Source organism: Oppia nitens, unplaced genomic scaffold (assembly GCF_028296485.1).
Source record: "Oppia nitens isolate AA-2021 unplaced genomic scaffold, nextdenovo-longstitch-racon4-pilon3 scaffold5_pilon_pilon_pilon, whole genome shotgun sequence".
In the NCBI taxonomy this organism is placed as follows: Eukaryota; Metazoa; Arthropoda; class Arachnida; order Sarcoptiformes; family Oppiidae; genus Oppia; species Oppia nitens.
In genome coordinates this window covers 3,141,814-3,712,265 of record NW_026533243.1, presented here as the reverse complement: position 1 = coordinate 3,712,265, position 570,452 = coordinate 3,141,814, and the positions used below count along the sequence as shown (strand labels likewise).

The following is a 570,452-nucleotide window of genomic DNA, read 5'->3' as shown; positions in this document are numbered from 1 at the left end:
TTAATCTAAAACAAAAACTTATTTTCTTATATAATAATATAAGGCTAACAAAAATGTATTTTCGCTTAAATGAATGCCGCGAAAGAAAATTCATATTAAGAGAGAGAGAGAGAGAGAAAAAAGAAAGAAAGAGAGAGAGAGAGAGAGAGAGAGAGAGAGAGAGAACAATGATATTCACTACAAAAATATGTGACGATTTTGCTGCTAAATTATATTTAAAAATTCAAAAATTTTTAGATATATACTATATAAATAAAATATAATTTTGTACAAAAAATCAATTAGTTGAAAATATGTTTAACACTTTGAATTTTTTATACAGATATTATTGTGTATAAAATACTTTTTAAAATAAAGTAATTTGTAAATAAAACATGATATTATTGGATAATATAATATATAACTTAAAGTTTGTAAATTGCACTTGTTAAATTTGTTATTTTTATATATTTTTATGCAATTTTACAAATGGTTTGTCTGTTTATATGAAAAATGATCAAAATATTTATAATCTTTATAGCGTATTAACATTTTTGTTAAAATATTTTTGTTACATAAATGTTGAAATAGGATGAGATCTGTTGTATACATAACTTATATGCCATTACATACACAGTGTTGCCATAATGTTGTGAGTGTTGATTAGAGTTATATTTAAATGCATTTTTAGTTTTATTACTTGTTTTGCTAAAACATTTAAATGCATCTCTAAATATTACTGTAAGTAATGAGATGAGATGAGATGAGAGAGAGAGAGAGAGAGAGAGAGAGAGAGAGAGAGAGAGAGAGAGAGAGARAGAGAGAGAGAGTTACTATTAAAGTTAAGTGATTTTCAGTGATTTACAAAACTGGTGACAATGTATACAATTTATACAATCCTTTCGCTATCATAAATGATTGACGATTGTGTCATCGATTACTTAATAGCCATTTGTCATTACACTGCATATAGTAAAGCATAAGCAAACAGCATATGCCTAAGCCTTATATGATAAGCTATTATATGGCAAACTATGGTAAGCCGTGACTCTCTTGACTCTTGTCGTGTCAGTCATAGTCACAGAACTGGTAGTAAAGTGAACACATATTTGCATCTCTTATATGTCAACTGATTATGTGATGGTTTACAACATCACAGCCATTACTAACTCATCTCTACTCACAAATTATATTGATTTTCTAATAACACAAGAGATTATATTTAATATATTAAAATGTTTTTGAATTAAAAAATTCTCAAAATTATTACTTTTCATATTTTTGGTAAAATATTTGTTAAAAGTCTAACTTTAATATCAAACAATATTTTATCGAAAACATAGTCGATGGCTACAAAATTCAATTTTTACGCGATTTGCTTTAAAAATCATTGAATAAATAATCAATTTTATAATATCATATCACATTATATATAAATTTTTATAAACTTCACGAAAACCATTAAAGTTAATATAAATATAGCTACCAGTAGGGTATGTGTCAAATCCACAGCACATGTATTTTGAGGGAAACAACTAAAGATGTTTAAGTTAAGTAAAAACAGCTCAATATTCAGTTCAGTTGAGGTCAAAATAATTTTTATCAACAAAAAACTTAACTTTTTATGTGAGTGTTGCCTCAAATTTATGTCTAATATTGTTAGTCATTCAATGCAATTGTGTTTCAAACAAATGTCTTAAAAAATAAAAAATATAGAGTAAAAAATCAAATAAAGAAATAAAAAGTTTTGAATTCATCACTGAATTGAGTCATTACTCAATCAAATTTCAAAATTATTATATACTTTGTTTATCAAACTGTGTATAAAAAAGTTATGTTTAAATATATTATCAAAATAAGTTTACATAACATAATAAGATTTGTTGCAATTTTGATTTGCGTCTAACATATTCCCACAGAAATAATTTTCTAGTTTTAAAAAATCAAATTTTTGTCTAATAAATAAACAAATTATTATTGCATAAAAACAAAATTACAATTATTAAAATATATCGCGAAATGATGCAAATGACCCAGGTACTGACTATCAATTTAGTAATTAATAAATTGCAGAAAAAATAAAATTCAATATGAATTGGCTTTCAAATTATAATTAATTATTAATTTATATTTTGATTATTAATTGTTTATTAAAAACAAAATTATTTGATAGCAATACAATACACTTCCTTAAAAATTATGATTAATATTGATATAATTAAAGAATTTTATTTTATATAAATTTTATCATATTATATATTTTTCAGTAACTTTAATAATAAATATTTTTATAATAAAATGTATAATACAACAAATTTCTAACATTAATTTTTTATTATCTTTAATATTAAATATAWAATAAAAGATTAGTATACTTTTTTAGAAAACTTTGAATTTTGATAATTCTAGTAGTAATTTGTATTAATTTTAATTAATATTATAATTTAAATAATTAATAATTTTTATTTAGTTTTATTGAAAAACTAAAATAAAGTGTAAGTTATCTACTATTAATAATAATAATTTAATTAATTAGTAGAAGAAATATAAAAAATGATTAACAAAATTAAAATATAATACCTTTATAATAAAATTATGTTTTGTTGGACATTCAAAAAAACAGTAAAATTAAATGATTTTAATATGACCTCTACATTAAATAGACAATTTGTATTTGAAAAACAATAACCTGTTAATAATTAGACATCAATTTTTATGATAAGACACAATATTGCATAATATGTTGGGATGTCATACATGAATGGTTCGGCTGACCACTCATGCGGTTCTTACCATTCATTGAGACGACATATGCAGTCATAAAAACATATCAATGCACTCATAATTATACGTATGGCATGTATGGCACACACAATGACTGTGTAATAGTTTTCCCGAGTGATTGTCCTTTAAATTCATTGTTCATTCAAACAGTGAATTTCTTACCAAAAATATATCTATTATTTTTGATTTAGTTTTTTATTTAAATTGGTGGAAACGTTAGTGAGAGTAAAGATTACCGGATGGATAGTGAATGCATTATTGCAGATATTTATTGTTAATAATTTAAAATTATCTTATTATTAATGTTATACTAGATATAGAATAGTTAGTTATTTGTGTCTATATTGCTTAATGATAAAAAGATAATAAATAAAACCAAACCGTTGGTTTCAACCAAATCTACAATTATACCAAATATTTTATAAATTAGCAAATGAAAAGCTTGAAAGTCTTAAAGTCAATGTTAACATTATCAATAAAAACATATACAGTATATATTAGTAAATAGCCCATCACTAGGACTGCACAGTATGTACAGTAAAATGTTTATATTGTAGTAGTTATCTCTTTATTTGACTATTTGTCTGATTATTTATTAAGAGTAGCGATGTTTGATTTGATTGAAGGGCTGACATAAAGGTGCCGCCGATCGGCTAATTCAGTTTACATTTGAATTATTATAATATATATGTATACATAAAGTTATATATATTTGCGAGAATTTATAAATAAAGAGAATATAGTTATATTATATACAAAATATTGCAATAATTGAATTGAATTGTTGTCAATGTCTATCTTGTTTACGACACAATAAAAATATATTAAGAATAATAACAGAGAGAAATATCTATAGCTTTTGGAAGGTATGGGCTATAAAAGTGGAGTCGGCTTTTCGGGTCTCGTAAAAGCAATATATTTTGTATTTAATAATAGGTCTGAAAAATCTATTGAAATACACAAATGAGATGAACACATGAACACAACCGACCTTTTGGACTATAAAATTCATAAAATGTGTGCGTGAGGTGAGAGACATTGTTAGGCATTTGCTTACATACTGGCAAAGATAGATGAGTGAGTGAGTGAGTGAGTGAGTGAGTGAGTGAGTGAATGTGTGTATGTGTAAGTGTGTGTCTGTGTAAGTCTGTGTGAAAAAGAGAGATAGAGAGAGAGAGAGAGAGAGCTCCAACTTAGACAACATTATATAAGAAGCATAACATCAATATGTTTATCAATATCTCCCTTAGGAGGCATACCTTACACACACTTACTCTTTGTTTTACACAAACACTAACATAAAAAAGTTAAATAAAAAACAAATGAATCAAATCGAGAAATAATTTTTCAACTGATAGCTAACTTTTATTTTTCATTAATTTTCATATATAGTACACTGTATTTCACTCTAACATTATGTTGTCTTCTTTATTGACAGTACTATAAGTTTAGTAGTTTTCAATGCGTTTGCAAAATGTTTTATTAAGAATTATAGTGTTGTTGAATACATCTAATGCAATGTAATAAAATTAGCAAGTACATTTTCTATCATGTCAAATTACATATACTTTAAGCATTTATTATATATTATAATTTTAAAATTAAAATTAAAATTAAAAATTTATTGCTAATTTACTATACAAATAGTATACAAGTAGTGTACATTAATATATATATATATATATAAATTAAAACAAAAAACATTTACATATTTTAGTGATTATAAGATGATATCACTTGAGGCTAGTCTTGTCATTTAAATGCTAACAAATATATAAAACATTTATTATAGTTAACCATTTGATTTATAAATAAATGAAATTATTATTTTATAAATAATGAAGACAATATATATATATATACTACATATACATGTATAACTTRTATATACATAAAATCAGTGTATTATTACATTTGTTACTTAATACGTAGACTATATTAATATTTTAGTATTTATTACTATATATATTATTACTATATATTTATTATTTGTATTAATAGATATTAAATATATTTTATATTTGTTATAAAATTGAACATTAATATTATAGAATTTAGTTAATTATATGTATTATACATAAAGATATTTTTCATAAATATTAATAAATATTTCATAAAATACAATAGTTTGTGTTATATTTATATTAAATAATATTTGAGCTCTTAAAAGAAATTGAAGTTTAATAAAACCAAAATATATTAAATTTTTGTTTTTGTCTTTTGGTTTTATCTTTGGATGAATTGTGCAGAAAGAGAGAGAAAAAGAGAGGGAAAGAGAGGAGTCGGGAACATAAAGAGTAGTCATATAGTGATGCAGTGTATTGTGTGTGTGTTTGAGTGGAGATAACCGTAAAACCATTATTATATTGACGACCAAAAGTATATCGCAAATACAGTTCCTCACAGTGTTTGAGTATAAAATAGCGGAATATGATTGCCAGGGATTTACTACTAAACACTCACAGCCTATGCATTTCAGTAGTAAATCCCAGTATAATACTCTTCAATACCAACACAAGAATCGTCATCACTGGCACACCAGACATACACACACACACACACACACACACACCACTTATTCATGCACATAGAGTATACGTTATTCCCCACTATTTGGTGTGTCCTCCCAGTTCCCAACAATGCCCACTGTTTTTCTCCCCTCACAACTGTATTGATGAGTCATATAATGGGTCAAAACTAATATTAATGTTATGCTATATTAATTTGAATCATGAGATTTCATAAAAAAAACTATATATAATAATTAACAATGTTTTAAAATAATTATGATCTACAGCAGCTTTGTGTGCAAACCATGTAGTATTATTAGCAACAAAAAATATCTAGCATATTTATAAATAATTTTGTTATATTTTAAAAATAATGATGTTTAGTCAATCATAAAATACAAAGATAGAAATGGTAAATAAAGCTAAATTAAGTTAGTTATATAATGGCATATACTGTATATATCGATGAATGGCACGACACCGACATTTGTTATGTTAGTTAATGTGTTGGTTGTACTCAAACAGCTCTGCTATAATAATATCGACTTTATGTGTGATTGTGTGTCGAGACTGTGTTTTGTGTGTTTTCACAATTTTACACAACTTTACACACAATATAGTGATATAACCAACGACTTCAATAAACACAATATGTATAGCTAGTATTATATACAATATATTCAGTATATTTGTGTTTATATATATATATATATATATATTTATATTATATTATATAAACTGTACATATATATATATATATATATATATATTGTGAATATATATCATTTTAAAACAGTATAAAAAGACTGAGTAGTATGAGATTTATATAAAATTTGATGACAGCATATATATATATAAACATATATTGATATTACAGTATATATACAGTAGTATATCTATATATTGCAGTGAAGTGTATTAGGAAGAGAAAGATAGACATAGAGTAGGCATTAATATAAGGTCTGCTATAGTAAAGTAGTATTAAGTTTTGAGATACTATTCATCGTCAAGGGATTTGAGGGACGCCTTTCATTTCCGAGGGCTTAAATGCGGGCACAGAGAGTGAGTGAGAAAGAAAGAGAGAGAGAGAGAGAGAGAGAGAGAGAGAGAGAGAGAGAGATTGGGTGTGTGTGTGTGTGTGAGTGAGTTAGTGAGTGATAGACAGAAAGAATGATAGACTTGTATGAGAGATTTGTGTGTTGTGTTATGGAGCGGTCGTAATGGTAAGCCACACCACTGTATGAGCCTTACTGTATATGCGCTACACTATCAATACACACATATTCAGCACTATTATACAACAGAGGATAAGCAAAATATTTTGCAAAGTCTCGACTCTAATTGTATTCAAAAGCTGTTGAGTTTGAGTTTCAGATACACACAGTTAGCTGTATATATAGTATATATATAATATGTATGTATGGATACCGTATATAATATATTTGATATTAGAGTAGTAGTGATGCACTTCTCGTAGCGATTATGCTGTGATTGTGAGCACCGATTCCTTACTGCTCTAAACATATACCAAATGCTATCTTATATGTTATATAAATGATTGAATCGACAAAATGTATTATTTTAAATGTAATATATATTTCAAATTATATATAATAGTAATTTTTACACATTTATCTAATTACATCATTTATATCACAATTTATTTATATTATAAACACTATCAATACTCCATATAACTTAAAATTCAATAATTATATTTATTATTAAATATATTATACATATACAGTAGTTAATATTAATTAATTTTTAAAATAGTGATAATATTAGCAAATCATTAAATATCTATATTTGTAAGAAAATAGWGTGTATTTTTAAAATTATTTATTTATTAAAAGCAACAAAATGTCATATTTTATTGCATAAACATATGGTATACCACAGTGTTGTCAAACCAATGCAAAAGGTGTGCAAAAAAGTTGTTTTTCACTGTTTGAGTTTAAATGTAAGCTTTGCCTCATATTTGGCATCTTTTTGGTGAACCAAAGCAGTCGTACCCACAAAGGCTTTATCGATGCCTTTATAAAAGTGTCCGAATCTATACACAAAAGCTATTGTTTGGTCTCTCKCTCTCTCTCTCTCTCTCCTCTTTCTATATATATATATATGCGTGTGAGTGAGTGAGTGTGTGTGTGTGTGTGTGTGTGTGTGTGTGTGTGTGTGTGTGTGTGTGTGTGTGTGTGTGTGTGTGTGTGTGTGTGTGTGTGTGTGTGTGTGTGTGTGTGTGTGTGTTGTCTTGCATTGACCCGCAAAACATTGTTCAATAAAAAATACAGACAAGCCTTGCACTGAATTTTCATGACTTAGATTTACTGATCCCTCCGTGTGTTTACATTGAACTATGTTTTGCGGGTCAATGCAAGACAATACACACACAAAAGTGGGAACCGGGAGACTAAACAATGACTATTGCGAGCAGAGGTGATGCTTATTAGTGGTCGGAACCGAATCGATATAACATCAAAACCCAAACCAAAAACTCCATTTTCACAATTTATGCAAATTTTAATTCACATTATTATTATATTGTAAATTTAAGCAATTCATATATAATTATTTTGTTTTTAATATATTTTTAATGATTTTTCAAATTCATATATTTAGTTGATTTTTATATTTAATAATTTATATTTTTATATTTAATAATTTATATTTTTATATTTAATAATTTATATTTTTATATTTAATAATTTATATTTTTATATTTAATAATTTATATTTTTATATTTAATAATTTATATTTTTATATTTAATAATTTATATTTTTCAAATTTGAATTTATTTATTTTGGAAAATTATAAAATCATAAATCAAACATTTTTTTTACAACAAATTCAAACACAACTTTTGAAACTATCGGTTCAGACCACTAGTACTCTTCCATTGGTTTATAGACAGCATTGATAGAGGCTTTAAATGAATGGTTCACCAAAAATGATACTAAATATTAAACAAATACAATATAAGACATTAGTGATGAAATAGTTTGTTTGAATCAATGAATAAACCAATGAAATAAACTTAAGGTCGGAACTCATTTTTAATCAAATAATTGATGTCTTAATGGTTGAGTTGATACGAGTGTGACTTAACAGTCAAAAGCAGGCAATGTTTGGTGTCATCCAAAAACATGCGGATTATGTCATTAAAATTGGTTTGTTATGTATGACTGAATGCCTTATCATATATGCATTGTTTTACTGATTTTTACCATATATTGTAGCATAAAGTGTCTAATTTTCTAAATTATTAGTGAATCTTCAAAACGGTTAGTGATTTGCATTTTGAGAACAGGTGTCAGTCGGGCCACTAATGCTAATTGCCTTCAAATTAATGCCATTCACCTCATCATCATATATATGGCACTTATGTGGCAATGCTATGACAGGTCTAACAAATTAAGTTTCTTTGAAAATCAAAACATTACACAACACTTCAATCAATTTATCAATTTTAGTCTTATATGTCATTCATATTTTATAAACAATAAACAGTATTTCCTTATATTATAAAATAATTATAATTATAAGGGTTTAGTTATCTATCAATTTGCAAATTACATAAATTAATAAAATATTGTAAATATTTAAATAATTATTTGTTTAAATTTTAATTTATCATATTATAGATATACATATTTTGTATAAAAGTTCAATTAAAATAACTATATATTTTGAAAATACTGTCATTTTCTGGTGCATTGCTTTGAATACATTGAATACAATGCATATGAATACATAGTATCAGCTGTGGTGCCTCTTTAGAGGCCATAAATTATTGTTTAAGATATGGGAACTGTTTTGCTGAATAAACTCAGAGGCAATTGATTAAAGGCATTGACTATGAATGCACAGGCAGTGAAAATAAATGGATAGTCGTATCGACACAAACTAACAGCAATTTGTTTGTTTGTCTGCTAAAGTTGGTTAAGGAACTGGTGCTGCACTCAGACCGCACCGACACTCCGACACCCGACTGGAAAACAGAGAGCCACCGACACTCGTAAATGCAATTTCTTTATTGCTTTAAAGCTAAATAAAAGTCACTTATTTTTGCTCTCTTTCTCTTTCACTCAATGTTTAACTTATTTTAGTTCACAACTGCCTTAATGTTAAACACTAAACGAGATAAAGACACTAAAAGACACGCGAATCGCAACACTATTACATTTGCTTTGCAGTGAATAAATAAACAAAAAAAAACATTAAAACTACAAATAGTTACAATTGACATGTTTTTTGCTATTGATTACTATATTACAGTTAACTATAATAGACAACCAAACCAATCAAATAATTAATAGATTTGAATAATTATTGCACAAAATTGATCGGATATGAATAGTCATTCAATTAACTAAAATCTTATATAAAACAATGATTTTCACAATTCAATATACAATAAATAAATTTATACTAATTTTATTTACAAATATATCAATATTTAAAAAGTATATTAGTCTTGTAACGCAGATTTAACTAGATTTAAACGATTACGATATATAGACATTATTGTGTCAAAATTAATATTATGTTTTTTAGTAATAAAATTATAATGATTAGAAGCATTATAAATATAAATAAAATTAAAAGTAATAATGTAATATAAATAGTAATTATTATAATAATGTTTAACAGTTAAAGTAATACTAAATATTAACTACCGCTAAAATTAAATTATGATTTTGTAGTGTTTTTCAGTTATATTTTCTCGTTTATTTTGATGGCATAAAAAATCTATTTTTGTTTGACATCAATTACAGATTATTATTGAAAATTATTTTCTGTTAATAGTCGACAGTTTTAAAAGTAATATCTCGTTTACAATATAATAATTCATAACTTGAAAGCAACAATAATTTTTGAAGAATATTAATGTCAAAACTACCATGATGATTATATTTATGTTATTTTTCTATCTATAGCACTATCTTTAAAAGCAATCTATATGTGTTATATCATTGAGTATATTGTATAATGTTTAACACATTTGAGTTTTGATTTTGCAAAACTGATGGCYACTGATGCAAACAATATTGTTTGATACTATCATATCATATATTACTGTATATTGGAAATAGAGTTTACAACTGGAAATAACTTTGCAACTCATATGATGGACAGTCTATTGTATTTGTAACACATTTTGCTGATATAGTGATGCTATTGGAAGCGCTGATCATTTCTTATAATATGTTTGTCTTTTAGTGTCATTTTAGTGACATTTTGTGAAACATATGTGCTATAAGTCTAAACACTAGTACTCGACTTATGACATAAGTTATATCTTTTTCAGTGTTTAAGACACATATCTAATGATAACTTGTGTCACAACAGCTTATTGTTGACCATTGACTCACTGTATCGATAAAACACTCAAATATTGTTCAATTTTCTCATAACTACAGATTTGTACAATTATATAGATATATAGATATACTTTTAACAGTTTATCAAATACTATAATATCTAAACTAAGTTTTTGAAATTTTTATTATAATAATTCAGAAATAATAAATAATTTTAATATTTATAATGTTTTAGAAAAAATCCAATGTTAATATATTGTTAAATAAGGTTATAATAATCTGTCATAAAAGTATGTCTCAAAACAAATTAAAATTAATGTTTGTTGTTTGTGTGACGGTATAATAAATAATAATATCGATAATCTTTCATATTATTGTTGACCGCTTTGTAATAGTTGGTGATATTGGTGGTGATATACATACATATATATATATATATATATATATATATATAGAGAGAGAGAGAGAGAGAGAGAGAGAGAGATTATTGTTATTGAAGTAACAAAAATATGATATAAGAGAGTCATCCAAATGACAAGTCATGCAATATTGTCACTCATATCCTCATATCTATGTCCTTAACATTGCCTCTAATTTCTAGTTAACTTATTATTGCATTTGTTGTGCCAATCAATTTCAGCAACAAATGTATTGCTTTAAAAGTGTCTTCATTTGTATTTCCACTTAATTGRACTAATAGTTAATTATTTGCTTACAAACATTGACTATAATAATAATAATAATAATAACAATAGTAATAATAGTCACAATCAAAGTTAAATGCTATTTGTATCGCACGAATGACACTCAATTAAATTTATACATATTTTAAACACAATATTTTATTAAGTTATCTATAATTAAATTAATATTTTTTCCGTACTAATAACCAGTGATTTTTAAATTAATAATTTATATTGGGAATCACTACTATTATTCAATTAATATTTAATATAAATATAAATTTATTAAACTTTGATTCATTAACATTAATTTCAATGTCTACAATATTTATCTGCAACTTTATTAAAATGATTATACACTATAATATAAATAAGAGAGAGAGAGAGAGAGAGAGAGAGAGAGAGAGAGAGAGAGAGAGAGAGAGAGAGAGAGAGAGAGAGAGAGAGAGAGAGAGAGAGAGAGAGAGAGAGAGAGAGAGACTGTTTTATTTAACAATACAACTCTAAAATGAATTATATTTAATTTGTTATACGAGTTGTTAATACAAATACTGTATATAAACTTAAAAAAAGTTAAAGTAGTGAAGTGTCACAACAACTAATTGAATATGCCTTAAGAGTAACTATATTTAATTTATTTAAAAAACTATTTTTTGTAAATATTTTTCACTTACATTTGTTTAATTTAAGAATTGTTAAATGAAAGCAAATATCAAATCAATAAAAGATAGAAAACTATGTTTCATTAAATGACTGTAAGTCGCGGACAAATTTTGGTCATTTTATTAAATTAAACGCTAAACTAATGGTTCTCATTGTCCACACTAACAACAAACACAAAAATACTGTACAATTCTCAAGCCTTCTCTTATATTATTAAATTAAACGACAATTTTGTGATCACAGAAATACATAAAAACACTGCTGTTTATCAAATTATCTTCATATACATTATAATATAATAATTTTGGTAATACAAGTAAATGGATTTTTAATTTTTATCTGTTATAATTATTACCAAATATTTTTTATTAGTGTACCAATTTTGCAAAAATGTTTTTAAATAACAAAATTATTAWATTTATATTTCAGACTTTATATTGCTTATAAAATTCCTGATATAAATAAACATTTAAATCGACATTTATTTAGATAATTTTTAATGAACTCAAAAATTTAATCATAGGTCATTTATTATGTGATCACTACAAAAGTTAATACAATATTATATAACATAAATATAGCTTAAATATTACACAAAAATACTTTCAAACAATAATGAAGTATAGTCTATAATAAARTTTTATTTGTGTAAAATATTGAGAAAATACAATCAAATAAATATATAAATAAATGTGAGCTAGGTCAAATCAATATGGAAACAACAAAATCATAACGAGATTCGATAGCAAGTGTAATGAGAGTGCATTGATATATATGTGATGTCAATATAATGCAATGTTTAGAATCATTTGAATGTATTGTCATATTTGCCAATCAAATTGGGATCAATTGTTATATATGATTGTATACGACAATTGGTAAGGCTATCACCAAATATAAGAGGAGTTATGTGCTATTTATTAGACTAACAGTCAAATAGCTTAAAGGCTTGTATTAGTTGAGTTGATGACACACATGAAAGAGTGTGTGTATCAGTCTTTCATATATTGTGTCAAATCTGCATCTATTGTATTGATATGAGAGTCAATAATATTGTGTGTCAGTCCCGATGGGCCAGTGATACACCATTTTCCGACACGACTATGCTTTTATAGTATGCTTCGGGCGCACCGACACTCTATTAAAGTTTGTATGAAATCTCATGAAATAACATGTAATTCCCAAACGCCAGCCAACAGTGCAATATATGGCATATTATTTGACTCACAAATTCATGTACATAATCATGAATAACGAGAAATATGGAAATAATGCATTTGAACGGGTAATCTAAGAGTAGTCTCACTATGTTTTGTTTCATTCAAACATCATTTCACTTGCATATCGCCTATCATTATACAGTATTATCAAACTTTATTTACTTCAGACTAAAGTTCTTAAATTATCATATTTTATTCAAATACAACTTTATATACAATACTTAAAATTTGATTTTAGTAATGTAATATCTATAAAACACGTTTGATATTATATTTTATAAAAATATGAATGGTTAATTTTAACACATAATTGCTAAATTAATACAATAATACAAATTAAATGTATGAATCCTATTATACTATATAAATTAGTGTATGATTTTTATATTAACAATAATACTAATATATGGGTAAATCGTTTACGAAATATGTAATGAAAAGGTTGTAATTTTTACCAATTATTTCATTGGTCTTTATTAAGTACACAAACAAACCGTCAAAACTAATTGAAAACTATAATACAATTTTTATTCCAATAAAATATATTATAAATTTTATCAAATATTTAACAAATTGTTTTTGTTGTTAATTTGCTTACAAAAATTGTCTACAAGAGGTAAATAACAATTTATTTATTGATGCATAATTTTTAATTTTATGAATTTTAATAATTGTTATTGGTCATTTTGTAGATTTTTTTACAATACTTATTGAAACTGATTTAATTACTGATTATTCAAATGTTTAGTAACTATTATAAGAATTAACAATTATTTGCTGACGTAAAACACTATTAAAATAATTAATTAAGTTAAAATTAATACATTTAAAAAAGATAAAAAATTATATAATATATATTTTGTTTTAAAAATATGATATAAAATAAATWAAATAATCATAAATAAATACAGTATTATTTTAAAGTTTTAAATTCTTAGTTACATCACTTTTTCATTTTTAAATTATAAATAAAAATTTAACTATTATTTATTATAATAATTATTAATTTATTATAATACAAGAAATTCATACTTAATAAATTGTATTAATTTATTATAATATAATTCCCATRTATTGATTAGATAATAAAATAATAATTCTAATAAGTTTTATATTTATTTAATTACAAACAATTTTTTATTAGTTAATAACTATTAAAATGATTATTTGAAGTAAATAAATACTTTTTATGTATCTATGTTAGTATACAGTGCTACTATAAATTACACCATTGATAACTTGTGGTTACTAAAAAGATTATTATTTTTTAATAATTTATAAAAAATAAGCAATAATATTGTAAGTTTAGCAGTATATATTGTATATTATTTCAAATATTTAATTGTGTAATTTATATTTTCAATTAAAGAAAAATTGTTCATAAATTTTTTAAAAAACAATCACTAAAATTATATCAAATCTTTATTATTATCTTTTTCAAAAAAAAACTGATTTATAAAGAAAGACATTAATAAAATTTATTAAAAACAATTAGAATAACATAAAATAAGTAACTATAATATGTTAAAATTAAACTTTTTGAAGTTTATTAATATACTTTTTAAAAATATTATCGGATCTTAAAATTAAATGCAATTTAATCCAATACTCCACTCCTTTGAAAAAATTGTATTTTAATATAGTTTTTAATAACAAACGGAGGGTTTATATGCCGTRTCTTTTGACTCTTAGAGATGATGTCCTGTTCTTATTGAATGTAAACAATAATTTTAATATTCAAATCCCAAAACATTAATCGCTTTATAAAACTGTAAAAAACATAATAAATAAGTATTTAAAAATATAATCATAATTATAATTAAAATATAACATTTATAATAAATAAAATAAGACTGTAGTCGTTAAAAAATTTTTAAAAATTAATACATTTTAAAATATTTTTTAATTTTATTGACCTTAAGTAAGGTTTTATTTTGATTTCCAGTGGAGGGAAGTTTCCTGATAAAATCCCTCCAATTTTTACCCGAAAACATGGAAAATACTTTATTTTCCCTCCCTAACTCGTTAGAAGGGAAAATATAAATTATATTATTATAATAAATAGTACCAAAACTTAAATATTTATAATAATTTTTTTTAAATATCCAAAAATAAATTTCAAGTTCATAAATTTAGTCATATTATTTATCAATATCACTCAATATAAAGTTTAATATAACATTTGTTTTTCAAACATTATAATAAAATGTATTGTTTAGGGTTCAATAGCTGATAGAACTAGGAAATAGATTCCCTAGGAATTCCCAGGGGTAGGGAACATAAGGAACTTCTGGAAAATGGAATCATTCCAAACCCTTAATCTAAACATAAACTTATTGTAATTTTTGTTTTGTTTTATACAGTATTTTATATTTACAAATTTGTATTTAAATTCTATATTAATTTTATATGTTTATAAAGCATAAAACCAATAACATTATACAGTAGCAGTTGCAACAAATAAGCAAATTTTGTTTAATTATTATTATTAAAATTGTGTAAAGTGTTATATAAAACATTTATTAAACTGAAGTAATATATACTTTATAATATACTTTATATAAATATAATTTTAAATTTGATTTAATGTGATTTTTTTGTGTCACTATTGGTCAAAAATTGTAATAACTATTACTACCTTAAATTTTAAAAAATGTAAAAATAGTTGAAAATTATTAAATAAAATGTATATTAGTTAAAATTTATCAAACTTTTRGTGTTTAAAAATACTTTTGACAATTCGATGATCTCATTATTTTTAAGATTTCATTTATTGACACAACGTTTGCATATACAATGTGTTTGTGTTTTATATTGAAATGTATAAAAAATTATATTGAATGCTATAAATCAGTGTCTCTTATCTTTAGGGGTATCGAGAGAAAAGAGTTTCAATACATTTGAGGCATAAAAATGTGTTTTTGAGGATAAATATCATGATTTAGTGCTTCAAAGAAGTCTCTTAAGAGAATTGTTAGACAAAGTCAATGACAGTCTCTTTTCTTTAATATAAAAGTCATTTCTCATTATTAAGAATAATGATTACTTAATCAATAAATACAAACATGAATTAACTCTTGTGTTTGTGTATATGCTTTCAAAAAAGTTTTACTCTGTTTTAATAACATAATGTTCAATGATTTATATATTTGCATTTCATTTGCCACTACTTTTTCAACAATTTCAAAGTAGTTTAAATTTACAATTTATTTTTGTGTGTTTTTATTGTATTATTTTGTACAAAATATTTTTATTTATATAACGCAACATTAATTTATAAGTATCATTTTTTAATGACATGTATCCTTAAAAATAAAATTAAGATAGCTTGACTCAATTGATTTTAATGTTATATGTTATATAAGTTATGAAGCACTTGTATGGGGAAAGGCATTTATTGAGGAAAGACAGCAAATGAATGTTAGCTGCCATACATTGAGACGTGTGTTTACCAGTGATATAAATGGGAGTCAACTATAAAAGATATGACTTGTTGTCGGCACAACACACACACACACACACACACACACATACTGTATATATTGGTATATACTGTATATATAGTATATATATATATACTATAGTAAGCAGGTGGTGGTCAATCGAGTAGTGCATCAGATTATGATGTTGTAGTCATAGTAACGTATAGAATGGAAATGCCATTAATTCAGTGCACATCACATCCAAAGCCATACATCCATAGCTTCACATCCATAACCAGTGCATCCTTAGTAACACACATTGTGTTTGCATTCAAACTTAATATATGGGATCTCAAGCCAAGTGAACTGCAAATTCAAGTCATACTATAAAAAAGTTTTTTATTGACTCTTAAAAGTAATGTATAACTAGTAAGCCTTCACTCTATTGTTGGTCTATAATAAAATTGGTTGGCATTGTATGGTCAGTGATGGCAAATGAGATGGTTTTAGGTTCTGGGCCTCTATGTTGTGCACTGGGATTTGAGGTTGAGAACTCATACAGCGAAATAACTGTTCCCGTGGCGTAGCCATCAATGACACTCAATCATACCATACAAACAACTGTTTGCCTTTGGTTTGCATCACAAATATCTATACAAAGATTTCTAAGACTTGACTGTTAGAGCCAAACATATTGACTAATAAATACTTGAATTCAAACAATATTTGGATTCATTTTAAAAATAAATTTCTTAAACAATTTCTAAAAGTGATTCTTTAATTAAATTCATTATTCTTGAGTTTGCAGTAAATATACAATCAATGAAAAAGTACTAAAAATGAAGACCTATTTAGTGAATATATGTTGTTATGACTGTTTCGTTGTTATTATATTACATACGCGACTGTTCTCTAGTTTTATGGTTTAGGATTGAGGTCTTATGGTGTGCCATAAGATTGTAAATGGAAAACACAATGTTATTATAGAAGCAATTCTAGACTCAACTACCACTACCACTATTACTATAAGCAATTGCACTGAGAGGTTACCACTGGAGTCGAGTTTAACTGTTATGTCGAGCATCCAAGTGCTCAACAATACTGCACAATATGTACACCATTGGAGACATCGACATAAATGAAGGCAAAAACAAATAAAACAAATGAGAAGTAGTGCTAACACTAAGACATTGGAAAATAGAAATAAATGAAACTCTTATATAACACAAACATTTCAAACCTAAGAGAAAGTGCATCAAAGTCGGTGTCAATGTGTGGCCTCATTGACCATTGTATTGACCAATATATTATCAAACTGTCATCATTTAATACACTATATTATACTACATATATTTCATATATTACATTTATTTTTTATTATATTTATTATGGCATCACATTTTTTTATAAAATAAGTTAATTAATTTTAATATAATATAAATCTACTGTATATTATATAAATACAATAAAATCTCACCATAAATATATAATTTATAATAAAATGTACTTAGATTTTTGACTAATTAAAATATATTCTATTTATATACTTTTTAAAATAATTTAATAATAAATTTTTATTTATTTTTAATATAAAATACTACAATATATATGCATTATTATTATTATTATAAAGATGGAAATAGTACCAGAAATTGTAATAAATTAATTATTCACGTTTGAGTGTATCAAAAGTCAATCAATATTATAATCAATATATTTGTAAAATTTTATAGTAATTACTAAAATTGATAGTTTACTACATTAATACAGTTTACTTATATCATGATATACACAATCGATTAATGGGATCAAACATTTTGTTTTCAATACTCTTTATCACAACCAAAACCTTTTGTACCACTTTTTGGTTTATCACACAAATTGTGCTGAAGTCAGCACTAATGGGAAATTTTGTTGCAATTTATAAACAAAAAGCTGATTCAGTGCTAATACTTGTGCTTTCAATTCAAAACAAAATTGCATTTAACTTATTGGTAACATTGTTATAAAGTATAGTTTGCTATCAAACACACAATTATAAATATTTTTTCTATTTTTTAGTGATTAATGACAATTCTATTAAATTTATAAAAAAAACAAAAAAAAATTCATTTAATAATAAAACTGTACTTTAAATAGTTTATATGAAAATAAAATTTTATTATTAAATTTTTTCTAAAGATTTGCATAGAAAAAAGTGACAAAATTGTGTGTGAACTGCACTGTTAGCCAACAAACAAATATTTGCTTAACCATTGAAGTAGTGAACCCAATCCTAATTCAAACCATCGTTTCTCATCTTTTATAAATATATAGACCTTTAATACTACACAACGTTTTGAACAAAATAGTAGAGAGAGAGAGAGAGAGAGAGAGATATGAGTGGGAATTATATATTTAGTAGTCGTCATACATATTGTAATATAAAATTGAAAGCACATCTAGTATTGTACACACAAAGGCAACACACATCCGACATATCCCTATCCCCTCTATCTTTATCTTTATATATATTTTTGCCGACAGACTCATAGTATAGTTGGCTTATAAACTCACGTCATATTCACTACTATTCTCTCTCTTTTCCACTAAAATATGTCAGCTTTCAGTGCAAACATAACGGTGCAAAAGACATACTCTATTATCATCAAAAATCACACACACAGTGAAAATAAAGAGACTTATAAACTAAAACACAGTTCACATACTTTGCACAGCCCTTCAACTCATTTGATTCAACACTTTGTGCATTACCTCAACACCAATACATTGCCACTGAATCCCTTTATCCGCAATCCGTTTCCCCATTTATTAAACCCTTGTATACGATCACAATATTTACACAAATGACTTACAAAAACACATTTTCTTATAAATCGAGTCAATAAAAGTAGTTAAATATATTATGTCTTAAAATTAATTTTTATCTATTTCTAACACATTGTTTTTATTAATACATTAGAATATTATTTAAAATAAATAATTTATAAAAATATAAATAAAAACTTTAATTACTTATATAATTTGTATCATAAATATTTGTTTTTGTATAACTTAAATTGTCAATAATTGTAATTTTGTCGTTTTGACTATTTTGATAAATATTATTAAATGTATTATTTTTTGTTAAGATTTTGCGGACATGTTTTTATACGTGACATTCGTGTGTTTTTCAGTTAGCGGTGAATAATATGTTATACAATATTTTTGTGCAATTTTATGCTCAATGATAGCCTTAAATTTTATTGAAAAAAATTAACGCAACATTTGAGTCAACATTACTATACATTAGTTTTATAACCAAAATAAAGTAAAAGATCATTACTTTTAATGGCAATACAATATAAAATTGGCTAACATTTACATTATGTATTCATTAATAAATGGCATTCAATATTTTTTGTTATATACTAACTAATAAAATATACTAAGTTTTATTATTATGAGTAAACCAATTTTAATTTCAATTTAATTTGACTATTTATTTTATGAAATAATTTATATATACTATTTATATATTTTTAAAAATTGTTAAATTGATAAATATTTATAATTTAATTTTACAATAATGTTTAAAATAGAAAACATGTGGTATAGAATTTGATATATAATTATTACTTTATTTATTTGATTATTTATTTATACAATCTTTGTAAAACATGTACAGTAATGATCATTTTGATTATATAAAAAGTATTTTGGATTACAAGTGTATATAAGTTATATAACATAATATTATCAAATGAGTCAAGTGGTTGATCTCGTGTAGTCATTAAGATTAATGAAAAGCAATGAAATGAGAAAAATTAATTGTTTTCAATGCTCTCCATTGGTTTGTAAGTGGACTCTATATTCTATAACCACTGTATACCACATTTGCCATCAATTGTTGCTAAAAACTATTTTATTTACTAGTTTTGTTGGTATTAATGGCAATGCTTTCTAACACTTTTAGGCTTAAAATATTATAAGTAATGTTGAGTACAACAAATTTACTTGTTTTTACCCTTAAAACATAAATATATAAAACAAGTATATGTTTAAAGAAATATAAATTTATATATAATTTATGTTTATATAATATAAGCAGGATCAATATATACAGTATGAGTATGTTTGATGTCAATAAGTTAAGTATTTATATTTATATATATATTATACAATGTTTAATAATTGAAGAATGATTATATACCTGATATACTGGTAGAGCACCAGCACTGGTAGCTTAGCTCAATAAAATGCATTAATATATTCAATGATAGTAAATATGTGTAGCATAATAGCAAAAACAATAGATAATAGACAATATATACGGCATGTATGCACATAATAGAGTATGTGCTGAGTTGGTTAGTGCTCTTTCATCCATTTCTAATCAGTTTTATAGTCGTCTATAGGAAAGGAATGCCAAAACAAGTGATGGAGTGATTCAATTGCTACCAGAGTGTGAACCAGTGGTATATGTGCTGCTAATTCCTCATATGTATTGATGCCATTGCAATGGTTGTGCTAACATTCACAGCACCGGAAATTGGATCAAAATGCCATTTACTTGTAAACATTGTCTATGCTATCCATTACTTAATACACCAGTTATAGCCATCACTTGTATGAAACCATCATTTGGATATCTCTATACATAGTATAACCTGATATAACCAGATTAGCGATAAAATACTAATTAAAACTGTGAAATACTAAACCTTTTAAAGTAAATATAATTTGATATCTATTTATAAGCAGCGTATTTATAAAAGATATAATTTATTAAACACTAAATAATTGTTAACATTTATAGTGTGAGTATAAGTATGAGTAAAATTTCTTAAAGATGTTCTCTTATAATAAAAGAGACGGATGTCATAGTTTTCATCCCTGTCCTCTCCATTAGTACATTAACTTTCTTTATACTAACTTTTTCTCTTTATTATAACAAAATTGACTAATGTAAACAACTATTGTAACTTACAAAGTATATAAAGTATATATCAATATATATATATATATATATATATATATAATAATACTATACAGTATACTATAGAGAATATAAATTCTTATAATAATCATTATAATAAAAATGACAAAATAGTATAGAAAGTTATAAWTTTGTATRAAATACTTAAAATTTATTTAAAGTTATTTTTAATAATTTATTAATATGAAATTTAATTAATGATGATATTAAATAAAATATTATTATAAAAAATATATTTATTGTTTTATTGGTAGTTATTTATATGAAACATATAAATAAAAATTGTAAAAGTAAAACATAATCTAAAATTTTTAGGTTAAATAGAATTTTGAATGATTTAATTTTAATACATAAAATTTAATATATAATTAATATTTTTCAAAAATTTAAAATACACCAAAATTATATAAAAACAATAAAAATTCTATTTGGACTTATAAATTGTAATTTATTTATATATTTTATAAAAACTATTAATATAAACTATTAAAAATGATCATCAAATACAGTACATTTAAGTATCAAATGTTAATTCAATGATTAAATTTGAATCCATTGAAAGTATTAATACAGGATATAGGGCTCCACACCGTGGCGTAAGTCAACTCTTAAGTAACCATTATATTACTATAGTATTACTGATTTATAACTATATGACAATTATTGACATCAAAATTATATTTAATATAATATTAAGTTATTTATTATTGTAAAAATATGAAAAACAATATTTTATTTGTAATAAATTTTGTGAAAAAAGATTAATCAATATTTTAGAAATCAAATTATAAATTTAATGACACAAACAATAATAAATTTATTAATTAATATTTATTATAAAATTATTTTTTAAATAAAAATTATAACTTTTACTAAATGTTGGGCTAATATTTTCAAAAATGTCAAACAACAATATTCTAAAAGCTATCAAAAATATAACAAATATTAAAAATATATTAAGCAATGAAACAAAACTTTTGATAAAACATTGTATTGTTTGACACACATTAAGACACATTAGTGCTGATGGAGAGACACAGAGAGATATAGTTATATATATATATATATATATATATATATATATATATAGAGAGAGAGAGAGAGAGAGAGAGAGAGAGAGAGAGAGTATGGATGAGATGCTCTTTAAATGAATTTTTACTTTTCATACATTTCCAGTGATCATCACTTTTTTAGTGGGGATTTCAAAATAATGATTGCCATTAGCAATGGTGTAAAGCACTGGTATTGAGTGATTCCCTAATAGCAGTAGTACTTGTAATGTTAGCATAAAGTTATAACAGAATTAAGTATAGAGTCATTACAGGAATCCAATGGCAATACAACAACAATGGGAACAAATCAAACAGTTTTTGCTGACAATACATGTCAGTCACTCATTCATACCATTGAGACGATCCTTATTTACTCTCAGATCACTCACTAAAACAATATGTTTTTGATTTATATTTAATGACAATAAATGTTGATTTATTATATCCTAAGCTAAACACTTTTTATTAAAATTACTTATTCTCCAAATCAAAATTGAAATAATATATAAGTATTTATAATTTTTTTTAATAAATTGGTTTACTCTAATTTCTAAATTAATATTTATATATAAAAATTGATTGTTTTATTTATATTATAAATATTGTTTTAATGCTACCTTAAATAAATGATTAAATACTAAATAAAAATTTTGAAAATAAATAATATCGATATCAAATTTAATTTATACTGCAAAATATTACAAACAATGTACAGTATTAATAATATTAAAACATATCTATGATAAAGTTGTTTAGTCAACTAAAAAGTCAAACATTTTTATTATAGTTTATAGTTTTGTAGCTAAAAATATAGCACAAAAAATATTATAGTAGATAATAAATGTAAAAAAATCAAATTATAGTTATTGTACGACAAAAGCCAATCAACAAAAGCAATCACACGTTTCCTTTGGTTAATATAATAATATAATTTCTATTTATAAAGCTTTCAATATTATCATCAAATTGTCTTCAATGTACTTCACTATTGAGACACCAGACATATGGTTGATATAACTATTATATTACTATAAGCAATGATTTTAAATTATATATCAATATATAATGTAATAATAATTTCATTGATTTTTATTTATTTTGTTAGCAAACAATTGATGCTAACAATAGACTCAATGACTCGTTTACAATTGCATACAATCATAACCAATAATAACATTATTATTATTATTATTATTATTTAGCATCTCATTATTTAATACCTGTAGACATATTTGCTATATTTATTTATACAATAAAAACAGCGACTCTGACACCGACACCGGTGATCCACTTAATCATCTTTGGTAGTAATCATCGAATCGTTTTACAAAAAAATTGATCAAATCTTTAAATTGAAGACAAATTGTTGTAGAAAATATAATATTGTAATTGAAACTGTATTTTAGATAATCATTATAATTTGTTTACTATAATAATAATACTATATATTTACTAATGCTTGTTGTTATACATATAACAAAATGTAAAATGTAATTGATTTAAGATAGTTGAGATTTGAACCGGTCTATTGTTATATTGTATATTGTATATTGTATATTGTATTTTGTTAAGTTAAAGGAGGAGTCGATAATACAATTATATATTCATTGATAGTTCAATAAAATAATATAATATAATAATAAATATTTTTTTATTTTAAAAAATAATAGATTATTATATATTATGATAGTTGTATTAATAAAAACATTGTATATCTGTCGTAAAAAACTTTTTGTGACATCTTTGATATAYAGTATATACTGTATATAAATCATCGATGACTGCACGCAATCAATGATCACTCATCAGTGATAACTCAATGGTATTAATATTGGTGACCATAAATATTTGACTTAAAGTCAAATATAATACTATATATATTAGTTGATCATTTGATATACAACTGATCAGTGATGTCAGTGATGGCACTTTCATGTCTTACAGTTTATATTGAATTATTCATCACAAATAAAGACAAATAAAGCATCGATGCCTACACTCCCCAACTAATTGAAGGTAAAGTAAATTAATGAATATTTTGCTCATTTGAGAAACGCTTAAAATTACAGTCAATTAACTCATAGTTTGTTACTTTATGTTATATAAGGTTTATTGTATTTAATGTGTTTCTTATAAATTATTTATAAATTGCTGTATCTTATATAAAATTTATACAAAACATATATTTGTGCAGTTTCTAAATTTTATACATTACTTTTATTTATACAATATGCTATTTTTGTAAGATATATTTATAGTATTTTAATACTAAGTTATAAATATAATTAGTAATAAAATTATTTGGTGAATTGCATATTATAGTTTTTTTTCGTTAAGTTAAAAGTTTTTAATAAACAAATATTTTTGTTTAGCAAATATAAAAATTTAATTATTTTTAAACTTTTACTATCAAACAAATTAATCTTTAGATAAAAAGATATAATTTAGTTGAAATGTGGATTAATAATCCACAAATAATTTAGTTTAATTACATGATATGCAACTTTAAAGTTATATATATAATATAAATATAAAATCACCTCACTTTAGCTTATTAGTATTTAAAAACAAACTTTTTTTTATCTTGAAAACCACATCAACTTTAAAGTATAATATTATAATTTCATATAAATTTTTGGTTACACATATAGTCTTAAAATTTTTAACTAATTGTATAAACATTTTTCGATAAAAATAATTGTAATAAATATAAGCAAATATATTATAATTAATATATAATTTGTCACAAATGCGGGTCTTTTGTGAATCCCTGGTGGCATTCACTGCAACATTACATCAATTATGGCCATTAGGGTTATTATGCGGGTTCACACCCATTACAAGTTTTACATCTAATTTGCAATCATAACAGCCATACCAAACCATTTACCTTTAAACAACCTGAAGATAAACTACTGGATAATCGTTAGTATCGTTTATTGCCAATAATTTAAGCATTTTATAAAAAAATTTATCAGTCTTAAGAAACATAAAAAATAATAATTTTGAAAAAGTAATTTTGAAATCATTTAAATTAAATTATTAAATAAAAGTTTTGCTGATAATTATAAGTTTGCAAACAGAAAGTTAATGTTGCCATTCATAAAAAACTTAATGATTTAATGTTATATTTCAAACAATATCTATTTTATTTTTTAATTCATATACTTTATGTTAAACTTTTAATAGTTAAAAATTTATAAAATATAATTTACATAAATATCTTTAAACAGCTTTTTAGTTAAATTTACAGTTTAATTATGAGACTCGTGTGTCCCTTCATTTATAGTATACTAAAAAGATATTAAAATGTGAGTTAAATGGTGTGATTTAGCACATAATCATTGTTCTCAAACATCATTGTTCTCAAACATCATCTTATTTTTAAACATAAGTATCTGAGGTAAACATCAATAGACATTAGTCAAGAGTCCGGTTCCCACCACTCAGTCTAACAAATAATGACCTAAAACACAGTGTCTGTATAGTTAATATCAATAGTAGGAAAGCATTACTCAAAATTTGTCAAATATTTCATAAAATGTTTTACTTATTTAATATCAATAAATAAAACACCTTTTAGTCATTTATTATTATAAACAGTTAGTTATTCAAAAATACAATTATTTTATAAACAATAGTATTGAAAAATAATAACATTTTATAAAATAAAAACTTTTTATTATATGTAATATTTTGCAAAAGAATTTAAAACTTAAGGCAATTAAATAAAATAACGAATTATTAGTTATAATAATTAAATATATAGATGTAATTAATCATTATAGTTTATAAATATTTAATAGATAAATATCACACTCCTTGTTATAATTTTATTTAGTTATATTACAGTGCCTTCAGCTATAATTGAACATTTCTACAAATATTTATTATAATTTACAAAATATAAAATAAATTTGTCAAAAAAATCTATCAATATTTATTATATTGCTTTAATAAGATTTTAATTTAAAAATCTAGAATATTTGTGATTTTTAAATATATAATATACTGTACTTTAAATATTGTACACTATTAATATAACTTATATTAATAAGTGTATATTTAATATACAATAGTTTTTTAATAATTACCTGTTTTATACAGTGGGTGTCTAATGATTTAAGCGAGAATTTATTAAAATTATCAATTTTATAGCCCATGATATGCTAATTGTTTGTTAGACTTTATTTATATTATTATTAACTAAATAATAGTTTGTTTGAGTGCAACTCATTCACATGTTTTAGAGAGTAATGATTTGTTTTAATAGTCATCACATGTATGGATATGCTGTCTGTAAAGTGTTGTTACTTTGAATCACATTTGATATACATTTTAAATAAATTTCTTTTTATCTTTAATATTAAATCGTAAGCTAAAGGCGTTTATATTATATACACAGTGTATTACACATACAGTATATATAGTATATATTTATAAATAATACGAGAGAACCAGTCTTTGAATACATTGTTTCTCAATGTAAGCCATCATTTAATCATTTATTTGGTTCATCTCATCCAAAGACAAGCTTTTCAATGATTAACATAAGTTTGTTTAAATGTTTCAAATCATTTTCAAATGTTTTTTTAAAACTAAACTTCAAATAAATTTGAGTTAAATCATATCCCGTTGTTTTGTCAATTGTTCAATTAGTGTGTGTTTATATAAAAAAACTGTAATAATGTGAAACATTTATTAAAAATGATATCAATATTATTTACTTGTATTTTATGTTTTATGATACTTCTATTTATTTATTTTGATGTAAGTAAAAAACATATTTTACAAATTTTGCTATTTATTTAATATTTAACATTTTTATTGCAAATATATAATTATCAATATTAAAAATACTAATAAATAAACTCAAAAATAAAATATTGTTTAATTTATGCATCATATTTAACATTTAGAAATTTTGTGTAAATATTGATTTCAATAGATTATAGCCTGGATCATTTTGATAACCTTCAAACAAATAAATTATGCGATAAATAGTGGTCTCACCAAATAGTTAACCAATCCGTTAGAGTTTATGCTTAAAGTTATTTTTGAAATTATTAAACTATAATGTTAATTATAAATTGTTTACTTAAATTTAGTATTATATATATAAAAAAATATAATCAATTTARTATTTAATAAAATTTAATGACACAATTATTATATGTTGCACATTTAAAGTATAATTAATAATAATTAGTAATTTGAAAATAAAATCTGTTTTCTAATTATTTTTCATAAAAATTGATATAAATTTATTTTTGTGATAAATATTTTATAGGCTATGATTATTGCTATTATAAGCTAGTCTACTGTAATAAATAGACTTTAGCTTATAAAGTAAAACAACATATTATACTGTATTTATTTGTTAAATATTTGCTTTATTGATACAATTAGTGTAAAATTTTATATTATTGTCATTATTGTACAATATAGTACAATGCAATCAATTTGAAAAGTATACAATTATTGGGACCCAAAAATTGTACAAAAAAACTTTTAATTAGTTTTATTTGTCTCTTTGTATGTCTTTTGGTTGCTTTTAATTGCGATTTCCTTTTATTTTTATTTGAGCCAAAAGCAGATGCCATAAGATTTGGACAATTTTATTGCGGGCCATATGTTTGCCATTTGAAATAACTTCAATAACTAGCGATTTATGCGTTCAAAACAGTTATCCATAAAATTTTCAAAACCATATTATATTTCTTAAGCTATCGTTCGGTCAGTTTAGCATAAGATTTGAAACATTTTGCAAAACATCTTTACTGATAAACATTAAGAGATCAATGAAAAAACTAACATTTATTACTTAATTTGACATTTTTTAATGCAGACTAATCTTTAATATAGTTATTAATATACTGTATATTATACATTACCAGATTGTTTTTGTGTTGTGTTAATAAAAATGAGTGATTTTTTATTTCCTGGCGAACGCCTCCTAAATGAAGTGATGAGCGAACATCAGGGAGAGTTGATGAGGACAGGTATGTCGAAATATTCTATTAATTTTTTAGTAAATTACAACAACAACAACAATGTCTATTTGTGGTTTAACAGGTAGTCCTAATATAATATGTTCGGCACTTCCATCCCATTGGAGATCAAATAAGACACTTCCGGTTTCATTCAAAGTTGTTGCGTTGTCCGAAGTATCGGACGGAACTATAGTGACAATACGTGCGGGCAATGATGAGAACTGGTGTGGAGAACTCCGGAATGCTTCGGCTATCATGAAGAATCAGGTGGCAAAGTTCAATGACCTTAGATTTGTCGGCAGATCCGGCAGAGGTATGTCCACTAGTCATCTGATTGACATTTAATAACACTTTTTTTCTTAACATATAAGAAAATATATTCATTTAAATAGTTTTAAAAGTTTATTTGTATGCTTATCTGTATAATAAAATTAATAATTGAGTGAATTGAAATTATTTATGTTTAAATTTGCAAAACAATAGATATTGTATGACTGGTTGAGTTGAGGTTAAAATCTTAAGCCAATAATGAGGTTTTTTTTATATCGTTTATCTGAAATAAATCTATTGAAATATATTGAATATATGTATGTATTTTCTATTGTATTGAAACCTATATCAAGTGATATTGTAAGTGCTTTTTTGTGTTTGGTTTGCAAATCAAACTTATGTTTTAAAGTTTATTCAAGTTTTTTGATTGTCGATTAATGGATCGTAACAGTCGATGTCAAGCAATGGCATAGATATGTATTTAAGACTCAAAACGCTTTACTTGTGTTTTATAGCACTTAAACACACACACAAAACACACATACACACATACACACATACACACATACACACATACACACATACACACATACACACATACACACATACACACATACACACACACACACACACATACACACATACACACATACACACATACACACATACACACATACACACATACACACATACACACATACACACACGTAGCCCATCATATAAATGGATGCAATCAATCAGTTACTGAATTTTCACTCATGACTTGTTTGCATATTTTATGGTTTTTCTTACCAAACTTAAGCAAAGCTGAAATATATTAGTATTGAAATATTGAATATATAGAAGTAAAAGAATAAATATAAGAATATGTTTATTATTGATAGAATTAATTAATTGATTAGTTTTTATAAATAAATAATATTTTTTAAAACTATTAAATATATTAAAACTTTTTAAATTATAGGCAAAAGTTTTTCATTAACCATAACGTTGAGCACAAATCCGCCTCAAATAGGCATATATGCCAAAGCTATTAAAGTGACAGTCGATGGTCCCCGAGAGCCCAGAAGCAAACTTAGTAATCAATTTTTAAAATTTAATTTTCTAATTTGTCCCCCCATTATAGGATATTACAAATATGAATAAATCCATTACTTTTAGGACATCAGCAGCATTTAAGAGCATTTGCCACTGCTTTTGGACATCCAAGACAACCATATTTTGATTCCCGAAGTTGTGGTATTCCTTCCATTTCAACAAACGAGTGGCGTTTGGCCGCACAGGCGGCAGCCGCACATGTGGCCAGACTTCCGGTTACAGGTCAGGGTATGCATTTTATTTGTAAATTTCTTATAATTATTACAGATTAATATTAAATTAACAGTAATAGTATAAAAATATAATTTGAATTATAATAAAAACTACAACTCTATGAATTATAGAAATAACTCCGGGATTACAGCTATCGACTACCAGTGCAGCAACCGATACATGGAATACTAGCTCTGCATTTACCACACATTATGCGACAACTGCTGCCTATTACATGACTAATCAATCAAATTGTAGTGATTTTCATCAAAACCAATTGATTGATAGCAATACAACTATATATAACCACAACTCAAGTGCACATCTTAGTGATGTTCATGAGGTTAGACCTATCACTTGTTCCACAAGTCATTTGACAAATGAAAGCAACAGTAGTAGTACTGGTGTTAATAGTAGTCATAATAGTAGTCGACTCTCAGATCTTAAGCAACGCTGTGAACTGAGTTCTCCATTAAAAAGCACTTCCGATATAACCAAACCAAACACAAACATATTAGGTATAGAAATCATTATTTATTAATTTTGAATTTCATAATATATATCAATTGACAGTAATTATATTGTAGTAATTATACTGTATTATTATTATTTTATTATTATTATTAGATACAAATATCAATCCGTCCTCATTCACAGCACCCACATATCAAAATACATGTACTAGTAGTGCAACAACATATATACCATCCAATTCATTGTTAAATCATAACTATTATGGTCCGACCTGTGGTCCATCAGGACAGTCACAATCGCTGTCATTGTCATCACTACCCCCACTACCAAGTCTTCCCTCTGGGAATGGCTCTAATTTAATGTCTTCGTTAATATATCCACCTCTGTATTCATCAAATTCAAGTCTACAACATTTAATAACTAATCGCACAAACAATTGTGAGAATAATCTAAATGATAATTATTTTTATGGTTATAATCATAGTTTTGGTAATTATCTAAATAATTCAAGTTTAGACTCAAACAATAGTTTTACTAATAGTGACACACTTTCTGTTTGGAGACCTTATTAGTCAACAATTTTAATGATAATCAGTTGTTTATTATAAATTAAACAAAACATTAACTAATCTTATAATAAATTACTCAATCATCATATTTTATATTATACATTCTATAATATTTAATAAATATTTTTAGTAAATGATATTTAATAGACTGTATTATTAAGAATTTGTAATTATATTGGAAACTCATGTATATTTTATTTACATATTTCAATTAGTATTGACATGTAATAAATTTATAATAAATTATACTTTATATTATATAAACATTTATACATTTTTAATTTAGTATAATATTTAGAATAAACAATATATTATAACTTGTAAGAACATTCAATAATAATATTAATAAAAAGATTAAATAATTTAAATAACATTTTGACACCACTATAATACGGTAATATTTGACTGTTATGTTATATAAGCTTAGAAAAGCAAAGCAGTTATAAAATTTATAATTAATAACATATAATAAATAACATATATTAAAAATAAGCCAATTTCAATATTATTGATTTTTATCACAAATAATATCAACCAATTTGGAAATCCATTCAGAGATGCGACCCTTCAGTTGATTATCTTCGCTGAATTGGACCAATAATTTGATTGATGGCTCAAATGCAACAATTAATTGTTTGAATTGTGGTAATGGTAACGATAAATGAAGATCTATAGCGTTAGATATTACTTGACTCCACAATTCATTGAATGCCTGTGTGTCCTAAATGATTATAATTATAGTAAATTAAATACAGTATGCATTTTATACTAAACTTGCAAATATTATTGACAATAATTATTATTATAAATATAAACCTTAAGAATAAATTGTTGGCTTTCATTGTCGTTATTATCAATATCTTCATTGGATTTATGTTTACAATTAAAAACATATTTTTTAGATTCAATGGTTTCGCTAACATTTTGAGGAATAGGTGAATGATGTGACTTATATTTTTTGTATTCAGTCATCATTGAATCCATTTTCGTTTCAGTTACCAATGAGTACAACTTGACATCACTATTATTATTGACAAACTCTGATATATCTGTTTTAGTATCATCTGAATGGTTCTCTTCGCAAATTACTTCTTCAGACAGTTCTCTAAACATATTGTTTGTCTTAAACGATGCAATAATGCTTTGAAGTTCTTCTTTAGACTGTTGAAGTAAATACAACGGTTGACAGCATATGTCATCAATTGTCACCCGTTTCTTAATATTTGGTTTAACTCGTTGTGCGTAAGTCTCACTTAATTCAAGCAGTGATTGTCCCAAATGTTGACAAAACTCTTTGTCATTACTGAAGAATATATCAACCATAAGATGAACTGACCAAACAAGTGATGAAAACTTATATAAATTTGAGGGGACATCACATCGACTAATTTTTTGTATTAAAAACTTTAGTCCCGGTTTTGAATCAAAATTTAATGATATACTATTATTAAGTATAAAAAATTAAGTATTATTTTCATGTTATACATTATATTAATACCAGATATCTATTATAATATTGTATACCTATAGGTGTGATCTAATAATCTTAACAAATCTCTGCATTGTTTTATATCCATTGATAATACACTAGGTTTTGGTGAACCATCAATTGAATCAATCAATTGATCAATGTTTGCCATCACTGGTCTTATTCCTATAAGAAGTAGTGAAGCCATTGTTTGCAATATAAGCCAATGTGATGTTAGTTGTATAACTAAGACTCTATAGGTTATACTATTAAAATAAGTAAAAAAAAGTTTAAATAATATATATTTTTTCAATGAAATTAACACAAATAAAAGTCACAATTACGTCAAAGGCTTGTCCTCCGCATTGATTAAGAAAATAAAGGATCGATTGTCGGGAATCGTGGAAAAGTCATTTGCATCAACTGATGACCATTTGTTGGACTCACTCGATATGGTTTGCTTTCTTTGTGCGTCCAATAGGAATATCTGTTGCGCTAATCTACATAATTGTTGATTGTCTTCACACGAATTTCGCTTACAAATCACTTGAATTTGATCCAAATCTTCAAAAAACTTTTCGCTCTTATTATTGAAAATATTAAGCAATGCTTCCAATGATTGTAATGTCATTTTATGGGCAATTGTTAAACAATCAATTGTTATTTGCCATAAATTGTTGTCAAAATTATCATAAACTGAGAGCAATATATGCCTAACATTTTATTTAAAATAACATACATATAATATTACTAATATTTAATAGTTAATTAAAAATATATCTAAATTATTGTTATTTAATACAAACCTAATACAAGCACAGCTCAATTTGGCGATAGACTCGTGATATTTACCATTCAATGTCTCAATGTATACCAATAGTGATTGTTTGAGCATTAAATCTAAATCAACTATATTGTCATTGTCTTTAGATTTTAAGGCTTTAATATTATGTACGATTAGATCAGCTGTCAGACCATATAAATGTCTTAATGCTGAAAGTCTGTACTCTTTCAAACTGCTGTTATCCTCAACACTGTCTGTCGTAAGAGTCTCGTGAGTAATGGTTTGAAGTGTTGGTATCATTATATGATTTGCACAATAAATAGCAAAATTAGGACCTAAAGTATATATTTTTTTTTAAAAATAAAGTGGTCTAGGTAAAAAGTGCACTCACCAGGTATGTCAACTAAATTGTTAAACCAGTAAAATATCATTTCAATTGCTGTCTTTTGATGTTTAGGCTGACATTTTTGAATTGCTTGAAACATCTCATCAATTAAAAGAAACCAAATGTGAAGTATTTTGTTGGGTCTGTCTATCATATCTAAGGTTATGTTAGAATCAAGTTCTTGATTAAGCTCTAAGTTTGTTGTATCGATAAGTCGTTTGGTGTCTAGTAATTTGTGTGATGCAAATAGAGGACAGGCAGGCATTTGATACATTGAACACAACATTGACGACAATTGATTTAAATATTTTAATGAAATTATACACAAATCAGTTGTTTCTGTAYGATTTTCTCCTAAAGTAAATATAATTATTATTGTATTACAAATATTTGAAAAACAGTAATAAAAAATTACCAATTGTTAGGTCCAATTGATTGACAAAATGTAACGGAGTTTTAATAAGTTTAAGAAGACATAAGAGACAATCGACAACAGCGTTGGCCAACACTTGAAGATTATTAGTGTGAAGAAAGGCCTCAAATATATCCAAAATAACTCTTAATTGTCTAACTCTTTCTGTTTCTTGTTCTAAACAATTAACAGAATAAGGAACTACTTGTGGAAGACGTATACCTCGAAGGGCACCAAACAATGGTCTCCAACCTGACCTAATGTCTTCAGTGGTTCCCTCGACAAACTCACAAATTGAACTAATGATTAACTCTTGAATATCTAAGTCAACCATTTCAAGAAGTAGTAAGTTTTCAAATGGTTTAAAAAGTGCTTCATTGAAGTGAAAATGTGGTAACTCGTTGTGAACCGAAAGAAACACATTAATTATGTCATGAAGAGTAGATATAGATTTTTTGGCCACAAATGGATCGCAATGAGAGGCTGCTTCAGTTAGATGAGTGGCCACTACTGACCAACATTTCATAAAATGTAATACCGGTCGACCACTTTTGGCACATCTCAATATGACATCACTCAAGCGGAATAACAAAAGAGATTTTCCAGAATAGGAAGCGACAGATGTTGTCTGAAATAAATTGTTAAAAATCATATAAATGTTAACTAAATTGAAACATACTTTAGAAATAAGTGATAGTTGTTCGCGACTACAAAGACATAGTTCAGTTAGAAAGCCATGAAGTGATTGTAGATTTAATTTATTGACTGCATCTTCAAATAAGAGATCCAAACAATGGGACAGTATATCAATCACTTTTTCTAATTGTTTATCCTTTAAAAATTTAATTAATTAATTATCAATTAAYTATTAAATTGTTTAAATAAGTCGAAACATTATTTACTTTTAAAAGCTGATCATTGGTTTCGGAGATCAAATTATTGATAGACGTCTCGGTATTAATCTCTTCGGACTCATTAATGCCTGGCATTGAAGTCGGGATAACATTTGTATCAAAATTAAGATAAGGATCAGTTTGTTTTGAGGATGATTTGATAAATGATGAGATAGATGTTCGCGTACTACTCAATAGTGAGGAGTGTCGGGATGTGAAGTAATTGTGCTCCAACTCCATGATATACTGACAGCTTTTAAATACATATCTCCAACACGATTGACAATGACTGCCCATTTCAAGCCCACAACTTAAAAGTACCTGTCATTTGACAATTATTTACAATATTAAAGTCAGTCATAATTTGATTGCAATTTGAAAACAATGAATACCTGCAAACTTAATACATGCGATGTGTGTAAACTTATAGGCAAACGATTTTTAATAACTTCAATAACACTTCTTTTAGTAAATGAATGTTTGACTTTTGTGTGATTTTTTTCATTATTTATCTCACATTTTGTGTCGATTACCGAAAGCGCCAATAATTGAAAAATTGTATCACATCTCGACTGAAGAGCTAATTGGATGCATAGTTTGGCTGCTGTTTGCAGTCCATCCAAACTGCATGTTATCTGTCAAACATGAAATCTATTATAAAATTACTTAACTTTATCTAATAAAAAATAATACCATATTTTTCTTATTAGTTATAGCTTTGACGTCATTAACTAATAGTGTGTTTAATGCAATAGCATTTGATAACTCATTAGAGCCACAATTAGCCCGAAAAGCTGTCCCAAAGCAGCCAACAATTGTATCCCAAAAGGCTGTTACTAAACGTCTAACCAATTTAAAAGCTGCATTAATTTCAGCCTCTTTTTCGGGAATACTATGACACGAAACGGCTCTTTCGAGGCGTCGGTAGTCTGATAATTGTTGGGCACCCGGTTCACAGCTGTCTAAYCCATCTATATCTTTCAATAGGTTTATAAGGGCAGTGTTCATATATTCGTTGTGCTTATAACCAGCATTTTCAAGTAGATTATCAGTCAATACTATTTGGTAGAGCTCTGCCAACCAGTGACCTGATATGTAGACCAGAATACCACTGTTGTGAATATCATCAATAAATTCTTGCTATTATCATAAATATCTCATTAATTATTTGATAGTATTATCAAAAATTATAATTAATATTATTAATACCTCAGTTAAAGGAATACTTTGACACATATTTGAATAAAAATTGCTATCAATTAACTTTAAATTAAACAATAATGTTGAATAAGTAGATAAATAGATGCCATCGCTATTGATAATCACAGTATTTGAATAATTTTTTATTTCGCCATTATGTCCATCTAAAAGCTCTATATATTCATTATATATATAATATATAATTTAGATAAATATTTATAATTTAAAAATAATTTTACATAAATACCGGAGCAATAATTGGATGCAAATTCTTGTAGTGCGTGGTCGGCCTCTATTGATGTACGCATTGTTAACAATTTAGGCAAATAAAGCTTTAGTGTCGTCGCAAAACTTCTGGCATTACTTCTTTGAAGATGAATATCATCGTCACATGTAATCATAGGTTCCCTATCTTCGCATTCTTCAAATTCTGGTCCTTCAGTACAACTGGTTTTACTAAATGACGAAGAATTCTGATATTCTCTAACTTCTTCATAATTAGTCGAAAGACTTTCCATTTTTATAAATTTATTTGTAATTTCTTTCTTACGATTAKTACATTCGTCGACATCATTATTAACAATAGTTTTAGATTTAATTGATATCTCATTTTCTTGACTATCATTATCTTCAAAATTGTCATTTTCGTTAGTCTGGCTCTCAGTATAACTATCTGTTGATTTTGAATCCATAATTTCTTTAAGTCTTGATTTGAAAAATTCAATTTTAAATTGTTTGATATTTGTTTTGGCAAAYAATTCTTTTCTAATATTATTTTCTTCGTTATCTCTTTGCTTATCATTTTCACWCACATCTTCATTATTTGTCATTATATTATTGCTATCAAAGCCAACGATTCGGGTCTTTAAAACATTGATCGGAACTTTTGGCTGACATTCATAATATTCATCGATTTGATGGACGTCTGTGTTTCGTACGTCAAATCCTTCAAAATCTGCTAATTTCAATGTCGGATACATTTTATTTATTGACTCAATTAAATGAAGACTAAGATATTTATTATTTCCATTAGTGTTGCATATAATAGACAATGAATGCAAGAAAGCAACCAATGATGAGATGGCCATCAATGAGATATCTATGTCTGAAGATAGACTGCATTCTTCTAAAGAATCCATTACTCTTTTTAATCAAATCAAAAGCATATAATATATATTATTATTATTTTAAAATAAGAAATAATATAAATAAATATTGAAAATACATATGCAATAAGTCTAAATCCTTAGATCGGGAACTCTTTCCAAATACTGGTTCAACAAATGTAGCATTTATTATAAATGATGGGATTTTCAATAACTATATTAAATAGATTATAAATATATAAAATTATTATTAAAAAAAATTATTATATAAAATATTATAAAATTTATTCATCAATATATTATATATACAGTATATACATATATGTAAATACATGTATGTATATATAAATATATGAAAATCAAGTACAATGTGTAGCACCTCTTTCATCCATTTAAGAGCATCTAATCGCTGACTAACGGGTGGATAGAGTAATATCCGATGAAATAGTGACTCCAATGCTGGTCTCAAACAACTTATTTGACCAAAAAGTCTAACCAATTCAGAAGTAATTCTGAAAAATTATTTTAAAAAGTAATATATATTTTATATATTAATAATAATTTTAAAAATACTTTAGAGTTTGACTGTACTTAAAAATATGTCTTTTATTAAGAGGTATTGAATCGACATTATTGACTGATTGTGAGCCGCGACCCATGTTTTTGGCATCACTTGCTTGCGTTACAACCAAATCATTCAAATGTGTTGCCGTTAAGTATGTCATTATATTTGGAATTATTTGCTGCCTATTGATTATTGAAAATATTATATATAATCAGTAATTTTATATACAAATATATATTATATTAAATAATAATTTAGTAAAAATTAATTTGTTATTAAAGATAATAACCAAATGAAATCTACGAGCGTTTCATTAATAATATGAGAATCGTTAGGAATGGTTATGAAGATATAATAAATGCATTTTAAAAGCACTGCAATACTGTTAGTGTTTTGATTAAAAACTTGTAATTTATTTATAATCACATTAAACAATGTAATGATCTCTTCAACAACTTCTTCATCATTATAATCACTATTGTTATCACAGTTGTTAAGACAATATTTGATGAATTGATGACACGATTGACTGGCTGTCGCCTCGATTCCCAAATAATAGTCATTTAGTTGATTGGTTTGATTGGATTGTGCGCTCAGTTGACAGCATATCTCAATGATATCTCTTATGTTATCAATCATTATCATCGATGGTTTATTACAAATCATTTGTAATAAAATGGACAACAGTTCCAATTGTGACGGCTCTTTGAGTGCCTGAATCACTGATGATATACATTGTATTACTTGTGATGGCAATTGCTGTTCTTCTTCATCACCTTTTTAAAAATAAAATAAAAATTGTGTTCAAATATACCAATTAATTATATACTCACAGCTAACATCCCAATAGATGTCTTGTCTAACAATTATTTGAAGTCCATTGACAGCCAATTGTGTCAGTTTTGTCTCTTTATGGCACTCAAGACATGCTTTGAACACTTGTATGCATTTATGTCTGACCTCATCCATGGGTACTCTTATTAGACAACTTTTATCACATATTATTTCTGTTGACAATAAGTGATAACATTAAATCGTATAAAGTATTAAAAAATTATATTAAAAAATTATTAAAACTACAAAAATATATAATAAAATATATATATTCTAAAATTAATGATTAACAGAATAAATTTTTTAAACCACCTTGCATATTTCTCAAATATTATTTATATAACGGTAATAATAATTAATTATATATATATAACTCATTATTATAATATATATATAATTTTTATTTAGTTATATAAATTAAATTAAGATATAAATAAATTTAATGATAATATCAAACATAAAAATTCAAGAATTTCAATGACAGACCTAATGCCTGATGTGATAGTGATGTGATTGACGACAACTTTGATGTCTCGCTTTGAGACACTATTTTACCTAATATTTCGTCCATTTGTCAAACAATAATGTAATATAATTTTGTAAATTTATATAACAATTAAATATTTGTCATCAAATATGACACAAAATATATAGTTTATATGCGAAACATATGGCAATACTATACAGAATTGAGTGAATAAACCTATCGATGAATAAAGTGATGCTTTTCTATGCTATGCATTGCTATGGAAACTATAGAAATGTTGTATTCATTGATAAAATAGCTCTGATTTATGGCATTTCATAATATGTTTGACTTTTATTTAGTATATTATTATCAGATGTATTGCTAATGCATTACAAAACTGTTATACAATATGTGTGTCAAGTGTTTAATGATTACAATGTTATGACTTATCATATAATACTGTATAATGTATTTCATATAATATAATGTTTTATAAATTGTTAATAAATTAATAACATTTATTGATTGTAATGTCGACTTCAATGGTTAGACAGTGCACCACAAGTGTCACAAATGTGATACGTCTGTTGAAAACTACTAACAACTACTTGATGGACATGAATGGCATTATGAGGACATCCAGTAAGACCACAAACACCTCAATATATTAACTCATTTATTCATTTGAAAGGCAGACACAAATCAAGTGGTGATCCTAATGACGATTACATTAATTTGGTCACAATTTATGATAATAACGTTAAGAAAAATGCATTGAGAGAAGATAATTATCAACGGGAAATAGTTGACCACTTGGAGCAACTGAACCGTAAACTAAGGGACTATAGACCCGATAAAAAGACAATTATGAGCCGATTGTGGTCAACACCAGTCAAGAAACCAAGAGGTCTTTATTTGTACGGATCGGTCGGTTGCGGCAAAACAATGCTTATGGATCTCTTCTATGAGAACTGTTGTTTGGCCACGAGTTCCAAACGACGCGTCCATTTCCACTCTTTTATGATTGACTTTCATACCCGTAAATCATTCATTGATTAAATCAATGTATATCTCATACCATCACATCATTTATAGTGACAATAGTTGGTGTCATTTATTGATTACAGGTGTCCATAAGCTCAAGAAACAACATCAATCGGATCGTCGTTTTGATCCAATTGCAAGTGTCGCTCAGTCTATTTGCGACGATTCATACTTATTATGTTTGGATGAGTTTCAGGTCACTGATATCGGCGATGCAATGATATTAAAATTGCTGTTTAACCAGTTGTTTGCTAACGGCATTATAATGGTGGCCACTTCTAATAGACATCCCGATGGTATTATTTATTTAAAAAATTATTGATATCTATAGATATACAGTATATATACTGTATATGATTAACTTATTTCACAGATCTATACCTCAATGGTCTTCAACGAAGTAATTTTCTGCCATTTATTCCTTTACTAAAGAATAATTGTTATGTAATATCATTGGACTCTGGAATAGATTATCGACAGAAATCATTGCCATCCAAACAAATTTATTTTCTGTAAAATTAATAATTTGATAACAATTTGATTATATACTGACTAATACTGTATTTTAAGTAAAATTTTTTGTTTAACAGTATAGAAGAAGACGCCGAAAAAGAATTGCAACGAATGTTCAAAATATTGTCGAGTCGTGAGAACGACACGATTAGACCAAAAACAGTGACAATCAAAGAACGTAACGTAACATTTGCCAAGACTTGCGGCCGAATAGCTGATTGTACTTTTGATGAACTGTGTGATCGCGTCAGTAGTTACAGTCTTTTAGTTACAATATATGGCATTATATGTCTCATCCATATATTATCTAATTTTATAGCCTTTGGGTGCCATTGATTACCTAATGATGTCTCAACTGTTCCATACAATAATTATAAGAAATATACCACAAATGAATTTATTGAAGAAAACTCAATGCCGAAGGTTTATAACACTAATCGATACATTATATGATAATAGAGTTCGCGTCCTGTTCTCAGCACAAGTGCCTCCTAACCAACTGTTCTTAACCGATAAAATAAGCCATGAATTAGATTTGGAGGACGAAAGCCGCAAACTTATGGATGATTTAGGCATACAATTGGGAAGTGTAAGTATTGATAATTTTTTTAATTACCGGTAATTTAAAGTTTGAATCATTTATTATAATCATTAATTGCATCACTTATAGGAACACTCAAAAGCAAATATCTTCAGCGGTCAGGAAGAGGTATTTGCTTTCGAGCGAACCATATCTCGAATCACTGAAATGCAAACTAAAGATTATTGGAACTCAAGAGAAATCTATACATAATTTTTTTTTCTATAAAATTTTAGTATTTATTTTACTTTTAACAATAAATTATTAATGTAATCGAATTTAGATTTTGTTTGTTTTATTAATTTAGATTACTGTTAATTTTATAATAGTGGTGTTAATAATATAGTTATATTGTGAATTAGTCAACAAATTACAAATAAATTTGTATATAAATACTGAATAAATGTTTATTTTAAATATCTATAAAAATTTAATTACAATTATTCTTAATGAATTTTTTTCAATAATAGTTAAACTATAAGACAATAATAAAGCTTATTTTATATATATATATAATATAATCAGTGGGTTTCAAGTAAATTTAAAATTAATAATATAATAAATTGGTTGATTGAGTGTTTGATTTTAATCACATTTTTTATCCATTCACTCAATCAATTTGGTAAATATAAGTTTAATTTGTAAACAGTTTATGGTATCGATGAAAGTATACAATCAATTAATGATTTTTTATGAGCTTTTGAGGCGATAAGTGAATTAATTACTTTAAACTTGAAATAGTATTTGCTGTAGTTTTTATAGTAATTTTAAATTAATAATAAACTTATAATTAATTGGTGTATATTAATAATTAATAATTAGATATTAAATTAATATTTTTTTACTCAATGTTTAGGCAGTGTTTGTGAAGCGGGCGTGTGCTCTGAATTTACGAACTCTGCCCCGACTGCTAACAGAGTGTTCATTGAGATGAGGCGCCGACCGATTGTCGTACTCGAAGTCCTCTTCATCGATGCCAACCTCAGTATATCGAACTCTTTTTTTACCGCTATTTCTGGACCGAGTCTTGATTGAGTCTTTAATTGGTGAATCACTTGAGTCGATACCATATCTACTACTAGTGTTGACTTTACGTCTTAGACCTAAACTAACTCTTCTTAAATCTTCTCCCGATTCATAATCAGCCGTCCATTTAGTGTTTATAGACCGCCGTCTTTTCGAAGTTCGTCGCGAACTTGATTTGTAACTTTCATTAGACAAATAACTTTCCGATTCTTCACTAATCATTTGACTGATGGATGAGGTGGCGGTCGCCGATTCGTTACTAAAGTTTGAATGATTTGAATCATTTGAATGACATACAGACGATGATTGAGTTGATTCGCTTTCTTCAGAAGCCTTCAGTCTTGCCCTCCGAGATAACACACCCATTGTTCTGTCTGACCGTCGAGTTTGCAGTGTATATGAGTTGTGTTCAGAAGAGAACGAGTTCCTCATCGACTTCTTGCGACGTCTAAATAAAAGCCAACCAACAAACCAATAAGCATAATGACAATTACCATAAGACACCGTCACCGGCGCTCTCATTAGACAATAGCATACCGTAAACCGGAAGCTCGAGGCCGAGCATCAGTTTCGTCATCGATTTCCGTAGCATCAGAATCATTAGGATGTACACCGTTCTCGCTTTCTTCGACCTCTGTGTCACTATTGAAATGATTTACAATCTCCTCACTGACGGCCTCTTCATCGACAACATAGTCATCGTCATCATCGATGTTACCTTCTTTTTCAGTCTCATCTTCGTCTTCGACATTCTCTTCGTGATCATCGTGTGAGTCATTATTGATATCTTCTTCATCATCTTCAGTCGTATCGTCTTTGATAATACGTTTTCGACCTTTTCTCGATCTCGAAGCACTTTTATCAACTTTTCGCCGAATCTTTCGGCTATTTTTGGCATTCACTTTATTCTTCTTGAGTACATTGTCTGTACTTCTTAATGACCTAAAGTTTAGCTTATTATTGTTATTAATAGAATTGTTTCTATTCTTCTTTTTCGGTGAATTGAGACCATTTTTGGAACCACTTTGACCCTGATTTAGACTAGACTTACTTCGACTTGAATAACCCGAAGTGGACGGAGCACTCAAATCAAAAGTGGGTGACAGTGATGATGATAAGGCTCTTCTCGAACTAAAACAAATAAATTATAGATATATTAAACTATAACAACAATTCATAGTACCGTATAATTACCGTTTGACTGGTCTTTTATTTGGTGATCGTGTGTTAGAAATGGGTGACATTGGCAATGGTTTACGGCGTCGACTAACAATTCCTCGTTTAAGATTTGATTCATATTTACAATTTGATCGAAAATCAGATATAATTTTTCTCGTTCTCTCTTCAAAAAGTACTGCCAGTCGTACTGTCATTGCGTATATTCGAGACTTTTTGTTAGTATTATATGATTTAGAATTTGTAAAAACTAATCGCATGTCTTTACAAAATTCATTTGGAGAATCATAAAGATCTGAAATTAGCTGTTCTTTAATTGTTGTTAAATCCATAGGTGTGTCGATTACTTGAGAATAATCAGGATATTGTATGGGATCTACTGGTGATCTAAATGGTGATGAATCTTCACGTTCTAGAATATAATTTAATAATTCAAGACAATTCTGTTTCCATGACTTCGGTCGTTGATATGATGTRTGTCTTTGTTTCTTTCGTGAAGCTGATGGACCATCAGATGCATCCGATTCAGATCTTGACCGCTATTATCAATAATACAATAAAAAACAACAATTTTTATTAAAATTTTAAAAATGATAAAATGTTTGATAACATACGCGTCTCTTCTTTCTCAATGAACGTCGTGTTTCGTGAGCTTCTCTTTCATCAGCAGTCTCTCCCTCTGTGGCCGTCTTTTCTTCGAATTGTTCATAATTAGCAATGAGATCTAAATATATAGGCATCGGATCGTAACAATGTTGATCATCAATGAAACGCAAGATAAGAGTAGTTATCAGTTTAGCTTTTTTAACGATATCACTGCCCGGTTCGTTAAAGGCCTCGGCGTTAAACTCAATAAACTTGGAATCAGACTTAATAGCATCGACTCGACGATAAAAGCGGTTTTCAAGTCGTGATTTTATTGTTGACAAATCCATTGGATATGAAATCATCATTCCATAGACTGGATGGTGATTGAGATCTACAGGAGCTAAGAACTCTTCGGCATGGGATGACTCCATAATTCGCACAAATCCTATCAACAAAAAACAATAATTTAATAAATAATTAACTAATTTATAATATTTGAAAAATCACTAAATAATCCAACCGTCAAGAATTCTTTGACACTCCTCTTCTCGACCACATTCAGGCCATTCATCTTCTCTAAAGTAGTTAAATAAAAGTCTTTCATCACTAGTTATGGCGGCACTTTCGGTACGATTTTCGGGTGCTATCTCTTCATCAATAGGCTCTAAATCCCACGGACTTAAGAAATCATTGTCTCCATTGGCCCACTTAACTTCAAAACATTGAAAGTGTGAGAACGGTTGCGACTCTTTAAGACATTCAATTGTTCCGAACCACCACTTGTCATCAATTATTGAGCGGAACTCATCGCCTACTTTCCATTTTCGGCTGAGCGACAAATCATAAATTTGTCTCAATATAACAAAGTCAACAACATTTTCGATGTCATGATATCTAAACGAAAAGTGTGAGTTTGTTATCTCATTGGTCTCTTCATCCAAAACAACGAGTTTAAGTGTCACCAGACGAGGAGGTTTCACATCAAATTTAATATCAATAATTTTGGCTAAAACTTCATCGCTTTGACAACCCCTTGGTTTATGTGGTTTAAGCATTTGGTTAATCATATAAATCTTATTTTGTCGCACAGTATCGATATAATGCTGATGTCCTGAACGAAAGTAATACACTTCATCACCAATTTGTGGAAAATATGGCGTCTTTTTAGGATTAACATCAGTAAACCAATCTATTGGAAAATATTCAATAATCAAATAGTAATGCATTAGTTTGTCAATAAATATATATCTATTCAAACACATACCCGGAGGTCTAAACTCTTCGGGAAGTTCTTTGAATGAATTGTATTTCTCTTCCAATTGACTCCGTTTTAATCGTTCTTTCATTTTCTTAGCTTCCTTTTTAGTAACTCTTTTACCGATAGAAGTTTGTGCTCTTTCTACTCTTTCGCCACTCTCTGCTTCTTCTCCTTCACTACCAGAAGAGTTGTGTCGTCGATTTATTCTAGAATTGGTGGGCAAACAAGTATCCCATTCTGAATCTTCAGTCTCTTCACTGGTAGACTCGGACTCAGACAATTCAGCCCATTCGCGATCTCCAGTATAATCACTATCGCTATCATCGCTAAGATCTTCAGGATTTTCATAATCAGTAATACCATTACGATGTCTATTCTCAGTTCGTCTCGCATATCGTTCTCGAAGTCCTGATTGTCTGACACCTTGTCGTTGTTGAATAATTCTCCGCTTTCTTCTGGTAAATCTTTCCTCTTTAATGGCAAGTTTAAGACTAACAGACGAGTCTTCAACCTGAGGGCGTTTCTTACGTTCTTTAGTGAAAAAAATTTCTTCTGCTTCAGCCGATTCTATAAACTTCTTTTTAGCCGTTTCTGCTTCACTTGGTTTTAATGGTCTCACAATTACTCTCTTCGCCCAAATCGGTACTATTTGATTAAGCTCTCGATCTCGTGACATAAAATTCTCTGCCTGTCGAACCCCTTCAACAGAACCGGCCCGTCGGGAACCAGCAGTTCTTTGTCCAGACGCGTGTCGAGCACGCGGTGAATGATTTAGTTGTTCTCTATTTAAATAGCCTGCCGGTGGCTGAGCTGTATAATCGTGTTCGTGAGTTAAACGTTGCTGTTCTCGTTGCAACCTCTGAATCATATCATCAATAGTTGGTCGGAGTTGATGTGGGAGGGGTGGAGGTGATACTACTAATGGCTGTGGAGGTTGAGGTTCACCTGGCATTTCAACGGGTGCTAATACTTCAGCCACATCTATAATAATACCAAATTGTTAAATACAAAAAAAATTGCAATAAACATACCGTTTCCGTTAGCATTATGTACGGCCACATATGGGACAAGTTGAGAGTCGGAACAACTTTCTCTTCCGGGAACGAGTCGCTGATAATTCGGTGGATAAGGATTACCATCGATGTCCACCAGAAAAGGTGGTGGCATAAGATGTGGTGCACATTGAGTTTGCTCATCAATTGCATAATGATTAGCGTCTCTAATAACTGGGCGATAGTCTGTATGGAAAAATACTTGATCTGGTATTTTCTTATATGGTTCAGCACTGGCCATTCCAAAGAAGGATAAATGTCCGTGACTGTCGGTAGAAGCAAACATAAGTCCATCGGGAGAAAACTTGCAGTCAAAGACAGCCCCGTGACCCTGACCATCAATCGAGTTGTAAAACTATTTGAAAAAATTCAATTAAAATTAACTATTAAATATCTTATTGATTAACCGACAAAATATTCAATATATATAAGTTGAAAACATACGGTTTTGATGGCATTGCCTGATATGATATCCCATAAAATAATAGCTCCGTCATGACCTCCGGATAAAAATATTCGACTATCTTTAGGATGAGCTTCAATTACAAATACTTCATCTTCGTGTCCATAGAGCACATGTCGTAATTGTCCCGTTTGTGATGTCCAAACTTTTAGCGAGTGATCGCTCAATGATGTAATAACGTGGACGTCATCACAAGTCCAGCCAACCATTGAAACTTTCACTTTACGAGTTATTTCATCGGTAGGCGGAGCAGTTCCGGGCAATCTTTCATTCATTTTAAGTGGTATGTTATGCCAGTGTTGTCGTTCAAAATACCAGATGTGTGCCACACCATCTTTACTTCCCGACACAAAACGAGTGCTCAAATTACTGAACTGAAGTGAATCCACGTGATCCGAGTGTTGCTCTATTTCCAATATCTTTGTGGGACCGGCTGGTGCTGTCACGTGGTATACTCTAAGATAATTATCTGTAGAGCCGACGGCTAGAAAAACACCGCCACTAGAAAATGAAGAGCAAACAAGTTGTGATCCCGGCTTATGGCGTTCAATAAATTTCTTGGGTTGTGTATGAAACTCATTAGTCGATGCATTATATCTCCAAAAACAGACACATCCGTCATTAGCTGTCGAAACAAGATATCGGTTGTCATCGCGAGCGAGCGGACAAAACTTAACCGAAGTTATCTGTGCATTATGACCGTTAAGAACAGTGATGGGAGCAGTTGTTTTTAAACACCAAACTCTTATCATTTTATCGCAACTTCCGGCAGCTATTAATGTGTTCTCATAATTGATCGTTAAATCTGTAATTTCATTGATATGACCGCGAAGTGTAGCTAATAAACGGCCGTCAGCTGCTGACCATATCTTAACGAGAGAGTCATCGGCGCCCTAAGAGATATAAACATATATATTTAATAATAGAGTAAAAATGTCATTTCATGGTCTCTTACCGTAATTATATAGCGACCCGTGCGGTCAAATGAGACACAATATACTGATGATAAATGTCCTAAAAGTCGTTTACATCTAATAAACTTATCGTAACATTTTGAGGGCAACAGTTGCTTATGAGTTAATGGACCGCTGTTTTGCCGCGCGATCAGTGATAGCGTAGCATTGAATGGATGACTGACCAGTTGTTGGGCAGAAGGCAACAATTGGGCGCCATTTCTAAAGGCAGTCAAATGAGATGAACTATTATATCGGAGATTTGGATCTACTTTATTGATAAAATCGCGAAGAAGCGATTGACGACCATTGCCGAGAAGCGACTGTATTCCGGTCACGGCTGGAGGTGACACCACTTCCAATAACTTATTGATTCGATCGACAATTCGAAACAAATGATTCGGTAATATATGTGAGTTATTGCGGTCAATATCGGTAAATGTGGTCACATGTTGAACACCCATCCAATCAAATCGTTGAGGCAGAAGTCCATTGTCTTCAATCTCTTGTTTGAGCAGTTGAGCCGACCCTTGACATGGACCACACTCGAGGAATTTGGTCACTAAGTAGTATAGCTCTACAAAGTCCACAAAGAGATCCAATTAGACCATCGATTGATAGACAACACAACCAAAACAAATGCATTCATTGGTAATGTCATGTCTTACCTGACTCTATGGTCGACGACGAAGACATGTCGACACAATAGTGGTCACAATCACTTCAATTGGTATTGTCTTATAAATTCATGCAATCATTTGGTCACTTCAAGAGCTACCATAAGATGAAGATATTTGAATCAAAGAGTCATATCATAAGCAGTCAGTCATTGAGTTTCACTGTTTTGTTCGCAATTTTATACATTTGATTGCAATTCAATACTCAATACATATAATAGAAATCATAGCATATCATAGCAATCATAAGCACTCAATAGTGACTCTACTGTACGCATAACATAGCATTCAATGTATTGCTTAAGCATTGCTCTCAATATATAGCAAAATGGTTGGCACTTATAATACAGTCAACACTCCATACATACAACACAAACCTTTTTTCATTTAAGTATATAATATAGCAGTCAATAGACATAGCATTGCATGTGTTATGTCTCTCATACTCTCATTCAATGACTGGTCAACACATGTCTGGCATAGCGTCTGCCGTAACCAACATATGATCGGACAGTTTGGCCACAAATTGAGTCAAGTGGTCACTAACTGTGCTATTATTTGTCAATTGGCGCCCAAATATAGGACAAACCTGTTTTATGTTTAACTAATTGCATGCCTTATAGTTTGATTGTCTTATATAATGTCATAAATTTGAAAGTTTGTAATTAAATTCATATTTAGCGGCTTTAATGACAAATATATTGAAATTAATTATACAATCAATTGTATTATAATTTACAGTACATTGAAATTACTGTGTTATACATACTATAGCTTACAGTACAGTACTATAGCCTATAATACATTCAGTCAATTGTTTAACACTAGAGTATTGGTGTTAAAGGAAATACCAAATATTCAAACATAATGTACGTCTAGTGCTTTGTTTGTCCCAAATGTTAAATTTATTTATATTTAATACAATATATAAAACTATTTTTATTTATGTAATTTATGTTCATATTTATATATCTTGTTATTTATATTGACATCGGTCTCACTTTACAGTTGTCAATGCAAGAGAGAGGCGGGGCTTAAACAGGATGACAGCAGTAATACATATTAACTACATTTGTATGTATATATTCGCTACAATCTATGCATTTGAATATGTGATGAATGTATGTTCGTATGTAACGTGTGTTAAGTATTGGTTAATGTTATGAATCTAAATGTTATGACTGTTTGTATTAGTGATGACATGACATGAATGTGTTGGTAAAGACACTGTGATCTTAGTGTTGAACAAACAGATCCAGTGATGTCTTGGTTCAAACAGACGAAACGATCATTTGTTGAAAGTGTTTGCATCAATGTTTTGAAGTGCGGACCGATTCCCCGACACGTGGCCTTTATTATGGACGGCAACCGGCGTTACGCCCGTAAGTCTGCCGTATCGACCATTGATGGCCACAAACAAGGTTTTGAGAGAATGACTCAAATGCTTGAGTGGTGTCTGGATTTGGGTGTCGATGAGGTAACAGTCTATGCCTTTGCCATCGATAACTTCAAGCGTTCAGATGAAGAAGTTAACAATTTAATGGACTTCGCAAATGAATTGTTTCACAAGTTATTACAAGATAAGGACAATCTTAACGAAACGGGTAAAGCGATCCGATTTTTTGGTGACTTAACTCTATTGAGACCAGATATCCAGCAATTGGTGGCAGAGGTTGAACTGTCGACTCAAAACAATACACAAAAAGTATTAAATATCGCTATTTCTTACTCTTCACGTCATGAGATCACAAATGCATTACAAGAGTTGCAGACTTGTGTACAAAATGATATAATCAAAGARTCAGATATAACTGAATCACTTATTTCTCAGTTCTTGTATTCCAATCACTCATCAGAACCCGATCTTTTGATTCGCACCTCTGGTGAAGTACGACTGAGTGACTTCTTATTGTGGCAAACAAACTATTCAGTGATTGCTTTTGCAAATGTTTTATGGCCTGAATTTACAATTTGGGATCTTTTCTCTGCTATTATTTATTATCAGAGAAACTGTAGTTTTTCTGAAACTGCAAAACATAAGCACCAATTAAGGTTGAAGTCTATTGAAGACAAACAGACGCAAGAAGAATGGATGGCCAGCGATGACATTGATTTAGATTTATTTATTGCTAATAAAAGAGAGCGTTTGACCAAATGTTTACAATATTTAGAAAATAAACGTTTAAACCAATTGAAATCATTGGCTAAATCAACGCTAATTACAACTAAAACTTAGATTTTATTGAATAACATTTATTTACCGAATTTTTATTTATTTAATATCCGGTGTCCAGATTTGTATCATTTTCACCAAAAACCTAGATATCAATTGTAATTATTTAATTGTTATTAAGCGTAAAGCTAAATGTCCACATCAATTGTGTTTAATGTAATTTAATTGAATAATATATTATTAGTTTTTAAATTATATATTTTTAATAAAATTCTATGCAAAGAGTTGTTTATTTAAATTAGTAGTAATTTACTTGAATTTTCTTTTGTCAAAAGTATTACATTTAAAAGTAAGCGAATTTATCTGTTATTATCGGACACATTATTTAAGACATTTTAAATATATAATTCACATATTATTTACCGATAGTAGTGTTTATCGCATATAAATTATATTTATTATAGAATACATTATTATTAAATATTTAATTTGGGAACACTTAGTTTGTATTTAATATAAGTATTACGGTATAAATTTTATATTGAAAGACAGCTCATAATTTAAAATATTGCGGTAATATCAATATTTATCGGTAATGTTTTGTTTATCAATGCAATACAGTATTATTTTTTGTTAAAAAGTTGTTAATTGCATGCATATTATATRTATCAAATAACACTGTTTTATTAATTAATTTTTATATGTATATAATTGGATTCTGTAATTAAGTAGTTTATATCAAATGGCAATCATTATTCAGTGAATATTTGTTCCTCTAATTGACTCAAATATCTTCAAAATATTTTACTTTTTTTTTGTTCATCACATTATCAATATATATATACGAATATACAGTTTAAACAATTGAAACAAACAATTTTGCGAATTTCTAAATTTGACAATAAAAGGCTTATAGGAATCGAGTAAATGCATGACTGAGATATTTGATTGAAATATATAACGATTTATATGTTTTCAAAGAATTATGATTATAAGTTATAACAACAAAACAAATTTTAAATTAATATATTATCTCGATTTTTTCAAATGAAAATAAATAAAATTATATAAATGAACATGCACATATTGTAAATGAAAGTGCTGAAACAAAATAATTAAATAACTTAAAATAATTGACATAATGTGAACAAATTGCATTTATTGTTCAAAAACATAAATAATTGGTTAAATGTGTCAAATATTTTCAGTCATTAGTTTTTTGGGGGAAAATAATGTTTTCCAAAAAAGCAAAACATTTGGGAGAAAAGGAAATAATTTATAAATAAATTTTCAATAATTTTATCGACATTTAACACCAATTTTTTACAATTGAGTTATAGTTACAAATAAATAACTCGTTAATGTATTGTTGTGGTTGTCATCAGATATCTAGAGATCAGGTGAACCCACTTTGGGAGTATATATAGAAGCATTGGGATCCAGTGGTGAAGTGTTAGACATATGGTCGTCTATTATAGACGATTGAAGATATTTATTGTGATTGTTGTGGTTGTGGTTGTGGTTATGGTTATTATGGTTATGTCCAAAGACAGGCAGTAAACTATTTACAAGAGATACGTTATCAGCTAAACTCCCATAACTGCCATTAGGTGAGGTCGGCATTACGGCCATCACTTCAGCAATTTTCGACTTCAACTCATCAATTTCTTTCTCACGTTGAAGTAATATCACTACAATAAATGGTTATATTATTATTATTATTATCAAATAATGGTAAATGATATAATACTTCTGGCCATTTCCAATTGCCGTTTAGTCTCATCTAATGCTGAAAACAAATCCAATTTAAGTCTTGTTTCTGCGCTTAGATTTTTCTCTAAGTGTGAATTTTTCTCCTGCATTGCCGATAGTGCAGACATAAGCACTTCGTGGTCTTCGTGTGAGTTCTTATATTGACGCAAAGCCTATGAAAATTAAAAGAAATAAATTATAATAAAGAGATAAACAAATAGTAATAAATAATAAAATAATACTTTTTCGCTTTGCTTGAGCTGTTCATCTTTAAGTTTAAACTCGTGTTGCACTTGTTTGAGATCATTCTCCAAATCCCTTCTTTTTGCTTTACATGTCTCCGAACACTCGGCTCTATTGGCGGCTGCAATAGCCGCGGCCCGAACCGCCACTTCTTCAGCCTTTTTGGCCTTCTTTTCATTATTTATTTGAAGCTCGAGATTAGATTTGAGGCGCTTTTTCTCCTCATCTAAATATTTCTCTAACTTAACAATAGTTTGTTTGTCCTGTTGTTTGGCTGTAACCAAATTATGGAGTCTCTGCTGAAGATTTTCATTGTCCTGACGTAGTTGTGTTAACTCATTCTTTACTGATCTTTCGTCAACAATGATTGAATTAAGTTGAGATCGAAGATCAAGTTCTAGTTGACGGGATGCTTGAAGATCAGCCTTTAAACGTTTGATATCTGCCTCCAATCTATACAAACATTATTTTGTTATCAATATTATCGGTAATACTGTATATTGTATTAAATATATCAAACCTGAGTGTGTGCTCATCCTTAACGGGTAACAAATTGTTGGCGATTATATTTTTGGCTTTTTTATTGGTATTACTATTACTATTATTAGTATTAGTATTACTGTTAGAGTTGTTATTTGAAGAATTAGTGTTTGGTGAGCACTGATTGCTGGCAACGGAAACATTGGACACATTAAGGTTATTATGAGTCCATTTGCTGTTATTGGATGTCTGGTTTGTATGAGACACCGCTGAGGGTGAACTCATCGAGAGGTTGGCTATGTTTGTGCCTTTCGGTGAGTTTGTAAGTGTTGTTATGTTTTTCATATGAGTCTTATTAGTACTGTTGTTATGCTCTACTATATCATCGACATCGTCGTCATTCTCATAATGATTTGTTGGCTTTTTGATAATCTGTGTCTCCATATATTGTAATTCATGTCTATAAATAAATAATCATTTATAGTTATTTCTAATATTATAACAATATAATAATAAATTATAATATTATTCAATCAATTTCAACATATAATGCTAAATTAAATTTATTAATAATTAATTAAATTTAAGTCTTAATTAAATAGTATGTTATATTATTTTTAATAAAATGACAAATTCAAACATGCTAATTAATATTGATTATATATATGATGTTATCATAATTATATTATTATAAGTAAATTATATCTAAAAATATTAAATTAATAATTTCTTAAAAATTGTGTAATACAGTAGAAAATACAGTTTTTTTAATGCTTAATATTAGGTAAACTACATCAATATATTCAAAAAACTTAGACCATTAGTATTCCTTACATTTTATAGGAAAATATATCATTAATAAAATGCTATAAATATGAATTAGCAATATATATATTTGTATATATTGTGCACATGATCAATTACTATAATAATTGCAAAATCATCATGTACATAATATAATAAGGAATATACAGTAATATACATCTATGTAAGTCAATTCATTTGTTGACTTTAATTATAAGATAACTTAAATATACTGTATTTAGTGTTATTAGTGAAACAGTCAGATATTTATATCTTATTTTATTCCCATAAAAAATTGATATATATTTTCATTTAAATATTTTCATTTATAGTTATTTTCATTTAAACTAATGTATAGCATATGTTCAACAAGTTATTCAAATAACATATATATAAAAACTATCGTTAATATAGAATAATTACTATATAAATGCTATATAAACATTGATCTTTTATTCGTTTTAAATTAATAATAATAATAATAATAATAATAATTATAATATAATAGAAATTCTATTTAAAAAATAAATTGCATATATTTATCAAAATACAAATAAGAGATATAATATTAATCAAGTTTTTATGAAATCTGAAATTAAATTATCAATATATTAATTTTTAAAATTTATATCCATGTAAAAACAATTTTTATATCTATTCAATTTGTAATGTTTAGAAACATATATTGAAAAAATATTAAATCTAATTTAACTTTTTCTTTTTAGAAAATATGTCAAATATTTTAAGTTAAATGAATTGTATAAAAATTATCAATTTTTGTAATGAAAATGCGTGATATGTATGCATGATATTCATTTCGTTTATAATAAATTATTATAAATATAATACATTAATATTAATATATATAAATTGAATTAAATGGTCACTACCGGTAACTATTATTTAATTACCGGTATAATAAAAATGATAAAATAGTCACATACTTGTCAATGCCATTAGACATTGTTTTCTTATTTGTTGAGTCGTAATCTGTAATTAATTTATTGGTCGATCCATTGCTTAATATCAAAGATTTGTCAGAATTTGTTGAACTGATGCTCGACTTCTTTTGATGATTAGGAGCACAATGATTGACGCCATTGCTTTGTATGAGTTCAGTATCGACGGGCAAACTGGGGGCAGGAGGTGGTGGTGCCTCTTGTGGTAAGGCTTTCTGAAGAATTTCCAAATAAAACTCGTTTTCTTTTGCTACTTCTTTCTGCTTTCTTAACCTCATTCGGTAACTAACATATGACTTGAATCCGAAGCCCAATGTGACCACAGGATAACCGATACTATAGTTAAATTGTTAATGAAAAATATGCAACAATTTTGACAAATGATATACCAATGGGCGGCAAAGGGTCGACAGAGGTCCAGATGAAATGGTAAGTTCTTAAGTTCTCTGAGTCTAACTGATGCTTCTATATATACAAAAAGTAACCAAAGAGATACTGTAGGCAGACATATGCCCCGTTCGGTGTGCCAAACGTATTGTACCCATACATAAGTGCTGGCCGCAAAAAATAGCCAGTGAACCGGTATAAATAGGAAACATATCATATCAGACGTCAACGCTATAAATACAAAGAATACCGAAAATGCCTGAAATCATACAAAGTTATCAATCAGATCATCATTTAATTATTTCAATCATTTTACTTTCAAATCTACAAAACATACCAATCCTTGATATTTGAATGAGTCGTAAACACTTCTCAATAGTAGCCAAAATGGCCACAAATATTCAAAGCGAAACTCGACAATAAAGTCAGCGAGAAGTACCAGAGCCCACACCAGAAAAAATTTCACATAAATGAATGGACTGATAGTCATCATCGGTAACATACAAAATACAGACATTCATTAATTTGTCGGCAAATCTTATTTTTAGATTTTATTTATTATGTTTGACAGTATTGTCATCTAAGTTATAGTACAATCAAATTAACTAAACTATTGAATTTCATTAATAATGTTTGTGTTATATAATAATAGTAAATATTGTCTAAAATTAATAGATTATTGATTAAGATTTTTGTGATCTCCTATTTGATAACCATATGATCAACTAATAAGTAATCAATACACGTGTGTACGTGTGTTGTCCACTAATTAAATCATATCAATTCAAGTTATCAAATGTTATAGACATATGATATGTTTGTGTCGATAATCATCTCATTTTTGGTCAGTTGTGGTCAAAATTCATACCTTTGATTGAGTCCATCGGCAATTTTGCTCTTCTTATTGGTCCGATGTCTGAGTTTAGCTCCAGACAAATCACCATTTCTTCTCTTCATCACAAGTGATGCCAACACAAGTAATGTCCACAAAGTGATCAGTCGTGATGAGGACAATATGTCCGACAATTTGTTTGACTTGAGCCGTATGTGAGAACCGTTGGGATCCGTTTTTGATGGCTTTGTTGAATCAATCTCTATAATAATTGTAAATCAATGGTCTGTTTGAAGACACTGTTAGTCTGAAGAGTTGAACAGTCAATGTATTAGTTGGTCATCAATGTGTTGGTGTCGATAGCATATGACTTATGATTAGCATTCAGTTGTTATTTAATTAGTGTTTGTATGCAATCATTCATTACATATGAGTATTACTATTGACTCGTATTGTGTTTTGTTAATAATTTTCACCAAATAATGGCATCCAATGTATCATAATATGAGTCTAACGTTGATATCAATGGCTTCACGCATGCCTTAACTCATAACACATACACACATACAGTGAGATAACATATCAGTCAATACTAACAATACTTTAACACAATATACATAACAATGCAATACAGTATAGACTACTCACTTGTGATCATCACATATGCTTACGGTTCAACTCATTAAGTTATAACAATCAATTAACAATTATAATTGACATAAATCATTGATAATATTGACCAACATTTTAATTATAATTATTATATTTACTTATTTAAATCATTAAAATCATTATAACAGTGTATTTATTGATATATCTGTATATTATAATGCATTGCCTTTATATGATATAAACTGTAAGTATATGTAAACAATATTGTATTGCGTTATAATATAATGTGATTGAAGTAAATGTTTTGTTGCAATCAATGATAAGTCCAAACATGTCTTTGAATATCCAAAACTGACAACTGATCCATATTTTGTAGATATATATCATATGATTTAATACCAATGTGTGCAATGATGTCTCGCAAAGACATATTGTCGCTATCAATGAATGAAGAGCACAGTCTGTTCTCTGCATGTATGGAGACGGGACTCAAAGTCTTTAATTTGGAGCCATTGATGGTGAAGACCAATCTTGAAGATCCCAAAGAGTTGGGTTCAATAGCCATTTGCCAATTACTTCATCGAACAAATCTGATGGCATTAGTAGCCGGCGGTTCAAATCAACGATATTCCGAGAGATCGGTCCTCATTTGGGACGACTCGCTCAAGAAGTTTGTGTTGGAACTGACATTCTCGACACCCGTAATATCGGTGAGGACACGACGTGACCGTATAATAGTAGTTGAAAGACATGGCATACATTGCTTTTCATTCCCCAATTCACCTCAAAAGCTGTTTACAATTGAGACCCGAGATAATCGATTTGGTTTGTGTGAAGTTAGTCCGTATATCAGCTCTGAAAAACAACTACTTGTCTTTCCGGGGCATAAGATTGGATCAGTTCACTTGCTTGACTTAAACCATACTGAACCCGGTCGGTCATCGCCACCAATTAATATTGCCGCTCATCAATCAGAGATAGCATGTTTGGCATTGAATAAGTCGGCAACACTGGTGGCCACTGCTTCACTCAAAGGGACTCTCATTAGAGTATTTGATACCCAAAGACGCACACAAGTGGTCGAACTTCGAAGAGGCGCCGATCCGGCTCTTCTGTATTGTATTGCATTTTCACACGACTCTGACTTTCTGGTTGTATCCAGTGATAAGGGAACGGTTCATATATTTGCTTTAAGAGACACTCATCTGAATCGGCGCTCAACTTTTTCATCAATGGGGTTCGCCCACCAATATGTCGATTCGCAGTGGGCTTTAGCTAAGTTCACAATTGCTGCCGAATGCGCCTGTATTTGTGCTTTTGGCCAAAACAACTCCGTTTATGCCATTTGTGTGGACGGATCCTTCCATAAGTATAACTTTAGTGCCGACGGCTCCTGTATTCGTGATTCATATGACATCTATTTGGATGTTCCCGAAGATGACGAGTACTAATCTATGGATGCAATTATTTGTATTAATATTATAAAAATAAGTTGTTATAATTATCAGATGCTTTTTTAATGGTATTAAATATAAGATTTAGTACTTATTATATTGTATATTAAAAAAGAAAGTATTTTATGCTATAAATATTTATAAATAATGTGTAAATACATTATAGTCAATGGTTAAGTTAATGAAAGAATATTTTATAAAAAAAWTATTTTTTTAACTAAGATTCTGATTGTTTTAATAGGATATAACAAAAAATATTTTACAGAAAAAATAAATTAATTTGAATATTTGTTATAAATTATTTTATATGCTATTTTTATGTAAAAAATTTATAAATAATATAATTATTATTTTGTATAGTAAATTGATATGTAATATAACTTGCCTATAGATGGTATTGCTATTAAAGTTATTTAAACTGTGCTAGCTTATTGCCAAGTAGATTTTTGAATCAAGTTCAAATTTAGAATAATATTCATATATGAAATAATATTGTAAATTATGAGTGTATTATAACTTATAATTTAAAAGGACAATCCATATAATTAATTTATAACATATTAAAAACCCCTTATAATTATTGATAATTATTTGTAGTTTTAAATATAATAACGATATAACAGAATGTATGAATAAATTGAATAACATTTTTGAATAAATGTAAATTTAATAAATGATTGTATGATTACAATACACTTTTTATTGGCTTAATATTATAGTTACACTTAAGATCACATTTATCTGTCTATGTATAGGAAATGATGAAYAAATCACAGAAATTGCCACCAATTACTCAAATAGTGAGAAACAAACCATCGGTGTTGTTATCAGATGAGTTGAACAAAAAGCTTTTTAAAGCTTTAGCACCGAAATGGGTTTCATTGCTGACATCAAAGATCCAGTTGTGGTCAAAAGCAAACAATCAAATTCAATGGACAATACAATACAAGAATATCTTGTGTTTCATCGTTGACACCAATAAAGATGTGACAGTCATTCGAGTTTATGATCCAAAAGTTGAAAATATTTTGTTTGAACTCAACGTATGGCAAGAATTTGAGTTTAAATCAAGAAATTCTTTGTTTCATACAATCAGTACATCAAACGGTTCCGTTGGTCTTAAGTTTAGCTATAATCTCGAGTCGAGTGACTTTAAAACATTAGTTTTGGAAAAGAAATTGAATCGCTTGGAGGTGTTATACGRCAATCGGACAACTCATCTGTTAGAGTCTAAGGATGAAGTGGACAGCTCTCGTCCACTCTATAAAAGGGCGCATCCATTGGTTAAGCCATTGCTACGAATGAATGATAATAATAAAGTTGGGACTGAAAACAAAATGAAAAACAATTTAAGCAAATCGATGACTTCACGTAATTTAAAATCAAAAATGGATTATTTTATTGATAAGTCCACACAAACAACAAATGTCTCATTAGATATCATTCATATCAATCTTTTAGATAAAGCTATAAATAGTTTACATAAAGGAATCAATTATATTGATTCATGTTTTGATCAACTCTTGAATGAAAATAAAGTAATTGAGTCAATGAATACTAATAATTGTATGGATTATACAATGGATAAGCAAAAGATGAAATCAAATTTGGATATTATTAATGAATGCAATGAAGATTATTCAATACTTTTAAAAAGATGTCCAATAGATATATCGTTGACAACAAATTTACAGAAGAAACGCCATCAGACAACTCAAACAACACAAACAACTCCATTGATGACATATCCATCCGAACCAGAATTAAAAGTCTTTAAAACACAAACTGAGACACAAAGTGATGTTATCAATGAATTATTGGATTATTATAAAGAAAAAATTTATTTGAACAGCAATATTGAAGACAATAATATTAATGGTCACACAAAGACAAATATTAGAAAAATTATTGATTATTTTGAAAAATTAAATCAAACTGTTGTCCAAAGAATATGTCAAGAAATGCAACAAAATATGTTAAGAATATCTGAAGAGAAATCTAAAGTGATGACTAAAGATAATGAACCACAATATACATCTTCTTTATCTAATAATCAATTGAAGGAAACTGTCGAAGAAGTGATTTTTGAAGAATTTGTGCCAAAATCTATGCCTAAAATTGCAGAGGATATGGCTATTAATAAAAATATAAAAGATATACATTTGACCAAAACTGAAGATTTGTTGAAATCTTCCGAAACATTGGTGACAACAGTCACATCATTACCTGATTCACAACTATCAAAGTATGAAGAATTTGATGACAGCAATAATGAGACATTGACTCTGTCTGACAGTGATCTGGAAAAGATTGAAGAAAACTATAGCAATAAAAGTGACAATTTATCGATATTAATGTCTTCTTTGATATCTGAATCTGTATTCAATCTACTATTTGATCCCATATATAGTGCACTAAACAGATCAGATACAGTGTATAAGATACGAGAACTTCATCGTCACATATATGAGGAACTGATTTCAGTGATTCAAATGCCTGTCTGTCCCGTACTCGACAAATGCTTGTCGTCAGACAAATCATAAAATAGTAACAAATGCTTAAATTGAATATTTCATTACATTTTATTACTTCAGTTATTTAATTTGACAAAAATCATAAATTATATTTAAGATATTATTTTTAATTTACTATAAATTAAAAACTTTGTTTATTTAATATCAGTTAAATAAATCATAAAATTCATTTTATTATATGTATAATTTAATTTTCATTAATTTTTTAACATTTTAAGTTTTGTTTGAGTTTTTAAATAAATAACAACTTTGTAATTATAACATCCACTACATTAGATATAAGAATTAAATGAAAACTAAATTATTAATATAAGAGTTTAAAAATGATTAAATATATGATTTAGTATTATTTAATATTATTCCAAGAAAGTGAGCTTGATCACTGAAAAATACTTATTATAACATATTATAAAATAAAAATGTCATATTTAAACTAATTACTTATGAATTTTTAAATTTTGTTTGAAGATAATTTAAATATATTAATATATTTTTGTTGAAATAATTTAGCTTAATGTATATTTAACAAAAAACTAAATTTTAAAATTGTTATCTAATACTGTATAATAACATTTAAAGAAAATAATATTTTAGGTAAGWTATAGTTTATTTTTGTAGAAAAAATGTTTTTTTAGTAAAAGCATATAATCATTGAAAATAATTTTATAGTTAAAGATTTTTGTAGCAGAAAATATTGTACTTAAATTGAGATTAAAAAGTGAGTGCACTTTGAAAAAAATATTTATAAAAAACCCCAGTCTTTATATCTAAAAACTTATTTTAATACATATTTTAAATTCATGAATATATTACTTTTTATGCAATCTAAGATCCACTTTCATGAAATTTACTTTTACTACATTTACTCAATGAATCGCTTACCTAATCATCAATTTTATAATATACAGTATTTACACTGAAGTTTGTGTATTTTAATTTCATCTAAAAAATAATACATTTTAATCATATGTTAATAATAAAGAGCTTATAGTAAAACACTTTCAAAATTAAAATTTTTGCAAATAAATTATAATAACGTGTAATCATGATTTTGAGTTTAAATAAAATTAGACAAAATAGATGAATATTTTAAATCTTAATGACATTTTAATGTTATGTTTTATTTTGTTTTTTAACAATATTTGTATTTAACAAATATAAAACTTCCCAAAAAACAGTTATTTTTAATGAATAGTTGATGAAATTTTTTATATGACTTTTCATTTTTGTAAAGTTATAGTTATAAGATATTTTATATAAAAACACAATGTTTCATATTTTTAACGGATTGTTTATATAATTGTTTTATATATACGGTATTAAACAGTGATCTAAATGTTATAAATTATGCATATACAACAAATACATTATAGATTTAATAATAATTATACTGAAATTAACGGAAATCTAAGTGTTAAAATTAAATATTTTAGTAATGTATTACTTATAAATACCATATTATTATTATTAAGATAAAATGTATTATTGTATATATATATATTATATATACATATTTGCCCACTTATTTAAAAAAAAGAAAAAATAAAGAAAAGGAAAAATGAGATTTTATGGTAATTCAAAACATTTATATTTAATAGCTTTCTATTAAACATATAATTTGTAAATTTGTATTATTGCGTGAATTGTAGAATATTTAACTATAGAATAATATTGAAATTGCTTAACATTAGTGTTCAATAATACAAATAACATATTATATATGTTTAAAGCAGTTCTTTAAATGCATTCAATTCTGTAAATTCTTGTATTCATTTAACAAAAAAGAGTAAATTCTCGCATCGATTGCCTACTATTCCGACGACCAGTACTGTCACTACTGTATACTTATATAACACATATTATATGTATATATATATTGTAGATAACAAATACTCTGACACTCAGACATACCGAAGCACTTGATCTGCTTTATGCCAGAGCTCTGAGTCTTGCAATTCTTCAGTTGTTGACTCACTTTTCGCATCTTTTCTCTGAGTGAACACTCTCTCAGACTCTGAGCTCTGAATTTCATTTACTGTACTTTTTTTCGTTCAATACGTAAGTCTTTTGGGGCGTAACACACAATTCAATCCCCAAAATACTGTATAAACTTATATAAAAAGCATTCATTGACAGTGAATCTCACTTTTTTGCCGGTGCTCTCGCTATTCATAACACCGATTCATTATTATAAAACACTTTTAGTGATTTTTATGTTATATATTGTTTTTTAACAGTTTGGTATCATTATTACTATTGCTAACATTAACAAATTTGTATTAAAACTGTAATCGCAATGGTAATACTGTTTATTAGGTTGTGTAACAAAAATTAAAAAATTATTAGTAATAAGATTTTAAAGTTTTTAATCGATATAATAATTATCTTAAGTGTAATCGACCAACAATTTGATCATTTGTTTAGACATTGGATCATTCATCTAATTCTACAATTATATCATTACTTTTGTAAGTTTCAACACAATTTCCTAAAGTATTTAATCATATATTTTTTTAAAGCAATTAATTTATTTTCAACTAATTATAGTCTATTGTTAATGTATAACAAAGACATATTACTATTACTTTTTTATATAATGTGTAAATTATTTGGAGAATTTGTTCAAATATGTTATAAAATGTTCATTAATTAATCTAAGATTACATATAGTAGTGTATATTCATAAATATAATAATTAATTATATAACTGTATTATAAAAAATTAATTAAAAAATTAATTAATATCAATATAAAATATTAATTATAAATGTATGATGTTTTTATTTTATTTATATATATTTATTATATTTATATAATTTTTATATAACTTTATATTATTTGTTATTTTATTAATTATATGATACACTATTATAACCTTCAAGAATCTTTAAATTAGACGCAAAATATTTGAATAAAGTATGAAATAATAATAAAATATTTTATAAAATCTATATATTTAAATACTAAATACTCAAATATATAATGTAAATAATAATTATATATTATTGTACATTAAGCAATAAATAAGAAAAGATATAATTTTCACAAAAAAAATATTTAATACAACACTAAAAGGCAACACTAGTTAAATAAATTGACAAAAATTGAATTATAAAAATAATTTATTAATATTATTTTTTACTTCATATATTTATGTATTATATTTTATTCACGTAATCTTTTTATTACTACAGTAAAAGTTTTAATCAATAATGTTAAGTATTCTAGTTTTTATATTATTTTATACATTAATACTTGATATTTGGTTGTAATCATTATAATCTTATGATTTATGTAATCTTAATCATTATAAGTAAATAAACATTCCTCTTGTAATTATTCATTAAATAATTTAACAAATTTATGTTTTAGACAAAAAAAACATTTTATAAACGTTTTTTAAGATTAACATATAATTATTAGATTTCTGTTATAAATATATATATATATATATATATATATATCATATTTAGCTAAAAAATGTTATTTTTCCTACAATATACAAAAATTAATAATTTTTTAATAATTTACAAGATAACAATTTTAAATTAATAATTAAAATTTTACAGCAATTAAAAATATAAATGCTTTTGTATTACTAGTGTTGGCAAAAAAGAGAAATTTTTAAAATAATAGAGAAATTTCTAGAAAGTTTCTAAAAGAAATTTCTATCTATGGGATCCCCATGTTAATTTTGTTTTTCGCGATATATGTTATTATGTAACAATACATTGTTTTTACAAGTAATAATTAAATATTAGTATTAATATTTTTAATTATTAATTAAAGTAACAATTAATTTATCTAATTATCTTAAATTCTTATATACCGTATATAATAAAATGATTATTAAATTTTTTTAAAACTGATTATTATTAAATAATAATTATTATTTTACATATAAGTATCCCATTTTGTATAGTTACTAAATATAGTAGTGTATAGTATAATATTATATGAATAGTAGTGTCTCATTATTTATATATTATTACAATAGCTATAGATATAGTGATGCCATAGTCTAACAATAAAGTTAAATTTCTATAGAAATTTATTCCTGAGAAATTTTCTAGAAACTTTCTCACGGAAATTTAGTAGAAACTTTCTATTTGCCCATCTCTATGTATTACACATAATAATTATTACTTTTAATCTAATATCAATACTTACATCACAATTACAAATATTTGACATTTTATTAAAATTATTTTATTATAGCACAAAATAATTATTGAATACTTTTATTTTTTTGTAACTGATTAGTAACGTTGTAACTATTAATTTAAAAATTTGCATAAATTGATTGCAATTAACTATTTTAAAATTTAGTATTTTATAAAGCATTTCTAAATAATTGTGAGTTAATGTTTACTTAATAAATAATTTTTAAGTGACTTTCTATAACATAAAATGTTTTTATTGAATTCATAAATAAAAAAAATAATTTAAGTTAAATTAAAAAACTGTTCAATTGTTATTAAATTGAATATATTATTATTTAAATTAAATTTTGTAAAAATAGGTATCTAAAAGTATTATATAACAACATTTAAAATATCAAATAAGCAAATATTGTAAATAACTAAATGTTTAGTTTTTTGATTATTTAAATTGAATGAACAACAAAATAAAATGTGAATATTTATAAAAGCTTTTGAAAATAAATATATAGAAAAATTTTATTTAGAAAATTGCAATTGACAATAAATATACTAAATTTACTCTATATATTTTATTTATACAATAGAGGGCTTGAATTGGACTTTATTTTTCACATTTTATTTAATATATAAATCTTATATTTAGACAATTATTTGCAAGTTTTTATTTAGAAAAACGAAAGTATTTATACAATAGCAATGATAAACTTACTAAAGAAAATTTCCATAGAAATATACATGTGATATATACGATACATATACAGTACTATATTGTATATATGTAATTATTGTTCTATGGGCTAATGCTTATGTATATCTTATACTCCCTGAGCAATAGCCAGCACTTGGTTTGCATTTTAAGTTTTATTTAATGCCTTACAGATGTGTATGACTTGATTACTAATTGTGTTATTCTCAACATGTATTATGTAAAATGTAATTTAATTAATTTAATCAATATTAACATAACATTATAACAATGTTTTATTAGTTAAAATTTTAAATATAAATAATTAGCATAAAATTATGATTATGTTGACACATCAATTGAATTAAACAGAAAATTATAATTTCTAAAATAATTTTATCCGACAAACCATTTGTAAATATATTTATTAATATATGATTTTTATTTATGCAATCAATACTTTTCCATAAATTTGAAGCATTTTGAGAGATAGAAATAAAAAGATAAATTAATAAATAGATAGAAAATCAGTTTGAAATAAATGTTTTCTTAATTCAACTCAAGATTTATGACATTTTATTTTATTGGTTACTATTCTTTAAGAATTGTTATAAAAACTTATCGCCTTTTCTTTACAAATGATGTTTTCTTCCAATACTTTACATGTAATAAGTGTTGGCTTTGAATAAAAAACGGTATTTGTTTTGATGTCGGCATACAATTTGACTATAATATCAAATAAAGTTAATATGCATTAGATTTGCATTTATTAATTAAATTAACTAAAAATTAAACTATTTTTAACTTTTTAAAAATAACAATGCCAAATTAATATTGTTAAAAATATAGCAATATTTTAATATATGAACTAGGCTTTTAAATAATTTTTGAAAACATTTATATTAGTAACAAAATACAGTATAATTTATAGTAATTGACACTCATTTATAACAATTTTTAAAATTACAATTAATTTCAACATAAAGTCCATAAAATGCTGTTAAGTTGTGTCTAACATTATTCTGTGATTTGTTGTGTTATTATATATGTTTTGCTATTTAATTGTATTTTATATTTATATTAAATTTTGACCCAAACTGCCCTTTAAATTTAATACAGTTTGCAAGTCACTAAATATTAATATATTTTTATTTATTAATTAAAAAATTTATAATACCTTTTATAATATCAAAAAATTAATTTACAGAATATACTTTAGTTATTAAAATAATTGAAATTAATAAATTGTAAACTTTAAATCTTTATAAAAAATATTGCTTACTTTTATTTTTTTATTTAAAAAAAGTGTTGGACTGTACAAAAAATGTCATAACATTTGTGATAACACTTTAGTGATATATTATTGTAATGTGTTTTGTACAGTGAATATCATTTTTAGTGCTCTAAACCAAAAATATAATAAATTCTTGCATTTTATCAGTTCTTATTCTATAATATAAGAGCTTTTGAATAACAACTTATATTTTGTGATATATAGACTATAGTCTTATACAATATAATCACATATAAAAAATAGCATTTGTTTAAATGCTAAATTTAGATCTATGCTTTAACTTAGAAGTTTATTAATATAATAAATAGTTTATTTTTTTAATTCATTGATATGTTATTATAATCACAAATAGACTAAATAAAAACCGCTGTCTATTATATTATATTTAAAATTTATGTCAATTTTTATATTGTACAGAATATGTCTATACTATTTATATTATAATTTATAGCTAAAAATGTAATATATCGGTGAATAAAATATTTTTATAATATATATAAGCAATTTATTTGCTTTTTATAGTTAAAAAAAACATTTCAATTTAGAATATTATGTAAAATTTTCAAATATTGTTCAACGATTTGACTATTTTTTATTTATGTAGTTTTTTGCTTAATTTTCACAATCATTGAACACAACATTCAGTGTTCAGTTTTTGGCGATTTCATAAATAAACAAATGAGTTATAAATTATTTTAAATAATTTGAAACCTATTTTTATATTAAAAAAATATTTAAATAAAAAATTAGTATTTCATAAATATTTTTAAAAAATATAATAATAAATAAATTTACTTGAAAATAAAATAAAAATTAATATTAAGATATTAACAAAATTAAAAATGAAACTGTAAATATGGTATGGATTAAACATAAAAATTAACAATGGTTTTACTGTAGTATAATTAATCAATTAAGCTTAATCAATAATATTTAATTACTTTTATCATCTAAATATTATTATTAGCTGTTTTTATTGAATAAAATATAAGAAACTCTATAATCCAAAATTATCACTAGTGTATCAAAAGATATACAGTAAATAGTATATATTAATTTTAACATATTTGGCAATTAATATGTATAAATGTATAAATAAATGTATTATTAAAATAAAATTAAAAATAATTGATATTTATATTGATTAGATCATTAGACAACATTATCTATAGTCTAATAGTCAATATAGAAAACAACTATAAATCATAATAATTAAGATAAACAAATTTCTATATAAATAATATGCATATTATAAATATTTATCATAAAAGCATTTAAGTTGTTATATTATTGGCGATGTGTAGGCGGTTATATCAGACACTTGTGAATTTTGAATGCCATTAATAGTGATATTAAATAAATAAGTAATTAACTAAATTAATTATATAAAAAAGTATTTTACATTTTGTTAAAAATTATATTTATAATTATATTATAATACACTTTTATATTTTTCATTATCTATAGTGTAATGTTATTATATTAAATAATGAATAAGATATATAATAAATTAACTCTAATGAAAATAACAAATATAAGTAACGTAACAAAGATTTAATTGAATTCAAAGTCATATAAATAAGGTTTTGTACAAAAGGTTAAACAAATACAAAACCATTTATACATTATTTACACATTTTATTAATCTAACAAATATTCTTTATATATATTTTTATGTCATTAAACATTTACTAACAATAAAATAAATTTATATGTTATATGAAACATCAATAATTTGTTTATTAGTACATTATGTATCATATTTGTATAACATATAATTTATTTATAGTATATTACTAAATACAGTATTAAGATATATTTTTATAATTATTTTATATATAAATTTCTAGTTAATTTAAATAAACATTTACTATTTTGTACAATTATAAACGGTGTCTAAAGTTATAGTGTTTAATAATTAAAAATTATTTTGTTTGTCTAATTTTATAAATGTTTTCATTTTATAACTAATGCTTTATATAATTTTCTATATATTAGTGATTTTTGATCATTCAATATTAAAGAATTTAGTTTTATAATGTTGAATAAATTTATATTTATACTAAATAAAAAATAACATTCAATTATATGGACATTTATTGATTATTTTTTGAGAAAATTTTTATGTCAATATTTTATACAAAAATGTTTTATAAGCAAATTGATAAAATTATTATTATAACTACTACTACCACTATACAGTATTATCACAATAATAATACAGTTACTACAGTATAAGGCACTATACTGTGTAAGTTTACTGTAGTATTTTTATTGTCAAAAATTTAAATATTTTATGTTTTGTTATGAAAACAAATGTTTTTGAAGTAGAGGTACTTTTAAAAATATTTTTTAAAGTAATGAATTAAAATTTTTTGAATTTTAAATACATTAATATATAATATATTAAGTAATATTCAACTTAGCTTTGCCTGAATTAAATCAGTAATTTATTTATAAAAGTAATATCTTCAGGAAATCTAAACTTAATGTTTATTTTAATAATGTAAATGCATTGTTATGCAATCTGACTATTTTATATTTATTTATAATGTGATTTTACTATATTTTACTGATTTAATCGATTAATTGAATAATAACAATAGCAATTTATATTATTAAAAATACATTTAATTTAATAGAAATAAATAGAAATAAATAGAAATAAAAATTAAGCTTAACAAATTTAAATTTATTAAAAAAATTCAAACTAATAAATTATAAAAAATAATGTCAATATTTCATTCTAAACAAAATTAACTAATGATTAATTTTAATTTATTTATCAGAAATTATTTATTTACTTATTTATATATAAATATTAATTATTAAGAAAACATTAATATTCTTTAATATATTGTCAATATATGTCTGAGAAAATTGATTTTAACGATAATTTAATTTAATTTCATGTYTTATAATTTTATATATAAGACTACAATCATTTTTTAAACAAATGTTTAATTTTGTACAAATGGTTTCATAGTTGTATTTTGTAGTTTATTTTAAAAAACAACTATATATTTTGATTAAAAATTATTTATTGAAATTCAATCTTTAATAAATCCCAATATTGACATTGTTATTGTTATAAAATAGTAAATATTGTCATTTTAGATTATTTAAGATTATTTTTTATRAAAAAATCCAATAGTTATAATAAACTTAAAGATTTTTTCTATTTTTTAAATTTCTTATGTTTAACACTACATAAAAGGCAATTATAACATACAATATCTAAAGTTTAAAAATATTTACTAAAAATAAGTTGTGTTCAACAATAAGTGTATAATTTAAGTGAATCTTATTTGTCGTACACTAACCGTATAAATAAAAACATTTGATATTTCTATTAACATTTAGTCCAATATATAATATGTTTATACAGTATTTTTAGTTGAATTATATATTGTTTCTAAAGACATAAATTTTTGTGTCACTCACATAAAAATTTGTTAAAAGGTTTTTTATATTAAATTTTTGTATCACAGATTTATATTTGTTGTTATTAGTTATTTATTGTTTTAAAACATGACAACCGTTTATTTAATAATTTAATTAAATATACTTTTGACATTTTAGTTTTTATATAAGTCATTCAAAAAATTATTATTATTATTATATCATAAATTTATTTAATCAAATAAAAATATTTTCTAAAAGATTAAAATCAAGTCAACTATAATAGTGATGGCAAAGAATGTACCGATAAGAGGTCTGGGCATTGGTGTCGGCAGTTTGAACATCAATGAGACCCATATTAAAGACGAACCGGTATGCCATCCGTCGCAATCAACAGAAGTGGTCATATTATTAACAATTGCATCGATTGGTTGTCTCACAAACTTATTGCTTATGTTATTAGTTTTGATAAGAAAACCATTCAAGAGATATCATAAAAGGTATTTAACAATTTATAACATTTTGTGTATTATTTTACACATTTAATGATAATATTTATTTTTTTACAATACAAATAACATTTGAGTAATCAATCACTTGTTAACAATTATTGATTATAAATTTATTATATTATTACAATATTTATAATAATACAACTCAAAATTATAGTTAAATTGTTTATAACCAATAGCTTTGCGTGTATTTAACTTAGCTTTTATTAGTTTATATATATATATATATATATATATATATATATATATTTCTGCAAAAATATTATTAGTATTTATATTATGTCTTTCCTCATCATATCTCGTTGTAATACAATGTAAAATAACTAAGAATTTATAGGACAATAACACACAACATGTTATATATAAATGAATTCTTAAATGTTATTACATTYATGTTTTATTGCAATAGTTATAAGCACTCGAGTATCTCAATAGATATAAATTTATGTGAATGTGTTTTACTGTTTATAATATATATAAAAATACTCACTATTTGACTCAATTCTTTATAAATTGAGATTTATGTCTAAATTTTGGTTTTAGTTCGCTTTTATTTGTTTTAGAAATTTTGTTTTTTATTATTTTCCACATTTAATTGTTAAAGAAATTTACTATAATATTAAATATTAATCTTAGCAATCAATTCAACTAATCTATAAAACTTTTTTGTAACTTACAAAATAACAATGATTTATTTAGTTTAATTTGAATTAAATAAATGTCAGTTTACAAATAATAATTATATGTATACAGTAACATATATTTGTAATATATATACCGTATATACTATAAACATAATGAATATTMATATACAATATAATATTATTCAGTAAAATTAACATAATAATCAGTGCTTTAAATATTAGTAATATATAATGACACTATAATAATGTTAATTAAATTGATAAATCACATATTTGTAGAAATATTTTTTATTATTATACATAATTATTATTAGCAACTACTTTAATTATATAACTATATGAACTATTATTATATTAACAATTGAATAAATTGAATTTATAATTTTATGTAAAAAAAWTTTTAAAAAAATGAAAACTTAATGAAAATTTTTATAAGAATTTTTTGTTTGTGCAAAATAGCGTTATATTTAATTTACAAATTACATATTTAAATGACTAAATATTAATCTATTTTTTCCATATAATTATGTGAAAATATAGTAAATACACAGGTAAATTTTCTATTATGATAAAAAACTTAAGTACAACATTGATTTTATTTTAATATTATACGAGTTTTCTAACTAAATTATAATCTTAACTAAAATAATATTGTAAAAAGTTATTATACTCACATTATATTATCAATATAAATTTTGAAATAATTTATTGATTTATAAATTAGATTATAATATAAAATATATATATTGTATGATATATTGATTAACAATAACATTTGTAATGTAGTGGGTTGTCATATGATAATCTATAATATAAGAGGTAATAATATGTAATATATTGTAGCACTTAATATCTGCTCCCATGACTTGTAGTAATCATTTATCATAAAAACTGGTCAGAGATGACATTAAATGCACTTAAAATATATTTTATATTATACTACATATTATGTAATATATTGTACAATAAACCAAAGTATATATTTTGTGTATATAATAATAAATTTTTATTTATTCTCAATTTTGAAAAATTTTGTAAAATTTGATATATTTATTATCCATAAAAGATGAATATGATTTTGTCAATTTGATTAATTGTTTTTTATGATCCTATTTTTTCATTTGCACAGTTATACTCTACATTATTAATATTAATGAAACTATATTTTTAAACTAATTTAAATAAATCCATGTTCTATCTATCAATAGATTCTAAGGTGTATTAATAAATATTAATCAATAAGACTTAAAATTTATGTCTTAATTAATAATATATTATGACATTATGATATAATGAGATATAAATAATAAAATTTTCTAATCTTTTTATATTTACTTGATTTTTGTCCGGTTTTTTATATTTTTATTTTGTATTTAATTTAACATAAAACAGTATAATAGGATATTATTTTAATAAGTAGTCTTTTATTAATTTTAAATTATTACGAAAGTGTGTTAGAATTAGAGTTAGCAAAAAAAAGAAATTTTTGGAAACTTTCTAAAAGAGATTTGTGTCATTCGATCCCATATTAATTTTGTTCTCTCGGTATTTGTTATCTTCAAAAAATTCATTATAACTATAAATATTAACTAAATTTAATTATTAATATTTAAAGTAAAAAATAGTTCATTTAATCACATTAAACTAAAAATAAAATTTTACAAAAACTATAATTATAATTAGATAATTTTATAAATAAGAATCCCATTAATATAGTAGTGTGTGTGTGTGTGTGTGTGTGTGTGTGTGTGTGTGTGTGTGTGTGTGTGTGTGTGTGTGTGTGTGTGTGTGTGTGTGTGTGTGTGTGTGTGTTATACTGTATATTATGTATCATTAGTACAGTATTACAATAACTATAGATATGAGGATCCCATAGTATAATGATAAACAAAATTTTCTATAGAAATTTATTGCTAGGAAAGATTCTATACATTTTCAAACGGAAATTTATTAGAAAATTTCTATTTGCTCATTTCTAGTTACAATAGACATAGTTTTATCGAATTGACTGAAATGGTCTAAAGTTGTTGGTATTGTATGTGTATTTGATAAATGTATTACATGTATACCAATACTAACACAAATATTTTTATAAAATATTATATAATGATATGTTATATATGACTAAACATGAAAACTCATGGGATCACAATATCTCAAAAATATAATAGATATAAAAAATCAATAAATATTAAAGAAAATTAAAATGGTTTTTTGACTTGAAGACATTTTTTTCTAAATAATTGTCTACTTTTTACTTAAATTATTTATAAATCAAATTGGATAAATATTTAAATTAATCTAATTAATATTTTATTAAATATAAGAAATTTAACACTGTATTTAATTAATCAATTAAACAATTTATTTAATTATCCACAATTTGTTTTATTTAAAAATATAAAAATAGAATATATTATGTGTGTGTGCATGCGTGACCTGGACACTATATTTAATCATATGTTTATATAAAATACTAACAAATGAAGTTTTATTTTGTTATATAAAACTATAACAAATAATACTATTATATTATATACTGTATTGATAGCAGTTATATTGTATATAATATATTGTTGAAAACATGTAGAATTAATCACACAGTGGTTCAATAAATTTATGTATTGATGTTATTTTTGTGGTAAGTAATTAGGTTTATGACAACGATAATCATCTTCAATATTGTGTAAATCAATATAATTTAATAAATTATTTATATACCAAAATAATACTCTATATTGCTATTTAATATAACTATTGTTTACATTAAATTTTAAACTTTTTGTGCATAACTTTATACTTATTACATATATTTATTGATTTACAATAAGACATAAAATACAAATCTGATAACAAGTTTTATAAAAAAAATTATTTAATTAAATGTAAAATAATTTATAATAATTAAATTGACTAAAATTGTCAAAACACTAAAATAATAATCTCTTAATTATCCACTTTTTTATCAGTTGGTCTCAAGGATTACTACTACATCAAGGATTAGTAGATTTAGGTCGTGCTTTGCTTATCATTCCTCTGGCAATAAGTGTTATGCAATGCCAACGATTGACGCGCTGTTCGATAATAGACTCCGTGTTCTTACTGTTGGTGACGGTGTCGACCGTTAATATGTTGACCTGTCTTATCAATGACGCGCCTATATTTCCAGAGCACGAACAGTTGGGTCGAGTACTCGGATCAATACAACACCAACCGGTAATTGTTTTAGTGTTTATACTGTATTCAAAATATCGATGCTTAGCATAAATGCTTAAATAAATTATATGAATACAAGTTATTATTAAATTACATGTATATGTAATCTTATTAACATTATTGCATTTTTATTAAGCATTTATTTACATAATATTAATCAGATGTTTAATAAAAAGATTAATTATTATATTTAATTTGTTTATTTAAACAACTAATTAACTTAATAAACTGAATAATATATTACATAATTTATCTTATTGTACAATATTCTATKTATACAATATATTGTATAAATAGTATTTAATTTATAATAAATTTTAAACTAACTTTAAAATTTGATACTTAAATTTTCCAGTTTATAATTTTATTTTTTTAAATTTTTAATTTAAGCTATATTTTAATAATGAAAATGATATTATAATTGTTTTAAAGTATGATATTATGCTATTAATAATTAATTGTATGTAATTTTTATGTGTATTTAACACTATTGTATAACATTTTCAAATATTAATAGTATATAGATGTTCAGTGCATAGCATTTATAAAAAATTATTTTTGTTATTTATATATAAACATTTGCAGTATTAGTATATTATTTACTAATTTTGATCAAAATATGTTACATAAGATTTAGTATATAAATGTATTTTTCAAAATATAAAACAATTATTAAAACAAAACAACATATAATAAAAGTCTAATCCATTTTCTATTTGATGACATTTGGAGCTGTAATACATTGATTAGTGGTTATGTTGGGTCTTATTATCGATTGATTAGTAGTTCCTATAGTACTGAACGACTAGAGAAATGCCATACAATGTCTTCAATGTCTTAATGATTGAATGAATGAGTGAACAGAGCTATGATATAATTGAATTACAAGTTTGTTGGTTCAAAACACTACCCGTTTTCCTTATATCATAATTTCCAAACAATTCAACCAATGCTTAACATCTTATTATCAATTTCTTAGACTTTACACAAATATATGTTGATCTCATATGTTTTGCATCACTCACACACACTCACTAACATTCACACACACACACACATACACACATCGATTAAATATACTAAACTAAATATATTGTATTAATAGTAGTGTATAATGTGTACATATTCCTGCATTAATATTATATCCGAGTATTTTGCAATAAAGTAGTGTTTATTCAATGAATTAGAAATATATTCCGAGTATAAGAATTGAGTCCTTTAAATCTAAAACCGGTTATAAATCCATAACTCTTATCAAAAATAGTACTAATCTTTAAACTACTGAAAACCGTAAATATGGGACTTTTATAAATTAGTGTAAATATTTATAACTGGTCTCAGACTTAAAGCCCACAATTGCGTTAAAAATAGAAATTAGTTTATTTGATAATATAAATATATGACATTATAAATATGTTTTCAACTACTGAAGTATAACAAATTTATTTATATATTTAAGAAAATAAAATTTATGTCTAACATTATGACATTAATAACTTCAAAATAGGTATAATTTTGTTAAAACGTAAAATTTGTTAATTTATATTCTCTATAACATAAAATTCTTTGTATTATATCTTTTATATTGTTAATTATAATTAAATGTCATTCAAAATATATTTATATTCTTTGTAATAAATGTTTATTATATTTTATTACCAGATTTATTAAAATGCATTATCAGTAATTGCTTCAATTATTTCTTAAAATTACTTAATTATAATTTACTATAATATCATAGTATTATCTGATTTCATTATTGTTAATGAAATAAATTTATTTTATTTTTTGGATTAAATTTAATATATAAATAATAAATTCATGGAAAACATGTTTTTTCTAATATATTTTTATTTTTTACATACTGTATAAGCAGTTTGTTTAACACAGWATAATATAATTTTAGTAATACTAATTTTTGATATATATATATATATATATATTGATATAATATATTGCCACTTACCAGTGTATATACAATATTACATACATTTTAACAAATTATATTATACTATAATATCAATAAATATAAATAGGATTATTAATATAGTATAATATAACATAATTTTGTATCAATGACAATAAATTAATATACTAATATATATTGATAAATAATTTTACAAAAAAATTATCAAAAACTTTATCATTTAAAATGTATTACGTAATACAATATAATACTCTAACAATTGTATAATTCATAGTTTTCAAAGATTATATAAATAAAACCAAATCAATCAATTGAAGTGTATTTGAAATTTAATTTTTGATTTAAAATAGTTTTATTTTTATTTTATTTAAAACAGTATATATTATTTGATATAAACTTTAAGATATATGATTTAATATAAAGAATATATACATAACATTAGCGTTATATAAATAATAAATTTCACAAAAAATTATATTAAATATCTAATCGAAATATATTTAACATTTGTTTTTGTTTTGAAAACGACGAACAATTTAATTAACTTTTCTCTCAATGTTACAGTATTTGTAGTAAATATATATACCGTATATTAGAGATACAGTACATTTGATAAGCATCGGCTCATATTAGTGTTAAATATGTTAGAGACATAAAGTGAATATTTATATAGAAAATAATATATTGTTGTGATTAAACTAAAATCTGACTTTTGTTAAATCAAATATTTGATATCCAAAGTAAGCTTTTAATTTATATTGTTGTACACATGGATACTAATATCTATATATATACTTAATTAACTACTATGCATAGCAAGTTGGTATTATCAACCAATACCTGTATTCCCCGCCAATACTTATCTGTCTATATAAACTAATTGTAGACTGCATTCACTGTAACCCTATCCCCGTTAGCACATATACTACATAAAATGCTGTCCTGTGATGTGGTTAGGTGTTGTGCATAGAATAGGCTACGGCCAGGACTACTAACTAACTAATAAGTCTCATACCGACTCTTTGTTGATCTATTCTATAGCTTATTGGTCTCATACCGTCACACAAGATATACAAGTGTTTTGTATGATTGAACGTCAGTATGAATCTCATACAGACACGCGAGATACCGACCGATCTGTTAAGACATCCATTGTCTTAAGAAACCCCTTTATCTTATATAACATATAACAAATTGGYAACAGTAGACGGGATCACCATCTGATCCCTATCCTTACCGTAACAATATATAAAAAATAGATATATTAATAAATTTATATACAGTATATATGATATATAAATATAATCTAATGTAACATTTGGTAGTGACATAACTCTTATATTTGTTAAGCTTTTCGATTGTTATTATAATTATTGTGTAAAACAATGACAAATATTGTTATAAAACTTATTTTTATTTTTTAAAACACAATTTCTCATTTTATTATATTATTTTAGTATAAATATAATATACTTATTGTAAAAAGTTAACACTGTTTTTGGTTAAATGTCACGAAAACGCTTATAATTTCCGGTTTCTTATTTGAAATCTCTTGACATTTAATGTAAAACTAACAAATCTTTTGTCAAAAAATCTAATTTATCATAACATATAATAAAAAAGTAAAAATGAAACTTATTGTGCAATTAGATTTTATAATTTAAAAAATTAGTTTTTACGTATATGTTATTATTATTATTACAAGATTATTTTTTTTAATAATATTGATTTTATTTATAACATTTATTATATATTTATTTTGTTAGTATAATATAGTTAGAAAAAATTATGTCCAAAATAATATGCATTTTATTCAAACGCTGAATAAACAGAATATTTTTTGCATAATTATATGAAATAAGAAACTCGTTTCTAAATAATAATATATATGATAATAAATACAAATATATTGTCTGAATTCAATTTAAATGAAACTATAAATAAATAGATACATGACATTAGATAAAATAAATATATTAAATCTAATAAATTATAATAAAATTATAATAAAATTAATGTTTTGAGAATAATATTTATTTTAATTATTTGTTTACTTATAGCGTGAATATTATTGGTTGGAGACGAGCGGTCAAAATCCAAATAATATAGACTTACGTAACGATGATTCTCCCTATTGTATAGTATTTGCTGTATTTATCATATGGTTTGCCTCATTGACAATAAACTTGGGACCAACATTACTGAGCGGTGCATTGGCCAGTGGTACTGACACAACCGGACATCTAAACATTTGTCCAATGGTTTATCGCCCGGTGCGACACTATGTACTCGACTTGTTATGGATTAGTGTTAATCTAATGTGTGTTATGTTAATGGCAATACATTTAAGGAAATTATACAAAGATATTGTTAAATCAAATCTGGAGGCAATCCATGTGTCCAGTTTGGTGACCACAATGATGACAGTGCAGACAGACAGGGAACAGGACGACCAAAGAAACTTTTATAACTACGTTCAGAGACTTGAAAATGAGGGCATCAGTCGAGTCAAAATGTTTGTCATTATATTAATCGCTTATTTATTATTTTGGGGTCCACTCTATATTATCACAATAACACAACCGGGTAAGCATTTTAAACCATTTATATTACAGTAGTTTAATACTATTACATATATTTTGATATACAGGTATATTTGTCAAAATTGTCTGTCTCTTTACTTATCTTTATTAAAGAGTATAAAATTAATTAATTATTATTACTATTAATACAATACTAATAGTCAATACTAATCATCTCTCTCTCTCTCTCTCTCTCTATATATATATATATCGACGGTATATAGTTATTATTAATAAGTTATTAATATAATATAATATACAAGTCCTTTACTATTGTTTATCAAAAAATACTGCAATTAATCTGAGTCTGAGACTCACTGTCTGTTACTTATTTCAAATTCAATTGACAATAGTGTCTGCTTTATTAATCCTAATGGCAATGATAAATGTTTAATATCTAATCAAATAACTTTAGTCTATTTTTGAAATTTTTACTTATTTTATTAATAATAGTTATAAATTTAGTATAAGATAAATATTATAAAGACTTTTCATTATTGTTGTCAAAATTACGTTACACTATAAAAAAAACTTATGGATTTGAATGAATAAATCAAAATAAACTATCTTCATATCAAAGCTTATAATATCGATATAAGATCTGTCTTAATAATAATGTAAATATATTTTCAACAACAAAATTATAATACAAATTATTATATTATGACTATAATAATTACTATAATAGATTGATTAAATTAGATTTATATAATATAGTATATTATAAATAAAATATAATATATAAAATGTTTCAAATTTTTAAACATTTAATTTACTAAATTCTAATAATTTAAAATTGTGAAAAAATAATATGAGTAACTAATTCAATATAAGTTAATTATGTTGACTAGTAATTAATTTAATGAATCTTTTTTATTATTATACATTAACTATTAAAATGTTAATTCATTGATATGCTATACGTTTTATGTGGTGACATTAAAGTTACCCAAATAATTAAAATTTATATTAATACATTTAAAAATAATTATCACGTATAAGACATAAAATGATTTTATAGATTGACTATTAAATTCTTTAGTTATTTCATTTTATTTACAATATAGGTTAAAAATTTATAATTTGTATTATATTTATTTTATTTTAMTAGTCATGATATAATGACATAACGATAAATGGTTAGATAAATTAAATTAGTTTTTGTAAAAATTATATTCAATATACAGTATTTTATGCAAAGTTATAATATTCAAGCTATTATAAAGTTTTATTTATTTAAATTAGATACTAACTTTTTTTTTATAAAAATACTGTTTTTAAGTTTTTTTTGATAAATACTGACTAATATTATAGTATTTTTATATTTAAAATTTTAAAAGATTTGTGATTTATTATATGGTTAGGTTTGGAGACATCCCTGACATATGAGATCTGTTTACACGTGGCTCTCACTCATTGTATTGTAAATCCCATACTATTTATGGTCTATAGTCGAGGAAATTCTGGTATGAATTGATAATAACACTTAAGCACAACTAATATAATAAGCTAATAATGAGCTAATATAACATACACACCATTAAATTTGTAATTATATTCAAATAAAACAACAAAAATATAACACACTGTACTTACTAATTAATAAATGTATTATTAAATTTGATTTCATATATATATATTATGTTTCATAAATAATATAAATTTAAAATCCGCACAAAATATTTATAAATACTTACAAATTACAAGATTCCGATCCAAATAATCAAGAAAGTGATAGACAGGGCTGTTGTTGCAAATGTATGGCATATGTGTGTTGTAGTAATGCGGACACACCAACAACATCGCCATCATCACCAACAGTCAGTCCTAATTTAGATCCCAATGCCGTATCACCGATGATGCTCTTCTTTTCCATTGGCAATAATCATGTGAATCCCAGTGCTCATCAAATGACTACTACTTGTGCTAATCACACAACTAATTCAATAAATTTCAATTCAACTAATAAACGAATGTAAGAAATTAATATTATTTTATATTATCATTTTTAAACTTAACTTCTAAATATTTTTTTAATATCTATATTTTTTGTTATACTCTACTTTTTATATGTATGATCTTATTATGATAAAACTAGTATATTAATTTATTAGAGTCTACTGTACATAGTTAATAAACAGTAACTAAATTATACATTATCTTTATCTGATATAAACTTCAAGTATAACTTGTATTAATTGTTTATTATTTAGTTATAGAAATTTATTTTAGACTAACTTTAGTGACTTATAGCTTATAACTTATATACCTATAAATATAACTATAATTTAAAATATTAAATTAATATAAGAATTATAAATATAAAAAATATAAACTATATTAAAAACTAGTTATTTAACAAAATTATAACCTTTTATAATATTTTACTCTTTAATTATATTTATCGAAAAATATTCTCTATATTGTATAATTCATATATAATATTAAATCAGATAAATTTTATTAGATTAACTTAAATTTAATGTATAAATTATATAATAAAGTATATAATATTAGTATAATACTAAAAATCATTATATTTAATGTCTAGGGAGACGACTATTTAGTAAATTGCAAACATATAGACATCGTATGAAAAACAGGATATAATATATACTTTTGACTAACATTTGGTTGATGGCCTCTACAGTCAATAAATCATAAATCAAATCTCAAATTTACTTCTTTAGGATTTATTTCTTTTAAATTTTCAATAACTTTTTTGTGTAATATTAACAATTATGATTTAAATAATATCAAAATTAAAAAATAATAAATTAGATTTGTATAATATATAAATTAATTACTATAATTTGATTTATTAAAAATAATTTATAAAATTAAAAAAATTATCTCGTACATTATTTATATAAAAAACAATTAGATAAAACTTTTAGACCTCTTTAAACAATTTATAAAATTTTAATGATATTACAAACATGTTTGGCAAACAATAGACAATTTATGATAATTGCATGCTACATAAATTAAATTAATTTAATAAAAACAAAATCAGTTTTCTAAATAAATTTAATATATTAAAAAATTAATTGACATATTTTAAAGTTATAAAATATAATACTATTTATAGTTATAATTTGTCTATGAGTTTGAAAAATAGTCTGTCATTAAGTTTATACATTTTATTAGTTAAATGGTTGTCTATGTGTGTAAAGTAATACAATTGAAATTGCAGTTACATTAGATATAGCGTACAATAGSAGCCAAGGGTATTATTAATGTGGTTTAAGTTATAAAATAAATTGATATTTTTATTAATAAATTTATGGTTAAAAAACTAATATATGAAAATTAAGACACCTTGGTTGTATATAATTGGTGAACTGGTCATAACTATTTAAATAGTTGATACATAAATTATGGGCTGATTTTTCACGCCGACTGTCTGTTAGGCCTTTTTTGTTGAACACATAGTTTACTGTTCACATACTTGGCCTCAAAGGGTTTACCGCTTTAGGTGTTGCAGCCATTGTTACCAGTCTTCACACATTAAATATAATATATTATATAATATCAAGAAAAACATTTTTCTTTTTAAATATTATAATAATTTATTTTGATATTAATTTTGTTTCGTTAAATGTAATGTTTTAATACAAGACTTTTTTAAAACATAAAATGTTTGTTTTATTAATTATATTTTTTATAGGAATGCACTTAATAAAGTTTAAATAATATTTACATTCAGATTTATGGTAAAATACTTGTATAAAATATAAGTTATATTTAATAGTATTGTATATAAATTGCACAAAATATAGTTAAAATGCAAAATTAAATGAGTGAACAATATTGCTATCAAGTATTTGTCGCATTAATTGCAATACAACTATAATATACAGTATTATTAATTACATACAATTAATTTATAGGATTAAGTGTTTCTATCATTAGTTTGATTATTTGATGAATGATGAGATTGTGATGAATGTGTGGCATCGGGTGTTAGATAAGTATAGTGAGCACTGGTAAGACTGTTAGCATCTGTATTATGAATCCATGAGCTATTAGCGCCAACTATTGCAGTCGTGCTGCTTGTGGTCGGTATTAATGGTTGGACAGTCTTTTGTAATGAAAATATATTGGGCTGATAGGTCTGGGCGTCGACTGCACCTGTATATGATGGCCATTGTATGGGCTCTATGTCTGGAGATGACGGAGCTGTAGTTACTACTTGTGGTGTCCAACTGGGATAATGATGAACACCAGAGTTTCCCGTTATTGTTTCATAGCTGCAACTGTTAAGCACTGGTAGGTTTGGGTGATATAGGGTTACATAAAAAGAAATAATAAAAGCTATAATAGTTGTTCAAAACAATGTCATAACTTATTGTATGATTTACTGAAAGAAAGGAAGAAAGARAGAGAGAGAGAGAGAGAAATTGCCTTCAGATTAAACATTTGTAGTAAACGTAAGTTTGAAAAGAAATGTTTATTTAGTGTTTGTAAAAGCAATTATACAATTAGTGTATTGTTTTAGAGGGTAACCATATAATAGCTAATTGTGCCTTTCATGTGGTGCTATTCGGTATATTATAGGAGAGAGTATGTCGGGATGTCATACTGGCTCAGCGATAATATTGTACACTAACAATGTTGTAGTGCATGTATTTAATGGTTTTTAGTTGGATAAATACATTGATAAATAAATATATAAATATAGGTCCATCCCATGTATTACCACCCAGAATACAAACAAATGCCCGTAAAGCGCGTCATTACGTCTAATAAACTGAACGGTTATAGTAATACCTAAGCGCTGACACATTGCGAGAAAAGTGCCGACTCTTAGATGACTTGAGGCATAAAATTAATAAAATTTTGACTTATAGTGCAATAGAGAACACACATACATTCAATACTACACTTGTCTTTACCTACAAAAAGACAGGTTTTTATTATATCTAATATAACGATATGTGTGTTCACTACTTCATACACAAGCGGGTATATTAGGTAAATGGGGGACACCTAACCATATCCATTGCCAGCCCTCTATCACTCATACATACACACATATACTGTATATACCAATTCTATATACGACACCTTATATTTACATTTCTTTGTATTTGTTTAAATAAATTTTATTTAAGACCATATTATTTATTATTAAATTATTTTTTAGCAATAGTATATAATTGTGTATTGGTATAGACTTCTAAACTGTAGAGCATTATATAACAACGAGTTTCCTATGCCTATGCCTACGCTTATGTCAATACAATTAAAATATTATATGCAAAACAATTTTATATTTTTAAATAAAATAAACAAATACAAAATATGCCTATATTTATATTTTTAAAAAACATTTTTATAATCAAATATTTTTTTTAATATTGATTTTTTAAAACTTAATAAATATTCAAAGTATTGAAATATTTAAACTAATGTCAAAAAAAACATTGTTAACAAAAGCTTATAAATATTTGTATAAATAAAAATTAATATTAGATGACAAAAATACTTATAATACATTACTTATCAATAAAATAAATATTTAATGTTATTAAATTAGTTGGTCACTCTCTCTCTCTCTCTCTCAATATATTTATATCTTACTCGACACTGTCATTGGTGTTAATACATAAAAATAATAAAATACAAAATACAAACATTTCTAAAAATTTTATTACTCGTTGTCATTGAGTTTCTCTTTAAACAATAGTTTTTAACAAATTATTTTTAGTGAGCTTTGCATCAGAAACTCTAAAGAGATTTATATGACTCGTATGACTAACTATTTCTAGTTTTATTATATATTATTTTATTTTTATTATTAATATTAATCATAAAAGTTTTGTTTAACTATGATTTGAATTGAATATTATGTTTAAACAAACAAGAATTGAATAAATAGTATATTATATTTAATTTAATATTATTTCAAAAGAAATAAAAAATACATTTTATTACATTTTAAATTAAATAAATAACATTTTATGACATACCATAAGGAGATGGAGATCTTTTAATATGCGTTCTATCGATTCCATACGGCATAACCCTATGTGTCCTCAATGTGGTCAACCGTTCACAATGTATGCCCGAACCTCCCGATGATGCCATACCACTGATATTTGATGATAAACTTTGTTGATTATATGTACCGTTAGATGAACTATTGCACCAACTATTAGGTCCAGATGGAGGTGATGTGGATGAATGGTGTATGCTTTCACTCATCATTACTTTATTAGGTGGTGGCCCTCCCTCTCCCATTTGGTTATTATTGATCTCATTTATTGGTCGCTCTCTGGCGTCTTGAAAAGCTTTAGCAAACGGGTTGTGACGGATCTTGAGTTGTGTCACCTGTTATAACATTTTATAATTTAAAATTATCTCTAGATTTTTAATAATAAATTATAATCTAATTTTTAACTTTTATAAAACAAAGATTTGTATTACTTAGTATATATTTATTATTTAATAAAAAACAAAATAAATWTTATATTGTCTATAATATTTATTTTGTTTTTTAAAAATTAATATCATGAAATTAACACTATAGTAAATACAGATTATATAAATTTAGCGATTATCGCATTATTATACATTAGTTGTCAAAATCCTATTAAATAGCTGTTAATAGTCGTCGTATACATTATATAATTATATATTGGTTTTCAATAGTTAATGACAACTGTTTTCACAACTACTCAATAATAATCTGATAGATAACTCCTAACACAATCATTACTATCACTACAATCACACTCTATTGGAATTTAGTCTAAATTTTTATTACTTTTCTCTCTTAATATTACAACTTTTTACACATTCATTCATTTTATTCATTCAAAATCATATTATTTACCTTTTATTATAACGTTTTAACTCTTTGTTCAAATTTACAATTTTATTTACAATAATTAAATACTGTTTATAAAAACTAATATTTGTTTATAGATAAAAATAATGACATATTTATTATTGAAATCCATAACTTATTAATTAATAAAATCATTTATAATTATTGTATTCATAATATCCTAAAAATGTCAAATTACCTCTTCATTTTGATAAGCAGTTACAGCTATGAACTGTGTTTCTTGAAATTGAAATGTAAACACTTTTTCAAGACTGTCCTGACTGTCCACTCGTATAACATGCACTCGAGGCTCGTATTTGTGCAATGAATTTAATACAACCTTTAAATTTATTTTAAAAAACAAAAAATCATTTATAAACTTTTGTTTAGTTGAATACATAAGCTATGTTTTTAAAAATCCCAATCAGCACACCTGTGATTTGCGTACCTGTCCTGACTGTGCGCTCGGCTTATTAGTCAACTTGACTTTAGAGAAAGAGACCGATTCTCTCATCCAATGAGCCCCGAAATTGGGTGATTCCGGATGTATGTAAAGAGACTGCGATTGTTGTGGTGCCGGTTCAGACTTACCGCCCGCAACCCAATCGCCGTTCATGTATTTCCATCGATGCGAACCAATTTGTACGAACTCTATAGCTATTGAATACATGGCCCGCGGCTCTAATCCATCGATATTTAATTTTATCACTGGAAACATACGGCTGTAATGTTTAAGCAATTGTTAAACATAACCGTAATTTCACAAAACAATATATTTTTATGTTTATCAACTTTTTATGTTTTATTTACTAACATATGAAATAAAATTCTACATTATATATTAATTGCACTTGCTTATTTTAATCTTTTATATTAAATATTAGCTTTAAAAATAATATCAAAATGTTTATTAGCATCTAATTGAATGCTCAGAATATAAATTATAAGTTATATATATATTAAATGATAAAAAAATGTTTAACTATACTAACCGTCCGCTTTTGGTAACAATCATTTCATTAGTTTTCTTATGAAACTCTTTCCAAAGCTCTGAGTCCTGTAATGTCATGTGAATGCGTTGGCCATCACTTATCTCAGACATCCCAATGCGAGATCTGGTAACATGTGTTGTTGGATAGTGATGTTGTCCGACCTCCACTATTGATAATATACAATGTGGATCCATATCTTAATAGATGATCCACTGATAGTGAAAAACACAATATAAAAGTTGAATAACTCAAAAGTCACTGAATCTTTACTAAATGGTCAGCATTGGGATTGCATAAGCATTTGTGATAAATAAGTGTTTTATAGTTAATATGAATGAAGTGTTTTTCAATCTTTACTCAAATCAGCACTAATATAACAGTTGGATCTAAGCGTGTGTTCAACACTACCACTATTTGTATAAACAAGTAAGTGGTTTTGGGCCGACTATTTATTTTATACACTATATGTGCTTAAGCTAAATGCAAGGATGTGTGTGTAGTAAGGTATGGGCTGATACCTTGTTGTCTCAATTTGATTGGAGCGGTGTCTTTGGCTTTACGACAGGCGGAAAGTCTACAACAAACAGGTCCTCAAATACGATATTACCTCTCAATGTGTAAGTGTTTGCCCAGTTTGGTGACTGACTAGGGTTATGATAGACACAATACATACAGTTTATGTACAGTAAATGTTTTCTATGGCTTAGGTATGTCTGTTTAACTTATAATAATGTTAATTTAATTAATTTATACTATTAATGTATTCAATTCTATAGTATAGTATAAATATAAAATAATTATTTCTGGAGACAATGCTTATTAACAACATAAGGCACCAGTAGTACCACCAGTGCATCATTTTTGTTGCAAACCGTGGGAAACATTGAATCCCATGTATTGCACCGTTTGATTGGAGACTAATCGATAATTGAATTAGTTTAATGAAATCATTTTATTACACTCTAGCTTTAAAATAGCCTTAAAATACAAATAAACATTTCATTATACAGTATTATTAATAATCAATTTTATAATTAATTAAATAAATAAAAAATCATTTCTTAGATACAGATACAAAATTCACATAAAAATATTAATTTAATTTAAAGTAATTTAATGCAAATTATATTTCTCAACACTTGACAAACATATATATTATGTTATTAGTTGTTATTGATATTTTATAGTAAAATATATGTATTATAATATTTCATTTAAAATACTTATCATTCACTACAATGATAATACAAATATTTTTCTACTACACAAAACTCAATGATTTAAATATTTTCCATTTTTAAATTAAATTATCAAAACTTAAATGCATTTTATTATCAATTACTGATCCTATGATGGATTAATCCTATAACGAAATAATTAGATATAAAAATTCAAAATAATTTGTTTAAAATATATTCAAATCTAAGAAAAAAATTTTATTTATACACTTAAAAGTAGTGTTTATTTTTAAAAAATAATTTATAACAAGTGTATAAAATTTTTTAAAAAGTAGTAAATTTGTCCAGGGTAAATATGGTTTGTTTTCTAAAATAAAATATTGTTTTTATAAGTCATAAATAAAATGCAAAATCATAACATTTAGTTCAAATTCTTGTCTTTAGTCCACAATCGGGGAAAACAATGGGTTTGTTGAGTCTCTTGTTGTGACTGATGACTACTATGATGTTGTTGTTGACCAACTAATGGCTGACCATATTTAGAGTCTTGAGTATCCATAGAACTGTGCGGCACATGTATGGCCGGTGGCACCGACTTTGTTGCCGATTGTTTAATAGTTTTCTTTTGTATAAATATTTGCATAGATTTCATATACGTGTTCTGAGCGATGGCTAAAACAGTACAAATGTCCGGTCGTTTATCAGGATTGGGTTGTAAACAGTTGTGGACAACTGTTCTCAACTCTTTTGAATATAAATCCGAAGGGATGGGAGGATATTCAGACTTTTCAATTTTCTTGCAAAGAGAATATAAGTTTGTTTTCTCGCCATAAAAGGGAGACTGAAGAGCTGCCAACTCGTATAAAAGACAACCGAGTGACCAAATGTCTGATTTGAAGTCATAAGCAGTTTCATTGATCCGTTCGGGTGACATATAATAGGGTGTTCCCACCAATGAATGCGCGTCATTAGTTCGGGAGCTAAAAAATCGGCCCAAACCGAGATCACCCAATTTGACTACTGCTTGACTTGTCATGAAAACATTGGCCGGTTTGATGTCCCGATGCATAACACGTTTGCTATGCATGTGCTCTAAAGCCAAACATATTTGTACAAAATATTTCCAAATTGTGTGCTCAGGTATTAGTCGACACTCTTTTCGGAAGTAGTGTATTAGCCGAGACAGGTCTCCCGCATCGGCCAACTCAAGCACAATATAAAGATCATTGTTGTCAATAAAAGAGCACAAATATTTTATCACATTTTCGTGGTCTAACTGTTGAAGTAAATTGATTTCTTTAATACAATCATATCTTGCCTTTGCGTCTAACATCTCGAAGATCTGCATTTTCTTGAGCGCCACCATCTGTCCTGTTTGACGGCATAGAGCTTTATGGACAACACTAAACTGACCCTTTCCTATACGGTTATTCAATTCAAAGTTATCCAATGATCCAATTATCACTTTTTGCCCCTTATTATCACACATTTTAACACTTAATTTGTCATTAAATTAAATTATATGAATAATATAAATTTCTAATCAATGTATTTATACAGACATTTATATCCCGTTTCAGAAACGTTTCAAAGATATTGGTTTGAGTTTTAGTGATGTTTTGTTTTACTAATATGTATTCAATTTGACTGACGTATAAAACTATAGATAACCAGTGCTCACTATAGCACTTATACGCTATTATTGCATATTATATGATAAAGTATCGGGTAGTGTCGGGTAGGGTAGGGTAGGGTAGGGGATGAGTGCATTCACACTATCGTCTCATTTAACTTACAAAACTTCTAAACTGTTATTCTAATAAAGTCTATTTGTCAACTAATAATGATTTTTAAACCTTTATATCGATAAAATTTACATTTAATTCACTTTTTATGACTTTTTTCACTTAATATGTGAAAATACTTGGTATGCCTTTTAGTATTTAAATTTTTATGTTAGATTTTTCAGTTCATTCAATGCTATTCAATATCTAATCTAAACACCTAATGACACAATAGACTAGCTATAGATAACTACTATGTAATCAATACAAAAACAAGTTGTTTCTAAAACCGACCAATAATTGCCAATAATTGCCAATAATAACGAATAGAAAATATTGTTGTGAAGACAAACTAATTATCTAATTATTTATGTGACTATTGAATAGAAAACAATTGTTTTTTATAATTTGAGAATAAATAGCTACCGAGCTATTATAAATCAAGATATAATTTTTACATAAAATCATATACCATATGATTTATCATTCAATAAATAAAATTATCTTTACAAAAGTTTCATTAATATGTAAACAATTAAATTTCACATTAAATTTTTCAATAATAAACTTTTCCAAATATTATATAATTTTAGAGTTCATTTAACTATTTCAATAAAACTTGCATAAAAATTAGTTATAGGTTTAGAATGATTTTAAAATACAATTTAATTAAATTATATATTTAAATAACTTATCATTTATTTATTAGTATATGGCTTATATTTTTTCAAGAGTTTTGTAAATAATTTTCCAAATGTTTACTGATCTATAAATTCATTGATAAATATTACTATTAAATATTTATATGACAAACATTCAAAAAAAAAAAATTAATAGATAAAAAAATTCTTAAACCAAATACAGCATAAATTTTCCGTTATTATGTAATATAAATACATATATTTTATTATCCATATTTTAATATTTTTTAATTTTATTGGATTAAAATATATATAATTAAATTAAATATATATAAATTATAGTACTTTTTAAACTTTTAGATAAAAATTAATGAAATTTCTAAAACAATATTTGTTAGAATATTGTATTATTTTCTAAATAAGTTATATTAATAATACCTGTATATTGGATTCACGACATCTGACGATAACTTTGATAATAATAATGACTTAATAGTTATTTTTATTTAAAGTAGATGTCAAAACTTAAAAATTAGTAAAAATATTTTACTGATATTAATAAATATTTTTTTTAATTAAATATAATTATTTATAACACTATTAAGAAATATTATTATTAACTAATTTTATTTACAATTTTAAAGCTACATATTTTTTATATCTTTTAGTTACATAATCTTGACAATAAAGAAAATTAAATAATAATAAATTAGTGATAAAATAAATTTTTAATAATAATAATTGCAAAGAGTTTACAAAAATATTTAAAATGATTATAAAAACATATTTAATGATAAATTTAAATATTTATGAAATATTTGTGTACTACTAAGCAATAATGTATATTATTATAATTTTTTATTTTATTGAATCGAAAATGAGTTAACAAATAACAAATATGTTATCCAAAGTGGGTTAACATTTATATTTTAATCAATTTTGATAAAATAAAGTTTTTAATTGAGTTAAAATTAATTATTTAATTAACTAACACATATTTTTTTTATTAATATATGATATATTTCTACAATTCTAAATGAAATTTAAAAAAYACAATTAATTTGTAAAAAGTTTGACATTTAAAAATATTTAACTCTAATAAATTAAACTTAATTTAAAGATTCAAAAACTAAATCATATGTTTTATGAATTGATTGTATTTACAGTTAAAAACCGAATCAACATATTTTGACAATTGTTTAGAATATTAATCTAAACTTTAGATTATTTTAGTTACGATAACATTTAGGTATTGAAAATTGCATTCATAGAAATTTTAAATAAAACTTTGATAATAAACTATACATTTAATGTTAAATAAGCATAATTTTGTTAAAATTTTTAATATTTATTAAATGAAAAAGTTTTCAAATAAAGTTCAATCAATTATAAGATAATGTAATGTAATGTCAATGTTGTGGTGGCGCTCATCACTGCATCAATTCATTGGAAGCACTATTGATGTCATATATTATATATAAAATAACTACAAAAACATCTCATTATAATAATCACGAGTTTTGAAGAATAGTTGAGAACAAGTTAGAGCTAAACACAGCACAGTTGGCTCAGAGGCTCAGTTAGCTTTGGCAACAACTTTAACACACAATAGCATTGCTTTACGTTTCAACACAAAGAGTCGCAAACAGTCTCATCTGATTTACCAAAAAAAAAGTTATTATTTATCATTTCATTGTCTGAACTTAACATTTGGCTATTTATTTGGTGAGTCATTACATAATAATCATAATTATTGAATCAATGCTTAAATTTTTATTAAATTTAAGTAATTTATATCAATTTTATAATTATTTACGATTTATTGAATGTTAAGTTATTTCTTATATTAATATTTACTATAAAACCTGTTTTTATGAAAAAGTAATTATTAATTAGTTTTAATATTTGTTTTATTTAAGCCATATGATATAATAGTAATTTTAGCATGCTAATTTAATTATTTTTTTAAAGTATTCAATATTTATATTTTTTGTTTTGGTGTAAATTGAATTTTGAAAAAATAGTTAAATAATTAGTCTTAAAAAATATAAGTAAATACTTAAATTGTAATTAAAATAAATGATTAATTGAATGATTGACTCTATATATGATATATAATATCTGTTTATTATTATTATATTTGTATTGAATTTCATCATCAGTTGAGTCAATGTTTACCATAGAGTAGTGACAACTGGTTTGACTGTCAGTACAAAAGTCATATGATTTAGTGTTGACTAATAACTACAAACACATCAAACTCTTTATACTATCATTTGATTGTAATTTATATTTATATTAGTTATTAGTTATAATAAACTTATTTGTTGTGCACAACACTATTTAGATGTATTTTTTTTTAATTACATTTTTATTAAATGTATGATTCATTTATCTAGTATTTGATTTGATAGCCTATTAATATACTGTAATCATAATAATAACATATATTATAACTTTATTTACACTTTTAGTTGCTATCAGTTGGAAATGATTTTTGAAATATAGATAAACTATATATAAATAGATTGAATCATATGATTAGTGCCTTAAATAGTCTATATATTAAAGTCTCAATTTTATAATAAATAGTTTTATAAGATTTTCTTTATTTAAAAAGTAATTTATAATTAATGATAAAACTATTGAAAGTTTAAAACTATTATTGACTTATTTGAAAATATAGGCATAAAATGTATAACAATATACTAGTCTTGGGATTGTTGGCCATAGTGTCGACACAAGCGTTGGCCATCTCCTACCGGGACGTGATATTCGAGGAATGGGAGTCTTTCAAAGTAAAACATGGAAAGCAATACACCGATCAAAGCGAAGAAAACTTTAGATTAAAAGTTTTTATGGAGAATAAACACAGAATAGCCAAACATAACAATCGGGCGGCTAATGGTCTTAAGGGTTATTCACTTGCAATGAACCAGTTTGGAGACCTGTTATCTCACGAGTTTACTGCTCTTATGAATGGTTTTAAGAAGTCTTACCGAACTGATTCGTATAACGGATCTTCTTATTTGAGTCCACACAATGTTATGGTTCCGGCATCTGTTGATTGGCGAGACAAAGGATATGTGTCTGAAGTTAAAAATCAGGGTTTGTATTGATTAGTGATGTAGTTAGCAATTTAATAATTATTTTGATTTTTAGGTCAGTGCGGAAGTTGCTGGTCATTTTCGGCGGTTAGTATTATTTGGGGGTATTATTTTTTGATGACATTTTATTAATGTTTTTATTTACAATTTATAGACCGGTGCTCTTGAAGGCCAACATTACCGCAAATATGGAAAAATGATTGAACTCTCTGAACAAAATCTTATTGATTGCTCACACAGTTATGGTAACAATGGTTGTGAAGGAGGACTTATGGACAATGCATTTGCTTATATTAAAGACAATCACGGAGTGGACACTGAAGGAAGTTATCCCTATGAGGCTAAAGTACAGTATTTATTATATTATTTTTAGATATACTTATATTAAAAGTTTGTTAAACATTAAAATAGGACAAGAAGTGTCGCTACAAAGCCAGAAATGTTGGCGCAACTGATACTGGTTTTGTTGATATTTCCGAAGGCGATGAAAACAAATTGAAAGAAGCGGTGGCCACTGTCGGTCCCGTTTCAGTGGCTATCGATGCCAGTCATGAGTCGTTTCAATTCTATTCAAAGGGTGTGTACGATGAGGCCGAGTGTAGTTCAACTGAGTTAGACCACGGAGTACTTGTTGTCGGTTATGGCACGAGTCCTGCCTCTGAAGACTATTGGATTGTTAAGAATAGTTGGGGCACACAATGGGGTGACGAGGGATATATCAAAATGACCCGAAATAAGGACAATCAATGCGGTATTGCCAGCTCTGCATCGTATCCATTGGTTTAAATGTGACAAATATGTCTTCAGAGATAATGTTTAAGTCATATTTGAAAATTATTTTCCAAAGATTTTATTTAATCTAAATTTTTAAATATTAGACAATTCATACTTCAAACGTTTATAAATATTTCAATTATATGAATACTTTATATCAAATATGTAATACATATAACTATAATTTACTTTTTAAAATGTATATATTATTGATTTTAATATGAATATCAAGTCACAATTTTTATAAATAAAGTGATAAGGCGTGGTTCACATATTACGTTCGCACTTTTTAAAAAATCTAGACCCCCTCCCTCCCCTATGTTCGCAATTGTTTGCATGTAGTCATTTAAAAAAATTACGTTCGCATGTCCCTAATCGCTACCCCCCCCCCCACCACAAGAAATAAAATATCTGAATGCGAACGTTCTTAAAGTCTCTACCCTCCCCTCGTTCGCAAAAGTTTGCTTTGGCTAACCCCCTCCCCTCAAGTGTGAACGTAATATGTGGACCACGCCTAATGTAAAAAAGTTTATCTTTAAATTTTATGTAAACAAATTGACTTAAATAATTTTATATTGAATCAATAGTATTCATTAATGATAATTATTTAAATATATATTTTTAACAGTCGTTTTTATCATATTTTTAAAATAAATAATAAATCTTTACTTTATACAGTTGTATACGTATTGTAGTTATGTGTGTACTATAAATACAGTATAATAAATATATTTAACAAAAGTTTAATATTTTGTTTATATGTTTGTAGGAAAAGAACTAAATCTAATATTTCATTTGCAATCAGTTTTGTAGAAAATGCTATTTTCAAAAAAAACTTGAAAAGTTTTGTTTTCTGAAATCTATACGAGCCTTTTTTTTGTGTGTGTGTGTGTGTGTGTGTAGCAATTTTTTTGCGAATTTTGAAATTCTGACTTCAGATTCGGTTAGAGGACTACTAATAATGTATTGAAAAGTTGAATTAAAATTTTGATATTTCTTCGGGAACATGGACAAAATGGCGGCCAAATATATATATAAATTTATAATACATTTTTTTAAAGTATAGATTTGAATAAAGCATCAAAAACAAGCATAAGAAATATGCATTAAAATTTTCATATCTCTTCGGGATCATAAAGAAAATGGCGGCCAAAGTAACAAAAATTAGGTAAAAATTTTAACGTTTAGAATTGTAAGAAGCATCAAAAATATGATATAATATTTCAGCATATTTTTTTAAAATGGCGGCAAAAGTATAAAAAAATTTTAGAATTTTTTTTAATTATAGATTTGAATAAAGAATCAAAAACAAAAATAAAAAAATATGCATTAAAATTTTGATATCTACGGGAACATTAAGAATAAGTATAAGCGGCAAAAGTATAATTATAAATGATTATTTTGTTATACTAAATCATTTGATACCCTACATGACTATAGTTGTTTATTTTGTCAAACCGAGTTATTTGATACCCCACATGACAAAAGTTGAATTTATTTTGTTATACCTAGTCAATTGATACCCTACATGACTATAGTTGAATTTATTTTGTTATACCTAGTCAATTGATACCCTACATGACTATAGTTGTTTATTTTGTCATATCGAGTCAATTGATACTCTACATGACAATATTTATATAATGTATATTTGACCAGTTTTTAAATTTTTATATATTATATAGCCGCTATAACTAATGGTTTTCAATGTTATTCAAGTTTTTTTTCTGAAAATGCTTTCTAGCATTCTTAACTGGTTATCTAATAGTTATAATGATAATTAATTTTCAAATGTTATGAATTAAATTATTATTGTTTGTGGTATGGATTTGTTATTAATTAATATAACGTCAAAGCATTTATTAGTTATTTAACCGGTAGTTCAAAAATTTTAATTTTATTAAAATACTATGAAATTATATTWAAATAGTTAACATATATATATAAATTTATATATACATTTTTTTTAATCAATTATAGTTAGCAATTTATAAAGCTTTAATATTAATATAATATATTTTTTGAGATATCAACAATTTATTGCTGTGTAAAAAGTGGTTGTTATTAAAATAATAATCTAAAAAAACTAATTTATCAAATACTCTAAAATAGATAATTTTATCATTTTTGTTCAGAAGAACTTAGTTTACTATTTTTTTATTGATTTCATATTAATAGTTAATAAAATATGTTAATACATATAAAATTTTGCAATAACTGTATAATAAGGATAATATTTTGTTTACTAATCTTAATTTAGTCTATTGATAATGGATTAACGGGTATTACACAATTTAAAAAGTTACTTACGTATAATACATTTTGCGATAATTGAAACAATATATATAATATATATTATATATTACAATATTATATATATATAGTTATTTACTAATTGTATAATACATACAAATATAATTTAAGAGAAAATATTTAATTTTATATTTATTTTAATTTAATTCATAAATTTAATTATTTACTATTACCTTAATATTATTACTGTAATTATTATTTTTAAAAACATTTTTGCACTTAACATTTATATTGTAAATATTTTAGCATAATTAAACTTTTAATAGATAATCAGATATAACTAATTATTAAATTGTGTTTCAACTAATTTTGTTTAATAAAATATGCTTTAAATAAGTGAAACGTGATATCATACTAGTATTTAATTGATTTATTTGCTAAATGGGTTATAATTAGGATATAGTATTGTAAAGCAATTTCCTTGTGTTATTAAATCTATGGTATAACAAAACATATAGTTTTATATACTGTAGTATATTGATTATAAAAATAGTTTACTGAACGTAATATTATTTTGTCAATTCATTATAATATTGATATACCGGTAAATGTGAGGGGAGTATAGGGATGACAATGTGATGAGAGCCTTGGCTATTAGTTTTTTAAAATTAAATACTTGTCGATATTATACTATATTTACAAATCAATGGTTTACGTGTGACCTAATGTATAGTATTTTAATACCTGTAATTTACGTGATCAATATGTATATAAATTTACTGTATTTTCAATTAAATTGCTATAAAATCAATTGTTTTGATGAGAAAGACATAGTTTATAGCAAATTAAAAAACTAAAGTTAAAATATATTTTATTATAATAATAATTTAACTAATATTAAAAATAAAATGAATCGAATAAATGATACAATTTTTATTATTAGTTTAATTGGTAAGTATTAAAATTTTAATATTATATAACATATTTTTATTTTTTAAATATTAATTCATATTGTAATTAGGATTAATAGGATTAACGATGAGTCTACCAATGAGTAAAAAAGATAAAGATGTGGATCTCATGTGTGACGACATACACAAAACCAAAGCCAATGCATGCGCTGATAAACTTTGGTTTGTTGGCCATCGGTCGAGAAAATACCCGGAAAATGAACCGGAATTAGAAAAACATTGTAAAGAAACGGCTAATTTGATTAAATGTGTTAAGGATTACACAGATGTTTGTGGTAATGAAGTGCACAGACAGTTGGCTAATGTGATGCTCTATACGGTTAAGACTTTAGACAGAAGTTATTGCACTAAATCATCAAAAAAGACTGAATTGATGTCATTCTCGGTTTGCGGAAATCATATCAGAGATCAATCTAACAAATGTATGGATCAATTCATGATAGCACTCGGAAAGTCCAGCGCTTATACAACCAAATTAAAAGTGCCCCACGCGTGCTGGTATGTCATACATATTGTCCAACAATATTATCAATTAATTTTTATTTTATATTATTTATATACTGAAGTGCTTTCCATAATCTTAAGTCATGTATTATGAGTTCCGCATTCAATGACAATAAATGCAATGAGAAAACCGTCGATTTATACGAAAAATATATTTCATCGATGGCTTCAAACACTGTGAATATGATGTGCAGTGACTATGAGGAAGATTCGGATAAATGTCAACATTTACCACATTTGCCAAAAGGCACTAAATATTCAAAGGCTCTGTCGGTTATTGACGGCTTCGGTAGTATTCTAGACTAATCTCAAAATTGATGCAATCATACACTACACTACTGTACATATTAATAATATAATCAATGTACTTTACATTTATAACCATTGATCATCTAGTCTATTTTTATTAATTACTATAAATTTGTGTAATTAATGTAAAATATTGCTAAATATGTAATAATTATTGTAAATAAAATAAATATGATCATGATAAATGTTAAATAAAATTAAATTATACTGTATTTGAACATGCACATTTCATATATGAAAATATGATAATTTTTAAAGTTTAGTTACCATAGAAACGACAAACGATAACAAATATATGTGATATTCAAAGCAATAAACAGTTAAAGAGTGAGACAAACAATGAATGAAATTATGGAAAATAACAAACTTTTGGTCAAACAGTTGATGTGTTTAATGACAACAAATGTTAACCAAATGTCAGATAATTTGATTAATAATGAAATAATTGAAGAATCAATCGTTTACTTAAAGCAATCCATTGAAGACTATATCAATTCATTGTCATTACAAACAAGTGATTGTCAATACATACTATTGGATGATATTTATGAAGACATGGACACCAAATGTGAGGCAATCTTAGACAAGATGTGGGAAACAATCAATTGTTGTGATTGGAGTCGAGTTGTCGTTGATATCAGATATTGTTTTGCTTTGGTTTCACTATTAAAGGCTTTTCTAAAGATTTGGTCGACAATGTCATCAAATGACAGACAATTTTGTTTGACTCAGAAATTATTGGCTTTAAAAGCATTAGATTTCGGACTTTTAATGAGTCCTAAACTTAAGGATAATATTTTAGCTAAAATGGCACAAATCATACATAAAGACATTAGTGATGACCAACCATATAGTGATAATTGCAGTGATAGTCTTAAACGCAAGTTATATGCAAATAAAAAGATTGACTTTTCTACCAAAAGACAAAACATCATCAATGATGACAATAAGGAAGTTATAAAAGATATCATTAAACTCAATGATAATGAATGTGAATTAACATCACTTTTGCCATATTATAAAAATATAAATAAAAACCAAATTCAAAGAGTAAACGATATAGACTTCAATACATTTTGTGATCAATATTTGCGACCGAAACTACCGGTGATTGTCACGGATTGTATGAGTGATTGGCCAGCAATGAGTTGTCGAAAGTGGTCTATAGATTATATTAAGAGAGTTGCCGGATATCGAACTGTTCCCATTGAGATTGGCAATAAATATACCGATGAGGAATGGTCTCAAAAGTTAATGACTATCAATGACTTTATTGATAAGTTTATAATGAATTCCTGGTGCAAACCTGTTGGCTATTTAGCTCAACACAATCTTTTTGATCAAATTGAAGAACTTATGGCTGATATATCGATTCCAGACTTTTGCAGTATTACTGATGAGGAATGTGTTGATGTGGACATAAATGCCTGGTTTGGTCCTAAAGGGACTGTTTCACCGTTACATTACGATCCCAAAGATAATATATTTGCACAAATGATGGGACAAAAATATATTAGATTATACAGCTATGAGACGCCCCGGGAGGACATATATCCTAATGATTGTAGACTTTTGTGTAACACAAGTCAAGTGGACTTAGAAAATGTTGATTTGCAAAAGTTTCCTAATTTTAATACTTTAGATAATTATTATGAATGTATACTAAATGAGGGAGAAATGCTTTTTATGCCTAAAAATTATTGGCATTTTGTTAAATCTTTGTCTAATTGTTTCTCAATTAGTTTTTGGTGGAAATAAAAATACAATTATTATATCTAAATTTATTTATATTATATAAATACAGTATTTAATGAGTATATAATCGATTAAAACTATTATTACTGTATTTATATTAAATTATATGATATATAAATTAATACATATATATATTAAGTGATAGTTGTTTCCAATAGAGAGCACTATAACATTGTTTACATATTTTGAATGTAAAAATAAACTATACTTTTGATTGCAATGACATAACCGATATAATTGTGACCAATATTTGTAAAATATTAGTGATTTATCGGACAAATACTCATCACTAATGTCTTCAGGCATTGACTTTGAATCGCTTTTATTGCTTAATAAGGTTTTTATAGTAATATATATAACATATTATTAATTTGAAATTATATTCAAACTTTAGGCCAAAAAGGAGATCGACATCCAAGAGATAATGACTGATATGATTGACACACAATGTATAGTCATAAGTGTGTCCAACCATGTAGTGACCCGAACCACACAATTGTTGGACAACTGTACCAATGAATCGCAAGTGATTTGTGTAAATCATTGATTATTCATTAAATCATTAAATTAAATTCATTGACTGATAATTAGATATTTTTTTACTTAAATGACAGTTAATAACAAATTTATCAAAATTGATACAAAAGTGTCTGAAAAGTGATACCGATTTGACTGTCGATTCAATAAATCAAATATTTCCGCAAACATTTGACCAGAAGTTGAAACAAATATTAATTAAATTAATTATTAAAAACAGTAACAATTGGCTAAAAAATAATAAACCAATTCGTATGTATTGAAGAGTTATGAAAATATTATTATTATTATTATTATTATTATTATTATTATTAATTATTATTATTATTATTATTATTATTATTATTATTATTATTATTATTATTATAATAATAATAATAATAATAATAATAATAATATTAATAATTAAATTGTAATTATATTTGGTTTATATTTTTCAGAATCGATGTCATCGCTCATTGACTTCCAATGCAAAACTGAAGACAACAAATGTGTAATTGATTTACAGTTAAGTGACAGTAATTCACAGATTTCTGTTGTGTTGACGAGAGACCAGATTCATGAAATGACTGAAGGAATGGCAACCATAAGACAACAACTTTTTGATGCCATTCATAAATCCAATTAGTTTTATAGTATAAACACAATTAATTGAAAATATATAACATATATTTGCAAATTTTTATTAAATTATTAAATATTTATTATCGTATTCTTCTGTAATATTCCTATTTTATTTGAATTATAAAAAATTTGAATAACGAGTTAGTATTGAACCATCACTTTGAGAGATCCTTCGACATTGTTGTTCATGAATTCTCATGAAAGCATCAATGGCTTGAGTTATGTCAAACTTATGGGTTACTAATGGCTTTAGATTTACTTTACCCGATGCTATCAATTGTATGGCCAATGGATAACTATGTATTCATTGATACGTTTAAATATTTACATAATTACATAATGTTTGGTTAAATGTTATTTTAATGTTATCATCAAAACAATTACTAACTCATATTTGAATCGACAGACACCAATCAAATCAATTTCTCTCATCGCTGTATGAACTAAAGGAACAGTACTTTTAACGATACCTACTTTACCGTCCTTTTTGGTGGCATATATAGCCATTGAAGTACTGTATGATTACCGGTACACTCTATACTTATATTTGGATTACATCCATGCGTTTCAATCAAACATTTTATTAAATCAATAATTATATCAATAGTTAATGAATACAAATGTTTGAATCATTTAATTTATATACCGTTTGGTTCTAAACGCTCTTTAATAGGCATTTGTCTGAGTCTTAGATCATTTGGTCCGTGAATTACAAGCGAAAGATTGTCTAAGTTTTGCAAATTCTTTAGTTTATCCATTGCTTCTGTTTTTTTAATTAAAAAGTCTTTTCAAAACTAAATAATTGAATTAAGAAATTAAGCGAAAAAATTATAATAAATTTTATAAAAAGAGTATTAATAACATTTTTTTCAAATTAAAAGTTTATTTTTATTAATAATAATATTATCAATTTATAATTTTTTACAAACAAGCAGTTATTAATCGATATATTTGTCTAAAATAATAAAATTATATTTACATACATTTTTAATGTATTCTATGCGACAATTAACTGATTTAAGTCACAAAACACTTATACCCTGTTTTCATAAAGCAATCTCTCAAAGTATTTTCAAAATTTCTTAATAAAAACACTACTTATACTTGACTTTTAAAGTTAGCAAAAACACAAAACTTTGAGAGAAAGTAGACTTCAAATACTTAATAAAAACCATACTTACAAAGTATGAGGTATAGCACATGCTTTACACATATATTGTATTTATTATATTATTTGCAATTTTTGTATTAATATTTTATGTCAATATAAATATCAAAATCTAAATGATTAATAAATATTAATAATTATAAAAGTAATGCTAAGTATAACTTAATGAAAACGATTTTATACTTTACTTTGAGAGAAATACTTGCAGCTAATGAATGCTTTATGAAAACAATGTATTATAAATACTTTGACTTATTTATAAAAATCTCATTTTTAAGGATTAGTAATATTTAAATAAGTCATTAATTAATAAGTGGTTTTCAGACTTAAAGCAATCAATTATTATAATACTATATTTACTTTAAATAATATATATTTAAATAAATTATTAGTATTAATAGTTCAATATATTGTTTTTTTTAACAAATCAAATTATAAAACTTAATTACAGTAACTATATTTTTATTTTTAATATTTTATATTTTTTGTTATTTTCAAGGTTAAAATACTATCAAATTTAAGTGTGATATAAGTTACGGGATATAATTATTTAGACGATTTCTGCTAACATTTGGAAGTGATATAAAATGTAAATGATATCAATTTTGTAAATTTTAATAATTATAAACAAAACAGATATCAACATAAATTAAATTTTTGAATGTAATATTTGACTCAAAATTAATATTCAATTTTAAATTATATTATACCGGTATAACGTTAATAAATTAAAATATAATAAAATATAAAAATTTATTACAAATTATATGTTATTATTTACAATTTATATTATTATAATTTAGTGATATGTATATAAAAAATTAATACTAAGTTGTAATGAATACGAGATTTAAATCTAATAAAGGTTTGATACTTTCAACGCCTAAACATAATTTTTACATGTTTTAAGAAATATAAAATGCAAAAAATTTTAACATTAGTTAAATAAATTTTTATAATATTTTTCTTTATTAAAAGTTTATTTATTTTATGTAATTTATTTAATTTAAATATTTTAAATACTTAAAATACTATATAATTAGTTATCTAACAGAATATATTGTATTACTGTATAAATTAAAGTTAATTGAAATTAATATTAATAATAAATTATACGTTGTTTTTGAATTTTATTTATTCATTTGACAGTATTATTGATAAATTGATGAAATGTAATGTAATTTATTAATACAATATTGCTTTACAGTACTATTATATTAATAATACTGTATTAATGATATAATAGAGTCAATCAAATTCCTTTCATCGGTTTATTTTCCAAAAGTTCCTTATGTTCCCTACTCTCTGGGAATTCCTAGTGAATCTATTTCCTTATGTTACCACATATTAAACCCTAAACAACACATTTTATTATGATGTTTGAAAACAAATGTTATATTAAACTGTATTTTAAATTAAAATTTTAGATTAGTGTTGATAAGTAGTATCACAAAATTTATTGAATTGAAATCTAATTTTAAATATTTCACTGAAATTTTATATAAAAAATATTCAAGTTTTTGTACTATTTATTAATAATAATTTAAATATATTTTATTTTTCTAACGATGAAGAGAGAGAACATAAATTTTTATTACGGAATTCCCTCCTTTTGAAAAGTTACTCTAACTCTAAATATTGTACAATATTTACAGTACTATTAAACGTGAAGTACAATAGCGATGATATTGTTGTGTAAATATTGTGTACTATTTATGTGATAAACAGTCATACGATTGACGATTGCATTGAAAGCTATGTTTACGGAAACACAACTCAATACGCGTTGACATTATTGACAATTATCACCACATTTGATGACATATGGCTCAAGAAGTCAATCCAAATGATCATCAAATGGTCGATAATATGACCAATGAATGCATGCAATATATGAACATTTCATTATCAACTGATAGCAACAGTGCCATCGACTCTCAAGTGATGTCTTCATTGTCTGCAATGATGTCATCCATTAAGGAAGAGACACCTGATTTTGCTGTCGTTAAGGACACACTCGATGGTCATAATAATGATACTAATACTGACAACATTGCTATGAATAAAGATAGTGAAGACAACACTCATATTAATGGTAATTATGAAGAAGAAAAAGAAGATGCAATCGATAATTGCAATAATGATAATTCAAATGTTATTAATATCAATGAAATGGTTGAAAATACCAATGAAGTTGTGTCTATTCAGACGGACATCAAAGATACCACTGAAGCCACAGTAGAGGCCATTAGTCTACAAAATGATGAGCTCTTGAATGAAATAAAAATTGTCAAAAGTTTAGTTAATTTGTTAGAAAATTATAGAAATTTATTGAATTGTTGTCTTAATAGTTGTGACAATTGTTCCCAAAACCAAGAGATTAGTGTTAAGTTTACTAATTTGGAAACTAATTACTCAAAAGACTTGATTTTTGCCAAAGAGTTGATTATTAATTCTTCTTTTCACGAGAAGACCAAAAGATTGTTTGCTAACAGAAGAAGGAATAAAAAATATAAGAAAACAACAGAAACTAAATTAATTGATGAATATATTAGTAATGACGACAATAATGATGTTGTAATTGAAACATTAGACTCTGATTGTGACCCAATTAGTGATGTTGTAGATGGAGATAATGGAGTTTTACGACGAAATCGAAAAGTAGTTAAAAAAGTGACAAAAAGAGGACCGAAAAAGAAAAAGAGAGGCAGAGGAAGACCACCGAAGTCTAGTTATACTCAGCAACAGTCGTTTAATTCATTTAGTGGTAATCTTATTGAAGAGATCGACGAAATAATAGATAATTTTGATGAAATAGATGAAGTAGTAGAAGAAACAAATGATAATACTTATAATCCGAAGAAAACTAATACGAAGCCCACAAAAACACCACAGAAAAGGGGTCCCAAAAAAGGATTTAAAAGAGGCGTTACTAAAGGTTTAGTAAATATTAATGTTTTAAATTTTAAAATTTACCGGTAATTTGTTTTTAATTAAATTAACATTAATAGCAATTAAACCGAAACGCAATAAATATGAAAAGCTTTATAAGTGTGATGTCTGTGATTATACTCATCGAAAGTTACCTAATTTGGAGTCACATAAAAATAAAGTGCATTTAAATATCAGGCCCTTTAAGTGCGATAAATGTGACAAAAGTTTTACCGGTAAACCATTTCTTGATAAACACCGGCGCTTTCATCAAGAAAATTATCACTATTGCGATTGGACTGACTGTACGTTTAAAACAAAATATATGAATAATTTGAAAGAACACCGAATGAGACACGAAAAGGACAGACAGTTTCGGTGTGCGTGGCCGGGATGTGGGGCTCTCTTCTATAATAATAGAGATCTTACACAACATATGAAATCACATGAAGAACAACGAGATTATCGGTTAGTTTTAAATCATATTTTATTGTTCATTCAAATCAATTCAATTACTCAAATATGACTGTAATATGTATTATTAATATTTTAGTTGTGATTGGCCCGGATGTGAGGCCACATTTAAGCGACACACATACCTGAGCCGACATAAACAGCTTCATATTAACCCGGATACAGCATTTCCATGTAATTGGCCGGGATGTGAGAAAAGTTTTAATACACGCAAAAAACTAGAAAATCATTCGGCAACACATACTAAACAATTACAGGCAAACACACAAACATTTCCCGAAGGAGCTCCCAGTGTCACACAGTGTGTGTTACCGATTGCCACTCCAACTACAAGCTCTCAAATGTTAAGCCCTCGAAAACCTCAAATAAATGCAACGAGTGTTCAATTATTAGCCGCTAGAAGTATAGCTCAGGCGGCAGTTATGAATGTTAATAATGGTCTTCAATCAAATCAATCACATGAATCAATGGTGCCAACAACAGCTAATTCAAACATTTTACATCAACATCATCACAACCATCACCAATCACATCAGTCACATCATAACCAAATGTCACCTCAACAACAACAGCATCAACAACACCACCAGCAACAGCAGCAACAACATCATCAACAACAACAACAACAACATCATCATCAAATGCATCACCAACAGCATCATCATCAACTACAACAGCAACACATACTACGAGCCGGACCACCCACACCATCCATCTCTCCATTAACACAATATCCAACTGATTTGTCACAACAAAGACCTCTTCCTCACTCAGCAACAACAGCACAGTTATCATCCAATCCATGGCTTCTCAATAGTTTTATTAATAGACAAAATATTTGATACAAATAGTTGGCTCAATTTATTCGTCACTCACTGTTTAACTCACATATCTTTTCAAAGTCAACACTAGTTATTAAATTTTTAAAATATAATAAAATTAAAACTTATTTCAATTGACTTTATATACAGATCACGAAAATTATTGTTACGGTAATGTTAACAATATTATAGAATATTGTTTTAATTTGGACGATAACTACGATAATCAACACAATTTGCATTATTTATTACTGCAATCAATGTATTTAAATTAATGTTTATATATATTTTAAATGAGATTTAGATTATTTTGCAATTATTTAAAATATTTTGTTATTTTTTATAGAATTTTATATATTTGTTAATTATTTGATTTGATTCTTATTTGATTAAATATTATTTTATGTTTATTATAAATAAATTTTAATAGAATAGATAATATTTAATATCATATTTTGTGTTACAGTATATTAATTATTTGTTATTCATTAATTGTTAGTTTAATTAATAATTAATATATTATATTTTCTATTATTTATAATAAATATTACTTTTAATTGTTTTATATTATATTTTAAATTATAATATAATTTATTGTATAATTAATTATTGTATCAAATATATATAAAAAGATAATTTATTTAGAGTTTAACTATAAGTTTAATTATATACTGTATTATTAATAATATCATTACAATTATTAAGTAGTTTTTAATATTTACATTGTTTTAAAAATTTTATTATATTATAAAAATGCAATTATTTTTGTTAATTGTTTATATCAAGAATTAAAATTTGTTTTATGAAATAAACAATTTAAAATTAATTAAAGTTGATTTTATAATTAGTTAATTTTATATCGTTTAATAAATTTGTTTATATTATTTATAATCATATATTATTTTTATGTTAATTTTCAATTAATTTACCGGTAATAACAACTATGACTGCAATATAGTAAACAAATATTGAATTTAGACATAAATTGTTTGAAATGAATGTTAAATATAATTGAATACATAATATTCAGATAATTATTTAAAAATACATTACAATAGATAAATAAATTGTATATAAATTTAAGCGTAAATATAGTAAAGACTATGTATTGAGAAAATTAAATACTTTATAATAAATTTTAATATAAAATCTATGAAATGTAAGTAAATATTTGTGATATAATGTCAATAAAATGCAGTCATTATTGATGTAATCAATGTTTTTACTGTTTATCTATTGTTTACGTGTTTTGGAGTCCAAAGCAATACAAACTGTATTTACAAAACATTTTCATTGATTTTAATTAAATCGTTAATTACCTGAAAATACAATCAAATTAAATGTCAATTTAACACAAAAGTCATTATATTTAATGATTTGCATTACAAACACAAACTGTTTGTTAATTGGTTTTGAAGTGATTTGATTGGACACGAGTGGACACATCGGTGGCCACAGAGATGTCCCGATTCAATGACATCGCGTCACTCAAAGAGGAAAACAATCGACTGAAGAATGAGTTACAGTTCGCACAAAACTTTAATGAATTGCTTGAAAACTATAGACATCTGATGTCTAATTGTCTACAAAATTGTGATAATTGTAATAAAAATGAAGAAGTGATCAATAAGTATCACTATTTAGAGATCACTTACAACAAGCACTTGGATTTTGCCAAAGAAAAAGAGTTAAACTCATTGAAGGTGACTAACACTGACACCAACAATGGCATCACTGGTCAGACCAATGCTGTCGATGGCTTTGATAGTGAAGACAGTGAAGAGGATGAAAGCGATGACGAAGATGACTCTGACTCATACATCGATCCAATCAATTATCTATTGATTCAACAAAGACCTCAAAGATCTCAAAGGATGGCCACATCATCAACAGCAACGACAACAACAATGACGACAAACAAAGCTAAACGTACGGTTAGACCGAAGAAAAATACATCGAAAGGTAATTATTTTAGTTATAATTGTTTTACAATTAATGAGACAAATAATTGATAACCGATAGCCATGTGGGTTAAGAATCAGAAGTACTATAAATGCGATTTATGTGATTACACGCACCGAAAGCTGCCAAACCTGGAGTCACATAAAAATAAAGTTCACCTAAACATACGTCCCTTTAAGTGTGACAAATGTGATAAAGATTTTACCGGTAAACCCGTTTTGGACAAACATAAGCGCAAAGTTCATAACGATAGTGAATCGGTGTATCACTACTGCGATTGGAGTGAATGCAAGTTTCGCACCAAATACTGGAATAACCTTAAAGAGCATAAACTCAGACATACCGGTAATCGAGGTTTTAGGTATATTACATGTGATAACACTGACACCAACTTCATAATTATTGATATAATTGTGTTGACAGGTGTGCGTGGCCCGGATGTGATAAAAGTTTTTATAATAATAAAGAGCTAACACAACACATGTCTTCACATGAAGACGCTAAGGATTGGCGATGTGATTGGCCCGGTATGACCACCATTTAGTCTATTTATTTTATTAATATTTATTTTTCTAATAAACGGTAATTATAGGATGTGGTGCTAGCTTTAAAAGGGCCGTATATTTAGGTCGACATAAATTGCTTCATACGTGTCCCGATACCCTTCATCCCTGTGTATGGCCCGGATGTGGCAAAAGCTTTAATACAAAGAAAAAATTGGGTAAACATATGGCCGTTCACAAGAAAAATTCAACCATTGGTGCGCCACAAGTAGGTCGGCCACCCGGTCGAGTGACACTTCAAAATCATCAACAACAACATCAACAACAATTACAACAACAACAGCAACAAATACAACAACATCCAAACCAACTTCAGCAGCAACAACATCAGCAACAGCCAAGTCATTCACAGCAAATTTTATCGCCATTATCACAACATTCACCAGCATTAATGTCACCACAATCCCAAAAGTCACCACAATATCCATTTGATTTATCACAAAGAGGACACATTACACAGATCTCACAACAGTTGGTCACACCTCAGAATCGACTTAATAGGGAAACAGTGCCTCAGATGATGGCCGCAGCAGCGGTGGCACAGAGAGGACAGTTAATGAATGCAATGACCGGTGGATTACAAGAAACATCACAAACATTGCCATTTAGATGGCCTAACATTCCCACTAATATGACTAATATGACTAACATTCCTAATATTAATAACAAAACCTTTTAAACCTTTAAAACATATTATAGAAGTACTGCAATTCACGAATTTATTATAATTTGTTTATATTATTATAAAATAATTTATATTATTATATTGTTGTTATGTTTAGAATATTTTAAGATTCTCTTATATATTGAATTCAATATAAAGAATCTTTGAATGAAAAGTTATTCAATAAGTCATTAATAATTTATATTACGGTAGTTTTAAATTACTCATATTTGCAATTAAACACTAGTGAACAGGGATTTACAAAAATTAAAATGCAACATAAATTTACATTATTAATTATTTAAATAGAGAAAGTTAATTGAGCTTGATATGTTATAATATAATTATGCCATAACATTTACTGTAGTTATTTATTATATAAATTATATATAGATTATTAATTATATTTTATGTTTTATGAGTTATTTTTTCTAATTTTAAGAATATTTATAAGAATTTATTTATGTGTTAAATGTAATATTTATAATACAATTGATTGCTTTAAGTTTGAAACCACTTACAAATTCATGACTTATGAAAAATAGTTTTAATCTTTTAACCTTATTTTAAATCCTTAAATATGAGAATTTTATAAATGATTCAAAATATTTATAAGTGGTTTCTGACTTAAAGCAGTCAATTATAAATTATGTTAATTAATATACATTAATTGTATGATTTATTTATTAAAAATATGTCAAATTTTTATTGACAATTATAAATATATAATAAATAATTTAATAAAACATTTATATGAATTTACACTAACTTCAAGAATATTCTGTTATTTTGTTTGATTCTTAAAAATTGATTTTTTTATTAAAACTTAATAATAACTTCATATTGTTATTAACACATTGACTGATATAATAATTGTGTTATAAATATTTAATTGATTTAATTTTACAGTAATTCAATTACCGGTATTTATTTAAAATGTAGAGATGTTTAAAATATTTACAATAATTATTATTAGATTTGACATTAAAGACACTTAATTTTACATAATAAGTATATATATTATTGTATTAACTATTTTATTATTATTATTATAAATAATTAATTTTTTATATATTCAAAAATTATTTATAATTAAATAAATTGTTATAAAATTATTGAATGCATGCAATCCAGTGCACACCTCTAAACATTTGACCGCATGTTTAATGACTGAATGTATTGAAAATGTGGCAAAAATTGTGACAACAAATACATTGCATCAGAAATACAGTGATTTTACAATCAGTTTAAACACTATTTAGTTTGCAATTAATTTAATTGATATTAATTTGAGTGATATATCGGCGCACAAGTAGTTTGTGAGACAATCTTCAGCAGAGACACGATGTCAGGACAACCGCATCTCAAGACTCAAGACTTGAAAACATTGGTAAATATTTGTTAGTATTGTTTGAAGTATTTTATTGATAATTTGTTGTCATTGTTTAGGATCAATCAAAACTGACTCCATTGACACCCGAGGTTATCTCAAGACAGGCCACAATCAATATCGGAACCATTGGACACGTAGCTCACGGCAAGAGTACTATAGTGAAGGCCATATCCGGAGTACAAACGGTTCGTTTCAAGAATGAATTGGAGAGAAATATCACCATTAAGTTGGGTTACGCTAACGCAAAGATATACAAGTGTGACAACATTCAGTGTACGCGACCCACGTGTTACCGATCGGCGCCGTCAAACAAAGAGGACGAATTCAGGTGCGACCGACCCGACTGTACCGGTAAATATCAGCTTCAGCGACACGTGTCATTTGTTGACTGTCCCGGACACGACATTTTGATGGCCACTATGTTGAACGGAGCTGCCGTAATGGACGCCGCTTTGGTTCTGATTGCGGCCAACGAAACCTGTCCTCAACCGCAAACATCTGAACATTTAGCAGCCGTTGAAATCATGCGTTTGCAACATATGATTATTTTACAAAATAAAATTGATTTGGTTAAGGAATCGCAGGCTAGAGAACAGTATCAACAGATCCAGAAGTTTGTCCAGGGAACCGTTGCTGAAGGATCACCTGTCGTACCAATTAGTGCACAATTAAAATACAATATCGATGTTCTTTGTGAATATATCGTCAAAAATATACCGATCCCTAACCGAGACTTTATGTCTCCGCCACGTCTTATAGGTAATGAAATTATTGAATCAAATGATATTATTATTGAATTTATATTTATATGAATCGGCAGTAATTCGATCATTTGATGTAAACAAACCCGGCTGTGAAGTTGAAGATATTAAAGGAGGTGTGGCCGGCGGGTCATTACTCAAAGGTGTGCTCAAAGTAGGAATGGAGATTGAAGTCAGACCTGGACTCATATCAAAGGACGACTCGGGCAAAATCATTTGCTGTCCCATATTGTCGAAGATTACATCGCTATATGCCGACCAAAATGACTTACAATATGCAGTTCCCGGCGGTCTTATTGGTGTCGGAACTAAAGTCGACCCAATGCTTACTAGAGCTGATCGTATGGTCGGTCAAGTGTTGGGTGCTGTCGGCTCTTTGCCTGATATTTATTCTGAACTCGAGATAACGTATTATCTATTGAGACGACTGTTAGGTGTCCGCACTGAAGGCGACAAAAAAGGAGCAAAGGTTTGGATTTATTTATTACCGTAAGTTTAATATTATGTCAATCGACTCATATGTATTGAAATATAGGTTCAAAAGTTGACTAAAGGAGAAGTATTAATGTTGAATATTGGCTCCCTTTCCACTGGAGGCCGGGTATTGGCAGTAAAGGCTGATTTGGCTAAAATAACTCTTTTCATTCCTGTTTGTGTTGAATGTGGAGAAAAGATTGCATTGAGTCGCCGTGTGGACAGACATTGGCGGTTAGTATTACCGTAATTATACATTAATATTGATTTGATATCTAATAATATTTTTAATTGTTTGACAGTTTGATCGGTTGGGGACAAATTAGAAGAGGAACAGTAATCGATCCGTCATCCAATCAGCCAAACATTTTGCCCAATAAACTTGAAATGCAAATGTAATCCAATTATAATAATAAAATTTTCTAATTTATTTCAGTGTTATTTTGTTTATACATAATTATTTGTATTTTCTATCTATCGATATTGCAATCATCAATAACATCATTAATAGTATAACCATTTAATAAATCAACTGGAATTGAATTCATAGTATATCTTTGCGGTTGAACACCTAAATCACTGGTCAGATATCGAAACTCAGGAGTCTATATATTAGCGTTAAATTAATTTTAAAAATATATAATATGACAAACCATTATATGATAAAAGCAAATAATTAACTCAAATTATATATATATATATATATATATATCAATTACCTCATTTATTTGGCCATTATTTTTGTTGTCGAAGATTTCTTGCCAATCAAATAGCAGTGAATCAGTTAACTTTCCGAAAGGGTTTATATCTATCAGAATTACTTGTCCTCTATCGGGTCGGTAAACATCGATAACAACTATGTTGTACATGAAAACAATAAGACATAAAAAATATTAGTAAATTAAATGTAGAAATAAATAAAAAAATTAAATTATATATAGTTTACAGTCTTCGTCAAAAAATTTATTCTTTAAATGTCTGCCAAAGAAACGTTGAATATCTCCTATAATATCCTCTTTTTGTTGATGGATGTGCTCATAATATGAGCGGACATCACGCTGTGTTATACCTATATAAAGAGTATGATAATAATAAAATTCAAGTTAAAGGACACTCATCATTAGTTTACCAATTATTTGATTATCAGCTATAAAGCATCGAAACTCCATCGACGGGTTGATATCAATCCATTTCTTGAGAATCAATTCGTACTCAATGTGCGGACTGTTATCTTCAATAACATCTAAACAATACTTAAATCTATTGGAAATTTGAAATACATGTTATGTTATTGAATGTAATAAACAATTCAATGATTTAAAAACTAACGGTTGAGTTAAATCGTGAACTATTTTGTCGGAACTCTTCAACAAAAGATAGATATCTTGTGTTTGTAGACATTGAGTGCCCGTAAGACTCATCCATTGGCTGTCCTCACAGGAACTCCAATTGAGTTTAACAAACACTGATCCAAACCGACCTAATGTTTGTTTCATTTGTTGCTCAATATCAACAAATTCAATATCATTGACTGAATCATCATCTGAACCATCATTACTACCGTTATCCTCATCATTGTCATTGTCATCACTCCAACCATTCAAGTCTTCACCATTATTGTCACTATTCAAATGATATCATATAAACATCAAAATAATAATCAATTCATATAAAGTCCAAACCTTTTTGGCAAAACAATGCCATCACTTAACAGATATTTGATAAAATCTTCGGACAATTTGATCACTTGACTGTTAAATCAATTAATTATTTAGTAATAGTTTATTATATTTAATGACAAGTGATATACCTATTGATGGAAATGTGACCAAACAATGGATACCATTTGGAGAAACTACAGTTCAAGACGTGTTGTGAGGATAACATGTTATCACCAAATGATTGGTCTCTCAAATGCATCGGTTCTTCAATCGGTAATGTTTTCTTCAATATCAGGTAAATGTCATTAATATTACAGTTATTATTATTATTATTATTATTATTATTATTATTATTATTATTATTATTATTATTATTATTATTATTATTATTATTATTATTATTATTATTATTATTGCTTTAATACAGTATTATGCAATACCACACATGTATTACAGTATATTACCTGTACTGTAAAGTCTAGTCAATTGAGTTATATTATCATTTAATTTATTGTTTTCAATCATTTAATCACTTTTGTAAATTAATTTATAATTTAATAAAAACATTAATTTACTGTTAGGTAAACAAATCTAGTATTTACTATAATTACTGTTTTAATAAAGTAAAAAATAAAATAATTAGTTAAATAATATGAATGACTTAATTTGGATACAAAGTCATGATTTGCTAAGTTATTAATTTAAATAAATTACTGATAACTAAAATGCAAGTTATTGTACAGTTATTGTACTGTTATTGTACTGTAATACTACAATTAAAAGTTTTATATAAATGTTAATACATTTACGGTAAATATACTGTATTTTACACACAAATTCTCACATTACAAGTGATAACAATCATAATTATCACTTATCTCTCCCAACTTTGCCTTCAATTACAGGTAAGGCATTAGTACCGGTAAGTGTGATCCTCAGCTGATCTGTTAATGAAGACAAGTCTATCAAATAATTGTCCACAAATATACCCTCAGTTAAGTGACTAACAAAGTAAACAAAACTATATTTTACAGTATTTTAAAGTAAAAAAGTTAGTTATTATTAATTAGTGACTTAATAGTGACTTATTATCATAGTTAGTGAAATACCTCTTGAATACAATAATTATATTTTTTAATATTTGTTTTCTAAACTTTCTATTACAGGTAATATTTTTTCAAATAAAACTTACCGGTAATGTAAAATAAAATGTTACAAATGTTATTCAACAACATTAATGATAATTTTAATCTAAATCATTGATTTTTAAGTCAATCTTGATATGAAAATCTCATAATGAGATCACATAACTGAATAAAAGTTGATTTACTCAAAATTGTTTCGATTAAAAAATATTTATTATTGTATGAAATACTAAAAAAATATAAATACTAAATATCAAGTCATTTCTAATGTATTAAAAGTCAAAATGTAAAAAACAATTTATATTATTTAAATATTAAAAATGTAATTAAAATATTGCTATAATTATATAATAACTTAAATCACACAAAACATACAAAACTAATAATAAATGAAAATGAATTAAATAAGTAATGAAAAAAACAAAAGAAAACAAAGCATTAATAAATGAGTTGACAATTCGTCACCGATTTCTTAGCCTTTTTATGCGGTCGTTCGCCAGTGTCGGGGGTTTCCGAATGACGTCTCTTTTGTGTTATTCCACGAATAGTTTGGACATATTTGATGCCTTTTGCATTCAATTTGCAGATGTGTTCCTCCAAGAGCTGAACCGGAACTTCCAAATCGTCGTCTTCTTCATATCGAAAACCTTCGATTGGAGACAATTTGCTTTTGGGAAGAATGGCTCGGGAAAAGTCCGGCGGATCAAAGAAGCGAACGTCATATTGTTTGCCACCGGGCAGTACAGCAATCACTTTTGATGGCCAGGCCGGGTATTTACCCAACTTTGCAAATACTAACTCATGCGGCGGATCGCATACCAAAGTGAACCATTCATGCGGTTTATCGTCCGAATCATAGGTTACGTCCGATGAATACAAATAGCAGTCAACGCAAAGCTTCAACTCTTTAATCTCGTGGTTGAACTTCTTATCAAATTCAATGATATCTTTAAACTGTTGTTTAAAGTTGTCTTTACGACAAACCATGTAATTGTGAATAAAATGTTTGAAATCGTTAACCATTTCTTGAAGTTTGTTGTATTTGCATTGTATTGCATTTTGACGTATTGTCTCCAAATCCATCTCTTTGAAGACAAACATCAGAACCTCTTTATTCCAATCGATGTTATATTTAGCGAACAATTGTGAATCATAACTGAGACACAAATTTTTTATCAACAAATCTATTGATTTGTTGAGTACTTCTTTGGAAACTTTATTCACTCTCAATGTTTCATCCGTTTCAGTCAATTGTCGGCAATAGAAACAAACTAACGAATCGTTTGGCAATTCTTTCAGTTTGTCTTTAATGCACGTCTTGTGGAACAAACGGAAGCACTGATTGCAATCAATTAACAACTGATCCAAAACCGAATGGCACTCAAAACATAACCAATCATTGGTTAGTTCGGGCAATAGTTTGCGGTCATAGTTTGGCACATATCTGACAAATCAATTGTCAATTAATGGTTTACATTAGTATATGAATGCATACCTCACATAATAGACATCATTGGTCTCTTTGATCACTAGTTTGTCTTCAACGGCCCAATCGAGTAATTGGTTGATTCGCTTGTCATTGACTTTAACATTGAAGACATCAATCATCTGTTTGATGACCAAATCATTCAATTCTTGTCCACTCTTTTGCCAATCAATCGTTTCCAATACTTTCCATAATTTGATTGCCATTTCTGATGAAGTTTTTCTATAATACTTAGTACTGGAAGTGGTTGTCGACACCACTGACTGTGAATTTGGTTCATTCAGTTGACTGCAATCTTTGTCCACATTCTTTGGTTCATTAATCGGCTCTTCATTTGGCTCTTCATTTGGCTCTTCATTGGACTCTTGATTAGTGTCAATGTGTTTGTCACGTGTTGTTTGATCTTCACTATTGTCAACAATATTGATGTCATAATTGTCATCAATTGTATCCATCATTAGTGTAGTCATTGTTGTAATGATTGTGTAACCGATGTCTACATTAAATGGAATGAATTGTCACTCAAATGTTCGATAAAACCATTCAATTGAGCTTTCATTCCATTTTCTTCAATACAAACCACACAAATATTACATAACAATGGAATTAAAATTCGAATTCTTGAATCGTAAGTTCAATGAATGGTAAAAAAAATTTTGGGAATTCTATCGAATCTATCAAATGGTTGTAACAGTTGTTGTGTATGAGCTGTCAATCAAAAGTCAAMTCTAAAGCAAACGATTGACAAACTATTGAAATAGTATTTAATGATTGAATCGATGATTGGATAGCAATAGTGTGTCGCCATTGGTATGCATTTGAATCCATTGAAACCAATTTGATATAAGATTTGATCATTCGATTCAATGATCAGTGCATTTAGTTTTGTATTAATCGAGTCATTGTTTGACTCATATTATAATTAATATAATTTTTTTTCAATCATTTATTCAACAAATAGTTTGTATATATTATCAAAAAAACAAAACAATTGTTTCAACAATTATTAGACATTTATTAGGAAATAGTATTATATTATAAAAGAGTTTAAATTTCATTTGAATTGAGTATTAAATTTACATTTAATTACATTAATACGTATATATAAAAAAATAAATACTATTTGTTTTGTTAACAATTATAACGTTATAACTAAATAATTAATAATTTTAGAAAATACTAAATTCATTGATAATATAATCAACAAATAAATCAAATTTAATTAATGCATAAAACTTTGAAATAAACTAAAAAATGTAAATTTTGTGTAAAAAAAGTTGAATCAAATATTTGCAAAAATGTTAGACAATATGTAAAAAAGTTAAAATTTGAATAAAAAGTAAATTTACTATATTTTTGRCTTAAATGTTATTTAATGTTGTGTTAAAATTAGTGTTTAAGTTAATTATAAAATGATTATCAGTTATATTAATGTTTTATATTATTTTTTAATTAATAATTATTATATAACTAATTAGTTTCACGTAATAAAATGTGTGTCAATAGTTAACACGTGCAACAATACTCTCTCAATCTATCTCTTTACTAAACAATGCTTTCACGCGCTATATATAATATACAGTGTATTATAAAAAGTATATTTTATTTAATTATTTTTTATTTAATAAATTAAAATTATTAATAATCGCCGACACATTAAATTGAATTGTTTGCGTCACACAAATTTGATACAAACATTCAACAAATTATATAATAGTATAGATTTAATTAATCTATAATATCTATAGATTGTGTGACCTTTACAAACAATTCATATTTATATATTTTACGGTAAATATTTATTGTCGCGCGATAATATAATTTAAAATATATAAAAATAAATAATAATTAAATAAAATATACTTTTTTATAATAAACTGTAAGCGCGTAAGTATTGTTGCACGTGTTAACTATTRATACACATTTGATTACATGGAGATAACTAGTTATGAAATAATACAAAATTACAAATACTGTACAATACATGCGTTAAACATATGATGACATCATTTATTTGTAAACAAAATTAATGCAAACATTGTTTTGATTGTAAACTCTTCAGTGATTATCATGTTTTCTAACACTTTGTCCATCGATTTTGATACAAACACTTGGATCACATCACTTACCACTCAACTCATGTCAGTCATCACTACAAATGGTCTAATGATTAGTGAAGACATCACTTTAATCCACACATTACTCGACAATCAATTGGATTCAAATAAGTCATTGTTTTTCAAGTTTAATAAGTAATGAAAACTTGTATTAATTTATATGAATGTTATGATTGAATTATAAATAATTTGATTAATTATATTAAGATATACCGTGTTATCAGTGGTATCGGTGACCACTAGTTTGCTATGGTTTGGATCAAGTGTTGTGTCAATTGGTTCAGTCTTGACATCACTGTTTTGCGGTATTTGTTTGCCGCTGTCGTCACTCACATATAGTTTTGCCTCAAAAATGTATGTTTTTATTATTTTATTTATAATTTAATTTATTAATCAATTATTATTACAGTTATATTAAGCATAGATTACTTCAGAAAATTCACGTTTTATGTGAAAGTCAGGTCAAAGTAAATGATATTTTTAATAAATATTTAAAATTAATTGAAGACAACGAAGTACTCGAAAGTGGAGGCCAACACTCCCGAAGATTATGTGATATGAGAGATAGATTTAGACATTTGTGTTGGAAATGTTTCATTATATTCAGAGATAAAACTATTTATTTAAGACAAACGTTTGCTATTAATAAAGATATAGACGAAGAAAACAACTTTTTATGTTGTTTTCCGATTGAATCGTTTGATAAATTTAAATCTGAAGACAAGACTGTGATAAACGTTTTATTACTAAAAGTAACTTTTTATTTATATTATTTATAATAATTTAATGATAATTACAGTTTAATTATTTTGTTTTATAGTCCTTAAAGCAGTTAAAACGTTTGCAATCATCAGAATTTTTGCGACGATTTGTTTGTCTATTTGTTATCATTTGTATTGATAAATCAATTATAAATCAGTCAATTGATAGTTATATTTATGATGTTTATAAAGAAACAGTTAAATTATTTGATGTATTAATTAAAGAATCGGATGAAATATATAATGAATTATTATATGAATATAAATGTGGAAATTCTTTGTGGATTTTTTCTGAAAAATCACTTATAAAGAGTCGCGATTTAAAACAAACTAATTTATCACTAGAAATGAATAATGTTTTAAATATTAATCGAAATATTCGCAGAAATTTGTTGACAGCTCTTAATAAGTATTTATTTTATTACTAAATATCTAAAAAATAAAATACTAATTAAATATATTTTTTTTACTAAATAACAGATCAGAAGAGTTTGATTCTTTGTTTGAATCACATTATAAAAGCACTGATTTTCGACATTTATATCGTCAACAAATCGATTCATTTAATAATGAATTAAATAAAATAAATGAATCCATTATTAGTTTAGAAAAACTATTAAGAATAGATGGTTTGTATTAATTTAATTATTTTTTATTTAAATTATTTTTTATTTAAATTATTTTAAATATTTAGAATTAAAAGAAAGGAAAAGTGATTTAATGCACATAAATAAGGAAAACAATTTGGATAATAATAAAATAGTCAACATTACAACAATAGTTGATGAATATATAATTAAGGATCAAGTATTTGAAGCATTTGTTACACAAGAAGCTGATGATAATAATGACAACATTACTGAAAATGATAGCGAGTTATGGGAAGAAAAAGTAAATATTAGTTAATTTGTTTTACAAGAAATTGCTAAAAGATTTCATATTATTTTAATTTAGTGTAAATTAATTCAAGAAACTGAAGATTCAAATAATTTATATAAAGAACTAAAAATTGCCTTAAAATCTAAAGCTGAAGAACATCAACAAAGAGAAGCCAAAGCATTGGGTATTGATGTCAATCATTTAAAAGATGACTTCAAAGATAATATAATCTGTGATACAAAACCTGATGAATCAATAAATAGCAATAAATATGACATTAAAACAAGTGTTGTGTCAGAAGATAAAATAAATACAAATCAATTGAATCAAAGTTTTCAATCAAATTCTTTTGTTTCTTTTGGATTTATTTCACAAATTGCTGCACAAAAAGCTATTAATTTTGGCTTAAATACTGAAACTGAATGTTTTGGTGATAATTGTAATGACTCTGAATCTGATTCAAGCGATGAATAAAAAAATGATTTACTTTATATTTGAACAACTATTGAATATAATATTTAAATTTAAAAATAATACACAAATTGTTTATTAAAATATGTAACTTACCGGTAAGTATTAATAAGAAATTTTATTAATAGAATATAATATTTACAATTTATTTAAAATAGATTTAAAGATATTTAGTTGTCTTATAGTATAACAATTACGGTAAGACTAATGTAAAACAAAGCAGAATTGTGAATATAATTTAAATTTAGTTTATCGTTGACGCCCTGTCTGTGAATCAATAGTTTGAACGGATGTTCCTCTATCTAAAACATTGCCACTGCTATTATAGGATGACTGGACAACCGTTTTTGAATTGGGTTTGACTTAATTTAACATCAAAATACTGTTATATTACATAATATTAATTAATTAATTAGTATTTAAAATACCTGTGAATTTGATGATTACATAAATAATAAGTGATAAGAGAATGAGTGAAATAAATAGAGTGAATATAATAATAATAAGTGAAGAGTGTTTTGAAAACAAACTCTCATTACTATTATTAGTAAAACTGTGGTCTTCTTTATAATGATTGTCCGTATCGTTTGTAGAGTCCGTATCATTAATATTATTACATCCAAAATATTTGCGCAAATTATTTGGCTAAAGGTTTTATATTAATTAGTTGTTAACTATTGTCTGTATATTTCAATGAATTTTAAAATAATTTAAATAATTAATATGAAACCTGTAATTGAAATTTTTTAGTTTTTCCGTCGTCGACCAACTTATAAATTTTAGTCACATTATCTCTATCATGACCTCTATCTCCAATGGCATAGATCTCATAATATGTGATATCATAATATTCACGAAACATACCAACAAAAGTGACATCAGATTCAATAAAATCCTTTTTCATATTTTCAAACCAATTGAGAGAATAAATAGAATTGGAGTGAATGGCCGACAGTTCCTTATTTCCCGAATGTGTTATAAACAGCACTTGATTTTTATAAGGAATAAAAATACTCGATTGCGGAACATCTGACTGTTTGGTCCACTCTTTTGGCCAAATATTAGAAATGGTTTCGGGAGTCAATTTCCACGGATAGTCGTCTTTATGCATTTCCTTGCGATTGCCATCCATTACAATATATATTTTTGTAGTGTCTTTACTATTAAACTGTTGTCTTTCAATTGAACACTCGTTTGCATTTACATAATCCCCGCATTGGTTTGGGTCCTTAATCTCATCGTTAGGACATTTAGTATTAAATATAAAAATCGCGGTGTAATACTTCCAACCAATTGAATCTAAATACAAATAATTATAATATATAATAAATTATAATTAATTATAATTAATGTTAATTATAATAATGAATATTACGATAATAGGGTGGATCTTGAAAGCTACCGATGGTTTGGCTATAATTCCAATACCAGTAATGATTAGACATTTGTGTGCCAATCACTAGTGTGTCTCCTCTATAAAACATTGCAGTAAAATGTGTTGTCTCACAAAACTTAGGAATCGATATGTTTTCTTTCATTTCCACTTTATTTGTCATTTGAATGACAAGAATGGCATAAATATAGACAACAATATCTGTATTCATATCACTTGAAATCCAATGAATCTTATAGTGTCTTAAGAGTCGGCAAACAATTGTATGACTAATTAAAGTTTAAAATTAAATTTAATATTCATATAAATCTTATTAACAAAAATAGCAATTTTTTGTATTAATAATTATTTGTATTTTCTATTATTAATATTATCTACTATTTCTAAATTCCTCATTTACAAATTCAATTGTTTAGATATTATTGTCGCGCGAACCTAACCTAACCTAACCTAACCTAACCTAAACTACACAAATAAGTATAACGAGACAACAATATTGGACCAAAACTATCAAATATATCTATTTATTAGTAGTATTACTAAAATATGATACAATGTTTGTTATTCCCAAAGTAAACAACCATTGCTTAGGTTTTAAAAGTTTAATACAAATACCTATAAATCAAATGTATTTGTTATGCGTTTATTAACAAATAAACTTAATARCCGTTAAATCATACAATATTTAAAATATATTGTTGAGTAATACAGATTCAGATGATATAATTAGCATTTTTAGCATCTTTTATAACAGTTTATACAATAGATTTTATTATAATATACTGTTTTTTTGTTTTAATTATCAATTTTATATTTGAATGACTATGTATTGACAAATGAGTGAACAAACAGATAAATCAAGTGATGGATCGAAATCTAAAGACATTAATTTGGACCAAAAGTCAGACAAAGTTAACTCAGATGAGTCGTTACCAACTGTGACCGCTAAGAGTAATACAGATTCACCAATCAAGCTATATGTGCCAAAATCATACCATAAGGTGGCCAATAGGGTACCGACCAAAAGGAAACGATTGGTTTGGAGACAAATTCGGTTGGATTTCGGGACACTATTGAATTGCACGGCATGTAAACAGATATTCATTTTAGTTTCATGTATTAGTATTTTGGTCTCAATGTTGTTAACCCGTTGTGATGATGACAGCGAGTTATCCTCCACTCCAACAACTCAAGCCATTCAACCTACTGGTGCCACAAATCTAACTATAAATAAAACAAATGACGAAAATAGTGAAAACCGACCAATAAGTTGTAGTTTTCAATATTATGTACTAATATTGATGTTAATAGTGATTAGTTTAGAGACTTTTAAATTAGTGTTATATTTGTTTCACTTCATCGAAGTTTGGGCTAAGATTCCGTGGCTTATCATTGAATGTCTTTACTATTTGTTTCTTAGTCCTAATTTTTTAGGACTTACTATAATTTTCAGTATCGCTGGAAATTGGTTTATATTTCTAGCAATCATCGCTTTAATAGACTTTATTTTATCGTTAATATTATCGATGATAAAAGGCATATCTTGGTGTTGTGGAGGTGTGGCGCAGTCCAATCAAGAAGACCCCGACGGTAATAAACAGCGCCGCAAAAAACTTAATCTAAGATTCACTAAATCTCAACCACTTTTGGTTAGACCTAAGAAATCTTTTGAGGACTAAACTAAACATTTAATTTATTTAATAGCATTTAATAAAGTTTATTAATTTTATTAATTATCATATTATATTCTATAACTAAAACTCGTGTTATTACTTAAATAAAAATTCATTTATTTTATATTATTTTATTTATTTATAATTATGCAAATATTAGTTACTGAATTAGAAACTGGGAGAGAGAGAGAGATAGAGAGAGAAAGAGAGAGAGAGAGAGAGTTCAAAAAGTAGTTATGGTTGAATGCACTTCACAATTGAGGTGGAGTTGTATTTTAATAGGACTTCAGATGGGAAAACACGTGCACTTAATACATGTTTATGTTGTTTTGCATTGCATTAGCCAAGAGAGAGAAGTTCAATACAATAGACTTTGGGATCAATTGAAATGTACGACACATTCAGGCATTTCTATGACTATATATAAGGCATAAATTGAAAGAGAGAAAGACTGGAACTGAGAGAGAATTTGTGGATACATCACAACACTCAGCACTTTATGGTTGCATATGAATAGCAAACATATTGTGTCAAACATAATATGACCACCAATTCATTATAATATGTCTCAGCATTTAAAGTGTTATATTCAAAATCTATTCAATTTTGTGTCCAATTATTTCAAAAATCTTCAATAATTTTTGCCATTTTTTTAATCATTAGAAATTAAATTTACAAAATAATACTTTTAAAGTTACATTTAAAAAATGAAAAGTATATATATATATATATATATATATAATATATACTGTATTAATCCAAAAAATTTATAGAATATAAAAAAATAAATAATATAAATATTTAACGCTTTCATACAAAAGATTTCTCACAACAAGAATATCCTATTAAATAGAAAACCGACAAAAATTTTATTATAAATATAATGCAAAGGATATAGATTTGATATAAAGAGTCACAACTCTATTGATACTGAGTTTGACTATAATATTATGAAGATTTTTGCTATTATGTTGTATCAACCAAATGAAAGTTCAATTTGTTTTGTAGTTTATATATAACTGTTAGGATGTGTCAAAGTAATGATGTAATTATGAGTGCTATTGAAAACCATAGGAAATGTAAGAATTAAATGCAAAGAGAAGAGAATTCATCATTTTGTGTGCAATAGACATGTTATACAATCAAATCATATTTTATCACTCATTTCTGTTATATTATTAACTGACACACTTTGAGTGTCAGTGAGTGAGAGAGTGAATCAATGAGTTTGTGTGTGTGTGTGTGTGTGTGTGTGTGTGTGTGTGTGTGTGTGTGTGTGTGTGTGTGTGTGTGTGTGTGTGTGTGTGTGTGTGTGAGAGAGAGAGAGAGAGAGAGAGAGAGAGAGAGAGAGAGATGAAACGAAACGCCTGCAGTAATAGTTAGTGCAATGTTTAACAAACACTATATTGTAGGTGTTGTGTGTGTATATAAAATATAGAAGGTATAGATTAGATGCAATTTTTGGATCCAAATATAACAGCGTTAAGAGAGACCCTCTTTGGTAATGTTTTTTCATTGAATGGCTATATTTAATAAACTGTTCAACAGTTGCTTCCGCACCAAAACACCACAAGAGCTGTCATCCGCACACACTTTGACACCAAAACATGTATTACTCTATGTTTTCAATTGATTTGTTGTATAATTGTTGTGATTTTTCTTACTTTTGCTATTTATGTGATTCTAACAACATTTCTAAACTTAGTATAGATATCATAAATTAATTGTATTTTTACGGTTTGTATAACTCTAATAATTGCAATATTTTTTTAAATTATAAATATTTATAATATATTTTCTAAAATTATCATCAACATTTAATACTTTACTACTATACTACTACTACTACTACTACTATATTTAAAATATATACTATTTACAATATCATTAAACTAATAAAATAAGATATTTTGCTCATTGAATTAAAATATAAAATTACAAAAAAATCTTGAATTACAATATATATGAAATAATATTTAAATAGCGGAATATTACCTGAAATATTAAATATTAAATAATCTGATGACACGTAAGCCGATAGCCTGCCTGTCGCCGGTCTTACGTGTCTTTCATATCTTTATTTAAAAGTTCATTGATTGGCAAAAATGGGAGAAACACCTTAAACCAGAGTACTTTAAATATCAAATTACAAGCGCATACCAGTGATAATATGTCATGAATTGGTAATATCTGTTTGACAACTAACCTGTTGAGGCAATTGAAATAAACTTAAAGTAATTGAATATTATTGTTGTTGTGGTTTGCAGTGAGAGTTGAGAGTGAAAAATGTTAGGTTAAGACACAGACTGCTTGGTTCCACACATTCGTAATAATAAAAACATTATATAAATAAACAGCACAACTATTTCTGTAAAATTCTCTCCTAAATAACTACCTGTGCTTAACACTGGACACACACTCTCACTCACCTACTGTACTGATATGTCAATGCTTTTCTTAAGCTAAATAAGTGCATTCAACACATCAACAACACATACCAATGCAGCACAAAATTATTGTAATATTTTTATATAGTTTATTGTTCACTAACGCAACTGAAAGGGGCATATAATATATGATACAAAATACAAAGCAATAGTTTAAAAAGTGTACAAACAGTATAAAGTATATACATATATAGTCTATAGTCTATAKACTATATATCAGAATATATATGTATATAAAAGGGCACACATTTGATGTGATGTCTGAATCATAATAAGTGAATATATTTGTGTTAAGAATACAATTTTTCTCAAAGAATCGTTGAATAAAATATTCACTTAATTCTTAAAACTGTTGTAAAGCTGTCTGTCCTTACACTACCTTCCAGTGCTTTATCGTCACAACCGACAGTACATCACAATTCAAATGATGACTTAAGAATCTTAAGCCCAAATAAATAGGGCGTGTATTTCAACATTTCAAAGAAGCACTGTATGTACTGTTAGCACTGTTAGCTTTATTTCAAAATACAGTACATATGTGTTGTGCATATATTTAGTGTTTTGTATAAAATAATAATAATAATACATTTATATGTTTGATGTGTACAGATCTCATTGTATGCCTGGAGTAAAATTGTTAAATCATATGCAATGTAGTGATGAATTGGGTCCATAGTTATGAATAATATGTATAACAAATGATTGTATTGTGACACCGATTTGTATACTATATATTAGCAATACTTATTGACTAAAAAATACTGTATACTGTACTCATAGCTATGAAGTCTATAATATTAGTCTCTTATGAAATTAGTCTAACATTAAGTAAGTCTCGACAGTCAGTACTCTTCAAACTAAAAGTACAAAATCTTGTCTCAAAAGGACTGCGCTCTCTATTTATAAGTTTTTCTCTCTTTAAATATAAGTATTATTCAAAAGATGAACAGTTTTGCATTGTTTGACTGACAAACATATAGAACTACTGTATATATGTTTTGCACACTTATATATAAACAACCACTTTTTGGTTTAGTTGGGTCCAAACACTGTCTTCAATGAGCCGACAAATGATTCAAACAATTTATCAAATAAAAGCCAGTATTTCATAGAAAGAAAAAAAACTAATAAACATTTTTTGGTTATATTTTGTGTATCAAATCAAGCAATAGATTTGTATTCTTTATTTAAGCGCTAATATCCACTATTTATACCTAATTTTCTTTTTAGCAAAAATACTATATAAGCGATTAAAACCAATATATTGTAAATAAATCCCTCCCAAATAGGCATTACCTAAATGTATTGCAACCCAAATGGGTTTCACCAAAAAGTCTTTAGCTTATACATACCAATCCCACTTTTTAGCATTTATATCCCTTAACGCAGGTGCTCTCTCTCTTTCTCTCTCTTTCTCTCTCTTTCTCTCTCTTTCTTTCTCTCTTCTGTATGTTCTTTTAAAATGAATGTCCTTTAGTACCGCTACTACTGTCCGACCGCCTGATGTGTGCCTCTATTTTGTCGACTCAATTGTAACCACAAGTACTACAACATTAGTAATTCATTATATTATATACTCCTCAGTAGTCAAACTCATTGCAAAACATGAAAAGAGTACTTTTCATGTGACCATCCATTTGATGGGCCGATCGGGCAAAACGGCTCTTTCCTAACATTTGCAGAGACACTCACACACTGTTAGTCATACAATGTTATGAGTATCTAAAATATAATACACTTTTAGTATCAACCAATTTTGATGTCTGTCCCGATTCATAACTCTTCAAAAACCTAACATTTGGTTTACTAATAATATTTTTTATATTAATAAAAATGCAAAATTTGCTTTCTTTGTGATGACGTTTGAAGATAATAAGGTTTGTTTAATAATTAATTTTATAACATTTACGTTTACGTTTAGTTTTATATAATTTTTAAAACTGTTTACTTTTCATTAACGAAAAAATGATCTGGATTATGTATAGATATAGATAATATAATATAAATAACTACTGTATATATATAATAATATTCGTATATTTCTATATATTAGTATTATACTGTATATATATATATAAGTTGCAAACATTTGATAATCTCAGTGATTATCAGATTTAGTGGTGTAATCTATCAATAAGATTGTGATCTGATTCTAGCACTTAAGTTATGTGTATATCAGTAGTGAATTTGTGTTTAATATATAAGTATTGTTAGGATATGTCATATTTGGTTGTATTTGATCTAAAAATCTCAGTTAAATAGCTAACTATATGCTAGTATTGACTATTCTTTATTATACTAATACTAGCCGTATATATACAATACAGTAGATTAGTATTGTATATAACACCGGCTATCTATTGAAGAGCAAAAATCTTGTACACATGATTAAAGTAGCGACAAATTATTGTGTGCACTACACGCCGATTCTCTAACTCCCTGTGCTCTCTATCCGTATGCCTGTCCCTCACTAACTCACTCATTCATGAATTTATATATATATAGAGAAAAATATAATAGATTTTGAGTCTATTTAGTTGTTAGGCATAAGAGTCGATAAAGAACTGAAAGCCGATTATTGCGATTACTGTATTGATATATATATAGAGTGTTAGTATAGAAAGCGGGAACAGTAGTCCATAGATGTGACTAATTCTGCTAAACTTTACTATTGGTATCTATGGCCTACTCTTTGGCGGTACTGTTGCACCACTAATAGGGTTTAGTGTTTTGGTCACTAATACATGAGTCGCTGTTTAACAACAAACCTATTTGGTTACTAATATTGTCAAATATGTTAACAACTTCTAACACATACTTGAAACCCACTCCTATAGCTAATAGGCCTCAATTTGGACTATGATTTACTAGTTATTGCCTTCAATTTGACACCACTAGTCAAACACACACTTATATATAATTTATAAATGATATTTTAAAATAGTATGTATGTTATAGCTATTATCCATTTAACTAGAGTTGTACTCAATTGGTGACAATCATGTCTGTCAACAAAGAGTTGATTATTTCAAATGAAGAAGATGTCAATACAGTGGATGACAATAATAAAAGCCCTAAAGTTTTCAATGATTTGTCAAAAGATAAGTCAACTTCGTTGGCGTTCAGTATCGATAATATAATGCAAAAACTGGGAAATAGTGACAAAACTGTTGACAACAAAACTAATCAAACGTTAGATAAACAACTGAATAATAATGAGATATCACTGGAATCGCAAACAATTAAATCAGACAAACAATTGTCACACAATTGTAAAGTCGATTCCTATCATAGAAAGCATACAACAAATGTTTATAATAGTTGTAATAATAATAATAATAATAATAATTTGGATGATAAGATTAAATGGAAATTCCAGGCAATGGATCCGTTGGTAAATAATTTTTTACCAACGATGCAAACCTCCAGTACAACAACTATACCTCATTTGCCATTTAATTCATACAACAATTCTTTTAATACAATGTTTTACGAGAAAGTTATGAGAAATTTATTGACTGCCTCTTCATCCCTGCGATCGTTCAGTGATATAGACTCTGTTCGCTTGTGTTCAGCACTTATGGCTCCCGACTATAATCTATTACAAAACATCGCATCATTGCCTATACCAGGTTGTGGCCAATTACCAAATGGTTCAGTACTCCCCCCATCACCACAGCTACTCAACCATTTGTTCCAATCTTATCCTCCGGATGTAGTAAAAGAGCGATTTGTCGATTTTAGACCTATGCTTACACCCGACCCAAATCTAACGCTATTAAATGTTGTAAAACCTAAACCATTAATACATATGACACCTAACAAATTAGTTGACAATATAGCCATTAGCGATACTCATGCAATCAAATCACTTAATATTAATTCAAATATATTTAATGTGACTGTACATCAATCTTCAGCACCAACATCACAAGCAACAGGTCTACAAACTGCTACAAATGATAAGCAATTATCGGAACAACTGTCCGATAAGATAAGCACTCGTGCAAAGCGTGTACCAGAAAGTAGTGTCAGTACTAACGCAAATAACTCCGTTAACTCTAAAAACAAGATATTCACGTGTACTGAATGCGGTAAAGTGTTTAATGCACACTACAACCTAACCAGACATATGCCTGTTCATACCGGAGCCCGACCTTTCATATGTAAGGTATGTGGTAAAGGTTTCCGACAGGCGAGTACTCTCTGTAGGCATAAAATAATTCATACACAAGAAAAGCCACATAAGTGTGTCCATTGCGGTAAAGCATTTAACCGAAGCTCAACCCTAAACACACACATCCGTATACACGCCGGCTATAAACCATATACTTGTGAATATTGTGGAAAAGGATTTCATCAAAAGGGTAATTACAAGAACCATAAGCTTACACATAGCGGGGAAAAGGCATATAAATGCGATATTTGTGGCAAAGCTTTTCATCAGATCTATAATCTTACATTTCATTTGGTAAGTCTACTATTATATTAACTATTAATAACTTCAAATGTTTGTCATTATATGATTTTCAATGTTATGATAGCATACTCACAACGACAAGAAACCATATCAGTGTACGATATGTGGTAAAGGATTTTGCAGAAACTTTGATCTCAAAAAACATATCAGAAAACTTCATGACTCGGCTCATGAAAAATCTTCAAAATCGTGTACTAAACTAATTAGCAACGAATCAAGTGATACGACTAATAACAACAAAGTTAGTTCAACTGTCACACGACTATCAACAGGCAATAGTAGACCTAAATTACTGTTTAACTCAGGTATGAGCGCAACATTTGGTCGCAATATGTCCGCAACGTCTAACTCTGTCTATCATTCAATCGGACACCTTGTCTAGTGATTTAATTTTTAGTTAAAATTATTTTTAATTTATATAAATATTATTTAATAAGTTTACTTAAAAATATAATATCATATCATGGTTATAAAATATATTTCTATTATATATTGTAATTAAATTATTAGAAAAAATTATATATATATGATAAAATAATGTAATTATGCATGTATTAATAAGTATAGTTTGTTTATAATGTTATCTTTCATATATATATATATATATATATAGTATTCTTCAATATAAACACACACACATATATACAACGTATATATATAACGTGTATTAAAGTAATAAATTAAATAATGTACAGAAATATTGTATAACAAATGCAAATAACATATTCTGTATATTATTTGTTCAATAAATTGATATATATATTATATATTATGATACATAAAATATATGTATGTGAGTCACTACTTACCCTAATTCCCAGTTTACCATTGTTTTGGTTAACAAAATAATGATAACCAAAGACCACTGTAGTCCACAAGTTGTGCCTCCAAGACATACACATATCAATAATTTATTCAATAGTTTCAAAAATCTATTATAGAAAATGAATGTATTTTTATAATAACAATATATATAATAAATAAACAATATTGTAGTTTTAAATGCATTGATACAGAATTACTGATTAATAAATAATATATGAGTTTTTAAATAGAGTTTTTAAATAGAGTTTTTAAAAAAGAGATTTTAAATATAATTCATACAATATAGTGTACTGTAGTACATACTGTAAAAGTAATATTATAAATGATCAATTGTTTTATTTGTAATTTTATCTAAAATTATTTGTTTAAATTTTTAAATCCTTGCTACATTTTGTAAATATTAATTACTGTAATAAACTATACATATATAAAAAAATAATTAATTTTAAATATTCATTTTTATAATACTATATAATATGTTATACTTCCTCTAATTATACTTATAATAAATAGTTATATAACTTATTTTGCATTCAACCTTTATTCAAACATTAATCAAATTAGAAAATTTAATATAAATTTGTATGATATGTATTATATGTAATTGAAAATTAAAAAAATTATCAAAATTAAATCAATTATACAATTTATATAATATATCATTTTAAGTTAAATGTATACAATGTTTACACAACAAAATTGCAATCATTTTCTTTACAATAAATGCATTCATTGATTTCAAGTGGTGTTCACTTCAAACTCAATTATTTATATATTAGACTTTTTCAGTAATAGATTGATATATAAGACTAACTATTTTTAATACAACTTACAATATACAGTATTACTAAATATATAGTGTTGTCATAAAAATTTAATGTTAGAAATATAAACTAAAGCAAAAATTCAAAAATTATAGATTATGATTTTTAATTATTAAATTTGATAAACATAATAATAAATTTTTATGACATATTAAGTGATATTAAATAAATTTACTTACTTTTTTAGTAATTTTTTACTAACTACAGTATTTCAATGTTCAAAATAATTGTTCAAAATTTACTGAAATTTTCAACACTAAGTACTACAGTATTGGTAGTACTATTGAATAATAACTATCATTAGTTGACATCTTTTATCATAATATGAATGATAGAAATTCAAAGTAAGTACAGTATAGTGGAAGTTATGATAGACTCATGCATTAATAAGCTCCGGGCTATTTATAAAAATATACTCATATACTTATGTATAGACAAATAAAACCGCAAAATTGTCTCATTATCGACAATATTTTCCAACTCCACTCATGTCTGTACCGTATAGTAAATAATTAAAACATTTATTGGATATAAGTTATATTATATAAGTAAATGTTAAAAATGATTAATTGAAGCTTTCATCAATTGATTGCTTTTTAAATTAGATGTCATAAACCGAAAATTTAGTTTGAATCTCACAAACCTATATCAAATTAATTAGTAATTTTAATAAATACTACAAAATATAGTTTATATGTCATACATTACAGGACATACTGTACAATAAAGCATAAAATTTAAAAATTTGAATTTTATTAATCAGTTGAATACCTTTTGTAAGCTAACAAATATACTTTTATTATAATATGTTTTTCATAACAGATATAACATTAGTATAATATCATAGAAATGAGTACTAAATTTTTAATATTTTCTTCAATCAATTTCCCAAATGTATTGCTTTATGAAAAACAGTTTATTTATTCATATAAATAATGTCAACATAAAGTGAAACTGTCGTTGTATTCAATTTTTTATGATATTATAATTCAATATAAAATATTCTGACATATATTATATTAAACATTATATTGACTAAAATCTTACAAAATAACGCTTACATATGTTTGCTTAGATTAGTTTATTGAATACTGATGTGATGTGCCATTAATATTAATGCATATTTGATTACATTAGATATTCTCCATATATCTAATTTATTATATTTTTACCACAAATATCAATTAAAATTTTCTATTTAAAAAGTTTATCATTAATTATATACTAGTATATATATATTTATATATATTAATAAATATAGGAAATTAGTAAACAATCTTTATAATTAGTATTTAATAAATTTAAAACATTAATATATGATGTGATGCTAATAGCATATACAGTATATTTACCGTATATTGAATATTGTAAATTTATATATGATTGATAATACAATGTATTAAAGTAATTACAAACACAAATTAAAATTTTTATAAAATGATACAACTGTCTTGTATTATAAGATATTATAAAATGTATATATTGTTTATTAATATAAAATATATTTATTAAATTAAACAATAAGTTTATAGTTGAGAGATGCTATAAATGCAATCATTGAGTGTTCATAAATTTTTTCATGTCTTTTGTTATTTTTTGTGTTGTCGTACATATCGTACATTCAGTTGAATGCTATTCAATCTGTTATATCGTTGGCTCTCTTCTCTCAACATTATAGATAACAGTGCTTTACTTGCTTTCCCTTTACTTCTCTCTCTCTCTCTCTCTCTCTCTCTCTCTCTCTCTCTCTCTCTCTCTCTCTCTCTCTCTCTTTCGTTTGATTCAGTCATTTCTATCTAAATCATTGGTTCATAGATTGAACAAACATTGAACAACAGGACTGGTATAGAGAAAAGACATATCAATGTTGTATTAAAGCAAAAGTGAGCTCAAATCTGACAATAACTGTGTTGTGCAAACATAGACTCATACCGTATAATAGAAATGTGTGGGGACTGAGAGTAAGTGATGGAGCATAGGCTGACTATGAGAGACTACCTATAAAACTATATGAATCTATGGTTTACATACTGTGCTGTAATGACAAACAAAGCAAACTGTTTGTCACAAACTATAGTACAGAGAGTGCTTTCAAGCAAACCGTGTCTCACGGGCTTTAAGTACATCTGTATGTACTCGACATCACATCATATATTCAATATATAGTACAGTATTTGATTAACATAAGAGCCCAGTCTTGTTATTAGTCGTATAATCACTATATTAGCAACACTTTCAATAAGTCAACTGAATGTCGTAATGTCTAACTTTCTATAGTTTATAATTATCTATTGATATATTAATCTAACTTTATTTAGGTTACTATTAATATATATTTTTAATTTGATTATCATTTTATTGAACTAATAAATCCTATGAATATGGATACCCTGGTTATGTCAAATTTAAACAAACCATAAGTTACCAAATGTTTGTTTTTATCAAATATGTATTCATATTAATACAGTATATACAGTATATTTAGTATATTATTGAATTTATTGCTCGAAGGCATTACATCTTGAGTTGAGTCTAAAAATTTATATATATATTCATAACTTATTTGTTGTTTAATTTCCATGTTTTACACAAAACTTTTACAATAATTTACTATTTGCTATTTAAACACATTACTCAAATCATTGGTTATTTTATATTATTTTTAGATATTTAAAACTATTCTCACTTACAATGGCCGAATGGTAGAGTGTACGCTTTAAAACCTATAGTACCAGAGTTCGGATCCTTGTTTTCATATTGTATTTTTTGATTATATTTTTTAATTTTTTTAAATAAAAACACAACTAATAACATAATTAACTCATTATTATTTTTTTGCATCAAAAACATTAATGAAATACATTTTTAGTACAATAATTTATGTTAATATAATTTACATAAAATAATTAATTTGTTTTCAATATATTAAATTTGTTTATTTAATGTTTTTGATGTAAAAATAATAATAATAAGCTAATTATGTTATTAGTTGTGTTTTTATTTTAAAAAATTAAAAAATATAATCAAAAAATACAATATGAAAACAAGGATCCGAACTCTGGTACTATAGGTTTTAAAGCGTACACTCTACCATTCGGCCACACAGGCTATGTTGAAAATAGCACTTTATATTTTAAATATATTATTATCTAAAACTTTAAAACCCACTTAGCCCCCTTAAACCCGCCCATTAGGTGCTAATATTATTATTTATTATAAATTAGATATATTATCTATAATTTATAATATACCATGGTCAAAAAGGGGCGCATCAGGGAAAAACGTTCCATTGTTAGTTTAAAGTAAATATTAAATAAAAATATTAATATATAATACTTAAATTTATAGCATAATAATTTACTAATAATCTTGATAGTTAATGTTAGTGTTTAATATGTTTAGTTATACTTTACGAATTTGATAGTTGTATTAATATTTAATTATTTATTTATGAAACTTTGTATTTTTCATTATTTAATATTATTTTTGACAGCTAATTAAAATTGTTTATAAAAAACATGATAATTATATTTAATTCTTGATAAAATCGGTGTCAAAAACTAGTGAAATAGTTTTTTGAATAATTCTATGATATACTTAAGACATGCTATTATAAGACATTGAAGTTATAACAAAACAAAAATTGAAGTAATAAATCATTTTCTAAGAGTCTGTGGGCACCAATAGTCGAACTATGAGAACTTGGTTGAGGGAGGGGGGTCAGGTGGAGGTCAGGTCGAACCAGGCTAAAAGCCGTTAGCTAAAAGCCAACCAAAATCAGGTATTTCTAACACTTATGCATTAATTTTATCAAATCACATTAAATTAATATAATTAATATATAAATGATAAAAGAAATATAAAATAGTGAATATAAATAAATGTTAAATAATTTTATTTAAAGTAATTGAGTGGGTATTACTGTCCATTTGAAAATAGCTAAAATACAATCTTTTTTTATTAAAATGACAGATAAATGATATAATAGATATGATATAAAGAGGAATATTAAAGTTTATATAGAGATAAGATTTTTAATAAATTTAATGATTAAAGATGTTTACTAAAAAATTGGGGTCAGTTTACTTATACTGTATAAGTTATATAATAATTTTATGATAATTATTATCCTATTGTTAATTGTCTCAATTTACTATACAAATTTGGTTTAGTTCCCATAAAATTCACCAGGCACCATTACCATACGGGATGTAAAATTTTACAGCCAATTTTTTTTAAATTTCAAATACAGTAAGTATTAATTCCTCTAATGAATCTATATTTGTAAAGTTATGTTATTTTATCAAACATTGTTAATACAGTATAATATAATATATCAATTTTAGTTTTAGTTTTTTTTAAAAAACAAGTCGCAAGGTTTTAACATGAATATGATATGAAAAAACGCATTTATATTAAACATATAATTATTTATTCAGTATATTTAACTTATCCCTCATCACAATCAATGTTTACTCAAATGTCCTTCAATTTGCACAAATAGTAGCAATTAATTATAAATATGTATTTATTGATTTACATTGATTAACAATTTCTGTAAATTTAATTATAAGAATTTTTTAAAACTACATCAAATGCTATTGCAATTAAATTTGTCTAATTGTGTAATGATATTGATTATATGATAGTGTAAAAATATTGTATAAATTTATCATTTTGTATGTTATTTTAGAAATAGTGCATAAAAGTTGTTCACTTGAAATATTATATATTAATTGTTATTAAATATTAACAATTAATATAAAAATTCTGATACAATGAATACATTAAATAGTTTATCAATTATAAAGTTATTAATATACAAGAATTGGTTGATCCGATTTCATCACAAAACTCCTTTTATTTTATTGTTTTTATTGCCTATTATAGTGACCACTATTATTGTACTGTTAACTGGTTTTACAAGATATAGATATAAAAATGACTTTAACTCCATAAAAAACTATCCAATTAATGAAACAACAATTAATGCAACTTATTTTGAGGCAAAAAATTTGCTAAAAGATCAATTAATTGACAGCGATTATCATAATATTACAATTGTTTTTTATCCCAATAATGTTATGACTAACAAATTGATGGATAAAGTTAATGATTATCTTATGAAAAATTTTGGTAAATACAATAATTGGCAAAAAGCGGTTCCAATCAGTGATAAAAAAGAGTTAATCAAATTAATGAAACAATTTAAAATGAATTATTATAACAATAATTGGAAATACAATCATTATTTAATTGGTATTGGATTTACAAATATTGAAGGGGACGATAAACTTCCCAAACATTTGGATTATAAAATTACTCTTCAAAGTAAAAATTATGGTTCATTTTATAATCAATATTTAGTTATTTATGATTACAAATATTTTACACTAAGCAATGACAGAGGATATTATCGACGATATGGTTTCGCACAAATGCAACTCATCATTGATTTGGCATTTATTTCATTGGTTACAAACAATTCAGACTTAACACAAATTGAATTTTTCACACAACGAATGCCATTACCATCGATGACTGTTTTTGAAAAGTTTGAAAATCATTATATATATAACGATAATCACATCGTGACGGCTATTATTTTGTTTAATATGACAATTATGTTATCTGTTATTATTAAACGAACAGTCGAGGAAAGACAGACCCGTATAACCGATTATTTGATTCAAATGGGTGTCGGGAGACATGAGCTCTGGCTTAGTGTTATTATTGATGCTCTAATAGTAATTAGTTTGCAACACATTATCGTAACATTAATTTTAATGATCAATAACCACGAGTTTGTGGACGAAGACAGCCGACAGGTTGTGTATTCACATTCACTTCTGTACGGAATCTCAATCACATTATTTCTTACATTTTTATTGCTATTTCTTATCCAAAGTATATTATTTGTATGCTTTATATCTGTATTTTTCTGCAACCCTAACATTGCAGTTGTTGTGACAATCATTTTATGGGTCATCACATTTGCGATACCAATTGGATTATTGTTTGGATTACTAGGAATGGGTCGACCAATGTTGTCGTATATGGGTTTTGAGACCATGACCTGTCTATTACCTAATTGTGCTCTCTTTTGGTTTATTCACATCTGTTTCGGACTCGAAGAAAATGCCCGATCGGGAGCTGATTGGATACATATATATGATTCGGCCTATATTTTTGATGAAATGAATTTAAGTCATATATTTTTAATGATGTTTATATCATATTTTATATACGGTTTATTAATTTGGTATTTTTCATCAGTTATTTCATTTAAATATTCAATGAGAAAACCATTTTACTTTCCGCTTCAATATTTTGTTAATCTATTTAAACTTATTTTTCTAAATAAGTCTCAAAATAATTATAGAGATTTAAATTTTGATGACAAACACGGGATTATAGATATAAAGCATTTAAACAAAAAATATAATTTATTATTTGGATTAAAAAGTGATAATGTCCTCAAAGATATTAATTTAAAGATCAATAATAAGTCCATTACTGTAATTCTTGGACCAAATGGTTCGGGAAAAACAACATTAATCAATGTTATTACCGGTAATTTTATTGTATTATTATTATTATTATTATTATTATTTAATTTTAATATATCTACATTATATCTTTTTTATGTAATTATTAATTAATATGAATTTTAAACATATACTGTATTTTATATCTATTTTTATAATTTGGGTTTTGTTTTCAATATTTAGGTTTAGTTGACTATTCGGGTGATATAACCATTAGTGGTCATGATATCAGTCGAGAACAACATTTGGTACAAAACATGACCGGAATCTGTCCTCAGGATAACGTCTACTTCAAGTTTCTCACTATTAAAGATCATTTGTTGTTATTTTCATGTCTCAAACGACTCATACGTAATAGTGATGACGGATATACTGAAAAACAGTTGATCCAACTCTTAGATCTTAACAAAGACTTCAACAAAGAAGCCTATCAGCTGTCAGGCGGAACATTGAGACGACTTGTTTTGGCCATTGCTTTCATTGGTCCCAACGATGTCTTGATATTAGACGAACCATCAGCTGCTTTGGATCCAAGAGTTACCCGAAAAGTGTGGGATTTGATTATAGATTCGCGAAAAAACAAAACTATTTTAATAACAACACATCATTTGAATGAAGCAAATCTATTGGCGGATCAAATATGTATTATATCTAAAGGAATGGTATGTTTTAATGGATCAACTCTTGATATGAAAAAACATTTCAATTCGGGATATCAGTTGAAAATATGTAAATCTATTGAATTGCAAACTGAGAACCAAATAACACAAATTATTGGAAAATATACTAATATTCAGAAAATTAGTAAAAAAGGTTTAATTGATACCCAAGAAGTCATTTATGAACTAAATTTTGAAGATAATCATAGATTTTATGAAATGTTCAGTGAATTGGAAGAAAAAAAATCAATTTTAGCCATAAGTGATATTGCATTAGATATGACAACACTTGAGGGCTCGTATGCAAAGATTGTCTCGACAAACAATTATCAAAATTTTAATAATTTTGAGACTGAATCCAATGATGACAATAATTTCATTTTAAAGAATAATGAAATAATTAATAATAARTTATCTCTTCAATTAAAACCATTATTATATCAATTATATGCCATTTTTATTAAACGATTAATTTATTTATCAATGAATTTTACTCAACTGATAACACTTATAATAATTCCTATATTGGCTCTTATATTGCTATTTACATCATTTAAAATTATTTACAATTTATCAATACATGATACGGAATCTATTTATTTGAATAGTAATCAAATATATGGCAAAAATAAACTCACATTTATTGATTCAAATGATTCAAACTTTGAAACTTCTTACTCAAGAGTCTTGAATGACAATAATATTGATAAATTGAATTTTAACCACAAATCAGATGATATACAAGAATTTCTTTTGCAATATTCTACAAATGGATATATAAATTATTTAAAGAATTTATTATACGGTGTTTCAGTATATTTTGAAAATAATATATTGAATATAACGGTTTGGAATAATTATTTAGGGATACATTCTCTGCCCATTTCAGTCAATTTAATGACAAATTCATTGTTAAAACATTTCACAGAAGACAACGATTACTCAATTAGTGTTACAAGTGATCCATTGAAGATGGATTGGTCCGGAAATGAGATCAATAAATATCACAAAAGATTATTTATTTTCGATGCTTTAATTGGTATCAATTATCTGACATTCATGTGTTTATTCACATTTATGTCGGCCTCATATGTATTATTGCCGATAACTGAAAGGAAAACTCAATTCAAATTACTTCAACTGATGTCAGGACTCAAACCATTGACCTATTGGTCGGTCAACTTATTGTTTGATTTAATACTACATTCATTTTGTTCAATATTATATGTTTTATTATATTATATGTTTGATATGGATATGATATTTATAGGACCCAAAAATGATTTGTTTGCAATATATCTAACGTTTGTTTTCTATGGATTTGCATTCATACCATTTTCATATATCATATCATTTATATTTTCAAAACCAAGTTCTGGATTTACTTTTATATCACTTTATAATATAATTATTGGATCACTTGTAGAGTTACTTCAACTGAATTTATCGTATAGTAATCACAGTTATTGGTTTTTAACGCATAAGTTAAGGACAGTTATCTTGGAATTGACTGCTTTTGTGTCACCCAATACTATATTCCTTAATTGTATGCATTATTTAAATGAAATATTCAATCAAAATAACTTTTGTCCGGATATGAACTTAAATGAAACGGCAAAACAATTAGTATACGACTGCTCTGATAATAATACTTTTCGATACAGATATAATTATAATATATGTTGTTTACCGCAATGTAACCAAACATACAATTATAATATTAATACTGTTTTCACATATTATCAATTTAGATATTATAGTCTTCAATGTTATAACTACATTAATGTCTATGATTTTATATTTAATTATTTCATTCGTTTTATATTTTATGGTATTTTATATCTAAGTATTGTAATAACTATTGAAACAAAATATCATAAAAGGATTTTAAAGATATTAAAAAAAAAATTGTCGAAAAATAACGAAGAAGAGAGTGTTCAAGAATTACCATTAGAAGACTTAACACAATCACCAGATGTGAGACAAGAATATGAAATTGTTTCACAAATTATTAGAAATAATGACTTAAATAACGTTTCACTTGTTGTGCAAAATCTGAACAAAATGTTAAACAAAACGACAATAATTCCTAAATCGTTATCATTTGTGGTCAACAAAGGAGAATGTTTTGGATTATTGGGTATTAATGGCAGCGGAAAGACAACAACATTTCGATTGCTTACCGGAGATCTGGAGTTAGATTCAGGCAATGCCTACTTGGGTTCAGACGCTAACCTTTTGACAAATATGAGACAATTTTACAGTCAAATCGGTTATTGTCCACAAAATGACGCGCTTTTAGACCGAATGACTGGAAGACAAACACTATTATTCTTTGGCCGACTCAGAGGTCTTTCAAAACATTCATTAAATATATTTATAGAAAATATAAGCCAAAAGTTTAGTCTCCAAAGCATTATAGATAAGAGATTATCGACTTATAGCGGAGGCAATCGCCGAAAACTATCGCTGGCCATCGCTTTGATAGGATCTCCTCGACTTTTACTTCTGGACGAACCAACCAACGGTGTTGATCCCGATTCTCGACTTAATATTTGGCAAATACTAAGACATCTGATTAATGAGTCAAATATTTCTATACTGTTATCTTCACATAATATGGAAGAATGTGAGACATTGTGCTCTCGATTAGCCATTTTGTCAAACGGTGTCATCAAAACAATTGGATCTCTTCCTCAGCTTAGAAAATCATTTGCTAATGGATTTGATATAATATTAAAAGTTAATTGTGATTCAAGCGATAATATTAATGATGAATTAGACTCAAAAATGAAGCAACTATTTGGCGAGAAATGTATTAATAAATATTCAAATTGTGGTGTCTTTTATTATCATCTCATCAGAGATGACATTAAATTATCGCAAATATTTAAATCATTGCAAACATTGAAACAAAACTTCAATTTAGAGGACTATATGTGTGCTAATAGTGGTCTCCAACAGGCGTTTCTCGCAATCACCACATTTAATACACTTTGAAAATTAAGATTTAATGATAAATTTATACAATAATTATTAAAATATACTGTAATTATTATATATAATTTGATAGAATATATAAAATAAAATTTTAGTATTTGTAATAATAAATTTTCAGTAGTCTCTTGAAATTCAGTGTATTTTCATTTACAATAAATTTTTTATTTTAATAATCTCTTATTATTTCTTAAAATAAAAATAATGAGATCATTGATTACATAAAAATCGCGTGAATTGTAATTAATTGAAGTCTTATATAATATAAGAAATAACAGGAATTCTTAAAATAATTTGTCAGTTATTAATAATAACTTATTTTCTGTTAATTCTAATATTAGACCATTTGTGCGGAATTTATCTTATTTTTTGCCATAAAATGAAATTCATAATAATATCGATATTTTTGATGTCTACATATTTTAAGGTGACATTAGAGGATCACATTTGTCAGCACTTTGTGGACAACAGTGTCCAAATCGATTATCCATACGTACACATCAACTATACTGACAATCATTATGTCTTCACTCAATATCTATTTATTGGTCATAACTACTGGCAACTCATGATAAATGAATCTCGAAATTTGGATCAGTTCGTTGTGTATTTTCAATCAAATTATAGCAAAATATTCAATGGTTTTAAAGGCAATTATTCAATGATTTTTAGTACACCGCTTGAAGACGACCAACATTTCGTCACAGGAGTCATAACAGTATAATAAGATTACAAATATAATAAACGATTTAATTTATTATTGAGTTTTTAAAATTTTTTAGAAATTAAATGATACAATTGATTGGCAAATATTACAACTTGAGAGCAATCATTTGACAACTTCTGGCATCAAAGCATTCAATTCTCTGAAATTGATATTTGAAGACAATTTCAGACCATCGCTGGTCTTTTACATGTATCTCAATATAACAGACACTCTACCAGCAAATCGGTACCGATCGGTGTGTTTTGCAAATATTCATAATAATAATTCTAAAAGTTATCGATGCTATCGATTCAACAAAGTTGATGACATAAATATTAAATACGAGAATAATACAGATAATGTGATCCATGGTTTGAAACAAGAGATTACTAATCAAGGAATCAATTTTAATGTAAATCTCAATTTGATTGCCGGTTATATGCGAACCATTGCAATCATTCCCACAGTTTATCCAAAATTTAATCATTTTCGCAATTCATGGGATTATTATTATCTGTTTTTATATTCACAAAATAAACAGATTCACTATTGTTTTAGCGAAACAAATCTATTTATTAAAGAAGTAAATTTTAAATCAACGTTAACTTTCAAATAAATCAATTAATTATATATTTAATACATATATACTGTAGTGTTCATCAAATGACATTCAACTGTTGATGGATTGCACCAAATATGAGGAATCAACACTTACTACGCAAATGGAAATAATTAACAAAACAATAGCCAACAATCCATCTGAAACTGTAGATCAGTCAAAACTGGATGATCCCAATCATGATAAACATGAGTCCAACACTTGGGGTCCAATTATTAATATAATAGTAGCTATACTTATAATACTAGTTGTCATTACAATTGCGGTACTCTTTGTATGTGTCATCAGAAAGTCATTAAACAAACCGGAAAAATATGGAGAAATTAAGAAAATTCACGAACCGGTAGCTAATAGTAGTAATGACTAAAACTAATTATTTCTCATTTTTTTCTATGCGTTCATTAATTAGCTTTTGTTTAAAAAAATTATTTTATATAAATAAATTCAATGTTACTTTAGTTTGTATATACTATTTATGAAATTTCTTTATTATTGTAAATATGTTACAAATAATAATAATAATAATAAACATTTAAGCCATAAAAATCTTAATATAATCATTGCAATAATTATGGAAAACTAAAACAAATATAATTTCATAATTATATACTATAAATGAGATAAAAATATATCATATTTGGCACTATTACTAATGATAGTCCAAGAAATAAATATCTTTAAAATTATAATATAACAAAAAATTTCAATAAAATACATAAAATCATAACAAATAAATCAATAATAGTCGTTGATTTGATCTAAAGGTACTCTTTCTTCAATAATAAAAAATCTATTGAATGAAGTGTTTTAGCCGTAAATGAGTTTCAATTGCTGAAAGAGATTTCGCATTAAATTCGCATTTAAGACAAACATATTGTTTGCCGTTTGCTTTAAAATACGGTCTTATTTTTTGAATGAATGACAACTCCTTAAGACAATTATCATAAGTAGTATCGGTGTAACTAAAATCACTGGTGTTATCATTATGTTGATGCGATCCACTGTTTGTTTGGTGATCCATCATTTCATCCATGTGTTCATCATTGCTATCATCATCTGCAAGATCATCAGTTGTTTGACCAGATTCTGCATAGATTTGTTGATCGCTATCGTGAGGCATATCTGCATCGGTTGTGCATTCAGTGATCATCACTCGGAACGGACAGAGGTGTTGGTCATGAATGTGTACTTTGATAGACATGTGATTTCGTGTTTTGAATGGACAGTCCATAAAAATACATTTATAAAGTCGACAATCATTTTCAATAATACGTTTACGAAAACGATTAATGCTTTGATTGCCACAAATTCCGGTCATTTGTTTGCCATTTGCGATACCAAAACCACATCTATGATTGAGTTCATGTTTTCGGAGGGCATTAGGATTGAAGTAGACTTTATCGCAGCCACGGATTCGGCAGCGAAATAGGCGTTCCTTTATATGCGTGCAGTTTATATGTAGTGCCAAAGTCTGTGTCCGCTTTGCACGAAAACCACACGACTTGTTATATTCGCAGAAATATGTCTTTTGATTGTCAATTACTTCCATTTTGTAAAATCCCTTCAATCTCTTCAATGACTGCATTCCCACATAATTCTTATCCAATCTATGACTTTCTTTTTGGTCGCGAAACACATTTCTGTCACCAATTTTCTGTACTTTAAATACCTTTTCAGATGTCATATCACTTGAATCACGCATTTGATTGGCATAACTGTTAGTTGCCGTTGAATTCGACTCTTCTGCGCTTTCATCCAATTCTTCGCTCGCAAACCAGTTATCTTGTATTCTGTTGTCATTCATTTGATGTCTTGTGTTATTACTTGTAATCTCTTGTTCGTACATTAATTCTTCATCGCTCTCATCATCGGATGGATGCAACAAATGTTGTCGTATGTGTGTAATCATAGCTTCTTCAAGCAGTTCCGTCTCATCGCATGTCTTACAAATAAACCATTTCTTGTTGTTGACAATAACTCTTTCATAATAGTCTTTGAGGTCCATCGCAGTCATGGCAGACATAATGACTTTTGTCGGATAGCAACAAGTCTTGACTGATCTCTGATAACACTCTGTGTTCAAACAAATTCATTCATTATCTACAACTGAATCGCCATTTTATGTCCAAACGGATCCAATCAATGAACCGATCGATAGACACGTATTGTTGTAATATAGCTATAAGTGTTGTATCGTATCAATTGATGGTCAGTTGTGGTCAAGACGTGTATATGTTTGCCATCCAATGGTGTCATAAGTGATGATAAGTCTAATCAATGGTATTATCATAACGTAAACACTGTTCACATCACTATCAATGACAACACTAATCAATGAGAGAACACTCAAAGTTCACAACTAATGCATAGTCTATACAATAGTATATATAATACATACATATTATGCATAACTCAAAGCCAATGAACGCATCAATTATTACTGCAATTATGGCATCAAATGAGCCATTAATGAGACCAAACATTCAATTATTTAAACCCATATCTCAAATATTACGTCATTTATGAACAGTTATCACACATTTCATCACTTATTGACATTCAATAACACATAGTATTAATAGTACTGTACTTAACATACAGTCTATATTGCAATGCATTCGTTGATTGGCTATTATTGTTAGATATTTACCAATAAATCAATCAATCAATTGATATGAATGTTAATATCATATAATTTTATTCATTAATTTGWTTCAAATTACTTGAAATCATTTAACCAAAAATATTATTAAAATGCAATTATCACTAATTTTTTAAATTTATATATTGTTATAAAAAATTGTCATAAATATTAATTATTATTTTTTATTATATAAATGGATAATTTACTAAAAATGTTTTACACAAATATTATGTAATAAAGTAATAAAATATTATTACTAATAGTAAAAAAAATTATAACAAAACCAAAAATTATTTAAATATAATAAAGTAAATATAAAAAATTGTATTATATTTATTGTTAGTCATAACAATAATAGTGAGTATTAAATAATAATTTTTAGTAAAAATTGATAACTAATTTGTTGTATAAATCAATAAGAATTGTTCAAAAAATAAATAAATAATAATTTCATTAAATAAAATGCTTTCCATTTAAATGCATATCAATTGCTTTGAGATTCTTAGCATTGAATTGACACTCAATACAAGTGTATTGTCCATCACTTAAACGATTAAAATGAGTTTTAATATGAAGAAGTCTTTTAACTTGTTTTACTTGACTTTCGTGTGAATCGGTATCAAAACAACTAAAATCCCAATCATTTTCTTTGACAATATTATCCAACTCTTGATAAGTAATCATTTGTATTTTAATTGACTCATAAATAATCTCAATTTCATCATCAATTTTGTCCTTTTCTTCACTGATGTCATCGTAACTAATCTCCTCATCACTAATATCATCGTAACTAATGACTGATTTATTATCATCTGTTTGTTGATTATGCAAATCATCATTCAGTTGATAATCATTTGAGATATTAGACTCATCAATGGTTTCAGTCTTAATAGTATTACCGGTAGATATGGTTTTGCTATGAGTTATTTGAAGAGATGGTGTGATCTTGTGGTTAAACTCATCATATTCTGCTGTATTTTCCATATTATTGATATCTTCTGTATCCATGTATTGTGGTTCTGTAATATCATATTCAACTCGATTTGGACAGACATGTTGGTTATGAATATGCCTTTTAATACCACTTCTTGTTTTTGTCTTGAATAAACAGTCACCATATATACAGACATTATGTTTAATGTTATCAATAATAACTCTTTTTCTAAATTGATTCAGATATGAGTTTCCACAAACAGTTTTTAATTGTTTACCATTAACTATACCATAACCACACAAATGGTTGAGTTCATGTTGTCTAAGAGATGTTGGGTTATTGTAGACTTTGATACACCCGTTGTAAGTGCATCTAAACTTTCGTGTACGCAAATGAACACAATTGATATGTCGGGCCATTTTGCTGGTAGATTGGGTTCGGTAGTCACCCTTTTTACATATATATAACTTTCTATTTTCAGGTAACACTTCCATAAAATAACGACCTTTTAAATTCTTAAGCGATTGCAATCCTCTATAATTTTTATCCAAAATATGACTAACTTTTTTGTGTCGATTAATACTTCTGTCATTTGGTCTGAAGACTTGCAGCACAACCTTCGAAGATCCCAAAAAAGTTCCCTTTAGTTGAATTGAATCAGATTTAGATTTAATAGTTAAACGTTTATCTTTTAAATGACTATTTTTAATAATTTTATCGCGTTTTAAGAGTAAATCTCTTTTAAATGAAGACATCCTTTTCTGAGATTTATCGCCAATCGCTGTGTTGTTACTCAGATGTGTATTACCTGTAATTAGAGGTCGAAATGTAGTATTAGGTTTATGTCTTCGAGTTGATCCATCAGTTGTTTTATTGTTAGAAACTTTTATTGGTCTCACATCTTGTGAAACACATTTGTTATCTTTATTAATGTTTGTTCTGAAGGGACATATATGTTGTGTATGAATGTGATCCTTAATAGCACTACTGCTGTATGTCTTGAACCGACAGGACTCAAATCGACATAAATAATAAACTCTTTTACGTTTAACTTTTAATCGGTATTTAAGTAAATTATCATTACTACAGACTCCGGTCACCACTTTGTCAATACTATAACCACATCTGTGATAGAGTTCATGTCTATGCAAAGTGTCTTCAGACGTGTACATCCTATGGCACTGATTACACGGATATTTTGGTTTATTCAAGTGCTCCCAATTGATATGTCGGGCCATATCTCTAGAGTTGTGTGTTTTATAATGACAACTATTACAGAAACGACAAATAAGTTGTTTTCCTTTTATCGTTTTTTTGATGAAATAATTATCTTTTAGATATTTAATGCCTAAAAACGCATCATTTGTTTTGTGTCCAACTTTTGATTTCTTGATACTAACATTATTTGTCTTATTGAGACCACTCGTTGATGGCATAGGATTATCAATGATGTCATTTTGTTGCACTTTTAATAAATTACTATTAGTGTTGTGTACAGTATTTGATCCAATTGGTTGTTCATTGCTTTGATACCGAGTGGACGTACCATTAGATACCTTTTGATCGACTGGTTTCTCAACAACTGTTTCTTCATTTTGTATTTTTATGAATGTCTTCAAGTCTTTCATTTGTCTTAATGATTGTTCTTTTAATTGGTTGATGTGTTGTAAACGTCTTTGATTTCTTTCTTGATTATTCATCGATGGTATGATAGGTTTAATATCTTCTTGTAGTGTCTGACAATGTGTTGGATGTGTGAACTGGATGTGTCTGATGATGTCTTGTTGATTGTTGTCTGTATTGTCGCATATCTTGCATACAAACCAAGTCTTGCCATTTATGACATTAAGACTATAGTTGACATCCATATCAACCATTGTCATCATCAGTACACCACTACTTGTATTATTCATTTGTTATTTAAATTGATAACCAAATGGTTATACAATTGATAATAATTGAGTGATTAATGCAAATAATAGACAAAACTATTAGAAAATGCAATAAATAGTCAAACAGTGAATTCAATCAAATTATAAGTCATTCTAATGTAATACAAGTGTAAGCAATAAGTTGTGTATAAATAGTCAAAACTATTTATCGTTGATGTAATGCATTCATTGTCTATTAAATACAACATATAATACAAACAATACTTATTTACAATACAGTATTAATACAACTACTGGTAGTGTTGGTAAATTTTGGCAATTCAATTTTCGATTGGCGCAATTGAGGAAAATTGCCTGAAATTGCGCGAATGAGGGAATGTATAAAAATTAAATTTGACGTTAAAAATTTGGTTTACTATATATTAAGATAATTTACTAATTTATTATTATTACATGGTTTTTAGATGGCAACATTTTATGATAAAATAATTAAAATTTATATAATTAATTTATGTTTTTATTCATATTGCTTTACCATTTAAATTTTGTTAATTTTAAAGAAATTATAAATTGATCTATGTTACAATTGCGATTTTCGCAATCGATCTTTTTGCAATTGCGGCAAWTTGACGCAATTTGCGACCAATGCAATTGCGCATTTTGCAATCAGTACATCACTAAATACAACACATAAATTATTATAGACATTGCATAGACTGTTATGTAATGTAAAGTATGTCATATCTGTCACATGAATAACGTTTTCATTTATTACTCATTTAAACATTTATATTATAATTTATAAATTTAATAATACAGTATTATTATAATACAAAAGTTTATTATTAATACTACTGTATATAAAATATTTTAAGTAAATTAAATAAATACACAATTTTATTAAAATTAACAAATATTTAGTTTATTTATTCAAATATCATAAGTAATATTAGATACTGTATATTAAATATTGTTAAATAATAAATTTATAGATTATGTAAATTATTAATTCTTAATAAGCAAAAACAATATATAATAAATTAATAATACAAATATGATTATACAATCTCTATATTATTGTGTTCAAAATTTTTTGTATTTAAAGATCTTATTTGAAAATATTTATTATATACAAAAATATATAAATAGTATAACAAATTGTAGAAAATATTCTGTAAAAATGTTATACAAAATAGAAATTTTTGTAACAATTGTATTAAAAATATTTTAGGCAAATGTGAAAATTACCTCAAATTGACTTAAATTATAATTCTATAAATATCTATCGATTTTTCAAATTTAAAAATCAAACGCAAATTAATTCATTTTAAAAATATTGTAATAAGTAAATATAGTTTTGTCTGAACAAAAAAAACAAACAATAATAATAATTTGAAAACAATAATAATAATTATTATCAAAATGTTTATTTAATGTCGATTATTATAATTATTAGTGTCGACATTGGGTGGTATGGAAGCCGTATAGGTGGGTGTTTCCAACTCTTCGTGTTTTTTCATACGAGCGCCCTGTTGTAGCTTATAGTGATTTATGATGTCCTGGTCTGCGGGACACGACTGTGTGAATGCATCCAATTGATACATGTGGTACATATAGCGCCAAATGTGTTCATAATCTTCTGGTATTTCAAAATCAGCAAAATATTTGCCTACAATTTTTAATGATAAATATATATATTAATTAATAAATTCAAGGATATGGTTGTCAAGAAGTTAACAAATAAAACAAAAACTAAAATGACATTAATTTATATAACATTTCTTATAAAAAATTATTAAACAGGATATAAATCAGCGTATTTATATCTAAACAACAATTAAATAGCTATTTAAAGTTTTTATTACAATTACTGGTATATAAACTTAAATTTATTAAAGCAAATGTAAAATTATAAACATTTATAAGATAACTATTACAATGACATTACCGGCAACTCTGATGTGTTGAAGTCTAGGCATAAGTTCACAATCAAAGCAACACATTGTGTCTCCGGTCAGGAATCTTGAGTTACGTTTTTCTAAGTGTTGGTCAATATTCTTGAGGTGAACCAGAAGTGCTTTTTTGGAGGCATCGTCTCGTTTTGTTAACATTAACTTGAATTTCTATATATATTACATAAGAATATTCTAAAACATTGATAAAGCAATTATCTATTGAAAGCATACACTATAGAGGTTCTCAATGGTTGTGGCCGTCTCTTTGTCCGAAATAAACAGATTATGTCCGCCGGGAATGCTTTTCATAATATAGCGCTCAATCTTTTCATTTTCGAGGACCGCCTGTCCCCTATCAATTAGGATTGGTGGGGGAGTCGAGTCAAAGTTAGACCGGAAATCAGGCGGTGGTTTCAACATATCAACGGTCGTTACCTAACATATAAGTGAAACATTTCATACATATTAGTTATTATAACATAAATAACATAATAACAAAAACAAATAAATATGTGTGATATTATTTATATGTGTAAATAACAATAAGTTTTATCAAATAAATTATTGGTGAAAATTGTCATTTGATTAATACCTTTAAAGAGATGGTCTTGAGCTCAGCCAACAAATAGAGGTCCATAAAGTACTCCTGACAGAAAAGACACGCACCTTTACGACGGCCATCGATGGTCGACGCCTATCATTTAATTATCAGTTTTATTACTTAATCGTTTATATATTAATACATTAATTGTGAAAAACTAAGCACTAAACAAAGCTAAACACTAATTTAGTTATATTAAATAATGTACTAAAATAATTACTATTGTAAATCAATTATGCATATAATAGCATAACTTGCATGCATTTGAAATATTTGTTGTATTTTATTATTTTGAAGGTAACTAATAATAATAAGACTATAAATAAATCAATACTAATAAAACCACGATATTATGCATAATGTTTTCATTGAAAACTTTGCATTGTTTCACTTTTTAAAAATATGTATAGTATGTAAAACTATGTAAATGCTTATTATTATTTACTTAATAAAATGTTTGGCAAAGTTTATAGAGTCACTCAACAAATGAAAGCTTTATAAAATATGCCAATTTAATAATGATTAGTAAACTCAATTAATAACACTAGTTTTTAAAATATAAACAAAACCAATAGTAATATTTACTAAAGTAAAGTTATCAATAAATTTTGTTATTAACTAATCCAATATTGACATATTTATAATTAATTTTCCATTATAACTATGTGGAGTCAATTGAAACAAATGTATAACTATTTGAAAGTTAATTCAAAAGTAATTTTAATTAAGTCTTTCAAAATTATTTTATATAATCTTATGTTAAATAAAATACGATAAACAAAATTCTCATTATATGAACTAAAATTACATAAATAATTACGTAAACCAACCTTTTGTGTAAAACAATTTAATTTTTAAAACTATGACAAAATATAATATATAGTCATTTCCTTATATGAATTCAAATAAAAGCAAAGTTATGCCTATAAAAACATACAAAATATAATTATTTCACTTTATATTATAATTTTAATGATGATATGTTTTTAAAGTAACTTTCAAGATGTTTGTTTTGATAAATTTAATAACAATAAGAAAATATTAAAGTGAAAACACAAAACATATATGATTTTATCTGTTTTAATATAAACAAAATTATAGCTAAATTAAATTTGACATTGATTTCAATTAAGTATATAATTGAATTAACTTGCATTGTATAAAATACAAGTTAAAATATATTTAATAAAATTAATATATACTTAACATAAGTATAACTTCATATCTTAACAAATATTTCAATATTTAGCGTTAAGGGTGTGATAACGGTATTAGTAGTAATTTATTTATAACTGTATAATAAATCGGTTATTTTGTAAACCAGTAATACATTAATCCATTTATTAAGTATTGACTGGTAATTTGTAAAACTTGTTTTTATATAAGTATTAATAAAATAATATTATAAAAATATATCACAAAAGATATTTGTTTTTATTTTTATATATAAAACTTATGGCAATTTATTTGTGCCACAATTAATCTTTCAAATAAGAGTTCAACAATATCAGTGAATTTTAGGAAATTAAAAATACAAGTGTTTTTAGATGTATTTGAGAAATTATAATATCATCAATTGACCTCATTTTACAATTAAAACAATATTAATTTAGACAAAACTAATTATGTTAATGTTTAAATTATAATTGTTTTTAAAAATCATACATAATTTACATTAAATATCAAATTAAGTATAATTTAAACTAAGTTTACTTTCAAAACATAAGACGCGTTAAAGCGTTTCAAGTATGAGAAGTGAATTACAAAACAATTTTCATTGTAAGCCTATTTAATGTCAAAAGCATTCAACTAAAAGTATATTATATGCTATTTATTATTATTATAGTTAAAGTCTAAAGTGATTTAAAAAGTAAAAGTAATAAATTTAGAAAAAATAAAAACTATCGAAGCGTTTGAATWTATATTGTGATTCGCATTAATTACTAATTATAAGTAAAGCATAAAATTAGACTATAGAATAGGTATTTAACTATTAGAATGAATTGATATTTAACTTTGAATACAAATCACATAATGTTTGGTAATTTTTAGATTTTATATCAAGTTATAAATAATTTAATATAAAATATAATTTTCATTAGTAAGTTATTTAAGTTAAAATGAAATATTAAATATATGGCAAATTCAATCAGTAAATTATATATTAAAAATAACACAATTTATACTCTAATAATAAAAGTATTAATACATAAATATTATATGAGATGCAATAAAAAGCAATAAAAAATTTCTGCAATTAAAACATTTAAAGATAAGTGTTTCACATGACTTGTAAAATATTAAAATTACGGTAAACAATAAATATTAATTTGTACATAAAAATATCATTTTAAAATCAATTAAATACTCGTAACAAATATAACGTAATGAAATTAATTTATAAATATATCAAATGTTTTATCAAAGTGTCAAAGATTATATAAAAATATTTAAACTTAAGTAACCAATTCAATCAAGTTATTCAAATATTTTCAAAATCTGCATGGTTATATTTAAACAGTTAACTAAAATATATTTTTAAATTTATAAGAAAATAAGATTGTATATTAATTTTTACACATAACTTAAAATAGTATTTACATTTTTTTAAAAAGTAAAAATTTGATTTAAAAACAATTTCATATAGTCTAGTATTAGGTTATATATTATTAACTATTCAATAGTAAATTATGATATCAATTGTTTGAATAAATTTCCGGGAAACAAATGCCACCAAAACATTGTATTTACAACACTAGTATTATATTAATATATTGCATTTGCGACATTAACATCAAAAATAACGGTTAAAAAGTGGGCCATTAATTATAGGAACGGCTCTCTCTCTCTCTCTCTCTCTCTCTATAGAAATACATAAATAGCAGTCATGAGAGCACAGCATTGTTATATAAAAGAGAAGATCAGGTGAGTGAGTGAGTGAGTATCAACTCTACCTTATATATAGTATAAATATGGATACAAAATAAATAAAAAATTAACAACAGATTTATAAAATACATGTATTAAATAAAAATATATGTTATAAGCGAACGTTGGCCTCATTTATATCGAGGTATGAGATTAACTAAAAAAGTTATGCAAAAATATAAATTATATTAAAGTTTATATAAAAATTAAATTTAATAAAMGAGACTTTAAATAATATTTTTTATATAAAAAAAATTAAGTTACAATTTAATCACATCAATATCATTATATTTGTATTGTCTTAACGATATATTATTTTGTGACTATTTTTTATTTATCGGTATTATTTTGATAGCTATAAAAAGAGGTATATTATTATTGATGGCTATAAACAACTTTTAATGTTAATTAGTGATAAAACTTTTGTTATGTGATTGTTGTAATAAATATATTATTCATATAAAAGAGGTTTCGATGGTTTCCAATCATTATAAACTTTTATCTAATATCTAATACAACTATTATTTATTGGCATTCAATTTGATATAAAACATTACAAATATGTTTAACGGCTAAATATTACATCAATTATTTATATCCTTCAATTGTGTTATAAATATAACATTTCAGTAATAATCACACATTTTTTGACATTTAAATTATTTGCAGCACTTGTGAGTAAACTAATTGCTTAATAATCTATATATTTACCAAAAATAATTTAATACAATATAATAGAATATAAATAAATATATATTTTTAAGTATTATTAAAATACAATGAATTTGCTAATTAAACAATATATTTGCAAAAACACAACAGTATTATACAATATTTAGCAAAAATAAATTATATTCATTGATAAGGAAATATAAATGACATTATATATTGGCTAACAAATCAATGTTTGAAAATTAATGCTAAATTAAAACAGACCTCAATTTATAAGTTCATATGAATTACATATTTGAATAAACTATAATAACATTCACTTTATATATGATATATATTTCATGAGTGAGAATAAAATAAAACATTTTATTATAAGTATTAATGCAATCATCGTTATTATCATAACTAATGATAATATTGTGTTAACACATATTTTCAATCAATAATTAATTCATGAAAAATATGTGTGTTATCTAAAAATATTATATCATATCATATATTTTTGACATTTCATTTCATTAAAAACTAATGATTATGACTATAATAAAAGCAAATATAGATTATAATGACAACAAATATTTTAACAAAAAAACAAATAATTAAATAATTGAAATAAAAGACAAAATAAAAGTACAATACTTTGATAATGAGTTCAATTTCGGGAATATCGGTGCCGTTCTGGTCATCCAAACCGTTACCGTTCAGACCATTGCTGGTCAAGTCGTCGCCAGACATGTCTTCGGCTGTCAGACTAATCCAAAAACTTGTGACACTTGTGTCTACACTTAAGTCAATCGGTGGTAACAAGTGGTTAACACTTGTAATTGATATGACTGTCAATAGGTATTGCTTTTATGGTCAACACTAACACACTTTAAGGCATACATTCAATGCATTCAAACAGTGATTCAACACTGAAAATGGTCGACAAATACAACAATAAGTCAAATCATTCACAACATTATCGTTACTATGACTACACTTAAACACACCAAAGGGCGGACTATTTATTACTGTTCATCAATAATGTCATCATTTTTACTAACGGTTTACTGCTTTCAAGTGATAACACATTTTGATCTTATTTAAGGGGATCGACATTATTCAACATTATATATGTCTATAATTCAATATAATAACTGTACACTTGTATAGATAATAGAAAATAGAGATCAAAAATCAATAGATTTTGATTATCCGAACCATCATATTATGAAAGTTTTATATCATCTAATATTATCCGCTATCTTATGATATCTTATTTAATCAATTAATTTAATCTATAGTATAGCTTATCTTTTAATTATTAGTTTTATTTAATCGTATATATGACTAATACTTTTTAAATTAATAATAAAACATATTATTTGTAGTATCCATAAAAATATACTATTAAATAAAATCAATTTGTTTAATATACGGTATTATACCGTACAGTATAAAGTATATTATAGTAATTTGTTTTTATTATATTTATATATATATTTAATATAATTTAAATTAATTTATGTCATGTTTTACACACTAAATGTTTGTTAGAAATGAATTGCAATGTTTTATTTATTTATAAAAATAATTTATTTGACATAATTTGTTATCCGATTGGTATTGATCTCTATTGTGTAGAAAGTGTTTGTAATAATAACTTAATAATATTAATATAAATTAATATATGAATGATATTAACATATAGTTTACAATTTATAGATTATTGTTTGAAAATATTAATAATATGTTGTTATTGTTATTGTGATCATTGAATTAACAAAACTAATTGTTTAATTAATTTATATTATAATTGCATTTAACTATCAAATCAAATAAAACAATTATAACTATAAACGAGTGGATGTGATAATTATGGATATAATCTTTGATTTGGTATCAAACTTATTAAAGAGTTGACAAAAAAATATGATTTTTGTTATCAATATTTATATTGACATCAATAGTGCCGTATTGTTGTCCTAATGTTTGTAACATTGCATCAAATACTATGAATTGTCTGCTTTTATAGCAAATTAAGGCTTGAATAGGATTTCCTTTTTAAATATGCTTTTTATAATAAATAATAAATTGCAACAAACATTATAATAGTATACTATTATTATAATTATAAAAATAATAGTAAACAATGACAACCCATCCCATGCCATCCCAGATATAGATATATATATATATATATATATATATACTGTATATATGACTTGGAAAACATGTTATTTGATATATTGTTATCATAAATATCACATTATATCACATATAAAATACTATACATATATGCAATGAACTAAATTTTACTATATTATTGTTTACATAGTTTGTCACAAACGGGTTAATACATATTAATACAACTAATTATATGTTTAGTATTTCATATGATTTACTGTTATATTATAGACCAATCAAATGAATGATAAATATGATATAAGTTTTATTTAAACAGTTATTTAAATTTTAATAAATCAATGTATGAATCAAACTAACAAAAGAGTAAAATAAAAATCAAGAGTTTGCTAAACAATAATCATTATATCAGTGATGTTTGCCTACACTATTCAATCATTAATATATTAGTTGTTTTGAAGTTTTACATGAGTTTTACATCAAATGATTGTCATTATAATGAAAATTATTTTTATATGTAGTTATTATTATTGTTAGAAAAATAAGTTTTTGAAAGTTGAATACAACATGTTTTACACTAAAAGTGGAAATATTTGCTTAAATATAGTGTTATTATTTATAATCATTTACTCTGTGATTGAAGGCATCAATTGTGAGACAAAAGCAAACATCAAATCAAATGAAAGAACTGAAGTTCAATCGTTTCACCAAATGATTAGGAAATTGTCGGCAAATATGACTAAAATAAACTTCAAGTCATCGCTAAGTCAGCAACAAAAACAAAGACAAAGTAGTGAAACAAGTAATAAGCAGTTATTTGATAGTCATTTGTTGCCACTCATGAAGAGACCTCCTATGGATCAGTCAGTATATGTGGCGTATCTCTTGTCTAAAGCTCAACATAATATCAAACTCAATGAAACCAATGAAGATGTGGTGTCAATACAGGAAACGGAGGCCAATATAACGGATCCATCAGTTTYTAACCAATTAAATAAATCATTTATTGTCACTACATATATATCAGTGCCAAAACACATCAAATCACAAGAGTTACCATCAATTCATAACTCAATCACAAGAAATATTAATAACAGTAAAGAATTTGATAAGAATTTGTATTTTCGTCAGACATTCCGTAACAGCCATGACTTCACTATTAATAAGACAATCATTACGGATGTAATCAATAAAAGTCACGAAACAAATATTAATTTTGTCAAAAATGCTACAAATTATACAAATTTTGTCATTAATGAAGACATAAATATTGAGATTAAAGAGAAAGAAGGAAAACATAGGCATCGGTTGATCTCATTTCTCGATAATAGAGATCTTTTTAATTATGTATTGATTTTTAGTATAATAATAGTTTTGTTGCCATTTGTTATATCATTTATGATATGTTTAAGTGTATGTATTTATCACAAGAAATATCCGGTGCGTATGAAGTTTGGCCGCAAGTTTTGTACGTTTGAAAACCCAAACTATAAGATACCAAAACAATTACCAAATAGTCCACAAAATTGTCGAACAATTTGTTATAATAATAAAAATAATGAATTACACATTTAATATTTTTATTACTTTAGTCATACAGTATTTAATATTGTATAATACCGTATACTATACTAATACTGTATACTACGGTATAATATACAATTGATAACTCGTATATAGTACTGTATAATAATGAATATTTTATATTTTTATAAGTAAAAAAGCCAAAGATCATTTTTATTATCCAATAATTTATTTTATATAATTATAAAATAATAATTATATGATTTATGAAATACAAACACTAATTATGTCATGTTTTAGTTTAGTTTAATGTAATTAATCATAATTTAATATTAAATTAGCACTGTGTTTATTTTATTGTTTAATAAATGAAAGCTTATAAAGTCAAATAATTTATTGTTTATAATTACATTGTTTATGTAAATCTATTTTAATAACTACTATAATATATATTCTAAATTAAATTGATATTATTTTTAGGAAATAAAAAATTTCTATTATTTTTATATCTTAATAGTATACTAATGTTGAATAATTCAATATTAAATACTATTCGACACAATTTATATGAAAATATATTGCATATTATTTAATAATTTGTAACATAATTAAAAAATATTTTATTCTTTAGAACTATTCTGAGATAAATATTTTTTTTAGATTTTAATAAATAATAAAATGTTAAACATTTTTAGTGAAGTTATGTTTATTTTGCATTAATTAATTTTTTTAACAATTGTGATAAATAAATAACGAATTTTAATAAAATAATTGTTTGACAAAAATATAAGATTATTAAACTTACTTATTAACAATTAATTTAGTATTAATCTACTAATTATTAATTTAATATATACATAATAAAATGCAATTTTAAACTATAAGAAATAATTTTAAAAATTAATTAATGAAATTATATATTTTTCATTTACTATTTATAATTGGTATATTAAATATACTATATTTAATGGGTCTCTTTCAAAATGTCTTAAATCAAAATATCCAAACTTATAATATCAAAAAACATTTGATTTAACAAATAATTTAAATAAGAATATCTTAAATTAATCTAGTTACAATTTAAAGTAATAATTTTAATATATTTATTGAAAATAAATTATTTTGGATATTTTGGATGCGATAGATATTTAATAGTAAATAAATAATATACTTTTAAAGTAATATAGATTACTCTTTAAAAAATTTTATTAAATTGTTTAATGAATTGTTTTACAATAATTTGATAATAAATTCATTTTATTAATAGTATTTAAAATATAATCTAATATATTATTATGAATCTGAAATTGTTTTTTAAATAAATAATTTATAATAAAAAATATCGATACATTTAAAACAAGTTAATACACAACAAAAATATTTCTTTTGTAATTAAAATCAGGTTTATATGTTATTTGAAAACTTTTATTGAATTAATAGAAAATTAATTGCAAATATACATAATTTTTTTAAATACGATTTGTTTATTAAAATTTTTATTTATTATAAATATATTAATTAAAAAAAATTATGCTTAAAAATATGATTAATAGCTAATGAAAAGAAATACAATAAATTTAAAAACAACTAAATTACTAATATATTATATAAAGTATATTATATACAGTATATTAAATAATAATGATTTGTACAAAATTTTATATTTTATTATACGTATCTATAGTACTGTACTATAAATATAATTATTATTTTTTTATTTATCATTATCTGATTAGAGAAAAATGTATTTTAATAATCTATTTCTAATCATAACTTAAGATCAGATAATGATATTGTAATAAAATCTATTATTTCTATTAAAATAATTTTATTATTAATTTCAATAATCATATAAATAATGCATTTATTGCCTAAAAATAATAATGTATTTTATGTTTAAATTAAAATTATAGTATAATTAGAGATCGGGAACTCCCAAGAGAGGGAAGTTGGCAAATATATTCCCCCCAATTTTCCCGGAAAATAGGGAATATACTTTATTTTCATTCCCCTAATCGTTAGAAAGAAAAATATATTTAATATATACAACAAATAGTACCAAAATTCAATTATGAATTAAATTAAATTAAGGATACCATTTGACAGTACAACTCAATATACAATTTGATAGAACATGTGTTTTCAAACATTATAATAAATTCTGTATCTTAGGGTTCAATAGGTAGGAGAAAATGGGTCAGTGATAGTGAGGTTTAGGTGTCGGCTGTTTGAAAACAACACATCAGGTACGATGTCCGGAGTTCGATTCCCTGATGCGCCACACCTTGTGTATTGTCATTTCAAATATTAAGTATCAGCTAATTTAGGTACAAATACCGTCCCCTAAAGTAATAGTAATAGTACTACAATAGTAATACAATAATAGACAAAAATGATACAGGGTCTTCTAAAAATGTATTATACAGAAATTTTTTAGTAGCAAATGGAAATAGATTTCCTGAGAATTCCCAAAGAAAATATGGAAATTTTTAGAAAATAAAACGAGGGAGAATTTGCCCGAACCCTACATATACTTAAAGTATATATAATTTATGAAAATCAAAGTTGTTATACAAGTAAATTATAGTCAATTTCTAAATATTTACATTTTATTATTATTATTAAATAATAAATCTTTTTAAGTATGAAATAATAAGTATTGTAAAATTGTATATAATATGTAAAACATACTATTTATACATAAATACAATATATCATATAAATGGATATAATTTCAAAAATGTTTATATTTTCACAATTACTTTCCATTTGAATATTAATACACAAACTTACTGTACATTGTATTTCGTCCAACATTTAAAAGTTCAAATAATTTTTAGATATTATAAAAATATATATTCAATATACATGTACTGTATATATCATTATGTATAATATCAGCATAAGCATATATATTTATAATCAACATATTAAATTGTATATATTTGTACAAAGTTTATATTAGTATTTAAAATTATAATTAAACTAATTATTATATATAATTTAAAATAATATTACTTGATTTTTAAAATATTTGTTACTTGATAATGTTTATTAAAATTTATAATTACAATAAATAAAAATTTAATTATTTATTTGAAATATGTGTGTATTATTCCAAATAATAACATACTATGTTTGCGTAATTCAATAACTGATTTATTTAATATTATATCATTTAATTTATTTAGTTTGATTATAAATCAAATAATTTATAACCAATTAAATTGCTTTTTAATAATTTTTTTAAAAAGTTTATGATTTTAATAAATTAAATATAAATTAATGTTATATTATTTTTTCAAAATAACAAACTATTAATAATTAAGATAATAATAAGGCATTACTTAACTTAGAGGTCTTAGTTTTTTATATTGTTTTTAAAGTGTAATACTGTATAAAAGCATTAAACTTATCTTTATAGTTTGGGGTGGGGTGGGTGGGGTAGGGTGTGGGAGGTTATGAAGTGGTGATGGGGTGGGTGGGGTTAGATAGTAGTGTGTTAGGTATGGGTGCTGTGGAATCATATTATGATTTATATATTTTTTTTAATTTCTAATGTGAATACAATTGAGTGATTTCACGTGAAAATATTATTATTAATATATTTAATACAGTGTTGTATTGCAAACAATATTAAAAACGAAGTCCTCTGAAGGTAAGGGTTGACAATAATACAGGTATTGTATAAAACATTTGATTAAAATATATCAAAAAACATTCATTGATTATAATGAGTGGCGAAACCTATTGTCAGTCAAAGCAATGATAATAATGTTTGTAATGTTATTGATGTATATATTGTATAATATTGTAATATTGGACACCATTTATGCATTAAATGTCAAACAAACAGACTTACAGTTATTGATATTGAATACAATAATTGACTGATAATTACATTGATTTCAAACAATAATTATATTTAACACAAATTATAATTAATAAAACCTATAAATTGGTTATATTTGATATGTCGGGTCATTCAGTGACCACTAATGGACTCAATGGCACCACTAATGATAGCGATGAAGAGTACGATGAGATTGAGTTAATTATTAAGGTATGAACTAATTGATGATAATTATCAATAATTTAATAAATTGATAATTATTTGTATAAATAGCGGACATTAGAGCGGATGCGGAACAGAAACCCGAATGATATATATCTTCGTCCGCCGACACCTGACAAGCAGTTTCTGATATCACCGCCGGCCTCACCGCCCGTTGGTTGGCATCCCATAGATGAGGCACATCCTGTCATTGACGATGAGTTACTGTCAGCACTGAATAATCTGACCCCAGGAGTAGCTCATGAATTGCATCCACAATCAGAGTCACAGCCGGCTATTGTTGTACACATTTGTGCAGAGGATGACCAACAATTAAATGGTCAAACAGATGATAGTAGTGATTGGAAACCCAAAATGAAGATCCAACAAACCTCACGTCCCGGACCTGTCAGCCAACAGTCTTCATCACATTAGTTATTATGTTCACAATAATCGACTCAATGATCATATTATCATTATATTTGAATGTATTGTTTACACAACGGTATCACAAATACCATAAAACAGTATTTCAATTGATTAGATGTATTGGCAACACATGGCCTGACACTTCATGAGCCCTGAGCTCAACATCAGCCCAATCCTTATCTTTTAAAAAGTTTTCTACAATTAATGAAACCAAAGAAAATGAATTAAATGAACACTCATTTGTGTGATCAGTACTTAATGATAATTTTAATAATTATTTGTTAACAATTTGCTTATTATTTGTATACAGTATTTGCATTAATTTTATTAATTACAATTATCACTACATTTTGTTATTAAATGTTATTATATTATAATTCTGTATTAATAATGTTATATAAAAATATATAGTTAAATTTTATTTATTAAATTTTGTCTTGATATTACGGTAAATTAAAATCAATAATTATTTGAGGTGCTTATATTTAAAAATTATTATTGCATATGATATTGAATGCATGTTTGAGGTATAAAATAATTGTCAAAATGATATATTTTGATTTTTTTGGGTATAAATATTAAGAAATAGTTAATAAGTATTTGGTTGATGCTATTGATATGTTAGCCATAGAAACCTGGAGTTATTGATGCCGTGATTGTAAGGACTGATATCTTTAAAGTAATGGCAAACTCCTTCTCTTCTTGACTTTTCTCACTTTCAAACGCCTTCACATATTTTGGTAAATGTTTTGTTATTTAGTGTTCAAACTGCCGGTGCAATAACCACTGGTTTTCAATCATTGGGTCCCACAAAGAGGCACAAGAAGTGAGGGGCAAAAGGCATGATTGCAACGCTTTTAATGCCAATGGCATGCAATACATACACATGAAATATACGCACATAAAGGCGCTTAACATACCTGTCTAATGGGTGTGCCACTCAACCACTCAGGTAATACTAGCTATAGTCGGCACAGGTATGACGAGTCTGACTTCAAGTCTATGGGTGTGAGTGCCTCTCATTCGCATCCATATACCTGAGCCTTCAGTGAACAAAATCGCAAAGTTTTCAGTTTATTTTGGAAAAGCAAATGTGTTTTAGTTGTTGTAATTCTGTGTAAGTGTTGTCCAAACGGGACATAAATGCCATACAAGTTGTTGTTGTCTTGTCTTATAATAACAAGAATATAGCCCTCAAACCAACTATACGTTACATAAGAAACAACTTTAAGGAGAAACGATTCATACATTGCTTAAGGGATACGGACTTTGAAGACTATAGTCTTAGAAGTGTTGTGTTGAAAGCTAAGAGAAATTCCTTCAAATTGTGACCAAAATATGGTTTTAATTTTGTTTATACTTTGTTTGTTTGTTGTGTTGAGTGATTGTCAACAAAACCCAACCATCAGTTTCATCACAAAAGAGCGTATTGTCAATATTGGTGACACTATAGACCTGTCCTGTTCCGTACAGTACGCCCGCGACTATCCGGTCATTTGGGCCAAAATCAATAGAGACAATCCCGTCAACCATTTGTTCATCTCCAAGGGCTCATCCCTTTCCATACCAGACAATCGATACTCCATCAGACACGATGATGCCAGCAGTACTTACACACTACAGATATCAAAGATCCAGGAGATCGACGCCGGACACTACCAGTGCCAGGTTGTCATCGGCACATCCAGTCGCGTCACTGCAGGTCTGTACTCAACAAATATCTATTTATTTGTTTCCATATAGTGTTTGCTTGTTTTTTAGTGTTATTTTAACAAATTATCGATTTATTTATAAAACTTATTAAATACCACAAAGTTTGTGATATTTACAAATAGAAAATTATATATATAATGTAATATAAGTAGATTTAAAATCAGTAACCATTTAAATATATAATTTTATTTCTTTTTTTATATCTAAAACTTATAAACAGTTGAATAAATAACATACAAATTAATACATATAGTATATAAAATATATGCAAATTATAATTAAAATATACATTAGTATAAAGTAATTTAGTTCATGTTTGGTGTTAAACAAACAACTAAACTAATACATAAACAAGTATATCAAATAAACAGATAAATAAGTGATATTTAATTGTTTTAGACGTCAATGTATATGTAAGGATACCTCCAGTGATCAGTGACAACAGCACCCGATCGGTCATTACATCTGCCGGCGCCTCCATATCTTTACAATGCTATTCATTTGGTTACCCACAGCCAAGCATTAGTTGGCGGCGAGAGAACAACGACTTGTTGCCCACTGGAGGCGCCCTTTACAGAGGAAACATATTAATAATACACAACATTACCAAAAATGATCGGGGTACTTACTATTGTATTGCTGATAATAATGTTGGTAAAGGTGCCCGAAGGAATGTAGGCGTCGAAGTGGAGTTCCCGCCGTCGGTTACTATTGATCGGCCCCGATATGAACAGGCACTTCAATACGACGCTGATCTTCACTGTCATATTGAAAGCTTTCCCACTCCTAGTATTATATGGCTTAAAGATGGGTATGAATTGAAGGACAGTCAACACCACCACATCTCCATATTTTCGACGTCTCACGAGTTCACCGATTCTGTGCTTCGCGTCAAACGTATTGAGAAACGACATTATGGAGAGTATGTCTGTAAAGCAATCAATAAGTTAGGAACAGATCAGAAAGTGATTCAATTGCGTGAATCGGTTAATCCTATGTGTCCACCGAGTTGTGGTATCGGATACGCCGGCTTTATTGGTGCGGCCAGTCATCCATACATTACTAACTTTAATATCATGTGTTTATTACTAATTAGTTTATTAGTGTCTTACAAGTTATCGACTCAACACATGTGAAAATTATACAAATAATAAAACAAAACATTTTTGTAAATTACATTTTATTAGAAGCAATAACTTATTTACTGAATTAATTGATTGTATGACTCAGAAAAAGGCATAATTAAACCATTGATATTAATTCAGTACTCTTTAACTAATCTTAGAATATATTTAAATATCTGTAAAAATAAATACAATGTTTATATAATACTTTTATAAATCATTTAATTTGTATTAAACCTTTTTAAATAATCAAATAAACAACATTTTGAAACATTTATATACTGTAATTATAATAAAGCTATAATTTTAAAAAATCAAATAATTGACTACTTAATTTATTAATATATTAATTTTATTATAAAAATGGTTTTTTAAATTAAATTTATTTTTTATAAATGATTTATTCAATTAAACTATTTTATATTATTTTTTAAACTTAATAGTCAAATACACCAATTAATAAATTCACAGTAAAAACTAAGTTTGGAAAAATATAAGGTTTTGAATTTTGGTTTTGTATAATACAGTATAATAGAATATATCTCATGTATTATACATTTTTTAAAACTAATATATATTATGTTAAAAAAATCATTTAAATTATTTAATGACAATATATTTGTTAGAAAACTTATTATTTTTATATTAATTCTTGTTTTCTAAGAATAAAATAAAAATAGAAATAAAATAAAAAATTAATATCATATTTAAATTTATTATAAAACATGATAATTGGTGCTGACTTTTGTTTTGTATAGCAATATTGGTCATGTATTTTACATTGTATTATAATGTATAATACGTTTTGTATTATACAAACATTTAGTCTCTGCCAACACTAGTAAAAACACAGAATTGGGTTAATTCCCAAAAATGACAACTTTTATAACTATTAATATTTAATTATTTTGTATAAAATAATTCTATTATAAACACAATTAGATATAATAATTGAAATAACAATAAATTTTAGCTAAAATCTTAAGTAAATGACAACTATATTTAAATGTTAAAAATAATTATTACAGTATTATTATTAAAATATTTAAATACATTGCATAATATACACTGTATACTATACAGTAGTATAACATAAACTCTATATCATATATTATGTCATAGAGTATAAAAAATTTTAATTTATATAATAATAATGACTTATTGATAGCCTCTTTGAATGTTTACTAATGATTTATTTATAAGCAAAATAATGATTAGTAATTTAATTATAAATTAAATAAACTATATTTACATTTAGTTTGATATTTGTTTAGATAATATGCTAAATAACATAAATTACTATAAATGTCCTCAAGTTATGATTTGATAATCTTAAATATAAATTATTTAAAAAATGTCAGTAAATATATGTTAACTATAATATTAAATTAGTTAATTCAATATTTGCCGGTTTTCTATATTTTATAAATAACTTATTGTTTTATACAGAAATGTATTTAATATAATGATTATAATTTATATGAAATAACTAGATTTATTGTATTTTAAAAAGTTATAAAATAATTTGAAAAATTTAGATTATACAGTAAATAAAGTGCAATTATATATTGACATAAATGAATTAACAATAATTAATTATTGGTTAGTTTTTATGTATTAAAATACCATTAAATATAAAGTTTAAATACTGAATATACTTTATGACTATTAGAGGTCGAAACCGAAACGGTTTTAAAGCGGTTTCGATTCCTGTGTTTTAGTTTCGGTTCTAAATTTTGGTTTCGGTTCGGTTCCGGTTCTTAAAACTCACCGGTTACGACCTCTAATGCCTATATAGCTATATGGATGGGAAATAAGTACTTAATTTATCATTTATTGAAAGATTCACATTTCAACTAAACATACTTTAGATTCATTACTTTACACAACAAAAATGTAAATCAATTATTAAATGTCAATTAATTATTTTTAATTTACATTATAAATAAATGTGTAGACAATAGTAGGGTTCTTGTAGGGATTCCCGGTCCTGGGAATCCCGTATAGTGATGGTAGCCCAGAGCTCCCTGAGTAACCCCATATCACTCTCATACCTGTCCCACCCCCGCAATTTAAGATATTTGACTTTAAAGTCGCGTCGAAATTTTTTTAATGAACGTTATTTATACATATGATATATGATTTCAATGTATTTTTAATAATAATTATGATAATGAAATCAACATTTCATTAAATCATATAGTATTCGAGATATTCGACTATAAAGTCGAAATTTTTATTTGACGTTATTTATGCATATAATACATGAAATCTATGTAATGATACATTGTTTTATTATTTTTATATTATTTTAATCACTTTTTATAATACATTGTTTTATTAATTTTATATCATTTTTTATTGATTTTATTAGTTTATTTTTGATTTAATTTATTATATTATAATTAATAAATTTATTATTGTGTTGATTTAAAATTGGATTTATTAAATATATTATTTTTATCAAATTTTGTTTTATGATTTTTAATTGAATTTATTATTAAATATAAAAAATTCGACTTTATAGTCGAATATCTCGAATACTATATTACTTAAAGAAATGTTGATTTTATTATCAAAATTATTATTAAAAAATACATTGAAATCATATATCATATAAATAAATAACGTTCATTAAAAAAATTTCGATTTAACTTTAAAATCTCAACTTTCGGAGGTCGGACAGGTATGAGAGTGCTATGGGGTTACTCAGGGAGGTCTGGGCTACCATCACTATACGGGATTCTCAGGACAGGGAATCCCTACAACAACACAATAGTAGAAATGGAAAATTAATTGTAAAATTTAAAAAACATTTTATTTAATATCTTACAGTATATTTACATTGATATCATTTTCACAAAAGTTTTTCTGAGTTTTTCATACTTAAACAACAAATATAATTATGAATGTAAAGCCCATGTTTAACATGTTTTGCAATTACATTATGTTATTTAACATTTGATGAAAATGTCATAAAGTTAAATAAACAAGTTTGACTTATAATCAGGGGTTTAAAGAAATAAATGCCTGCCCTGGCAATGCCCAAATAGATGCCATAAATGCCTGGAATTTTGGTCATCTATTTTATTTGCCTGCCATTTTAAATTGCTAATAACAACTGTATTTATAAAAATAATGTAATTTAGTGTTTTTAGCGTGTTAATTAAATTTAAAATTTATATACTTATTTCCAATGATATTACCTTTTAATTAAAGGTATACAAAACAAAAATACAAACAAATATATTGATAAAACAATGTTTTATAAATTAATTAATAATATAAAGTTAAAATAATAGGTGTCACCACATGAAAATAGATGCCCAGGGCATGGCAAAGGCACGGCATTTGGCAAAATTGGTATCTATTGTTTATGCCTGCAATTTTAAAACCCTGCTTATAATACAGTATGTTATTTATAATACAGGTATCATATCATCTATGATTGAACATTAATAATCAAATTTAATACAAATTAATGTTATAATCATTTTATACCATTTTATTGTTTGGTATTTTGGTTTAAATACTTGCATATTATTATCATTATTATACTGTACTATCATTTACTATCATTATATAAACATTTGAAATTAAAAGTAAATGAGTTTTAATGTTTGTATTTACTATAAGTTTACAATACAGGTATTATAGATATAATATTAATTATAATATATATCATATTATTATTGTTAAATTTTTATATTTATCAGATTGTGACTGATATTACAGTAAATAAGTGTTTAAATTTAAAAACAATACTTTAAATTTGATTTAATGTATTTATTTTGTAATAAAAGTAATACGTGGGATGTCTATTAGACTATATTAAAAAAAATAAAATTGTAATTTATATAAATTATAATATATTGCATGAATCAACAAAATTATTATAATTTTATAATTTAATTTAAGAAAGCAAATGAGAAATACATATATATAATAATTAAAAATAATAATAAATATCTATATTATTAAATTGTTGATTACATATTGATTGTCAATATCTTATCAATATTAACATCTGTATCACTAATTTCATGGGAATCAATGTATTGCTGGTATAATATAATGCGGATCTTAATTGAATGGTAAGACTAATCAAATAATATAATGGCATTTAATAAGTAATTGACTAAAAAACGTATACTATATATATATCCATATAAAATCTATATATATATATTCTAAGATTAGTTAAAGAGTACTGAATTAATATCAATTGAGATGTTCAACGTTTTTAAAACTTTAAAACTAATTAATTTTACACAATCGGCACATTATTTAATTTGGTTATCCATTGAATTAATATACTTCACAGTAACTTATTTTAATTAATGTCAATAATACTTTATATCAATTAAAAGCTTTTTTGTTTTATTTTTATGTTAGCTTTATTGCTAAGACTTGCAGACAATTTGCTTTAGAAATATATTTGACTTTTTCATGTCTAGAGATAAGAAAGATATGAAAAAATGTTGAAAAACTACTTAATTGTTATTCAGTAATATTTGAAATTGAAAATATGATACCATTTTATGTTTACAGTGTTTTGACATATGAAGCGTAAAAATTAGAATATAATATAATATATAAATTGAAATTTATTATAATTGAAATTTTCATTTTAATTTCTTATCAAAAATTTATTGACAGATTGCATGTAATGATTATAAATTCAATAAGTTTACATATAATACATATAATATGTCATCTTTGGGTAATATTAATAGTTTGTTGAAATATAAGAAACAAGAAAAAACACTCATATCATGATATTATAAATCCACCTAACAGTGGATAACCAATTAACGGACGGATAAACTAAATAATTAAATATTTATGTTATTTGTTAATCAATTGTTGTCATAAAGGGGTCATTTGAGAGCTATTTATATGCCCTCTCATAAAGTAATGTAAAATTAGTAAAAAAATTGGAAACAATAATTAGATCCCAATAGGACAACGTCTGGTTAACGCAATAGTGGATGAAATAAAGGTAAGTTTGAAAATTAATTATAATTAAACTAATAATTAATTAATTAATTTTTTATTTTTTATATACAGGTTAAATATCTAAGAAAATATTAGTAAAGAGAATAAATTTTTAAAAAATTTTAAAAATAGTTTTATTAATTTATTAAATTATTTTTCTCTAATCCCCATTCAGCGGACGGACCACAAAACATAATTAAAAATTTTTGTCCATAAATTATGACCAAAAATTAAAAATTGTATAAAATCATTAGATTATACCGTATGACCTCACATTAAATGATTTTCACAATTTTTACCGTATAACCTCACATATAAATGATTTTCATTTTTAATAACCTCACATTTAAATAATTTTCACAATTTTTACCGTATAACCTATTTAAATGATTTTCTCATATAACCTCACATTTAAATGATTTTCTCAATTTTTACCGTATAACCTCACATTTAAATGATTTTCACAATTTTTACCGTATAACCTCACATTTAAATGATTCTCAATTTTTACCGTATAGCCTCACATTTAAATGATTTTCACAATTTTTACCATATAACTATTTTTAATATGGGAATACGGTACTTTTTCAAAAAAAAACTATTTTTAATATGGGAATACGGTACTTTTTCAAAAAAACTATTTTTAATATGGGAATACGGTACTTTTTCAAAAAACTATTTTTAATATGGGAATACGGTACTTTTTCAAAAAAAACTATTTTTAATATGGGAATACGGTACTTTTTCAAAAAAAACTATTTTTAATATGGGAATACGGTACTTTTTCAAAAAAACTATTTTTAATATGGGAATACGGTACTTTATCAAAAAAAACTATTTTTAATATGGGAATACGGTACTTTTTCAAAAAAAACTATTTTTAATATGGGAATACGGTATTAATTTTAAAAACATGAGTTAACTATGGGAAGACGGTAATATGATTGCTTATAAGATAGTTTAAATATATATTTGAGTTATTACGGTATTATTTCATATATAAATTAAAAAATATTATTTTCTTAATTAGTAACATAATTGATGCCCATTTTGATCGATAGATGTATTGTTTATATTATTTGTTATAATTTATCCGTCCGTTAAAAGGTTGATATATCATATAATAGTTTTTATATATATATATTGCCTATAATTTAGAAGTTAGTATAAGTTATAAAATCATAATCCCTATAAAATACTATTCATATTACAAAATATAATAACTGAATAAAAATTATAAATTAATTTATATTATTTGGTTATGATATAAATGTTAAAAATGTTTTAAAAATTTATTTAGTGATATCATGAAAAAATGTACATGATAAAACTTCAAATAATACTCAATAATAATCAATAAGAATATATGTGATACTAAAATCCGAAATTATTTTTATTAGCATTTATTTAAATTTTCAGAAAATAAACTTTTATTTTATTAACAAGATTTTATTATTTATACATATTATGTAAATTAAAGTATATTATATTAATATTATATTAATATTATATTAATATTATATTAATAAATACATTTGACAAACAAAAACTTATTTATAATTTATCAAAAGTTATCTTATTTTTTGTAATACATTTGCATTTAAGACGTATTTATTGTATAGTATGTCAAACACAACACAAATGATAACAAATTTGAAAATTAATTAAAATATTTAAACAAATATTTGATTAAATTTAATAGTTATTACACTTAATGAAGGAGTGATTATATAGTGGACACCAATTCAAGTGATTATTACAAGAGATGAGTGAAACAACAGATGATTTGTCATTTAAGATTGAATGTAGTGATGACGAGAACTACGACAACAATGAAAACAATTATCGTGTGGTCAACGGCAAGAAGGTCTGGGAGCCGACCGGTGCAGACATCGCACGACTTTATCAACAATTGGAGGCCAAAGGGTTCATAGAGTTGCGGTGGCAGTGCCCCGGACGCAGGTCACCATCTGTTCACAATTTAGCCATCAATAATAAACCCGATGTTATCGATAACGATACCAATGGTTCAGATAACAAGTCATCGCTAATGAATGAGTTTGACTTTGAAAATGATTTCAATGATGACCACAATTTGCTCCCAATGGCCACTAAAAGTGGGTCACAGACTAAAAGGCGATCAACCGGTAGGCACTTAAACACTACAAACTTTAGTAAATAATATAATTTAAATATAACTGCATTACAGGTATTAAAAAGCAAACAAATCTAACAAAAGTGATGGCAGACATCAAGAAATATCATTTTGTAGACCAAACAAAAAAATTGACAATTCATTCACCAAAAGTACAGACAGACACTATTGCGACCACCAGTACTAATGTGACGGCACTAACTGCTTCAATATCATTGCCAACACCTACAGCACCCGCACCACACACACCCACTACTTCATCACCTGTACTACCAATGCATTCCATATCTCCAATCACTATACCATCAACTGTACCATCATTTTCATTATCACTGCCAATTACTTTCAATGAATCCACGCCAACATCTATTCCTTTATCTGAAAGTCCTGTTAAAACACCTCCTCTACTGTCAATCGATCCAATTATAACAACAGTGACATTACCTCAAGTGATCTCAACAACAGATACAACTCAATCATTATCTACGACCATCTTTGACAATACAACAAGTGGTCAATTTGTATCTTCTATTAGAAGTGATTCACCAACCGATATATTGCATGAAAATTGATTCAATTGAGTCATATTAAGTCATTATAATTGATAATATAATTTATATTTCAAACTGTATTTTTGTAAATCTTATTGTCATTTAATTTAATTTTGAAATAATTATCTCATAGTTATATTACCGGTAGTTATATAATACAGTTGTATATTTATAATAATTGTAGTCCTCATAGTAAAGATATAAAATTGTATGTTGTCATTTATTGTACTAATTATTCATTTGTCATTATAGGTCTTTATTTGCATAGCATTAAGTGTATATTAGGTCATTATCATATTTATTGTTAAATAGAAATAAATATAATAACGTTGTCTAAGAGTGACCTTTGGCGTATGCACACACTTAACCCGTAAAGACCTATAATGATCAAATGATTGTCATAGTTATATTATTTATATCTCGATATATATGAATTATATAATACATGATTACATGTATAATACAATACAATACAGTATAATACAGTCACTGTATTACAGTGTATATCTCTATAAATATTAATATGTATTTTAATGTTTGGCGTAATTGATGTCAACTATATATTAATGAAACAATGTTTGCATTTTGAATGAAATGATTAAAAATTTAACTTTAAGTCAAATGTTTGAAAATTTCATCAAAAGTTGATTTCAAGTAATTGATTGATAGATTTGTTTTTGTTTTGATATCACGTCTCAACTCAATTGGTCATCGATTACAATGTCTTTGTCGACATCAACTGAACCACAATTATTGAAATATTATCCGTTTTCGTCGGTCATAGACCAGGGATTTTGGCATTTGTTGGCCAACAAGAAGTTGGATACAATTCATTTGGATGATAATGCCATTGATATTGTGGCCACTTTCAGATGTGGTACTAATTGTGATTTACATGTTTGTCAAATAAATGTCAATTAGATAACCATTTGATTGTTTATAGATTTGTCACCAAATCTGCCACCACTTCTTAATGTTGACTATAACTCCTTTGATACGTATAATCACTAAATATTTTATAATAAATTGTAAACTAATTGCATATATTATATCAGTTGCGATAGTAGTTGTGATCAAACCAAAGAAACTCATTATATGAGTGGACAACTAATTGTCACCAATACTTTAGAAGAGTTTATTAATAAAGATAAAAAACTATTGATTAATGATTTGGCAAAACAGGTATTAACTTATTTATAATAACTTATTTAAAAATGATCTATAATTAAGAAATCATTATTTTCACTAATTATTAGATATGGAGTGATATTATTGATGACACTGAAGATGAAAACATATCGAAAGTTTTATCTAAGTTTTTACTATTAGTTTATGCGGTCAGTTGTCGATTAATATTAAATTTAGATATAAATTAAATAATTATTTGTAAAAATAGGATTTAAAGAAATATAAATTTCACTATTGGTTTGCATTCCCAGCCATTTGTTTTCCAATGAAAACATTAACAAATGGTTTGCCAAATGTTTTAGCAAATGTTTGGACCGATGATTATGTAATTATAATTTCATTGTACCGGTAATAGTGTTATAAGTGTTTTATTTTTAATTAATTTATTTAGATTAACGCATTATATTTGCAAATTAACAACAATTTAGAGATTAAAAATAAATCTTATTTTATTGTGATTCTTACCGATTCTGGACCCACTGTTCATTCAATTACAGAATATTCTGAGTTTAAGGATAAATCCAATGTAAAAGTATGTAAAAGTTTTAAAGGTTTTATAAATAAATGTTGACTTAATTTATTTAAATTATAGATATTCTTTGCGTTCGCTGATTCCAGTAGTTCCCAACAATATCCGGGTTGGCCACTAAGGAATTATTTGACATTTATATCTATTCGTTATAAATTAAATAAATGTTGTGTTTTGGCTCTAAGATTACGGGAGAATTCAGTAAAATCAAGTCTTTTGTTAGACATTGAATGGCAACAATCAAATCAAGTTCCAGACATTGAGACAATTGAATGCGTCGGTTGGGAAAAGAATGAAAATAATAAACTTTTGCCACGAATTGTGGACTTAAGTGCTATTATGGATCCAATCCGTTTGGCTGATAATGCTGTTGACTTGAATCTTAAATTAATGCGATGGCGTTTAGTGCCATCACTTGATTTGGACACTATAACTAAAACAAAATGTTTGCTATTAGGATCGGGAACATTAGGATGTTCTGTAGGCCGCACACTATTGGTAAATATTATAGTTATCTAATAGTTTTAAATACTTTATAATTAAGTTTCGACATTGATTACAGGCGTGGGGTATTAAAAACATTACATTTGTGGACAACTCTCAGGTCTCCTATTCAAACCCAGTTCGCCAGTCATTATTCACATTTAGTGACTGTTTAAATGGAGGACAGCCTAAAGCTAAAGCAGCTGCTGAGGCACTGAAAACAATATTTCCAAACGTTAATTCTAAAGGCATTTCATTGTCTATTCCAATGCCAGGTCATCCCGTTTCCTCACAATGTTAGTACCGATAGTAATTTATTTGAATTTACGGTACAAATAATTTTACACAAATCTATGAAAAATAGTAAAAGACAAAGTATGTCAAGACGTTAAACAATTAGAAGAATTAATTGATGAAAATGATGTCATATTTCTACTAATGGATACCAGAGAAAGTCGATGGTTACCAACTGTATTATCTGCTGTCAAAAATAAGGTATTACTATTTATTTACCTTTTTTATAAATTTCAGTTTAGTACTGATAGTATTTTAAGACTACCGGTGATTATATAGCTATTGTAAACAATTATACATTAAAAACACTTACCGTTAAATGTTGATCAATTCCACGTATGAAGATATGTAAGTCATGGTGAATAATATGAGTTTTTAACCATATGAACAAAATATTTTGTGACTTTAAATTTTAATTTGCCCCCTATTTTATACATTTTCAATTTTATACATATATATTATAATATTATCTTATATAACTTAGTAATGAGGGAAAGTAATTTTATTAAATAGTTTGAAACGTAATGATGGTAACGATTATGATACATTTTTATAAAAATAATTGTTACATAAAATATAGATTGAATACTGTATATTAATATTAATTAAATTTGTCATGTTTAAATTATTACCGGTAGTATTTTTTTATTTCCTAATTTTTAAATATTGTTTTTTTTAATTTTATATTAAAATATTACACTTTTGAATGAATAATTTATTTATTAAATAAATATCTGAAGACATTATTTACAAACAAAACAGTTAGTAATCAACGCCGCACTGGGTTTCGATACTTTTCTCGTACAAAGACATGGTGTTAGAAGCAGTAGTGATATTAGTAGAGTCAGTGATGAACCACTTATTGGTGCAATCGGTGGTCAGCCATCAACATCAACGACAAGCGCACACAGATCTCGTAAAGTTAACGGCACTGAATTAGGCTGTTATTACTGTAGTGATGTGGTCGCACCAACTAATGTAAGGCAATTTGTCTTTAATCTGATTGATTGATCAAAATTAAATATTAATTTTGAATCAAAATTTATTCAAATATATTTGCATTATTCAACTATTTTTATAGATTTTTTCTTTTTAATAAATCATTAATTGATTAGATTACAATTGATTGATTGCTGATTTTTATACAAAGTTATGCATTGATTTGATGAAAATACGGATATGCTATATGTAACTTACAGTAGATATTAATGATATAAAACAAGTTAAAACTTATAAAAACTTGTTTTAAACGAAAATATTATTTAATAAATAACTAAATAATTAAAATGTATAGAAAGTAAAGAATTTTTGCAAACATATTAAATATTATAATAGATATCATATTAAGAAATTCTCTAATGAATAAATATATTTTATGAATAATATTTTAATATGTTTAATAATATTATTTAATACAACTTGCAATTGGTATAAATTTAGATTGATAATCTATATATATATATATATATATATATAACAAATATTAGTTCAACCAAAATATTTAATTTATTATGTCTTAAAGTAGTTGTTTTGTCATATTAAAGATAATTGCTTTCAATGGTTGAATGAGAAAAAATAATTTGTTTTGTTTGTTGCAATTTTCTTACATTATTTTATTACAATATAAAATTATATTTATTGTATAAACACTACAATAATTGTAGTGTTTATACAATAAATATAATTTTATATTATAACTACAACAATTGAGAATCAAATTGAGAGTATAAAACTTTTGATACTAGAGAGACAACACAACAACAAAAACAAAAAATCTCAGCATTTGATTAAAAGTTTTATTTCAGAAAATCGGAGTCTATTAGTAATGACATTTTAAAAGTTATTTTTAAAATATTTAATAGTTTTAGTATTTAACTAATAAGAATTTATACTAAACATAAAATATTTATTAAATACTAATTATATGACTATAATTTTCTAATTGAATAAAATTATATTTATAATTATAATAAATGGGAATTTAATGTACCATTTTATCAAAAGGGAACATCCATTTAGACATATATAATATGACTGTATATTATTTAAAATACTTTTGGCCACACAAATATCGATTGAATCAATTAATTTTAGATTAACAATATAAACTTAATTACAATAGATTTTTGATATAAATATGCCATTAGTATAAATATTTGACACTGATATTTGAAACTATTAAGCCAAATGTGATAATATATAATAATATCTAATTTAATGGATATTTTTAAGAACAATGAATGACTTTTAAAGAGACATTCTTGTCAAGAGTTTAACCCCTTTTTTAGTTTTTAATTTATATATTATGTATAATTTCTATAATATTTAGTATCATTTTATTTATTTATATCATTACATACAATAGTCAACGAGAGACCGGACCCTTGACCAACAGTGTACAGTCACGCGACCGGGCGTTGCAATGTTGGCCTCAGCCCTAGCCGTTGAGCTTATGGTCTCTGTATTAGAGCATCCCATGAGGTAAATATAATACAAGTTATTACATTGTTTTTATAAATTGATTTTTAGAGGATATGCACCATCGCTAGTAATAAATGGTGATTATTGTGATGATGTGGACACCGATACAGAGACAGCTCTGGGATTAGTTCCGCACCAAATCAGGGGATTTTTGTCGCGTTTCCAACAAATGATGATCACTAGTGAAAGGTTCACTAAATGCAGTGCATGTTCTCAACCGGTATTTCAAAACAAACTTTTTTATAATTTGATAAAAACTATTCAATTATTTTAACTATTAATAGATAATCAATGCATACAATGAAATGGGTTTCGAGTTTTTATTGAATGCTTTTAATGATAGTAATTATATTGAAGAGATAACAGGATTAACACAATTGCATAATGAAACAAATCTTGAGGACATCTGGTGTTTAAGTGATGACGACGAAGATTAGTGATAATAATCAACAATTATAATAACAAATAATATTCATTGATATGTTGAAACAATTACAAATCTCAGATTATAAATTATTTATATTATCACTTTAATCTATATTTAATTAGTCTATAACTTTCAAAATTACAATTATCAAAAAATAAGGTAATAATTTCAGTCTTATTTTGTATATACGGTAATTGAAAACTTTTTCAAATGAAATAATTATGATGATATTAATGCATATAAAACTATTAAATGATTTGACCAAATGATATATTGATCAAAAATCAAGAGGTTTTGTATTGTTTTTATGATACAATACTCTGAGCATTATTTTGTTGCGAACCATCGGTGTCTGCTTTTTGTAATTTAGTCCACGTATCGCCCAATGCTTTAGCAAAATGGTCATCAACTGAATCAAATCAAATCAAACATAAATAATATTTCAAACTAAATAATAATATCAATAATTACCTGAATATGTAATTGAGTTATTAGTAGAGTTATTGTTGAAGATTTGCTGGTAATCCTTACCCAGTGATCTTCTGAAGTGCTCTTCTATTACCGGATCATTTACTTCATCACTAATAACTAATCTTCTAGTGCTATGCCTTCTGTATGAACTATCATTTATGTCTTCACTATTACATGAATCACTCGAGTTATGACCACTTTTAGCATTTAACACATCGTTAATACAACACTTGTGGTATTTAGATGTCGGAGACACTGCTTCAGCATAAGAGGGAGGGGAAGGACTTATGGATTTGATTTGTTGTGTTTTCATTAGTGATGAGCCGTGAGTTATTACAGACGGTCTCATCATTTGTTGGCTGAAGAGTTGTGCCAAAGACGACGAGTTGGTCGGACTCTTTGAAACAACAGTTGAATCTGACTTTGAATCGGAACAACTCGACTGAGATTCACACGAATCTTGATTTCTGTATTTCTTATAACTCATGTCCAGAGGTTGGTCGTCATCTTCAAGAGAATCATTTGAAGAATGAGTTGATTGTTGCGAATTGGTATCACTAAAGCGTCTTATTATTGAATGTTTTGTACCATCCATTTCATTATAAGGTGATCCCCGATAGTTGGCCATCAAGTTGTCATTATCGATACCGGATCTATGACTAACACCACTATAAGAAGAGTGATTTGTAGCCGTTTTGTCTGATATTTCAGAAACTTCTCTATTAAATAAAAAAAATATTTAATTTGTAATATTTTAATTGCTATTTGTATGATAACTTACGGTCGGGTAATCTTAAAGCTTGATTTTCGGGCCAATTCTGGCCGATCTTCATTGTCTTGACTTCTCTTCATTTTAAAATATTTTTAATTTATACACAAATGATCTGCAAATTCATTCAAAAAATTACTGATAATTATTGATACAATAATAACAAACTAATGAAAATCACTGTCTTATTACTATATCATTGCATTATGTGTTTGTAAAACTTAATAATCATTTTCTTTATAATTGATTTGTATTTACAGTAAGTAATAAATTTGTTTTTTTTAAATTAAAAAAAGTGAGTTTCAATTAAGCTAGTACATATTACTAATCAATTTTGCACCATGTTGTTATATTTACAATTACTTTATATAAATATCATAAATGATAACAAAAATTAGTCAAATATTTAATAGTTATATAAATATATAACTTATATGATATACTGTATTAATATAATTTTAAGAGAGTTTAATTAAATTAATTGACTCATTAAATATTTTCACTGTTTATATATACAGTACAATGTATACCAATATATGATATACAGTACAATACATACCAATTATATAACATGACATCCATTAGTTGATAATTTATATGACAAATGTATTATATTGTTGATCACCTATAACTGGTTTCATTCAATTGATAGCAAATTACAACCATTTATTAAATCTATTCCTAATTTAGTTTATCGTCAACTTTGACAACACAATGATATGATATATCCTATGCTATACTTAAAACAAAGTTGTTTTCAACTAATCCACGTCTTTATCATATCATGTCATTTGTATGAATCGATGGTAAACTTTACTAAAATAAGTCATTGATTTAGACGATTATCAGTTATATTGTGGTCAATGTTAGCGGCGATAGTAAGCACTGACTGTCAATGTATAGCTGTTTTGAACAAAGCATTGAAAGCAAAGAGAGTTTTATTTTCAGCAAATATTTGAGGAATTTATGCAATAATTCAATGAATGTTTCGTTTGATTCAAAGCACACATAACTCTAAGTTTAGTCATTCAATAGCATTGCTCTCAACTCAACACTGATTACAGTTGTAGAGCCAGTTGTGAATCATTTGGCAATATATAAGACAAACACTCATTCATTGCTTAATACATGTATTAATACATTATGTGGTAAAACATTAACAAACATTTTAAATGTCCAAACATTCAACTAAATCGTATTAAATCTAATGCTTTATACGTACAACAATGTGTGCCCTTTTCATAATCAGTTTCAAAGTTTGATGACAAATAACTATACAATAGTTTACAGTGTTTTATCACTAGTTGGCAACACTGCAGCCGTTTTACATACATTTACTAATTTAATACTGTATTAAAAAATTGAAATTTAATACTTAATTATTGTTATATTTCACTCATTTACTAAACTACTGTATAATAATGACTAAATTATTTCAATTTTTATATCAAATTAATAATATTTGACTCAAATATTTTCAAGTATTTAATGAATTGTATTATCAGATAAAATATATAATTGATTGAAATAATGATGACTACAATCATATGACTATACATTCAAAGTGTGCGCCAATTGATTGTATTGTTGTATTGAATACTATTTAATACACAACACGTCGTCGACTGTAAAACACATGAAAATATCTAATCTTATGAATGGTTTCAATGATATGAGTGATAACATCATTGACTTTATAGTGATCGACAACAAGCAGACAATTTGAAGAACATTTGAAGGATTATAAGGTGATAGTGAGTGACAGATCCCATGCCATACCTGTCCTCGTGGGATGAGTTCGCCAAAGCGGCTCAACTCTTGTATTTGGCGGAGCCTTCAAAGTGTCGGTTCGTTATGAAGTACAGACATAGCGATGGAAAACTGGTCCTCAAGTGTACCGACAACTCGGTGTGTGTTATGTATGCCACACAACACTCGGCAGACATCAAGAAAGTGGAGAAACTGTCGACACAACTCATGAGACACATGGCGTCCAAAGACAAGTGACCACTACTTTGTCAACATTTCATTGTTTTTCAAATCTAAATATCTTTAAAATTATTATTAATTATCATTAGTATTATTAAAACATAATTTATATCATATATTGTATTATTATAAATAATAATAAATAGATAATTAATTGTAATGTCTATTGATTTATATTGATATGTTAGACGTATTCAAAATTGTTTGAATCAAATCTACAAAAATAAATGATTATTGAATTYAATATTAATGGCAACACTGGACTTGTTATGTGATACATATTTAAATATATATAAAATTAATGTTAATAAATGTAAAATTATTAAATTATATTTAACAATACATACAATAACATACAATACTACTGATAACTTAAATGAATTAATCATTAAATACTTCACTTGTAATAATATCTGTCCTAAATATCTTTACTTACCTTAAAATATTTGAAAAATATATTGTAATACTGTATTTAGTAACAGTAATAATTGTATTCAATATATGGTAATAAATTGACGTATTGTTTAAAGTACTAAAATAATTAATAATGAGAAACTCGAAATTATATTCAAATTCAATAAACAGTTAATAAATTATTTGTAATTACAGTATATTATCATTTATCAACACAAGACAAACAAAAGTAAAATAACTAACTTTACGTCAATTTTACTGTTTCTTATCGATTACAGTCAGAACTCTGTGTTGTCTTAAAACACCAAAAAGTCATTAAATTATTGTTAAATCAAATTATTGTTACTTTTTAAAACTAATGTCAAATCTTGTGATTAAATCAACTATTTATTTGTCTTTTGAGAAAAAATGCAATAAATTTTAACATTTATATTTCAGTTTATTTTGCTAATAATATAAAATTACAATTCATAAGATAATATATTTTTATATGTTTACAGAATATCAATTAATAACTTTATGCATACTTTTATTTATTTTAAGTTTTGAGATAAAAATATTTTTATAATTCTTATATTTAAATACAGAACGGTTTAAATAATTAAATATTTATAAATAATTAAAAATACAGTATATTGATGATATAATATTAATTTATATTATATAAAATAACTTATAACAATATGATATTCACACTATTAACAAAATAATATACACAGAATTTATTATATAAAAATAATTATAATTGATAACATATTAAATTATATAATAAGCAATATTAATCATCAATATTGTTAATTCATTTCAATCAATGAGATCTCTTTTTCATTTTCTCTTATAATAAGAGTATTTATATATTATATTTATTGAATAATTATTTATTTTGTCAAAATTAGTTGTTTGACATTTAAAATATTTGTACACAAATGAAATATATAAATATCTTAATACAGTATGTTAAACTGTATTTAGTTTATATATATAGAAAATGTTTAAAAATTAAACATAATTTATAATACAAATATAATAAACATGGATACAAATTTATCTGTCTATATATATATAATATATATAATAAATTTATATAAAATACACTTTATATGTATACAATAGGAGTGCTATATTGGAAATTAGGTCAGATTCATGAATATTCTTGATATTGTGAATATTATGTCAATACATAGAGTTATTATTAATACGATTAAATAGCAATGCTTTTGGTTAAAATGTATTGAAGATTACGTCTATTGGTTCAAATGATATTTGCATTGAATTTATCAAATGTTTTTCACTTATTTGCTTTTTAATAAATTCAATAACATTTTCTAAAAATAAAAACATGCTCTAAATATTATTAAAATTATATGTTTAGTGCTGTAGTAATACTACATATAACGCTATAAAGATAAATATAAAAAGATATGAATGATTAGTTAATATAACATATAATATGATAACATATGAGCACATAATTGGTGAATAAAAATTAATATCAATCATAAGTTGATCACATTTTTATCTATTAATCCATTTGTTTGATCGTTAAGCTGGCATTGCGTGTGATATGGTCTCCACCGTTGATATCGTAATCTCTAAATATAACACAAAAATTCATATTATAAGACATAAGTTATGAAAATAAATTGGTTTACAATATAGAGATATAATTAACTAATTATTCAAATGCATTAATAAAACTCCGGGACATTGTATTTATTGCTCACGTTATACTCAGCGGAAATAATTCAATATTTTCATGTAATGTATATAAATGTTATATTATGTATTATAGTGGTTATGAAAATATTTTTTAATGTTTCCTATTAAGTGATGTGTAAAAAAGTAAATGACATTTTACCAGATATTAATGTTGACAACAATTCTCATATAAATATTTTATTATTTTTAATATATCACATTTATTGTAATAAATTACATATTTTATTGAATTCAATTGTATTAATTCTAATAAATATATTTAGTATATATTGTAATGTTTTAGTTTCACTCACTTTCTATTATAATGAATGATTTCAAAATTTAGCTACAAATTCATATTAATATATATTATAATCAATAAATTATTTCTTATATTATATCATGTTAAAACTATTTTTAATAMTGTAATATTTGTCAAAAAATTATAATAATTATAATAATTAGACACTCATTGTAATTTATAGTACAATTACTATAAAAATTGTTTATCTATTTGAAACCTAATTTATCTCAAATCTAAGTTAAGTATGATTACGATTACACCTCATTTATAAATGTTTAAATGTTAATTAAATTTAAAAAATGCCGTAACTATTATTTAATAGATTTAATTTGGTTATCTAAAATATTTTTGCTAAACTACCACAAAGTTTCCATAAAATTTAATACCAATTATAGATTTAAATAACTTAAATATTTTGTTAAAATGAAAATAATTATAATGCATATTATTGAAAACAACTGACAATAGTTGACTGTAGTGTATAATAATTGATATGAATATTTTGAGTAAAATAATTTTAGTGATCAATGGCACTGTAATAATTGCAAATGATGTCAACGTATTATTATATGAGTGCTCTCTCTCTCTCTCTCTCTCTCTCTCTCTCTCTCTCTCTCTCTCTCTCTCTCTCTCTCTCTCTTTGTCTGTCTGTCTCTCTGTTTGTGTATTGATATAAATAAATCAATAAAAAGTATGATAACATACTTCCTTGGTTTTGTCCAAAATTGTTGGTTTTTTCTGATAATACAATATCCAGTGATCTGCCGAAGAATCGCTTATGTAATCGATATAAAGTGGCAATTATTATACAAATTGCAAACATCGAGAAGGCATACATAAAGGGAAATAACCACACTTTAGGCAATTGCTGTAATCAAATAAATAAATTAATTAAATAATACTATTACTTATATTTTTCAAAAAAAGTAAAACTGAAGTTTTGTACATTTCCATTAAGTATTGTATATTATAAAATAAATTATCAACCAAACCATAAAATTATAAAAAATTCTAATAAATAAATTTATTTGATTTTAATTTAATTTTATAAATATAATATAAGTTATTATAGTTTACTTGTAATTTAGAATAGAATATATATATATATATATATATATATATATATATATTGAAACTAATAGTCACTATATATTAAATGAATTATTAATAACTAATCGCAATTTTAGTGCTCAATTTTAATGATCTTATTTAAYTTAAATTTATTAAATTATAATCAATTTAAAGTTGAGACCGTAATTTTCAAAAATTTATATATATCAGTATTCAATTAAAATTATTAATTTTTAAGTAAGTTACAAAAAACTAAAAAAGTACAACGAAAATTTTCTGAAATTCAAAAATTTGAAATATTTATACTTTGTAGAAGTCTATTTTGAGAATGCTATTAAATTTATATAGCTTTTATTTGCTTAGTTTTATGTGTTTTATAAAATAAAAATTACTATTTCAAATAATTTTATTATTATTTTTTTGTCAATTTATAATTTTATTTTTAAAAATAAAAGTGATCAAGACAAATAAATATTATTAATAAACATTAATTCTTAGATATTTATTGCAATTTATGTAAAGTTAATTATTATTGTAAACAAATGATTAATTTGATAATAATACTAAAATTTCGGTATTTTTTAGTTTTAAAAAAATTACTTAAAACTTACTAATTTTAATAGAATACATAATTTCAACATTTGTTTACTTAATTTAAGTTTATCATAAGTTTATTAAATAATGTTTTAATTTTGCTTTTTAGGATTTGTTAAACTAATAATTAAATGAATAGTTTATAAAACTATATAATAAATGTGTAAATTTCATTAAAATCTCAATAAACACTATCAWTTTTTAATTGTCAATATCAATTATGCAAAATGTCATACATTATTATTTATAATATAAAGTTACATTAATTAATTGAAGGTCAAAAACATGATCCTTAATGTTATAATTTGATATATTGTGATAATAAAAAAGTGTTGAATATGTAATTAACGTAACTTTAAATGTTATTTATCTCTTGATTGTAATTTTTATTCATTATTTTCTATATTTATATATACAGTACAGTATATATATATAGAAATTTACACACTTTATAAAAATTTCTTATTTACACATTAAAAACTTTTTTATATTCAAACTAAACTTAGTTTAATAAGGATTGATTTGAATATGCTTTAATATACCCAAAAATTATGACAATTTACGTCAACTTAAATATATTAGTAGTAATAGTAAATTAGTAATAATAATAATGATTAGTGAATGTCTATTCATATAAAAAAAGTTATTAATTTTTAAAAGCTATACTGATTTCAATGACTCATCTGTGGTCAATTAACTTAATCATATATTTTTTATTAAATAACAAAACTATAAAATATTAAAAAATCAATGTTTACGACTTTTTTTAGATCATAAAAGACATTGAAAGTTAATATAAAAACATTGGTTAAACTACTGTAGCTATAAATTATAACTTATAATAACCTTATACTAAGGACACAAATAGCGTTAACTATTACTTAAAATGCATAACTAGGTTGTAATAAATTAAAAAAACACTCATTTAAATCACGTAATATATAATTGATTTATAAACAGACATATCGTTTTATAAATTTATATATAATTATTCAACACACAATTGTTTACTAAAAAATTCATTTTCAATGTTAATATCTCTCAATAATTTGTAATAATTGAAGAAAAWTTTAAACTACTAAACTAATTATATATAACCTTAAAAATAAAATTTAAATAATAAAAAATTGTTTTTTTGTTTATTTCGTATAATAAGTATTATGAAAAATAATAATATTATATTAAAAACATTTTGGCAAAGACTACTTGAGAGAAACCTATTTCCGTTAAACATATTTTAACTGTTATACAATGCTTTCATTAGTTATTTAATATTAAAAATAAGGTTAATAATCAAATTTAATTAAACGTCTCAATGCAATTAAAAATATATTTATAGCTAATTAAAAGTAATATCTTTAGCTAAAAAATATTAATATATCTTAAAATAATATTAAAATATAATATTTTCTATTTTTTACTAACAATGTTTAAATACTAACAAATTTTTATCATTCATATACATGTATGTTTTGTATTACAATTGATAATTTATTATAATTGTCATTTATCACATCATATTGTATATTTAAATTTATAAATAATCTTTTTATGTTTTTTAATATTTTACATTTATATAATAAAGTATTTATATGTTAACAGCATAAAAATAATTAATTCTGTAATGTTTAGCATATATTTTCAATTTTTAATGCATTTTCATAAAAGATATTTAAATATTTTTATTATTGATTTAAAATCCTGAGTTATCTTTATTGCAAAGTTATAAATATGAGTCTTAGAAAAAAAACATTTTGACTTTTTTACTAAATAATATTTGAAACTTTGATTTGAAATATAATTTATGAACAAATAAACAAATTTAAATAAACAAATTAAACTATTGTGAAATTTTAAAAATATATCAATAAATATTTATTATATATTTTATATATTATATTTTAAAAAATACTGAATTTATAATGAATATTATAATTATATTTTTTATAATTAATGTTTATTAATATAATTACTATTATAGAATATTAGTAATTATTACAATTTCCTCTATTTATTTGTTGCCTAACTGGCAATCATTTACGACAGTTGGATACAAACTGCGGCACAATTTATACCTTTATAGTGCTATTTCGTCATCTATTGCTAAGCGSGAGGAATCATCAGAATGTACCGCAAGATAGATAAAAATGGTTAAAACTTATCGATAATTACCTATTGTTGTGATTACTAGTCGCTTATATATCCAACTACTAAATGACCATTTTTTTAGAGAGAGAGAGAGAGAGAGAGARAAATACATATACATTGTATGCATTGTATTATATTTATTTGTATAAGAAATTGGATATTTAATTTCAAAAATTTTTAATTTAAAATTACTGAAATAGTGCTATAAAATGTGCCGCAGTTTGTGGCCAACTGTCGTAAATGATTGCCGGTTACGCAACAAATAAATAGAGGAAATTGCAATTATTACTAATATTTTATAATTAATTTTGATTCATCTAACTAAACCATTATATAATTACTATTGTATTAAGTACTTAATTGGTGATTTAAAAATACTATAATATTAATTATTAGTTTTATAACTATTAGTTTTTATTATTATAGTATCTTATTTTAAGATTTAACAAAATTAATTGTAAGGTCTTAAAATTATTTCTCTACTTTAGAGCAAAAAATTAGGCAAAATGTTAATCAATTATAAAATTTAAATAACACTTAACATGTCGTAAACGTTTAAACAAATTGATATACATTTGTAATTTGTATTAACATTAACTTAATATAACTTTTAAATTAATTAATAGTTTGTTTAATTAATTTAGGAGTTTAATGAATTATTTTTAAGTTAATGTACATTTTAAATATATTTAATTATTATAATATATAGAAAGCTATAATAATAATAATAATAAATATTGTATAAAATTGAACATAAATAAATATTTTAACGCATGAATAACTTTTTTTATCAAAATTTATATATGATTTGATTAAATAAACAAAAAAAAGTTATAAAGAAAATTTTTAGATCAAAAAACACTTCAATAAATAAACTGCAAAATTCACGCAATATTTCGTGATTTGTGATACGTTTGCAAATATGAAATTATTGTACGGATTAGTGCACTAAATAAAGAGTAAATACTTCTATATATTTATAAAAACTTTTCAATAAAAGTGTCTTTTTAACTGTTATTTCAATTTGAAGATCATTGATATATTTAGTAAAGTTAGTTCAAAGTTGATTACAAATCTATAAAAATCTAATTTACGTTAAAATTAATGAACAAACAAATAGTTAAATAAATACCTCATAAGGAAATGACAGCGAAATGATGGTGAGGGCAGTGCCCACGTTCTGTATTCCCGCTTCTATAGCTATAGTGCGCCGGAATGAGTGCTTTAATCGGAATATACTGGCGGCTAAATAACCCAAAGTAAAGCCTAATAATGGTAGAGCCAACTCAGCCACATATATGGATAGAGGAACGCCATGAAAGATGTTTGGAAATATAAACACTTCCAGTGTCTGGCAAACAGCTATTATTGAAAATCCCGCATAACTTCCAATCTGACAGTTAATTATWATATAAAAAATATTGTTATTATAAAATAAACAATTATTATAATGTCTTATAAATTAGAAAAAATTAAGTTCAAGTATAATATTCAAGCCATTAAATAAATAAATAATTTTTTAAAATAGAAAATTTATAATTAAATATTTTTTATATTAGTGTAAATTACAAAAATTTATTTATAATTTCTGATGATTTAATTATTACTCATTATGATTTAGTTATACAATAAAATAATATATTGTAAGTTAAATTAAATTACTATATTTAAAATAAAAATATAGTATGTATAATATATTTTTATTCTATCATATTTTATTCAAAAATATATTGATACGGTATATTGGTATTCATAAATATATATTTCTAAAAGCGTTTTGTTTTTTAAATAAAGCTATAATACTAAACAAATCTTAAAAATATAGTACAAGGACTTGAAGAACAAAAACAGATAATATGGGTAAACAACTAAATGTTTATTTGTTTAAAACATTTTTAAAATGAAAATTAAATAGTTTTTAATTAACGCCTTAATTTATTGTCTAAAATAAAAAATATAATTATTTAGTATATACTGTATATGTTACACTACAGTATTGTAACTTTAGATAATAAATAATAAAAATGTTAAATTAATACACTTTTAGGCGGTTTCTTGTTTCAAAAAATAATGTCATATAAAAAATAATTTATTTTAATATTTCATGTTAAAATAATAACATATTGTAAACTTTTTTTATTATATGTTGTATATACTAGTATTATAATTATTATATACTGATATTTACAATATCTAACATAGATTAATAATGTTTGTTATAAAATATTAAGTATAATACAATACTTATAATACGGTATATAAACTTTAGTGATAAAAATTTCAAAAATGTGTACAAAAAATATGTCTATTAAATGTCAATAAAATTATTTTATCAATCATTATATAATAATTATTTAGTTTATCATAATATTTAACAAAATTATCAAACTAAACACCAAGATTGCAATCCATTTGACTAAAATTAAATAATTTGTATTTTATGATTTAACACAATATTTAAATACTGTTTTGTACTGTATATAAATTAAATGCTTTTTAAGATTTTAAGAAAAATACAAATATTTAATTCTTAAGTTGTTTTTACAATATTTGAAATGTAAGAAACCTTAAGTAAAAAATAGAGTTCATTATTACTCCATTGGCACTAAATTTCAATATTAATTCATAAAACTCAATGTCAATTATACTATTGAYTGTCATTTAATTTAATTTTTATCAAAAATAATTATACTATAAATTATTTATATAGCGATTCACAAAATGTAATTATTATTACCTCAATTGCTACTCCTAATAGCATTTATCAAACTTAAAATACTTTATTATAAAAACTTAATATTTTTGTTTTTATTTAAAAATAAAAAATAATAAAAGTATCGTTATTAACGTTATATATTAAAATTTATTTTATCCTTCAAAAAGAGTGTGTGGTTATTATAATAATTGTGTGATACCTGAGCTAAAATGGGTGCAAACTTAGGAAACTTCCAGTTGACAATCATACCAACGATGACGGGTGTGGTCAGTGATAGCAAAGATATCATCATTTTTCCGTATGGTATGACCAGACTTTCCGTTTCCAGACTTCGCCCATAAAGCCATACATTAAAAGGCATCATAAATAAGGCAGCAATTGTTGAAAATGATGTCATCGTTACGCTAGAGATTAAATATTTATCATATATTTTAATTTAAACCACAACTTATCGCAATATATAGTACATATAACTTATTTATTGTATATTAACTTATTTAAATATAATTTTCATAACAAATAAAATAGTCGTTTTTAGTTGTTTGTAGACTCACCTCAAGGATAGATCTCCCTCACAAAAATAGGCAAATATATTGGAGGCGACACCACCTAAAACAGTGGTTTAAAAAATTAATTAAATTGATAAATATATTAGTGATTTATTTGATTACCAGGACTACAGGCGAGTATCAACATTCCAGTGCCGCGTAAAGCATCAATAGATAGAAATTTAATGAGACAATAGGCAGAGAATGGCAGCAAAAAAAATTGACTAAACATCCCTATTATGACACCAACCGGGCGTCGTATGTGTCCCCAAACCTGTGCTCATAATTGATTCATTAATATTAGTTATATTTAATTTATTACTTATTACTTAAAAATTAAAATTACTAAGTCACTTAATTTTATTAAATGATACTATTATATTATAGATTTTAGTAAAATACAATATTTATATTATACTGGAGATATAATTAGATACAAAATAAGATAAATTTCTAACCCAATTGAGAAATTTTACTCAGAAAAGTTAAGAGATTTTTATATATTTAACATTACTTTATTCAAAACTTTTCATAATATTTTTAACATTGTGTAGTAATTGTAATAGTAATCATAAATTAAAATAACTTACAATTACTAAACAATGATCTTCTATAGCTATAACTATATTATAAATAGGGTTAGATTAGATTCCCTCCCTCGTCTTATATTCCATAAGTTCCTTATATTCCCTGTTCCCTGGGAATTCCCTGGGAAGACATTTCCTTGTGGTACCACCTATCGTACCCTAACTCACATTACATAATGTTTTATTAAAAACATGTTTGTATAGTAAATGTCTACAAAATGTATTTAATGTTTTTACTAAATGTTTAATATTATTAGAATCATATTTTGATTGAGTTATTACTAACATAATGGTCCCAATTGAAACACATAGTCATTGAGATTAGGTACTTTTTAATGTATGACAAATTATATTTTCCCTTTCTAACGATCAAGGGAGGGAATATAATATATTTTCCATATTTTCCGGGAAAATTGGAGGGATTTTATCTGGGAACTTCCCTCCCTGGGAATCTCAATATAACCCTAATTATAAATGAATAAAAATCTATAAAATTTCTAAATGTTATAAGTTTTTAAAAGAAATTTCTGTCTATGAGATCCCCAAATGTTAATTTTAGTTTTAACAATATATTATAATTATTACTAATAACTAAATATATTATTAATATATTAATTAATTAATATTTAAAGTAACAACATTAATTTAGTTTAGTAATTATTTTGTATTTTTAGTTGTTATAATCAATTAAAAATAATTGAATTATTAATAAAATTTTACAAGAACTAATTATAATAATTATAATAATTTTATCAAGTTTATATTTCATTTGTATAGTAATGTATTGTATATTATGTATTCATAATAAAGTATTACAATAGCTATATATGTATGGAATCCCATAGTATAATAATTAAGTAAAATTTCAAAATAAAGTAGCAGGCGCGGTTAAGAAAATTTTTGAAATTAATATTTTAACTGATATATTTTAATATATAATATAATTTTACACATATATATTAAATTTTAGATCAATCGGATCAATATTTTTATAGTTATTGAATAAAATAAAATTTGATTATAATGGGAGGTATACAAAAATAATCAAACTTTGACCCACCAAAAAACACCCGTCCCTGGGATCAATTGTCTTTAAATTTGGTGGGTCAAAGTTTGATTATTTTTGTATACCTCCCATTATAATCAAATTTTATTTTATTCAATAACTATAAAATTATTGATCCGATTGATCTAAAATTTAATATATATGTGTAAAATTATATTATATATTAAAATATATCAGTTATAATATTAATTTCAAAAATTTTCTTAACCGCGCCTGCTACTTTATTCCAGAGAAAATTTCTAGAAATATTGTTATCCAATATATTTTTAAAAAAAATATTTGGTAATCTGTAGATTCAGTTCAATAGATAAATTATATTATTGATTTATTACTGATAATAATCATAATTAAGACATACCTGTTTTTAATTAGCATTAAAATTAATTTTAAAAATATCATTAATTATTATTTCACATAAAAATAACAAACATATATAATATATGTTTAAAATAACCTTAAACAATTTACAATTGCATTTAATTATATGCAATTTAAATTTAAATTTGACGTAAAATTAAAAAATATATATGTTATACTTATGCTAATTTAAAATACAGTATAAACCAAAAATTAATATTTTTGCCAAATAATCTATTTATAATACAAACATAATGTTTTATATGTCAAGTTATGATTTATTTATAGTAATATAATATAAAATATAAATTAAAAAATTTTAGTGAAAATAATTATAATATTCAATAAATTTAAAAATTAAATCTGGTATTAATTATCTGATTAATTCCTAAATCTGCATAATTAAGTATCTGAATTAGTAAAGTTTGCATCTTTTCGTTACTTTTGATTAATTTTTTAATTTTTACTTTAGATTTGGATATTTGATTAAAAAAGTAAAATATGAATGTTTGAAAATATAAGGAACTGGATGTCAATAACTAGAGTTTAGGTTTTTATTAGTCAGTACTTAAAGTATTGTATGTTAATGTGAAAAATAATGTCTATTATATGTTTGATAATTATCGTACACTTTATGTTATTTTCCAATTAGTATTGAATGGATATTTAAACTATAATTTCTATAAATAGTTGTGTATTTTCTATTTTAAAGTTAATCGTGTATTTGGCACCAATACCATCGGGTGCACCAAATGTTTAAGTTATAATATAATTTATAACTTATAATAAAGTGATAGTAGATTACCGTATATTTGGTTTGTTATGTTTTTTTTGTCAGCTATTAACACCCAGTGTCTGTACTACCAATTAAGTAACGCTTACACTCCCGCTGACCATCTGTGGTCTCGGAAGTTATACAAATCCGTTACAAAAATTATTTATCATAACTATTATAAATATTGCAACAAAATTAAAAAAATTAGTAAACACTTAAACTTAGATGTAATGTATATAAATGTTTTTAAGATGTATATATTTTGTAATCTCCAATTAACTCCATTGACCCCATTGACCTTTTGGCCATTATTCTTGACTTTTGAGCCAATTTAACAATTTTATCTTTTTATATTTAATTAAATGATATTGTAATGAATAATCTAATAAATACTGAATATAAAAAACTTTAAAAGATATGATAAATTAAACTAAAAAATAATTATAAGTTATTTTATAAATATTATAAATTATATAAAACAATAAAAATGTAATTTTATTTAGACAGTTTTAATAAAAAAATATTAATTTTTTTGGTTTATTATATTGATAAAAATGTAAATTAGAAATAAAACAAAATTAAAATATAATTAAATTACAATATTATCTATTTTTAAATATTTGTTATTTTACCAGAGACTTGCTATTGTTTTTATTTTTTATTATCAATTTAATTGCTTATTATAATAGATTAATGTATTAAAATAATCTAAATACTCTTCGGTAGAAAATTAAAATATAAAAAAAAATATTCTGGTGATTTTAGATATTTATTTTTAATATTTAAATACTTGATATTATATTTAATATATATTTATTATATAACATATATATATATAATTTATATATTCATATATTTAACATTTATTTATAAAATATATTTATTGATTAATTTTTCTTATATGAAACAAATATCAATTTTATTGATTTAAATATTAAGAAAAACACAAAGTATAATAAAAAGGAAAGAGAGTAAAATAAATATTAAATTATTATTTGAATAAATATGATTTTGTATTAATATTTTAATTTATATAAAAATATTTTTATTATCATTTTTAAGAATAAAACTATTTATACATTAAAAATGTTAATTTATGTTTCAGTATATGAAGACAGTAATCAATTAATAAAATAGTAATAAAAATAAAATTTAACCGGTATTAATTATATACCTAAAAATATTTATTTTTAAAATAAAACATAATTGTAATATTAAACTTAAAGATAAAAATAAAATCGATTAAAATAATCTTATATAATAAAAATTATATATATTATACTAAAACAAAAATAAAATGATAGATGTCTTACCTGATCCCAAGTGATTGAACAGCCCATTGCAAACATGACAGACACGAGAAGCACAACAATTAGGATGTCGTGAACTTTCTTGAGTATTGGTGGCGAAACATAAGGAGCGGGGGTTCGGGAGGGACCGTCTGAGCTATTATTGACCATTTGTGACAATACTGTCATATTGTCAACTAAAAGACTGGTCAATGTTGTCGTACCAAATGTTGTCATTATTTGTTTTTAAAAAGTTATAACTTATTTGTATAAATTGTATAAACAAATATTAGGTTTGACATTAAAATTATAAACACAATAATATATTGTATAACATATACTAAGTGAATGTCTGAAAGATTATTGTCACATAAAAAGCTGAATTATGTGTGAATCGACACCAAAGTACTGCAAACTGTGAAAAACCAAATTTTAACCGCAATTAGAAAAATAGGAAATTATTAATAATATTAAATAAATTTGTTGATTAGTTTACAGTAGTTTGCAAATAATATTTACACTTTTACTGTCTATATAAATGTCTAAATACCTGATTATACGGTTAACTACATATAAAGTACAGCGACATATGTTATGAGTGAATGGGAAAAGGTGTCAATGGTTTGGATGCTAGAGATCTGAATTCAAGGCAATCATAACACAACTTAAATACAGACTGACTATCAATGATAGTATTGATATTATATTTAATAATTTCCTCTCAAATCTATCTCATAGAAGGACACTATTATCTAAATTTATATGTATACATTATAATCAACTCAATATAATATTATATATATATATATATATATATATAATAATACTTGAAGTTAGTATATAAACATTATTTTATATTTTTTATATATGATATTACACTAATATAATATGTAATAAAAATATTTTGTTTGTTTATATGTTTGTTGTGTTTACTTATTAGCAAATTATAAATAAAAACAAATTATTGTTTATAATAAATATTCAATTTAATTTAATTATTTTAATGAAAAACATTGTTTAGTATTTTCATATTTATACAACTGAATCGCATTTGATATGAATAATAGCTATTTATATTTTTTATTAAATTTTATGAAATAGACTTTTGTAGAATAATGTGTGTTTGATATTAAATGTATTAAATTGAATATTACACAAATTATTGAGAGAAACTTTATAATTGATTGAAAACATTGCATATACTTTACAATTAAATTTAGATAATATTTTTTTATAGAGATTTTATAGAGAGTTAGTTTCATTAGAGCTGAACGATTCGCATCTCTACATGTTTTTCATGTAATATAAAGTTTATAAGTTAGAGACTAAAGTAAAAACATTATATTTGATGGTTTTTATTAAGTACAGTATAAACAATACAATTCAGTTGAATATTATACTGTATATACTGTATATACTGTAAATGGTAAGGTATGTATAGTATTATATATACAATCTGTATGTGAGTTTTGACTGTTTATATTTCCTCATTTGGTTTACTCATATCTAATGGCTTTTTTGTCCACAAGAATCAAAACAAGACTTTTGTCGATATATTGACTGTCTTTGTGTTTCTATAATAATCTCTCACTCAGTCATTCAATCAATACAAATATGTTTTATTTATTTTATTATATCATCATAACATACAATATATAATAATATAATATAAGTTTGTTCTCAGATATCACTTATATTTAAGTTTTTTGTCTTACGTTTTGTCTCTTTATTTTGAGGATAAAAGAAGATAAAAATAAGGAGAAAAAGTTAAATATATTTTAGTGAAGACTCAGTCTCTAAATGATTCAATAATATAATATATCACTCAATTTGTTTGTTCAATGCATCACTAATTCAACCAATAAATAATCAAACATTGAATTGAAAGAAAAATTGAGACAAACTGTGAAAAAGAGTGTAATAAAAGAGTAAAATAAAATCATTTATATTAATAAAATAAAATTAATGTTCAAATTAATAAATAAAATTATACTGATTTCTACTATATTACCAAAAAATGTTAAATTGAAAGTTATTTAGACTGTAAAGTAATTGTTATAATTAATATACAAAAAATAAATAATAAAAAATAAAAAAGGTTATGCGATATTAGCAAAATTATTACTTAATTGACATAATTTTATTTTAATATATTATGAAAATACTTTTTGACTTTTTTATGTTAAGTAAAATAATATAATTGTTGATTTCAAATGCCAAACAAACAACATAAAAATTATTTTAAAAGAAAATAATATACTTTATATTAATGATTATTGATAAAGAAAAAAATTCAATACTCATATTTACAAACAAATAACAATTTTAAAACCACTTAAATTAGTAGACAAAACAACTGAATGAGAGCATAAATTATATAATAATATTCATATTTATTTATTTAATGTTATAAAAGTGTTTTTATTTATTAATTTGTTGTAAACAAATTGAGTTTATTATAGCATTTTAAAGATTAAGATAAAATAAATACAAAATACTGATAAATCGCTATTTTAATGTCAGACAAATAAATTTTTATTTTATTTTAAAAGTAAAAAACTTGCAAATAAAACAAAATATGTTATGTGTGTATGTTATGTATAAATGTATTTATTTATAAAAATCGACACAATTTATACATTATATTACTATGAAATCAAATCATGTAATCCTTGACCCATTGATTTAATTATATAGAGAATGAGTTAACTCAATAAAACATTAAAAATAGGAAAGTGATGGATGAGTAATACAAATAATATTAAATACAAATAAATAATATATTAATTTATTATATTATAAACACCTTTTATTTTTATATAATTTATTATATAAATATTGATTCACTAATTTTATTAACTTAATAACAAAAAATTAACAAAAATGACAAATATTTTTCAACTTTTAATGCTCTAAATTCAAAAATATCGATAATATTAGTATATTATAATTAGTGATATTGAAACTAATTTTTGATAAAATGTAACTAACTTTAGACTATTATTAAATATATTAATATAAGTAATTGATTATTAATGGTTATCAATGATTATAAACACTAAGTTATCAAATGGTCTTTAATTTGCATTTGACAAATAATTGGATAAAATCAATTTTAGTAATTTTAACATGGTTAAATTTTAGTTATTGTTTTGTCACTTATCAACATTAGTTTTAATTTAAATGAAATATAAATGATTGTAAAATTAATAAAACAATTATTATTTAATTTAATGAATAATTATTATAAAATAGAAATATTCAAAAATGTTAGTAATATCTGTATTACTAATTATAGAATATCTTACAAAATCATGAGTACAATACTCAACACAATACAAAATTGCATTTTTTAATTTGCTAAATATATAATAATTATTACAATATACAGTATAATACAAATATCTAATAGCATTTGATTAAAAATACCAAATTTATTTACAACTAGTGTTGGCAAAATTATATAAATTTTACAAAACTGATTATTATTGAATAATTATACTTATTTTATATATAGGTATCCCATTTTGTATAGTAGTGTTAATACATTATATATTTATAGTATAATGTTATATGAAAAGTATTGTTTCATTATTAATATAGTATTAAAATAGCTATAGATATGGGGAACCCATAGTATAACAATAAAGTTAAATTTCTATAGAAATTTATTCATGAGAAATTTTCTAGAAATTTCCTATTTGCCCATCTCTATTTACAACTAAAAAATATCACATATTATATATTTTATTTTAACAATTTATTTATTATTTATTAAATCAATACTAATGTTATCGACTATTAGTCAAAATTTAAGTTTCGTTTCAAACTCTGTCTAAATGATTGTTATTTCATCTAATTTTCTTAACTATTGCTTGTCTTCTGTATCAACAAAAAACATTTAAAGAAATAAATTATTTAATAAGTGATACAATTATTTTATATTTTCCTTTTTTAAATTACTTAACTAATTGTTCCAAAATTCAGTATAAAATTTTTATTAATTAGAAAAATCTAATTACAAAATAAAACACATTTTCTTTTCACGAACTCCTGAAATATATATTCATTCTATAAGTCTGTCTGTCTGTCTGTCCCACATAGGTCAGTGGTTCGAATCCAGTCGCTGCTACAATTTTTTTGAAGTTTTGAATTTTATTTTTTGATAAAGCATCAAAAATGAGCTATGGGGATTAGTATTAAAATTTTGATATTTCATCAGGAACATAGAGAAAATGGCGTCTAAAAATTTTTTAAAAATTGATTTTAAATTTAGATTTGTGTAAAACATCAAAAATGAAGTATAAGAGATCTGCATTTAAATTTTTATATCTTCAAGAACTACGAGAAAATGACAAATAAATTTTTTATTTTGTTATACTGAATCATTTGATACCAGATATGATTATAGTTGAGATAATTTTTTATTCTGAAGCATTTGATTTACAGCATGTCTATAGTTGAGTTTATTTTGTAATACTTAATCATTTGATACATTGTATGACTATAGTTGAGTTATTTTGGTATTCTGAACAATTTTATATTCCAAATGACTATAGTTGATTTTATTTTGTCATCCTAAATTTAATTTTTAATTAGGATTTAGGAGTTCGTATGGAAATGCTTTCTAGCATTCTCAACTGGTTATTAAATGGAAAGATAAAATAAAATATTTTATTTAATAATATTATTAATAAAATACTTTACTTAGAATTAATATGTTTTAATTGATAACAAATTATTATTTGACGCTTAAATTTTAAAATATAAAAAAATGTTTACGTTTGGGGCTGTTCACATACTACGTTCGCACTTTTTAAGAAATCTAGACCCCCTCCCTCCCCTATGTTCGCAATTGTTCGTATGTAGTCATTTAAAAAAATTACGTTCGCATTTCACTAACCGCTACCCCAACCCCCCCATCACAAGAAATAAAATATTATGTAAATGCGAACGTTCTTAAAGTCTCTACCCCTCCCCTTCTCTCCCCATCGTTCGCAATATGTGAACCACGCCTTTATTGGTTTGCTATTTAAGTTTAAATTAAATTAGCTAAAAATGAATAGTGCAATAAAATATACTTATATTTAATTTCAAACTTAAACAATAATATATACTGTATATATATTGTTATAATTTTAATGTTAGATTTTTTTTAAAACCTAAATTTCGATAACATTAACTTTTTTAGTTTTTATTAATTTGATAATCCGATAACTATAATGATAAATTTGATAAATTTTATTAATATTTGGTATCTTTTTATTTTTAATTAACATTTTCCTATTATTTATAAAATCATAAAAATTCAAATATTAATCAATAATTATAATTTAGATTTTATTAGATTTTTATATATTGATAATTAAATTTTTTAAAATGTGCTATCATTTCAATAAACTTTTTTCATCTCTTGCTTTTTAGGTTTCAAAATTAAAGTCATTTTAAAGACTCGAATCAAACCAAAACTGAAACAAATATTAACAGATCTAATATAGACTATAATATTATAAATATATCACATTTTATTGTAAAGCATATTAAATATTGTTTGAAATACAAAATACTTATTATTTATTGTATCAATTATTTTAATTAGTAATATAACTAATTAAAAGAAACTAAATCTGGAACCGAAATATATAAACTGAATCCAAACAATTTCGGTTTGGGTTTTCAATTATATGCAAATAATCTGAAACCGTTCTCAAGTCTATTGTATCTTATTTTCAATTTTACACGAATTTAGAGACTTAAAAACATATAAAACATTTAAATTTTAATTGTTTCCAAAAAATGTATTTATTTATAGCATTATATAGTGATTTAATAGCAAACATATAATATTTAATGCTTTTATAGCCCTCAATAATAACTAAATTATATTTATTGATAAATACTGTTATCTTACCAGTTGTTACTATAATTTTTGTATATTGTATACAAACATAAAAACATTCATAAAATTTTTGCTATTTGTTTGGAGGCTATCAATAATATAAATAAAAAGTTTTCATTACTAATTTATTTAAATAGAAACCATAAAATTAATCTATTAATAGCATTGTATTCCTCGTTATTCACGTTTTTCTTAATATGAAACATCAAAAAACATATATATTATATTAATATATTTTATATTAGAAAATATTTTAAACATTTGACATTTAAAGAGAAAGAGAAAACTACATATAATTATTGAAATTATTGTTTGAAAAGCTGTTTAGTCAAGAAAGAGAATATTTGTGTGCAATAAATAAATTTAAAAATAACAAGTATTTACATTGAAATCACACTAAAAGTATTGTCTAAATTAGTTGAGTTAATGTATAGTTTAAAGTAATTCAAAACAAAACAATTATTAATTCAACAAAATATGTTTAGCAAACAGTACTTTACAATAAAAGCAAATTTTAAACAACTCTTAGTTTGATAAAAATAGTGATCATTTTATTTAATTTTGTTTATTTTTATTGCTATTATTTTAGAAAATTATAATAAAACTTAATTTTATTTTAGTGTTTATAAATTGAAGCAAACAATCAGATTTTCAATAAACATTTACATAGTCTTTTTAAAGTTTAAAATATAATCAATTAAACAATTAAACAAAATTTGTTTTTTTAGTTAATTATAAGCTAAAAACGTTTTTTTTAAATAATAATTATTGGTAGGAATTAATACATAATAGGGAACAGCTGTTGAAAATGTAATTTCATAGGAATGTAAACCACTTTTTCATTGACTTTATGTCACTATTTATGTCGAGAAATAAAAAGACCAATAATTAGTGTCACAGAGTTTCTAATAATGCAATTATAAGCAACATTTGTAAAATATAAATAAGCAAAATATGTAATTTAATATTATTGTAAAATAACTAAATTAAACATTTTATTGAATAACTACTTTTAAATAATTCAATCGAATAAAACTATTATAAAATAATAACTATTTTAAATAAATGTACTGTAAGTGTAATGTAAATTATATCTTCTAAAAATATTCAATTTAGTAAAAATGTTGATTGTATTATAGAGAATGTTGGGAAAAATTCGTTCCCTATTTTATTTTGAAAAAACTATATTTTCCATATTTCATAGGAATTCCCAGAGAATCTATTTTAGTGTAATAACATCTATTGAGCTCTAAACCACACAATTTATTATATTACATAAAAAATCATATTATATGTTAATTGTATATAAAGTAATATAGTATAGTATAACTTCATTTAGTAAATTCATATTCGTTTTAAACTTTTCTATGAAATGTTATGCTAAGTATTTTACTATAATGTTATAAAAATATATTTTCCATCTTAAGGGTTAAGGAGGAAAAATAAAATACTTTCATTATTTTTCCATATTTTATTTGGAAACTTTTCTTCATTCAACAATTGTCTAAACTCTGATTATAAAATAAATTATTAATTTTTAAAAACTGCATTATATATGAATAAGGATTAAACAAAGTTTTCGATTCTACAGACAATAATCTTATATTGATATTCAAAGAAATTGACTTTTATTACAATTTTATATAACAAATTTAAAAATATCTTTGAGGTTAACAATGACTACTATTATCTCTAAATATAAAAAAGTATTCAATATTAAAAATGTACAAAATATAAATATAACCAAATTTAGGATTTGTATCACTCGTTTTACATATAATATTATACATTAACGGGGGTTTGAGAACCCTAAGTATGTTTCTATTATTATTGGATGTACTGTACAACACTCATAACCATCGATAGTGCAAAAGTTGGAAGAGTAACCATTATATATGTGGACAGTTAAGAGTACACATATTATCCTTGCATTGAAACTGCAAATATGTTTAGGTAACCCTTCCGGCCGACAACTTAGCCTCTCGGCCACAGAGAACCCAATGAATATAAATATAATGATTATATTTGTAAAAAAATAATTTATTTTGATTTTTGTAATATTAAACCTCAAACTAACATCTATTAGGAGGAAAGCTAACGGTAACGAAAGGGTGTCCTTGTGTTGTATGTAATATAAATACAATTATTATTTGATAGTAAATACTAAGCAAAACCAATTGATCGAAACGTTGGTTCATTGGACTGGCATTTAAGCGCAGATCCGCAACCAAATCAGTCAAATTGAAATAAATTGAATGTAAAGACAGGGATTAAATATAATTTATAATTTTCATTACATTTTCTGACAACTTAATAGTCAGTGAGAAAAATAGAAATGTAATGATAATATACTTTATTATACTCTATTAAAGCATAAAATAACACATTTAATGCTTTTATATAAATATATTCATTGTTTAAGTTAGCATTGAATGCAGAAATATATTAAAATTTATACAGAAATGCAGTGATTTCTGTCATGACATTAGATTTGGTAAAAATTAAAATTTTCATTAATTATTTCTAATAAATATATAATTATAATAATTTTTTAGAAAATATGAAAAATAATTATTATTTAATTCATAAATATTGATATATAATGACCCGCATTATTGTTATGTATTAAAATAAACAGTTGTGTTTAAATTTAAATTATATATTCAAAAATATACAGTAAAATAATATTCTGGATCAATTAATAAAAATTATGAAATAATTTTTGTATTAATAAAAAATAGTAATACAACATATTATTTATTAGTATTAGATGTAAAGCAATTTTTAAAGTAATAGTGATAAAAATTAAAGATCAAAAGTTTATATTTAAGTGACTGTTAAATCCAAAATAAGATCCAAAAGATAAAACCAATAGTTTGTAATTAAATTAATTAATGAAAAGTGCACTCAATTTTGACAGACTGGCAAAGAATCTGTGACTATAAGTAAACAAAAAAATACTTACATTAGATTTGTTTATTTAATTAAATCATTGAATCATTATTTGGATAAAAGCATAAAATCAATTCATTCATTTGCCACAAAAGTTTTGTAATGTATTTGAAAAATAGTCATTAAAATAATTATACAATAGATATAATGATTTAAAAGACTATTTTTCTGTTTGTATGTCTGTTTATGTCAGCAACACTTATAAATAGGTTTCAGTTAAGTCATCATTCATTATATATAAAAAAAAAATTATGTATCATATTATATAAAATTACGCAAAAGTATTGAAATAATTTTTAAAATACAATATAAACCAAATTTTATTTTGAAAATATAACCCATTATTTAAAAAAACATAAGTAATACAATTTTGATATTTTAATTTTCAGGGTTTTTTGATCAGCAAAAAAATATTATAAATAATTTATAAAAGCGAAATGTTGGCATAATTTTAAAATTACAGGAAATTTATATAAATTTATATACATATTCAATAATATTTTTATAAATTATAAAAAAATTAATAAAAACCTCATTAACAATCATATCAAATGCTGTACTAAATTTGATTTTAGCTAATTTTGAGCACGTTTTGCATAAAATCACCTAAAATTACACTTTTGTTATTTTCTATATGAAATAATATTTATGTAAATAATATTGTTTGAAGTTATGTTGTTTTATAAACTTTAAGTTTAGTTGATTTAGTGATATACCTCTGTTAGTTTTTTTTTGTATAATAAATATATAAACATTAATAATATCTATATTGATAACATGCTTTAAAAATAAAATTTATTACATTCATAATAATTATTTTATACATATTAGGTTATTTAATTTAGTACTTACCTTTACAATAATTTAAGATTAAATATAGTAAATAAAAATATAATAAATATAATAATTAAATGCAATAATTATAAAAATATGTATAAATAGTGCCAAAATGAAAGATCAAACACTTTCTAGTGACCAAAATGTTTCGTCCAAAAGTTGTAATATAATCTATTGTTTGGATTAAAGGGAACACATTATAGGTAGGGTTAAGGGTTAGAGTAAAGAAAAAAGTAATAAATGAAACAATCAATTAATTCATTATATATATCAATAATAGTCGTGCTTTTTCTGACAGTTCAGTGCAGTAGTCATTAACTGGTGTGCAAAGTGATGGTGTGATGACTGTGTTAGATGTGTTGGTGATCCACACATGACTTCCAGCATATGGTGTATGTGTTGTGAAACTAACAAAACTCTCTTATAATAGAGTGATAGAGCTATCCATTGAATATAAATCAATAACTGAAACCATGTTATGATATAAATAGCATTTGAAATGACATAGATTGCAGTCGAGACACTCGTCCATCACTTTACAAACTACTCAATATTATATATATATAGTCTATAATCATTAAAATATTACATAACATGTTATTTAACAATTTTTTTTATCAACAATCTATAATATAAATAATAAATAAACAAAAACTTTAGAAATAAAAGTTTATTTATATTCTTATGAAAAATCTAATGAAATAATTTCATTAGTTATGTATTTTATTAATATTTAATTACAATATTTTCATATAACTTAAATAATTAAACTTAAATTAATATTTTATATAACGATCTTAATTAATTCACACTTGTTTAAATAATACGTTGTCAATATTTAAGTAATACTACTAATAATACTATTAATAATAATGATGTAAAACGATTTTGTTGTAAAAATTATAACAATATATTTATATATTTTTGCTGACTTACTCTAAAAACTATTAATTATTTAAATGCATAACAAAAATTAAAATGAAATATAAGTTAACAAAGATTTTCATTTTTCAGTGTAAAAACATGTATAATGAATGTTATATAAGATATTTAAAACAATTTTTGTGTTATCAATGCACTCAAATTCAGAGCAATTAAACATTTGATTATCATTTAAAATCCTAAATTATTAAATTATTTGTCTATTTATACCAGAATTAATAATATATTAATAATTTATTTTTAACTGTTTTTACAAATAAATTTTGACTGCAATTATAGTAATGCATGTCTATATATATATATATATATAATATAATTTATATATTGTATTGTATTTGTTTTCTACCTCTTTGAACACACAATTGCACACAAAAAATACTATTAATCAGAGAACCATTAGTTGTGTACAAAATAAAAATATGAGAAAAGTTCAAATATAGTTCAAATATAATTCAAATATATTACATAAGTGAGAGATGATATATATTTATATATAAATATGTTTTAAGTCGCTTTATTGAACTATCTTATCACATGTACAGTCATAATAGCATCTCTGAAGTAATAATTATTTATTTTTTGAAATGCTCTGTGTGTTAGTGTATAATAGATATAAATTATACAAAAAAATAAACTTTGTAATTACTAATATGTTAATAATTAATTATAGTTTACAGATTTTATTTTTGTATAGATGTTAATTAAATATTTATATATGTATATAGCATAAGTAATTAAGTATAAAATGTGATAATAAGGAGCTAAATTAATTTACAACTAAAATTTGAAAGTGGTGGTGAATAATATTGCAATTATCACAAATAAAAACTGTTTTATTATTTATTTTAAAATAAATACTAAATTATTTAATAATATTAATAATGTTAAATTTGACGAAACATTACAAATGTAACTTAAGTATTAAAATAAGAGCATAACATAACCAATTAAATAAACTATATATTTGTAAAATTATTTATAATAATTATTACTTGAGAATTCACACTTTGATTATTAAAAACAGAATATTTTACGAAATACTATATATATATAAATATATTGAATGAATTAAAAATTAAATGTAAACCACAAAAATAGATATTCATTCAAATTCAATTGCTTTTTAACAATTCAATTAAAATTTTCAAAAATTTAATATAATTATATATATAATTTATATAATTATTAATTTATTATTAAAATTATAATCTATTTACTAAATATTATTTTAAAGAATTTATTAAATCACTAAAAATTGTTATATATTATATGTATAAATGATATTTATATATAATTATTTATGTGCTATAAAAACACAGTAATTTAGTATTTTCCCTAATAAAACAATCAATTATTTTAAATAAGAATTGTAGTATTTCATCAAAAAAGATATAAATATAAATCAAAATAATAGTTATAATCAGTAATATAATGTGTAATTTAAATATTAATAATCACACAAATCAAACAATTTTAAATCAAATATAAAGTTGAGATGTAATGCAAAAATGAGAGCAAAAATCAAGTAAAAAGTTTCAAAAACTGATGGTTTGTTTCACAACACAAATGTTTGGTTTTGAGTCGTTTGCTAAAAGTGTTGTGTAGTTATAGTTATTCATGTGATTCGTGTGTTTTATGTATGGCTAATGTTTTTCAATCAATTTTCATACCGAAGTTTCAACGCTTTGATTTGAGTCACTGATTGTGACAGCTTTTGGTAACTTTTTCTCCCTGAGCTCCTGCTTCTCCTTATCATCGAGACTGGTACTGGTCGACAGGTAACCGTGTGGATGACTACCGGTTCCCAGCTGTCCGCAAGCCGTCGGTGGAAAATTGGAAGAGCCGGCGTCCAGAGATTGTGACTTGAGTTGGGCGGCGCGCCTCAGTAGGGCTGGTGGCGCCTGATTCCGCTCAACACCACTTCGGAAGGCATTCACTACTCGTATCTATTGTCGGCACCAAACAAATCATATTATCAATTCATTATATTATATATTATTAAACTATTAATTATTTTATTGTAAATATTAAAATACTAATAATATATTAATAAATTATTTAATATTTGTCAGAATAATATTATAGACTAATAAAATTAAATTCAATAACAAATCATAATATTGTTATTCAAAAACTAAAACATATCAAATTCAAGCGGTTAAAATGATTTTCAATTATATAATTATATTGCAATATCATATAACAAATAAAAAATTATATAATGTAGCAAAAACAAAAATATATACAATTAATTTAGCAGTTAATTCATATAAATAAAACTTAAAATTCAATACACATTTTCACGCCAAACAAACATAGTATTGTTTCAATAAAAATAAATGCATTGAAAACAAAACTCTGTCTATTTATTTAAGTACTTCATAGTTATATATAATGTATATACTAGCTATGTATATACTGTAATACTAGCTATAAAAATAATTTTATTATTTCACAAGCGTTTAAAAAATTATTTTTGATTTTGTTTCAAACATTAAAAAAAGATAAAATATAATGAAACAAAACAACCAAAATAGCTTTCCATCGTAATAAAGGATTGATGGTTAAAGTGATTGAAAAGTATTATTATAATAGTTATATTGTAATAATAATATCAATTATAACTTATTGATTACTTATAAAACTATTTTAATCATTAAATAAAATATTGAGGAAAATAGACAAATATGCATTTTTTAGTAATTTATGTATTAATTAATTTGTCAAATATTGTTAAATTGAATTAAAATAAAACAAATAGGAGTTTTGTGGATAAGTTTAAGGAGAGAAATTGCATCCAAAAATAATACTTTCACTACATTTTCATTAAACATTTATCTATTAAATTGTAAGTACTTTACATTTATGTATTTAATTGTCATTTGTCATTGTCATAGTTATTGCCTAAATACTAGTAAATATGTGAATAACTATATGACTAACAATGTCTGAGCTAAACAGTACTCTATTCTCTCCCCATAACATACCGTATACATCAGGGAACGCATACAAACCAAATTAATTAAATTAATTAATTGATTAAACTAACATCAAATGAATTAAACCCATTATAATAGGCTTAACAAATAATAAAACACAAATCAATATAATAGATAAAATTGATGTTAGTTACTATTCAATTTGACTATCACTACAATTGATACATAATTGTATGATATTAATGTGTTGTCATATCATTAATTTTGTCGCCAAATATTTTATTCTTAAAGATCCTCTTGAATTAAGGTTAGGATTAGGAGGACTATAGAGGATCACAGATTATAAAACATATAAAACACAAACAAACATAAAACTCTCTCACACATACACATAAACACACACACACACACACACACACACACACACACACACACACACACACACACACACACACACACACACACACACACACACACACACAATTCATGCAATCATTTCCATTATTATGTTTCCAATAATAAAGTGCAAGCATTTATTTGAAAGTAGTTGTTTGATAATTAGGATATCTATAGCTACTGAAAAACACTATATAACAACTAATTAATTAAAGCATTAAATTAATTTAATTAAAAGCTCTGCTACAATGTATATATTATTAATAAAAAATAGTGTTTAAATTTAATTTGCTTTTAAAAACTATGTTAGACAAACTTTATTATTTTATAATACAAACTTAAAATATCTTTATTTTTAATAATTAAATTAAATGATTGTTTTAGAGTAAAGTTGTCTTACGCTTTGGTCTAAAGCACTTTTGCTATTGAAAACCGGAAATAATAGCCGTGACTGTTGTTCATCTGACATCATCTGAGAAGTAGAAGAAGAAGAGGAAGTGGTAACACACACACAAAGATAGAAAGATAGACAAAGATATATAGATTTAGATATATATCACAAATAAACGACAAATATTTGTGTTGTCTGTTTGAAAGATTAAGGATTAGATGTGCGGCTAAAGTGAAACAACAAATTAATAATTTATAAAACAAATGAATTATTCATTAATTATTCAGTAATTTTTGTTTTCATTGTCCGATAATAGTTTCGTTGTACCATTTGTTTGGTCGACAAGTGACGAGTTTATCAACACATGACAGACATACCGATGAAGAAGATTTGATGAAGAGATAGAAGTAGAAGAATAAACAAAAAGATGAAAATATAACGATTGGCCATATTTTTAGAGATGTCGTCACAATATAATTATGTATTTAAGTATTGAGATATTATCACACTTTACATATATAATACATGTATAATATGTATAATATAATACTGTAAAATGTAAAACTTAGATCACAAATAACTTCAAAAACAAAAATTCACTTTCACTAACAAACGTAAATTTAATTCAATATCATACTTTAAAATGATTATAAATATATTGTATTGTTTTAGTGTAATTTATTGTTGTCTCAATTAAAAAATATAATATGACATTCATAATGTAATTATCTTTACAAAATATAATAAATTAAAAGAGGTGGTAAATGATTACTAATGTAATATAAATTAGCTGTCTATTATTAGCAAAAAAAAATTATTGTAAATATTTAAATAATAATATGAATTTATATTATAAAACTAAAAGCTATAAATAATGTAAAAATTAAATAATTTGTTGTACCTCATGTTACTACAGTAATTTAAGTAAATAATTATTATATAGCCAAATATTAATCTATATTAGATTTATTATATAAAAACTAAATGATTAGCATCTGTTTTTCTATTCATTATTTAAATAATAAATATAAAACATTACGTATAACTTTATCTAAACTATTAAATATTAACTGCATAAATAGCATAATTAATTTTTTAAATTTCTAATAAAGATATCTTATTACAAATAATATGATTTATAAAACTTACTAAAAAACGTTTTGTATTCATGTATTTATTATAGTAAATATAGTATTAAATTTTTATTAATTAAATATAATAATAACTTAATTAATAGACACTGAGAATTATAGTAATGTCAAAATTTTATATCACAATAACATTCAATACGTTATTTTCATTCTACATATGATAAAAATAAATACTTTTTTGTACATAAACTTTAACTAATGTTGATTAATAAAATCTATCGAAAATAGATGACTAGTTTTTTAATTAACAGAAAAAATCTTATAGCTATAGCATATTTCATAATAAATAAAATTAATAATTATTTTTAATAAAAAATGTTAATAAAAATATTGTAAATAACTAGTTGTACTTTATTAAAATTATTCTTATAAAATTTATAGTTAACTATTTTATGTTTGTTATAACTAACACTAACTAATCTAATTTTTAATACCATAAACTCCATTTTTATAAAATACACTAAAAATAACATATTTGTTAAGATATTCAAACAAAATATTTTACATATATTATATAAATGTTATATATAATAATGCATTTATTTATACTAAAGTAATACTTTACAAATTATTCAATAATATTAAGCAATAAAAATTAAAGTAAAAAGTATAAATCAAATTAACTAAAAAATCAAATAAATTAAATTAGATAAATAATACAATACAAACAATAAAAGGATATAATAAAATCATGTCTAAAACCTATTTTTATCTAAATTGTTTTGTAACATAATTTTTGCGATGAATAACAAATGTAAATAAATTTTAATATATAAATTATATTTCGTTAAGTTTATTTTCATTATTTATTTCTTGTTTTATATACAAATAATTAGTGTAATTTTGTATTTTTGTGTATTTGTAAATATATATATATATATATATATAATTACAATGTTATTTATCTAAATTAAATAATTATAATTAAAACTAGTGCACAAGAGCTGCCTTTAAAATATCAGTGAATATTTATACAATTTTAGATATTCGTATTATAATAATAAATTTTTTTCAGTCAAACCTTTAATTTAATAAAAATTCAAGCATTTTTCGTTTTTATATATTTTGTGTTAAATAAATGAAAGCAAAAAAATATTGCTTAAGTTTATGTTGTCTTATGTTTGACACATAATTTTAGGATTCAATATATGAAATATATTATGACATAAATGGTTGAGACAGTTATGTTAAAAGAAAATGAGACAAACATAAGACATTGTTATGAAGAAATAAGAAACTGTTTTCTATTTTAGCTTAAATCTCACTTATGATAGTATTAATAATATTATTATTATTATTACTATTAATTGTAAAGCTTATTTTAAAATAATATCTTAGATGCCATATGTTTTTTATATAAACATAAAACATTTTTCCTTATAAATAGACGCTTTTTATAAGTTTTGTATAATATTTTATTATATTATAATAAATATCCAAATATTTATAGCCGTCTTGAGTACTGCTGAGTTATGATCCATAAACAGTCAATAAACGGCGAAAAAAATATTTATTCAAAAAACATTTGTTTTTATTATTTACAATAACAAGTATCGCATGAATAGATGCTTACATTTTTTATTTAAGATTCTCTTTTCGTGAAATAACTTAACATTCAAGTTATGGTTAAAAATTTAATGTGTCTTCAAAAACGTGATTTTTCTCTTAATATTTATGTTTGATTCACTCTTTAAATATATACATAAATTTTTTCTCTGCATAAATCTTGATATACTCTTATAATTAGAAATTTCAATAAATTATTTTTCATTTATTATATATATATATATATTTTATGAGCAATTATTCTTTTTGTTTTATAATAATAATAATAATCATAATAATCAAACTGATGTTTTTCATCAAAAAAAAGTGCATAAATGTCTAAAATGCATTTTGTAAACAATGTTCATTATACAACAGTTAAAATTTTATATATCATTTATGTTGATACTATTGATATATAAATCATATTATGCTTTTATATATCGTAAATATTAAATAAAATTAACTTATTTTAGTTTAACTCCAATTATATTCACTCCTCTTATAGCAACAAATAAAACAATTATATTAAGAAAAATGTAACAAACCATAACTAAAAGTATATATTATTTCAATGTGTTTTTAATAATAAACATAATGTCAACTCATTAGTTATTATAAAACCATAAACAATATAAAAGACATTAAAATAATAAATAATTTAAATTTTGAGGATTTTAAAATAAAAAATAATAAACATTTTTAGAGTAATTATTTAAATTGAAAAATCAAAAATAGACAATTTAAATAAAGCAAACATTAATTTAAATATAAAAAGTATTATTAATATTATATGAAAAAGAATAGGAAAAATTATTTTCTTGTTTGAGATAAACTGATTAATTGGTTAAATATATGAAATATTGCATAGATATTGATTATTACAGTACTCCTTAATATTAATAGTTACAATCATTACAAGCATTCAAATGAGAAAATCTATGGTCTCATAATATTATAGTATGAATATGTCATATATTAGTTATAGTGTACTAAATAATAATGGTTTTATGGTAGAGTATGAGCGCCATAAATGACAAGTGAATGACTGATTTTCAGTTATGTTTTTATATTAACGCTACGAATGTTATATATATATATATATATATATATATATTATAAATGTTATTATATAATAAATATTATTCATAACATGATATAATGCAAATTACCTGTTTTCCTCTTATATAAGTATATATACGTATAATACATATAATATACATACATATTTACATTTTGATAATAATAGATATATTCATTATTATAAATATGTTCAATAAGTTTTTTGGTGAGCGATAAATAGATAGTGAGAAAAAATGTATTTCGAAAGTTATTGTATTGTATTTACAATAAAAATGAGTTGACATATATGTTAAATGTGAAATTAATAAACAATTTATTATTTTTCATGTTTTAATTAATATAAGTGTATAAATTATAATCAGATTTTAATTTATGTTAACATATATATATATACCTTTTTTAAATTAATTAGTTGTAATTTATATAATAAAAATTTATATTTAACATTTATATATATATATGTAATTTATTTATATCAATAGCATATAGCTCTACCATATAAAATCCGGTCACTTTGTGTTTTTCACGAAAACATTTTATTACAACTTATTGCTGTTTTCAATAATTATATGCTTTCTTTTTAAATATTAGTATTCAAATTGTTTTTATTATCCATAAAAAGCTATTTTTAATAATATAAAATAAATTCAAAAATTTTTGACATTAAATTATTTTATATATATAATAAATATCACACCTAAAATATTGATTAAAATAAAATGATTAAAACATTTATTGTTGTTATAATTATAAGATTTTGTCGATCAATAATATGAGCAGTTAATAGCAACCGAATCAATTATAAATATACGTGTATTTAATATTATAAATCCAAGTTAGGAAGACAATGTTAATTATAACAATATATAATATAATTCATAATTAATATTTCTATAACTATATTATCGTAAATGAGAGTACAAATTCTTAATATAATAAACCCTGTAAAATGCATACAAATTTTGATAAAATTCCTAACCATTTGCACAAATATTAAATAGATTAAATTATTTTAATATATTATTTCATAAAGTATTGAAATAAAAAAAACAAATAGAAATATCTAAAAAATGCTAAAATAAATTTATTAATTTAAGTAAATTACAATACTACATATGTATATATAGTATTTCATGCAATAATTTTACAATACTTTTCTCATATAATGTATCCAATGATTAAAAAAATTAATACAGACACTTAAAGTGATTTTTAACAATAGATATAATTCAATAAAAGAAAAAAATAATAATATAAATATTTAAAACTAAATTGCATGTTTCAGTTATTTGTGTTAATCTATTAACATTTGCAATAATGTATACATGTAATGACTAAAAATATGTAACAATATTGAGCCTTATGTGTGTTTAGGTTAAATTAAATTAAAATTTAAAAAAATCAACTATTACATTATAAAATAAATGTAATTAATATAACACTTATTATAGCTGTATCTGTATTTTTTAAATCATAAAGAGGACGACATAAAACATAAGACATTATAACAATATATTATATTTTTTAACTTTTCTTTAAACTATATATTTAAAAATCTATTAATAAATTTTGTTTTTGTTTAACTAGAAATTTAATCTTTGGGCGCAAAATATTTTTATTATCAATCCATATATCAATTCTGAATATTCATCTAACTATTTCTTAGGCATAATATACTGTAAATATTAAAAATTATAAATAACAAACAAATATTTGACTCTCATTTAATTATGATTTAAAACTCGATTGAATAAGTTTCTAATATAATGTTGTATTTAATATTTATTACTAAATTTGTCTCAACTTTCCTCATTTGACAAACAATTTAAATCACAATTTTAATGGCGAAACACTTATTCATTATGTAATAATATTTATTATGAAAATAATGTATTATTATATAATAAACTAATAAAATTGTAACTCTGAAGTGCTTTCATTTGCCAAAAACAATTTGAATACAACACTAATTTATAAATATAATCTTATATATTATAATAAAATTAATATTAATAATAGAAAACAGCAAATTGTTTGCTATTTGTGTCATGTTTAGCATTTGTTTATATTGGATAATACAATATAATATAGTATAATCTAATAATTACATTATATATTGTTTTTATCTTTCGTTTCAACAAGAAATACAAAACATTTTTAAAGGCATTACTTCACATTTTAATTTAATATTTAATTAAATTTATTTTAAATATTTTTGTGAGATTTTTTTTTAATTAAAATAAAAAGATAAAAGAAATATAAGTTTAGTAGATAAACATATACTGTTATTACTGCCAAAAAAACATAACACAAGTTTCCTTCAGATGTAGTTTATTTGTGTGTCTTTCAGTATTCATTGAAATTATTTTACATATAATAATAATAATAAATTTGAGGCATTAATATGATTCAATGATTTGTATGCTTCATAAATGGGATGATCACATGTAAACAATTTAATTGAATTTTTAGTCTTTTAATATCCAATTAAATTCAAATTTCCAATATTACTAATATAAAATATTTACATTATAAAATTTTTATAATATAATTTTTATAATTAAATGATCAATGGTTATTATTTAATAATATTAATACATATATTGCAGATTTTTTATATATATATATATATATATATATATATATATATAATTAGCCAAATTTGAAATAATTAATGGCTGTACATCGTTTTCATATAAAATATTATTAAATAATTTTTGTGAATCCAATTTAAAAATTATCCTAATTATTGATAAAACTGGCCGTTTTAGTGCATCAATATGGCCACTATTGTTCAATTATTGTAAAGTATAAGATGAGTGAAAATGGACATAAAGTAGAGTGACCCAGAACAATTTCTTATAAAACAATGTTTTTACAAGTAATTGTGATCAGTTATTTCATTTAACAAGTTTTATCAATTAATTAATAACATATACTTAATAAAAACAATTTTAGCTACAAACCATAGTTGAGAAAAGTTTAGACAAATTTAATGTCCACACAAATTTCAAAGTTTTAACTTACAATCTATAAAAATTACTTTATTAAGCACTAATTTAGCTTTATTTAAATTCAGATTAATTTAGATTCATTGACAATATAAATTAGCTTAATAAAAATCATTGACAAATCATTAGATTACATTATATATATATATATATATATATTTTATATAGATATAATTTGCGGCTTATTTTGGAGTCGTTGTTAAATTTATCTTATAATAATTGTAATAAATGTTAATGTTTTAATTTGCTTTTATAAACATAAACATAGATTCATTATTGATTTTAAAACAAATTATATTGCTTATGGTTTGTGTTTGTTCGCATATATTTTTAAAAATCAAAATAAAACAAATATATATATATAATATAATATATATATATATATATATTATAGAATAATTTGTTGTATGCAAAATATTTTATAACAAGTTATATTTTGAGGATATTATTCACATTAAAATTATTAATTTAATGTCAATATCTGTCTTAGATTAATAAACACAAACTCAGATTATTTTATTTTATAATATTATAGAGTATATTATAATAAAGTATATTCTGTATAGTTGTGTATAGTATAGTATATGTGACTTATTGTGGTCACCAATCAATTCAAGTTAAATATCACTCTCATTAACATTTAATAAAGCAATTGAAAGTGTTTATAATTGTGTTGACTTATCTGTATATTCTTAATACAGTATATTATATAGAATGGAAACATTATAAAAAATGTAATACAAATACAGTCAGATAATGAGCAGTTTATAGAGATATTGAGAAAATTTAGATATTATTATATTAAAATTCATTATTGTCTTATTAAATGGCATCTTATGAATTAAAAAATTAATTTAAATAAAAACAATATTAAACACAAATACACATGAAATTCATGTTGTATTTTATAGTAACTTAAAGCATAATTATAAATTGTTGTGTGGACTTTCATTTATCATTCAAAATGTTTTTATTTTATATATTAATTGCATTCAATATTATTGAGATAAATGTAGAGTCGATAGAATTATAAGTTGTTATTAATGTTTGTCATTATATCAATAGTAGTTGTGGTGATCTATCAATAATAGAGGTAATAGTAGGGAATAAATGGTATTTTTGAGGCGATTTAAGCACCAAAAGACACACAATGTATTGATATTTATATCAAAAATAGAAAGACAAAGAACTGAGAGGACACACACATATGATTTGACGATAGAGAGAGAGAATATGTTTTGCAAATCATATATTTATCAGCAATTAATTGCATTGAAAGACCGTATGGCCATTGAGTGAAGAGATGGTTAGTTGTCATCATATACTGGTCTCATGTATTCTGTTGGGTTCGGCTAAGAGATGATATCCCTGTACTAAAGGGTTATTAAGAGCTGCTGCTTGTCTCGCGGCCGTCGATGGCGCCATATGTCTCTGATTGGGACCTGAATTAAGACCAAAAAGTGAGTCGTGTTTTGGTCCAAATCATAGTTTATGACAGAGAGAGACATTAGCTATGAAGAAGACTACCTGAAGTTTGGTTGTATTGCAGATTAGTGGCGATTGGATGCAAACTAGCGAACGGTGCGCTCCGCGAGCGTTCCATTTGAGGTTCTTTAGTCAATAGGGGAGCCGTTTCTCCCAGTCCTGGCACCGATGCAGGAGTGCCCGTTAAGTTGAGCGACTGCTGGTGCCGGTATGCGGCCTTCGAGGCAGTGTTAGTGTGGGCTATAATGTTACCATAACTGGGCAATACTGGGTTCTTAGGGCCGGTTGTGTCACATGGATAGTCATTAGGGGAGGGAGCACTCACTTCTTCATCTATATAACTGATATCAGAGAGAGGTCGGGGGCCCGGAAGGCTACGGGAGGTTCGCAAACTGTGTAAGCTATGAACGCTACGTCTCTCCTCCATATCTTCCAGAGTGCTCCTAAAGGCTCTCACAACTCGCAACTGTCATAACAAATATATAAAACACAACTATCTGTAGTGTTTGGCATACAAACAACAATTCATTATCTATTAATTGTATTTTTGTTTGCCTTTCAATAATTACTCTATAGTTTTATAAATAACATTATTTAAGTTATTGAATTATAAATTACATTTAAATGAAAAATAATAATTAATAAAAACATATATATTATTTCTAATAAAACTTATTATAGCATTTATATATTAAAAATATAACATTTTGCTAATATTGGTCATAATTACTAATAATTTTAGACTATTTAATAGTATTTGGGATTTAAAGTATTTCATTTTCTATTTATCCATAAACTTAACAATGATAAAAATGCTTATACATTCAAAATAATAACCAAGATAATTATTTTATATAAAATAAGCAATTAATTAAGTTGTGACCAACAACAAAAATAATAACAAATGTTAAATTTTTATTATATCAATGACAGCAACACCTACATCATAATCATAACTTTAATTTGAATTATTATAGTAATTGTGCATAACATGAGTGAAATAGAGAAGGGGTTATAAAATATAGGGATAGGAAACACCTTCTGCTATGTTTTGATCATTTCCCTAAAAAATGACATTCATATATGATATATGAGTTATCATACTATCATTAATAACTCCACCCTAACCTTTAACCTTTTAAATGACCCAATTATTGCAGTACTATATTATTGCCCGTAAAAATCAATACCAAATTGTGTGCTATATAGCGAAAAATGGCAATTGTGTTTCTAAATGCAGTTAAATTACTAATTATATATATATTTTTTGAATTCAATATGAAAGTCCAAACAATAGTCAATTCAAATAAAATATTCTATTTTAATAATATTAAAGTGGTTTAAATATTTTTATATTAATAATTAATAACTTATTTACCAATATATTCTAAAAATTATAATTTTAGAATTGTGCTTTAAGAAATTTTCAATTATAATAATATAACAAAAATTAATATTAATAAATATTATACATTAATACAAGACATTTATAACTAAAATTTAAAAATAAATTTGTAATTAATATTTATAATTAAAAAATAAATTTCAAGAATTAAAGATATTTAATAAACTATAAAATTTATAATATAATACTAAATAATATTCAATAAAAATTATATAATTAATATATTGCTTGATAAAATAGTTAATATGCTGTATAATTTAACAAATAATTATCAAAAATTAATATGTAAATTTTAATCAAATTTAATTAGTAATTATTATGCTATTAAATTTCCTAAACATCTCAAAAACTGCTCACTGTGTTTGTGTAATACGGTATATGTATTGTATTTATAATTGTTTATATAATTAATATAATAAATTAATATCAAACTTATGTATGAAACTTATAAGTTAGACATTTAAGTTGCGGACACACTTATAGGTATTACGAAAAGTCATATCTCTTGAGTTTGTCGATTATTTGGAGGAAAAGTAATCAAATGGTTATGCATTTACAGTGTAGTGTCAAGTGATTGATGTGTGAGGTGTTGTGTGCAAACTAACGGTACAAAAGAAAGTGAGGATTAGACTTATATGTGCTTTGATTAACAAAAGTGCAATCATTTCTAACAACGCATTGCTTATCTAACTTAAAGGGTGCACACAATCGCAAATGCAATTTAGTGTATAACCGGTGTATAACCAGTGTCTAACAGTACACTAACAGTGTATACAAACCAAACAAAATGATAGACACATACACTTTCAAGTGCTTTATTGGACCGATTGGACCAATTGGAGAGTGTTGTTGTTTGGCGACTGACACACCAATTGATTGGTTACCACAATATAACTCATCAAACAATATCATACAGAATATTCTGTATAAATGTGTTTGTGTTTAATAATCTTGTTAAATAAATTATATCATTAAATGTATTATCTAGATATATGAATATTAGAGATATACTTAGCTTAAAATGATAAAACAATAAAACACAAACTTGACTTATCAATAAATCTATCAATTTTAATAAAACTAATAATAACTTAATAAACTAATAATTACTAATAATAAAGACTAATAATTATTATTAAATGACTAAAAATAGTATTAAAAAAGTTATAGATTAAAGTGTGACAAATAGTTTATGATAATAAATGATTATAAATATTGATAATAATGGTTGATTTAATCTCTAAAACTCATATATCCCGGTGCTATGTTAATCTCAAAACAATATTATTTAGCATACAACAAATTATGTACATACAACAAATTACAGCAATTGTGTAATAGGTTTAACGATTAAATTGTAAAATTAATTATTATAAGTTTAACATAAGTTTGTTTTGTTGTGTATTTGTATGTAAATTGAAACATGAATATCTAGAATATCTAATTAATAAATCAATTTCTAATTAAATGCATTAACACTAGAGATAATTCGATTGCCATAAATGTATAATTTTTAATTTGTCTTAAATACATATATTTAATATTTTTATAATTTTATTGTCTTATTTATTAAATAATTTTATATTTACGGAGAAAGATCTATCAACTATGATAATAATTAGTATAATTAATTGGGTTTACGGGCAATGAATTTGTGAATTTAAACTTTATAATTTTATAATATCAATAATAACACTCTAATTATATTGTATTAACAATTATTTGTAATAAATCTCTTCGTATTAATAAATTCGTTGCAATTAAAGACTTTGATTCACAAATTAGTTATTTCGCCCATAAATTGATAATCATTTTTTTAAATGTAATTAATGTTTTAAATTTATATATATATATTTTATAGAATTTGTAAATAATATATATTTATATATAGATGTATATATATATATATAAATATAAATAAATGAAATGTTCAAAACAGAGCACAAGAGAAATATAGATAGAATTAATTATAATTATAAAATGTTAGTTATAATTATAATAATAATAATGATAATAATAAATACTAGAATAAAACAAAATTTTGATAATTAAATAAATAGTTTTTAAGTGTAAGATAATTAATGACATAATAGAAATGAATGAAAATGTATATAATGTATAATAATATTTAATAGTAATAATAAGTGCCTATTTGTTAAGTGTTAGAGATGTAGTGGCTGTAGCACTGGTAGGAGATGTCGGCGAACCTAAGCTCTGCCGTTTCAAAGTCAACTGTTGTGCCTGTTGTTGTGAGATAGTGGTGCTATGTAACTGTATGAGACATACCTGTGTCTGGAGTCTGGTCAGGCCCCTAATCCACAGTATCTGTCCCGTACGTTTCACGTCCTGACTCAATGAGCCACTACTCCCGTCCTCGACGAGACTGGACGTGGCGTCCATGAGTTCTTCGGGTGGACCGGAGCCCCAACTGAATTGCTTGGGTATTCGTTTCGTTGGTATCGTTGTTATTAGTTGTCCCCATACGAGAACACCGGCGCCGAATAAGACACACCACATCCACTGGTCTACAGTTAGCGCTGCCGTATTAAAAGGTCGACCGCCATACTGTACTATTACTACCTATATTATCCAAATTATATATCCATATATTATTAATTTGAATTTAACATTTCAGGTATCAAATACCTGAGCAATTGCGGTGACAATTAGTATTCCATAGAATATAGGATTACTGAATAAACCCTCAAAAATGTTTCTCTCGCCATGAATTTTACGTGAATTTACTTCATTAAACAGTGTCATCATTACAAATGTGTTAAATATTATAGTAAAGTGTTGTGACGGAAACGAATTGATTGAGGCGTACAGACCGGAGTCGATATCAAAAAATTTGTCACCTTTTGGGACATCATATCATATAATTAATAAATATTAAACTTATTGTTTGTGTTGTTAAATGCAATATTAACAGTATTATATGTATGTATGTATGTATTACCTCCAAACAAAAGGAAAAATATAACAACCAATTGATAAATTGCATGTCCGATAATATTCTTCATCATTGTTCTCGATATCAGTGGTTTCGTACGGCCGTATGGTTTACGTATTAACAGCGATGAGGTCGGCATCTCTGTTGCCAAGGCTAGTGAGGCTAATGTGTCCATTATTAGGTTAACCCAAAGCATTTGAACTGCTTTTAATGGACTGTCCTATAAGTTGACCAATCATTTTGTGTCATATCAATGAAACAATATATAAGAAAATAAAAAGAAAACAAATAGCTTTAATATGAATTCCTTATAAGAATTTAGTGATATATAGAGTAAGAGTAGGTTATAGCAAATAGTATGGCTTATTGTTAGACAAAATGGCTATAAATAGTAACGCATGTATGAAATGATATGTCAAACCTCTATAGCACAGGCGCCGACAAACGCCACAATAACGGCCACAACATTGACTGTGAGCTGAAATTGCAAGAACTTAGCGATCGAGTCATAGACATTACGGCCCCACATAACAGCCTTTACAATACTAGAGAAGTTATCATCAGTCAGTATAATATCTGAAGCTTCTTTGGCCACATCGGTGCCCGCAATGCCCATCGCAAAGCCCACATCAGCCTTCTTGAGCGCCGGTCCATCATTAGTGCCGTCACCCGTTACTGCCACCACTTCACGATTGGGGTTCAGTTTGCTTTCAATAATATGTTTAACTAACACATATTTATCGCTGGGTGAGGATCGGGCTAACACTCTAAGTCGTGGCCAAACTTTATCGAAAAGTTCCTGTTTGACCTCTCCAGAGGAACTTCTAATTCGTTTATTGAACTCTTTACCGTCTAAGACAATAAAGTCTTCGCCCGGCTTTATAATACCACATTTCGTTGCTATAGAACGGGCTGTATTGACATTATCTCCCGTCACCATTCGTACAGTTATGCCTGCCCTCTGACATTTGCGTATTGCTTCGGGAACCTAATTATTCATACAATTTGTCAATATTTTATATAATTAATTCAATCATTTTAATGCTAATCATAGTAATTAAATGTACCCAAAAATATTTAAGAGCTTATTAGATTACTTTTCAAATAAAAATAATTTAGTTTAATACAAGCTATTTAATTTTCATCAAATATTTACTAAAATATATAAATATTTAATAAAATTCATACTCAACAATTGAGCCCATAAATTGTTACATAAATTGTACAATATTTTATGGTTCATAATATAAATGGCCACAAAAATTTTATCTTTTCTTATATTAATAATAATAACAATAATAATAGTTTTTATATAGTATAGTATATTTACTATACTTAATAATAAACTAATAGATTGCAATTATTAGATAATAAAAATATTAAAAACATTGTCATTATGTTACTTGTTATACAATGTTATCAATAAAAGATTTTAACTATAAATGTTATTTTAATCAGATTTAACGCAAACTAAATGTTATAAATATTTGATGAAAATATTAGTATTCATCAAAATAATAAACTTAGAAATCAATGCTCTCTCTCTCTCTATCTATTGATTTTCTATCTCAATCATTGCTAGTTATTATTATATACTATAGTATATCTAAATTTTTATAGCATGTATTGTGCTTTCAAATATCACACAAAATTGCTTCAAAATAAACTTTCATTTTTAAAATATACCAAAAGGTTCACTACACATGACATATGCAAAACATTGCACCTAAAAATACATTTTATTTGATATTTAAATTTTCAATACTCAACTACTATTAAAATTAGATTATTGACAAATGAGTGTTTGTATTAGTTTGAATACAGTATACACTATAAATGTATGATAACAACACAATTTAAAATTTATACTATTTAAGTGTTTTTATGAGAAATGAATTGCTAAATAAAAACGTGTGACACAAGAAATTGTGTAAACAAATTGTTTGGCAATTATTTATAGTATGTTTTGAAGTGTAATATATAGAAAAAGCCAATGAATACTAATATTAAACATATTATATATATATATATATAAACCATAATCGAGAATAACGTGAGAATTAGTTAAAGAATTTAGAGTCAGAATTGAGTGAAGCGTAACATCTCATTAAACAATGAATACAACTTCTCTATTGATATCCAACTAAAAAAGCCATTCAATAGCGTTAAATGAAAATTTTATGATTTATTAAGTAATCAATACAAGTAAAACACTTTTTAAACAATATTAATATGGATAACACTTACAATATGTATGATATAACAACCATTTCATTCAGCATTATATAGCAAACAATATATATATATATATAWATTTATATATAACTTATAATTAATACAATAGTTTATTTTCAATAATTGTCTATTATTTATTCGTTTCTTATTATTTTAAATATAAGCTATTAGTGAGTATTTTTAATAATTTCCACACTAAACTGTTATTTAATATAACTAACTATAAAATATAAAAATATGATTATCTATCTTAAATAACATTAAAAAATATAATATAACATTTTAAGAAATTTTGGTGCATTTATATACAGTATATTAACATCCCTATCTACTCTATATATTAACATATATAAGTAAACTGTTGTGTAGTCATAAATGTTTTTTATAAACGACTATTCATTATATTTTTATAAAGACAAGTATAAAATCATAATACTTATAACTTAAATAATAAGATATTTATTTTGATTATCTATAAAAAGATCATATCTAGAATACGATTCTAAAGTATAGTTTTCATGTAAAATATTGTATTATGATATATAGCAAAAGTGGTTCATTGAGTTCAGCTAAATCTCTCTCTCTCTCTCTCTCTCATTGTTTGTATATATTATATATTGTAAAAATGGTTATATGCTTATGAGTCAAGAGCCACTCCCAATAAATTGTTTTATCATCGGTTAAATTCACATTAAAATATGAATTTGAAAAAACATTTCAAAACATAATAGTTAAGAGAAAAAACAGAAATTCAAGTAATATCTAATGTTTTAGACTATTCATAATGACATACAATAACAAGCGATGCACTCATTGTAAAGATAGGATCAATAGAGCAATCACTTTATCGATATATTTCAAGTCATAATATGTGCAATGAAACCATATTCAGACACAACTCACAGAATTAGTGCTCCTTTACTTTGAAATTTTTTCACTGTATTTACTATACTGTATATCAATCTATAAGCTAAATGCAGTATTGTGTGTATGTATGTATGTGTGTGTGTGTGTGTGTGTGTGTGTGTGTGTGTGTGTGTGTGTGTGTGTGTGTGTTTGTAGTTAAAAAATGAAAAATTTGTTAAAATTGTATGCAAAATGTATTGTGAGTTAAGAGACGGAGAGTATAATCGGAAATTGATGGCTAAATCCATCAATACTTTTTAAGACGTATTATATCGATATCTAAATCATTGAATAACTTTAAGTGAATACATTTTTCTAAACCACAATAAGATACTTAAATCTTTACAAAAAACTACCAAAAAATAGAAATCTTTTTTAAAAAATACTAATATATAACAATTCAAAAGTAAATTGCCTTAAATTGAATTTGAAGTAAATTTGAGTACAAAATACAATTGCATTTGAGGTTTAAAAAACAATAAAATTTATATATGAGTCAATTGAGTGCAATGATACGTACCTCAGGTCTAACGGGATCTTCAATACCGACGATACAGAGACAGGTGAGTCGTGCAATGATAGCCTCCTCGTCCTCCCAATTGGGTTCCGCTTCCATTTGAATTTCATTAGGAGAGTTGGGTTTGCGTCGCACATAATCCTTATATGCTATACATATAGTTCTTAATCCATCGGAAGCCATGGGTTCGATGACATTCTTGACGAGTTTCTCCTGTTCTTCTTTTGGGAACCGGAGAAGTGTTCCGTCTTTGCCATAAATAAACATACACTTCTTCATAACCATTTCAGATGCACCCTAAAGTAATGGCAATAAAAATAAAAAATCAATAATCGTTATGTAAAGCAATTCTAGCGCTGCAAATGGTGGCAAACCTTCGTAAGGACACGAAAGCCTTCGTTATTGTTTATTGGTATTACTGTAGACATAGATTTGCGGACAGAATTAAATGTATAGACTTTATGCAACTTGTCTTCAGGCATAGCATTCCGTATTTGTTGATAGTCTTTGCCTAAGTCTGCCACAAACCCCAATAACGCACATTCGGTTTTGTTGCCAACTTGTTTGGGATTATCTCCTGGATTATCGGGGAGCTGTCCAATGTTACACAAAAATTCATTATTATTATAGTATTTATAAGTTAAATAAATATATATATATATATATCACTGTTTGCTTACCATAATACGTGTAGTGTAAGCACTATTAAGAGAAATGGCGTCCACAAGAACGGGAGCCACTGATGAAGGAAGTGATTCAAATTTGGGTGAATTTTTAAAATGAACGCCACATATAAAACTCTGTACTACAGTCATCCTATTGGTAGTCAACGTTCCCGTCTTATCTGAACAAATAGCCGTTGCATTTCCCATTGTCTCACACGCGTCCAAATGGCGGACCAAATTGTTATCAAGCATCATTTTCTAATAATTATACCAATGTACATTTTTACTATTAATTAACTATTTTTATTAATATTTATTTATTACTTTTATACTAAACTAATTACTGTGCTTTATATAAATGTATTCAAATTATAATATTTGTTCAATAAGTTAATGTTTTTTTTGCTAATATGTTTACCAAAATATTCTATTTATTATTAAATTAATATATATTTATTAAATTTATACTAAATACATGTTTTACTGTTATGATTCATTATAACTTATAAACTATTAATAATCTAATCAACAATTTATCCACTTATAGTAACAATTGTGTTATAATTGATAAATTAATTCATAAAACAATCAAATAATGTTATTATGCTATCTTAAGTACATAAATACGGTATACAATATTTTTATAAGTTATAAGTTGAAAACATAAATAAAAAGTGATAATTCAATTGTCAAACATAAAAAGATAGTTATTATCTCAGCAACTATTTGCAAATTATGTAGTGTAATACTCTAAATAAACAATATAATCTATTATTAAATATTTTAGCCATAATATAAGCTAACATTTAATAGTTATGTATTATTATATAAAAATAATGAATGTTAATTATTTTTGTTGTTGAAAAAGTTACTAATATTAACATATTTATATATAATTTAAATACTGTATTATAACATATGAGATCATTTAAAAATGCAAATTATTTAATTAAATGGCAAAATTAAAGTAATATGACATACCTTAACACTATAGGCCAGCGCTAGAGTGACTGCGAGTGGAAGACCTTCTGGGACAGCGACCACAAGAACTGTGACACCAATTATAACAAATTTGACGAAATACTGCATGTAATACATCGTAAACTTTTTGCCCCTCACAACAAACATCTTTATAACGAATCGTAATATTAATATAACTACAGTTAAAACGGCAATTGCAGAGCCTGTAGATAAAGATAATGTTAATAATCATTAATAGGTCATAATGTGACAAATCATGTCCTCAGACCTCCATAACCGATCTGAATGGCCAGTTTGGTCAGCTTTGCCTGCAATACTGATTTCTCTTTTCTAGTATTCGTTGTTTCGTCGTCTTGAGTAGACTTTCTCTGTTGATCACTGGCCAGAGGCTCGCCGTCCGCTGAATAAGTATTGGCAGTGGTTGTGTTCATCATATGTGAGTTCTCTGGAGCTATTGCTTCACCAGCTTCTTCATCTGTAACACCAATTAATTATGGGATTGGGTTTATCACCCAAATAGATAAATGTTGTTTAATTTTTTACATATTAAATGGACTTTTAATAATAATATCAGACAAACAATAAATAGACAAAAATGTAAAAAAATTCATTTTGATGACAAAAATAAAGAATAATATAAAGTAAAAAACGAAATCAATAACTAAAATGCTAAAAATCTAAAACCAAATTATTAAAAAAGATAACTGAAAACTCAAAGATAGCAAACAATCAATGATAGAAACATCGAAATATAGACACTGATGAGTCAAATAGACATAACAGATGAAACATTTAGACCGAGAAAATACTAATTTTGTAGATATTGATAGATCAGGTTGTGATCAATAAATACATAAACAACAATACAGTACAGACAGTATGGGACAAACCAATTAAATGAAATCATCAATTGATTGGACACATATTGATAATGATTTGAGACAATAGACAATACAATACAAAAAGATGTGGTTATGTTTGTAAACATAAATTACCAGATTTAGGGTTATAATTAGGTTGATTCAAAGGTATCATTTCCGGTATTGCCGGTTGAGTATACGTAGCATTAGGACATGCATGAGATTGAGATGCGGCTATTGTCGAGTCAAATAAAATACAATATTAACAAATCATATCATTTACATAATATTACAAATTATAATTACTATCTCTAAATATTATCATAATCACATTAAAGTAATAATTAAATTAATAAATAATACAACTACAGTTATATACATTAAATATCTAAGTTAATAAACTAATTTACATTTATAATATTAAATTTAAAAACAAAATAACAATTTATAAATCTAATGTAAATCTAATCAACTAAATATAGTGCATTTTAGATTTAGGAACACTCCATTATAATCAAGGTTAAACATTGTTTAAGTATTTAAATGCAATAATTTTATACAAATATTATTTAACATGCAAAATATAGCTCTATTTAAAAATTAAGTTAATTTAAAAATAAACTCTACATTAAAATAAAAGCTAGAAATAAATAAAATTGACATCAATTTAATAACAGAATTTCGTGCAGGTTTTTCTATAATTTTTATAAAGTCATATATTTATTATGTAATTAAACGCAATTCAATGCATGTTATCAGATATATATACTATTGAATAAAATACCAGAGAATGTAATTGATGTTAATAAATATATTAATAAATAAATATAAATATATAATGAATTATAGGATATATTTAAATATACTATATATAACATAAAACTAAATACATATATATATAAATTTTAATTTATACTATTATCAATAAGATAACTAAAAGCAACTAAAAAAACTATTATTTAAAAAACGAGATTCTCCAAATACATTAGATATAATAAATAACAAAAATATTAAAACATAAAAACATAAAATAATTGTATTTTAAGTAAGCATAACTGAAAATAACATAAATTGTAACCAAATATAAATTTAATGAAAGTATATTTTAATAAATGTTTTGAAACATTATCATCACCTCCAGGGATGCTTTTCTTCTTTTTGCGAGCCTTTTTAGCTTCTGTTTGCCATTTAGTTTAGTAGTAGTAGTAGTCATAGTAGTGATGATAGCGGTTGTCACAGTTTTGTTTGTATATTAACAGTCATTGAGTTTACAATTGGTGTTAATAAGATTTCAATAAGTTTCACAAATTAATATCCAAAAACAACATAATAAATGTCACACAAATGGGAGACACAAAAAATAAAAAGAAAAAATATTTTAAAAATGAGTCAAAATATTTAAAATTAGATTACGATACATATAATTATTAGTATCATTAAGTTAAAACATAATACATTTAACAACTATTTACGTAATCTTTTTTAGTAAAAGTAATAAATAGTCAATTTATTAAGTTGACTAATTTACTTTAGCTAAATAAACTTTTATTAGTTAACATATAGTACAAGAATAATTAAATTAATATTACTGTTATTATCATAATTAGGAATAGTCTTAAAATATAAATATGAAATAATAATATTATCGGTAATTGTATTATTAAGTTTTAAACGATTTTTTTTACTTAAATCAATGTACATAATGTAATGCTATATTTAAAGTTTTGCTTAAAATATATATTACAATACATACTGTATATAAATGGTATGTATAATCAATAGGTAAGTGAGAGACAAACCCTTTTTCATTTGTTTCTTTTGAGCGTCGTCTTCAGATTGTGCCGCACCTAACAGTGCAAATATGATACCCGCCTGCGAGTTGATGCCCACTGCAGTCACTACCATTCGTCCGCTACCCTCCATTACATGAGTGCCTAAGTAGTCATAAGTAGTTATTGATATTTGAAATGAAAATCAAATGGTAATCAATAACAGACCAGAGAAGAGCATTGGGTCATAATTTTCCCCTTTCTTTACGTGATCTGATTCTCCGGTCAGAGAGCTTTCGTCTACTTTTAAGTCATTGCTTTGAATGATGATTCCATCGGCTGGAAGTAAATCTCCGTATTTGACTTGACATATGTCGCCCACAACCAGTTCCGCGACCAACAGTTGAATTACTTCTCCAGCTCTGATGACAGAGAACTTGTGTTCGTGTTCTATACGACTCTGAAGACCTCTGAACTGTCGTTCCTTAGTATAATCATTAAAGGCAGTTACGAGTACAACGATGATAACCGACACAAGAATGGCGGCGCCTTCAATCCAACCGGCCTCAGACTCATCCTCATGAATACCACCTCCTATTCACAACATATTCAAACATACAATTAGTTGTAATTATTGATTTCTAAGCAAAAGAGGTCAACTAAGACTATACGAATGTCCCATTGACTCAATGGATTTACCTCCTCCTCCTTCATCATCTTCTTCACCGGGCGGAGGCTTATAGAAAGCCAATGCCAGTGATATAATAGCAGCCACTTCTAAGATAATTAATGTCACATCTTGTAGTGCTTCCCATACTAATTGCAGAAATGTTTTCGGAGGTTTGGGTGGAATCACATTTGCACCAAAATACTGACGCCTCTCCTCCAAGTCTTTTTCATTACCAGATAGTCCTAAAACATATACATATATCATATAAATATATTATAACATATAAACATTTATAATACATATTATACATATACTGTATGATAATCTCTATCACTTTTAATTAATACTAAATATTAAGACTAATTATTTTTCATTAAACTTTAATATCATGAAATCATGAAAATGTCTATAAATACATTGTCATTGTAACATAAAATTAAAAATGTTTAAAAAGCATTATTCACTGGGAATTGCATACAAAATAAGATTACTCTGATATTTGCATAAATTCTAGCAAATTATTACTTAGGAAATATAGTTTATAATATAAAAAATATTTCCTAAACAAAAATCTTAATTTATAATAAAACATTTAATACTAATATATTGTATTTAATTGTATTGTTAGTAGTGTTGAGAACATGAGATGTGCATTATTTAAGAAATTTATTACAAAAAGTAACACTAAAAGGATAATATAGTAAAGTATGGCATATATGCCATAAAACAATCATCTCATAGCTATAAACGTTAATAATATTTAATAAAACTATAAATGTAATAATAATTTTGATAAAAGTAGTAATAATGTTRTTAATAAAAAGGACAACAAAAAACAATTTAATTTACAATAAATACTAATTTCATTAATTATTGATACACTAAGTTATGATAGCATATAACATAATATAGTAATAAAGCAATATATGATATGAAATGTCAATTGTATATAACTTAAGTTATAATAGTGTATAGTAATGGGTAATAGTGGGTAAATAGTCAATAAATTGTGGTCATTGGTGGCCAGTATTAGCCGATAGTGACCAGTAATCATATATTTATTACATACCCTTATTAGTGTCGGTATGTAGGGCTTGGCAGAGGCCAAACACATTGTTGAACTGATGTTGTATTTTAGTGATGCCCTCCTGACCCCTGTTGTCCATGAGTTCCCGAAGCTGCATAACGGACGCCTCATATTGAGGTGTGGGTTCGTTCTCTACCGTTCCCATGACTATATGGACACCAATAGACAATTAGAGGATTCAATCAATCATATCAATCACTATATGCCATATCAATAACACAGTTAGCTGTGAATCGGAATATCGATGTCTGTCTGATCCACACTTTCCTCCGATTCTTTGCTTTTATATTCAATTGTAGTCTTATTATAGCTATTAATCACACATCTTATGTATAGTTAATAAAATGCACTGAAATTAATCAAAAAACAAAACAACAATTAATTGAATTAATACTAAAAAACACAGAATTTTCGTCAATCATTCATATCATTGAATATAATGTTAAAACACTTCACCAATGAGTGGATACCCAACACAAACATCAATACAGACTATACAGTACTACAGTATAATACAGTCATTCAGTACTTCGTCAATGTATGGTTTGTACGCATGCGCTATATGTGAAGCACCACTACTACACCAATACTGCAACACATTATGACACCAACACTGACACCAAACATACTAAACACTGACCGGTCATACCATACATAGTATTACATATCATACCATATATCACTATATTCAACAATATTTATTAATTTTCATAAATATTATTATAAATAATATTATTATTATATATAAATACTTTAATTATATGTAATCGACATTAACTTATGGTCACTATTTATAGACCCGTATTATATTTAATAGATTTGAGTGCACTTTAATGTCAGGTCTTATGGAAAGCATTTATAGTGAGACAGTCAGACATGAGCTGTATTTAAGTGCATACCATAGCATACCATACCATAGAGTCTAGTATTGAATGCACTGATATTTTTAGGCAACATTTCAAGTCTTTTGTGTAAAAAATGAGTAATCCATACAATATTATCCTTACAACCAATTATACCAACAAAATAGTTATTTTTATTACACTCTCAACATTTTTTCGAGTATTTAATAAAATAATGTAAAATATTATACATATGTAGTGCCAGTACATGTGTTGTAGGCATACAGTTCATGGTATACCGTATTGTAGCACAAGTAGTAATATAATGATTATGTATTTTTAGTATATGACAGTTTGTTGTCAATTTATGCTAAATTATCACTAAAAAACTAAGCTTGCATAAATTTATGATATATATACTGTATATATATATAATAGTTATTATATATTATAGTTATATTATATATATATCATAAATTACACATATAAAATAAATTGATATTTATATGATATATATTTATATATATTTAAATAAAAATATATTGTGTATTGTGTGAAAATTGATCTGCAAATAGTATAATAATGTTTTTAGTTTAATATCAATTTAGACATGCAATGTATAAAAATCAAGTCAATATTTTTAGTGGCAATAATAAAGCTTAAAACACATTATATTTTACATTAAAATATTAAAAGTAATTAACATTACTTGGCATTACATTATGTGCATCTATTTATATGTTGCATATTATAAATTATATGAAAATGATCAAGGTGCAATTGGGTACAGGTGTGCTGACTGTGCTAAACTGTTTAATTTCATAATCAACTTTGCTGTACAAACAGTAGCACAAGTATAGACAACACAATACACATACATTTTATAAAGTGTCAAACAGTGATGTAAATTATAATTAATGTATTAATACTGTATAAATATAGTACAGTATATATTAATTTAAAAATATGGTCATAAATGTTGTGTTCACTGTAGTGATGTAAAGTATATACTGTGCACACAATCAGCAAAAACTAGAGATTACTTGATAGCTATTTATAGATGCATTTAATATAATAATATAATAATATAATAATATGATAATATGATAATATGATAGATCATATTTTTATATTACATTGTGTTCACTGTATTTACATAACTGTGCTTTGAGTCATTGAGCCAATGATTTTATAAGTGAGGAAGTGATGAGAAACACAATTCAAATTTAACCTTGTATAAATATATAATTAAAATAGATAATTATTTTAATAATTATAAAGAGTGTAATATAATTACAGAATCTTTGAATAATTATTTTAAAATTTATTTTTTTCATTTTATATAATAAAAAATAATTACATAATTATCAGTTAAGATAATCGCTATTAAATCAATAGCATTGACGTAAATATCAGTAAAAACAACTATAGAGTCTTGTTTTTACGCAAAATTAGCTAATTTTGATTGCAATTCGTGCTAATTAAATATTATTTCACTTTTTAGTTACTTTTGTAAAAAAAATTATATAATGGATATAAAATATTGAATGTTATTTAGATCTCTCTCTCTCTCTCTCTCTCTCTCTCTCTCTCTCTCTCTCTCTCTCTCTCTCTCTCTCTCTCTCTCTCTCTCTAACTAATGTCAATATTTTATAAAATTTATTATTAACCACTTTTATATTAATATTATATTAAAATAATTTTCATTTAGTTTTATGTTGTCAGTGTTATTATCATTTTTTATTGTGAACATATTGACAAAAATATATGCCACAAATTAAGTTATTCATTAAATTAAGTTTAAAATTTAAAATCATAAGTGCATAAAAAAGTTTCATTTAAAATATAATTGAATGTTATTTATTCCTAACAACTGGTATTCCTATAAATTTATAGTATATATAAATTTAAGTTTCATTAATAAATAAAAATATCTTTAACTTTTTATAAACATTTATCAGTGAACTACGAATAATTTATATTTTTATTACAAATTTTATAGTAATACTTATCAACTAATGCACTCCTGGCACTAAAATACAGTATATAGACTAATGGTAGTACTAATTAGTAGTAAATTATCTAAAAAGTTAAAAAATAAAGTTGTCATAAGTTAAAAATAATAAAATTAATAAATTTTATTAAACAAATAAAATTAATTATCTTTTTAACATTACATTTTTCCAATTATTCTAATAACTTTAAAACCTATTATTTATATGAGCTTTATTTCTATTACTGTATATATGCTATAAAAAATTATTTAAAATATCAGCAAAACGCACAAAATATAAAACTTAATACAGTATTATAAATTAAACAAAAGTCTAGTATTGTCTTAATTAAAATTATACAGGTACTTTTGTCTATTTAGTTAATAGTCTATTTCATAATTTTAAAACAAATTTATTATGGACTAAAAATTTAAATAAATTTTGCATTATTTTAGACTAATTAAAAAAATTCATTAATTTAGTTTCATTAGTCTTAAAATAACAATTATATTGAATCACTATAATTAAAATAGTTTCTATTATTGTTGCTTTTCGGCCAACTTTTTCTTAAGACTTTCGGGCATTTGTGGTGGCGGCGGACGCGGCAAACTAAGCCATACTTTAACAGCGTCGTAGATAAACCATTGAAGACCAGTTAGTGTACCAATCATTATAATTCTGGGAACTAATCCCTTCCATATACCTATTAATCAATTACAATAAAAAATTTGTAAATTCAAATAACAATACTAAATTGTAATCATAATTGTTGTATCTAAATAAGCAATGATAATGTAAAATATTTAATATTTACAATATCTCACCAATATTTAGCTGCAATTAATTTCACACGTAATGACTCATCTCAATTATATTAAGTAATTTTAATTTCAAATTACAACAAATTGAGACTTAATTGACGTGTATATCAATGTTATTAAATACCCGTTAATGTGACGGTATTTCAAAATAATGTATAAAATTAATTTAATACTTTGTATTATAGCCTAAGCGCAGGCTATGATAAATGGCATAAAATGTTGTATTCAATGTATTTAAATTATAATTATATTTAAAATAAAATTCATTTAATCAAATAATCAATAGGTCTTACCGCCAAATCCTAGTTTTTTAAGCACCTGACCAGCAGTGCTTCCTCTGTCTTGATTTAGTTTAGATACAACAGTGTCGGCGGGATGTGACACAATGGCACAGAAGACACCGGCTATATATCAAATCATTAAATATATAAATGTATTCAAATAATTCATAAATACATCTATTAAGACAAACCGATATATCCAGCGGTAAAAGTAACAGTCAATTGTTCCGCTTTATTGCATTCTTCACGTGGTTTGGGAACGACATGTTGGTAAAGCAACTCAACGGTGCGTTCAAAGCAAGCAAACTTCATCATAGTGTACGGAATCTGTCGCATCCAAAGAGGGGAAATACCCTTATAAAAGCCGGAGAAGCCCTCATTTCGCCAGATTTGTGGCGCAACAGTTCGCAAAAGTGGTGAACATCCCGGTTGGGTCTGTATCCGCACTTTGCACGCCTCCATTGGACACAAAGCTATGTCAGCAAAAAACTCTGCCGAAGCACTGGCCGCCAAATATAACGACGTTCGCCATAAATAAGACTTTTCTTCACCCAAAGCATCGGCGTAAACCTTCTTAAAGACTTCATATAAGCCAAACTTTCCTAAACCTTGAAGAGAATATCCTATAGCAGTGGGCGCCCACCCTCTGCCCAATCCTCTAACACCCTCTTCTTTTAAGGTAACATTGAATCCATTGAAGATTCCCTTATATTTTGCAGGATTTACTTGAATACGACATTTGACCAGATCTAGAGGTGTCAATGCTGTATGGGTTACACCACATGACAAGACACCACCGACACTACAGAGAGCAAAGTATTTGCCCGAACCGTAAGCACAGCTGTCTTGAGTCACTTGTTTAGCCATTGATTACAATTACTAAGTCTTTCAATCACGAGATCGACACGAGTTTCAAGTCTTATCTGAAAAGATTAAGCAATCAATCAATTGTTTTATAAAATGTAATACATTTGACATTTTAATTAACTAAATGGCTTTCTTTACATTTCAAACAAACTATAAATTTATAAATAATTATTTAAATTATTGTTTAAATTACTTACAAATTAATTGTGATTACAATCGGACGTCAAATAAGTCAACGAAAGTCTAGTTTTAGGACACGTTTTGAGTGAGAGTTAGAGTGAATGTCGGCTTTAATATCAATTGAATGCAAAGTCAATGGAAGTCAATGTCACACAAAATGTCAACCAATCACTGCATTACAATCCATACGACTGTTGCGACACTTATAGGCAATCGTTGCAAATGTTTATCAATTTAAGTGTTTTGTTATCAAATCATTACAATAGATGTCGTATTCATTGTATGTTTCAAACAATATATTAACTTAAAATTTAATACAATATTACACTATTAAACATTAATATTAAATATAAATTTATTTACATCTAGTTATACACATATACTGTACAGTTTGTAGAGTTTATACTTTATTATAGACAATAAAATATTTATCTTAAAACAATAGTTTTAAATTTTAATTAAAAATAGTATTTTATATTTATGATTAATTATAATTATAATAATAAACAAAAAAACATTATATATTATTGTCAATAATTTATTTATTTAATTTCAATTTATTTGTTATAATTTTGACAAAATTATAAAATAAAATATTTTTATTGACTTAAGTCATGACATCTATGTTTCATTGATTGTCTCAAACGTTGCTCTAAAGTATGGTTGACAACTCAAACATACAAATTAAGTATTTTTTATATAAAAATGTCAAAAATCAAAGAATTAAATTAAATTAATATTTATGTATTAATTTGAGAACTCTTGTGATGCAATAAATTAAAAATATGACAATATTTATACATTTATCAGAATAATTATAATTATTTTCTAATACAACTTTTTACTTTAACACTATAAAGATATTAATATAATATTATAACTAAATATTTAGCTATACATGACATGACATTATATATAAATAAGATAATCTTATTAATTAAATACTATAATATTATATATAGTCATATCATTTATTATTTTTAAAAAATATGAGATATTAAAAGCAAATTAACAAAAATGTATATAAATGTGTGTATAGTTGTCAACCCTATTCTAAAATATGTTTCATTGAAACTCATATCGAAAGTCAAGAATTAGTGATTGAATGACAAAATTGAATCAAAACTAGASTTGAGTTGAGATCTGAGTGTCGACTCATTTATCAATCATTTGAATTACACTTTGATTTTAAGTGTAATTTAATTATCGACTAATTGTTTGTCGACTCAATTGTGGCGCAAATTGCGACCAAAAAACGCGTGTTTTCTAAACAAACGTGCGATCCGTTGATTAGTTTGTTGTCACCAAAGATGTTGTGCAGAAAATTGGTTTCAATTTCTTTGATTAATAAATTAATACATAAAAATCAAAGACATTTTACAACGAGTAGTGCTTTGAAAGCACAGGTATGTGATTAAGATCTAACACGCGATTGACGTGTGGTTAACATTTGATGGTATCTATACAGCTAACAGTGAGGGATGCGCTTAACTCAGCCATGGATGACGAGATGGAAAGGGATGACACAGTGTTTCTGTTGGGCGAAGAAGTGGCTCAATATGACGGCGCATATAAAGTGAGTCGTGGATTGTGGAAGAAGTACGGAGACAAACGTGTGGTCGACACTCCCATCACTGAAATGGGTTTCGCCGGCATTGCTGTCGGAGCTGCTATGGTAGACATTATAGAGATATTGTTATAATTGATTGATATATAGTATATTTGATTTACCAAAATAAGGCCGGTTTGCGACCGATCTGTGAATTTATGACATTTAACTTTGCGATGCAAGCCATCGACCAAATCATCAATTCTGCGGGAAAAACATTTTATATGTCGGCCGGAACGGTATATTTACAGTATATATGATATTTGATTACAAATAAAATGATGAAATATTAAAAGTGATTTGATTTACTAAAAAGGTTGCCATTCCTATTGTATTTCGTGGTCCTAACGGTGCTGCATCAGGTGTGGGCGCTCAGCACTCTCAATGTTATGGCGCGTGGTATAGTCACTGTCCCGGATTAAAGGTAATCTCTCCATATTCAGCTGAAGATTGTAGAGGACTGTTAAAGAGTGCCATTAGAGATCCCGATCCCGTTGTGTTTCTTGAAAATGAGTTACTCTATGGACAACCATTTGAAGTCTCGGATGAAGTGAAATCTAAAGATTTTCTTATTCCTATTGGAAAAGCAAAGATTGAAAGATCTGGAGATAGGATTACATTAGTTTCCCATTCAAAAGGTGTGGGCATATGTCTCGAAGCGGCTCAAGAGTTGGCCGCAATTGGTGTTGAGGCCGAAGTTATTAATTTACGAACATTAAGACCATTAGACGAAGAGACTATTATCAATTCTATTGTAAAAACAAATCATTTAGTGACTGTTGAGGGCGGTTGGCCTCAATGTGGTATCGGAGCTGAGATCTGTGCACGAATTATTGAAAGTATGATTCAAATGTGTTTTAAATAATAGTAAATTAAATTTTTAATTGTTTAATATTATTACCGATAGGTCCAGCCTTTGATTATTTAGATGCTCCAGTAGTTCGTGTAACCGGTGCTGATGTTCCCATGCCATACACTAAATCATTGGAACAGTTGGCTCTTCCACAGAGTCATGATATAGTTTTAGCCGTTAAAAAAGTTTTGAATATTTAATATAATGATATCACTAGTCATTTTAATAATTATAGGTCATAATTAAATTAATTGATTAAAATATTAATTACCGGTAATGAGTTTTTCTGTTATTAAAGTTATTTACAATTTTTATTTAAATTCTATGCATATTATTATTTAAGACATAAAATAACTAAAAATGTTTTATTTCTCATTTATTATTTGTTATTAAGTTACCAATAATTGTATATTTTTAGTTTTATTTATTTTTTATCATTTTTGGGAAAACGATTTATCAAATTATTGTTTGAATTTATTTTGATAGTTATATTTTAAAATATACAATACTTTGTAGTTATAATTATTGTAGAAATAAATTTTTAAATATTTCACTGTATTATGAAAATGATTGTAAAATAATGGTTGTGAATCACAACTTGTGATTTATTACCGGTAATTATAATTAAATTTTATCTTTTGTCACAATTTAGTACTAATTCAATATTTCATGAAATGACATTATTTTGCATTTATATTATTTTTTAAATTGTTTTTTAATTAGCTTTTACGACAGTAGTTTGATATAAATAGTAAATTACGGTAATAATGGATAATATAAATGTTGTTATTGTAATTAATATATTAGATATCATTTTGTAAATTAGACAAAAATGTTAATATAATTGATATTAAATATATAAAAAATTATTTATATAAATTAGATCTTAATTGTGTAATTGTTTTAACAGTTACCGTAAAATCGTGGTTTATTTCCCATATGGAATTTTAAAAAATGAAAAATAACATTTTCATACGGTAAAAACTTCCATTTTTTACCACCCCTGCTAAATTAAACGAGTTAGTGGGGAAAAGCAAAATTGGGGGAATATGGAACTGTAATGGCCAATAATTAACAGTAAACTATTAAAACCAGTATATTTAGATATTACCGGTAATTAATTAATAGTTATAACAGTGTTTAACAATAAATGACATTTGTGTACATTTACAGTATTTTTATATATTATAAATCGGTAAATAGATAACATATTCAAAGGGTTTGAATAATTAGAGACAAGGGGTCCAAATAAAAGGGGTGGCAAATCTTGAAAATATATAAAAACAGACAAATTATTATTCAAAGTAAAAAACTATTTTTCATATTATGGTACAAAACTCGCATTATTCCCCACGACTTTGACATTTCCATATGGGAGAGAAAACACAATTTAACGGTAACCATAAAAACAGAAAGTGACATACATTTTGTTTACAGATTTTTGGTTATGTTTTTAAGTTTCGGTTTTGATTTTAAAATATAATTTCTTGTTATTCATGTGATAATCCAATAATATATCAGTAAATTTACTTTAATTTTTTATAAGAAATATGTAAAATGTTGGTAATGGTACTACATTTTTATATATAAATTACAAAAAGTATAGTTTAAATAATTCATTAATAAATTTATAATTAGTTGAAAATAATACAATATTATAATAATTATTATGAAAATGTTTAAAATATTTATTTAAAAATTGATTATTATATAGACTTCTCAGGAACTGGAATTGATATCCAGAGATCTTAATCAAAATTTCACATAAAAATATAGTAAATAAATAATAAATTTTAATACAAAAATCCTAATTATATGATAACAAGAAAGAAAGTTTTTAAATAAAAATTTAGCTCATAATTTAAAAATTACAAAAAATATTTTAAGTTTTTTCGTTATACTAATAAAAAATAACACTATATTAAACATATATGAAAATTAAGTTTAACTAAATTGAAATATAAAAATATATTGTAATTTTTCACTATAACCACTAATAATTTTAATGAAATAGTAAACTAAAAATATATAAAATTAAAATATTAAAAGAAACTAGTTTGTCCCGAGCAACATGTATAGCCGTGCAATTCTTTTACTAATTTAAAAATATTTACTATAAGTAATTTGAATGAGACTTAATTTGTTTATACAACTACTACATAACCTAATGTAACAAAACTACTGAACCAATACACATTAATTCGACTAAACTTTTGAGAAATTTTAGTTTTTATATATATTTAATAATTTTAATAAAAATTGAAAATTTAATTTTTGCGAAAAAAAATTTGCATTTGAAAAAAAATTACTGAAATTTAACACATGTAGCTAACATGTGCCATAAACTCACACAATATAGCAAAGTGTAATTACACGACACACCAGCCTACCTGTCCCTAAAACCTACCTGAGCTCAACAAAAATTTAAAATTTCCCATAGAAATAACATTGCTTTAAATTAAAATTGAAAATTTTAACACAAATTGAAAATTTTTGCATTTGAGAAAATTTTGCAAAAATTTAGCACAGGTAGCTTACCTCCCGGTGCCCTGTAACTCATATAATATAGCAAAGTGTAATTAGACGACACCAGCCTACCTGTCCCTAAAACCTACATGAGCTCAATAATCATTTAAAATTTCCCATAGAAATAACATTGCTTTAAATTAAAATTGAAAATTTTAACACAAATTGAAAATTTTTGCATTTGAGAAAATTTTGCAAAAATTTAGCACAGGTAGCTTACCTCCTGGTGCCCTGTAACTCATATAATATAGCAAAGTGTAATTACACGACACCAGCCTACCTGTCCCTAAAACCTACCTGAGCTCAATAATCATTTAAAATTTCCCATAGAAATAATATTGCTTTAAATTAAAATTGAAAATATAACAATATATTTTTAGCTTTGAATTAAAAAATGGTTGTTGAGGAAGTGTGCACACATACAAACAAACAAACAAACAAACAAACAAACAAACAAACAAACAAACAAACAAACAAACAAACAAACAAACAAACAAACAAACAAACAAACAAACAAACAAACAAACAAACAGACAAAACAAATGTCTTAAAGTTATTAGGATTAGTGGTTACCCGTTGGCAAAATGGGTAAAATTTAACAAAATGTAAAAAATCAATATTTTAATATTATCTATAATTTTGCAAATACATTCATTTACCGGTAATTATTAAATATTATAAAACTTGTTATGGTTTTACTGAATTATATTATGATAATGACTATATCATAGTTATAAATATATTTTGATACTTTAATCGACTTTAATATTATTGCAATAATTATCATTTACTATAGATTCTATAGTATAGAACATATAATTTAGTTAGTTTTGAATAAAACTATTTTAATTATTTTATAAAATAATAATAATTTATATGAATATATATAACATTAAGGTAAACACCATTTTTTCCACATATTTTTGATAATATTTCTGCATTTATAGTCAATTATTTAAAAAAAAGTATGTACTTAAAAATCACTTGAATGAAGTTGAATTGATTTTTGTAAAAAATAGTACCCAGGTAATTAATATTATTAAGTTAATAATATTAACTAAGAATTAGGGTTAGTATCGTTAGGATTAATAAAATCGGACATAATTTCGAAACGGATTCACATTATCGTTAAAAAATAAATTCGCAAAAATGTATTCATAAAAATAATTAAAATGTAATAAAAAGTATACTAAACAAATGTAAATATTAAAATATTATTTACAATAACTAAATAATGATAACAATTTTAATATTAAATATAACAATAGTACAGTATATTTAAGTCTCACTAAATTTTTATAATGATTTTTAAAATATATACAGTATATATATATAGTATAAGTATATATTTATATAAATTATGTTTAGCATCAGTCAAACAATGCCTGTCCCATATCTTCATCATCGCTATCGTTGATATCAATGTCGTTTACTCGTGAGTCTACAGTGTGACACACTTTAGCTACTAATTCATTGAACTCTTCCGACTTATCGGCGTAGACGTGATGTCCCGATCCCTGAATGATCTCAACATTGACTCTATCGCCCAACAAATACTTGGTTTGAAAGCCGGGTTGTCTATCAATCCAAGAACGGGAACCATAAATAAAAGTCATATTAATTTCCGGGTGTAACTCCGTTATCCTATCGATCATAGGATTGCGAGCCCATCCGAGACTAGTGGACAATGATTTAAAAGCCATTTCTCCACTCGGCATGTGATTTGCGTTACAATGATATATATATTCAAGAAAACAGTCGGCATTTCCCTCTCCTGCCATTTGTTCAAATTTTTTCTTTATATCGGGCCGTAACTTATGAATCAATTGCGGACCCCACGGGCCGGCAGCTCTAAGTCCAGCTAATGGTGTAAACATTGTAACAACTTTAGCCACCATTTTAACCCAAAGCGGTCGCGGGATTTGACGTTGAGTTAGTTGTTGATTCATTTGCAGCGAAGGCATACCCCATGGATCAGCTAATATTAAATGAGATACTCTTTCTGGATATTGAAGAGTATAAGAAGCGGCTAAATAAGCACCAAATGAATGACCTAATAGTATAAATTTGCGGTCGAGGCCAACATGTTTGCGCCACCTTTCGATACTATCGATCATTTGTACTTCGGCTGTCTCTCCCGAATCAAATGTTGGTCGCGAGCTTTTACCAAAACCCAACAAATCAAATGCGTAGAGTTTGCGTCCCGTTTGCAGAAGTGAATCCAAATTCAAAGCCCAAAGACCAATGGCTGACGCAAAGCCATGTATTAGCACTAAAGGTGTGGCCGACGACTCGTTATCATTATGGGCTTCGGGTGTCATCTCTAATGTCCATATTTTGCTATTATCAACACCTAAGCCCTGACCGATGTCTACATAATAGGTTCGGAAGGGATTCTTCAGGACTATTGAATACATAAACAATTGTTAATAAATAATAAATAAATAGTTAATCGTGTCTTACATGATAGCACTTTACTCTCGGCTCTGTCCAACTCATGAGGACTGGTTGGTCGCCATCGGAACCAATTAGACACTCGACTTGAAATGAGATAATAATAAGTTGTTATTTGAGACATCAAACTGAGGAGCGATACGCTCCGGTAGATCAATATATTTAACATTTGACTAAACATTATTAACAATCATTTGTCACTTTCATCACATTTGATCCACAGATGACACACAAAATAACTTCAATTCATTAAAAAAAAAATTCAATTTATTTTTAGCACATTTTATATTTAGTTTTAAATCAAAATATCATTCATTAAAACATTCACTCATTAGTTAAATTGAGTTAAGTCTATAAAATTGCATTCATTTAACTGTAAAATTAGATTTAATTTTTATAAATAAATCAAATGTTAAATAAAGTCAAAAATGACTTCAAATGTAAGCAAACCTTGAATTTGTGATAACATTATAACCAATGTTTGGGTCATTACTTGAAGTGTTAAGATTATTGTCGCATAAATTGGTCTCAAATGTAGTCATCATATATGGTTCACATGAAATAAATCGTGTAATTTGTAATAATTTTTTGCATTTATTTGAATTATATAATAAATTAATTTTCATAAGTTTTCAATGCAAATATTTAAATCAATATTATAGTTGAATTCAATTTTATTATACAATTTATATGATATAAATTATAAAATATTAACTAAAGATAAAAGATTTAAAATATTAAGTCAATGTATAAGCAAACAACTTATGATAAATTTTAGACATTTAATTAACAATCAGTCATATGATAATAAATACACTATTATTATGATTGCAAAACATTTAATGTCCAATCAATTGCCAAAACATGACTTTATATATTAAAATAAATGTACTGTACTTTACTTTACTGTATAAATGTATTGCAAATTTCTAATGTTATTAATGTACACAACTTGTGTACTAAGTTTTAGTACAATTCAGTTAAACATATAGGTTGTACTCATTATATGTTACTTAAGTTATTATTTTGTATATTTAATTAAATTCTTTAATTATAATTTATAGTATATTTCATATTTATATAAAATAGATTATTTTTAAATTTTTATCATTTTATAAAATAGCAATTAGTTTAATATAAATATATTTAAATTCTTACACTATTCTTGTATTTATATGACGTTTTATAGCAATGATGTGCACTTAAACTGCACTAAAATTAAAACTTAATAATATACTAATTATTGAATATTTTATATGTATTTTTTGCAATATATGTACAATACTTTGTATTACAGTGATTGTCCAATTTGTACTGTACAGGTATTATATTAATAATGTAAAATATTATTAGTTTTGCAGTATAATTATCTTTATAATTATTTAAAATATATATAATAAATAATATTCAATTGAATTATATCATAATATGCAATATTATAAATACAGTACATTACTAAATGGTTACATAAATCAATTATTAATATACAAAATTCATTTATATATACTGTAATACATATTTTAAATTTAAAGTTTAAATTTTGATATTTATATTTAATATATAAATATATAGAATTAAGATATTTTAAAAATATATATTCAATGACTACTGATGTTATCCAAACTATATGACTGTTAATATAGTAATTGAGTTAATGGGTTACCAGACCTTCAACAATGTCCTCAAAATTTCAATTCAAGTGTCAAAACTCATAAAATTCTTTCATTTGTTTATTTAATCTAAATTTTTTCGTTATTTATAGAAATAGTGTTTCAAAAATGAAAGTATTGTTTATATTAACACCTATAGGATGTCTTCAATTTGCTTTATATTTAGACTTATATTTAAGTAATTTATTATAAATTATTAGAGAGAGAGAGAGAGAGAGAGAGAGAGAGAGAGAGAGAGAGATTTATATTTACGTAATTATATATGCATTACGTCATTATATTAATAATATAAACATATTATCTAACAAAATAAATGATATTTATTTATAATAAACATTGTAATCAATACATATTAGACAATATATGCATATTTTTAATTTAAAATCATTGAAATTAATTGAAATTAGTTAATCAATGAATTAGTGGGCGATTGTATTAAATGCAATGTAGTTGTGTTGAGATATGCCGTAAGTTTGAGTGATTAACATCACTGCATCACTACATCACTATTCATCCATATTATYAAAGTTTTCATTTCAAAGAGACTTTTTATAAACAGACATTGAAACTGTGGTAAATAAATTCATAAAAATTATTACTATTAAGTTTTAAAACATTTTCAAATTGTTTGGCATATATACAAAAAAAATAATTATTACTTAAAAAGCGTTTCAATTTTTATTTTATTATTCAAAAGAAAACTAAATTGAAAATCATTGTCAATAAAATAGATATTTTAGAAATTTTTAAATATATGTTATAAATATACTATATATAATTGTAAACATATTTAACATAAATTTTATAACATACATATACAGTGAATACTACTGAATATACTGAATAATATTTCACTTTTAAAATATAACATATACTGTACTATAGTCTATAGATATCTATTTTAATGATTCTGCAAATTATATCCAAGTTATGATATAATAGATTTTATAATACTTTATATTAATTTATTATTACTTATAATATACTAAATAAATTGTAGTATAAATGTGTGAAAATTTTATTAATAAGTATAATTTTTATTGTAATAAATGGTGTAAAATTGTAAATGTTTACCAAAAAATACAAGTTTTATGGATTTGTTTGAAATAAATTGTATACAAAAATAGTTTGATATTTTGAGCTGAGTTTAGTGTCAAATGTATTGGCAATAGTACTCTACTATTAGATAGTATAGCACTGTATGTATGTCTATGAGTGGCAGTAAAGCATTCATACATTGAATGGAGTACTCAATGATTACAACACTTTTGATGAAATAGTGAACACAAACACAATGTCTTGTATTGACTTATATTGAGTTCAATGCAAATACTTTTGTTGACAACAATTGTCTTATATTTTGTGTGATTAATGTCTTTGACATCACATTTGTGAACCAATTAAGGGTCTCACTTATGGTTTGTCCACATAATCGCTGATTCAAATGAATTACAAGAGATCGCATGATGGCTCAGACACGGAGCCAACGGTTCCCAAAAGGAAATTGGATGAAATTCATGTCAAGTCACAAACTGAGTCACAACCATCACATGATAATAGATTACCACCGATGCCATCGATGCCCTCATCATCATCAGCAACGATGACGACATCACATTCATTAACTATAGATCACAAACATGTTGTCCACAACCGAATGGCAGCTCAAGTGGACGCCGAGTGTTTGATGGACTGCTGTGAAGCTTACAAAGTATCGGATGTTACCAATGATAACAATTCTGGTGTCAAACATGTTGTCGAATCAATGGCCACAACAAGCAGTGAACCAGAAGATGATGACGACTGCGACACCGATCCCGACATAATTATACCTTATTTGAAGCGCTTTCAGGATTCATATCAGTCTTCATTGAATATATATTCTTCACGTTTGGAGAAACTAGAGTTAAGCGATGCTCTCAAATGTACTAATGATTTGTTTGCCGTCGCCATTGATAACTATCAGAAGGAACACAACGGGTTCACACACAAGACATCTATGGATATGTCTGGCATTCTTAACATTCGCCGAGAGTTTGACACACTTCTGGCCGGTGGCGGCGGACTTATTGATGAACAACACAATACCACTACTGTTAATAACGGTTCAAATTCAATGACAAATATTACAGTGAATATGAACTCTATGAATGACACTTCAATTAAGATCACAATTAGCGATAATAATGGTTCAAATGCTTTGAGTGATTGCACTAATTATTATTTTAATCGATTATCAAATAAGTATTTCTTTAATAATTTTATGTTTGACGAAAAGTTAGCAAAAGTTATATCATTTATGTGTCAAATTGAGGCCAAAATTTGTTGCGATATGAAACAGATATACTGTTCCTATGAACGACTCCTGGAAGCGCTTGTGATGATAGAGTACAGACTGGCTATCATTATTGAGATGTTTCATCACATGACAGATGTCGAGCCACAAAAGTTCCTGCCGTGCCTTCCATTCATTCAGAACGTACCGGATCTGATCGGTTACATCAACAGTCTATATGACGCCGAAAATGAACTACAAATGAGAGATGAGACGTGCAATGAGCGGATGCAGGCCATCGTTGACCAGTTCCGAGCAATGCATAAACGTATTCGCGATGCTATGGATGGTCTGCACGCACTGTCTTGTATTATAATGGAGAAGAAGACCGAAGTTATCGATAGAGTGCACACCTTTTACAAGAAAGCCGAACAGATTTTCTTCTCTCAGCCGCCGTTCGTGTTTCAGACCAAAAATAATAATACAAATCGTTGTCTGTAATCACTATTAAATAAAATATTTTCTATTTAATTGACGGCAAATGTTTGAATGGATAGCATTAAATGTCCATAAATTGCTGATAATCATTGCCATACAAAGTCACGCAACAAATCGAGTCAACCAAGAGATCTAATCCTATTTTAATCACACATTCTTTCTAATCATTAATAAATTGTTTGAGTCATGAAAACAGTTTCAAAAGACTACAAATAAATCAATCTTTGCTATAAATATATTAATTTAGACGAAAATATTAATAATCAATTATTATATAATTTCTATGTTTACATTTCATTTGGTCCAATATATCCGAATTTATTATCCAATTTTAATCATAACGATAATTACAATACGAACATATTGTACGATATTTTAATCGCTATTTGTTTTAAATCAAAAGACTTAATTTTGACTCAAAAGAGCCACAATTTTACTGTATATAGCAATTTAATATCATTGTGTTGTTTGAGGCTATTGTGTACTTATATTGTAATTGATTTCGATATATATTTTATTATTTTATCAAAATTGATGCAATTTTTAATCGCTTCAAATGTTTTGTTCCGAGTATTTTATTTATAAAATAATTTTGGTTATTGTAATTAATATTTATTATGGATTTTTTTAGGCAATAACTCATGATTCCTAAAAAAATGATAAATAGTTATTAGTTAATGAAATTAATTGATAAATAAAATTAAATTGTATTAAAAAAAGTGACATGTGCCAACATTATTTAAATATCATTTTGAGCTTTTTTCAGCTCAATGTTAGTATCAAATGTGTTAATTGATCTGATATGACATGAATGTCAGCCCATATTTCCATTATAAGACAGTTTTACAACAATTAACTTATATTTTTCTATTCAAAATATAAATTCATAATGTTATTCATACGGTAAGAATATATAATGTAAAATCAAATCAAATAATTTTATGATAATTAACATTACTTAAATATAAGCTACAAAACTAAAAATGATTTATTTTACACAATCAAATGATAAAAATAAAAGTTTAGTTACATTTTGTTAATTTTTTTAACATTTAAATTATATTAAACAAAACAATCAATAATATAATATGTTATATAAAAAATATATTGAATTCTTTAAACATTTTGTCTGATTATTACATTTGCAAAGATTAATGTATTTAATTTCCTATATTTTATATTTATAAAAACAATTTATAAATTAAGTATAAATGCATTTTCAGGGGATACAAATTATTTGAAAATATTTTATTAATTGAAATATTGGTAACTTTAACACAACGATAAAAAAAATCAATGTAAACTTCGTTTCATAATTATTGACACTAATTTAAATTGAATTAAATTACGTTATAATTAAATTTATCAAAAAATAATTATTATTAAATTAAAATATTAAGTATAAAGATTAAACTAATTTGTTTTTTAATATTAAATTAGTCCGTTTTAGTCTCTCTAATTCACTATTATAATCGAAATTTCGGTAACATAATTTATGACTCCAGAAGTTTGTACCGAAATTATCTTAAATATCATTGATATTGACCATCCAGGTCTTTGTGGTGCATCCAAGATGTTTGTCTAACCTTTATCTTTCGTTAGAAAGCAGCAGAATCATAAAAAAAATCACCACGGTCAATAATCAAGACATTTAAGATAATTTGGTCCATAATTTTAAAAAATTTACTATCGGGTAACTAAATCCCGATTAAAAGTGGTAATCATAGAGATAATTTAAAGGGAAAAACGGGAACAGATTCTTACATAATATACTATTTGAATGTATTATTAAAAATCTATTATAATAATTTATTTTGCTATTAAATTGTAGTTTATTTTAGTTAAGTAAATTTAGTGTCAATAATTATGAAACAAGGTTTATATGTATAATAAAATCTATAAACTTTGATGAATTGATTCAAAAATATAGATAACTTTACAAATATTACTTTAACATTGGAAAATAAACTAAAATAAATATATAAACTAATAAAATGTATGTTTACTTTATAAATACTATTGTAATGTTAAAGTATATTCGGAGATTTATCAAATTACCTATACTTTTGAATTAATTCAGATTAGATTTTATTATACATTTACATTGATTTTTATGGCTGTGAAAAATAAGTTTGTTAATTACTAAAATCGTAGGTCTTATAAAAAATATGTCTATTAAAATTGATTTAATTTTAATAATATATATTTATTATCATTAAAACTTTAAAAATTAACTATCCAAACAATGAAACGTCAATAAAAAAACAAATATATTTAAAAAATTATTTAAGAAAGTAACTTATAGTATAAAGAATTTTTTATGATTTACCCTACATATAGACTCTATATTATAGAGTATGATATAATTAAATTATTAGTTACGGTAATATAAGAAAATAATTGTCAATTTTATATAATGAAACAATATAAATAAATGCATTTTAACAAAAATTTGTAAAATTAGACAAAAGTATTTTTTTAAAAAAAACAATCGAGTATCAAATTATAATAATGTACAATTTTCATTAATATTTTTGGTAATAAATTACTTTAGACCACATAATCGGTAAAAAGAATTAAATATACAATAAATATAAATTTAATAATAAATTAAATATAAACTATCAATAATCAGAATTATAAAAATTAAAAAAAATGTCAAAAATAGGTCTTAAAGTGAAATGTAATAATATTTAAAGCATATTTCTGTGATGAGGAGAGTCGGGTTCAAAGCTTATGTCAATGAGTTCGGTGTCGTCATCGCTGTCGTGAATGTTATGACCGTTGATCACAACTTGAGATTCAATGGGTTGAGTAAATGCTAGTATTATATCACTTTGAGAGTTGGAATTGTATTTAATTTGTCGGATTCGGTGCATAATTAGGAAGTTGTCGGTCACCCAAAATATAAACACATTGACAAAGAATGGGATAACAAGTAATACCAAAATAATCTCAGTTTTGACATCAAGAAAATGCTTGATTGGCCACAATATCAATGACCGAACTGTTAACCAAAATTCAAATAAAAGTAAAAGTGTTATAATAAACTTGACGACCAATACTATTACAATATATGCCAAACACTGTATTATCCAATACCGGAGCAATGGCTCGGGTTTGCCGTATTCACCAAATATTAAATATGGATGACTATACTTAATGGCAATATATTCAGCAAGTCTTATAAAAAGCCATAATAATAGTAAACCAATGGATGAATCAATTAAAAAACTAATTACATATCTGTTAAGTAAAATTGTTGACAATTAGGATATATTAAAATTTCAATTACAGGTAGTATTATTACTATTGCTTACAAAGTGCACGGGTCGCGACCCGAATTTATTTCGGCCAATAATATGTTAAGAAAATGGACGACAAAAGCACCGAAAGCCTGTTTGGAAGTGTCGAAGAACCAGATAAGCCACGGACGACGGTAGCGGTGAGGTTCACAAAACCGCTTCACTAAACAAAACAATTATATTTAAAACACATTTCATATATTTAGTGATTACTCTTTACCGATAAGACACGTGAAGGCAATGGTGGCCAACAGTAACTGTATGGTCCAACTGTATGACGATAACAGTGACCCGTGAGAGCAGTGACCTAATGTCATCATATTGTCCACATTGGATGACATTATAACTCAAGACTAGATTTGTTACCAATTATCACAAAACACTCTTTTCTGTCATTCATTTAGTCAAACCTTGTCTTCAACTTAAACAACACATGACTTTCATTAGTCGTCAACAGAAGATCTTCTGTGTATTGGACATCAAATTTGTATCAAATAATCATAACTAATGACTAAAACACACTTTATTTAGTCATTAATACAAATGATTTCAACAATTATGACAAATAAGTGATATTTTGTTTAAACAATTGAATAGCATTTCATTACATATGATGTTATGTTTCAATAGTAACGCAAACATTGAATATCTATTAAAAACAATTGATTTGTTACTTAAATTTAATTATTCAATAATACAAACAAATAGTCAATTACTTAATGTTTACATTTATTTATCTGTGTTTGCATTGCATTCACTCAAACAATATATTCAATACAATTTTAATTTACATGCATTTAGTGTAAACATTTGCATTCAATGCATTCACTTATCAATCATACGCATGGCTTATGTTTTGACTGCATTGCATAAAAGTTACAAATATTTGCAAATATATGTACCGGTACTGTATTATATCATTTTAAAAACATTAGACATTAAATTATTTACAATATTTAAACTTACACTAAAACTTACCATAAATTTTATTTAAAATTTTTGAATTATAATACTGTATAATATTACCGTAATTACATTATTGAATAATCTATTTATTTTAACTTAAATAATCTTCGTTTTAGACAAATTTGATATAATTTCATCAAATAATTATCGATACATAATTTTGACCAAAACTGTATGCAAATTAACATAAATTGTAAGTTATATGTCGATAATGCTATTATTTCAATTAAAATATAAATTTTATATTTTGTTAATTCACAGCTTTTATATAATCAATTTCAATTAACATACAGTATATTATACTCTATAATAAATTGTTGTTTCATAGTTGTGTTTGAAACAAATTTATCAAAATTTCATTTGAGATCTTTAAATATAAATTAATCTTTTAATTTACGAAAAGCAATACCGTATTACTGTAGAGTTAAATAAAAATAATATCTGGAAAATATGACATTTATATTGATTAAATAGATAAATACAATACCAGTATTTGTTTAATTACCGCATTAATTAAATTTTATATTATTTCAGTTTTAAAAGAGTAATAAAATAATTCCTTTATTTATATTATCATAAATATCAGTTAGATTTTAAAATATCTGATATAATAATAATACATATTATTAATAATTATTAATAATAAAACTTAAATAAAATATATACCGTAACTGAAACAAAAACAAAATAAAAATTCATTTATTAAAACAATACATTTGTTGTACTTTTGATTACTTCATTAAAGCCTTAACAACTGCTTTAGCATTCAATTGCTTTAAATCACGATATGTCTGCCCAACGCCAACAAACACAATGGGCTGTCCTGTAATATAAGTCATCGATATAGCGGCGCCCACCTGATCATCAATTGTGTCAAATTTGGTTAAAACTATGCCATTAATAGCCGATGCGTTTGAAGTAACACCTTTGCAACCGTTATCTAACAAAGCGGTGTTAAATTTCATTAGTTGGTCGACAGCCTCATTGCCGACCAATGCTTCGCCGACAAACAATGTAAGATCCGGTTCATTAATCTTAATTAATTTTGCCAATTGCTTCATCAATGGCTCATTTCCTTGCATACGTCCCGCAGTATCAACCAAACAGCAACCATATCCACCACTTCGGGCATAATTGATACCTTCCATAGCAATGGCAGCACTGTCTTTGCCGTAACCCTTTTCAAACAAATCAACTTTAGATTTACCATCCTTTTCGTGAATATTCTTCAACGCTGTTATGTGTGTCCGTAACTGTTCAATAGCACCGGCTCTGAATGTGTCGCATGCAATAACAAGAACTCTTACATTATTAACGATAAGCCAATTAGCAATTTTGGCCAAATTGGTTGACTTCCCGACACCATTGACACCACAAAAGACAATAGTATAGGGAGACGACTTGGCTCTTATGTCTCGCAAAATATTTATATTCCGATTAGGACTTAATATACGCAAAATTGAATCTTCGAGAGCATTGCGAACAAAGCTCTTTAGTCCAGTCCATGTGTTAACGGTTTGTCCCTCAAGTTTTGTGGACACACTTTCGCATAGTTTAGTAGCTATTTCTGAGGCTACGTTCTTAGCAATTAAATGATCTCTAAGTTGATTCAAAATAGGCTCTAAATCTGCTTGAGTTAAGACTTTGTTATAATTAAAAGTTTTCAAAAACGATCCAAATATCGATTTCTTAGGTTTGGCTGATATAAATTCTTCTTCTTCTTCATCTTCTTCTTCTTCTTCAACCTCAAACTCGAGATCGGGCTGCATATCAATGCTGTTATAATTAGCAAAGTCTTCAGCGTTAGCCGTATTTTTGGCAATCGATGAACTGTTGACATCAAATTCGTCACCTTTTTTGCTAAAATCCAAATTCTGGGCGTTTTTTCCGCCCAAATCCCAGACCCGATTGCTTTTCTCTTTCTTTGTCGGTTCCTTTTTAGGCACTTTCTTAGCCTTGGGTGAGGTCGAACTCTTCATCATTTGCTGCAACTTCTTCTGTATATCCGTTTGATTGTTATTCTGTCCATTAGTGTTGTTGTTTGGTTTGTCACTCTTTTTGACGACTGATTCCTCTTTTGCCGATTCTTTGGCACTCTTAGTCTTGTTGTTATTGGTCTGAACTATCATTGAGGCCACAGTTTTCTTGGATTTGAAACTTTGTTCAAATGTTCTCATTTCATGTTGTATTGGATTACTTTGTATTTTATAACAAATACCGTAAACTTTTTTAAACTCCATATTGAAGTCAACGACATTAGTGGTTAACAAAGGTATCAAACTATTGGTAATGCCGTTCACCTGTTGGTCACCGTCGGTGACAGTCTTCCCGATGTTAGATGCCATTAACAGCGTCTTTCGAAGATCGTAATCTTGAAATTTATCTCTAAAGGCCAATTGGATCTGCTCTAAGAACTTATCTATATATGAAAGCGTTAACATCTTTTGATATCCGACCACAAAAACCAACTCAAATTCGTTGTCCAACCGATACTGGAGTGCCATTGAGTCGCTGTTCAATGTGTCCATACGGTCCTCGAGTATGACATTCTTAATGAGTTTATTGATATAACTATTCATACTATGGATTGTCTGGTTTACCGTTGCGAACAACACTATACCAGACTTACTAAATATCACAAAGAAGTCCAACATTTTTGTCAACAATCTGTGAAATATCACCACAAATGTCTTCAGTTAAACACCATTTAAATCAAACCACTAATACTTACTTATTTGTCACTCACTGTAATCACCGACAAACTAATCGATGATAATGTAAATGAAGTAATAAATCGATTGATTATATGTTTTAATAAAAAAATGTTTAAATAAATCAATAAATTATAACAAATGTAATGATGTGTTGTTGTGTTGTGTTGTGTTGTGTTGTGTTGTCTCTAAAATATAGTGTTTTAGTGTTTATAGTTTTAGTGTAATTAGGGTTAGATCAGATGCCATCCCTCGTCTTATTTTCCATAAGTTCCTTATATTCCCTGTTCCCTGGGAATTCCCTGGGAAGACATTTCCTTGTGGTACCACCTATCGTACCCTAACTCACTTTACATAATGTTTAATTAAAAACACGTTTGTATAGTAAATGTCTACAAAATGTATTTAATGTTTTTACTAAATATTTAATAATATTTGAATCATATTTTGATTGAGTTATTACTAACATACTGGTCCCAATTGAAGCACATAGTCATTGAGATTAGGTATTTTTTAATGCATGACAAATTATATATTCCCTTTCTAACGATCAAGGGAGGGAATATAATATATTTTCCATATTTTCCGGGAAAATTGGAGGTATTTTATTTGGGAACTTCCCTCCCTGGGAATCTCAATCTAACCCTAAGTGTAATAGTGTTTTACAATAAATGTTGTGTTGTTTACAGCAATGCATTGCATATTGTATTCAATAGTACTATATATTGAATGCAATGTTATTCAAGTCATACATATGAGTGGAACTCGTTTTTGGCACACATTTCCAACATTTAATTTAATACATATTTAATACACGTTTTGTACCTTTTTTTCCCAATACCTTAATATTGATAACAATTTGCCACATATACAGTAGTACTGTATATAAATAAATTAAGTTACAGTTTATATAAACTTAATAATCTTAATTAACTTTATATTGATTATACTGTACTATATATTAATGTATTGAAATTTGTCAAATACTAAAATCTTATAATAAGCTTAAAAGTAAAATTAAATTGATTATTAATTTAAACTTATCGATAAAAGCAAAATATACAGTATTTAGTCTATGATGTAATATGTATTAAATTATTATTTTTAATTATTATTATTACTTTAAAATCATACATAAAATATAAATAATTTTCTAAACAAATAATTTTTACAAAACGTAATGTTGGGAGAGAGTCTTAAACAGCGGCGGCGGCGATGCTATTAATTACAATTATCTGGTCAACAATAAATTTGATTAAAAAGTGACCAATGGCAATTTTGTAGATAATTTTAAACTAAATAAAATTGTAATTGGTCATTTTTTAATTAATTATATGATTGGCCAGATAATTGCAGTCGACTATCATTTATAAATTTTTTAAACAGTCATTAAACATAAATTATCTGGCCAATCATACAATTAATTTAAAAATGACCAGTTACAATTTTATTTAGTTTAAAATTATCTACAACATTGCCCTTGGTCACTTTTTAATCAAATTTATTGTTGACCCGATAATTGTAATTAATAGCATCGCCGCCGCCGCTGTTCTAGTCTGGGGTAAACTCTCCAAAATGTTGTATTCTGGGGGTAAGTCAGCCATACCTCCCAAATCGCAACCTTGATATTAATAAAGTATTTAAATTAATAAATGAAATATTTATTAAAATCCTTATAATTTTCACTGAATTGGATCAATTGGTTAGAATGGAAAATATATAATTTATAGATTATTATTATTATTACAATAAATAGAACTAAAATTTAAATATTTAGAATAAAATTTCATTGAAATATTCAAAAATAAATTTCAAATTCATAAATTTAGTCAAACTTTATTATTTATCAATACAACTCAATATAAAGTTTAATATAACATTTGTTTTTCAAATATTATAATAAAATGTGTTGTTTAGAGTTCAATATGTGGTAACACAAGGAAATAGATTCCCTGGGAATTCCCAGAGAGTACGGAACATAAGGAACTTTAGGAAAATAAGACGAGGGATGCAATCATTACAAACACTAATAATATTGAAAAATTACGATTTAGTCATTTATTTTATACTATAAATTAAATTATATTACATTATTATAATACAGTATTATGTGAATTGTAATAATAAAAATAGTAATCATTTAATCGATTAATTATAGCGTAGTATCCAATCATAAACTAATTGTAATCCCTTTCCCGTAAGACAACTGGTCTCATAAACAGTGATTTGTTGGTTAGGTAGTGATTGAATCAAGTTATCAATCATTAATAGATACATAATTTCATCTTTTCTTTGATTACAACATTTATCACATTTGTTGAGAATAACTAATATATGTTTAGTATTGATAACATTGGTATCGGACAACATCTGACACAATAAGACACAGGAGTCACCAATTGTGGACATATTAGTAGAATCGACTACAAAGACAATGGTTTGACTATCACTATAGTATTGATGCCATATTTCAGCCATAGAACCGCCTACTTCTTCAATGGTAATTGTTTTGGACTTAGTTTTAATAAAACCAATATTAGTTCCCACAGTTGGAACCGTTGACGGAATATCCAAATAGTTTGTCGCTTGAAATTCAATATTTTGTAAGCGTTTTAAAAGTAATGACTTTCCCGAAGCTGACTGTCCAACACATAAAATCATTGTTGTTATAGTAGTCTTACAATTTGCTTGATATAATTGTCATAAAACTACCATGATCAATTATCATCAATTATCATCAATTATTATTATACAGTATAAATATTCATTGACTTTTAACATGTATCGCTATGGCAACACTTTATTATAGACATCACACATCAAAAAATATAAACTAAACTTATTTTATACAAATTGTCACAATTTTTTGTCACAATTTTTGTCACAACTATAATATATATTTTTATCCTAAACTATGATATTATTGAGATATTGAAAAATCGTTACCATTTTATCCTTGATATTTAGTTTTTTTCAATTTTAATTATAATTTAAATTATTATTTTTATCAGCTAAAATATTGTACATTAATAAATAGTTTTATATAATATAATATATAATATAACCAGGGTTAAATAAGGGGGTAAGGCCAAAATACCCCCTAAGATCGAGATTTTGGGATTTTACCCCCCCTCCAGACTTTTTGACCAAATGGGAAAAATTGTCGCTTAAAAACGAGGAGAAATGACCGGCGAAAGGCGCCGAAATATTTTTAAGTTTTTAAAAATTTTAATTTTAATTAAAACTATTTTAGTACGTGTTTGTTTTTAAAATTTATATGAATCTAATTATTGATTAAAAATAAGTAAAAAAGTTAAAATAACGTTAAAACTCCTAAAAATAACATAATTTTAATTAAAATATTAAACTAAAAAATTAAAAATTACCTATTTGTTGAAAAGAATAATCATATTACAATTTAAATAGAAGTATAAGTTAGTTTAAGAAGTTAATAAAACAATAAATACTTATATTGTAAAGTTTTTATTAATAATTTATAAAATTTTAAATAAAAAAATTGAAAATATTTTCAATTTTATAATTAATATAACTAAAACTTTTACGAAAATTGAGTTAAATAATTAGTATTCAGTCAGTATTTGTATAAAAATAACATTAAAAAATAAAATAAATATCTATAAACTATAAACATTAAATATTATTAATTATTTTAAAAGTTAAAAATTACTAAAATACTAAAAAAAAACTCATAGTGTATCATTAATGCTTTTATCAACTATTTTTAGTATTAAATACATTATTATTTTATTTTTTGTTAAAATTTAAGTTTTTAGTTTTAATTTTTTTTGTATTGGAAATTTTACCTATTTTCCTGGGAATTTATACGGTAACTTATAGGAACTTTATCGAATTTACATGGGAATATTCGGGAATTTAAGGGAATTTTCTCTTGATTTTCGAGAATTTTGTAAATTTCACCTCGGTCTACCCCTCCCTAAAATCCAAAACCTTGCTTAACCCTGAATATAACTTTTAATTCTTCCTCCAAAATTGGAAACAGTTTTTCTTAACTATTATTTATTATTATTTTCAACATTTTATAATTTTAAATTAATTGTAGATTCAATTAATTAAATATACGTTTCAACAGTTTTCTATAATTAAACTATTTTTAAAATAATAAAAAATATTCGAAATTTATAAATAATACTGTATTTAAAAATGAATTATCAAATTACTTGAACTAAACTTTAAAATTGAAAAATTTCATTATAATAATGAATTGATTGCATTATAACGTTTTACTATTACATATAAATTTTAATCTTTAAACAATTTTGATATATTTAATAATTTAGTATTCAATTTACAGTACTTTATATATTATAATACATTTAAAACTTATCATAAACTGCTTATGCAATTCAAACACTAGTTTACATTACTATACTGTATTGTAATCTACAGTTCAATAGATTAACATTTATAATAACATTTTATTGATAATTTATTTACAATTTATAGATTTATCTAAACTTTAAATGTTTATAAATTGTGAATAAATAATATTTTAATATAAAATTGTTAACAATTTACAGTCGAAATCAATCGATATAACAGTGGGACCGAAATTTGCCTAAATTTGGATTCAAACGTTATTTATTATTTTAAACAAGAAAATTATTATTAATATTAATAAAGTTTGATATATAAAAAAGTACCGAAACTCTGGACACATGTATTATTAAATCGGCAAATATTACACATAATTGTTGTCTAATTGTATATGAATTGCAAATAATTAGCGGTAAGTAAATAGCAATTGATTTATCAAATGATATACTGTTTGTGATGTTTTGTGTAACAAATTGATCCAACATTTGAACACAGATTTGTCAGATAATTGTGTTTTTTTGTGGACATATTGTTGACCTAAAACAATGGTAACACCGGTTCCCGAGTCTATTGATTTCGCTAAAGAAGAGGAGAAAGTATTGTCGTTATGGAAGAGTTTGAACGCATTTGAGACAAGTCTAAAGCAGTCGTCAACGCGTCCAAGATATGTCTTTTTCGATGGCCCGCCATTTGCTACGGGACTGCCTCATTATGGCCATATACTTGCCGGTACTATCAAGGATATAATCCCCCGGTGGGCACATATGGAGGGACATCACGTTGAGCGTAGGTTTGGTTGGGACACACATGGATTGCCCGTTGAATACGAGATCGACAAGAAGTTAAACATTAAGAGTCCCGACGATGTCTACAAAATGGGAATCAAAGCATATAATGATGAATGTCGTAAAATTGTTATGAGATATGCATCGGATTGGGAACAGATAGTGACCCGATTGGGCCGTTGGATTGATTTTAAAAATGATTACAAGACATTATATCCGTCATATATGGAGAGTGTTTGGTGGGTCTTCAAACAGATCTTTAATAAAGGTCTTGTCTATCGGGGCGTCAAAGTGATGCCGTACTCGAGTGCTTGCAATACCCCGTTATCTAATTTTGAAAGCGGACTCAACTATAAGGAAGTGGTGGATCCGGCAATCATAGTTAGCTTTCCTTTAGATGAATCACCGGATGTGTCACTAATTGCTTGGACAACAACTCCGTGGACTTTGCCATCAAATCTTTTGCTTTGTGTTCACCCAGAGTTGGATTACGTAAAAGTAAAAGAGACAAAAACTGGCGCTCAATACATATTAATGGAGGCCCGACTCGAGGCTCTCTACAAGAAACCACAAGAATACACAGTCTTAGAGAAATTTAAAGGCAAGACTTTAGAGCACAAGTCGTATAAACCATTGTTTCCATACTTTGAACACTTGAAAGAAAATCACGCTTTCATTGTTGCCTGTGATACGTATGTGACGGCCGAAAGCGGTACGGGTGTTGTCCAATGCGCACCATATTTTGGTGAAGACGACTATCGGGTAGCACTCAATAATGGTGTCATTAAAAAGGATGGGGATGTTGTTTGTCCATTAGATGCCAGTTGTAAGTTTGTTGAACCAGTTGTTGATTATCTGGGAGTGTATGTCAAAGATGCCGATAAAGACATTATTAAACATTTGAAATCAATTGGAAGATTAGTGAATAACAGTACAGTTAAGCACAGTTATCCGTTTTGTTGGCGCTCAGAGACGCCACTTATTTATCGGGCTATTTCCTCGTGGTTTATCCGCGTTGAACATATGAATAATGCTCTCTTGGAGTCTAATGCCAGCACCTATTGGGTACCAGACTTTGTGAAAGAAAAACGGTTTGGCAATTGGCTTCGGGAAGCAAGAGATTGGTCCGTTTCTAGGAATAGGTATTGGGGAACACCTATACCTTTATGGATGAGTGATGATGGAGAGGAAGTTGTGTGCATTGGTTCTATTGAAGAGTTGGAACAATTGAGTGGACAAAAGATTACAGATTTGCATCGAGAAAACGTCGATCCAATTACAATCCCTTCACAATTAGGTAAAGGAAATTTGACTCGAGTTACTGAAGTATTTGATTGTTGGTTTGAATCGGGAAGTATGCCATATGCTCAGTCACATTACCCGTTTGAAAATCGAAAGATATTTGAAGACAACTTTCCGGCCGATTTTGTAGCTGAAGGGGTGGATCAAACTCGTGGCTGGTTTTATACTCTTGTAGTTTTGGGAACTATATTATTTGGCAAACCTCCTTTTAAGAATCTAATCTGTAACGGATTAGTGTTGGCAGCCGATGGCCAGAAAATGAGTAAAAGCAAAAAGAATTATCCCGACCCCATGGATGTGGTAAACAAGTATGGCGCCGATGCTTTGAGACTATATTTGATTAACTCGCCGATAGTAAGAGCAGAGAACTTGCGTTTCAGAGAGGAGGGCGTCCGCGACATATTGAAGGATGTGTTCCTTCCGTGGTATAACGCTTACCGATTCTTAGTACAGAATATTGAATGGTTTGAAAAACAGAATAACCAAAGCTTTGTTTACGACCAGTCAATGGTATTGACCTGTGATAACGTTATGGATAAATGGATTTCATCTTTCACTCAAAGTCTCGTCCGTTTTGTTAAGTCTGAAATGAAAGGTTTGAGTTAAAATTTATAGTACCGGTAATAAAAAATAATAATTTTTATTTTATAAATAGCATACCGACTCTATACAGTAGTTCCTCGACTTATAAAATTTGTCGATAATTTGACCAATTGGTACGTTAGGATGAATAGGAAACGTATAAAAGGTGATTATGGAAAGGATGATACAAATAAGGCATTGCATACACTGTTTAGTGTTTTAATGACAATGATTGAAATGATGGCACCTTTTACGCCATTTTTAACTGAACACATGTATCAAAATTTAAAGAATTTGATATCTGATAAATCAGTGGCAGAGAGTGTCCATTATTTATTGCATTCTCCCGTTCGCGAAGAGATAATTGATGAAATAGTTGAGAGACAGGTATCTTGTATGCAGTCTGTTATTGAAGTGGGAAGAGTATTAAGAGACCGAAAGACATTACCACTGAAGTATCCCTTACCCGATGTGGTTATTGTTAGCAAAGATGAAACTATTTTAAATGATGTCAAGACTCTCGAACGATATATTTTGGATGAACTAAATGTCAGAGAAATTATAGTAACGACTGAAAAGGATAAATACGGCATTCAATTGAAGGCCGAACCAGACATCAAAGCACTTGGACTTCGGCTAAGAAATGAGTCAAAAGCTGTTATCAAAGCTATTAAAGAATTAACTGATATTCAACTTCAAAGTTATCAGAATAATCCCAACGAATTTGAAATAACCGGACATCAATTAGTGGCCGGAGATATCAGAATACAGTATACTTTTGGAGGAGACTTGACTTCCGAGTTGTCAGATAAATATGTGGCTGAATCTGATGGTGATATTCTGGTATTACTTAATGTTAAGCCAGACTCGTGTATGATGGATGAGGGCATCTCTCGAGAAATTATAAATCGTATCCAAAAATTGCGTAAAAAAGCACAACTCGTGCCTTCAGATGATGTAACTGTTTATTATAAAGTGGATGAAAGTGGAGAGTTATATAGGATTATCAAACAATTCAATGAATTTATTGGCAATACATTGAAAGCACCCATAAAATCAATGCCCGTTCCTAACGATTGGCATATTGTTATTGAAGACAAACAGACCATCAAAGATGAGACCATTGAGTTCATCATTGGATCACAAAATGAAAAACTGGCGAATAATAAATAAATTGAGAAAAATTTGTTTTTAAAATATTTAATAATTATATGATTAAATTAAACCATTTTATATATTGAATATTTTTTAAAAATTTGTAAACACTTTAGTTAAAAAACAGATTAAAATTAATTTATATTAAATTATTTGATAATACATTTGATGTAATTATTTACATAGAGATGGCGTTTACTCGATAACCGACACAAGTGTTGAATATTTACATGTATTTTGTTGTCAATCAGTAAAACACCCAAACATTACATTTAAATTAAATAATTAATTGATTTAAATGTCATTTAATTGACTATCAATTAGACAATGACTTCATTGAAAACATTGAAGTATTTGTTTTGATGACAATCAAAGTTAATAATAATTATTATAAAATTAAATTGTTTTTAAAGTTTTAAATCAATTTTTAATTGTTTATAATTTAAGTGTAAAATAGTGGTGAAAATGCAATCAGAGTCACAGCCAACACGTCCGCCACGACTGACCCGTACTTCAAGTAAAGACGCGACGGTAAGTGTATGACTAATCAATACTACTATAGCAATATATTGGTTTGTCTTTAATCCAATATCTTTGTCAACACTTGTAGTCTGTCATAAAAGGAGGTCTATTAATGTCAGTGATTCGGACACTGACCTCATCGCGAGACTCGAGTGATAGGGACAGAGAGAAAGCAAACTTAGAGCGAGAATTCAAAGAGTGTGACCACAAGTTGTCTGAACTGGTGGTCTCACACCATCACGACTTGTTTCAAGTGATGTCCGCTTTTTCAAAGATATCACAACGTTTGAAACAATCGCGAGAACGAGTGGTCGTCACAAGAGATAAACTGCAAACGTGTCAGAAATTACTTCATTGCAAACGCGATGAACTCAAGAAGTTATGGTTGGAGTCCATCGAGAATAAAGTAGTTCTCGAGTTATTGGATAGAGTAGAGACAATGATGACTGTTCCGCAAAATGTTGATCAATATATACAACGTAAACATTATCTTCACGCCACTCGACTTGTGGTGAACTCATTGAAACAAATGGACACCGATTTGGTGGATGTGGATGCGCTTAAAGAAGTAAAGTCCGATTTGATTGATAAAAAAGAGTCGTTATATGAGTTAATTGTCGATGAATTACACAAACACTTATATATCCGATCGACAACTGATTTGATAAAACGATTCAAACGTCACGGATCTGTAAGACATACTTCAGACAACACTCCGGCCCGCAAAATGTCTGTCGCAGACATATTATCGCCGGCACTTCAGATTGGAGTTAATAAAAGTATTACTAATTTCTGTTGTTTTATCTATAAATTATATATTTTAATATATATTTCACCAGTAATTTAAAATATTTGTTTATTATTTAAGAACAACGAATACAATCGATGTCACAAATAGGCTTAACATCTGATGACTCTATCGAAGAGGACATTAATGTTAGCGATCCGGAAGAGGACAGCAAAAAATTTATATCTATTTTAATCAAATGTTTGGCACTATTAAACAAAATTCCGGAGTCTATAGACGTATGTTTTTATATTAAAACATTTTTAGATGTTATTATATAACTTATATAATAATATAATATATACTATATTTTTATAGATAATTAAGGAAAGATGTGATAAAGAGTTGACAAATATGGCTAAGCGAACGGGTCGTGAACTGACTGCCGATGCACCGGAACCTTCATCTGAGTGGACGGCCGATAGCAAAACGATTCCTTATGTCTTAAATTCTTCATCACTATTAGGAAATTACGAAAACAAACAAAAAACATCACATATTTTACAGAATTATTTTGATCTTTTGTTTCAACAATACCGGACAGTTGTCTTTTTGCACGATTCAGTGGTTTTAGCTAATCTTCAACGACTAGAAATGGATAAAAGTTTTAATATTGAAATTAATAATTTATATACAATTCCTGATATTTGGACTAAAGTTCAGATAATACTTCAATATGTTATGGACTTATATTTAGATACAAGTGGTGCTCATACCAGTGCTAAAGCAAATCATACGACTAATCAATCGACGACATCGACTAATGCAGTACCGGCTGATTTGTCGTCATATTTTGTTAAAAGGAGAGGTATTACAGCAGCTGTGACTACATTTAAAGCAAAGAAAGCGCCGTTATTTAGATTTGAGGACTCGTCGCACGCAATATCATTAAATGCATATTTAGCCGAACAAAAGGAAACTCTAAAAGATAAAAATGAAAACGAAGCCGAAGATAACATGGACTCAATTGACTTTACTCTAAACACATCAGATAAATATATTGTATATCCGCCACAACCGGACAACATTGTTGTCATATTTAATCCAATGATAAAATTTATTCGAGAGATCGAAGACGAACTTGAACTCGAAGATGGAAATCATTGTTTACTTTATTTATATTTAATTTCGTCTGCAAAAAGTTATTGCAATCAAATAACACACGATTTGGAGCGTACAATGGATTTGGCGAATAAAAGTTTAGATATTTGGAAATTACAAACAGATTCCGAGGTTTTATCTAATTTAGGTCTTAACCGACCTATTCTTCACAGTACAGCAATGATCGATAGAGCCGTTTTTGATTTGAAAAACTTGATGTTTGCGCTGCCATTATTTGCTGACGATTTTCTTACTCTTATCTGTAATTTATTATCCAATTATAAAGAGATATGTTTTTCCGCTTATAAGGGTATAGTACAGCCCGAACCCGAAGATAAACGAATTATATCCGCCACGTGGGCTAAGGACGAGGATATTAATAGATTCCTTAAATCATTGCCCAATTGGTCCACTTTATTGAGTGCTCAGTCAGAAAAACAACGAAAACCTCACATCCGAATGCTATCACAGGAATCTCGTATGACTTTTGATGAGTCACCTGAAGAGGTTAGACTAAGAAATATGAGGGAATCGGAAATATTGACGAGTAATTTGTCACAAGAATCTTCAATACCTAATCATGAAATATTATCAGATGTGGTTCAGCTTAGAATACTGGGTCAACTCCACCAATCAATGGAATGGTTAGGCAAGAGATGCGATGAGTTAGTTAACTCATTACCACAATCAAGTGATGGCAGCTTTTTGTCACCGTCTGTAACCGAACCTAAATCTAACTATGAATTTATGCCATTATCTGATGTTTCAATTGCAACCCTTAATCAATTGTCTCGTGATTTTGAAGAGTTAGCTGAGACGTGTTTACTTGTCCTACATTTGGAAGTACGTGTTCACTGTTTTTATCATATATTACCGATATCTCAAAGTTCATTCGCTATGGGTATCGACACACAAGAACCCGACCCAGAAGTGATCCGATTGAATAAAGACTTATCTGCTATTAATGAGGCACTGGATGTTGTTTTAGAGCCGTGGAAATTAAGATACATCTTTGAAGGTGTGGGACATTTGGTGGCAACTATTCTTATAAATACAACAAATAATATAAAGAGAGTCAATAGTAATGGCGTCAAAAAGATGTGTCGAAATATATTTGCAATACAACAGAGTTTGACCACAATTACAATGAGTCGCGAAGTGGCGCTCGACTACGCGCGTCAGTACTTTGAACTCTTTTATCACACCATCGATGAAATACTTACGATAATTGTTGAAAAGGGCGCACAGTTTCAGCTCAATGAATACATGTCTGCCATTACTTTATTACACAGAAGTATCACCGGTAGGGATCAACAGTCACTTGATTCGGCCATTAAAAGATTGACTGAAATCCTTAACGAAGTGGCAGTTTCTTTATAACTTTAGTTGCATTATTTAAATTTAATAAAAGCTTTATTTAAAGTTAAAATTAAGATAAATTAAGTTATAATTTTCTATTTAATAATACAAATATTTATTCTGTAAAAAGATTATCGCTATAGACTATTATCTGTAGGAAAATTTGCCAAACAGTTATAGAAATATTTGCTATTTTATGTCATTGATATAAAATGTTATAATAATTTTTAAAATTTTAATAAAACCTAAATAGATTTTTTTACTTAATTTAAAATATATTGTCTACAATATTTTATATTACATTTTTTTTAATTTAGAAATTATTTGTTTTGTTATTTTATAATTTACTATTTAAATTAAAAAAAACAATATAATATATTAATTTTCCAAAAAAGACTAACTTTAATGTTTTATTGCCACTATTTATTATACAGTACAATGAAAATATGTGTAGTCCATCAATAAATATAGTTTTAATACATGATTTGAATTGGCTAATTTTTTAAATAATATATAAAATTATCATTTTTATTTATTTGTAATGCAATAATGGTAACATATATTACTATTAATAAAAATACTAATTTATATCTAATTTGTAACATTTATAATTGAGAATATAATATTATTTATGAAATTATTGTTACTTAATTACATCCGAGTATTATAATTATAACGCATAACCTGTAATAGTGTATAAATAATATTTCTAACATGATAATTTTAATATTTTAATGTTATATATTTAGTTATATTTAATTGGTTATTTATTTTCACTTTTTTTAACAATAACTAGATTTCAGATTTAATTGAAAAGTCATTAATCTTTGTTTTATTTATTGCAAAAATCATTTCAGTGACCGAATTATGTTATTTTTTAAGAGATCAAAACTCTTGACAGAAAATAAGTAAATTATATTAATATGTAATCTTATTTTTAATTAAACAGTTGTCAAAATTTGTTACATAATCTCCAAACTAATTATAAGTACTGAGATCTCATAAACATTTTCTAATTTAAAGATATTATCAAAAAATAATAATATAATATAATATATCCTTATATTTCCGTTGGTATTTTTAAGTATTCAAGAAAGTTGTAAAACATTAAAAATAATTGTAAAAATAATAGCGATTTATTGCATGTGTGGCTGATTTTTTCATTGAACAGCTTATATAACAATTGTGTACATCTATTAGCTATTTTGTTTGCGTGAACTCTCTTATCGACTAACAATCAGTTTAAGCTAAAAGACTAATCATTAGGGAAAATAAGTCACACTTTGAGGAGCAAAGCCTTTGAGCCAAAAATGGGAATAAAAATTAAGACAATATATTATATATAGCTTTTGTAAATGAAATGTGATGTGAATCACAATTGCCTCCGATATTACCTTTTATGTGTTGCCATTAAATAAAAACAATAAATTTGCATAAAACTAAAATTAATTATAAATATTTAATTATTCGCGCTTTTTACGTTAAATATTAAATTTTTAATATTTTTTATTTATATTAAATAAATTATTATTATTGAATAAAACATAAATTATTCTATATTTAAAACAATTCATTAACATTTATTATTAACAAATTGTTAATAACAATTATTTAAAGTTTGATTGAAATATAATTTATATACGGTATTATATACGGTAAAAACATATATAACAATGTTAATATAAATTTAGTACAGTATTTTAAATTGAATATTCATTTATAAGATAATAATATTAATTTTATATCAATATAATTTAGTTTTTATTATTTATACTATAGTTTATTTTAATAAATTAAGTGATATGAATCATATGATACAAATGTGATAATTATTATTTATACTTCAATCGGAGGTCAATTGTGGTCAAACACACTACTTATAAGCAAACAAATATAACCAAAATATATCCTAAATTAGTTAATAAAAGTATTTTTAAATATTTAGATTTTATCACTAATAGTATTTAGCAGGAACAACAAATTGAAATTTTTACAATTTTATATATTTAATTAATTATTAGAAGTTATAAATTAAAATTATAATACAGACAATACGAAAACTCATTGACATCACGTTTGGTGGACATTACAAATAAACATAAATATTAACTAACATTTTATTTAGTTTTATATGAAAATATTATTTAAATTACTTTATTATAATTATAATCAAATAGTTATAGAGCTTAGTTATACAAAGTATGAAAATTGTAACCTATTTATTGTTTACCTTATAAAGATAGTGTTTGATTTTAAAGTAACTAAAATCCGGGTGAAAAAATGTATGAATAGAAAATATATTATTACATACGGTATACAACACTTGTATTTAAAAATAATTTATATATTAAAATTAAATAAGTATAAAGAATATTCCAAAACATAAACTTTATATTTTATGACACAATTTTATTTAATAATAATAACAATATTTTAGTTGATTCACTTTACAATATTTACAAAAAACGTATATATAATTTAATTATTGTGCGAAATTGTGATTTCTAAACATTAATCAAAAATATCAAATTATTACAAACCTAGTGATAACTCAATCATTTTTATTATATAATATCCGACAGTAAAATATCCGACTAAATAACATGTTTAGCAACTTTAATGAATGTTTGGCACACGCACTTCAATTGTAACATTATTTTAGATTTAATAGATTATATAAATTTATATAAATATAGACTGATTGTCACAATTAAAAAATAGTGAGATAATGATAAAGATAGCAATTGTCGCTATTATTAGCATAATTATAAATAAATTATATAATAAAACTTAATGACATTACTTTAGGGCTTATTATGATTAAAGAGAAGAATATAAAAGGGTTATAAAGGTTTTCGTTATTATATAATATAATGTATTAATAATTTATGTTATCCTTGAAATAGACTAATATTTTTAATTCTTGTTATAATTAAACAAATTTTTATTATTACAAATTGACTCAGTTTACAATTCAATAGGGATTGTTACTCATTACACCATGCATTTAGTTTTAGTAGACTTTTAAAACTTATTATCAATTACTATTTTATGGCAAACATTAATTACTAATTATTAGTATATAATTAGCAAAATATTTTAACAAAATCACTTAAATATGTAATTACAACTGAACCATATATAAAAATAATATATTAATAAAAAATTGAGAAAAAATAAACTTAGATATTTAAAAATTAAAATATGTTTTATATACAGTTTAACTACTATAGTAATAGCTATAATAATCAATTGATAACAAATAAAAATACCTCAATATAAACAGAAATAAAATTATATTAATTTTGCATTAAATAGAAAATTTATTAGATGACTAAATATTATATATACAGGTATATAATAAAATGGTATATTATATGACACAAAAATCATTATTTTAAAATATTTTATTTAATAATTATAAAAAATAACAATTTATATTTCATTAATATAAATTAAAAAGAATTATAGTTTTAAAGTTGTATTTTAATTTGACTAAAATTTGTACATTTATTGGACAAAATTAATTAATATAGTTCAGTATATACTTCGATATACCTCTTGATAAATATTTAAAATACAATAATTTTAGGTGTAATAGATATTGCAAAATCTTATAATATACCTATAAGTATAAAATATGCAATTTGTATATTTTAAATTATATATCATAATATTGCATGTATCCCATATATAATTAATTTTTCTTATAGATTAAAATATATAAATTTACTTTTAAAGTATATACTTATATACTTTACTTTGAGTCACTTTAATTAAAATTAAAATAAATAGTATTTTTAGTTCAATAGAAAAATTATATAAAATAGCTGTTATGTCATACTGTTTGCCTCTTTTGTCTACCGATGAAAAGGCTATGAAGTGAATAATAATGTAATAAAAATAAAAATGTTTGGCAAATATTATTTACATTTTTTTTATTCACTATTACAACAATTTGTGTTAAATCATAATATGTAAGATATTATTTGAATGAAAGGCAAAATTTTGACATTTATCGTAAAATAAAATAATTTTAATATGTTTCAATTTTATTTATTTCCATGATATTGTATAAAATTATTATTATTATTATTAATAAAAATATTTCAATTAACTAAAATATTAATTCATTATAATTTTAAAAGTATTTTAATATTTAAAATAGTTTAAAAATTTTATATTAACTATATGTTATATTAATAATTAGTGAATTACCTGTATACTTAAATAATCAAAATTATTATTTTTAAAATACTAAAATAAACTAATATATAAATAAAAATATTTAACTAATGTTTTTAAAAATAAAATACAATATATTTTATATTATATGACATCATGTGCTGAGAAATTCTTGATAATCATCACAACAAATAAATCACTAGTTTTTTAAATAACAATACATTGCATTAGATTTTAATATTAATAGTTTATTACAAACACTGCACCAAATGTTTGCATTAATTTATTGTTAAAAACATATCGTATGTTAGGAAATAAATTGAAGACAATGGTATAAATATATTGTATAATTGTTTAAAAATATTGTATAATCTAATTGAAGAAAATAGTTATCATTAATTGATGTCAAAAAAATTTGTGCCGAATTGCAAAAGGAATTACTTTATATAAAAGAGTTTATAAATAAGTTTATATTATTATATGATAAGCAAAAATAATAACATCATATGTATTATCAAATAAAGTTAGAAAATAAACATCAAATTAATTCAATTGTATGCATAAGTGTATGGGTGGGCCCCTAACCCCTCATACGTACTATACATCGATGTCTAAGTGGTATAAAGTATTAAATCGGTGTAAATGTATTGCCGATGACTGCAATGCATTGTACGCACAATCAGTTTGTATGCCATGTATTGAATCGATTGGTTCGCCGGCAATGAGTTGTTGTTGTAATACATTTGCAGTCAAGCATTGAATGACATTAAAAACATAACAAAATGTTTTGACTTTTTATTAGATCATAAAAACACATACTTTCACCAAAACATTCAATTTTCATATCATTTTTTGATTTATTTATTGATTAATGTTTATTGTGTTTTATCTTATTTGTGTTTTAATTGATTTATCCCATTGAGTGTACATTTATAAACAGCCATCAGTGGACAGCCATCAGTGGACAGACAGCCCTAAACAGTATGTATTTGTTATCAATTTATGACATCACATGATATTATAGTGTATTTCAATAGTAATTGAATTATAGTCGGCTTAACACAAATTATCAAATATATAACATTTGATGATAACATTGAATATATTGTTTATATTAAAATGTTATTTAATAAACATTTCAATTGAAAATATATGTGCAAACAATTTATGCCATTTTTGTTACAATAATCATATGTCTGTAATCAACAAAATATAATACAATATTTCAATCGATCGATAGTTTATAGTAAAACGTTATTAATTTTGAATAAAATATAAGAAAATGATTAAAATAATGTTTTTATTGTTATTTTCTTATAATTAAAACTAAATTTATAGATTAATAAATTGTCTGTTAATTGTTAAATAATAATTTTAATGTTTAATAATTAAAAACATTGACACAAAAACGATTATAATATATTAAATTATTTATTTATTTTATAATTTTAGTATTTATTTTTCACATAGTTTTCCTATGAATTCATCCCATAAATTGCAGTTTATTAACAAATTATTATTTAATTTTCCTTCAATTTTTCATTAATTTAATTATTAACAATTATTATACTAATATTAATAAATAAATGTACAAATAATATATATCTAACTAAAACGCATATAACGTGGTTAAAAATAATATAAATTTTTTAGTTTTTAAATTGTTTTATTTATATTTTAATAGTTTTTATCTAATAAATAAATGGTTTTCTCTAATACAATGGATTTAAAAAGTATTTTAATTTATTTTGCTTTATAGTTATATCTTTTATTATTTTACTGCTTTTATTGCTGTGTTTGATTTGATTAATAGATTTATAGTATATTGTTAAACTAATGTATTTTATACTATAATTTACCACATTTTAAACATTTTATTTCTATATTATTTTGTATGATTTTTAATATAATAGTAATTTTTAAAAAGTAACGAAAAACAAAAATAAGTTTAATAGTTTTAGATAAAATGTCTTATTTTTAGATACTATTTATGTTTTATGTGAAAAATTTATATTTTATAAAATCTCGTTTGAATTTGACTTTTTGGAGATATTTAATAACCGAAACTAATAAACAGATATAGTGTTATAGTGTTTTAAGTTATTTAAAATATGGACAGTCGTGTCATGAAAAATCATGACTTAGTTGTCTTACAGTTATTTTATTTAAATACTTTATATAAAATTATTTATTTAAGTTTTTAATAGATTATAAATTTATTAATTTTATGTGTATCACCAATAATGCTATTTTTACTTTATTAATAATTAATTATATTTATTGTTTTGGGTAAAAAATAATGTTTATTATTTTATTACAGAAAAATAGGACAAATTTTGTGAAAATTATTTATTCATTAATGAGGAGAATAATTAAATGAGATTTTCTTATTTTTGTAACTAAGATCCACAGTATTATAAATAAACGGTTAATTTGTAAACCAATTTTGTTTTTTAAACAAGTATTTACAATATATACAAATATAGATAACACAATAAATATGGATTTATTTATACATTAAATAATAAATTTAATTTTTTAGTTACATTTGAAAATATAAGACTTAATTCATGAGTTATTCATTAATTATGTATTCAACAAATACTAAGGCGTTTACAATAAAATGCAAACAATATATTAATTTATAAAATTATGAGTACAACAGATATAACAATTAATACTGTATATGATTACTATAACAGTATATATGTTAATATATGGCCTGTTATATGTTTTTATAAATTATGATCTAAATGAGTCCTAATAAAAATAAGAAAATTTTATTCAACATTTAATTATTATATAAGTAAAGTATAAGTATATTCAAGATATGAGGACTTTATTTAAATATCTTATTAGTGTTTAATATGATTTATATATATTATATACTATATATATGAATTAATTAAATATATTTATTATATGAATAGATTATATAACTTGATTATCATACAAATTGTATGATACAATTGTATTATGGGTTTTAGTGTTAGTTAATTCAGTTTAAGGATTATATATTTGTAACATTAAATCTTACACTAATTGATACTAATCACTAAAATCGATGGATTTTTATTAAAAAATTATTGCAACAAATTATAGATATTAGTTATTTTATGTATTTTATGATGTATTTCTGTTAATAACTTTATCTTATTGTTTTGATTTATTGTCAACAATATTTAATTAACTTTTTAATATTTCAATTGGTTAATAATTATTTTTAACTAAAATTTAAATAAGAAATTATCATTCACATACAATTAATATAAAGCTTATAGTTTATTATAAATATAGAGTATTAGAGAAGAATATTTTGCAAAACTTGTTTGAATTTAATAAAAGGTAACCCCTTTTAAATTGCATAAAATAAATTGTATATTTTGTTAGTAAATACGGTACAAATATTTCTTAAAATAAGTTATTTTTATGATAGTTATATAAAACATACAGTATATGATTGTTTTGTGGAAAATCGCATATATTTATAGTTATCGATATAATAATTTTTCGGTCACCAACCTATCATTTATGCCAATTTCTTTAATAGACTAAAAAAGACTCACAATTGATAGCATAGTTTTAATTATTAATTTAATAGTTAAAAAATTTATTTAGATGGATGATTAGCTAATGTTATTTAATTTATGTAAAGTTACATTGATAATACCTAAAATTCTATTAACATAAATTTATTTTTAATTTTTATCCTTATTAAAAAACAATGATTTTACAAGTTAAAGTCAATATATTTTATATTTATAAATATTAATAAAGTAATAATTTACTAAATATATTGTTTTATGTAACTATAAGTGAAACAAAAACTAATATAATTTATTAAATATATAAATAATGATGATTTGTAGTACAAATAACTGATTTGATTTCAAGTGATTATAGTATGTCTTCAATAGACTTCTTGCAAGTCATTAATCTGTGTTTTTGTGTTTCACTCGTCACTCACCAAACATAGACACCTCTGTCTGTGACCCCGTTATTCGTTAAGCTTTCCTTATTATTAACAAAACGTTATTAATTATAAAGTTATCATTAATTTGTTATATTTCTAAATAAATTATTTTGAAAATTTATATAATATATATTGCATTATAAGTAAAATAATTGTCGAAGACTACCATCAAAGTACTATTGATATGTTTATTAGACTTAATTTCGGGACCCAATTCCACAGGAATACCAATTAGAGCTCAAAACATAAAACGGTTCGGTTTTCTATCATTTTTGTAATTTACAATATTTTATAATAAAATTTATTTATTTATTGTTTAAGTTAATTTAACTTATATGCTTTCCATACATTAATACTAATTGTAAATTTCATACTGTACATTATAGATCTGAATAATTTAATTATTTAAACAAATAATAAGTTATTGTATTAACAATTAGGCGTTGTTCACATATTACGTTCGCACTTGAGGGGAGGGGGGTTAGCCAAAGCGAACTTTTGCGAACGAGGGGAGGGGAGGGGTAGAGACTTTAAGAACGTTCGCATTTAGATAATATCTTGTGATGGGGGGGGGTTAGGGATAAGCGAACAATATTTTTAAATGACTACACGAACATAACATAGGGGAGGGAGGGGGTCTAGATTTCTTAAAAAGTGCGAACGTAATATGTGAACCACGCCTTATATATCAATAATACTTTCAAAATAAGATAGAATTAAATAATATATCTCATCTAATATTAATATTATTAGTTTATCAAAAATAGTCATAAAATAGTTTTTTGAAAGCAATTTTAATAATCACTGTTTAGCTCTTAAATTATTTCTTGTATTTATTACATATGATTTAAATGAGATATCAATCAGTGCTTATTAAATGAAGCTATAGTTTTATTGATAATTATTTGTTAATTATAAAATTTATTATTTATATAATAGAAATTTAATATACAATTATACCATACTGTATGGTATAATAAAGGGATTAAACGAAAAATATATTTAAATAAAGAGATTCTTAAACAGCGGCGTTAATATTATTTTCAATTATATGGTCAACAATACGTTGGATTTAAAAGTGACCAAGGGCAATATTGTAGATAATTTTAAACTAAATAAGATTGTAATTGGTCATTTTTTAATTTATTCTATGATTGGCCATATAATATACAGTCGACTGTTAAAAAATTGTAAAAATTATAGTCGACTGAAATTATCTGCCCAATCATGCAATTAATTAAAAAATGACCAATTACAATCTTATTTAGTTTAAAATTATCTACAATATTGCCCTTGGTCACTTTTAAATCCAACGTATTGTTGACCATATAATTGAAAATAATAGCATCGCTGCTGTCATCGCCGGCGCCGCTGTTTAAGACACTCTGATATACAGTAAATACAGGACAGGGATTCCACATGAATATGACTACTCTTAATGTAAAGTTTTAATGTATTGATGTATTGATGTATTGATGTATTCAATATATTCTAATACATAAACCAATAATATTCAATATAAAGCAGTTTTAATGCTAACCTTATTATCAAATGATATATATTTTAAAAATGTTACAAAAATATTGATCTATCACTATAATTAATAAATAATATATAAATGTTACAATAGATAATTTTAATAAATATTAGGATGTAAAATATAAATCAAGTTCAATAATTATATGGAAATATTGATGTCATATTGTAAAGAGTTGATTGGCCACAATGTCAATCATTTTCTATATTTATATCAAATCTCATATTTTTATATTGCATTTCCGATCGTCTATTTTTAGTTAGTATTAATCATTCAAATAATCTCTTTAAATGTATGTATTTGAGTCCAACTGGTTTTCATTTGAACAGTTATGTAATCTCTCAGTCAATTGTTAACACAAATATTATTTTTTGTTGTAAATTAAACGTCATATATATACTGTATATATATTTCAATATATACAGTATATTAATGATTAAATATATAGTTGATTATTGATATGATTATGCAAATTGAAGTTTCAATATAATAAGATAGAGTAGTAATACGATAGTAATAATTATTGACAATTTGTGAATTTAATTTGTTATAGACGTTATTGATGTTTATATTTGTAATAGAGTTTTGTATGTATTAATAATAAATATTGACAACACTTACACAGTGTATATGGTATAGCATTACAGTCTATCCATATTTAGTACCCATTTTGGTTGAGACTAGTGATCATCACAATTGATTCAATCAATTACTTAATAAGTGATGAATTAATAATTTATGTCATGTTTTCATATTTTATTTATTTATATAATCAAAGTTTTATCATTCAAATAGTAAATTTGTTCACAATTTGTTTAAATATTAATCAAATATCATATTAATATTAATTTATATTTATTAATAATTGTTTTTCACTTTACGGTTAGTTAAGATACATATGATATAAATATCAAAATATTATTTAAATTAATATTGTGTTGAAAATTGGTGTCAAATAGTGATGAATAGCATCTGATATGAAGTGTTAAGACTGTAATTGATTTGAAAATAGTTAACAATTAAATAGATTTTCTGTGATATCAACATATGATAAGCAATGAGTAAATAAATGAATTGATTGTATATATTATTAATAATATTAGTATGTATTGTGTCTGTGATGTACAGGTGATGAGCACATCCCGTCTGTGAGCAGTTGCAGTATATCGATAGCCTCATCCACACCAATGTCACTATCATCGAGTCGACCGCCCTCTCAGGCCAACGATAGCACTGGTAGGTCCCCTATTGTATCATTAGTATGACTAACCATAAGATACTGTTTGTATTAACTTAGTTGTCATAACACATGTAAGTTATACAGTATATCATATGATATATAAAAGTTAGATAACATTTGCTTTCAATGTTTGCTTTAAACCTTAACCTCAATGATAGGCCACTACTTTGATGCCAAACAAATGAGTCTCTTTCCAATTACTACCGGTGCTGACGATAGTACTGAACAAATAAATAATACAAACTGTCTGTGCGCTGATGTGTGTCCTTACAGTCAAAGGAAACGTCAGATAACTAATAATAACACTTTTAATAATAAAAACAATAAAATTAATGATAATTATAGCGCTTCTCGTTATCCTTTTATGGATGCATTAGATTTGCAAATGTCTGAAAATAATAATTATAATAAAAGACAAAATAACAACAAAATAAGTTTTTCAAATCCAACGACACCAATGAGCGGTAAATACCATTAAGATAGAGACAGACTTATAATTTTAATTCAATAAAAAATAAATTTATTTCTCGTTAATACCTTATTTGTTATGTATAACCCATATTTACAAATCTATTATTTTACTTAAAGTATATATTAGTTTTATAGTTTAATTCATTAACTGTTAATAAACAAAAGATAAGATGTTATTATTCATTAATTTTTACTTATTTTGTTATGACGTTAACCATTAATATAAGGAAAAATAGCAATAAATAGAGATCAAGAAAATTGCTTAACACATAATATGATGAATTAAATGATAATAATATAGAAACTATTATCTAATACCTTATATGTAGATACCTATTGGTTTGCACATTCAGGTTTTGAACCTGTTGTGACTCCCGACACAGGTATGCAAACTATTTCAATATATGTTATCACACAATATATACAATTTATAAATTTATAGATATGTTTATATTAATAGTATTTATCAAAACATAAAATATCATTTAATATAATGCCTCTTAACTTACGGCATCATTGCATGAATTGTTTCATAATAGTCTCACTGCTAACTTTTGTAAATATATTTTTAATGATTTATTTTGTTAATGCTTTTATTTTTTATTACAACATTTTGTTATTGAATTTAAGTATCAACTAATATGTTTGATATTAAAGTGCAATAAAAGTGATGACAAGTAACTGTAAAAAATAAACAATATTTATTTTTTGAAACATTTAAAATTATGAATTATATTAAAGTTTAGAAAATAAATATTACATTTAATGATTATTATTTATCAGTCATGATTTTCTAGAGTATATTATTTATTTAAATTAATTTATTGAATATACTTTATTTAAAAATCTTATTAACATTAATATTTGCTTTTGTTTTGTTATACTGATTGCCGATCAGTTGTTAATATTATATTACAGTAATACTTATGTTAAAACATGTTTAAAATATTTAAAATAAAGAATTTTTTATTGAATTGATTTGCATGTAATTATCGTGTATTCAATGTACTTGTTTTAGACTCATTATGTGAATGAATGGCATATGTATTGATAATTATTTTCAAAGTCAAGTACTTTTTCACGAATTAATTTGAAAATCAATTGAAAATGAGTTGTTTTTAAAGTAATAGAATATGTGTTTAATAATATGTTTATTTGTTTATCTATTTTCTGATATATCATAATCTTTAAAGACGGAAGGGATGGCTTAAAATTTGAAGAAAAACTAAGAATATGTCGTGAAAAACAAGAAGAAGATAAACAAAGACGTCTTCATGAGTTTGAGATGTCTGCACAACAGGTCGACTATAATACTATTATTAACTTTATTATTGATTATTTAATTTTATGATATTGTGGTTTTTGTTTTGTTATATTTGAAACAAATTTATTGATTTCTATTGTTGGTTATATGATATTGTGATACTTATTGTGGTTTACGTTTTGATTGATTTGGTAACAAAACCTACAGAAAGAGAGATATCGACAACAAGTAGAGGAAGAGCGCCGTCGAAGGATTGATGAATTGAAGGTCAAGGACTTAGAGAAGAGGAATGCCGTCGAAGAACGCAAAAGACTCATTTGGGAAGCGGAACAGGTATTGCATGTCATGTCTCATCTCATGTTTGCATTTTATTTTTAAATTTTAATTAAATAATTTTTAATGTGTTATATATTGAATTTATTATCAATTTATTAACGAAATGATTGACACTTAAATACATAATATTTGATAAGTAGCGGTAAATATATGATTTGTTTTGTTATTTAATTGAAGGAACGTAAGGAAGCGATGCTTCGTCGGAGTGTAGATAGAGATAACAAATTATCTGCTAAACGACTGGCCCAACGAAATAACACGAGTTTCGTGTTCGGCAGCTCTACGCCCCGTACTCTCGACTTAGACTTACCGGCTATCGGTGTGTCTCGCAATCAGACATTACTATATGCGACACCAAATCGTATCAACCATTCAGATGATAATTCCAAACGACGACCAATTTCTGCATATTATTCCGATGATTACAATAACAGTATGTATTGATAAATATATATTCAACTAAAGTATTCAACAAATAAAGCACTTTATAGTTAACATTTATTTTTATTCACTAAATTAATTTCAAAATGAAACTTAAAATGAAGTTTCAAATGCAAATCCTGTTAAACCAACTGAGACTACCTATCCGTTAATTACTACTACTACTACTACTTCCAATGCCGATACTTATGATTACCTGAGAAATACATATAAATACCGGAGCGCTCTTTACTCAGAGCAGACCAGAGCTTGTTTGACAATGTTTGACAATTCTGGTCATGACTTTAATGTGAAAAATGTTCGCCAGAGTTCAGCTGCCGGTGCCGGTGAGTCCAAATGATAAGCCCAACCGTGTGTCGAGTCTTAAAACTGTCGTTCCTAATGTTATTTAACAATATTGTATTTTCATATTTTCCACATCTTTTAACTTCAATCTTTTAAATCATTTATTTTTAACACAAACCTATTTTTGCACGATTTTGACACTTAAATATACAATAAAAATATTTTACTCATTCTATAAATATAATTCAAATTTCAACCAAAAATATTGAACTCCTGTGTCAAAAGGTTGTTAGCTTTAGCTTATTAAGCATGCATTTCACTGTTGAAACCATTATATTGTAAATAATCCATTGAATTGTCATAAATATTAAATCTTAACATTAGTTGATAAGTATTAAATTTAGCTCATTTGACAGCTTATCATAATTGATGAATTGAATTTTACTGTCAAAGTCTATATACTAATGATTTTTCAATGTCTTAATATTACTTAACGATAATTTTTAAACTTTTTGGCAAATTAATAAATTTATTAATAATTAATGGCTTAAAGTACTTATTTGGGCAATTGGTGTTTTTATTTATTTTAAATCAATTAGAGTTGCTCCATATTTGCTGCTAAAACATTGCGTTAAAATAGTTTACTTTATATTATATTGTTATAAACAAATCATTTAAGCGATGCTTTAAGCAATTTATTTTTTAACAGTTATATTAAATTTTTTTATTTTTTCAATGCTTTATTAAATTTTTATTAAATGACTGGTGTGTTGGTGTGTGTCGGCTATACAAACATTAGTTTGACCTCTTATTAGATATTAAAAAATTGTTACTCTTTATTGTTAATTGTTTAGTTTATTGTTAATTATTGAATTTAATTGATATACTAAAATGATTTGTTTGAATAGATTTTAGTTAATAACAATTAACAACTTTTTTTGGAATAATTTTTAAATCACAAGCAATTATACTCCACATTACTGTATCAATGAATTACTGTCACTAATGAGATCTTTATATATATATCTGATAACACTTTTAATTAAATGTTTTTCATTTAATTATAATAAATATCATAAATATTAATGGATTTGTGATTTACATTGCAGAAGATAGTCTGATGACACAATCACTAGTCTCCCTTCAGGGTGTATCACGAGGTCGTGTCCATCACACGGAGTTGACACCAGTGATGCCGAGAGAGCGTATATTTGCCTCTTCAACCAGTCGTATAAATCGTGACAATAACCGCTTGATTGGAACCGATTCGGTAAAATGTACACCAAAACGTGCTGTCAGTATGACTCGTTTGGATCAATTGGCACAACCGAGACGTCGATACTTAGAGGAGACTCTGAAATCCAATACTAACTTAAGCGGTAATAAGTGTAACAGTAATCTAACCATTAGTCTGTCCACAAAAAGCATGTCTAACCTGAGCACTAACACACTTAATAATAATAATAATAAGCGCTCGCATCCGAGTTTTGTGCGACAATCGTTAAGAAAAGGCAGATTCAATAAAAGCATGACTCACTTGACAAACAATCAGATGAATAATAATAATAATTATTATAATAACAGTATTAATAAAACACAAAACGATAGTTATTTTACTAAACAAAACAAAGAGATATCCAAAAGTATGGTCCAATTGTCTGCTCGACCGCCACCAGCGCCTCCACGACAGACAAGGGCTTCCAAATTGCGATCACAAACTCAAACATTACGTAATTCCAGATCTTCATTGACACAGAACTCCGACTGTAAGTATTAGTGCTCTTAAGACTATCACTTGAAAAGAGCCAAATAAACCAATTATTATAAGAAAGTCTGATCTAAAGAAAATGACAGCTCTCATCCCCGTAACTGTCGGGTCTATCAATGCTTGTGCTGGTGGTGGAGGCAAAGAGTCGCAATTCATATTTAATTTTATAATCCCTGTCCTCGACTTTACTATTTCATTGTATTGCTATTTAATAAGTAATATGAGTTTAATTTTTGCTTTAGTTGTGACTATTAGGGCATAGTTTGTTATAAACTGAAATATAAAGCGCTTAAATAATTTTAAATTTATTATTAGATTTACTAATCCATAATTATATATGTATTACTAATCACTGATCAGTTAACTCAAGAGATTCACTTTCACCAACTCGACCCATGTCTTCACAATCAGGTTCAATGGAGGTTTCAGAAGTCAAACGAAGAGTTAAACCAGTAGTTGCACGAAAGCCAAGACCACTTAGTATTGGCAGTCCTTATGCTGTGAGAGTTAAAGTTGAAGACAAAGTAACAGAACCGACAGCTTCTGCCTTTAGAGGAAGTCGTTCTCAAGACAAACAGCCACAATCAGTGCCACAAATGAGACACAATAGAGCTAAAAGTGCAACCGGAGCACCGCGTCCACTATCATTAATATCTCCTGACAGTCCTACTCCTAAACCAACTCCACCGCGAAAACCGGCTCATGTCAAAGCAGCGGCAATGGCCAGAAAAGCTAACAAACAGCTGAATGTAGATAATGTCGAACAGATTACTTCACCAATTGATAGTGGAAACGATTCGCCGGTTATTTCCAAACAAAATTCTATAGAAAGTCCTGTGCCATCAAATGAGTCAAAGGCTATCGAAACTACTATTTCTRCAATTAATGACGATATGAATTCCAGTTTTGTGGTTAACTCCAGTAAAAAGGAAGTATCAGAAGAGGAATATAAGAAAATGATGGCCGAGAAGCGAAAACAGGCGCGAGAACAGGCGGAAAAAGAGGCAGAGATTGAGAGACAACGAATTGAAAGAGAGAAACGAGAAGAAGATGAGAAGATTCGTAAAGAAGAAGAAGAGCAGAAACGTCTAGAAGAAGAACAACTTAGACTTATTGAGACACAGAGGAAAGCCGAAGAAGAACGACTCAATAAAGCTATGGAAGAAAATAGACTTCGAGAAGAAGAAGAAAACAGACGTAAAATTGAAGAACAAAGAGTTAGACAGGAAAAAGAAGATAAGGAAAAGCGAGCTAAAGAAGAGGCAGAACAACAGCGTCGAGAACTTGAAGAACGTCTCAAACGAGACGAAGAGGAACGGTTGGCCCGCAAAAAGGTATTTCTTTAATATTTTTATTTATTAATATTAATTAGTATTTATTAATATATTACAGAAATTAGAAGCCATAATGAGTCGGACCCGCAAAACTGCGTCCTCTCCTCGTGTGGAGTCTCCTTCTTCTCCTAACGAAACTCCCGAACCTAATGACCATTCAAATTATAGTACACCCGAAAAAAATCGAGAAATATCTAAAAATCAACAAAATATTATTTTGAATGAACAGAAAAGTGATGATTTAATTATAATTAATACAACAAAACAACAAAAACCTGATTTAGTTGAAGATGTCAACAGAGCGGTCAATAATAAGCAAAATAATACTTTACTTTATAATCACAATAATGTAAATAATAATTATCGTATCGATAATAGTAATAATGCCCAGTGTTTAGAGTCGTCTGAAAATCTGTTAGACCTAAACAGCTCATCAAATAATATATCATTAGATCAGTTAATTAATATAAATTATTCGCAACCAATTGGAGGTGACTTAAACTCTAATCCTTTTTCTAACGGAAATGCATTTACTAACGGTGCGAATCGTAAAAGTCAAGAACAACAACAACCCATCACAGGTATTATTATTATTATTTGTATTATTAAATATTGATTAATGTTTTCATTTTTTTAGATCTACTTTCTTAATGTTGACTAAATATTTGAGAAATTATAATTCAATTTTAATTTTAATTTTAATTTGAAATTTTAATTTAATTTTTTTTTAATTTCGACGCTTTTATGTTTTTAATATAGAAATATATAAATTGCTTGAAAGAATGTAATGTTATGTTATTGTCATTACAATGTGTAGGATATAATCAATTATATCATATAACAAACAAAATGACACAAAACTGTAGTTATAAAATTAAATAATTGTTTTTACAGAAATGTATTTATAAAACATAATTATAACATTAAACAATACTATATAAGAAAGACTTAAATTCAAATCAATGATTGTTATGATTATTGATTTTGAACTGATTGTTGTATTTAATGATTGGTCACACAAGCATTTTATGACTCAATAAAATGTCATTAATTGTTGTTTTGACCTTAAATTTGAACTCAAAAATTGATTGATATATGTGTTATCTTATACTGTAGTATTAAATTTATTTCTATCATCAAACTATAATTATAATTGAAATGTCTGTTAATTAGTTAAAAGTGCATTCAAAACTACATTACTAAAACTATAAATTTATGAATCAAAACTATGTTAATTAATAATTATGATAACTTAGTATATCAAATATTAAATATATGTTTGCTCACATTACCTTATTATCACAAATCTATAACTTTTTTCATTAACTTTTAATATTATATTTTTGAAAAAATAATTTAAAGTGCTTTTGTGATTAATTAATGAAATAATCAATAAAAAATAGAAAATATTTTAATTTCAATTTAATGTTCTCACTTGAAAACAAAAATAATTGCTTTTAATCTAGATATTAAATTTTTAAGTCATAGATTTATTTATAAAAACATTTGTTTAGATGACTCCTTTTTTATTAAACAATTTTGTAAATCATATACACAATCGTTTTATGTCATTTCATTATAATAATAAACAATTAATTAAAACCATTAACTGTATTACTTTTACTAATATATTAATGCATTATTATTTATGCTGACATCAGGTAATTTAGATAAAAATTATTTATTTTTTGCATTTAATGGTAATAATTTTTTACGCATTAATTTTATTTAAATTAAATTTTATTTTAATGATTAAATTAAGATAAAAATTAGATTAATATACAAATAAATATTTATTAATGAATCGAACTGTTTGTACTGAAAATATATTAAAGTTGATATAGAAATACATTCAAATGAAATACAAATTAATTAAAAACTAATAATTTATTACAAGTTATAAGAAGTATAATAAGTATAACAGATTAATGACATAATTCACTAAAAAAACTAAGTATTACTAAACTATACTTTGAATGATACGATTATTAAAAATCATAATTAAAGTGTTAAAAAACCACAATATTAATTGAAAAATAATTAAAAGATCACAAATATGTGTCACAAGTGAATGTAAAAGCTATTAAGTCTACTAAATAGTATTAATAAAGATCTGAATTAACAATACATAGATTATATAATTATAACAATATGTGATTTTAAGACATCTTTATAAGTGTATTAAAAATAGTTGACAAAACAATTGATAGATTTGTTAGTATTTCTCGCTATGCGATACCTCAACCACAGCTGACGCGGGCTGAGAGTTGACGGCGTCGTGTTGTGAGAACAGGTTAGTCAGGTCCTGATAGTTGGTCTCATTATTATAATGAGGTAATGACTTTTCCTGAGCCAGATATGACTTCTCTCTCATTTGTCGCGATATCTTTTTAGCCAAACGTCTCATATGAAAGAGTATAACAAACGATCCGAGAAACAGAATGACTAGACCTGAACCCCCAAAATAGATCAGATGCTTATGATTGAGGAAATCGTGAGCAATGCTTATGATTACATGAGATCGAGGAATACATATGGGATAGTAATCTATTTGAGACCAATTACCGTCGGGTTGACAGTAAAGTTCAGTTAGCGGGGCCGCCACCAGACTTCGGTTAGAGCAATGAATCATAATAGTGGACACATCGGGCAAAGCATTACCGAATAGATCGAAGTCTTTGTATTCATAAGTGAAGTTTTCGACCAATTCTACCGATTGCTTACAAGTGATTTCTGGTATACAAATTGGTGGCTCAGAGGGAATCCATAGACCATCAGAACCACAGGTTCTCATTGGACTGCCTTTCATTTGGTAACCCTTAGCGCAAACATATTCAGCAATTTTAGTGCCATTTTGTATTCGCATTTGATTTGTATACGAATAGAGAGGTATTTCAGGTTTACCGCAGTCATCGGTAATCAAAGTAAACACTTCTAAACCACAAATGTTAGCAATTTTATGGTTTGCCTTCAAATCAATGGTCACATTCTCATAGGGTTTACTTTCCGGACATTTATATACTATAAACTTGAGTGTCGAGTGTTGGTTGACATTAGTTTCTTCCATATGACATACCTGTCCGTCTGGTAAACTCAATGTTATTTCAATTGCTTGGTTTGGATCTATCGATGGATTGCCAATAAATGAAGCAATTAAGGCAATGTTGGAAATGTATTTGACATCTGATAAATGGAGTATCCATTTCTCGACATCCCTGAGCATTACACAAGTCATTGGATCGCTGTCTGATAAATACAAGAACTCTTGCTCTTCCAAGTTCTTGTTGGCCACAGATTTGTCGTCATTAAAGATATTAATTGAAGAGATATTATGGATGTGAGAACAACGCAAAGCAGTTGTATTCCACGTGTTATTACTGCACTGTATTACGTGATCCCGGAGTGTCTGTCCAACGGCCACACCATCGAAGCAATTAACAGTCAAAGTCTCGCCCTATAATATAAAGCAAATTTCAAAACTTATTAATTTGTCAAATAATTTATGTTTAATTTGTGTCATTACTTCTTCGTAAAARTCTTTACTGTTGATACTCTTCGACATGTATGGCATCTCTGGGTAACCGCATCTGCAATCAACAGTGACCAACAAATTATTTAAAATAATGATTAAAACAAATGTAAGCCACAAAATGTACACTTTTAGCATTTCCGCTATTTTATAAAACTATTGCTAATTTAATGCAAATTGTAAATTAGTAAAATATTTTAAATAAATATAATTAAAGGTAAATCATTGACTGGTTTAGCTCTCATAAAATAATTGAAGACTTTTTTTATGGCGTATAGAATAACATATAAAACTCTCATATAATAAAAACTTAGCATAACTTTTGTGTGAAAAAATCGATTTTTAAATACATTTGTGTAAATATTGTCATCAATTTCAATGTCGCTATCTATAGCTACTAATGATGAGATCGCGTTTAAATAAGTAATTTAAATTGTTTCCACAAATTATTTGACTAATGAATTATAATAAACATATAAATATATTTATATCGATTCGTTATTTTATATTTTTATTATAGTGATATTGTATTACATCATATACTGTATATGAATAATATGGTTTATATACAATACAGTAGATATAAAAATAATAATTTATATTTACTTTAAAGAATCCAATTTAATGATATTATATTTAATTTTTGCCAAGTTTATTATTTTTCAAAATTCAAAAAAAAAACTTTCTTGTAAATTTCTTATGAATTTTACGTTATAAAAATAATATTGTAAAAATAAAAATAAAATTTATTTAATATATTAATTTATATATTACAAATTTTAATTATCAAAATTATAATTAAAGCAATATATATAAAAGTTGGTATTGAATTTAATATCATATATAATAAAAAACAAAAATATTTAGGTATATACTGTATTTATAAAACTATTTTTGTTAAGAAATTATTTAATTATTACAGAATTTTTTTATAAATATATTTACATATTTGTATTTAAATCTAATCTATAAATTAATTTTATTTTGTTTTATTATTTATTTTTATATAAAATCATTTAAAAATTTTTTCACTCAAATTTTCAAGAAATTTTTTTATAAGAAAATTTCTATAAAATATTTACTTTTTTGACAACAATCATATATACACTATTTTTTTAGATAATTATTCAAATTATCGATTTAATATATTTGTTTTGTTTGTCTTTGTTTTATTCAAAGCTTATTTCACTGTAAATTTATATTTAAAGCAAAATTAACAGTTATAACATAAAAGTAATGAATTTATAATTATTACTAAATACCTGTAATATAATTAACTAATAGTTTATTTTTATGTCCAGTAATACGAAATATGAAATTTGTTAAAATGTTTATTTAAACATTAATTTAACATTAAGTGTTCAAATGTTTGATTTTTAAAAGTCTGAGTTTAGGATCGATTTTAACAAAATAATCTTAAAGTTTAAAAAATTATTTATTAAAATAAAAAATATACTGAATATTTACTGAGTATTTACTGAGTATTACCGATATTATTTTTATAAGTCACTCATTTTATTTAGAAATTAGTTATTATTTATATTGTAGATTAAAACTTGTATCATAAAATTTAGTAAAAAATATTTTTAGATTTTAAAAGTATTCCAATGTATTAGCAATACATTGTCAATTTTTTCAACTTTATCACTATGAATAGTAACTGTGACTATACCTGTATATTCATTAAATGCTTTAAATACAATATTTAAAAATATTATTTCAAATTTATGAATTTTATTTATTTATTTATTATTATAATTATTGATATGTAGTATAACAACAATTCTACTACTATTTTAAAAATTCAATCATATATTATTATTAAAATTATAATAGTAGCTATTACACAATTAATTGTTTTAGATTACAAATAAGCATAATAATATTACTAAAATATCAAAAATCACAAATTTTATTAATGGATAAAAATGATTTATAATTATTATTATTTATACAAATTATTAAAATATATATTTATAATATTATCATTATTTACAATAAAATAAACAAAACTTCAATTTATTATAAAATCAAAATAGTTAGACAAATAATATTTAATAATATTTATCTACAAAATTATACTATTTTAAACAATAACTATTTATAATATTTTTATTAGCATTTATTCATTGATTCAAAAACACGAATATTTGAGTATAATTTTATATATTGTGATCTTAAAGACATATTTTTATTAAGTCTAGTTCATATAGACCAGCAATTAATATTAAAATTAGAAATATAAATAAAATAATTTTTATATAATTTATGTAATGAACCTCGATAAAATTAAAATATACTGTAAACTGTAATATACTGTAAACTGTAATTGATATTAAACACAGCTATCGTCAATAAATGTTAGCATAAAAACTTTTTATTAAATATCTAACATATGAATCCAAATATAATATATAAAAAATGAGTAAGATAAATTCATAAAATTCATAGCTACTAATTTAGTTTATTTGTACAATTTAATTTTATTAAGTGCATAGACGATCATTAGATTAACATAATAATTATTACAAATGTGTCTAAACTAAATAATGTTAAAATTTTAAATAAATAAGTTCTCAGTCATACAACCAAATCACTGATATAGACGGTTAAGTAATGCGATTAATTGTACAAATAATACTGGTTTTTAAAACAATTTTATTTAACTTAATTTTTAGTTTAATTAGCTATAATGTATATTAATAGTAATATTATTTTTTAAAAATAATTATATGATATTTTATTTAATTAGAATTTTATTAAATTATTAATTATTTAATCGTGTGATTTATTTTACAACAAGATGTTTATTTAAAGATTTCAATAATTATTTTTATTTATTATTATTATCAATAAGTAAAATGTAAAGTTATAACTTACAGGTAAGTTCATATCAATTATGTTATATTATATAGTATTTTACTGATTTAAAAATACAATATTTATTTGATATATGTAGATCTTAACTATAGGTTAAGTGATAATGTTAATTTTATAATTTTAGGAATAGTAGTAAAAGTAGTTTTCTTTTAAAGAAACCTCAAATACCATAAATCTCATAAAAACTTAGTTAAATGACAAATAAATAAAGATCTAAAAGAAATAAATCAATCGTAATTTAAGACATAAAATACCGACAATTTCTTTGAAAATTTTGTCTAAAATTTGTTTTCAACTGAAAAATATTTAATTTAGTGTAACAGGACATCAAAATCCAGTTTAAATTTACAGCTAAAAACAAATTAATGGTTTAAATAAGTTAAGAGGTCTATAAACTATTGTATTAGTTTGAGTGCACTATTGGGTCCTTTAATTTAGTGTTACGTATTATGAACCTATCATTCATTGGAAAAACAAAACACATATACAGTTTATACGTGAATAAAATTAATTAAAACTTAAAGAAACTATAGTTTTGTTTTTTAAATATGTTTTCTTTAATAATATAGACTAAGTATAGGTATTGTTTTCAGCAAACATTCAGTAATAAAAAGTAATAAAAATAGTAGAAATACTGGAACCTATCCTATAATAAGAAACTGGTTTTTTTGTTATATGAGATGAGATTTGTCAGCAATATTTTTTATCGATAAAAACACTGTATATTTAGCTTTGAATTCAATGCAACCATTGGTCATAAATGCCGTTCCCATCATTTAAAATCAATAAGTTTTTGCCTGCAATCCAGTTCCTATGGAAACACATCTCAATTCATCTCTCTCTCTCTCTCTCTCTCTCTCTCTCTCTCTCTCTCTCTCTTTGCCTGTCATTTCATTTTGTATCAAAAAATGGAAGAGAGTTTTGGGATCTGTTTTTAGAGATGAAGTGAGAAAACAGAAAAAAAGAAATGAAATGTATAGACACTGACAGAAAAATATATGGATTTCTGGTAACTGAAAGAAATAGAGAGCATAGCTATTGGATATATTGTACAATATATTAGATATAAGAAACATAATAACAATATTATTAAAAGTATTAACACATAAGTGTTTAGAAATACGACAAAATGTGTTAAATGATAGCATTGAATGCATCAAACTATCAATACTTGATTACACAGACTGTTTGTCTCGACATTATATGAAAGCATACAAATAATTTATATACAGTATATATAATCCAAAATATATGAAAATATAGCAAAATGTACCAAAAATACCATCATTTATACCTTTCATATGTATGCAATTTAATCTTACAGTCTCTAAGATTAATAAATATATTTCATAATATTTATTAATAATGTGCTTAACATAAAACTTGTAGTAAAATAAGTACTTAACTTAATACAGTAGTTTTAAGACATTCTAACATTTATTAGTTTTAAAAATTAATTTTTTGACATAGACTTGAAAATAAATTGATCATTAAACTATCATTTATATCTATTATACAGTATTTGAACAGTTAAATAAACAATTATACTAAAATACATAGTATAATATTATTAATAGTAAATATATTATACTATATATAATAATAATACAACTAAAAAATTAGTTTTTAAATACTATTTTTGTTTTTAATAAATATTAAATTATATTTTTAATTTCTGATATAGATAGCCTTTGTAAAAATAAAAATAATTTTCACTGATAAAATAGATAAAAATTTTAGTCTAAATTTTAATAAATAAATATTTATTAAGCTAAGATTTTTATTTATATTGCTTAATATTTTGTAATTATTAATAATTTGACATATAGTAAGTTGATTTTATTATATAAATTTTTCACTATTTTAGTGAATAATTAAGTGTCCGCTTAGTATTGTTTATCGGCGGTACCGACTTATGAGTTGCCGTTTAATATTGTGTAAAAAAGTGGTCAGCAGTTTACAGACCCTATTGTCAAAATATTCCACTTTTTGTGATTAGAAATAGTAAATTATAAATTTAAAATATTATAAATTATTACATAATAATAATTTAAATATCAATATTTTATTATAAATATTAACAATTGATTTGTCAAATTGTAGGGATAATAAACTATTTTTTTGTGATTTCTATATTTTTTAAGATTAAAATCAATGTTTAAATAGTATGTTTTAGAGTCTTAATACCTAAAATCCATTCATTAAAAACTTTATATTTCTTTTATTACAATTGTTTACGAGTACTAAAGTTTACGTTAGTAATTGTTATAGTTTAACAATAATAATAATATATATGGTTTACAATAGTTTTAGTTGTGGGAGGTGTGAGCATTGTTGGGCTTATCTATAGTGAGAACAGGCATTTTTATATTTTAAATTTAAAGTACGCTTTTCATTTCAGGGAGAGGGAGTGAGACATAGGTTTTCAATAAAATATATAAAAATGTTATAAAAGATTGTGAGATCTTTGGCTGATATTTCTAATGCTAAACTTGTTTACAATACATCAAATGTGTTCACAGATTGAAAAAATTGACACAAAAAAAACAGGAATAATATTATGGCAGAGATTTTAGATTCTGACACAAATACTGTAGTGAGTGAGTGAGTGAGTGAGTGAGTGAGTGAGTGAGTGTTTAGTGAGTGAGTGACAAAGAGAGAGAGAGAGAGAGAGCAATATGTAAAAAGTTGATGCAATATAATCTGACAGAATTTAACTATAGTTTACTTTACATTTACAATATATAAAAAGCATGATTTTTGTGTTTTTTTGTGCCACAAAAATATCAGACAATGTTTTATAGAAAAATAGTAAATAATAAAAAATAAATTTGCGATTATTTTTACTTTTTCTGTACCTTTTGTATATAAATACTACAATTACTACTCCCACTCATATGACTTTCAACTGACCGGTGCTGGTATTGAGTGTCTGAAAACTATGGTTTGCTATTAGGACGGGTTGGCTGTTGATAGACGAGTGCTGCGAGAAATGACAAATAAAAAACACTTCAATAATATAGTGAATAATGTTATATGCAATACAATATATTGTTATAATATARCGTACATATATTATGTGTTTCATATAAATTGGCTTAATTTTGTATTAATATATTAAATATTGAATTTTGGTTATACAATAAATTTTAAAGTAAGTAGCAATTTGATAATTATTTTAAAATTATATATCAATATATAAATACTGTATAAAACATTTAAATATTAAATTTTAATTTTTATATTTATTTTAAATTTTACTAAAAATCATATTATTTAAATTAATAAATAGTAGATAATTATTTGATAGCGCATTAATCAATTATTGGTAGCAAAATTGCAAAATAAATTTTATTTAATAATTACATACAGAAAAAGTATTATTAATAATTGAGTTGATAGTCAAATAGGGGAAAGAGTGGTATCACAGGCACAGGCAATGGGCAGAGTTGGCAATAATAATAACGCTTTGATTTTGATTGTCCAATGAAAGCATACTATAATAATATCGACAGAAAAAAATAGATCGATAGCTGAGTCACACACTCTTTTAGTCTCCGATTTTTAGCTCTCTCTCTCTCTCTCTCTCTCTCTCTCTCTCTCTCTCTCTCCTCTGTCTATGAGGTAAAATACAAGTCAATTATATATACAGCAAATTATGTGAACAGTGAAAGAGCACTACATATATATATATATATATATATATATATATATATATATATATATATCTGTATATACACATAAACATATATACTGTATATATATATACATTCATGTATTTATAGAGACTTTATATTAGAAAGAAATTCTCTCAACGAATCACAAACAGAATGACTACTAAAGCAATCGATTTATTTGTTGATTGAAATTCTCAATAATATAATATTTTCTATACATTTAACTATTTTCTCAATATATATATAAATAAATATATATATATATACCATCTATACTTTTATATGCTGTTAGGGCTTAACATTTTACCCACAATTTTGTCAACAAATTTTATTTATTCACGTAATTGTCATTACGATATATAATTGATGACAAAAATTGTTGAACTTATAGTTTTGCCTGTTTTTCCATTGGATCAGCAAATAATGTTTACTTATTAGTATTTCTCTGTTTTCCACTTTACACAGTGAGAAAAGTGCAGCGGAAGCGCCACTGTAGAATGAGTTTTCAAAGCTAATGGACCAATGAGAGACGAGATTTTATGCGCAAAATTTAAAGCATGTTGGCGTAAAATTGTGAAAATTCAGTCGACCAATGAGAGTCGAGCTTTCAGGCGCACACTTATAAAGTTGTTTGTGCATAGCGTTGAAAAGTAAAAATTTTTCTCAAAAATAGTAATAAAAGTGTACACCAGATGTTGGGTCGAGTGTTTTTTGATTGATTTGATCGAAAAAGTAAAATCATTACTCGAAACTATAAGTCATGTGATGTTTTTGTTGATGGAAATCGTTGAAAAGTAATAATTTTTCTCAGATATAGGAAAAATATTGTCCACCAGATGTTGGGTCGAGTGTTTTTTGATTCATTAGTTCGAAAAAGTAAAATTATTACTCGAAATTATAAGTCATGTGATGTCATGTGATGTTTTGTAATTTTGAAAAATGTTGAAAAGTAAAAGTATTTCTTATAAATAGTAATAAAATCGTACACCAGATGTTGAGTCATGAGTTTCTTGATTTATTAGTTCGAAAAAGTAATATATTTACTCAAAATTATGTCATACTTTATTTTGATAGCTTATTGAAAATTATTATTAAGTAATTAAATTACTTTTAAGTAACTAACACTAAAAAATTATTAGTCATATTTTATTTTGATAGCTTATTGGATATTGTTCTAAAGTAACTAAATTACTTTTACGTAACTATCTGTAAAAAATGATTAGTCTTATTTTATTTGATAGCTTATTGAAAATTATTATAAATATGTTTAGTAATTTAAAATAAATTTAACATTTCTTAAATAATTATTTTAATTCTGTCATTTTATTCAAAATTTTAATTACAATATTCAATGTATTATATAAAATTTTAATAAACAAATCCAAAAAATTATATAAATGAGTTTGTTTTATTTATTTTAGAAGATCTGTAAGAGTATGATTTACTATATAAAACATCTATAATTATGTTTAAAAAAGTTGAGAAAGTAATAAAAGTACTTTATTATATAGTAACATAAAATAAAGATATAAAGAAATACTTTTTATTTGATAGTTGTTGATTCAGTTACAGCTATTTTATGAAAAAATAAATAGAAAAAAGTAATAAAAATACTTTTTAGATAAGTTTTCTGATCTATTACTTCTAGATTATATTGAATTAATACCAATTCTTTAGATTAAATTATTTTTAATCATCTGTTGTCTTAATGGCTCATTTTGGCTATGTACAGTTCGTTAGAGTCAGTTTTGCTTTCGTATTCGTATGTTTGGCAAAAATAAATAATATCGTCAACATTGAGCAAAATTAATTTGCTCTCGTCATTCAGTGAAGTATTCAGTAAGTAGTCGTCACTGTCCATCTGAACTGATGGATGTTGATATAGGCGAGGTGTTATGGCATAGGCGTGCAAGTTTGTTTCATATCTTAATTTTGTATATGAGATTGCAATCAAATAATAGGTTTTTGTTTTTTCATCGACAACTATACGTTTCAATTTGGCATACATGTCAACATCGCCGACTTTATGTATATAAAAGTTATTACATTTTAAGTGAACATGTTTTAGACAAATTTCATTCAACTGGGAAAATCGTTGATGATGTTGTTTAGTGCTGTCTTTAATTTCTTTGATAATTTCATTTCCAAGTAATTCTTTTTCTTGATCAGAAAGCGTATGTAGTTTCAGGTCTTTCATTAAGCATCGATTTGCATTCAGTTTAAAATTTTCGTCACATTCATATCGATTTTGATCAGACAAGATACCTGCAGCCATCAGTTGGCAACTGTTTACCAATGTCAGGCAAAGTTGTTTATAGTTGGTTTTTTTAGCCTTATTAGTAAAGTATTGGTGTTTTCTTTCAAATCGATGAGTTGTATAATAGATTAGTGGTCCATATTCTTCAATTGCGTGTACATAATGAGTTAAATAGTGAAATTTGGGTGTAATTGTCTGGTCAGGAAAATACTTCTGATATGATTTAAGAAATTTATTGATACATGTGTTTAGATCGTTTAGAGTCTGGCGACTGATTCGGTATGAAAATATTATTTCTATGCACCGTCTGAGTGGATTGTAAACGTTTTTATATGCAGCTAAGTCAAATATAGATTTATCTAACAATTCAATAATAAACGGCAGCCGATAGAAGAATTCCAATTTCTAATATATAAAAACAAGTATTAATATTTCTTTATTGTAAATAATAAAATCGTTTATTAAAATAATTATGAAATTAGATTTACCTGTACAGCGATACCATCGACTTTCGGTTTTTTATCTGTCAAACTTTTCATACGGCCTTCGTGAAAGTAAACATCTTTTTCGATAATTTTTCTAAATTTTTTGCATTGAATCGTTGTCGTTATAATAACATTTGTTAACAAGTTATTCAATACTTTATCCAACACACCTTCTTCTATGTCGTGCATCAGATCTGGCGGACACAAACGAAACACATTGATTTCGTGCAATAACTTAGCAAAATAATGATTGTCTTTAATTCCTTTGTTTGTGTTCACTGATTTTTCTGAATCGAAATTTTCATAATCAATTGGCGATCTTAGTTCACTGTCATCATGTTTCTTAAATGGTTTCTCAGCCAATGTAATATCAGTAGCATAACAGGTTCGGCATATATGACCTTTTGAAAAGCATTCTTGCATTCCAAGCAACTGATGAACTGCTTTGTTGTCAGCAATAATGTGTGTAAGCTGTCCTTTTAGTTGCACCTTAGTCAACTCAATATCCGGCAAAACAATTTCAACTCCAGTCTCATATAGTTCATTTAGCTCCTGACAGATGTAGCGACTGAATAATTCTCGTAGATCTTCTTTATCGAAATCATATCTACTAACTAAAGTTATCAAATTAATTGATTCTCTAGTTGCCTGACAATTATAGCCCAGGTTGTCGATAGTAAAATAAACAGCTGTTAAACTTTGTGTTCGAGTACCACGTCGGGCTGGATTAACAATAAAATCATCGGCGTACAATTGAAGTCTCAGATATGGCTGTTCAGACTTAATTTCATTGTCTAAGATGTTCTCATTGAAAACTTTTCCGTCCCGATAGGATGTCAACCATTTTTCATCGGGTTGTTTAGCTAGTAATATTAAATAAAATCAAATTATTATAGTAATAATTTGTATTGTAAAAAGTAATAAAATTACTTACTTTTATCTGCCATCAATTGTTTGTAAGCACCAGCAATACTTAATCTGCGTTTCAATGTTTCCAGAATGGGAACATAATAAAACTGTTTTTTATCATTGCTACTGATAGCTCGAACAATTTTTGATGATCGTTGCTGCTGACATTCACTTGTTGATGCTAATGTCGATTGATTGTCTTGACTGAGTTTAGATTTTTGCTTCTTTGTTCCTTTGCTGCCTTTGCTACTACAACTACTAACTTGACTGTCCGTATCATCTATAGTTGCTGCTGCTGTGGTTGACCAGTCTTTCTCGTAGCAAACGTATGGAACAAATGTTGGTAATGCTTTGATTGCTTGTTGTTGAAGATATTTGGATTTGATGACGCAATAGAAATAGTTATATAAATCTTTATCATAATATTGAAATACTGGTTTGAATACATTGAGAAATTCGAGTCCCATTTCTATTGTTTTTCTTTCAGGTATTTGATGTTTCATTTTATTCATTAAAAGAAGTAAATTTTCTTTCATATTAAGTTTATCAATGGATTCATTTGATCTATTATCTTGTGAGTGGTTTTTCTGAAAATATATGTGGTCATTGCTATCAGATACTGAATTAGGATTTATATGATCATTATTATTATCAATAGCTATACTGTTTAGTTGACTATAATCAGCATTGTCATAATCAATAGAACTTGACAATACAATTAACTCAGTATCGACATTATCTTTCGAAGGCTTTGGTTCCAATTGATTGATTTTTGAAGTTGAAGCTATTTCTATTTGCGTCGAATAATCAATATTTTCAATTTCATTAACAACAGATTCCCATTCCATTGATGTCAGAGGTTCATATATATCATTAATTGATTGCATTTCATAATTATTACTATCGGCAATATCACTTTCATCGATGGGAACAGGTGTACATGTTGTTGTTAGTTTCGTTTTTGTCGTAGTACTAACATCAGTGACTTGAGAAACCTTATTACTTTTGTTATAATTTCTAAATGAATTTTTGTTTTTTAAAACATGTATTCTTAAATGGCATCCACAGCGATTATCAAATTCACGAGATAAGCATTTCTTTTTAGCTTCCAGAGATTCCACTGTTTCAGTATCTGAAACACTAATTGTTGGTAAAATCTCTTTGCGACAATCAGTATAACAACAGACAAATTTTCCTTTATTAAGTCCTTTCGAATAATGTTCAATATAAACATGTTTTCGGTAACTTCTCATATCATTAGATATGAAATTACATTGATAACACTTAAAATCAATAGACATTTTAAATTATATAATTTTATTTAAATAATATAATAAAACATTATTTAATAATAATTATTAGTTTAGTTTAGTATACTAAAAGTGCGTAATTTTTGCTATGCATTAATATTATCCAATAATAGTTGAGCATCAATAACTGTTGACGCAAAGTTTATATCTACTGCTTAAATTATTTGTTTTTAAACATTAGTTTAAAATAGTAAAGTTTAATAGTTTTTTATTGTTTTTGATTTAAAGTGCTTTTAATGTATTTCTAACAGTGGTTAAGTGAAGATAATACAATTCAAATATGGATGACAAGTCGTGTCGTAAATCGGGTCGAAGATCTCGAAAACCGATTAAGTTTGGGATCGACGACAACCAAACAGTTACCACTAGTAAACAACTCACTGAAGAGTTGTCGACAACTATTAGTCATTCACCGGAACGTAAGTAATTATGTTTAGTTTTTTTAATTTATAAATTTTATTTTTATTATAATTAAATAACTAAATTAATATAATAAATATATGGTACACTAATAATATTATTTCTAAAAAGATATGATTAAGAGAAAACATTCGTCAGTTAGTGGCTATAAAACAAGTGGTTCAAATGCCGAAATACTAATGTCATTTTTGACATCAACTAAAGATGATTGTGCTCTTAAATCGATAGACAATCTGTCATCACATAGTGATAAACAAATGGCTGATTTAATAATCAAATTAAGACCACAGTTACCGATATTCGATTGTACCGATGATGACGAAGAGAAAGTATTTTACTTACTTTCGTCGTCTGGCTATCAGTGCACATTGACTAATGACTCAGAAAAACAAGTCATATTCAAAGTATTTAATCGTCACTGTCAATCCTATAATGAGTTAAGTTTAACAAATCTAATACAAATAATATTATATATTAATACTATATTTAACTTAAATTGAAGAGCTATGAAATTGTTATCAAATAGCAAAAATGAGCGTCACTTTACGGAAATACGCGGTATTATGGCTTATCTTTTTGCTTTAAGATTTCCCTTATTGTTTGGATCAGCAGAGAAGACGTTTGTAAGAATTTAAAAAAATTGTTTTTTCTATACATAAAATAATTATTTATTATAACAAATAAATCGCTTAAAAAATTTACTTATATTAAGGGAATGATTTTAACAACTGCACGAAAATGGCTATACAATAGACGTCATAGACTTAAGCAAAATGATAAAAAATAATTTAGTTAACAATTAGTTTTAATGATATAATAATTTTTTTTGATACTAAAATTAGTAGGAAAAAAAGATGACAACCAACAACAGCAAAGCGATGATTCAGAGTCTAATGAGACTGACGACAACACAAAAACGTATAAATAATTAGATAAATTTATTTAATAGAAACCAAAAAAAACAATATAAAATTATAGATATATTTATTATTCTTAGCGAAGAAGAAGATGAAGAGACTGATTTGATGGTCAAAAAAAGACGTGTTTCCATARACTTGGATTCACAGCTTTTGGATAGCGAAACAAAYATCGGTAATTAATAATTTTWATAAATTAGATATGCTTCAGCCCGATTTGTCTGAAATTGACGAATTAGACAAAAGCTTACAGAATCTGCAAAGTCGTGTAGACGGTGATGAATCAGATACCATTTTCGAAGAAGAAGTTGATGAGACTAYAGAGAAAACAAAAATTAAGTAAAATATTTTCTCATAATTACATACATTTATTGATTGATTAACATTACTAATAATAGCGACGATAAGACTGAAACTACTGAACAACAATTGACAAATTCWTTGGTATCAGTGATGCCRTCGGCCGCGTTTCCGCCTAATGACGACTCACACATTGGTAATAGAATTTTAAATATTGTAACTCTGATAACAACTAAACTATTTACATCAATCGGCACTAGTTTCATGTGATGATTCAGCGAATCTAATCAATAAAACGGTCACGACAGCTAATAATGAAGTCGTCTATTAAAAGTGATAGTTCATCACCATTGATGAAAAATTTATTCAATAAGATTATTKATAAAAATAAAAAAAACGACTTCGATTAGCTTATTTAGATTCGGAGGATAGCAATAATAGTGATGGCAGTGGTGAAAACAAATTTGTCAATACAGATGAAGAGATGATCTCATTRACGTCTTCGCAACAAGTAAACTATTTATAAACTAAATAYAATTAMTTTTACAACATTTTCGTCTAATTATAACATTGTAAGTCATTAATCWTCTCGACAAACTCTGGCTTTGGGACCAAAATCGCAAAAATCAATACAACAGGTATAAAGTAGATTATATTTTTTCTAAATAATTTAAAATTAAATTAATTAAAATATTTTATAATTATTATATAGAAATTTCATTTATTAATATGATGATTGAATCAAATGATCTATCGTTTGAAACCCTAACAAAACTTATAGCAATGCCGTTACCGAATAACACCAGATCTTTGATAACAACATTGGTAAAATGATAACATCAAAAATAACTAACTAATTAATTTAAAAACAATACCTATTAATTAAAACTTATTTATCTTATTTATTACTATATTAACAAACAGATAATTGATAAATTCAATTCAACTCATTCTAATGACTGCAATAAATATGGTATTCTGGCGGTAGACGCGATTTGTTATGAGAAAATGAATAAAATTGCAATTTTGTTATTTGAATTGATTTCTGGTGCCAAACAAATGTTTACGGAAAACGAAAAGATTACTAATCTTATCGATATAGGCGTAAATTCGAAATCAAAAGGTATAAAAAATTTCATACACTGATTGGTTCAATGATTTAAAAAAATGTTTTTTATTTAATTATTATCAAATTTTTTCTTGACAATCAATCAGATTTAGTTGTTCCACTGGTTGTTCTATTGATACTCGAAGAGTTGACAATAGCTAATGACTGTCGCCGCATATTTGTCGGTTCCGATGAATCGAATAAACCGGATTTTGTAGTTGAAAACAATGATGGCATATCTACTAAAACTTATTTGCCTCACATACAAATCCATTGTTTTCGTTGCAAGAGTTTGGACCCGAAAACTGTTGATCTAAACGATGAGATTTTGATTAAGTGTTCTCATTTTAATCTGATTTATGTCTCATTGTATGGATCAGATTTTAAGATCGCCGAAAGCCACTGCATTATGGGAGCAATAAAACTTGCAATAATAATACATAAACTGTTTAACATCAGCTACGCTCCGTCTGCAAGTCGATTCTGGTTGTCAATAGAAATGTATATCATTTCGATCTTTAGAGATTATTCGGTAAATGAAGAAAATGACGTCAAATTTGTTGACAAATTATTTGAAGATATGGTAAATGCCGGCAAAATGAAGTCAACGGATACCGAAAACCCTACTACTAATTTGAATGTTTTGCCGACTAGCAAAAACCATGACGCATATATTGAGCCAAATTTGTCAAAAGATGTCGAATACGAGAATCGATCGATTTTGTCGCCAACAATCAGCAATGACGACGCCGACAACTAAGTTGTTTATATTAATAATATATTGTTTTTTCAGTGTTTCATTCAATAATTAATTAATGTTTATTTTTTCAGCAATTTTGTTTCTTTTTAATAGAATTTTTAAAAGTAATTTTGTTTCTTTTTTCATATTTCTAATACATTTTTAAAAGTATTTTAATTATTTTTTTGATAAGTAATTTTGTTTCTTTTTTTATTAATCTCATTAGTAAAGTAGTTATGTTACTTTACATTTAATCATTAATTACGTTATTTAATAAATATATTGTTTTAAAACGTTATTTATGTATGTTTCTTAAGTAAATATATTTCTTTAGAGAATAAGTAACTAGATTACTCCGATGATGAATTCAATGACTGAGTAAATAGATTACTCCGATGATGAATTCAATGACTGAGTAACTAGATTACTCCGATGATGAATTCAATATAGGAGTAACTAGATTACTTCGATGATGAATTCAATGACTGAGTAACTAAATTACTCCGATGATGAATTCAATGACTGAGTAAATAGATTACTCCGATGATGAATTCAATGACTGAGTAAATAAATTACTCCAATGATGAATTCGAACTAAAAGTCAAGTTCATTACAATTTTGTTGAATTCGAACTAAAAGTAATAAAGTTACTTTTGAAACTATTTCAAAATCAGCAATTTTAAAGTAATAATAATACTTTTTGGTTGCTATAGGTTACAAATCTTACGGAAAACGCCAATTACAGTGGCGCCCCACTTCCCACTGTGTTATATTAATTGTAGTTTCATGTAAATTACAAGTTACTCATAAATTGCAATATAAATTACTGTGATATGTTAATTACATTTAATTATAAGTGATATATATATATAATTTTATTATAAATTAAACTAAAAGTTAATCAAACTTAGTCACATAAATGATAAATTTACTTTACTAGTAAAATAATGATCGATTGCAGTAATAAAAATTTTACTTTTATATATACAACTAATCTCGGYTCTAATATATAATGTGCCAAAATTTAGTTAATATAATAAAGTAAATACCAATAGTGCAAACTATTCATATCTTAACCAAAATATATTTGTTAATATAGTTTAAGCAATAATAGCTAAACCTAACGGATGTTTTTTGATGGCTAATAAATCATGGGTGAACACTATTATATACAGTAACTTAATTTGTATTGCATATACATCACATTTTTTGTAATGATATATTTATATTTAAATTATCTTAAGTTTATTTATTAAATTTAAGTAATTTATTTATTAATCCAGCGCTTTAAACTAAAATTCTAATAAATTTTATAAATTTTTTAATGTTTTAAACTGAGTTATGTTTTAATGTCTAACTCGCAATAATTAAAATTTAAATTTATCAAACATTAATAAATATATATAGACGGAAAAAATATTTTAAACTATTAGATTATTATATATTTAGATTTATTTAGTTTTATTTTGATTGACCAAATATTTAYCTTTAGTTTTATGTGAAAATTAAAGAATATTCATATTTTTATGTTATTAATATATGATATATACTGTATATTATGATTACTTGAATGTCCATTTTATTAGGACTAATTCATATTAATGTTTTTGATATTTTAATGATATATTTGGCTGTCACTCTAATTAATAAATGATAATAACAGTGTAATTCATATTTATTGTTGGTATCATTTATTTATAGTATGTCCAGTCTATATGCAAACACTAAAATACAAATATATTATAATATATGCAATGCTTTTATGGCAATAATATTATTGTTGAGTGACTCGTCTGTCTATATTTTTTTGCAAAAAAACACTATTCACTACTTTGTGTAACTGTTTATCTCATTTAACATTCACTCTCTATTACTGACTGTCTATTGATGACTAGTGTAGTGTTTAGGAGTAAAAGTGAGGGAAAGGGAGTAAAATGAGAGAGAAGTGCGCTTTCACTCCATTTCCTACATTTTTCTTCTTAACGATCGACGCCAACAACAAAAAAGGTCTGTATATTAGAGACAACTATAAGATTGTTTGCACTTTTATATACAGTTATACCAACTCTACTAAATATATGAAAACATAGACTATAGTACTGTTAAAACATTATTTCTAATCAGAGATAAGCAATGATAGGGCAACTCATAAACAAGTACTGTATGGGGAATATTCTGCTAAAACATAGTCATGAGAGTTGATATTTAGTTTCAACTAAATCATTGAGCAAATAATAATATTTTTTATTAATTTTCTCATAAGAGAATCTCAAAAATGTTTTAATAGACTATCCAATTATTGTTAATAATTATTAAAAATACAGTAAAGCAAACCTTGAAATAGTGACCACTGTTTGACCTACATATGCTGGTCAATAGACACGTGCATTCATTCATTACAAGTCATCCATATAGTGGTATATCCTATTCAACTAATTGGATGCAGAAATACAAGTAGTTGTGCGAAATATTAGTTAACATTCAAAATAAATTAGTTTGATTTCTATTATCATTGATGTGAATATAAATATATATTATATGGACTTACATTAATTGGTAAACAACAAAAAATTCAATCAGTTATTGATTATCAGTTTAGTATCACTTAAGTGCTTATAAATAATAAACTGCAAGAATAGTTGTGCTAAATTAGCTGATGATTGCCTATTATTATAGTTGTAAGGCTTGTAATTGTAATTATCATTACATCAAATAATACTGTCATGTGTTACAACTAAAATATAATTATGTTTATAATAATTAATATACAGGTACATACATACATAATTGACTATTAGTTATGCCACACAACACATTTAATTTAATTTATATTAGTATATAGTTTGATAGATTGATAAATAAAATATAAAAAAGCAAAATAAGTAAAATTCATAAACTATTAATTTAATGAATTAGGAAATTGCAATTTTCTTAAAATGTTTTATTGCTTWCATTAGTAAATAATTAATTATTAGACTGATTTCTTTATCTTGAAATAAGAATTTATGACAAATATTTAATAAAAATATTTAATAAATTTTGTGACATCAATAAACTTTATTGGGATTAATATCTAACAAATAGGGTTTACTTATTGAGTATTTGAAAAGTAATATAAAAGTTGGATAWGAAAAATAAAACTCAATTTAGTCTAAGATATATTAAATAAATAAGAGAGAAGTTATGTAGAAATGACATTAAACTAAAAGCAATGTCACAAACATTAAATTAAATTTACGCCTATATGTTAAATTGAAGTAAGCATTACATATAAATTTTTATATATTACGTTAAGCGCACTAAAAGCATAGGTAAAGTGCAAAAGTAACAGTAAAAATAAAATATTATAATAAAAATTATTGCAGTTTTACTATTTCATATTTTTATCAACTTATACATTATGCAATAAAATATTAATAGGCATCAAAATTAACTTACTATAATATAAGATATAAATTTTATATAATAATATAATAAAATATAACTTAATCTTTAGTAACACAAATTATTAATAAAAACAATATATCATTCAAATTAAGTATAATTATATTTTAAAATTAGCCACTTGTAAAAATAGTAATAACTCAATGGTCAAAATGACTAACTTTTTGTACAAATATTTCAACACCAGTAGCGGTTAATTTACGATCGATTCAAACAAACTTTAAAAACTAATTTGTGTCCACAAAACGGGATATGCATTCATATAATGTTTGTTGAAATAATTTTGTCATAAAAGTAAAACATATTTTTGACTCAATGAAAGTCACGCACTCGTATTATAACATTTTGTTGTTATTGTAAAATAACAGTATATTTCAATAAAATTCTGACAAACGTTTTGCCAATTTGACTGATAGATAGGGTATCAAAATAGGAGGAGTTCACAGAAGTAAGAGTGGGTGAGTGAGTAAGTGAGTGAATAGGAGAAAGAAAAGATCATTTATTTTTTATATGTAATATCTCTTTAACAACACATATGCCATTCCATCGATATATAAGATATATCTATAATTTGTCACAATATAACTAAGGTATATATTATATACCATTAATAATATAGTAAAAAATGATTGTCAGACTGTGAGAGTTGAGTACAAACAGCACACTAACTATAAGTGGATCGCCTATTATTGTTAGAAAATTATTGTATAGATAGATGGCTTGTTATTTAGCTCATAAACATCATATATACCGTTATTTACATACATTTTCCTAACTCCTATCGTATGAATGTTTGTCTCTATTTTGTGTCAGTCAGTCGTTTGTCTTCTTTATAAAAAAAACCAAATGTCCTGCTGTTGGCCATCCATTTGAAGCACTCAGGAGTCCGGAGCTCTACCTTTCAATTGTATATCAGTATAATATGTATATACYGTATATACTGTATTTTATATAACATATACAGTACYATTGGATGTATTTGGCTAACTATGATATTTGTTTGTTGTTTGTTATGTTAAATATACTCAACTGGAACCTAAAAACATATACTATATATATATATAACGTTTGCTATAAAAAACTATAATAGTAATAGTAGTAGAAATAATAATAATACTAATAATAATAGGACGATATTTTACAACCGATAAGAGCCACCCGACTGACGACCGGTTGTACCCAAAAGTCTGCTCTCAATCTCGAGCCAACAAAAAAGGGGAAATCAAAGGGGAATAATATATGTCAATACTGTTAGACATTTGGTTAGAAACGTTTCAAAACAACACAATGTTTTATATATTTAATAATACTATTCTATGAAAATTAGAGTAAATTTATGCTATAGTATAGATATATTAAAATATTTAATTTTTATTATTTTAGACATATTTATTAAATCTGTCTCTCTCTGTCTGTCTSTCTCTCTCTGTCTCTCTCTGTCTCTCTCTGTCTCTCTCTGTCTCTCTCTGTCTCTCTCTGTCTCTCTCTGTCTCTCTCTGTCTCTCTCTGTCTCTCTCTGTCTCTCTCTGTCTCTCTCTCTCTCTCTGTCTCTCTCTCTCTCTGTCTCTCTCTGTCTCTCTCTGTCTCTCTCTGTCTCTCTCTGTCTCTCTCTCTCTCTCTCTGTCTCTCTCTCTCTCTCTCTCTCTCTCTCTCTCTCTCTCTCTCTCTCTCTSTCTCTCTCTCTCTCTCTCGCTTATTCTTATATTGTCTGACAGAAAATTTTTATAAATTAATTGAAAAAGTAATTTAAATATTTAGTTCGGGTGTTTACGAGTATATGACAAAACATAGAGAGAGAGAGAGAGAGAAAAAGAGATATTAAATAGCATACAAACAAATATTGAAGATATTATTTTTTGTARGCAATACTGGTCAGAAAGCACTGGCAGATTGCATGCATGCAGTCAGTTGGGTCCATACAAACACACAAACACTCGATTTTCAATCCATTATAAATGGATAGACATGTCAGAGAAGTGCCAGAATTATAGTGAATAGAGAGAAAGGGAGAGTAGAGTACGCGTGCAAAACACGTACCACTCTTTCATTAGGATTGGGAGCAAAAAAGTCCAACATTTGGCCCGAAAGGGCACTCCGTTTACTATTGTATATGCATTTTGCAACTTAACAACAATTTGTAATTTTTATTGTATTTATACAGTTGTGTCCGATATTATTCAATGCCATACACAACAAAACAGCTGCATCTCTGGTTTTAACTATACTGAATATTATTGTTTTTTGGGCAGTTAGCTAAAACTCGACTGTCCATCAGACTTGGATATGACTGACACAAGTATGAATACAGTTATTGCTAACATTTTGTTATTTAACTTATTTCTATAACTCTAAATATTGTATCATATATTGAGGTCTATTGATTATGAAGAGTGACAACCATAGAGACAACACATAGAATATGAAAATAACTGTTTTGTTAGACAAATACTATACCAGATATATGTTGACTAATATACAGTATTGTCTATATATTTATCATACATCGTGTTTGCAGTTAATTTGCAAAACACATGATATTAAGTAACAAAAATCATATTTATTTATATATTGCAAATTATTTTATTCATTTCAAGTATTGAATTAATATTAATGTTTTATTTATTTCATAGTTTGTATTCAACACTATAACTGTCTGATGTTTTGTTGAATCAACAATTATTAATACCATTATTATTATTATTTTTATTATTATTGTTATCATATATTTTTGTTTATATAACTGTAACGAATATTCTGTTATCACTAAAGTTTGTGTTTAGACCTATAAAAGTACAGTATTTTAACATAATTTACTTTGAGTTTATTCTGTATTTAATGTATATGTAAAAAGTAATTCAAGTGATATTTATATATTTTTTTTAATATGAAATCTTTGAAAATACTGTACAGTAAACCCAATGATGGACTTCTAAAGCTGCAGTAGATATACTGATAGCCCTGTGCTCTCTATTGTATACCCGATCCCAGTTTACGTCATCAATCATTTGAGTGGTCAGTAGAAAATCGATGCCAATGTTTGTTATAACTGTATATACAGTATATACTATTTAATATATATATATATTCTATGTGTATATATATTATATACCATATATATATATTGATATCTATATTGTAGTCTATATGTCTGCCATTTAATAAGTAGTGGCACTGGATTTCATCCGTCACCTCGTCTTCAATACTATTGATATGAAAAAAGATTTGTTTGAATTATTTTTTCTTTCAAACATAGGTTGTAAATGCCGTGAAAACAACATTTTGTTTTATAAGTATTTTATTTGTTTAGACACTAAATGGACAGGTTTTATGTCATTATAATGGGTCTATCCGTATATAAGCTCAACATTGATAGTACAGTAGTGAACAACACTGATATTATATAATTTATTGTTATGAGTGGTAACACCAGTAGCCCACTGTCACTAATGTTTTTTATATGTATCTATATATACAGTTAACTTTCCCCATAATATACAATATTTTTGTTTGCTTAATCCAAATGGTGTTCACAATTAGTTCACAAACAAATACATTGATCACATGTTTTTAAATTTTATAATAATAATAAATTTATAGATAAACTGCAATAAATCAAATAACGACAATAGTTTACCATAACGTATGATTTACTGTATGTATGAAATTATAATACATTATCGGTTTCTGAAATGACAAATGATTTTTTGGTTTCATTGCAATACTCCCACAACTACTAACCTTACAGTCATTTTTTTTGTTGGTTCACTTTCTCCCAGTGCTATTCTAGACAGCCCTCTCTCATAAACTCATAAATGTATTGTATTTCACTATAAGTTTTAATTAGTTTAGTTAAAATTCATGAGAAAGCGGCACAAAAAACAACAATCCATTTAGTTTTCATTGTATTTTATACTCATTTATCTTAAAAACGGATTTTTACATTATAAAMAATAGGTTCAATAGACTCTCAAACTTAAATTGTTAACAAATGTGTGATAAACCTAACTATAAAACAAATACACAAATGTTTATTTAGTATATTTTTATACAAATCAATATATAAAATCAATTTTGTAAAAATAATACTTTATTTGAATCACATTTAATTTGATAAAATAATCATTTTGTTAATTAGTATTTATTTTTATTATTCAAAATAATACTGTATTAATAACAGTATTTGCAAACCAAAATCAAAGCAATAGTTTTAATGTTGTGAACAAATCAAGAGATGTCAAGAGAATCGCCATCTTTTCAGAGATGACCGCATCCTCACTGACTCTTTGCTATCCAATAGTATAAAATGTTTGCATTTTGTTTTATTTATTAACATAACATATAATATAATAAAATCTAATATTTGGTTATTTAAAATTTTGTTTATCAATAACTTAATTTAAATTATTTATAATTTTTAAAAATGTCTAAGAATAATAAATTAATGTCAAAAGTACTTATTTTAAATATAGCAATTTAAATTAACTAAATTTAATTATTCAAAATTATTTATAACTTATAGATAATTTTAATATTAAATAATTATCAAAAGCATTTTAAAGATATAATTATATTAAACAATAGCATTAATATTATTAATATTTTTTTGAAAAATATTTAATAAAGATTGTGTTATATACAGTGTATAATTCTGAATATTTATGGCAATAATATCTATACATTGTATTAAATGACTGTTCAGATCATCTCATTATCCATTTCCTCGAAAGGGGTGACACGTAATAAACATGTGTGTATTCAAGTCAAACATTGGCATCAAATCTCTCTCTCTCTCTCTCTCTCTCTCTCTCATTCTTTCTTTATTTTTTTATTTTTCTCACATACACACAGCATGTGTGTGTTTATATGCCATCAATGACCAACTTATGCCATATCTTAGGGTTACATATGATGATCCACTAGTGCTGCCAGTGATGTACATACTGTATATATTGTATATAATAAGTGCCGCATATGAGCTCAAGTGAAGAAAAAGGGGAAACAATGTAATGGTCAGTGTTTTTGAAATACAACTTTTGGTGTCATTCACTGCTGTATATGAAAGTCAATGCTTTTAAGGAATTGTGTTAATAAGGAATGGATTTATAAAACAATTAATTATTTGTTAATTTGATAATCAATTTTTGTGATTAATATGTCATTAGAGAGCTATTTATATGGTCTCTCAAATGTAATCATCAATTTAATGCCAATTATTATCACAATAACACAATTGTGTCACAATTAAGACTACCTCTGTTTAACAATATTAAGAACGTAAACAATAGTAATTTTAAAAAATAATTAAAATTAAATTAACAAATAATTAATTAATTTTTAATTTTTTTAATATATAGTATATATCAATAAATAGATTAATTGAAAAAACAATGACTATTATTATGGTTTTGATTTACTTTTTAATTATTTAGTCATTTGATTACTAAAATTTAATTAAGGAATGGATAACAAAACGATTGAATGACAAGTTATTAGCCATAAATTATGACAAAAAATAATAAATTATTTTCAAATTGTTAAATACCTTAATACATTACATTAATGACCATTTATATATCAATAACACTTTACAATATAATAATACCGACTTACCAAAAATAATACCGACTTACCAAAAATAATACCGACTTACCAAAAATAATACCGACTTACCAAAAATAATACCGACTTACCAAAAATAATACCGCCTAACCAAAAATAATACCGACTTACCAAAAATAATACCGCCTAACCAAAAATAATACCGACTTACCAAAAATAATACCGACTTACCAAAAATAATACCGACTTACCAAAAATAATACCGACTTACCAAAAATAATACCGACTTACAAAAAATAATACCGACTTACCAAAAATAATACCGACTTACCAAAAATAATACCGACTTACCAAAAATAATACCGCCTAACCAAAAATAATACCGACTTACCAAAAATAATACCGCCTAACCAAAAATAATACCGACTTACCAAAAATAATACCGCCTAACCAAAAATAATACCGACTTACCAAAAATAATACCGCCTAACCAAAAATAATACCGACTTACCAAAAATAATACCGACTTACCAATACTAATACCGACTTTTATATCGAAATACCATGTTCCCATAGAAATATTGTTTTTTATTACCGTGTTCCCATATATTTTTTTTATTCTCATATTATAATTAAGATAATTTTAGGTACAAGGTATAATATAATTAATAATGTAACACGGTACTTATATAAAAAACTATTTGCTGGGAAGACGGTACTAATTTTAAAAAATATTTTATGGGAAGACGGTACTTATATAAAAAACTATTTGCTGGGAAGACGGTACTAATTTTAAAAAATATTTTATGGGAAGACGGTACTTATATAAAAAACTATTTGCTGGGAAGACGGTACTTATTTTTGAAAAAAACTATTTTTATGGGAAGACGGTACTAATTTTAAAAAATATTTTATGGGAAGACGGTACTTATATAAAAAACTATTTGCTGGGAAGACGGTACTTATTTTTGAAAAAAACTATTTTTATGGGAAGACGGTACTAATTTTAAAAAATATTTTATGGGAAGACGGTACTTATATAAAAAACTATTTGCTGGGAAGACGGTACTAATTTTAAAAAATATTTTATGGGAAGACGGTACTTATATAAAAAACTATTTGCTGGGAAGACGGTACTTATTTTTGAAAAAAACTATTTTTATGGGAAGACGGTACTAATTTTAAAAAATATTTTATGGGAAGACGGTACTTATATAAAAAACTATTTGCTGGGAAGACGGTACTAATTTTAAAAAATATTTTATGGGAAGACGGTACTTATATAAAAAACTATTTGCTGGGAAACGGTACTTATTTTTGAAAAAAAAACTATTTGCTGGGAAGACGGTACTAATTTTAAAAAATATTTTATGGGAAGACGGTACTTATATAAAAAACTATTTGCTGGGAAGACGGTACTAATTTTAAAAAATATTTTATGGGAAGACGGTACTTATATAAAAAACTATTTGCTGGGAAGACGGTACTTATTTTTGAAAAAAACTATTTTTATGGGAAGACGGTACTAATTTTAAAAAATATTTTATGGGAAAACGGTACTTATTTAAAATACATTTGTATGGGAACACTGATTATTTAAATATTAATATATATTGAATATTGATATATATATATGTACTAATAGTATAGTTTTTTATTTAGAGTTTTACGGTATAATGTTATAAATTTATAATCACTATATTTATTGACATTATTGATGTCCATTTTGGTTGTTATTAGTATTTTCTATTCTTTATATTAAAATAAATTCATTCTTTAAAAGCATTACTTATCATATATAGAGTAGAAAAATGTAGAAACTTGTCATTGAATACAAACATATTAATAATTCGCCCATTTTTTAATAAACTTGAAGTTTTTATACTATTCTGTTAAATGATTAAATACTAACAATATATTTCATTCATAATATTATAAATTCAAACATTTAGTTATTAAGTAAATTATAGTTAATAATCTTGATTTGTAAAATATCTTTGATTGAATATAACATTATATTCAATAATTTCACTTAGGTTTACAACGATTGAGAGCACTGTTGGTGTGTTGGGCCCCAAAAATCGACGGGAAGTTGTATTCAATGAGCAAAACCATCACATACTGTATACCGTTTGGGTTATTGAGTTGTGAACCCATTCACTGACGACTGAGGAATACGAGTAAAGAGAAAATGTATGGCATATATGGTTTTAATATAAGAGACACCATAAAGGGGTCAGTTGTACAGTAAATAACATGTATTTCTGCGGATACGTGTTGTATGTAAACACTACTGGAATAGTACCAGAAGTGGTCAGTTGATTGTTAGACAACATTGCTGTGCCGTTGAGAGAGAGAGACACTTGTATGCTAACGAGAGAGAGAGAGAGAGAGAGAGAGAGAGAGAGAGAGAGAGAGAGAGAGAGAGAGAGAAAGAGAGAGAAGTGAAGGTTTAAAGTAAAGAGATATTCAGAGGGTTACCATGTATTGCATGAGTATATGTGAGAACAAAGGGGATCTGAGGGTTGACCACACCTGGAACTGGTGTCCACTACAATGAGTGACTCACTGATACTGAGAGGACAGACATTTTTTGAGCTCTTTTGTTATACAAAACAATTCCAGTGTTCAAAGTTTTTATATATTTTTTGTCCCCTCTATTACTACCAAAGTTGTAATACTGTATTAAAAGAGAAAATGTGACTTAAAAATGATGAAAAATGGGTTCAACAGAGAATTTTTTTGTTGGTTTATATGTTGTTTTGTTAAGCATTGAGAACCATAAGGAGGAAAAGGTATGAATAAAGGAAAAGCAGTGAAAGAGTGAGCAACTCTTACAGTATGGACAGTATGGTGTGGCTTATGTTATGTCCACTATTTCACTGTTTGCATGACATTAACTATGATATATGAGTTCAATGGCCATTCAAATGTTGACTAAAAATTTTCTCTCAGAATTTCACTGCCATTTGTTTGTTACATAAGAGTCAGTGGTTTATGGCTTATATTGATATGAATTACTTATGTATTGACATCAATACTCATTGTTTGCTCTTTTTTTGTAACATATTTTTGACCGATTTTTAACACCACTTTTAAAATCTTATATAATAACAATAATAATAATAAGTTATGTTTTATTGAATTTATCTCAAATTTTTAGCTTAAGAAATATAATATTCAATACTACATTAATTATAGATATAAATACAAAACAATATATATATATATATATATATAATGGTATTATTATTTATTATTTATATGATTTCACTTGAAATATCACATGAAAACATTTTCAAATATATGTCAATTATAGATAAGATATGAAATTATTTACAGCAAACATTAAAGTCTATATTTAATTTTATATTGTATAATAATAATAGTAATATTAATAAAAATTTAGATTTCTTTAATTTAAGCTTTAAATATATATATATTCTATAAAAAGAAAAAATTATTTCTATAATAAAAAATGTTTGAAATGTATTGGTTGTTATGTAATATAAAAACTACATCCATAGCGGGCCCAACACATCATTTTTAAGCCAATTGTGCCACAGTTTTGATTCATATGGTTTGGCAGTTGGAGAGTCCAGTGCAGTGATAAAGCCATTCCCTTCAAAAGCTACTGCAAACAGTGGTGCCGGTATGTTATGTATGGATAAATAGTATGCTATGTGTGCATTCACTGCTTTTTAAACGTTTTGCCACAAATCCATCCCATTTTGCAGTGATATATCCAATAGAAAATTTTTATTTAGCATTTTGCCAATAGTTTGGGCCTGTCTTCTATGGTCTCCCTTTTCAATGTATACTAACAGTTCTTATAATATACAGAATCTCAATGTGAGTGCATATCACACAATACGGCTCAGGGAGTGAAATGCCGTAACTGTACCAAACACTTGAATATTTTTGCTAAATTTTTAACTAAATTATTTTAAATTGAACATGTGCTTGATTATTTAATTATATAATATATACATACGATATATATATTTGTGTAAAGTGTATTAGCATTCATTATGTATGTATATATGACTGTCTTCATCATTATTATCAAATTGAATCTGTTTTGGTCAACAAAAAAGTGATATGAAGTGATACGACACATGAGTTTAACTTATTTTTGTATATTTTCTATGATCGATGAGATTTTAATAGACTTTACCATTAAAAGTCAAGTTAACAACAATTCATAGCCCAACTTATAAAAAAGATTTACATGTCATCAATCATTTAACAATTTATTATAATCATTGAAATCATGTTTTAAAACATATTTTTGATGAGTTTTCATACCAAGCATAGAGTTGAGCACAACATCAACAACAACAACAACAATGAGAGATACATCACTAATTGAACATCAATTACAAGACAGTAAGTGTTCAAAGTTTGCATCCATTCAATACAATTTCATTAAAACATTTTATTTATTAATTATCTGACTTAAAAATTAATTAAAAAATTTAATTTGATAACCCTTTTTAAATTATTGTGAATRAAGGCTTAATTTTTATAGTTGTTCAAAATTTAAACTTTATTAAAAATTTTTAATATTACACAATATATAATAATTTGTTGAAAGGTTTAATAAATCTCTTAATTTTTATTATTTAATTTTTAAATACTGTATTGTTTTTAAGTTATAAAAATTAATTTTCATAAATCACGCAAATTAGTGAACCAATAACAAGATGATTGATAAATAATTTCGAGAAAATCTTAAATTGAAAATCAATTTAAAATTTATGACCAAAAGAGTCGACTTCTTAGAGTTACCGATGAGAGGCATATTGAGAGTGTATTTTCCAGGAAAATATCCGACACTTACTGTCCTCTCGCTATTAACAGTATTAACAAAAATGCCTTAACTATAGTTTAAACATTTAGGCCCTACAGCTATAACCCTGAGTATTATCACTATTTATTGGACAGTAGACATAAAAATGTACACATCATTTGGTTGAATGCAATTTTAGACAAAAATTGGTACCAAAATAGCTTTTATATAATGTATTTATTATTCCAATAAATTGTCGTTTATTATCCAGATGTTTTCAAATTTTATATTATATATATAGTTTTTAAAGCTGTTTTGTCTAATTATCCAAATATTTTCTGATTATTATCAAAGATGATCAATGAATAGCTCATAAATTTTAATGAAAATTCATTGTTATTAAGTATAATAAAAAATTTAATTACTATATACTGTATGTTACAATAAATATATATAATGTTTATATTAAAATTATAAAAACTGATACCAAGAGACCACTTAACAGAAGCGACAATTTTATGGTAATTAATTTCATTGATAGTCATTGTGGGCTCAGTCATAAAACTATTTATCATATGACCATGTGCATTTTCAATTTTGTCAACTAGCTCAAATTGTTACTTAAAAACTACATTGTAGTGTATGTACTACAATAGTGTGTAGTAATGAAACTATGTAAAACCATATAAATTATTTTTTAATTTAATTTGATGTTTGGCAATAACTTTTAATTACATATTTTTTAAATTGTTAGTTTAAGACAAATAGTAATGTATTGTGAAAATAATTAAATAAACTTAATTAATAATACTAAGTTTTAAAAAATTATTATACAATTTTCTGATGTATTAATATATAATTGATTTCATTTAAATTTCATTTTAAGTTTATTGTGATAAAATATATCCCATCCTATAACTGCAATTCATTATATTTATTTTATCTATCATTCATATCTTAAAGCACTACTGTATACTGTATCTGACTGTAAGTAATATAATATACAGTATATATACTTTAATCATATACTTTAGTATTGTATTACAATGTATTGTTCACTATTATAACAATATATTGAATGTTTCATACATACTATAAACTGTAAATAACTGACCGCATTGTCGACTGTAAAAAACATTTGGCATATAATGGTAGCAATGGTGTCATCTTGTGATTCAAAATTCAAATAACTTGTGGCTATTCAATGACCATTAGACTGTATACTAAACTATAATATAAATTATATAATACTAAATTAATATTTACATTAACTATTATTTATTTATAATTTTAAATATTCAAACTTTATATAAGTATTGCAATATTATTTTATAGAAAATAAAAATAAAGATACTTTTTAATGATAATAATAATTTTATTGCAAGATATCATTTTACTGAAAGAAAAGCTAAAATTAATTTTTATGAACAAAACTTGAGTTAATGTATAAAAAAGAGTACACTTCGCGGATTAGTTGTCTTACAATGTGATAAATATATACACATTTAGATGTTTAACAAAAAGCAAACCTTCTTTTAATAGTTGACTTAATATTAGATCTGATATAACTGTATATATCTTCAAAAGAAATGCACTTAATTTCGACATTTAATTAACTTTTCTTTTTTTATATAAAACAAAATAGTAAAATAGTAAAATTATTTCATCATTATAACAATAATAAAATTTTATTACTACTAAAATAATTACTTATAATTTGATATAAATGTATAAATATTTTTAGAAATTACATTAATAAATAAATAAAATAAATATTTATAAATACAATATAAATAGAAATTTATATATAAAATGAAACATTTGATGCTTTAATTATTTGATTGTTGTGTTAAAAATAGAAATTCTATTAAAAAACAAAATTTTGAAGTTTGAACAAAAAATATATAAATATAATTTTTTAATAGTAAAAATTTAGTATTTTATACTATAAAATATTTTTTATAATGAAAATATTTATTTTAATACTAAATATTATTTGAATATTAAATATTTTACATTTATTTGATATACAAATATATTACAATATATAAAATAATATTTGCTAATTATTATTATTTTCTTAATTATAATTTACTATAATATAACAAAACTTATATGCAGTTTATTTCTACTTTACATAAATTATAGTAAATAACAAATTATCGACATTTATTTATTATAGAAATGATTATTGACTTTTTACTTTATAATAAAATAAAACACTACTATTTTTATAGATTTCACTTTTATATGTGCAATTATTTAAAAAAAATATGAAATTATTATTTAAAATTTATTTTTACAAGTAAACAGTTTTTTATATATGCATGAATTTTAGACTTAAATTTTTGATAAATAAAAAAATAAAATAAAGATATCATTATAAATTTAAAAATTGTAATTTTTGAATATACACAAAACACCCAGGCACGTTTTATTTGATATATTTTTTGCTTTTATTCAGAGAGGGAGTCTGTGCMTGTGTATATATGTRTATATATGTGTATATATATGTGTATATATATGTGTATATATATGTGTATATATATGTGTATATATGTGTATATATATATATATGTGTATATATATGTGTATATATATGTGTATATATGTGTATATATGTGTATATATGTGAATATATGTGAATATATGTGTATATATGTGTATATATGTGTATATATGTGTATATATGTGTATATATGTGTATATATGTGTATATATGTGTATATATGTGTATATATGTGTATATATGTGTATATATGTGTATATATGTGTATATATGTGTATATATGTGTATATATGTGTATATATGTGTATATAATATATACACATATATACACATATATACACATATATACACATATATACACATATATATACACATATGTGTATATACTGTATGTGTGTTTTATGTGTAATGAATAAAAATTTAAGCTTATATAAAAAATACAATTATTATTATTGTGTGATAAACACAATAAAAAAGGCGTGAAAACCCATAGACTCTATGGCATAGTTGTTAGTGTGAACTAAATTTTGGGGACAATAATTCACATTTGACTACCTCTCCACACAAAAAATAATAAAAAAGAGAGCAATAATTCATAAAAAAAAACTAAATAATGAATTGAACACAAAATTTTCACATCACATAAATTTATTTACTGTATTTGTAATAATTTATGTATAATTTTTTTATATAGATTTCAGCGCTCTATAGTTGATATATAATTCAAAATACCCATAAATTATAGTTATTTATTACTTTTACCTAAATTTGTTTACAAAAAAATGAATATTTTCTTAAAATTATATTTATTATATAGTAATTTTAAGATACAATAAAGCGATATTTTTATAAAGAAAATAAAAAATTTAATATTAAAAAACAGAAATTTCTAGTGTAAAAATAGTATATGTTATCTGACATGGATATAAATAAATGACAATGTTGAAATGTTAAAATGTATGGTTTAGTAATACATATAAATTTATATGATTAGGCGCTCCTCCTATTCAATCGATCCAATGGCTACTAAAAGAGCATTAATATTATGTGTTGTGTATATGTCTGGCCTTAAACACCACCGATACTATGGTTTAGTGTTTTTGCACTTCAAGTATTGGTAAAAACTACTATTAGTAATACTCTACTATTAATACTACTACTACTACTAGATTTTCACAATCAATATCTCTCTTTCTCTTACAGTCCGACCACTCATTTACTTGTCTTTTATTTAGTCAGTGTTATGCCAATCGTCACAAACATTGAATAACATTTGATTCTTGAATYAATTAATTATTGAATTTTCTAATTAATATTCATATAATGTTAATATTTGCTATAAATTAGTAGTTAATTAAACTAATTGTTGAAATCTATTATAATAATGAGGCAAATGTTAAGTGAATATATGAAACAACTAGAAATAGCAGTAAATTTCTCTACAATATGTCACTTAGTAGACATGTATCTCATTTCAAACAAACAAATACAAAGATAACGGTAAGTCTAATAATATTTAAAGATATGACTATTTTTAGCAAAACTTTTAAACAGTAGCTTAATTTTAAAATTTTAAAAATAAGCTAAAAATTAGATGTTTTGTTGGTTTGCTAAGTAATACTTTACTAATTGAATAAACAAGACATGAAACACAACACACCGTTAACTGTATGTCTGTGTGTTTTTGCTATAAATTTAATACATTTATACTGTTTTTTGGAAAAATTTTGTTAAAAATTCTCGTTTATTCTGTTACCTCCTACTGATCGACCAAATGCTTGCACACAACTAAGCAATATGTCTATAAAAAGGGGAACTTTAATATAAAATTTGGGGGAATTTGTGGGGAAATGGAGTTAAAAGGAAATAATTTGATTGGTTGTCATTTTATTTTCTGCAGCCAAACAATAGGTCTTTCCTCCCTTTTTTTCATTTCATTTTAAGGCATCGTTGAGAAAATTTTTCAATATATGTCTGCTTTATGTGTATATACCGATATACTATGTATGTTATGAGCTCAGGGATGGGTTGAAAATGTCTTGTRTTGAGTTTGCTCTGTTTCATATAATACACATTTTTCATATTACAAATTCATTTTTGAAATATTTTTAAACTATTTTTATCTAATAATACAACTACTAATTAAATTGCATTGTTAACAATAATTCAATACAATTGAATAGTGATATAAAAGAGATGTAAAAATAATTATTACATTTATTACAATAGATATATGAGTAGAATATAATATTCTAATAATTTACATTGTCATCAATAAATAATTATTAGTTAATAATATGTGATTTATCATTCAATTATTTTTAATATATATATATATATATATATAAAATGTATTCTAAGTAAATTATGAAATAGTTAGTAAATTAAAATAATTTTTTAATTTTCCTATAATTCTCATTAAAAAAAATATTTATATTTCAATACAAAATAACTATTTTAAAACAGAGTGTAATTAACTATATTTTTATTCAAATTCTAGAAAAGTTGCTATAATTTGCTACTATTTATAGCAAATTTTATTTATTTGTTTAAAATAAAACAAATTAGTTGACTATAAATTATTAGTAATTAAATACAATTTTTAGAATTAATGTTAAATTAATTATATAACAAAACTATAAAAACAAAAAATATGATAAATTAAAGAACATTATGTTCAACAATAAAAACAATACAGAAATGTTAGTGTAATATATTTTATAATAACTGTCAACATTTTATTGTCATTTTGATAATTTATTACTATGTGTCTGAAATTTTAGATTAAAACTAAATTACTAATTTTATTTCATTAATAAAAAAATAGTTATTCACATACTGTATATTTTGATGTATTTATTACATGTATATTTTTATGATTACATGTATTTTTAATTAACATTTACTGTATAATAATTTAATCACTGAGCTTGAATACAAAAATCATATGTCTAGAATAATTATTGTTACATAAATATATATTGTTATATAATGTATATACAGTATAGTATATTATTATAGATTATGTATAATAATATAAAAATCAAGATAAAATGTCCAGCTTTGACCACCCGGTGGAGTCACACAAGCAGTTAGGATATGATACAAACATATGGCCATAAAGTTGCCGTCACTACCAGACATGACAACACAATTTTACAGAGTTTACAGCACTTACAGCACATGAGGACCGGCACAAGAATATATAGATCTCCCATTTAATAACAAATAATATCCGACACCACAACACATACAAACACTACACTTAGTGTAAACTGTAAAACACTGTAAAGAAGTTTAGGTTATTAGAGAAATTTAAAACTTAATAACATATAAAACTATTATATCAGTGTTTTGCAAATAAATTGCAATTTAAGAATATTCATATATACTTATTATGTTAATTTATGAATATTATTATATATAATATCAAATATACAGTAAATTTGAATTATAGTCGATTTAAAGTTGATATACCTAATGAACGAAGACTTGTATAATTGTGTTCAATCTATATGTATATTATATCAACTATTGTGTCCACTATTGATGAGACGCTCGTTTATTTTGGACGATCTTAAGACTAAGGGATGTGTGACCACCGATGATGACAATGGTATAGTCAATACATGTTTTGCTATTTTATGCTAAACTCATATTTGATAATTTGTTATTACTTTTATTATTAAATTAAAATTTCAAATATAGTTGAAAATGTATTTTTTGGTTAGCTGTAAGCGTCAATAATTTGAGCATAATTTTTGACATACAATTAGTTTCACTGTTCATATGTTTATTATTTTTGACTTTTATTCTGCTATTGACTCCAAACACACGCCATATAAGACTCGGGCATTTGTGTCGACACATTGAGAGAAAAGTAGTCCTAAACTAAACTATAGAAAGAAAAAGTTTTTAAGAGATTTGAATTTGATTAACATTACAATAGTACGAATGAAACGTTAGCCTATGTTTACATGAATTACAAAATATAATGGCTATGTATGTGACAGTTGTTTGGGAACAGGAGTTTTACAACAGTTTGCACCAAAAACTAAGCATTTGCTAGTTTTTTGAGCTCTTTTGATGGATTACAGTGTAGGCGTTATGCAAATCTATATGAGATGTGCTGATTGCTATAGTGCCCATTGATGGGGACAGTTGGTACTGAGTGTTTGGGGACAGTGGCTCTATGGGGCAAACACTCAAAAGAGGGGATCAAATAAATTGAATGAAAATAAGAGTGGACTCACATTTTACATAACTCTCGGCTTTAAAGAAGCAAAACATATAATCATAAAAAACATAATATAAGATATAGTATATGTGCCACGCGATACACAGTAGAGCTTATTTGAGAGGTATTTGTGGGTCAGTCCTATTGTTACGGACGTGGATAATGGGTCAGTCGCGTGGGGGTTACGAGCCTTTACCGTATTTAGAGTAGTGTCCCATTCAATGCCAAGTCCTAGTGATTTGTCTCAAATATTATATGTTTGTGAATGTGTTGTTTAGGTCATAGCTGTAGACATCAGTGAATGTTATGTCTGTTTTTTGCGAAAATATATTTTGTTATGTTATGTGCAAATAGCGAGCACTCGGCGATCAAGAGATGTGGTGGTCTGCAGAGCAGCTGTTATGAACAACAAAACTCTATTATTGAAGGGCACTGGTCTACACCGGCAAAAGGGAAAAGGGGGTACTATGTGTGCTACAGGACCTTATAACTATATGTGTATATATGTGTGTATTTTGTGGATATGCTATGAATATTTTTGTTGATCTCTCAACAACTCATGGCATACCACGTATAGCCATAACATGCACACTAATAACTACCCCCCCCCCAACCAAACATACTGTACATATACCCGGACTTTAACCCACCATTACTACTATCTGCCCCTTACACCTCAGCTGTCCAAAGCTGACCCCACGACTATCACAATATCCTACTACTAGAAAACTCCCTTTCCTTTCACAAGCAACTTATGGGTGGGTTTTGTAGAAGAGGTTTTTTATTAGAGACCGTAATTATATTTCACTCAATATTCACTGTTTAAGTCAAGTCCACTTTCAGTCCATATGGCAGTCAGTCTCAACACTAGTCTCATACGTGTTGACCATCAATACAACCAGTTTATCCATATTGACCGACAGTTAACAACAATAATAAATATTATTTATAAATAATATTTCATATAATATTTTAATTCACCAATTCATGTATTTATTAAGAGTGGGTGTAATATGACTAATCATATAAGTCCTAACCGTTATCCAAACATTTAAAGTTATTGTGTAATTATCGTCGTGTTGTTTGAAAGGTATGTGTTATATACAGTATTACAGTACAGTATTTACAGAGTAGACTGTTTTGTGGCAAATGTTTTCAACACTTCTTATAAATTTCCTGTTTATTGTGTCATTTTAAATCATATCATTTTTATCATACTATTTATACAACTATATACTATATATATATATATATATATATATGTTATTTTAATCATATAKTAACATGAAATATACTATTTATTACATTAAGTATATTATTTAAAAAAAACTTTGTTAAGTTGTAACATAACCGACTGTTTATCCAATTTTAATGAGCGAAATAATCTATTGATTTTGATGTTTTCATGTTTGCCAAACAAACTATACTTTATATGATATTCTGTATACAATATCTATGTTACTAATAAAATTTTGAAACATCAGTAAATTACTATTGTATAAGCGCTATACCATATATCTATATGTGTGGTAACTTAATGTTGTGCATCATTTGCCAGCCTCCCGGCCCCTAATGTGTGACTCATACTACACTATATAGTTTAAATTCAAGCGTATACTATATTTTATAATAAGCTTTAATGTTATATAGGTTTATAGGAAAAATTGAAAGTTATAAAATTTTTTAGAGTTAAATATAGTATGAATGATATTTTAGTATTTAGTATTAGTCTTTTTAAACTAATGCAAAACTATAACTGTAAGATTATTTTACTTGCAAATAAATATACTAATAAAACTTAATGTAAATGATAATTAATATTTTGATACATTTTTTAAGTGATATATTGTAATAAAAATTTTCTCATTTCAATGCTTAGAATAAAATAAAAAATATTTATTAAATAATTAATGTATAAATCATGTAAATATCAATTAGCATATTATTAAAACTTTATATGACTTAATAATACTGAAGTTYAATAAATGACATCACAAATTATAAATATATAGTAATTATCTCATCAATTATATTTTCAAATAGCTGTTGAATGTATAAACATATTTTAATGTCTTTTTAGATAAGTAATAATAATAAATTTTAGCTATAATTTAAGTTATACTATATAACCTTAAACAGGTTTACAGTATATAGATTACTTTAAATTTAAAATACTAAAATTAAAATTTACTCTCAAATTATTAGAAATAACTAATACTTGAAACGATTTATTAAATTTAATTGAAAATGAATTGTTATATTTAATTTGTTTTTAATGCATAATTTTTTAATTACCTTTTTAAAATTTTAATTGAAGCAATAAGTATCTATTTAATAAATTAGACATATTTACTATAATTAATTTTACTTAAGATATATTTATAAAAAAATTAATGGAAAGTATAAATGTAAACTTAAATTTACAAAATATATCAATACTTTTTATGTTGTTTTTATCATATATTACTGTTATTATTATTACATTGTTTAATACAATACATGCATATAATGTATACTGATTTGTAGTTAATTTTTTATTTATAATAATATATTTTTAAATTATTTAGTAAACTTTATATGTTAAGTGTTTTAAATTATGGTATATTTATTGCTTGATTTGTTTTTGTTAGATGTGTTARGTTTATCAAGATTAGTTGATGCCGTCATGCATTAAATTTCAATAACAATGTGCATGAAAGTTGATTTTCAATTAAATTCAATTAAATTGTTACCAATGCATTAGCCGATAAAAATAGTCAAAACATACTACTATTTGTGACAAATTCACATTTGATATATAAAATATWTTWTTTTTTGTTATGATTAGAGTTTGTGTCACTTATTAAAAGCAGAAAACATGACTTTTCACTATCATAATCTCATTTGCCTATCATAATGTATTGTCAAACAACAATCAGATATAAGTTTTGTCATTTTTGTGCTAACTTTTTCAATAAGAAAACATCCATCCATTCAATTGTAACTATATTTTTAATGCCCTATAGTGATAGAAATGACTATTTTAGTATTAGTATTATATATATATGATTGTTTGAATTTATCTGATCAATAATTTAATTCAATTGAGATTGAGATGAGAAATGGACAAATAAGAGATATTGTAACTGAAATACTATATACAACAAAAATAAAACATTTTATTACACTTTCATTAAAATAATTGCAAAGAATTATATATTTTTAATGATATATATGTTTTATAGCAATTCATTATTTTGAAACTTCATTTATTTTATAGTTAATAATAATTTTTTTTATCGTATATGTACTTAAAATGTAGCTCTAAATTGAAATATCAATAATTTCCATTTAATGACAAAAATATTTACATAAATATGATAAATAATATACCGTAATATATTTATGTACATTTAAGTTTATTATAAATATTAGTTACAAATGTATTATAAACTGTGTATTAAAAACTAAAATATTTTATATTATAGATAATTACATTGTATGATACAGTACTTGTAAATTACAGTATACTGTGTATATATTTAATTATATATATATATATATATAGAATTTATAAAATTTATTTTAGATAATAATGAATTTTAATTATAAGTATTGATACACTATTAATATTGTTATTAATTGTATTATAAGAAATTTAAATATCTAATTTAATATTAAAAATTATAAGCAGAATATAAAATTGAATATCCGAAATTAACTGAAATTTATATAAAATTGACGCCATTTTCTATCACAATTCGTATATATAATTCAAAAAATTGAAATCAATATTAACTTTGCTTTACACACACTCACAAACTTTTACGATATTAAAGCGAAAAGAGATTAAATTATATATGCCTTTAAAAAAGTATAGGTCAGATCCTATGGCCGGCGCACGACAAACATCACTTCAATGGGAGAGAATAGTAAATGAAAGATAGATAGACAGACAGACAGACAGACAGACAGAGAGAGAGAGAGAGAGAGAGAGAGATAGTGGGCACTGCTTTCMCATATAAAATTACTTTCAATTTGTTAAGCGTAGTTTTTTTCACTTTTTATAGATTATATTCAGTCATAAAATTATGTAAAATGTATTTTTCTATACATTTCAAAGACAATATCTGAATAAATCAATTATTWTTTTTAGCAAATGTCTGCACTTTCTATTTATTGACTATTTATTATTTTTTATGATTATTATGATTTTTATTTTGACATAAATTATATTTTAATATAATTTTATATTCATTTTTAATATTGTTTTTTGATCGTCAGTTTAATTGAAAAGTGATTTCAACGGCACCCATATATTGAGATATATAGCAATACAACTGAGACATTATAATATGGTTTTATGCAAAAACATGATAGATATGATGATAGGTGTATTGCGTGTAACCGGTGCACGCAATCACATATGGCTCCATGTGCTTTCGTTTACAGTACCGGCACATCTATATAGTTATGTATACATTATAAAAAAGTATTAACAAAACATTAAAGTTTATATACATAAATTTATATTTGATTTTTATTGCACACTATTGTTATAGATTTTTTAGGTAAAAACTAAAAAAAAAACCAAAATGCACACTATTTTGTTACAAAATTGTATAGTTTTTATATTTGTATATTCATTGCTTTTTATCATCCCTCCCCCTTATCTCAAAGATCTACTCCTAGTATATATTTTTTATTTATATAGTCAAATATATAGTGAAATAATATAATACAAATAATTGTGTTGTAAACCGGCAAAAATCATATTGTGTGGTTTCTCATATTATTATTATTATTATTATTATCAATTGAATTTTATTTATTCAATTTAAATATTATCGTAAAAATATATTAAAAATAACTAAAATTAAAATTATTTATCAATAATCGAAAATGATATTATCAATGTATAAAAACTTAAAATAACATTAAACATAAAAATATTTTAATATAACAAAAAAAATTATAGTTTATATGTCTCATCTCATAAAAACTAAATAATAATTATATTCTTTATTTTTACAATATAATATGTGTACACAAATATTTTTTTTWAAAATTTACAAATGTTGTCAATTTGAGTCAATTATAAAAGTTGTTTTCTATCTATTGGCAAAATGTTTAGTATTATACCCCATATTATGTATCATTTGTCTACTATTATACAACCCTACATATTATTCACTGTATGTACTTATTTATGTTGTTTTTGTTGTCTGTTTGCCACTAATTATAGGGGAAAACGCCGAAGAGACCAGACGTAGGGGTAAATGCAAATGGTTTAATGTAGCAAAAGGATGGGGTTTTATCACCCCTACCGATGGAGGACCCGATGTTTTTGTTCATCAGGTATGTCTTAATGTGTTTATATATATATATATATTTTAAAAATATTTTTTACTTTTAAGCAATTCTATAGTTTATTCTATATATACATTTTGAGTACATTATATTGGAATTCACAAAATTTATATAAATAAGTTATATAATAAGCCATTGCCTCAATTGAATGTGTCTTAAACACCAGTCATCATATAAAGCACTGGCTTTTCAATTGCATTCTCTCTATGGATGAAATTACATCCAAATGCTTCACTAAATATATTCTCTAATACTGTATATATAGCACAACAAACCTAACAACACACACGAATATATATATATATATAATACTAGAAAGCAAAAAATAAAAGTATAAAAATATTATATAAAAAATTCTGAACCATTGACTCAAAATTGCTTTTTTGCAAAAATTGCACCAAAATTGCGCCAATCGTTTGCAAACTTGAGATAAGTTTTAGAGTTATCTCTTTCTTATACAATACTATGCAATGTAATAAAAAACGATAGCTTTAGCGCACAATTGATTCACATATTTCTAGTAAACTCTCTCTCTCTCTCTCTCTCTCTCTCTCTCTCTCTCTCTCTCTCTCTCTCTGTTTCTTTTTTTCTATTTATATATATACATTTTTATATATAATAATAATAGTTTTATCAATAAAAAATATATTGTATGTTTGTGTGTATATATCATACATTGGCTCAAACTTTAACTCAAGAGAACAATATAAAGGATACAAAGAGTAATATAAAAGTTTAGTAGTGAACCGATACACACATTCAGAAAATTTGAGATATAAATCGGTTTTGTGTTAAATTATATTAATTAAGTGCGAAAAATGAATTTATTTTATCGATATATTGTACAGTATATACTTTATATAATACAATATATAATATACACTAAATTAAAACCCATTGAATCAGACAGAAACAGGGATATGGATTGAAACAAACAAAAATGTTATCTAATATTTATTGATTAGAAAAGTGTCGGACAATCCCTAAATCCAAAAATTTTTGCGAAAAGCTCTTCAAAATAAAATACAAAATTCTTCGTTAATGTCTTTTCTGAACTGAATTTGTCTTTCTTTAGACTTTTGGGTTTTTCACTTTATTTCACTTTATTTTTATTAGTCATTTCATTGCATCAAAATCTCTTTCCCCGTCAACTACTGTCCCCTTTTTCTCTCCCTTTTCACTCATACTCACGGCATTGGCTGACTGTTTAGTAATTTTCTATATATATATATATACTGTATATTTTTATATATATTTTTATTTATTTTTTCTCTAAACTTTAATCTACTTCACTCTAGAGTACAAAATCTCGTTTCGCATGCCTTTGCCGTTTGAACATCAGGTCTCTTGTTATACATCTCTCTCTCTTTCTCTATCTATCTTTATCTCTGTCTTTCGTATATATTGAGTATAGTTTGAACATTATTTTTTAGCATCAATAGAGCCGTACAATTGATAACTTCAAAGTTAAGGTTTTATTATTTTTATTTCATTTTGGGGTGCATTTGCTTTACAGCTTCATTATGAAAACTTTTCATTAAACCAACAAAATGGTAAAGAAATACAGTTTCAAATAATGAACACTTAGAGAGAGAGAGAGAGAGAGAGAGAGAGAGAGAGAGACGTGGATTAAAGTGTAATTGAATGTAAAGCGTGAATCTAAGATAAAAATAAATTTTTGATACAAAATAAAGTTAAAGCAAATTCTATTTGATTTAATTAATACAATAAATTGCTACAAAACACTCACCTTATAGTGAAATATAAATAGTTAATTTAAACTAAATAATTGTAAATTTAAATTAAACATTATTTATTAATAATACTTTAATTAATAAAACCAGTATTTTTTAATATAAATATTTAATATGTAAATTTTTGAGTAAATGTTTCATAGAAATCAACTTAGTTAACTTTTTTTACAATGGTAATAAAAATAATAATATTATTGTTATTGTAATTTTTTACTTTTTTATCACTAATGAAAACACTATTTTAACACATTTTTGGTGTTCATTATTATTCTCAACACAATATATGACAACAGAAATGCCAAAAAAAAGTGAAAATATAATAATAAACATTAAATGGTTTTCTTTGTGTTTTTACTTTAATAGTAACACATCGATTAAATGAAATTTTTGTATAACTATTAAAATTGTTTTTTCTATTAAACAAAATACAAATATTGTGAATAGGGTTTGATAGGATTAATTTAATATAATATATTTTCCAATAATTTTTATATTCCCAACTTTTAGAGCATATTATATTATGTGTTATTAATAATTCAAATAACTCATAATCAAATAAATAATAACTCACAATGATTTTATTGAATGATGAATAAAAACTTTGAAATTAATTAATATTAATATTTTTACAATTAATTATTTTATGTTATTTTTGTAATTTCCTTTATAGAGAAATATTCTGATTTAAATGTTAACAACCCTTTTATAATAAAATCAATTCTTTACGCGACTGTAATGACACTTCACTGCAAAACTAAGCAATATTGCATTTTATCAATATTTTTATTATATAACTATATATTGTATATAACTATGTGTTGATAAAAACTAATGYTTTTTTCAATTTTCATAGTAAACTTTTGTATATAATAATACAATATATATATAATAATAATATATTTTCTACGATTTTCTCATCTTTTATTTCCTTTTCTATCATATAAGTGATATAAATATAATTCCTATGCTTTAMCAGTAAATCTCAAAACACACACACATGACTATAATGCATATAACTGAAAATTACGGTCAATACTATATGTTTTGTATATCTTAAAATAAGTAAAAATATATATTATATAAAAATAAGACTAAAGTAAAGTAAAAAAAGAAAAGTATAGTATAGTGGGGGCTGTCATATAAAAAGTGTTGTAAAAGTGATAGGGATTGTCATAAACGCTAAAGTCTGATAAATTGAGAAAATAACGCCTTTAGGATATATGTATTGCAGCAGAAATTTCTACTGAGAGACAAACTCAGAGAAATTTTGAGAGTATATACAATATATCGTCAAATTTTTTATCACACACACTGCAGGCTAACTAATATTATAGTTTTTACTTATATGTGTTATAAAAGTTGGCTCACTATTATTATATCATAAAATTGAAGAGAGAGAGAGAGAGAGAGAGAGAGAGAGAGAGAGAGAGAGAGAGAGAAGTAAAAAGTAAACCTTAAATATAAGTTTTTGGTTATCAGGAAATTCAAGATTGAAGAGAAAAATATACGTAAAAAATTACTGTTTTTTATATCAAAAAGAAAGTCGTATAAACTATACGACTATTAATTTAAAGAGCATTTGAGCATTACTTAGAGTTTGGCACCGGTATGTTATTTGTGCAATTGATAAATCATTGGAAAATAAATTATTAAATGTAAATATTAAAATCTATATAAAATTGATATACAGTAATTAAAATTAAATAAACTTTATATGCTTATAATAATAAATTTATATTTTTCTGATAAGTTTCTGCTACTTTATTTAATGAATGAATTGTTGTTTAATTGATAGAATGAGCGCATAGATGTGTGTATGTGTGTATGTGTGTATGTGTGTATGTGTGTATGTGTGTATGTGTGTATGTGTGTATGTGTGTATGTGTGTATGTGTGTATGTGTGTATGTGTGTATGTGTGTATGTGTGTATGTGTGTATGTGTGTATGTGTGTATGTGTGTATGTGTGTATGTGTGTATGTGTGTATGTGTGTATGTGTGTATGTGTGTATGTGTGTATGTGTGTATGTGTGTATGTGTGTATGTGTGTATGTGTGTATGTGTGTATGTGTGTATGTGTGTATGTGATGCAATATGGTATTTGAAATTTGGCAAAAATTTCATTATTCATTTGGTCATTGCATTGGATTAAAAATGATTGTCCTATTTGTCAAATGATTACTTTATAATCTTTAACAAACATCTCTCTCATAGTATAGTATGTCCTTTCTTACAGTAACTCGTGTGCTGTCATGCGGACTATCTATGACACTAATATACACTATATATTATATATATATATATATATATATGATATATCCTGACCACTGACTAACGCATATGTATTGTGTGTTAAAATTGTTAAGTATAACTCTTGAATAGTTACGGCATGCATACACACACACACATACATACACAYACACACATACATACATACATACATACACACACACACACATATAAAGTATATATATATATATATATATACACGCATGGCTTGACTTTGCTTGGATGCCAAATCTTAGGCATTTAGTCAACTTAAGACACAAACAACAAAACTTACATTTCAAATAAAATCTATAACTAAAACACAATTTATTTTATTAAAATCTCGACAAAATTAAGAATCCAAAGAAGGAATTAAAGCATTAATAAAAATAATACACTTTTTTCTATTTTATCTATTCATGCATTTTATAACACATTTTTTATACAATTATTTTTGGTGTCTTAAACTCTAAAAACTAATGTTTTTATATACTTAATGCGCTCAAATAAACTCAAATGACGACACATATACTGTTTATATACAGTTTGTAAAAGTCATACATTTATATATACATATATACATACATACTTTGATATATGTAACTCTATATTTAACTTTTTATACTAATACTGTATATCTATCTACTATATTATGTTTATATAGACAGTGCATAGTTTATATCATACATTTTATTTCACTAATCTGTTTTTCATCCGATTTTTTCCAATGTTTGCAATCTTTATTTTACTGAAATTTCTACTCAAGTTTTATATAAAAACATTGATTTCTCAAAAAAGCAATTCTCTCTCTCTCTCTCTCTCTCTCTCTCTCTCTCTCTCTTTCTCTCTCAATAAAGTAAAAGCTAAACTTTCTTTGTTAGTGAATTTATTTCTCTCCCCTCTTTCAATAACACTATCTCCAAGTGCTTGTCATCCCTTACATTCAATATAGCAAATACATTGAATTTGAGAGATACAACGTTTACTTAGTGCTACTATTGATGCAATGCATACATTCATACACACGGGTATTGATCGATAAAAATATATAAAACATGTATGAAATCAAATCTCAATYTTTTTTTTTGTATTTTAGAGTAGACTTTCAACTTATTTTTTATAGTGTAGGTTTGTGTAGATTTATTCTCAAAAAATACCGAAATATACTATTATTAAAAAGTGTTTGTTATAAATTTTTGATTATTAAATAATTATTATATTAAATTCATAGAATTATTTTTATTGAAAACAGATAATATAATTGAATTGTAATTTTTTATTTAATGAAAATGTAATATGAATTTTACTTGAATTATTTAACTGAATTGAAAAATCCCGATCAACAACGATCCCAATAGGACAGGGATTTGATTGTATACTCTAATTTTAGAGTCAGTATTGATAGTATTGAATGCGTGCGCACAACAATTTTATAGTGCGGTATAAAATATATAAAATTTGTATGTTTTCTACTAAAAAACTGCAACTCCCTGTACTGTCTCTCTATTTTACGGCATTCAATTGCCAACAACCACTCCTACCATCTCTTCTCTCATTTCTCCTCTCTCTCTCCTCTCTCTCTCTCTCTCTCCTCTCCATCCCTTACTCTATAAAATTAGGTTTTGTTGCTATAAATTTCAAAATAAAAAATATTTCAAAATGAAGTCTAAAAACTTTTGGCATTACTATTGGTTGATATTAAAGCCATTCACGTATTAGATTCAGTAATACAATCTTGACTTAAATTATGTAATCTATAAATACAATAGCTATACATTAATAAAAAATAAATAATACAAATAAGATATGTAGTTAATGTACATGTTTTTCACGCTTATAATAATCATAATAATAGTACTAATGATAATAATGAGTATAATATTAGGAAAAAAAGGTATAAAGCATTGTATGAAGTATAAGATGAATGACATAATTATATTATGAGCTGACGATAGAGTTAATGGTTTTGTTATTCTTGTCGTTTTGATTATCAATTGTATGGATAATATCTGACTAATAATGTCTATACCATTGTCTAACATACTATCACTCACTATAACTAAGTATTTATTACACACATATTGAATACATGTGATAGACAGTGGTATTGACCGGCACTGGTATCTCATGTGGGATTTGTCTGAGTGCTGGCATTATTTGTGAGACTCATTCGGAAACGACTTGTTTTGTGCCAAATATATACTTCTTGTGCAACAAAATTCATGATTACATTGATTCATATGTTGTTTTGCACTGTATTGCAGTGTTGCTGAGCTGTCAATCAGTCAATGATGATGTTGTTGTTGTTGTAGTCCACTGCCAGTGCCGGAGCATCGCCTCTATGGTGTTGTTGTATATGTTTCTTATAAATATAGTTTGCTTTTAAGTTAGAGAGTAATTGTTATTTATTGCCTGCTTATGATGTGCTTCAATGGTTGCTATAACAGGGAACAGGACTTAAATATTTTAGTTTGCAGTTGACTTACAGCCAGATCTAAGCAGTGTTTGTCTCAATTGTTAATATCTACACTTTTTTTAAGACTTCAAACCGAAATGTGAAATGATTTAAGATTAGATGTCATCTGACTTATGGCTTTGCCATCAAAAATGCTATATCTGTGGCACACATTGTCTCTCCGCTATAAACGGCAATTCATTCCCATTTTAAATGGTCACTACTAGTTGTATACTAACTATAATAAACGCCACACAACTTCCCCCTGTTTTTGGCACTCACTCTTACACTCACTCATTGCTCGCTCTCTCTCTCTCTCTCTCTTTCTCACTCTCACCCACTCACTCACTCACTCACTCACTCAATGTATGACTGACTCTCCCTCTCTTATTGACTCACTTAGTGATACCGTCTATCTTAAGTCTCCATAATCTAAAACTGACCATTAGATGGGTTGACTGTAGAGCACAAACTATTTTTTATTATTGTTATATTGCAGTGAATTATGACTTTTTTCTCTAACATTAACTTTACTATAAATTGAAAGATTTATATATTATATAATTCAAGTGAAAAATAAGAGAAAAAGTAATCAAATTTATTTTCCTTTATTTCTTTTATTATAGTTATTACAAAAATGAAAAATATTCAAACATTTTTTATTTATTGTTCACCGTTTACTTTATCATATTGGTTCAAAATTATTTATTAAATTATACAGTACAATAGAAAATAATATATTTGCTTTAATTCAAAATTATTTTTAACTATAAATTCAAGTGTGTTACCATAAATATTTTTATTTATCTTTCAAATTAATTATTTTTGTTCATTTTTATCTATTAATGTATTTTGACAAAAAATTGATATTATATATCTATATACAAAAATATTTTAGTTAATATTTTTTTCTGAAACTTATACGATAATTATATTGGTTTGTTTTATTTATTATTTTTATTTTTAAGTTGAACATAACTTTAGTATGTTTTAGTAATGATAATGATTATCTACAAAATGATATTTCTATTTGTTTTATAATCAAAAATATTTGTTATACATTAGAGAATACGACAAAAGCACAAAATTATAATCAATTGCAACAAAAATTATATACTTTTCTTGTCTCTCACTTTCTATTAAAACAAATGTTTGGATATTTTTCTGTTGCATTATTTCAACACTAATTGCAAAAACAATTCAACTCACGTTTTGGCAATAATTTTAAGATCAAACACATGATGAAAGTTACTGACGAACTGATACATTGACAAAGAGAGTGAATGAGTGAGTGAGTGAGAGAGAGAGAGAGAGAGAGAGAGAGAGAGAGAGAGAGAGAGAGAGAGAGAGAGGAGAGAATGAAAGAGATTTATATACAACTTATGGTTTCTAAAGAAAAGATTGAATGTAGAGACAAATGCGGCGATATTTTCAAAAACAGTATATTTTTATTTTGTTGCACAAGAAAGATGTTACAGAAAATTTAGTTATAAGACTGACAGCAATTCACAGATAAAAATAGTTAAGATTTGTATGATTTGGTCATATAATACATATCTGTATTTCCCATTTGATTTCAATACAACAATTCTTTCCGGAAATAGTTTTCCACACATTTATATGTTGTTTAAGAATATATGCTTTATATATATGTAATAATTATATTCTCAGTTCATCTATGAGTGCCTTATTGTGGTTTCAGACACCATAAGAGAGGTCGGTCTCGTGTGTGACACGTGTCCACAAAAATGCATTCAAGTCTTCCGGTAATTCTTAAGTGAGGGGAGATTCTCATGAAAAGGAACCAACACTTCCTCCATATACTCCATACACATAGGGATCTCTCTCTCTCTCTCTCTCTCTCTCTCACACACACACACACACACACACACATACATACATACACAAGACAGCACATACACTTACTCTCCCTGACTTTCTCTTATCTAATAATTGTTGGTATCATTACTTGTATAGTTGTGTGAAAGTAATCGTGAAATATGTTATTTATGACTATTTAAGAAACACGATTCCGTACCCCACACAACATCATATCCCGCCTCCTAAGAGTGCTTTTTAAACAAATTTCAAAATATATTAATAAAAATAAAATAAGCCGCACTCATTGAGAGGCTCATTATAGTAAAATAAGTTTAAACTATTTGCAATAAATGTCATAAAGTAATAATAGATAATAATAATAAATTAAAATAATAATTATTATTTTTATAATTATAGTCTGTCATACAAATGGCTGGATTTCGAAGTCTGGGCGATGAAGAGGAAGTGGAGTTTGAATGCAAAGTGTCTGACAAAGGATTGGAGGCAACAATGGTTTCGGGAGTCGAAGGATCAGAATGTAAGGGATCTAATAGGCGACCCATGTCTAAGAAGAAGTTCAAAAAAATAAGGTATCGTTAATTAATTTTGTTGTTGTTATTGTTAGTTTGTATAATAGAGTTTAATATCAATTTATTATTTATGTATAAAAGTTAAGTTGCAATTTCAATCTATTATATGTACATATATTGCAAAAATAATATATTTTAGCGAAATGTCAAAAATACTTTTAATAAAAACAAATTCACATAAAATGCAAACTGAAAGCCACTATAATTTATATTTATAGTTGACTTAAATATGACAGCAAAACGACAAATATTTGAAAGTCTAGTTTCTCTGTAAAATCGATAACACATTCACTCTCCCGCTTCCCATTAGTTTGCATTTTGAACTTCTCAGCCATTGAGCGCACCGTTATGTTAGCAAAGCATTGTAGGGACTGAACAATAAAATTTATATATAGTCCTCCCCCGCACAGTTAGCTTAAAAATCGATATATTTTTGAATTAGTTTTCCAATAATTCCCGGCACACACACACACTTATACATACACACAACTATTGTGTGTTACAGGGATTCAAATTATTAAAGTGAGTCTGTCTTTGGCATAAATAAGAGTGAAGTCGCCATTACTTTAGTCTCCCTCAGCTCTCTATTGTGTATTTGCATTGTTTGAAGGGTACACCCGGTCATCAATTGAGTGCTATGGAAACTGACCAACAGCTGCACTGTTGCTAAAAAATGTATTGCTATATAAACTACTTTAGACTTAAATATACTTTTTTATATATTGTTATGAAATCTCATTTTTCAGACACAATATAAATAGCATTAAAATTTTATATACGAGTCGAAAGAAAAATTAATTATAAGCCATAAGTTTTCTATTTTTATACAGTAATATAAAATATTTTCAAAATAAGATATACGACATTGTTTATCAGTTTTTAGTTTAATCTTATTTATAATCAAATAATTTAATATTTCTAATTTGCAATTATTTTCCAATTATTAGATATTTTATTAGAAAAATATTAAGCTTTTTATTTAATTGTTTTCATGTTTTTTTGTATTATAAGTATATGAAAACATAAAGATCATTAAAATTATCATTAACTATACATGTATTGCATCAGTGGTTATGTTTTTATATAAAATAGATTTCTATTAATTTTTAAAGATTGGTTTAGTTTATAATTTATTTATGCAGTTAATTGATTTGTATAAAAGGCATATTATATTATACTATAGTATATAACAATATACAAAAATAACAATAAAGACTATTTTAGAAATTTGATATTTTTTATGACTCCTAATTCATTAGTACCAAAAGTTAATGCTTTTTATATATATATATATATATATATGAATATTTTACTAATTAATGTGATACAATTTTATTATAGAAAAAATATTATAATTGATTTAATTTAAATCAAACATAAATGATATAAACATTTTATATGAAAAGAACTAATATATCAATATATAGCATATTGTATATAAAATAGTTTTTTATATATGATAATAAAGGTATTTAGCATTACATATTGTATATTGAAATGTATTTAGTCAAATAAATTTTAATATCAGATGATAAATGATTATACAATAACTTGTATTTTAGAGTACAGTACATGTAAATTCAATAATCATGATTGAAAAACACAGCTGAAAAACATGGGAGGTGTCAATAATGGTATAGACATTATAGACATTTAGACAAACAGTATAGACATATGTCAGACATTCATGAGGTGTGGGTCCCATAATCAACAATATTATCGATTTGTATTTGGTTAGTTTGCTTAATGGTAAATATAAATAATATGTACAATAAATTACTATATATGTCAAAAGTTTTTAAAAATTTTTATTATCGGTAATACACGAGACTATATTTACAATAGTGTTTTAATGGTATTTTGAAATTGACATCAAAAAAACTAAAAGAATAATCTTTATAAACATAATAATTATTTAAATCGATACTTATATATATATATATATATATAATGAATAAATAATAAGTTGTGTGATATAAATTGGTACAGGTGTTACAATTGTGGTGAGTTTGCCAACCATATCGCATCCAAGTGCAATATGGGTCCACAACCCAAGCGATGTCATCACTGTAAAGATTCGGAACACCTAATTGCTGACTGTCCTAAACTCGAGGAAAAGCGACTGATAAAGAAAACTAACGGCAAGTCTAGTAGTGCCAGTAGTGGCAACAGTACTAATGGTAAGCAAAGCAATGGTCAGACCAGCGGTGAGCACTCAGAGGAGGAAAGTATACTGAATGCGGCGGAGACGGCGTCGTCGAGTTCAGAGAAACATCTGTCTGATAGCGGTATCGGCACCCGAAGCTCAGGAAAGACTCCCACCACTGATGATACTAAGTCTGAGTCTCCCGTTTCGGATGGCAGTCGAGGCCGCGATGTTTAGACATTTATTACTTGATTTTAATCAAAATACATATAACAACCATTTATAACATAAATATCTATATATATATAAATTGTACATTTATACAAAAAAATATTACAATAATTGTTTTAAAAATTATAGATTATTTAATACAAACATAGATAACAACACAAACAATTCATCAAATGAAACAAACATATAATAACACATACAGTATATACTGTATACAAGGCATTCACTTATTGGATAATTTGTATAATTATAAAATTTTATACACTATATCCATATAGTGATGCTTTAAAGCCCTGAGCGCAATCAAAAAAAAAACAAAAAATTTCTGTATATAAAAGTTTATATATATTTAACTTAACTTAAGTTGTTTTCCTCAATTGTATATCACTTTCAATGCCAATTACGTATAATAGTAATGAAAACCACTCCTAAAAATGTGTGATTGAGAAACCTGTTGGAAATGAGTACTTAAATCAAAATCAATACTTCATTGATGATCTCAATACTGTATAATATACAGTGTATACACATAACAACTTTCAATATATTACATTACCATTACTCCCATTACTATTTTATCTATTCATTTATTCATTCATTCATTCATTCAATCAAATGCCAGTAGACATTAAGTTATTCATTAATAGTTGATATATAAAATTCATATACAGTTCCTCTATTTTTAGGTGATATGTAAATGATTTAATCACAGTGTGTATTATGATATGATCATATATTAATATTTTATAATTTTATTTGACATCAATTGGTTATAATAAATGTATGCCTATATTATAAGTTTTTTGATAAACTTATTTATACTGTAGAATATTCTATCTGTTTACGATTGTTAAAAAAATTAATTTAAAGTATAGATCATATTATTAAACTATAAAATATATTTATTTTAATTTGACTACAATATGTATACTTTTTATTTTTCATTATTTTATTTTAGTTTAATGAATTATTTATACTGTATAACACTCCCTTTCCCTCAAATACCGATAGTGAGTTCAATATAAATATCTTTTCATTTAATTAATATTAGCATAAATGATATAATTTTGTTAAAGATATATATATAACAACTGATAAATTAAATAACATGAGATATATTAATAAAATAATAGCTATTACTTTCATACTACTGTGTATAAAACAATAATAATAATTATTTTTTCAATGAATACCACCAAAATAGTCACTCATATGGGCGTCTATTTAACAGATTAATATCGGTTACATCAATAAGTTACTAAAAATGAATTTAATTGATTTACTTTATTATAGTTTAGTGAATTAATTGAATTATTTATTAAAAACAGCATTTTAAGCAAATGTTTAGGTTTTTACTAATGAGTGGAAAGGGAGACACTATCCGAGTATACAAAGTTGTATTACAAACAATGGTATACTTTTTTTGATATTATCTTTTTTTTTATATATATAAGTTATTTTTCATTTGAATGATATGATATTAAATGAACAATAATAGAGCCAAAAATACAAAATATAATGTACACTAATGACAAAAATACCTCAATTGTAATGTTTTTTGTGTATATATTAAAAGAGCATCGGTTATTAAAGTTCCTTCCCATCAATTGTGGCAAAAAATATATGTTAGAAACATATAATAAAATAAAATAAATAAACTAACACAAATATCATTATAATTAATATTAGTTATTTACACTATGCTAAAAACAAATAATGTTTGCATTGATTTTATCATTAAATGTCTTGAAAACGATATACAAGTGTTTATATAATAATGTTGTTTTTATTTTGGGTTTTTAGCCGTTAAGTATTGAAATTAATTCAATACATAAAACCCTTGAATCTCTCTCTCATTTTAAAAATTAAATTTCCCTTTCATTGAACGTCTAATTACTTTATAAACTTTGTTGAAAAGATATTAAAATGACTACAAAACTTAATTACACTGACATTACATAATAATTATAGTAAATTTAATGATAATTGATTGATTAAAAATATAAAGTATGAGTAATAATGATAAATAAAAATTCATTAACATGTGATCCAACACATTATATGATAGAATTAAATATTTAGACCAAATATAACATAAAATTAATTAATTTTTTTAATWACAAATAAAAACATAATAGCATATAAAGTAGATAATATAAAAAATGGTATATTAAATTAAACACCAAATATAAAAGTACATAAGCTTTTAGATATTATATGTTATTTATATAAGTTGTATAATGAAATTATTTATAAAAAGCATTAAAATCATTCAAAAAAGCCGACAGCAGAAAATGTTCAATAAATATTAAAACCATTATAATATGACAGTTATTGAACTATAAAATAGTAAATTACATATTCTAGCCATTAATGTATACATAATATTAAATACAATGTTCCTATAATTTTAATTATCTAAAAAACCTATCGGACTATTATTAATTTGAATCATAAGCCACCCCTCACTATGGTTAAGGACTGATTGTTTTAGTGAAATAACAATAAAACTTTTTTATGATAATACTATTGATATATTTTGGGTAGATTTTATTAATTGATAAGCATTAATAAAATTTATTTTATGGTATACTTATTAATTAATTAGTTCCTATATTTATTGATTTATTTAGAGAAAACTCTAGAGAAAAGTTTTCTTTCAAAACAGTTTTAAAAATAGGATTACAATATTATAAAAAAGAATAGCATTTTTAATTATACATCATTTTAAATCATTGACAATATTTCATAATTATAATACAGTTTAAAATGATAATGTTACTATGAATTGTACAAATTTTTATATATTTTTAACCATAAAATAGTTAATAATTCTCAATTACTTTATTTTAATTTAAATGGGAGAGAGATTTAAGATAATCTACCTCAATTATCAATCGATAACTTATTTTAAAAAATTATTATAATTTTAAAAATTCAACTATCGTTAACTTTCATATTAAATTTATTAATATTTTAGTTATTTGTTTTTTTATTTGAAAAGTAACTACATTTGGAAATGTAAAAATATATATATATATAAATAAGTTTGAAAATAAAGTTACTATAAAATAGTTGATAAATTAATAACTATAATTTATATATAATAATTCCAATCTATAATTGTAACAATTTCTAATTGATATAAAATAAAAAAAATATATTATAACATAACTAATTAGAGTACATCATTAAAGGAGTGGTTAAAAAAAATTCAAATCAAACTAAATGCTCAAAAAATAATTGCAAACTAATTATAACGAATGAATCGACAAAAACTTTATTGATTTTTTTTACTAAATACTAAATTAGACAACAATTTTCTGGAAATTTTAGTCGACTCGTCAACTAAAGTATAGTTTTGCTTAATTTTAACTATAGTTACTTATTGTATGATTTATTATGGTCAATTTAGTTGATTATAATAATCATTGTTCATTTAATGTATAAGTTGTAAGATTTTTTTTATTAAATTGATTTGTTACAAAAAAATAAATATATCTCAAATAATATAAGCAATTGATGAGAACAATAACAACACGTATACTACAATGATATAGAAGTATATACGGTATATATATATATAAGGAAAAAATAATTACATTAAGTCCTCAACAAATAGCATCAAAAAATTTTGTGTAATGTTTTGATTAATAAAATTCAATAACAAATCACATACACGTATATATCAAACAAACATTGTTTTCTGTAACACGAATAACAACAGATTGAATCTATAAGAAAGAGATACTTGACTTACAATTATAGCTTCAGTTTTAATGGGCTTTTGTTTTAAATGATGATAATTGTTGTCATTTATTTTTATTTCCAATTTCCTCGCTTATCACATCAACTATTAAACACTCGTATTTCATTATATGCTACTATTGCCATATACAGTATAAAAATATAATATATATATTATATATATATGGCAATAGCCAAGGTAGCTTCGAGACTAGTGTAACATTTATATATTTTTTTGTATTTTAGTTATTACATAAAAATATATAGTTTATTGTATTTTTTTTTGGTTATCCCCATAATTATTACAGTTATGTTGAAATCGCAAAATACCGGTACATTATTTGTATCTAATTTATTGTCTAATTTTATTACTAAATATAATTCATTTTAATTAATACTGTATGTCACAAACAATATTTTTCAATTTTTACTATAATTTATATTTTACAAACAATGTGAGTAACTATATTATTAATCAAATAATTATTGCGTATTCTATCAAATTACAAAATCAATGTAAATTAAAACTAAACTGAATGAGGGATCATACTTAAAGAACGTTATTACTTTTATAAATATTATTTTATTCTATTAGTAAACAACATTGTTATCATTTATATGTTTGAACGTACTTTAAGCATGACTCCTAATATAAATATTATAGTTACATAACAAATAATTTTTAAAAAATTAATATAAATGCTTCCAATATAAATAATAATGTTAAGTATAGAAATGCATATAAGATTGATTGCTTTAAAATAAATTATAGTAAACTTGATAAAAATGTATTGTTTAAGTATATAGTATAAAACTATTTTTATTATTATATTTCATTTTATAATATCTAATATTTTTATAAATGTTTTATTTTAAACTATTATTTTTATTTTTATTACTATTACTTTCTAAACTTGAAAAACTAAAATATATTGTGTACTTTAAAAGCAATTTAAAATTACATTTAAGTGTTTTTAATGTACCTATAAATGAATACACTGTACTATATTAATATATATATATATATTATTTATATACAGTAAAAATTATATTATTTGGTGAAATTTATTGTAACACATTTGGGTGAATATTACAAAACACAATACAAGAATTATATCAATTAGTAGTTTTAGTCCAACTTATAGTTAACCAATAATTCCGGTAGTAATACATTAAATGTTTTAAAGGAGAGTACTGTATGAGTGAACCATTTTTGATATCATAACATCCCAGAGCTGGCACAGGAGGCAAGCATTGCCTAGTCTTGTATTACACCTAAAAAATATTTGGAGATTTTTTAATTAACATATTTATCGGAGTATAGTATCATTTATAATTTTATTTTTATTATATTAAAAATTTTCAGTTAAGAATATTGTTTTTAAAATATAAAAAATTATCAATTGTTTTCAATCTATAATTTGATTTGGTTTTATATAAATACTAAAAATGTTTAGAAATTCAATTATAATATAAAGAATAAATTTTAAATATAAAGAAATGRTATATATTATTAAATAATTACATTTATTATATGGTTTTTAGTAATAATAATAATTATTATTATTGAAATATTAAATAAAATTGGATATTGTATAACAAGCATTTATTAAAGTAATTTTGAATTCAAATTCAAAATTTTACACATAATTTCACTGTAATTGTCATTTATTGTAATATCAAAAAATAAAGTAAATAAAAATTCCCTTTTTTGTAATAATCAATTTTGTGATAATTTATATTATAATATATTATTCTATCATAATTCAAATAGATAAGTTAATACAGGTAAATAATTTTAATTAATAAATTAATTTTTGCAATATTAAATAAATAATTGACAATTAATAAATGYAATATCATGTAATTAAAATTGTCAAAATTACACTCAATTTATATGTAGTTAATATTGAATGCATATATTTTACAGTTTTGAAAGAATAAATATGAATATTCTATTTAAAAAATATATATTTTATACAATTAAACTTATTTATTGATTATTTATTTTTTTAAAAATAAACTATAATTATGACCATATATTTTACAGTATTTGCTAAAATCATTTAAGCAATTATGGGCTAAGTTCTAGTTATTATTGTTTGATTAAAATTTATTATTCAATATAAAAATATAATTTAAGTTTTAGATTCATAAATTTTTTTCAGATATTTTTTTAATTAAAACTCAATTTGTATAATGTATAAGAAAATTTAAAAATAATTAACTTAAAATATAATTTTATTTATTTGTTGTACAAAATAATTCATCATTTATTATAAGTTGAGTGACATCTATAGTAATATATATTATATATTATACATTAATACATTTAATTACATCATTAGATATTAATAGTATTTATTTTATTTAAGTAATATAATATCATATATTATATAATACATGTATTATTGTATGATTTAATTATATTTTATTGAAAATAATGCGATAAAATATATTACGATAAGTTTGATGTGTCATAACAACTGATATTATACATCAATAGGTGCTATAATTAGTGAATTTAGTCAACACTTTATTTGTCAATATTTCAAAGTAATAACTAAAACAACGATTATTGTTGTGATTAACGACAACAATGAGTGACCAGATTTTTGGCGGAAGAGAGATATCTCATATATCATTGAGTTGTGAAAGATATTTTGACATTGGGTTTGGCATCACTGACATTGGTATTCAATTGACACGATTGAGACCCTCACGAGTGTTTGCAAGTATTGTCTTGTATTTCGATGCCATTCGTGAGTTATATTATTATCGAGTGACCAGAAGTAGTGGTCAGACATATGATGTCATACTAATTCATTTAACCGATGATAACATCTATAAACGTCTTTACAATATACTGGACATTCCTCAAGAAAATTTCGATGCGGAAGGTTTTGATGCAATTATTTATAAAAGACATGTTTGTCTAACATTTGTTTTTCTGCAGATGTCGTTCACCGATATTTTCGGATCTATTTGAGTCAACAAATTGATGTCCAATTCATCAATCAAATCAATCAATGGTTAATATTATGTGGACGTCCTTTCAGATTCATTGAATTACCGCAACATTTGGTCGACCAGTTGTTTGATCCGTCGAGACTGTGATAATATATTGTTCACCAACTGATCCATACTTTTGTTATTTTAATTGATCCGTAAATTCAATTAATTTCAATAAAATAATCAATTTTTCAAAACTGTTTCATACAAATCATAAATTACGTCAATTATTGAACAATAGTTGAAATCATTGTTTACACGACGTTATTGAGTGATGTAATTGTAAGTCAATTGACGACACATTTATTGTTTGTATTATTTGATTGTCATTTGACTGACCATTGAATGCACTCTTGAGGTCAACAAATGCCTGGCTTTGAGACCAATCGTTTCGTGAACTTAGAGGTCATCGATGGCCTCATTGATGAACTCAGATGTAGTATTTGTATGAATATCTACGAGACAGCTGTCCAGACCTGTTGTGGCCATAATTTCTGCTACGGATGTCTTAAGCAGTGGATCCAAAGCAATGGCGATCGTAAAGAATGTCCCGAATGTCGACAACTGTTGTCTTCAAGAAAGAGGTCTAACAGTGATAATAACAATACCATTATTATATCCAGCGATGTTGTGGTCGATAAAAACAGTAAATTGAATGCAATTATCGGTAAATTGAAGATCAGATGTGACTATGAGTGGAACGGATGCTCTCTTGTGATGGCATTGGAGTCACTGTCCGCTCACCTAAAGGAATGTCCGCATAGATTGTGTCCCACGTGTTGTCTCAATGTTGGCCCGAGTCGTGAACAACACAACTGTATCGACCAATTGAAGAATGAAATGAATAACTGGAGGAATAGGTTCTTAGAGACGGAACAAAAGTTGAAAGAAATGTTAGTTGAAAACAATGAATTGAATCGACAGGTGATGTCATTACAGAATAGAGTCAAACCTTATATAAAAAATAGAGTCATTTAAACATTTATTGAAAACATTTATATAAATCATATATTAATACAATAATATAATAACAATACTGTATTAGTAATTAGTAATAATTAATAATAAAATACATATAAATGAATGTTAAAAAAATAATTACTATTTCTAACTTTGTATTTATATTTTTCTGTTTAATTCAATTATTGTTAAACAGTATATACTGTACATTAAGCTGTACTGACAACTGAGTAGTACTGTACTGTATTTTATAGCATTAAATTTACAGCATTTATGTGTTAACTTCACTAATAGACTGTATAGTAGTTTACAACTTATATGAAAATAACAAAACAAGTAATGATTATTACATAACACACACATTGATTGACACAATAAATGTAATCATATTTCATAACCAAAACGTTTAACACATTAACATATGATTTATAAATTGCATGTTATTTACAATTGAATATCATTTCATTGATTGCATTCAAAAGGTTTGTATCGTTTGTTTGGTTTAATAAATGTCTAAATATTTTGTTTATTAGTTTTGAAGACAATTGTCGCTCACATGTGGTCTCAATTGATCGCATCCGACGGCCAACCTTTTTCGTTGTCTGGCTATTTGCGGACATATAGTTCGGTTAGTCGACCGCCAAATGAGTTTGACGAGTGTCCGGATGACCACTCATTTTATCGGTTGCAAAGACAACGGGTTTTACAACAAAAACAACGAAACATTCTTCCGCTTTGGACAGATGTCAAAGATTGTCTAAAAGATGCCTTTAAAAGACACTCAGATAATATAAACCACAAAGAATTCAATGTTTTGGTCCGACAAATACTGGACATCAGTCGCGAATGTGTTGGCATCGGATCTTCAATGGATTTGGTCGAGTCTTCGGCCGTCTATATCCTACAGGTTTTTCACGACGCGAAATATTTACAGCAAATATTGGGCGTCACTTCACAACAGATTCATGAATTGGAGGAAGTGTTCGGCCAATTGTCGGCTAAATTAATTAATAATGCTTACGAATTGGCCAAATCTATATTGGATTTGTTGGATTTGGAAGACAGGGAAAGACTTTTTATGCCTTATAATAGACGACAAGAGTACCAATCATGTGATCGTCAAGTGAAGAATAAGAACTTGGATTCAATGGATATGTTTAAAGATGAAGACGAATGGTGTAACAATGGTTTGAAAGACTTGGGAACAGATTTTGATCCGTTTGTTGATAACGTCGATATAATAGTAACGTGGGATTCAGTTCTGGATTTAAATGATGATAATAGCAGTCAATCAACAAATAAAACAAAGAAATATGAGTTGTCTTTTGAATACAAAGACAGTAATAATTTAAAGTCACAAAACTCTAGTCATAAGATCACAACAGAGATCATAAAATATGACACAACTAATAATACTGTAGAAAATGATTTCGGCATTGAATGGCTTAATATTGAACTAAATAAATACATTGAAGACTACAGTGCAAAACATAACGATCCATTTTATATGAATATTGAGACTTTAGTCGATACAGTGATTGAATGGATCAAAGCAAAGAATAAGAGCGACGAAGAACTGGGCGCTGATATGCACAGTCTTTTAGGTGATGACTGTTTACCACTAATTGAAAAAATAGTTAAATACAGAAAACTAATTAAGATTTCATACAAACAAATGTATTGCGAACCAAAAGTTGATAACATAGAAGTGAACGACGATTTTTTGAATAAGAAAAAACAAATTGCCAGTACTTTCCGTAACGAAAGGGGACCAGCAATCGCACCGGCAGTTGTGGTACAGACAGCTGAAGAGAAAAATTTAAAGAAACAATTAAGAAAAATGGAAAAGAAATTCAATAAGGAGTTGAGTAAAGATTATGATTGTTCGACAACAACTAATTTAACTTATGAAGACATCGAGCGAATGAAACAACAACGAGAAGCACAACTGTATAGTGCAATGATGGCACCACTTTTCAGAGACGAATCAAATGTCGAATATTTAGATCGATCTGAGTATCCGTTTGTGTTTGATTCGATGGTAGAGACGAAATCTTCAGCTGCTTTTATATCTGGAGCCAAAATGACACTTCCATTGGGTTTTGTACGTAAAGATCAACGCCGTTGGGAAGAGATTACAATTCCCGTACCCCCGCCTCCACCCGAAGGTGTTATCAATGATTTTAAACTCATAGATATTGAAAGTTTGGATGAATTTGCGAAAATTGGTTTTAACGGAATTAAACAATTGAATAGAATTCAGTCAATTGTCTTTAAAACTGCTGACACCACCAATGAAAACATGTTGATTTGTGCGCCTACCGGTGCCGGTAAGACCAATGTTGCAATGCTAGCAATAATTGCACAGATTAGAAACAACTCTCGTACCGGAAGTGTTCACGACATTGATTTGGATAAGTTTAAGATCGTATACATCGCACCAATGAAAGCACTGGCCTCTGAAATGACTGATAATTTTTCTAAACGATTACAACCTTTCGGTATTCGTGTTCGCGAACTGACCGGTGATATGCAGTTATCGAAAAGTGAGATAATGAGTACTCAGATGTTAGTGACCACACCTGAAAAATGGGATGTCGTTACTAGAAAAGCAAAAGGAGACGTCCAGTTACTACAATTGGTTAGACTTCTTATCATTGATGAGGTTCACCTGTTGCAGAGCGATAGAGGACCAGTAGTCGAAGCTTTGGTGGCCCGAACTAAGCGCTACATTGAGTCTTCACAAACAATGATTCGTATGATTGGGTTATCGGCAACATTACCCAACTATAAAGATGTCGCTGAATTTTTGCGCGTTAATCCACGTTACGGACTGTTTGTTTTTGACAATCGTTTCCGTCCGGTGCCGTTAACTCAAACATTTATTGGATGTAAAGCAACGCAAACGATGCAAATAATGTATGATATGGACGATGTTTGCTATGAGAAAGTTCATGAAATGGTAGCAAAAGGACATCAAGTGATGATATTTGTTCACGCGAGGAATGCTACTTATAGGACAGCCATCAATATGAAAGACAGGGCGCATAAATTGGCTCATTTGAATGTATTTACTTGTGATACATCTAGACTTCCCGGCTCAGAGCAAATGTTACGCCGCGCCCGACATAAAGGTCTTCAAGAGTTATTTGACTCAGGATTTGCTATACATCACGCGGGAATGTTAAGACAGGATAGGAATGTTGTAGAGAAACTGTTTCGCGCCGGTGTTATTAAAGTATTGGTTTGTACGGCAACACTGGCCTGGGGTGTCAACTTACCCGCACATTCGGTATAAATATTACTTTATTATAATTACATAATTTAATGTGATATTCATTGCATTTGCATTTAGGTTGTGATTAAAGGCACGGAAATGTATGATTCAAGTCATGGAAACTTTGTTGACATTAGTATGTTAGATGTGATGCAAATCTTTGGACGCGCCGGTCGTCCTCAATATGACACTGAAGGTCACGGAACTATCATTACAGCCCATAATAAACTTAGACATTATTTGTCACTTTTGACAAATCAATTTCCAATTGAAAGTAATTTCAAAAAGTATTTAACTGATAATATGAACGCAGAGATAGTTTCTGGAACTATCTCAACAATCGATGAAGCGATTGATTGGATTAGAGACACATATCTATACATAAGAATGAGAAAGAATCCGCAGTGCTATGGAATAACACCTCAAGATATTAAATACGACACTGAGTTATATGAATATCGACGTAAACTTGTCACAGAATCAGCTGAAGATCTGGATAAAGCAAAAATGGTTAGGTATTCACCAGAGGCCGGAACGCTTGATCCCACAGATTTAGGTCGTACTGCAAGTCATTACTATATAAAATATGACACAATTATGAAATTTAATGAAATGATAAGCGAAGTCATGGACGAGAGGAATATTTTTGCTATGATTGCGACCGCACAAGAGTTTGATCAGTTAAAGGTATAAATTGATAATTTATTCTTAAATTAACAATAAATTCCTTAAAATTAATTTAAATTTTTAAAAGTCACGCGAAGATGAATTTGAAGAATTGGAACAATTGTTAAGACAAGAATGTCATTTGGGTGTTCCGGGAGGCGTTGAAAATAAGAACGGAAAAGTCAATATTCTGATGCAATCACAACTTAGTTGCGCTAAAATGGATAGCTTTTCATTGGTGTCGGACGCCATGTTTGTAATGCAGGTCAGCATTAATTTATATATTTAAAAAATTACATTTATTTATTAAACACATTATGATATTTATTAACATTGAAGAATGTGAACCGCATCTGCAGAGGATTGTTTGAATGGGTTTTGAAGAAGGGTTGGGCTATTTTAGCACAACATTTGCTTAAAGTGAGTCAAATGTTTGAGCGCCGTATGTGGGATTGGGAGACACCAATGCGTCAATTTGATGAAATTTCATTTGAAATAATGGAAAAGTTAGAGAAAATTAAACCGTCGCTAACTATTGATCGGATTAGAGAAATGAATGCCGACGACTTGGGCCGATTGGTTCGTTTTCAGAGATACGGAGAAACACTCAAACGATTAGCTGATACTCTGCCAAACGTTGACATTGTGGCCACTCTTAAACCAATTACAAGAACAGTTTTAATGGTTCAGATAGAGATAACGCCTAAGTTTCGATGGGATGACAGATATCACGGAAAGATATGCGAATCATTTTGGTTATGGCTTTCAGATATTGATTCAAATCATATTTATCACAGCGAGTTATTTAAGTTCACTAAAAAACAAGTCATCAAAAAAGAGGTGCAAAAAATCACATTTAATATTCCACTTCTGGATCCCGATTCTCTTCCCACTCAATACATCATATATTGTTCATTTGATCGATGGTTAGGAAGTGAACAAGAAGTATCACTTCCCTGTCGACACTTAATCTTACCTGAAAAGTATGTTCCTTACACTAAACTCTTGGATTTAGATCCATTACCAGTGACAGCACTTAACAATCAATTATATGAATCGATTTACAAGTTTACACACTTTAATCCAATTCAAACACAAATATTTCATACTTTATACAAAACTAATCAAAATGTTCTGTTGGGTGCGCCCACCGGTTCAGGCAAAACAATAGCCGCTGAGATTGCAATGTTGCGTACATTTGACACCAATCCAAGTGCTAAAATAGTTTATATCGCACCGCTTAAAGCACTTGTAAGAGAAAGAGTAGAGGATTGGAAAGTAAAAATTGAACAAAATATGGGTCGACTTGTTGTGGAACTGACCGGAGATATGACTCCAGATGTTCGGGCCATTATGGCTGCCGATATTATTGTAACAACGCCTGAAAAGTGGGATGGAATTAGTAGGAGTTGGCAACAGAGAAAATATGTTAGAGATGTAGCGCTTATTATCATCGATGAGATTCACTTATTAGGTGAAGATCGCGGACCAGTTCTTGAAGTGATTGTTTCGCGAACTAATTTTATTCGTCAGAATTCATCGCAAAAAATTAGAATCATAGGTCTGTCGACAGCCATTTCTAACGCACAAGACTTAGCCAATTGGCTCGACATCAAAGGTGTCGGTTTGTATAACTTTAAGCCATCTGTCAGACCAGTTCCTATTGAAGTACACGTAAATGGTTTTCCGGGTAAAAACTACTGTCCTCGTATGGCATTAATGAACAAACCGACCTATAGAGCCATATTACAGCACTCACCTACAAAACCAGTCCTCATATTTGTGTCTCTCGACGACAAACACGTCTCACAGCTTATGATTTAATGACATTTTTGGCCAATGATGGGTCTCACGACAAGTTCTTACACGTGGATAGAGAATCATTGRCAGCCGTTATACAAAATGTTAGGGACAGTAGTTTGAAAAATACTCTCGACTTTGGCATTGGTTTACATCACGCAGGTCTTCATGAAAGAGACAGAAGTATAGTCGAGGAATTATTTTTGAATCAAAAGATACAGGTTTTGGTCACCACTGCAACACTTGCCTGGGGTGTCAATCTTCCGGCACATGCGGTATAAAATTATTTATTTTGAATTGTCTAAKAAATTATAATTTTATCATGTTTTACAGGTAATAATTAAAGGCACCGAATATTTTGACGGTAAAAAGCATAGATATGTGGACTTTCCCATTACTGATGTCTTACAAATGATGGGTCGGGCCGGTAGACCACAGTTTGATACATCTGGTGTGGCCATAGTCTTAGTACAAGACACTAAAAAAGAGTTTTATAAAAAGTTTTTATACGAACCGTTTCCCGTTGAGTCCAGTTTACTATCTGTTTTGACCGACCATTTAAACGCCGAGATAGTGTCCGCCACAATCCATACAAAACAGGAGGCATTAGAATATCTCAACTGGACTTTTCTCTTCCGTCGCGTTATTAAAAATCCATTTTATTATGGATTAGAGAGTATTGAAACCAATGACATAAATAAGTTTTTATCAAAAGTGATTGACTCATCGTTAGATGAATTAATTAATAATATGTGTATTACTGTTGACGATGACGAGCGCACACTATGGTCCACACCATTGGGTCGAATCGCATCATTTTATTACATAAACCACACAACTGTTTATAACTTTCACAAAGCGTTAGGTGATCATAACGTTGATGTTGATTATGCTTTACTTTTAGATGTACTTACAAATGCTTACGAATATAATGAATTACCAGTTCGTCATAATGAAGATGGACTTAATGCTGATTTGGCTAATATATGTCCCATTAATATCACAAGATATGCTATGGACAGCCCTCACACCAAAGCTAATCTCTTACTTCAAGCACACATATCACGTCTTCAACTTCCAAATACCGATTATTTTACAGACTTGAAGTCAGTCTTAGATCAAGCAATTCGTATAATTCAAGCGATGATTGACGTCTCAGCACTGGCTGGTTCTTTGCCAACTGTTCTTAAAATTATAACTTTGCTTCAAATGATAATACAGTGTCGTTGGTATCACAATAATCCAATGCTAACACTTCCCGATGTTAATGAAGATATGTTATATAGAATTCCTATAAGAGAGTCATCGCTTTCTTATCTTGTAATGAAAGCTATTACCGATAGTTTTGATGGTCTCAATCAAACACTTAGCCCATACATAARCCAACAATTTGTGATTAAAAATATTTACGAAACTCTTATAAAATTTCCATTAATAGAGTGTTCATTAAGTTTACTTAAAAGTAGTAATGAATCAAAAGATAATAGAAATAAAAGTGAATGCATTTCAATACGAATTGATGCGACTTTTAATCCATCAAATGAAACACCAATTGTTGTTCAAACAAACACAGAATATACACTTATTTGTGAATTAAAGAAACGTCGACCTAAGGGAGGTTCCCGTAATAGAGACAATACTAGCGGTTCCAACGCTAGAGCTTTTGCACCAAAATTCCCGAAACCTAAGGATGAAAACTGGTTTTTGATTTTAGGTAATATTGATAGAAGAGATTTATTAGCTCTAAGACGTGTTTCTAGTATTGCCGGTAAAACACACCAAACCCTGACTTTTACAACACCAGACACTGCGGGTACTATTGTTTATACTTTTTATTTAATAAGCGATTGTTATCTTCATTTCGACCAACAATACAACATATGTTTGTCCGTCCAATAAATTTTATTTGATTTTTATATTATATAAATTTCTAATTTATTAACTTATTAAAAATTATTCTAAAATTTATAATGTTTTTGAATTAATTTAATGGTTTGAAAAAGTCTCCATTGAATTAAAATTAAAGGAATATAATGTTAAAAGTAAATTTGTAAATGAATGTGATTTTGTAAAATTTACAAATATATTGATAAATTGTGATATTTTTCTCAACGATTTTTCTAATATTTGTAATTATTTTTGATTAAAAATTAATAAAATAAATAATTTAAACTTATTTTTTTAAATTAAATTTTTATTTGTAATAGCATACAGTACTTACACAGTAATTTTATTATCATAGCCATATCTATGATTGATATTTTATTATATATTTATAATACTGTATTACATTTAGTATAATATAATAAACACTTAAAATCACTTTCACCTGCTATTTATATGACCTTGGCTAATAATATATGATACAAATATGGTATTAATTTGTATCGTATAATAAAATTTATTATCTGAAAATTGTTTATAATATATTTAGTGCAATTAAAATATAAAAGTATTTTGATTATCAATATAAAAGTGATACATTGTTATAAGTTGTGTAACTTTCTCATTCAATGTGATTACGAATTAAAATAAAACATAGACTGAAACAATTTTTATTAAATAGTTAAATAAATATATTTTTATAGACTAAAAATGATACTGTATTTGACTAAATTTAGTAACCAATGAGACTTGAGTTTCATATCTATGTAATACATTATACAGTATTAGTTGTTATTATAACGAGACTTTAAATTGAAAGTAAATTGTATTTTTATCATAAACTTATAATAATAAAAAATCAAATAAATAAATAAATATTAGTCATAGTTTTCATAGACTAAACTATATTTTCAAATTGATTTTTAGATATATACAAATTGATCAATTTTTATATTTTTAATAAATATTTGTATAAATTTATATTCCTAACTATCCGTTACAATTCTTAATTAAATATTTAAGTCTAAAATGTTTTATAAGTTTTGATTTAATTGGATAACATTTTATAAATAATTATACGTTAACAAAGCGTTAGATAGTTAGTTATTAATAATTATAATTTGGAAATTTATAAGTAAAACTTTAGATTTATTTTAAGGCATTTTCAATGGCTTTGACTGCAGGTTTAGCATTATAGTTGTCATCCCAGGGCAATGCATCTCCATATCCTGAAATCGATTTAGGAATCCACGAGTAATTATCGCTGAACTCCCAGGTTGTCACTCCAACACAACCCTTAACAGACACACATATGTTAACCACTTTTGCATAATCTTTTGCCTGTTGTTCCCTTTGTGCAGCACTGGTCGGTAATTTGATACGTATGTCCAGTTCAGTGATGGCCACTTCCAGTCCTAAATTGACAAATCGTTGCAAATTTTGTTTCATATCTTTAGGTATCTGTCCGAGAGCTATGTGACATTGAAATCCTATGCCATGTATTGGTATTCCCTTTATTTTTAATTGTTTGACAAAATCATACAAAGCGKTACTCTTTTTATTGATTCCTTCAATACTATAATCATTAATATAGAGCTTAGCGTTAGGATCAGCTTTATGTGCCGTTTGGTAGGCCTGCTCTATATATTCTGGTCCGAGAGTGTCCCTAAATATAGATTTTCTTAGTTTATCACCCGATCCGTCATCATTGATAACTTCATTAACCACATCCCACGCATATATTTTTCCTTTAAAATGTGTTACTTCTGTAGTTATGTGATTGTCGACAACTTTCTTAAGTTGTTTTTTRTTGCCCTTTAATTGATTGACATAATTAGGTAACGCCCGGTGCCATAACAATGTATGTCCACGAACTTTCATGCCATGATGTTGTGTCAAATTGACCAATAGATCTGCCGGTTCCCATGTATACTGATCCTTATGTGATTCAATAGATTCCCATTTCATTTCATTCTCAGGTGTGACACAATTGAACTGTTCGGTCGCCAGTTTAGTATATGTTGTGTCTGATAGACCCCGAGTCGTGAGTGCAGATCCAATGTATATGTGTTTTGCTTTATCACGTAAACCGGCATCACTTGACCTAATCATATACTGTGTGTTAAATAATATCAAACAAATTATTGTAAAGTTGTTGAACAAATGCTTACATTAAATTTATTAAAAGAAAAAACAATTTTATTAAATTATTCATTTTATTAAATTTATGTTTTATTTAATCTAACGTTTATAAATTTATTAAACCATATGCTTTAAAGTTAATATTTTTTAGTATTGTTTTTTAAAAATGTTTAATTGTTTTATATTAAAAATGTGTCCTTGATCGAAATTAATTATTTCCATTATAGCTAAAAATGCAAGCTTTTAAATATAAAATATGATAAAACATTATATAAATGATCTAGCACAATATTATTCATTCTATTTCATAGTAAATCCTTTATTTTATTAATTGTTTAGATTATTGACTAACTTTTAGATCACAATCATTGGACTTGTAATTCAATTATTGAATCATTACAATGACATGTGTTTACAGCACATGCATATAATTTAATACTTAATTATTACTATTACTTTGACTTTATTGTAATTAGAGACTGAAAACTGACCTGATTTTTCAGGTCAGGTAAGGTCAGGTAAAAGTTAGGTCTCAGATCAGGTCAGGTACGGGTCCGAACACCTAAATTTTTGAGTCAGGTCAGGTCAGGTCCGAAAATTTTTTATTAACTATTTAAGCGACAATTATTAGAAAAATGTCACAATCAAACACAAAATTTATTAAATTTTTATTTATGAAAGGTTTGTATAAATTAAACAAAATATTACAAAAGATCATAGTTTGATCTAATAAATAATAGCATATTTACTTTATTAGTATCTAAATTAGATCTACGATCAGTTATCGTTAATCCCGCGTAATTAAAATTACGCTCACTGGACAAATTTGTTGCGGGTATAGTATGAATAAAATTAGCTAAATATGATAGTCTTGGATAAACAGTTGAATATTTGTCCCAAAACTTTATGACATCCATTTGATGATCTTCTTCAGACATTTTACATGAAATGTAACGCAAAAACTCATCTCTAATTGATTCTTCAGTATATGAATCGGATTTTCGGCAAATAATGAAACAAAATGTGATATATATAAGCTTTTTAACTGTATTATCAACTTGAGTGGCCATTATTGTTGAAGTTTTTGTATAATTTTCAATCATTGAAATTATTGTATCGTATTTTTCATTTATTTCGCAAACATTTGAAAACATTTTCAATTTTCTGTAAATTGGAGTCAATACAGTAGCGCAGATATGAAAATTAGTAACGATTAAATATTTGTCAATACATTCAATTAATTTAGTTTTAAGTAAATTAATCTCAGAATATTCTGATAAAAATGTCATTATATTAAGTTTTAAATTTTCTTTTTCTGGTAATACGTGAAATAGCGATGCAGTTGACTCACTACATAATTTTTTTCTTAGTGTCTTTAATGGTAACAAAAAATTAATCAATTCATTTAAAAGTTTTTCATCAATATTTTGAATAAAATGATATATTTTTTCATTTTCTTCACTGAGTTTTTGTAAATCATTAAAACTACATTTAATTGAATATAACATATCATATTTTGAATCCCAACGCACTTCAATAAATTGTTTTAATGTTATGTTAAGTTTTTGTTGAATTCCTGATTGCTTAACATATCGTACCAATTGTTTAGAGTTTTCAATTAAATTATCAATAATTTTAATATCATTGCATTCTATAAATGCATGTTTTTGCAAAAGATTCATGTTATGAGATGAACACCCTATCCATAGTATATCTTTGAATGCAGTTTTCATTGATCTTGCATTATCTGTAACCATAATAAAAGTTTTATTATTTAAACCAAATTCATTCAATATTTCGTTAACTTTATATTTTGTCAATAATGCTGTTTTATTATCGACTTCTTTGGTGCACAAAACTCTTGATTTTAATGAATTATTAGTAATATATTGAATTGTTATTGTAATATAACTGTCTTTAGTATTATCATTAACCCAATGATCACATGTTAAACCAAAATATTCAACATTTTCAATACTTGTTATAAGTTTAGATTTTAAATTGTCGTATATATTATTAACATAATTAGATACAGTTTTAGATGATGGCAATAGTTTATTAATGTCAATAAATTGGTTGTTTTGCTTATTAACTTTAATTAATTCATTTGCAAGTAATTTAAATCCATTTCCATCTATAAAACTGAACGGCAGGAGATCAACAGCACAACAAATTGCAGCTTTTTCTGACAATATTTTTTTAACAGAAGTATAATCTTTATACATATCCTTAATATTGCGAGACTTGACAGAGATTTTACATTTATCAATATGTCTTTTCAGGTGTGCATTACCTGTATTTGAATTATAGTTTAATAGTTTATCACATTTTATACATTTTACAAAACACGTGTCGTTACCATCACATAATACTTTTTCAAATAATGTCCAGACATTACTTTTCCCCTTTCCTATTGAATAACTAAGTCGATCACTTTTATCATTAACTAATTTTGTAATACTATTAATATTCATTTTAATTTAATTAATTTAAAATTACGATTTTATTAATTATTTTTACTTTTTTCACATTTAATCTAAAACTACTGCATGTTTTGTAGTATTTGTACAAAAAATTTTGTATTTTTGTTTTTATTACAGTATTTTAAAATTTGAAATAAAAATAGAAAAAGTTTAAATATTTGAAATACAGCATACAGTTCATAGAATTTTTTTTTGTTAATAATTTTTTTTTGATAAAATAATTTCGGACCTACAAAGTGAGGTCAGGTCAGGTCAGGTATATTTGTACCCTATGTTAGGTCAGGTCCGAGTCCGAGATTTTAGGTATGAGATCAGGTACGGGTCCGAAACTTTTCACTCTCTAGTAGATATAGTTTTTTACACAAATTACAAAAAATAATTAGATATTTTGTTGAATCAATAGTTACAGTAAACTAAATATAATGTTTTAATCTAATCGATAATTTATCAGTTTTACATTTTGTTTAGTATTATTTACTAAATTTATTAAAATTTAAAACTATTCAATCAATTAATCAAAAAAGTAAAACATGTTAATTACAATTATATAATTATTAATTATACATCACGTGTTAGTTTATATTATTATAATATAACGCGCGACTCATTGTTTCACCTTTTTTTTACTATTTATTATAAATATTTATAATTTTTTAAAATATCTTTTAATAATGTAATTCTGTAAATGGTTTATATCTCTAATTGCAATAACTTTAAAATCAAAATAAATAAAATTAGACAAATGATATTTTTAAAAACCAAATTTTTATTATTTGTTTTTTGTCTCTAAAAGATATACAAATATTATTTAAACAAATTATTGTGTAATTAAAAATAATATAATATTTATAAACAAATTTTATAGTATTAGTAGTAATTTAATAATAATAAATAACAATCAAATTTACCAAATATAACTTATAAATTAATATTTTATCTGTAGATAAATTTAATTTTAAATCAATATAAATAATACAAATACATGTATAGGACCACAGTTTTACATTTATTAGAAAAACTTTAAGTAAATTTAACACACAATCACCATAAATAGTGCTTAAGTTATAGTAATAAATATTATAAAAAACTAATAAATTAAATAAATAAATGTGTATTTGAGTACAAATGAGATTTTGTGGCATTTAATAGGAAAATGTGAGTTTATATAATAAATACTTTCAAAATAAATAAAACATTGAACACTTTCGGGTCATTTGTGTCATTAAATAACTAAAATTAATTGAAGACATTATATAATTTGTATTAAAATTTTTATAATATACAGTATATTCAAAAAAAAAGAAAGCCATTAACTCTAATCTTAAATAAAGAAAATTTCTTTACTGAGAATATTATTATTTATAATATTTATAATTCATTAATAATATCAAATAATAAAAACATTTATATATATAATTGTAATAATAAAATTTAAAATCTTTTGAAACAAAAACATAGTTTGCAAATAAACAGATTTGCAAAACATAAGACAAAATAATTAAAAATTTATAAATATATAAATGATAATAATATAACTTATTTGATGTAATTAAATGAATGGATCGGTATTATGCAAAAAATTCAACGTCTGTCCACTTTTTAATATGAAATATGAATTTATAGTGTAATTAACGATTAGATTATATATGAAGATTACAGTAGACTCACATTCAATTATCATCATTTACTGTATGTATAACTATATACTATGCAAACAATTTAACATTATTTTAACACATTATTTCTAATTATCAACAATTATAACTATATTTATTGGCTAAACAACTTTACTATCTTTATTTATTTTAAATTGTATAATAAATTTGTCAATTATTATTTCGGTGGGAATTTCCATATATGTTTAGCTTATCATTAATACTTATATAGAATATTCTTGTATAGAATAATAGTCAGGAACTTCTTAATTATGTAAATATTGTATTGTTTTCAATGAAACAACAAATCTTTAGTATTTAGTTATTGATATTCACAGTCATATTTGTTGCACGAATGCTATTTGTTTTATATTATAATAAAACAATTTCTTATATATTTTGTGTTTTCAGTTAAATTAAAAACATTACAAATGGCAGTAATGCTATCATACGTTTGCAAATCTTATCAATTATTTTTCTCAATGTTTTTATACATGATTTTAATTTACAGAAACAATTATTAACATTAGATAACTATCCAAATGTTGCCAATTGTTATTTTATTTTTTWAAACTAACAAAAATGTAATTAAATGTTGAATTTAATTATTATAGTAAATATAAATTATATTAACTATTAATATAAAAAATTCAATAATATTAAATTATTAAACTTTTACTAAAATAATTACTATTCAATTAGTAATTTGTTGTTTAAATAATTTCATTAATATATTTGTAATATGTTTGAGAAATGTTTATATAAGTGTATGAATTGATTGAATATGTGAATGAATTAAAGTGAACAATAAATTTATATAATATAAATATAACATAACATTTGTGTAGACGAGAATTGTGACAATTAATAACTTAAAATATATAATATAATAAAATAATCTTATGGTACACACAAAAAAACATTTGGGAATCACAGCCAATAAATAATAAAATGTTAAATTAATAATAAAATAAATTTATGTTAAAAATGGCATTTGTTTTGTAAAAACATTAATAAATAAATAAAAGATTAAACGATAGTATGAATGAAATGATGAATCAATTGTTTCAGACTTTACATTCTGGCGGAGGCTTTATATCATTGTTAGGATTGGATGAATGTTGTCTCTCTGCTGTCGTACACGACTTACTCAAGAGCTCATCCGAGGCAGTGGTGGCCAAACCAACCAATGCGCTCATCATAGGCGTCCCGTTACCGGCGTTTCCCAACATTAAACTGCCGTTTGAATCGCCATTACCGGTACCGTTGGTCAGTGCCGATCGGATTGTACTGTTTGTCATATATTTGCTGACATCAGAGGATGAATGCATTGAATGAGGTGTGGATCGCGAGTCTACGTCATCATCAATTTGAATGCTTTCCTCTTCATCGTCGTCCACACAATCGATGTCTTCCTCGTCTTCATAACCATTGAGTGATCCATTATCATGGAATCCACTGCCAGAAATGGGTGACTCTTTACCATTCATCATATAATCGGAATAATTTCCGTTAGAAAAGACAGAATTACTTCGACTGATCTCCATATCTATGAACTCTCCCTGAACTGCGTTTGGCTGACATGAAGTCGTCTTCCAGTGAGTCCTCAAACCACTGGCGCTAATGTACTTCTTATTGCACGTCTGACAGGTATAGGGTCTTTCATTGGTATGAAGTCGCTTATGTAGTTTCAAATGAACAAATTGGGTGAACTTTGCCGGACATAAGTCACAGGCATATGGTTTTTGACCGGAATGTAAGCGCAAATGTGTCTTTAAATTGCTGGTAGAGCTGAACCTCTTTTTGCAAACATCGCATTGATGTGGTTTCTCTCCCGTGTGTACCAAATGATGTTTCTGGAGATGAGCCAATTGTGTAAAACTCTTGGAACAGGTGCCACACTTAAAGGGTCGTTCACCAGAATGAGTTCGCAGATGTACTTTCAAGTTAGACAACTGACCGAAAGTTTTCATACAAACATTGCATTCGTAATGCATTTTTCCGTCCTTTTTCTTCAGTGGGTATGGAAGAGAACGATAGCCACGATTGGAACTGTTGGGTGAATATCCGCCGCTTCCCGATATTGATGCTATTGATGAGGGAGGAGATGGGGATCCATTACTTCGGGCGCTGGCGTATGGACTTTTCGGGTCAATACTAAGGGGAGATCGAAGCAGAGAGTGCGCCGCTGGGTATTCAATACCCAATGGGATTTTCGGGTGTTGGAAGTGAGACGTACCATTTGTTCGTCCATTCAAATGATGTGTCGGATGAATAGACTCGGGTGGACTGGGATGTAGTCCGGCCGCGTGTGCCATTGTTGAATATGCATACATATTAAAGTGTCCCGGAGAAAACAATGGTGTCATATTATTAACATATAAGTAATTGCTTGCATTTTGACCCATCGGTGGAAATGTCGATCCGGGAGGACTACCAGAACCGGCAGATGTGACTACATTTAAGGCATTAGTTTTGTCAGTGGAGTCCGGACTATGCATTTCAGGACTATTGCCATTAACAAAACGTCCGTAATTTTTCTTATGTGAATACATGACATGTGGTTTGCCCTCTTGGCTATTGTTTCTATTGTTAGGACTACCCGTAGAATTCAAATGCCCCGTACTGTTGATAATACCATTTGTGGTATTTTTGTCATTGATGACTAACTTATTACTATCTCCGTTGACAATTACCCGCACCGGCTCTTTCACACCATTAAATTTGTTACCAATGGGTGGGCATGTATTAGCATTCATGCCATTAGCAGTGGTTACGGCTATCTGTATGGCCGCGGCCACCCTTTCTGCATGTAATCTCTGTATTAAAAGATTCTCGAGAATACCCGTAGATGTGCTGTTAGCTGACTGTGATTTAGGACTCGTACTACTATTTCCATTAGTGATGCGCTGAAACATGCCTTCTGGCACTGAAAATGCCGATTCACTACTATTTTTAGGTGAGGAATGGGGTAAACAGTTTGGCGCCGCACCGCCTGTCATGGGCTTCAGAGAATCGGCAATATTATCTTCAGTCGTAAATTTAGGACTCGCGCCGTATGTCGGGCTCGTAGGGTCGGCAACTGAGTAGAGCTTAGAGTCATCTTTCTTCTTGTTTATCATATTATCAGCGATAACGAGATGTCTTTCCTCTTCGTCATCGGCATCGGCACTAATACTTCGTTTACTATTTGGTGGACTACCAGACGTCCTATAGTGGTAAGCCTTTGTCATCTTTATCTTAACCATTCGGAATTCATTATCTTCCATCTAATGGAAAAATTTTTATATTAAATTTTAATTTAAAATAATTTATTTAAATATTTATAATAATACTTCAGATTTAGTTGTTTTTAATTTTTCTTTTTCTTTATCTACGGATGACTTTTTAGGTTTAACTGCCCTTAAATCGAGTACATAGTTATCATTATCACTATCACTACTGTCTTCAGGTGTCAAATGGTCGTCATGAAGATCATGATGACTGTGGTAGCCCTCATCGCTTCTTGTACTGCCTTCAGTGGGAGTCAGTCTGGTATTATGTGACATGAAATCTTCCTGTTGTTGTCCTATAATAAGATTTGAAAGATTGGAAACACCATTAAAATCAATAAATTAATAAAAAAGACTGTTTTTAAAGTAAGACTCACTTATTTTGATAAGCATTTGTTCACCAGTTAGTGGATAATTGAGTCTTTCGGCGAACTCTTTACAATACCAGACGAGGAGCTCCTGATTCGGGAGCACCGGTTTGATGGTATAGAAGTAGATGTTTTGTTTGACCTGACACGCCACCAGGTTCTGGCTTTGATTACTATACGCCGGATTGACGTAACGCATCCAATTCGCTTTGGACGCATCGAAGCCGTCGATGTAGTGGTAACTGTCGGCTCCGGTATAGACGCGCCAAAAGTACTTTCGGTTGGCATCTTTGGGCACTTCGTCCTTATCATAAATTTCTCCAACCAATGGCCCAAAACGTGTGCCTCTGGGGATGTAATCTGTGCTCCAAACACCAAGAACCTGGATATACAAGGAATGCCATAATAGACAAACATTAGTCACACGTTTTGATTAAATTTTACGCATAAAACTAGTAATACTCTGATTATATGATTAAACTGCATAACTATACTGTACTTACATCGTTGAGTGTCTGCGAGGGTTTAAGTATTAGATTGCGAGGCAAACTGGCCTCAGATCTATTGGTTGCACTCTTATGGGTCGTATCATCACATGGTTGATCGGGTACTAAATATACGGCTAATTGATCAAAATCCTCTTCAGCTATTGAGCTCAAGTCCCAGACGACATCTTCCATCCTCTGGAACTGTTGACAAATAAACAATTAATAAATATTCTCGAAAATAATTATTTAAAAAATGTCAAATTAACAAATATATTAATTACAGTTTGTTTCATTGTTTTAATTGTAAAATTAATTTAAATTCATTGTAAATAATTTTTACAAGTTTGTTAATAAAAGTTAATTCAAAACAAACAACTAATTTGCAAATATAAGTTTTATAAACATTATTATTATTTATACATTTTAAAAATAATTAACAATCACAATATTTATATTTATTTGCTACTAAATATAAATTTAATAAAGAATTTTTTTATTAACTGAATTAAAAATAAAACTATTTAATTGAGATCATTAATGATAAAGTTTTAAAACTATTTTAAATGTATTTCTTTTAATAATTTTTACAAAAATACAAGAATTTATGTTACATATAGTAAGTAGAGAGAGAATAACACTAAATGTTTGATTACTTTTGATTAATACATTACGAGAGCCAAAGTGAGAGGGAGAGAGAAAGAGAGAGAGATTATAGTAATTATCTGCTAAAGGTGAAGGTAATAATATAAATAATAATAATATATTAAATACAGTGAGCAAGGTCTATTGGTCTATTTATTATTATTATATGTACTAAATTTATAGTAACCACTATTTGGTAGATGTAACAATTTTATTTGTTATTGATATGACATTATCCATCTACAGTATAATATAATAATATCACTGTATATGCAATAGACATAAATAGTTTTTAATTAGTAGGCCTTTATTATAAGTAGATTACTTATATAGTATTGTTTATATAACTATAATTGAATGGAAAAATTTTGATTTTGTGCACCAATTTTCATTATACTATATTTTCTTCAATTATTTTTATGTCTAAAAAATATATAATTTTTAATTATTATTTCAAATAAATTATTATAGCATTTCTATTATACATAAAGAAGTTGTGAATATCACAAAAAAATTGTTATGAACTAGAAATAAAATTATATCAGTGAAACAGTTATACAATAAACAATTATAAAAAGCTTTTTTATCGGTCGCAGACCTGTATTTATAGTCTGTTTGGAGAAGCTTTCAATTTAATGATAAAGTTATGTGAATTGCATTGAAACAAATTAGTTAAAGAAAGAGAAAATAACATAAAGTACAGTACTGTATAAATGTACTGCATTTGAATATATGTTGTACTCATACACTATATATTACACATCTAATGGTTAATAGTAATAAAAAATATATTTTATTCGTATTGAAAAAATTGTTTTGACTGCTAATATTTAAAAAATTAACAGATTGCTATGTATTAGTATAAATTATGTTCAAGGTAAAATTAGGTTACTGGCTATGGGTTATCATTAATTAGTTCATACAAAATATATATTAAATTAAACATCTCATATGACACTCACTTTAAATGATATACATTATGATATATATATATATATAATTTATATATAAATTGATTACTGTTAATAAAAACAAAATTCTAATGCACTAAAAGGTTATTGATTTAAGGTATGGGACGTCATTAAAAACAAAGCTCAGTATTTATATTGTATTATAAAAAGTACAATAAGGACAGGTAATCAATGAAATACAATTAATAGAAATTAGTACCCCATTCACAACCGCCTCCTAATCAATAATAATTCAATGAAATATTTTTCAAATTAATTAATATTATATTTTATTTAATAGTCATAATTTTCAATAAATTTTTTTGACAAAATATTTTTTTTAATTTGATAAAAATATATAGAAAATCTTAGTTCAGTATTATATTACATTAGGATGTATTGTAAACCGTTATAATCATATGGGGAGTGGTGTGTACACTGTATTGTGGTGTTAGGTAATGGCATGAAATGTCGGGGCATTAATACGTCCCTGAGAAAGGACTGCCTTGAACTTGAAAAAGTAATAGTAGTCATATCATATCATATCTCACCCATAATAACTGTATGGTATAAATAATAGCAAATATTATTGATAAGAAGCCTTTCTTTTTAAGCACAGACATATTGACATACCAGCACTCAGCTAACGGTGCACTTTTAGTTTTTTCTCTTATAATATACTCTCTATAGTATTGATGATAAACAGCACAGAAAAATAACGTGAACTGTAAGCCCATTACCCTTACTATATCTAATGCATATAATAATAATTTTGTTAATTAAGTTAATAAACAACATTATAATAAAGAAACTAAAAGTCTAATATCACAATTTATTTGTTTTTTAAAAATGTTTAATTATTGAAAAAACAATTTATAATTTTAAATAAATCAATAATTAGAAGTTATATATATAAAGCTGAAACCAGTAGTAATTTGAATTAAAATATATCTAAATTATAATATTAAGTAGTATTTTTTATATTATCAGATATATAACAACTAAGATACATGAAAACATATAATGTATGACAAACTTTATAATTTTAAAAACATTCAAACAGTGTGAATATAATTTAAATGATAAGAAATGATTATTAAATTGAAAACAACTTTTTAAATGTCGACATCATTGAAGACTTATAACAGTTGTATTCAAGGATAGAAAGGTGTTATCAGACATTCCTCTTCTTCTTCTTCTTTTCCTTCAACTCAAAACTTTTGACTTTTTGGTCAAATAAATGTGTATTTTAAAAGAAAAACTTAATTTTTGTACTCAAATGAAAACAAAACTCTTTTATAGTTATTAATTGAAAAACAAGTGTTCATCAAATGAAAGACAAAAATAATGATTAATATTCAAAGTTAACATTTAAAATGTAAACTTATATTAGTTGTTAATATGAGGCGACAGACAAATCTTTGGCCAAATGATTAGTAAATATACGATAATATGATTGAATCAAATGGTTAGCTGAGAACGTGTCGATTGGGACAAAGTACTCATCAATACTACAACTCAATCTTTACTGTTATATTCAAACATTTAGTAAATAATATATTTATTCATTTGAAATGTTTAGTCGGATAAAAACATATATATATATATATTGTTTATAAATAATATAAACTTTTAATATATTTTTTATACAGTATTACTGTATATCAAATTTTATGTATAGTATATAAAGTATATAAAAAGTGTCAACAAATAAATGTATCTAAAATTAAATTGAAAAGAAAGTTTACACACTTAAGTGAAAACTTTTAAAATTGATAAAATAAGGCTTAAAAGAAAAAAAAGATTTTTTCATTGAAACCGAAAATTTTTAGTGACTTTTTTTCATTAATAGATGTTTTAAATGAATATAAAAGTGACAGAAATATATTTAAGTGATTTATACAAAGAGAGTGAACTATTTGTTTGAGTTATAAATACGGCTTTCAAAAGAAAAAGTGATTCAAAATAAACAGAAAAATCTCTCTTTTCATTCATAATATAAAGTAATTGAAAATTATTAAAAAGAGTAGAGCTTTTCACACAATTTTTTTAAAAACATGTATACAATAGCAATGGCATTATGTCATATACTGCTATATATATAGTATATAAATGTGTAAACAATTAACGCTTCTGTAGACATCAGGCAATCATGTTATTCACTATCAAAATCAGATCAAATGCCAAACACTTGTTATGTTATTCCCAAATGAGTTGTCAAACACTAGATCTATGGACCACTGAATTATAGTCCCGTTTTGATGCATCACTTTATTAGCGGTGTATATTAAAAGTACATTTTATATTAAAAAGTTGTGTCAACACACAAAAGGTGATGTTTTAGTATACCATACCATACCAAATGTCAGTTGTTATATAAACTCTAGACTTATTTAGACAGTATATACCGTATACTTATACAATATATAGATATTTAGTATAAATGAATGTAACGGAATATACTGTATAAATTTGGTATCTTTATGTCATCTCATTTGATTCAATCTCATTATTAAATAATAAAATAATCGTTGCTTTTCTTTAAAAAAAATCCTATCATATAAAGTGTTAGTAAATTATATCTATGGGTTCACATAGAATAATACACACTATACTACACTTCACTTTCCGATATAAATGAGAAAAGCAATCTATATATCTATAGAAACCATTGTTTTGTGCGAACATTTGACTATAAATAAAAGTGCTTTTAAGTGACAAAATTTCAATCTCTTGTTTAAATCTATATAATAAAACAGTTTAATACCCAAAACAGTTTGAATTTCTTTTGTTAAAACATATATAACTGACACATAAAATGCTCATTAAATCCGATCAGGGATTTAAAGTAAAGAATTAGGAAAACCAAAAAAAAACTTCATTTTCTTTTATTAAATTATCAAATAAATAGATGAATAAGAGAGAAAATATAGGATAGAGATAGTGATGGTGTTATATCTCTAGTGATGTTATTTCATGTGATACCACAAAATGTGTCGTATAGTAAAGCACTCTTTAATACGTTTAACAAATTTAAGTCATTGTCACCATAAGCTGATCCCCTATTGAATGGATGCAAATAATATAACTAGAGAATGGGTTTCTAATTTAGTTTCAATTTATATTTTTATCTCTAACTGTTAAATGAAATTTTGATATCTCTTTCTATTGCATTGTATAGTAAGAGCTAACTCTACTCTTTCAATGTATTGCTCAGTCCTATTGAAATAGAGCTTATGTATGCATCTACAGGACTGTCGACTCCAAATTATAGCACTGTTTATCAAAAAGATGTATTGAAGCAAAAAATTTTAGATCAACTCAATTGACAAATATTGTATTTTTAGACAAACTATGTATATATATATATATTTCTCTCTTTTATTATATAATATATTATATAATGTTTATAAATTTTATGTATTTCTAAAAAATATAGTGATATGAGAGTTACATAACACTCCGGGAGACTATTTTGTGGGATAAGGTATAACTGTCTATATTGTGTGAGTTATGTCACCACCGCTTTTGTCAAATAAAAGTTATGTAAAGTTGAGTACAATTCAGACAATTTATACACACATTTGTTGTATAAAATGCACACAATTGCCGCAATAATTCACTATTGGCTATAATGAACATATGAATGGTGTGCACCATATATATGGACATAAGTGAAGGCATTTTAAAACTACTGTCATTCATCCACAACAATGTGTCCCTCAATTCACACAATTTATATCGATTTTCAATGTCAAGTCCTAGACCTCTGGGCTCAGTATTAAACTTGTCGGGTCTTACATTCAATCTAATGTCATCTCATAGCTCTTACAATAAAATATATAGATTTTTAACAGATATTATATAATGAAGTTAAAAAAAGAAAGAGAGAGAAAGAGAGAGAGGGAGGGAGAGAGAGATTTTAAAATACAAATAATGCAAAAATTGTGAACACAAAGATTGCATTACATAATATATAACAATCTGCAAAATTGTTAAATAAATTTACATCTATTGACACTTAATTCACTTGAATATAAGTTTTCTATAAGAAAATACGGTTTCTGTAAGACAGGACATTGGGTATTGAGAAAACAGTTAACAATTTTTTAGTACTTACCCTAATTTAAATGTGCATTCATTCCTCTATTGTAAGATAAGGTCAGTTTGAGTGGTGAGTGCGCCGGTGGTTATCTTACAATAAACTTGTTAAGTGTTTAAGAAATAATATCAACAATAAAGAGACGGTTTTCTTGTTCCGCTTTTGTCTGTCGTTTAAGTCTCGGTTGAATATGTATTACCAAATGGTATAATGTCTGTTAAAATGTAAAACATTACATTAAAATCAAATCACTTAAAATGGACAGTTGTGTGCAACCAAGCAATCATATATATTTATAAAGGAGTGGCTATAATAATGATAGTAAACTGTGGAAACATTTTATGACTATATTTTACTTTTTTATTTTATAAGCTTTTATATTTTACTTTATAATAAATGTGATGCATTTGGAGTAATAGAGGATAACACATAAATGGGACTTTTCGTCAATGTTTTAGCATTATATGGCATAAATAGAGTAGAGATATGTCACATGGATTATACAGTCAAGTAATCAAAAAGTCCACTACTCTATGGCATACATATAGAGAGTGAGTGAGTCTATGAATGATGAGAGAGAGAGAGAGAGAGAGAGAGAGAGAGAGAGAGAGAGAGAGAGAGAGAGAGAGAGTAAAGTAACACAGCATGTAATACATGTCATCACTTGCTATAACAAAATTACCTCAATTTTATAGCACTTTTTAGATATAAATATAAGTTATATAACCAACTTATATAAAGCCAAATGTTTTTAAAGTTTTTCAACTATTATTCCCTCCCAATCCACACTAAAAAGTGGTGTATTTTTTTAAAAAAAACATTAAATACTGTTGTAGTTATCGTCACTTTTATTACAAAAATTCTCATCAAATGCAATAAACCATAAACATATGGCAAGTTTTTAAAATAAAAATATAGTCTCAGAGATCGATAAAAAATTTTAAAGAGAGTGGTGGGAAAGCATGGATATAATCTATATAAATACAATAATAGTCATACAAAATCAATTGAAAGTTTTTAATAGTTAAATAAAATGTAATTATTAACTTATTACTATTAGAAATCAAAATGTTATTTTATACATTACATTAGATATTGTAGTTTTCGATATTGTTGACTAAAAATTATATATATTTTTATAACAACAGTATATTATTACTATCATATAAATACTCAAATATCTCATTTAAATACTGTATATAAATTTTATAAACTACTGTATAATACATAAAAGCTTAACATTATAAAACAATCAGTTGATGCAAATAATGTTTAAAATAGACTAAAAGGGAATACCTTATTGTTATAAAGTGTTGTATCACAAAGTTATGGTTGTATCACAATATTGATGGCAAAGTGAGAACAGATTCACTCATGTGTTTCACTGTTAAAATGTTTCAGTTGTTTCACTATAAGCTTAAAGTGTTGAAAGAGCTCTTTTAGTAGTCATCACTTGCAAGTCATCATTAGGTATGAGTGCTTCTCATATGACAACTGTTTTTTGGGGTTTATATAAATATAAAAACAAACAGCACTTTAATGGACAGTCAAAAGTCCCATCAAAAGCAAATGACCCAAATATATATAGCGAGGAATGTAAATGATATCATTTTTAAGTGTAAAAAGTAAAACAATATATAAGAATATATAAGAATATATAAAAATTTTGTTTTACTGCTTCTTCAAAATGATATAAATATAACCAAAAACATGAAATAAAACAAATAACTGTTTTGTTAAGTAAGTCAGCATTAGTTGAAAACACAAACTTTTTTAATGCATCAAAAATATTACTATAACTCATCCACTTTTCAACTTTTAGCTACCTTTCCATCAGACATTAACTGAGAGACTGAATACATGTTTCTTAGTGCTGTGTCTGACAAGTGACTGACTGATCGACTAAATGTGTGAATGGATGAAACAAGTGAATGTCTGGCCGGTCCTGTCCAGGCAGTGGTCATATATATATATATATACCATAGAATAACATTGTAATCAATGTACAAATAGCCCAATAAAATCACTGTTTACTACTTTTTTGAGTGAAAAAGGGCTATAACTGTATCCGGAAAAGATTGCTGAGGGTTGGAGTTAAATACAGACAGTCATACTGGGAGAGTGTGAGTAAGTGAGTGGGCAAAGGGAGAGAGTGAAGGGAGAGAGAGAGAGAGAGAGAGAGAGATTGCTGAGAAAGCTCTAACCTCTACTTAGAGAGACTGTAATCCCCTTATTTTTATTCCCAGTGCTCTGCTATCATATATCGATGTATACGGAAAAGTATTTTCGTCAATATATATATATTATGGAGAGAGAGAGAAAGAGAGAGAGAGAGAGAGAGAACTCTCTCCTATTTTATCTTTTATTTAAAACATTTTACTTCCCTTCCCATCCATTGCTCGCACTTTTACTATTAAAAAACTAAAAAACATTGAGATCTGAGAAAATTCTTCCGCRTTCTGCCCTTTATGAAGGCATACAAACATATTATTTGTAAATAAAAATACATTCACTGCCAACACATAACTGTCCATTTCTTTTCACTATTGCTTTTCACAATAAAAGGATTGGGTCTGTTTGGGCACTGGGACTGCTGGTCTCAAGGACGGGTTGTCTCAAATATGAYAAACAAATAATTTAATGCTATACATCATTTTTTTAAATAATATTTTTTAATCAATACTTTATATATTTATAATTTATAAAGTAATATTCATATTATATTACACCACAAAAATTTATCAATAATAATCTATCAGATATATAAAACATTATTACAATAAGATAYAAAACTTCAAGGACTGCTTAATAATTAATTGCTCCTAAAGTTTGAAGTCTAAATATTTTTCAAGTGAAAACATTTAGATATTATTATATATACGTTGATGTGAGAGGTATTTTTAAATAACTTATTTGTTTTATTGCATTTTTATTATTTATTTCATTTTTTCTTGTTATTCACTTTCTCTCTATTGATTTCTTTATAAGATTTAAAAGTATATTTAGTAATTAATAACAAATATAATACAAAACGACCTTAAATTATAATGAAATTTATATAATAAAATTTTGAAATATTTGTAAAACATATGTAAGACAATATTAATTTAATTTAGCAAACAAGTTTTTGTTTTTATTTATTTATTTAAATTAATATTTGATGTAGTTGTAATACAAATGTAATTGAATTTATAAAATTATAATCTAAAGATTTAAATTATAAAATACTATTATTAAATGTTGAAATATTGAATATTATATTACATAGAAAAGTGTTAAACATTTGTTACACGCCTTTTTGTTTTAGTCACATAATTAATATTTGTATTGAAACTTACACTATGAATAATATTATCAAATGAAATAAAGCAATTTTCAATACAATTCATATAACATAATATACTGTATTTAAATAATCTGAATATATATATATATATATTATAGTATATATACGAAGTAACAACAAAAAACAGGAACAAAAACGTCTTTTCTTTCGTGAAAACAAGTTTTTGGCATAAGTTTTGAATGACTTTGACATTGCGATTGAAAATATCAGTAATAATAATAATAATAACAAAGTAAATGAGAGAACTTAACATAAGCGATAAATTGATAGAAAAAACAAGATTTTTTGCTTTTTAAGTAAATATTAATATTAAAAGAAAAGTTTTTAAAAACTTATATTTTTTAACTTATCATTTATTTATAATTTAAAGGTGGAGAACATGTTATAATAAGTAATGTATTTCCTAATGAAATAACTTGTAGTGCGGGTGAGTGAGTAAGTGAATGGAGTGACTATCAAATTAAATCTACACTTTCTCTCACACTTTCTTAATCGCATTGAAGGCCATAAATAAACAACAAAAATTGACTGTTATTTTCTATTAATTTACTATTAGTTTAGTTTATTAACTATAGTTTCATATAGTTTTGTTATAATTATTATAATTAATTTCGATTTCATTTTATATTATATTAATATTATTATTATTCTTATAATTTTTACTGTCTCTGACCTTAAAATTGATTTTCTATATCGCATTTCATTTTGATTTCGATATTAATTTGAAGGCTAAATAACTACACACACGAAATAATACATACCATTAATTTATTTATTATTATTTATCAAATACAGCGTATAAATTAAATGCTTAAATTTTGAAGATTGCAATCCTTTTTATTTTGCTAACAAAAAATACAAAATACAGTATATTTTAGGCTCTAATAATCCAGAAATTAGTTTTATTTATTATAACGACGTGCAGATTGTTTCAAACAAAAAATATTTTAAACAAAAATCATAAAAATAATTACATTTTATAAAACTACATATGAATAGTATTTAGAGTTATTGAAAGTAATGTTAGTGAGAGTGAGGACCAGCAGTTAATTATATAGTCTAAACTTTTAAAAAAAAGTTATGTTAAACGAAACCAAAAAATAACTAAAAATATTTTTTTTGTCTCAAAGAGTAATATGTATTTTACTAAATTAAGGGAACAAAAGAGTAGATAAAAATAATGAAACCAATATATAATCATTTGTCTAATTTTGGTGTCGACTGACTGGCCCTCTAAATGATAGTCTGACTGATGACCACAACATTGAATAAAGAGAAAGGAGGCAACAGTTATAAATCAGTGCTAAAAACATCTGCATTTTTATCACACAATACAGTCATATACAGTATATTCAGCCTTTTAGGACTTAACAAAAAATTCAGAGAAAATTAGCTTAAAATCTTTGTACAGTTTCTTCCTATTTTTGTAATATCTTACAGCACTTTGAGTGCATACATGAGTGGCAAACACCAGTACCAGAAGTCTTCCGCACCGCTATTTAGGTCAAGTGCAATAACCATTGCTGATATTGCAGATGGTACCAGTCCTCTATGCCTGTCCCACACATACACATGCGCCCATACACATACCCAATACTACTTTTTATCACATTTTCAGTACCTAAAGAGAGAACCAGTACTTTGCTCTCTCTCTCTCTCTCTCTCTCTCTTTCTCTCTCTCTCTCTCTCTCTCTCTCTCTCTCTCTCTCTAGTTCTCAAATATAACGCCATTGATTTTGATTTTGAACTAAGTTTTTCTCTATTTCTCTCCAATGCTCTCTTATGTCTGGTTTTACACAAATAGAGAGCAAAGAGAGAACAAACAAAGAGAACCGCAATATCTTATTATTGGGAAAAAAGAGTAGAGAAGGAGAGAGACTGAGTTAGGCATACAATGACTAATATATGAGAGAAAAGCAATAATACAAGACCTGATATTTCTTGTACTGTATATATTGGATAAAAAGAGTGGAGAGAAAGAAAGAAAGAAAGAGAGAGAGGCATATCGTGGGAACAGTTAGCACCAGACTGTGCCGTCACTGCCAGTGAAGAGCAACTATTTTTTCCCTTTAGTGCACACATCTTATACTTCCGCAGTTTTTTCATTCAATGCTTACAAAAAACTATTGAATACATAATAACTGTTTGAATAAATTTAGAAATTTTTCAATTGAGAGAAACAGTTATATGAATTGAGAGAGAGTTTCGGCAAAAATACTGTTTATTATTATTATTTTTATACTCATTATAATGATTAGTAGTGTTGTTGTTGTTGACATTGCTATGTATGGGTCATCTATTTTTGCTTCACTTCACACGTATATCAAAACTAATGATATTATTGTACGGACAGTTAAGAGAGAGAGAGAGAGAGAGAGAGACAAGGAAAAGTATGTGAAAGTATAAGAGGGCACTTGAGGTATGATATATCAACTGTCCAAATAGAAATAAAATGCTTGTTTAAAAATAATGGGAAAAAGTAAAAAAAATATCAATAAATTATTAAATATTTTTAAGTGTATTTTTCTCTCGTAATGCACTTTCAAAAGTAGTGATGCAAAAGTCATAGATGTAATTGATATTTTTTTGTAAAAAAATGTCATTAGATTGTGTTTAGATAATAAAAATATTTTTATATTTAATTTTAGAGTATTTTCTATATATAATAGTTTTATAATTTGTAGATATTTTCAATTGCTATCTCTTTTTCTTTTTAAAATGAGTCTTAAAACCCGCGCACCACTAGTTTCTGATGGATGACTGATTCAATTGATGTCAAAACGTGCGATAGTAATGGGACCATGAGTTTGGGTAAAGTATGGCCTAAAGGGTAGACCCGGAATAATGCAACGACAATATATATACAATATTGTATAGCATTGTCTACTACTCATCTATAAATGTAGTGTTATGTGCCCTAAGTTTATTAAGTAACACTTAGTATGCTATATGATATCAATAAGGAACAGGTATACAGTATATGTCTACTGTAGTAAAGGCTAACTGTTTTCCTATGTATTGTAACATTCATAAGCTGTTTACTCGACCGCTAACTAGTAAGCATTAGGAAAACAAAAGTCATATTATATGATATATCATATAATAAGCTATTATTTCATTAAAAATGCAACACAACTGATAACCTTTAGATAAGCCGATCTTATCATAGATATTACAGTAGTTATATATTTTTTTTAAATAAAAGTTTTGTAAATTAAATGTTACTGCAGTTTATCTTATTAATATTTTGATATTATTATTATTATCAAAATAAACAAAATATTTTATTAAAACTTATGTTTTGTTCCAGTTTTGATTTATTAAATAATAACACATTTAAGTTTAATTTTTAAAAATGATTTTATATATAATTAAATATTTATATACAATAGATTAACTTATCAAATCATGTATCAATATAAAGTAATATGTTATTTATAAATGACAAGATTATTTTATCATATTATAGTTAAAAAGTATAAATATAAATCATATAATAGTAGAGTTAAAAATTAAAACAAACAAAGTTAATGCTTTGATTGATGAATTAATTTTATGATAAAAATATTCAAAGTTAGTATTATTAATATCATATTTTAAAATATAATATTATTTTTTATACATTTCTAATAAAATATATAATTTGAAATTATTTTGAAAACATCGTGTCAACAAAAAATGCCGACTCTAATCATAATAATACATATCATAAGTATCTATTGTATCATATAATGTAAAACAGATTTTTGGAGACAACATAACACATATGTAAATCATTGAGTGATCACTAAAGACGACAAAATTCAAATCCAATCAATAATTTTCAAATAGTTTTGTTGTATAAATTGTAACAATATGTTATGATATTTAACATTGAAAATATCAAAATAATAATGCATTTAATATAAAAATTTTCACATGCAATTCAATCATTGTAACAATTAAATAAAAGCGATTAATTAGCATAACTTGAGTGCCTATTTAGGAGAAGGCTATCAATGTTTGGATATACACTTTATATATATATATGAGTGTCTATGAGTGAGGGAACCTTTAATGGATGTGACAAAATAGTGTGACATAAGGCACTAGTAAACAGGTCTACAACATAAACACAACTATTATATAGCCGTTACATAACATTTCATAAACAGTAGTGTTATATAATAGTGTGGTGTATACTACAGTATGTTATGTTGTGTGAGAGTATGTGCCCCTCTTATCAATCAAATATTGAAAAAGTGCTTCCTTTCTCCCGTTCCCTACCGTTCCCCCTCACATATAATATGTCTTAACCTTAACCTTTAAGTGAGTGTGAATAGGATTTTGGCAAAAATATTTATCATATATAATAGCTTTATATACATATAGATATGGTATATATATTATGGGTGTAGTGTCGGCGCTTGTTTTACATAAGTACTTATAACGACTACCGCATTTGAGATGAGATCAGCAAAAGTATCGGTAGTGTAAATGACTGTCCTTTAAATCATATGCATTATGTCAATAATATAAATTATAATATATATCTGTAAAGTTCAACACCAATATTAGTAGAAAATTTTTTATATAGTGAATAAGGAAAACCACAAATGAGATGAGCATTAAAAAAATCCCGTTCCTATTTAGCCTATCCTATACATATGTGTGTATATTTAATGTGCGACCCGACAATTATATGCCTTTCCTTTTATATAATAATTTTTTTGAACTTTCATTTATTAGGAAAACACTGTTATTACAAACAGTTATGCTTAATGGCTGGTAATGACTGCATTCCTGATGTTAGTGACTAATACATTACATCCACAGCAAAAACATACCGGTGCGATGAGGAGTAGTTATATAAAAAAAGTTTTTCATTAACAGCACAACATTCTTGAAAGACATTTAGCTAAGGAAAAGGACAGGTATTCTCTCACAGCGAAAGTTTTGGCCAAATGTTATACAAGTATTAAATGTTTAATATTATTTTGCTTTAAGCTATAAAGAGGTGAGAGTGATATAGGAGTGTGCTCTGGTATGTCATTATAACTTAAATTTCATATAATTTATTTTTTTTGTTATCAGTTCAGTAAATTGAAATGCATTACATTGAATAAAATTTTATATTGCAAATAGTTTTAAAAGTGAATACTTGAAAAAATATTTTGCAACAAAAATAGTAAATAAATAAATTTATAGATAAATAAGATAAATAACATTTTTGCTATAATCACTTGATATCAATTACTAATATACCAGTACTCGTCAAATTGTACAACAGGTGAATGTGTACAGTGTATGCTAGAGATGGGACTGTCATATAACCATATACTAGTATATATAAAAACAGTCAAATAGGAAATGAACTGAATTTTTGGTTGTTTTGTTTGTCTCTCAATTTTGACGCTAAAACTTCTTAAAAACTTATTTTGAGAGAAAATCTCAGTAAATAAGAAAACATTGAGAGTTGCCTTTGATTCACACCGTGTGATCGGTACTTATATGCATAGTATAGTATAGTATACTTTATATACACAAATAGCAGAGTACAGGTAAAAGTTCAATGACCGTATAAACTCACACTTGTTTCACTATCGCTATGTTATGTTATACTATGCTATGCTATGCTATGCTATGTGGACTCTCCCAATGTCTCTCATAGAAATCCCTCTCACTCTTTCTGCAATACAATTTCAATGACTCTCTCTCTCTCTCTCTCTCTCTCTCTCTCTCTTACCTGACCTCACTCTTGAATGTCTTAAACAACACATTTGTATTTCTTATTTTTTTCTCATAGTCTTTTCACTCTTAGTTTTCAAGCGCTCACTGTTAGCACAATTGGAGCGCTTCATACATACCTGTACTGTATATACAGTATATGTATATAATATATATTTATATACACTCTCTAAATCTCTCTCAGGTTTGAACTTTTTTACGGTCCGATAGCTATTGGAATGAATCGGTGAGAGAGTGCAGAGCCTGGCACAGGTAGGTAGTAAACACATGATGACCTTGCCCTTCAACTATTAAATATTGCATACACTTTTCAATATGCAATATTGTACCGTATAGTGTATAGTGTGTACTGTTCCTCTTCCAACACATATATACTGTATAACAATCCCTTCCTATTTAACAATAATTTTCTCACTCTCTCACCAAATCTATTGGTACCTACTATTAGTATAACTACTAATACAACGATTTATACTATAAAAAGAGGAAACGATTCCCTTTAAAACCTTTCGGTTGTCCTCTTAAAGCGTTATTGACATTGAAAATGCTTTACATTTATCGCTATTTTCCTAATATCCTATTGAATAACCATTTCTTATGCAATATATTTTATTGTCGACTCAAATAATGGTCCAAAAGGGCATAATAGGTATCGCATCGTCACATTATATTTAGTCGACATCCCTGTGTTTGCATCACTAAGTGAATGCACTGTTAGGACATTGCATACATAATGAAAGGATAGGCATACAGATTGTCATATGAATACCACAAGAGAGGAGATGAGACACATGACTGACTAATATTATTATGCATTTATATCTTATAATATATGAAAGTATATTTCACAGTAATAAAAGTGTCAATCAAATAATCACTTTTTATGCACTAAACATCATTTCCTATTCAATTTTTTCCTTATCCCATACGTAGTATTACATTAGTGTATATTCATAACATTTAAAAGAAATCTTACATTAGATTTCTACAATAGTTACTATGTATTGTTATAACAGTAAACTAAACTTTGCATCAAAATTAAATGTCATTATGGTCTCAACTAATATAAGTTATCGATTTGTTATATATATATTTATATAAGACCAACATTGAAACTTTTTAAAAATTTTAAAAATAAATAACTAAATCTAATTTTTAGATAAATCTATAATTTACATTTAAAATAAAATATAGTAAAGAATAGAATTATTATCTTAAAAGTATTCAAAGAGTTACATCTATAAGTCATAAAATAAAGTCATAAATAATTTCTAATATTTTTTTATGATAAAAATATGCACATATACAATATATATATATATTGTAGTGTATAGTAAATAAACCAAATAACTTATGAATGTTTTAAAATTATTTTTATTTTAATTTCAGATTAGTTAATAAAAAATAGTGGTTTTTGTATATAAATTTTATATGTAATGACAGTTCAAACAAACAAAATAAATTAGTTATTACTTCTTTAAAAGTTTTGTTTTTGTCTCAATTATATCTTCTATAAAATAATATAATTCTCATTTCTTAATCTTCTCTCACTTTTAAGTTGTAATTAAAATTAAAACTTCAAAGAGTTTGTTATAATAATCATTTATATGCATTTATATACAATTTATATACCTGTACTTATATATATATATATATATCTATATATATCATATATATTTATATTTATATATAAAACAGGTATATCATAAATGTCTTGTGCTGTCACATCCTGGTCTTGAACTACTTTCTCGTTTATATTTTGTTAAACTCTCTCATATGCTATCTCTGGTCTCAACTAATTTATAGCTCAGGTTTTTTAGATACCTGTGCTGCTAATGGTTTGTTGAGCGTTATAACAAAAAATTATATATACAGTTATATGTTGGCCCTTAAATTGACCTCAATTTTAACATAAAAAAGTCAATAAATAAACAGTTCATCGATTGTTATCCGAAATAGCTCTCATCATATCAGGTATGAGAAGACAAGTGTCTGAGTTTTATAACTAATTTATCGGACAAATAAACAAACAAAAAAATTCCAGAAATTCTAAGAGAAAGGATTTATATAATAATAATTATATCTATAATATAGAGATATTTTTAAATATACTATTAAATGGTTTTGTATTTGACAATTATAAACATTTTCAAAGTTTATATCCGTTTTATTATCTATTTATATTTGTTTAATGTTTTGTAATATTTGAATATATTTTTGATTTTTCATTCTGTCGTTTGAAAATTATTATCATTTAAATGAAATAGACATAAGAATAGGGAAGAAAACTTAAAATGCACTGTAATGTCATGTCATCCTCTCATACCATTGCAGTACATCAAAGACTATCTATTTATATAAGACCACAAATACTACAACACAAATGATATGACTATTTGAGTATTATATAAAGCAGTGGAAGCACTCCTGGAGTGCCATTTAATATGTGTTTCCACTTTATTTCGCATCTTTAATACAGTATATAGCAAATGTTACATCATTTTAGGATCCTCTCTATGGTACTAATAAATATCTATACAGACCAATAGTTCCCACTTACACTCACATCCCTGTCTTCTTGTACTGTATGCCTGTCACTGACTGACTGACTCTTCATACAATATTATGTCAATCAAAGTGCATTATAATTGAATGTGAGATATACTACAGTATATAAGTAAGTCTAACAATAGTTCTCTCTCTCTCTCTTTCTTTCTTTCTTTCTTTCTTTTACTCATTCACTCACATAAAAGATTAAGCGAATATTGTTTGCATTTCATCTTATGGTCAGAAAATTTAAATCTTTAATATCTTAAATCTGTTTTAATATTTCCTATACAGTAAATTGTATTAAATAACATTTTTATTTTAGTAATTTAATAATAAAAATGTGAACACTTGTCAAGTAGTATATACTATAGTCTATTTTGATTTCCTATTTTGATAAGTTTTTATTTGACTTAACTTAATATAAATGTAAATCTAATCACTCGGACAAGAGATAGTGGTTTTTAACTATTGAATAACTGTCTATATATATGGTTTCATATTGAAAGTGTCATTTACAGTATATACTGGGCTAACAGTATTGTAACAGCTTGTGTTGCATATAAAAATAAAAATAAAAATAAGACTGTTTTTATTATTCAATTCAATAGTCAAAAGTATAGCTAAAATAGTGAGAAAAAATAGAAGAGAAGAGGGAAAGAAAAATATGTGAATTTTTATATATAAATGATAACAAATTTAATGAAATACTGTTCTGTATTATAACGGACACGAAAGTAATTTTATGATATATTATATCAAATATAATGTATAGAAAAGGTGTTCATTCATGTGAATATTACTGTCCACTATATTAACACAATATTGTGTTTAATATATTAAATATTATCTATTTTATAATATTTGGTATTTTTACAATGATATTGCAATAACATTGCCATAATGTATATCAAACTAATTTTAAAAATGGAAAATTAGAAAACTGTATTTACTCAATAGTAAAACTATACAAATATATATATTATTAAAATATTATAATATAATTTTGGTAAATGTTAATTGACAAAATAATATAAACTTGAAAAAAATAAAACTGAATTTTTTTGAGGCCAACTAACATTTGGCAACATTGAATGAGAAACTAAAAACAACAATGAAATCTGGTTATAGTGAATGCATTTATATAACTTATATAATAATATAAGCATGAAATGCATGTTATATAAAAATTATTTTTACTTCCGTAAAAATATTTATATTTTTTCATTCGTATGGCAATTGAGTTATCATTAAATGAAAGGAATTCAAGTTCAATATAATTTTTTTATAATAAACTTGTTATATATTTTGAAATTATGTGCTAATAAAAAATACATGACACTCAATAATAATAAATATAGTATGGTATAAAATTTGTATTTACATCTAAATAGTCATAGAAAATGTAGACCAAAAATGTTTTAAAAACTCACATTAAAATCAATGCAATCAATGTTGGAGTTGAGATGCAAATATGTATAGTCACTAAACACTTTGCAAATCACAACAAACACCAAGTGATCAGTTGATGAGATGATATTATTTAGTAATTAATTAATTTGTTAGTTAATAATACAAACAGATTTGCTTTGAGTACAACAAACTTAGTGTTGTATATATAAGATCACCGATCACTTCACTGACACTTGCCTTCTCTATGTCTAAAAACAGTTAGCTTTATGTTATAAGTTCTGTATATAAAAATATCGAACTTATATAAAGAGTATATATATATATATATATTCTGTACGTTAAAGCACTTGTATGGTTGAACTTCTGCGCCCGCTCTCAACTTGCACTTGAAAACTACTAGTGATGCTCATGTATGTTGTTGTATATACCATAGCATACCTGTACAATCCTAGGGTAAAGAGGAGGAGTCTATATTTTACAACCTTGTAATTCCTGAATTTTTGCTTTTATACACTATGCCTATACGGGTATATATATATAAACATATATACATTGTATATATATACTGTATATTGAATTCCCGTTATATTTGATGTGTGTCTAAACGGTTAATGATATTTAAGTTAAATCAAAGTAAAGACATTTTAAAAATATTGTATTCATAATTTAATGATTATTGATATTGACAGTAATTAGGTAAACAATCTCATCATAACTTTTGTAATTTAATAGTTTGATTTAACTATCAGATTGTCCATCACATTGAAGTATACATAAAGTACTGGTCAACGAACTCTTGACCAGTTTATGATAACTATTTGAAGCCTTTATCATATTAGGGCTGTGGGGCTGATAGTCATAAAATCTTTAAAATAGAGGAGAGAGTTATATTGCCTACAGATATACTCTATTTTTCAATTATTTTGTTCAGAAAGAGCTAAAAAACAACTACAAAACAAAACAACACTTATGTCTGTTTTTTAGGAAACTTATGCTTATTGTATACCAATATATAGTGTATATAAATATAAGGAAAGGCGCATATTGTATGCTAAGTAGAAAATAATCATTGATTCAAAACAACACTTAAACTAAGAAAAAATAGTGACCAATACTATGCTTTAAAAAATGAGACAAACAATAGATATGTTTTAGCATTGCAACCATTGCCATAGTGTTTATCGTATTTGTTATTTTATCAGATTTTAACTCTTGAGACAACATTTTGAAAGTGTTGGTCACAAGAAAATAACAGATTTACTAAATTATATGATTATTAGATATATATACCGATCTTTCAAACAAACATTTGATAACATTTATTTTGTGGACACAAATACTGTAAATTTATATTTAAAAACAAAGCTGTGTTTAGTTTGTTTTATATGCAAACATTTAGCATATTTGTTATTTATAAAGTTACTATGATACAGTACAGTATATTGATTCAATATTATTGAATATGAAATATATTATAGTTTACAATATCTAAACTATTAGAAAATGTTTTTATTTTATATTTTAGAAAATCTTCAAATAATTTTAGCATTTATTGTTATATAATTAATTCACTGATACTGTCATTATTGGCAATGCATTAAATAGAATGTATAATATTTACAATACTATTGATAATAATATTGCAAATTAAAATTTTGAAAAATATATTTAAAATAATAAAAATTACGTATATTTTATACTTAAATCGTTCAACCAGTAATTTTTTGAAAAAATGCATAAAAATATAAATATGTTCAAAATACAATAATTAATGATGCTACAAATATATATAATAGATATGTATATATATACAAAAAACCTATTTTTTGTAAAATTAAAGATTTATAATCAATATTTTTTTGTAACAAAATTTTGCTAACATAAAAAAGCAAATTTTGATAAGTGTTAATCACTAAATAAATTTTATGAATAAATTTGTTATAAATCTTTTATTTGACAATTAATATAACTCAAAAAAAATAAAAATAAAATTGATTTTTACTTTTATTTATAAATTTTTATGTAAAAAATATAAAATATATTTAGTATTTGTTATGTCTATCTTAATAAGGATTATTAGCATTAAATATATGTATAATATTTAATAACAAATATGTTTTATGGTAATACATACTAATGCTATGACAAAATAAAAATGTGTTATTCAATGTTTAAATATTAAATGTTAAACATTTGACTTTTTATTAATGACATTGTTTAAATGAGACAGTGTAATTGTTATAAACAATTTTATGGTATTAATATTTAAGATGATAGACAACTAAATAATTGATAAAATAAATGATTAATAAATATTTTGACAATTAATAATAAATATATTAATATAATTCATATTTACTTTCTTTTAAGTAGTGTTGAGGTCTTTGAACTTTCAATAAGTAATGGTCATTGAAATGAAAGTACTTTTAGACGTAAATAATAATAATAATAAATAAAAATATGTGATAATAATGGATGCAATGGTTTGCATGAGAACTGCATTTGTTTGGTCACAACTCTCCCTTCAAATTGATAGCTAACTAAGGATTGGGAAATCTTAGACTCTAAACATAAACAAACTATTGGTTCATATCATATCACCAAAGGTTGCAAAAGGTTAAGTCGTTTTGGGAGGTGTTATGTTAGTTGAACTATAATATTGTATCAATACGTGCATTGAATTGTAGATATTTTTTGTTGTGTTATATTATATTTATGTATCGATTGTGTGATTCAGTACTGTCTATCTGTTAGTCTATGCTAAACAAAACTTCCTGCTTATTCAATATTGAGACACAACACACAACACAACAAACAATTGTCAAATATATGCCTACATATGAGGCACTACTTAATACAGTGTCCACTAGAAATCAGATACACTATTAGCCAGTATTATAACATTTTGAGACATTTTCATTGAGAGGTCAGACAGGAATTCCTTTCAAATAACACTTTTATGAATTGATTGAAACTTTCCTTTCTTATCATTCAATCAGTAAAAAAACTTTTAAATAATAAATAAGTGACGATAAAAAATATTTTGCATAAATGCCTATTCAGTGAAAGCTTTAAGGAAAGAGAGAAAAAAGAGAGTCGAGAGGTCAGTGTATATTAGCGGTACCTATACTGTAGAGGACATTGGTTAGGGCGGTCTGTTTGCCGGACAACACAAATAAACAAACTTTTACTTAAAAAATATTGCATTGATTTTATTTAAGATTCTCGTCAATAGTTATGAATATACAACAAAAACAACGTTTGAGAGGAAGGAGGAGTAGTAAGGGTTAGTTAGGGTCAGTTGGAGTGTTTGGATCGAGTCATCCATAAGATCGATATTTTTACGATCAAACAATTTTGTAGGCAATGAGAGAAAGATTAATGTGATTATCAATATTCAATCACTAACCGCATCAGTGATCAAAATTTAAAAAAATATATATATATATTATTTAAACGTTAAAATAAAGATTGAAATCGATTTTTATTACTAAATTTTTTTTAAACAAAATATTTCTAAAAGGTTTTAATATTTTTGTATTTTGTGAAAGGGCTGGACGTCTATGTTATAGAAAGAGTGGGCATATATTTCTCTTATATTCAATGAATTTTGATTGAAGTCCACAACCAGCGGGTGTCCATCACTTGCTTGTAGAGAAAGAGCAGTCATATATAGTACTGTATATACATATATGTGTATATCAATAGTAAGATTATTTAAAATATCGTTTTTAAGGAGAAATATAAAATATTTATTATTAATATATTTTTCTATTCAACTCATTTCCCTTTTCACTCCATCTTTTAAGTGCTGATTGCTATATAAGATGTGCAGCACTTGGACTTGAGAGGTACAGCATAGTACTGGTGCCAAAGGGAAGAAAAACAGGCTATAATAGTCATATTTATTAACGTATATATGGATGGATGTGTTTTTGCAATTTATATGTTTATAATAATAAATATCAAGGAAAGGGTCAAACAATAAAAACTATTTTTTCTATGACCTCTGACTGCTAAATACATGTGCCGTTAAATTATGTGCACCTTTTGGTGTGGAAGTGGTGTCTTGTTTTTGACTGACACTTCCAATAGTGTTCAGTGATGTGAGAGTGGGCTCAAACAAACTGCTTTTATATACAACTGTTTGCCATAAATACTGTACAAATTATTATATATACAAATTGGACAACTAGTGCCCTTGTATACAGAGCACCGGTATCTAAAGAGCACATTACTGATTGCACATTAAAACTGTATAGACGGCTACGGTATTGCTTTAAATGGTAATAAAACTGAGAGAAGCGAAAGGTGTTTGAACACAAAATAATAGATAATATATATAACAGACCCACTTGTGCCCCCCTTAATCACATTCATGCCTTCAAATATACATAAAACACAATAAACGAGTGGACACTAAATTTTGGGCTCAAAAAAGGTTTTCAAAGAGTTTGCATTTAAATTTTTATTTCAATTCATTTACAGTCAAACTATTTATAACAATACGATGGACTCTAAAGACTAGTAATAGTAGTGTTTATGAGTGAGAGAAAAGAGAGAGTATTTGAGAGAGTATAGAGAGAGAGAGAGAGAGAGAGAGAGAGAGAGAGAGAGAGAGAGAGAGAGAGAGAGAGAGAGAGAGAGAGAGAGAGAGAGAGAGAGAGAAAGAGAGAGAGTATTAGTTGAGTTGACCGGCCACTGACCCCAACATTAATGTATAGGTCAATGAATGTCCAGTGCCTTTAGGACAATGACTGCCCATTGAGAGTGAATGGAGTGAAAAAGTGTTATCATAAATGCCTGCAAGCGTTCAAAAGTTAAGACCAAAGTTTATCTTAGTGTTGGTTTAAACATAACAATACTTAATTTTCAGAGTGACCAACTAATTATTAAATCAAACCATACAATAATGCTATTTTTCAGAAAATTTTCTCCAATTAACATTAGTTATATTTATTTTTAATAATTGATTATAAAACTATTTTTTAAATTATTTCTGTCTGATAGTTATTTGATTTAATTATTGATATTTTATTTAAATATAACATTACTTTACAAACACGATAATAAACATTTGATTGGTTTATCTTTCGGATAAAATCTAAATTATCCGGACTAACCCTTATCTAAACTCTAAAAAATAGTCACTCCGTTATTGTCACGACAGTATAGTTGGTCACTCTAGCTATTGATATATGTTTGCCATTGCATTGCTTACAAATAGACACACTATATAGACATTGTATAAAACATATACTAATATGCATTCCAATGGATAGTCAAACTGAAAATATAATATGAAAATTGCAAAGACTTACTATTTTTGGTGTTTAAAAGGGGACCGAAATTTGAAGCAAAAATAAGAAAATATTTTTGTGTTTTCCATAATAATGCCTTATTGTTATATATATTGTAATATGAGTTTGTCTGTACACATGTCCACTAAATTTGCCGTCCATTGAATGTCCAAATCTTTAACATTACAGGTCCTGATATGTCCCCCGTATTTAAATATATAAGTTATAGTTGTTTCAAACAAATGACGAGTTATGGCCTATTGATGGGCCACTAAATCAGTTGCCAATGAATTGTTGGCCAAACAATAGGAATTATTTGTTGCGCCTGTCATTGAAAATGTCTTTCGCCAATGGATAGGCTTACCATTGATATACCAATGCCTCACAAATAGTGTGTATATAACTAATAACTCCCTTTTTGACTGTATTTAGTCAATAGAGCAAAGCTTTCAATTTTGATTATTATTAAATATAATACTCTTATAGATGTATGTATTTGTTGGCTGACCTGTGGCAACCCTTTCAGCACTACTGGACATATCAAATATCCTGTGCCTAAAAATAACTACTATATCCAGTAGTTTGCAACAAAAACACACATAAGTTTTACTTTAACGAGACATTTCAAAAATATCAATACATTTTTCAACATAAAGTTCAACAGTTATATTGAAAAGCGAAAGATATGTATTCATTAAATGAATATTTTATTTGTGAAATAAAATCCGCTGAAAACACGTGTGTATAGGCTTAGGGACTCAGCTGTTTGATAGTTGTATTGACCGGCAGTGGCCACCAAATATTGTTAATAATTTGTGTGCACATGTACTTCACCAATATGTTTGACCGATTAGTTATGGCTACTAAACCCTATGAGAAATGGACCCAAAAGAGAGTTCACTGTATTTTAAAGAATATACTTTTCTTTTTATATTACAATCTGTATGTAAATCTTATATTGAATTTATATTTTTTGTATTAATAGACAATTGTATTATTTTGTCAATACATAGAGTCAGTCGTGTTTAACATAGTGTACCAAAATATACTGCACTCTAACACCTAATATAATATTAACGTTAGTTATTTCTATTGTAATTCATGGGTCAAAACTGATGTTGCAATTAGTTTTGCATATCATATGTAGTTTTTCGACTGTTTTCTAACATTTTATTGTCAAAAGTGTTAAAAAACGCTAAATTTTCTATAGATATTGAAACGGTGGAAAAGTTAACAATAAAATGCTAGAAAATGCTGTTAATTAAGATATATTTATAACACACGACTTACAATACAATTAAAAATAATGTATGAAATGAATGCAAGTGTAGTGTAAACTAAAAGTTTAAAAGTTTAAAATAGTTTTGCTCTCTTCAGTCACTCTCTGAAACAGTCTTTTATGTCGAGTCTTCAAAATTGAGGCAACAATTCAACTGATTATTTGAACGATAAGAATACATGTAATATACAGTATATATGTGTATATATGTGTATATATGTGTATATATGTGTATATATGTGTATATATGTGTATATATGTGTATATATGTGTATATATGTGTATATATGTGTATATATGTGTATATATGTGTATATATGTGTATATATGTGTATATATATGTGTATATATGTGTATATATGTGTATATATGTGTATATATGTGTATATATGTGTATATATGTGTATATATGTGTATATATGTGTATATATGTGTATATATGTGTATATATGTGTATATATATATATATATATGTGTATATATGTGTATATATGTGTATATATGTGTATATATGTGTATATATGTGTATATATGTGTATATATGTGTATATATGTGTATATATGTATATATGTGTATATATGTGTATATATGTGTATATATGTGTATATATGTGTATATATGTGTATATATGTGTATATATGTGTATATATGTGTATATATGTGTATATATGTGTATATATGTGTATATATGTGTATATATGTGTATATATGTGTATATATGTGTATATATGTGTATATATGTGTATATATGTGTATATATGTGTATATATAAGTTTATGTCATACTGTATATTATATGTATGTATGTTTGTGCATATATGTTAGCATAACATTTTACAGTATATACTGTATATTACATAAGGAAATGTTTAAAAAGTTGCTTTAAAAGAGAATTAACGAAATAATAATATTATTATTAAGCGTATGTTTTTGGTATTTTTAAAGTGTCTGCATATTTTAATAATGATAAATGATGACATCTAAATAAAATAATAATATTAGTAAATTCATTATCAATTTTATAAAATTCATTTATTATTATAAAACTAATATATTGTCAAAAATTAAAAAATAACATTATATTTAACATTAAACAATTAATGATTTTAACATTTACTGTATATTACAACCAATATCGTAGATAACCTTACAATATATAGTATTAATGTGAATCGGGAGGGTTATGAACAATGATTAATAATTACTGGTGTGTTAAGTATATCCTAATAATACGGTAATAATAATAAAGATTAAAATTTTTAGTAATAATTTAATATAAACATAAATTTATTGCTTAAAGCTATGATCAAACAAAATTAAGTTTATAATATAAATTTAGTATTTAATGATGAAATAAAGGTGTAAAAAAAGTTTTAAAATATCTAATGAAAAATAAATTGTTTTTATAAAATATATTTATTAAATCCTTAAATTAAAAAATATATACTTCAATTTTACACTTAAATTGTAAGTATATTATTTTTTCTATGAATACAATTTATTTATTTTTTTCAATTACAATATTAATATCATATTATCTACTTAAAATATCATATAGTTAAAAATTATTATTAATTTTTTATTGTCTAGAGTCTAGACATTTAAAATAGAGATTTAAATATTTTTAGAAATCTAAACTATTTATGTTTAATATTTGACAGAGTATTAGAAGTGTTATAAAAAGAGTATCACATTTCCGGTTATTCATTTGGTTAAAAAGCATTATATAATTTAATCATAAGTTATACTCTAAAATACAGAGATAAGTGTATATAATGTTAATAATAAATGAAAAGAATTTATGGTTTGAAATAATTTTCTTTTTGTTTGTCGATTCCGTAAACTTTTATTTCTGGTTTAGTAGAGAACTCTAAGCACAGGTAGTGAGAAAACACTGTTAGTTAGTTAGGAGTGACTGTGACTGGCACTGACTGTTACCACCACTCACTCTCTGGGTTTCATCTCTCAGGCACTCTCTTCCACTATCTGTGCCCTCCATTGGTATTATATTAACATTAACCAACTAAACAACTAAATAATAATACAATAGACTATTGATTTGATGCACCGGTAGATCGACTATAACCAGTTGTTCCACAAGTAAGACATATAGTGAGTAAATGAGTGAGAAAAAAAGTTATGAATTGATTTGAAAATAAATATAAAAATCAATTAACAGACAATTGAAGACAAGTGTCTGTAATAATAAACATTACTTACAGATCCAACTCATTGTCTCTTATTTATTCAAAATACTGTTTGTCACAAAAGGCTATAAATCTGAATATTATATGATTTTATGTTTTTTTGTTGATGACTGGGTTACTGATAAACTTTTTCGATGCAAACAATTGTAATATTATTGTAGGTCCGACAAAATGAAATTAACCTAATTTTCTCACTTCAAAACCAAAAAACAAAATTTTGTTTTATTATTTTTTCATGTTTGACACATGAATCCGTTGAATATAAATTTATTTCATAAAAAATTAATTCATTGCTTGTCTATAATAAAATTATGTGTTTTTTTAGTTTATATTTTGGTCAAAAAATATTACAGTTGTAAATATAGACAAACCAGAAATCATTTTTTATATAAATAGCATGATATATAATTTTATATTGCTTATTCAATATGATAATGCAAATGTTAAATCAAATAATAAAATAATTTCAAACAGTAATATAGGTTTAATAAGTAAAATTAGTTCAATAGTGAATATTGTAAATGTCAAAATGTTTATCGACTTATAAAAACATTAAAATATTGTGATCACAAATTAATTATATTTATTAATTTTAAACTTTTTTTACTATACAATTAAAAAACATTAATAATAATAATTTTATTATTAATTTCATAAATACTTTTATTACCACTTTAATATTAATAACAATAATTATCTGAAATTTTGGAAATATTTAGCATTTTTCCAGTAAAGAATGATTTCCTATAAATCGTTGCGATTAATAAAAAACTAATTAATAACATCTCCGACAGGCAAAGGGTTATCAAGAAATAAATTATATACAAAATAAAAATAAAATGATTAATATTGCTGTTTAATCAATTATATTTATCATGATATCAAAATCACATATTTAACTTTATAAGCTTATTGTGAATATTAATATACTTTAATTTAATTGATTTGATAATATTTAATAAACATATAGCATATGCTTTATTGTCATTTTAAAAAATCTGTGTTTGTGTCAGGAAATACACTTTTAGCAAACAGGTAACAGTTATTTTTTGACGATAATGACAATCATAATAAAGCAATATAATAATAATAATAATAATAATAATAATAATAATAATAATAATAATAATAATAATCATGAAATGAAATAATGCCAAACAATGCTTTGACTAAATTATCTATGTATTTATAAGCCGCCCCTAAATGACACTTTCCTACAAATAAATAATGGTTTTAAATTAAAAGTTTTAATTGACAGGACATAATCAATATAGACTGTATATGTTTTCAGTCAATACAATTGTTTACAAAATTTGTTATTTGTTTTAACTTTTTTTGTTAGATTAAAAAGCCGTGATTTTGTAAATACAGATATTGTGTTTATATTTATGAATGAATGCGAGTCTATCTCATAACAGTTATGTAAAAACAAGTGAACACAACAAGTGATGAGAAAATTAATAGAGAGGGAGAGCTCGTACTGGTAGACACTGGTTATACCAGTAGTTAAACTATGGCTTCAAATATAAATAACTTTATATACATATTATTTGATATTTAGAAAATATAAATAAATTTAATGTACTGTTATTTTAATAATATCTATAATTTTATTAAAATACTTATAATGTAAATATAACTATAATTTTAATTTGTTTTCATTATTGTTAATTACTGTATATTAAGAATATTATTTGAAAAAAGATTTCATTAAAGTTAGTACAGTTAAGTACACTATAAGTGGTGTAGATTGTAGGCAAAAGTTGACTTTCAAGTTCAAGTTGTATGCAGTTGTCATGTAAGGTAACGTGAGGTCGTTGTTCCCCTGTTCCACATCCAGTCACTCGTACCTGTGCTTTGCCTAAACATGTTATGGTGTGGTTGTGTGTAGGAAAGGGGAGGAAGAAGTTTGTGAATGCCATTACAGTGAGCGCTCCGGCACTAGTCATACACAATAAGTGATAGTTCCGTAAGCGTGACGTCTCCTTACGTATTGATAATGAAGAAAAAACTGGTGGTCGACAATATCACTTCATATATGTGTGGCAACAGCTGCTGCCAAGGGTTCACCCGTTTAGCTAATATGTATGGGTTAAGAAATTTAGTGGCACTCTTGTACCCCTCGGGTGCGATATCTGGGTTGCATATGTATAGACATAATTGCCTCAAACATCATATATAATGTTTGCCTAAAGTGAAACAACAACAACAACATTAGGTTAACAGTTATCGTCAGTTATGTTATTGAAAAAGTAGTTTCCTGTCAAATGTCAGCTCAACTCTTTGGTTGGTCCAGACCTTGACTGACTATATGCCTAAAAACACAAATGTCTATCTCATGCCATAATCCCAACCCACTATAACAATCATTGACTTATCCCCATACCGTACCCATCAGTACTTTTCTAGTAATTTATTTAACAATTAAATTGTTTTTGTTATCATTTACAATATAATAGTATAACAAAGGAATAACTGATTGGATGCTTTGTATACACACTTAAAAAATTAAATGAAATTAATATAAAAAAAATTATAATTCAATCATTTCTTTTACCACACAAACAATAGACAAACATTAAAAAAAACTGTTTCTCTCTAATTCTCTCTCATCAGTGAAACAAACACTCATTTTTTATTTTTCCCTTAAAAGTCAATTTATGAAAGATGTTATGCAACAATTGATTGTTAAGTCTAACATTATGAGTAATAATGGTATACAATATAGCAATATAATACACACACACACAACACATATAATGTTTATTAGTAAAAAAGAGAAAAGAAAAATAATATTTATATCAATTGCTTCACAAAAATGTGTAGTTATTTAACCAAAAAATTTTCAAAACCGTTTACTTCCGTATTGAATGGCAATCTAATTATCATTACATTTAGTATTAGCCATAATATTCATTTTGTACTATCATTTCATATCAATTATATTATTGTTATATAATATCAATATGTGATATAATAAATAAATAAATAAATAAATAAATAAATAAATAAATAAATAAATAAATAAATAAATAAACTAGGGGAATCTTTATAATAAAGGTCACAATTACAATGCAATACAACAATTCATTGCTTCAAATTCATACAATATTGTCATATATTGTAAATATATTATTCAATTGTAAATAAAACATATTATGAGTTACTGTTTACGGGTCCCGACGTGTCATTGAATGTAAAAATCAATTCATTGTTATAATGAATGCAATGAATTGGTCACTGGCTTTAAGTCAGTCTATATCTGCCTTTCAAAAGGACTTCTCTAATGTTTGACTATTTGCTTCTTAAATATACACAAATATACAGTACTTTCTGCTATTTTTTATTATTTCATGAAATATTTAAACATTTTTATTTATTATAGTAATAAATCAAAATTTAATTTTTATTAAAAAAAATTGTGATTTATTTTATTTAGTAAATAATTAAGTCAATTGAATTGTGAATTTTTTCTTCTCAATTTTTACAATACTTGATAATTGAATTTTAAATACACTAACATTTATTAAGATATAACGCACAATAAAATTCATGCTATTTATTATGTCAAAGCATTTTTAAATTTGATTTTGATTTATATTAAAAAATAAAATCTCGTTATTATAATAGTGACACAAATGGTTATACAGTTTATGGCGTCAAAACTATATGCAAACATATAATGTTTTCATACATTTCTACCCCATTTCCTCTCTTTTCCAAAAAGACTACATCGTTATTGTAAAAGTACTCCTATTTATGTAGTTATTAAAAATAATATAAATTTATAATAATAATAATAATAATAATAAAGAGTGCACATTAATGTTTATATATAAATTTTGTAATAATACATTTTTGGAAGTAAGTTTACCTTGATATTATAGAGATTTACTTAATGGATTAATAATTATTAAGCTCTAATATTAAACAACATGTTATGAAATGAGAATTTTTTTCAAATAACAGATTTACTAAAAGGTTTATTATGTTAAAGACTAGACATAAGTTGAAAGCTTAGTTATAGTCGACCGACCGGTGCTTTTAATGAATTGTCAATTGTGTTGAGCTATAGTTGTGTTTAATGTTAATGCAATGCAATGCCAATGCAGGTCACAGATAGTGGAAGAGAGTGCCTGAGAGATGAAACCCAGAGAGTGAGTGGTGGTAACAGTCAGTGCCAGTCACAGTCACTCCTAACTAACTAACAGTGTTTTCTCACTACCTGTGCTTAGAGTTCTCTACTAAACCAGAAATAAAAGTTTACGGAATCGACAAACAAAAAGAAAATTATTTCAAACCATAAAATTCTTTTCATTTATTATTAACATTATATATACAACATATATATATATATATTACAAAACCGGGCAATAGTTAGTCGCATAATATTATAATTTGGAGAAAGATTTACATTTTAAAATACAACAATTGTATATAATTTTAACAAGCAAGTTTTTAATATCATGAATAATTACTATATTTTATTATATTAACATCTGATTAGATAAATATTATTATACAAAATGTTTAAAGATTGAGCTAAACGTATGCTAATGTATAATCTTTAATTAAAACTTTTAACTTCAAAATTTTATTTATTAATTCAATTTCTTTATTTACTAATAGTTAATTGATTTTTTTTAATTTTATAAATAGTTACAACTATAAATTGAATTAAAGTTTCAAAAATACTTCAATGGAAATGATATTTGCTTATAAAATACACAATTTATACATTAATGTTTTATTTTATTTTTAAAATTTTGTTTTTAATATTTATTAACATTATTTATTCTAAAGATTTATGTAAATAAGATAATATAAAACATATTAATAATATTGTTTATATTTCAAATGGAGATTACAGAAAGTATATAGTATTACATACCGTATATTTTAAAAATATTAATAATTTTTTTGTGAGGATAAAATTTTCATTAATAATCATAACACTATCTTAATATATATAACTTAATAAATAATTTTTATAACTAAAAATTTATTCAGATCTGTCCATAAATACAAATGCACAGCAAAACAAATTAAATAAAACTGTATTTCACTAGTTTTTTGAAATTAAAGGAGAAAAAGTAAAAATATTTTATTACATATAAATTTGATACAAACTGATTGTAGTAAAAGTAAGAATAATTTGAATACAACGATATAATGATTTGTACGATACATTTAAACAAAATAATGAGTGAAATGTAATCGATTAGGAAATCAATTGTTATATTAATAGTCAAATGTCTGTCCTTTTAAACCATTGGCACTAAAGCTGTGCTCGCATTGTATGAAACAATCAGTGAATATCATATTACGGACTATTTATGCAACAAAAGTGTTATATGAAAGCAGAGAGTGGTGTGAATTAACATCCGATTGCCATATATATTGACCATCAATTCAAAGTCAGAAACAGTATTCATAGTTATTGCTTATAGACAAACATTTTTTGATATATTATATGACTTTGAGTGACATTGAAAAAAGTGAGACACACTTATAAACAACCGGCAGATCAATGAACTTTCAAGATATTGGTCTTCAAAGTAGTAGAGCATTGGATCGGGAGGTAAAAAAGGGACTAAAAAATTCATAACAAATTACATAATAGTAAGCCATCTGTGCCTCAAAAATATATGTGAATGAAGTAATGTATTTGCATTTTATAGGAAGAGATTTACCTTTTGGTACTCTCTTCCCACTCTTCCCTCTCTTCCCTCTCTTCCCACTCTTCCCTCTCTTCCCACTCTTCCCTCTCTTCTCTCTTCCCTTTTGTCCCTCTTTTCCTTTTAGAGGCCAAACATAGAGCACATACTAATAGACAATAATCACAAAAGTGAACAAATCTTATCAAAGGTTAAGGCCATTGCTATTCACCCTTCAAAAGGTTTCGGTTTCGGTTTGGTTCTAAGTTTTCCATTTAGTTATATAATGCTTTAAATATTATAACTTTTGAAATATCATTAATCAATATATATAATAGTATAATATTATAAATTATATAAAATTTAATTGTTAAATACTGTACATTACAATATATAAAAATTTAAGGTTATTAATTATATTTATATTATTTAGTTATACACTGTTATTTAGAAACAGCAAAATTGATGGGAATTTGTTGGCTATCAAAGTTGTTATCATATTATTGACGATAATTTACTATTATTTTAAAGTGTTTTTATTCTGTATTTTTCACAAATAAAAAATACAGTATATTTTATTTGATAGATTAATATTACTATAATATAATATTATTCTAATTAGTAGTTTCTATAATTTTATAATTAACCGTATATGATAATAATACTATTATATAATTCAAACAAATATTGTATTAATAATTTTAGTAAAAACTAAATTGTATGCTTAAAATTTAAACAAAATAAAATTTCATACAAATTTTAACCACATAATATTTTATGTATTAATACTTAAATATTTTTTATACACTAATAATTTTTATATGATACTTAAAATTTAAATATAAAAATATTTGGTGTCACAAAATCGATGACCAATAATAAATTATACTGTTATAAGTAAGGGACAAACTTAATAAAATTTTATGATTAAGTTTATTTCTAGAAATAAATAAATTATAGCTTACAAATAAAATTGGCAAAAATAGAAAATTTCTAATTAGTTTGTAGTAGAAAATGAGATCCTAATGTTAATTTGTTTATTCAATATTTATTTATTTATTATTATTCATTAATAATTAGTATATAGTATATTTTATAGGATTAATTTAAAATTAATTTTAATATTTTTTTAACTGTTTACAATAATAATTAATTTATAACATAAAGTTGTATTATTCGATTTAAACTTTGATATATTTATAATAATATCATTATAGTGATCACTGCTTTGATCATTAAATCACTAAATGATGTTATTTTTTGTTTTTTGTCGACAGTTTTAATAACATTACAATAAGTTTTGTATTTTAATATATATTTTTTTTAATTGATAAATTTAGTTTAGTTTTTTCATTTAAGGTTAAACTTTATTTTTTTAATATAATGTCAAATACATCTACAAATTATTTATTATAAACTAAAGCATTGAAGTTAATTAAATAACATCTGTATCGATATCGAAGAATAGTTTAATATTATTAGTAATTATGTGTTTTAATTAAGTGTCTATAAAAACTATATTAACTATTTAATAATTATATATTGAATATTATAAAATTTTGTCTAATTATATATCATACAGTATTATGTATAAAATTATCACATTTCTGGTCTTTCTCTCTCTCTCTCGTCATAAGTAACTAAAGACCAACAGTGTTATCACTATTGGATAGTAATGCGCTGATGAATGACAGACAATTGATATCTAAAACAAATATTACAATAAATTATCCTTAATTTAAGGCCAAAATCGGCTAAACTTATACCACAAATTTTATGAATGATTAAACCTATTTAATAAATATTTGTTATTAGATTTGTTGTATTATTTTTTCACAATTCTTGTGTTATTAATGTATTAATAATTAAGATATTAAATTGTATTCATTAAAATTAAAACAATAGCAATTTCAATAGCAATATTTTTACTATACAAACTGATCCAGCTATACAAGCAATCTATCGTAAATTGTATTATATCACGGGATTCTCAAAAATAACTAAAAATATTCACAAATATGAGCAATGGGTTGATTGTAATAATTACCGAATTTCATATAAATATTAATGTTAGTAAAGATCAGAAATATCAAAATACTATATAACTAATCAGATTACCGTAATGTTGCTATTTATTGTTTTTAATTATTAAATTGTTAAGTATTTTTTTGTTATAAATCAATATAAGAAAATATATGTAAATTTATTTACGCTTTTGTTATTGTCGTTGTTCAACAAGAGTCCAATCAATTATTTCATTAATCCATGGATGAGATAATACACCGAACATATCAATTCTTTCATTAGAATTTGGTTCTAATAGTTTGACCAAAAGATCGTTGGCTTCTGTATCGATATTTTTGGGTAAATTATACTTTTTATGTTCCATATTATAGAGCATTGCCTCCAAGTTTGAGGTATCAAAAGGTGTTTTTCTGGTAAACATTTCATAGAGACAGACACCGAGTGCCCAAACATCACATTTAAAAGGATTATTGTCTTTAAGTGCCTCTTCTTTGCGAAACTCGCGGTAGACTTCAAGTCTTATAATTTCGGGCGCCATATAAGCCCGGGTGCCGGCAAAGTGTGCGCCTTCTATCTTACCCTTCTTAGTCTTGTATGCCTTTAATGCCAATCCATAATCACTAATACGGACTTCTTTTTCGCAATTTTTTTGGTTATACATTAACAATATGTTTTCAGGTTTGAGATCTTTGTGTGCAATGCCTTTTCTGTGGAGAAAAGCCAATCCCTGAGCTATTTGTGCAAAATATCTTTGTATATCCTCATCAGTCAATTTAGTTAAATCATTATATAGTGTTTTTGAATCGGCGAACTCCATCAATATATAAGCTAAAGTAGTCTTATTGTATTCAATGATAAAACATTTATCTAATTTGATAAGAAATGGATGGTTATGTTGTTTTGCTATTTTCATTGAATAGATTTCACTTCTAAGACTTATTAACATTTTCTTTCTCTTCTCCTCTTTAATGATTATCTCTTTACAGGCCATCTCTTGTTTATTACCATTTTTATGGGTATAAATAGCTTTATAAACAGTGCCGAAACCTCCCTGTCCGAGCTGTTCGAACAGTTCATAACCCAAATGTTTGAGCAGATCCCGTGGTGCAGAACAGTTACCATATGGAAGCCTATATGTCTTATACAAGTCATCTTCTGGTATTTCTGTCGGTGACATTATCCATAAATTATTAGTAGATTTGGTATCATCTGTCTTAATATCTGTCGTTTTCTTGTCATTGCTTGAATTCATTGTGTGATAAAAAGAGACCAACTCTTTACTCATTTTGGTCGGTGTTTTCGGTCTATTGAACTGTTCATCACTTGATTTAACGGTAAGAACTCTATTCTTGTTTTTCTTAATAACTTTTGTCGATCTTTTGTGAGTTGTTTTATGAGTTAATCTATTTTTGTCTTTACTTCCAAAACAACAACATAAACAACACATTATATTAGATTTCTTTAACGATTAAATTATTAATTTTTTACTGAATCTAATATTTATTTTTAAAATTTAAATAACAATAATATAGTAAAAACAAATACAGTATAGTATTATATCGCGTGTACTTTCAATTATCATTAATTCTAAATTTATGTACAAAAATGTTATGAATATATACTTATTTTATTTATTACTACAACTTATTGAAGAATATGTATTATAAATATCGGCAAATTTAACAATAATAATATTAATACTGTATAAAAAATTATCGGTATATAAACATTTATATTAAAAGTAAAAATCGTTCAAATTGTCTCCATTTATCTCTAAATGATTGTAAATTATTATTAAATTATTATTAAATTATTATTAAATTATTATTAAATTATTATTAAATTATTAACACTAATTTCGTATTTAAACCTACAGTATTTGCGTAAAAATTATAACTACATAAAATAATATACTATTACTTTTTATAGATTATATTGTGTACGTGTGGTCGACAATTAAGACAACATTTTCACTACCAGTGGTATTAATTACCGTAAAATCGTGTTTTTCCCCATATGGAATTTTAAAAAAAATGAAAAATATCAATTTCATGCGATAAAAAACTCGCATTTTTTACCACCTCTGCTAAATTAAGTCTGTAGGGAAAAGCAAAATTGGGGAAATAAGGAATTGTAATTACAGATAATTAACAGTAATCTATTAAAACAGATATATTTAGATATTACCGGTAATTAATTAATTATAACAGTGTCTAACAATAAATGACATTTGTATACATTTACAGTATTTTTACATATTATAAATCGGTAAATACATAGCATATTCAAAGGGTTTGGAACAACTAGAGACGTCCAAATACAAGGGGTGGCAATATATATGAAACATATCTTGAACATATATAAAAACAGGCAAATTATTATTCAAAGTAAAAAACTATATTTTTCATATTATGGTACAAAACTCGCATTATTTCCCATGACTTAGACATTTCCATATGGGAGAGAAAACACGATTTTAGGGTAAGAGTAATAAAAAATATAGATAATATCCATAGATTAGAAATAAATAACAAAATCATAAATCTAAAAATATGCAATACTTTATAACTTGAATATAGTTTAAAGATTAAAGAAACAAATAAAATACTGTATTAAAAATATTAGACAAAATATGACAAGTATTTAATAAAATAATTATAATAATTGATATATTAAATCATAATTTGATTATAAATTGTTAATAAAGTTTATTTTAAATGATTAGTTGAATTTACAATTAGTAAAATCCATTTCCGGGTGTTGTTCCATAAACCTATTGTACAGATATTCAAACAATTACAACATAATTAACAATTAAATTACAAATAAATGTATACTTCTTGAGGAGATCCTGTTTCTTCTGGTCCTCACTCGTAGGTAAACCCAATTCTTTCTGTCTTTGGTCGTACATCATCTTCTCGACCATAGATCTGGTTTCTCCGTCCAAATCTCCTAATTTAGAGGCTTCGGGATTCACTTTTTTAGTGTTCATATCGGGATCGGTTGTCACCAATTTAGACCACCACTCCATTTGGTGTACTTTCTGTAATGTAATGACAATTGTATTCATTTCTTGTAATACCCAAATACAGTCTTCAATTTTAATTTCATTATAAAGTTCTCCGTCTATGATAGGCGTATGTCCTTTGAGTCCCACTTTAAGGTGTCGTTTCTTATACTCGACCACAATATCTCGTGCTTTCACTTTAAAGGCCACTTTAAGCGGCAAACGGACATCGATTTCGGACAGAGTCTGAGTCCACGAATAGTTCTCCAAATCACAGCCATTGCCAGCGTTAGGCTTCAGTTTATTTTTGTCGGCTTCATCTTCATCTTCGTCGTCACCTTTGGATTCATTGTCTTTATTTTCTCTCTCATTATCGCCTTTAACTCCATCAGAGCCGTTGACATCATTCTTATCGTTGTTCAACTTCTTTTGCAGACTATCTGCCTCTTCATCTGTTAGTTCAACAATCTTTGGTTTTGCATTTGCGGCCAACAATTCTTCTTCTTGACGTTTCTTTTGTTCCAAACGTTGTCGTCGTTTGTTTTCTGCCTCTTCTTTCTCTTTATTTTTTTCAGCGATCACTTTGTCGGCAATTTCTGCATATTTTCTGAACTTTTCTAAAACCAATTTCTCTGCCACTTCTCTCATTGGTCCCGAATAATAGTCTGTTTTTCGACACAAAAAGCTGAAGAATGTGTCCAAAAGCTGTAATAATGAGTAAAAGACATGACATTTGTGGTCAACAATCGAGACATCATTAGATGAGACAATCGTTAGCATTGATTGTAATGTTAAACATAACAAACCTCTTGAACGCCGCCCTCATGTTCTCTGGCCATCGATAGCAGAATGCCATCAAATTTTTCTTCATTTGAAGACATGATGTCAGTTACAAACAGTCGTTGGTTTGGCAGTCAATGTGATCAACAAAGAGGAGGAATGAAATGACAAAACACTTGAAGTAATAATACAAATGTCTTCACAATTGTCTTCAAAGTTATCAATAGTTTTCTCGAAACGATTAGAAAATTCAATGCAAAACATGTGACTGAAAGTACACTTTTGTTATGTCTATTGTAGTCAACATTGCATACAATTTAATGCTTTTTTCACTACAAGTTTTTTCCACATAATCTTATTATTCACTTATTTATTGAATGAATAAAAATGAGTCAATGCGTGGACTACTCGTGAAAAACGTGTAAAATATGAATCCGTTTTAAGACCAAAGCATTTGTATGTTAATGACTGTCAATCGGGGACTCAAATAACACACAAATATTTGTCACGTTGTTTGTGATTAGCGCTGTGTATGTGAATGTAAACGACATTATCATTGAAATCATTAAACGATTGATTCATTTATTAATTAATTTCTTTTATTTTGTGATCATTTGATCCAATTATCAGCGCATTTAAGACATGACTTATTGGCGTTCAGCGGGTATTACGTAAGTAATGACAACATATGCCATGAAATGTCAAAAACTAATTGATTTCGTCCGACAGATATCTGCGGTTCAGTTCAATTGCCGCCCGACAAGTGAGACGATCGCTGAAGAATGACCTCAAATCTGATCCAATGCGCGATTTGGCGACTATTAAGCGCATTGAAGTCAAGACCAGTGCCACCGCTAATACTAAATGAGACCAATATTTGTAGATATTTTAGTGTTAATTATGTTAACATTTATTGTAACAAATTATCTCATAATTAAAATTCTTAAGTAATATATTAACAAAATGGGATCAAATGAGTGACATTACCACAGATGATAACATATATTCCATATGAGATAATGTATTAATTGATTAGTTTATTAAATTGAAATAAATTATATTTTAGACGTTATTTATGTGTCAATTGTTTGCCATTTGTTTTGAATTTGCTTTGCGTTTGATTTTCGTCTTAACTGAAGACTATCATCAATACAATGGATGATGACTTTGAGTATCAGTTGGCACAAGAAAAGGCTGAAAATGTGGCCAAAAGTCAAGTGAAGACACGCATTGATCCGAAAGATGGCACCGAATATGAGTGGAACGAGCCGTTGAAAGCCTGGTTCCCGAAGATTGACGACGACTTCATCGCTAAATACCAGTCTTCTTACGGCAATTTTACTGACAATTCACAAATTAGTGAAGAACCGGGTTTTAGTGGACACAACCTGACTGTGACCTCAGATAACAATCAACCACAACAAACATCAAACAACTCCAATGATTATGATTTATCGGCTAATGTGACCAACAATGGTATCAATAAAATAACGGACAATAAGAAGCCTTTTGTATCGAAATTGTTGAACAAACGTAAAGAAGAAGAAGAGAAACAAGAATGGTTTGATGTCGACGATGAACACAACACCAAAGTCTATGTCAGTAATCTTCCATTGGATACGACTGAAGAAGAATTTGTCGAATTAATGAAGAAATGTGGATATATTGAAAAGGATGACATGAATCAGTTTAAGATTAAGTTATATAAGGATTCAAACGGACAACTGAAGGGCGACGGCTTGTGTACGTACCTGAAGATCGAGTCGATTCCATTGGCGCTCAGCATTCTTGATGAATATGTCTTCAAAGACAAGACATTACATGTGGAAAGAGCGAAGTTTTCACTCAAAGGAGATTACAATCCATCACTGAAACAAAAAAGAAAGAAAAAAGACAAACAAAAGGAGAAAAAGAAGATCGAAAGGTATGTTTCAATCGATAAGTCGTTGAATTTGTAATAATTTTGTTTTTTATTTGAAATCTGAATGAAATTGTTTTATAAATTACAGACTTCTTGATTGGAGACCAGAGAAGATAACCGTTGAGCGACCAAAAAGTGAGAAAACAGTTATTATTAAGAATATGTTTGATCCGAAAGAGTTTCTCGAAGAACCCAAACTAATACTTGAATACAGAAGTGATTTGAGAGATGAATGCACAGAAAAGTGTGGATCTGTTAAAAGAGTTGATATTTATGATTGTCATCCCGAAGGTGTTGCCGCCATTGTCTTTAATGAGTTTGAAGGCGCCGAACAATGCGTCCAACTAATGAATGGCCGGTTTTTTGCCGGTCGACGACTTACTGCTTGCCATTGGGACGGAAAGACTAGATATAAGATTGAAGAAACAGAAGAAGAAGCGGAAAAACGTATCAAACAATGGGATGAATTCCTCGAAAGGGATAACTAATTCATTTATTAATTACCGGTATTTGTTTATAAATTTTTAGATAAGTTATCATTTTTATATCATATTCATGTTATTTACATAAAATTATTATATTTATAAATTGAAATAAAATGTTTTAAAAACTAACTTTTATCTGATTATTGGTATTTTTATTTACCGGTAAATATATTTCTATCTTTAGTTTAATGTAATCTATGAAAAAGTACGTATAAAATGTGAAGTAAATACATTATATACAGTATTTGTCAATTTATAATATTAACATTTTTGACAACCATTAAATAGTATGTACCAGTAAATGAAGTGTGAAATAAAAAAACATATTAGTTATTTGATTATTATTTTTAGTAGAGTTGATAACTAATAAAATTGATTTAAATGTTATATAAAATAAACTGTTATGTCTGGTATGAATGTGACAATAGTTTAAAATTTAGAAATAGTCTCAAAATTTATATCTTTTTTCTATTCAATTTATTTCAAGTACTCTACTGTATATTATATTCAGAATATTATTTTTCATATGTTATGCTTACAAACGATTCAATAGTTTACATTGAAGTATCATTTAGTAGTATAAGATATAAACGGCAGCGCACTATGTAATACATAGTATGTATGAGTGCCACTAATTTTCTGGTTGCCATAGATGCCGATCAATCGATACATCACAGCATCCCTTTCCACGTTTATACATACATTCATCCCTCCCATAGCTTATTCACCTAAACATAACAAATCTTTAGATGAGAGAGAGAAAGAGGTTTTCTCCTCTGCTTCCAAATGAGCGCAAAGGCCGTACATTTTAAAGCACATCCATTGAAGGCTTTGCTCTATTATCCAGACGTATACACCATACGCGCCAACATCTGATTTGAGACGACTATTGCATAGCAGTAACAGACACTCAAAACAAGTGAACAGTTCTTTGCCAGCATTGGACAGACATATACGATGACAACCATAAGATATATAACAGTTTACTATTACTTTACATTTCAATAAATATGACAAACAGTTGTCTTTGGCGTTTGGCTTCATATTTGGCATCAAATCTTAGATTTAATATAAGCTTATATTTGTAATGATTATCTGAAAAAGTCATAAACTTTGTATTCACTTAACAATATTTCTAAATTAGTATTTCTTATCTTAATAAATCATTTTTATTAAATGTATGAACTGTTTATAAAATTAATAAATAAAACTTGTAATAAAATATTTATTTTTTAAAATTAGATAAGTAAATTGAACTAAAATTATGATACATAATATGTGTATTTATATCATAAGTTATAAACAATATAAAAATTAAAAGTTTAATTTAATATTTAATAAATTGAAGAAATTATGTGAATATTATCAACTTTTAACATTAATTGCTACAATACTACTTAATTAAAAATTCCTGTAAGTATATTGATTTTATAATATAATAATTAAAAAATATTTAATTAAATAATATTTTACATATAGAAATGAAATTTAAGCATATTTACAATTTACAGTATACTTCATATTTCATATATTACATATATTTTCATATAATAATTCATATATAAATTATGTATTTGTAAATTATATTTTTAAAAAAGCCTAAAGTATTTATTATATTTTGTTTATTTAAGTTCAATATAAAATATAATAACAAATATATGTTTGTTTAAATAAACTTATTTTTTTTTATTTATTTATCAATAAATTATATCTTTAGTAAATAGACTAATATATTAAATTTATTTTTCAGAGTAATGTATGCTTAATATAAATAATTTTTAAACAGTTTAGTAGTTTGTTTTATAAATAAATAAAAATGTTTAGAAACATTACTAAAACTAATAAATATTGTGAGAAAAATAAATAAACATTTTGTATATAAAGCAGTGGAATGAATGCCAAAGAATTTAATTCAAATACAAATTAAATTAAAAAAACTAAAAGAATATTCTTTGAAAACACGACCGAAATTCTTAAGACATTTTTTTTATTAAAATAAATTGAATGTAATTTCGAGCGAATTGTTATAACACAAGGAATGTCGAAATTCTTGTATTAAATAATAAGTTTGTTGTCGTAGTGTTAGTTGTTATGAGTGTAATGTTATTTTGCTTAGTTATGTACAATAGATATGTTATGATTAAAGTGAGAAATAAGATGTAAAAGTGAAAGATGTTATATTTATATACAGTATTGTAGTATTTGAGCAAAATTGTGATCAAATGATATTGTTTATGACCCGAGGCTTATATTTTGTCAATAAATACTATTTAATTTGTATAATAACAACATTCCAGAAAATATTGCATAAAACTAATATGAAATACTAGATCTAATAATAATAAGAATTATTTTTTTTATATAAAAAATGATATTCCTATTACATGTGACACAAATAACATTTTTATAAAAATTATATTAGTTTTTTAAAAAATAAAGTTACTTAATTATAAATTATTAAAATTAAAAAATTAATCTAATATATTTACTAAGTATTATTTATATTTAGATTAATTATTGGTATATTAAATAATATTTAACAACAATATTTAGATAATAACAATTTTTATTTAGCTATCAGATTAAAACATTGTATTTGTAAAGTTTAATGCATTTCAATATTTTATATAAACACAATATAGTCTAGAATTTATGGGAAACAAATAATAGAAAATACTGTGTAATAATATAAATACAAAAAACAATAAAACTCACACAATATTCTGTAAATGCTATTCAAAGTTATACTAGATTTAACTGCATTGTTATATTCAATAAAATATTGTAATCTTATATATAATTTTTATTTTTCAAAGATAATGCCATATTTGCCCTAAAACAATGGTTAGAGCTTTTCTATATCTATAAATTTTTATTGTACTTATCTGTTTAAATTTTTTATGTATTAAAATAAATGTAGATATTGTTTTTTTCAATAATACATTAATATTTGCTACATATGTGAATTATAATTTATATTGAGCACATTTCAAAAATAATATCAAAATCAAAAAATTTAAGATATAGTATTATAATTATATAGCATTTTAAATATTTTACTAGTTTTATAATAAAAGCAGTAAATTGATAAAAATATATTGGTATACGTGACAGATAAAATAAATACATTATTAATTTTTTATATTAATTTTTTGATGAAAACAATTTTAAACGCAAACAATTTTATGTAATCTTCTTAAACATTATCAATGTTTATACGCATAAAAACAATGTTTGTATTATCGATGTAGTCGTGGTTTAGGGAGTGATGTCAGTCCTGTCAATAATATTATTCTTTTCATTAAATAAAACTTATATAATATAATAAAATTTTATGTTCAATATTTGGTAAATGTATTTTTGGTTAATCTGTAAATTATTAATTGTTTGCATTTATAATTCATTTAAATAATAAAATAATATTTGTTTAATAAAAATAATATAAATTATACTATATAATATACTTTTCAAAATGTATAGAATATTATAAATTAAGAATATAACACTTAACTATAATAGATACAATTTAATATTTTTTAAATAATTTATATATATCCATTACAATAATTTATGAAATTTAATAAAATCAATATAAAATATATACACTATATATTTAAAACAAAGTATAATTTGTTTAATTATTTTAATAAAATTAGTAATTCCTTTTTGCTAATTATTATATTTAGAAACCAATTATTTATATATTTTCTATAAGAAATATTTTTTAAAAAAATAATAAAAATTTAAAATCTATTTTTATATCAAACTTTTTTATTTATAATAAGATCCGACGTTTTTTGAAAAATTGATAGTTTATACTGAATAAAGAGTCAATACTTTATTATAATTTAATACTAAATAGTGTTCATGGGATGGATTCAAATAATTTTTTATATTTATTGTATGTCTGGTATCAATAAATTTAAATAAAAATGCATTAGTATTTAGAAATAATGTTCTGATTAAACATTAATATATTTTTGATTTATGGTTTAAAATATTTTATATAAAGAAATAAACATTTTAAGATATTAGTGAATCGTTTAATGATATTTATATAAAAACGTGTTTTATATAAAATTTCAAATATTTAAAAATAACAATTATTAAATATATTTATTTCTAATGTATTTCATGTGACTTAATAACACTTCTCAAATTGTATTACAATATTATTTATTTTTTGAGTAATAGTAAAAATTCAAGAAGTATTATACATAAAAAATATAATTAGTATTTTATACAATAATCAAACAAATTTTGTATTAAATTATTGGCTATTGGTTTACAATTAGTTAACCTCAACTCAAATTTCTAACAATTTCAACTAAAATCATAATAAGGCATTAAATATGACTTAAGAAAATAAGTCATAAGTAAAGGGAAGAATTGGATGAGAAGTAGTGAAGAATTGACATAAAAAACTAAAAATATTTTTTTAATCCATATAAATGTTTGCCGATTATTGATTGCCTTATAGGCCTAATACTGTCTAACAAAAGATATAGTGATAAATGATTACATATTTAATACAAGTGCCTATCGGTAACAGTGAGTTAATGTTTCAACACATATCACATTTGTTTCACTATTTAGGCGTTTATATGATTGTCACAAAAATTCTCTTTTATTATATATTTTCCAATTGAATTGATTTCTAATACAGAATATTTTTATAACAAATGTTATTATTTAAACTGGTTTCTAAAACGACTAAATGTAAACCGTAATTACAATTATTATCTAATTATTTATCAAAAATTATATTTTTTTATTATCTATTATACAGTACTTTATATATATATATATATATAGAAAGTATAAGATTTAAGTTTATTCATTTTTATAAATTGCCTGAAAAATATTATTAATTAAAAAATAATTTTTAGTTATAGACTTTTTAATTAAACTTCTATAATATATAGCATATAACAAAAAAATGTTAAAATCATAGATTATTCGAGATTAAAAAATTAAAGATTGTATAATGTCTGTTTTTAAAAAATAAAATATTATTTAATATTTATAAAAATAATTTTTAATATTAAAGTTAATTGCAAGTAAAATCTATTTACCGGTAATTTAAAACATATTAAATAATAATAATTCCATAATACTTTATATACTGTATAATATATCCAGTATATATATATATTGATAAATTTATTTTATACTATTATTATTGTTTTATGAAATAAAAATAGTAATAATTATTAATTTATATATTTTGTGTCATATTATTATTATTATTATTATTATTATTATTATTATTACTAGAAATTTGAAGAATAATAGGATATTCGAATTCTGTTGAATCTAAACTATACTTAATTATAAATAATTTGAAACGCCTTAAAGCTTTTTTTATATATATATATATTAAATAGTTTACGAGTAATATGACATAGTTTATTAAAAAGTTAAAAATTTAATATTTAATATAATAAAAACTACCCTGTATATCAGCATGCAATTATTTTTAATTAATTCTATATTAAAAATAGCACATTTCATCTGTTTATTCTAATTGTCTAACTTTTATAGTCTATAGAGTCTATCTATAAATTAAATTAAACAGCACTAAAATAAGTCAAGTAGTTTTTAGAGATATTAATAGTTTGATCTTGATACTTAGATAAAAAATTCACTTTATGTACATTTAAAAAAAATAATTTTTGTATATTTTGTATTTTAGCAAAATTACTGAACCATTAATGTTATCCCAAAGACTTTGTTGTCATTTATAAACATTATTCATAATTTTTTCACTCTATAATAGTTATTGTATAATATTATGAGTTTTCAAAAAAAATTACAAAAGAATTTACGTTAAAATATATTGCTTTCTGTTTTTATAAAATGGAATTTTAGAAACATTTCTAAATTAATTTTTAAAAAATATATATTTTTTATAAGTGATATTTAAAAATAAATTGTAATCACTTATTATTACGAACTTAAATAAGCAATAAATTGGTTTCAATTGTAATAATAACTATCCTATTGCTTGTTGTCTTCACTGGCTTTTTATATAAAATGTTATTTTGTTGTAAAATATTATATTATCCATCCAACGATAAATTTAAAACTTTTACTATAAATATAATCTCAAATGAGTAATAAAATAATAAGCTCAACATTTGGTGATAATAGTGTTGTGTAAATAATAAATTTTCTATATAAATTTTCAAAATAATTCTACTTTTTAAATAAGTACAAAGTAAATTATTATTTTAAATCAAAACTATTTAATTTTAGGTTATTAAAAGATTTTATTTTTAAATAATCAAAATCAAATTAAGAAATAAAATAAACTTTTAGTAGGTTATAAAATATATAATAATAATTAACAAAAATAAATAAAGTCACATTTATGAAATTATTTATTTAATTTATTTATTACAATGAACAGTAATAGTTTTTGTCTACTATAAATTTTATAAACATTTTTGCTATTATATAATTTTGAATATTATATTAAGTAAAAAGATTTAGTTAGTAAAGTTTTTTGTATTTTTATTAGAAATTTCCTATTAACAAAACTATTGTATTGAATCATGATCTCTGCTATATTTTTGTTAACTTTTATTATTAGTTTTTCGGGTCAAATATTTATCGTTTACATTATTATCTATTATAGTGTCCTAAAAATTCTTTAGATAAACCGTTTTTATATAAAAATAAATTAGTGATAGAATTAGTAGAGTATAACTTACCATTATTTATATTTATATTTATCTATATATAACTTAATATACAAAAACACATCATTTTCTAAAGGATCTAATTTGTGCTTCATTTTAATGTTATTAATGTTTAATTACTTAAATGATGTGTTTGGGACATACAGTTCACTGGTAAACCTGACGTTTAACGAGAAGTTATTGATTTAATTAAAATATACAGAATATTCTGTTGACAACATTTCTTATATAATGTATATATTATACAAATAATATTATGCACTGTTCACTAAACTTAGATGTAATATACATTTTGATTGTATAGCTAGCCATAACATAAGTCATGTGATAATAAATTAGTTTTTACTGTTTATTTAACTTAACTAATAAATAGGCATAATTTATATTAACTATTTTAGCAAAAAATTTCTAAATTATAAATTTACATTTAGAAACTTTACTTAAATGTAATTTAATAAATATTGATTTTATTGTGCTAGTAATAAAAATATTCAATATGTAAAAGTTATAAACATTTATTATTTTGTATATTGTGTTAAAAATTTATAATTTTTGTAATTTATAATTGACATTTTGTTAGATTATTTTTGTATTGTGAGTACAAATATATATCAAACTATAGTTTAAAATATGCATCAAATAATTGTTATAATTTACTATATTAGCAAATATTTGAAAAACAAGTTTAATTATATCAGATTTTAAATTTCAAATAAACTTGCAATTACTCGTGATATTAAAGTTATATACCAAAACATAATAAATCGATATTTATTAGAAATATTATATGTTTGTATGTAATTACAAAAACTAATAATTTGTTTATATTTTAACGATTTATATATATACTAACAATCATTGATTAGAGACAACAGGGAATTCAAAATACAAATAACACTTCATTTATCTTAATTAAGAAAAATGAAAGCAAAAATAGAAAGGAAATTAATATCGAAATAGAAATATTAAATAAAATACAATTTGGTCTAAATATTGATTCATTTATTTCCTATATAACAAAAATTTAAATATAAAAGTTTATCAAAAAATATATTATTAAATATTTCTATTTATTAATTCATTAACACACAATTTTATATTATAAATTAGAACTATTAATAATAATATAACAAATCTATTTTTTACTTAAATGATTTTTTAAATAAAATACAAATTTCTATTAAAATTATATTTTAGTTTAAAAATTAAATAAATTAAAACAAATACTTTTATTTAATATATTTCTTAATTTTAAAATTTAATAAATAATAAAAAATTTATTTAATTTAAAATTCTATTAAATATAAAGTAATAAATAAATAATAATAAATAACTTATTAAAACTATATTTTTGCATAATATAAAATAAGAAATATACTACATTTATTAATTTTAATTATATAAAATGTTTTAAAAAATAATAATACATTTTATAATTATATAATATATTATATTATATAAAATTCTAATAAAAATGTATTTTATCAAATATTTCAAATTACACGTTGAGTAATTTAAAATATTTAAAATTGATATAAATTTTATAATTTAATTACTTTATATAACATCAAATAAACTTTAATAAATAATGTTATTAAATTATTTTTAAAATTTTGAAAAATGGTGTTTAAAATTGAAATATAAATCTTAATCCTCACTCATATACCCCAAGATTTTTTCATTATATATCACACAATACTCAACTCTAGACTCAAAAAACTCTGTTTATAATATTTAGTTAATAAAATATAATATATTTATAAATTAAAAAACGTATATTTAATCTATTTATGTAAAATTATTAATATTTCATAATCACGAACTTCTGAAATGAGTACATATCTGAATTCTATATGTCCTTCAGTCCGCATTTTATTGAATTCAGATTTGCATTAAGCAACAAAAATAAGGTATAGGAGATCAGCATTAAAATTTAGATATCTTTTCGGGAACATAGAGAAAATGGCGGTCAAAGTACAAAAAAAAATTGAAAATAATTTTTAGAGTATAAATTTGAATAAAACATCAAAATTAAGATATAGTGGATTAGTTAAATTTTTTTACATCTTTAGGGACAATATATAAAACGGCGACCAAAACACAAAAATTTTAAATTTAATGATTAATTCTTAGATTTGAATAAAGCATCGAAAAGAAGTTATATAGAATTAGATACTAATTTTTATATCTTAAAGAAGATAGAAAAAAATGATTGAATTAATACTTTTTAAATTCAAGTTAAATTAAAAGTAAATATAATAATTTTTTTGAGTTATTTGACACCATATATGACTAAAGTTGAGTTTATTTTGTCGTACTGAGTCATTTGATTTTAACTTAATTTTTTAATTCGGAATTAAGAGTTCGTATAGAAATGCTTTCTAGCATTCTCAACTGGTTTATATATTTATTTTATAGTAAATAAGATTTAACATAAATTTGTATTTTTCTTTTAAAAAACATTTTTACTTCAAATTACTTAATATTTTTAAAAATATAAATTTGACAAAATGTAAATAAATATAATTTTTTATTTAAAGTTTTTAGTACTCAATTTTATACTACATTTTTACATTTAATATGATTTTAAGTTATATAAAATAAATATTTGATATTATTTCAAAAATATTAAATAATAAAGTAAAAGTTATATTAATAATTTATTTAAACTAAATAAATATAAATTTTTAAACAAATATATACTAGTAAAAGCTTACATTTTGATATAATAAACAATTTTATTTGAATATTATTTTATAAAGATATTACAATTAACTAATATACATTATTATTAAAAACTAATTATTTTTAGCAAACAATAATTATCGAATAAAGTATGTAAAAAATATTTTAAAATTTTAATAGTCATTATAAATTTATAAATAAAAAGATATATAAAGTAATTTTAAAATTTTAAGGCTCAATAAAATTTATATTATTGTATTTATATAAACTAAAAATAAAATTTATTTTGAAAATGTATTTATTTTTATTACTGATATATACCGTATGATAGAATGTTTACAGTGTATTATGTATTCAATACTTAGCTATTAGTAATTGTAATAAAGTTTAATAAGTTATTTCCTTTATTGTTATTATTAAACGTATTTGAAATCTATTCAAACAATTTTATCATTAAAACTCAATCACAATTAAATGAATCAATTTGGATGCGGACATCAGTTATTGCCTACAAAATGGGTCCAAACAACAAACCATTGCATAAATAAAAAATCAAAGACACAAATAAAAATAACTTTTGTCATGACTTTCATCTTTAACTTTTAGTTGTTGTAGTTTTTATAGCATTAGAAATAAAATGAAAAGTAATGTCAGACTACAAGAAAATTAAGAAAAATATAGAGAAAAACGATTTATGGCTTCAATTCATTTCCGATATCAACTAAAATGCTAACAATAATTGCATTTTACTTGTTTGTTGTATTTGTTTTTATTTTGTTTGCTATTTGAATGTACAATATTGGTTGGGTAGTTATATAGACAAACATAAAACTAGTATAAATAATATAAAAATTTATTAAAAATTTATACCTAAACCAGTGAAACATTTTTTTGGAGGTATGGTATCGTTTGATAGTAAACAGCAAATTGATTTTCAGGTAATATTGTACTGTAAATGCTATGTCATATGTATAAGAATATTGTGTATATAAATTACAGTTAGATATTTGTAGTATATTAGAGATTTTATTAATCATTTACATTATATCGAAAAACATTTAATACTGTATATCGTATTTAACATTGCATTACATTTTATTATTTATAGCAATAAGCTGTACATAATATACCGGTATAGTTATTAAATTATTAAATTTTGTTATTATAAAAAACTTTTTAATTAAAAAAAGGTTTACTTAAATGAACAATAAATATTTGATTATACAATTTTTTAAATAAATTTTATTTTAGTTTAAAGTTTATTTTGTGTTCAATTTCTTTTTATTGATCAGTATTACAGTATTATACGGCAATATATTTTATTTAATAGGCTTATTTCATATTTTAGGTATGTTTTAACTATTAATTACTTGTATATGATTTATAATATTTATATTTATATAAATGAACAAAAATAGAAATGTTTGAGTTTAAGATATCGAAACTGTTTGATCATAAATTTTATTTTTATTTTTTATTAAATTCACACTTAATATAATCTAATACTGAAATAAATGAATGAGTGAGTGAGTGAGTGAGTGATTGAGAAAGAGAGAGAGAGAGAGAGAGAGAGAGAGAGAGAGAGAGAGAGAGATTGAAAAGATTTTTGCTTTAAAAATAAGTCTTTACTTTTAAGATATAATCAGTTTTTAGGTGAGAAAATGAAACTATAATATTGATATTTTCACAGTAAATGTTTGAATCTATATATCAATTCATATATATAACTAAAGTAAAGATAATATTAATTCAAATACTTGATTATGTATACGAAGAATACAATATACTATATATTGAAAGAAACTATTTATCAATTGAAACAAAAACAAAATTGAATTTCATATGAGTCTATATAATGTAACTAAAGATTGTTTGCTGTATAAACTAAGCTAAATCACAATATAAAATATACACTTTATAGTTAAATATATCAATAAATTGTTTCAAAGTTTTGATATTTTTATATAAATTTAAGTTATTTATTTAGTTAACAATTTACAAAACTATATATATGTATACTAAGAATAAGTAAACTTAGATCAAAATTCAAATTACTGTAGTAAATAAAAATTAAATTATTATAAGTTTTATTAGTGCTGTATTAATATTACAAAAAATGATAATTTATATTAAATTTATACTGTATTAAACTTAGTACAGTATATGAAATTTTGTCTAAAAAGTATTTTAATATCATATAACAGATTTTTTAGTGTCATTATATACTAAAGACATGACACGAGAGATGTTTATAAAAGTTAAAAAACTAAATTTAATACAAAACTAAATAATATTTTTAATATAAATAATATACAATGATTTGAGTATCTCTTTAAACGTTTAAACTTTTATTTTCCAATGAAATATAAAACTGTAAACTACTTGACTTTACATACAATGTATTAATATTATTATCTGTCAATCAATTGGTCACACAATTCATATGACATATTGTTTAAGTGTTTATTCTATGAATGATTTCATAACCCTTTAGGAGATAAACACAGAAACCGTTACATAAAGTGATGTTATGTTTGGTTACTATTAGTGTGTAAAGTGTGGACCAATTGATTGACACATTGATTGACTATTTAGTTGTTAATTATAGTGACCACTGATTATGATATTATCATATGTTTGTCCAGTGATTGATGTCTTGCGATGTCGTTATTGAAATCCGCGCCAAATGAAGCCATCGAAGGGACGGTTAGTCCGAATGCCAGTACCGCCGGTGCGACCATTGCTTCGGCGAACAATCAAACGCTTTCTTCGTCTGTTGCCTTCAATACTATTACTTCTGTTTGTGGTTTCACTGATTTTTGTGACACTAATGCAAATCGCAGTCATTCATACACATCGACGCCTTCAACGAAACCAAAACACCGTCGGCAACACTGTTGGAGGCCAACAGTCGACAGTTGCGGCCAAAGCTATGTTATTAGCGGCCGTTATGGCCAACAATCAGTCGGTGCCACAACACTTGGCAGGAGTCATTCAGAGACAATCGACACCGACTGCGGTCACCCCTTCCATTGTGGCCACTAGTGGTCACCAAACGACACTCAACGGTGTGTTGAGTGTTAAGAAGACAGAGGTGTTGCGCATTGAGGCACTGCTGGACAAGAACTTACCGTCCATTGAGACCAACTCTCAAGTGCTCCAGAACTTTGTCAACTTAGGAAGGATCAGACAAATCATTCACCACTTTAGTGATGACCACAACTACAATACACCACTTGTGGTCAAACAGACTAACAACCAATCAATCAGTAATGTGTTAGATATGAACCAATTGCTCACAAATCAACTCTTATTTAGTGTTAACCACAACAACGGTGTCCACACCATCACTACTGGCGATGAGAGACAACATAACCAACGATTGGCTAATGAGTCTCATATTGTCGTCAATAGCTTTGGCGGCCAATTAGTTATTGATGGCAAACATAGCAATGAAAATGTATTGATTTCTTCACCATTAGTGACGACAACACATCCGTTTCAATCAAAATCCTTGTGCTCTGCAGTGCCTCCAAACTTAGGTATGTGTTTCTGACATCAATTTATTGGTTATTATTATTATTATTATTATTATTATTATTATTATTAGCAAAATATCATTATTTTATTTTTATTAAACATTCTGTTAATCTATTTTCATAAAAACCAATTATTTTTCCAATAATAAACCAGAAATATTTGACGACAAAATAATTTAGTTTTTTATTTTATAGTTTAAAAAATCATATTTAATTATTAGTATTATTTAAAAATATAATGTTAATTATGATGATATTAATTATTTTGAGTAACTTAATCTAGATAATTTATTAATAGATATAGTATAAGATAATTAATTTATAGTATATTAACTAAATATTTAATGAATAGTGTGTTGATATAGTAGTTATTTTTAAAAAAATTTTAAGCCACTAATACCAGTGATGGTACACTCGTTTCATTTACTTTAATATTCAATAGAGAGTAAAAATGCAAATTAATTCCTATTCAATGATTACTTGCAATCAATGTCTACACAGGGATGCACTCGACTGCTGCTTATCTATATATTCACATTTATATATATATACAGTTCATTCATATATAAATTTATATAAAGTAATATACATTAAATAACATACTGTAAGTTATAATACTATATAATAGTATAGTTAGTACTATTAAATACTGAATATTAGTAAATTATATAATAAGATTGAGTGAAAATTTTGCATACGTTAACTCTCTTAGTTGTATTTTTAGTAAATGTGCAGCAATTTGATTGATTTTACAAAACACAAACTTGATTTTTACACTACTATTATAAACATTAAACAAAACTAATTATTTTAAGATATTTTTTCCACTAAATTGTTTATACTGGTATGTCTAATAGTTTTAAAACATGACATACAATTTTCTAAAAATATATTTAACATTTCAAAATTATTTTCATATTTTTGCATTTTACTGTATTATATATTAAATTATAAAATACTTACAATATTCATAATTTTGTTTGTAAAATATGTAAAATTTTTGATTAATTATTTCAATTTTGACATATTTTAATAATTATTATATAACTATATATGATTTAAGTATATAAACTGTAATATTATAAAATATGATTAAGTTATTATTTGAGAGAATAATGTTGAAAATTACATGGAATTTGTGTTGGAATTTATTTTTGAATAATTATTTTCAATGAAAATATAGTGAAAACATATTTATAGAGAAAAAACTATTGACGAGTTGTTTATCACATAAACAAAATAGTTTGTCTTATATTAATATATAAACAGTTATCTCATTATTTTTATTTTCATAGTGTCTTTTGCAGGGCTTTTGTTTTACTACTTTTAACAGATTTAGCAAAATATTCAGTTAATAAATCATTGATTGAATATAAAATGTGATTTAAATTTATACTAATCATACGGTACTCATATTGCTTATAGTCTGAAAGTTATGAAAACTACTGGTACAGCGAAATACTGGCGCCTAAAATCCATATATCATTATATTTATATTTTATTCCGTATAAATATATCCGTTATTATCAATCAATCATTTTGTATATAATAGTCTTTTCTATCCAATAATCCATTGGTTGAAGAATTAAATTGAGATTTTTATGATATATTTATATTAATATATTAGACATAAGAAAATAGATAAAGACTTATAAATAAATACAAAAGGAGACTGTGTTTGACCAGAAAATTGATATCACATATAAATATTAGTATATATTAACGATGAGGTTATATAAGAGGCCATAACTGAGGAAATGATTTGCAAGAAATCAATTCATTATCGGCAGAAGCGGTCAAAGTTTGTGTTGTATTTGTAATCAATTTTAGTGTTCATTATTTTACTCATAATTCTTGTCTTTTTTGACCAATACTTGATCTCTCACTATATTTGTTTGTTTTTATAGATCGTATGGTACTGTATATACTATACATTATATGTTATATTTAGTAGTACTGTATAACGCATCTCAAGTCTCTCGTTTTACTGACAAAACAAATCTGAGGTTTGGCTCAATTCTGTATATATAAACAATGTTTGAATAGATAGTGAATCGATATTTTTACCCATTTGTTAGTCTATTTTACAAATACTGTTGTCTTACAATAGACTCTCTCTATTGGCAAACAATAGTTCTACTTATATATTATTACTGTATATACGGTATGTCTATTATTTATGTACACAAATGTTTGCTATTGTTATCGATACGTAATCATTGCAATAATATTAAAATTAGACTATTGTTATAATATATATATATATATACAGTATATTGGTTTTGTAAACTTTTTTGACAATATTGCGAGTTTACAATAATTCACAATATTTGTTGAATTATAATATCAAATATCATGACTTATCTGCTGACAAATGCTACCAACAAATGATATTTTTATTGAATACTCCATCAAATATAAACACATATAATAATTGATTTACTTTATAATCAATGATAAATTAAATTGCTTTTAGCTTAATTTCTGTGTCATAATCATTGCTTATGTTAACGCTTTTATTGCAGTATTTTTAGCAGTAGGTTATTATTTTAAGCAAAATATCAATAGTATTTACATAAATATTAAGCTATTAAGCAGTGATTTTGATTAAATACCAAATTTATCAAATATTTGAACTTAAAATTTAAATAAATAAATATATTTTCCATAGAAAACCATTTGTCAATAATAGTATTACTATTCATGATTTGCCCAATTTTTACGATACATAAGACTAATGACAGCAAATGTAATAGTGATTTGAAAAGATGTCAAATACTGATATTTATTTATACTAAAAATCTATTACTAAAATATATTTCTGTAAAGAAAACATCGATTTATTATATTTTCTATTTTCACTCTAAATGTGATTTAGTTTAAAAAAAATTATTTTTCTACCATATTTGGTATTGATTTATTTATTTGTATTTTCATGTAAATCACGTTTATCTTAATATATCTTCTAGCTATAAATTTAAAATATTAATGATTACAATTTAAATTACCAAATTTTTGTATGATTTTTATAAAAAAATAAATTATTGATTATCTACTAAATTATTTGTACAAAATTTAAATCTTTGTTTTTTGTTACTATTATTAGTAATGTATATTAAAATGTTAAGCTTATGGAAGTAAAAGTATATGTGATGTTTTAACAAACAAAAATATTTTGTTTTGTTTAACATGTCGTTCAAATAAAAGGCAATTGAGAAATATATATAAAAAAAGTAAAAACCATTGAAAAGATAAGACAACAAAAGCTAAAACATGACTCATGATTGTCGTTGACTGTCAATCACTATTGATTTGCTGTCAAATACAGTTAACATATAACTATCCCAACACTAAAAAAATCACATCACTGTCGGACACAATAAAGTTTTTTAATATAATCTATTTTACGATATAATATAAGCTAATTGCATAAAATATTAGTGTTAAGTCATGCATCAGTCAATTTTTATACAGTATATAAAAAATATTATTTGATTACATAAACACTTTATATGTGTGAAAATTTATTGTTTCTTAATATATTTTAATCGTTGTTTTTAATTTGTTAAATTTAGCATGATACATTATTAATATTTTAACCATATATTTTGATACAATTTTGACATTTTTATTTTTCTTAGATTATAAGTTTATCTTTTAAAAAATCAATTTGAAATGATGTCACCAAACAAACCAATTTTATTGACCATTTCATTAGCTATGACTATATTTCTATTGTTTGTATTGTTAGCCAATATTTTTATTGTGTAAATATAGTGTTTTTTTGAAATACAAAATGCTATTTCAAGTACAGTAATGTCGCGTTTAAGATAAACTCAATTATATCAATAGTATACTATAGATGTTATGTTCATTATGTTTATTCAATTATTTTCTATTAAATTATAGCTTTTTATTTATTTTTGGTATAAATTTTTAGTTTATATATTTGTTTTGTATTGTGATATATTATAATGCATATCATTTTATATTATTATTTGAGAAGACTATTGATTGTTTTATTCATTGATTATATGTTTTATGTCATTTATAATATGAGTTAATTGTTTATTTATTTTTAAATTATAAATTTTATTTTAAATTCATTCATATGACATATTATACTCTATATATTTACAAAATATGACATTTATTTGAAGTAATTGTAAGGATTTTTATAATAATATATGTTATAYAGTACTATATCTTTGATATTACATTTTAGTGTTTTTATTATCAATTATTATTGCTGTCATTTTGATACATTGATTAAAATGCAAATTAGAGTTTATATATTGTAATATAAATACAATATATTGATTATAATATAGATATAATAAAACTTTTTAACGTATAGTACTTTATACTGTAGAAAACGATATTTTGCCTTAATTTAGTTAAAATAATGAATAAAAATGGATATAAAACATGATAAACACATATCTTTATAAACATATATTGTTTATGGATATACTAAAAAATTGATCAGTTAATAGTAATAACTTATTAATAATAAGTTACGACTACTACTAATAATAAATAATGATTGTTATGTGATATGCTTTAATTATATAAATTATATATTATAATTTATGATTATTGTATGTTTATAAAGTTATATAATCTCATCAAACATCTACTTGTATTATTCATGTTGATTATACTTTCATATTTTTAGTTTAATCGTAATAGTATTTATAATGTTGCTTGATAATATATTATTAGTTATTAAACAAAAATCTTTTAAATAATTGCAGTCGTAATTTTGAAGTTATAAAAACTGTAACTTTTATTGAAATAATATATATTATAAAGTATTACAATAATCAATGAAAACAAAGTATAGTATTGTGTGTGTATATAGAGAGTGACTGTCCTAATGGTCAGTCAGTGTCCTATTTTTATACACATGTTTGGGTAAGTGGCCGCACAAGCGGCTACTTTGACATACTTTTATGTTAGGATTATAACCCTTTTAAATAAATCATAAAATCATTTTTAAACTAAAATAATCATAAATTCAAAGTTATATTTATAAAATCAAATATTAGTTTAATTAACAATGTATACCAAAAATATGTACTGTATATGTATTTATGATAATATAAATTGTATACTAAGAAAATTCATAAAATAAGTTTGTATTTGATATATTGAAATTAACATAAAAATAGGTATTATTTTAAGTTATATTTAAGACAATAAAATCAATTAGAAATGTTAAAATAAAATGTATAATAAAACTAAAAATAAATGACAATATTTCGGGTATACTTTATATATTCATATAATATGATACAAATTGTGTAAATAATAATAATATCCATAAATTAATTAATCAACTATGTTTATTTTGTCAATTTAAATATTTTAATTTATTTAATAACTTTGATATTAACGGTATACTAAAAACCCATTTTAAAAATTTTCAACATTGCCCACTAACTAGTTGTGTGTATTTAAATGTTTATTATGTTTAAATAAAATGAATGAAAATTTATGAATAAAAATTTAAATATAATTTGTATTAAAATATATTTTTTTATAATTAATTTTTTAAATCAATGATTATGATTAACTTAGTAAAATTGATTGTCATTTATTACGAAATTTATGCATTTATATACTTTATTAATCAAATAGACCACAATATATTGTAAGATAATATAAAAATATAAATTATTAAAATATAAAGTAAATAATTTTTAATTCAATAAAAAATAACATACATTGTATATTATTTTTGCACAAATTAAATATATAAAACTAGGATTGAGTTTAGTGTATATATTTAAATTAATATAATTAAATATTGTATTTACTATTTCAAGTATTATAGTATTGAAAATTTTAATAATATTCAGTTTTCTTTATATTTTTTATATAATTCAAATGCGAATGTTTCGTAGATTTGAAATTCAAGGTATCATATGATATCATTATATTCAAGAAATTTTTAATACAAAATTATTATAATGTGTAATTAAATTATTTTTTAATAGTGATTGGTTAAATAATCAAAATAAACAAAAATTGTAAAACATTATTTAATAAATTAATTATAGTTCTTATAATTTAAATTTTATTAATTAAGTTCTTAGTAAACAAAAATATATTTAATATTTATAAACTAATTTTAATAATATCAAGAATTTTATATACTATAATAGATGTTAGGAAATTAAAAGATTTAATTAAAACTTTATAAGAAAATATTTTAGTCATTATTATAAATAGATAATATTTTTAAAAATTATTTTAAATAATATTTTAATTAATAAACCTTTATTGTATTTTTGTTGTAAAATGCATTTAATTGTTTGATAATTGATACAGATATAAACAAATGTTTGTTTGTTTGCTTATATTTAAAAAAAACAATAATATGTTATATTGAAGTCTATTATTTTACATAAAATAAAAAGCAATGGTAATGTAAATTATTTAAAACAAAAAACTGAAAAATAAATTGAATTAAATAAAATAAAATATAAAGTACTAATATATTTTATATGCATATATTTTATCAATAAAATCAATGCATTGTTTGAAATATGTTTTTATTAAAAACTATTTTTATAACGTGAATTAAAATTCTGATTTAAGTCATTAAAAATTATATATTTGCCAATGTTTGTGAAAAATTGACTTAAAATATGAGAATATGATTATCAATTAAAACACGCAATATTTTTATTTGAATAATAATTTTAAAAAAAGTGATATTTTAAATTTATTTAATATTATATTTTCATTATACAGTATTATAAAATATTAGAATTTAATTTAAGAATCAATCATAATTAAATATAATACATTGCATTTTAATATCCATAATTGCAATGTCAAAATAGTCATGTAATTTATATCTACAAAATAATTACTATTTGATTAAAAAGTGAAATTAAACAGAAGTGAAAAATTTTAGAATGCATTTGTTTTAAGTATATTTAACTATTTATAAAATGAAATCAATTTCATATGAAAATGTTTAATTTAAAATCTAAAATACATTTCACTCTATTATAATTTTATTCATTCAAAATAGCAGAATATGTAATATAAAGTAACAATATATTGTGAAAAAATAGGTAACAATATAAAAGATGAGAATTTTATTTAGCACTTCAAACATTTTTCTATATTACAATTCAATATAGTTTTACTTCAGTCTAATACAATTTTATACACTTATTGATAAACTGTATAAATATATATTATCTGTGAGATATGGAAAAAACTATATAAAGAAAATTGAAAAGAATTTTTCATTAAATATAATAAATTTTAGGAAAAAGAAAATTTATTGAATATTATTAAGTTATATCATAAGTCAAAACTCAATTACTATTTAGAAAATGATTTCTTTATTTTATTAAATATCTATTATTATACAAAATATGAACTTTTTTCGTAATGAATTATATCTTACTTTTTTTTATCTTTTTTTCTCATCTTAAATGTTAATCACTTTTGCTTTAACTCTCATTTCCTGCTAAATGTATGGTAAAGATTGTTGTTTCTCTTTTAAGAAATCTATTTTTATATTTGTTTTTCCATCAGTGATATTATGAGTATATATAGTATATACAGTGTATTAAGATATGAGTATAGAAAAGACATAACAATTGTCTCGCTTTAATGTCTATTCATTTTAGATAAAATGCTGAGTTTATTATTTAGTGACTTTAATGGTAAGCTCACCAAAAACAGTGTCATTGACTATACAATACATTATGCTTTCAAATTGATTCACACATTCGTAGACTTGAAAAGCCAACATCAGTTCAATATAACAATGATTACTACAGTATATATGAAATACAACACAACAACATATTTGTCTATTGATATTATATTATTAATAGTATTACAGTATTAGTAATATTCTTACATTCCTTTGTTGACTGCATTTTATTAGTTAATAGATATTATATTTTAAATTAAATAAGGGATATATTATAAATTATATTAAGATTATTTATATGACCACATTTTCATTTATTATTGGATATGCTTTTTATGACATCATTATTATTGAGTAAATTTTAGTCAATAAAATGTACAAAACTAGAGTAATTCAGTGAAAAAAGTGAGACAAAATAATATTTTATAAAATTATCGATTTTTTCTCTTTTTCTTTATTATAAGATTTTATTGTCATAATATGGACCGATATTTGACATTCACTTCTTATATAACTGTTATTCTCTGTCGTAAGTTATATATAAAAAAATATTATAAATTCATATCACATCTAAAGTTGAGTTTTGCAACACATTTACGATTTTAAAAGATCTGACTTGAGTTTGCATTTCAGTGTTTTAATGAAATATAGTATTATAGAGTATTATAAAAAATTTTGTTTTAACATTAATTTTATTTATTGCATTAGTTTTAATAAAAATCTTATGTTACTAACCTTTATATTTATTAAAATGACATTTTATTTTATATTTATTAGATTTTGATGTTTATTAATTTATTTATAAAAATATTTTAGGGATGCATAAAAATTTTACGATACATATAAATTAATTATATTAATTATATACTTATATTCTAATTTATTAATTAATTATGGAATAAGAATATTCTAATAAATTATATTATTATTTAAAGTTTTTGTATAAAAAACAATTTCTTTTTGATATTAATTATAATAATGTATTATATTTAGAAAAACTTAGAAAAAAAATCAATTTAGTTTATTTATCATTAAAGTCTGTTATTAAATGAGTACTTTTTTAATACATAGTGACAAACATCTTGATATTTAGAGAAGTCATTGAAGTGTTTTTCACTTGAATGCTAATCATAATTATTGGATATTTTTGTTGTGTTGTGTAAACTAATGTCGAAACTAATCATACAAATTGTATTTGACTTATATTACAGGCAACCATTTAATTAAACAAAAAACTCATAATTTATGGCAAATATTTGAATTATAAATTATTAAATTTAATTTTAGCATWTATAATATGATTGTATGAACATAATTTACTTATGATTAAATTTATAATTATTTTTAGTTATTATAAATTGGATGATACTATTTTTGTGTAATTTCTTATACATATATAATTAATTATATACTAATTCAATATATGATTGTCAATCTATTTGTTAGTTAGATATAGTTATATTTATTAATAATTTTTTTTCATTTGCTAAATGATAGTATTTATTAAGTTTACTTTTCTTATTTTAACACAATTACAACAAATATCTAAAATATATTTTCTGCATATAATCTTTTTATTATAAATAGATTTATGTGAATATAAAGATAGTTATAAATTATATTTTCTATTAACGATATTTGTTAATTAAATATCGTAAAATAACCATTTTATGATTGCACAAATTTTAATAATAATAATTTTATTTAGCATTAAGCAATGTGATTAGTGTTGGTAAAAAAAGAAATTATAAAATGATAGAGAAATTTATAGAAAGTTTCTAAAAGAAATTTCTATTTATGAGATCCCAATGTTAATTTTGTTCTCTCGATATTTGTTATTTTGTAACAATACATTGTTTTTATAGCTAATAATTAAATATTATTATATGTAAAATATTGAATGTATGCAAAAAATCTTTTATTTTATTACAAAATAATTATGATAACATTTATTTAGTAAATTAGACTTAGTATTGATATTATTCTTTAGATTTGTATTGTATTGCTTTGAGGCTTAAAATGGGAAATAATTTTATATTTTTAGTAGTCAAGTATTTCTTTTACAATTATTAATATTTCAACAATTTTATGTATGTGTATGTGTATGTGTATGTGTATGTGTATGTGTATGTGTATGTGTATGTGTATGTGTATGTGTATGTGTATGTGTATGTGTTGTGTATGTGTATGTGTATGTGTATGTGTATGTGTATGTGTATGTGTATGTGTATGTGTATGTGTATGTGTATGTGTATGTGTATGTGTATGTGTATGTGTATGTGTATGTGTTGTCAATACCTGTAATCTATAGTTTATTATATTTTGTGACACATTTCATGAGATCTCAATGAAGATCATTTAAATTAGTTTAATATATAGTTAATAATAGAATATAATATATGTTTCTATAACGACACTAATATCCATACGATTTAGTTAATGTCAATTACTTGTCATAACAGATGCTATTTTATGCTTAACTTATTTAATAAATTAATAAATACTAAATACTGGTAAATATTATTTATATAAATAGTATTCAGAACTTTGATATAACTGTCAAAATCATTTAAATTAATATTAAAATTATTTTGAATTGTATTTGTTATTTGTGTTATTTTTAGAATATTTGCTTTTTAATTTATAATGTAATTAATTTTAAATCTACAAAATATTAAATAAAATATTAGTAAATTACAGTATTTCATAATTTATATTATATATATATAATTAAGTTTAAAACTTTATTGTCTATTAAACATTTTTCAAAGCATCAATATTATTGATTTCTTATTTTGTTATGTAATCAAATAAATTTTGACCAAATTGAATTTATTGAACAAATTTTAAATTATCAACATAATTTACAAAAGTCATATATATTATTATATTTTCGGTTAAAATATAAATTGTATTTTATAGCAAATTTAAAAAAAACTGACAAAAAAGACAATAAAGTAATTTAATTTATAATGCAAGTAAAAAAATTTTGATTTAAAATTTTGACATAAATTTTAGACTTATTTTGTTTAATTTTTATTTTATTTTATATCACTGTAGATAAAAATGTGTTAAACGAAAAGATAATTTATTTTTTTAGATTTTTTAAGTAATGCATGCTTTTATTGATTAGTCATAACTTTAATAACATATTATCAATACTTGAATTTAACTAAAAAAAAGTAGAATAATTAAAACTATAACTTTGATAATAATTATAAAATTATTGTATAAATTAATATTTGATAAAATATTTTGTTTATCTAACAGTAGGAAGAGTTCGTATTGAATCTAATGTCAAAATCGATGAAAATATGTCACAAGTGATTGTTCATAACCCGGATGTAGTCATCGGTGGCTTCTGGGAACCTACCAATTGTTACGCCAGACATCGCGTCGCTATAATTATACCATTTCGTGATCGCAAACATCATCTCTCGATTTTATTATACCATTTGCATCCAATACTTAAGAGACAACTTTTATCCTATAAGATTTATGTGATAGAACAGGTATGTCTTATTTGAATCTAACATTTATTTAAATATTATTAGGTTTATAAAACAAACATATTTATATAACTAACTATAACTACATATTTTGATTAAGTTGTTATAATAAAACTATATTAAGTAAATTAATAATTATTATATAGTATATTATACAGACTGAACATACTGTAGTTAACGATTTAATTATAATAATTATCAAAATTATCAAAATTAATAATTTGATTAATATAAAGTTATAAAAATGTATCAAAAATATAATGCAACATATATTTAATTGTAACTACATAATAAATATATATAAAACATTTACTGTAGATAACATTTAGTGTATTAATAGATGATTATATCAAATTTTATTATTATTATTGATTATCATATAATGTCAATCAATTATATTCACACTCGCAATGCTATTGATCCATATTATTACAATATAAAGTATACAATATATAGTTGTCAATGGAATTGAAATTTTGATGGCTTTTGAAATTTTTAAATAAAGCTTCATTCGTGTGAAAACTGTTTACATAAATGTTTAAATTTAGAGATAGAATATTGAATATTATAATATTATATAAATTTATTGCCAAAATTGTGTTTAATATAGATTTATACATCTATTTTCCCGATGACCTGTAAAATTTTATGTCATATTTTTTATATATTGATATAATTTTATTTTATATTTTCATATTATTGCTGTGATTGCCATTTAAATGCGTTCGTAACATAACTTAATATTAAATTTAATGTATGTTTTAATGAAACTATTTTGTGTCATGATTTATATATTATAATAAAAAAAACTTTGTTTGTTAGCTTACAATGAGATTTATTTGTATTGAACAATTTGTAAATGACCCGTATATTTATATATATATATATATATATATATATAATCTTTATTGCATAGATTATACTAAATATTTTTATAGAGTTTCTATGTTTAATATAGCATAATATTGTATTAAGTAATGGACTTTATATAATATTTTGATTTTATTAATTTAGTTTTTCGACACAAATAATAAATTAAAGTGATATATAAAATGGTCAATTATTTTAAGTGATGGCTTATAAAAAACAATTTATGTATTAATAATAATTGTTTGATGTGTTGACAGTTCGGTAACGACACGTTCAACAAAGGAGTTCTCATGAATGCCGGCGTTAGAGAAGCGCTCAAAGAAAACGACTTTCACTGCTTTGTCTTCCATGACGTCGACCTCATTCCTGAAGGTATGTCCTCATTAGACACTGTTTTCAAATAAATATTAATTAATATGATCTGAATGTCTCCATATAGATGATCGTAATCTGTATTCGTGTCCATTTTATCCGCGACACATGTCTGTAGCCGTCGATAAGTTTAATTACTCGTAAGTATAATACATTACTATGAGATCAGTTGTCACATACAATCATAGATTAATTTACAAAAATAGTTTATATAATTATAATAATATATTTTATGGTACAACTAATTAAACAACGCATGACTATCATGTGTTTGACCCCTAAGCGAGTGTCGGATGTCTTTTTATGTTTTACTTTAGTCGGTCTTAAATTAAACGACATCTTAATCACTGTATTGATCCCAAATCACTGTATCAAACGTGCGTAAGAACTTTATATCTTAGTTTCACTGTTTTCTCCAATGATTTACAAATCCCTGTGATTACAACTTTTTTCTGGTAAATGCAATACAATATTAGATTTATTTTGCATTTTTGTGTCAGAGATTTAATTCTTATTAGTAATAAAATAGCAAAACATTGTATCGCCTGTAAAGTCAATTCTTAATACATATAACATCTAAAGTATAACATATAACATGTTGTATAATATATTAGCATTAGTACAGTATATTTATAATGATTATACTGTTTGTTGTCTCATATTTAGTAATTACTTATTAGGTGTTAGTTAATACTTGTTTTTAGTATTATTTTGATTGATTATATCACACGTCTTATTTGTTTTCAATTATTTTACTTTTTGCAACCAATGCTATAATATTTGATTTATTATTTTGTTGCTCTTATGCCTCTATTTGTTCAAATTATTTTACGTGAGATATGACTTAGTTTATGATTTTCTTGTTATTTTATCAGTTTGTTTTAGCTTTAGTAGATTTATATGGATATACCTGTATATAATAAATAATTATTTTTATATTTACACATTGTATTGATGTACATTTTACAATGATATGATTTTGAAATAGAAATTTTAAGGATTTATGACTAATACCCGAATTTTATATATTAAACTGAAAATTATTTTGTATTAAAAATCTATTTATAAATGTCATAAATAACAGAATTTTATTTTATCCACATATTGAAATTTCACCATTAATTTCAACATTTATTATATTTGTAAAATGATCAATAAAAATATTGATAATTGTGTTTATTTTGTAACATTACATTACACCTATAATGACTCTTTACTGCAATACTATTAAATATAAATTAATACGAATAAAGTATACAATAATTATTTATTAATTAATCAATGATTTTAGTATTAAATGAATATATATTTAATAAAAATACTTTATTATATAACAATAGACAGATAATAACAGTCTGTTTTTGAGTGACATAAGTCATATATTTATTATCAACAAAAAATAAATAAATAAAACAACAAATAGCTTTTTTAATTAAATTTTATTTTTCTGATAGCCATACGTATGGTATTATTATTATTATTATTAAGTGAAGCAATTTTTTATTTAACTTCACAGTTGTATTGTATTACATAAGACTTGCAATCAATGTTGACTTATTTGTGAAGCTATTTATTATTATATGAATTGAGTAGAAAATTACAAAACACTCGATATATTGTTTGAAACAACAAATGATCTGAAAAATAGTGTTTGGAGTTTGACTTTAATTGCAAACACGTATCACTTTTTTGTGCTAAATTTCACTCAAAATAAGTCATGTTTTTAGTGTTATATTTAAAATATTATTGATTTTTTCTTAATTTGATGGTTAAAAAGTTGGCTTAAAACAGCATTTTAAGTATTAATTTCAATGATAATACCATATAATATATGATTTAATAATATAAAACTAATTATATTATTATTTTTAATTTTCTTTTAATTATATTGTTTTTATATTTGCATTTATAGGCTTCCATATCCAGGTATGTTTTTAAAATATTTTTTAATTATAAATGTTTATAAAAAATATAGATATATTTTGTATTTATAATAGATTGAAAACAATTAAATAAAATATTCATTTATTAATTATTTATATTTTTACATAATTATAATATATTATTTTTAAAGATAGTCTTATTAATGTTAGGATTTATAGATATTTTTAATGATATTTTTAAATATTAAATGTTTATTTTGCTTTATTTGCAAACTTAGATAAAAGTTATGTAAAGTAAAATGAAAAGTACTTAGGAATCAGTGATGAATATAAAATAAATGATAATCTATGTAATAATAAATGACTTTCTCTGTAATTTTGTTTTTTTATTTAACTGAAAGTATAGAAAGTTAGGAAAAAACTATCACAACATAACTAATACCGAATTCCCGAAACGTTACAAATAAAATGTATTTATATTATAGTTAACTTTGTTTGTTATATAAGTTATATACATATTGTAAATGAGTTATCAGGCCTTGAGTTAAAAGATATATACAGTATATGAAAACTATTACTGTTAGGATTAAGTTTCGAGACAGACAACTAAACCTAAGTTTACGTCATTACTGTATGATCTCTATTATTGTTTTCAAATTTTTTTTTAATCACATCAGTAGTGAATACATTTGTTTTCATTTGTGATCAGTTGTTTTAGTGATGTCTTCAATAGTGAAAGTGGTAGATATCAAGAGATCCACATATCCGTAATGTCATGCTTTATGAATATCGTCGTGGATCAAGTGCCTCAGAAACATTGAAGAAGATCAATGAAGTGTATCCAAATGCTGTCTCAAGAAGCAGAGTATACGAGTGGTTTCAGCGATTTGACAATAAAGACTATTGTCTGGAAGACAAAGAAAGATCGGGTGCCATCAAAGGTTGATGACGATGATATCAGATCCCTGATAGATGAAGACCCCAGATTAAGTACCACGGAGATTGGTATGATACTAGAGGTGGATCAGAAGACTGTTTGGAATCATTTGGTAAAGATTGGAAAGAGATATTTGGCGGGAGTTTGGGTGCCTCATGAGTTGACACCGGCACAAAAAGCCCAACGGGTAGTCATCTGCGAATCATTGCTTTCTCGTAACCGTAAAGACCCGTTTCTACACCGAATTGTTACTGGCGATGAAAAGTGGGTGTTATATGTTAATGTGACAAAGAAAGGCCAATGGCGAGATATAGGACAGGCGCCCATTCCGACTGCAAGACCTGATATTCATCAGCGTAAAGTAATGCTTTGTATTTGGTGGTGTATGAAAGGTGTCGTCCATTGGGAACTGTTAGATATTGGCCAAACATTAGATAGTGTTGTATATTGTCGACAACTCGAAGATTTACAGACATCATTATTGCGCAATCACAGAAATTTGGTCAAAAGAAGTGGTGTCATGTTTCATCAAGATAATGCCAGACCACATGTTTCAAAAATGACCCGCCAAAAGTTGGAAACCCTAGATTATGAAGTCATGGCACACCCACCGTATAGCCCAGATATCGCACCGTCCGATTACTATTTGTTCCGATCTTTACAGCATTTCTTAGATGGTAAACGTTTCAATAACAAAGAGGGGGTCAAAACTGCCATCAATGATTATTTGGCTCTTAAAGACGAAGCCTTCTTCATCAAAGGGATTAATGAGTTACCGATGAGATGGCAGAAGATCGTAGATAAAGATGGCGAATATTTGATTAATCAAGACATTGATATTAATTAAATAAATTAGTTTTAATTTTTATGCAATTTTGTCTCGAAAATTATTCCTAACAGTAATAATAGATAGTATATAATATATAGTATATAATACAGTATTATTTATGCGGAGAATATTGATTTTAGCAGAAAACTTGATGTACAGTATAACTATATAAAGTGATATATTGTTTAATATATTATATGCAATCATATCATGAAAATTCATTAAATAGTTATTATTTTAGAATTTTATGTTTTTCTGTGAAATTTAATACAAAATATATTTGTAATCAATTTATTTATCATTTTATGTGTTATATGAAGACCTGGTTGGAGGTGTACTCAGTATATCCAAAAGGAATTTCATTTTAGTTAACGGATACTCCAATCTCTATTGGGGGTGGGGAGGTAGGTGTTATTATTATTATTATTATTATTATTATTATTATTATTATTATTATTATTATTATTATTATTATTATTATTATTATTATTATTATTATTATTATTATTATTATTATTATTATTATTATTATTATTATTATTATTATTAGTAGTAGTAGTAGTAGTAGTAGTAGTAGTAGTAGTAGTAGTAAAAATATTATAGTTAAGCTCTTAATCTATTCGTTATCTGTTAAATCACTATAATGTAAACAATTTTGCATTATATTTATTTATAATACTATATATAGTATTTATTTTATAATTTGATGAATATATTAAATAATATATAATAATGATAATGATAATAATATTGTAGATTCTATATTATTTAATAACATTTTTATATTTGCTTAATAATTATTACTTAACATTTAATTTATATCTATTTTGTTGTTAATTCCACTTAATGTCATATAAAATATACGGTTTTAGTTTGTTATTTACTATGTTTTATTTAAGCATAAAATACATTTTAATTTATGGTTATATTTATTAATGTCAAACATGTATTTAAATTGTAAATGGGTTTTTAAAATATATTATTAAAATTTTGTTCATAAATAAGGCGGACATTAGTTTATATGTAAAGCAATATGAAGTTAATATGTAATATAAAACTAATGTGTATTCATCTGTAGAAAGTATATAATTTTACTAAAAATTTTTATAATATTTTATTATTATTAGTAGTAAATAGAAACAGATTAGTATTGTTAGGATTGACATTAAATTCCGTTTTCTTTTGGATTATTTTACTGTTTTTAGCGAAAAAGATATATTTTATGTCAAAAGAGAAATTTGTTTTTTCAAAGTCATTAATATCTTAAGCTTAGTCTCTGCCAGTGATTCAGTCTTTTACTTAAAAACTTATGGCTTTAAAAATGTTTATCTTTAAAAATTAATTAAAATTTTAGTTATTATATAAGTCAACTGTTTTAAGCAAATATTATAACGCTATTCAAAGCATTTTAAACAAAAATGTTTTTAATTTATAAAACTAATGCTTTTAGACTGGAAATGACAACATTAAAGACAATTAATTTATAACGATTTTTTGTTAATATTATTATTATAATTATCAAAAATTTTAACATTTTTTTGTAATTTACATTGAATTTATAGGAGAAGACGACGATATGGCTCACAGGTATGTCTTTATTATATTTTAAATGATTTAGTATTCAGTAATATATTACTATTTAATTTGACATACAGTGACTGTATAATCAAATATTAAAAGCATTATTAAAATAATATATATATATATATAGTAAAATATAATGATAAACTATCTTAATAAATGGCACCTTTATGAAATACTTTCCCGATTTATCATAAAAATGTAAAGTTATACACCCATCCATTTAAATCTAAAGCGGTAAATAAAAGTGCCATTAAATTGTAGACAAAATTGTTATAATTATGAATAGTATATAATTTTAACTAAATATGTTTATATATTATATATATAGTATATATATATATATATTATTTAATTTGTAGACTAAAGTACCACAATCTTCACATTATAAGACCGCCCGAATCGATAGGAAGGTATACAATGATTAAACATAATCACAGACCGGAGTCACCCAACAATGTTAGGTAAGTGACAATTCATTTATCAAATAACACATTATTTAATTGCTTTTATTTTAATACTATTATAGTAAATATGTATTATAGTTATTGATTTTATTTTGATATATCGAATAAAATTTATTTTTTTTTTAAAAATATATTATTTTGATACTTTAATTTTTTTATAAAAGTTATATATATTTGTATTGTTTTTGAAACATTAGTGATATTTTATAGCTTTTCATGTTTTGCATTACAATTGACAACATATACTGTACATACAATATATATATGTTCACAATTGCTAATATTTGTAATGTTTTGCTACTTAATACCATATATAAATTATATATATATATATATATATATATATATATATCCACTCTTTTAGTATAATATTTGTATCATTTACTCCCAATTGTATTGAAAAGAGAGGGTTTTTTCGGTTTGTTCTCAAATGTCTTTCCGCATCAATAGATCTGCATTACTACGAATGGCTAAGAGACGGGCATTTCGTGATGGACTCGGATCTGTCAGGTATGACATTGTATGCAATATATATATATATATATATATATATATATATATATATATATATATATTTATATACCCTATTGAATACAAACCAATGCATTAAATACTGTTTATTTATGTCGTGTATTACTTGCACACAACTATCAGCTCAAAGAGACTTTCTATTTGTTATAAGACTATAACATATATTAATAGATGTTTTATATAACTGTCTGTTTCTTAATTTATATTATGAGCTGAATTAAGGCTCGTCTTAACAAATATATATTGAAAGGCATATTAAAGACATAAATACTTTGGAAACAGAAATTTTTTGACATAAGTCTTCATAAATGAGAAATTTTTTATACAAAATACTTATTTGTTTATTTGACTTCTTTTATATCAATTTTAATGTTATCTGTAAAGTGTCTATTCATACAAAAGTACAGTAAGTACTACACAGTAGTCTATAGAAACATGTGATATAAATATTGTATTTGTTTATTAGATAAACTATTGAAACGCCAAATAAATATATTTTTAACGTAGGTTTTAGTTTTATTTATTTATTTATTCACATCATATTTAGATTATATTAAGCAATCATATCTATGATAAATATATGCCAATTATATGATTTTTATATCGATTTTTATGTTATTACTATAACTTGTCATACATTAGTTGTTTTTAAGATAAATTACACATTTTATGAAATTCAAATTTAATGTTAATATCAATAAGTTATAAATATATTAAAATTCTACAATATTTTTATATTGAATAATAATCTGAACAAAAACTACGAATAACTTATTTGTTGTCGCATATCAACAATTGTTTAAATATTTTTATCTTTTATTATATTAAATATTATTCTAGAAAAATAATTTAAATTATGAATAAATAATTATCATTTGTTAATATAAGCTTATTTATCCTCTATTATGCAAATTAATATAAAATAATAAAAGTTCATAATTTAATAAGATTATTATGATAATATTATATTGTTTATGTAAATAATAATAAATTATTTTAAATAGAAAAATATTAAAAATGTTTCTCAATGAGCAAAAAAATACATGAATTGATAATTGACATACAATTTGCTTGTTGTGTGAATCTTATAGTTATATTATACTTATCATTACTAATGCCAACCCATAGGCAACTAAAACGACTCGTCATTACTGTTATCATCTAATATATCATAAGTTTCTGGTTTTTACTAACATTAATGCAATTTCTTTAACAGATATCGAGTGATATTCAAGCGCTACGAAAGATGTTATACACATATAATGGTAGAGATCGGATACATTCATAAATGGCATTTCCCATCGCCTAACAAATTGGTCCTTCATTTTAAATGATACCACTTTTTACTACATAATTGTCTAATTATAACATATTTTTTAAACTTATAAACATTATAATTATATGAACAACTAATTCAAACATCTCAGTAAAGCCATTATAAATAAAAGGAATTTTTGATAACAAAAAATAGATTACAAAACTTACATAAAATCTCTTATTTTAACATTTAATTTCACTTAATTCTAGATATTTATTGTTATATTTACTTGAATTATAGATATGTTTATTTGTGTTATTACTGTTTTATTATCGTATAAAGAACATATATAATAATAATATATAAGCAAACAGTTAAGTGGTTTTAAATACTAAATTTAGGAAAATATTATAATTGGAAAAATATTTTTTAAAAAAGGACTATTAAAGTTGGTTTATATTTAATCTGTTAAAATAAGTTGTATATAAATATAAATTTTACATTTTATAAGTTTAATATTTTATAATATATTTGTTTTTAAAAGACATGTTTATTTAACTGACTTTGTATAGGCATTGCCTTATTTTTAAAAGAGAATGTGATTATAAAAACTAAAAAATACGTGTAATATATTATTTTGATTGATTGATAAGTTTATTAAATGTGCTAAATATTTAAATATGTAAAAATTAAAAATAATAAAAACTGATAATTAATAAATTTTGAAATAAATTTTACTTTATTATATGATATTAACAATTTCTCTACAATTGTTTTTTTAAACATTTATTACTGTATTTATAAATTATGTTCAATATAACTTTAATTAAATATTTTACTTGTAATAAAAATGCAAAGTTATAGCATAAAATCATTTAAAATATCAATATCGGTTAAGCAAATTTGGTAAATTAAAATTTTAATTGTAATATTTTCATATATTATATAATTTTAAATAAATATATCAAATTTTAAGATCATTTAAGACATTATAATTATCAATACATGCTTTTAGTAAAGTGTGGATATACTCCTCAAACATGATCTTAAAATTATCAATAATTAAATTATATATATATTTATATTGTGAGGGTCGGGGAGTTTAAAATTTATAAAAATATATAACATCACATTAAAATCATCATAATTTTGATGATTTATTTATTATTTAATTACATAAAATATAGTAAATTATATTTTTTTGTAATGAAATCAATCAAAACTTATGACTGAATGCAATGAATTTAATTGAAAGCATTGCTGCCATCTATTTGTTGAACGTATCGATAGTAATGATTGCAATGTTTTGGTAAATGTGTGACACATTTGGCGCACAACTCATAAGTCATAACTGTTTTGATATTTGTTTACATTTGGATTGCATTTAAATTATCACTTGATTTAAATGTCGACCAATTATATGGTGACCACTGATGGACACCAATTGACGGACACTACAAGACATGCAAAGTGTGTCAGATATCGGCGAAAAAGCATATTTGAGGCAAAACAGTGGTCTTTCGAGGAAATGTCGACTTTGATGAACATCTGGTCACGTCTTGAAATGAACTCATATGAGACCAAACAAATGATGTATAAATATATTCAAACAAAACTCAAGAGATTTGGTTACAACAGAAGTACGGATCAGATTCGGTGTAAACTAAGACGAGTCAACCCTACGACCGATACTGTCGTCGATGAAAGTGAAGACAATAATGACTTAATTTTCAATCATATCTTATCTCAAAACATATTAATTTTAATCAACAGGTCTTAAACCATCTGAACGATCACGAAGTGTGTCCACAAATTATCAACAGTTTGATGACAAAACTGAAAGCGAAACTCTTTCAGACACTAACAGTACATCTGATGACGAGTCAAGTCTTGTAACTGTTTTTTTAGTTAACAATTAGGTTTGGATTTAATTAGTTATTACATTGTCTTTACATTTAGACCTCATTTTCTGAAGAAGAAATCGATTACGACATTAAACTTACCGAAAGTGAAGACTCAAATGACTCACAATTTATGTTATTTAACCCATCGTTTGGCTCTGAGATTGATTTTAAAAGTGGTCTGTTTTTTACTAATTTTAAAATTTTAATCATTAATTTCAATAAATCAATTCATTATTAGATAAACCAAAATCTCTTGTTTGTGAAAACTCACAATTTTTAAGACAACAATTAGTTATTAATAACATCGAAGAACTTAAATCCAATACTCAACAAACTTTTCATCAAATAATTTCGGCTCAAAAACAGCTCAAAGAGTCGATCACAAAGTTTAACTCAGAATTGTCGAGAATGACGGACCAAATACTTAATAGCAATGATAATCACAGTCTAAACACTTCTAGTCCTAAATCATTACTAAAGGACAAGTCTATAGATGAAGTACAACGAAAACCAATTAAACTATTGATACCTAATATTAATAAAAATTATTGTATTTATATGAATGATAATTAAATAAAGAATATATTAATAAAATAATAAAAAATGTAAGAAATGACCAAATATTTCACGTTTTTATTGTAACAAACATATTATCTTATTTGATAGAAAATGTTTTGTTATATACTGTAGTTCAGTAAAATATATGCTACGGTAAGTCAAAAAAAAATTAAAATCATAATTTTGAAAGTTTAGTGTAACGGTAATGTGAAATTGTAGTTAACGGTAAACTTTGTACATCTCGTAATAAGTTAATAATAGCATATATTAATAAAACTACTGTATAATCATAAATACAGAGATTTTAAAAATTATAAATTTTTATTGCAATCTAAAATTTATATAAATATTTAAAATTAAAACTTAAAGTATATTACTATTACTAATAATAATTAACAAGTATTAGTTAATTTATTAATTAATTATTTGTTAACTCTTTTCAACACTTAATAATATATTTATCAGAGCATCTGATGCATCACTTTTGTCTAAATTATTGATTAGATTAATAGCTTTATTAACATTTGATTTAAGTAATGTCTTCATTAAAGTTAAATCAAATATAGAAATATTATCGTTATTATTAATATTAGTTGAGTTATCTTCGCCTATATTTGTATAAATGTATAATAGGTCTGAAAGCTATGCAAAATAAAAAAAATATTAAAATAATAAATTTATGTCACAATTATGGGTATAACAAACTTGTAAAGCAATGCCGATATGTTTTCCTAACTCATAGGCATTGTTTTGTATTTGTTGATCAAATTGTGCCAAAAGTATAACCGATTGACAACTGTGTCCTAATAGTGATCCTCCATATAATGAACAATACGTTTCCAATGTCTCTAAAGTTATGTCAGATTTGTGTTTTAGCTCTAATCTTAAGAATTCCGCTTCAGTGAAATTTTGCAATGATTTGGCGGTTAAACCGGTTATCTGTAATCATAATTATTGCTTAAAAATTAAAATTAATATGTTTTGTATGAAACTTACAGTCGGATTACGGATAAGTGTTACATCTTTGTTGGCCTGAGTTAAGAGTAAATCTCCAAATAATAACATATATCTGACTAATTGAATCTCTTTTGTATGATCACCGGTTGTAATGGTCGATGGTTTTCTGGCACTGGCGTGTAGTATCTGAGCCACATGTGTCATATCAGTACTTTGTGCCACTATTTGTTGCCATTTGTCAATCAATTGTAACTCATTTGATAGTAATTCAAGTTTGTCTATAATATGTTTAGGGTATGAATAGGCTTTAGCTAAAAGTGATATTATTAAACCACGGATCAGATAACTTGTGTTTGATATATGAATCCATCTCTTTTCACAATTCAGATAATGATTGCATTTTCCCATTAATGGCAAATACAATAAATTTGTTAATCTCTTATCTTCAGTCCATTTGTTACTTTTAATAAAACCGATAAGATTTGGCCAAATATTATCAAAATTGTGTGAATAGTCGTCTTCCGGGTTTCGGGACTCATATGTATCGGCAATGACTCTGTCCGTCAATGACACCAATGAAGTGGTCGACCGTTTGGTTACCATTTCAACAGTTTTCTTCAAATGTCGAGAAGTTATGGCCTTTAAAAACAAAATATTTAAATAAAGTAATCAAATGATCAAAATTAGATGATATCTAATTAAGTCACCAATTAGTTCCCATAACTCACTGAAAATATCATTTTATTTTTGTTGGCTTTTAGTAAAACATTTCTCAAAATTATAAACATTTCAATACACGAGTCGATTGTCAATCACTTTATAATTCAAACCAAATATTATTAACTAATATCACAAACACTTTATAGTCGTATAAATCATTGCAAACTTACATCTCATTTAAAAAGCAATGTTTTATAAAAATAATATAAATATCAACACAAGTCGTGTCAATAAAAGGTTCCAAAATATAAGCTTTATTTACAAAAATATTTAGGTCTATATAACACTGTATATAATGTACTGTATTGTGAATTATTACTCTAATTTAATAAACATTAAGCTATTACACAATACTCTGTATTAGTCAATGATTTGTTATGTATGGACTGCAGTCCTGTCCCGTCCCGTTCCGTCCCGTATATCATAATTTGCGGACAATTTCTAACTTGAATTAACTCTTAAAGTAATGTTTAGTCAATGAATGCATACATTAGTGATAATAACAAACATAGTGTTGACTGACGTATCACTTGATATCATGTGTTATATTATGTATTGTTTTCATATCGAAAGTCACATAACATTGAAATTCCATTGAATTTTCAAAACAAGTGTAAAGTTTTGCAATCATTTAAATGATTAATAAAGTGATAAACAATTAATTTAACGATTGATTTGATCGACAATTGAATTGTATTCAAAAAATGCATTCAATTTTGAGAAATGTTTTGCCGAAAGTCAACAAAAATAAAATGTTTTTTCCCGTGAGTTTCGGTAGTGACCACAAAGTATCACCAATTTTAATGATTTATCACTTAATTGTCTTAATTTGTTTGTCAATGAAAGGCAATAACTTTGCGATATATGGAGACATCCGTCCAAACGGTAATCAAACGGTCGACCACTTCATTGGTTTCATTGACGGAGACAGTAATGGCCAAAGCATATGAGTCCCGAAATCCCGATGTATGGCATACAAGACATTATTGTTTTATACCATTAATAATATTTTAATATCAAATCATATAATGATATCTTTAAGTCTGAACTTCAAAGACTGTGTGATTCGTATTACACATCAAATCATGAAACGAAAGACCGGTTTCTGTGTTTTATTGCCGACGAGTTGGCCGTAAACTCTACTCAGGCTTCGGGAGTTATGAATAACTTTCTATCAAATAAAGTATTTACCATAAAGTTTCCCATAAAGTATTAACATTTAACTAATAATTAATTTATTATATTTTGATTATTAAGACAAATGTCGACTCAGAAGACTATGTGATGGCTGTCGACAAACTTCGGCAACAATTGCGACCAAAGTATTACGTGTTATTTAGTCAGATATCGCGTCTGGAAAATGGCGTTAAATTTATAACTGATATGCGATCAGATCTTAGGGTTTGTCACTTATTTATCGTACCGTAAATCTATTGTTTTAAATAATCAGATTATCAGTTAATGACCAATAATTAACAATTGATATGACTCTCAATCCATACGGTATTAGTAACCCCTGTCGACACTTTACCCTTTAAAATAAATGATAGCATATAATGAACAAACTAATGTCTAAAGTTATAAATACAAAGTCTAGTGATAATTGATTTTTATGTCAACTTATTATTATTTTTAATAACTGATAATAATTATTGCATTTAATAGTCAACAATGAACGGCAATTTTGACAGATTAACTAAAGTTAAGTTACGGTCATTAAGTAATCACATGAAAGATCTGTTGTCCCTTTGGTTTTCAGTTGGTTTTCTTAATTTAGAGAGAATTACGTGGAATTCTCCGACTTCTATGTTGCAAAAAGTACTGTAGTTCTCGTCATTTGTTTATTTGTTATCATTTTTTTTGTTTTTATAAAATATTTATGAATTACGGTAAATATCATTACAGATCTCAGAGTATGAAGCGGTTCATCCTATGAGAAGCTGGGCTGACCTAAAGCGTCGACTCGGTCTCTATCGGCGATGTTATGTATTTAGTCACAGTTGCCTTCCCTGTGAACCACTTGTCATACTTCACGTGGCTTTAATGCCTAACATATCGAGCTCTATACGTGTTTGTCATCTATTATTTGAATACTTATTGATTTATAACTACCGTATAGACCCGCATATAGCCCCCTGGCCATCATGTGAAAATGTAGAGCAATAAGTGAGATATAGCCCCCTACCAAAAGTTGATTTTAATGAATTATCAAATACCCCCACTATTATGATAATTGAAGTTTTTTTTGAATGTCTGTAATTACCCATCCCTTAAAAAATGTAATCTATTAACCGGTCTATTGATTGTCAAATAATAGTCAACAAATGGGTAATTTTCAATTTAATGACCGATCGTAAGCTGATTATTGTGTTAATTATTATTTCTATTATTACTGTATTATCATATATTTAGTTTTAACTAATTGCAATTAACTGGCCTTTAATGGTTTCTGATTGCAATAGACCAATCTTACATATAACCCTATCCCCCAATCGTTCTTACCCCCATACTTCACATATAGTCCCAGTTGGGGGTATTTTGTGAGATACAGCCCCATACAAAATGTTGATTTTTAAATTTAAAAAATTTGTCAGGGGGCTATATGCGGCTCTATACAGTAATTAGTATAAATATTATTAAAATTTCATTCAAATTAAATTGCATTTATAAACACAAACAGGAAATCATTCAAAAGACTAATCCTTCAACTAATCTGATGAATGAAAGCTTTACATCTCTACCTAAAGACACATTTGCTGCCAAAGAGGACTCGGATGGCATCGACGCCGCAATATTTTACTCAATTACTTCCAGTCAAAGAGGTAGTGTTTTTTAAACATTTTTATATTCATGTATGTCGTCAATCCAGTTATGAATGTCATATTTAGCACTACTTGTAATTACATTTGTATGTCTTTCCTTATCACATCACTACTGTATTTATAATATAATAATAATAAATATCATTATATTTTAATTGAGATTATTATTAAATTAATGATAATCTTTAGTTCATTTTCTGTCGTTTCCTTAATATATTTGTATTGTTTATAATATTCAGTCATACAATTTAATTATAATAATTATAATGAGCCATTTTATTATTATCGTATATATTAAATTAAAATACAATTAATTTAATTAATTATTAAAGATAAAACATAACTTATAGTATATTAATTAATGAAGTGCAAAATATGTGGGATATTTGAATAAGATTTTAGTTAAACATATTACCGTAATATAGCTTTTTTAAAAAAATAAATGTATATTACAAATACATCCAATTATGATACTACTATATAATTTATGATGCTTATGTGCTAGGTATTTTGTAATTTATGTGAAAATTTAGTAAATATTAGTAATAAATTAAATCAATATTCATTTATTATTTTTGAAGTTAAAAATTTTATTTAAAAATTATTTATAATAATTGAAACAAACACTGTTTTTCATAAATAATTTAACAGTAATTTATTTCACAATAGGATTACATGGTATTGAATTAGGCAATCAACTGATCAAACGTGTTGTAAAAGAGTTGCGATCAGAGTTTCCGCTAATATCCCAGTTCTCGACACTATCACCGGTGCCTAACTTTACTGAATATCTTCTATCGGAGATGCAGTCCATACAAAATGGAGATTTAATTAAACAACGAAACTTTGTAACCGATGAAGAACTGGATCGACTGAAACAACACTTTTTTGGTGATTACTCGACTCATTCAGACATTTGGCCAAATCTAATGAAAGTCATTAAAAATAACGAATGGATTGATAACGAAAAACTTTCGGATCTATTATATGAACCATTGATGAAGAAATGCGCCCATTATTTAGTAAATGAAAAAAGAAGAGGTTATGCATTGAATTCAGTCGGTTTGTGACAACTTTTTTGTTATATTTAATTATTTTTTAATATTGTATTTGTCATATGATTTTTTCTTTTGTTTTATTAGTTATAGTCAAACATAACATTTATTTTGAAATATATCTTGAATTTCTTGTTTACACATGAATTCAATCATATGTTATATATATTTTAATAATAATAATAATATGATTTATTACATTTATTTTTAGCACATTTTCATTTACGAAACGGTGCAGTCATGTGGCGATTGAATTGGTTGGCAGACCTGAGTCCCAAAGGTTTGTCTAATTCGTGTGGAATTATGGTTAACTACAGGTATTTTCTTGAAAGTGTTGACAACAATAGCTATTTATATACTGAGAACCGACAGATCAATGCCGACCAACAGGTACTCAAATGGTTGTCAAAATCAAATACCAATTCAAAACTTTGAATTATTTTAGCAATTTATTGTTATTTATATTATTTTGAGTGATATTTATATTGTTATTAATATATATATATATTTGTTAACTATTTGCCGGCAGATATTTTTAGATTTCAAATCATAATTATTTGCATTTTTATTGAAAAAAGCCGTACAAATATTTAGTGAAATTATTACATTTATATACAAATATAGACATAAATAGAATTGATGTAATTTACTGTTTGATTTTAAATAGCATTTATTAAGACCCATAAACCCAAAAAATAGTAGTTTTACATAATTTTATAAAAATGTTATTATGTTATAAAATAATCTATTATTCTATACATTAATTTGTATATACTGTATATTTTTATATGTTTTTACTTGTTTTATCATTTGTTATAATAATAACGAAGTTTATTAAGTCATATATTTGTTAAAAAATCAAAACGACAAATAACTTACCGTAAAATCGTATTTTTTCTCCATATGGAATTTAAAAAATGAAAAATAACATTTTCATGCGGTAAAAACCCGCATTTTTAACCCCTGGTAAATTAAACGAGTCTGTGGGGAAAATCAAAATTGGGGGAATAGGCAACTCTAATGACCTATAATTAACAGTAATCTATTAAAATCTGTATATTTAGATATTACCGGTAATTAATTAATTAGTTATTACAGTGTTTAACAATAAATGACATTTGTATACATTTACAGTATTTTTACATATTATAAATCGGTAAATACATAGCATATTCAAAGGGTTTAGAACAACTAGAGACGTCCAAATACAAGGGGTAGAAAATGTTGAACATATATAAAAACAGGCAAATTATTATTTAAAGTAAAATACTATATTTTTCATATTATGGTACAAAACTCGCATTATTTCCCATCACTTAGACATTTCCATATGGGAGAAAAAACATTATTTTACGGTATATATAACATATTCAAAGTTTTAAGTTTCTTTTAATTTTTTTTATTAAATTTAGTTTATTATATTGTTTTTATTGTATTACTATAGAATTAAATTGTATAACAAGGAAACGAGAAAATGTGAATTATATTTATATATATGATATTAATATGTAGTAAATAATTATTTTTATAATTAAAATTATAATAATAATAAAATAAAATTTATGTTTTACATTATTCTTCAAATATTTATATTTTATCTTATATTTATAGTTTATATTATAGCATCTCATCAAAAAATTGTGCTAATAATTATTTAATAAATATAATCATATAATAGTAATGATATTTAATGTATAATAATAACTAATTTTTAAAAATTAGTTTGTTTTTTATAGTTTTATTTCAAAAACTATAAATTTTGTTTTCAAATTATTTTTTATATTTAATACTATTTTTTTGTTTGTTTGTAGAAATAAAGATTATTTTTTGCGTATATAAACATAAAAATTATGAGAAAATAAGTTGAAATTTTGTTCACAATTTTTGCTTTTATGACTTTGCCGTTGAAGTGAAAGCATTTATTTTCTCTTCTTTTGATATTAAATTTTTTAAAAATATATTTTTTAAAAATAATCATTTGAAGGGAATATTTTTATTTTGTATATTATTTAAATAAATAATTTATATCTTTTTAATATATTTTTACACTAAATATTAACTATGCATGAAATATAATATAAAATTTTTGATGATTATAATTATTAATTAAATTACTATATATATATCAGGGTTAAGTAAGGGGGGGGTAAGGCCAAAATACCCCCCCTAAGATCGAGAAATTGGGATTTTACCCCCCAGACTTTTTGACCAAATTGAAAAAATTGTCGCTTAAAAACGAGGAGAAATGACCCCCTCCCCTAAAATTTCGGCGCCGAAGTCGCCGAAAATTCTTTTGAAATTTATAAAAATTTTAATTTTAGTTGATACTATTTTAATAAGTGTTTTTATGTTTTTAATATTTATAAAAATCTAATTATTGATTAAAAATAGTTAAAATAACGTTAAAAGTCATCAAAAAATAACATTATTTTAATTAAAATAAACTAAAAAATTAAAAATTACCTATTTGTTGAAAAGAGTAATCATATTACAATTTAAATATAAGTTTAAGAAGTTAATAAAACAATAAATACTTGTTTTTATTAATAATTTTTAAATTTTAAATAAAAAATTTAAAAATATTTTCAATTTTGTACTTAATATAATTAAACTTTAACGAAATTTGAGTTAAATAAGTAGTATTCAGTCAGTATTTGTATAAAAATAAAAATATATAACAAACTATAAACATTAAGTAGTGTTTAAAAAATTAATTATGTTAAAAGTTAAAAATTATTAAAATACTAAAAATAACTCATAGTGTATCATTAATCCTTTTATCAACTATTTTAAAAATCTTAAATACATTATTTTTTTTTGTTAAAATTTGTTTTTATTAATTTTTAAAAATTTTTTTTAAAAATATTTATTTTTTGTTAAAATTTAAGTTTTTGTTAATTTTTAAGTTTTTTTATATTTTTGGAAATTTTACCTATTTTCCCGGGAATTTATACGGGAACTTGTGGGAATTTTATTGAATTTACATGGGAATATTCGGGAACTTAAGGAATTTTTAGGGAATTTTCTCTAGACCCCCCCCCTTGATTTTGGATTTTTGAAAAAATTGCCGTTTAAAAATGCAATAAAAATCTTACCCCACCCAATACCCCCCCAAGATTTTTTGAGAATTTTGTAAATTTTACCCCGGTCTACACCCCCCCCTAAAATCCAAAACCTTGCTTAACCCTGATATATATATATATATATTATTAAATATTATATTGTTTTTAATTAAAAAGTTGTGGGTTAAGCAAATAATACCGTATTTACAATATTTGTAACGATTTTAAAAGTGTTTTACAGTATATTAAATATTTTGAAGAATCTAAAAATTATTTTTAATCTATGGTTTGGTTCATTAAAATTCAAAGCATAATTGTTTCTTATATATCTTAATTTTAAGGCATTTTTATGGATTAAAATAACAATAACTATTTGAGTTAAAACATTGTTTGAAATATTTTTGGTGAAAACCATTAGAGTTAATACAATATAAAATAATATGAATGTATATTAAGGTTCAAAACAATTATATTATAATTCAAAAGTCTCAATCCCTTACCTATAATACTAGTGCTCTCACTAAATAAATCATCAAAATATACCCATAAGTCCTAACATTTTTCATATGTACTTTGTGTGCTCAATGAAGTTATTTTTGGGCCATTACTGTATTATCAAATATTTAACAATTCAATATATTAAACCATTTTAATAGTTTGTAACTTTTGTTTTGTATATATTTTTTTTACTTTCGTTTATATACAATGTTATGACCCAAAAAATGTAACAATTTGAATATTAAAATAATATATTTTTAAATTTATTTAGTTTTATAGTTAAATTTATTTTAAGAAAATATAATTTTTGTAAAATAACTCACTTTTTATTTTTTAGTGTGTTTTATAAATTTATATGAAATCAACAAAAATAAATATAATATTATAATATATTCATTGTTTTAATAGTTAATTCTAAGATACTTTTTGTTATTATATATTTCATGTTTTTATTATAATTATAAAATTAAAATAAACTTTAAAACTGATTTAAATAATCCAATATTATTTTTAATACATACAGTATATTATTATATATTGTTTAAACAACAATCTGTCTATACATTTACATTTATTTTAGTATTATTGTATTAGTGATGACTTGTATTAACTTAAGGTATACATTGAAGTTGTGTGAGAGAGTCGGCAGATTGTATTTGGCATCTCATGTGTGACCACTCTATCGACTTGGAGAGAGAGATCACTCTCAATCTCTATCCTCTGTTTTTATGTGGTTTGTTGTCTCGCATCGTCACTCATAGCACCGGATCTTTGAATTCAAATAATCAACAATAAAATAGTATCACTTCAATGAATAGAGAGAGAGAGAGAGAGAGAGAGAGAGAGAGAGAAAGAGAGAGAGAGAGAGAGAGAGAGAGAGAGAGAGAGARAGAGAGAGAGAGAGAGATACCTATGAATACGGTATATACTATAGTTAGTATTTTTCTATTGAAATATAACATTGTCTACAAAGTCATTATATGAAGATATGGCTGGTTTCGAGTCCAATGGAGAAAGATTTTTTTGTTTTAATTTATAAGTCCGTCAAAGTCTGATCTTATGATTAAAAACAACATAACATATCAGAGACAACATTATGTAAAAAACAAACTATCAAAAGAAATACATTGAAAAGTTTCAAACTTTTTATAACTTGTGATAAATCAGTTGTATTTTAAACAAATCTTTGTTTAATTCATGTGTGTTATTGTATTTGATAGAAATTATAACATTATATTTCTATTGAATATATTTTGGCTAAAATGTGTATTTTCTAAATTTCTATTATTTAGATCATTGTTGTTGATTACTTCAATGCTTAGATAACATGTTTTAATAATTTTTATTGATTATTACTATTGTTTCTTATATTGGTAAAAATGTTTTATAATATACAAGTTATTTATTGAAATAAATAAATGCCTTATTTTAGTATTTATTGTATTACATCATACATATATAAATATTTGATAATAAAATATATATTACTATGTATTATAAATAAAAATTTGTGAGAAAAAAATTAATAAAAATGATAACACCATAAAGTTAAAAGTCATGTATACACTTGACTGATTATGACATACAATGAGATTTAACGTTACAAATAAATATTTATACCATTAGTTATCAAATTTTGATTCAATTACTAACAAAAAGCAAAAAATATTTTAATTCATAGAGTCATATATATAGACATATAGAAAATATTTATTTCAAATATAAATGATATACTTTATAAAAGAGTTCAATGCATAGCACTGTATGAACTCTGGTACCGACATCGCTGAGGGAAGTCATACTAATATTTGATATGATATGCTCTTGAATGCCATTATAATTTAGTTATTAAAGAAATAACAATTTTATGAATATAAAAGAGTAATATTTATGAATACATAAATTCATCTCACAGTAAATGTTATGATATATATAAAAATTTCATATAATATATTACTGTTTGGTTGGTTTCAATGCAAGTCATGATGAATACGAACAAACAATGTATTATTATAATAAAAATAGAGATACAGTACTACATTATATATATACTGTAAAGTTTATATATAATTCATTGGTTTATCACATGTAAAACAAATACAAAAGTACAATATTGTATTAAATATATATTATTTATTTCAAATTTGTACAATGTACTGTATATATTGAATTTTTTGCTACTATTAGAAAATTAAATTAATTTATAATTTCCAATCTACCATATTATTGATATTTTATTATAATTAAATTATTAATAATGTACAGTATAAAATTATTTTCTCAAAAATATGTATAGATAAAAAATAATAATTTTTTTAGTAAACATTTTTAAGATAAGAAATAAATAAATTTATTTTTTGTTTTTAAAATTGGTTAAAATTTATTTTTCAATTTGACAAAATTGTAGATATAATTTCAAAATAGACTAAATTTGTATACATTTTTTATTTAAGACATTTTTACGATAAAATTATGTGTTTTTTGTTTCATATTTCATAATGTCTTATATTTTGAAATATATATATATATATATATATATATAAATGTAAAAGATTTCAGTCATTTATTATTCAAAAGTTATCGTAAAACACAGTTTGTATTAAAGTTAGTCTTAAGTGGTTAGGAATTTGTGGGAATATTTTATTTTTATTTCCTATTAAAATAACAACTGTTGTTAATATTTATGTTGTACTCGTTTTGTAGTCTAATTAACATATTATTAGTACAATATTTTAGTCTAATATCATTGTTTAAAACATTCAGTACAGTATGTCTATACAGTTTCATTGTAATAAAGTAATTATATTTATAACACAGTAATATATATTAAACTTGATATTCCTTTATACACCGGTATATTAAATTTTATTAATGTGTTTTAATAATGGTATTCATAGTATACAAACAGGTATTTTTAAAGCTCATAATATTTGGTATTTACCACTAAAAATCTCTTTAGATATATATTTATCTTTATATATGTGACTCTAATTTGAATTTTTATATGAAATTTTCAATTTGTTTATTTGTGTCAATTCAAGTAGCCATCCGTCAGTTTCTCCCCTAAAAGCTATAGTAAATCCCATTTGACTTCAACTGTAAGCTTACAACAAGTGCAACAACACATTGAATGAGAGTCCTCTTTATATTATCGGTTAAAAAAATCTGAAAAATTGTTTATATGAATAAAGTGTGGAAAAATCTAGTTTTTCTCAATCTATTGCTATATGTTTTGGTTGGTTTCAAATCAAGTTTTTATATTTCACTGCTATTATATTATATCCCTTACAATGAATATATGGTTGTGTATTGTATTCAATGAGAGTAGTAGTGAGTAGTCCTCCAAAAAGTCTACTCCTCTTTCTTATAACACTCTCATAGTTTATCCAACTTTTAAAGTGCACTAAACGTTATATTAAAAGCCTTTCCTCTCTATTTTATCCGAAGATTATATAAACAGTGATTTACTTTTTTACAATTGAAAATTCATTGAATATTTAAAAGTGTGATCAGGTTTTCAATTAGCATTTGCATTGAATATAAATATTTTTTGTATGCAAATAGTTGATGAAAAATACTATTTTAAGTAACTGTGTGTCAATTAATAGTTATAAACATTTTATTTAATAAATCATACAMTTTGTGTAATAATTTTTGATTAATAATATATTTTAAATACTTTGTTTATTTAATCATTTGAGATATACTGTGTTATTAATATTTGTTATATTATTTGTCATTTTATGACTAATTGTGACCACAAAATAATAAATTGTATAAATAGTGTATTATCTGGCAATTGAATGGGTAAAGAAAGAGAGATGAGTTTGCAATTTATAAAAATAGTTTTTATATTTATTACATGAATATGACTACCAATGATCTTCTCCAATATGTCTTAAACTACATAATAAACAACATATGAAATCTAATAATTTGTTGACCAAATAAATATCTCAATATAAGTATAAGTTATTTATTTTTCTTTGACTGCAACGACAACAGTATTTGCCGTCAAAATCTTTTATACGATATATTTGTCGTACACTTCAATATTGTGCCGACTTTTTCGCCATTGGATTTGTCTGCTATTAAATCTCAGCAAAAAAATAAACTGTATATCCATTTGAATGTCTCTCTCAACGCATATCCATAAACCTAAACCATAACATATAAGTCGACCATAAGTTTTGAACGCATTTTTTCGCAATATTGGAGTTAATGTAATAAAATTGTACTCAAGTATTGCCTTTACTATTAAAGTGTTAGCTTTTATTAGTAAGGCATTGAAAGTGACTTATAAATGCGAAAAACTTTTTTAGTGCTTAAATACGTGTAAAAATTATTTGACTTTTTCACTATTACTTACTTTTAGCCCACTATTACTACATTACATTTGAAGCCTTGTTTATATAAGAAAGCCTTAAGGAATATGTAAAGTAATGAAATGTTATTAAAACTCGCAGTTATTTTTGTTGTGTGAATGTCAGCACTTTATAAATAATGAATTAATATTATACGAGTTAAATGTATAATAATTTACTGCAAAAATACTGATTAATTAATTTTTACCACTTTTTCTGTGAGTATATGTTTTATCTGAAATAAGAAATTCAATGAAGTAATAGTAAATGAAAAGTAATAGAAAAAATTAGTTAGAATTCCTAATATTGATTACAGTATACATACATTTGTTTTTATTATTATGAAATGAAAACAGTTTAATGCAATCAAAAACAATGATTCCGTCGTTTCCAAAGGTTAGTGAAATACTTAAAAATTTTATTTTTATCATTTAATCTGATATTGTTTTCTATATAATAATATGAATTTATATAATTTGAAGCATACTTTTATGGTTAAACACTATTATTAAAGTGTAACTTATATTATTATAGACAGTATTTCTTGTGTCCGTATCGATCGTTAGTCTAATAGTCTAAGTGTTAGTAGCAGTGGAAGGGAAAGACAAAAAAAGTTGCCTTTACTTTGCTTATGTATTATAGTCTAATAGATACTAAATTCTAATATACTATATAAAACCTTTACGTTACATAACATGTATGAGAGAAACATATTTTCAATAAACATATTACACTATTGTATGCAATGAGATAATAAAAGCAATAGTTTAGATACAAATATTAATTTTTGGGTCCATCTCTTAGCTAACTCTCCCAATGTCTGTCTTTCCTTCATTAGTCTGCTAACTATGCATCGCATCAAAACATATTGTGTTTGATGTGTAATCCTTGAGAGTGATGATCAAAGCCAACAATAATAATGAGAGTCAACTCCACCCCAAATAAAATGAGTTTTTGTCATCAGATCAGAGAAATTGTGTGTGTATTCAGGCATACATGAGAGTAATATTATAAAAACAGCTTTTATCACCTAAAACATTGGCTCTTATATAACATTTTGCAAATTTATACAGACTATTATATAAATTATATATTTATTTGCCGTGCCTTACGGTATATTCATGTAAGCCATCAATATATATATATTGGGAGAGACTGTTTGTCGCCCATACGCACGCTTACATCACTTTGGTATACGAGTCGATCCGATCGCACGGTTTTTTGCAAACAGAGAGACCATACATATACTGTTTAGATGTATGTTTGCCTTACATGTAGTCAAACACACGCCCGCATCACAGTATCATAACATTTGTGTCAATTTAGTCGATCTCAACTTTTTTTAGATTTTTGGAATTTATAGCTCTTATATAATAATTTTTTGTCTAATACTTAATATATTATCACTAATGTATTACATTATAAAGTAAATAATATATAAATAATAACATATTTGAAATATATTATAAGTAACATTTTTTCTTGTTTTTCTTTCTCTACTCTCTACCACTTTTCTATCATTTTTTGTGGTTTATGTTATATAGTTTGTGTATATTATAATATATAACAATGATGTGATGTTGCCTTTTGGGATATTATTGGAGAAAATATAATATAAAAAAATTTTAGATTTGCTATTGACTTACAAATAATAGAAAACCCATAACTAAACCAAACTAAAAAATTTATTGACATAAATGGGAAAACTTTTGATTGCTTTGTTATGTAATTACGATATATCAATATATCGGTGTTACTACACAACCTCTACATATAAATATATAATTTACCGGTACTTGATTTTTAGCTATTAGCTGACTTTGGCCGCCAATTTTTATGGTCACCATTGACCACCGTTAATACACTTAAGCAGCACCGGGAGGCCAGAAAATCAGTGCTCAACCATAACCACATCAATGGATATAAGAGAATTCAGTCGACTTTCTATTGCAATGAAGGTTTGTATATTTAATTTAATACACAAATTTAATAAACGTTAACAAATAAGCCAAATAATTCTCTGAAATAAATTATTGCTTATTTCTATTGCTTTTATTTAAGATTTTTTTTGTTTGTATATAAAATAATTGTGAAAATGCCAGTGAATTGAATACTTGAAACAAAAAATAGACTCATATTTTTAGCGATGGTTTGTTTGTTAAGACTTTTATTTGTCAAACACCACTACAAAGACTGCTTTCTCTTTTCTGTATGATTTAAGTCAATTCATTATATTATTTGTGATAATATGCCATTAATTAAACAGTTTTTGATATATTGCGAGAAATATAGTTATCTCCTATTGTGCACAGTTGGACCATTAAGGGTCTTACACATAACATTATCTTTATTACAAAAAAATAATAGTTTATATTTACTACTGGTTGAATAGGACAATGTATATGACCCGGTGTACCAGTGTATGGCTACCATTAAAATGCCAGTCTATAATTTTAATAATCTTTTTAATGCTATTTTTATAATTATGTTTTTTGTTGACTATAATTACAAATGCCATGAATGGCACTATAAAAAGGGTGTGTTTGAGAAGATACGAGTGAATACCCCGTTACAAAAAGTAGGTATTTTAATAGTATTATCAATGGAAATATAAACTATACTTTTTAAATATGTCTTCCCGTTAATAAAGTGATTCAGTGGACCGCGAGCTTTATATTAGAGATTGTTTTGATACTTCAAAAAATGTAGTTTTCCTTAACATCAGTAGTAAAGCTATACTTTATTTTATGATTACAGTATAAGATATATATTTAAATATATTTTTATATTTATATAATGTTCAGAATAAGTTCAGTCCTTAATATTGAAACTCCATTTCAGACCATTATATTAGTAAATAATTTTGAATATTATTTTAGAGAAAATAGTRTACAACAAAATAAAAATTGGAAAATAGCATATGATATTACACAATTTTTATCAAATTTTACTGTATATAAAAAATTAGTCGTGTATATATTGAAAATAAATTATAGTGATATAAATTATATATATATAATACTTATTTATAATGTTTATTATTCTACAGTACATAAACTATAACTATTTAGTAGTCAGTAATTTAAAATGCATTTTAATGGATTTCATTGATTACTATTACCGTAGTATTATTATTATTATATTTATACACAAAAAGTATACTTAATAATGTTATTATTTTTATGAACAATTAATTTAAAAATAAACAAATAATGTACACAAAAAATTAAAATATTTAGATTTAGCTCATGTATTAGACAAGTTTTAGACACATTTTTATAAACTTCATTATCACATAAAAAATAATTTAAAAAATACCTGTTTAAAAAAATAACTTTAAAAAGAAATAGTGTAATATTAAGTTATATTATTATTTTACTGTATTATAGCTGTTTTATATATTAACAAAGTGGTTAATGATCTTATAATAATCATTTTTGATAACATATTTATTGTTTTATTTATAACATTTTAAATTGAAATGACTGGAAAATATTTATAAATTAAAATTGACTGCTATTAAATGAGTTATATTAATAATATTATTATATTTATAACTAATATTTAATGAGAAAAGGATTATAATAATTACTTCACACAACAAACAAAAATAATTTAATAGTTATAATGACAGAAACGAGAATAAATGTTATCTAATGAATAGTAATAAACAAGACATGAGTTATACATTTAGATTAAAAAACATTTACTAAATATAAAAAGTCAATTAATAGTCACAATTATTTTCAATTGAATTTAATAAATAAAAATAACAATTTGTTGACTACCTATCCTTTTTAGTACAGAGAGATAGACTCCCTGTTCCTTAGCATCTATACTATATGAKTGAGGGAAACGATCGCTAAAAATATTGTAGGACTCAATTAATTATCAGTGCTTAAAGGACTGGTAACCCACTGACCTTAAGCCTGTATTTTTACTCCAATGGCTGAAAACTTTTTAAAAATAAATTAAATTCAAACATAAGGAGAGCAAAAAACATGAATATAATATMTATATAACTAATATATATATATAATGTAATATTTGTGAGTTGGCCCTCGGGTTAAAATTTTAACAACGATTTAAGTTGTTTTAAAAATATATTATATAAGAAATTGATAGCAGTTTTTTCACTTCTATAAATAATTACTGTTAACTTTTTATGAATATTATATATACAGTATATATATATATATACAATAAATTTATAAATATAAAGTATAGTAATTTTCAGGTTATTATATATCTATATTGATTTATATATAATTGATTTCAAACAGTTATTAGTGCTTTTTCTTTCATACAAATAAGCCATTATTTTTGCAATGTTTTTAACAAAGTTTCAATTTCATGTATTTTAAAATACAGCATTAAATTATATTTAAATTAAATTACTTGAAAAATATCGCTCTCAATATAACAATCATATAAATATATTTTATTAAGTTATTTAAAGAAATAATTAATTTATATTTTAATAATAACTATTAATACTTTTATTACAATCATTAATACAATTTAATGATTGTAATAAAAGTATTAATAGTTATTATTAAAATATAAATTGAGTGTCAAATCCATTCAAAATATATTTAGTAAACTAAATAATAGTTTTTTTTATTTATTCACTCATTAATATCTTAATGTTATTTACAACTTATTTATAATGTGTTGAATTATGAATTATTATTTGGAAAATAGTATTCATTTATTATATTAAATTTTTAAATTCATATTAAATTATAATTTAATATTATTTTGTTAAAGTGTCTCCTCTTTTGTTGTTTGCAACCATTTATAATAATAATATATTATTATAAATTTATTTTACAATTTCACGTCCTTATTGTGTGTTTTTATTTTGTTATTCTATTATTGTCTAAATATTATTAATATTAGCTATATTTTACAGTAAATGAGATTTAATTTCTAGGTTTTCTCAGTCAATGTTTTTTTTAAAAAAAGTTAATTTTATTAACCATGTTTTTCTTAAATCTGTTATTACTTTTATTATAATCTTATGTCAAGAGAAAAATCCAATTAAATCAGTGAACCATTTAATGATTAGTTCATATTATAATATGGTTTAGATTTGTAGAGATAGAGTAGGCATACCATACCCTTGACTGTCGTGCGGGTGCTTTAATATATTGCGAAAAAATGTATTAATGATTATTACATGTATTTATGTTTTTAGAAATATTACGAAAATCTATTAAAAACAACAAAAATATATAAACAGAAATTAATTCTAATTTTTGACTTAAAATATAAATTTTGAAATAAGATTATAATTTCTAATCAAAAAAGTTTAAATACATAAATAAATGATTAAATAAAAAGTAATACTTAATTAACACAATTATTTTTTTTATTGACTTAGAGATTCAAAAAAAAAAGTTTTTTACATAAAACTAGTTATAGAGAAATAAGTTAAATATATATTAATACTTTAATACTAAATATTTAAAAGTTTTATTTTTGATTATATATAATATATTTAAAAGTTAATTTATTTATATTTGTAAAAAACAATTAATAACTAACTGTTATTTCTTAATAGGCGACTGTGTTAGTACTGGTGGTGGTGTGTCAGTGCTCTGCCTGAGTGAACAGCACACACCTAACCAGAAAACCAACTCAAGTATTAGTGATAATATTAATGAAGTTTCGGTAAAAGAGAGCACAGACTCTGAATTGAATGACAGATATAAACATTATTTTAGTCTTAATTATGACACAAATACTACTACTAATAGTGCTGTTGTTGTCGACTTGTGTGGAGATAACTATGATTTGCCATTAATTATTGAATCCAATTATAATAGTGTATTAAAAAGATCTTTGAGTGAACCAAATCTATTAATCAGTACTCATGAGTCTCCAATTTATGACAATTGTGTCGGCTATAAGACAATAATTACAGATATAAACAGCAAATACAACTTTAGTGATATCAGTGAAAGTAAATCAGTGACCTATTCTTCAAAGTCGTCATCAATATCTTCATTGAACTCTTATAAAACATCTGATATAAGTTATACACAATTGGAGGAACAGTTATCTCTTAATCCATACAATCGCTTAGTCGAAGAAGAAATTGATTGCATCGATACCAATAGCACCAGTGCTTCAATAGATACCAGAGTTGAAGGCATTGATGGGCAAAAGGATTTTGTTTCGCAAATCAATAATAATATAACAACAGAATTGTGTCATAATTTAATGACTGATGAACCAAATAATGACAAAAGTATTACCAGTAAAGTAGTGATCATCTCTGATGAGGATCAGTACTCTCTTGTTGTTTGCCAACAAAATGTTAATAATATCACAACTGAGAAAAATAATACAAAAAGAAATGACAAAATGAACAGACATTATGTTAATTGTTCACAAATTTGTGGACCAAAGACACYGGAATCAGTACAAGAACCACATAAACAACAGGATAATTGTGGTCAAAGTGCACATTCATTTCAACACAATTTGATTAAACGCCAGATTATGTCTGGCAGTGAAAGAACAGTAGTATCTGAGACTGAAAACGTTGTTTTAAACGATTATTTTGATAATACCAGTGCCACCAGTAATGGGTTTGAACAGAAAGGAACAGTACGTTTGCCACATAATAGACATTCATTAACATTGGATGTGTCATGTAATGCACCGGCAGTTGATAGCAAAAAATGTAGTGCCGTTAGCTCGACATCGACGAGGAATTCCCGAAGGCTTATAGTCAGTGATAAACGTCTGAGAAATGCTGTTTTAGACAGACTTAAGCGACTCGGAGTCAGTTATTTATATTGTTTTTCTCACTTATATTTCACTTTTTATTTGTGTATCATTTATTATAACTATATATATATATATATATCTATTAATTTTCTATTGTTTGCTCACTTCATTCACACGACTTTCCTCTTCATCCCTGAGATGTTTTCTCTATTTCTTTGAGAAAACAATATTTTGTATAATAGCTTGTGTTTGTCCCTAACTATCATAATATTAATGCATTACTCAAACCATTATATCTGTCTTTCTCTTTTGGTCTCATATAACAGCGCTCTCAAAGTCAATGTCGTCCATCTGATAATAAACTGATGACAACATCGACATCACAGACGAGTCTGAGTTCACAAAAGTTTTATATGAGAACCAAAGGACTGTATAAGAATGTGAAGCGTCGCTTCTCATCGGTTCCTCCCAGTGCTGATGTGGTCGACGAAGAACCACCACCGGCATCATCATCACCGGCATCGACACCACTGCCGCCCCCAATAACTCATACGATTAATAACACAAACTTAAGTGATGATTCAAATTTGGCAATTTATGGTAAGATTGATATCAATTTAATGGACAGATTTATTAATGAGTAGTGACTGTCATACAGCTAACCAAATGGATATCAACGTTGGGGTGACTGGCGTTCAGTTGAGACACTGTTCTAGTTATGAGAGTATTGAAGATTCCGGATGCGGATCAAGTATGTGTTAAATATGATTATTCTTATAATATTTTTATTTATTATTGCAAAAACATTTTTTTTGCTTCGTATCTAAAACTTATACCATATGAGGAAAACATAATTTATTTATTTATTTTCAAATTTATCAAAATTAATGCCAAAACTTTTTGATGTCAAAGCTTTGCCGCATTTTGAATTTAATACGTTTCGACTTTGAATTTCTCAACACTAATACCATTGATGGCCATAAAAATCTCTTACAAATATAGTTTATCTCTATTTCCCATTCAATAGTTGGTATTCATTGAGCTTTTTCTCTATACATTATGGTTATTATGATTATTATTATTGTTAGTTCCCATAACTCTCAAGACCCCCACTATTGCTGAAAATAGGTTTAGCCATTCAATGGGAAACTCATGTCTAGAATAATAAGCACTTGTTTTGGACAATCAATACATGTATTGTTTTGCATGAAGTATACTATAAATATAAGATTTTTTAATCAATTTTATATCAATTTTTGTTTGGCACCACTAATGTTATTACTGTTTATACTGTATATTATGTCAATTATAAACTTCCCTCTTTTTAAAACAAGAATATTATGTAATATTTGAGATGAATATAATAATAACATTTGATTGCTGTTATGAAAGGTATCCAAACGAGTTCATTGTCTACAGACAGCAATCGGAGCTCCATTTGTACCGGAGATGACATGAATAGCATGTATTCATCTGCACTACTGAGAGGGCCGTTCATAGGATATGCGAAAGCCATCACCGACTGTACTCCCTGTCCCTACTATAAGGATGCCCTGCCATTCAAGGTATGGATTAGTTCTTTCAATATTTTTGCATAAGTATTAGCAAAATTTATTAGTTTTATAGAGTTCCGGCAAACAAATGGTTATTAAATCCAATTACACTCTTTTATATTGTATATCACATATCATAAAAATAAATTATATTTAGTTAATACATGTAAAAAATATTTGTATTAAAATAATTATACTGTAGTCAACTTTATTACCTTATAATTTGAACACAATATTAATAAGAACACATGTATTCTAAATTTTGACCCTAAATTAGACTAACGATTATATCAATAGATATTGTAGTAATAAAATATAAAAATAAATATCAATAAGAAATTAATTTTAAAAAACATTAACAAAAATTGACTTTTTTGGTGACTTTTACTCTTTAATGATATTAAATTAGTTTTAATGAAACCCATTGAATAGTTGAACGAAATTGGATACTAGTTTTTGTTATAAACATAAATTATAATTATGTATTGTGTAATTAATATGAAAACAAGTTTATCGTCAGATAAAATACTTATAATATATATATATATGATATATATAAACCAAACTAAAACTAAAATTAAAATCTCATTTATAATAATTTCTTTTAAAAATAAATTTAATTTTAAAATTAGGGTTTATTAATTCTTTTATTAGTAGATCGATAATATTTTAATATTAAAAAAGGATATTTATATATTGTTTTAAACAATTATTTCTGGACTAATTAGTTTTGATATACTTTTCATGAGATTATAAATAAAATATAAAATATATTTATAGAGAGGAGATATCATATCGATAATATCAAAAGACGAATCGGGCACTTGGATAGGTATGGCCAGTGGACGGGTAGGTCACTTCAAGTTTGTTAATGTAGAAGAAATCAAAACATATGATACATATTCTAACAATAAACGGACCGCCAGTAAAGGTATTAAATTAATAATTCCGGTGACAGTTGAACACCAACAACAAAATGAAAGTCACCGACAGTGCCACAAATCAGGTGCCAGAAATCAACATTTGTTTAATAATTGTTATAAAAGTATTAATAATAATAATAGAGATAAATCATGCGATGACCGCAATTGTAAGTGTAAAGAGATTTGTGATAAATTAAAATCACGTTTAGTTGAATGTAATGGACGGCCACTGACTTTAAATGATATCAAACATGTGATCAATATATCGGAACTACAATTTCAGAGATTGTTTATCAATGGATATAATAATCTGAAACTATTTTCAGAGATTTCAAATAAGGACAGACTTAATGATTGTGGTATCAATGATGCCGGTGCTCAACATCAGCTTCTAACAGTAATTCATGTATTAAAAGACTATTATAGTACAACATATGATAGCGAATCATTAATTAAGCCACAAAATACTAGTCAAAACCAACAACCCCAGGACAGGCCTCAGTCCAAGTATGTGCCTAAACATAGACGTGACCTGAGGTTTAGTACAGTTGCCGGTGTTTCCATGTCTGCGCCCACGACTCCAGTATTTACTCCATGTATTGACTTTACTGGTGATGACTTTCAACAATTATTATCCAAACTGGAAAGTGTGAGCACATCCAGTCTAGAAAATAGCTGTGCTTACGATGACATAAAGGCTACTTCAGTGACAAATGTGATGCCAAGTCATAGATCGGCTGATAGTATATTAGATGACTTTACCTATAATAGTGAACAAACAACTAATGAAAAAATATATGAAAACACTGAACAAATGATTAGTGTAACGCATGAACGACAACATCAATATAATAGCACATTAGGTAAGAGTTATTGTTATTTATTAATTACTTACAAAATTATTTTCTAATTTTTTAATGGTTTGTTTATATATATATTGCTTTCATATCTATAGCTTAATACTGTTACAAAAATATAGTTTTTTATTAATTAGTTATGACAGACTGAATCTAAAATTACAAAATAATGCTAATATTAATAATCATAATAATAAGGAAAATGTAATATTTATTATCGATTTTTTTGGAAAAAATTTTGCCGGCAATTTCTCCACAATTATAACTTTCTAGACAAGTGCTTAATATGATTGCTATTAAATTACTTGTTATTAAAAATGAACAATTAAAACAGGAAACATTGAGTGTAACATAAATGTGTTACAACAACAATAATAATCATTAAAAAAATTTTATATTATTATTATTGTTAAGATATTGCAGATCAAACACTCTGGTGTGTGACCCAACCCATAGACCTTAAACCCAGGCATTTGTATAACATTGAGTTATCGGTATTTGTGTCCAATTGTGTTGATTGATCATAAAATAACAAAAAAAAACATATCCAGTCTTTATATTATAAAAACTACTACTTTTTAGTTAATTATGATTTCTTTTTTATTAAAATTTTATACAAATATTTTTATTTTGGTGAAAGTTAAAGATATTTATGCAATTTAGTAGTAAACACACCCAAAAATCATTATTAATTTGAAAATATACTTTAATGACATCACTACAAATCTATTGACAGTTATATAACTGATATAATTATATGAAAAAATTGAGCACAAAATGAATCGACATTAATAGTAGACAATAATTATAATAAAAAAAGTATATCTTTAAGTATACAATAAATGTAAATTATAAATAATAAACATTATGTTTGTTGTCATTAAACTAATGGCAAGCACTGTAATGCATGAATTATGACAAAACATTTTTTTTGTATTATAAAACCTCTTTTAAATACTAATCTCTTTTATTCATATAAAATTTTAAATAATTTTATAGTTTTATTATATTTTATATTTAAAAAGATAATTATCACTATTTTTAACAATTTTAAGTGTATATTTCCTATTGAATTGAATTAATTATTAATTTGTTTTTAGATTAAGCTATAAATTTTAAATGTTTATATTTTGCTATAATTATTACACAGATTATTGTTATAGTTATTATAGTTTAAAACACAATTATTACATAACTTTGTGTTATTAGTGTTTATATTGCATTTCTTGATATAATTATATTAAATTCACGTGTTTTATAGTTAATTTTTTTAACACAAACTTTATTATGACATTTATACTTTACATTTATCTAATTTTTTTTCTCAAGCTCTCAAAAATAATATTTTGAAAAATATGTTAATTTTATGAAATATTGAAAAAACACCGATAGAAACATTTTATTTCCTTTTGTATTCATTGCAAACTTTATGTCGATATCATTAATCTTAAGGTTTTAGTAGGAAATGACAGTAAAATATAAGAAACTATTATATGTTTCGATTTTCCATACGTTTCATAACTGTTATACTGTATTACATCCATAAAGTTGGAGCCGAAAACTCATTCACAAATGAAAAAGTGATGTGAATTGAGTTTAACACACAATTTATATACTGTATATCATTTTGAATGCTTTAAATTATTAGTTAAAAGCAATAAATTGTTGTCATTTTGCAACGTAGGGGTTACTTATAGTAAAGAAAAATATACGTTTAGCTAAAAAATATTATATAATAATAATAATAATGAATTTCGAAAAATATATTTGACTTTTTTAGGCCATATAATTATGTACACTACTAATAGGTCTGATATTTAACTCATCCAACATAATAGCCTAAAGGACTATAGATTTGTATATAAAATTATTGTTAATGATTTGTTTATACCTTAACATTACTTCTATAAATAATCAAATAATAAATTTTGCTCACACTTTATCAAACAAGTTTACACAACAATGTTTATAATCTCATAAATAAATTTTTCAATTTTCTCACAATTAAATATAGTATCATATTATGTATTAGTGTGTCAGCCTTTGGTCATTTACAATGTAATTAAATTGTATAATAATATCCACTACAATATATTATATATCATAATATATATATATATATTATGTGTAAAAAATGTTTCTATAAAAATCAAATTCTCGACTCATTTCAATCAATTGATAAGAAAAACATTTTATGAAAACTAAGTATTTAAAAATGTATGTAAACTAAAGTTTAAAACTATATTTAATCGAATAATAATAATAAAACAGATTTTGCTTATCAACCAAATTTTAAATCAATTGATTGATTGCGAGAAATTGTATTTTGTCCGCATATTTCCTTAAGATATTATTATTATTATTATATTATTATATATATATATAAGATATTATGCCGATTATCCTAATGATGAATAAATGTGTGAAAATTACTGTGAAAAACAAAATGTTTATTATTATTATTACAATATGCATGTGATAAAAATTATATATGTTTTCAATACATAAGTAGTATAATCGCGTAAAAATAATAAACGATTGTTTTGCAACTGAAATGTCAAAAAATTGGGTCATTTTGTTAGCAAACGTAGCAATTGATGAATATTCACATAGAAATTATATACAAATATTTATTTAAATATAAAAATATACAACAACTGTTGTTTAACAAATTTTTTTTATACAAACTCGGGTATTATTATTATTTTAACTGAAAATAATTGAGTTTATATTTGCATTTTTATAGTTTATTTATATAAGCTTTATATTTATATCGATATATCATTTTCACAGATCTTTGCAAACTATTTCATTGATTAATCAATGCATATATTATTTTACGAGATCTACTAAATTAATGTAAATCTGCTGTCGTTTCCTCTGTCATCACAAATATTATCTATTTATGGTTATAATAGTTATCTACCCTAAGATTTATTCGCATAAACTGTTTTTACGATATGTTATTTCATTTACAGTAATTAATTTAATATAATTTATAATTATTCAGTTCATATAATAAAATAATACAGTAGATTATTAAAAAATGAGAATACTTACATATATTATTATGAAAATGTAATAAAAAAACAAATATATATATATATTATTTCAATGCAAATTCAATAAATGATAATAAACATTAAGTATAAATATTGTAAGCAATTTTTAGCAAATGGTATTTTTAGCATACATTTTTCGATCAATTGATTTTATGCTAATTTTATTGCCAGTTATCTAAATTGTATAAAATAAAAAGCAATTTTCTATAAATGGAAAATAGGTTTTTTGATTTAAGATTTTGATTTGTGATTGAAATCAAAATTTAATTTATTATTTAATACATTGTTTAATTTGTTTACAATGAAATTTATAAATAATTTTATTTTTAAAATTTATTTTAATTTATTAAATATTTTTAAATATTTAATTAAAAATTTTATTATATATATTTCAGTACAAGTATATACCATCTAAACGAAAGATAAAAATAATATATAAAATTTTCAATAATCATTATTTTGTACTATTTTTGCAAATATTTTTGAGGTTATGTTTTCTTTTCATTTAGAATTGTATTAAAGAAGAAATTCTTGTTTTATTTTATTTATATTCATATCTTTTTGTATACTTTTTTGCATTGATTTTCATAGACAATGGGATTTACTTATGTGAATATTATTATAATTAGATGAACTTTAGTGATTTAATTTTCAAATAAAATATAAAAAGATTTATTTTGATTTATTTATTTGTATTTATGAGTTAATAATTTTTTAAAAATTATTTTAAATCAAAATTTATTATTTATACTAAAATTTCTCGGCATATATTACCTCAGATATACCATAATCATTGAAAATAGCTTTAAAAGTCACATAAATATTATAAATTATTGCCTAATTTGCTTCTCAAATAACTTTTGTAGACTATATTATAAATTTGAACGTCATTTAAGTATTTTAAGCTTAAATATTTTTATATATTATATTTATATAAATTATTTGTTTGCTTAATACAGCAACACTATGAATAATATAAATCTATCAATATATACCATATAATACATTTTATGCTAAAAAACTATGAAATGATATAAATTTATTGAAATGGCTTTACTTTGTTTGCAATAAATAAACAGAAAACACTTCGAGAAGAATAGTAGTGGTAGTGATAGTAGTCTTTAGATATATTGATATATATATACAGTATATGTGATATAAAATCGATTGGAAAGTCATATGAATGTTGAGGACGAGTCATATTCTTTCATAGTCTAAGACCATCAGTTAAATAGACAGACATATAGACAGACACACAAAAAGTATCGCTCTCTTAGACTTTGGTTTTCCTTTAAATAAATGCATTTCAAATGATTTGAATGAATGAATAAATGTCTGCCTTTTTATAATAATGTAATCATTGATCGTCAGCTTTCAAACTAAAAGCACTATTCATTTGCAAAACATGAGTGAATCGATAGGAAATCACTTACAGTTGTGATGTTATGACAAACGAGTGTCTGATAAACACTATTAACAATAACTATTGAGTCTATTGTATTCATATGTATATTAATATAGATGTTGTAATAACACATATCATACTAAAAATTGTCTAATTGTTTGAATAAATGCATCTCTTAGTTATTATGTAATATCCAATAATATAATATAACATAACATTATTGACTTAACGTAATCCACTCTTACCCTAATAATGCATTGTTTGTTTATAGCCTATCTTAATATCTGAGATTTATTTATCTTTTTATTTGTAATGTTATATATATACTGTATATATAATGTATATTACAAATAATGAGTCTGAAATAAAACCAAATGAATGTTGACTACAGTTAAGGGTATTAATGAATATGAAAATAATGTTAATTTTGATTATCAAATACATAATGTAATATATAATTTCTAATAGTTTTAATAGCGAGAGGGTTGGGATTGGTGTATATCAAAAACAATACATACTTAGCTTAGATTAATAAAAAATAACAATAAAAATAATGATTATATAGTTATTGTAGTAAATTCGTGTGTTTTATGCCTCACAATGAAAATTATGGAAAGATCTTTGAGAGGGAGTGTATTGTATTTATTAAGAGAAGACATCAAACAAAATATTTGACTTTCAAAATCAAAAGTCAATTATCAGTTCATATAATCGTAAAAAACTTGATAAATATCTTTTTGGTGCAAATATTAATATATAAAATATTATTATTTATTATTAAAATTTTAATTTTTATATTTAATCACTGTTTTAATTTATTTTCATACATTATGTTTGTATAATGAATTGATATTTTGATTAAAATTTGTCTGAAATCAAATTTTATTTATAAATAAATTTTAATTAAAAAAATAATTTTTAATATACATTCATCATTTTAGTAAATTATTATAATATAATATATGTGCATTTAATGAACTCAAATGTTAATAAATAAATGTAATATTTACTGAATTGTTGATAAAGTTGTAATATTTTTTTTAATAAAAAAATGCAGATCACAACTATTATTAACCTTATTATATTTATTATATATATATATTTGTTTGATAGTATACCACAGATACATATATATATATATATAATATTATTTCTATATTATAATTTCTTATCTCAAATAATATAATAACAAAGTTTGCGAAGAGGAGTTTACTCAATATATAAAATGTTAAGTTATATATTAAGTTACCGATAAAATAGATATGTAGTTGTTTTTATCAATGCATTATTAGAAATTAGGTTATGTTTTGGATTTTTATATAAAAACATAAAATTTGTTAAAAAGATAAAAAATAAATATAATGAATTAATGAATGTTTATAAGGACTCACGATAGCATTAATGTTTGTATATAACAAAATTATATTCAATTTATAATTAACATTGACATGTTTTAAATTAATTTATTGTAATGTATATCCTTATATTTTAACATAAATATAATTGCATATAAATGTAAAACACATTTAATTTAAATTACAATACATCATACAGTATATAAATAAAATACTATATTTATAAAGTAAAGTTATAACACAAATGTTACTAACAAAACAATTAATTTTATCAAATCTCTAAATCTTAACTATTTTTTATTTGTTTTTGGGTGATATTATTACAAACTGAATAAAATAAATACCATTTAATACATAGTATTATAATAGTCTGTATAATATTAAAATCAATTTAGTAATTTAGTTAATGGTATACATTATCTTTAACCGTTAATTGATTACTATATTATGAGACACTCAAATGGGAAAACATTTTGAATAAAATAAAAATACAAAATTACTTTCAATTAATTAAAGATAAAGCCTTTTATTTCAATGAGTAAAATAATAATTATAGACAACCAGTGTTAAATGAAAACTTTATTTGTCAATTAAAAATTAATTAATGAATTATAATTAAAACTTAATCCTTAATGCAATTAAGTAATATTATACTTTATTTTTGTCAGATATTTCAACAAAACAACAAAAGTTAATAACAAATCCATCATTTATCACGTCATCTGATGTTATTAACAACAACAGCGACGGTAGAAGTGAAGGGAAAGGTAGACATAATAGCGTCAGATTTTGCATCCGTGATAAGTCATTGGATAGAAATCTATTGAGAAAATTAGATTTGAAACCCATTTACATGCAATCAATGGACAGAAAAGTCTATAATACAAAAAGGGTGTCATTTGCCGCAACCGGTATGACTTCATCACAAAGTGTTATAAATTTAAGTACAAATCAAAATTCATTACTTAATGAATCAAACAATCATAACACCGCCACCAACAACATCACCACCAACAACAACAACAATATCACCAATAATACATTGACCGACACATTGAGGAGTAAAACAAAATTTAAAAAACTGATATCCAGTTCACGCAAATTCTCGACATTTCATTCGCACAGTAGTCTCATGTCATTAGTTAACAGCACCGGTAGTACCGGTGATTTTGGTGTTGGCAATGATGGTCGTGATGTCATTGTTACTGACACTAAGCTCTGCTCCAAGACATTGAAAGATGCCATCATTTATAAGCTAAAGAGTGAGAGCATTGATCTCACGGATGAGCCCTACTCTGATACTGTAATTAATTATAACTTTTATTATTATTTTAATCACTCGAATTTATTTTTAGGTTAAAACATTTTAGTTAGTTATTATTAAAAAAAATATCAAAAACAAGAGTGAAACAAAATTATACGATATATTTATAGAAAATATTTAATGAGAATCAAAATGCTCATTAAAAAGAAAAAGTTATATATAAAACTTTAATTTATTTATTTTAAAAATTCATGCATTTTGGTGCATAAAATTTGCACATAATTTATTTAAAATATAATTTATATATTTAATGCAAAGTTCCGTTAATTTATGTCGTGTTAAGTAGTTTTTAGTTCAATAGTTAGTTATAACAATACCTTATATAATACTGTATATTGTTTTTGTTTCTATTGAATATTTTGCATACATAATAACACTTTTAATTATTTATATATATAGCTCTAATTATAGAAAATAACAATTAAATCTTTTTTATTTATATAATATATTTGAATATTAATTAAATGATTATTTATTATAAATGTAAATTTAAGGCCGGATTTTGTGGTATACCTCCAGCACTGATCCAGCGATACACCGACGAGTGTCAGAGAGACACCTATGAAATATCGGAGGTATTAGACGAGCTTAGGATGAAGGCATTGGAGGCTAAGGGTAGACGTGGTGTTCCTAATGACTACTTGGGTGACTCATGTATGGGACCGGTCATCGATACAGCCAATTATGAGAACCTGCATCTATGGCTCATCTCATTGGGTCTACCGATGTATGAGTCGTGTTTAAGAGCCCACGGCTTTGACACTCTTTACAGAGTATCGAAGTTAAGGGAAGTCGATATCGTTAACAAATGTGGTGTAAATGATAGAAGACATATACGCATACTTACCAATGCTATCGGTGCTCTTCATTTGAGTTTAGGAGAGTTAGACACCAAAATATAATCAAACATTTATTATCATCAAAATGTAATATATATCACATTTATTACCATTACATCACATTTGATGCGCTCTTTCTTGAGCTTAATTAACTGTCCAAATATTATATTTATTGTTTTATTAACATTTATATATAAACTTTACTTAAAATTCATAAAACGAAAGTATTTTATTTATATAAAAAAATATTTGCTAAAATTTATTGTATAATTTTATTTTTACTTTACTACTTTTATTCAATTTTTATATTACTATTATTTTTTATATTTAAAACATATTTCATATATTAATTTTTGACTGCCTCTTTATAAAAATAAAAAGTTATGATATTGTCTATTATATCTTTAATAGAAAAGATTATGTATTTACAATATAAACAAAAAAAACTGTTTTATACTTCATATATAAGATTATTTAAATTTATTATTCTTAGATATTGTAAAAATGTTGTAAACTATTTGAACCGATTTATGTATAAAATTATAAGAGATGTATTTTGGCAAATATGTTAGCTATAAAATACAAAATTTCAATTAACATTATTAGATGTATTATAATTACGCTATATTTGTATAATTAATTAATGTTTTATGTAATTATATATGCTATAAAATAGTTGTAAATTATTATAAAATTTTATTAGAGAATAATGCTTTAAATGCATTTAAAAACTTTTGTTGTATTTGCAAACTAAAATAAAACATATATTAATTTAGATTAATTGAAAATTGAAATATTTATAATGAACGTAATAATATATAACAAACATAATAATATTGATAAAAAATTCATTAAACTAACAATGAATTATATTGTAATTTGTAATGTCATAAAATATTGTTAAATGATGTTTATATTAATTAAAGTATTTCAATAGACAAATGAAATTATTAAATGGATTTATTGCAGTCATTGGCAATAAAATTGTTATCAAATGTTTGTTGACTTACAAGACATGCATTGATATAATAACAAAACTAAGGGCAGAGTTGTCGACGACAAACACAATTGACTTTTTTATAACTATATATTGCTATCCTTACACTTCATTAATCCAATACAATCTATAATCGTTAGAATCGTTGAAATATTAGTCAAATAAAACTTAACATCAAAATATTGAAAAAAATCAAAGAGTAAATGTTAATTAAAGCAAAAGTAGACAGTTTAGTCATTAATGTTTACTAAATGTTAGTATAGTTTGTTTTTTTGGGTCCAACTGTTGGTTAGTATTAACTAATGTTTTTAGTATATATATATATACAGTATATATATAGAGCAGTAAAATCATTGGAGAAATACACTAAATATTTATTATTATTCTTATATATTAAATGCGGACATTTAACACTAGTTTTTCTAAAAAAAATTATATTATAAACCATAATACAGTAGTAAAAAAAGTAAACTATAAACACAACTTTTATGTTACTAATATATATGCATGTATTGAGTCAGCTCTAACTGGTCTAACTTAGTAGTAATAGTATACTTTAAATGGTATGTCCATCGATATGTTTAGATCTAAAACTAAAAGTAAAAAAACTAATAAAAACAAAGCTCTGGTATCCAGTAATATGACTCTTGGAGTTTGTTTGTCATGTTTTTGATTTTGATATAACAATAACACATCTGTCAAATAATTTTGTGACCAAATAAACTAAATAAAACAAATAACTTATAAAATGCATCAACAAATCAGTCTTGTTTTGTCTGATCTTAAGTTTTCTGGAAAATGTGTTTTAAACAATATTTTTTAGTTATTTTATTATTTTTTGTGATAACACTCAGCTTCTTAAATATAGTCTAAGAAATTGTTGACATTTTTGTGATTTAATTTATTATAGTTTTTTATAACTAAATTCATGTAATTTGATGAATGAAAATGTTATATAATAGCAATTGATAGACATTTTTATGCTATTAAAGTCAGCAAAAATTGTTTAGTATCTTAAAGCTATACCGACAGTACATCACAATCTATTTAATAATCTATTATATCATATATCAAATGTAAGTCAATTTACTTTAGATAATATGCTTTAATGTCATTTAATTATAAATTGATTTTATATATTAATATTAAAATCAATAGACTTTGAATTAGATTTTGTAAAATACAGTGAAGAGGTTATTGTTGTTGTTGTGAAATATGATATAATTCAGTAATTATATTAATAAACTAACTAATGATAAACAGATTATTTAATAAATTGAGTAAACGATGACTTAGATAATGTCTGGTGAATATCAATTAAGGTTACATAATATGATTTACATTAATGTAATTACATTTGTATTATATGTTATAAAACGCATTTAAATCATATATAATTACAACGCCGGCAAAAATGTTTGTCTTTTTGGTTATATATTATGTGAATTATAACATGTAATCAATTATTTATAAAAAAATAAATAAAATAAATGTAATTTAATACACATTTTTCATGTTTATAATTCTGTTAAATTTCATATTTCTTTCAATAATATTATATAAATGTCATTTTAAAATTATTATACGATATATCAAACTATAATTGATTATAATAAATAAATGTATTATTAAATACATTAAAAATTATTTTTTATAAATATATTGCATTACAATTAAAATATATGTTTTTAAATATAAGTTGGTTTTAAAATAAACAATAAACTGAGAGATTGTATAATTTATACAAATATTTATTATAAACTCTATGAGTATTAAAACTAAAAAATGATTTTAATTGTAAAACTGTATGATTAATATTTGTATATAATTTACTGTATAATATAATGTCTATTTATTTTAATTTTAAAATCTAGTCTAATATTTAAAAATATAGATTAATTGTAATTTAATATATTATTTATATAATGAATTGCAAATCTAATAATGTTTTAGTTTATACAAAAAAAACACAATCATTATCAATAAAGTTGACAAAAAAGTTGTTAGTTTATTACAAAACTTCTATTATTTAAATTTAATTAATTAATTATTATTTAAATCATTTACTTTAAAATCTTATCCGATTAGAGACCTTTATTGTGAGTGACAACTACTGTAATATTAATTGTAAGTTAAATATAATATTAGATAAAATTTAAGTATTTTCAGTATTTGTCTCTCTCTAAGACACTTCTCTGTAATTGTTTGGACACACATTTGATAGAAAATTTGTCGACAATTGTTATCCCTTTGACAACCAGTCGACACATGTCGTCACCAAATCTATCAAATATTTGATAAGATTTTATAATAAAAATATCTTTTAATTGACAATAATTCATATATTCTTGAAGTTAATAATCGATTATATAATTTATATATCGATTGTATTTAAAAATAAATTGTTGATTAAAATGGTGTCGACACCTATACTTACTATAATACACTATCAAACTATGTAAGCAATTGTCCGCAATGTGTCAGCACTTGTCTTAAAAGTATACCTTACTCTACCTGTACTGTATTAATACTGTAGTTTGCAATAACACTTTATAAGCACTAATACAATATAAATTACAGTACAGTATGTATTATATAAGCCCAGTTAGTTGATGTCTAGTGCCATATCACTTATCACTTAGAAAGCATCGGTTGTCGTTAGATTACCGAAGTTAAGCAACCGATAGCCCGGTTAGTATTTGGGATGTCACCACATGGCAATACTGGGTGTCCTAGACATTGATTTTTGCATTTTATTTTTTTAGTATATATGTTGTTATCTGTATTGTTTAAATCTACTTGTATAAAAAAATTATGAATTATTATAATATAGCAAAATTAATGATACTAAACAATTATAAACTAAATATTATACTGTAGTAAAACAATATATATATTTGAAATATTTAAACAACAATTCAATTATAAATAGAAATCCATTATTGATTATTAATATAAATTTTGGATTTATTATCTAATCTTATTATTATTTTTTAAATGTTTTATTTAATATTATTTAAAATAAGAAATACTATTCATTAAATATAAAGTATTTAAAAAATTTAATATTTTACGAAATACTCGTGAGATGACAGTATAGGACTAATATAACTGGTTTTTCGTATAAATTGTTAATTTTTTTTATTAAATACTTGATATTTACGGCAATAGTGACGAACAGCCTATCGATAAGGTATCAAATGTCAAACCCTCTCAATCTTTCTATAGTTTTATCGCAAACACTGTGTAATTAAAAACCAATTCATTATACATATTATTGATTGCATTAAATATTCATTAACTGATAGGAAATGAGTGGAAAAAAGTTTTTGCATCTTTTTTCTCGCGAAAAATGATTAAAAACTTATTAACATTTTTGTTATTGCCTTTGATTTACTTGATATATAAAGTGTTATATCTAATGGTAAACAACAAAATTTTTAGCTAATTTAACCCATCAATAAAAATATTGCTTTATAATTAAAATACAAAAAATGCTTACATTTAGTTATAACAGATAGTTTTTAATGTGAAAAACCACTTAATTATTAATGCATTTTTGTAYTAATATTTTTAAAGGAAAAGATAATATTAAATACAAAAATATTTAAACTTGAAAAGTGCTGTTTTTGTTTAAAAAAAATCTTTTTTTTTAATTAAATGAAAATATAGGAGTTTTTTGTATTATTATCGAAAATGTTTTTATATTCTCAGAAATATTCATTTTTCTACTAATTGTTGACTCATTAGACACAGCAAACATGGCTATAGATTATCATATTATTATGAAAGCGATAATAATTTGTTTTAAGGGGTCGGCGACTGTCTATCCATTATATAATGAATGCATTTCTTAAAGAAAGAGTGAATGCAATTAAATACTCTTTCTGTGAGAGTACTGGTCGTCATCCACAGGGATATCATATTTCATGAACTGATAAGAGATTTTTGTGTGTATTTTATTACATCAAATATTGAATTATAAATTTTTATATTTGAAAACAATTTTCTTGGAAATTTAATGTTTATTGATTAAGTTTATAATATAAAAATACTATATTATATCATATATGTATTGTGATGTTAAACTTTCATATAATTGATATTTATGTATACTAATAATAAACCAGTGTTTTAGACAATATAGCTTTTATTTTAGATGTAAATACAATATAAAATAAATTTTTTAGTTGATAGTCATGTTTAATAGATTGGCATTATTTAGCATTCAATAAATAAATATATTTTTTTAAATTTTTTATATCATTAAAATAATTTACGAATTTTTATAGAAAAATCAATTTCCACGTAAATTCAATCATCAATATTTGAAATATTATAATATTTTTGTAATATTTTAATGATAAATAGAGATATTTTCTTTTTTAAAAACTATCTAATATTTATATTTTAGATATACTGATATATTTACATGCAGTACATTATTATCTTTTATATATATTTATGTAATTTGATAAGAGATTATATGATAAATATTATTGACATAATTTATACAATATTTTTGTCGTACTCTTCCTATTTAAAAATGTAAGACTTCATTGAACTAAATCTAAAATTATTATTTTATTTATTCATAGCTTTTGTAATGAGATGTAAACATAAGTATACAGTATAACATTGATATTATACGTGCTATTTGACTATATTATATATATAGAAAGAGAGAGAGAGAGAGAGAGAGAGAGAGAGAGAGAGAGAGAGAGAGAGAGAGAGAGAGAGAGAGAGAGAATAATTAACAATAAAACTAATGTAATATAAAACCAAAGAGTAATCTCAATAAATGAGACCAAAACGTGATAAAGAAAATATGAAATCAAAAATATCTAAAACTCATATCGACTAAGAAGTGGAAACATCGTGTTATTAATGATAACAAACCTATGTTTTACTATTAGTAAGACCTGAATCTCATTATAATAATTGAATTTATATAAATATAAGTTAATTTTATATGAAAATTACAACTTTATATCAGACTAAACAATAAAATTAACAAATCGCACAAAATATATATATAAATAATTTATTTGTTGTTTTACTTGAAGAAGAGATTATTAAGAAAACACTTTTAAAAATAAGACAAGATTTTTAAATAACAAGAAATTTGTAAAATAATAATACAAAGTATGTGTAATGCATTCAAAATTGTTTAAAATTTAGGTTAACTTCATATAGCAATAAAAGGAAATGGAGTTAAGTTGAAAATAAAAATATATAAATTATGAGATATTTATATTTAGATATAATGTTTGAAATTGTTATTTAGATAAAAATAGGAAGAAAGAGAAAATTGAGAGAGAGTTTTGATGAGACCATACGATATCATATAATGTCATAAATCTTTTAAATATAATCCATAAATTGTTTCATTTTTATGATAGTATTCCTGTTATTAAAAAAATATTTTATGAAAATCACTTGCATTAAGAAAAAACTTAAATTATGGAAATTTCGAAAAAAAAATTAAAACTATTTATCTATGAGATCCCAATTATTAGTTTCTATAGAAACTTTCTAAGATAAAATTATATGAAATTTTCATTTGCCTATTTATAAAAAAAATACATATATAAAATAAGTTTATATTGCAAACAATACTTTATAAAAATTTTAATGTATTTATAACTTTTATAGATTTAGATTTATATTTTTTAAGATTTTCCTAATTATAAAAATAAAAATTATAAATGACTTAAATAAACAATAATACTGTATAAATAAAATTATTAGATATAAATATTTTTTCAATAAGAGAACAATTTTAAAAGTAATTGTTTTGTTTGTTATTTAATGGATTCTACAATTTTATATAAATTTTAAACATTTATTAGTAAGAAGTTATAAAATTGATATAAATGTTTTTTCACTTATTATATAATACACTGGATTTTATATAATAACTATTATTATTATATATAACTTCATTTCCAATGACTATTATTATATATTTTTTTTGAAAACAATTAATTATATTAAAATATAACATGAGTTTTGATAAGTTTTTTGCTTTTCTTTTCTATTTTTATTGTTATTATTGAACTAATTTTGTTTTACACGAAATAGTGTATTGTCTGCATTTTTGACATGAAAATCAATGAAATGAATTTTGTAAAAAAGTAATATTTTAAAACATAATATAATACATTGTAACAAAATAAATTATGGCTAATATATCTTAAGTCAATTTTTGATTTTACATTTACATTATATTTAAAAATAAATAAAATTGTATAAATTTATTATAAAATATGGTTTACTTTGCTTATATCAATGCTTTTAACACTAGGTCAAGCAAATTTTTTTGTTTACAAAATTGGCCATGTATTATACACTGTAAATACGATATGTACATACATTATGTCTCTGCCAACATTGATTATAACATATTTATTAATATTTAAAAATTTCTATTAAACTTGAAAATAAATATTTAAAATATAAAATCTAAAAATTAAAATATTTTATAAATTATCTGTTTAATTTTTATTTCAATATCTTATATAAATGTTTGATTTAATTAGCATAATAATAATATTTATAAAAAAATAATACAAACAAAATTATATATTTTTTCTTTTAATGCTATTTTTATATTAATAAAATTAATGTTATTAAAATATAACATTAGATTATTTTTTATAAAAAAATGGTAAAATTATATTTTTATGATTTAATTATTTTAATTTAATATATAAATGTATTGCAATTTGCAAACAATAGATTTGTATACATATTAGCAAACATTATATTCGTATAGAATTATAATATAATATTGATTCAAATGAGTTATTACATCAATCTTACTAAATATGAATACTAAGTTTTGGTTACAAAAGCATTACTAATATATATTAAATTTATGGAAACATTTTGATTACTTTAATTTATTTGATATTAATTTTTAAGTATAAGCAAGGTAGATACTAATACTTATATATGTATGTAAAAATTTAATATATATACATACCAATGTTTACAATTTTTATCAATATGTAAATTATTTATTAAATTATGCCTTTTGACAATGTATAACAATTATATTATATCATGTTTGACACTAATAAATGGCTTTATTTTTAATATTGTTTTATTTTAACAAAAATATCAAAGACATATTAATAACATTTGTTAAAAACGATAAATTAGTGATTGATTATTTGTTATAAAATATGTACAGTTTAAATTATATATTAAATCTAACTCAATTTTTACAAAATTTATTAAATTAAAAATTAAATGTAATTGTATTAAAACATACATTTTCAGTTACTATAATAAATAAGCTGTAAATTTTAATTATGGAAATTTTAAAATTAATAAATCTAATATTAAACCAATAGACAGATTATTTTTTATTTTATCAAAAATTTTGATACTATGCATATATTTTATCAAATGCTAAAAACTAACATTAACAATAAATTATTGTGGGATTTATTATTTTGATTAATATCATATAATATATTCATTGTTTGTAAACTTATGTAAAGTAATTTATTCTTTATTTTATAATTAAACAATAATTAAATTAAAATAACTATTTTAAATACAGTATTACCAATTATATTACTGGACAAACTATTGATAAAAATGATATAGGTTTATTTACTTAAAATCTAATAACACAGTTGTCATTAATTAAATATTAATCTAAGTTATTAAATTAAATAGTTATCAAAAAACCTATTAATAGAAAAAATTTAATTTATTTAATTAGATTTTTATTAGAAATAATTATCAATATTGTTTTACAGTTTTAATAATATAAAATTAAATTGCACATTACAGATGTGAATTTTAATAATTCATTTAATTATTAACTTTTTACTAATAATATCATATAATTAAAAAATATTAATAAGCCGTCTTAGTCTGAATATCATAGCAATGAGTTTGTTTAATATAAAAAAGTTTAAAATATGTTATTTATTTAAATAGTTTAGTTAACTACAATTTAATTTTGTAGCAAAAATATAATTTTAATATATTTAAAACAAGTAAGTTTATTTAAAAATTAATAAATGATTTATTTTTATATTAATAAACTTAATTGATGTAATTTATTATTATATATAATATTCAATGCATAAACCAATGTCTATAATGACTAAAATTTATAATTTTATGTATTGTATTACTCTATGTTAGATATGAGAGTATAGTTATTTAACGTTGATTAAAATAAGTTTTGACGTTTATATACATTTTAGTAATTAATATGTTTAATGCAATGACTCACAAGTAAATGATATATAGAATATATTTTTTAGTCACAAAAAAATATCATTAATTTTTTATTTTTATTTGAAAACGTTTATATAGTATATCATACATTGTATGATGATATAAATTACATAAAAATTAATGATAATATTTTTCGAAGCCATTATTAAATTGTATTGCAAATTACTATCTATTTAACTCTTATGGTTTTAGTTACTTTATATAAAGGCTAACCTTTATATAAAAATACAAATTTACTGTATAAACTAATATTAAACATAAATGCTTTTTTGAGGCAATGTATTTGCTTTTTGTGTTTCAAATAATAAACATTTTTCTCTGTTCACGATTTAATCATTTTTTCAAACCAACAAACGTTTTAATATTCATTAAATAAAGTCTCTCTCTCTCTCTCTCTCTCTCTCTCTCTCTCTCTTCTCTTTACTCACTCACTCACTATAGAATCCAATAGCACTTTCATTATATTCACATTAAATTAATTGATTAAAGCGTTTCCATCATTTTATTATTACAACATTACTTTATATGTTGTTCAGAGAGAGAGAGAGAGAGAGAGAGAGAGAGAAAATTTGGAAAACATTAACCAAATGAGAGAAGTATTAATACAAATGTAATTTTGATTCTGAAATTCATATAATTTGTATACAAATCATAATCATATTGTTATAAATGCTATGTTATGTAATATATATATAGCTTATATATATTGATAAATCAATTTTACCATTTAATACAATAAGAATACATTGACTTATAATGTGCTAATGATATGTTAACAAAAAACTAATTTTTAAAATAATTTTTTATTCAAGATTTATTATATTAAAAATTAAAATATTTTATGAATATTTTTTATCATGTATAATAAAAATATTAATTTGTTTGTTTAAATGTACTAATTATTAAATTATATTTTTGTATGATTTTTACCAAATTCAAAACCAAATTAAATTGTTTTAAAATAGATTATTTAATTATTTGAAAATATTATTATAAGTTAAATACAGTATCATTCATATGATATGTTAAGCATAACATCACTCTCAATAATATCATAAACTAATAATTTGGTTGATTTTTTATCAAATTTTTATATGTATTCTAATTGCATGTTAAATAACTTATATGACTATAATTTTATAATTAGTTTTTTAATTATTTGATTTTTATGAAATAATAAAAATGTTTTTTTTCTCTATTTAAATAACAAATCTATTATTTTAATTCAAATTTAAATGAATTTATTTGAAAATTTTCTTGTTATTTAAAATTTATCTGATAAAAGCATTTAATTGTTATAATATATATAAATTATAAATCATTGTAATTGTTTTGTAAAATTTAGCTCAACTTATTGACCAGAATTTTATATTAGTTGAAATATTATACTAAATATTATATAGATTTTCTGCATATTTTATATACATTTTTCGTACATATATTACAGTTAAACAATTGATGTACTGTTAGTTCAGTGTTGTGCTCACAAAATATGTGTTTTGAGGCATTAAATATAATATTTATTCAAATGACTATTTGCGAGACAAATGATATGTAATGTTATGCCTGTAGTAATAGTAATACATTTATCATTTACAGCACATCAGCAGTTGGGTCCTAACTGTGTGTCGGCATTGATAGGGTATCGCTAGTAGTAAAAACTTTTGGTGCAATTTTTAACTAATGAGAAAAGTTACTCAACCGATGAAATTAGTGAATATATATATTGTTTGAATGGACACATCGCTCGGCATTTATTAAAGCAGTGTTTCAGGAGATACCGATTGGGAAAGGGATGCCAACCCATGTTTTACTACCTCTACTACTGGTGGTTTACATTACTGAGAGATAGCATAGATAGATATCATTGATGAGAGAAAGAGAGAGAGAGAGAGAGAGAGAGAGAGASCTAAAATTAGTTAGCATTCAGTACTCATTGCCTTCTATTTCCATTGAATACACAATTGAGTGAAAGTCAGTGTATATTTTGAGTGAGAAAATGATTTTTAGACAAACATTTTGTTATTACTGTTGTCGCTGTTTATTGTAACCAATGTTTCCAACAAAGTTTTAAATTACAAATACCAGTGCCGACAACATACATACACACACACACACACACACACATACATGAAATACTAGCAAATACATTATACGTAACAAACAAAACATGAGAGAAAATGGCATAATTTTTGGCTTATATTTTAAATTTTCACAGCTTTTCAGTGTTTAATTTCAAAACCCATAATTAGCGCCCAAATTAGTGGTTTTGTGTCTTATAAAACCAAAATTAATTTCAAATTTTTTTTTTTGTGTAACCGCTTGTCTCGTAATCTTTTTAATATGAATATGATATTTGTTTTGTTATATTTTAAAATGTAATAAAAATACACATTATTAGAGTTAAACCTAATTTTCACTTTTTTAAGTCAATTATTAGGTAAATAATATTTTATTGCTAAATATTAAATTTATAACTAACGGTTGCAATTTAAAAAATATTTTAATTGTTTACACACAAACACATACACCAAATAATAATTTTTTGTAATTTATATCATTAGTGTTATTATAGTTATGCAAAAGTAAAATTACAAAAAAATCGGTGTTTGTATTAAAATTTATTTTTAGGGCACATCTAACTCAGTTTGTTTTGTTATATAATAATAGCCAATGCCTTTAGGGGACAAATATAACACACACACACATATATATATATATATATAAAACATTAGGTAAACTAACTGTTTGTATGCATATTATTATTTTATCAAACATTGAGATAAAGAGAAATGTATTTTGTTTGACACGAAAATTAGTGCTTAAAGGAAATGACAGAAACTTGATATTAAACATAAAAATATTAAAAATAATTTTTTGTTGTTTTTATTTTAATAATTTTCTTTCTCCAGTTATTATAGTTTTGTCGATTGAAAGCGAAATAACGGTTTTAATAATAGTCACATAATTCAATGTTTGTTTTACTAATAATATAATAAAAAATAATAATAGCATATCTAAACATTTGGTCCAAAATAAACTAAATTGCATATATTAAAATATTTAGTTTATTGGCAAATGTTTGTGTCTAATACCCACACATTAAACTAGTATTTATTTTTGTTGTCTCTATTAAACCGATTGTTATGTCTCTTATTAAATATTATTTATAAAATTGTTTTTATTTAGTGGTGAAAGTGTATCCTGTATTTAAATAATTTAAGTCATATAATATTTCAGTTAATACAATATACAAAATAAACTTCCTAAAGTATTAGTTGTCCAATCGTTTCTACATTAATATCATAAATAAAAAACAATTAAATAGTGTTTATATTTGTTTTATAGCTTACAATTCAATCGCTTTAAACATATAAAATGTCTTAAAAGTTTACAGTTGTATAATATAAAATATTTAATTAATTGATATTAAATTGATATTTTTAATAATATGTTGTTTGATAAATTCAAAATTTTTAAAGTGTATAAATAAAACATGTTTTTTCTAAAGTTAAAATATTAGAAATTTAAATATACTAAATATTTGATATTTTGATTTAATACATGAGATCTATTTTAACATAATTAAAATAAGTTATTTGTAAAATATTGTTATAATCTATAAAAAAAATATATATTTAGTTTAAAAGTTAAAGCATTAAAACCTGTTTGTAATAAAAACAATACATTTTATGATACTATTAGTGCACAAACAGTATTAGTCTCTTATTTATGTTTATATATAAACATAAGACAAAAGACATCACTACTTCAACATTAAATAATTATTTAAAATATATGAATAATGGTTAAGCAGACAAACCATAGGGAACTTATAGTTATGGTTATCCTTTAGCCCAATATTGGCATTGAATAGAGAAAACAAGTAATTTATAAATAATAATATTGTAATAATAATAATTCATTTACTCATCCCTAATGGCTGCGGATATATAAACCAACAAAATAATCATAAAATAAAAATCTTTCTCTTTTGTAGATAAACTCAGCTTTTGAATAGTCTCTCAGTATTTCCTGGCATTTGATTTATATATAATTTGCTTATAATAATCATCTCATTATAAACTTTATTATTATACAAGAAATCGCTATTAAAAATATTTTTCTTAATATTGTACATAAGATAATGGATATTATGTTTTGTTTTTTAAAATAAATTTATTTTAATTTATATAAAAATATTTTTTATTGTTATATTATTGTATATTATATAATCTGTTTTCTATTATATATTAAATAGTAATGTTTTGTTTTCCCACATTAGCCCTGAAAATGCAAAACATATATAAAAATAAGATTATGTATTAAAAGTTATTATTATTGGTATTATATCTCTAAAAGATTTTATAAGTACATTACATTCAATTCTTATTTAAATATTTAAATTTATTCATTAAAGATAACTAAAAATTACAAATAATAATTGTAAAAATCTTTTAATAAAAATTTAAAAATTCATTTGTTAATTTTTATTTAATATTTTTTAATTCTAATAATTTACTAAATGTTATTTTACTTTAATTTTATTAAGTTATTATGTGTTTTAAAATAATAATTATATTTATATTGAAATTTATTTTAATAAATATAACTTTGTTGTTATTTTTGTTATAAAAATAAAATATTTTAATATTTCAAAGAATTGAAGTTATGTTAATGTGAAATATAAACTAATAAAATGATAGAAACAAAATATGACAAACATTATGAAGTCATGTCATAATTGGCAACGACATCATCATTAATATTGATGTTTTTATGGTACACTTAATGCTTGTAAAAGACATTTATTAAACTTAATTTACATCTTTTGATGGCTTTTTCGTGTGCCATATAATGTTATTAACTGTTCATTAAATGATCAGCTAATTGTATACTATGTATAAGAATATAAAAAAAATAAATGCCTATTATTTTGGTATTTAATTGTTAATACTGTTTGCCTTAAATGACAGTAATATTTCATTGACTATGCATTGCAATTGACTTTTTTCGACTTCAAAATACACTTTCATCGGTACTGGTATTACATTAAGCATAGGATTCAATAGAGATTACGATTGATTGCAATGAATGAGAAAAATCACAAATTCATGGAAATTGTGAGACAAATGAAAAAAGAGAGAGAAAATTACAAGAATTATATGTTTAGAGATGTATATAAAGCACTTGATATCTGTATTTAAGACAAACTGAGTAAAAGTGCAGTGATTTGCACAAAATAATGGCACAAACTTTTAACTAYACATTTAACTCTACTGTACTACTAATGTATAGAGTATTACTAATTATAAAGAAATAATACTTTAACTTAATAAAGATTAGTCGCGCCCGCAGTTAAACTTTATGCTATCATTTGGTCATATTGTAGGATATGGTATAGACTAAGATATATGACAACTAAAGTAACACAATAAATAGTATCCAAAAGAGTGGGATATTTACTGTAAATCCTAGTAAAATGTCATTAAGTTTTTACTACAATTTGTGTGAAACACAGTAAATGACAATTAATTTGATTTAAATAAAAAGTTTTTATTAGTTTGGTTTAAACTACTGGCAGTCCATGACATGATAAACCAGTATAATAGTGTATATTATACAGTATAATATGATAGTAAACCAAAATTATACTTATTTACTAAACAACTAATAAGTCATTACTTTTTACATAATGTAATGTTTTTCAGACATTTCAATGCTATTTAATGTCTGGTCATGTTTTGCTTGATTATATATATAAATATACTGTATATACCGGTATATATATTATCCAAGTATTTATTTTTTGAAAATAAAATACCGACACTTAAACTGGTATATCATATATACCGTGAGTTTCAGTTCTGCCGTTTTCTTTGAGATGAAGTTTCAAAGTTTAATTTGTGTTCAAAGTTTATATTAAAATATTTGATTAATTTTTAAATTTACTATTATACTATAAATATGTGCTGGTTATGCATTTTATTTAAAATTATTATTTATTTTAATAAAGCAATTAAAGCAATTTATTAAAAAATATCTAGACACTAAAGATTATTTTATAATCAATATTGCAATAAAATTTATTTTTACTAAAAAATTGTCAATAATTGCTTAAAATTTTTTTTTGTTTTTTGCTGTTATCGTATAATTTTTGCACGCAATTTCATATTGAAGATTATATGTAAATTATAAAATAAAAGACTAAAAATAAAATTAACAAAATATTGTATATATTATAAAAACATTGTATAACCATAAATCTATACATATTATTATCTTATATATACCGGTATTATTTTTATTGCTTATTATAAAAGTAATATTATTAAAATTATAATTTCTTAAACTATAAATGTTTTACATAGAAATATAAAGTGCATTTTGAACGTTAACTTTGAAAATGAAAATTCATAAAACAATTTATTTTATTATTATTATTACTAAATTTATTATTAGAATTATTACAATGAGTAAACTTAGTTCAAAAATGTTTAGTTCATAGGTATKCATATCGTGTAAAATTTCTATTTATAATATCAATAGTAATTTTATATTAATTATTAGCAAAATTAAATTTTAACATAAATTACAAAAAATCTGAATTTTTAATTTTGTTTTTTTAATTTCTTAGTTATCTTCAACTAATCAATTATACAGAGTCTGTATTACAGACATTCTTTTGTATATATTTTTGTCATTTAATTTTTATGACAATTTTAAACCTATCGTATAAACAAATCTATATTAAAATATAACTAATATTTTTAATACTTTATTTAGAGTTACTTTAAATTTGTTTGAATGTTGCATTTAAAAATAATATTTTTTTTGGATAAATTTTAATTAGATAGTTTAATCAGATTAATTACAAGTTTGTCTACTTACGATATTAATATAAACATTATTGATTATTTTTTAAAAATAAATTTAAATGATTAATTTGTCAATTTAATATTTAACAACTTTAATTATCTAATTAATTAGCGAATTAAATAGATGAATTTAAATGTTTTAACAAAAAATTATAGTAATGTTTTATTTAATATATTAAAATAAAAAATATATAATTATTTCTTAGATATGATGCGATAGACATATTAGTACAGTATTTATAGCATTCATCCCACTTTTGTGGTTCATATATAATATAAGTTATATTATATAACGCTATAATTGACATTAAAATAAATGACTGGCAATCAAAATAAATTACTTTAAGATTTAAATTAATATAAAATATTATATAATAATATATTATTTTATATATTAAGTGAAATACTGATAAGTTATACACATATAAGTGAGTTTTAAATACTTATTTTGGCTTATTTATTGTCGAGAAACTTATAATTTAATGTTATATTAAACAAATAAATTTTTTAATTAATTAATTATTAATTGATATATAAAATTTTTATTTAAAATTAAATTAAAGATATTATTTGTTATACATTATACATTTATCGTACATGTATACCGTACATGTATATATGTAATAATAATAATTTATAAACATAAAAATAATTTCTAAATAAGACACACAGTTCTATGTAATATTTGAAAATTTATACAATAATTATTTATCTCATTTAAAAAATATTTTAAATTGTATAAATTAAAAAAATTTATTATATCATAAACTCAAATTTATTGCAAAAGTAATCTAGTGTTAAGTTATACACAACTCAAAAGATATAGTTTGAAATAAATACTAAATATTCTCAAAATAATAACTAAATACACATACATGTCATGAGATTGTTTATTATATGATCTAATTGTATAAATCAAGGATAGACTACCAATGTTTATGAGGTTTATGTGGTTTATGAGGTTTATGAGGTTTATGAGCAAGGTAGATCGTAGAAATATTGTATATCAAAAGTTTTTTAATAATAATAATAAAAACAATAGTATAAATGTGAATCATTTTAATATCTGTAATATTTAAAAATATATAATACTGTATATAAATGCCATTATGTTTTATCAATTACTGTAACTCCTCTTCAATCTAATCCTGTTGTGTATACATACATATATATACATACATATATATATGTGTGTGTGTCGTGGTAATCGTGGACCGGGAGGGGACACACATACCATGGGATAAATATACACAAAAATTGAATTCATTTGATTCAATTAGACAGTATTAAAGTGAATTAGAGATTATTATTAGTGAACAGGAAATACTGTCTTTAATATCACGCTTTGCACAACAATTTGTATTTTTTAATAACGTTTTTGCAAAAATGTTTTTATTATAAATCCGGTTTTTTAAAAAATAAGGGATTTATGCGGTGCTATAAATACTATACCATAAATATACAACAGTGTATATACTTCACAGTATTATATACTATACACATACAAGCATTTTAATCATAAATATTATTATTTATAAAAAATATAATTTATTTTACTGTATATGAATATATTTATATAATATTTTCATAGCACTGAATACGAGTTACGAGTAACTTACGACTAGATCCCTGTTCCCAGTGTCCAAACAATTTGCTATAAGTAAAAAATTTTTATATAAAAAATTAAATCATGTTTAAAATTCAGAGTAAATACATTTATTCAAAAAACAAAAATTACAAAAAAACTAAAATTATTTTTCATAAAATTCCCGATAATAATCTTTCTTTGGTAATATCCATTTCTCTATAACGATATACTACTCTAAGCCCCTCATTGAAGAGCTCTCTCTCTCTCTCTCTCTCTCTCTCTCTCTCTCTCTCTCTCTCTTTCTCTGACTAATAGATGTCTTTTGTGTTTAAAAAATAATTTATGGTTTTAAAATTTTGTTTTATGTCTACCTATATCCACAAAAAACTTGATATAACTTTATATAAAATTTTTAAAAACATCGCATTTAATAATTTTATGTTTCAAAATGTACATTTATATATAACGTATATGTATTTATATTATAGTACTATTATTTATTTAAAGCAAAAGTAATTGAAATAAAAAAATTAATCACAAAATCTTATATTTGTTAAGACAGAGTTATAACGAGATATAAAAATTGTTTTATTTATCACAAGAAAAAAATTACACATATTTTTATAGTTCTGTAATATATAAATATATATTTATAAAACATCGTCCAATAGATGTATTAAAGAGATAATAAATTGAAAATTTATTATTATTTCTTTATTTATCTAATAAACTGCTAAAAATCTTACACTAAAGTTTTTCTATATAAAAACAAAAAATTATATAAAATTTATAGACTTTAAGTGATTAACTTTTATGTGATGTACAATTTTATGTAATTTATAACAAATTTTTTTATATAAAAAAATTTAGTAAAGTTAGTTTGATTAGAGATTAAGTTTAAAATCATTTGAACAAACTTATATAACATCACGAAAAGTAGAAATTAAATGATCAATTAAATGGTATTTATTGATTGTCTTTAAGTTTCATTTTTTATTGATTAAGATTAAAATAGTATTAAAATGTTATAAATTATTGAAATTATGTAAATGTTTATCAATAAAATATTTTTACATTTACTTTTGTTAAATAAGTACACAATATTTTGAAACAATATTAGTTTTTATGTTTAATTAAAATCGTGATTTATATAATAAAAACCTACACAAACTTTTTTCAACTAAATAATATAAAATATTTCAAATTAAATTTAAATAATATTTTATTTATAAAAATTGAAATATCAATAAAATTCTTAAAATTTCTTGAGCCTTAAATTATAAAAATAAAATATTTTTTTAAATAATATTTAAGTTATATTCTATAATATACAGTCTATAATATAGTATAATATTAAACATAAAAATTTTAAATGATAAGGGCGTGCATTAAACGAATATTTAATTAAACTGTATTTAAACTTTTTATTAGTGTCTGACAATCGTTTTTTGCCAAAATCTTTATTTGACAATTAATATTCATTATTTTGATTATTTTAATTTTGTTAATAATAATTATTAACGTAAAAACAATTTTAGAACATTAAAAGTATTCTTACAATAATTTGTCTAAAAATGTAACATCAATTGGAAAAAAATTATTTATTTAATGTTTTTTATAATTTATTCAAACAAACTTTTGTTTACTGGAATGTATAGGTCTGTCTGTCTGTAGTAAGTTTTTTGCGGATTTTAAAATTCTTACTTTAGATTTGGTTAGAACATCATAAATGAGATATAAAAGATTAACATTATAAATGACATCTCATTAATTTGTTCAAAATGGCTGCCAAAGTATAAAAAATTGATTTGAAATTTGTATTAAACTTTAAAATGTAGAATAGGAGTGTCATAACAATTATTCAAATATAGTTAAAATTATAGTTATTTTTAAAATTTTGATCGGTGTGTGTTTAGTAATGCATATGTTCATTTTTTATTATTTATAAAAAGTAATTTATGCTATTAAAGTTTCTTTATAGCGTTCTCAACTGGTTTAAAATGATTACAATGGAAAACAATTTCCACATTTAAAACAATTGAAAATTAAATTATGAAAAAATTTACATTAATTGATTTCAATCTTAAATTAAGTAATTTAAAGTACATTATAAAAATTAGTTTATTTAAATTATTTATTTATTAAATAGACTACAGTTTATGAATACTTTTAAAGTGTTGAATTTTCTTAAATGTTGATTAGGAAATAAAATATAGTTTTGATTAATGATATTATATGTCTATTAATAATAGATTACAACAAAGTTATATAAAACATCATAAATATAATGTTTTTATACAATTTTGTTAACACCTTCCCATTGATTATATTATTTATTTTTATTTGTTTTTTGTTTGTTATGTAATTAATACCCGGATAAATATTAATATTCATTGATTTTTAATTTTATTTCAATTTCATATTATTAGCATTTAAGACGACTCATGCCATATCAGCTGTTATCAAATAATATGTTAAAATCTAGTACTTATAAAAAAAAAAGATTTGATAAATACTAAAAATAAATTGCCATTTTATTAGTGATTTAAAAAATAATTAACAAAAATTTCTTATCGTATTTTATAAATATTAATATAATTTTCATTTACACTTTTATCATTAATTATATCAAAATATAAGTGCTTTTGTTTTGATCTTTTTTTGGTATAAATTATAATTTGAAATATATTTTAAGCAGATGTGTGTGTATATCATATATTTATTATTTATAAAAGTTGTTTAAAAATGTTTTTAAAAAAAACTATAAAATGCATTTAATATTCATAATTTAAAAACGATATAAATTTTAACAAACATTTAAATTCTATTATATGATGCAATGTCTGCAATATTTACTCAATTATTTTTATTAACATAATGTAAAAAATTAACAGTCATATAAAAACACATTTATAATAAAAGTTAGTATATTTTGTTAACAAACTTTTTCTTTTGAATGATAAATTATTTGGTATATTTTATGGACATTATATACATTTTTTAATATAATCATTCAATAATATTGACTTAACATTTATTTCTAATATAAATAATCTAAAATAAAGAAAATTTTCATAACAAACATAATCTATTGAATATATACGGTATATATTATCGTAAATAATATTCATCATATAATTTTCATTTGTGTATTTGTCAAACAAAGCAAATGATTTAATATTATATTTATTTTGTTATTATTGATAATAAATAGAGTCAATGCTTACACTCTATCCTCTATTTCCTCACCATTTGATAGGTCAACAGTCATATGATAGTAAAATAGTGGACAATGTATTGGATGCCAAATAAGAGGTATTGTTATCCAAATGACATCTGGAATGTCCTACAAATCTATTGTTAGTTTGTTTTTATGTCCCATAAGAGAGAGAGAGAGAGAGAGAGAGAGAGAGAGAGAGAGAGAGAGAGAGAGAGAATTCTCTATCTATTGATTTTATATAAAATATATAAATCAGCCATTGATTGTGCCTTAAAAATAATAAAATCTATAGTAAAAAATACAACAATAGTTTAAAAAGTGAAAATTAAGTGAAAACTATGATTTATAAAAACCAGTTATTCATTAGTCTTACCACAATGGATACCAACACTTTATACAAGATTTTATATTTAATATCAGCAATCGGTATGAATACACTGTATGGTAGTATACAAGTAGACAGTGGGTATGGGTATGGGTACGGCTAATCTTATACTACTAATATTTATCATACAACTAAGTCTGACAAATATTATTTTTGTAAAGTATTCATTGAAAATTGGTTTATAGTGTGTGATATGTTTTGAGAGATTGAAGAGTGATATTTGTATTGAATAAATACATAATAGAGAAGTGGTTTTCTCTTTATATTTAACTCTCAACCCGTAATCTCTGTTCAAAAGTCCAAATCATCTTTCATTTCTCAATGTATTTTCCATTCATTCTCTTATCTAAATCTTAGATCAAATGTATAGATCCTATACTATAAGGTATGTATCACTGCCTCGAAGGGAACGTTAGAGAGTAGAGAGTAATAGATCTAAAGGTCTAAGAAATATCGCAACCATTCATTGAAATGCGAGAATTATTAGTATTATTTTTGATCATTGGCTCAGATTCATAGCCCACTACTACTACTTCTGTAAAACTATCCATACATCTGCTTCTACCTCATAAAGCACTGGTGTATATAAATGTGTGTGTGTTTGAACACACAGAATACTACTGGCCTCTAAACCTCCCGGAGGGCCAAACATTCGGAGAGAGAGAGAGAAAGAGAGAGAGAGAGAGAGAGAGAGAGAGAGAGAGAGCGATTCATAATCATAGAAAAAATATGACTAAAAAAGGCAATATTGAATTGAGAGCTTAAATATTAGCCCATATCGTGATCTCAATCGGTCTCCAAAAAAAAACATTATGTATTACGCGATTGTGTGAACTAACCTCTCCAATAGTGAACTGTAGTTCACAATAGTATATACAACTTGTTTAATATCAGTAATAATGGCGCTGTTGTTGTAGTAGTAGTTTGTGCTCTCGTATGCCTAACAGTGACGGACACACATAATACCCCCGGTTATGGTGTGTTTCAAGTGGGTATATCTCAAGCACTGAATATTATGTACACGATTTCAATATATTATACGACATCCCTCACTCACCCCCAATGCCAATGAGCTGCACCATCGCTAGCAATAGCCCGGAGCTAAATGTTATTAGAATTTATATTATTAATGCTATTACTGCCATATTTTTTACTGTGCCCTATGTTTTTTAGACCGACCAGAGAGTGATTGAGAGAGACTACAAGTGCCTAAACTTTTTATACAATAATGTTTTAACTGAAATGTTATTTTGCTGTTATTTGGCCGCACTGTTGGCTCTAATCAACGATTTTGTAAAATTTATTTGACTATTCTGTCTGTTGAACAGTGGTTTTAAAAATACGGTATATATTCACAAATAGCTAATACTCCTGTGATTTAAGTCCCTATAATTCAGATCCCATATCATTGAATGTGTTGCCCTGTACTACACATTGTGTATTAGTAGTACAGTAATACTCAAACAATTTATTATATTATTATTATAATAAAATACAAATACATAACGTATAGTATTTTATTATATTGTAAAAACATTGTTAATATAGTTAACATACTATTGAGTATATGTATTAACAATAAAAATATGAATATAATAAGTAAATATATTTTTTAATTATTTTATTTATAAACAGTATGTAAAAATCTATATATATATATATATATATATATATATATATACTATTTTATAACATAACAATTCTGATATTTAACATTACTTAAAATATATATTGAATTATTTCAAAAATATTGTACATTATATTTAATTTTTAAGTTTAAAATTTGTTAAATTAAAATATGACAATATAAAATTTTATAGATATTATCATTATATTTAGTAAATATTTAAAATTATTTAAAAACTACAATATATCATATAAACTATCAAAAATATATAAATAACAAATTGTATATAAACTGTTAAACTCAACATAAAATAAACATTTATGGATTAAAAATAACATAGTTTATGCCATTCAGTATATATTTAATAATATTTTATACATATACTCTCATTATCTTTCTTTATTACAATAATAATAATAATAATAATAATAATAATAATAATAATAATAATAATAATAATAAATTGAAAGATGTTTTATTCAAATAGTTTTAGATATATAGATATGTACATGACTTTTGGTAGGATATTATATATATATATAAATATGTTAGTAATGCTCACGACGTGGTTTGCAAAACATAGTACAGTATATATCTGTATATTTAGAAATTACTCCACTAAAACATATGCTTATATACTGTGTATATCTAATATTTGAATGCATACAATATTTTTGTATCTATTTTGGTGGCTAATAACAAAAGTTAGAGAGAAAGTGCCGGATCGTGACATAAATGGGATGAGAGAGAGAGAGAGAGAGAGAGAGAGAGAGAGAGAGAGAGAGAGAGAGAGAGAGAGAGAGAGAGAGAGAGAGAGAGCACCTGAATGCAATGTTAGAGAGGGGTATGAGTGCACTGACTGGACGGAAGGAGGCATTAATAAAATGCTGAATTCGTGATTTATCAGAGCAGACACCTGGTATGGGACGAGAGGTTATGGTGCTTACCATACGTTTAGATAATAACTCTGTGCTTTATAATCGGCTATTTGTATCATCAGTGCATGTATTGTATCCGTAATTATGTCTTGAATTAGATAATATATTTTCTATATATTATGCTATTATTATATATTATATTATTATTAAAATATAAATCTAATACACTCTCTGTTGATGTCCTGAAAAGTGCATCAAATTTTATAAATTGTAGTCAATAATGGGCAGTCAAATGAAGTAAAATATAATATATAAAATACTATATTTTGTTATTGAGTCTTAGATTGCCAGCGAACAGGGAGTTCACGCTGGCATCCATTGCCACCCATAGGCACCCATACATTCCCAAACATATTCTCACATATCTATAGCAGAATATCTTTCATTGAAAAATACAGTTTTCATTCATTGAAGCCATAATGAAAATCTAGTGTAGTATTGAAGTTGAAAAACAGTTGCATTTTTGATGCCTAAAGTTTTGTGAAAAACATTTTTTGAGCACATCTTTCACTATCTTCTTCTTTCATTTGTTGACTACTATCCCATAGACGGTGAGGTCGTGCAGATGGACGCGTACCAGTGCTACAAAATAAATTTAATATTGTAGTTGAAAATCGGCGAACACCCAGTGCTCTACACAATAAAGATTCCCTCTCTCTCTCTCTCTCTCTCTCTCTCTCTCTCTCTCACTCACTCACACACACACACATTCACTCATTCATTATTTATCTCTCCCGTCCTTAATATCGACTAAAAACTCAAAGTTTAACTATAGATACCTCTCATCTATTGACAGACATAGTCATAGAAAAATAGCAATATATGCATAACATATACAGTATATCACTTGAATTGAAAACGGTATGAGAAAAGAAAATCCATTTCCATTTGTTAAGAAAATATAAAATTATTGAATGAATGGTAAACTAAAAGCCAATGTTTAAGCCATAAGCTGCTCTTCTTCAGCCAACTTCCCCTTCAAATGATTTGGTTTTCAGTCACTTCTTGTGCACTAAAAGGCTAAATACAAAACAATCAAATTCATGGCATAAGAAGGAAAGGGACATAAAATGCTTTAAGATATTGAATCTCTTTTTTGCTTTATATGTGGTTATAGTCAAAGAAAGCGATGTATGTATGCTTTCAGCTATTATTGACAGTACTTTTGATGAGAGATCACAAATGGGTAAACAAATGGCTATTCTTTTAAATATCTGGTAATCTCTCTCTTTCTCTCTCTCTCTCTCTCTCTCTCTCTCTCTCTCTCTCTCTCTCTCTCTCTCTCTAATATACACAACAAAACACAAACCATTTTATCGGTTATTCGTTTGTGTTGTCATTTAAGTAGTTAAATATAAAGTATTTTTATACCATAACTATAATACAGTGAACAAACAGTGTATTGTTTTGTTTGAGTCTCTATGTATTTAAACTGAGCCAAACATTACCAAAACATATAACTTTAATGCAATACGCGATTTCAAAGTTAGCACTAAATTTAACGTAAACTAACTTTTACTTTGACTAAAAGCACTTTCCAGTAGCAATGGTAGGTCTCGGCATTGAATGCATTATTACTATCAAACAGAGAGAGAGAGAGAGAGAGAGAGAGAGAGAGAGAGAGAGAGAGAGAGACTTAAATTACAAAACTAATAGCAGTAAAACTTGAGTGTCGTTTAAATTAAAATTTTGTGCTTATATTATATATTCACTGTCAGTATATATGTTGTCATTATATTAATATTTGTTTATATTTCTAAAAGCATTTATGAGTCAAACTCTCTCTCTCTCTCCCCTATCATATCATACATATGTTTAATTAGTATTGCCAAACCTACCCGTGCCCCTTTCAATATATACCACTGTTTAATAAATTGATCCAAAAATTTACTGCTAAAACTTGACCTAAAATGGATTTCCTACACAGGAAGGAGTGTTTGCAAAACAGGGATGGTTTTTGATGCTCAAGGAAAGGCATGCAAATCATACTTATCATCAAAATAATGGTTTCTTATAACACATATATCCTTTCACAATATATGAGTTCAGCTTTTGTCTACTACTGTATGAATTTGATTAAATAAATATAGATATGATAATAATAAATAAATAGTAGATATATTTTCAATAAAAATATTGCTAAAGAGTTTAAAAAGAAATTTGAATTTATTTAGACAATAATTTCTAATATATTCTCTTAAAATTAATTTTCAATAATAATTACTATATATAAAATTCATACGAAAATGAAAAATGTTGAATATTTATTACAATTTTACAGTCAATTATATAGATTTGTTTCGCTAAAAGTAGACAAATGTGTGAGTTTTCAAATGTTTATGACTACAAAATGCTTATAATAACAGAGAAAAACAATTTACAAAACAAAATGCTATCAAAAGAGAGAGATATACTGTATATTTGTTAGTGAAAAATCTCCCTAAAAGATAGGGTTAAACGCATGACTACATTAAGCAAACATTGCGTGCATATAATTATTTGCAACTTTTCTAATTACATGCAATTGCCATCACATTTATTTTAATGTTTGCAATTTTTATACTATTATCTAAAGTTTTAAATAGTTTATAGTTATAGAAATTTACTTATTATCATAAAAAAATATTATTAACATTGTATAATATTAATTCATAAAAAGCAGATTTTAACTAAATGTATATTTTATTATATCTGGAGTATAATAAATCTATCAATAGTTACTATATTGTATATTAAAAACAAATATTACATAAAAACAATTATTATTACTATTTTCCTACAAATTATATTTCATATCCATTGTATAATTTATAATATATTAGTGATGAACCCTTTCTGAGTTGGGAACTCCCTCTCACCCAACAGTCAGGTATATCATTGATCAGTTAAAAGAGTACTACTGGACTCATAAACGAGATAATGATTTAATGTTATCTATATATATATATAAAGTATGTGCTGTTAAAATATTTAACTGAAAAAAACATAAAACAAAAAAGCAATTATTGGCGAATTAAATGATTATTAGTAACAATAAAACAAACATTAAAATTAGTGATGTATAATATGCCATAAGTTTATATAAAGTATGCATTGAAAAAGGGATTCACAGAGAGGGGTATAGTATATATAGTATTGATATATACAGTATATACTAAATATGATTCACTAACTCACACGTGATTTGGATTTTATTTAGTGTTACATTCAAATGCAAACTCATTTATAAGTTACATAAATAGCTGAGCATAACATGAGCTTATCATTTGATTAATGAAATATCTCTCTCTCTCTCTCTCTCTCTCTCTCTCTCTTTACTACTTTTTTTTTGTTACATTTGATATCTGGGCGTTGGTTATAATGAGTTCGGGCACCGGCTTATGGTTTGCTTGTGTTAGTCTAGTATTGCATTTGTAAGAACTCATAACAAATATCATTATATCAAATATGTTTATAAATGCAGTATAAATATATACACTGTATATAGTGTGAGATGTTGCAAGTTTTATCATTTTTATTTACATAATTATCATTGTCTTATCAATGGATATACAATTTTAAAGTCAAATTATTTTAGTTTTGTAATGAGTGCCAATTAGGTGACAATCGTAAAGGACTCACAACTTTACATATTGGTTAATAATAAAATTATACTTGAACTTAAACATTTATTTTTACCTTTTTCACACTTTAATATTTATGTGGACGACCTTTTTATATGAGTATAAAGCTTCACAATATAATACTGTATTGATATTATGATGATATATAATAAGTTTTGTGATCCATTATATTGTTGTATTAAACTGTATAATACTATACCTATCCTAACATACAATATCAACAAAATAGGTCATTGAAATGAAAAGAAATTATTATTGTTTGTTAATTATTTTGAAGTTAATTGACTAAACAATTTTAGTTCTTATTAATTTTAACTTTTTATTTATTGAATACAATACATATAAAAAATTTTATTGAATTTATATTTTATGATTAATTAGTATAAATAAATATAATGAGTTATTTAAATTTAATAAACATTTTTAATCTAAACAATAAATATCTCTTCTATTATCCTTGAAAATTGAATTTTAAAATACATTTATTTTTAATTACTGTATATTAGTTGCTTTAATAATAGAGTTTACAATATTTTAATAATAAAAATTTTATTTATACATTTGTAAATTAAAAAATAAAATATTACAAGTTTTTAAAAATTAATTTTTATTAATTAATTAATGTTTATAATAAAATGATAAGCATTTATGTTGTTTATATATTTTAGCATTTTTGTAAAATATTATTATTATAAATACTAACTAAATTTTTATATAACTGTCTTATATGAAAATTTATTGATTTCAAAGTTAATTCACATATTAAATGGAATATCAATAATCTATTAATTGTTTTTTATTAGTGAAAGTATTATAAACAGTGTAAATTGAAATAGAAATGCAATTATATACAGTACTTATAATAATTTATTATAATGTATTATTTTAATAAATAAAAATTATTATTATTAACAAACTTTTTTATATTGTTTAGTAAGATTGCGTCCGTAAAATGATTTTATATGCTATTTAATGCCCACACCTTTTACTTTAGATTATTATGAAACACTTGTTTTTATTTTTATATTAATACAGATTTAAGTATATTCACAATTACTCATCAATGCTTTATTAAAACATTAAAAAATAATATTAATATGTATTTTATTATAAACTTTTGTTAATTTTTGATAATAATGAATATAAATTTCATTGTTTATATGATTTTATTTTTAATTTAATTTTTAAAATAAATATTTTATTTAAATTTTCTCAAATTTACAAAATTTTACACAATATTTATAATTATTTAACTTTTTTTGTTCTTATGGTTAACAATATACAAAATAACGCCAAAAAATAATAAAAAAAATAAATAAAAACTATATATTAATCTTATTATTATTATAATATTATTTTGTAAATTTTTTGTTGCATTTATTATAACTTATATTAAAAAATAGTTGTTTTACTATTAAGAGAATCATTAATTAGTAGTATATGTCTTATACATCAACATCATATATCTTATATAAATACAATACAATATAATATAATATAATCGTATTAAGTAATAAAACAAATAAAAACATATTTAACTTTGTATTTTCTTATATTAATTGTAAATTTTTAATATTTTAATATTAATATTTGTTATACAATTTTATTATATAATAAATATAAATAAAGAGCAACGGACTTGTCTGAAGTGCCAAACACTCTACATATTTGGACATCAGGTGTGGCATAACTTTAACAAACAGTCGTATAACAAAAATCATCAGTAATTATATACCACTGAATAACACACATATGAATTGATATAAAAAAAAACCTTCAAATACATCTGCATTTTATATGTATATATTTTCATTTATATGTTGAATTTATATACTAAAAGCATATTATTTTTTATTTTTAGGTTATACTAGAAAAAGCCCATAAAAAGGTAAAACCAGTAAAAATAAATAAAAAGTGAAAACAAAAATAAATTAAAAAGATAATTTTTATTGTCGGGAAAAATATTTTTATTAGTTATTTCATTTTTTTATTATTTATTAATTTAGAAATATTTCATTTTTAAGTATCTTTCAATAAATATACAAAATTAATTTGTTTAATACCTGTGAAACATTTGCTTGAAATATATTAGTGACACACCTTTTTGTAGTAATATGTGTAACACATAATTAATTTATCATTATTAATATTTAGACATCTTATATATTACACTAATAAGTATTTAAAATTTATTTATAAAATAAATTATAAATTAATATAATAATAAAAAAATATAGACATTAATTTACATGGTAGATATTAGAAAAATTATTTTTTTATATAACTATTTTATTAAATATTATTATCATTTTATTTTCAATGCAATGTCAAAGCTTAATGTTATTTGTTATTTTAAGTGCGTTTAATGCGTTTTTGACTTTGATATTTAAGTGACTTTAATATTAAAATAATCATTTTAATGTCTGTCTAATAGATTCTGGTGGTCTAACAATCCAGTAGACAGGTATGGTGTGGTATGGTTTAGTATAGTATAGTATAGTATAGTCTAATAGGGCACACATGTAGGAATTGCGGGATGACATGACAGCCAAAGTTATGTATATGTGTGCAGACAAATAATATAATGCATAATATATGCTATTAAAAAATTATAATTCACATTAAATGCCAGCGGGAGAGCACCGGCTCAGATATATACAGTATACTGTATATATACTGTAGTGAGAGAGAGAGAGAGAGAGAGAGAGAGAGAGAGAGAGAGAGAGAGAGAGAGAGAGAGAGAGAGAGAGAGAGAGAGAGAGAGGCCTCACAAATATCATTTTGTCCATAAAATGTTATATGTAGTAAACTGTATATGTTTTTACTATATTCTCTTTGAGTATATGTTGCTTTTGGCAGATATTTTGTATATTTAATATAAATAATTTTCAAAACTTAAAAAATATATTTTTAATAAAATTGTTTGTTGTCTCAACAAGTAAAATGACCAACATATAGGAAATATTTTACAAACATACAGTAAATAACAATAATATATATATATATCACTCATAACTTTTTAGTTGTTTTCACAATTTTAATAAAATTTACAGTAAGTTTTTGCTTACTTTTATGGTTGAAAACACTTATCAATCACTAAACTAGTGATAATGTGAACGATAGGCCATCGTTTCGCTGATACCACTGATCAGCTTGGTCACCACATATGCACTGGTATTTTTTAGCTACCAGTGCTGTAAGCGATACGGGAGGTCGGCAGGGGTTGAGTGGACATGTGTTATAGTTTGTGAACTTTTTTATTACTTAATTCACATATCAGTAATATATATATATATATTTATATTTAAATTGTTATAAAAATGTCTAATGTTTTCAAAAAATATATATCTAAATAGCTTCGCCAACATAAAACATTAGCGACACATTTTTTGAAAACATTAGACATTTTTATAACAATTTAAATATAAATATATATATATATATTACTGATATGTGAATTAAGTAATAAAAAAGTTCACAAACTATAACACATGTCCACTCAACCCCTGCCGACCTCCCGTATCGCTTACAGCACTGGTAGCTAAAAAATACCAGTGCATATGTGGTGACCAAGCTGATCAGTGGTATCAGCGAAACGATGGCCTATCGTTCACATTATCACTAGTTTAGTGATTGATAAGTGTTTTCAACCATAAAAGTAAGCAAAAACTTACTGTAAATTTTATTAAAATTGTGAAAACAACTAAAAAGTTATGAGTGATTCTATTAATAATTTGATTAAAACCAATTACGGTATGGACGGCATACGGAGGTGCAGGCAATGGGAGAGAGACATGTTTAAAATAGTTAAGTACCGTGAACACCTTACTTTTAATAAAAAATGCTATGAAAATAAAATTATACCTAAAAGTTTACAAGTAATATCTAATGATAAATACCCTAGCTCAATAAGAGCTGCTAAAATTTGTAGTTTAATTTTTATAAAAAATAGGATAAATGTTTGTAAATACAAACTAAAAAAGTTTTACAGACTAGCAAATCTAAAATTTAAATCTCTTAATTATTTATTACCAAAAAATATGTTAAATATAATAGAATCTAGAAATATTAAATATTGTAAAAATTTAAAATCAAAAATTAGAATGAGACAAAAAAATAAATTCAATAAATTATTAAATACTCAATTGTATTTATCAAACAATAATATATTTAATAATAATAAAATAAATAATAATAATAATAATAATTCAAAATGGATAGTTAATTTATCTAATAAACATTTTAATAATGATGAGCAATATATTTTAAGTTTAGATCCTAAGTTTCAAGTAGTGCCAAACAAAATTATACCTGAACAGTTTATATCTAATATAGAAAGTAAATTAAAAAATTTAATTCAAAATAAACCAGATTTAGAAAATATTAGAATAAATTTAATTAATAAATTAAAAAATTATAAATCAATAAAACCTAATCTAACAAAAAAACAAATAACTAGTTTAAATAAACTAAAAAATGATAATGATATTGTCATAACATATGCCGATAAAGGCAATAAAACTGTTATTTTAAATAAAATAGACTATATAAGTAAAGTAGAAAATATTTTAAATGATAAAAAAATATACAGTATTATTGACACTAATAATATTAACACAATTGCAAACAAACTTAAAAATATATTAAGAGATCTTAAAAATAAAAATTTATTAAATAGAAATGAATATTATTATATATATCCAAGTTATTACAATATACCTAATTTATATGCTTTAATAAAAATTCATAAAGAAAATAATCCAGGTAGATTAATTATCCCCTATTTTAATCACCCTTGTTCAAAATTAGCAAAATATTTAAGTGACATTATTACACCTACATTACGTAATAGCTTATACACATTAAAAGACTCTAAACAATTTGCAAATATAATAAAATCACAAAAAATTAAAAACAATGAAATAATGATTTCTTTAGATATTATTAATTTATTCACAAATATTCCTTTAGATTTTACATTAATATTAATTAAAAACAAATTATTAAACGACAATACACTATCTAATAGAACTAATTTAGATGTAAATAATATTATAATTTTGATAAACTTTTGTATGTTTAATAATTGTTTTACATTTAATGATAAATTTTATATCCAAAAATCGGGAGCCCCTATGGGTTGCAATCTGTCTCCAGTTTTAGCAGAAACATTAGTTAGTTATATATTTGAATTATCTTTAAATAATTGTAACTTTAAACCTAGTTTTTTAAAATTTTTTGTTGATGATAGTTTTTTAATTATAAACAAAAGATATGTTGAAAAATATTTATTTCACATTAATAAAATTGGTAAATCTATTGGTAATATTCAATTTACTATAGAATATGAAATTAATAATATACTAAATTTTTTAGATGTACAACTTATAAAAAATAATGAATCTATAGATACACTCGTATACCGCAAACCTACACATTCTAATAGATATATTGATTTTAAATCTCATCAATCAATACAAAACAAAAAATGTATAATCAATACACTAGTTAATAGAGCAGTTAGTTTAACAAATCCTAATGAGAAATTAAAAGATGAATTAAATATTACAAAACAAGCATTAATAGAAAACAATTTTCCTAAAAAAATAATAAATGAAACTATAGATAAATGTTTAAATAAAAACAATAATAATTTGTCAGATAAAAATAAATTTGATATCACCAAAACTATTTCAATCCCTTATTATAAAAATTTAAGTGAAAATATAAGGAAAATTTTAGCAAATTATGATATAAATGTTGTATTTAAAAAAGGTTTGACAATAAAAAATTTATTAAACAAAAATCCGTTAACTTTATTAAATAAAAATAATATAGTCTACCAATTAGATTGTATAGACTGTTCATTTAAATACATTGGCACTACATGTAGAAAATTATCTGATAGAATTATTGAACATAAAAAAGCAATAAATAATAATTATATAAAAAGTAATGTAGCTGACCATGTTAGATTAACTAGTCATAACATTAACTTTGATTATCCGAATATTATTTATAATGAAAAAAATAAAAGATCAAGATATTTTTTAGAGAGTTTTTATATTGAAAAATGCAAAATTAAAAATATTAATCTTATGAATGACCAACAAAATAGTAAAACATGTATTCCCAGTACTTATTTATCGCTAATTAATAATTAAAATGTTTGCCAAACTAGCCCTTAAAGGGCTAGTTATGTTGGCGAAGCTATTTAGATATATATTTTTTGAAAACATTAGACATTTTTATAACAATTTAAATATAAATATATATATATATATTACTGATATGTGAATTAAGTAATAAAAAAGTTCACAAACTATAACACATGTCCACTCAACCCCTGCCGACCTCCCGTATCGCTTACAGCACTGGTAGCTAAAAAATACCAGTGCATATGTGGTGACCAAGCTGATCAGTGGTATCAGCGAAACGATGGCCTATCGTTCACATTATCACTAGTTTAGTGATTGATAAGTGTTTTCAACCATAAAAGTAAGCAAAAACTTACTGTAAATTTTATATATATATATATTTTAAATACTTTGAGTGATGAGTGACTGAAATGCAATTAAATCATTGTTTTGTTGATAAAAGAAAGATAGACTTATTATTCGCATATTATTATTATTACTATTACAGTAAGTATTTACAAAAATAAATATTCAATAATACAAAACAACAATATCTTTAGTAAATATAATAATAAAATAAAGTAATTTTTCTCACAAATACTCATTACTTTATGGTTTCGTAATAGCCTTCGGTAAAGGAAAAAGACGAAAGATTTTAGTTTAAGTTGAAAACAAATTTATTTATTTTTTAAAATCTTTTCTCATGAATATTAAATTTTTGTTTGAGATTAGTATTGCTAATAACAGTGTTCTCCATAAACTAATTTGAAATTAATATACAATATCTACATTTACATTAAATTGCATTTTAATATTGTTTTCTAGTATATAATTTTATTTAACATTATATTTCTATATTTACACTAAAACTATTGTAAATAATAAATATATTTTTTTTAATATAAGTTTTTTTGAATGAATACAATAAATTCAACAAAAGATATCCCTTTTCTCTCACTAAAAATCATTATAAAAGACTAAATGAAATGGAAAGGTATGCAAACAAACAGTTCATAATAAGCGCAGTGCCTTTACTATAGTCAAGTGTCCGTCACTGTCTGGTCTGCACTTTTGCCTATTAGTCTCAGTTATTATGTAACGATAGAAATATTTAACAAAATAATATATATATTATTTAACGAACAATAGGTAATAATCTTATGAAAAAAACTTCTATCCATTTTGCTGTTCAATACAATTCAAAAACAACAACAATAACAACACAATAATAATAATAAAAATATATATTAAGTTAAGAATTTGGAAAAATAAAGAATTTTAAAAGTGGAGTAAAGATATATAAAAAATTATGGATAATAATCATCAATAAATAAAATGATAAAGAAAATGAAATGCAAACAAAAGCACATAAAAAAGTTTTTATTTATTTTTTACTTTTTTGGGGTCGTTTGTGTTGAACAATAAATTTTTGCAGTTTTTTCTAAATACTGGTAATATTGCAAACACATTGCTCTCATCCTTAACCATCATATTTATATGAGATGTTATACCATTGACTAGTAATGATAAATATTTTTATATATATATTATTTTTATAAATAATAGTTTATACAATAGTATATAATGTACAATATGTGTGAGTAATAGTTTCCTGGTCACCATCTGCGCCTCAGAGATGCATTGAGTTTTATTTTGTTTTATTTTGCTTTCAAGTATTAATATTATTTTACTATTTTAATATATATTACTATATTATTCAATAGTCAAGAATAAATTATTTATTTTTTTTGTTTTGTTTTAGGATGTGTTGTGTTGTCTGTAAATTCTCAGTTATTTTCTTATTCTTTAACTTTTATTATGCTTTTGTGTAAACCCTTTCTCTCCACTAATGGATAATGTAGTCTAAGATTTGATTTAAAGACCCGGAGCTAAAAATTAAAATTATGTCATGATTTTTATACTGCTTATATAGGTATAACATATAAGTTATACAGGTATTTACTGTACATGTTGTATGTACCAATATATTTTATATATTTTAATTCATAGTGTACTTAATTATAAATAACAAAATATAAATTATAATAACTTTTTGTTTATTATTTCCTTTTTTATTGAAAGTATGCTTTTTATTTGAAAACCCATCTCTTATCCATACAATTGTAGTTATAATATTAAATGAAAAAATAAATAAAAATTGCCGACTAAAATAGCAAATTATTTTCAAACATTATTTATGTTTTATTTATGTAAAAAGTTTTAACTTTATCATTATATATGAGATTTTATTTTTGATGACATATAAGAAAAGGCGATATTTTGATGTTTACTATTATTATACATTGAATTTTATACTAAAGGCTATTATAATTATAATTATTACATTTACTTCACTAGATTTTATAAACTCAAATGTGTAAACATTGAATTTCATTACTGATAAGTTTACATTGAATTTACATCTATAGACTATAGCAATAAAATAAGTTATTTTTTGCATTAACAAGAGTTTTATTTATTTGTTTTTTTAATAAAAACTAATAAAAAATCAAATTTTAGTTTCCTATTTATTAAACTTAATGAAAGATGTGTTGAGAAATAAGTTAATATATAAAAGAAAATGTTTTGTTTATAAATTTTTTACATTAATAAGTCATAAAATATTGTATTTTTATTTTAGTATTTTTGACAAATTAGTATATACTATAATATTTTATTTGCAAAATAGTTATTCATTTGCATGTAATTACTATTTTTTAAAAATTGTGGATTTTATGGTTATTTTTTATTTTTACATTTTTTAGTAATATTTAGTGTTATAATTTCCATATGGTTTGTGATATACAATCAAAATATTTAAAAATATTCCTAACTTTGCATTTATTTCTTTCTCTCTTTCATTTTATCTCGCATTGTAAGCAAAAACAATTTGTATTTGAATTATTTATAAGAGTTTTTTAAAAGAAAAAATTTCCCTTTTATTATAAACTGCAAACAATATGTGAACAAAAAATAAATATATATTTTTCTTAGAAATCTTTTGTCGGAATATTCAGTCAATTCTTTCTAAAATAACATTTTTTGATTTCAATAAAACATTTTTACAATCATTTAGTTTTAACAATATTTGTAAATACGATTGTAATGTATGGTTTAACTACAGTACTTTTAAACAAATAAATTGCATCAAAAAATATTTGTTTCTTAAATTAAATTCATTTTTTATTATACAGTATTATATTTCACGAATCAGTATTAAAATTGATATAAAAGCAAATTTTTTTATATTCATAAGTTTACAATGAAATTTTATTATTATTAAATAAATGCAATATTTGTTTATCGCATTATTATTATAAAACATTATTCTCACAGAAAAGTTATAAAAAAATCTTTTATAATATAATGTTTGTAATCAAATGTTTGCAATGAGCTATAATAAAAAATTGTATGTATAGTACACATAAAATATAATAGTTATAACTTATAAGCAATAATAAAAGTAATCTATTATTTTACAAATAAATAGCAAATTCTTGACAAATCCTATGAACAAAAAATAATTGAATGCCTTTTCCCTTTCAAATATAAATATAATGCTTAAAGTTTGCACAAGTCATGAACTTAGGGATGTCATATTATTATTATTATTATTATTATTATTATTAAATTATTATTGTGCTGAAGTGAACAGGGATATTGATATTGTGAGAGACGGGTCAAACATTTCATTATCACTTATATGTAAATTTATTTGCCATTCCCTGCAAACAAACGAATGACATATAATCTCTCTTAAGAAATACTTGTTGTTTATAATTATAAGTCTTCACCGCAAATATAAAAGATAAAGCAAATAACAAATATCTGTTCAGTTCATCGCTATATTGCTGATAATATACCATTACCTGTGTTAATGGTTGGCCTCACAACTCATACAACTGTACAGTTCAATAGATATGATAGTACTGATAGACACAACATATTCATAACAAATAAGCATTTATGTCGATAATATCTTAGACCAGAAAAATATGTTTAATTGAAAAACTCTACCACCGGTTAGTCAGTCATACGGCTGTGTGGTATTAGTGACAACAATAATAACTATATGTTTGTGTACATATTGAACACAGTGTATAACATACTAATATAAAAATTTAAATATAAACATATACAGTACAAATACCGGTGCGCACCCCTCACGAATCTACAGTTCCCTTGGTTTTCACAATAATAATATTGAGAAAAATTGAATACAAAAAATAATAATAAGTAAAACTACAATGAAATATACAAACGCATACACAATATGACTATAATATCATATCTTAGTCCTAACAACACAAAAGAAATACAAAATATTATTTTTTTATATTTTTTAATACATTTCTCTTTACAATTCAAACTTATTATTCATTTCTTGCATTTTTTCTCTTATTTGAAATATAAGTTATTTCTATTCATTTTGTATATTATATTCACTAAACAGATAAATTTGAAGCTCATATGAGAGGAGATGTCTACTTTGCCTTTGCTCTCTCTCTCTCTCTCTCTCTCTCTCTCTGTTTTTCATAGCCTATCTCACTGTAACCTATACTATGTTGTTTGCTATTGTCATACATGCCTGGGTAGATTGTAATATTACCCATTTGTGCATGGTCAATTCAATAAAAGGAAAAAGACTATCGCACTCATCCTAAACTATCTATTATAATATGTGTGCCATACTATCCATACATACTATCCATACATACTATTCATAAATTATTTATCAACAGATTCTTGAGGCTATATCTTAGTGTTGGAGTTATTGCAATGTATTTCAAACCCAAATCTAAGGTTTGGTAATAAAATTTTAAAAAAAACTGTGAGAGAAAACATGGAAAAAGCCGGTACTGTGTCAGTGAAGGTCGTCCAATGGTAGTACAGTCTAACTCTACTTATATAAGTTTTCATATATTATATTATATATCTATATACAGTATTTACACACCTTATTTCGTGAACCAACATCACTCTCCTATTTAGAGGGATCAGCCGTCCCGGACAGTCCGGGACAGTATCTACTTTTAATGAAGTTACTAAATTTAGTGACCCGGGACAATGTAAGTGTCCTGCAAAACTATAATATAACTAATTAAAATACATATACAATATTAGTTATACAAATAGTCATACAGATTGTAAGTTTTAATATTAACACAACTACTAAACTATTTTTGTTGTTATTAAATAATATTAATTTTATTTATTAAATGAAAAAAATATGTCAATAAAAAATAAAAAATTCTTTTTATAATCTAATTTTAAGATACTGTGTAATAGTATTATACAAAACATTTTCAAAAAATTTCTTGAATTCTACTTTTTACTTTACAGTACAGTTGGTCACTATACTTATATTTATATCTTCTCTAAAAAATACATACAATGTTTATTATGTTACTACCATTACCTCATGAAATCATATTAATTTAAATGCCATTCCTTATAATGTTTAAAGAAGTTATGCTTATATACTCTCAAGTTATGATATACCTGTATCTCTACTATAAAAAAGCATTAACTTTCTCTATAGTAAAGCTAAGTGTATAGAACTGTATAAAGCATATACTATATTAGTTTATATTAACAGTATGGTTGTTAGTTTTGTAATTTATGTAAATTATGGTAAATTAAAAAATAAAAAGTATTTAAAGTAAATTATTATATAAAGCATCACTTATAAAAAAAATTTAGCAATAAAATACTATTGAAATTAGACAAATTTTTAAAATTTTAATGTTTAATCTCTTTATTTATTCATTTCATTTATATTTGATATCTGTATTATAACTTAAGAAATTTCGAGACAAATATCTCTACTATTTTATATTTACTAAAAAAGTCATTTTTACTGTTATTTATTTAATAATTAAAACAATTAATTTAACTGGAAGTAATAATTATAAAATATAAAAATTATATGTATAGAAGCTTTATTTAAAAATTAATTACCAAAGTAACCTTAAATTTCATTGATAAAATATTTCACAGCAATTTGCCAACCCTAACAAACAATAAAATATATACCTGTTTGTAGATGTGTGTGTATTATTATGTGTAATACTGTACATCATGTATCATAAGTGCCAGTAATTAAAATATATTTAGCTAAATGTTATATTTTTGGTTATATTATTAGTTAAGTTCGGGTGAAATCTATTAAAATATAAGTTATGTAATTAGTATTTACATAAAATTATATAATTTTATATAATATATTCTAAATATATTTAAAAGCAAATAAAATCAAATATTTAGTTTAACCCTTATATAAGATGCAGACAATTGGCTATTTCACGATTAATACCGGTTTTTATTGTATTCACTAATTCTCAAACTTAAATCTATTGTATTATACCATTTGTATAGCATTTGTATTGTATGATAGAAATAAAACCGGTTTAATCAAACATTTGGTAGAAGATTGTTTAGACAAAGTTGTAGAAGATATTAAAATTAGTAAAATTATTGAAATAATAAATAAATAATTTTTAAAATTATCAAAATTTGACCAGGCAACTCTCAAAAATGATCATACAATTCATCTATAATTTTATTGGGAAGTTATTATAATATTGTGTTTTATTAATTGTTATTATTTTTAGTTTAGATATTTTACAATCTTTTCTTGAAGTAGTTTCACTAAAATGTATGATCACAACAGCCCTGTGCTCTAGAGTTCTGAACCCAAACACGATTCGGTTTGGTTGGACCGTTGAAACTGAAACAGAAAACTGTTTTTAGACGGTTTCGGTTTTAGGATTTAGATTTCCGTTTTGTTTTATTAATACATTTTGGTTTCCGTTTAACTAAAAGTTTTAGTTTCTATCTTAATATAAAGATTTTTCATTTAAATTATTGCAATAAATAACATTTTTAATTAAATATATTTTATAAAATTAAAGTAGTTATAAAAAAAAATATTGTGATAAATGTAATGATATGAGTTATATTAAATAATAAAGTATTTTCAATGTTTATATTAAAATTATAGTTTATATATTTATATAAATGATAATATGAATAATTAGCATGGTAATATGATAAAAACAATATGATTTTGGTATTTATTAAACGGTTTCAGTTTGGTTTGGTTTATGTAAAATGTTTTGGTTAGCCTCTCTATTATACTCCACAGTCTCAGTTGAATGAGTCCAGAGCTCGACTCTTGAAACACCACTTGTGTGGAGCACTGGTAGACAACTACTACACAACCAGTTGTCTGTTAGCTGTAAAACTGTTAACATCTGATTCTAATATAATTTTCATATAACAAGACATACATTGACAGGAATGCAGAAATATGTGTATATTTTACTGTAAAAGCATATAATGTATAAAGTTTTGTATGGATTGTGAAAGTGTGTGAATCCTATGGCAAAACTATTTGTGAGACTATGTTTGTGAGTTGTATATAATATTTATAAAATTATCAAAATTTATATCAAATTATTATTTAATAATAATCAGCTAACAAATAAATGATATAATTATCTTCATTATAAATATTAATAAACTCATCAAGTTAACATTAGTACCGTTTATTAAAAAAACAAATTAACTATATTTTTAAATGTGTATAAAAAAATTTATTAGCAGTTTTTAAATGCTATATGAAAACTATTATTGAAATAATTGATGTGTAATTGTTTCCCTATTATAATAGGAATATACAATTTTTTTATAAACTAAATTGACTTGGTGAAAATATTCCTTATTATTAATAATAATAAACAAATCATCAAAAATATTTTTGATTACACAAAACTTGGACTCATGGACTATATTACATATAAATTATGGTATGTATTAAAAAACATTAATATTTTCATATCTAACTTGTAAATCATATCAATGATACTGTTTATGATATAAAGCACATATGTTTTATATATTTTATATTATAAAATCTATTAAGTTGAATCTACAGTATATTTGCATATTACATAATATATAAATTTATATTTAAACTAAATAGATTTTTATATGGAAATTACACAAATATATATATAATTTTTAATTTAAACATATGACTGAAATCATAAACATTTCAACAATTATTTTGTAGATATTTTTTATTGGAATGAGTAATAAAATTATCAATATGTAGATAAAAACATATTAAAATATATTATACATCAATAATATGTTTCAATTATTTTATTTTTTAACTTTCATTTATTACTTAAATCCCACTTTCATTAGGTTTGCATTTGTTTTATAGATCCTATTAAATCATAAAGTTTTTACAGCACTTTTCTCTCGCAATAAATATTTTTATCCATTGAATTATAGTATAATATAATAAGTTATTTTTGCTCCTAAGTCTGGCAAAGTTGTATCTCCTGAGCAGACATTCCCCAAAGTGGTCCCCCTATCGACCATCCGTATCGAAATCCCTAATATATATAACTAAACGCTATTTTTCTCGTCCACTGCTTTAAGTGTTTTTCTTTAAAAGAGATCCGCATTTTTATGGAAAACCTAAAGACATGCAATTTGAGAGCCATATAACTCTAGGTTCCCAATGGGCTCAGGCATTGCCACTATTGTAAACATTGGGTCTGACACCACATGAAATGCTGGGACCAAACTATTTAAAGCTATTTTCCCAATCACTCACTCAATATGTGTCTCTCAATGACTTTTCTTTAAACATTGTATAAACTCATTGGCGTGTCTTAAATGGTCACAAACTTAAGTCTCTCAACAATTTGTGTTCAATAAAAATGTTTTTAAAACTTACTCTCAATTCAAACATTCATTTATGATTTAATTGTATTATTTCTTAATTCTTGAGGTTTTTTGTGAATACCATTTTAACATAGATTTATACCAATAAGTAATACCTTTAAAATGTAAAGTATATATAAACATGTATTATAGTATACATTTGATATAAATACAGTATAATCCCAGTGCTCACCATTACTATCATCTCATTGTCTCTCTCTTTGTTTGGTGTTGTTGACCACCAAAGTTGGGACGTCTTGTTGTTGCACACGAAGCACACGAAGGAATGCCATGTTTTGGGCCCTTAATCTTCATTTTTATATAAGGCGTAGGCATATATCGGAGTCTTTTAAATATAAAAAACAAAATTTCCTTATTATTTGTGTTTTTACTTATATAACAAACTAAATATAATGTGTGCTGTCATTAAAATGATAGCCATATATAGTCTATCAAATATATGGTAAAGTTTTTTTAGATTAGAGAGAGAGAGAGAGAGAGAGAGAGAGAGAGAGAGAGAGAGAGAGAGAGAGAGAGATGTATGTAAATTATAATTAGAGTTATGAAAGTCATTATTGATGAAATGTGTGGATTCATTATAACAATGATTATTATATAATATTTAATTTCAATTACTAATGTATTGTATATTTTTTGTTGCTATAATAGGTAGTTAACGTTGTTTGACTACAATCCCTGTGCAAATCTACTTATACTATATACCCCTACACTTTATTTAACATTAATGTTTAGTACTGTATGACAACCTAAGCTTTTGAATATAAAATTGCATAATAAACCTAATTTTCAGAGATTCAATATAATCATAATTCATTTCATATTATTTATGAATAAATCATATTATTATATCATTACTATATAAGCTAAACCATTTGATCCGACAAATGAGTTAGAGATGCAATAAAATAAAAGAAAGTAAATAAATTTTGTTTTGTAATAATATTTAATTTCTAATTAAATATTAAGTATTAAATTTCATGTCCGTTTGAACTAAAAATAATATTATTATTTTATAACATTTTTTTTGAGGTGAAAATATGTGTTATTTTTGAATTTTTTTTTGAAAACTATTTAACCATGGGATGGGATGAAATATGAGTTTGGAAAACTCCCTGTGCTATTCGCCACAAAAAAATGGGTACTCTATTCACCTCATATAACAATAAGAGGTGCACACACTATATATTTTATATATACTATACCAGGGTTGGTGTATTTGACTTCATATCTTACGTTCCATTGCTTATATACTTTACTACTAAACTCATTGTCCCCACACATACTTTCCGCACTGACATACCCTCCAAGAAAGTGGTCCATCAATTGTGAAATGATAATAATGACTATGAATTCATAGTTACACCACATATAAGAAAGTGTTTTTATATATTCTTACGGATGTAAGTGTGTGTGCCGTAAGTCATGAAAAACAACTAATCATAAGTTATGACTGACTTTAAGACATATCTCTAACTCAGTGTATTTGTGAGGATTGGTGTTGAAAAAAATTTGCTCACTTAATGTATATAAATGTCAGTCTACGCACACATATTACTCAGCTAACCATCCCCTAAGCTCTGTGCCATAACACCAATGCTGCTAATACTACTAATAATGATAATAATAATATTAATCGTATCTATAGATATGTATAAAACACTTAACACTAAAGCCAAATATCACCGAAAATGTGAAATAATTTAGTGAAGAAATGTGTCACTCATTTGCCAAAGTATTTCATGAAATAGCAATCACTGCTAATATTTAGTATATTAAATGGTCTTTCATATTATATTTAATTGCTATTAGCTTTATGTGTATATATTATTAGTTATATAATAATAAAATTATTGGTATTAAATAAATGATTGCACAAATCAGGCGTTTTATATTTTTTTGATATCAATACATATAAATCTATTGATTCTCTCGCCTAACCATTAATACCGAATAACATAAGTCTGTTTTTGCTCCCTTTCCCATACTCTCTGCCCGAGTAATGACAACTAAAGTGTAAACATTAAGAAATTAAATCTATGATAATAACTGAGCGGTTAATAGGCAGCAATCTATTTATTGGGTGCGGCCACCTGGGCTCATTGGGCACATTGCACTGTACTATTTTAATTCAACACACATTTTCATATAATTGTGAGTATATATATATATAAATTATATATATATATATATATATATATATACTGTACATAGTATATTATATGTATAAATATAACCAAAGAGGAATGGCATTCACTGCTTCTTTCATTTTGTCGATAGCTTTAAAAACCAACAATTTTTTCCACTACTAAAACTACTATTATTTTGTTGATTATTTTATGCCATTCTCTCTCTCTCTCTCTCTCTCTCTCTCTCTCTCTCTCTCTCTCTCTCTCTCTCTCTCTCTCTCTCTCTCTGTCTGTGTGTGTTTTGTCAATGAATCGGATTTTACTGTTATTAGGACTAACTCAAGCTATAAAATATTCTGTACGGAAATATATATTATTAATAGCAATAATAAACATTTTTATTATTGCATTACTAACTAATATAATATGTTACGAGTATATAGTTTTATGTATGGTGTGGACGTAAAACAAATCTTGTTATAAAAATATGCTAAAAACATTGTATTTATATTTTTACGATATTAGTGTATCAATTCTCATAAGCTTTTTATTATTAATAATAATATTTTGATAATAAAAGAAGAGATCAATAATTACGGAAATACATGAATTCTTGAGCGTTTAGTTAATACTATTCCGACCATCAATTGCCTGATATATAATTTTTTATCATATATTGTATGTCTTTTTACTTTTTGTTATTGTTGTATATATTGAATACATTGAAAGAGAGCGTCAATGCTCTCCGATAATGTAATTTTCAGATCACGCACTCTAAACCATGTTATACAGTATATCCACATAATGTTAAGCCATAGTTTTGATGATATACTGTATAACTGATGCAATATAGCACCGTTACCTTACAGTATCATAAATGTTATGTGTGTATCATCGCGATTGATCGCTTGATTTTTGGTTATTATATATACAGTAAAGTATATTAGGTTATCATATATACAATTTGGTGAATATTTTTATTATTCAGTGATATATATATATATATATATATATATATATATTGGATAATAGATTAAAAAATGTTGACTTTATTGTGCTTTATTGTATTGATAATTTTATACTGTATATATCAGTTTTTACATTTAATAAATGCCTGTCACCAAACATAATGTTCATATATTATCAATTGACGACATTTGAAAGATATTATTATTATTATTTGTATACACAAAACAACAAAATAGCTTTCAATAAATAATTGCTTTGCTTAAATTTACTTTATGTATTACATCCTATAGCTAATGGCAATAGTCATAAACATCAATATTGTATATGTATTTTATAGCCATAGTTTATATTTGATATATAGCCAAAGCATTTGTTAGATAAATGTGAGGAAAAATAGCTGCAATTAAAACAAAGTTTATTTTAAGATAAAAACTTTGATGTCTTTGTCTATCAATCTGTCGTTTCAATTGTTTTGATGGTATCTATTTTGAACAAGTCTTTCATATCACACAATAATTACAACAATGAATGAGTGAATGAAAGCTACGAATGAATCACAACTGAGACAAAAAAAATGTCATTAAACAGCATATCGTGTATTGTGTTCACAATCGCTGAATAAAAGTGTGACAAAACTCAACCAACTTTTAGATGTTTTTTCACTCGTCTTTTCTCAGAGTCCTTTGGGTATCATTAGATCATAGCTTTTACTCAACTTTGTCTCACTTTACTCTCTTTGCTTACATTTTTCAAACATAGAGTTCAGAGAGAAAGACATACAGAAAGAGAGAGAGAGAGAGAGAGAGATTCTGATTACAACGCCTTCCCATGTTATGCATCGACACATAAAAATAGTATACATTTCTATCCCTTCTTATAAAATAAGTTATGTTTTTTACTTTCTTTTAGTTTTTTTGCTTTTTGTCTATGTTTTTGCTATCTATTCATCAATTTTCACATCATTTAGAGCCAATAACACTGTTAGAGCACCGGTGGGTTATATATAAATGTGTGATATGTATGTTATGATCCATCACTACTATTGCTGTTAGAGTTGAGTTGTTTTTGTTATTATCACTTTTCTTGTGTTATTCACTTTTATCCACTACTTCTCTACACTTTTGATGTTTTACTGATAAGTCTCCACTTTTTACATCTAAAGTATAAATATAAGACATTATATAAGACGACAGTACAACACAAGCAAAACAATAAAAGAGTCGACACTAGACTTAGATAATCAATAATTTTATGTTCAAAACATAGATCGTATGTTTTTCACAGAAATTTATGTAATTTTATATATAAATTTATAAATAGCTTAGTATAGCATTTAATACCCCACGGGAGAGACCAGTATTAAGTGAGTGAGCCTTTAAGTAAAACATTATATTTTTCGTTGTTTTACTATAAAATTTGCTTATATTTTGATCTATAATTATATTTAAAATATTATAAAACAGTATATTTATTAGGTATTGAATTAAAGGTGAAAAATGTATAAAAAGATGAAAGAGAGTAAAAAATGTTATTATGAATTGATGCTTACGGTTAGCGTCAAAAACGCGAGTATTATTATTATACAGTATGTTCTGTATATATATCGTGTGATTGGCTTGTAATCAATAATAAAATGAAAGTCTGATATCTTGATTAGTTTAACCATTGATTTTTTGCCCTCTCTTTGTCTATCAGTTTACAAGATATTAGCCAAAAAAAAGTAAGAGCTTATACACGAATCAACCAAAAGTGTGTGGATATATACTGAGTATTATTATTATTATTAAATGATATAAATTGCATGAGTGCTCATAATAATGCCCTCACACATACACACATATATATATATATATATATATATCAATATATTTATAAATAATAGTAAAAGTTAGACAATATTTTTTTCTGGTGACAAGTCATGTATTAGTATAACAATAAATGAATACTGTTTTTGTTTTTATTTTTTATTAGTTATTGTTTGCTAATAAGTGTTAATATGATATATAAATGGAGTTACATTGCAATTATTTTGTGTTGTGTTTGTCATATTAATAATAAATGCCAAATTCATAAAATAGTAAACTTATTTAACATTCATAACATAAATATTATTGATATTATTGATTGATATATTTATATTGAAGTGGATGATAGAATTTTATTTATATCAAAAGTTATGATAATTTTTTTTAACTTTTTCCAAATATTATATATTTAGTATTATATAAGAAAATTTATTCAAAAGTATATTTTAATTCATTTAAATGTCATCACAACTAATGTTTATTTTATTGACTTATTTGATGAATAGGAGAAATACATATTTAGATATTCTGTCAAAACTTTTGTATGTTTGTATTGTATGGACGTCTAAATGAGTTTTTATTTTACTCTTAAATGTTTATTTATTTATATGACTCTAATATCAAATTCAATATTTTCTGTCTTTTATATATATATATATATTTGTCCTATTCTTATATTAAGGACTTTCGTGAGCAATACGTATAGTAAGAGAGAACTTGTATATCATTTATATCATTGAGAATATAAAACATTATTTATATATACTGTAGTATTAATATTATTGAATAATTTAATTATTTATGAAAGAGAATTATAGTGAATGAGTGAAAGATAAAAATAAATTGAAAGACGTTTAATATTTCTCATTATTTCTATAATATTTATATTTGCAAAACAAATTACCGTTTTATATATGCGACAAAATTTTAATAATTTTTATTATCATCATTATTTTTACTGTATGTTTGCATGAATTTTTGTAATTGATGTTATATTATGCTTAGCATTTATTGTTTAATCTAATGATATTAAATGTTTTAAGCTATAAGTATAAGCTCTATATTATATACAGTATATATCTTATAATATTTATGACAAGAATAGACTGGAAGTAAAAAATACTGATTGAAATCCTATCTAAATATTTGTGGCATTCATTTGGCTCTCACTTTATAAAACCATCGTTTTTGATATCATAGGAGTAGTTGGCATACACTCATCGCTCACTCATTTTGCAGTCATAACTAAAATATTTATTTATGAGACGACAGACAGATAGACAATTATCGTATGTATAAAGAGAGCACCGATTGATAGCCTAAAAATACCAGACAAACAACACACCAGAGTTAGGATTATCACAAATATTGGTAAAACCTATTTATTTATATAAAAACAAATATCTCAGCTATTATTGCATTCCTATCGGCTGTGATATGATATGAATTGTTTGGCGCTATTCTCTCACATATTTATCCCTTAAAATACATTTATATATATGACTTATATTGTATTAAAGGTCTGATTGGGGAAAGAGATGACAAATAAGTGGAGTGACCGCCAATTTGACCCGCATTTCAGTTATAAGTGCACCTCCAGGGGCACCACTGGCTGCTCAACTAAAAGCCATTACATGTTTAGTAGAGTTGTTGTGTTGTTTTAATGGTATTCCTCAAAACGTCTGCCACTAATATGCTATGTCTGAGTCGTGAAGCGCCTGAATGCTATACTGAGTGGTCGGACAGTCGGACCTTAATTTCCAAGTAATGCTCGCATACATTATAAGGCAAAAATACATTACACACATATCACATATTTTTGGAGTAACATTAGTATAGCTGTAGTATATAATGATTAGGAGGGGTCTCTCCCTCTCAATATTTTTGACGTTCAATTTGTGTGAGAGTTTAGCATATGTATGGATATATATAAAATAATGGAAAACACCTTATAATAAGCTGGTGATGACTTTCCCATCAGAAAACTAATAGGAGATCCGACACAAAACTATTAGCTTTTAGTGAAGATTTTCAAATTACTTTTTATCCCACATATCATAAGTTATATCTCATAACATTGCAACACATTGAGCTGTAAATAGCCCTTTAGGTATAGTTTAATATTTTAGCTCATATTGTTATTAAGGGATTTGGGGACTGGTATGCAATAGGATAAGGATTGACTCATTATTCCTTAGACTAATTTTTTCAATATTATTTTTATTATATTATGTCTGGTTATTATTATTATTATTATTTCTATTATTTTTAGTATTATTGATGTTCTTACTATTACATCAAAAATTATATTCAATATGTTTTGTAATAATGAATTATTTTTATCATTTATTGTGGAAAACACTAAGTTTTATTTTTATGCATTTGCTTTTAAGTTGTATTTTAATACAAACTTTAGTTATTTGTTTGTTTGACTGTAAATTATTTGCTAACTATAGAGTTGAAGATAGAGAGCTGATAGGGAGAGACCCTTTTATATTGAAAAAATTCAATAATAGCTGTAAAGTGGAGAAAATTGTTAGTCAAATGTCTAGAGTTGTCAATTAGTTGAAAATTACACGAATTTCAATGACTTGAAAAAGTGCACAAAAATAAATTTTTAAAAGAAAAATAAAGTGCTGTTAAACTTAAAAAGTACAGTATATTTATAATTCAATTTCCTAAAACATGTAATCATTGTTATATTAGGAAACTTATAATACTGTATATGCTATTGATTTTATTTTTAAAATTAAAGTTATGCTAATTTAAAAGTAAATATAAACTTTTTTGTGAAAAGGATCAATAAGTAGAAAATTTTTATTACAAATACTATTTTCATTTGATGTCTATTAACTACTTATAATCATTTTAGTGACTCATTAATTAGTCGCTCAACAGCCTCTCTCTCTCTCTCTCTCTCTCTCTCTCTCTCTCTCTCTCTCTCTCTCTCTCTTTCTCTCTTTCTTGTAATTTCAAAGTCTTGTGTTTTTTGCAACAACTTTATTGGCAATTGAGTTAAAATAATTATAATTATGATTGTAATTGTTTTTATTTAGAAACCAGAGATAATATAGCGGTGCCTAATATATGGAACAGTTGTTTGAGAAAAATAGGATTGAATGCCAATTATTGGTGTGTCCTCCAGGCATACTAGTGCTACAACAATCCTCTTTTTACCCATTATACAGTATAAATACTACAGTACTACTCTATATACAATATATAAATTTATGTTTTCACAGTAATGGTGCTCTACTCATATCATTTACAATTTATAATTACATTTATTGCTAAAAAACAATACTAGAAACTAAATGATAACAATGAAAACTACTCTTTATTATTGGTTAAGTCAAGTGTTTTACTTAAAATGTTAATAAGAAGTAATTGTTATACTTTTTTAAAGTTGTGTTAAAAACTTCAACAGGAATTTACACATTTAACTAAAAATTATTTCAATATATGATAACAGAGACACTGGTTTTAAATGTTTTTTAAAAAGTTATACGACCTTTAAGTAAATTATGCTTATATGACGTATATATAATATTATGTTAGTTAAGTTAATTATAATGGGGCGGATCAATAATAATAGCAACAATAAAATAAACTGGATGCCAATTACTAGATTGTTATTTAAATTAATAACTAATAAATTATGAGAACTAATATATATATATATATACATTAGTCTTAGACATTTAATAGCCTTATTTGTTGTTTTTTCAAAAATGATTTTTTTTGCTTAAATTATTTGTAAGCTATTTGTCTGTGCAAAGTATATGCAATACAAAAAAATAACAAAAGAAATATTGCCTTAATTTGACAGAAAAATTGTCAGAAAGATTAGTGTCTTTGTTTTTTTGTAGAGACTCTCCCTTTAAATACCTTTACTATTATATATAGTATATGATTATGCATTTAAATAATAGAAATCATATTTAGTGATATCTAAAAGCATTTTATAACTTCAGTTTAAAGTTAAGGATTTTTGTCACTTAAAAAACATATTTAAATTTTTGTTTGATTTTTATATACACAGTATATATATATATATACACTGTATATACAGAATGTTTTTGCTTCAAGTTTGAAATGTTTGCTTTAGTTTACTTTCTTATATGAAAAAAGGAGACTGACTTTACTGTTAAACATAATCTATTGATATAAGTGACAACTTTATATTAAAATAAATATGTGTCTTATGTTTTTTGCGGACCAATTTGGTGACGGCTGTTATCATCGACTCGGGGATTATATATAGTTCAATGCCATAGATATCATTTATGTCTTATGGTATCATCACTACCACAACAGTTCTTTATTCTCCTTTATTATATCAGTTGATGGTTGAGGTGATGGTACCTAACAACACAATATCCCTACCCGTTCCCCAAATAATTTTTTTTTATTTAGTAAGCATATCGTGTCTTAATTATTGTTGCGTTAAATATAATGAACTTTTTAAGGAATTTTGTTTAAAATTTTAAAAAAATAATGTATAAAATAAATAATAGTTTGATGTTTTCTTTAAAAATTGTTAATACATGTGTTATCAGTCGATGATATAGTTTATAATTAGTTAAAATACACATTTTGCTAATAATAAACCCCATTCTCTTGTATCTATAATAACGATAGTTTGAACAAAATCACGATTTAATATAATTTTTTTATATTATTTACGTGTAGTTGTGTTGAAAAAAATATATAAAAAATCAAATCATCTTTTTATTTCTGCACATCTTTTCATTTATAAAATAATAATAATTTTATATAATTTTTTCTGTTATATTGTAAGTTGTTTTATTTATTGACGACTGGTTTTTTGACTAAACCTCTTAGTTAATAATATTTTGAATCTCATTTAATGCCATATGTTTTAAGATACATATGATACGGATTGTATATACTTTTAAAATAAGTTTACGTGAATTGAATAAATAATTTTCTTCAGTTTAATATATATATACTGCAAACTTGTAGTGAGATATTTGTATATATATTCTATAAATCGTAAATGTCTTCCCAAATGTCATATTAAGTTTGCATTCAATTCAGTCATATCTGTCATATCATATATACTAAGACACCAAACTTTATGTAGTTATATATATAAGTTGATATTATATGTATTTTTATTGACCGCATCCACACATATCTTATAAACGGACAGATAGTTTAACGTTTGAAAAAAGTCGACACATTTTTCTGGTAGTGCTATAGTTTGAGTGGAAAATTAAATATACAGTGTATTATATATATCAAAATAAAGTTGAAATAAAATAAAAAAAATTCAATTGACTTTTGCTTTACTAAAAAATATCTGTGAGGCTCACTAATAAATTCTTGTCGATATTCATATACAACAAACATGTCATATAAAAAAACGACATTAAATTTAATGCCACTTTTTAATATAAAAAAACTTATTTTATCTCAATTTTATATTTTTGTTGAGAGAATATTTCTTTTCAATGTTTTTACTCTCAGAAAGTTCAGAGACACCGACACTGAAAACACAAAAAAGCCAATAAGTTATTAAACAAATACCAGAGTATAAGCAAACACTTCTATCTTTTTAAACAACTTCTTCACCCAATTTGTTGTCTGCATCGATGAGCAGTTATATGCCATATATTCAACGTACCGATGCTCGCAATCTACTACTTTCATAAAAGACCAGTAAATATTGTGTGGACCTCAAGTGTGTTATAAATTTTGGGCATTTTTTTGTTTTTTTGTGTTATGATTGAAGAGGAACTCCGTTTGTTTTTCACAGTTAACTCTTGTGATGTGTGTGTTTGCTATGTTGGATAAGGTGTACCATTAGTTTGCATGACTTTATAAATAGTTCATATGTTTGCCAATACATTATTGACTATTATATATTGCTATATATAATATATATATTGAATGGAAGGTTAGATTGGGTGGAGTAGTATTTAGTAATATTTTATATATATATATATATTCGACTCCTTTTCTCTGAATGTGCCGTCAGTTTAAATGGACATACTTTACAAAAGCGAAGTGAGTTTCTAAAAAAGTTTGATATGTTTTTGTATAACTTTTGAAGAGGCGCTCATGTATTCGATGACTTATTATTGGGTACCGATGCCAGAGAATTGACCCCATGTTTGTGAAGGCGACTAAAAAACACGGCATTAACTTTCAACGATTGCTATAATGGATAGGGACTTAAACTATAGTAATTTATATATACAGTATATCTGGTGTATGTGTTAGGTATGAATCGACAAATAAAAACAAGTCTTTTATATACATAATTCTATTTGCGTGTGATTTTAGTAATAGTATTAGTGTGATCAACATTTTGTCTAACTTTCCTCATAAGCTAACTGTGCAATACATAGTAACTTTCGATCATATTTTAGACTCGGAGGGCATTTACATAATAATTCCTGAGATCAACAAAATCAAGAAAATCTATGAATCCATTGGAAATGTATATAAAATATAATTTATATATATTTATATATATCAATGGAGTCAATATAAATCATATATACTGAACAAACAATATATATGTAATCAATGGCACATCTTTTACTATATATAAGTGACTGATGTACTGATTATATTGCATTTTGTTTATATTTCATAACTTTACCGGTTTAAGGCAAATATATGTATATTTTTATGAATAACAATTCATAGTATCTCTCGATTTATATGTCAGTTGTGTTGTGAGTGTATGTCGTGTCAGTTGTTTTGCACGCATTTTCAATGTTTATCATAAACAACAAAATAAGAGATACATATAAATAAGTGAATAACTTTTGAATATATTTAACTTTATATACCGGTATTAATACTACACTCATCTCTTAGCATTCAATTGGTAATAATTTATACCAATATATTGATATTACAGTATACTGTAAATGTGTGTTTTGGACTTAAATTCAATGTGTAATTATTTATCTAATCTCTCTCTCTCTCTCTCTCTTTACTAACAAATAGTATATAATTGAATTGAATAATTGAATTAAAAATTCTCATTAAGTTAAAGCGATTTTATCGTTGATTGAATTTTATTATTTATCAAACGTGTATTTCGTGTGATTTATTATGCATTATACACTTGACTATAAACAATAAAAACTTCATACGATTTAATGATACATACGATTTATTTTATTTGAATTATTTAATTAAAATGTTTTTATTATTTTTTTCTTTGTATTTTTTAGGTAAGGATTTAAAATCAATACACAATTACACTATTGGTTTAGTTGAATGTTGTTTTGGGGAACTTATAATAGATGAGATCAATGGTTTGGGCCAATGTTTTGGGAATTGAAGCCTAAAAGTAATTTATGTCCACTATTTTGTTGTTGTTGTCCTCAAATGAAACTCTTGTCTCAATCTATAACCAAAATAACAGTCGAAAGAATGCGATTCTTTAGGTTTGCTTTATTGACCACTGGTTTGGTTGGACTATAAAAATGCTGTCACTATTTATATATCCCTTCACTCTCAGTCTCTCACTAAGAGGTCCACTAAAAAAACTGTATGTATGTGTGTGTGTGTGTGTCCAGCACTGGTAATACAATAATAAAAATAACAGTGAAATACAATGAAATTTTCTTTTAATCCTTTTTTCTTCTGGTTCTGTGAAAATCAGTTGTGAGATAATATCGCAAATGTTTTTCCACTTTACTATAAACTTGGGTTTACTTATCATTATTTTTGTGTTTATATACAATGTTTTAACTCAAATGTTTCTTTTCACTTTAGTTTTTTGTTTGTTTGTTAGTATTATTATTATTACTGTACTATTATTACGTTTAAAACAATTCAATCCTATCTATTTTTTGTGTTATTTTTTGGACGACTTTATCTCTATTTTTCATTTATTGTATGATTACTTTATTTTATTGTTTTTAAAATCTTTAGACTTTTTGATCACGATTTTCATATATCCTATTTAACACACTTTAAAGCAATTGAAGTATTTTATTGTTTTAAATTAAAATTAATATTTTAATTAAAAACTTGCATATAATTGTCACAAAAACCTTTATTCGTTTTTTGTTTTTAAAAAATGATTAAAAGTTTTAAAATTTATAATGTCTTTGTAAGTGCGAGATATTTTAAGTGTGTTAATACTTAATGAAACATTGAGTACAGCTTTATATTTAATTTTGTAAAAAAAACTTTTATAAAATTCATTACACATTATTGTTTGTGTGTTATCTTTTAGTAATTTTGTTTACACACACTATTTATTGTGGTTTTATTAGTTTTTTTATCTATTATATTACTAAAATATAAACCAAATATATTACAATATATTCAATCATTTTCAGTAGAAAAACAAAACAATGAAATAATCAGTTGTGGAAATCATTAAAAACATTTATAAAACATTTACTGTTTTTATTTATAATGAAATTTTACTTTAAAAACATTAAACTGAAAATGTTTTGCACACAAAATAATAGATAAGATCAAAGGAAAACCTAATTTTAGATAAAGTATTTTGTTTTAATAATTTTTTGTGTGTTGTTTATGTGGTTTTTGATATCTTTTGTTGTCTTAAAATTAATACCTAATACTAATTTTAAGCTCATCTTTCTCTCTTTCTTTCATTCAAATACCATATATTGCAGTTTACACTATAATATAAATTACACTTAAATAGCATGACTTTTACACATTTATCATTTAAAAAAGATTTTTATATTATGACTCTCTCTCTCTCTCTCTCTCTCTCTCTCTCTCTCTCACACACACACACACACACACACACACACACACACACTCTTTATTTCTTTTTACTCACTCATATTTTTTATATCCTTATTATGTTAATATTTTAATATTTTAATATTAATGTGTAAACAAATTGAGTATTAATTAAAATGTTTTGTTGTTTCTATAATAGTGTACGATATATTATAATTATTAAAACTATATTTTAATTTATATAGTTATTATATACATTATATATAATGTGTTTAATGAATTTATATATCATTAATCAAAATATTTATACATTTGTTTGAAAATTAAATTGTTAAATTTAATAATAGTTATTGTTTATAAACTTTTATTTGTTAAAAAATATTAAAATTGTAATTTATTTAACTAAGTTAATTTTAATTTTTTAAAAAGAATTTATAATATATTTTAATATTGTTTTTCAATTGAAATATATTGATATATTTTTTATTTATATTTATTGATATATGTTTACATACATCTTATGTAATTCATCTGATGTTTGCATTTCTAGTGAATACAAATTGAATTTTTATATTATTTTGACATATATCACAATTTTCTCAAAAATGTAATGTATTTTATATTTATTTTTTCAATAAGAAAAATAGCAATATTTACGTTTTCTGATATGTATTGATATGATACTGAATATTCGTGTGTTTGCTTATAATGTCAAATAACATGAGATTACTCTATCAAACAATTTATACAATTTTTAGCTTATATTCAATATGTGTTATTATTATTTTTATATAATAGTATTATAATATATAAAAACTTATTTATAATCCTTTTTCTAGACTTAAAATGTATAAATAAAGTTTTCAATATATTTAATGTGAGTTTACTTATAAAAGCATTTAGTCACTAAATACATACACTTTCTAGTGTTTAGTATTAATAGTATAAGCAATATATCGGTCATAAATAATCCAAATTTTGATTTGGTTATGAAAATTGTGTGATCCTATTATATTATATATATTTATTAGTGTCCAATGGTTAGGCATTTGATATGTTATGTACTCTCACTTACTTAAACTTTAATAATATAACAATTTAAACAATTTTGAAATACATATACAAACTGTGATTATCTGTATTAATATTGATCCAAAATTTAATATGACTTAAGATCTAATGATATCCTTATCCTATGAACACATTCATGGCTTACAAAACAGAAATACTTTAATATACAGTATATAATAAATAAATTGCAAGAAAAATAAAAATAGAGATTTTATGTCCATTTATTTTTTGGCATAAATATATACAACTAAACAAAATAGCATTTATAACATGACATTCATGTTTTAATGAGCCCAACACTGGTCTCTTAAATAAGCTAACCATTTGTTGTTTGCTTTTATTTATTTTTTCTATATGTTATACTACTGTATATAATATTATAAGAAAACATATAAAAAACATAAACCAAATGATGGCTCACTTTTGGGCAATTCTTATAGTTATTGCAAACTTCAATATAATGGCCACAATATATGGTCCATTAGTTTGACTATTGCTTTTGATTGACTACTTTTCAAACTAAAGTGTATTATATTATATGAAATGAAAGAAAAACAGAGAGAGATAGACAACAAAAATAGAGTTTGTAATAATAATTTGCTGTGAAATTGAGTACATTTACTATTTTTATTATTATAATCTTTGATTAAATTTAGCATTAAATCTATGATTATAAAGATATATTGTTTTGATTATAAGTGTTTATGTTATGTTATTGCGATACAGATCTCTCAAAGCATATGAATACACTTTTGTTGTGTTATGTTATCTCTTAAATTGCATAATACAAGTGTGAAATATCTAAATATATGGCACACATCCATACGATTATTGACTTTCCCTTAACACCAGAAATGTGTTATTTTTGAACAATATTTTGAATAAATTTAAAACATTTGTTTATGCATTATATATACAGTATATCTAATTGAAATATTTAGTTTTGCATTTGTATGTAAAATATGTGCTAATTTACCGATTTTTGTTTAAATACTGTATATACATTGTGCCAGTTCAATTATACTAAATATAAAAATATAATAAAAAATACTAGTAAAACAACTGTTAAAATATTTTTTATGCGATAAAATTTTTCATATTTTCTCACTTAAAACGATTAACATTTGCTTATCAAACACTCAAATCAGGCTAAGAAAATAGGGACAAGAAATGAATTTTTATGATTTTCAATGCATTTATTATTATTATTATTACTGTATTATTATTGTGTATTATATTTTATTAATAATGTATTTCATAACATGTTTGTGAAGAGCGATTGCATCTCTTTATTATTATTATTATTTTTAACATTATTATTATTATTATTATTATTTTTAACATTATTATTATTATTATTATTATTATTAACATTATTATTATGTTTTCCATTAACTTCTGGACTCAATTTTATTTTTACGATTATTTTGATTAATAATAATTACATTATTTGTTGGTTAACTGATCGGGTGAAGAAAGAAATAAATAATATATATTAACGATATTTTTATTATATATTTTAAAAAATTATTGTTTTCATTATTGTTTATTTTCTTTAATACTACAATATTTATAAACTAATCACTAATACTATAATAATATTCAATACATCTTTTTATTTTTCATTTTAATTATACTTTTATATTTGTCTTATAGTTTACTATTAACTATATCATATTATATGCAATTTAGTTTTATTACAATGTTATTAGAGAAATATTATATTATGAAATATATTGAATCTAAGACATCAAATCAGTATTATGAGTATAATATCATAATTGACTCATTTTTGATATTAAAATTTCATTTTTATAGTACAAGTCGTGACTTTATAAGACATATATTTGGGAGTAAAAGTGAGATAACGCCTAATATTGACCTAAACTTAAGAGACAATTATAAACAATAATAATAATAATAATAATATATTTCTACAATATTTTTTCATGCATATATAAATAAAATTCTAATTATTATATTTAAATTATTACACATTAACGGCATGCAATTAGTTTGCTATTTTATTATTATTTTTTAAAACCACTGTTATGTTTGTAAGTTTGTAATGTATGCCATGTTTGCTAATAAGTGTTTGTTTAGAATAACAATTTTTTTGAATTAATTTAATTTAATAAATTATAATATATCTTACAAACATTTTGTTTACTTTCATTGTAAAAGAAATTTTTATTAAAAAACATTTTTTATGAATTTATTAGAGAGAGAGAGAGAGAGATTTCATACACAAAAAAAATTGTCATTTCATTAATCGTTTCATATCTCACTTGAAGATTACGATTAGTATATTATTAATAGCATTCGACTGTTTTGTTGAACTATTTTTTCGTTTTGTCGCACATTTATCTCCACATGTTTTGGAGGCAAACAATAAGTTTTTGGTCATTAATACCATCAATCATATGACTGATATCAAGATGAAAGAGACTTATTGATGACAGTGTCTCTCAAGAGGTATACTTCTATGAAACTCATAACTTGTGTTTATTATCACTGCATGTATGTGATGGTCAGTCCTCTTTCTCTCTCAATTTTTTAGAAATGTATAAATTTTAGTAAAACATATTTTACTTTGTTTTTAAAAAATATGTCAATATATAATATCTTAATCATTGTTAATAGCTATTACTTAATGGATGTTTTTGTATTATCAGGTAATTTATGGCACTAAAAGTTTGTCATTCATTTGTTTTAATTTGTTTTATCGCAGTCAACGCTAACAATGAAGTGTCTATACATTACTAATACATGTATTACTTTGAGAAAGAGTTGGACACTAAAAGAAATAACTTAAGACTTGTTCCATGTTTTTACTCGTCGTTAAGATTAACTAATTTGTTATAACAAACATGAATTTGCAGTAAAAATCTTTATGTTGTCTCTACCAGTGCTTAACGTAACGTATATTTATATTTTACTTTCACATCTATCTCACGGTATATATCACTGCTAAATGAAGTACAAAAAAGCCTTCAAATAAAGTTTACCCCTTTGTTTGCATTTTAGTCCCCATTTGTTTAACGCGTTTTTCACGATTAGCTATCAAAATGATTAGTTCCCGACATTATACATAAAATTTTTTACACGATTTTCATTTAGTGGTTCAGACATTAATTTACATTTTAAAAACTATTTACCCCTCTCTTACACTAACCCGATCCCCGACTCAGGTCATCAATTATATTCGGTGTTTCCGACACTTCTCCTCTCTCTCTCTCTCTCTCTCTCTCTCTCTCTCTCTCTCTCTCTCTCTCTCTTTTTCTCCTCATTCTCGGTATTCCTGTGCCACACATTCCTATCCGAAACAAACTAATCTATCATATGTTAGTTATGTTTCTTAGTGGTCAATAAAAAAGGTGTTTTTGTTTTATAAATCGTTTGTCTTATTATTTATTAATGTTTTTCATTGAGATTTAAAAAAGAGTTTAATTCAAATTGTGTACTATATATTAATACATAGATACTTATAATAAAGTTAGTTAAAAACAAAAAAAATCTATGCATTTTATATAAGTTTTTTGTTTTTTGTTTAATATTACAACTAATACATCATCAAATTTTATTTAAGTATTACCTTCTTATAAATTTTTGTTTTTTTATTTTTTGACTAAATATAATATATTAATATTAAACAACACATTTTTGTTTATGATTTTAGATTATTGTATATTACTTTGCCATTTAAGCTATGACTTGCGTTGATATATAAATATCTCATTAAATATAAATATAAAATGTTTTTGTTTTTAGTTTAATAATATATATTTTATTATTTGCTACACATTTATAAAAATCTATTTATTGCTTATCACTACTATTATGTTTTGGTAAAAAAATTGATTAGATTTTGATTGAGTTTTTTAGTTTATTTGTGATTTGAGTGCAACTAATATATATAACTACAAACAATGAATGAATGCAATAGAAAACAAAAAATAAATTATTAATTTAAAATTTCAATTAAAATTGACATTTTCTATGCATTTAATCTAAATTGTGAGATTATTATATCATATTATAAACATAAGTTTTTATAACTATTAAAAATTTATGCAACGTATTTTTTTAATTATATTTGATTTTGTTTTTATTGTAAAATTATTTTCCAATTAATTTATTTATATTTATATTATATATATATATCGTAATTCTAATGATTTTTTCATTAAATTATTTATTGTTTTTTGATATATTTTTGTTATTTCATTTATATTTGAGTTCTCTTTCAAATGTTTGAGTTATTTTTAATAATAATAAGATTATAACGTTATAAGGAATTTTGTATACATTGAAAAAATTTCTTTATATTTTTTATACGACCAAATGTTGTTATTTTTGATTGCCCCAGGACATCTAATATAATATTATAAGTGAGAAGATATACTAATGCTTTATATAATTGAGAGAAAGAGAGAGAGAGAGAGAGAGAGAGAGCAAAAGATTATCACAATTCTTATATAATATTTTGGGCTTTAATAGTAAGAAATCGTGTTTAAGTAGTGGCACATACAATGGCCAATCATTTCAACCCCTCCCGGAGCCAATGCCCCTCAGGGCTTATCAATACATAGCTTACATATAATAATTTTATGAAAAGACATGAAACTAAAATGCGTCCTTTTTTCATATTGACTTTCAATTGACTTTATAAATAGACCAAAATGTATATAAAATAAATTGTATTGAGAAATAATTTCAGTAATTTTTATTTGTATAACATTTGGCTCCAGTATTAGAGGCAACATATAATAAAATGTTTTTATATGCTATTGTTGTTACATTGGCTATACCACCGCCATTGGTATTACTGATGATTATACTACATGTATGTCATGTTATTAATGCAATTATTTACTATCAAGTTTATTGATATATATTTTTAAAGTTATATATAAATATGAATTTTTGTAAATTTATTTTTTTGTTGTAAAAATATCATTTAACTATTAAATTTAAATATAATTTATGCATTTATTTTGTAAAATTAAACAAATATTTTTACTATAATATAGATATCTTTATTATTTGAATATATAAATTACAAAATATTTTATTTTTTATCAATAGTATAATATATTTAGGTCTTTTGAAATAAAAATAAAATTATTGACATTTCTTTTGGAAAATTAAAAAAATATTCATAAAAAAGATGTTATGTCTACAATAATGGAAGATCTGTATATTTTTTATTTAAAAAAAAAATAAGACACCATTATATTATACTACTAGATTTAATGATTTATAAATTTAATTTATGTCGATATGTTTGATACACAAAATTTTACTTTTTTGTATCAAACCGTAAGGTATTGACATCAAGACAGACATCAATAATCTTTAAAAGGGCTTATATTTTGAAGCGTTTGCATATGCAGTCAAATTTTGAAGAAATATAATGAGAAGAGTCTGACTGAGATATACAATATATATATAAATTTTAAATTTCTTTTCACTGTTGGACTTTCTTTATATAAATATATATTGTATAATATATATATATATATATGTATTATATTATGATTTTTAAAAAAAATATTTTTTACTTTATAACATGCAGTCAGTCATTGAAAAGATTTTATTCTTTATGAAAGTCATTCAATAGTGCCTTCCATTCCTCTATTGACTCGATTATTAGGTATATTACATACACAATGCTATTGAATTGCATTTAATATATTAAATATACAGTCATACTTATATATAGTGTATATACATATAGTAAGGGAGAGAGAGAGAGAGAGAGAGAGAGAGAGAGTATCAAATAAAATAAATTTAATTTATAAATTCAATATATAGTAATAAAAGGAAAGAAAACATTTTGTACTCTATTTAAATAATACACTTATTTGTTGGACTGTTATGTTTGTATACCATTTTTCATACCTCTCTTTCTTTCATAAGCTATATATTTAATGTATGCACACAAATAAAATGATATATTGTCTTAAACTTATGCATAAATTCATAAATCCTGTAACACAACAAAATAGTGTAACAAATTTCTCATTGCTAATGATATAAATAGTAAGCAAAGCAAAATATATTTTTTTATTAATATATTTTATAAATGAAATAAAATCAACTTTTTATGCAAATATTATTTTGGGCTAAGTATTGAAATGTTATACTCAAATGTTATATTTATTATATGTGCTATTATTTTATGTTGTTTATAAATAAAAATTTATTATATTTATTAAAAGTTTTTGTGTTCCCATTTTATGCAATTTTAGCATTTTATACAATAATTTCAGTACAGATATTATTAAAATTTGTCAGAAAAAAACTTTTTCTCATATTAGATTTTTTTTATTGCTGTTGTTGTTATTATAAGTAATGTTAATAATAAAATAAATTAGTTTAGTATAAGAGATAGTATTATTATATACTACAAATGTATTATACAGAAAATTATAGAAATATATTATTTAGAGAGAGATTTATATAATATAAATAAAATGAAAGACAACAAAACACAAATGACTATAGAAACTGTCCATCGATTTGATCCAAATATTTACATCAAATACATAAAATTGTCTGAATTTTATGTTCAGATATTATCTTTTTTATACACTATATATAAAAACATATTGTAAAGCGTCTGATAAATTTGTTTGTATTCATCTAAAGCTATAACTATAATAATAGTATTGCATAAACTATTGCCTAAAGAGAGCCAAAATTTGCCAAAAGGGACACTCTTTGCCATTATTTGCAGTTATAATATATATATTTTTAAAAAAGTACTTTAATGCACAGCTATTGTATGAAATCAATTTTATAAAAAGCAATACCACCTCTCTATCAAAATATAAGCCCCTTTTTTTGACTGCCAAATATATATATAAGAAAAATAAACGGTATTTATTCAAACATTGATCATTGTATAAGATATGATACATATGTGGGGCCATTCACTCAAACAACATATCGATCTCTCTTCAAGTTTTTGTATCACTGGAAAAGTTCACACAAATTCATGGATACCATTAGATTATTGACTGATTCTATGTTATTGAATGACATTCCTCTGGAGGTGACCATAGATTTAGGTCTTTCACTGTTAAAACACAATCATACAATTCATGATAATAATAATAATATCATATCATAACATAACTATAACACACAACGAGTTTGAAACGCCTATCATTGCACAGCACTAGTAGGACAACTAGAAAATAATATTTGTCAGTAATTTATTTGTAATAGCCATGCAATTGGTGATAGCTTATATATAACGGCATTTCTATCAAAATGGTGTTTTTATTGTTAATGATGTCTATTTGTCATAAAAACACTACTTAAATATGAATAGCATTTTAAAAACATTTATTATAAATTGATATAATAGAGGAAAAGAGATTTTTATTATTTTTATGTGTTTATGTTACTATATATGTTGTGGTTTTATTAATATATTCCGGGTTTATATGTGTTGAGACAAATAATAATAATAACAACAATAATAAAAATTATTTCAATAGGCGACTGGTTATGCCAGCACTTTATGCATTAGATATACCGTGTATATACTGTACATATACTGTGTATATATATATATATATATGTTGCGTAATAGACATTTTAATATCATATGATAGAAAAATTTTAGGTTTATTTTCTTCACAACTATTATTATTTTTTAAATTTATTTTTTTGTGTAATACCTTTTATAATTTCTATACCCGTATAATACCAGTGCTCGATACCAGTATGTGGTATTTATACTGTACATACAGTATATTAGTTAGTATATTATATAATAATAATAAAAATATTGTATAATACCAGCATTTATTTATTTGACTGGTCTCGTCTATAGATGAATATTTTATTTAGTAAATTATAATTTAAACATTAAAAGATTAATACAGTAAAAATATAATAAAATTGATGAAAATAATGAGTTATTGTATTATTAACTTTGTACTGTATGTAAGCCATATGAAGCATTGAAAATTATTACATTAAATCTATAATTTTAAATAATAATAGTAATAACATAGTGGTTATCAATTTTATAAACTACCTGTTATTAATTTAGATGATATTTTTTTGGAACAATTTAACACTATTTTCTGTGTTATTAAAATTAAGATTTTTTTTTATTTACAAAATATATTAAATACATATATTATTTAATTAATACTTTATAATATAGATTAATGTAAATTATAACTAATATGAGTTGAATATAAATTATTGGTGCTATATTATCTCATAGTTTGTATAATTCATGCTTACATTATCTCATATTTTTTTCAATATATTCAGTAGAAATTTTTATACCAATTATTCATTTGATTTTTTCTATGTCGTGGTATTAATATATTGTTTCTACTCATTATGTACTTTATTGTTATTTTAATATTATTATTGTAATAATAATGACTATTATTATAATACTAAATAAAAAAGGTATTATTTGAGTGCTGATTATTATATGAATATAAAATAAATGCAGATTTATTAGATATGATATTAATACAATATTTATGAATTAATGGGAGCACAACGTTAAATAAAATATATATTTTGTTTCAAGTATTAAAAATATTATTATATTAACATTAAAACTAATAACATTCAGACGCTTTCAATAACATAAAACATATTATGACTACAAATTTAACGGTTCTTATCATTAATTAAAAAAAACTCGTCTCCATTTACTATGGTTTTTATATGACAAATATTATTTATTTTTTATATTAATATAATATGTATGCTAATTATATTATTGGATATAATGTACTGTAAAGAGAGAAAGCGCTTATGAAAATAATTGCATTTTTGTGTCGTTTTAATACTTATTGAGAATTATAATAAATAAAAAATGTAAGCGAAAAAAGTTAATGTATGTTTAAATGTGAAATATAAAATCATTCAATTGTGATAATGACTTTAATAGTAATATAATGTATGTTTATGGATATAAATTTATCTATATGTTAAAATATAATTTGGATTAAATGATAGAAATAAAAATGCAATTTAAAGCAAAAATTTATTATTTTAATATACAGTATACAGTATTTTATATTTTTTCATTTACTTATGATATCCTTTTCTACTTTCTATATCTTTCTAATATTTCAATTTTGTTTATACCATTAATAATCTGTGTCGATAGCAGGCGCTCGACACTACAATTCAGTCGCAAGCGTGGATATAACAACTACTCTACCGGTTCCGCACCAGTAGTAGTAGTCGTTTAGCTCTCACACCGACATGTCGTATATATTTTAATAACTAAATAAAACCGTTTTTTACTTAACGCGTGTATTTACGTTAATTACTTTTACCGCCGATTCCCCGATATTTGAGTTGACTTTCCGCTCGCTATGCGATAGTCAACTCAATTGGCGCAGTCGCCGAGATCGAATTTACGCTAAAAATCACCGATTTTTATACCCCATTTTTAACCGTTTTTACGACTAGCCGTTTGAATGCTAAACTCAACGGTTTTTAGACGCCTTTTATTTTAACGAATTTTATTAACCGACTTTTGCGACGACTTAGAGCTTATAAAGAAGCGTAAAGACCGAAGAAGGTATCGATGGCTCTCCGATCTGGTAATACCTATAGGGCAACCCTGCCGCCCACCGACGCCGAAGATATTATCGAAGATATTCCCGAAGATAATGCAGAAGCCATAACGACATTAGCCGATGATATCGAAGCGATTACTCAAGGAATCACCGCCGATATGGATATCAATGAGTTGGTCGAACGAATGGCCACATTGACTACCGCTGCCCGCGCCGCTGCGGCAGCCCGCGAACAAGCCATTCAAGATGGACGCGACGCCAGACGGTTGGTGAATGCGAATACAACTGCGAAGAATCGTTTAGAAATTACCGAAAAACGTGTCGATAAGCAACAATATGCGCCTCATTTCGCTAAGACATCTTCGAAAATGTGTGAATCGTTTAGTGGCGACAAATCGATAGTACCGATTGACGAATGGATCGACGGATTCAATTCGTTAGTTTACGATTATACCGATAGCGAAAAACTTACGTCACTGGCCAAACACGTTACAGGCGAGGCATACAGTTGGTACTGCCGCGAGGTCGCTCGCAAACGACCAGACATCACGTGGGAAACGTGTCGAAAGAAAATGATCGCCCGTTTCGGCCGTATGGTAGGCCACGGGATAGTCGAAGCATCTGACCGTCGACTTCGAGGAAACGAATCCGTTTTATCCTATTATAACGACATGCGCCGGCTTTTGGATGAAGCCGAGGCCACGGATAAGCAGGCGGTCGGGCTACTCACGAAGGGTATGCCCGACTGGTACAAACCACATCTGGCCGCCCAGAAGCCGAAATCACCCGAAGATTGGTTTAGTATCGCCGTAGCGATAGAAGAGACACGAAAGCGACAGCGATACCCGAATAGCGATTCTATTAACGATTACGACGACAATGACAGGCCTTACGATTCGAGAAAACAACGTAACAACGACTTACCTACAAAACCCTGTCCTCGATGTCTCCGATCCGGATATACTGAATATCATTGGATGCGTCTTTGCCACCGCCCAGACGCTAGACAACCACCAGCACCACGCCCAGCCGATGAAAATGATTCTACAGCTGCCGTCAACGCTATAGTTATCAATGACAACCGCCATTACGATGTGAAGATTAACGACAAACCGGTTAAAGCATTCATTGATCATGGATCCGAATTGACAGTCCTATCGAAAGAAATAGCCGATTATTTGCAATTACGACCCGACGGACATGGAATTAATGTAAAAACCGTCGCCGGATTCAAGACCACTCTCGGCGAAGTCCGAGTCGATATTAAACTTGATCGACAAACCGCAAGAGTGTCGATGCAAGTAATGGACGACATCTCTTACGATGCTATCGTTGGCATCGACATAGCCGACATGGAAACGAAAGTACGTTTGAAAAATCAACGAAACGTCGAAAGCTATTCGATTAAAGTCGCAAATATACCGACAATGGGCTTAATCAAAGTAGTTGGTCTCGCGTTGCCAACCGAACCAATTCTTATTAAAACCGACGTTAACCCGATAGCTCAACAGCCGAAACCTCTGCCTATCGAAAAGCTGACGATTAATGAGACCGACGACCAGATAGTAAATAAACTCATCCGACCGTCGTTTACTCAATTGACATCAGCTGCCGACGAACACCGAAAACTCAACGCTAATAACAGCCTTTACGACAATCAACACGAAATCAAAGCGTATAAAATCCGAAAACCAAAGATAATCAACGGACTCATACACGTAGCATATCGTGGTGTCACTAAATTAGTTGTACCGCCATCGATGATCGCCAACGTAATAAAAGAGTTCCATAACGACACCAATCATCACAATATTGAACATACTTTTCGATTGGTTTCATCGAAACATTGGTGGCCAACGCTGAGAACCGATGTCTCTAACTATATAAAGAGATGCCACCGATGCCGACAAAACGTTACTAAACGATATCGTAAACCGCCGATAATATGTAATGTCAGACACGACGATAAGTATCGCTCATCTGATTTACGTATCGGTGATGTCGTTGAGTATCGCATACCAGACAGCCACTCTACGCGAAACAATCAGTACATACACGGACCGTACCGTATAGTTGGTCAGATCGGTCACGAAACCTTTCGTCTAAAACAATTCAACGTAAGAGATGGTAATATCACGAAAACGTTTGTTTCTCATTCATCGCATCTCTTACGCTATCATCGCTATCATAACTCGCCGTTCACCGAAAACATACCACGTCAGCGCTCAAGACATCGATTACTACCCGCCGAATCACAAGCATCTCATTGGTCATCCGTTCCGACCTATGGCCGGAATCTCGCGGCCGGGGAGTGTGTCGATAGCAGGCGCTCGACACTACAATTCAGTCGCAAGCGTGGATATAACAACTACTCTACCGGTTCCGCACCAGTAGTAGTAGTCGTTTAGCTCTCACACCGACATGTCGTATATATTTTAATAACTAAATAAAACCGTTTTTTACTTAACGCGTGTATTTACGTTAATTACTTTTACCGCCGATTCCCCGATATTTGAGTTGACTTTCCGCTCGCTATGCGATAGTCATCTCAAATCTATTTAATGGCATTTATTATTATTATTATTATTAAATGATTTCTGTGAAAATTAAATCTTTCGCCAAATTTGGTCTCAAATTGTACTCACATAAGGAAGTTATTTGCGCGTCGATTGAATGTGTATTTGATAATTGTTTTGGTGTCTCCTCTGGTGTCTCCCAATCCCAATCAGATTAGATTCCAGTGTGTGGTTAATGTCTACGACAACATCACCAGCAGTGCTGAGGAGGCAAACCATACATAACTTGATTTCATTTAATCACAAAAAGAGAGATGTATTCTCTTATTTTGCTTGAACTGAGCTTTTTGTGTGTCTCTTATTTTGATGAATTTGAAGCACTGGTAGTTGTACTGTATATATATATATATATATACAGTATTATACCGTATATATTGGTTGGTAGGTTACAGGCATTAACTCTTATATTAGACAATTGCCTCTCTCTCTCTCTCTCTCTCTCTCAATGTTTATCTCTATTGCAGTGATCACTCAGTGGATATTATATGAAAAGTAAAAGTCAAATATATACTCTGCCTTTAGATATTAAATGTGAATCCATGAGAAACATAACCTTAGCTTAAGTTTTATATAAGAAATGGTATTATTTAAGACCAAAGAAAGAGAAAGACAGCGACAGAGAGATGAAAGTCTAAATGCAATCAAACGCCTGCCGAGAGAAATGAGAGACAAAACTCTACGAAATGAAGAAATTGAGAGAAAAAAAGATTTGATGAGAAAAACACTTTATTGTGGGTCACGAGTCATAACCATTTGGGGAACTGGACGTGACATTCATTTAAGTGACATAACTGACCATTGATACACACATACACACAGTTACTCAACATTTAGTATCGTAAAAATATCTAAACACATCCACACGATTATTGAGCGTTCAATTATTTACTAAAAATTTGCCCTATTTTTATGTTTTATTTAAAAAATCACTGATTTTAGTATAATAGCAAATAGTATTTTATATAATATATTGTATTACAATATGAGAGCTGTGTTTTACTTAAAACAATGTCTAAGACATACTATATATAAAGTTATATTAATCTTGAGTTAGTTTCTCAACTATAAGGTCTTCACCGGTAAAATAATAGTGTTTTGTATCTCATCTAATGTTTCTCTTGTGGTTTCATAATATTAGGTCTAATGTCTTCAATATATATATTGGTTTCCTTATATTACAAGAAGTATATTATTTGGTTTTATAGCTTAACATTTGTTTATACAATATATGTTATACTTATCATACTTAAATGCAATCATATTTTTTATGTTGAAAAAATTGTTTTCACTGATACCTGGAAATGAGTTTTAAAATTTTTGTAGCATTTGATACCATGAATACATTAATCATATAATTTATATGTGACATGTTTTACATTAGCATATATAGTCTAAATTTAAAGCCATCATATTTGCATATGCAAAGTAATATTAATATAAATAATAAAAGTAATAAAAACAATGACACTTTTAAATGATATAATTTATTATTCATTGAGTTGTTGTCAAACTGTTTATACATTCATCTGATGACTTCCTAGTGGTTTACAATTGAGATCATACCTAATATCTTATATATGATGTCGTTTTGTCCACAAAATTAATGAAGTCTATGAAAGAGTGATGACTCCTAAAGGTCTTATTTATTCGTATTATGTTTTATGTTATCAATTATCCAAATGTTTTGCAATTTTTTGTTGTTTCTTCAGATGATATCCTCATTATCAACGAATGAGTTATATAGTGTATTACATATATTGTATATATTAATAAAAAACAAAATAAAACTTATGGATGTGATTGGCATTTGAGATCTTAGGGATAGTTAGTTATTTAGATGTTTTATTTGTTTCAAATATTGCCAAAACATTTTAAGTTTTCAATAATAATATTCATTCTTTGACTTCTTATTTATTATCTTTTATTTTATTCATTTTTCTTTAGTTTTTATGTTGTGTTTGCAAACCATGTATTTTAATATTGACTGTATATTATTGAAATGTATCGACAAAACCAGTTGCAGTCAACTATTTTTTTTATATACACAAATCATTTTGAATTTTTACTTTTTGTTAATCAATATCTTGATGTAATGGAAAGTGTTTTAACACTCTATTACTCATATGAAAAGTGCAGAGACATTGAAAATATTTCCTTAACATAACAATTTACATACGGTATAAATGTTTGTTTTTGTTTTTTTTAGTTATATTGGTTTTGGTTATATTTATTAAGATATATTTTATTAATTAATTATTAAATATTGAATCCTGTTAATAACACAATATTTGTTGACTGCTTAATTGACATATTTATGATTGACATTTTATTTGCCATAATAATAAGGATATCCGATAAATTGTACAATTATTTAATTGTATAGATTGTAGAAAGTGTATACAGTATATATATATATTGTGATGAAATATAAATTCAATGACAATATTGATGTCAATGGTTGACTTTTTCTCATTTAATATAATTTTTATATAATCTTATATATGTTTTCATTTGTTTATGTTTAAGGCTAAGGCCATTGCTCTTTACTTACCAAACATTGACTATTATTTCTGTAGTGTGATAGCACATGGATGTAAAAAAACTTGAAACTTAAGAGCTAATATATATTGTTATGCATTTAGTTGGCCAACATTTTGCAATAAGTTTTTTTTATCGTTTTTTAACTATACTTATGTTTTTTGAATGATATATTGTTGAGTCAATTTTATATTCATGTTATTTATTTTTTGCTATACAATAATCTCTTGAAAAATGTTAGTTTTCAGCTCTCTATGAATTAGAGTGTCTGTCCATTTAGTGAGTCATTTATATCTTAACAATTACAACAACAACAAGATATCAACTGAGAGAGTGAAACATTACTTGTATTTATGCTTAACATCATTGATGTCTATTTGAGTCTATCATTTGGTTTGTTCTCTTTTTTTGTCTTCAAGACAGCACTTAAGTACATCAACTATTACCACCAGTGCCTAAAATTTGCTTTTCTATGGCCACCCCTACTATACTAAACCTTTTCCCCCATTTTCCTATACATACATTTGTTTGACATGTCTTTACCTAAGACTATAAGCATTTTTCTTTTGAAAACTTTCGTTATCTTTAAGTAAGATTTAATGGTTTTCTACTCTAAAACACACTTTACTTATGAGACAAGTTTTAGTTTATTATTACATTATTATAAATACAGTGTAATAATACAACTAACAATATAATGATATAAAACGACACATTTTTATATCATATATATATTCATAATAACAATAAAATGTATTTAAAAATTATTAGGACTTTATAATCATTATAATGACATATCTTTCTAAGCAATATTTTTTTCAAAATTTAAAATACAGTATATTTAATATATTTGGTGCGACATAAAGTTGGGGTCAAAAAGTTGAGAGAATTTTTTTACTATAATAATTTTTTTCAAACTTTGAAAAGCAATAACTCAAATATACATTACATACTGTATATTATATATTATATATATCACAATTTTTTATATGAGTGATTATATGTATTGTTTGCAACGATAATTTAATTTCGATACTTATATATATTGTGTCCAATTTTGTCGGTCCCTTAGAATTATGACTTTCCAAACATATAAGGAGCAAATTTTCTCAGTATTAATGCTATATCAAGTGATACGACTTTTTGAAAGTTTCTCACTATTCATTCATTATAACCACTACTACTTGTACTAACATTTTTCACTGCAATTTTTTTCAATATTTGCTAAGACCCTGAGCATTGAATGAGAAACACTGTTAGTGTAAATAAGTGCCTGAGCTGTCTATGCCCTCAATCACACATCAAAAATATACGGTTTATATATACTGTATATATTGTATACACTCTTTTTACAACAAGATATATACATACAGTATATTTTACTTTTTCTCTTTCTTATTGTAGACTCACTACAATTGAAACAAAAAATAGATATTTTATATATAACTTTTTGACTGGCGATGCAATGCAAGCGGAACTGATAGACAATATTGAACAACAATTTCTGGTAACCTCTCAATGGTGTCGACAACAATCAGGAGTGCATAAGAAATATAATAAAATGAAATATAAAAAATATTTTTGAGAGAAGAGAACCATTGATTGGGAGAAAGAGAGAGAGAGAGAGAGAGAGAGAGAGAGAGAGAGAGAGAGAGAGAGAGAGAGAGAGAGAGAATGTTTGTGAGTGAATGTATATGAGTGACCAAAACTATAAATCAGTCAAAATATATATTATTTAGAAGTGAAAAAAAATTTCTTTCCTTTTTTTATTTAGGTTTATGTTATCACAATCACACATTATATATAAAACTTTAATTATCACAATTTGATATATTTAGCCGATTATTGTCTTCGACGGACAAATTACTATAAATCAGCGCAATCAGAGAGAGAGAGAGAGAGAGAGAGAGAGAGATATATTGTTTAGAACATAAGTTTTTAACATAAGTTTGTATTATTATAAAACTTATGTTAAAACTAGTCAAATAAGTTTTATGGCACTAAACATGTTATCAATTATCACTTTTTGTGGTCACTCTCTCACAAGTACCTAAAGACCAACAGTATAATGTTCGCTGATGAAGGACAGAGACAATTACTGTCCGAAACAATATTATTATTTTGTCCGCAATTAAGGCCGAAGACAATAATCGGCTAAATATATGTCACAAATTGTGAGTAATTAAAGTTTTATATATTCTTTCCTTTTCTTTACACTACTATTTCACACACAATATATAAGTTCTTTTAATTTTGAAAAAAAGTTTATGAAATGTGTAGCAATTCATCATAAAATAAATTGAATCAAAAATATTTGTCTCTTTCTCTGCTCTAATCTTAAGGCAAAATAAAACTATTGAATTATATATGAAATGATTCAGGAATTACAACATAAAACCCAATGTTTGGTTGAGTCAATTCCTGTGCCTACCTATCCTTTTAATACAGTGTACTATTATAGTAGGCTTAGGTAGTAGTATTAGTATTATTAGTATTGTGTACATATTGTTTATATTGTGTTGATTATTAAAGAATTTATTTTTACAACAAATATTTACCCAAAAAATGTATGTTTTTAAACATTTAATGCAATCAATGAGTTTATTGTACACTATATAATATATAGCAATGACATAGACAATAGATAAACATTAAGAAAAAAATACTGTTTTTGTTGTGTTTTTATGTGACAATTTGGTGCCACAACTCACTGTATGTCGACATTAATTACCAACTAATCAGTTGTTTGGCTAATCATTAAACTCAGTTCAATAAATGCTACTTTATATATATGTGTGTCAGCTTATAATTTGTTAGTCCAAACTTACCAAAACATTTATACACTGTAGTACTGTATACTGTGCATACTGTAGTGTGCAGTGTATTGTGTGCACCCATAGCTGCCAATTGTGTGTACGTATATACAGGGATAGCGAATGGAGTGCCCCATTAGGCAGGAGCTCTGGTGAGCACTTTATAATTCATATACCAGTGATAAGAGATCGACGAGAAAGATGTATTAGTCGTGAATTGTGTTCAACACAAACACAATCAACGATAATGTGCTTAACGTATGATTAGAAAACAGTAGACTTTTTTTTATAACTATGATGTCTGTTGTTTTGTTAGTTTGATTTTTTTTCTCGGTTTATGCATTTGCTGTATATCTTATATAATGTACTGTATATACCAGTGATATATCATTGAATTGTATTAATAATATCAGTATTATTGTGTGTTTGCACTACATTTTTGCAAATGATTTATATCTTAGTTGCACTCACCATATTGCAAATGTACGTTATAGTTATGTAATAATAATAACACGAGAGTCAGGGAAAGGGAGAGAGAGATAGGGATGTTGTGATTTACCACTGGATTCAACTATAACTTGTGGTGGTTTGAGGGCTTGTATTCTCTCTCTTTTGCCTTCGACTGTCATCATATAAAACAGTGTCTAACACTTTGTAGAGTATATCGATGTATAGATTTTAATATAAAACATATATTGATATAACAGATTTTGTTTTGTTTGTTATATATTTAGGTTTATAATATGTAATACTGTACAGTATATTATACAATACTAGTCTTTATTATAAAATTCAACATACAGTGTATATACTTATACAACAAACAAAATATTTTTAATATTAGTTTTTCAAAAAGTATTCTTTCATTTAAATCCCATCGCTCTCACCGTTTAAATATTCTGTGATATCATGTCAACCAAAATAATCTTAAAAATCTAAAATAATTCCCAATTCTTTACTTTTTGTGCAAATTTTTTATTTGGACAACACTTGACTATATTATATATATAGCAGACTTTGTGTGTTTGAATTCAAATGTGAAACATATGAGGTTTTTACCTATTTTTAGGTAAAATAAAATTTACCCGAATATATGACAATATAAATATATTTAAAAACATCTTAAGACAGTTTTATAAGTTTTTAGATATTTTTAGTGAATTTTATTTATTTTTTACTGATTTTTGCTTCTCTTTTTATAGTCTTGACATTTTGATGGCCACCCGTCGATTGTATGGATGTGCCTGAAAGACCCGTCACATGCATCACAAGTACTGCCACAACCACTGCCAACTAACTGGCCTTTGACTACTTATCCTGCAATTGACTGCAAAATAAATTTTTAGTTTTATTGATAATATATTTTTTAAAACCGACGATTTTAAGGACTTTTTTTGTCGATTTTTGCGAATATTTATATTATTATAAAAAACAAGTGAAGACCACTTCATGATATGAGAAGCTATTTGTGGAAAGTCATGATTAAAGCGCCAAAAGGAAGTGAATAATCGTTGAATAAAAAGGTAATGTAAACTTTTAGTGGTCTATCATATCAATAGCCTTTTACTGGGTTGAGACTCGTATATTTTGTATGTCCTTCATCTCCCTGTGCGCGCCCGCTGTTGTGCTCCCTAAGCAGCAGTATATCAAATACCCGAAACCAATATTTTCTGAGAGACCCAAAGCTTATATATATATATTGTGAAGCAATGTGTTATTCATTATACTTTTATATTCAACACATCCCTCCTCTTTATCTGGAAATCCTTGCACTGGGATTGTCGGGCAGTCATATTAAGTTACCCTTTATTTTATAGGATAAGGTATTTAAATAATACCTGTGCGTACCAAAGCTATTGTATTGGACCATTCATTCAATAGATTTGATTTTCTCTGTCCCTTTCCTCTGGACTCCCATTTACTTTGTTGGCGGTGCTCTTTATTATAGCATTATTGGCTATGTATTTATATACACATACCTGTGTGCTATTGGGATATAACATTGTATTATGGTTTGTATAGACTAGTATTTGTGGTGATTTGGCTCTACATATGAGACTTCATGTAAAGTTTGTCTCCAAAAAAAATTTGCATCAAATTCATTGCTCACAATATTTATTATAATAACAACAACAAAGATATTGAAAACTTCTTTCTTATTCAATGCTAAACAGTTGATACCATATATGATATACTTTTTCTCCCAACTTCCCAAACCTCGCATTCATAGCACACATATTAATAGAAATGTAGTGAATATATAATAATACAAATTGAAAACTACAACCAAAACAATATTGTTGTTGTGCTCCAGAAAACATATAATTTAAGAATTAACAGATTGTCGGATGAAATATCATATTTCCATTGATATTGTCGTATGAATTATAATATATACTATCTCTCTCTCTCTCTCTCTCTCTCTCTCTCTCTCTCTCTCTCTCTCTCTCTCTCTCTCTCTCTCTCTCTCATTCATATTCATACGGTATATCTCAACACAATAGAGACACACATTTCTCTCTCACTCTCTTTACTTTACGAGAAGTGCAATACATATGCAAAATACTTGGTGTCAGAGAGATTTCAGTGTATTATTTTTATATACATATATTACTATATTTTTAAGGATTTCTTTGTCATAAGTTTTATGGTTATAGCCTTTCAATATAATAGACACTGTATTTTAAATAAGTCTAGTCTTATGGATAGCAAGAGAAATGGTTTGTGAATCAATAAAACTTTACCGAAAAAATATATTTTATATATATTCTCAATGTCTCATGAATTTTGATGAAAGAAACTCTTGAATTTATACAAGAAATATTGCATATATTATGTGTTTCTTATTACAGGAGATTTTTTTAAAATTTATGATTTTTTATTGTAAAATTTATATACTGTGTATAAATATATCTTGTGATTTAAGTGCAAATGTTGATCAACAAGTTTTTTTAGATATACCTATAACTACATACTAATACTCAAGTATTTATTAATTTTTCCAAAAAAAACTATATCTTAGAATTTGTATTGTTTAGTAATTTGATAATTACAAATTAAAACATATTTTCTCATATGTTTCACTTAATTTTGTTTTGATTAGTATTGTGATTAGTAACGTATTGTAACATTTATTAAATTTGTGGCATTTTTATGTCAGGGATAGAGTTGTTATATAATAAATTTATTAAACAAAATGCTTAATAACAAAAAAATAAGTTTGTTTTATTTATTTACAAAATAGGAAAAATAATAATATGAAAAATTGTAATAATTTTATTAAATTTTATTATTCATTATAGCGTATATTATATATACATTTTTAGTAGTATATATATATATATATATATATATTATAATATTTTTTTTTTGGAAGTCATATACTATACAAAAGTTTTTAAATATTTAATCATTTAATTCGTGATAACAAATAAGTGGTCAGATATTAGTAAATTTGAAATTATTTTGAAGGCATAAAAAATTGATTACTTAAATCCTTGAAATATTTACTTAAATACTAATCATAATAATAATGATTATTATTTTATAAAATTGAATTAATATTTAATTTGAAAATCAAACAAAAACGACAAAACATTTTTAAAGCATATTGTTAGTGTGTTTTTTGTTTAACAATATTTAATATTAAAAAATATATTTTGAAATAAAATGTATTTACTTATAATTTATTACAAAGCATTTTTATACTATAATACATACACAGAAAAAACTCTTTTATAATTTTGATTTTATTATCTTTTTTGTTTAAATTGAGAGTTAGACTACTTCTACCAAACAAACATTGTTTTATTAAAACTTAAATTTTGTATAAACTATACTGTTATATAATATAGCAAAGAAAATGATGTATTTATTCAAATAATATGCTTATATTCAAAAGTATATTTCAATATATTATAATAACTATTGAAAACAATAGCAAACAAATATATTGGCAAAATATTTACAATTTTTTGAGTGAATTTAAATGTAAAATATAGTTAAGTAAATAATATGTGAAAATTGTTTTGAAATTTTCTATAGTATTTGTATGATATTTATATATTATTTCCTTATGTAAAGTAACACTTTTTGTTTATCAAATGATAATTTTAAAATTCAACAATATTGCCTTATACAAATAAAAAAAATTATTTTTGAAAATATTATTTGCAAACTAATAAAATCTTATTTGTAAAAATTTGTTTTATTGACAAACAGTGTGCAATATATTATATTATATAACTTAAAACTTATGAATTATGACCCAAAATATTAAAGCATTATTTTTATAGTTATTTTATATTACTTATGATACTCGTTTAGCTTTTTTATTTAATTTATAAATGAATTTAAATATACAATATTCTGGGGGTATATAAATATATTATTAATACTTATGGGAAAATGTTGTGCACTTAACTTTAGGGTCAGAGTATTATACCGTATATTAGATATGATATAATCAAAAAAATGTTTTTACTTATATGATTGCTTTACATTAGTCATGAAAATTTTATGAACATTTTTTAGGAGATATATATAATATTAGATAGACACTCAATATATATATTAGTGACTTATTTTTAGTACTTGAAAATACCGAGAGATAGTATTGTGTATAAGATATTGGTATATAAAAAATTTGAAATAAAATCTAAACTAAAATAAAGTGAAATAAATAAAATAAAGATTTTTAAAAGAAAATTCTTAAATCCATTACTGAATTGGTTTTATCGATTAGTGTTTTGTGTTGAGTCAAACAAAAAACTTTTTAGATATTTTTATAGCAAAATTATTTATATGAAAAAATAAAAATTTTAAAGTAAACTTGAAATAACATAATTGAAGTCTTATTTTATTACTTTTTTTCTCTGATGGCTAACATATTTTGGGCTATGTTTTAGATAAACTCAATTATGGAGTGATTTTTTGTGTATCGAAAATATTACATAAAAACTATTATACGTTTTGTTGATTTAAAATATAATTTTGACTTTAAATATAAGTTACAATGACTTGTTTGTGTATAAGACTATCCTCGTTATAATGTTTTTAACTATTATTTTATATATAATAATATCATATATGAGAGATTGATTGGAGATTACTATAGTATACAACTAAAGAAAACAGTATAATGAAATATATTTGTCGGTCTATATGTAGTTAAATATAATAATATGAAATAACAAGTGAATATCTCTCTCTCTCTCTCTCTCTCTTTGCGTTTAAACAAATTGATTGATTTATTTTTGAGATAAATATTTTCACTCTCAAACATTTCACTATCAATCTCATCCCGATATCACTTTAATAAACAATTTATAGCACTACTAGTGTTATCGATTCATTTTCATAGGTATTATATCGATTTAAGTTTAAAAGCCGAGAGAAACAGGAGATTCAATATAAAATACAAGTTTCGAGAAAAATTGAATTTGAATTGAATTGTTGTGAGAAAATAAGATATTTTTGTTTTATTCAACAAATGAGTTATTATAAACAGATTATACTCTATCATAAACTATATGAAGTAAAAGTGAGGGCAAAAAATTTGCACATTTAGGAGGCAATGCGTGCGCTGAACCCTCACATACACAACATTACCTAAACTGCTATTTGACTCCTTTCCCTGTAATGGACAGACAGACAATTTTATTATTATTTTATTACTGAAGACAAGTTATATATATATATATATTGTATAAAAATATATGCATAGAGAGTATATAACTTACTCTTTTTTACACTCAAGTGTTTTGTATATAAATAATAATATACACAAAATGTTTGAGTGTTTATGTAGTTTTGACACTAAATATATTTTCATGAAAATATAATTTCACTTTTCATACATTAAATAATAAACGAAAGTTTATTATATAACATTGTGATGTTGGTTAGGGATTCGTGTGAAAAGTTTTCAACTAAACTCTCTCTCTCTCTCTCTCTCTCTCTCTCTCTCTCTCTCTCTCTCTCTCTCTCTCTCTCTCTAAATGATCATTAGGAGAGAGTCTGTTATGACGGTATAAAAAGCAAAATTATATTTTATGCCGTTTTTACAATTCATATTAAATACAAAGTGGAAAATAATTTCTTTCATTTATCTGACCTCTCAATGTCCTAAAAATTAAATTTAATATTATGGGAATTGATATTTCAAAAATCTCTCTTTCACTCATAGTTTCTGTTAAGCCAGTGACTGAAAGTCAATTATGTCTTAACTTTTAATAGTTATTATTTTTTGTTTTATTTTACTTTAATGTTATATAAATATATTGAATTTCACTTTCAATTGAGTTTAGTATCTCTTCAGTGGATAATAATAATAATATACTATTAATGACATATTTTGGTTATACCGGCTATACATGCGGTTATTATACTGTATATAAATTTTATAATAGTTTGAGAGAAACAAACATTTGTAAGAAGTTATTGAATTAAAGGAAAGACATAATAATTAGATATTTCTTTCAAAGTATAAGAGGGAAACAAAAATACATAATTGTCTTAATAATGGATACGAGAATTGTTTGCTAAATAAACAAATGTAATAAAAATATATATAATAAATGCATATATTTTAACTATAGTAAACTATTTGTCTCGTCTAATGACATGAATTATTGTTTTTTATTTATTTTTATTATTTATGTTATTAATGGCAAAGAAATAGTTTGTAAATCAATAAAACTTTACCGATTTTTAATGTATTCTCAATGTCTCATGAATTTTGATGAAAGATACTTTTAAATATATATATATAATATAAATATATATATATCTCTGTAATATATTTTTAAAGAAATTTATAAAATGTGTATAATATTGTGGATATATTTTGAAATTTATGTTTTTATATTGTAAAATATATATCCTGTGATATAAGAGGGAAATGTTGATCAACAAGTTTTTAGGTATAGGTATTCATTATGACTGCTTTTTACGAACAGGTATTTATTAATTTATTTATACTTTATATATACAATACCTGTATATAATGATATTACTCCCAACAACTTATTGTTTGATTGAGATTTAAAGAAATATTTAATATTTATGTCACAAAAATTAGCCATTTTTTCTTTGTTTATGTATTAAAATATAAGATATTTATTATGAAGTATTTTAATTAAAATTTCCTGTTATATCAAAGTAAACATAAGAATAAAGCATTTTTTTAATATAAAACCATAAGTTACACGAAATATCATAAATAAATAAAAGAGACGATTTATTCAGGTCTTTAATGGCCATAATATTTAATTATGAATACAGTATTGACTACAAATATGTGTGCAAAAAGCACTTAACATTTGAGCCCTTTATTTAACCTCAAGAGTTGGGATTATTACATAACTCTTGAGCTAAAATAAAAAGTCATATAAATTAAAATTCTTTAAGTATTACATACTGTTGTTTGAGAATTTGTATTTTGAAATATACTAATAAATTATTTTATGAATTTTTTGCCGTGAATTATAATAATATTAATAAATTAAGATTTTTAAGCTAAATATTTATCATATGAATTAATTCATAAATAATTTATATAATAGTTAGCTTTAAAGCCAAGTAACAAACACGACACACAATGAAAAATCCTTCAACTAATATATGATATTTTGTTTGTTGTTTCCATATGTTATGTGAGAGAAAAAAATTATTAAAAAGAATAATAATAATAATAATAATATGAATTTTATATTATATGTGAAATGTTTTGATATTTTTCTATTATTTCAATGTTGGATACAAATTATAATTGCAATAAAAATATATGTGAAATGATATCATATCTCTCAGCGAGTAATCAAAATTTATTGCAATTTTTAATACAAAACCCCTATTAATAAACATTTGTATATAAATTTTAGTGTTTTTGTATATAACAGTGATATTGCATTACTATTTTCAATAATATATGTTATTATTATTGTATTATTTAGTGATATACTGTATATACGAAATTTGTATTACCCCGTGTGGTATGTCTGTCCTCTCTCCATATAGTGTATGGTATACACATGATATACATGATGGCCCAAACCACCCGTCCCTTATGGTGTGGTAGTGTTGTATATATCTAGTTATGTTATACTATTACTTCATTTGACAAACCATTGTTCACAGCAAATATATTATCGAAAAATAAGAGGAGAGATCTGTTAAAAACAACTATACATATAAAAAGTTGTACCAAAAAACTCATATGAATTACAACAACAATAGAAAGTACAACAAATAAATTGGTGTGATTTGTGTGACACTCGCTTTTCACACCATTCACTCACTCATTCATATCACTCTCCCTTTCCCTCCCAATGTCTGTCCATTGTATGTCAACTGAAACATACAGTTTAACATAACTTATAACATGAAAATATGAAACATTTGATATTTTTGTGTGATATGCGAATATAATTTTTCTATGATTTTTATAACTAAAAATTATATATTTAATTTTTATAACTAAAAATTATATATTTAATTTTTATGCTTTTCAGGCAAATATCAGAATTTATGCCAAAAATTACATATATAGAAATAATAATAAAATAATAATAATAACTCAGATCAAGATTTTATGACTAGTTTTGATATCTTATCGCAACTTTTTAGGTAAAATGTTTTTATAAGCTTTTTATAGTGTGGGTGGTATTAGAGTTCATTCATGATTAAAGGTTTTCAAGGGTGGGGTATCACTGGCACTGGCAGATCACAGCATAGATTTTTAAGTGCCGGTACGCACTCTACCTGTTCCCGACTAAAATTATTTTTGATTCACATCAAAACACACCTCCGATCAAAAAAGCATACAATAATAAAGTTTATCAAATCTTTTTTATATTGTAATAAACTTTTTTGTTATAATGTATATATTACAGAGATCCACAAATTATTATTATTATTATTACTTTATTTATATTATACAGTATATGTTAAAATATTAAGTAATATTTAAATTATCTACTTTATTTACATTGCTTCATCATAAACGTAATGTTATCAATGTTTATTATCTTTGTATTTAATATAAAAATTAGTTTTCTATAAAAATTTCTAGAAATAGTAAAAATATTTTCTCATAATTACGATGAGAGATATTGACTGAATTGCCAATTTATATTTGACTCAAAAATTGTTTATTGGGTCGAAAAAAATTTCCCATTGATTTTTCAATATATTTGATTTTTTATATACATTTTGATCTTTAATATTTAATAAATATAAACAGCAATACAGCTAACCATTCAAATATATAAATATATTGTATATAACCTATGGATGAGAACAGCATTTTTTGCGACAAAAATAGTTTTTTTTGTATCAATATCTCTATAGAAATATTATATAAAAAGACTGTATTTTTGAATTAAGTCGATTTCAGTGGGAATTTCTTTAGGGCCACCCGTATATTCAATTCAAATATATTCTCACTTTTTTTTGTCTCTCTCTCTCTCTCTCACACACACATACACACATAGTTTACAATATATCTTATAGTTATTTTTTATTCAATGTTATCTCTCTCATGAATTGTCTCTACATTTCTCTTTATATATATATGCGAGTGTTTATACACTGATGTAAAGCAGATTTAATACATTGGTTGCAAACTTGACGTGAATTTTGTGTATCTTTTTTATATGATTTGTTTACTGCAAACTCTTATCCCTATAGATTGAGATATACACTGTCTTTGTGTGAATTGTCTGTTATATTCAATGGTTATGTATTAATAGTTTATTCAAAGTTGTTAGCAAAGAGAGCATCATTTGGTCGGTAATGGACTTGATTTGAATGGATGGAGATATGAGATAAACATGTTATTAAAAAATTACTGCAATAGTAGTAGTGGTAGTAGTAGTAGTAGTAGTAGTATTCAGTGCTATAGTTCAGTAGACAAACATCTTATATATTATAATATAAACTTAAGAAAAGTGATTATACTATGTCTGCAATTGACTGCAAATATATGGTAAACGACAGTATAGTGAATGCCATCCTTTTTGCTGTACAATCAAATCATTGCATATTTTATTTATTTCACTCAAATTTCTATTTAAATACTAATCAATTCTTGAGTCAACTATTTTTTTCTGAATATATTTAGCAATATATCTAAAATACTGCGAAAAGAGAGACTGAAAAGTGAGTTATAATTTATGTTGAGATTTATTGGAGTAAATCGTTTAATCGATAAAAACGAGTGAAAAAGGAAAGACTTTATTCACAAAAAAAACAAAATAAAAAAATAATGGCATTAATTCTCATTATATTTAAATGCTAATATAAGCATATATAAAGTCTGTATATTTGTAATATACTGTACTATATTATATTGCAAACAGCAGTGAATGAGATTGAGATTCACAATATATTTAAATTAATATATATTACAATCTCAAACTATAGTAATCTCTATCCCAATGGTTGTTCTCGATATTATGCACTCAACTTGTTTTATTACTATCAATATATATATATATAAGAAAATAAACAACAAAAAAGTTTGGGTCACATCTAATAGAGTTTATATATATATATATATATATACAGTACATACACGGGGTTTATAAAAACAATTTATACAAAACACAAGCCCTTAATTAATTGCATAATAAAAAGTAAACCATTATTAGAATAAAAAGCTATTACTCGTTCTCCATATAGTTATATATATATATATTTATATATTGTATGACATGTTTTGTTGTAATAGATTCAGAAAACTAAAGTAAATGCAAAAATTCAATAGTGCTGTTGATCTGTTGATTACTGAGTGTATTCATTAATGAGGATAAAGATAGAGGACAGTAATGCATATAAAGGAACTGGTGTTTATGTGTTTTATCGTTTCATTCATAAACCCATTCCCCTATTACAGCCCTATTGTTTGCTAACATTAACGTTATAATTAATTTTTTATTTTTATTCTGACTATTTCTTTATGATTTTATTTTTTAATTCATTGCAAATCAAATACAATATTATTTTGATTAACATTTCAATTTAATTTTTAAATTGAATTGTTTTGTTAGTTTTAATATAAATATAATTAAAAAAATGTTTCAAATATTTGCAAATGATTATTGCGGTTAAAATATTCACCGAAAACAATGATTAATATTTATAATTTTATTGTTATTACTTTTTATGTAATCTGTAAATCAAAATTAATTTAAACACACACTTTATGCCCAAACCTAATGGTTATTATTTGAATCATTCATTCAGTCAAATGGTTTTTCCAGCACTTGTTTGTGGCACTCATTTAGTAGTAACATCTTTACATAATAATTAATGTATAATTTACTGAGAAATTTAAATTGACTTTCAATTATAGTAAATATATACACTGTATATACATATACTTTATATTATTATTTTTTTGAAAATTATTCCCTTTTTAACTGCTTTTTGATTGTCACTAATTACAATGCAGTGGTGTTTGTCTATACAACTCAATGACTACAAAACAAAAACCCTTATAATATACACTTCATATAAGAAAACTTATTAAACAATTATATAATCTCTTAGTTTATTTTATTTTTGACATTTAGTGCCAATTAATGTCTCAAAAACTCGGTTCCGGTTTATCTCTAAATATGACTCTCTTTTTCTTTCACCTGTTTTTTCTCTATTTTTTAAACTCACTTATATTTGTTATAATTTTTAATTATATAAATAAAAATAAAATTTATTTCTTTAAAACAAGGATAATAAATAGTAAAATTCTGTTAAATATTAAAAATTAAATAAAAATATTTTTTTAAAATATTAAATAGTAATCATTGCATACTTTACCATAAAATAGGAGTTAAAGGAAAGAGAAAATGCTTTTTAAAACTATTTTGGTTTTGTCTCTATTTTCTATTACACGGGCCGTCCATTCATTAAGAAGTACAGAAAAGCCATTTGTAAAGCAATTTATAGCTACAAAACAATAATAACAATCATATGATAGAGAGAGAGAGAGAGAGAGAGAGAGAGAGAGAGCACCGGCAGATAGCTTTTAATATGGATGCCTATGTTATGGGAAAAGGGAATTATCATTATCTGTTGCCAGTCTGGAGATTGAGTCAAAAGTTATATTCAGTTAAGTTGAATGAGACATAGAGAGAGAGAGAGAGAGAGTCAAATACCTGCGCCACCGGGTATTTGGCATTTGGGTCCCAAAGAATGATACACAACATATCATTAGGATTTTACTATTATTATTATAACTTATATTTTAATATATAAAGATTTCACGAGAGAGTTGAGAGAGAGAGAGAGAGAGAGAGAGAGAGAGAGAACACGTTTTTTGTGTTATAAACTCAACTCTCATATTATTGTCTTTTGCAACGCGGATATCATCTCTTTTGAGAAAATATATCTCTTTAAATAACATACATAAGTCTTAACATACATTTATATTTTGTGTTTTACAACATTAATATTAAGTTTAATCATAAAATTGCAGCAAATTTTTTAGTAGTTTTTGATTGTTATTAATTTCTCCGTCATTGAGAAGATGAGAAAAATGCATTCAACTAACAGTACAGTAGTTGTAATATAACAATCTCTCTCTAATATCTAATATATTATTTTATTATACAATTTTCCATCGTTTAGTTATATAATGTTATTTAACAGATATTTTATAATAAATGTTATTTGACTATTGAAAACTAGTGCTTCATATTTTTGATGATTATCAAAAAAAAAGGTTTTTATATATAACGATATACATAACACAAAACAAGTGATTAATTATGCTTTTCATCTCATTTTCTGACAAAATATTATTAGCTTTACTATAATAAAAGCGATTAATTTTATGCGTAAATTATTTATTTAAACAAATTATTTATTATATAAATATATTTTGTATGTGTTATTAATAACACTGTGTGTCCAGGAATTGTATTTTTAGATTAATATTTTATATGTTTTAAAATTAAAATATTATTTATGCATTAGAGATATATTTAGTGATAAGCAAAAGATTTTCTCAAGTTTTGAATACATTAAATAAATTAAATGAATTTCTTATTAATTTTATATAATCAAGAAATATTTTCCGCATATCCTAAAAAATATTTTACTGTATTTCCTAAAAAAACTTAATGTATTTTACATACAATACATCATAAAAAATCGCTGTTTTCTAATGAAACAAAACTATTTTTAAGGGAAAAAAGTTTTTTATTATATTTTATAGCTGTTTAATATTTTTACGATAATTATGTTAGCCTTCAATGCGCTTCATAAGACAAAAAATGTATAATTTTATTTTTTTAGTAAAATCTATTAAAAGTCCAATACAAATAGTGTTTGTGTGTGTGTTTGAAAATCAGTATATTTTTGTAAAAATGATTAATTATATAACTTTATGCTAACTACTTATTTTAAATAAGTTATTTGAATATTTTATTTTGTATTAAATAGTTATTTCATATTTTAAATGAATATTTAAAAATTCATAAAAAATAAAAATTTTAAATATTTATTTATCTGTTTCGAGTCCAATTCAATTTGTAATTAATTATATTTCATATTTACATTTGTTGTAACTATTTTTTTAATATTTATTTATAGGATGACTTCAATAAAGACAATTATGATTTGGTTGTTATTAAGTACAGTGTTTATGATAGTGAGTGTCACTAACGGTGCCCAATATGTAGCACCTGGCGATTGCACGTGGAATCACATTCCCCAAAGCAGTTTTGATGTATTACTTAAGTGCCAGTTGAGGACAATCAACCCGTCGGGCCTTAACTTTAGTCTTATTCAAACTGAACACACTATTAGTCTTACGGTAGTCTGTGATGAGTCTCTGTTTGAGTCGCGTCTGGAGAACGGCTCACTCAGTCACTTGCGGTTCTTGAAGTCATTGGACATCGAGAACTGTAAACTAAAACAACTAAGTGGTGGTGCACTCACAGGTTTGCAACAACTTCGCAACCTAACAGTGCGCACTCATAACAACAATTTAGGCTCACAATCACTGGCACTGACACACGAATCACTGTCCAGTTTGAAGCACTTGGAGAAGTTAGATCTCGGCTTCAACTATATCGGACAGTTGCCACAGGACTTGTTTTGTCCACTGGCCAGCCTTAAGACTCTTAATTTAACTCAAAATCGACTCAGTGGTTTCGGTAGCTTTGGTCTCATAGATCCGGCTACTGGTCAGCTGTGTCTACAAGAGTTACAACGCCTTGATTTGTCCCACAATCACATCTCATTCCTGTCAGAGACAGGTGTGGCCTCTTTGAGGAATCTTCAGGCACTCTATTTGCAGAATAACAGAATTGCAGAGTTGGCTGAACTGTCTTTCTCTGCCCTCAAGAAGTTACATATAATTGATTTATCAAACAATTTGTTGCAAACAATTCCGTCGCGATCTTTCAGAGAGTCTGAAGAACTGAAAGAATTACATCTGCAAAACAATTCACTGACAGTACTGCCGGCCGGCATATTCAGCGGTTTGTCTAAACTACTGATCCTCGATCTGAGTCACAATCTTATCGGCAGTGAGTGGATCTTTCCGGAGACATTTGCGGATCTCATTCGTGTTGTTGTCTTAAATTTGGGATTCAATCGTTTGAAAAGCATAAATGCGTCGACATTTCAAAATCAATACTCTTTACAGATCTTGTATCTCAACAACAATGAGATCGAACAGATCGGTGACAATTCATTTGCCTCTCTTTACAATTTACATACACTTATACTAAAAGGCAATCGACTTAAGAATGTCTATTCATTTACATTCAATGGATTATATGTGTTAAGCCAACTATCCTTAGCTGAGAATGAGATCTCCAGAGTAGACGACAACGCCTTCAGAAATAGTAGTAATCTTCAAAGTCTTCATCTCAATGGTAACCTCTTATCTGAAGTTCCGATTGCAGTATCAGCTTTAAGATCATTGAAAAGTTTATACCTGAGTGACAATGATATCAAAGTTATTAAAAATTCATCATTTGTTGGTTTGAATAATCTGTCGGAGTTGAAGCTGTCGGGCAATGAGTTGGCAAACTTGACGAGAGGGACACTCAAAGAGTTACAATCTCTTTACGAATTAGATCTCTCTTGGAATCGCATCAATGGTCTCGATCACGGAGTCTTTGACGACGCGCCCACATTAAAGACCATTCAATTAGACAATAACTTCTTGAGTGATATCAATGGCCTTTTCATGAACTTAAATAACTTGCATTATCTTAATGTATCCAACAATAAGATAACATGGTTTGATTACGCCCTTATCCCCCGTTCCCTTAATAAACTGGACATACATCACAACGAAATTGAAACTTTAGGCAACTATTTCGAGTTGGAAAGTGCTCTACAGCTCGAGGACTTTGATGTCAGCCATAACCTAATTAAAGAGATCTCTGGCTCAGCCATACCCAACCGTATCGAACGGATCAACTTAAGTGATAATAAGATCCGTGTTGTACATCAGTTCACATTTATGGCCAAACATAACATCACTTTTGTCGATCTTCGCAACAATACATTGCAAACGCTTGACATCAATGCTTTCAGATTGAAAGCTCTGACTGCAAACAGACAGTCGCCTGAGTTTTATGTGTCATCCAATCCATACTATTGTGACTGTACTATGGAATGGCTACAGAGGATCAATAGTTTGGACACCAGTACCCGACAATATCCACGTATTGTGGACTTAGAGCAAGTGATGTGTCAATTGCCATTTGTTAGGCACAACCAATTGGTGCCGTTGACCAAAGCAAACTCATCCAACTTTTTGTGTAAATACAAGTCTCATTGTTTTGCTTTATGTCATTGTTGTGACTTTGATGCGTGTGATTGTGAGATGATGTGTCCAGAAAACTGTACCTGCTACTATGACCAAACCTGGAACACCAATGTTGTCGACTGTTCCACCAAATCCTATAATGCCATCCCATCCCGTATACCAATGGATGTGACGGCTCTCTACTTGGATGGCAACGACATCTTCACACTAACCAGTCATACGTTTATTGGACGCAAAAATATGAAACAGTTGTACCTAAATAATAGTAATATACATAATATAAGTAATCGCACTTTTAATGGACTCGTATACCTGGAAGTGCTGCACCTGGAGTACAATCAGCTGACTATTCTTCACGGCTATGAGTTTGATTCACTGCATTATCTCAAAGAGCTTTATCTTCATCACAACCGTTTGCATACCATTAATAATAATACATTCATTCATCTGAAATCACTACAAGTGCTGCACTTGGAGTATAACTCAATTGTCGAGTTTCAAGTGTTCACATTAAGCGCATATAACACGAGGTTGTCTGCTCTCTACCTGTCCAACAATTTGTGGTCGTGTAAGTGTGCTTTTATGGATGACTTTGTTGAGTGGGCCCGAGTCAGTGCACCGCATCTGCCCGACGCTCATCAGATCCGATGCTATTATAATAGCACACATGTGGGCCCATACATCTCGCAGTTTAACTCGACTACCTGTGCCAATAATGCTTTGGGTGCCATTGGCATTGGTATGATTGGTGGCACTGATGACACTAAAGTAAACCAACAAAGCAACAACAATTTGGTTTCACTTTTACCGCCCAATCAGTTCATTCGCGATAATATCATATACATTGCAATTGTGTTTTGTTTGTTAATATTGGTGTGTCTTATGATAGTACTGTTGTGTGTCTATCGTAAAGAACTTAAAGTCTGGATGTACAGCAAGTATGGCGTCCGACTGTTCCAGAGGTCGCGATACACACCAGAGACGGAAAAACTGTTTGACTCATTTGTGTCCTACTGTAAGAAAGATGAGGCCTTTATCGCCCAGATATTGGCGCCGGAGTTGGAGTGCGGTCACCCACCCTATCGTCTGTGCCTTCGTTATCGGGACCTACCGATGTCCGGCTATGTGGCCGAAGCTATCACCGAAGCCATAGAGTGTAGTCATCGAACAATTATCTTATTGTCGGAACACTTCCTAAAGTCCGAGTGGTGTCGGTTTGAGTTGAAAGCCGCACATCAGGAGACACAGTGTAATAAAAATCATAAACTAGTTGTTGTCTTATTAGACAAAAATAATTTAAGTGAATTAGACGCCGACACACGTATGTGCCTCAGGTCGGTACCCGTTATTCATTGGGGTGACCGACGATTTTGGGAGAAACTCCGATACGCTATGCCTCCCGCAAGGGGTCAACTCAACAAACCCATGAATTGTCCCGATGTTCGCGCGTCCCTTGAATTCAAAAGGGCTGTCAATAATATGGGAAAAGCCGTCTAATAGTGTCAATGCTTTATAAATACATTAAATCTTATTATTAAAATATTTAAATATATAATATATAAATTAATTTAAATGATCCAAAAATGTTGATTTAATAATGTGTGAAAATATTAATATATATAAATAGACGCTATATATATGGACTAATTGTGAATTTAAAAATTCAATTATAAATAGTTTATTAAATTTGAATTACAAATCAAAAAAATACGACAACAAAAACACTACACTATAATTAAAATGCAAATTAAATTAAATTGTTGTAATAATAATAACTTCTCTAATATATCTGGTTTTCAGACAACAGTGGAGAATCAAAACATAATAATATCTTATTGTATATATAAATGTCTTTATATATTATTTTCATTTATATTATTATTTACTTTGTTTTTCTTGTGTGTGGATGAGTGACATCAATACCACACTAGAGTTATAACCATTTTTTTGGCAAGAGATGAGAGAAATAAAAATTAATATAATTTTTTTTCATTCATTAATTTCTATACGGATTTTATCTCTCAAAACATTTAATAATATAACAATACATATGTTGTAAATATATTTAGCATTTTTTTGTGAGACAAAGACAAGAAATAAGAAGTTAATTATAATTATTTATAATTGTTTGCCGACTACTCTCTAACATTGCCGTACACTTCAATGTACTTCAAATATTTAATTATATACACTTAAGATTTATATAGAGTTACCATAAATTGTGATACAAGAAGATTATTGAAGTGATTTTTATTTGACATCTATTAGACAACACTTTAGATATAAATATATGTGTTGTGAATGGCAAACAAACACACAAACAACTCGTTTTATATAATAATAATAATAAGGATGTGATCTGAAAAAAAACTTTTATTGCAATTATTCGTCAAATGACAGCCAAATACCACCGCCACTATACCACTGATAATAAACAAAAATATCAAACACACAATAACAGTGAAGAGGACAGACATGTGATGACATGGCCCACACTCTCACTATACATGGATGTGACGACAATGAATAATATGAATATTTTATATTTATATCAAATGTGAAACAAAAATAACTATTCATTGACTCTTTTTCCTAATGTGTGTCCATTTATGTGAATAAAATTCCCTCTCTTTTTATTTATATAATTATTATATTATATAAATTATATGATTGTATATAAAATATATATATTATGAGAGGCAATGACTTATTATAAGTGGTTTTGTCTCAATTTGTAATATTATATTAATATATTATAAATATTATTGCTAAATTTATTATTTGTATATCTAGTTATTGTATTAATAATTTAATTTTTAAAATATAAATAAATTTTAATTTTATTACAAAGAGATTTTGTGTATTTTTTAAATAATTATAATGATATATTTTTCTACGTTAAGACATTAAAATATTTTTATTTTATATAAATTTATACCATATAAACGTAATGTATATATAAGTCCAACGAATAAAATATAAAAAATCATATCAAATACATGTGTGTATTAAGTTATAGAGTAGATTATATACTGTACCACAATATATATTGAAGTTTACTATTACCTAATCAGTGTTTCTAACTTTCCATTTTCATCCCTTTCCTACTCCTAATAATTCAACTATAGTTTTGAAATAAAGCTATTATTGAATTTTCTTTTTTTTTTATTTCTTATATCTCTTCCTTTCGGTTTTTTAATAATTTAATTTCACATTTTTATTTTGAGAGTAATTTCTATCTCATCTATGATATAATGTCTCTATTTTATTACTTACTGTATTTTTGATGACATGGACTCAAAGATTGGATACACCTATAAACCTATGTATCTTCTCATTACATTTTGATATACTATAATAATAATAATAATATTGTCATATAAATTATATTTTAATTTTGGACTCTTATTTTTGAACAACTTTTCTCACACATGATTGTCACGACATGTCTGTCACCTAATCTCCCAAATTATAAAAGCCATGCATTTAAGTAGTTTAATGTTAATAAAAATTGTTTTTTATTTTGAAAATTAATTTATTTCTTAATTTTTTTAATGGGAAATATTTCAATGCAAAATTGTTTCTGAATTTTGTTTTTTAGTTAACAGTGAATGGATTGATAAAATTTATACAATTTTATATTAATATATAAAAGAAGATAAATATTACAATAAGTGTTAAATTTTATATAAAAATAAACTTTTAAATATTGATTTATATATATTTTTATATTTACTATTGTATTCAATTCAATATTAAATATAATAACAATGAAATGAGGAAGTATTCAACCATTTTTAATATAAAATATATATTATTTGTTATTATTTGATATTATTTTTCATTGAATAAGACGTGTTTTTTATTTGATTAGCAGTTATACTGACTGTTAGTGTCAAACAGTGAGAGACGGGTTGAGTAACACTAAGTGATCACAAACTTGATGTGCTATATGTCTGTATACCATATAATGTTGAATGTGTTGGTTGTGTTGTATATAAAATATATCAAATGTTGATTTCTCATTAGGCATTCCATACGGCACCGGCAGATAAT

The 570,452-nt window shown here is 25.1% G+C and overlaps 61 protein-coding genes across 79 annotated transcripts; 37 read left to right on the top strand and 24 right to left on the bottom strand.

Moving 5' to 3' along the window:
* Positions 1 to 28,517: 28,517 nt before the first annotated feature.
* LOC128961503 (protein lozenge-like) lies at positions 28,518 to 31,166 on the top strand. The gene is made up of 7 exons (XM_054307749.1): positions 28,518 to 28,619; positions 28,693 to 28,923; positions 29,845 to 29,958; positions 30,042 to 30,206; positions 30,323 to 30,709; positions 30,819 to 31,103; positions 31,150 to 31,166. The coding sequence occupies exons 1-7, from the start codon at positions 28,541 to 28,543 to the stop codon at positions 31,164 to 31,166; spliced, it is 1,278 nt and encodes a 425-aa protein (XP_054163724.1). The 5' UTR covers positions 28,518 to 28,540.
* A 573-nt stretch (positions 31,167 to 31,739) lies between these two features.
* Positions 31,740 to 39,452, bottom strand: LOC128961502 (brefeldin A-inhibited guanine nucleotide-exchange protein 3-like). The gene is made up of 20 exons (XM_054307748.1): positions 39,368 to 39,452; positions 38,881 to 39,054; positions 38,337 to 38,823; positions 38,074 to 38,229; positions 37,862 to 37,994; positions 37,602 to 37,696; positions 36,616 to 37,519; positions 36,386 to 36,547; positions 35,870 to 36,316; positions 35,569 to 35,811; positions 35,186 to 35,497; positions 34,963 to 35,115; positions 34,287 to 34,911; positions 33,878 to 34,225; positions 33,678 to 33,821; positions 33,509 to 33,626; positions 33,047 to 33,415; positions 32,759 to 32,968; positions 32,051 to 32,675; positions 31,740 to 31,955 (listed from the first exon to the last, which is right to left on the bottom strand). Exons 1-20 carry the CDS (start codon positions 39,450 to 39,452, stop codon positions 31,740 to 31,742), a joined length of 6,006 nt encoding a protein of 2,001 aa, XP_054163723.1.
* Positions 39,453 to 39,789: 337 nt separating this feature from the next.
* Positions 39,790 to 41,714, top strand: LOC128960968 (putative ATPase N2B). 2 transcript variants are annotated; one of them, XM_054307156.1, is made up of 8 exons: positions 39,790 to 39,992; positions 40,042 to 40,389; positions 40,478 to 40,690; positions 40,768 to 40,794; positions 40,864 to 40,906; positions 40,985 to 41,153; positions 41,227 to 41,496; positions 41,578 to 41,714. In XM_054307156.1, exons 1-8 carry the CDS (start codon positions 39,881 to 39,883, stop codon positions 41,698 to 41,700), a joined length of 1,305 nt encoding a protein of 434 aa, XP_054163131.1. In that variant the 5' UTR covers positions 39,790 to 39,880; the 3' UTR covers positions 41,701 to 41,714. The 2 variants fall into 2 exon arrangements, with proteins under 2 accessions (XP_054163131.1, XP_054163130.1); XM_054307155.1 differs by having other exon boundaries at positions 40,768 to 40,906.
* Positions 41,715 to 42,264: 550 nt separating this feature from the next.
* Positions 42,265 to 48,989, bottom strand: LOC128961759 (PH-interacting protein-like). The gene is made up of 10 exons (XM_054308025.1): positions 48,672 to 48,989; positions 48,006 to 48,580; positions 47,032 to 47,943; positions 46,567 to 46,942; positions 45,542 to 46,516; positions 44,798 to 45,466; positions 44,304 to 44,722; positions 43,708 to 44,228; positions 43,051 to 43,644; positions 42,265 to 42,961 (listed from the first exon to the last, which is right to left on the bottom strand). The coding sequence occupies exons 1-10, from the start codon at positions 48,697 to 48,699 to the stop codon at positions 42,340 to 42,342; spliced, it is 5,691 nt and encodes a 1,896-aa protein (XP_054164000.1). The 5' UTR covers positions 48,700 to 48,989; the 3' UTR covers positions 42,265 to 42,339.
* An 809-nt stretch (positions 48,990 to 49,798) lies between these two features.
* On the top strand, positions 49,799 to 50,916 carry LOC128961501 (dehydrodolichyl diphosphate synthase complex subunit DHDDS-like). Its single transcript, XM_054307747.1, has one exon. The coding sequence runs from the start codon at positions 49,942 to 49,944 to the stop codon at positions 50,914 to 50,916; it is 975 nt and encodes a 324-aa protein (XP_054163722.1). The 5' UTR covers positions 49,799 to 49,941.
* Positions 50,917 to 52,049: 1,133 nt separating this feature from the next.
* On the bottom strand, positions 52,050 to 56,825 carry LOC128961760 (macoilin-1-like). Its single transcript, XM_054308026.1, has 8 exons — positions 56,347 to 56,825; positions 55,816 to 55,957; positions 55,481 to 55,737; positions 55,077 to 55,427; positions 53,369 to 53,788; positions 52,848 to 53,301; positions 52,604 to 52,778; positions 52,050 to 52,544 (listed from the first exon to the last, which is right to left on the bottom strand). The coding sequence occupies exons 1-8, from the start codon at positions 56,433 to 56,435 to the stop codon at positions 52,243 to 52,245; spliced, it is 2,190 nt and encodes a 729-aa protein (XP_054164001.1). The 5' UTR covers positions 56,436 to 56,825; the 3' UTR covers positions 52,050 to 52,242.
* Positions 56,826 to 57,191: 366 nt separating this feature from the next.
* On the top strand, positions 57,192 to 58,427 carry LOC128961032 (WD repeat domain phosphoinositide-interacting protein 4-like). Its single transcript, XM_054307236.1, has one exon. The coding sequence runs from the start codon at positions 57,324 to 57,326 to the stop codon at positions 58,371 to 58,373; it is 1,050 nt and encodes a 349-aa protein (XP_054163211.1). The 5' UTR covers positions 57,192 to 57,323; the 3' UTR covers positions 58,374 to 58,427.
* Positions 58,428 to 70,742: 12,315 nt separating this feature from the next.
* Positions 70,743 to 81,941, top strand: LOC128961500 (uncharacterized). Its single transcript, XM_054307746.1, has 6 exons — positions 70,743 to 70,954; positions 74,580 to 74,826; positions 78,814 to 79,339; positions 80,700 to 80,801; positions 81,043 to 81,310; positions 81,887 to 81,941. Exons 1-6 carry the CDS (start codon positions 70,743 to 70,745, stop codon positions 81,900 to 81,902), a joined length of 1,371 nt encoding a protein of 456 aa, XP_054163721.1. The 3' UTR covers positions 81,903 to 81,941.
* A 1,289-nt stretch (positions 81,942 to 83,230) lies between these two features.
* Positions 83,231 to 87,356, bottom strand: LOC128961499 (T-box transcription factor T-A-like). The gene is made up of 5 exons (XM_054307745.1): positions 87,163 to 87,356; positions 86,619 to 86,892; positions 86,370 to 86,510; positions 85,311 to 85,671; positions 83,231 to 83,604 (listed from the first exon to the last, which is right to left on the bottom strand). The coding sequence occupies exons 1-5, from the start codon at positions 87,354 to 87,356 to the stop codon at positions 83,231 to 83,233; spliced, it is 1,344 nt and encodes a 447-aa protein (XP_054163720.1).
* A 1,332-nt stretch (positions 87,357 to 88,688) lies between these two features.
* On the bottom strand, positions 88,689 to 90,150 carry LOC128961381 (serine/threonine-protein kinase Nek7-like). The gene is made up of 2 exons (XM_054307614.1): positions 89,903 to 90,150; positions 88,689 to 89,836 (listed from the first exon to the last, which is right to left on the bottom strand). Exon 2 carries the CDS (start codon positions 89,827 to 89,829, stop codon positions 88,762 to 88,764), a length of 1,068 nt encoding a protein of 355 aa, XP_054163589.1. The 5' UTR covers positions 89,830 to 89,836; positions 89,903 to 90,150; the 3' UTR covers positions 88,689 to 88,761.
* Positions 90,151 to 92,254: 2,104 nt separating this feature from the next.
* LOC128961383 (procathepsin L-like) lies at positions 92,255 to 95,309 on the top strand. Of its 2 annotated transcripts, none has more exons than XM_054307615.1 (5): positions 92,255 to 92,490; positions 93,452 to 93,873; positions 93,928 to 93,959; positions 94,027 to 94,218; positions 94,284 to 95,309. In XM_054307615.1, exons 2-5 carry the CDS (start codon positions 93,459 to 93,461, stop codon positions 94,656 to 94,658), a joined length of 1,014 nt encoding a protein of 337 aa, XP_054163590.1. In that variant the 5' UTR covers positions 92,255 to 92,490; positions 93,452 to 93,458; the 3' UTR covers positions 94,659 to 95,309. The 2 variants fall into 2 exon arrangements, with proteins under 2 accessions (XP_054163590.1, XP_054163591.1); XM_054307616.1 differs by lacking the exon at positions 92,255 to 92,490 and adding an exon at positions 93,354 to 93,384.
* A 2,628-nt stretch (positions 95,310 to 97,937) lies between these two features.
* LOC128961498 (uncharacterized) lies at positions 97,938 to 98,680 on the top strand. The gene is made up of 2 exons (XM_054307744.1): positions 97,938 to 98,368; positions 98,437 to 98,680. The coding sequence occupies exons 1-2, from the start codon at positions 97,938 to 97,940 to the stop codon at positions 98,678 to 98,680; spliced, it is 675 nt and encodes a 224-aa protein (XP_054163719.1).
* Positions 98,681 to 98,975: 295 nt separating this feature from the next.
* Positions 98,976 to 100,441, top strand: LOC128961941 (lysine-specific demethylase 8-like). The gene has a single exon (XM_054308268.1). The coding sequence runs from the start codon at positions 99,023 to 99,025 to the stop codon at positions 100,439 to 100,441; it is 1,419 nt and encodes a 472-aa protein (XP_054164243.1). The 5' UTR covers positions 98,976 to 99,022.
* Positions 100,442 to 100,629: 188 nt separating this feature from the next.
* On the top strand, positions 100,630 to 101,603 carry LOC128961403 (uncharacterized). Its single transcript, XM_054307638.1, has 4 exons — positions 100,630 to 100,775; positions 100,833 to 100,973; positions 101,053 to 101,227; positions 101,416 to 101,603. The coding sequence occupies exons 1-4, from the start codon at positions 100,731 to 100,733 to the stop codon at positions 101,601 to 101,603; spliced, it is 549 nt and encodes a 182-aa protein (XP_054163613.1). The 5' UTR covers positions 100,630 to 100,730.
* A 2,762-nt stretch (positions 101,604 to 104,365) lies between these two features.
* LOC128961411 (uncharacterized) lies at positions 104,366 to 107,176 on the top strand. Its single transcript, XM_054307645.1, has 3 exons — positions 104,366 to 105,705; positions 105,779 to 106,166; positions 106,252 to 107,176. The coding sequence occupies exons 1-3, from the start codon at positions 104,592 to 104,594 to the stop codon at positions 107,012 to 107,014; spliced, it is 2,265 nt and encodes a 754-aa protein (XP_054163620.1). The 5' UTR covers positions 104,366 to 104,591; the 3' UTR covers positions 107,015 to 107,176.
* Positions 107,177 to 108,230: 1,054 nt separating this feature from the next.
* LOC128961412 (zinc finger protein 718-like) lies at positions 108,231 to 110,239 on the top strand. Its single transcript, XM_054307646.1, has 4 exons — positions 108,231 to 108,955; positions 109,016 to 109,316; positions 109,379 to 109,482; positions 109,548 to 110,239. The coding sequence occupies exons 1-4, from the start codon at positions 108,454 to 108,456 to the stop codon at positions 110,195 to 110,197; spliced, it is 1,557 nt and encodes a 518-aa protein (XP_054163621.1). The 5' UTR covers positions 108,231 to 108,453; the 3' UTR covers positions 110,198 to 110,239.
* A 1,086-nt stretch (positions 110,240 to 111,325) lies between these two features.
* LOC128961414 (eukaryotic translation initiation factor 2 subunit 3-like) lies at positions 111,326 to 113,245 on the top strand. Its single transcript, XM_054307649.1, has 5 exons — positions 111,326 to 111,572; positions 111,632 to 112,334; positions 112,396 to 112,805; positions 112,872 to 113,044; positions 113,113 to 113,245. The coding sequence occupies exons 1-5, from the start codon at positions 111,528 to 111,530 to the stop codon at positions 113,207 to 113,209; spliced, it is 1,428 nt and encodes a 475-aa protein (XP_054163624.1). The 5' UTR covers positions 111,326 to 111,527; the 3' UTR covers positions 113,210 to 113,245.
* A 35-nt stretch (positions 113,246 to 113,280) lies between these two features.
* LOC128961497 (cell division cycle protein 123 homolog) lies at positions 113,281 to 114,772 on the bottom strand. The gene is made up of 7 exons (XM_054307743.1): positions 114,621 to 114,772; positions 114,493 to 114,561; positions 114,140 to 114,433; positions 113,940 to 114,070; positions 113,757 to 113,879; positions 113,530 to 113,666; positions 113,281 to 113,415 (listed from the first exon to the last, which is right to left on the bottom strand). Exons 1-7 carry the CDS (start codon positions 114,728 to 114,730, stop codon positions 113,281 to 113,283), a joined length of 999 nt encoding a protein of 332 aa, XP_054163718.1. The 5' UTR covers positions 114,731 to 114,772.
* Positions 114,773 to 115,990: 1,218 nt separating this feature from the next.
* Positions 115,991 to 117,690, bottom strand: LOC128961413 (zinc finger MYND domain-containing protein 11-like). Its single transcript, XM_054307647.1, has 2 exons — positions 117,112 to 117,690; positions 115,991 to 117,060 (listed from the first exon to the last, which is right to left on the bottom strand). Exons 1-2 carry the CDS (start codon positions 117,570 to 117,572, stop codon positions 116,055 to 116,057), a joined length of 1,467 nt encoding a protein of 488 aa, XP_054163622.1. The 5' UTR covers positions 117,573 to 117,690; the 3' UTR covers positions 115,991 to 116,054.
* A 1,423-nt stretch (positions 117,691 to 119,113) lies between these two features.
* Positions 119,114 to 121,333, top strand: LOC128961496 (uncharacterized). The gene is made up of 8 exons (XM_054307741.1): positions 119,114 to 119,354; positions 119,427 to 119,573; positions 119,629 to 119,971; positions 120,040 to 120,090; positions 120,292 to 120,389; positions 120,461 to 120,609; positions 120,675 to 120,871; positions 120,935 to 121,333. The coding sequence occupies exons 1-8, from the start codon at positions 119,173 to 119,175 to the stop codon at positions 121,331 to 121,333; spliced, it is 1,566 nt and encodes a 521-aa protein (XP_054163716.1). The 5' UTR covers positions 119,114 to 119,172.
* A 246-nt stretch (positions 121,334 to 121,579) lies between these two features.
* LOC128961495 (uncharacterized) lies at positions 121,580 to 122,984 on the bottom strand. The gene is made up of 4 exons (XM_054307740.1): positions 122,706 to 122,984; positions 122,061 to 122,629; positions 121,759 to 121,975; positions 121,580 to 121,692 (listed from the first exon to the last, which is right to left on the bottom strand). Exons 1-4 carry the CDS (start codon positions 122,932 to 122,934, stop codon positions 121,580 to 121,582), a joined length of 1,128 nt encoding a protein of 375 aa, XP_054163715.1. The 5' UTR covers positions 122,935 to 122,984.
* Positions 122,985 to 130,897: 7,913 nt separating this feature from the next.
* Positions 130,898 to 131,705, top strand: LOC128961494 (fez family zinc finger protein 2-like). Its single transcript, XM_054307739.1, has 2 exons — positions 130,898 to 131,314; positions 131,388 to 131,705. Exons 1-2 carry the CDS (start codon positions 130,976 to 130,978, stop codon positions 131,703 to 131,705), a joined length of 657 nt encoding a protein of 218 aa, XP_054163714.1. The 5' UTR covers positions 130,898 to 130,975.
* A 6,705-nt stretch (positions 131,706 to 138,410) lies between these two features.
* LOC128961491 (phospholipid-transporting ATPase ABCA3-like) lies at positions 138,411 to 143,276 on the top strand. The gene is made up of 4 exons (XM_054307738.1): positions 138,411 to 138,805; positions 139,439 to 139,545; positions 139,704 to 140,629; positions 142,073 to 143,276. The coding sequence occupies exons 1-4, from the start codon at positions 138,411 to 138,413 to the stop codon at positions 143,177 to 143,179; spliced, it is 2,535 nt and encodes an 844-aa protein (XP_054163713.1). The 3' UTR covers positions 143,180 to 143,276.
* A 309-nt stretch (positions 143,277 to 143,585) lies between these two features.
* On the top strand, positions 143,586 to 144,868 carry LOC128961490 (uncharacterized). The gene is made up of 3 exons (XM_054307737.1): positions 143,586 to 143,894; positions 143,959 to 144,465; positions 144,536 to 144,868. Exons 1-3 carry the CDS (start codon positions 143,586 to 143,588, stop codon positions 144,866 to 144,868), a joined length of 1,149 nt encoding a protein of 382 aa, XP_054163712.1.
* Positions 144,869 to 145,291: 423 nt separating this feature from the next.
* Positions 145,292 to 146,524, bottom strand: LOC128961489 (uncharacterized). Its single transcript, XM_054307736.1, has one exon. The coding sequence runs from the start codon at positions 146,522 to 146,524 to the stop codon at positions 145,292 to 145,294; it is 1,233 nt and encodes a 410-aa protein (XP_054163711.1).
* Positions 146,525 to 151,263: 4,739 nt separating this feature from the next.
* LOC128961196 (chloride intracellular channel exc-4-like) lies at positions 151,264 to 157,041 on the bottom strand. Its single transcript, XM_054307406.1, has 5 exons — positions 156,767 to 157,041; positions 152,519 to 152,620; positions 152,158 to 152,361; positions 151,920 to 152,094; positions 151,264 to 151,640 (listed from the first exon to the last, which is right to left on the bottom strand). The coding sequence occupies exons 1-5, from the start codon at positions 156,860 to 156,862 to the stop codon at positions 151,402 to 151,404; spliced, it is 816 nt and encodes a 271-aa protein (XP_054163381.1). The 5' UTR covers positions 156,863 to 157,041; the 3' UTR covers positions 151,264 to 151,401.
* Positions 157,042 to 163,609: 6,568 nt separating this feature from the next.
* Positions 163,610 to 164,534, top strand: LOC128961197 (calcipressin-2-like). The gene is made up of 2 exons (XM_054307407.1): positions 163,610 to 163,841; positions 163,905 to 164,534. The coding sequence occupies exons 1-2, from the start codon at positions 163,752 to 163,754 to the stop codon at positions 164,265 to 164,267; spliced, it is 453 nt and encodes a 150-aa protein (XP_054163382.1). The 5' UTR covers positions 163,610 to 163,751; the 3' UTR covers positions 164,268 to 164,534.
* Positions 164,535 to 164,899: 365 nt separating this feature from the next.
* On the top strand, positions 164,900 to 167,160 carry LOC128961192 (lachesin-like). The gene is made up of 2 exons (XM_054307400.1): positions 164,900 to 165,963; positions 166,374 to 167,160. The coding sequence occupies exons 1-2, from the start codon at positions 165,600 to 165,602 to the stop codon at positions 167,108 to 167,110; spliced, it is 1,101 nt and encodes a 366-aa protein (XP_054163375.1). The 5' UTR covers positions 164,900 to 165,599; the 3' UTR covers positions 167,111 to 167,160.
* A 6,544-nt stretch (positions 167,161 to 173,704) lies between these two features.
* Positions 173,705 to 174,944, top strand: LOC128961194 (mucin-2-like). Its single transcript, XM_054307402.1, has 2 exons — positions 173,705 to 174,243; positions 174,306 to 174,944. The coding sequence occupies exons 1-2, from the start codon at positions 173,862 to 173,864 to the stop codon at positions 174,821 to 174,823; spliced, it is 900 nt and encodes a 299-aa protein (XP_054163377.1). The 5' UTR covers positions 173,705 to 173,861; the 3' UTR covers positions 174,824 to 174,944.
* A 418-nt stretch (positions 174,945 to 175,362) lies between these two features.
* Positions 175,363 to 180,214, top strand: LOC128961191 (ubiquitin-like modifier-activating enzyme ATG7). Its single transcript, XM_054307399.1, has 13 exons — positions 175,363 to 175,679; positions 175,746 to 175,800; positions 175,858 to 175,984; positions 176,059 to 176,139; positions 176,199 to 176,315; positions 176,382 to 176,522; positions 176,583 to 177,017; positions 177,082 to 177,298; positions 177,367 to 177,497; positions 178,059 to 178,274; positions 179,662 to 179,777; positions 179,826 to 179,997; positions 180,062 to 180,214. The coding sequence occupies exons 1-13, from the start codon at positions 175,523 to 175,525 to the stop codon at positions 180,212 to 180,214; spliced, it is 2,118 nt and encodes a 705-aa protein (XP_054163374.1). The 5' UTR covers positions 175,363 to 175,522.
* Positions 180,215 to 180,304: 90 nt separating this feature from the next.
* Positions 180,305 to 182,704, bottom strand: LOC128961195 (transcription cofactor vestigial-like protein 4). Of its 2 annotated transcripts, XM_054307405.1 has the most exons (5): positions 182,004 to 182,704; positions 181,457 to 181,559; positions 181,264 to 181,394; positions 180,676 to 181,182; positions 180,305 to 180,613 (listed from the first exon to the last, which is right to left on the bottom strand). In XM_054307405.1, the coding sequence occupies exons 2-5, from the start codon at positions 181,525 to 181,527 to the stop codon at positions 180,510 to 180,512; spliced, it is 813 nt and encodes a 270-aa protein (XP_054163380.1). In that variant the 5' UTR covers positions 181,528 to 181,559; positions 182,004 to 182,704; the 3' UTR covers positions 180,305 to 180,509. The 2 variants fall into 2 exon arrangements, with proteins under 2 accessions (XP_054163380.1, XP_054163379.1); XM_054307404.1 differs by having other exon boundaries at positions 180,676 to 181,394.
* A 266-nt stretch (positions 182,705 to 182,970) lies between these two features.
* LOC128961198 (signal recognition particle 9 kDa protein-like) lies at positions 182,971 to 183,543 on the top strand. Its single transcript, XM_054307408.1, has one exon. It carries the CDS (start codon positions 183,215 to 183,217, stop codon positions 183,449 to 183,451), a length of 237 nt encoding a protein of 78 aa, XP_054163383.1. The 5' UTR covers positions 182,971 to 183,214; the 3' UTR covers positions 183,452 to 183,543.
* Positions 183,544 to 185,372: 1,829 nt separating this feature from the next.
* Positions 185,373 to 197,219, bottom strand: LOC128961193 (ileal sodium/bile acid cotransporter-like). Its single transcript, XM_054307401.1, has 7 exons — positions 197,025 to 197,219; positions 193,050 to 193,200; positions 192,933 to 192,987; positions 192,578 to 192,782; positions 190,795 to 191,055; positions 186,555 to 186,717; positions 185,373 to 185,439 (listed from the first exon to the last, which is right to left on the bottom strand). The coding sequence occupies exons 1-7, from the start codon at positions 197,187 to 197,189 to the stop codon at positions 185,390 to 185,392; spliced, it is 1,050 nt and encodes a 349-aa protein (XP_054163376.1). The 5' UTR covers positions 197,190 to 197,219; the 3' UTR covers positions 185,373 to 185,389.
* Positions 197,220 to 209,135: 11,916 nt separating this feature from the next.
* Positions 209,136 to 234,338, bottom strand: LOC128961190 (plasma membrane calcium-transporting ATPase 2-like). 3 transcript variants are annotated; one of them, XM_054307398.1, is made up of 17 exons: positions 233,662 to 234,338; positions 232,622 to 232,834; positions 232,151 to 232,516; positions 231,953 to 232,087; positions 231,289 to 231,330; positions 230,289 to 230,387; positions 229,562 to 229,768; positions 229,294 to 229,496; positions 228,328 to 228,570; positions 228,022 to 228,240; positions 227,651 to 227,944; positions 224,411 to 224,977; positions 223,996 to 224,209; positions 223,683 to 223,894; positions 223,323 to 223,616; positions 211,366 to 211,437; positions 209,136 to 209,576 (listed from the first exon to the last, which is right to left on the bottom strand). In XM_054307398.1, the coding sequence occupies exons 1-17, from the start codon at positions 233,822 to 233,824 to the stop codon at positions 209,295 to 209,297; spliced, it is 3,825 nt and encodes a 1,274-aa protein (XP_054163373.1). In that variant the 5' UTR covers positions 233,825 to 234,338; the 3' UTR covers positions 209,136 to 209,294. The 3 variants fall into 3 exon arrangements, with proteins under 3 accessions (XP_054163373.1, XP_054163371.1, XP_054163372.1); XM_054307396.1 differs by lacking the exons at positions 209,136 to 209,576; positions 211,366 to 211,437 and adding exons at positions 219,089 to 219,588; positions 219,674 to 220,097; XM_054307397.1 differs by lacking the exons at positions 209,136 to 209,576; positions 211,366 to 211,437; positions 230,289 to 230,387 and adding exons at positions 219,089 to 219,588; positions 219,674 to 220,097.
* A 2,589-nt stretch (positions 234,339 to 236,927) lies between these two features.
* On the bottom strand, positions 236,928 to 238,888 carry LOC128961747 (phosphate carrier protein, mitochondrial-like). Its single transcript, XM_054308009.1, has 4 exons — positions 238,682 to 238,888; positions 237,809 to 238,540; positions 237,630 to 237,740; positions 236,928 to 237,218 (listed from the first exon to the last, which is right to left on the bottom strand). Exons 2-4 carry the CDS (start codon positions 238,482 to 238,484, stop codon positions 237,055 to 237,057), a joined length of 951 nt encoding a protein of 316 aa, XP_054163984.1. The 5' UTR covers positions 238,485 to 238,540; positions 238,682 to 238,888; the 3' UTR covers positions 236,928 to 237,054.
* Positions 238,889 to 239,721: 833 nt separating this feature from the next.
* LOC128961971 (pyruvate dehydrogenase E1 component subunit beta, mitochondrial-like) lies at positions 239,722 to 241,397 on the top strand. Its single transcript, XM_054308315.1, has 5 exons — positions 239,722 to 240,070; positions 240,133 to 240,339; positions 240,405 to 240,512; positions 240,590 to 241,112; positions 241,181 to 241,397. Exons 1-5 carry the CDS (start codon positions 239,975 to 239,977, stop codon positions 241,324 to 241,326), a joined length of 1,080 nt encoding a protein of 359 aa, XP_054164290.1. The 5' UTR covers positions 239,722 to 239,974; the 3' UTR covers positions 241,327 to 241,397.
* A 3,585-nt stretch (positions 241,398 to 244,982) lies between these two features.
* On the bottom strand, positions 244,983 to 246,700 carry LOC128960938 ((Lyso)-N-acylphosphatidylethanolamine lipase-like). 2 transcript variants are annotated; one of them, XM_054307108.1, is made up of 3 exons: positions 246,557 to 246,700; positions 246,116 to 246,192; positions 244,983 to 246,056 (listed from the first exon to the last, which is right to left on the bottom strand). In XM_054307108.1, exons 1-3 carry the CDS (start codon positions 246,649 to 246,651, stop codon positions 245,023 to 245,025), a joined length of 1,206 nt encoding a protein of 401 aa, XP_054163083.1. In that variant the 5' UTR covers positions 246,652 to 246,700; the 3' UTR covers positions 244,983 to 245,022. The 2 variants fall into 2 exon arrangements, with proteins under 2 accessions (XP_054163083.1, XP_054163084.1); XM_054307109.1 differs by having other exon boundaries at positions 246,116 to 246,345; positions 246,557 to 246,610.
* A 6,392-nt stretch (positions 246,701 to 253,092) lies between these two features.
* On the bottom strand, positions 253,093 to 254,508 carry LOC128961048 (store-operated calcium entry regulator STIMATE-like). Of its 2 annotated transcripts, XM_054307256.1 has the most exons (4): positions 254,075 to 254,508; positions 253,870 to 254,017; positions 253,652 to 253,795; positions 253,445 to 253,556 (listed from the first exon to the last, which is right to left on the bottom strand). In XM_054307256.1, the coding sequence occupies exons 1-4, from the start codon at positions 254,193 to 254,195 to the stop codon at positions 253,517 to 253,519; spliced, it is 453 nt and encodes a 150-aa protein (XP_054163231.1). In that variant the 5' UTR covers positions 254,196 to 254,508; the 3' UTR covers positions 253,445 to 253,516. The 2 variants fall into 2 exon arrangements, with proteins under 2 accessions (XP_054163230.1, XP_054163231.1); XM_054307255.1 differs by having other exon boundaries at positions 253,093 to 253,795.
* A 980-nt stretch (positions 254,509 to 255,488) lies between these two features.
* LOC128960860 (signal recognition particle receptor subunit alpha homolog) lies at positions 255,489 to 257,700 on the bottom strand. The gene is made up of 2 exons (XM_054307007.1): positions 257,552 to 257,700; positions 255,489 to 257,487 (listed from the first exon to the last, which is right to left on the bottom strand). The coding sequence occupies exon 2, from the start codon at positions 257,472 to 257,474 to the stop codon at positions 255,552 to 255,554; it is 1,923 nt and encodes a 640-aa protein (XP_054162982.1). The 5' UTR covers positions 257,475 to 257,487; positions 257,552 to 257,700; the 3' UTR covers positions 255,489 to 255,551.
* A 1,929-nt stretch (positions 257,701 to 259,629) lies between these two features.
* Positions 259,630 to 260,228, bottom strand: LOC128961816 (ADP-ribosylation factor-like protein 16). The gene has a single exon (XM_054308099.1). It carries the CDS (start codon positions 260,190 to 260,192, stop codon positions 259,680 to 259,682), a length of 513 nt encoding a protein of 170 aa, XP_054164074.1. The 5' UTR covers positions 260,193 to 260,228; the 3' UTR covers positions 259,630 to 259,679.
* On the top strand, positions 260,010 to 265,758 carry LOC128961814 (isoleucine--tRNA ligase, cytoplasmic-like). The gene is made up of 4 exons (XM_054308097.1): positions 260,010 to 260,031; positions 262,091 to 262,299; positions 262,383 to 264,569; positions 264,630 to 265,758. Exons 3-4 carry the CDS (start codon positions 262,433 to 262,435, stop codon positions 265,727 to 265,729), a joined length of 3,237 nt encoding a protein of 1,078 aa, XP_054164072.1. The 5' UTR covers positions 260,010 to 260,031; positions 262,091 to 262,299; positions 262,383 to 262,432; the 3' UTR covers positions 265,730 to 265,758.
* Positions 265,759 to 266,164: 406 nt separating this feature from the next.
* On the top strand, positions 266,165 to 269,501 carry LOC128961815 (exocyst complex component 4-like). The gene is made up of 4 exons (XM_054308098.1): positions 266,165 to 266,242; positions 266,322 to 267,012; positions 267,102 to 267,259; positions 267,339 to 269,501. The coding sequence occupies exons 1-4, from the start codon at positions 266,177 to 266,179 to the stop codon at positions 269,499 to 269,501; spliced, it is 3,078 nt and encodes a 1,025-aa protein (XP_054164073.1). The 5' UTR covers positions 266,165 to 266,176.
* A 4,873-nt stretch (positions 269,502 to 274,374) lies between these two features.
* LOC128960950 (ensconsin-like) lies at positions 274,375 to 287,022 on the top strand. 6 transcript variants are annotated; one of them, XM_054307129.1, is made up of 11 exons: positions 274,375 to 274,646; positions 280,304 to 280,411; positions 281,216 to 281,269; positions 282,080 to 282,186; positions 282,358 to 282,483; positions 282,664 to 282,919; positions 283,032 to 283,253; positions 284,322 to 284,591; positions 285,341 to 286,314; positions 286,373 to 286,895; positions 286,952 to 287,022. In XM_054307129.1, exons 2-11 carry the CDS (start codon positions 280,363 to 280,365, stop codon positions 286,963 to 286,965), a joined length of 2,595 nt encoding a protein of 864 aa, XP_054163104.1. In that variant the 5' UTR covers positions 274,375 to 274,646; positions 280,304 to 280,362; the 3' UTR covers positions 286,966 to 287,022. The 6 variants fall into 6 exon arrangements, with proteins under 6 accessions (XP_054163104.1, XP_054163101.1, XP_054163103.1 ...); XM_054307126.1 differs by lacking the exon at positions 274,375 to 274,646 and adding an exon at positions 280,109 to 280,236; XM_054307128.1 differs by lacking the exons at positions 274,375 to 274,646; positions 281,216 to 281,269 and adding an exon at positions 280,110 to 280,236.
* A 1,507-nt stretch (positions 287,023 to 288,529) lies between these two features.
* LOC128961488 (uncharacterized) lies at positions 288,530 to 295,638 on the bottom strand. Its single transcript, XM_054307735.1, has 3 exons — positions 295,582 to 295,638; positions 289,838 to 289,901; positions 288,530 to 289,768 (listed from the first exon to the last, which is right to left on the bottom strand). The coding sequence occupies exons 2-3, from the start codon at positions 289,883 to 289,885 to the stop codon at positions 288,530 to 288,532; spliced, it is 1,287 nt and encodes a 428-aa protein (XP_054163710.1). The 5' UTR covers positions 289,886 to 289,901; positions 295,582 to 295,638.
* A 22,353-nt stretch (positions 295,639 to 317,991) lies between these two features.
* Positions 317,992 to 342,043, top strand: LOC128961849 (protein lin-28 homolog). 2 transcript variants are annotated; one of them, XM_054308145.1, is made up of 4 exons: positions 317,992 to 318,237; positions 330,611 to 330,723; positions 339,449 to 339,621; positions 341,611 to 342,043. In XM_054308145.1, exons 1-4 carry the CDS (start codon positions 318,198 to 318,200, stop codon positions 342,002 to 342,004), a joined length of 720 nt encoding a protein of 239 aa, XP_054164120.1. In that variant the 5' UTR covers positions 317,992 to 318,197; the 3' UTR covers positions 342,005 to 342,043. The 2 variants fall into 2 exon arrangements, with proteins under 2 accessions (XP_054164120.1, XP_054164121.1); XM_054308146.1 differs by lacking the exon at positions 317,992 to 318,237 and adding an exon at positions 324,725 to 324,765.
* Positions 342,044 to 348,216: 6,173 nt separating this feature from the next.
* LOC128961385 (uncharacterized) lies at positions 348,217 to 348,927 on the top strand. The gene is made up of 2 exons (XM_054307619.1): positions 348,217 to 348,645; positions 348,702 to 348,927. The coding sequence occupies exons 1-2, from the start codon at positions 348,345 to 348,347 to the stop codon at positions 348,860 to 348,862; spliced, it is 462 nt and encodes a 153-aa protein (XP_054163594.1). The 5' UTR covers positions 348,217 to 348,344; the 3' UTR covers positions 348,863 to 348,927.
* An 85-nt stretch (positions 348,928 to 349,012) lies between these two features.
* Positions 349,013 to 349,779, top strand: LOC128961337 (E3 ubiquitin-protein ligase NRDP1-like). The gene has a single exon (XM_054307565.1). It carries the CDS (start codon positions 349,124 to 349,126, stop codon positions 349,733 to 349,735), a length of 612 nt encoding a protein of 203 aa, XP_054163540.1. The 5' UTR covers positions 349,013 to 349,123; the 3' UTR covers positions 349,736 to 349,779.
* A 230-nt stretch (positions 349,780 to 350,009) lies between these two features.
* LOC128960855 (activating signal cointegrator 1 complex subunit 3-like) lies at positions 350,010 to 357,374 on the top strand. The gene is given in 7 exon segments (XM_054306996.1): positions 350,010 to 350,199; positions 350,251 to 353,009; positions 353,073 to 353,681; positions 353,749 to 353,925; positions 354,000 to 355,443; positions 355,446 to 355,735; positions 355,794 to 357,374. Coding segments are annotated over 6 exon segments (6,822 nt in total). The 5' UTR covers positions 350,010 to 350,199; positions 350,251 to 350,273; the 3' UTR covers positions 357,360 to 357,374.
* A 1,119-nt stretch (positions 357,375 to 358,493) lies between these two features.
* Positions 358,494 to 359,570, bottom strand: LOC128961487 (endo-1,4-beta-xylanase A-like). The gene is made up of 2 exons (XM_054307734.1): positions 359,516 to 359,570; positions 358,494 to 359,448 (listed from the first exon to the last, which is right to left on the bottom strand). The coding sequence occupies exons 1-2, from the start codon at positions 359,557 to 359,559 to the stop codon at positions 358,494 to 358,496; spliced, it is 999 nt and encodes a 332-aa protein (XP_054163709.1). The 5' UTR covers positions 359,560 to 359,570.
* A 5,094-nt stretch (positions 359,571 to 364,664) lies between these two features.
* Positions 364,665 to 391,841, bottom strand: LOC128961823 (PR domain zinc finger protein 1-like). 2 transcript variants are annotated; one of them, XM_054308108.1, is made up of 6 exons: positions 391,801 to 391,841; positions 373,465 to 373,660; positions 367,768 to 367,953; positions 367,274 to 367,646; positions 366,960 to 367,192; positions 364,665 to 366,893 (listed from the first exon to the last, which is right to left on the bottom strand). In XM_054308108.1, the coding sequence occupies exons 3-6, from the start codon at positions 367,942 to 367,944 to the stop codon at positions 364,692 to 364,694; spliced, it is 2,985 nt and encodes a 994-aa protein (XP_054164083.1). In that variant the 5' UTR covers positions 367,945 to 367,953; positions 373,465 to 373,660; positions 391,801 to 391,841; the 3' UTR covers positions 364,665 to 364,691. The 2 variants fall into 2 exon arrangements, with proteins under 2 accessions (XP_054164083.1, XP_054164082.1); XM_054308107.1 differs by lacking the exon at positions 391,801 to 391,841 and adding an exon at positions 374,743 to 374,788.
* Positions 391,842 to 403,108: 11,267 nt separating this feature from the next.
* LOC128961831 (uncharacterized) lies at positions 403,109 to 404,410 on the bottom strand. Its single transcript, XM_054308121.1, has one exon. The coding sequence runs from the start codon at positions 404,392 to 404,394 to the stop codon at positions 403,141 to 403,143; it is 1,254 nt and encodes a 417-aa protein (XP_054164096.1). The 5' UTR covers positions 404,395 to 404,410; the 3' UTR covers positions 403,109 to 403,140.
* A 1,180-nt stretch (positions 404,411 to 405,590) lies between these two features.
* Positions 405,591 to 407,108, bottom strand: LOC128961833 (nuclear migration protein nudC-like). Its single transcript, XM_054308123.1, has 3 exons — positions 406,761 to 407,108; positions 405,785 to 406,659; positions 405,591 to 405,720 (listed from the first exon to the last, which is right to left on the bottom strand). The coding sequence occupies exons 1-3, from the start codon at positions 406,833 to 406,835 to the stop codon at positions 405,669 to 405,671; spliced, it is 1,002 nt and encodes a 333-aa protein (XP_054164098.1). The 5' UTR covers positions 406,836 to 407,108; the 3' UTR covers positions 405,591 to 405,668.
* Positions 407,109 to 407,804: 696 nt separating this feature from the next.
* On the top strand, positions 407,805 to 409,159 carry LOC128961832 (HIV Tat-specific factor 1 homolog). Its single transcript, XM_054308122.1, has 2 exons — positions 407,805 to 408,658; positions 408,744 to 409,159. Exons 1-2 carry the CDS (start codon positions 407,889 to 407,891, stop codon positions 409,141 to 409,143), a joined length of 1,170 nt encoding a protein of 389 aa, XP_054164097.1. The 5' UTR covers positions 407,805 to 407,888; the 3' UTR covers positions 409,144 to 409,159.
* A 1,330-nt stretch (positions 409,160 to 410,489) lies between these two features.
* LOC128961827 (beta-1,4-galactosyltransferase 1-like) lies at positions 410,490 to 442,162 on the top strand. Of its 4 annotated transcripts, XM_054308114.1 has the most exons (11): positions 410,490 to 410,553; positions 421,175 to 422,071; positions 433,026 to 433,267; positions 434,392 to 434,506; positions 434,574 to 434,646; positions 436,419 to 436,432; positions 438,476 to 438,559; positions 439,718 to 439,742; positions 440,099 to 440,200; positions 440,654 to 440,713; positions 441,951 to 442,162. In XM_054308114.1, the coding sequence occupies exons 2-11, from the start codon at positions 421,216 to 421,218 to the stop codon at positions 442,066 to 442,068; spliced, it is 1,689 nt and encodes a 562-aa protein (XP_054164089.1). In that variant the 5' UTR covers positions 410,490 to 410,553; positions 421,175 to 421,215; the 3' UTR covers positions 442,069 to 442,162. The 4 variants fall into 4 exon arrangements, with proteins under 4 accessions (XP_054164089.1, XP_054164087.1, XP_054164090.1 ...); XM_054308112.1 differs by lacking the exon at positions 410,490 to 410,553 and having other exon boundaries at positions 421,001 to 422,071; XM_054308115.1 differs by lacking the exons at positions 410,490 to 410,553; positions 438,476 to 438,559 and having other exon boundaries at positions 421,001 to 422,071.
* Positions 442,163 to 443,271: 1,109 nt separating this feature from the next.
* LOC128961834 (uncharacterized) lies at positions 443,272 to 444,476 on the top strand. The gene is made up of 4 exons (XM_054308124.1): positions 443,272 to 443,698; positions 443,766 to 443,884; positions 443,952 to 444,072; positions 444,135 to 444,476. The coding sequence occupies exons 1-4, from the start codon at positions 443,398 to 443,400 to the stop codon at positions 444,467 to 444,469; spliced, it is 876 nt and encodes a 291-aa protein (XP_054164099.1). The 5' UTR covers positions 443,272 to 443,397; the 3' UTR covers positions 444,470 to 444,476.
* A 407-nt stretch (positions 444,477 to 444,883) lies between these two features.
* Positions 444,884 to 446,304, bottom strand: LOC128961486 (all trans-polyprenyl-diphosphate synthase PDSS2-like). Its single transcript, XM_054307733.1, has 4 exons — positions 446,140 to 446,304; positions 445,451 to 446,050; positions 445,160 to 445,393; positions 444,884 to 445,096 (listed from the first exon to the last, which is right to left on the bottom strand). Exons 1-4 carry the CDS (start codon positions 446,197 to 446,199, stop codon positions 444,884 to 444,886), a joined length of 1,107 nt encoding a protein of 368 aa, XP_054163708.1. The 5' UTR covers positions 446,200 to 446,304.
* A 161-nt stretch (positions 446,305 to 446,465) lies between these two features.
* Positions 446,466 to 450,508, top strand: LOC128961829 (malonyl-CoA decarboxylase, mitochondrial-like). 2 transcript variants are annotated; one of them, XM_054308117.1, is made up of 9 exons: positions 446,466 to 446,895; positions 446,978 to 447,097; positions 447,174 to 447,314; positions 447,389 to 447,532; positions 447,797 to 447,949; positions 448,037 to 448,201; positions 448,812 to 448,953; positions 449,623 to 450,015; positions 450,220 to 450,508. In XM_054308117.1, exons 1-9 carry the CDS (start codon positions 446,836 to 446,838, stop codon positions 450,441 to 450,443), a joined length of 1,542 nt encoding a protein of 513 aa, XP_054164092.1. In that variant the 5' UTR covers positions 446,466 to 446,835; the 3' UTR covers positions 450,444 to 450,508. The 2 variants fall into 2 exon arrangements, with proteins under 2 accessions (XP_054164092.1, XP_054164093.1); XM_054308118.1 differs by having other exon boundaries at positions 446,845 to 446,905.
* A 6,758-nt stretch (positions 450,509 to 457,266) lies between these two features.
* LOC128961821 (uncharacterized) lies at positions 457,267 to 476,069 on the top strand. The gene is made up of 10 exons (XM_054308104.1): positions 457,267 to 458,150; positions 458,289 to 458,328; positions 459,740 to 459,890; positions 463,499 to 464,727; positions 465,000 to 465,273; positions 465,332 to 465,424; positions 466,066 to 466,238; positions 467,007 to 468,012; positions 474,497 to 475,131; positions 475,647 to 476,069. The coding sequence occupies exons 2-10, from the start codon at positions 458,293 to 458,295 to the stop codon at positions 476,052 to 476,054; spliced, it is 4,005 nt and encodes a 1,334-aa protein (XP_054164079.1). The 5' UTR covers positions 457,267 to 458,150; positions 458,289 to 458,292; the 3' UTR covers positions 476,055 to 476,069.
* A 32,542-nt stretch (positions 476,070 to 508,611) lies between these two features.
* Positions 508,612 to 526,466, top strand: LOC128961485 (uncharacterized; the record flags this gene model as incomplete). Its single annotated transcript, XM_054307732.1, has 3 exons — positions 508,612 to 508,936; positions 509,351 to 509,464; positions 526,369 to 526,466. Coding segments are annotated over 3 exons (537 nt in total), but the record flags the coding sequence as incomplete, so codon positions are not given.
* LOC128961822 (toll-like receptor Tollo) lies at positions 517,403 to 567,948 on the top strand. Its single transcript, XM_054308106.1, has 3 exons — positions 517,403 to 517,460; positions 551,806 to 552,126; positions 564,200 to 567,948. The coding sequence occupies exon 3, from the start codon at positions 564,201 to 564,203 to the stop codon at positions 567,891 to 567,893; it is 3,693 nt and encodes a 1,230-aa protein (XP_054164081.1). The 5' UTR covers positions 517,403 to 517,460; positions 551,806 to 552,126; position 564,200; the 3' UTR covers positions 567,894 to 567,948.
* On the top strand, positions 542,290 to 545,179 carry LOC128961825 (uncharacterized). The gene has a single exon (XM_054308110.1). It carries the CDS (start codon positions 542,685 to 542,687, stop codon positions 545,082 to 545,084), a length of 2,400 nt encoding a protein of 799 aa, XP_054164085.1. The 5' UTR covers positions 542,290 to 542,684; the 3' UTR covers positions 545,085 to 545,179.
* Positions 567,949 to 570,452: the final 2,504 nt, after the last annotated feature.

What these genes read in the sequence shown, in the direction of transcription:
- LOC128961503 (XM_054307749.1), top strand. Translation starts at nt 28,541, where the DNA reads ATGAGTGATTTTTTATTTCCTGGCGAACGCCTCCTAAATGAAGTGATG. An exon ending in AGAGCCCAGAAGCAAACTTA is followed by an intron (nt 29,959 to 30,041) that starts GTAATCAATTTT and finishes CATTACTTTTAG; the next exon opens with GACATCAGCAGCATTTAAGA. An exon ending in ACTTCCGGTTACAGGTCAGG is followed by an intron (nt 30,207 to 30,322) that starts GTATGCATTTTA and finishes TATGAATTATAG; the next exon opens with AAATAACTCCGGGATTACAG.
- LOC128960968 (XM_054307155.1), top strand. Translation starts at nt 39,881, where the DNA reads ATGTCGACTTCAATGGTTAGACAGTGCACCACAAGTGTCACAAATGTG. An exon ending in TCCAAACAAATTTATTTTCT is followed by an intron (nt 40,907 to 40,984) that starts GTAAAATTAATA and finishes TTTGTTTAACAG; the next exon opens with TATAGAAGAAGACGCCGAAA. An exon ending in TTGATGAACTGTGTGATCGC is followed by an intron (nt 41,154 to 41,226) that starts GTCAGTAGTTAC and finishes CTAATTTTATAG; the next exon opens with CCTTTGGGTGCCATTGATTA.
- LOC128961760 (XM_054308026.1), bottom strand. Translation starts at nt 56,435, where the DNA reads ATGAAGAGAAGAAATGGTGATTTGTCTGGAGCTAAACTCAGACATCGG. An exon ending in AGCTCAAGCAAAGCGAAAAA is followed by an intron (nt 52,779 to 52,847) that starts GTATTATTTTAT and finishes TAATTTTCATAG; the next exon opens with GCTTTGCGTCAATATAAGAA. An exon ending in GCAATTGGAAATGGCCAGAA is followed by an intron (nt 52,545 to 52,603) that starts GTATTATATCAT and finishes CATTTATTGTAG; the next exon opens with TGATATTACTTCAACGTGAG.
- LOC128961032 (XM_054307236.1), top strand. Translation starts at nt 57,324, where the DNA reads ATGTGTGCAATGATGTCTCGCAAAGACATATTGTCGCTATCAATGAAT.
- LOC128961500 (XM_054307746.1), top strand. Translation starts at nt 70,743, where the DNA reads ATGGCAAAGAATGTACCGATAAGAGGTCTGGGCATTGGTGTCGGCAGT. An exon ending in GATCAATACAACACCAACCG is followed by an intron (nt 74,827 to 78,813) that starts GTAATTGTTTTA and finishes GTTTACTTATAG; the next exon opens with CGTGAATATTATTGGTTGGA. An exon ending in TATCACAATAACACAACCGG is followed by an intron (nt 79,340 to 80,699) that starts GTAAGCATTTTA and finishes TTATATGGTTAG; the next exon opens with GTTTGGAGACATCCCTGACA.
- LOC128961499 (XM_054307745.1), bottom strand. Translation starts at nt 87,356, where the DNA reads ATGGATCCACATTGTATATTATCAATAGTGGAGGTCGGACAACATCAC. An exon ending in CTGCTTATCAAAATGAAGAG is followed by an intron (nt 85,672 to 86,369) that starts GTAATTTGACAT and finishes ATGTTATAACAG; the next exon opens with GTGACACAACTCAAGATCCG. An exon ending in AAGATCTCCATCTCCTTATG is followed by an intron (nt 83,605 to 85,310) that starts GTATGTCATAAA and finishes CAAACCTACCAG; the next exon opens with TGCTTAACAGTTGCAGCTAT.
- LOC128961381 (XM_054307614.1), bottom strand. Translation starts at nt 89,829, where the DNA reads ATGTGTGATAATAAGGGGCAAAAAGTGATAATTGGATCATTGGATAAC.
- LOC128961383 (XM_054307615.1), top strand. Translation starts at nt 93,459, where the DNA reads ATGTATAACAATATACTAGTCTTGGGATTGTTGGCCATAGTGTCGACA. An exon ending in GTCTGAAGTTAAAAATCAGG is followed by an intron (nt 93,874 to 93,927) that starts GTTTGTATTGAT and finishes TTTGATTTTTAG; the next exon opens with GTCAGTGCGGAAGTTGCTGG. An exon ending in GTTGCTGGTCATTTTCGGCG is followed by an intron (nt 93,960 to 94,026) that starts GTTAGTATTATT and finishes TACAATTTATAG; the next exon opens with ACCGGTGCTCTTGAAGGCCA.
- LOC128961498 (XM_054307744.1), top strand. Translation starts at nt 97,938, where the DNA reads ATGAGTCTACCAATGAGTAAAAAAGATAAAGATGTGGATCTCATGTGT. An exon ending in AAAGTGCCCCACGCGTGCTG is followed by an intron (nt 98,369 to 98,436) that starts GTATGTCATACA and finishes TATATACTGAAG; the next exon opens with TGCTTTCCATAATCTTAAGT.
- LOC128961941 (XM_054308268.1), top strand. Translation starts at nt 99,023, where the DNA reads ATGAATGAAATTATGGAAAATAACAAACTTTTGGTCAAACAGTTGATG.
- LOC128961403 (XM_054307638.1), top strand. Translation starts at nt 100,731, where the DNA reads ATGTCTTCAGGCATTGACTTTGAATCGCTTTTATTGCTTAATAAG. An exon ending in CGCTTTTATTGCTTAATAAG is followed by an intron (nt 100,776 to 100,832) that starts GTTTTTATAGTA and finishes TTCAAACTTTAG; the next exon opens with GCCAAAAAGGAGATCGACAT. An exon ending in AAAAAATAATAAACCAATTC is followed by an intron (nt 101,228 to 101,415) that starts GTATGTATTGAA and finishes TATATTTTTCAG; the next exon opens with AATCGATGTCATCGCTCATT.
- LOC128961411 (XM_054307645.1), top strand. Translation starts at nt 104,592, where the DNA reads ATGGCTCAAGAAGTCAATCCAAATGATCATCAAATGGTCGATAATATG. An exon ending in TAAAAGAGGCGTTACTAAAG is followed by an intron (nt 105,706 to 105,778) that starts GTTTAGTAAATA and finishes TAACATTAATAG; the next exon opens with CAATTAAACCGAAACGCAAT. An exon ending in GAAGAACAACGAGATTATCG is followed by an intron (nt 106,167 to 106,251) that starts GTTAGTTTTAAA and finishes TTAATATTTTAG; the next exon opens with TTGTGATTGGCCCGGATGTG.
- LOC128961412 (XM_054307646.1), top strand. Translation starts at nt 108,454, where the DNA reads ATGTCCCGATTCAATGACATCGCGTCACTCAAAGAGGAAAACAATCGA. An exon ending in GAAGAAAAATACATCGAAAG is followed by an intron (nt 108,956 to 109,015) that starts GTAATTATTTTA and finishes GATAACCGATAG; the next exon opens with CCATGTGGGTTAAGAATCAG. An exon ending in TTGGCGATGTGATTGGCCCG is followed by an intron (nt 109,483 to 109,547) that starts GTATGACCACCA and finishes CGGTAATTATAG; the next exon opens with GATGTGGTGCTAGCTTTAAA.
- LOC128961414 (XM_054307649.1), top strand. Translation starts at nt 111,528, where the DNA reads ATGTCAGGACAACCGCATCTCAAGACTCAAGACTTGAAAACATTG. An exon ending in CTCAAGACTTGAAAACATTG is followed by an intron (nt 111,573 to 111,631) that starts GTAAATATTTGT and finishes GTCATTGTTTAG; the next exon opens with GATCAATCAAAACTGACTCC. An exon ending in GCGACAAAAAAGGAGCAAAG is followed by an intron (nt 112,806 to 112,871) that starts GTTTGGATTTAT and finishes ATTGAAATATAG; the next exon opens with GTTCAAAAGTTGACTAAAGG.
- LOC128961497 (XM_054307743.1), bottom strand. Translation starts at nt 114,730, where the DNA reads ATGCATTTGAGAGACCAATCATTTGGTGATAACATGTTATCCTCACAA. An exon ending in GGTCACATTTCCATCAATAG is followed by an intron (nt 114,562 to 114,620) that starts GTATATCACTTG and finishes TTGATTTAACAG; the next exon opens with TCAAGTGATCAAATTGTCCG. An exon ending in AGCTGATAATCAAATAATTG is followed by an intron (nt 113,880 to 113,939) that starts GTAAACTAATGA and finishes CTCTTTATATAG; the next exon opens with GTATAACACAGCGTGATGTC.
- LOC128961413 (XM_054307647.1), bottom strand. Translation starts at nt 117,572, where the DNA reads ATGACTACACTAATGATGGATACAATTGATGACAATTATGACATCAAT. An exon ending in AATGATGTCTATTATGTGAG is followed by an intron (nt 117,061 to 117,111) that starts GTATGCATTCAT and finishes TTGATTTGTCAG; the next exon opens with ATATGTGCCAAACTATGACC.
- LOC128961496 (XM_054307741.1), top strand. Translation starts at nt 119,173, where the DNA reads ATGTTTTCTAACACTTTGTCCATCGATTTTGATACAAACACTTGGATC. An exon ending in TATAGTTTTGCCTCAAAAAT is followed by an intron (nt 119,574 to 119,628) that starts GTATGTTTTTAT and finishes TTATTATTACAG; the next exon opens with TTATATTAAGCATAGATTAC. An exon ending in TAAACGTTTTATTACTAAAA is followed by an intron (nt 119,972 to 120,039) that starts GTAACTTTTTAT and finishes TTTGTTTTATAG; the next exon opens with TCCTTAAAGCAGTTAAAACG.
- LOC128961495 (XM_054307740.1), bottom strand. Translation starts at nt 122,934, where the DNA reads ATGAATACAGATATTGTTGTCTATATTTATGCCATTCTTGTCATTCAA. An exon ending in TCAAGATCCACCCTATTATC is followed by an intron (nt 122,630 to 122,705) that starts GTAATATTCATT and finishes ATTTGTATTTAG; the next exon opens with ATTCAATTGGTTGGAAGTAT. An exon ending in TGTAATCATCAAATTCACAG is followed by an intron (nt 121,693 to 121,758) that starts GTATTTTAAATA and finishes TGTTAAATTAAG; the next exon opens with TCAAACCCAATTCAAAAACG.
- LOC128961494 (XM_054307739.1), top strand. Translation starts at nt 130,976, where the DNA reads ATGCCTGTTCATACCGGAGCCCGACCTTTCATATGTAAGGTATGTGGT. An exon ending in ATAATCTTACATTTCATTTG is followed by an intron (nt 131,315 to 131,387) that starts GTAAGTCTACTA and finishes ATGTTATGATAG; the next exon opens with CATACTCACAACGACAAGAA.
- LOC128961490 (XM_054307737.1), top strand. Translation starts at nt 143,586, where the DNA reads ATGTCTACATATTTTAAGGTGACATTAGAGGATCACATTTGTCAGCAC. An exon ending in TCGTCACAGGAGTCATAACA is followed by an intron (nt 143,895 to 143,958) that starts GTATAATAAGAT and finishes AAAATTTTTTAG; the next exon opens with AAATTAAATGATACAATTGA. An exon ending in CAAATCTATTTATTAAAGAA is followed by an intron (nt 144,466 to 144,535) that starts GTAAATTTTAAA and finishes TATATACTGTAG; the next exon opens with TGTTCATCAAATGACATTCA.
- LOC128961489 (XM_054307736.1), bottom strand. Translation starts at nt 146,524, where the DNA reads ATGTCTGCCATGACTGCGATGGACCTCAAAGACTATTATGAAAGAGTT.
- LOC128961196 (XM_054307406.1), bottom strand. Translation starts at nt 156,862, where the DNA reads ATGTCTGGCGACGACTTGACCAGCAATGGTCTGAACGGTAACGGTTTG. An exon ending in AAATTGAACTCATTATCAAA is followed by an intron (nt 152,621 to 156,766) that starts GTATTGTACTTT and finishes ATTAAATGATAG; the next exon opens with GCGTCGACCATCGATGGCCG. An exon ending in TCAACACATCAGAGTTGCCG is followed by an intron (nt 151,641 to 151,919) that starts GTAATGTCATTG and finishes TAAAAATTGTAG; the next exon opens with GCAAATATTTTGCTGATTTT.
- LOC128961197 (XM_054307407.1), top strand. Translation starts at nt 163,752, where the DNA reads ATGTCGGGTCATTCAGTGACCACTAATGGACTCAATGGCACCACTAAT. An exon ending in AGATTGAGTTAATTATTAAG is followed by an intron (nt 163,842 to 163,904) that starts GTATGAACTAAT and finishes TTGTATAAATAG; the next exon opens with CGGACATTAGAGCGGATGCG.
- LOC128961192 (XM_054307400.1), top strand. Translation starts at nt 165,600, where the DNA reads ATGGTTTTAATTTTGTTTATACTTTGTTTGTTTGTTGTGTTGAGTGAT. An exon ending in ATCCAGTCGCGTCACTGCAG is followed by an intron (nt 165,964 to 166,373) that starts GTCTGTACTCAA and finishes TAATTGTTTTAG; the next exon opens with ACGTCAATGTATATGTAAGG.
- LOC128961194 (XM_054307402.1), top strand. Translation starts at nt 173,862, where the DNA reads ATGAGTGAAACAACAGATGATTTGTCATTTAAGATTGAATGTAGTGAT. An exon ending in GACTAAAAGGCGATCAACCG is followed by an intron (nt 174,244 to 174,305) that starts GTAGGCACTTAA and finishes ACTGCATTACAG; the next exon opens with GTATTAAAAAGCAAACAAAT.
- LOC128961191 (XM_054307399.1), top strand. Translation starts at nt 175,523, where the DNA reads ATGTCTTTGTCGACATCAACTGAACCACAATTATTGAAATATTATCCG. An exon ending in TCATCCCGTTTCCTCACAAT is followed by an intron (nt 177,299 to 177,366) that starts GTTAGTACCGAT and finishes TATGAAAAATAG; the next exon opens with TAAAAGACAAAGTATGTCAA. An exon ending in GCAGTGCATGTTCTCAACCG is followed by an intron (nt 179,998 to 180,061) that starts GTATTTCAAAAC and finishes AACTATTAATAG; the next exon opens with ATAATCAATGCATACAATGA.
- LOC128961195 (XM_054307404.1), bottom strand. Translation starts at nt 181,527, where the DNA reads ATGAAGAGAAGTCAAGACAATGAAGATCGGCCAGAATTGGCCCGAAAA. An exon ending in AGCTTTAAGATTACCCGACC is followed by an intron (nt 181,395 to 181,456) that starts GTAAGTTATCAT and finishes TTTATTTAATAG; the next exon opens with AGAAGTTTCTGAAATATCAG. An exon ending in TAACTCAATTACATATTCAG is followed by an intron (nt 180,614 to 180,675) that starts GTAATTATTGAT and finishes GATTTGATTCAG; the next exon opens with TTGATGACCATTTTGCTAAA.
- LOC128961198 (XM_054307408.1), top strand. Translation starts at nt 183,215, where the DNA reads ATGCCATACCTGTCCTCGTGGGATGAGTTCGCCAAAGCGGCTCAACTC.
- LOC128961193 (XM_054307401.1), bottom strand. Translation starts at nt 197,189, where the DNA reads ATGACAGTATTGTCACAAATGGTCAATAATAGCTCAGACGGTCCCTCC. An exon ending in GAGGGAGATCTATCCTTGAG is followed by an intron (nt 192,783 to 192,932) that starts GTGAGTCTACAA and finishes TTTAATCTCTAG; the next exon opens with CGTAACGATGACATCATTTT. An exon ending in TTTTGGACAAAACCAAGGAA is followed by an intron (nt 185,440 to 186,554) that starts GTATGTTATCAT and finishes TGTTATATTTAG; the next exon opens with AGATTACGATATCAACGGTG.
- LOC128961190 (XM_054307396.1), bottom strand. Translation starts at nt 233,824, where the DNA reads ATGGGAACGGTAGAGAACGAACCCACACCTCAATATGAGGCGTCCGTT. An exon ending in AGATGATGAAGGAGGAGGAG is followed by an intron (nt 232,517 to 232,621) that starts GTAAATCCATTG and finishes TGTTGTGAATAG; the next exon opens with GAGGTGGTATTCATGAGGAT. An exon ending in ATTTTTCCTTTTGTTTGGAG is followed by an intron (nt 223,895 to 223,995) that starts GTAATACATACA and finishes ATGTCCCAAAAG; the next exon opens with GTGACAAATTTTTTGATATC.
- LOC128961747 (XM_054308009.1), bottom strand. Translation starts at nt 238,484, where the DNA reads ATGGCTAAACAAGTGACTCAAGACAGCTGTGCTTACGGTTCGGGCAAA. An exon ending in TTTTACCGCTGGATATATCG is followed by an intron (nt 237,741 to 237,808) that starts GTTTGTCTTAAT and finishes TTTGATATATAG; the next exon opens with CCGGTGTCTTCTGTGCCATT. An exon ending in TAAAAAACTAGGATTTGGCG is followed by an intron (nt 237,219 to 237,629) that starts GTAAGACCTATT and finishes ATTGATTAATAG; the next exon opens with GTATATGGAAGGGATTAGTT.
- LOC128961971 (XM_054308315.1), top strand. Translation starts at nt 239,975, where the DNA reads ATGTTGTGCAGAAAATTGGTTTCAATTTCTTTGATTAATAAATTAATA. An exon ending in GTAGTGCTTTGAAAGCACAG is followed by an intron (nt 240,071 to 240,132) that starts GTATGTGATTAA and finishes GTATCTATACAG; the next exon opens with CTAACAGTGAGGGATGCGCT. An exon ending in TTGCTGTCGGAGCTGCTATG is followed by an intron (nt 240,340 to 240,404) that starts GTAGACATTATA and finishes TACCAAAATAAG; the next exon opens with GCCGGTTTGCGACCGATCTG.
- LOC128960938 (XM_054307108.1), bottom strand. Translation starts at nt 246,651, where the DNA reads ATGATGACTACATTTGAGACCAATTTATGCGACAATAATCTTAACACT. An exon ending in AATGTTATCACAAATTCAAG is followed by an intron (nt 246,193 to 246,556) that starts GTTTGCTTACAT and finishes TCTCATTTCAAG; the next exon opens with TCGAGTGTCTAATTGGTTCC. An exon ending in CGAGAGTAAAGTGCTATCAT is followed by an intron (nt 246,057 to 246,115) that starts GTAAGACACGAT and finishes TGTATTCAATAG; the next exon opens with TCCTGAAGAATCCCTTCCGA.
- LOC128961048 (XM_054307255.1), bottom strand. Translation starts at nt 254,195, where the DNA reads ATGTCATCCAATGTGGACAATATGATGACATTAGGTCACTGCTCTCAC. An exon ending in TGCCTTCACGTGTCTTATCG is followed by an intron (nt 254,018 to 254,074) that starts GTAAAGAGTAAT and finishes TGTTTTGTTTAG; the next exon opens with TGAAGCGGTTTTGTGAACCT. An exon ending in GGTCGCGACCCGTGCACTTT is followed by an intron (nt 253,796 to 253,869) that starts GTAAGCAATAGT and finishes TTTACTTAACAG; the next exon opens with ATATGTAATTAGTTTTTTAA.
- LOC128960860 (XM_054307007.1), bottom strand. Translation starts at nt 257,474, where the DNA reads ATGTTGGACTTCTTTGTGATATTTAGTAAGTCTGGTATAGTGTTGTTC.
- LOC128961816 (XM_054308099.1), bottom strand. Translation starts at nt 260,192, where the DNA reads ATGATTTTATGTGTTGGACAGTCAGCTTCGGGAAAGTCATTACTTTTA.
- LOC128961814 (XM_054308097.1), top strand. Translation starts at nt 262,433, where the DNA reads ATGGTAACACCGGTTCCCGAGTCTATTGATTTCGCTAAAGAAGAGGAG. An exon ending in TGTTAAGTCTGAAATGAAAG is followed by an intron (nt 264,570 to 264,629) that starts GTTTGAGTTAAA and finishes TTTTATAAATAG; the next exon opens with CATACCGACTCTATACAGTA.
- LOC128961815 (XM_054308098.1), top strand. Translation starts at nt 266,177, where the DNA reads ATGCAATCAGAGTCACAGCCAACACGTCCGCCACGACTGACCCGTACT. An exon ending in CTTCAAGTAAAGACGCGACG is followed by an intron (nt 266,243 to 266,321) that starts GTAAGTGTATGA and finishes CAACACTTGTAG; the next exon opens with TCTGTCATAAAAGGAGGTCT. An exon ending in TCAGATTGGAGTTAATAAAA is followed by an intron (nt 267,013 to 267,101) that starts GTATTACTAATT and finishes TTATTATTTAAG; the next exon opens with AACAACGAATACAATCGATG.
- LOC128961849 (XM_054308145.1), top strand. Translation starts at nt 318,198, where the DNA reads ATGAGAGATACATCACTAATTGAACATCAATTACAAGACA. An exon ending in TGAACATCAATTACAAGACA is followed by an intron (nt 318,238 to 330,610) that starts GTAAGTGTTCAA and finishes CACTAATTATAG; the next exon opens with GGGAAAACGCCGAAGAGACC. An exon ending in CCGATGTTTTTGTTCATCAG is followed by an intron (nt 330,724 to 339,448) that starts GTATGTCTTAAT and finishes TTATAATTATAG; the next exon opens with TCTGTCATACAAATGGCTGG.
- LOC128961385 (XM_054307619.1), top strand. Translation starts at nt 348,345, where the DNA reads ATGAGTGACCAGATTTTTGGCGGAAGAGAGATATCTCATATATCATTG. An exon ending in AGAAAATTTCGATGCGGAAG is followed by an intron (nt 348,646 to 348,701) that starts GTTTTGATGCAA and finishes GTTTTTCTGCAG; the next exon opens with ATGTCGTTCACCGATATTTT.
- LOC128961337 (XM_054307565.1), top strand. Translation starts at nt 349,124, where the DNA reads ATGCCTGGCTTTGAGACCAATCGTTTCGTGAACTTAGAGGTCATCGAT.
- LOC128961823 (XM_054308108.1), bottom strand. Translation starts at nt 367,944, where the DNA reads ATGGAAGATGTCGTCTGGGACTTGAGCTCAATAGCTGAAGAGGATTTT. An exon ending in CCTCGCAGACACTCAACGAT is followed by an intron (nt 367,647 to 367,767) that starts GTAAGTACAGTA and finishes TTGTATATCCAG; the next exon opens with GTTCTTGGTGTTTGGAGCAC. An exon ending in TAAAAACAACTAAATCTGAA is followed by an intron (nt 366,894 to 366,959) that starts GTATTATTATAA and finishes TTTTTCCATTAG; the next exon opens with ATGGAAGATAATGAATTCCG.
- LOC128961831 (XM_054308121.1), bottom strand. Translation starts at nt 404,394, where the DNA reads ATGTGTTGTTTATGTTGTTGTTTTGGAAGTAAAGACAAAAATAGATTA.
- LOC128961833 (XM_054308123.1), bottom strand. Translation starts at nt 406,835, where the DNA reads ATGTCTTCAAATGAAGAAAAATTTGATGGCATTCTGCTATCGATGGCC. An exon ending in ATGAGGGCGGCGTTCAAGAG is followed by an intron (nt 406,660 to 406,760) that starts GTTTGTTATGTT and finishes TCATTATTACAG; the next exon opens with CTTTTGGACACATTCTTCAG. An exon ending in AAACAGGATCTCCTCAAGAA is followed by an intron (nt 405,721 to 405,784) that starts GTATACATTTAT and finishes TCTGTACAATAG; the next exon opens with GTTTATGGAACAACACCCGG.
- LOC128961832 (XM_054308122.1), top strand. Translation starts at nt 407,889, where the DNA reads ATGGATGATGACTTTGAGTATCAGTTGGCACAAGAAAAGGCTGAAAAT. An exon ending in GAGAAAAAGAAGATCGAAAG is followed by an intron (nt 408,659 to 408,743) that starts GTATGTTTCAAT and finishes TATAAATTACAG; the next exon opens with ACTTCTTGATTGGAGACCAG.
- LOC128961827 (XM_054308114.1), top strand. Translation starts at nt 421,216, where the DNA reads ATGAAGCCATCGAAGGGACGGTTAGTCCGAATGCCAGTACCGCCGGTG. An exon ending in CGTCGACCTCATTCCTGAAG is followed by an intron (nt 434,507 to 434,573) that starts GTATGTCCTCAT and finishes GTCTCCATATAG; the next exon opens with ATGATCGTAATCTGTATTCG. An exon ending in GACGACGATATGGCTCACAG is followed by an intron (nt 439,743 to 440,098) that starts GTATGTCTTTAT and finishes TTTAATTTGTAG; the next exon opens with ACTAAAGTACCACAATCTTC.
- LOC128961834 (XM_054308124.1), top strand. Translation starts at nt 443,398, where the DNA reads ATGTCGACCAATTATATGGTGACCACTGATGGACACCAATTGACGGAC. An exon ending in CGATACTGTCGTCGATGAAA is followed by an intron (nt 443,699 to 443,765) that starts GTGAAGACAATA and finishes TTTAATCAACAG; the next exon opens with GTCTTAAACCATCTGAACGA. An exon ending in CTGATGACGAGTCAAGTCTT is followed by an intron (nt 443,885 to 443,951) that starts GTAACTGTTTTT and finishes CTTTACATTTAG; the next exon opens with ACCTCATTTTCTGAAGAAGA.
- LOC128961486 (XM_054307733.1), bottom strand. Translation starts at nt 446,199, where the DNA reads ATGTTTATAATTTTGAGAAATGTTTTACTAAAAGCCAACAAAAATAAA. An exon ending in CACTTATCCGTAATCCGACT is followed by an intron (nt 445,394 to 445,450) that starts GTAAGTTTCATA and finishes TTATGATTACAG; the next exon opens with ATAACCGGTTTAACCGCCAA. An exon ending in ATATCGGCATTGCTTTACAA is followed by an intron (nt 445,097 to 445,159) that starts GTTTGTTATACC and finishes TATTTTGCATAG; the next exon opens with CTTTCAGACCTATTATACAT.
- LOC128961829 (XM_054308117.1), top strand. Translation starts at nt 446,836, where the DNA reads ATGCATTCAATTTTGAGAAATGTTTTGCCGAAAGTCAACAAAAATAAA. An exon ending in ATAACTTTCTATCAAATAAA is followed by an intron (nt 447,315 to 447,388) that starts GTATTTACCATA and finishes TTGATTATTAAG; the next exon opens with ACAAATGTCGACTCAGAAGA. An exon ending in AATTACTTCCAGTCAAAGAG is followed by an intron (nt 448,954 to 449,622) that starts GTAGTGTTTTTT and finishes ATTTCACAATAG; the next exon opens with GATTACATGGTATTGAATTA.
- LOC128961825 (XM_054308110.1), top strand. Translation starts at nt 542,685, where the DNA reads ATGGCTCTCCGATCTGGTAATACCTATAGGGCAACCCTGCCGCCCACC.
- LOC128961822 (XM_054308106.1), top strand. Translation starts at nt 564,201, where the DNA reads ATGACTTCAATAAAGACAATTATGATTTGGTTGTTATTAAGTACAGTG.